The 576716-nt window shown below is 41.0% G+C and overlaps 11 protein-coding genes and 2 non-coding genes across 26 annotated transcripts; 1 reads left to right on the top strand and 12 right to left on the bottom strand.

The window, feature by feature from the left end:
• Positions 1-96883: 96883 nt before the first annotated feature.
• Positions 96884-150452, bottom strand: TRIM66 (tripartite motif containing 66). The gene is made up of 20 exons (XM_034062141.1): positions 149495-150452; positions 137678-137781; positions 131431-131578; positions 126430-126562; positions 125688-125804; positions 123951-124065; positions 122494-122640; positions 122238-122355; positions 120044-120924; positions 118801-118959; positions 108345-108617; positions 107904-108132; positions 104665-104725; positions 103788-103962; positions 102720-103027; positions 101073-101196; positions 99478-99552; positions 98070-98222; positions 97256-97475; positions 96884-96942 (listed from the first exon to the last, which is right to left on the bottom strand). Exons 1-20 carry the CDS (start codon positions 149658-149660, stop codon positions 96884-96886), a joined length of 3765 nt encoding a protein of 1254 aa, XP_033918032.1. The 5' UTR covers positions 149661-150452.
• Positions 150453-155234: 4782 nt separating this feature from the next.
• RPL27A (ribosomal protein L27a) lies at positions 155235-159129 on the bottom strand. The gene is made up of 5 exons (XM_005153257.3): positions 158454-159129; positions 158077-158140; positions 157458-157533; positions 156511-156685; positions 155235-155422 (listed from the first exon to the last, which is right to left on the bottom strand). Exons 1-5 carry the CDS (start codon positions 158961-158963, stop codon positions 155294-155296), a joined length of 954 nt encoding a protein of 317 aa, XP_005153314.3. The 5' UTR covers positions 158964-159129; the 3' UTR covers positions 155235-155293.
• On the bottom strand, positions 156052-156183 carry LOC115947208 (small nucleolar RNA SNORA3/SNORA45 family). The gene has a single exon (XR_004081158.1). It is a non-coding gene; the product is annotated as a small nucleolar RNA SNORA3/SNORA45 family (small nucleolar RNA).
• Positions 157012-157143, bottom strand: LOC115947207 (small nucleolar RNA SNORA3/SNORA45 family). Its single transcript, XR_004081157.1, has one exon. It is a non-coding gene; the product is annotated as a small nucleolar RNA SNORA3/SNORA45 family (small nucleolar RNA).
• On the bottom strand, positions 158861-337916 carry DENND2B (DENN domain containing 2B). 6 transcript variants are annotated; one of them, XM_031052650.2, is made up of 21 exons: positions 337719-337916; positions 295157-295244; positions 260383-260487; positions 231035-232252; positions 227025-227161; positions 213919-214067; positions 211016-211231; positions 207111-207207; positions 206122-206166; positions 203614-203798; positions 202820-202929; positions 201056-201125; positions 191480-191557; positions 187455-187595; positions 184471-184619; positions 165840-166017; positions 164715-164756; positions 163612-163723; positions 162395-162634; positions 161581-161667; positions 158861-161201 (listed from the first exon to the last, which is right to left on the bottom strand). In XM_031052650.2, the coding sequence occupies exons 3-21, from the start codon at positions 260460-260462 to the stop codon at positions 161167-161169; spliced, it is 3369 nt and encodes a 1122-aa protein (XP_030908510.1). In that variant the 5' UTR covers positions 260463-260487; positions 295157-295244; positions 337719-337916; the 3' UTR covers positions 158861-161166. The 6 variants fall into 6 exon arrangements, with proteins under 6 accessions (XP_030908510.1, XP_030908511.1, XP_030908509.1 ...); XM_031052651.2 differs by having other exon boundaries at positions 337806-337905; XM_031052649.2 differs by lacking the exon at positions 337719-337916 and adding an exon at positions 337000-337142.
• Positions 337917-339411: 1495 nt separating this feature from the next.
• On the top strand, positions 339412-347799 carry AKIP1 (A-kinase interacting protein 1). 4 transcript variants are annotated; one of them, XM_034061750.1, is made up of 5 exons: positions 339412-340878; positions 343542-343619; positions 346213-346323; positions 346641-346691; positions 347561-347799. In XM_034061750.1, exons 1-5 carry the CDS (start codon positions 340705-340707, stop codon positions 347702-347704), a joined length of 558 nt encoding a protein of 185 aa, XP_033917641.1. In that variant the 5' UTR covers positions 339412-340704; the 3' UTR covers positions 347705-347799. The 4 variants fall into 4 exon arrangements, with proteins under 4 accessions (XP_033917641.1, XP_033917640.1, XP_033917643.1 ...); XM_034061749.1 differs by having other exon boundaries at positions 339418-340878; positions 346210-346323; XM_034061751.1 differs by having other exon boundaries at positions 340505-340829; positions 346210-346323.
• A 1150-nt stretch (positions 347800-348949) lies between these two features.
• Positions 348950-355322, bottom strand: C4H11orf16 (chromosome 4 C11orf16 homolog). Its single transcript, XM_034061312.1, is given in 8 exon segments — positions 348950-349180; positions 350840-351151; positions 351242-351288; positions 351470-352129; positions 352868-353096; positions 353396-353398; positions 354210-354369; positions 355156-355322. Coding segments are annotated over 8 exon segments (1809 nt in total).
• A 2698-nt stretch (positions 355323-358020) lies between these two features.
• On the bottom strand, positions 358021-361260 carry ASCL3 (achaete-scute family bHLH transcription factor 3). The gene is given in 3 exon segments (XM_005155179.4): positions 358021-358403; positions 358405-358912; positions 360776-361260. Coding segments are annotated over 2 exon segments (552 nt in total). The 5' UTR covers positions 358908-358912; positions 360776-361260; the 3' UTR covers positions 358021-358354.
• Positions 361261-362698: 1438 nt separating this feature from the next.
• TMEM9B (TMEM9 domain family member B) lies at positions 362699-382181 on the bottom strand. Of its 2 annotated transcripts, none has more exons than XM_031052706.2 (5): positions 382085-382181; positions 371514-371605; positions 367776-367884; positions 366635-366769; positions 362699-363863 (listed from the first exon to the last, which is right to left on the bottom strand). In XM_031052706.2, exons 1-5 carry the CDS (start codon positions 382169-382171, stop codon positions 363708-363710), a joined length of 579 nt encoding a protein of 192 aa, XP_030908566.1. In that variant the 5' UTR covers positions 382172-382181; the 3' UTR covers positions 362699-363707. The 2 variants fall into 2 exon arrangements, with proteins under 2 accessions (XP_030908566.1, XP_005153312.1); XM_005153255.3 differs by lacking the exon at positions 382085-382181 and adding an exon at positions 373315-373467.
• A 7198-nt stretch (positions 382182-389379) lies between these two features.
• On the bottom strand, positions 389380-404558 carry NRIP3 (nuclear receptor interacting protein 3). 3 transcript variants are annotated; one of them, XM_031052766.2, is made up of 7 exons: positions 403855-404558; positions 397241-397420; positions 396381-396463; positions 393405-393544; positions 392921-392973; positions 392724-392821; positions 389380-391456 (listed from the first exon to the last, which is right to left on the bottom strand). In XM_031052766.2, exons 1-7 carry the CDS (start codon positions 404026-404028, stop codon positions 391441-391443), a joined length of 744 nt encoding a protein of 247 aa, XP_030908626.2. In that variant the 5' UTR covers positions 404029-404558; the 3' UTR covers positions 389380-391440. The 3 variants fall into 3 exon arrangements, with proteins under 3 accessions (XP_030908626.2, XP_030908627.2, XP_030908628.2); XM_031052767.2 differs by having other exon boundaries at positions 389380-391453; XM_031052768.2 differs by having other exon boundaries at positions 392921-392970.
• Positions 404559-416779: 12221 nt separating this feature from the next.
• Positions 416780-460199, bottom strand: SCUBE2 (signal peptide, CUB domain and EGF like domain containing 2). Its single transcript, XM_034062282.1, has 22 exons — positions 460103-460199; positions 457804-457926; positions 456831-456956; positions 453517-453651; positions 446860-446985; positions 446323-446439; positions 445333-445422; positions 443511-443627; positions 442434-442556; positions 440415-440531; positions 437854-437976; positions 437245-437361; positions 436536-436622; positions 435850-435954; positions 434519-434674; positions 433974-434177; positions 427433-427600; positions 424713-424874; positions 423368-423565; positions 422622-422774; positions 421500-421579; positions 416780-420746 (listed from the first exon to the last, which is right to left on the bottom strand). Exons 1-22 carry the CDS (start codon positions 460194-460196, stop codon positions 420594-420596), a joined length of 2874 nt encoding a protein of 957 aa, XP_033918173.1. The 5' UTR covers positions 460197-460199; the 3' UTR covers positions 416780-420593.
• A 6884-nt stretch (positions 460200-467083) lies between these two features.
• Positions 467084-538285, bottom strand: DENND5A (DENN domain containing 5A). 3 transcript variants are annotated; one of them, XM_034061848.1, is made up of 24 exons: positions 538096-538284; positions 518657-518728; positions 517952-518061; positions 516615-517275; positions 509062-509249; positions 500023-500340; positions 497653-497868; positions 496453-496687; positions 495820-495970; positions 495050-495143; positions 491408-491539; positions 489664-489816; positions 488732-488836; positions 485215-485299; positions 483727-483811; positions 482636-482764; positions 477123-477244; positions 475038-475183; positions 474355-474473; positions 472995-473176; positions 472049-472131; positions 470779-470902; positions 469628-469796; positions 467084-468883 (listed from the first exon to the last, which is right to left on the bottom strand). In XM_034061848.1, the coding sequence occupies exons 1-24, from the start codon at positions 538202-538204 to the stop codon at positions 468700-468702; spliced, it is 3972 nt and encodes a 1323-aa protein (XP_033917739.1). In that variant the 5' UTR covers positions 538205-538284; the 3' UTR covers positions 467084-468699. The 3 variants fall into 3 exon arrangements, with proteins under 3 accessions (XP_033917739.1, XP_033917737.1, XP_033917738.1); XM_034061846.1 differs by lacking the exon at positions 488732-488836 and having other exon boundaries at positions 538096-538283; XM_034061847.1 differs by lacking the exons at positions 467084-468883; positions 488732-488836 and adding an exon at positions 468890-469319 and having other exon boundaries at positions 538096-538285.
• A 5327-nt stretch (positions 538286-543612) lies between these two features.
• On the bottom strand, positions 543613-557027 carry TMEM41B (transmembrane protein 41B). Its single transcript, XM_005153254.4, has 7 exons — positions 556800-557027; positions 555080-555197; positions 553840-553968; positions 551906-551999; positions 550952-551056; positions 548907-549045; positions 543613-548017 (listed from the first exon to the last, which is right to left on the bottom strand). Exons 1-7 carry the CDS (start codon positions 556876-556878, stop codon positions 547848-547850), a joined length of 834 nt encoding a protein of 277 aa, XP_005153311.1. The 5' UTR covers positions 556879-557027; the 3' UTR covers positions 543613-547847.
• Positions 557028-576716: the final 19689 nt, after the last annotated feature.

The raw sequence follows: 576716 nt of genomic DNA, 5'->3' as shown, positions 1-576716 counted from the left end.
GGGGGAAAAAAATTGCTTTACTGATTACACAGGGTTTGCAAAATATACAAAATTATCTTAGACACTGATAGAAGTGCAATCTGCTGGAGAGATTCATCCTCTGAATGCTTTGCAACCTCTCCCCTAACAAGCTCCAAACCCTGGAAGAGCTTCATACGTGTTTAAACATCCCCAATTCACAGCTCCTATAAAGGAGCAAAACTGATGCACCTCCTGGTTTTTCAGGGAAAGGTACATGCTCATGTGCCTCTTAGGAGCCCAACTTCTTAGGTTTAAAACTGTTGTATTCCTCTACAAACTTCTGGAGGTGCCAGCACAACTTGTTACTGGTAAGTCTGAGAGAAGGATTAGTCACCCTCTCATTTTCCGGTCCTTCTAACCTTTCAGGACACCTCTGCTCCTGATTGTCCACCAGTGAAAAGTCAACTCTTAACAATTCTCCCATACCCTTCTGAAACAGTTTGTGCTACCCTATCACAGCCCTTTCTCATGTCAACACCTCTAGCATTATTGACACTCCTCAGGAGGAACAGCCTCTCAGCCATTATCAACATATATCAATATTATGATATATAATAAAACCCAAGTTCTGCAGAAGTGCTATCTGTGCACAATTCTCCTTCCAACTGCATTTGAAAACACCTCTTCTCCAGCTTGAAATCAGAAGCACAAATAGTTCCATCTCAAACTGCTCCTGCATGGATGTTTCTTGGATCAGTACTTGTCTTGCACAGCAGAACAAGCTTTTTGATCTCCCCTGGAATACTGCCATGGTATGACAGCAACTACAGCAGAATAATTATTTTTCCTGTAATTTTTAGCCAGACTAAAAAAGAAAAATGCTTTCATCCAATAGACAGTACTGAGTTTTTTAAACATAAAAACCAAAGGAAAACTGCTGGTTTGGGCAAATTAGTTTGTAAGAGATTATATTGAATTCAAAGACCTACATCTCCCCCTCAACCCTTAATCATTTGAGCTGCAATTTGTGCTACAATTGCATATCATATTTCTTAATGTGCCAGAGATCTTTTAGAACCCATCACCTGTATCATGTCACTCAGTTGCTTCATTCTGGTTACTTTTGCTTTGGAAAAAAATATATATCTGCAGCTACACTACACTGACCTTTGAAGTACAACAGAAATGTTAAATATTCCTATTAAGTATTAAAATCCTCACTTCTGCTGGCCCACAGGAACACACCAACATCTGTAGGACTCCCACCCAACGCTGCCTTGGTGATGGGTTTAGAGACAAGTCTTGTCAGTCCTTGAGAAGAGTTAAACCAAATACTTCTCAGCAATTACCTGTCAAAGGTAAGGCACATGCTTATGACAGTTGATGAAAGAGCTTGTAAAAGGATTAGTGACTTCATTCCATATCCAGTTCAGGTGTAGCTTCCTCAGACAACTATTCCCTTAAGTACTTGAAGTGATAGTTTGTCACTCAAAGCCCACTTGGATTTGATCCTCTTCATTTCTAGGACTTGGTGGCCTTTTTAGGACTACATCAAAACAAGCCTTTTGTGTTACCATCTAAGTAACTACTGCATCTGATTTCTATCATATCTTTTAACTATCCACTGTGTTAGAGAACAAATTAAAAACTATTAACACTTGGGGTTAACAACACTGAGAAATTCAGATAGTAGTGGAAGTAAGAGAAAAATGTTCTCAGCTTCCAGCTAGTCTTCTGAAACACAGTTCCAGCAGACCACAGGTTTTGGTCTCACAGCAAGGTTGTCCATTGATTTACTTTACAGTTGACCCATTACATCATATTTTACTTATTTTTATAACTTTTGAGCAAAGGATTGGGAAAGGATAACAGAAGGACACAGCAATAAACCAAAGTATAACAATTAGCAATGACAAAAACTCAGCCAGCTCTATTGGCCCTGAGGGAGAACAAAATATTAACCTGGCATGAAAAGGCATCAAATCTATGTAGGAAATGCTTTTAAGAAGTTGAGATAAAAGAAGCATTAAAACAAGACATTAAGGTGCAAAGAGCAGCAAATTAACAAAGAACGAAGATCCAAACTATTAGGTTGAAAAGAAAAAGTGTGGCATGCAATTTATAAGTAGCATTTAGAGAGATATGACAAAAGAATAATAAAAGAAAGGACCCAATGGGAAAAGTAAGAAAATCTGTTTCAGTCTGGGCAATTAGTTAGACAGACAAGTCAGAATTTGTCATTAAGATATAAAGATTAAAATGAAAGAATGTCTCAGGGCCCACACAACAGACTGGGATGTTCAGTTTCTAGATCTGCCAGATACCCGGGTGACCTTGGTCAAATCACACTTTAACGCTCATTACTGTCTTGCAAAATGGAGATGGTAGTGCTGCCTTTCTAATTTACTCTTAGAACATAATACAGCTGTCGACATGCATCCACCTACTATCACAGCAGCAGCTATTGGGCAGGCTTCATTTTAGGTGGGACATTTTTGGAGCTCAGTGACACCTAGACAGTGGGAAGAAATTTGACATATGTCTAGGTAGAGGGAACACTAGATATGTAGCCTAAAGATGGCTGGGGAAAAGAAAAAAAATGGGGGATATAAATGACACAATGGAAATAATATTATTTTGCAGAGAAGATAGAAAAAAGAAAAGAACAAAAGGCACTTCCCTCCCTAAAGCAAGCAATGGAGCCATGGACCAGCTGATGAAGAGAGTTGTTATGTGACGTTCACTCCAAGTGAACTTCTACCAAACTTTTCTTTCTTTGGAAGCTACTTTTAGATGATTCAGCGGTTGACTGCAGTGTTTTATTTATACTGAGACATAACCTTATCAGGAGCTGACAGGTAACAGAGCTGCATATGTTCATCCCTTTGCTCCTAAGCACTAGTCTCCAAAGTTTAAGGATCCTCCTTTCCCTTTCACAGGTATATTCCTCAATTCAACAAGCAGGTTTGCTGTTTTAGTGTCATTTGTGAACTTGCTAAAGTGCATTCTTTAGATTTGGACAAATCCACCTCCACGCAGTACACCATTAACATAGTCCTGCTTACTGTTAAGCCTTGCTAGCTATTAAAGAAGATACTAGGAAAAAGAAATCACTAATGTGGCTGAGGAAGAACAGGTATCAAGCTGCCTGTACTACTCCCAAACTGGCTGACAGTGTTGTTTGCCAGCACAAATTATCTCTGAGTAGTTCTGCACATCTGCAGTTTTTACTACCCACTTCTCCCCCCACATCCTTCATCCTTATTCCCATTAGGAATAGCCCAGATTCCTTAATTGACAAGAGACTGCCCACAGTTTGACATTTTTATGTTAAACTAACAGTCACATTACTTTTCAATTTTTAAAAGGTACTATTCTTGATCAGCGCCAACACATATATTATCAAGTGCCTTTCAAAGATGGCATTTAAATATTGCTAATGGAATTTCTTTGTAATCAGTCCCAGAGAGTTTAACTCTATTGCACAGCAAAGCCTTCTGAGCATCTGCCATCGACTCAAATAAGAGAAGATTCATAACTAACTCTCACTTCAGATTTTGTAAACATGATAAAACAAGAAAGTGACTTTTCAAAAGAAAGCTTGTGAGTGATGCACTGGTAAATCTCATCTGGAGAGGAGAAGTGTATGAGGAACCTCTGAAGCTTTTTCTGAGCATGGCAATTAAAATAACAATTATGCAAGGAACTCAAACCCATTTGGATTTCTTCTCTGTTGTCAGGCTCTTCCCTTTGTTGGCAGAGATAACTCTATTATTAACCGTGCAACAGATGCATACTGCAGCACTAACAAAAGTGGGTTTCAGGCTTATATTCTTTTCCTTTTCCTTTTCAAAAATAATCTTATTATTATCCACTCTTGAAGTGAACACATTATTAAAGTAAATTCGGACAAGGACGAGTTGGTGGGGTTTATTGTAGAGAGCAGTCAACCAGCTGCTTTTAATCTGCTTTAACTCAAGAAGAGATGAATACAATTTAAACAAATTTCAAGAACTAAATAGGAAACCACTGGCTTTATCTGAGGTAATACTACACTGGTCACAGGCCAGTTTTTGTTGGGGGTTTTGGATTTGTTTTTTGGTTTGGTTTTATTTCTTCACCTAAGGTGATGTCCCATCCAGTTTTTCTTCTCTAGCATCATGTACTCAATAGCTTGCTGTGGGGTCCACAGGCCAAAACATCCTTAAGAAAATTATTGCCTCTTAGCTTCATCAAAAATGAAAAGCAAAGAATTTTTCAAGTCAGAAGGAACCTTAGAAAATAATCTGGGCTGAATCCCCCCATTTCTCAAAACAAAGCCAAATTTGATGTTCACTTAATGATCACTATCAATGCAAATAAGCATTTCCTAATTTTTTTTCTCATGACTCTTTAAGGAAAGTAAGTAATGTGTTCAGTTTCATGTTCAGTATTTATCCTTTGTGCTTTTTTCATGCCTCAGTATTTTCACTTTCCGACTTACTTGATACTTAGAGTGGGAACTGATCCCTAGGAATAATCCCTTCCTAAACACACACAACAGCATGCAGCACCTGATGAGCCACAGTGCCTCTGTGATACTTTTACAGCTATCATTTTTCTCCTCATCACTACAGCCACATCTCACTGCTTTCAATATTGTCCTGTTTTGTTCTACAGGATCCTGCAGCTTATGCTTTACAAAGATAACATGAGCCAGTGGCAACACTGCCTCTAATCTCCTTGTACATGACAGTAGTGCTTATCAAGTCACAATCCGGATAGCCAAACAGGTCAGACTCCAGAGGCAGCCAGCAGATACATAACACTTGATTTCACAAAGGCAGTGTTACCTCTGTATCACATGCACTTTGAATTCACTGCATTCCCATTCTCATGTATCCATGACTCAGTCCACTAACCATGTCTTCTAAAGATTTCACAAGCACAAGTGAAGTCAGCCTTTTTTTTAGCCAGTGGTTTTTGGTGTTGTACATCCCAGATAGGAAAGCTTGCAGGAGTAGCTATAAAGTAAATGATGAATCATCATAAACCCATTCTCCAGATGAACATAGTCCTCTCCAAGATCATCTCATGTTGGAGGCATCCACACTTCTTAAGACTTAAAAGAGCCTCTTACAAACTTCATTAAAGTGTTCTGTCCTAATCCAAGCCTCTGTCATAATAATTTCATTTTCATTCTGTGTCTCCCTCAGCAGAAGTAAGTTTGCAGTAAACAGCTATGAATAACTACAAGTTGAAAGAACTTTCAAGTAACTGGGTAGTAACTAGGATTAGAGTTTTGATATACCAGTTTACCTATATATACAGCAGCAGAGATAACATGCGAACAATGCCTGAGAAAGAGGCAAAGGACTTCAGAGAATGCAGGGAGCTGATGCTTTTCTGACACACATCAAGTTACAGATGTATGAAAATTATATATGTGAAAAAAAAGCTAACCACAAACACACAAACAACAATAAAAACACAGTTACATATTTTTCTATCATATTTAATCATTTTCAAGTTCTTAATGTTTTCCTAAAAACACTATCCATATGGCTGAATAATCAGAAACTCTGATTCTTAGGAGTGTTTCTTCTCAATGGTTTATCTATCAGGTTATTCCTGAGGTACAAATAAATTTGTTTTAAGGAATTTCAAACACATCTGAATATCTTGGGTCAGCTGAAAACACAACCATTATTAGCTTTATGTGCCACCCAAGAGAAAACAAGGAATAAACCTACAACAAATGCCACTCTGGTGCATACAAATGCACACCATGCTGAAATACAGGAATAGCACTTCTTCTGCCATAGGGAATTACCTCAATTGCAGGAGGACAGAAAATTTTCCCAATAGCTAGAAGAGAGAGCCTGACTGAAAGCCCACAGAACCCCTAGTGACCACAGAAGTGTTAAGGACCTATAGCTAAACTGCTCCCCGGCTAGCACTGTCATATTAGTTCCAGAAATACTGCCAATATTGTGTCATTCCCACAGGAAAACTAATAGAAAGCTATTCAAAATGAGAATCCTTCCTGCAGGTGGGGAGGTATTTCTTCAATCTCAGGGTTAATTGAGTCTTGGCTGTGACCTGAAGCACCCTTGTTATTTAAGTCTACAGCCTCCCAGGAGCATTGAAATCATGCTAAGTTATGGTGCATTTATGCTGTGGAAAATGACTTCTAGATGCTAGCGTTGACACTATTGTGCTTATATTTGTGACATAAAGAGCACTTGAAAACAAGTTTCTCTTTTCCAAGCACAAAAAGCTCACTGACTCATTTCAGCCCTTTTCCTCCCCAAGTTGCAAGGCATTTCAACAACTTAGAACCAGAAGTCATGCTTTCCTGCTTTTAACAATAAGTTTCAAAGAATAGTTCTAGAGGCCACATCCTGCTCTGTTACATCCAGAAATCACTGAACGTGCATCAAGTCTCTTCAGCTGCATTTGCAAAACTGAGTGCAGAATCTATACTTGGAGGATCCAAGCAGCTCTGTGTAATGGGCTGCCCATGCTTTAATTATTATTAATAACTCTTTATTGATTCTTTTACTGATATTAGCTATTAGCAGGGACATCACAGTATGAATGGAAAAGGGGAAAAGTAATGGACATTAAATGGTAGTCTACAACCAGGAAAAGAGAGACCTGCACTGACATTATACTTCGGAGTCTGTGAAAGCTTGCGGCCAAAGACAAGAAATGTCTTTTGACTTGCACATTGCATAACTTAATGAAAAAGCAAGGTGATACTTTTTCCTTCTGTTTCTATTGTGCTAACCTTCCCGCACTTTTCATACTTACAGGTCTGACTAAACAATCTAAGCTCAGACATTTCCTCACATCTATTCAGAGAGCTCACCATACTCTTCAGCATTTTAATATTTGATTTCAAAAAATGTGTCTAGCCCATCTGATTGCAAAGCTTAAACCAATACTCAACCATCTCACTGAGTCTGCCAGCAGAGCCCAGGAAAACAATCCTATCTAGCAAGTTGCTCTGCTCTCCCAGTCAGCCTGATGCAAGGTAGGGTGTTAATGGCAAAACCTAATTGCCACCACTTACAGTAGCCACCACTGAAAAGCACCGTGTACCCTGCAGATATTGCCAAGCCAGCAGGATCATGCCGTGCCAGGCAACACCCTGACCTTCCCCATCGTGCTCACAGTACATAGGGCCTGTAGGAACCAGCCCCACACTCCACAGCAATATCTGCTTTATATGCTAATACTGTCAAAACAACAGACTGGGGGAGGAACTGTCATCTGGGTTCTAACTACAGGCACCCTCTAGAAAGGCAGTTTAAGTAAGAACAAAAAGACACAATACTGTAAACCTTGCTGGTTGCCAGCTCAGTGAACCAAAGCAAATCTATGTCACAGTAATTATATGTACACTGTAAATCTAGGCAATAGCTCTTCAGGTGGTATAAATTGGCATTAGCTCATTACAATCAAGGAAACCTTATTGATTTACGTGAGCTAAGGCTCTTATATGAATTTTCTATTGGTTACCAACCTAAAGCTACATCCAGACCCAAATCGACCCACAGGCAGTAGTACACTTCTAGAATGCCTATAATTTCTCTTCACAGTGTAATTTTTATTACTAAGAGCTGAAAGTTTGGCCAACAGAATTCAATTTGTGATGACTAAATATCTCTGCTGGGAACACGTGGCCGTAACTTCAGGTCTCCTCACAACACCAGTCTTAATTGCAACAGCAAATTGCATGATTTCAGGCAAGCCTGTATCAATGTTTTTGATTTAAATGTTGATTTTTCATGAATCTGAAACATGTCCATAAGTTTTCTTTGACAGTGGAGCTTTGTAAGCCCAAAGCTGGCATTTTGCTTACTTGTTTTGAGAAAACAATGGCTTTCACTTGCTCCTATCCAGTCAGTAACTCTTCAGAAACTTTCTCTTTGTTCCTCTATAGATTAAGAGCAGCTAAGACCTGGAAAAAAGTTACATGGACATTGAGTATTCCATATTCCAAGTCTGAACTATTAAGCTACTGGAACTGAAAGCATGCCAATGGTATCTGAACAATACATCTTCCAAGTCAAAATGTCACCAGGCTAAGCTCATGAGCCAGAGTTAGTTTTCCAGTACTTCAAGTAGCATGTTAGATATGAAACTTTTCTGGGTAGCTCACTTACTGCATACACAGAACTTTTGCATGTATCAACAGATTATTTTCTCTCCTAAAAATACATCCTGAAATATTCACTTTAAATATGTACACTACCAGACTGTGTACATGTACCCAGGGCAGAAGACATCCCTCTACTTTAGTGTACCCTGCTAATCGCATACCATCTGGTAATATATTATGTATTCAAAGATACACATAATATATCAAAACACATACTGTAGGCATATTATGGTGTGAAGAAAGAAGAAATATCTCAGATGTATTCACACAAGTGTAAATAACTTCTCATCCAAGAGAGCAGAACAGCTTTAAAATACAGTGACATTTTGAAAGATTTGCATTATATGTAGAAAGGAGATTTTCTTTTTTTTAATGAGTCTGAGCACTCAGTGATGCATTAATTAAACACTTCATCTGATACTCATAAAAGTAATTGGAAAGACCTGCTGACTTCACCCATCTCTGAATTGGGCCCAGTAGCATATTAACTGAGGGCACTTTTACATCCCAGCAAGCCAAAATTAGTTCTCAGGAGAGTAAATCAGGGTTTCATGTGTTAAATACTGACCTGCAGTCAATTGTACTTCTTGAAAGATCTCAGTTAAAAAGCATGCATTTCAAAGCTACTCAATACTTGATATTTTAACACAGAAACACAAAACCTTTCTTATATTGATAAATTTCAACTACATGCAGAAGCAGGAAGTGGTCTCTTGGCAGACAAATGTAGATGTTAAATTACTTCCATCCATAGCTAAAAAGTGAAAAGCCGTATCATTTGCTCTATTTCTCTTAAAAATAATCAAAAACCAACAAAACTACAACAAACCCTCTCAGCTGTGATTGTTTTAAAATCTGTGGCATTTAAACTGTTCTGCAGCAAATACTTATAACTCCCATCTCCTTCAAGCTTCTCTGTTTTACAGACGTGCTCCAACACTTTCTTCCACTACTGTACCTTCTGCTGATCCCATCAGATCTTCATTAATATGCAGAGGACAGTATTTATTCAGCTGTGTACAATTTTGTTTTCAATTGCATTTTCGTTGCCACTTGTATCATTTCTTATTCAAAGACAAGAATGTTTAATGCTTATATATAAATACATTACAACAGCTTACAGAAGTAACATAGGATTCCATTAGCACAAAAACCCAACACTTCAAATAGCTTCCTTTAAATGAAGTAGAGCAACTGATGCCAAGTTGAGCAACTCCATGAACACCTGTGGAGAAAAAGAAATGAGCAACTTCCCACTGAAATCTTGGACTTTAGATTTGCTTTTCCTCTGACACTGCAGATTGCTCAGGAGTTCATTAGCACAGATAACAAAAGAAGATCCCCAAAGAAACCACCTGTACTTCTGTAAAGGTGACAGAAAGAGTGTTGTGACAGAGACAAGCAACATTAAGTTCCAGCCACAGAAATTTGTATGCAAGAAAACATGTGCAGCACACTGGAAAACTTTATTTTCCAGGCATTCACTTTTAACTGTCCTATTGGGAGACAGAGTTTGTAGAAACAAACCAGCCCATGTTTGCAGATGAGATTAGTGATGCCCAATCTAGTTTTTAAGTGACAGTGTAGAAAGAGATGATTTTTGGTAGGGTCTGAGTGGTCCCCATATCTCAGTCCCTTTTCAGGTTTCTCACACTGGACTTCAAGCATCTTAAATCACTGTCTCTTCAAACAATATATGCCTATTCTTTTTACACTGCACCTTATTACTTACAGCAGAGTTAACCCATTTCATCTTCACACCAGCAATCCATGCAAATGCTGTCTGCAATTCTAAGATCAAGGGTTAGGGATCATTGATTAAACCTGCACAATACTGTTGTAAAGGAGATGAGGAAAAAAAAACCCAAACAAAACAACAAAACAGAGCCGATCAAAGAGGGCAGCCAGGCTGCTTTATTTGGGTGACATAATGGATTGATCCAACTGTATCCATTTCTACCCAGGCTATTCCTTTTCATACATTAAATTTTACATAAAATTTGGTTTAGAGCAAGTTTTATTAACTGATGAATCTTCAAAGGGACATAACTGGTGTGTATTACATCTTTAAGGAAGGCATTGCAATGTTCATTTCCTCGTCTCCCTGCCCCATCCCATCTGCCTTCTTACCTGTCCACCATCTGCAGATTCAATTGTTCAGAGATCAAATTTTGATTCCTATATATGCCACATTTCAGCATCCCTAACAAGACACTTCTACACTCTGCAGGTTGCTGGCTCCCTCAGTAATTACTGTTTTATCATTGTCCCTAAGGGAAGGAGTTAAAAAAAAGAAAGAAATCTGCTGTTGCCCCATTACAGCTGTCTTCTGATATTACTGTAACTCCTGTCTCCCTCGAGGTATTCTTGCTACTTTTGACCCTGTATTTTCTGATATAATTTGTGATCTTTTTCATATCAAAAAGATCACAGACACGTATTTGTACATACAGCTCACTCATCGCTAACCCAGGTCTCTAACTTGTGTTCAGGCTGCCAGAACCTGAAGTCTGCTTCTAATCTCCAGACTCCTCTATCTGCTGCATTTCTTCCATGAATCTTTGCTAAAATCATTTTTCTGCAACTTTAGCTTTGCTGTCACTGGTTAAAGTCTTGAATGCAATGAGCTCAGAGCATGTAACATCCTTCCTGGAGCACAAGGGAACTCAGATTCTCTTTTAATTCTGTTTCTTCCCTCAGTTCCCTTCCTAATTCTCAACTCTTGGAAATAAAACACTCACTACCTTTGAGCTAAGAAATCCAATCCATTACTTTTTGATTTAAAAGTGCAGTTTCCTTACTTCCAGTTTTCCATTATTCTCACAGCTTGTTCTTAAAGGACTGCCATGGTGCTAGGATGGTGGAGTCTGAAACCTGAAGATGGGACTGTCTTGGTAGCACTGCAAGACAGCAAGCATCAGTGTAGGAATGCCATGCAGGCTGTTTTACATAGGAGCTTGATAAAAGCCTGGGTTTTTTTTTGTCTATGCTCTACTCGAGGAAAAGATCAGGCACAGGTATGTTCAATAGCCTAAATTAAATCTACCCATAGCTAAGGTCAAACAGTGTTTCAATCTCATCTCTATACTGAGAATCAACATTGACATCAAGTCCAACTTACACCTTCTGTATCAGTAAACTTAAGTAGCACGCATGCCCTTGGCACAAGGGCAAGTTTTTGTCATTAACAAAATTAGAATATTGCATTAATTATTGCAAGAGGTCATTTTAATTTGGATTACCTTGGCATGTAAACTTGAATGATCCTAGCTTGTGCCAATTATCTCTAGTCATCTTCTCTAGACTTTTCTCACATGCGTCATCTGGATACTAGCCATCTATTTTCACAACCACACACAGTTTACCAAACTGTGCCTACTGAGACACAGAGGTGAAGAAAAAAGGAATGAAACGAGGTTGTCTTTCACTAAGCATGTTGCACCAGGCACTCTGTTTCACCTTGTCATCTCTTCATATTGCAGGTATACTGTAACATGTTGTGCCATACATTTCTATATACATATATGAGGAAGAGTCTCTTCTCAGTGTGATCCAGCAGGAAGTCTGTTGACTGGCCAAAAGGCACTGTTTATTTTACTATTACTTCCACTCATGGACACAAAAGGCAGAGTCTTAATTAACCTTGTATTTAGGCCAATAGATACTATAATGCGTTAAATGTGTTAGGAAATACATTATTTACCACTACAAGGGGTTGGGAGTATAGCTAAAGAAAGTAAGACAGGAATGCAGCGGTTTCTCTTCAAGCTAGTTTACCCTTACTTTTCTTGAAGTAATTTATTCTTTGTGATTGTTTAAATTTCCATCCTCTGAAAATGAAGTATTTCTCTCAATTACGTGCTGCTCACAGATATGTGATTTAGTCACCTATGCTGTACAGAATTGTTCTTGCGTCTTTTTTGACCAAATTGAACATTTCAGCAGACTATTAACAAAATTATTTAAGACTGGGTTTTCAAATGTCTTTGAAGGGAATAAAGAGCCATCAACTGACCTCCAGCAAAAAGCAGTATCATTGGTTTTGCCCTTTTTGGTAAAGGAATGAGCTAGGCTGTAGTTAGCATACTAGTATTCATGGAACCCTTTAATTTCTAAGCATTTTTTGAGCTCTGCTCCAGTATTCATAACTAACACAGGACTCCCAGATCTTACTGGGCAGTACAGCACTTTTATTCATTAGTATGTTCTAAAATACATTATTTTAAAATCACCCAGATCCTACAGAGATGACAAATTGCATGCAGTGTGCAATTCCTAAAGTAGGCCAGTATTCAAAAACAGAATAAGAGATTTACACTAGAGGATCATTTCAAGACTAAAGCTAAATACACTATAAGGATGAAGCTACATAAGTTTTACTAAATACTGAGAAAGACAAAGCTGCTGAAAGTCCTGGAAGTGGATGAGTCTGAAAATACCTCTGCATATGAGAAAAGGGATATAACTTGCCATTCACAGAGAAGGAACAGCGCCTATGTTTGCTGGCCAATACTGTGTGACATCAAGAAATTTCCTGCCTATATATTCCACCTTCCATAGTGAAACCCTCACCTTGACCAGAACCTCTAGATGCTAAGATAATAACTAATATCTCTGAAAGGATTAGCAGCAGGCTCATGATTTCTTTAGTATAAAGAAAATGCGTCATCCTGTTCTAAGCTATGCAGCCTTAATTCCTGTGAATGCTTTATATAATACTACTTCACAAGATAGAAGTTTTCCAACTACAAGCTCCACTTTCTAAGAGCTAATTAAAGTCCTTTAGGGCTGCAGAATGTCTAACAGGGAGGTGGCAATCACGGTGGTAAGAGGATAATGCCAAATGCTGATGTAGTAAGATTCATACAGAAGTCTACCCATTTTTTTCAGCTGCAATACACAATCACTGCACATAAATTCTTTACTCAGTGCAGGCAGTGTGAATTCAGTGCAGTTCTTTGAGAACTCAGACCCTTATCTGTATGCAAACTGCTTTTGTTCCAATTCTTTCTTCATGTTCTCCCTCTCTTCTTAATTAACAGAAAAGAGTTATGAATATTAAAGAAGAAATTAACAACAGTGTAAATAATTTCTGGATGTTTGTAGATTCCAAATTTAGTTTTTAATTAACCCCCACTGGTTTCAAAAAGCTGTTTAAGTTATACTTTCAAAGCTTCCCTTATGCTTAAAAAAAGAAAAAAGCAGTAAGGTAAGACTGTACAAGATGGCTGTTTGGTATTAGAGATACCAGCATCAAGAGAGGATGTTATTCTGATGTTATTTTCCTCCACTTAGCCTCCATTTAACAAGCAAAATTCAGGGGGTATGGCCAAACACAGTGTGTAATTATGCTAACACAAGTCCATCTTCTACAGAATTAAAAGCATCCAACTCTGATTCATAATAGATAAAATGAGAGCATAGGAAATGGTCAACTTCAGATGTCGACTAAATCCCACATTGTAATCATTTGACCGCAGCTACTACCGGATGATTTTGAGGAAGAAGTTAAAAGTCCTAATGTAGCCATTACCTTTTTATGGGTATGTCCCTTTTGTCACTCAAGCCCTAAGGCCTTGAGGATTTAGTTTTGGATAATTATTCTCACAGCAAATGTGTATGTCCCTGCTAGCCACTTAAGCATCCAGTCTTTACAGCTGATCTGACCAATCCGTCCTCCTTCAATTCCTGTCAGCAAGCAAGGTCACAGAGCAGGCTCTTTGAATTGAAGGAACACATTCCAGTGTTTTGGCATACACATAACCTGAAAGTACATGCCTTGAAGTGAACCACCACCACATAATACAGGCAAGCATCTGTATATCATACCAATAAGAGCAATTTTCCTGTCTTTTACACCTCTTGAAAAGATACAACAAAGGAGACATCCCCTACCATTGATCTGTGTGCAGCAAGCCCTGTTGAGTCAGTGGGAGTTCTGCATGTGAGACAACTCAAAGGCAGACACTGCAAGAAATCTAGTTTTAAGATGCCTCAGGAAACCTTTAAATTGCACTTCCCAGTGCATGTAATGGGGTAGATCATCCTCTCCCTTGTGCATAACACCCATTAGTGTTAATTTGAGTTATCCATGTACACCGGAAGGAGAATACAGACTGGTGCTGCTAAAAGAATTCCTCCGCTAACACCGCTTATCCCCTCTGCTTCCTCACATAGCTGTTACACACATGTACTGGAGGAATATTCCATGTTCTGCACTCTGCCTGAAAGCTGTACCACAGGTGGAAATTCTAATACAGCAACCAAAGAGGCACCTTCACACCAGCTGACAGATACTGATGGATCTTGTTGCCTGTGCAACAACTGGGTGACAATATACCCAGATAAAGAAGACACATAGAAAATGATATTACACTTGAAATACTATTTTTAGGTACAAATGTTAAGGTCTTATTTAGAAATTCTTTGAAAGAAAACAAAACAATACTTCTGAGTCATATAGACACTTCTTCCGTCAGTAGTCAAACAACTGTATTTTCTGACCCATAGGAAAGGTTTGTAAAAAGAAGGAAAATACATTTGTTTTACCCCATGTCTTGCTTTTAATATGTCTTTTTAAATTATTTTTAAGATTCCATTTTACCCTAGATTCATTATAGAGCATTATTAAAGCAGCATGCTCTTTAATAAGAAAGTGAATTAACTGCCCAACTACCAACATAGACACATAAATCAATATAAACTACTGCTAAAAATGAGGATGGAGCTGTCATTCACACAACTGGGACACCTATAGGTGCTCTGCCTCCACACCTGGAGAAGCAAACCACTTTATGCAAGAAAGCAGCCAGGAGCTGAAGAGGTAGTACCTACATAGCTACAGTACCTACACTGGAGTGTTTTTCCAGAGAAGGAACTGTGAGCCAAGTAAGAGGCCTAGGAGCTAATTTGGGAAATAAACGCAACCAAGACTAAACCCCTATAAGGAAAGCATCCAATGAGCAGTACAAAACACCATGGCAAATATTCCTAGAGAATTGCCACCCACACCGAGTCTACCTCACTGCTTGTGAGGCAAGGGTGTGAGTTCATTTCCTCACACTCAATCTGGAGAGAAGCACAGGGGAACATGTTCCCAAGGGAATCTACCTCCACTTTGGGTGCACCAGAGGGATCCCAGCTACTTGCCCACAAAAAGGAAGACCACCAGGCCTGGAAGAGGACATCCTGTTATCTGCATCCATCATGGCATTTACCATCCTGACAGATGCCCTTTATCGATGCAAGAACACACCTTCTCTCCTTTTGAAAAGCCTCAGCATAGGAAAATGGAACTCCTGAACAGAAGCACCACATCCCCAGTGGGTGCAAACCTTTGTAATTTCTATTACAAAGACAGACACAAGTCTGCTTCAGAAAAGCAGCACAAGTTCTTTTCTGCCAGCACCAGCAGCTCGAGAAGAGAAGAGAGATCAGGCAGGTAACCTTCAATACAAATCACACCACCAGCAGCCCAATTCTGCTGGCTTAGGAGTTAGACATGCAGCAAGGACGTAGTAGCAGGTGCTCAGCATAACAAAGCTAGCAATGACCGGGTAACAGACACAAGCAAGGTAAGTCACCTTCCCACAAAAGCTGGTTTTCATACTAGCTAGGCCATGAGCAATCTTCAGTCCCTACACATGAGAAGTTAATCCTGCCTCAGGCAGCATTAACTTAGACATTAGCTCTTTAATGTAACATCCGCAGTGCTGGAAAAAAGAGTTATCTGGTACAAATATTTTTCCACGACTCCACTCACTTCACCAATTGCTAAATTCCCTATTCTCTTTTGAAGAGCTCTTTTATGTGTATCTTTACCTTGGGAAGCTGCAATTATCATGGCAATATCCCACAGAGGTGTTTTTATCCTGTGAGTCGTAAACTTGGAGCTTGGTTTTATGACATTTCCAACACCACTCAATGGTGCAGAGGGAGAGAGCAGGATGTGGCATACAGCCAAGGCTGCTGCTGACCAAGCAGCAAAAGCTTTGCAAATTCCTATGAAAAGCCCTTCATTCAGTTTGCTATTAGCAGTGGGGTCACTGTAAAGGTGCTATGTATTTGCAAATACATGCACACATCAAAGCATCCTGAATTTCAGGACAAGTAATGATTTATTAAAAAACGCATACTAAATGCCTAATTTATAAACTATTTATAACCCAGCAAGGGAACAGAAGCTGGACTGTTTTACTTACAGACTCATCATGAGCAAACTGCAAAACAAGTATTCTAAGAACAAGCTGGGTTAATTTCCAGCTTCTGAATCAAGCTGACTTCACTGGCTGTAGTCTTATGTGCACAAATTCCTTTGTGTTTATGAATATAAATCCTTCCACCCCGATAAAAAAATAATAACAAAGACAAAACCCAACCTATTTCATAAAGATCCTATGTTAAAATAGTTAAACCAACAGTCCTTTAAATTGCAGGTTTAGACAACACAGAAATATCACAGAAAAAAAATCCCAACACATTTATACAGATTAGTGTAAGAAAGTCACTAGAATAAGAAAGCCAAAATTGTTGTAAACAAGCTTCTGAAACAGTTTCACAGAGAAGTCACTAATGAAATCCTTGGAGACACCAGGCAATCTTTAGTTCAACAACTCAACCTCAGGCTGGTTCTTTTTTTCTTCACATTTTCAGATGTTCCCCAAGGTGCCTGTGCTCTGAAAATATCTTTATGGTAAGACAAGTTCAAATAGACCTTAAAAGAAAATGGATTTGAAGCAATTTTGGTAGGGTGAAGTTGTCACCTTATTGTTCAGCAGCATCTTTGACAGATCAACCACTAAACAACCAAGTGGGTGCTAGTCTGAAACAAAGCTGTATCTAAGTCAGGGTGTTAAATCTTCTTTTAGTTAAAACAAAAGAAAACCCCACTATTTTGGTTCCCCTTTTTTTTTCTCCTCCAGTAAATATGTCCTGACCAGGTCTTCCAGTTGTTGGAGGCTTGCAAAATCTATTTTCCATGCAACCTAATCCCCACCTAAACAGGGTACCCCCTTCCAAGCTGTATTCCCGTAAACAACATGGCTCTCCTCCCCCAAGGCTGTTGATGTTCTGCCCCCCTCAATTCAGAGCAAACAAAGCCCAAATTGGAGATACCAGAGGAGAATATGGCCACTAGACCACAGCACTAGAACCAGATCCTTCCCACCATTACATGTCTGATTGATCAGTCAACAAGGGTCTAAGTTACTTCATCAGCAAGACTGCCACCCCCCCCCCCCCGTAGCAGATCATTGCACGCCCTTATCGACCTAAAGGACATGATTTCCCCTGTGTGCCTCTGTGATACTGTTTTTAAACTGTGTCATTATGAGAAGATAGGTTGATATTTCAACAGAGAATAACAGAATTAAACACCTAGCATAACTCGTAACTGTGATCTATGCACTGCTGAATGGTAACAGTATACCAGAGGAAGACAAGTACAGTCCATCCATCGTGCAAAGTGCTCAGAGACTCCATTATCTCCGGGATAATCTACTGTGCTTTTAGTTTAAGAGTAATGTCATGTGTTGATGCCTTGCAATTTGATGGGATTTCCGTTCATTAGTAGTAATAAAAGAACCACTTTTTATTCGTTAAATTATTCTAAGTGACAGAAAAAGACCCTTTCTTAAGACAAGCATATGCACAGCTGCACTTTTTCTCATGCAGTTGGGATCACCCCTCTCAGCACATTAATATTGTATTAGAGGATGTAGATCGCTTTTTCATTCTTAATTGGTACTTAAAAATCTCTCTCTAGTGAAAATACTGATTGATTTGGTGTTTAAATGAACTTGTTCATTGCAACTACAAATATCCTGAATACTAAGTAGTTTAAAATAACTTGTCATAATAAAAAAGGTAGATTGACCGCACCTAGAAAAAAAGTGCTATTAAAATTCTAACTTCATAGCTATTTTGTAGCATCACTGAATAAATAACGTTATGAAGGAAATCTGGAATAAGCCTGCCAGAATTTTATTCCATCCTTGTGCACTGCCAGCTCTGAGGGGTCAATAATTATGAAACTGCTAGAGAAATTGATCAGGATATTAATGCTACTAAACTCATACTCACTATATTTGCTTTTTAATTTCTGAGTCATCTCATATTTCACATTTGCAGTATTTTCTCAGCACCCACAAGACTCGTGTTTTGGTTTGGGGTTGTGTTACTTTTGGAGGTTTGTATGGGGTTTGGTGGGTTGTTTTTTGGGGGAGGGGGTGGGTAAGGATAAGAGAGGAAAGGGAGGATTTGATAAGAGTTGAGAGTAGGTACACTCTTTTTTTCCCCCTCAGCTGATAGTGCTTGCTTATTAGTCATTATAAGCGTACATGGTGGGTGCTCCCAGGTACTACAGCAGCAGGAGTTTCAGGCACATAAAAGGTTCTAGAGACTAGCAGGTGTGCACAGCAAGAATTTTCCTTCCCTCTATAACATGCCTTCAAAACAGAAAAGGAACAGCACACCTCCATCACTGACTGCTAACACTGCTACACCAAGTAACCTGCATAAAGCTCAGCAATGATGGCAACACAGGAAACCTACAGAGAAACTAGAAAGCCCCATGGTCAGCACCAGGTATGGGCAAAGTGCACTGAGAAGCAGCAAAACAGACACCCTCAAAGGTGATCATTAGAAGGAACATTCAAAAGTTACTTGCAGGTGAGCTCCCTACCTGGTCAGTGGGGTGCTGGTCGCTCTGAAGATACTGGGGCCTGCAGGCAGTCAATGGCTGAGTTATAGCCATGTGGGTGAGCAAAAGCACCTCCAGAGCTGAAGCCTGGGTTCCTGCCGCACTCAGACCCCTCTTCTGGGCTCTTCGGTGCAGCTGAGCTTAGCCCTACTGACCAAGCCCAGCTAAGAAGAAGGCCTGAAGATGTTGACCTGATTACCCAAAGGAGATAAGAGCCCCCTCACGCCTCTTTATAGGCTGGGCGAGGAGCCCAAGCCAACCAGGGTAGCTCCCAGCAACAGGCTGTGATGAAAACTGGCTTCAGCTGGCTCCTGCACTTAGGTGTGCTCCTTAGCTTTACAGCTTCAGGTGTGAAGCTGTGGTAATGCTTCCTTAGCCAAATACTGTATATTAGCTTGTGATTTAATGTAGGCTTTCTGAGCACAAGAGTGAAAAGGTAAAAAAATAGGTTCATTAATGTAATGCAAGGTTATGGTCCTTATTTTTGTTCAATGTAATCTAATCCAATTTGCCTTTTACAAACAGGTTTATTAAATGCTCATTTGCCCAATACAAGAATACATGGTCTTCACCAAAACTGAAGATTCTACATTTGAAAGCATAGGTTATATGTCACTACTTCATTTCTATCTCCATTTTGCAGAAATTAATTTATTATGAATGTGGCTCAATGTTATACTTTGTTTTCTTTCACTCCTGATTCTGCTCAGCAGCGTTGTTGATTGTTTCATCAGAAGTGGTCACAACTCAGGAGAAGAGGGTATAGGGAAGTCAATTAACACTGCTGTAGAGCAGAGCCCAGGAGAGGAATAGACATATGGCATGCAATGAGGTGCAATTTGTTTTTTTTTAATTTCTTAGTAAATGGAGTGAGCTACGTGACATTCTTGGTCACATTATGATGAAAGACCAACTATTGAGCTTTACTAATCTGTCCTCACTTAAAATTCATAGACGTAACCTCTTGGAAATATACAGGAATGATATTTTTAAAAAATTATTTTGCTATACCAAATATTTGCTTTTATTATACATTTGTTAGACTGTGAGAAGTGCTGAAGGGCAGAATTTGGTCTGTTTAATGTTTATTTAAAAAATCGTTTGTTAGACACAAAATAACGTCCAAATAGGTCATCAAATTCATATCATTGTGCCACTACAGCCTGACCCATGTTCATTTCCTCATATGCATCTAATCAATTTTTTATATCTGTTCCAGAGTAGACAATTAAATGTTCTATTAATAGTGATGTATCCACAGCTCTAGCAGGCAGGAAATATCTGCCAGGAGTTCCTTGTTGGATTTTCTTTTTCTCACACTGTGAAAGAGAAGTGCCTTTGAAGTGCACTCACAAACAGGCTTTATGGGGTACTGGCACGGGTCAGCATCCTGCTTTGTGAACCACTGCTCTGTCTTTCTGATCATACATGGTCATATACAACAGGTCTTGCATGGCTCCATCTTGCCATGAGGAGTCAAAATGATGCACACAAACACTTAACCAATTCCCTCTAAGTCCTAGGTAAACAGGATAAACTATTGGGGAAGTTAACCTTCATTTGAAGACCTTTTTGTTTAATTTCAGTTACTGAGAAAACCAGAGTCCAGGAAAGGAATGAGTCCAGAGAAAACAAAATGTGTGTAGGTTCAGCTTAGAGCAGCTGAGGACCTTCCACCTTCTAACAAGCTGCAGAAAAAAGGTTTCCACAGCTTTCTTAGCAGGTTCACCTATGGAAATACAGCAAAAAGCAAGCACGACTTATACACAATAGGTGTACTGCAAGTATCTGTAACTATAAAGTAATGCTGTTGGCAGTATTGAATATTTCTCTTCATAGATATAAGCTTCCCTAATTTGAATTGCATCAATTCCATGCAGTGCCTTTTTAAGTCCATGTAGGGAGTATTGCACTTTTTCTTCCAGTGGAGCTTTTTTAAACAGCCAGCCAAGCCTACTGTTTACATATGAACTCTCTTCCTCACAATTCTAACAAAGACACAAAACCAAAAAAAAACCCAGGGTTTGACATTTCCAGCATTCTTATGCTCCATTTCTCTTTATGAAATTTCCCCATAGTTAGCAACGAAGGCCACACATTGATCAACAAGCCACAACAGAAAGATGGGACATACAGTAGTTCTGGCAGCTGGAATGAAAAATGAATCTGTCTATCTCTAGCTAGCCAATTCAAAACCAGGTTAACAGTACCTGAAATTCATCACTATCTAATGTCTTTGTGAGATGAGACTGATGTCAGTTTAATTTAATAGGCTAGGCTGAAAAATGCAACAGTTCAATAATTGATTCATGAGTGGATTAGACATCACTGCCTCAGGGGTGGCAGCATCCACCAAAGGGTGGGCAGTAACAGCATAAGCTACCTCGTTTTAGTCCAGCCTCCAAGTCTGCCAGACACCTTATCCTGCACTCACACCACTGCAGAAGTATGCAGACAGGCCTGTGACTGGACACACCTTGGAAATAAAAAGCAAACCCTACATTACCTGTTAGGAGAGCATCAGGGGAAAATGATGCTGTGGATGTCTGTACTGTATACCCTGCTGGGAATAAACTAAGGACTACAAGGTACAGAGCTGTCAACCAGGTGCTTTCTGCAAGGAATGAAATTCACTGAATAAATAAAGGGAGAAAGGGGAGATGACATTCCTTTTATCTTGTTCAAAAATGGTTTTACCGACTTTCTTCATTTTGGATAAGTGAGGCTTTCCTTATCAGATACCTGTAACAGCAGTCTCCTTTGTGCTGCTGTTTTCTCTTCCTGCTCTTTCACCCCGCAGTCTTGCTTTCTTTGATAGTATGTAGTGATGCACCGTCTTTTCCAAAACATGTCCTAGTTAGTGCTAAGAAGCTTTCAACAGCTCCATAATGCAGTAGCAGACAGTCACACTTAGATTATGACTGCACTGTCCTTGTATCTCTCTAGATAATTAGCAAAATACTTACAAGAAGGGAATGATTGGGGATTTTTTAATCACCATCTTGTATTTGCTGAATCTGAATTGGAATATAGTAATGTTTGCACAATACTTTCTGGTTTTCATGCTAATTGTAAGCATAGGCATGATAAACTATGCTGCACTTCTTCACAGTATCAACATGAAAGATAAATTCACTTCTAGGAAATATTTTAATTAAGCCTCAATTTTACACTAAATTCAGATTTTGCCAGAAAATGGTACTTATTTGGATAAACAGTGCTCTTAATTGGGACAGAAAAGCAAAGTATCTTCAGCAGCTAAAACTCCTCACTGGACATAGGAGAGTAGTCTGAACTGAGTGTTGTAGAGCTCTTAGCAATCTAGGAGTTACCACAATAAACTTCCACCCTTGGAAAAGCAGGTATCTTAGATGGAAAAGGGGTAGAAGCTGCTTTGTAAAGTTCCTTCCAAGGCCTCAGTTAAACCTAATAGGAGACATATCTAGAAAGAGGATCCTACCTTTTACTTACTTCCAGCAAAGAAATACTCTTGCAAAATACAGCCCTTCCTTCCTCCAACACAGTCCTTCCTGCCACACTGGTTACTTCAACACTCTTAACGAACAGCAGCTGCTAGCACAAGTTTGGTCACAAGCAGGTGCCTGCACCTTGCAGCATCCTGTTGAGATATCAAGGACTCACCTTAACCTACCATTGTCATCAAAAGAAGTAAAATGGCATCTTTTAATTTAATCTTCAGAGGACATAAACATTTCTTACACTATGAATGTGAACCTAATATAAGTGGGTGAGAGACAGAGAGCAGAAGAGGAAGTTCATGAGCTTATTCTGCTTTTTATTAAAGTGAGAGAAGAAAAGTAATCAAACTTGGACACTCCTGAGGCATATAGGTCCAATGTATTCAAGATAACATGGGTATAAAAATGATCCATAACCACTATAAAAAAAACCTGTTCTCTTTAAATATGCCTGAGCATTATCTTGATTGTTTTCTCCCTGGAAACAAAGCTGGGGTTAGTCTCAAATATGGATTAAGCTTTAATAACTAGACAACATATAAGCAATAGTAATACATTAACCTCTGCAAAGGTAATGAACCAGAGTGTACCACATATGGATTACTAAACAGAAACTTATACAAACCCAGAACCCAAGCTGGAAGTAGCCCATTAGCCCCCAGTAGGTGCAGCTACAAAAAAACAAAACAAAACTAGTTTGCTTCACAAAGCAAGGGTTAATTTTTTAATTTCCATCATACTGACATACAGGCAACTAGGATGTACCTGCATGCCCATAAGTGCAGAGCTGCTATATCTACACTTACATTTACTGCCATAATTGAGACATCACATTTTAAAGCCATTGCTGACCGCCACAACTGTTACTATGATTTTACTGACCTCAGTGCTTACATTACATCAGCGCCTAAGGCTCAACCCAGATCAGGCTGCAACAGGTGCTCTGTAAAACCTTAACAAATCATAGAATCATAGGATAGTTAGGGTTGGAAAGGACCTTAAGATCATCTAGTTCCAACCCACCTGCCATCGAAAGGGTCATCTCACACTAAACTGTGGCACCCAAGGCTCTGACCAACCTGGCCTTGAACACTGCCAGGGATGGAGCATTCACAACTTCCTTGGGCAACCCATTCCAGTACCTCACCACCCTTACAGTAAAGAATTTCTTCCTTATATCCGACCTAAACTTCCTCTGTTTAAGTTTTAACCGATTACCCCTTGTTCTATCACTACAGTCCCTAATGAATAGTCCTTCTTCAGCATCCCTGTAGGCCCCCTTCAGATACTGGAAGGCTGCTATGAGGTCTCCAAGCAGCCTTCTCTTCTCCAGGCTGAACAGCCCCAACTTTCTCAGCTTGTCTTCATACAGGAGGTGCTCCAGTCCCCTGATCATCCTCGTGGCCTCCTCTGGACTTGTTCCAACAGCTCCATGTCCTTTTTATGTTGAGGACACCAGAACTGCACACAATACTCCAAGTGAGGTCTCACAAGAGCAGAGTAGGTCTCAGAGAGCAGAGAGAGCAGGATCATCTCCTTCCACCTCCTGGTCATGCTCCTTTTGATGCAGCCCAGGATACAGTTGCTTTCTGGGCTGCAAGTGCACACTGAAGCTGGCTCATGTTCGTCTTCTCATCGACCAACACCCCCAAGTCCTTCTCCACAGGGCTGCTCTGAATCTCTTCTCTGCCCAACCTGTAGCTGTGCCTGGGATTGCTCCGACCCAGGTGTAGGACCTTGCCCTTGGCATGGTTAAACTTCATGAGGTTGGCATCAGCCCACCTCACAAGTGCGTCAAGGTCCCTCTGGATTACATTCCTTCCCTCCAGTGTATCAACAGAACCACACAGCTTGGTGTCATTGGCAAACTTGCTGAGGGCACACTCAATCCCACTGTCCATGTCAGCGACAAAGATGTTGAATAAGACCGGTCCCAACACCAGTCCCTGGTGGACACCACTCATTACTGGTCTCCACCTGGACACTGAGCCATTGACCACATCTCTTTGCATGCAGCCATCCAGCCAGTTCTTTATCCACCAAGTGGTCCATCTATCAAATTGATATCTCTCCAATTTAGAAACAAGGATGTCATGTGGGACAGTGTAGAATGCTTTGCACAAGTCCAGGTAGATGACGTCAACTGCTCCACCTCTGTTCATCAGTTCCTCATCAAATTGGTCAGGCAGGCTTTCCCCCTAGTGAAGCCATGCTGGATGTCACCAAGCACCTTGTTGTTTTTCATGTGCCCCAGCATGCCTTCCAGGAGAATCTGCTCCCAGATTTTGCCAGGCACAGAGGTGAGACTGACTGGTCTGTAATTCCCTGGGTCATCCATTTTCCCCTTCTTGAAAACAGGGGTTATATTTCCCTTTTTCCAGTCATCAGGAACTTCACCTGACTGCCATGATTTTTCAAATATGATGGCCAGTGGCTTTGCAACTTCATTCACCAGCTCCTTCAGGACCCATGCATGGATTTCATCAGGTCACATGGAACTGTGCACGTTCAGGTTCTTCAGATGGTCTCAGACCAGATCCTCTCCTACAGTGGACCTTGGGTCCTCATTCTCACAGTCCCTGTGTCTGCCTTTCAAGACTTGGGTGGTGTGGTCAGAGCCTTTGACAGTGAAGACTGAGGCAAGGAAGTCATTAGGAACCTCAGCCTTCTCCAAATACAGGGTAGCCAGTTCTCCCAACAGGTTCCAGAGAGAGCCCATGTTGACACTAGTCTGTCTTTTATTCGCAATGTACCTATAAAATCCCTTCCTGTTATCTTACACGTCCCTAGCCAAGTTTAATTCTAACTGGGCCTTAGCTTTCCTAAGCTGGTCCCTAGCTTCCCAGATGTCCTGGGTTCAGCAGCAGCAGTCATTTTTTTCTCCTTCTTGGTAGCTGGTGCAGTGCTGTGTTTTGACTTTCGGGCTGGGAACGGTTGCTGATAGCAAGGATGTTTTGAGTTACTGCTCAAATGTTTGGTTTGTCCAAGGCCTTTTCTGAGCTCATGCTCTGCCAGGGAGGAGGGAGGCCAGGAGGAAGGAGAGACAGGACACCTGAGCCAGGCTAGCCAAAGAGGTATTCCATACCATAGCATGTCATACCCAGGATGTAACCGGGAGAGACCAGGAAGGGCTGGAGCTCTGGGGGGATGGAGGAGGTATCAGTCGGTGCTCGGTCAGGCAAGGTGGGGTGAGTTATGGGTCGGTGGCTGGTGAGGTGTTGTATTCTCTTCACTTGTTATTGGCTTTATCGTTATTATTCGTATTAGTAGTAGCAGGAGTGATTTGTGTTATAACTTAGCTATTAAACTGTTCTTATCTCAATCCGTGGGGTCTACATTCTTTGGATTCTCCTTCCTAACTCTCCAGGAGTTGGGGGAGCAAGGGGGGGAGTGAGTGAACGAGCTGTGCGGACTTGGTTTTAAACCACGACACCAGACAACATCCCTGTATTCTTCCCAGGCCACCTGTCCTTGCTTCCACCTTTTATAAGCCTCTTTTTTTCCCTTGAAGTTTCCTCAGCAGCTCCTTATCCATCCAAGGAGGTTTCCTGGCCCTCCTGCTGCACTTCTTTCTGGTCGGGATGCAACACTCCTAAGTTTGGAGCAGATGATCCTTGAATATCAACCGACAGTCTTGGGCCCCCCTGCCCTCTAGGGCTATATCCCATGGAACCTTACTAAGCAGGTTCCTGAAGAGCCCAAAGTCTGCTCTTTTGAAGTCCAGGGCAGTGAGCTTGCTGCACGCTCTTCTCACTGTCCTGAGGACCTCGAACTCAACCATCTCATGATCGCTGACACCAAGGCTGCCCTGGAGAGTCACATTTCCAACCAGCCCTTCCCTGTTGGTGAGCACGAGGTCAAGCAGGGCACCTCTCCTTGTCGGCTACTCTATTGCTTGCAGAAGGAAGTTGTCTTCCACACAATCAAGGAACCTCCTGGATTGCTTGTGCCGGGACATACCATCCCTCCAACAGGTATCAGGGTGGTTGAAGTCCCCCTTGAGAACAAGGACCAGTTCCTGCTCCCCATAGCTCATGCCGTTGAGCCTAGCTAGACAATACTATGAGTTTGTGTGGCTTTAAGGTTCCAGTGATATACTGTTCCTGTGAAACGTCTTCCTGCTTCCCTTTAAAGTTCTTCCAGCTGAACACAGTGCTCAATGGAAACCAGTCTGTTGTCTAAAAAGTGCAAAAGCAAACTCAAGAGAGAAATAAACCTTTAGATTAATCTCATGTGGAGATCCACCCTCTCTTTTAACTGTAAGGGACATGTCCTCACCCCATGTAACCTGTCAGTATTTCACTGGAGTCCCTCGAGTAACCTGACAGCTCATCAAGGTCAGGATTTGCCTCGAGTCATCTTGTCTTGAGGATTAAAATATAAACTGTACACAGCTCAAGTAAAGACATTTTTATACATGTATCTCCACTTTCTGTCATACAAATTCATACACTAAAATTTATTTCAATAAGACTTCTGCTGACACTGACAACAAAGGAAATACACTACAAGAAAACAAGACAAGAAAAGAACTACAAAAAATACAAGTGAAAAACACTGTAGAAAAATAAAAAATAAAATAAATTAAAAAAAAGGAATTATTTTGCAAAGCCAAAGGAGTAAAACATGGTCAGTATAATCACACAGCCATTCTGCAAGAGAAATACTTCCTCCCACCTTGGCCCTGTGTCAATGGCCCCCTCTTGTGTCCCAGTACTTTTTAAAGCAGGCTTTACACAGTAAATAAGGATGGAGGTGGGGAAGAGAAGGGAAAAATCCTCATCAGTCTTCTCTTAGGAAAATAAGACTTAATTAAAAAGTCTGCCATTGCTCTGCACTTAATTAGGGCTAACACAGCTGTTAATAAGTTTCTGATTGATAGTAAACCTGATGTCTGCACAGAAAACTACTTACTTGGTTCAAAGATGTTGATAGTTTCATACAGGAAAAAGATTCTGTTTTGTAATTGTGCATAATGTTAATATTTGAAATATCCTTAAGGGTGATTGTACTTATTAAAGTTTCATATGTGAAATGAGAAATATATGGTGTTGCATTTTTAAAGGATCAGATTACTGTTGATTAAAGGTTTGTCTACACTTGAAATTTCCCAGTAGAACAGCTCTACTGGTGGTTGTAATAATAGGAGGACAAGCAGAGATAGGCTGTCAGCATCTGCTATTTAAATTACAATGTCATCCAGACCTGATCTGTTATGGGTTATACAAGACTGTGGTTATAATGTGGCTGTAACAGTTAACACTGCCAACCTAGCTACTCTTACTGAGTGCATAACAAAAAAAAATGGAACAAAAAAAGCCAGTATGGATAGATGCAATCAGAAAGTCCGTGTTTGTCTATACAGCTGAGATAGATTGGAGTACTTATCTGTAACATGGTAATCCAAATGCTACCACGAATTCACACCTTGCCTGAGAAGTTAAATATCAAGCAACAATAAATGAAGGGGAAGATGAAGGGGAAGGACAGATCAAGAGAAGGAAAGATGAGTAAAATCATTTGGAAGTAGAGGAAGGAAACATTTGAGGATGGTAAACTTCATAGAAACAGGAGGGAAGAGAAACAGGCCTCTAGAGGAAAGGAGAAATAAGAAATTCCTATGCAATCTACTTTTAATTTTCCAGTAGCACTCCTTCCTTCAAGTAGCAAATACAGTGAAGAGACTAAAGTAAGCTCTGAGGGTTGAAAGGGAAACACAGAGAAAAGCCACATCAAAAGGAGGAACACAAAAGAGATTTGTGGAAGAAGAAAAGAAATCTTTTGACAAATGAAAAAAAAATTGACAGAGAAAATGTAGGTATTGAAAAGGAGTGAGAAAGGCATCAAGAATAAAAAAAGAGGGTAAGAAAGCAAAAGGAAGATTACATGCAGCTTTTTGTAAGAGGTCTGTTTTGTTTAACAAGAAGTTTAATGCTAGGAGTCACTGACTACTCCAGCCTTTGGGAAGATGATGTTCTACTCTTCAGCAATTCCAATACAATGTCAACTGCTTGGCACTTAAACAATCAGGCAACATCACCTTAGAAAACAACCCAGCCTGTATCCTAATTCCTCACCCTTTTCTTCCCTTGACACTACTCAGCTTTGGGCAGGAGGCAGTTTACAATCCATGGATCTGACAGGCTGCTGCCCTCTTTCATGTGAGCCGCACAGCCCTACACTGAACAGCATCAAAATGCACTGATATGTCAAACAACTGGACATATGTGAGACTTCTGCAGGGCAGCATAAGGCATACGTTTGCTCTGTGGCAAAAATCATGAGGAGCCGTGAAAACAAACATGCACCTAAGCGAAACAGAACAACATACAAAATAAATCCAGGAGCACAGAGGAAAGAAGAATGAAGTCAGAACAGGTGAGATCAAAGTCTAGTCTGTTGAGGAGCCAGCCACAAAAGGTGTGCTCTAACCAAAGTATCTTAAGATTGGCAGTTGGGAAATGATTTAATACCTCAGGATAGGAGAATGCACCCATGACAAGTAAATAGCTCACTCTCAAAAAGTGAATTATACTTACTTACCATGTTATGTTACTGCTGTAAAAATGACATAAACCTTTGATGTGAAGTAGAGCATTTTCAAGCTTCCTTGGTTCGAAAGAGCAGATGTGGTACAAAATGTCAGCACATCTGCTGGGCTTCCCAAAATTTTATCTGTGTTACAAAGAGCACATCTGGTAATAGAATACCAGCACCCCAACACTGTGCTCTGTCAGGGAAAGAAGTTTACTGCTATGCAGCTACAGTGATCAGGTGGGACTGCTGGGAGGCTGGCTAATGATGCAGTCACTGTTTTAATGGTAAGTCCAAGCATGCCCTTCAAGCGACTGCCTCACTGAATTGAAAGAATGAGCAGTGTCGGTTAGTAGGTGAGGAGATAGTTATTCAGGCCTAAATCTGACCTAATGTTTTGGTGTCATGAGAACCAGAAAGCAGTCTGGACTTAGTAAAAGATTTGAATCACATCAAATAAAGATTGTGACTATTAGTGCTCATATGTGAAGTAGACTTCTCCACTGTACAAGTGCACAACAAAAAGAGAAAGAAAGGGCAATTTCCTCCTTCAAGTGAAATTGTTACTGAATTCTGTCAGAAAAGTATAGAAATCCGTGACTTTCTTACATTCACTGCATTTTGTAGAACACACCTACTGTGCCTTAACAGACTTGACTTTGATTTAATCTGAAAAATGGAAGCTAGAAGATTAATACTTCTCAAAAGGTGCCTGATTATACAGACAGCTATGTTCTTCAGTGAGAATGATATATTACCCTTTTAATACTATACGATGTCAAAAATCTCCTACTTAAGTTTACTGTAAAGATCTCTCCAGGATTTCATATATGTACAGAGAAATATTTTGGACATGTAATGGAAATACTTCACACCTAAATAAAATCAAGGCTATAATGACTGTAAGAGGAATGTCAAAATTATTGTGGAAATCAGAATATATTTAAGTAGGTGGTGTCTCCTCAGACTGACATGCTCAGCAGAATTGCTTAAATAAGCCATAAAGCAAAATGCATGTATATTTAAGGAAATGTTTTCAAACAACCAGGAGTGTATGTATTTTGCTAACATTATATGCTACAATTCCAGTTACTGCAAGGCCTGTCCTTAGAGAATGGCTTTGTCTTTTGAACAGTAAATCACATTGCAATTTACACATATGTATAATAAACCTAAGCTTAATGGTAGCTCATCCTTTTTAAAATTAAGATTAATTAACTTGTAAAGGCCATTACTCTAACACCTGTTCTATTTAAAGGATTCCATCAACACACCAGAAATTCGGTAGCAAGAACCATAGCTATTCCATTGTACTTAAAAACACATTTCCTATTCATCAAGCTTAAAACAAGTTCAGCTTAAAAAATAAGCAATTGACGGCACCTAAAATAGCAGTAACAAATTCCATAGACTGAAGCACTTGTGCTATAATGCCTCAAGCAAATTTATAGCAATTTCCTAGAATATTCTCAGAGTGTAAATCATGCGGTTATTAGGAATCCCTATTACAGATTCTGGCCTCATTTTTTCCCCTTAGATATTTTTGCCAAAAGTAAAGAAAGTAAATGCAAGTAAAACACAGCAAAATGGATTTGTGAAAGCAAGCTGCCTACCTGGCATGGTGCCTATTGTATAGAATAAATAAATTAGATACATTTTTAGGCAATTCCATCATTTGTACTCTGACAAAAAGACTATCAGTGAATGTCCTCTTACAGGTTAGGAGTTCACACTGCTGTTAGATTTTCTTCAGTGCTAAAGGAAAGCTAAAGCTTTCTGATTAATGCAATCAGGAGAGTAGAGAGGCAAACACTTCAGGAAACACTTGCCTATCTCAATACAGTCTCAATACAGTTCTTGACTTTCAAAAATACCATTCTCTAAATGCTCCTGCTAAGACAAATAATATTCAGTACTAACAGATGTGGTCCAAAATTTTTAAACTGTAACAATGTCCTCAATGCACAGGGAGAATCCCAAGTGTCTAAAACCTCATCATCTGAAAAGAAATACTGGTTCCTCTGCGCTGTATTTCCTACCTGAACATAAAATAGTACTAAATGAGGGAATGCAAACCAGGCAGTCTTTAATTACACATTGCTTTAGCTCTCAATTTAAACAAACTTTCAATAAAATGTTAACAACAGCACTTGATAAAGTACTCACAGCACTAAGTCTTGAGGGTTGTATTATTCAAGTGTTGCATTTGGCAAAAGATGTATGATACTTTTTTTATTGCCAATCCATGAAACAAGACTGAAGGGATTGAAGCAATCAGTTGATACCCTTTGGAGGCTTAAAAACACCCTGGAGAACTAGCACCAGTGAAGTAATTCTGAACATGGATCTATCTGGGAGAAAAGAGAAGTCCGGATGAGTGACAACATCTGTATGGTTATCAGGAAACTGAGGAAACCAACCTTGGAGCTATCACTGAGGGCTGTCTAGCATCACTGATATGCAGAAGACCAGATGCATTTGACCTTGCTGAGGTTGTATTGAGAAGATAGCTACACATACCATTTTCCTAATATATAAAACCTTCTCACCTCTGAATCTTTAGCCCTGTACACAGTTCTGGTCATAACATGTCAGAAGGACATAGTGGAGTTAGAAAAGGTACAGAGAATGGCAGTTAAGATAATCAAAGTGGTTGAGCATTTGTATATGAGAAGAGATTAAAAAGTCTGGGACTCTTCAATTTGGTGAGAAGGTGACTGTGGAGGGGAATGACAGATTTTATTTAATGACTGTGAGGTGCTCGCCATATCCCTGCACTTACAGAAGTAAGTGTCTTCTGATGAGCTGAGTAGGAGATCAGTTCAATACAGAAATGAAATCATCTCTTAGTAAATACTGCATTTCTGAATCTTGCAGCCATGGGCAGCTGTAGAGGCAGATGGTATCAGCATATTCTAAAAGGAATCAGACATGTTCATTGACAACAGGTCCATAATGAATACTAAAAGGATTATGTTGGGATGTATCTTCTAACAACCCTAAGGACAATTCTGGATGCCAGGGAGGCATGGGAAGAAATATTTAGGCTTGTATATTCTCCCTAAATAGTATTTCCTGTTGTCATTGTCAGAATACTGAGCTAGATAAGTGATTTCTTACATTCTAGGACTTTGTCTATTTTGCTATGATATGCTATTCAGCTGATTTGGAAGAAAATGGATCTCTTGGGGCAGCAACCCATGTAAGCCTGCTAGGCATGGTGATCAACTGCCAACTTAGTAACAGGAGCTATCATCTCCATACAGCAGTGCTGCACTCTAAGTATGGGAAGGTTGGTTAGGGTTTTTCTCCCTAACACTATGTAAAATATTTGTGCCAAGTCCTATCTTTTCTCTTGTGTGGGAAAGAAGGAGGAAGAGAAGGGAATATAAGCAAATTCCAACACTGACATTGACGCAAGTAATACGTGAACGTACATGGTCCATATGATGGAATACAAATCACAGCATTTGTCCATTATCTGTGGAAGAAGCACTTTGAGTGATAGTGATGAATGACATGAAAGGAGATATGAAACTATAAGAAACTAAAGTCCTCCCTGAGAAAGGAATTGCCAATAGGCAGTGAACTCAGAAAGAAGAGGAAATGGAAGTCTCCTGCAGCTCCTACTCCAAGCCTATGCTAGCATAAAAAGGAGCAGCAGCACTACCATCACCACCTCTAATTCCTCAGGGCCCAATTCTGAGAAAGAGTAGTTCTCAATGTCTTTATAGACCCTATTCTGTGGCACTCCAAAAATAGTCCCTAATCCAGTCCTTCAAAAGGGCCAAACACCAAATATTTCTGGGCATGCTCAGAAAAGTCATTCATACTCATGGAGCCTGGAAGTAAGGATGGCAGTTTCCATATCTCCAGTTAGGGTGGCATGAGGCAGCATTTCTAGAACTTCGATTTTGGCATATAAAATGTATTTAAATCCTTTTTCACATATAGTCTTCACACTTCTAATTCATGCAAGAATATTCAACTGTAATAAACATGCATTATTATGCCATATCAAGTGCTCATCAAGTAGCCTCATTGAAAGCAGAAACCATCCAATGTAACAGTGATGCTTTCAAACTGCAGTACAGCAAGCTACCCTGCGACTGATAAATTTGAGAGCCCTAGAGGATACAGCTAATGCAGGATCCTTAGTATCTGCATTGTGGTTTTGCCTTGCATCAGCAGAAGGATGAAGAGAGGCATTATGAAAGCAAATTCAGTATCTTGAACAATCATCAGAAGAAATCAAGACTACCTTAAATGTTAAACTTTAGACTTCAGTATTAATTGGAGGCTTACAATTTTGCTTTTTCTGTACATTTCCTTTTTTTTCCCCTCTCCCTTGGAGATAGTGTCACAAGATGGCTACTTACATTATTGAGAGAGTGTATGCACAAAAAATTGGCTGTCTTGTGAAAAATTCCTCTTCAATGCTGCCCCTACATATTGCTGTCTTAAGATCCTGTGTTTTTCTGCCACATTACTCCTCCCCCCTACCATCCCATATATGCACATACTCTCTACACCTGAAGAGAATGAACAGATGTTACCTGTTATAGGCTTGATATATAAGTCAAAACGGTTTCTTATAGCACACAGTACTTACGCGACAACTGTGTGGTGGAGAGTTCACCTTATATCCAAATATTTGTTTCTATTCTTACACTGCATTAAAATTTCAACATATATCAGCTATTTTTCTCTGCATTAGGTCTCACTCCACATTTCATAATTCACTCTCAATTCAACTTATTATTTTCCTTGTTGTATTTTACAGCCTGTTTTGCTGATGCAGGGGATTTGTTGCCCCCATTCTCTGTTTAAATTTCTGCACCAAGTTCTGTGTTACCATTGTTACCAATAGAGCTTTCTTATGCTTCACTGGTTTCGTCCTGTTGACTTGTAGTTGCAGGGTTACTTGATTCTTCTTCTATACTGCATTCTTCACCAATGTCTAGATTATGATGCCATTCCTTCATTAATTCCAAAACTGGTCTTGGACAACATGTGCTTCACCCTAGGTGTAAGAGTAAATTTCATTAAAGTTTTACTTCAACAAATGTAGGAACTATTATCAAAAACAGAACACCAGAGAAGTTGCCCTGTTTGTTTTAAGCCTTGCACTTTAATCTACAGTCAGACCCTAAAAAAAGTAAAATAAACTTTTCCAAATGCTGGTCTTCCCTTTGGCAAGCACTACTACTGCAAGTAGCAGTGCCCCTGCTTCTCCCCATTTCTGTATCCATCAGCATTTCTTTACATTACCAAGCAAATAATTGTGCCTGGACAACAGTCCCATTTTACTTTGTCAAAACCAGAATGGGCAGTGCAACAATCTCTATGTCCAGAAGGAACAATTTTCCTAGAACTGCTTGTGCTTCTGTCCTCTCAGCTCACACTGTATGATCTGAAATCATTTTGGTTTGCCTCCTTTGGCCATTCAGTAAACTGGCACTTATGCATCTGAAAATTTGAAGAGAAAGGGAAGTTCATATTATATGCAAAGTTTATACACAGATTTCCTGTTGCTTATTTTTAAGGGATAATATTTTGCATTATTAGTATTAGTACTAATAATTAGTACTAGTATTAGTACTAGTATTGGCAATTAGTATTGCCAATCTTCTGATGCTCTTACAACACTTCACTAACAGCAGCGATTCTTTTCTAATAGTAATTAATGATATGTAGTTACTAGGTAGTTTATCATCTTCTCTGTACAGACTGGTAAACTGCAACATAGAAAATATAATGACTTTTTCTGAAGTCACACAGGGAATCCAGCAGAGGAAAGAGGTCACAGAAGAGATTGTTTTTTAGAGCTCTTTCTCCCACCTTATTAGACTCTCAGTCTTTATTTCAAACTCTTATTTGTTTTTTTCACGTGTGTGTGAGAACTGGCATTTAGAAAGTATTTCCTTTGTTTGAAATGTATAACTATGTATGCATACATACCAAATGATCACGGCATGAACACTCACAAAGCAACCTCATCTGTTAGAGATGCAGTTTTACATCTACAATTATGACAGATATGGACATAACTGATGAGACGCATTTTAACTACTTCTTTTGCATGAACAATTATGTAGTTAAATATGTAGTTTGCAGTGATGATTGCACCTACAAAATCAGAGACTGAGTTTAGGACTGAGTTTAGGCCTTTTTAAAAGATTTAAGCCTTACAAAGTGCCAGATAATTGTATACCACATAAAAGAGAGGAAGGAGTTTATTTCCTGACAGTTTTTAAGAAAATAAGGCCACTTAAGTTAATTATCTGTGTTGGCTCATTTGAACACCTGTTGGGTTTAATTCACTGGCACCTGGTGCCAACTGTGGGTAGTAGGAGTGGAGGTTTACTAATTGACAGACTACATTGTTTTTCTTCTGTTTCCGTTTCAGCTTTTTTTTCTGTTCAGTTTTTAGGAAGCAAACTTTAGCAGTATTCGAGACAAAAATGCAGAGATACCCAACTACTTATGGAAAACACAATACAGTATTTTCTCCATGAGCATATCTAACACAGTTTCAAGGCTGATGGGTACCTTTATTCTGTTAATCTCAATGACACGTACACCAATTAAAAAACACCCAGGAGAAGGACAGGTTGAAGTGATCATTTTCAAGAGCTGCTCAAAGCATTAGTCTGGAGTACTGTAGATTTCAGGGGACAAAAGTTCAGTTACCATACTGGAGAAAAAGAAGATTTTAGGTAGCACCAGTAAACTGAGATTGGGAAATAGAATGGTTAAATATTTGATTCATTATCTGACATTCGGAATCCAGTCAGCATTCCACTGAAACTATTAAAATGATGCAGAGGTAGACAGATGAACCTTCAAATTAGGTGTGATACACAGTAAATGGAAGAGCATGATGTCTGGAAATAGTAAAAACACTTCTGATATCATGGGGAAAGTTGACAGGGAAAAGCCTTGATGCATACAGGAAGGTCCAACGTAGCTACAGCCAAAGCAAAAAGGAGCAACTGTCTTGTCTTGATTTTTCTACACAGAAAAAAAACCCTAGAGACAATGCTTATGGTTTAGTTGAGAGAAATCATGAATATAACCATCAACTAAAAAAAGAGATTGATCAACAGAAATGGAAAATTTACACGTAACTATAATGGAATAAACTTAGATGGGCAATGATAAACCAAGAAGTAATTACACTAATATAAACAAAAGAGAAGTTGTGTATCAGAAAAATATCATCAAGTACAACTGCCATTTATTTTCTTGAGATCTGAAAGCAGAATGCATTACTTTGCTGGTAACAAAAATGTTGAGGTGGTTTCAAGGACCGTATTTGTGCAGGGTGAAGGCATATGTGTATTAAATCCGCTTGTGTAGTATATGCCCTAGCCCTTATCATTCTTGTCAAATGCCTGCTCTACAGAATCACAGAAAGTGATCCTCTCGCAAGCTATCCAGCCCAAATGTCATCACTTCAGTCAAGGGAAGAAACAATAATGCCATGGTGTCATCCAGTACAAGCTTTTGCATCTAGGCAAGTTTATACTGTATATCCAGTCTGGGTCCCGTGCATCTTCAGCAGGCAGAGTGACCACTAGGCTACCACACAAAGAGGTGGTATCTCTGCCAAGTTACTAAAAGAAAGACGTGATTTTTTTACTGCATTCTGCCAGAAAACTGTCTTCTTTGGCTGTAACCTGGCTCTGAACTGCCCAGGGCTGCCAAAGGAGGGAGGTCTTGATACACAAAAACATCCAATTCCAGAGAGATGAGAAAATTTATGATGGAAAGAGAAAGGTTGCTTTGTTAACGAGAACTGTAAGCGGATCTCATCTCAGAATCATTACACATCCTTAAGCATCTCAGTCCTTTCTTGGATCTAAATTTTCAACTCATTACACAACTTTTGAAACATGCTTAAATAATTTGCAGAACAAGAACACATATATACGCTTCTTACTGAACTGAGGTTGTAAGTCAGGCACAAAAGGATTTGGGCTTTAGGCATTTCGTTTGCTTGTAAAAGCCAATCTGCCCCCGAAAGAAACAAGAAATCTCACATGCTGTACACATAAATTTTACATTTAGGGTCCTGCTTTTACTTTCCAGTCAAGCATACTAATGTACCTGTAAATTTAATCAGAAATCACAGCAATGACACAGAATTATAAACTGGAGCTCACCTCAATGTGTGCAAAAGCTCTTCGAAGGAAAAATCAGTAGAGGAGAGAAAAGAAGAAATAACCACCTTCTGTTAAAACAGAGCTAAGAAAATATCAGATTCTCCTAGTGGGAAGTGAAGAAAATGAGGTAGAATATTCTTAGAGTTAAAATATACCACAATCCATACAATATATAATATTAGGTAGAAAAAGATAGAGCATACTTTTAAAATCTAGCTTAAAGTAATTGAAAATTACAGCATCAAACCAAAATATGTGTATCCATAAAAATATTTATTGCAAAAGATTTACCCTATATTTCATGATTATACTTAGTATATAAGTGATACACTCCTGCAGATTTTGCAGAAACCGCACATAATGGTAATAAAATCTCTGTGTTTCTTGGAAACTTAAGAATATTCAGCTATCCTGTCTTCTTTTCTGCTCTCACATTTTAGCAGATCTAAAAAGTTAAAATGGGTCTGGCAAAGTTTTAACTGGCATAAAGATCAGAATAATCAAAACTAGCATCAGAACTGCATTAATTAGTATTTCTGGTAAATGATTCATCATCAACTCTTTGCATAGCCCCTGGCCAAAACTATAAATGGTCTCAAACTGACAACACATGAACCTCCAGAGGTACCCACTAACTTGAGCTGAGCTTGAGGTAGTTTGTTTAGCTGCAAGTACATAGTAACCTTTAAATTAAAAGTTTTATTGTTAAAGTACTGGTCTGGAATCCAAAATCAACACACCTATGTTTGAAATGCCAGGTTTAATCATACAGAAAGACTTGTGGCTTCATATATTTTTGGTACAGATGGTAAGGATTTCCTGGTGGGAGACTGTGGTGCCAAATGCATTTACTCCTATGCAGAAGCTCATGTGTCACATGGTACCAAGGGGTTAATTTCTTTACATGCAGAATTCTCTACATGATAATGCACTTTCATGTTCCCCATCTGGCTATTGTAAAATCACAAAGGCTGTGAAGGCACAAGCATGAAATAGAAACCGGTGTCCTGATTTCCAATCTTACTGGGTATCTGCAGCTCCCACTGAAGTAAGATGGGAGCCACAGGTGCTCAGTGGTTCTGAAAACCAGGCCTTCTTGGGACATCTTAATGAGAGTTTGTTAAGAATTCTGTATGGTGTCAACATGTCCCTGGTTTTTTCTCTAAGGTTTTACTAGTGATGGAAAAATGTTTAACTGCCACTTCAAACACTGCCATATGTGATACAAAGGAAAACTGTACGCAGCATAGAAACCCTGAGCAACAAATGACTGCAGGCTGGTATAATAATCCAGTACTGAATGCTTTTCCTGTTCTTATCTCTAAACATCTAACAAAAATGATGTGTAATAAATAAATGGGGATTGTCATTACTGAGCAGAGATGGGGATGTGTTCAGTAGTAAAAAAGCTAAACATATCCATCAGCATTCAAGAAAACAGGCATATTATTTGAAACCATTTTTCAAGAAATTCAACAGAACTGCACCAGGACACTGGGCACCACATACATATACACATTACAGCCCATGGGACAAGTTCAACCAAGTACTGTCTGCGAGTAGAGCAGCTGCACACTGTGTTCATACACAACAGTTCCAAAGCATCTAATGCTGGAGCTACTGGACACAGGCAGATGGCTGCCAAAGTCTCCCTTAGACCTGGAGACACAGCAATCCAAGCCTTAAAACAGCACTGAAAGTGAGCTCATGCTAACACAGATAGATTTAAGAGACCAAAATGCCACTTTGCAGTTCTACTGTAATAGAAAATACCAACTGGTCACATATAGGAAAGGTTGAAGCACAAAGACAACATCACTGTCTAAGCACTGTCTTATCCAGAAAGCTTTTGCTTAAGGTAGCATCTAAAAACTGGTAGGAGTAGACCAGCTGGAGGAACAAATGGATTCAGTGTATTTCCAGATACACTGGAAATGTACTTTCTTTCTGATGGTATTTATTCCTGACTGAATAGTGTCTACAAAAGCTGTCCATAAAACAGATTTTGGAGCAAGCTCCCTGGCATGAGAGAATTTTGTCATCAGTTTGCCATGGCCAACTCTCAACATTTAGAAAGATTCAAACATGATGAAAAAATATAAAATACAGTTCTAAATTGAAAAGTCATAAAATCACATGGATGGTGATTCAGTTCCATGAAGCAAGGATAGTATGGTACTCATAGTATTGCAGGGCAGAACCAGCAGAAAATGGTCTCATTTTTCAGGCCATTGTAAAATTACACATTTGTGGCTTTTCTCCTACACACAAGTATACACTCAAACTTTGGAAAAAAAGCTTCTTGTTCAGCTCTACTCCATTAGCAGAAAGGAAGAAAGATGTACACTAGTACAGAAAGACTCTTCTGTAGATGAAATTGTGAAGAAAACCAGTGGTCCCTTTTGAATTGAGTAAACTATTTCTCCTCCCACATACCAAAACCTTTCCCAGTGATACACAGGTATTTCTCTTTCTATACAGTATTGAAGCCAGCTATGGAAGAAATTAGGGTTTGTTATCATCAGTGTTACCTTTAAGTAGCTGATATATCAGTTCCCTCTGCTGTAATTTCAACTACAAACTAGTGTAATTTTCATCAGACTGATGAAAGTTCAGTATTCTCACAGCAGTGTGGCCTGCAGCCTAGACAAGAAGCTGGGAACTCACATTTCCTTTCCAACACTTCAATTCGCTTGCCTTCAGAATGGCTTAGATTTCCCTGTAGCTCAATCTTCTGTTCCATAAAAAACATTAAAAAATTTAAAAAAAATCCCAAAACTTTTATTATAGTACCAGGAATGTTGTGAGAATTAATTAAACCTGATTTGAAACCCTATTTCCATATTATGTTGAAATATATGGGGAATCAGGTAAAGTTGGTTTGGGTAAAGAACACAGTGTAAAGCTTCTCCTAGTCAACAGGCTTATCAGAAGACCATGAGATACAAGTAAAACATGTTAATAGGGGTTGGGAGCTTTGGATAAGGCCCCCTACAAGTTGGTTAGGTTGTGCTCTTTAATATTTTCCACCCTACTGGGTGGCACTGAGGCACTACAGTATCCTTATGTACCAAGCAAGAGTTAGAACACAAGGTGAAGAAATGATACTCTCCCAAAACTCACCGTTATCCACTGGTTATCAAGTAATTAATTACCTGTGATTTGGTGAGCCGGATCACTTTTCAGAGGTAGCTTTAATACTTGTTTTGCTAGGAAGAAAACCACACAACTTGATACATCTCATTTCTGCTAACAGTAACTTTTCAACTGAGTGCTTTAATTCAGCAGAGAGTATTTTACTTACCTATGAAATATTTCATTATATCATTTACATCCATTTATTTAACACCAGTTTTGCTTTTCAGAAAATGTATACTGCTTAAAAGCAAAAAGAAGGAAAACCAAGCTCAAAACTACTACATCTGTGAAATTCATTGCAATACAGTAAGCATTTATTCTGTGAGAGCATTGTGTACTTACCAGCCTCACTAACTTTTCCAGACCAGATTTCTGAAGTACAGGTCTCTCTTTCTTACTAATTCAAAATGCTCTTCTAAGCTTTCTATAAAAGGTGCAAGAAAGTTAGGGTCAGTTAATGCATACCTACTGTTTTCCACCAATGAGGCAAAAACTCTGTATTATGGGACCACTGTGAAATTAAAAGGCTTGCAGGACTGGGAATGCTTCAGAAGAGCTCAACAAAAGTGAAACAAGTTGTGGAAAATGCATGTCTCAGGTTTAAAGGAAAAAGGTTATTATGTTACAAGGTGATGTAGTCTTGGTCATCAGATCTCCACATAAGGAAAAGATAATTGATATTCTATGGATTTTTAAAGTAACAGCCAAAGTTTTAACAAGATACAACAACTGAAGTAGAAGATAGAAAAAAATTAAACTGAAAGTGTAGTATTCTGCTATTCTGTAACTCAATCATCCAAATCACTTGGCTAAATGAAATCTAACCTGTTGACACCATGTGCAGTATTTCCACCACAGAAGCTTTATTTATTGCCAACACTTTATAACCATTTCTTTTCTTTTCATGTCAAAGTAATATTTTCCCTTAAAAAATTCAACAGCTGAGTAATAAAAACCATCATTAATTCTTGCCCTGCTGTTTTTAGACTAGTAAGCTAATCCAGTGATTATTAACAGTCACAAGACCTGAAACAACAGCAACAAGACAAAACAGATCCTCAATTTCAACCATGAAGTCCCAGTCAGCTGCCTTTCAAAAGTAAAGCAAAAATATAAAAATCTGGATCAAACACAGGTCATTAACTCAGTATAAAAAATGCAAAAAAAACATTTTATATTGTATTCTTATTTGATAGAAGAAGGCAGTTTTGTCATACACATTAGTTGCTTGTATCCCTAAAGTCAAGTGTATTGCTGTTCAAAATGTGATAAACTCTGTTCTGAATACTTACAGTCTATGAAATGTGTTCAGTTCTGAGTCTAAGGTGTTATTCTTCATTGAACAACAGTAAAGTAAAGTAAGTGTGATTCACAGAAAAATATAGAAGTGTCTGATATCCTTTTGCTGCTACAACAGATGTCTTTTTCAGAACAAAAACATAAAGCAGAAAATACTATGGCAAAACATCATTTTTAATTTTCACTTTGTGCTCTGGTATCAGGCTGCATCTCCTTTAGCTACTTATGTGAACCTTGCCTTGTTTGGCCTCATCTAAACTGTTGCATCAGTAGAAAAAAGGTAATAAAAAATAAAAGAAATCAGAAATGTCAGAAAAACACCCGTAAGACACACCCGTAAGTTCACGTGTTGAGAGTACATAGGTTCATGTAAATATACCTTGGTTACAATCTTAACCTGCATCTATTTCTCATAATTTTGAGTAAAATATATGAATAAAAGCAGTATCTGCATGACTGTAAATTTAATTTACTCTCTTTGTATCATCTGCTTCCTTTACACCAGTTGCATTCTTAATGATGTGGTAAGAATTAAAGAAAGTAATATACATGAAACTAAAACAAATGCACTCCTATAAATGGTTTTTCTATCAAACCCAGTGTTTAAATTTGCCTTGTATTTGGTTTCTGTGACTAACAGTGTTTACCAACAGAAGTATTAACCAGAAACATCAACTGTGAATGTTTATTAGAGTATATACTTTGAAAGTAAATATTGATCTGTGTTCTACTAATCACATAACAAGTGAAAAACCCTATCATGTGATCTGTGTTTTCAATCAAAACTAACCAAGTCAGATTACATTTCTAATAGACTTTACACCATACTATTCATGCACAACTGACATGCAAATATTACAAAGCAAGTATTTTTGAGAAATTAATACACCTATTTGTGACCATTAAAAAAAACAAACAAAAAAAGGAGCTAACTTCATCAAATAAATTATTTGCATCAAATTATGGTTTTAGTTCTACTCCCAAAACACAGAAGTAGCTACTGAAAATGTAATTGTCACATCCTAGTGAAGGATGTCCATCACTTTACATCAAAGTAAAATACCCTGGAGTTTCATTCACATGGCTTTAATATTTAATTTTAAGGTAAACCGTAAAATTAATATTTTAGTGCTTTTTCTCAAAAACTTTTAATCTCAAAATGTCTTCAACAAAAATTGCTGTTGTCTTTTATCCTCCAATTCTTCTTCCCAATATCCCTCAGGACTTAAATCCACATGGAACTCAATTTAAAGAACAGAAAATGGGAAAAACGCATTCATTTCAGGACATGATACATTAAGTGTTGGCTGGTGACAATGCCCATTATTCTGTTATGCACAGATAGGACTAAATTCTCTCCAGACTAAGGCAGTCACAGACAACAGATAACTTCAGCTGAAGAAATCAAGAGAAGTAGGTGAAACTTTTCATATGAAACCTTGAAAATCTGTGCAGGTATTTTCTGTGCCTTTAGAAAGAAGCAAAAATTACCACATTTTCTTAATAGGTTTCTTATTGCTGCAACACAGGAAGTGATTTATTAGACATCCTAGACTTCTTTAGTTGCACAAAGGCTTTTGAGAACTACTGCAGGGGCCAGAGTCTCTGAGCACACTTGGAAGAATGAATAAGAAATCCAATAGCATAGATTGAACAGGAGAAAGAAGCCCCTGACCCTTTACTATTAAAGAACAGCATATGGGCTGAACTCCTGGAGTGTAACAACCAGAAGGACACTTGCCACTCTTTCAATGTGCTGACATACTTTTGTATTTTACTGGATTTTCTTTTTGTTAGTTACTATTGTGTATGCTTCTATTAGTATATGTTAAAAAAGAAATGAAATGGAAAGTGTGAAGTACACCTCAGTTTAAATTACATATAAAAATCCATCATGCCGGCACTGCCCCATTATGCAGAGGCAACTCTGTGCATTAACATTCATGGAAACAGAGTTCATGAGTCACCTCAGGGCTTATGCTCCCCATATAGGTAGAGACTGAGCCTGTCGTGGCAATGATACCCAAGATCATGGATGTACCATGATGGTACCAAGATGGAGCATGCCACCTGCACTGCAAAAAGAGCTCTGGTGGCTAGAAAATGACCAGGGAGGCATCAGCTGTAGTTTAGAAGGGTCAAAGTTGTGATGCCAATAATGCTGTAACAGTATCTTTAAGCCCATTAGAGGAGCACCAGGAGCACAAGCTATTATTCAGGGTGGGAAGAAAAGTAATTTGTAAAACCAGAATTAAAATCAGAAGATGATCTTACAGGTTTTGTATTACTGTTTTCAAATTAAGCAATAAAAAGGAGTGTGAATTGTATTCTATTCATACACAGTATGTACAACACAACAAGGGGTGAATTAATGTTACTTAGTTCTGACACTGTTGTGATTACAAAATGCTAATTTTAAAAAATATTTATATTGCTAATTAAGGAAGAAGGTCAGAAGTTCTAAGCTCTTGGTTGCAATCAACACAGTTCACTGCTCTGAATTTCAGAGGTTCTGAGCTGTGAATTGTGCTGATTGCAGGCACCACTCTGGGTTCTTATTAACCAGTCAAACCATCCAATTTCTACCTGCCATTTTTAATATATTCTATTGTATTACATTGTGCAAATCCTACCACCATGATACAAACATTAATATCATGAAGTACAACAATAAAACTCACTCTGTACCAGCATAAAAAGTACATATGGATTTCAGAAATAATAAAAAAAGGCAATAAAGCTATGAACACTTCATCATGCATGAGAAGAAAAGTGAGCTAGTTTTATAGAAAAGATACTGAAGAACCAAAACAAAGTAGAAAGAAAGACCAAACAAAGAAAATCCAAAAGAAAAGAGGTTATGAAAATGTGTGCCTATGTCTGCATGCTTATCTACAAAGTCTTAAAAACTCAGCTGAGCTGTATGCAACAAAAGTAAACCAGTCACAGGACAGAAACTATAACAACAAATGCAACAGCAAGTGGTGGAGGCCTGAAACACTTCCATTCAAAGCATTGGGGGGGCAACTGAGAGAAGATGATGACTGAAAATATTTGTCATGGAAAAAACACATACAAATACAATATGAAAGAAGAATAGTCTGTGCATACATTGAGGTGTTTTAGTTGCATCATATGAACAGTAATTTATGCACTTTACTACAATTAATTTTTAATTACTGGGGGTATCTTTCTGTATTTTTTAGCTAGTATAGGTAGGACAAGATTTTTCAGAGAGGAATTATTATTTTGTAGCTAAGACAAATGTTATAAGTGATGAAAGACTTCAATAAAAATATGCAAATACTCTTACAAGTGTAGAATTTCTTCCTCTACCCACAGCTGACTAATAAACTTTTAAAGGATACAGATAACTTGTACAGGGAGACATGGCAGCCCTCAAACATCTCAGTTACAGAATCACCACAGGTAGAGGTGGAAAATAATAGCCCCTGTCCTGATTGCATGGTTAGTGCAACCCATTTGAGGATTTGACCAATAATCTGTAAACCAATTACTCAGTTCTTATCTATAGATCCAGCTAACAATTGAAAGAGGCCTAAACTTACAGTTCAGTTTCATGGTGTTTCAACTGTAAGATTCTGTCATATTCTTTCAGGATTATAAAGAAGTTCATAAATACCCAAATTTTAATACTGAACTATATCTTTTACTTTATTTTGCACAGAAATTTGTCATGTTTACATACAAGCAACTGTAAGAGTTCAGTCTTTTGTGAAGGTTTAACACACATTTTTTATTTCAGTGCAAAATTGTAAGCACTTGTATTATAAATGGGTCTGTACATTTTAGAGTACTTTTACAAGCTACTTACAGCATGTACATAATGACACCTATGCTCCAAATGTCACACGGTTGGCTGTAGTCATAGGCACTGATAACTTCAGGGACTGCCAACCAAGCAGAAAAGATAGTATTAATAATAGACAAAAAAAACTTTTAAATGCTTAAACACAAAGTATGAAGAATGTGCTGATGTGGTATAATTTATTCCCATATGTAAAGAGGAACCAACAGCAGATGTTTAAATGAATAATGTACAGACCTTAACAATTCATACTGAAGTGTCCTCACTTTTCTCATTTAGCTGTTAAGGGGGTGGTGACATTGTGACATTAGCTGTATGAGTAAACCTAGTATTCTTTTTCTCCACAATAAGTTATTAAAGCAGTATTCATAACACACTGACTTAAAATACTACAAGACACCATACAAACTTTCCTTTTTCTCCCAGATGTATGTGTAGTACATAACACAAGGGTTCTGCAAAACACAAGAGCCTCTCTTTGCACTATTAGCTTGAACACATCATATGAGGAATGAACAAAATCAATGCCAAAACGCTCAAAAAGTTTTCAAACCTATTTATTTATGTTCTAGATTAAAAAATCACAAATTATAATCTATTCAGTAATCACTTTATATTATTTCAGTCACATATCAGAAAGATGCTTCTGTGGGGCCATTTTAGCAATATTTTAAGTACTACATCAAGGGAGATGTGGTTGTGAGTTCACAGCAGGATCTATGGTTTTCATTTTCATAATTAATGGAGGTGACTTACTTAGGCCTTATAAGGCAGAGAAGATAAAAAACTTCATGCAATAGGAGATTGACACCGACTATTTTATTTGGGGTTGTTGCACTGAATCAAAAAACTTGTTTAACCGCCATCTCAGGTTTTTATGTTTTAGGTAGGTACCAATCTTCTGATATCTAATTATCATGTTAAGGAATGTAAAATGGTTAACCTAATGGTCTGATAATACTGCAGCAGGTAAAACAAGAGTTTAAAGGAGATTCTTACCATTGGTATTGGCAAACAGTGCAAAACCTACAGTATAATCTCATTTTTTAATTATTATTTTAAGAACATTTTAAACCAGCAGTAATTCAACCTATTAACATCCTGGAAAACTTACAGGCTCACATAACTTTATATCCCATATGCATTTCCTTCACAAAATAAAATGGCTGAATCAGGAAATTACTATTGCTTTTATAATTTTTTTTATTGCAATTGTGAATTTCTGCAAGTCTCACACACACAAAGGGAGCATATGAACGGTGGAGATAAGAAAAAACGGAAAGCATAAGCATTAAGGGGCAGAATCGGAAAGTAAAATGAGGAGCAACTAGCAAGGGATGTAACTAAAGATGAAATAATCTATACGTATGAGAGTAGTAGGAAGACAATGAATAAGGAGGCTGGTATTATATCCAACCAAGAACTCAATTGATAGATGATGCTCAGAAGCAAATGTACTTAATGTCGCCTTACATCAGTCTCATCCAAAATGTCAGCTGCAAGAGGTGGATAGCACAATCAATACCAATGACGAAGGGGCAAGACCTCAGATTTTTACAGAGAAGCAAAAGGTTAGCGAGTACTTAGGCTGGAAACTTTAAAATTGGCTGTAATGGATAAAATTCATTCTAGAGTACTTTAAAAACTGACAAGACTTTTCAGAGCTATTAGCAGTTCAAGAACTGTTAGTGAAAGGCAGGTAAAATACCTGAAAACTGAAAAAGATAATCACTGTATCTATCCATAAGAGGGTGAAAAAGCTGGCATCAAAGAATTACAAATGCATCCCATTAATTTTCATTTCCAGGAAAATACCGGAAATAATAAGCATCTAGAAGGGAGCAAAGTGGTAAATAACAGACATTATGCACCTGTCAAGAACAAATCTCCATGCAGCACAGGTTGACAGGCTTTGGGATTGGAGAAGGAACCCTAAATATCATGCATCTCTGTTTTAGTAAGACTTTTGATACTGTTTCATGTAACATTTTTTTATGATACTGTCTATGTTAAAAACACAGGAATAATGCACACATTTATAAAAAATTCTTCTTGGAAACTATCTGTAACTTGCTCATTATCGCAGTGGGAGACTGCACAATGGAGGCAGAACTAGTGTAAAACTGACAGTCTGGCACAAAATATCTTTGTGCACACCTGCCTTTCATGAGGAGGCCAAGGCCAACGTTCCTCCCCTTCTCAGGAGTCACCTGTATTGCATACACAAGCCTAAGGTCTGCAGTAAGTACAAAACAATCCTTCTATTCAGCCCAGCACTGGTGAGGCTTCAACTAGATAATGTGCTCAGTCTTGGACACTACTTTTGATATAAAAGGTACCAAATGGAGCATGGCAAATCAATCACAGAGATCAGAAATGCTGGACAGGACTGAAGAAAATCATCCTATTTAGTCTAAAGAACAAGATACCAAGGGGATAGTGTGATATCAGATTGCTGAAAATAGGAAGGTGGCTACCTGTTCTTTATGATGGATAGTGTGATGAGTAATAGTCTGAAAATATGAAGTGGACTTCCACCCTTTTCCTTAGCCCCATGCACAGACACACACCACCTTCCTTATATCAGCTCTAGCAATTATGTGGCTGCAGGTGAGTTCACTTTTCTCATTATATGTTTTTGGTTATTAGAACATGGCCTGTAGGTAAAAATTTAAGCTGATTGTCAAACTGAAGCTTCAGGGCAGACTGGAGGAAAAATTTCTAGGCGGATAATAAAGCATCAGAACAGTGTGCTTGGGAAGATTGTGGAATCTCCATTACTGGAGGTCTTTAAGCACAATTTATACCAATATTCATAAGAAATGACTTAAGTATAGCTGCCTCTTTCTTTGGACAGAGAAATAAATCAAATGGCTTGAGAGCCCTTCCAGTGATGGGACTATGTTTCTGTCATGATTAGTAAATTGGAAAGTAATTTTATCCCATGCAACCCCCTCACTTAAAGAAGCATTTATTACTATTAGTATTTCATCAATCAAAATGTCAGAAGGTCTAATATTTTTCCTCCAAGAAGGACTTTTTCTTCAGTTTATTATGAGCAAGCTGTGAAATGCATTGTTTGTATATACCATTGAGGAAAATAGCTTTATAGAACTAAAAAAATCTATGTTATATTGGATAATGAAGTGAAGTATATTATAACACACAGTGTAAGTCAGAAAGGGGTACAAATCTTTGTATTATGGAATGCAAAGCATGCATTCATTGCTGAAATAGGCAAATTAACTCTGAAAAGAATGTCCTTTGGACAGACTATGTCATAATTATCTGCTTTCACGGGTTTTTTCAATTTCTATTTCAACATCAAATAATAATCAGTGTCATACACTGGGACAGATACATTGTTTGGGTCTAAATATTCTAAGAAAAAGAAACGGTTTAGAATTTAATCCCATCATTTAGCTGGAGATTTCTGACAGTTTCTGCAGTAGGTCAGAAGTTACAGATCAGCTTTACTATCCAGAGGGAGGTACTTTTTGATTCAGGTGTCACGGTTTGCTTCAAAAACGCCCAGTGACAGAGAAAAATCTGACCTTGTAACAACAGAATATGTTCCTTGTGCTAAAGTTCATTTATGAGTAATATAAGGTAGACTGAGGCAGTTTGAAGAAAACATCATGTAGAATGGAAACTCAAAGCGAGTGTTGTCTGCACGGAGCACAAGATAAAGTTTACGAGAGAAATAGAAGAAATTAGTTCTGCATATTATCTAAGAGTTTGCAATGAGTACCTGATGGGCTAGGGGAGCAAAGAAACAGCACAGAAGAAGTACCTGACAGTAAACAGTACAGCATCATCAACGAATACTATCAGACAAGAACTGGGACTCCTCAACAACAACATCTAAGATCTAATCTACTTTGTTGTAATAGACATGGAGTTAACTTTATGAAGCCTGTAGGTATTTATCATAAAGTGACTCTTTGCATAACACAGTATGGCATTGCTTGCACTCTAAAGTACAGTCAGCTGGAATAACTGTCTTCGCTGCTTGCTTGTCTCCTTTAGGAACTTAATAGTGAGTGGAATGTGAGCAACCCCTCAGTTAGGTGACCCAAACAGAGATTTGCAGCAGTCCTCAGCTGGTGTTCAGTTGTACCTCTTTTCACAGGAGAAGTTGAAAAGTATGGAGTTCTTCCATCTTTTATTCAGAAAGGGATTTGAAAAGAATTACTTACCTTGCATTAAAATTACCTCTTTGAATCTCTGATGCCTTTGGCCACCAATGGAACACTTGCAAAACCTGCACATTCTTAATTTCAGATTCTTTGGTCAGTAATGTCTCCTGTCAACTTTGTCTAGGCTTTAAGTATCCATGAACATTCCAAGGTGGGCCTAAAGGATGGCACAACCTTAAATACTATTCAAACTCTTAAAAAATGAAGGATGCTCAGGGTTTCGAACTTCCAGAATAGCAAGAGAAAGAAGGCACATCTGTAGACAAACATACCCCAGAACTGATTTAAAATAAATCAGTTTGTTTTCTTCACAGCCCCATTTACCTGCAGTTCACTGAACCAGGAGCTACAGGCAATAAAGCCCATGAGTATTAAAAGCAACCTTACAAAAAAGCGCTACTTCTCACCTGTCTCCAAAAAGGGGATATAAAGAGCCTATGCAGCTGTTCCGCTTATCTACCAGAAATATATACCTCAAAAGACTTATGAAGTCTGACTGAATAACAGCACAATGAAATACCATTATTTCTAAGAGATCTTAGGTAATCCCTAATGTTGTTTGACAGAGGCAGCATCCAAATTCAAATGGTGATTCCATACACTTTCAACAAAAGCTACAAATAGCTGAAGAGTTGACATTTTTCTGTAGGACAAAATCTGAGCTTGCAAAGCATGTATCTTAGTTTCCTTTCCTTAGAGTAGAACTCAGAAAAGGAAAATGAACTGTAACTGGAATTCAGAATGCACAAATTTGAAATGAAACCTGCATATTGCTCTGTCTGTAGCCAACAGTGTAAAAGATAACTCTGACAAATGAGCCCAGACCCATTTAAAGGAACTGGGGGAAGGGAAGAGAATACCATGCAGCTATTGGTTAAGTCAAGGATGGTTCTATCTTTCCCTTCAGAAAAACCTTAGAAGCTCAGAAGACATGCACTTCCTGGCTGCAGGTAGAGCTTGGAGGTACAAGGCCTATGTGAAACCTGGCTAGCATCAGGAGAGGAAGAGTTGAGAGACGTGACTCTTGCAGATCTTGCAGGCAGCCTGTGTAATTTAAAAATAAGTGTTGGTTGACATATAGGATGAATAAAGGCAATAACGACTTGCTCCTTCTAGACCCCACTAGCCAAAGAAACCTGAATGGCTTGTGGAACACAGTACACTGGACAAGCATCTGGAGAAATCAGACAAATTCACTGAGGTTTTTTCGTATGTATAACAAGCAGTAAACATGTTCAAAACACCAAAATGTATGAGGATTTTGTTGACTGCCTTACCCTGATACCTGTCAATGCTTGTTGCACCCTGGCCCCTCAAGATCAATAGCAGAACGCCTCATCTTCAACAGAGCACAGAGAGAGAGGCAGTGTGAACGGTCTGCCAAGGATCCAACAGTTGGACCATACTGTGAACAAATGCAGTGGTAATCTGTGGAATTCACTGCTACATAGAAGCTATAACTTAGTAAAATAGACACATCAGAAACAGATGCTGTGAACTTCTACATTTATATAATGCAAAATGCATATGAAATATAAATTCTTACAATGAAGGACAATTTATTCCAGAGCAGCTGCATAAGATGAGATGAGCCCCACTAAAAGGTTGTTACCAGTCATAGTTGTGCCTTTCTCTGAAGTTGATGCTTTGGGTCTTGGAGATAATTGCATGGGGTTAGAAATATAAGCAGTTTAAGCTAGTATGACAATTCCTGTGAGAAAAGGAAAAAACCCAACAAGGGGCTTAAAGAATCTATGACTCTTTGTGATCTGCAAAGAATCTAGTGAGTTGTAGCTCTTAAAAAGGCCAAAGCCCTGAGCTTACCCATGTGTACAGGAATCCACAGATTGACTGAAACACGCTTTCACTACTGCCAGTTTTATGTACACCTAAACTGGTCAGCCACCTAGTAGAAAAAAATAGTGCTAAAACTAGCAATAAAGATGGACTTTATAGTGCTTTTGTTGAGTGCAGAACTTGCTGTTTGGGATCAAATGTTAAAGTCTGAGCAAAAATAGTGAAAATGAGACTTTCCTGTAATGATCTTCAGTTTCTTCCTCCCATATTCTTCCATAAAGATAACCAAGTTTGTGTCAAACACCACCATTTGTCTTGTAATTCCTTTGCTGTGCAATTTGTTCAATTGCTTGTTTTTTTAATATAATATATTTTACCTTGACATTCTAGCTCACATTAAACTAAGTATCCTCTAAGGACACAGGGCAAATCCCTGATAACCATTTACATTTTCTGTGAATAAAGCAGTTTGGAAAGCCCGAGTACAGCAGACAGGAGATGCTACTTTGCTATGGGCAAGAAGGAACAAAGACAGAAGCTAAAAGCTCAAGATAAATAAAACCAAGTTGATGATAAATCAGAATGCTGCTTGCTAAGAACCTGAAGGAAAAGCTAGACTGTCACATGAACATGGAAAACTCCTCAACTGATGGTTATAATGTGCTTTCAGTGGATCCATTTCTCCTCACAACTATTGGGATATGTAGCAGCAGGAAAGACAAATGTCTGGAAATGCACCTCTGTTATCTCCACCAGAAAGAGATGATGTCTCAAACCCAGCTAAGCAGTGGACCTTCCCCATTTGCCTTCAGGGCAACATTTCAGAGTCAGCCTAAGTGCATCAGCAGCTTTGGCACACTAAAATTTGCATCTCATCTTATATTGCACAAATGCATTTGTGCTTCTCCATTAGACTGATATTTATTGCATATCTCCTCAGCTATCTTTAAGAAGAAGAGGATGCAAAATGAAAATTTGACTTCCTTGAGGCATTTTTTCACTTGTTGTTTTGTTGGTCTGAACGGGGCATCAGAATTCACCACCAGCTACAACATTTAACGGAAGGTGATGGCTAGAAAACCTTAACTAAAACGAGAGGGTCAGTTTTGATTTGGTTTAAGATGAGCCAAATTAATTTTATTCAAATGGTAGTGAACAAATTAAGAACCAGACAGAGAATTTATGCACATTTAGAAATCTGCTCTTGACCAGTTATAATCCTGAAACCTGGAATTCACTGAAACAGATGTTGTTGTGTCCACCTTCTCACAGCCTTCAAAAAGAAACTTTATATTAGGCTTGTGGTTTGGTGTTTGGGTGTGTGTGTGATTTTGTTTTGTTGGGGAGGGTAAAACAAACAACCAACCAAACCAAACAACTTGGTTTCTCCTTTTTTTTAACCAGTATCTAGAGGTGAAAAACTACTTCCCCAGCTTTACATCTATTACAAAAGAATAAGAAGATTACATTTTGCTTCCTTGCCACTTCAAGCACCAAGTGTTTGAGTTAGCAGTGAAATGAAAGTTAAATAAATGTTGTCAAACTATGTTTGTCTCTAAAGGTTACCTGCAAGGAGAGAAAGCTAGCACTCCGTGTCTTTCAAATAATGGTCATGCCGTAAGGAACACAATATCAAAGTCCTGAAAATAAGAAGCAAAGAAGCATTGACTTAAAATTTTTGAGTCAGGGTGCACACCGTGATGAAATAGATTGGTCAAAAATTAAGCATTTCAGCATTCCAAGATACCACCATAGAGCCACTGTACTTTTTTTGTTAACATGGAAAAAATGGAAGGTGGGAATGTATTCTGTAGTACCCCCCTGAGGTATTTTGGAAGTTCTATAATAGGTTGTAATTACCTAAACTTACTTCCTTCTTCCCTTTCCTTTCCAATGCGACAAAACCACAAGGATGTCTGATATTCAAAAAGAGAAAACAAAAGATCACCCACAGCATCTTCTACTCAAGCATAATACTGCACACACCCACAAAAAGTAAACTGGAAACCTGGTTCTTTGCTTTCTGAGGGTCACCTTTCCTTATTAAAAGAACCTTAAACTCTGTCTTCTTTGCTGTAAAAACTGGTAGCAGTTAGGGCTCATCTGTTGAGGTTTTTTAGGGCCCCATGTGAAAATCATTTTAGAGGGTGTGAAGAAATGCTGGGTTTATTATTTTTAAATAGATGAGGTTTTATCCTGGTAGTAAAACCTTATTCAGGTGTAATATTTATGTGAAGAAGACAGTTTCTAAAGTATACTTCCATACTTTTTATCTCAAAGTCTGAGAGCCCATGCATATCTGAAGCTGTTCGCATCTCTGAGTTTGGGAAGGAATATCATAATGCCTACAGGTGGCCTGAAACTGAAGGCATATATACTTATAAACAAAATTATATCCAAACCCCATGCCAGTATGCACCTGTGCCACATACTAGTGTATCATATGGAAGAATCTCTGTTCTTTCACAGATTATTTTCCCTGAATGTCCTGCCTAAAACCAGAACATCCTAAAGATTCAGGAAGACTTTTTCACAGCCAAAACAGGAGTGTATGAATCTTAGCCTCATGTTTAACATCAGCTGTCTCAAGCCTGAAAGGTCTGAAGCAGATAAATGTTTTCCTTAGCTGTTTATCTATTTCATGCTGGGTGATGGACCTCCCATTTCCTTTTATTGCACCTCGCCATACCAGCTTTAGGGTTTGCTTTCTTGTTTTCTGCTTCTCCCATTAAAGATAATTAAGAGTTATTCTCCTCTAAAATAAAAATAATAAGAAAAATGGGGAAAGATCTATACTCATTCACAGGATGGAGGCCAGGAAAAATGCTCACACCTTGAAGGAGGGATGATGGAGTGTGATAGTTGCTATTCCAAATGGATACATAAAAAAGGGCCATGAAACAAGAATAGCTGGCCATGGTGGTTTATATTGGTGGAAGTGGTGAACTACAAGAACCTGTTGACAGACCAGATTTATATCAATGTCTTCCCTAGCTCTAGCATTTGCAGGAAGAACAGTATGGACTGAAGGATAGAGTGAAATACAAAATTATGCTTTAAAACAAGTGTAATATTATATAAAGATATGTAAGTTTTAAGAAGCGTATCAGACAGATCCACACCCTGTGTTTCTCCCACCCCAAATCACTGAGCTGTCCACACTCTTCAGTGTTTGAGACACTTCTCAAGATGGAGTTTTCTACTGAAGATAGTACATTCAAGATACAATAATCCAGTTTTGCAAGGCTGCTTTAGTAGATGCCTACAGTTTCACAATAGCTACTACTAAACCAGCAAATCAGCAATGGATAATTACCACATAATTTATTAAACATCAAAGACTTTTTTCAATTAAAAAAAGATGCAAGTACATGGCACATTGCATTTAGGTTGTAATTATTTATTAATATCAAAAGAATGCTATAATACATCTGGATTTCAATCAAGGCCCAGTCAAAATAGGTGGTTGTTTTCTTTCTTTCCTAAATTTCTAGCAGATTTACATTAAATTGACAATATTCCTAACTCAAAACTTAATTACACCTCACAGCACCTGCCAGCTTCCTGCAACTGATGGCCTGGGGCTATACTAATGTATAGGTCTACATTAGGTCTAGATGAACAAGGTGTGGTTACATTAAGGAAATTTTCTTTTTTTTTATTTAATTGACCTAGAATTATACTTATAAAAAAAAAAAGAAGTTTTTTCAGCAGTGGCACTCAGCTTCCAAAATAATTCCTTCTCTCTAATAACACCATTTAGTAGCTCATTTCAAGAGCTGCTAATAGGTATCAAAGTCAGGTCTCTCAGTAAAACCTGGGTATTAAAACCAGTTCTTGAAGTAAAACTGCTACAATTGTCATCTTACCTTCATGTTTAATTTCATTTCATTGGCTTTATCGATGTCACTGCTTTTAACTAAAATGTTTTCCAGTTTTAGATCTCTCTGCGCAGTATCTGCCAAGAGCAAGTAAGAAATAAAATGTTATCAGCTGCAGTGAAGATATTCTGACAGAAATGTTTTAAACTCTTTCACCTGAGTAATTTCTTTGAGCAGTTTCAGTGCATTTTACTCTGAACTACGGGAAGCCTGTAAAAGCATCTTTCCCATTTCATCCAGGGAGTCATATAAGTTTTTCAGATCTTCAATTCTCATTCCTCCCCACAATCCTGTAATACAGGAAAGAGTTCATAGTGATTTAGTCTTTAATGTCACTAGATCATCTGATACCATCTAACAAAAAGTAGGGTTTATCTTGTATAATTATCAAATGTGCACATATTTTCATACCTGCAGTATATTTTCATATCCAAAACTAGTAGAAGTTTTTGCCCTTTCAATGGTTACACAGAAGAAACAAGGTTCTAAACAAGGCACCATTCCATAAACACATATATCTCTGTGGAAAATAAAAAAGGTAGATGAAGGATTCCTAGATATAGTAAGCTGTAACAGAGAGATTAAACATTTCTATGTAAAAAACTACCAAATTATTCACAATTCTGCTCCATCTACCAATTCTAAAGTTTTGGCTGGACAGGCTAATTGTTGTGGGCTGTGCAGAACTGTAATGCTTCCATGTGATGGATGAAAATGCTGATGTTTACTGAATCTAAGCACTGTTAAGTATTAGAAACAATCAGTTTCTGCTTTTTAACCCATATAATAGACTATACACTTAACTAAATTAACATTATTATGCAAATCAGTTACAACTTTGGAAATAATATGTTTTCGTCATAGCTGGTACAGAAAGAGAAAGTAAAATGGTAGCAGTTCCTGCATCTGTAAGAAAAAATTCTAAAAAAGCATTCATGTAGTATATGTATTTTACTTTTTCTTAACTGGATTATTTTTATTCCATTAAATAAATAATTGGTAAGAAAAACAGTAACTGTTGTTAAATGTATCAACACTGAAAATCAATGAACATATGGGAGAGATATGCACTGTTGCTGAATCAGGCTTTGAACACTGATGTGCCTTGTCTCAATTTCTGAATAATGTCCTTTACTACCAAGAAGTTTTTTCTTGTTCTCCATCCTCACACAACTCCATTACAAGATACATCTGCTAATAGTAATAAAGAGATTGTAATGATTTTGTTATTTCTGATTTTACTTTCTTTTATCATAATAATATACATAACTAATAGCAGTGCTCCTGCTGCAGTGGCAACCTGGAACCCCAATGCCCTTAGTATTTTAAGAACAGTAGGCAAAAGACAATTGACCTGCCACAGATACTGCCAATATTTATTACATAAAGCTTAAAGCCTCCTCCTCCATTACCAGTGAAGGATATCAATGCATTACTAATGGCTTTACTGAAAGCCTAAGAAAGCACCAACAATAAAAAATATAAAATGCTACTTTTCAGCAGCTAGGAATGAAAACTATATGTTACTCAGAAGAAACTCCTGACGAGTTCAATACCCCAAGAAAAACCCTACACTTAGAGCTACAGCAAATGGTATTTTACATGTGTTAATGCAATATTTATAGTATGATGCTGTCATTATAAAGTTTTCCACTATTCTTCAGTTTTATTACAACTTCTGAAACAACAGACGAAACAAAAAATTGCAAGAGTGCTTATGGGTTGGTGTTTGCCCTTGTTAGGAATGCTATGGATACACAAGAGGATCACTTTCCTTATAAAGCACTACAGGAAGGAAGCAGAAGAAAGAAACAACCCTGTAATGTTCATGGTGACTGTATTTAATTACTGTTGCAGTAGTTCTGAATGGTGGAGGAGGGAAGGGAGGTATGTGGGACAGAGAGAGAAGGAAAAGGTGAGAATTGGAAGAAGAAAGAAATGAAAACCTGGTCAGTAGTGCTTGTCTCTACTTATCAGAGACTAGTAAACAAAGCAGGCTTGTTCAGGTATTTCCCTTGACATAAACAGGTTTTGTCCTCCATTGAACTGTTAGTTTCTGTTTCTGGCAACAGTAACTTAGCAGGAATTTAGAGAAAAATGAGATAAAATTTTGTTAGAGGAATTATTAGAGGGAAAAAAAATAAAATAAGAAATATTTATTTTTTAAAAAACAGCCATTTATTTTTAATAAAGCTCTAAGATGTATTAAAGAAATTAATGGGTCTTAGATTCAGAAATATGACTATGAAGTAAATTCTAGTGTATTTCAGGATTTCTTCTATTGATCTATTAAATCTGGCCTTTAACGTCTTAGATTTTTAAATGTACAATTCCATTAAATGTTCTGTAAGCTTTACAGTCTGAGTAGTGTGAAAATAGTTGTGACTGTATGCAACTATTTTCAAACCATCCAAATGTGCCGCGTAACTTTGAAACATTAAAAAGACTTCACTGAAATAGAATATGTGATATTTAGTAAGCAACTAAAATGAACACAAAATAAAGAGGTTGGGGCAATGAAATTAAACAGAACGTAATTATTCACATCGGAAGCTGACAAGGTCTGTGGAGATAACACCCATGAGCTCACAAATACATGAACAAGACCAAATGAGTAAAAAATTATTTACAGAACACTAAGCATCCCAGTACTCACTGATACTATGGTGGATTTTGACACAATATCAATGAGATCAAATAATTCACTCTACCCTACATGAAAGTATCACACACATAATCATACCACTCAGTATTGCCACAGCTGCCATGTGCTAACAGTGACAGAATTGGGGTATTACTCTAACCTGTTAAATAGACCAAAAGTTTAATTATCATTGACAACTTAGCAGTTAGAAAAAATTAGAATATCAAGAAGAACAAAACAATATATCTGTATCAGAGCAATCCCAGGCACAGCTACAGGTTGGGCAGAGAAGAGATTCAGAGCAGCCATGCAGAGAAGAACTTGGGGGTGTTGGTCGATAAGAAACTGAACATGAGCCAGCTTCAGTGTGCACTCACAGCCCAGAAAGCAACCGTATCCTGGGCTGCATCAAAAGGAGCGTGACCAGCAAGTCAAAGGGTGACTATCCAGTATCATTGAATACTGCTCTTGCAGTAGTGACAAACGTCTAATGCTGCACGTCTCTAACTTCCTGTTTGAGACTCTGTGTGTCCTCCTAACCACATTTTCCTCATAATTCACAAAAGCAAACAATCGGTTGCATATTCTGATAGGACTAATTTAGGATGGTAGTTACTTTTTCTTTATGTATATGAGCATGAAGAGTTGTATATGTAGAAATGCTACTTGAAAACGGACCCATTTATGTTAATAGCCAGAATGATGGATTTTATTCTGAAATTTCAGTTTCAGTGTTTTTTTCAATTTTCAGATGTACATAAAATACAAACTTCTCAAAAAAAAGCTTTTAAATTTTTCAACCAAACAATTACAAAGCCTATAATATTAAAGAATGCATTACAATACAAGATAAATATTTCTCCATCAGTGTGTAAACTACTGCAGGAATGATAGGAAAAGAGACATCGTACATTGATAAGAATGAACTACAGAGAAATTAAAGACAATCAACTTCAAACCCAATTTCTGTTCAATTTTTTTATGTACTATCATTTGTATAGTATTCCACTTACACATTAATATATAGGTTAAGAGTACCATATTTAGAAGACAGCAAGGGTACAACTGGGTGGTAGGAAAACCAGAAAATTGGCCTCTACTTGCAAACTCTGACTCCTAAAAAGGAGCTTGATTTTCAAAATATGATGAATGCGTAAGTTTCATTAACTTTGACTGAATCTGTCCATTCCCCTTATTTATCAAGTTAGTTGTACTTAGAATACTATTCAATACAGCTGTAGAAGTATGTGACCTTAGAGGTCAATTGCCTGGGGAGTGAGACAAGAAGTAATCCAAATTCAAAAAATATTGAGTATGTATTCACTGAGCACGGGACAGATTGACTAATTTGGTATCACCTGATTATTGCTGACATGGCTTTAATAGAGTTGTACTTACTACTTTAACTTTATTGTTTTCCCTTCACAGTTGCCCAGATGTAAGTCCTTATACTAATTTACAACTTTAAAGTCTATAAATATAACGTGTGTTAGGCTACTTGTAGTAATAATAAACCCTTTAGACCAATGGTAAGAAAATACATCTACTGGTTGTGCAGATAAACCCTCTATGAATTGACTCAATCTTAAGAATTAAGGCATGATATCACCACATGAATATCACTAAAAACCATTAGATCATTTCAAAACATTATGTAATTCATCCCATTTATTATATTACCTAAATGTCTTTAAAAAAAAAAGTTTTTAAAAGTTTACTATTTAAAGTTAATTTATTCAAGACATTTTCCAGTGAATGATTCTTCTAAGCAGTGAAAGGCTTCTGCTGTGGAATTCCTGTCATGCCTACTTGGTGTAACGACTGCTCTGGTTTTACATTAATTTCTTGGAAACCAGCACTTTCCATGACCATAGAAAGCAATGTCAAGTTGTCATTAGTGACACGAGTTCAAAAACATTCTCTGTAGAAGAGATTTTACTCTATTATATGATACTTTGAAGAATTCATTGGGAAATGTAATCCTTGCTTTACTTCAGAGAAATAAACACTAGTAACTGTAGAATATTCTTGAAAACACACCTCAAAAATAGATAGCAAAGAAAGATCCAATTCCAGTTTGTTTACCTCCTCTGCACATTCTGGATCCTTTAAAAAGTGAGGCTATTTGCTGTATTCTCTGTCACTAGCTGCTTGGCTGGATGCCTCTGCTAATGCACCTGCAAAACACATGTGACCATAGTTGCAATGGGGGCAAAAAATTACATTGCTTGGTTCAAATGAGTCTGAGTACTGGGTACATTTTATGATCTTCCTTTCACAGTTTGCAGCCATCTGTTCTGTCTTACATAGGCCCTGCCCAAATTAAATAGAAGCACAGAAACTGTCCACTGCTTGAAGAAATAGGCTAAAACCTGAGAGACGAGGGGGCTGGTGGAACACAAAAGCCTTGTGTTCTAACTTCAGCTGTCTGCCACATTTACAAGGAAGTAGATGGGCATAACACAGCATGCTGGTTTGGACAGAATCTGCAAAATGAAGAAAACGGGAAGTAGTCAAAAATGATACTTTAGCTTCTCTAGCTACAGAGTGCTAGATGCATTAGGAGATGGGAAAGAAACCCCAAATATTTTCCACCAGAAAGTACAAAACTACGATAGATTTTTTCTTCAAAGCAAATTTTATACAACACATTTTTAGAGGATTACAAATGCTTCATTAAAGCTGCATAGTTGTTGTTCTGGAGTGTCATATAAAAATGAACTTTTGCCCCTAACTAGCATCATGTGAGGACATACTTCAGCAGTACTGCCAAAACAGTGATAATGAAAGGGAGTATTTCCAGGTACTCTTGTAATTCCCTTGGAGAGCTACTGATTTGTACACAATTCCTCAACGTCTACGTTTCTCAAAAAGAAGCTGTGCAAAAGGGCTCAGAGGGAGCTAAAACACACTAAAGAAGGCATGCTTATCTAAACACTTTCAGGCAAGAAGGCTAGAGCTCAGTTCCTTCTCAGTGGAGAACTGAGAAGACATACATTAAAGTGCTAGGGGATTAACTAGGGAACTATTAACCACCTTTAACTCTGGGAAAACCACAGAGTTGAAGATGCCCAGCTTTATAAGATAGAGTTATTTCCAGATGGCTAACCTGAGTGAGGCACTGGAAGCTGCCTTTAACTGCTGATACTGGTTCACCTTCTGCAGGAAAGGGACCGGATTGCCTACATGTGGTGTGCCAAGGATGATAGCATTTTAGAGACTGAGAGAGACAAATGAGTAAAAGAAGGATCTAAATTGCAAGAAAACAGAAAACATTGGCTAAAGCTGAGAATGTACAAGCTGCACTCCTGCAGGAAACAAGGACCAAATTTTCAGTAGGCATTCTGCAAAATCTCTGCTCCAACACCTCTCATGCACAAAAGAGAGAAACTCAGATGCCATTTGAACACCTATAAGCCCTTTGGTTCTTCCCTACCCTTTCATTTCCCAGATCTTGGACTTTTCTTACTGAATGACAGATTTCTTATTAGAAAACAATAGTACAAAATCTTTACATGCAAGCAAAAGCTACTTAAAAGGATGCTCTTCTCTCATATAGTGCTTTTATAATGAGAAATAGCTTCTATTCTCACTTGATAGCCTACATTTTGCAATTTATATGAGATGTGATTAATACCCCAATTTCCATATTTAAGCCTCTGAAAATATTAGTACTCTTATTTCTACAATCTAAGAAGATTTTAACTGTAATATAAAATTATTAGGATCTTTACTTCTCTGAAACTTGTGAGGAAAAAAAATGTGATAGCACAAAGACGACATAAGCTTAATGATACATAGAATGACTTTTTTTCTTTCTGGAAGATATTCCAAAAATATAGAAGAAGGCTGAAACCATAAATTTATTTTACATTTTGCTTCTGGGCAAAATTTTTACATGAAACAAATCCTGAACTGCGTGAAGTCATCTGTTGACAAATCAATAAACTGAAGGGTATATTTTTTAAGTTATCATTAAGACTATGCAAGAAAAATAAGGGATTACTTTTCCAGGAACCTTTGTGAGCCCTTTGTCTAGCCACAAGAAAGTACTATTAGTTCAAACTAAACAACAAAACAAACAAGGGAGGGACCCATAGCTGCTTTAAATCAAACTACTCCAATAAAAAAGAGAAAAACCTTATTCTACATTAGCTTTTGCTTGAGACTTCCTATTCTTGATACTTTAATCTCCTTATGAGAGTCATGCGGCCTTTCTCAGACCATTATGGGTGATAGGATAACACCTCAGACAAAGCCTACCACAATGTCTCTCTGCATCTAGCAGATTATTTTAAAAGGTTTATTAATCACTTAAACTAGAAACTATAACAACAGATTTAATTAACCAATTAAGGAATGAAGAGATAGCATGGCAAACAGCTCTATGGATAAAATAGAGAGGAAGCGTGTACAGCAAGGAAAGAGTACTCTGGAATACACAGTACAGTTGTTAAATGTCTTTTGGTAATAAATATCCAGACTCTGAAATGCTCCAGCAGCGAATTGTCTGCCTTAACAACTCTCATTAACTATGACAAATGCACATTTTATACAATTAAAAGCTGCACAGGAGGAACAGACAAATATTTGCTTTGTTTTTAATAAACAGGGACAGTACAATATGCATGTGTTGCAAAGGGGGAAATAGCCGAGGAGGAAATGTTACATGACAGCTTTAGGCAGCAAGAAACACTTCCCTATCACATTTGCAGCTTGCTTTCTTTTCCATTGTGAATTGACAATGTGATCAAAAAGCAATTTGAAGTTATTTTTCCTTCCCAGCCCAAAAGTTTTTTTAGGTGCTTTTGATCAAAGTTAAAATGGTGAGGGATACAAAAGGAATGGAAGCTCACATCAATATATGTAGTTGCTACTGGTCAAGGCAGACACATTAATAGACATGGTATCTGTTGTGAATAAAAAGTGGTCACACACTATGAATTCACACTTTCAACTTTCTGGTGTTGAAAAGTAGGAGCCACATGGCCTATACACTGTAATCTAATTTATTTCAATTCTTCAATGATTCTTTGCTTCTGCCATACCTGAACTTGATTAAAGGACAAAACAAACCAGCATGCTGGGTTTTAAGCCTTAAAGATTTCTCATTTCTAGTTCTGGTGTATCTGCTTCTAAACTAAGTCAGAAATGAAATCTCTCAGACGTAGATCCTCCTCTGAGAGCTGAGAAGTTACATCACCCTTCTTCTGCAATTTTCCTTATCTCCTAAATTAAGATACTGTCACTTATCACAACTCATGTTGTAAAATATTAATACATGAAACATAATTTGTACAGGAAGACAGGTACTGCACGAGCTATGATTTAATACTGTTGCCTCCTCCTGCAATTTTACTTATGAAAGAGCAACACCTAGAACACACAAAAGGGGGCCAGGACATTATTGTAGCTGGCAATGTGCCACACAAAAACAACACAAAGGTCTCTTGCCTACACGTAGCTTGGTGACCATACCGGGAACATAAACCAGATCAGTTTCATGATGAATGCTTCTATTGTATTACAAGTCATTAACATAAAGAACAATGAGATAAGAAACTTAGCCCAAATCCCATGATTGATAAACAGGAACACAGCTAACATATATTGAAAGTAATTGGTAAAATCCTGAAACTGTGAGATCAAGAGAAACAACTGTGAGAGCCAATAAATCAGCATTGTGACAAATGACTATAAATCCACTCAGATCTGTAGTTATCTCAAACCCTCGGGCCCCATGTTGGGCGCCAAAAAAAAACTGTCGTGGTTTAAAACCCCACCTCAGTCTCCCACAGTACCACACACCCCTTTTTACCCCCCACCTCCCCACTCCCGGAGGGATGGGGAGGAGAACCGGAGGAATATAACTCACACAGATTGAGATAAAACCAATCCAATAACTAAGGTATAACACAAATCACTACTGCTACCACTAACAAATCAATGTTAGAGGAAATAAACAAGGAGAGAGAATACGATACCACCCGCTGAAACGAGCCCAACCCGGAAGAGAGCTAAACCCCCCCTTCCGGCCAACTTCCAGTTACCTCCCCGAGCATGACGTATGGAATGCCTCCCCGACTAGCCCAGGCCAGGCGCCCTATCTCTCCCTCCTCCCGGCCTCCCCTCCTCCCTGGCAGAGCATGAGCTTAGAAAAGGCCTTGGACAAACCAAACATTTAAGCAGTAACTCAAAACATACACGTCACCAGCAACCGTTCCCAGCCCAAAAGTCAAAACACAGCACTGCACCAGCTACCAAGAAGGAGAAAAATGACTGCTACTGCTGAACCCAGGACACTGTATTATCCCTAAATTACACTGAGGATGCACAAAAGATAAAGTGGACTGATTTAGTAACAGTGTCCTGGTTTTGGTATGGATAGAATTAATTTTCTTCCTAGTAGCTGGTACGGTGTTGTCTTTGGCTTTAGTATGAGAATAATGGGCTTAAAGCATGACACAGATGTAACAGAATCTGTTACAGAATCACAGAATCCCAAGGGTTGGAAGGGACCTCGAAAGATCATCCAGTCCAACCCCCCTGCAAGAGCAGGGTAACCTAAAGTACATCACACAGGAACTTGTCCAGGTGGGCCTTGAATATCTCCAATGCAGGAGACTCCACAACCTCCCTGGGCAACCTGTTCCAGTGCTCTGTCACTCTTACAGTAAAGAAGTTCTTCCTGATGTTCACCTGGAACCTCCTATGCTCCAGTTTACACCCATTTCCCCTTGTCCTGTCACTGGGTATCACTGAAAAAAGCCTAGCTCCATCATCCTGACACCCACCCTTGACATATTTGTACACACTGATGAGGTCACCCCTCAGTCTCCTCCAAGCTAAAGAGACCCAGCTCCCTCAGCCTCTCCTCATAAGGGAGGTGTTCCACTCCCTTCATCATCTTTGTGGCTCTGCGCTGGACTCTTTCAAGCAATTCCCTGTCCTTCTTGAACTGAGGGGCCCAGAACTGGATGCAATATTCCAGATACAGCCTCACCAAGGCAGAGTAGAGAGGGAGGAGAACCTCTCTTGCCCTACTAACCACACCCTTTCTAATGCATCCTAGGATGCCATTTGCCTTCTTGGCCACAAGGGCACATTGCTGGCTCATGGTCATCCTCCTGTCCACCAGGACCCCCAGGTCCCTTTCCCCTTCACTCCTTTCCAGCAGGTCAACCCCCAGCCTGTACTGGTACATGGGGTTGTTCTTCCCCAGATGCAAGACTCTACACTTGCCCTTGTTGAATTTCATCAAGTTTCTCCCTGCCCAACTCTCCAGCCTGTCCAGGTCTCGCTGAATGGCAACACAGCCTTCTGGTGTGTCAGCCACTGCTCCCAGTTCAGTGTCATCAGAGAACTTGCTGAGGGTACACTCAGTTCCCTCATCCAGGTCGTTGATGAAAATATTAAATAGCACTGGTCCCAGCACCGACCCCTGAGGGACTCCACTGGTCTCAGACCTCCAGCGAGATTCTGCCCCATTGACCACAACTCTCTGCCTTCTTCCTTTCAACCAGTTCTTGATCCACCTCACTACCTGATCATCAAGCCCACACTTCCTTAGCTTATCTATGAGAATGCTGTGGGAGACAGTACCAAATGCCTTACTGAAATCAAGAAAAACCACATCTACCACTCTATCATCATCTCTCCACCTAGTCACTTCCTCATAGAAGGCTGTAAGGTTGGCCAAACATGACTTCCCCCTCATAAAACCATGTTGGCTGTTCTTAATGACCCCCTCATCCTTGATATGCCTAGAGATGGAGTCAAGAATAAGTTGTTCCATCACCTTTCCAAGGACGGAGGTAAGGCTGACCGGTCTATAATTACCCAGGTCCTCCTGTTTACTGCTTACTTACTAGTTATGAGTAACAGTCAATAGCTATTAACAAAGACATTCTCTAACTTTCATCTATTAGCACCTTACATTCAAAAATTTAAAATTCTGAAATAAGAGATTTTGAGAAGAACAAGTAACAGGCACAGGATTCCCATTAATTTTCATTAGTCAGCAGAATAAAGGAGGAAAAAACCCACATTAGGCTCAACATCAAACTGGTTAACTGGTCTTACCACATTAAGAAAAATAAACCAAACCTAGTGAAGGGTCTGCTGTGAATGGTTTGGCTTACAAGTCTGAAAAGCAAGCTTCCAGTGTTAAGAGAAAGTCTTCACTAAACAGGAAACATTAATGTCTGTGCCACTGAAGACATCTGTGCTATAAAATCTGCTGTGAACAAGCTACATTTCTGTTCTGTACAATCCTAACAACTTAGTCCCTGCTACGAAGACACATCTCTCCTTGACAGTATCAGAGGTGGAAAAATGACTGTAGGATTAGATCGTACATTTCAATAGTTTTTTTTTATGGCCACTTATCAAAAAGTATTCTAGAACATGCTCAATTACTCCATCCATACACAAACACTCAAATATATTCATATTGATTTCAAACTGATAATAAAGTCAGTGCTAAAGCTCATGGAAAAAGACAAATTCTAGTGACAAGCCACAGGAATCTTCAAGCAACTCAAACTGGCTGCAAGACAGTCAGAAAGTCAACTAGTGTGTGCATTTGGCACAACATTGAGTCATTGGTACAACAAACACATGAACTTATACATGACAACTTTAACAAATGGTCAGTGATAAATGTCATTTGAACAAGAAGGCTGTAACAAAGAGATGGAAAAAGTTATCCATACCTTCCTTTTTCTGGTGACTTCTGAAGATCCTATGGTGGAACCAGAAATGCAATTAAATAAATGCGGATTTCATTTACACCAATATGTTTATGGTAATTCCAGTGAAGTTCATAAAGTTACTCTATATTTAGACTGAGGTCACTGGGATCAGAATCAAACCCTAAGAGATTAAAATCAACAGAGCACATCATCTGCTGATAGTACTTCCCAAAGTATTGCAACAAGCCTCAGGCACTCTACTATCAGATTACGCGATTTCACTGTCAGGTTGATGAGTTTGAAAAGAAACTACAAACTGTGGAGGATTTAATTTTCACAGGCAAAGGATCCTTCTTTCAATTAAAAGGGCAGAGCTGTGTTATTTCTTCAAAGTTAAAACTGAATTTTGTTCTTCATTTGTAAAATGCCAGACAGAAACATTCTTGCCCTGTATTTTAACAGAAGTATTTTTATCTGTGACTGGAATGTGGAGAATGAAAGTTTTATTTCACTTAAGAATGTCATAGAGTGCTTACCACACAACACCATCAGAGACCACAAGACTGTTGATACCACAACGTAACACTGTGAAGTGATTCCGCAAACAGCAGAAACAGTGACCGCAAATTTACTAAGTTATTTGTGATGCTGAGATGTAAAAACAGATTCGTCCTTCCAAACTCAGAAGCTTGTCTCAATAAAGACTAATAAAACATTCTGGCTCAGGAAGCCTCTAAGAGGCTTCCAACATCTAGTTGATGTGTTGTCATATGAACTCAGTACTTTTAGATGTCTGACAAAGATTTTTGCTTAACACCGCCAACACTGACATCTTTTTTTATGTTTTTAACCTTTTCATACTTGATTGCATTTACATTTCCACAGTCATCATAAACCCTTGCTCTGTGCGTTTCAGAGTGCTAGGGTGTTCGGTTAATTACTCTGAGTTAGTAAAGTTGACATGAAATTTCACAGCTTTCTAGCGAAAGTGAAAAAAAGAAACCCAACAAATATGCAATCTTTATTAACTTGGAAAAACCTTTTTTAGATTCGTTGCAGTTACTACTTACGTAAATTAACAAAGCAAAGGTCAAGTCAGTAGCTCTTGGCAAAAGAGCTTGATTTTCACAGCTCTGATTCAAGATTTCTGGCTACCTTTCTGCACTCACAGTTGTCCTACTCCAAGTTTGGCAGAAATACGGGGTGAACGTTCACACTCACCAAGTGCCAAGGCAACCTGTGATGCAGAAAAATCAGAACTGAAAGTCTTGTCAGCAAAAGGAATTTATTCTGGCTCCACCAAAACTGGACCAGCCATTAAGACCAAATTTAGTACCCACTGCTGACCGCTACTGTTGAAACTATCATAGTATTCCAAATATACAGCTAAGCCCAAGGGGCTGGGAAACAGCTAATGAAAGACATGAGAAAATCTGAATGTTTGGCAGCCAAGAACAAGAAAACAACAGCTCAGACAGGCAAAATGTAATTAATCGTTGCCTGCTGAGTTGTGCTTTAAATTCCTGTACTCAGTGACTAAAATGCCCAACCTGAAGCTGTGACTGAGAAATGTCTCAGTATTACTACCCACATGTCTGGCAATTCTGCTTGACATTGTAACATTCATATAATATTAGGCAGTTACCAGCACACAAACCTGCAGAACAGACGTTCCATTAAATAATGTCTTAGTTTTACCAGTAAAGAAATTAAAATCTTGAAATAAGGCAGCCTAGCTAAGTTGTTGTAGTACATAGTAACCACCAGTGTTGTAGGCAGCTGCAGAAAACCTAGCATTTGTCATTTTTGGTGTGTATGAATAAAACATGATTTTTAGACAAAAAAAAAACAACCCAATGCCTAAGGTAGCCACAAAGATTCATAGTTACAAAATGTACACACATATGTGTGAATGTATATAATTGCAATACAGTGTAAGTACTGTCACACTGCAGTTACATACTATTCCTACTGTTTTTTGAGATTTTTTCAAAGTGATGTGTTTTGCATCTGTCATAGAGCATAGCTGTATGACTGCTGCTGCAATTTATTAGGTCCAGTTTTAACATTTTATGGAGCTGTGCACAACACTAGCTGCTGATCATGTTGATTTCCCTGTATTTAACATTACTGAAAGACTGTGTAATAAGTCACCTTTATTAATAAGAAAACATGAATTTCTCCCAAATGTTTTTCTATAAGATACTTAAAAATAATTCCTCATTTTTATCTCCAACAAATCGGTATAGATCTCGTCTCCTGAGATGGGATCCTACAGCTGCTGTCCAGGTAGAATTCTATTTGAAGTGCACCATAAAGCAAGAGGCAAATCCTGAAGTTCAAAGCACTGGGAACGGCTTTGCTTAATACAATCAAATGCAAAGAAAGACCTGCATACAATAAATATGTCTGACTGCATGCACACATAATTTCTCTGATAAATGCACAGCCGAAAAAATAGTTTATAACCTACTTCAATGTGTTTGATTTGTATTTTTATTTTACTATACATTTAAAAAAATACAGAATCCTAAATTAGTTTTTCATCCTTCATTTTGTTCAAATGTTTCATAACTTAAGCCTATCATATTACAAGGCTCTTCAGGAGACTTAAATAGTATTAAAATACTATATTCAATTTAAAGGGCAAAATACCTGGAAAATTAAGGTCACATAATGTTGCAAAACCTAATGGAGTATGGATTTCTGCTTGAAATAATTCAACCAGAAAACTCAGTAATCTTAAATCTGTCTCTCCTAGACATAAGTTTGAGAAGTCTGAATGAATTTTAGAGCACATTTTTTATACTGTGTAGTTTCTGAGCAGGATGCAAAATATTAAGTTCAGAATACTCAGCTGCCATAGGAAAGACAAATCTGTCAAAACAAAGGCACTCCTACAATACATTAGGAATAGACAGCTGCAGGAATATATATTTGAACCAGTAAATACTATGTTAATGTCTTACATCATCAGTGTTTAAATATACATAAGTGCCATAGGGGTTATAAACAGAGCTTGGGATGCTTAAAAGATGTGCACAACCAGGTACAAAAGAGCTGCATCTGACAGTTATTATCAGAGTATTTACCTGGCTTCTTGAATTATTCTAATGTCACTGATCATTTCCTAAAGGTACCCAAATCAGTTAACTCTTCTGGTCAGTCTCAGCCAAGAAAAGCCACCCCACTACCTTTCAGCACTTTGGAGAGACTGGAGACAACACATTTGCCACCTACTGCAGCCTGCTCAATAGTTCATGATGATGCATGTGAGCAAGTAACAGATTTCAGAGATGTGACCTTTTGTCAGTGTCCTGGGTTCAGCAGTAGCAGTCATTTTTCTCCTTCTTAGTAGCTGGTGCAGTGTTGTGGTTTTGACTTTCAGCCTGGGAACAGCGCTGATAACACCGATGTTTGCTCAGTAATGTTTACAATGACCAAGGAGTTTCATGTTCTGTCAGGGAGGAGGGGAAGCCAGGAGGAAGTAGAAACAGGGCACCTGACCCAAACTAAGCAAAGAGGTATTCCATACCACAGCATGTCATGCCCACTACATAAACTGGGGGCAGTTACCAGGAAGGGTTAGATCACTGCTCAGTCGGTCTCGGTATCAGTCAGTGGGTGGTGAGTGGTTATATTCTCTTCCCTTCTTATTTCCCTTCTCATTATTATCATTGGTGGTAGCAGCAGTGGTTTGTGTTATACCTTAGTTACTGGACTGTTCTTATCTCAACCTGTGGGAGTTACATTCTTTTAGTTTTCCTCCCAATCCCATCGGGAGTGGGGGGAGAAAGGGGGAGAGTAAGCGAGCAGCTGTGTGGTTCTGGGTTGCCGACTGGGCTTAAACCACAACAGTCAGGAATTCCACTATGTTTCCAGCTACCAAGTGATGAAGGTCTATCTCCATCTCTTACTTAGACATAAAAGCAGTCCTTTATAAAGTAATCTGAAATGCCAGACACTGAGAAAGTAATTTCCAGCCATGACTTGTTGATTTGCACAGCAGAATTCCCATCCACATTACTAGACTTGTCTATACAAAAGGAAGTAGACAGAAATTGCTTTTGCCTAATCTGAACCAAACTTAGTCATGGAAAAGGAGAAACCTACCTAGGAATCTACATAGGTTACATTAACAGTCCCCCTGAAACCTACAGACAAATCAGCAAGAGCTGACTCCTAAAGCAAAGGAACACTATGTTGCTCAGAGACACTTCAAATAAGCAGAAAGAACAAGTACTACATTTGGTTTAGTTGGAGCCAGGCTAAAGAAAGCAGCTTTAAACAGCTGAGGCTGGAAAATTTTAGCCCTTCCTTTAGAGGCTCATCCAGTTTAGCAACTTGCTTTCAAATAGATACTGATGTACACTTGATACATTTTAAACACAGTACAGTCTTAGACATAAAATCTCCAAGGTAACATAAAACAACAACATACTACCCTTTGGAAGGATTATATCAGTAAGACTTCATTTGAAGACTGTGAGATGAAAATAACAGCAAAACATTGCAGCCTCTTTCCAGGAAATGTCTGGCTAGCATCTCCATGAAATATTAGAAGTGCTGTCACAAGACTGCTTTATCAGATCTAAAATCACTTGGTTGATCTTCCTGTAAAATCACTTGATTCTTTTCCTTTGTGCATTGAGATTGCAAACGCATGAAGCTAAGGACCTGTTACCTGTTTGGCACAAGTATATTAGCCTATGGACCACTGGAAATGTATTTATTTGACTAAGTTGAAAAGTATTTTGTCATGTGTTTCTGGATATCTCTCTCTGAAATTTGGACAACCACAAAAAACATCTGCTACAATAAAAATGCATTTACCAGTCAGATTACTGAGTCCACTGAGACTGTGACCAAGTACCAAGGCTCACACAGGATAGACAACTCCACTAGAGGCTGGCTTCTGACTTGCAGCTGGCTTCCAGGACAACCTTACACCAGTCTTGATAACCCCCACTATCTTCTTTCTAGCCACATCTAAGGTATGGGTAACTCTGATGCTCTTCCACACGCATGTTCCCTCAATCAGCAACAAAATGTAGATGTTGCATCTGGCTGGACTATGGCATGGATACCAAGCATCACTACTGCCTTCAGTTGAGAGCTCTTGTAACTGACTCAGGCATAGTCTGCTAGTCTATATTTTTAAAGTATTGATACCATTTCTCTCAATTTTGTTCCCTCCTATTTTCAGCAGTTATGAGAGTTCATTACCACTTAATGAGAAAAAAGACCATTGAAATAATGGCCTCAAAATACAGAACATATATAGATGTTCTGATAATTATAGATAAAATACATATAGACCTGCTCAAGAAAAGGTGATTCAAAACCATGGCACCAAGGTCTGTAGACAGCTTGTATTTCACCACCTGCTGTAAGAAATCTGACATGCAGCTAAGAGAGACAAATTAATATATGTAACATGCTAATCCAGGTATGCAGTGAGAAGGATTCCAGCACAGGAACCTGAATGCATCACCGTTCTCTTTTCATGCAGGAAATATCTACACAAAACCATTAATTTTGGTTACCTACTCAGGTTAAGATGACAATATTAAAATTGTGCTTCAGTACATTAAGAGCAGTACATGGACTTTGATGCCAAAATTGTGTGGTGATTAGGAGCATGAACAGAATTTACACTGCTATTTTTGGCAGTCATTTAACACACAAGTCTAGAATGATCCACCTGCAGCTACTTAGGTAGTTCTTACAAAATTACAGAATGCAAGCTCCAAAAGTAATTGTAGATGTTTGAGGAAATACAAGCTCAATTTCTAGCAATCAGACACACATGCACAGAAGCTGTTTGGTAAACAAGTATTTTGAATTATCTACTGCATCAAGTGTTTCATTCACAAGGTGGGATCTTTATTCTTATTTCTTTTTCTTTAACAGCCTAGCTAGGACCAACCTATCTTTTCTAAAAAATACTGTAACCTCAGATTAAAAATGGAGGCCCCTGTACAAATGTATGTTAAAATCTATATTAGAATCATAGAATAGTTAGGATTGGAAAGGACCTTAAGATCATCTAGTTCCAACCCCCCTGCCGTGGGCAGGGACACCTCACACTAAACCATATCACCCAAAATATATTCCAAAATCATTGATATTTCTTTCTTTAAGATCAAAAGTTTACTGATTTTACCACTGAGGTAGGAATCCATTTGCAAGTCATAACACCCAGTTAAACATTTTTTCAATTCAATTTACTTACTAAATATAAAAGCCAAATTGCTTTAGACATCACTACAGAAAATCCCTTTGTATTCTGTGTACTTATACTTGGTATTCCCAGTATTAAAGCTTTAAACATGAAAACTCTATAAACATGTATAAAGCTAGCTTAACCTGTAAACCTAGCCTTACACCTATCTGACAGTGATCAAAACCGTTCAGTCATTTGATACTTACACCCACAGATCTTTGTTATGTAAAGTTTATTATTTAAAAGTAAAATCAAACATCATCTAAATATGCAACTGTAATATAAAAAAGTATTCTGTGCTGCACGAAGTTACAAACTAGTACATATATTACATAGGCAAACAGCTATATCATTATGTATTTAAAATAAATTATGAAATTACAAGTAATTACAGATTTTACTGTGTCTGTGAAAATGCACTGAAGGTAGCACTAATTAAAAATTAATTGTAAATTACACAAAGATTTCTTACATGGCAGTGAGGCAGATTTTAATGCAAGTTCACAAATAAAGTAATTACATTAAGAGGAAAAAGCTAAGCAACCAAACGTTACTTTCTCCCTAGAAGTTATGTTAACCCTGCAGTCTTGTTTTCATCGCTGTTCTTTTGTGTTTGGTTTTCTGCCATAATCAAATGTATGTATTCCTTAATTCCATGTTTTGTTATCATGATCTAGGAAGGTAACCGTTTTTCTTTAACATTAAATAAAACAGGTCACAGGAACACACATGGTTGTGTGCACACAAGCACACATCTATGCAAAAGAAATTCAAAATATCAACTATAATTTTAAAGACTGGCTCGCAATGATTGGGACAGGGGAAAAAAAACATTCCTAGGATCTCCCCAAGTATATAACATTCATGCATTTTACTTAGGTCTTTCTTGAAAATGAAAACTCAGTGATACTAAATTAAATGTCATTCATTTTTATACTGCCATCAACATGCAATTTGAGCAGTCATAAAAACCAGAAATCTATCAGAATTTAAGAATATAAACAGGGAAATGTGACTTATATGCACTGTTGTAAGATCTTATTTACTGAATAGAAATCTCATGAGTAAAAGTTAATTCTTTACTTTGCCCATCCAATACAACTTCCTATATTCCTTCTTAAAGATTGCCTACCATTAAATTTAATGCACTTTTTTAAAACTTCTTCAGTCTGAAGGCACATAGAAGTGACAGTAACAACACAAACTATTTCAGAAGTTTCACACAAACTACAAGAATATTAAATAGTTTCCATAGTTAAAAAAATAGTATAAGTGAAATAAGAAAACAACACCCTCTTACATAAATAATTATCTTAGGGAATTGCCCTGTGGCAATGAAATAGCCTCCAATAAACTGTATGCACCTGTTGTGATGGTTTATTAAAGACTTGCTCCACTACAATTTCCCACCTTCCCTCTAAATTTCTAGCTTGGCCAACAGCAGATTAAATGATTAATGATGTCAAAGAAAATGTATAACCTTTCTACATCTACATGTAAAAACATGTGAGAAATTACACAAGTTCAAACCAAGACTCTGCAGACCTGGAGGAAGGTCAAAACACATCGTTTCAGTGAAGAGTAGCTAAAAAGCAAACAAAAAACCCCAAATGTAAATCCCATATGGTTGTGTTTCTTTGGCAGCAGGTCAAGGAACATGAAAGAGCAGCCACCCTGTGACCTCGTAAATAAGAACTTTAGTTTATAACCTATTTCTTGGTGAAAATTGCAAAAAAATGTAACACCTGTCAAATTTATGGGCTGGACATTGTGTGCAGTTGTCCTGTGTGTCCAACTATGGTCAATAGATTGTGTTATTTGAAAGAAGGACCTCTCTTGATTGTTTCTTGTTATGACACACAAGTTAAATTCCCAAACTATTTTAAGGTGGACTTGAAAACCTTCTACTACTGTAAAAGAAGGTGAGGCTTACAACGTGATGCATTTAGATGGCATAGATTAAGGAAAGATAAGGAATGAAGACCCTTTGAAGCTGAAAACAATCTTTTTGCCATAGAGATAAATAAAGAATTATAGTAAGGACACAATCTGGATAATATGGTTTGAAAAACTAACCTATGTCAGAAATGTTTCTGTAGTTTAATAGGAAAAACTTATAACAAAATATTCTGTATTTTACTGACATCAAACACGGTTAAAGGTAATAGTCCCCTCACCCCTTCATGGGAGTTTATACATGGGATTGAATCAATTCCATGCAGTTACAGGCAATCATACAAAGATTTCTTACTTTGGAAAAATACTCAAAATGATCGAATCCACACACTAAAAAATACCCCATAAGTCAGACCACATTTTTCAGATCCCATGATAGAGCATCTGTTGTAGAAATTAACTAAATTAACCAAAACTATCAGCTGTAATGGACCACAGGAGGCAATCAATATCCTGTGCTACTTGAACAACAAATTATTTATTAAATAAAATGCCCCTTCCTACCGTTCTCCATTATGACTTCTACACCTTTCACTTTTCATAGTGTGCTGGTTTTGGCTGGGGTAGTTAATTTCCTTAATAGTAGCTAGTATGGACTATGTTTTGGATTTGTGCTGGAAACAGTGTTGGTTCCACAGTTCTTGTTACTGCTGAGCAGTGCTCACACAAAGTCAAGGCATTTTTGCCTCTCATCCCCACCAGCGAGCAGGCTGAGGGTGTACAAGGAGCCAGGAGGGAACACAGCCAGAACAGTCCCAACCGACCAAAGAGATGCTCCATACCACAGAATGCCATGCTCTTCCTTCCTCTTCCTCCATGGGGGGAGAGGAAGGATGGGAGGGATGTTGTGAGTGACAGTGTTTGTCTTCCCAAGTAACTGCTACATGTGATGGAGCCCTGCTGAACACCTGCCTGGCCATGGCAAGTGGTGAAGGAGTTCTTTGTTTTGCTTTGCTTGTGTGTGCAGCTTTTGCTTTACCTATTAAGCTGTCTGCATCTCTACCTACGAGATTCCTCACTTTTACCCTTCTGATTCTCTCCCACATCAACTCCATAGAGGGGAGTGAGCAAGCAGCTGTGTGGGGCTTAGTTGCTGGCTGGGGTTAAACCACAACACATACTTAAATCTGTGCATAAATAAATCACTCTAATCAAAGCTATATTCTGCTCCAATGCCATTTATGCATTTGGTATTTTGCTAAGAGCTTTTGGGGACAGACGTCCCCAATCTCAGCAATGGATACAATTGCTTTTGGAGCTCTTGGATGCTCTTCTGAGTACTAATGCGTAACACCATCATTTGTTAGAAACTGCTAATTAGCACATGTCATGAAAAAATACTAATAACAAAATGTGCTTCTTCTTCAGAGAAAGTGGTTTAACATCTAAAGAAAATAAGAGGTGTAATAAACTTACCCGTTTTTCCTTCAAACTGTGTGAACTATTAGGCTATCAATCAGGAATGCTTTTCTCACACTAAAGAAAAAAGGACTAAATTCACCCTCTTCTTATGAAAATGAAAACACAGAAGACATTACATAGAAGTTTCCATTTCTTTTTTTGTTGGAGTATTCAAAAAAAACACCTTTTTTTGACAATTATTTCTCATATAAATAAAAGGAATGAAAAGCACAAAATTTCACACACCTCCTGGACCAAATCTAATGTAGAAAAAACAAGTCTGGAAGTCTTAAGGCTTATATGAAAATGCATCCTCACCATATTAAAGGTAACAATTTTCGTGTGCCATAAAAATTATAGAATGGTAAAACATGTTTCTATTTTCCCCTCCCCTCAATACTGCTAAACAACATATAAAACATACACCTTGCTTAGAACTATATTAAAGAATCATAAAAACTATAATGTGCAACTCACTTGAGTGTCTATCCATATCTAAAAGGATCACAAACATTCTCAGCAGCAATTTTAATAAATAACCATATTATTTTTATAAAGAAATATGACTTTCCTAATTACCATGGCCCAAGTAAATGGAAAATTATAAGTCTTTTCTAAAAACTAATAACAAGGTATGAAGATTTTTTCAAGTTCAGCATACTCTTTCTGCATGTAAACAATGGTAATTACTGATGTGATGAAAAGAAACATAACTAAAATATTTCTTGATATTAAGCCATTTTCATGAAACAGCATTATAAAAAAATCTGTTTTCTGAACAGTGACATTTTCCACATGTAATAGCTCAACTATTTTGGCTAACAACATGCAATAGTCAATAAATGTTAAATATTACAAACTGTGTATGACATTTGCCAATTAAATATGCTCAAATTGAGAGGAGAAAAGAACAATGATTTCAGTAAACTGCTAATTTCAGCAATACTTCCCTACAGAAACAGCAAACTCTCTTAGATTTGGGGATGAAACACATGATTGATTCATTTTTTTAGAAAAAGTGATTTCTTAGCTTTAAGGCTATTGGTTCCTTCCCTGTTGCATGACTGTAGTGCATTTTTTGACAGACAGAGAAGGATGGGGATTGACAGCCCAGTCCAGAGGTCCAGAGAGGCAGTTATTTTATTACCAGGGTTGATAGTGTAGTTGTGCTTTAACTTCACTTAGACTATCTTTTATTTTCAAGGTTTTCTCTAGACATACTCAGGAATTATTCCAATTATTAACCAAAATGGTTATTATCTGAAGGGGGCCTATAAGGGTGCTGGGGAGGGACTCTTCATTAGGGACTGTAGTGGCAGGACAGAGGGTAACAGGTGAAAACTTAGGGGAAGTTTAGACTGGATATAAGGAAGAAGTTCTTCACTGTAAAGGTGCTGAGGTACTGGAATGGGTTGCCCAGGGAGGTTGTGAAAGCTCCATCCCTGGCAGTGTTCAAGGCCAGGCTGGATAGAGCCTTGGGTGACATGGTTTAGTGTGAGGTGTCCCTGCCCATGGCAGTGGGGTTGGGACTGGATGATCTTAAGGTCCTTTCCAGCTATGACTACTCTATGATTTAGAAGATGTGCTTGCTCTGGAAGAGTAGCAAACCACACATTCTTTCAAAAACTGTTATACATGCATAGAGTTTAAATTTCATGTCACGTGATGTTCTAGTAAAGTGTATCTAAAAATACAGAAATGCTTTTCAATTGCTAAGTCAATTGGGAGCAAGGATCCACTGTTTGAACCCTTGGTTAAAATTTTAGTTGGCAGAAGAAACGTGATATACAGGTGTGCATTTTAAATGTCACACTATGTTACTACAGTTTTATAAGAGTATTAATATATTAGATATATCATTTAGATGTTTTCCTTTTCACTTGAGTATTAATTATCCCTTCACCTGACCAGTGCCAGGCACTGCTTCAACAACTTTTTATGACATAAGAAGTTAAAAGCATTTGGTATATGGCAGTCTAATGGACATAAAATTAAGAATTGTATCCAATATAAAAGCTGAGGCATTAATAATAATATTGTATATATGTAGAAAAGAATAAAGTTGAAAAAATATCATAAAGAATATTCAAGTGTCTTCAAGATGAAAAAGCTTAATCTAATGAAAGCTTGGGTTGTATTTCTTCAGATAATGACTTATCATTCGAACCCCAGAAGCAACTAACTGGCCATATGCAAATTCTCTGAAGGCTTAGAGGATAGATTACAATTTCAGACATGCAAACACAATTTTCTTATTCATGCTTGCAGCTTGTCAGAAAATATGAAACAATAAATATTGAAACCAATTTAGAATTCCCACTAGTTCTGGTCATAATTTTCCTGTTTCAAATTACTGAAGACAATGAACCTGTTCTTAATTAACCAAACTTAGGGGGTTTTATCATAATTATGTGACCTGAAATTGTTCTCCAATGCAAACAGGACTAACCTTACTACCATTACTGGCATCACAATCGCTCATGACAAGACCAGATTTCAGGCACTCTCCCACAGAAATCTAAGATGATCCTCTCCAAAACACAGTGATATGGATGAACAGATTTCATATCCAACGTGACAGAACTTACGGAGAACTTACAAATAATGACAATCTCTTGGGATTGAGAGATCATGTTTTCTCAGGCATTCTGAGGAAAGGTAATTTATACCTTTTGATGTTTCAGCAAAACAAGAAAACCTAGAGAAAAGTACAAGACCTGATCTTTCTTTTAGCTGAGATGAATGATATTTATTTACCTGAAGAGGCATTAAAATACAAAACTATAGAATACTAAAATCCTAACATTAGCAATATCCTGTGGGCTTGTGCTGCAGCTCAATCTACATTTAGCACAATAAACATCAGTTTAGATTGGCATTTCTACACTAACATTTTTTAATGTTAATAAAGACAAAACTGTCAAAGGAGATTTTGCACAACACAAAAGTATGCTTGTCTAGCACCCAGGGTTGCTCCAGAGTGTACCTGGCACAGCAAGCTGGAATTACACTAATAACAGATTCAACAGCAGGAATCTCAGGGGCCTGTAATCTCAAACTTCTCATTCATCTACTAATCAAAATAAAGTACGGAATTTACTTTAGAGGAAATAGTGTTCCTACCAGTATTCAGATAAACAATACTGCACTGTGCAGCCAGCAATATTAATAGAAATATGAACCAGGAAAAACCAATCTAACACATATTATTTGGAAGAGATCGGTATTTGCTGATTTTATACACAACTGGTTACTGTACTGCAAAGAGAACAAGCATGTACAGGAATCAGCGGAGGCCCGTCCTTTAAAAGACATTCACATAAGAAATGGTAGTGGGAAAAACTTTACACTCCATCTCGCTCCTGCCTTAACTATCTTATTCTACTAAGTATATCAGCAAAGCTGCCACAAGCAGATGCTAACACTGTAATTAATTCTCAAGACCCTTTTGTTTTACAATAGGGAAAGAACGTGAAATAGTTGGGCGAACTAAATTGAGCATCAAGTACATTCAGTTTGCTGATGGCAAATTGATTTTTTCACAGCAGGCTATCAGTACAATTTCAGACAAGCATTTCATTAAGATACAGCATACATAACTCGCTATAACTTTGAACAACCTTCAACACAACATTAGGATCAAGGAGCAATCAAGTCTTTAAGACTATTCTTGAGACAAAAACTGAGCATTTGGCAGCATGTTCTCCAGACAGAGTGAAATAAAGATCAAACTCAAAAAGCTTGCTTGTACTGCATTTAAGTTTACTAACAATATAAACATCATGAACTGTTGCATGGCAATTTCTGTACGGATTTCCCAGCATTTTCTTTAAAATGATTTAAACACCTGCTGTCAGCTCTTGATGAAAATCCACACAATCCCTGTGCCTTGCTTTCCAACTGGCTTGTCACAGCAGTGTTCCTCTGACTATTAGGCACAGAGGACAGCTGGCTTGGCAGCACAACAGAACATGGACAAATAGTCTCCTTAGTGTCTGATAGGCAGGTTGGTCATTCTTCTGCACCCTTCATGAAGTTTGTAATGAGAATGGGAGAAGTAATAGAGAAATACCAAAAAGGACAACCCTGAGAAATGCTACTCAGACAATCCAAACCCTACCAATTTTCTCCATCTCATCCCACCAGGATAGTCTTTTAGGTCCTTTTTAGATTGTCTTAGTCTTTTGTAGGTCTTTTGCACCACCCGATTCAAAGCAGGAGGCTGGAAGGAATCTGGGCAGGATAAAAGAAGTGGGATTGACCTGGGAACTGCAGAAAACAGTATTGCCCAAGACCAATATTGAATTTATTACCATTAAGTAGAGGGCCAAACATGTCTGTTATTTGGTTAGGTTCTAATTTGGATTCAGCAGTGACTAAAGTTGTTCCAAATGAACAAAACATCAAAGTAACAACCAGTCTGTGCTGAATTCCTGTTCAAGAAAACAAAACAAAAAATATACAAGTCAGTACTGCCTCTAGGTTCAGTTCAATAGGCTGTGCTTGTATGAAAACCAGTGGGAAAAAATGATGTCTTCTTTGCTGGTTTTCTTCTAACATTTCAGATAGGGTTGCTGGGCCTCTACTTAATATTTAGATGAAAGCTCAGCCTTAAATGCTTTCCAGCTTGCTGCCAGAAATGATGCTGAACTCTGTACAGCAACAGGAAATACCAATTTATCTGCCTCCTCTGATCATTCCTGTCAGACTTTACTAGCCCTTCTCTCCTTCTGTCCTATACATCCCATGTAGTCTTGTCTTACCTGTGCCAAAACTTGCTCTCTAGTTCCATCAAGTACTTCCTATTCCATCCTGCATTCTCACTCTGCCTTTCTTTCATCTCATCTAGTACCCAGCTGCTCCTTCACAGGCTCCAGACAGTCTTTCCAGTGATGTTTTTTTCCCCAAGCTCCTTCCTTAGCTATCTCTGAGCCAGTTTTTCCCAGTTCTTCACTTCTATTCATTCCCTGTCACCTTTCTTGATAACCTCCTCTTACCTCTAGCAGAAAAGGCCAGAATCTCTCTAAAAGCATCCAAATTTCAATCCCAGTGGGAGATATCAGAGGCATCGGTCATCTTTATTGTGCTAGTCTAAAACTGGACCTGCAGAGATTTAGTAGAGCCCACAGTCTCACACCAAACCTAGTGAAATAGTAGATCAGCTGGTGAAGAATATACTCACCACCACGCAAGGGCAGAGTTGAATTCAGCTGTGAAATATCTGAAAGTAAACCATAAGTTTTTATCTTCAATGGCCCAAATTAGGGCAGAGTGCCAGATCACAATTGAACTTCTGTAATTGCAAGGATTTGTAACTTTTTTTGATGTAAAAATATAATTGGAAACTAAGTTTTAGATGGCTTGTTTTGTTCATTCTAACTCATGCCAACTATTCTGTGTACTCGGGTGCTTTTTAAAAATGTAAATTTGATGCACAAAATACATCAATACAGGGAAATTTATTCTTTCTTCCATGTGAAGGAGTTTAGCAAAATATCTATTTTTATGCGAAAACTCAAAGAACAAGCGCAGATAATAAATCACAACCAGAGCTTCCCCAGTTCTGTTACACTTGCTTAAGATGATGAAACAAACCACTTCTTTTTAATTGGTTGTTCCTTGTTGCGTTCTATACAGTGCTGCTTTCCCTGTGAGATTTAAAATGATAAGTAACTGGAAATTAGGGAGAGAATTAGTCCATTATTCTGTAGCAATGACACAATGATTAATTATATTAGTTTACTGCCCCTTCTGCTTTCAAACCCTGCAGTCATAAAATGAGTTTTGTTCAATATTCCAGAAGGGATATGAGAATTAAATTTATATAAATTAACGAATTCCTGCAGGAAAGCCATACCGCTCTAAGATAGTAGATGGATGAATCCTCTAATTTACAATAATATGCAGATAGCATACCCCTTACTGAGCAATGCATAGATAAGGAAGCTTCCCAGATGAACCAGGAAAAAAGACCATAAAGAGACACAGGTGGAAATAGATCAAGCAAGTCTGAGCTTGTGTGTCCTTCTGGAAAGCACTCAAAACTTCTTCTTGTAGTTCTATTTATACCTAATAATTACTCTTCCTTCTACCTGTTTCTTTTTAAACCACTTTATCTTTAAATCACCTTGCCTTTTCTAAGCCATGCAGAACATGAAATAAATTAATGGCCATCAGGATCTATGGGAGGCAGATGGAGGTTTAAAATCCCTGCCATACCAACACAAATCCCCACACCTACCGTGTTGCTGGTAAATGATGTATTTTAGGGAAAGCATCTTACTTTTGAGGAACAAGGGTTTTTGCCAAATTGTCAATGAAAAACACTCAAATGCAATCCTGCCTTCTTGCTGTCTTTTGCATTACTTTATTACATAAACAAAATAAAAATACATACCTTCATCACAAAACAGCTATGGCAACAGAAGCAAGAGTCTGCAGGTACTCTTTGTACCTTAGCCCCAACAAGGGACACTGTCTACTGCTTTTAGAATACCAAAATAAACTGACTGCAAAACTTTACTTCCCTGTTTAAGTGAATAACACAAAACAAAACAAAGTTTCTATGTGAAGAATGCAAGGGCTTTATGGGATCGGGGTCTACACAATTATGAAGTAGAATTAATCACAGAATTTGAATATTTGTACTGCAATATAATTTGGACATTGCTACATTACTGGGAAAGAGGAAAAACTGGAAGTAAAGTTGAAGGATATATTTCTGTCTTTATTTAGTAAATTGACATTTCATACCACCAATATGCCATATTTCAGTACAGTAACTCTTAGATGACCTTTCCTGTAATCTCTTGATAAACTGGGTTATTATGGGCAAATAGAGAAAGTTAGCAATACATGTTACCTAAGAGTATTTTTAATATTAAAATGAAACCCAGTGCTTTATCACAAATTCAGTTCATAATGAAAACAGACATAGTTAAATATGAGAGAATACCAAAGTCTTCATCTACTAAAGCCAGAAAAATCAAGAGTTAAAATTTACTCATTTTAAGATAAGTTATCTTTGCATTTTTCAACTCACTTAAAATAAATTACGTGACACACATGTATTGTGTTTGACACTTAAATAAACTTGGAGCCATACAAGAAATGCACCACGTCCTGCACAAGACCTGACAGGAGCTGTAAGCTGCACATCCTCACTCAGCAAGCACAGGGTGCAAGGACCCTTCAGAACGGGCTGGCAGGAGCACAGGGGCTGGTCACACAGGGAGGGAAGAAATGAAGGTGAGGGCCCTGCACAGCATCTCCCTGCACACAGGCAGCAGGGCTGGAGGTCCAGGTGGTTTTTCCTCATGGAGAACATCCTTCTGCAGCTGACTACCTCCCTCAGACATGTGTGAATTGATCTAGATGCCCTATAGCAAGTATAGTTGAATTGGTACCTTTACATCGTATTAAGGTCATCTTTTGCTGATATGTCTGCAACCCTAATTATTACATATGTAACCCTTTAGACATAAGCTGCTGATGAAGTCTGAGACTAAGATGGGACCTAGCTGCACCTAAGCACCAACAGGAGCTTAGAAAGCAAGGAGGTCTTGTTTTCCCTGACCCTCACAATTCAACAGGAAAGTCTGTCTTACAGTTTTGCATCTTTGATCTTTGTGTAAGTCATCCTAGATCAACTCTAACTCAATATTCCCTTATATGTTTCATCCACGTAGTAAGTCATTGAGGACACCTTGCCACCTAACTTTGATTAGTCACACTTTTATGAATTTATATTAAAACTACTCTTGCTAATACTTCCAGTGGTGGCTCTTTGAATGACCCTAAACCACTCAATCGTAATAGGATGGCACCTTGGCAGTCACTGTCTGACATTTGGATGCAGAAGGGAGGTCTGGGCACTTTGACCAACAGGTGAACGGGCAGAGGCCACTACAAGCCAGGGCACTGAGTTTTCACACTTGTGCATTGCTGCCCCTGTGTCTCTGTACGTGCCTGCAGAAGGTGGGCATGTGAAACAGCAATGAGAAGAAGGTCTCACCTGGGCAAGGACTGAAACGTTCTCCTCCTACATTTATTTAAGGGATGGTGTAGTTAATTCAGGGAAGAAAAATTAAAAGAATGCTAACTCTCACAGTGCTTTTTTAACCACAGTCATTGCCCTGCATATGCATGAATTCTGGTCTAGTCATGAAATACTGTGGAAGAAGTCTAACAGTAAGAGTTTGTGCCTGGCCTGCCTCTAACAAAGAGCTTAATCCTTGCCATCAGACTAACTCAAACTGAGACAGGTTTATCTTAAGGAAAAAGAAATAACAAAACCCAACAAAACAATGTTGTTAAGCATTGGTATTTCTAATATATAAAAATACTGTTCTTAAATGATAACATTCATTAGGAGCATCACATATAAGCATACTTCAACTAATTACACTTGTTTCCCCAAAGTTACTCACCATTGAAGAGATAGTGAAGCCAGTGGGTGCACAAAGTCATAGCAACGTTTATGCCTGCAGTCATCTCCCAGCTCAAGAGACAGCACCTCTGGGGATCAGAACATTAAAAGCTATGTTCAAGCACTAACTATACATTTTCTTTTCTGAATTTTCCAATATTCTTTACATGCCAAAAATACTGTTATTTCACTTTCACAGATATTAAAGTCTGAAGTACCTGATTGAAATACATTTGATTTTCCAGTAAAAAACAAAGGAAAGAGGTTCTATTTTTAAAAAGTGCTCTTATTCCGCTCATTATACATTATGAAATATGAATCTGAAGTTGCTGGTGTTCCCTCAGGTACCACAGGGGACCCAGTTCAAACTCGTGCTGAGTGGAAGTGGCTCACCTCAGCAGCCTCTCCTGTTGTGGCAGGTGAGGAGGATCCGTGTCCTCCTGGGGAGGTGGCATGCACCAGTGCTCACATTCCAGAGGACAGTAAAGCAAGCATGGAGGAAAAGTACTAATCTATTAGTATTTATTCTAATACTAATAGTCCCTGCTGTGGGTACAGTTTCATGGCCACTTCCAGTAGGAAAGGTCATACAGAGCATGCCAGCTACAGAAGAAAAACTGCTTGTTTGGCCACTGTGGCTTGTGCATCAAGAGCAACTCAGATCCCTCTAAGATACCTGCATTGGAGATTCATGTTGCTATCCACAGCTGCCAAACAAGGGCACTATTTCTGCCACATTCCCCCTTCCACAAGACAGCAGGACAAGAGCCACCCAGCAGACACCCGAAATGAGAGCAAGAGGTCTACATACAGGGTGGGCGAGGATAAAAATATGTAGTCTAACCTAAGGCAGGGCTGTTTTTTGGGAGAGGTTTGCCCCATTGTCCCCAGCCAGCTGTCTGTCTGGCCAACTGCCATTTTGAGTCAATTAAAGCAGATTGCTCTTTTGAAGTAATTGTACACATACTACGTGCAGACTCTTTTTATAGCCTCTATTCAGATCTGAGAGGTTTTAATATAACCTTTTCCAGCTCTTCTGGGGGTTGCTCCCATCCTGCCTGTGCTATAATTTTCCTTCATTGTGTGTGGGTTGAACTGACCTGGCTTGTTCACAGTCTCTTATAGGCCCATCGTTTGTTTATTCTGTTGGTACTGTACAGGGCAGACACACTGAATTGTCTCTGTGTTCCTCCCACTGAAAGGTTGAAGTTGAAACTGTCTGTGTATCTTGCCATAAACTTGAGACCAACAGAAGTAAAGAGTCCTGTCAAATAAAGGGCATCAGTTAATAAGAGAACAAGCATTCAGCATTGCAACAATACAAAAACAATAGTGAGGCTAAGAGACAAAACACATCAAAGCCTTACACAGAAAATGATACTTTCTCATGCTACATTTCATTTTATAGTTCAAAATGTTAAGTACAAGTAAGAGCCACATATGAAGAAAGGAACCACTGTGAAGGCCGCTGTGCTCCTCTCAGTCAGTACAAGACAATCTTGACCTTCGGGCCATAATATTGAGCCAAAGTTCCTGAAAGCAGGCATTGTTTCAAAGACAGACTTTATTTCAAAGGTGAGAGATGCCTGCTAAAGACTAAGTTGAAAACCCCGAGGTCACGTTACTTTTGACATGTGCCATCTAAACTTCTTTGTTTGAAAGGGGACTTTAATAAAGCTCTCACTCCACTGCGCTACTTAGCTGTGCTTTGAACAGAATCTAGCATAAGTGTGTACTAATGGGAAGTCCATGGGAAAGCTTTAGATAGCCTTGCTATTTACCTAAGTATTTACCTTCTGTGTGAGTGTTCCCACTTCTATCCTTAGGGCCTGCAGAAAGTCATTTTTGTCTTGCATAGGTATGGCATTAAATACACAGGTGCAACCAGCCACCCCCCATCAATAGCAACTCCAGAGAAAGGTTACCAGAGATGCAAAATGAGGTAGTGTACAGATATAAAATACAGCAGTGTGATTCTAGTAGGAGCCCATATACAGATGCACAGAAATTCTTACCTCCTTCACAGTACAACCAGCTTATCAAGTGCCAATGCCTTTTACTAACTGTCATGAGAGTGACAACATGACGTTAACAGCAGCGTCACCAACAATGGGTGAAATTTGGGAAGCATTGTTCAGATTGAGATACACAGCAACAAATGTTTATTGAATTTTTATTTATTTCTTTTTTATATATAACATGACTTAAATCTTGTAAAGTTGTCACTTGCATTAATTTCTCCATGCAGATTCATGGGGGGGAAGAGGGGGAGAAGGGGGAAAGACAGAAGTGTCATAGCAAAGGGCAAATACTGGCAGCACACGAAAACGGCAAAAGCTTGCACTGCATTTTCGGCGTTTAAACCCCCCCATCCCTACTGTGTTTGGGGTCCTTTAGCTCCATCTGCCGGCACCAGGTACCTTGCGTCGTGCAGCCGAGAGCGACACTCGCCTGGAAACCGCGATCAACAGTGGCAATCGCAGCTGGAATTGCAAGTTTTATGTGGTCCTCTCTGGGAAACTGCTGCTGCAGGTTCAGAAGGTATTCTGCGAGGCGACAATTCCTCTTGGTCACCGCGTTCAACCCTCTAACAGCTACAGTGTCCTGTCTGCCAGCCTCATTGATCCATGCAACAAGACAGGCACACAGGTACAGGACATCCATGCAACAAGACAGGCACACAGGTACAGGACACGTGGAAAATTTGCCAATGAAACATTCGGGTAGGTATCTACAGGAGGCACAGAGTGTGTCATTTTGCTGTAGTACATCTCAAGTACTGTCAAATGAGCTCGAAAATCACTGAAACTCCACAGTAACTTCCAAGCACTGTGGGACATGAGGATGTTTCAAAAGGAACTTAGGTTTATGTAACTTGGTTGCACCCAGCTAAACAAATTCTTAACTGTGTGAAATATAAAATATCCTAACAATAATGTCCCTACAGCTGTTACCAATAAGAGGTAAAAACCCCATAAGCAGAGAACTTCTCTTAATCCATGTTTCTTTCTTTGATAGTGTCTCAAATCAGTTCTTTTTTTTCTGCCTATAGAAACACAAATTTCAGGGTTGGTGCAACAGTCCTGCCACAATGAAAACCGGCCTTTCACAACCCCCCACTGAAGTGTTCACCACTTCACCCCAGGTGAGAATCTAGTCAAATAATCACATTACAGACAAGCCACAACAGTAAGGCTTGTTTGTGTATCCTCTCAATGAGAGCTCAATTTACAGCTATTTACAAAGCTCTTTTTATGTACAACAGCGTTGATGCAATATATGAGTGCATTTTTAAGAAATCACATGTTTGTTTATTCTTGATATCTATTTATATGGCCTCAGCTTTATTAGAAATGTGCCTTTTCTGTCTTTTCCGTAGTTGGTGCACAAGGTTTAGAGAGGTTTTCAGAAAACTCTGCTGTATTGACACTATCCATGCACAAATAAGGCTCCTTTGACAATCACTCTCAGCTAGGTTTTTCTCATATATTTGAATTTAAACACTATCTTTTTCTAGAAAGAAAATAAAGGGGGAAAATAAATTCCCTCTTTCCCCATAATACCAGATTGAGAGAGAGCTATCAAGAGATATATAAGTGCTAACTGTTTTCTACTGGGTACTTAAGAGAAACAGATGGGTGTAATTATGGCTTTTTTTTATGGAGGTCTTACCTAAAAAGCTCATACTCAGCTGTCACATTACAGTTTGATTCTCAGTTATAAATACATATATTAATCTTTGTAAAGGTCTGTACAGATTTTAAGTTAAAGGGGAACATCCAGCTTTGAAGCTGTTTCACAGGGAAAGAAACCACATAGGCATAAGCATACTGCGACTTCCAGGACCTAAAGGAGGGTGCTCGTTGCTTAAAACTAAAATCACGCCACAAATCAGCAGAGGGAGCCAATTGACTTGTTTTAGAAGTACCAGCTCTGCTTGCTACCCTCCAGTCAGTGTACCAGGTCTTTACATTGCTTTACTTTACTACAGAGCGGTGAATTACCAGAGAGGATGAGGTTGCCTCGTTGTGTCATTTAGTCTAAAGGGAACATTAGGAAAACCTGAGCTTTGCTACACCATTAAAGTTTACCTACCCATCCAAGTTGTGCTGCCACCTCTGCAAGTGGCTGGTACCTAAATGCTTTTGAGGAACCTGAGAAAAATCCCATTTGATTACAAAAGTGAACCGAAGGAGAAATGAAAGTTATCTTCATCTCCTCCCACTCCTACTGTGTAAGCATTTCATCTTCTCACACATAGTGTAAAAGCAGTTTTTCCCAAATCAGTGCAGACATAAGTTTTCTGACAAAACTAGCAATAACAATACTGCAGTGACACCCTATAGTATTGCCCTTCTATGTTTACTCACCTTTAACTCCTTTAGCATTCTTTTGTTCCCATTTGAGACAGTGTAAAACAAAAGAAAAGCAGATAATTATCATGATGCATTTTAAAATCTGAACAACAGTTTAGACAGGTAAAGCAACACAAACACAGAAATCCAACTGATTTTGGATGTCCAGTTCCAGAACCATTTTTCCCCCACAGGAACTACAAGAAAACACACACAAGCCACAGCCTTCCTGCCCTCAGCTCAGAGAGCCTTTTCCTCATAAAATCTCTTACTTTTTGTTTCTCATCCTTTATAATGGTGAGTTTGAAGGCTAAACTGTCTCCAAGTGACCTCAGTTAAATCAATCAGTCTTAAATGCATCTACACCGCTACTCTTGAGGGAACAATTTGATTAGTTAATCATTTAATTATAAACTGCTGAATTAATAATGCAGGAGAACTTAAAATGAGAAAAGCATTACAGGACTGACAGATGGGAAGAAGTGATGCAAACAACGTAAATGCATTTTTAAAGTGAATGAACGTTATTTGGAAGCAGTTAAATCCAATAAATACAAAATCAGACTCCTTCTGCAGGTATCTTCCCTTCCTGATGAAAGTTCGAGTAGAAGGCTGAATTCTGTGGCTATAAATATACTCAGGTGTTTACAGTATTTCCAAATTAGAATCAGTGAAAGGAAGCAAATTATATATTCTCCTTCCATTAAATATCCTTCTGCTATAAAAGTACTCCAGATAGCAGTTGAGGGATGTGTTGGAGCAATTATTTTCCCAGTTCAGAGGCTGAATGTCCCCAGGGTGCTCCCACCTCTCCAGCACATGCCCACAAGCAGGCTGCCTCTCCCCTGACCCTGGGGATTACAAGCCCCACAGCTCAGGCTGGCATGATGCAACACAACTGCCGTGGTTTAAACCAAGCTGCACAGAGCTTGTGCACTCACTACCCCCCCTCGCTCCCCCAACTCTCGGAGAGTTAGGAGGGAGAATCCAAAGAATGTAGCTCCCACGGGTTGAGATAAGAACACTTTCATAACTAAGGCATAACACAAATCACTACTGCTACCATCAATAATAATAATAACGATAATGATAAAGGAAAAAACAAGTGAAGAGAATACAACACCTCACCAGCCACTGACCCATAACTCACCCCACCCTGCCCGACTGAGCACCAACCGATACCTCCTCCATCCCCCCAGAGCTCCAGCCCTTCCAGATCTCCCCTGGTTACCTCCTGGGTATGACGTACTATGGTATGGAATACCTCTTTGGCTAGCCTGGGTCAGGCGTCCTGTCTCTCCTTCCTCCTGGCCTCCCCTCCTCCCTGGCAGAGCACGAGGCTCAGAAAGTCCTTGGACAAACCAAACATTTGAGCAGTAACTCAAAACATCCTTGCTATCAGCAACCGTTCCCAGCCCAAAAGTCAAAACACAGCACTGCACCAGCTACTGAGAAGGAGAAAAATGACTGCTACTGCTGAACCCAGGACAACACAGCATAACACAGCAGTAACAATCTGAGAAGAGCTTTGAACATGATGCAAGAGCTATGACTAAGTAGTGAGACTGCCACCTCAAAAGACCATTGCTGTGATTTCCTTGTCCATCAGACTCACAAGTGCTGGCACTGCAGAGATTTTTGTGGTATTTAAAAGATCAAAAATAAGGATGAAGACTTTCATTTTCCTTGAATGGTATGGAATATTACTTCTGGAGAGCCTCTGCGAGGTTCATTCTCTGCAGAAAATACATCCTACTTGTAATATCCCTGAGATAATCTCACTCAGAGATTATCATTATAGAACCCACATGGACCAGGCCACTGTGACTGCTCCAGTGCTGTAAGGCAGCAGTAGGTTTGCAGCAGTGGAATCAGCATTGCCCCATTTCCCTTCACTGGACAAAACTACCCTGCAGGTAAGAAAAGGTTTGTGTGATTCTCAGCACCACTCCAGACTGGAGACACTGACCTCAAGTACCATTTGCAGCATGCTTTCTGAAGCAAATCCTCTCCTCTGTAATGAATGGTTTTAGCAGTACATCCCAAACCTGAAATGTTTCACAATACTTTCATTTAACACTGCTAGATGATAATCCTCAGACAGGACTGAGGGCTATATTCAATTTCCATCTCTGCTGCTCACTTGTATCATTAGCTTATCACACTCTTTTTCACACTAAAGAAGAGGAAATATGTATAAGAACATAACTGCCATGTTTACCAGTGTTCCTAAAGCTCTCAGAGACCATGGGAAAGAAACAGAGGAATGTCCAGCATTTGCTTAAAGGGATAATTTTTTTTAATGTTATTTCTCATAAACTGAAGCCCACATGTATGTGTTAATATACAGCACTGCAATGCCCAAGGTATTTACAATTACGTGTAAGATACAGCACAGAGTTTGGGTAGAACGTAAGGGTGAATTTTGAACTGATTTCACTTTATCTAAGCTCCACATAGTTTCTTTTATTTATACTGCAGAATAAAATATCCTATAAGGTTTTTGTTGAATATAGAACACTTTTGCCTAGTCTGCCACTTACTGTGCTGGCTGCCAGCTGGGGTTAAACCACAACAGTTATATAGCTATCATCCCATTCTATTAATATTTTCATTATTAGAGATTAAAGATGTTTTCCATTTGCTGTTTGGCTGCAGGAGAGAACTCTTTGTCATGGCCCAGTGATCTGTAAATTCAGAAGTGCTGCGTTATGCACCACAGACCACACAATATGGTATAGACATGTGCATAACCTGTTTCCCTGACTTGAATTTAGGTCTGTTTTAATACTGTTGCAAGAAACATTAAAAGTGTAGTAAAAAGGAAAAATGCAATTATTTATAGAATGAACATGCTGACTTACAAATTACTGTCAATCCAGAAATTACTAGATAAAATATCCTACCTATCTAATAGCCTAACTTCCCTACTACAACACATTTTATCTTGTTTATTTTCAATGTCTGAAGATAGCACTGTTCTGTTGCTTTTTAATGATCATTCTACATTACACATTTGCTGGGCCCAACATAAAACAACATTAAGTTCTATGAGTTTCTACAAGCATAACTCAATATTTGAAATGTTATTAGGTGCTGTGTTTATTCATTTACCTAGGGCAGAACTCCAACTCTGTACCAGCAGTTAGCACAAGACATGGCAACAAGTTAGGTCTGTAACATATATCCACAGGAGCAAATCCCACGGTTTCAGAGATGCAATCCAAACGTGAGCTCTGGTTTGCATACGTTACAATGTTTTCACCGTAAATTTCTCATAAGGAATCTCATTACTTCTTTGTTTGTCCCATACCTGCACTATATCACCAATGAAATACCAGCAACACATTTTCCTAGAGCAGGATATCATGGAATAATGAGCAAGTACTGAATTTATAAGAGTTGTAAGAACCATTCTTACTAACTTCATCAGAAGCAAGAGTAAGCTAATAAACAAGGAAGGAAAATTATTCAAGTATTCAATGTTTTATTTCCTGCCCAAATGTCAGTGTATAAAAATAGGTTTGTTTGTTTATGGTCTTTTTCCAACTACAGTGAAATCACAACTGTATTGAAAAACATTGTCAAAAAGTTATTCTAGTGTGGCAAGTAATCAGATACATCAGGTAAGGAAGGAATGCTGGAAAAAAGGACAGATGTGTCATCTCAGCACAGCCCAGCTAGGAACATAACACCTATATTATGCCTAAAATAATTGACAACTATCATCTGTACCGGAAACATGGGTTTCTTCCACTGGCTTTCACAAGAAATTTAAAATACATGGCTTCACTGTCAAACTGCCTCTGGAACACTTCTATACTGACAAAATTATCCTAGGCACTACAATCAAGATCAAAAATAGTCACTTACAAAATAACATCCACAGCACAACCGTAAATCAATGTTGTTGCTTCCATAAAACTGAAAAGAATCTCAAGCACTCTCCAAAAGCAGTAAAATACTCCCTGACCTTCAGACACTACCCTATTTGCTCTTGCAAAAACACTTGCATGTCTTATCTTCTTAACCTAAAAAGGACTTTTCTACAGTGAAGATATACTGTGAGAGAGAATTTATGGGGAGTCAGCTACAAATTACATCCTGTGCAGAAAAAAGTTATTTGAAAAGTGTCTTTCAAGAGCCTCTTTTCAGACACTTGGAAAGAAAATGGAGAAAGTGAAGCTGAATACTTGACAATGGACTTGAATATTGCAATCTCTCATCTTCACAGTAAGTATTCCCACCTTTTTTTTCCACAACAAAGCCACCCAAATACCATATTCCTACTGTTGTATATCCTAATCTAAACTTCTACGAAAAGTCTACTTAATAGAATAAATGCTACCAATGTACTAAATGCTCTCTTGAAAATACACATAACTACGCATTAATTAGCCCACTACTACTGGCTATCTTTATTTTCCCTCAGATTATCTTGTTGATATCTAATTAAAAGTCAGAGAAGCTCAGCTGGTATTTAACTTTGAAGTCTATTGCCTGTATATTGCACTTGAAGGATTTGCATGCCCAGGTGTTTTTCTACATTTTCCTGCTTATACAATAAAAAGTTATGTTCATCTACAAATTCTCTCTTAATTATGTCTGAAGAGCAGCTCAGTTATAACCCTGAAATAAGGATCTCTTACCTCTCAAGCTAGTAGGCTTCCAGGTCAGAAAGTTGCTGCTGATAGTTTATATTCACATAAACCAAACTGAGAGGAACCATCAAAGAGAAAAACATTTGTAATGTCTGCTTTACTCATTGCCAACAGAGTATTTTTGTTCTGTTCTTTTGTAAATTATTTTATAATTCTCCAATTTGTAACATTTTAAATTTTATAATATTTTTTAGTCTTTCTGATTAAATACACTACAATAGTTTTCTCGTCTCACTAGTAAGTGGTATGTTCATTAGCACCTTAATGTATACATACACTTAAGCTACAAACATTGTTACTTGTTTCATGCCATGTCTGACTCTCACTAACTTACTCTAATTGAAAGCTAAAAAGGCAGAATATCTATTTGGTATTGAAAATTCTAGCATAAATAGAAAGCTGATCTCATGTGTAACCACAGCTCTTTTTGTAATCATTCTGTTTTGCTATCAGTAGTTATCAACAACATAGCTAATACGTTATATTATATATTATCCATATATTAATTGAAAGCAGATGTACTAAAAAATTTCACATGGATGTACAAAAATATATTTCATGTATTTTATTCAACAAAACACATTACATATATAAACATGCAGTCATTTGATAATTTGAGAGGTTAAACACCTGTTTGTATTAGCTCTAATGCAATTATTCTGTAATGATACTGGAAGACCCATGTCTTTCTTTGAAATTGTAGTGGAATGAAAGTCACATGTGTAGCTCTCATTTCTTCTTCAACAGACCTATTACTGAAATGTAATGAAACTCCTTTCCAGCTGCTTAGGCTCAAAGAGGATTTTCCCACTCTACATGTAACCCATTACTAAAGATAAAAGGAAAAAATGTGCCCTTGGGTGCATTTGCAGGACCCTAGTGCATTTGCTGGGGTTTCCACAGTCTTCCTAGCATTTGTTTCTGCTATACTTACTTCCAGCGCAAAACTTCAGGGGTTCCTCCTTGCTTCCTTTCCTACACATTCTGGATTGCAAAACAGGCTGTGTGACAGAAGGAAAAATAACTATATAACCTGTTATTTCTCTTTTGGGCCACATGGTCTGATAGATTTTAGAAGAGACCCTTCCTTTCGGATCTGTCAGTGCTGTTATCAGTGTGTAATTGGACTTCAGCAGAGTAAATGACCCAAGAATTTACAGGCCCTTGTGGTATGGTGTTCAGCAGGAGGAACATCGCAAGCCAGCAATTTTAAGGCAACATCAAAGATGAACAATGCTGTTCTTCTCACATGCAACATATCATGAAGTTGCTAACCTACAGATTTGTGTATGAAAGTATGTATGAGTTAAGTTTTTGTTCTGCTTACCAACAACATGAAAAGTATTTTTAACTGTTACTACGTCTTGGAGAAGTAACCAAAAACAAAGTTAGCCTTAAGAGTACTTACTTAAGAGTCCTGCCAGCACACATTCCAAAGGGTATCTTATATGTGATGACAAACTTCTATTTTAAATAAAGGTATAATATACCCTGGATACATTTTATTAAAACAGGTGATCTCCAAAATTAATGGTACAGTTAAACTTACAGCCTTTAAGAAAGAGAATCAGGATCTTGTTAACTCTGCTCTTCCAGCAAAAAAAGGAAGTCATCAATAGCCTCTCCCATTTCTACCTCTGTCCCTGGATGAAAGCTATACAGTATATCATTTTTGTGCTATTAATGGTAAAAGATGGGCCGTTGGTGAGGAGTTAATTATCAACTGAGAAAAGGTGATAGCTGTAGCATGGATAAGGGTGATTAATTCAGTTACAAACCTGCACTCATTTCCCTGTGCCAAGACACTTACTGTTTGGAGAATATGAGTTTGACAGAAAGCAAACACATAGGAATTCACATATAGAAAAATGTAAAGGTTGTTTCTTCATCTCACAGTTTTCCAGTCAGCTTATTATATCCAGATTTTAATTTCTTCAAAGAAAAGAAAACATTAGCTCACTACCGAGTTAATGGCAAACAGTAAGCCACAGAGATATTAGAATATAATATTCACATCTTATTATTTCATATATAAGCCTTTACTTTAAAGTGTTATCTAAAATAACATACATGGTTACCAGACCAAATAGCCCATAAAAACTATGCTGAAGATATCATCTTTCCTTACAGGAACCCCATTAAAATGAACTTTAACTCTTTCGTTTGAGATCTGCAACAAACCTTCCTCTCAGGGCCACACTGCAGGCCAGCTTTACCCTCTTGGGCAGTGCTCTAAGGACAAAGATGCCCCTCAGACACACAAAGAAAGCACTGGCCACTACTTCTGGTAGAGGTGGGAAACAGCTTGCAAACCATCACCCTCTGATTAGATGTGATGTCTTGTTACCTATCCCAGCCTGCAGGCTTTACAATTACATGCCACCCTTTCTTCAAATGAGCTCTAAAATTGCTCTTCTGGCCCTTGGTGGTGTTCTGGGAATACCTTGTGGAATTTAGGGAAAAAAAGCCAAAAACAAACCAAAACCAAACAACTTAGACATATGAACATTATCATCATCTTCTAGCACTGTTGGTAATCACAATTACAAGAAATAAGCAAAGAGAAAATCAGGAATATATGACATTAGTTTATAGGCACTTCTATAACCATGTAATTTGCTTCAAAGTGAATTTACTGAATTCCAGTATCTGCTTTAAAGAAAACCAGCTGGCTTGGGTTATACAAAAATGCTACCTTTGAGACCCAAGAAATCCCACACTGTTTTACTGAGCATGAATTAGATACTGGAAGAATCATTCCTTGCAGACTGAGAATCTGGTATGTGCTCAGAAACAGTTCACACAAAGCCCTAGTATTAGACTTGTTATTTTGTGATTTAATGAAAATGTTCTGCTTCAAAAGAAATAGCTAATCAGACAATTACCTTAGACTGTATGCCATAGGCCTTGATCAGTCAAGCTCCCAGAAAAATCATTGAGTAAAACAACATACTGGTTTTATGACTATACATTGTATTTATCACAAAACATGGCTAACATTTACACTGAGGTTTCAAAACTATTACATGGTTACCCGTGCTCTATAAAATAGAGATGTCATGCTGAACAGATCACAAAACTGTTCTGCAGTATTAGATATTATTAGCATGTTACTTTCATTATTAATCATCATTACCTATCACCAAAATATTAGTACTTCAGTGTAAACACTGCAAAACATATACATGATTTAACAGATTAAATATTGACAGACTGAAACACTTTGGATCTGTTATCTATTCACAACATCTAGAAATAAGGCATATGGTCAGCAGATTAGGAGAGTTTAAATAAACAGCCCGAATGCTTTGCTTTCCTTCCACACACCTTAACTCTGTCAATTATGCTGCTGGATTCCTCATAGCAAACCTCATATCATGAGGAGGTCATACCTGAGGAAGGCTGTTAGTTGGCTGAAACATCATTCTTTTACTTTTTTTCACTTACCTGTGTACAAAGGAAACAAACAGTGAATAGCTAGAGGGCTTAGTCTTTTTTAAAAGCCTGACAGAGTTTTCTGCTAGGAATATAACTGTGTGGCCTGAGAGACTTCGTTTTTTCATGCTCACACATTTATACACAACTGACACTTTATTTCACTCAGAGGATCTTGACATAAAATTGTAGAACTGATCACATCTGTGATAGAAGCTTGACAGTTTTCCACACAGCCCTGTCAAAACTTCCCATCAGTAGCTGTAAACAGAATTAGCAGGGTGGCCACTTAGCAACCAAATGCTTCTGCTTTTGCACTCTTACAGCATGGCGCCGTTTCCTTTTAGGCTGAATGTACTCCTGCCCATATGATGGCCACTGAAAATCTTGGGGTGGCATTTTGCTATTCTGGCTCCCCACCTCTTCAGAATCAGAGTCTTCTTGTTGCAGTGAAGGAAAATGTCTATCTGGATAAACCTCTTTTAGTTTGCCCTCAAAGAATACATTTAGGCGTCGTCCAGCCTCAGCAACCTCTGAATCTGGCTGCAAGAGAATGAATAACTGTTCAGTGTTACCACATATAGAAATAGTGAAGGATCAAACCAAATAACTAACCTACCGTAATATCTTGCCTTTGTTGTGTTTACTACATCTCCTTAGCTTCCTGTGTGCTTTCTACAGCCCATTAGTCCCACTGCATTTACAATGTAAGTAAAAAACAGATGCTGCTATTAAGGAACACATTTCTGCTCCTCTAAGTAAAGAGATGTGCAGTGAACTAGAAAAATTAGCAGTCATCATTGCATAGAAATTCCTGTGCACCTGAATTTTCCCTAGCTATTTTCATGGCTGTGGCTGGCTTTTCACAGCAAATGCAGCATCATTCCAGATAGCTAAGATGTCCCTTTCTAATTTTAGATCCATATGTATCTCAAGTTCTCAGGGCCATATGTATCTCCACTTCTATCATTAAAAACAAAAAGTTAGATCATTTCCAAAGAATAAAACTGATGAATACTTCTGTTTATCCTAAGCCCATATCTGATGTCAATGGAACCAATAATTACAACACCATGACAGCTTGAAAGAGAAACCCTCTGGTTTATGTGCCCTCACCCATGCATATTAGAAACCTACATAATTGAACTTTGCACAGTTCCAAAACATGAGACGCACGTCAGTCACAAGTTCCTCAGGTGCAGAGTAGTGGGACTTGTCCTTTTTTTGCAGCTTGTTTCGTATGACTGACAAATCCATTGGCCTTTTTATGATCTGGTAATAATGTCGAGCCTGCAATAGGAATAAAACACAGCTACGTAACCTTTTTAATTAAAACATTCCCAGTCACTCCTATGCAAGTTTGGATGAAGTCACTTCAGAAGATTCTTTGCATCAAGGAAGAGAGCTCTAGTTTTTCAGTGCCTCTACTTGCACATCATCTTCCTGGGTGCTTTTTTGGTTTGATTAAAAACATATTTGCTTGCAAGATTGATCTTGAATATAGCACACTTCAGTGACTACTCTCTTTAACTGTACTATGATTCTATGAATATAGCACACTTCAGTGACTACTTTCTTTAACTGTACTATGATTCTATGAATATAGCACACTTCAGTGACTACGTTTTGCACTTTCTAAACTTTACCCCAGATATAAATGTATAAATTTAACCATAATCAATAATATATGCAACATTGACAATTAGCAAACAGTTCCCCCAAGCAGTTATAAAAATAATGTGCTGAGATACTAGCAGCTGATATGGTGGAAGTAGTCTGCCAAGAGTGATTAAACAAATGCTACTACGCACTCTTTTTAAAGTTCAGTTACAGTCTTCTTCAATGGGCATTAGCTACCAGGATATCCCACTCCTTAAATATTTCTGTGTTAAAACCTACTTTTTAGGTAGCATGTTCCATAATTTCATTGCAAGCTATATTAGGTGGAACGTTTTTTATGTTGTTATTTGGGGTATTCCTTCACATAAAACATTTTTCCCCCTCTCATTTTCCTCCTTCAACTTGTTTCACATTGTGCTCTATGATTACAATAGTATGAATCTACACGTTCCTTAAAATAGCCAGTTAATATTGTAAATGTTGAGTACATGGATGAAACAGCAGTCTTCCCCTGAACACAATCACATTACCAACTTTATGCAAAGTACCAGAAAAAAGAGAGTCCAGATTTCTTTCTAAAACAGACCTCTCTTATGACAGTGCAACATTCTCCATGTATGCAGCAAGTCAGCTTCCTTAATCAATGAGGAACCCCTCATATACCTTTAGAATATGTGATACCTACCAGCACCTTAAATTAGCACCCAAACATGGTCTGAGATCACTGGCCAGCATCTACTTGCCTCTGACCTGGCATCTTCAAAGCACTTACAAGAAGGAAACACCTACCCTTCCCTAGGAATCAATACTGCTTGTTTAGAAAAAAACATTAATTAATATCTTTCAAGAAGACAAAGGAGAAACTTGAGAGGTGTGCCAGAACACCTTTTGGATTCCTTCCAACCCATCTTTGTGCGGTACTTACCAGGGGGCTGACAGGTTCATGGAATGGGAGGCTCATACTACTGCAGAACAGAGAAAGCACCAGCTTTTCACACTTCTGTAAAAGACAAATTTGAAATGCTTTTTAATTCAAATCAAGCGAGTTTCATCCTTGCCCTTGGTTAAACAATCATTATAACAAGAAGGGGAGTTTTCATACCATCTGTACATTTCTGATGCAAAATGGCACACTTCATTCTAACCTGTGGGACATTTTGCCTCATTGCATTTTTATGGTTTTTAAAATGAGGACAGTCAAGAAATGGCAGAAATTAAATATGTAATTTTCTTTTTTTTTGCATGTAAATATCCTCAAAACTCTTGGGAATTCAGCTCTATAGCTATTTCCTTTCTGCAATCCAGAGCTGTCCCTTGGCTCTTGACTAGAAGAACAGCAGCAAGAGCGTGGGAACAGTTACACAGAAAATGTTTCACACTGCTCATATTCATTTATACAAATGGATATTAAGTTATGTAGTTGGTAGTAATGTACAAAAACAGGTCAATTTAACCATTGTTAGCTTGTAAAATACTTGTCTATTTTTTCCACTAATGGAAACAAAAAAATAAAGAGCACTGCCAATACATAAGCCATGCCTGCTCACAAGCAATGCAATTTCTAATCAACTCCATTTTCTAAATAGAACGTCACTAATCAAGATCCAAATCCCAACTATTCCTGGCCAGTTGTACTCAATCCAATAGAAACAGGGAACACAACAGTGTCAAGAATTTATGTCCGGCTCTTTTTGGACAGTGTAGCTTAGATCTGGAAACAGCATGGATTAATTTGATCAGTGTTCATAGGCCTTTCCAAGGAGCCCAAGTGCTCTAAGAACCACTGCTGCTGTATTTATGTATGGTGTTCAGACTAGACCAGTGCCTTGTTCTAAGTTTCATTTGTGCTCAACATCTGCACTCAGCTATGTGGACCTAGCCTCCCTCTCTAGCTGTCAACAGTATACACAGGACCTTTGGAACTTGCGGTTTCCAAGAACAAAGTTGACTTTAAGAAAGGCAGTTTTTCATGGGAGGTTCAGTAGAGGAAACTGGTAATAGTGATGTAAAGAAATGAGTTTTTACCTAGACTCAATTAGCAAGGCCTAAATGTCATCTTCAAGGGGATTAATGGTACATATGAAGACCATAAAGATTTCAATCCAACCGGAAGTCAAAAAGTGTCTACATCACAAAATGTCATTGCAACTGGCCTAAGTAGATGTCTGAAAAGATGCCAAGTCTTAAACGAAAAAGATTCAGTGGCAGAAAGCCAGGCAAAGGTGACTCAAGGAAGCTTGCTCTGCTGCTACATGTGACTTCCCTGTTCAAAGGAGAAAGGAATTCTAGATCTGCTTGCTTCATCTTTCTACAACATGTCATTCATTTTAAAATTGAACAGCAATGTCTAGGTAGGAGTGATATAGCTGAATACTAACAATGTGATTGTTGTATTTACTACTCTCTGAATCATTCAAGTAGCAACCAAGTCAAAACAGTCATCTTTGCAACGAAGAGGCAAAGCCTCCTGCTGAGATGCTATGTCCTTTTCTAAATAGTGCAATATATAGTTATTCCCACCTTCTGGTCATAGTCATCAAGGCCATATTGTGTATTATTGCTGTGGCAGTAACGAGTGTTTTCACAGTCATATTCTACCTCCGGCTTCATTGGATTACGGCAAAGTGTGCACACCCATTCTCCCCTGCAAAACAAGGAAACAAAAACTGTCAAATTTTGTCAGCAACCTTGTCAAAAACAAACCTCAGGAATCACAGTCTTTGAAAACAAGTCTCATCCTTAACTAGTATTACAATAGCAGGCAATCTGAAACCCATTGTACCAGATGCTCTTCAAGAGATTTGAATCTATTTAGAAGTGTAAAAATTTCAGATTCTACTCATTGAACTTTTTCTGACAAAAAGACAAAATGATGTTTGAAACCATGTACTAGCAGTGTGTGCAGCTGCATTGATTCAAGTTCTGTTTCTTTGGAAAAATATAAAGAAAAAATAGCCAACAGTTGGTTCATAAGACAAAAACATATAAATTACATATAAATTAGTTACATTATAAATTATACATTAGTTACATATAAAATTTATATATTTATCATCAATTGATATTATAATTAACATATTTATCTAAGAAATCAACATTATCAGGAAAGGTCATAATGAGTGATAGTACACAGGTTCCCAAACTAAACAAACATAAGTGTCCGTGGGCATGAGTGTCCTTCCTAGTAGATCCATTTTCAGAAACCTCTTGAAGAACTTTGTGAATGCAGCAATGCAATTTCTGCAGTATTAGGGCCTGAATAGCAGGAGGTGAAGGTATATTAATGAACTATGAAGACAGAACTTTAGTTAAGGGGGTTAATTTACTTCATTGGAATTTAACTTTGCCTAGGAAGGTTATTTTAAAAGAAAAACTTGGTTTTCATATTGTTTTGAAAATAGTGGTTTAGTAATGACTTAGCTGTTAGGGAAAAGAGATGGGCATTCCTGTTTTTTTAATAGAAATTAAAAACAGGCTCTCCAAACTGATCTCTTACAACGTATTTTTCTCAGCTTAGGCTTGGCACAAATTAAGTAGTCTCTGGTCCCACCTGGTAACAATTTCTAACAGAATTCAGAATTATACACCACCAGTAACACAAATTAGTCAGCCTCCTTTTTACAGTTTGGTCTGTGGACATGTACCTAATTCTAGCTCTATGTTGCATATAATTCATCTGTGATAAGTTGCCAGAGAATGTATGTCTTAGGGAAACCAATGCCCTAAACATTCCTCCACAAAATTCCAAATAACCCTAAATTTCCCATAAAACTGGTTAGAAAACCAAATATGAACTCACTGATTGCTCTTTCCTTGCACTAGTCACTGTTCTTGCAGAGAAGAGATGAAGTCTACACCACAGACTTTACACGTGCATTAGGATTTTATTTTTCTCCAATAAGTTGTGAGAATGTTTTAAAGCTCAGGTCTGCCATCTCTTGCTGTAGTGGCCAGCTAACTGCAGAAAGGGCATACATGGCTGGAAATGCTTCTGTTAGTAATTCGTCTAGCTCCTAGTAAGACAATTCTTTCCTTTGCAAGAAAGGCAAGAAAGAGATGCAGTCCTTGCTGTTGTGTAAAGGTGACACATACATCCCTGAGGATATATTCTGCCCCAAGGCAGTGAGCAGAAGCTGAGCATCTTAGCATAATATCATACATACTCACACTGGAAAGCTGAGCAGGGCTGGAATGTGGCAGGAGAGATGGAAGACCTTGGGGCAACGATCACAGCACAACAGCTCTCCTCCATTAAGACACACAGCACAGAAATCCTCATTTTCAATTATATTGACTTCTTGAGTAATTGGAGATTTTTTTGTGGTGGAGATGCCATTGCTGAGCTTCTGATCAACAGATGGAGTATCTACAGAAGGAGATTGTATCTGTCCTGCAGCCTGGGGTATGGGAAATTTTCTGTCCTGTGAGTTCTCCTCTTTGGATTTCATTCCTTCAGGTGGACTATGTTTATGTATCTGGAAGGAATTAAAATCTGGGATCACACAATCATAATTTTCATATATAAGCATTCAACAGCAGCAGTTATCTGCATACAAAATGGTTTCTCTGCAGTGAACTCTACTGGAGAGAGCACTGGGGTTCAGCAGGCCCACGTTCAGCTCAATGTCTGCCAGTGGCTCGTCAGGTCACCTTGGTCAAGTTACTCTCTCCACATACCACAATGTAATAGCACTGTGAGAGAGCTGTAGAAATTGCATACCACAGATGATAGTAACAGGATACTTTACATTCTTATTTGCAAATTTCACAGTAAACAGCTCCAAAAAAAATTAGTATAGCTTTTTGTTCTCGCCAGAAATTCCCATTTCCTTCTGTGGAAAAAAATTCACACTCAAGATTCCAGTGAAGCAATAGAATACAAAAAATTTAAGAATCTACTATACTGTGATTTCTGGAATCTCAAATAAGCATTCAGGTCAGTTTTAAGCTATTTATCCTGTATTTGTAACTAGGCAGTACAGACAGGTTGTTTGCTAGAATATAAAAACACTACAGCTATCCAATCCCAGGGACAGACTGCTCAGAAATTGAAGTATCAGGGAGCTACGCAGCAAACTAAAAGCTGCATTCCTCATTACTTCAACCCATCACAGAAGTGTCTGAGGGCAAAATGAATCAACATACTTAAGTGTATGATAACTTTCAGAACCTGTGGGTACAAGCCAGTGGGATAAAGGGGAGAAAACAGGTAAAACCTCAAGGAAATTCCACTACCTTTATAGCCATACTTGAAGATTTGGTCCCACATTCAATTATCAGAAGGAAATCACCCTCCTGCTCATTGTCCTTTGGCTGGAGCTTAAACACTGGGAGCTCCCCCACTTCTGATGTACATATTTTTAAACGTTCCAGTTGCACATAGGGGTTTTTCTGCTCCTTAGAGGAAGACCTACAATCAAAACGATGCATGGTTAAATTTATTCATATTCCACAAAATTCTGTTCCCTACTAATTTTCAACATTTTTAAGGCACTGCTGTGTTGCTTTTCCTTTGTAACTGTGATTCTGGCCAAATGCTGAAAATCTGGATGTTTTTTCACATGCCAATTCTTTAAGAAATGTGAGTGCAATTGCTTTAAATTAATCATATGTGTATATACATTACTAAGTTCAGTGTTAAAATTTTGCCCTGCTCCATGTATTTTTCTTTTCACTATTTCAGTTTTAGTCTTGCTTGATATTTTTCAGTCTGCAACACAGCACATCATCAACTTTCCTTTAAAATATATTATTACAGTAGTAGCTGGAAACAGAATTTTATAAAGTCGTTGAAAACATGTTAATCCTGTTCCCATTATACTTTTTAGTTTTAATTCGGGCTACACAGTTTCTAATTGTTCATGTGAGGTAAGTTGGAAAGATTGATTCATTCTCTAAAATTACACAGAATAAGAGAAATACATGAGCTCACCTCTTCTTTTAAATTGTCATTTTCGAGTTTAAGAAAATACTTTACAATTTTCAGAATTTTCAACTATAAGGAATTTTGCATTCTTTTAAGTTCTCTGTTACCATTAAGTATGACAAATTTTCTAAATACACACATAAAATTTCAAGGCCAGTGCTTTCGTATAAAAAAAGACTCTGTTACCTGACATTCTGATTGCTTTTCATACCCACTTCAAAATGTTCCTTTTCACAGTTATTGGAATCTGGAACAGAAGATAAGGAAACGAATAAAATATTTATAATACCGGAGTCAGATTAGGGTAGAAAGTACTTCAATATTCATGTACTTTTGTCTGGTGTTTAATATGATATCATAAGTGAATTATGGAATCATTTCATCTGTATGAATAGAAAATATGTATGCTATTTTCTATTCTGGGATACAGTCTTTGACTTTCTCTCTGCTTTTAACCACAGTTTCTATACTAAATACAAGGAGTCTTCCCAAAATATTTTGTCAAAATGGTTACATCCTCAAGGAATAATATATGTACACAGCCATGCCACATTCATCCATATAAATGGAACAAGATAAGTACTCCTCTTTTCTAAGCAGCATTCTGTTGAGAAAAACAGACCTACTGAGGTCTGAACTCCTGAGTTTCAACAAGTCTCCGCAGTCTTTTGTTCCATGCTGACAAGGTTCTGGATAATTCTAGTTATTTGAAAACAGGAAGGAAGTTGTGTCTTCCATCTCTCACTGAGGGACCAAAATTACTCTGTATAATTCCTTTCTATCCTCCACCATATATAACATATAAACATACAAATTGAAAACTATCTGTTATATAATCATGCGAGTATCTGTAGCTCTTGACTGATACTAGACACAAGAGTAACAAAACAGCTTTGGAAAGATGGGATGGATGAGAGAAGAAGGCCCCAGTGGATGCCCTCGTAAATACCAGTCCACTAACAAACTTCGTAGTAATTCTTTTGCTAGGAATTAGTTTGACTAGACTATACTAAAAAGAAAACAAACCAAATATCATGACTATCTGGAAACAAGTGAGTGAGAGGAAAATGTGCCTTTTAAAGAAAACCTAGCTTGGGTCAAAGGTACCTAACCCATGGCTTGAAAACAATGTGCTTCTAAGATACTCTGCTGTTCTCAGCCACAGGAAATGCAGTAGAATCAAGACTGACAAGGAAAGGTGCATTTAACATCACTTGTTAAGTGTTATTCACTTATGATTGGTGTGCAGGGGAAGGGTGGTAGCCATGGCTCTGACAGGAATTACTAAAGGGTGACTGCACGCTGAGCTGAAGGAGCTGCTCTCATTACATGCTGTCAAACCAGAGAATGTTCCAATAGTGCTGGGCTCCTAATATTAATCAATTCCACCAGCAACTCGGCTCATGAAAAACAGTACCTATAAAATTTGTGGAAAACATCAAACTAGAGGGGTTGCAAACACTGTGGAGAATGCTTATGATTAAAACAATTATCTTAAAGTATCAGAGAAGAAGAATCTTCTAAATCAGTAAGACTTAATCAAGATACCAAAGTGTTAAGCTTATGAAGGATCAGATTAATGTAATCACACAGGAAAGTAACTGATAAGGTAATAGGTCTGTAGAAGGAATTACGAGTCAGCATGGACTGTTCACTACATGTGAGTTGACCACATAATGCTGCTGCTGCACAAAAGTCAGATGCCAGCATATCGCCAGCAGTGAGGAATGTAAAACACAATGAGCTGGTATTCTGGCTCTGCATGGCACCCCAGAGGCCTCATCTGCAGCACTGCATTTGTTTGTGGGCAGCACTCCTTAATTGCAGAGAGCCCAAAATAGTGCAATGGGAATGAGGTGGTTTTAAAAAATTCACAGCTCTGACCCATGAGGAGAGACTGAAGCTATCAGATGTGTTTAGTCTAGGAAAGAGGAGGGGAGGAGAGGGTGTTTACACAAACCATGATTAGAAGAAAAGTGGCTGTAAGAGGGAAAATGATGAAATGTACAATTTTTCCCACATCTCTTGGGGCTGGGATAAGAAGTGTTTTGTTGTAAATTAAACTTAAATGTTTAGATTTTATATTAGAAAAGAATGAGTCATTGGAGGTATATACAAGAAGCATACCAGAAGGGATTTGGCAGCACAGCACTGCTGAAGCCAGTAAGCTCTAGAGATAGCCACCAGCAAAGATAACGTTGCATTTGTAACAGTTTCCTCTCTCCCTGGTGCACACCACATATGGTGAATCTATTTCCTTAGATCTTCCCTCAATGCACACCTTTAAACAGCAAGAGCAGGACAGGAATTGCTCACACCTGATCCTTCCTTGTGAAAAGGGAGCAGCATTGAATTCAACACTCAAGTGTTTTCATCCTCTTGCACAACAGCACCAGTGCTTTACACATTGCAGATTTGGAGCATCTGTTACAGATAGTAAGATTCTGTACGTTGCAGCTGCTTTCCTTGTGTAGTGTCACAAGACCCAAAACAGATACTACAAAGCTGCTCCTCTAAGAGACACTTAAGCCTGACTGAGGCACAGCTTTTTAGGGGTGCACCTGATTCTTACAACTCACACAAATGATTGTGGCATAATTGTCACAATCTGGCATAGTACATGTAAGGGAAGACAAATACATTTCTTTGGCTCACTGAGCTAGGCCTCCTTTGTACTAATTAGAATTCTCTAAGTAAAAATATGGCACAGAGGTAGAAATATTAATTCATCTTTTAGAGAGAAAGGCAGCCAAATATTGGCATAAGTCACAGGATAACAGCTTGATCCTGCAATCCCCTGCTTGCATGAATAGCCCCATTGACTTTTTGAGTTTGCAGGAGGGAGGCTTTCCAATGTAGCACAGGGATGCTGGCAATTTCCCCATGAAATGAGTTAAGTAAGGTCTAATTCTCCATTAAGGCTGGAGAAACAGGCCCTGACTGAAGGGAATGCTCCAGTGTAGACAGAGCCAAGCAAAAGCACATACTGTGCAATATATCAATCTAACAAAAATTTGCCATGCTGCTGATGTGAAGGACTTAGCAGAAAGCACATTACATTTCAGAAGTTTGGTTTGGAACTCTTCAAACCAGCTCTTCAGTAGTCATAACTGGAGGTCTCATCAACAGGAGTGCTTCTATGAGAACCAATACTCCAGGTACTTCACACAGACAGACTAGTTTCTGGTTCATAGATGAAGGACATTACAAATTCAAGGCATATAATTTCCATGTTTTTCCTCCAAAAATGAGATCAATGCTCTTCCACTGGATTAAGTACTCTGATAATATTTGAAGCTTGTTGGAAAAGCATATTTATGTGTAAGTACACTAATAAGCATGCTGCTTTGCAATGCTTGCAATGCACAGTGTTAAGAAAGAAAGAAAGACCAAAACCCTAAATGGAATAATGAAAAGCCTGGTACCTTCTTTGCTTCTAAGTTCTCTCTTTCTGGCATTCACGGGCAGGAAAGAAGGGTTACTGTGCAGTTCAGAAGGAGAAGTGCAATGCTGACATTTTTTGATCGAAAGATTAATAGGTTCTTCCAGCACTTTTTGTGTAGAAAGAGTTAATTCATTAACTACATCTTGCCCAGCAGCATCCAAGTTGTTTTCTAGCGGATGATCTACAATTCTGAAGTCTTCATTTTCCAGCTTCAGGAAAAAATAAAAATCACAATTTTATTGTTAGTTTTATTTCTTTCCATCTTAAAAAAAAGATAAATAAATAATTTTGTAACTAGTTTTCAAATACCACATAAGGAAAACTTTACCTACTGAAACAGCTGCCTTTGACTGACTACAAAAACATATGCTACCAATGAAAGTGGATTCCCTTTCAGTAGAGGAGTTCAAGTACTTCCTACCTTGCACTTAGTGCTGCCCTGGAGTGCATCACCTGGTGCATGGCCAGCGGCAGCCCCAGGGCTTAGGTCACTTGGAGCTCTGCCCAACACCAAGGTGTAACTGGACACTGACTCTGATGGAGTATCACAATCACAAAGGGCTCTTGGGTATGGGCAAAGAGTTTCAGCAGCTGCAGCTTGCATGTGTGGATCAGGTGAGCTAGATAACCTCATTGAAGGTAGTTCCATTTCTAAACCGCTGGAAAAGCCCAAAACACTTAAGGATGCCGAATGCTGGGGAAAGTAAAAAGAAAAAACAAACAATATGTTAATAAGCTTTTCAGAAGCAAAATGTTGCTGTTCTTTCTATAATGGATGACATAATCCATTTCAGCTATAGGTAATGAAGCAGTGGCATCATGTGTCTATTGTAACTTATACGATTTCCAAAAGCTTTAGAGTTTCCACTACTAAAACTGAAAATTGGAAAAGGAGACACCTGGGTTACTTTTCTGTGATATACAAAAACATCTTCCTCTGATCAGTACAAAGGATCCTGATTTTTAACTTCCTACAATGAACAGGAAGTCTAGGCATGTAGAACACTGTACTAAATGAATTCTTGATATAAACTCTACTAACTACTGTTAAGTTGTTCCAAAGCAAGTAAGATTCAGATCAGACTTTTTATCACTTTATTCAAAAATCATCAGATTATTTTATTCAGAAGAAAAAAGATTCAGCTCTGACACAGATGAAACACTTGTTTTCACTAATGGTGAAAAGTTCATGCTAGTTAGTGAGTCTGTCCCATTGAAACCTACACCACTTGCGCTTTAAATATCATAGCATAAATCCAGAAACATCCTACATGTGCTAATGAGGAAAGGATGTAACATCTAGTTTCCAAAGAAAAGGACTTTTTACCAAAGTCTCTGAAACAGTTTCAGTAACATGAATTTTCTACTGTCTCATGATTTGTCATTGTCAAACCCACAGAAATACTCCTATGCAAAACAAAACAAATCCACCCATATAGGTGACTTCCTTAAGCTGCCTTGCATCCAGGAATGTGCGCCTGTGCTCAAATCAGTTCTCTCTTAGTGTGCGTATGAAGCAAGTATAAGTAGTCTTAAGAAGTATGGAGATTTGTGTCATTTGAAAACACTTTTCCATTTATTTCGTCATAGTTCATTGGCGTATCACCCTTCATAACTGACTGAATAAATCTTTTCCATTTGGCTATAATACCGTAAGTAGTACTCATTGTAATATAAATCAAGATGAAAGAAATGTGTTGATTGTGTCTGAATTAGAGTTTAATTTCTTTGTTACACTTATTTTCCTGCTAGGGGCCTGTGACTTCGAAATTAATCTGAGACAGGACTCATTTCCTAGATTTAATTGGTATTTCTCAACTGTTACTCCATTTTTGATTTTGATACTTTTGTCCATCTTAATCCAACAATGGTAAAGACAGTAGCTTAGATTGAGCTGTCAGTTCTGCCTATGTAAATCTTACATAATGACAAAGAAGTCAGTGTTGAATTCCTCTGCTTCTTCAAAGCACTATGAGAACTCTCTGCCCACAGACATTAATTTTCACCTATGGATGTTATTTAATTTCCCTTTCCTCAGTTTGCAATACACATGACAGTAGGAGTTTTGCCAAAACAATGAGCACTTACATTCAATGAGACAAAATAACCTGCATTTGAGACAGAAAGAGGTCAGCTCTTCTACAGTGCCAGGGAATGTTTGTCCCATCTTCACACAGTGCTCTAGCAAGTGTGTTCTAAACAGTCCTTTCATGTAGAAGGCACACAGTGAATGCTGAGTCTCTGCGGCCAGGGCATTGGCCATTTTCCTCCTAGTGAGTCAAATCAATGTCCCTAAATCTAAGCTACCTGAGCTATAATAACTTATTGGAAGCAGCTGGAACTAGTCAACCATGTCCTTTCTACCTTACGTTTAAGCTGAAAACTAGAACACAGTAAATGAGGAAATGCATTGGTGGAGGCACAGCTTTCTGTATGCTCTGTCTGATAGAGTGTTCATGTTTCAAACCAATTTAAGTAGGTCAGAAAGGAATCCAGCTTTCATGGTCACACATCCTAAGAAGTCTGCAAAGATCAAAAATGTTCATTTGCTGTCATAATGTTCTCATGACAGGTTCCTGCACATGCAGTGACAAATGTTGTCTATCAAGAACACGTTTTCCTTCCCATACCATCGCTCTTTTTATCACAAGCCTTTTTCAGATGACAAAATAAACATGAGAATTGTTCTTATATACAGAAAACAAATAAGTAGAGTTAATGCCTGAACTGAACAGATGGACGTGATCAGCCTTGTCTTTCCCCCTTATTTCAAACCCCATTGTGCGTATTAATCAAGTCCCTGTGAGGTAGTTAAATATTTATTTAGCCAGATTCTCAAAACCACGAAGCATCCACAAATTCTTGTCTGAGTTAATAGGAACTACCTAGTGCTTCACTGGAAATGGGCATGCTGAGGCACACACATGGTAGGTACACCACCATAGCAAGTTAACTGAAGACCTTGTGGCTATTCACTTCTTCTAACCACACACATATTCCTTTACTTGTGTCACAAGAGTGTGCCATCATCTATTACATATGGAGACCTGACCCTATGAAGACCCGTCAGTGTGTAACTGTATACACTGCAGACAAAATGTTAGCCCAAATAAGACAGTGGTAGGCTTACTCCTGACTTCAGTGAGACAAGTTTACTTACTGGGAGTAGTCACTGGGACAACTCTTACTGCAGCAAAAAAATAGACACACACATACATAAAACTTTGTAGTAACAACAATTCTTTGAAAGATGAAATTCAACAGCATTACATAGGTCTATCTTTTTAGTCTTCTAGACAGCATCAGTTTCTTCAGAAATCTTTTTAGATTATATAAGCCAATATAAAACCTTATGCTTGTTAAAAGGAAAAAAGAATAATGAGGCCATCAAACTGCCATCTGTCTTTCCCTTGGGGCAAAAGTTAATTTTGTGGTTATTTTAATGATGAAGCAACATTATGATCTTGCAGTGCAAAATATTAAAACTCACAGTTAAGAACAGACACATTCCATTCTGATCCATAGAGCTGCTGTCAAGTGTGAAGTGAACAATGCACTGGGAACAAGGCTCATTAATAGCCTATTAATTCACTCCCTAAAATAATCATTTCTTTTGCCATTAGCAAAAATTTCTCTTTCCCTTGAGAGTTCAGCTAGTTTTTGCAAATGGGATGCCTTTAAAGAATTTATCTCTGTTTTATAAAAGCTCTATTGCTTTTACATTGACCATTTGAACAACAACAAGCATTAATTATGCTCTGGGGTACAGGGTGGCTTCAGCTGTAGGTTAATTTGGAAACTTTTGACATTTTAATATACAACCTGGCACATTGAACTACATCTGTGTCATTATAAATGGAATTCTCATTGTCTCATAATTAATTTTGGTCTGATGATTCTTATATTATAATGGCAGCAGCATCACCACCCCAAAATGCCTTCTACCACAAATTTCATAGCTATGGTAGGGAAAGGTAAGAAGAAAGAACATGCAAAGTGCCTTCAGAGAACAAAAACTAAACATATTGTTCAAATATTTCTTTGATCACTGTTGCATTTAAAATGTCCAGTGTAAACATGCAGCACTAATACAGAAGAATTCTGAGAAGCAAATACTTACCTTGAAACACTGGAATTAGGATTTGTTAGGGTTGTTTTGGCAAAGTCTCAAGGCTGTTGACATTAAGTGTCACAGATAAAGAAAGCCAAAACTAGGAACCGCCAATTCTCTTTGCTATAAGAGAAATAACATGCTGCAAATGGTTGCAGAGTAATGAAAGGCTGCTATTAAGTGGAGCAATCCCCCTGGCAGCTCATTATGCTGGGAGGTTAAACAAATGTACTACTCCAATCCAGTTGCTTAACTCACCGCACACAGCAGCACTGATAACACAGTCTACACATTTCCTAATCGTATTTCCCAATTTTGGAATAGAATCCAAAGGATTTCCTTTCCGGTTCTGTGAGAAAAAGAATCCAAATCTGCCTTACATTCTGTCTGAATAAATTGGAGATGACTTAAAGTGGAAGGAGGAAGAGATTGTATGGAGCAAGCAGCATCATGTTTTATTTATCCTTTTTTTCCAGGTCAAATGAAAAGGTTTTGTTAAATCTCCATTCTGAGAAATGTACCTAATTGCATTAAGCATGAATGCATTTCTGCTTGATCAGCTCAGTTTTTTAAAGTTAAAAAGTATTCTGATACGTTAGGAATTTGCAGGACACTAAATTCCAGGCTGTTATCATTATTTCTTTCACCTCTAATCCCCCTAAAATTCATAGTAGTTAGAAAAAAAACCTGCATTGCAACAAACCTGCCTCAGTCCCAAGCTTGGACTCAAATTCCTAGGAATGGATATTAAATTATTCTTATTTTCAGTCACTAAGTACTCACAACGCGCTCAGTGCAATAGTAACAAAAGTAAAACCTGAGCTGTTACACCAAACCCCTCTTCCACAGATTTCACATGCTTTTAAAGATAAATAAATAATCACTTGCCACTAAGATGGAAGAGTTGTCATTAATAAAGTTTCAGGCAAATGTGTTGGAGCAAAATACCCATGAATGCCACCTACAGCAGACTAAGTTCAACTGCTCTCTCTGATAACCCTGTAGCAACAGCAGCACTGGCACATCAGAGCCTAGAATCCACCAAGTCCAGAAGATGCTAAGAGGTTGCAGCATGCACCGTCACTGTGTTAGTCTTGCATGAAATGCCACCATTGCATATAAATGGAATAAACCAGAAGCCTCTCCCAGAGTGCTCTCAAGAGTGCTCCTTGGATGGCATAAAATGTTTTCTAGGATTTCCCTGTTTCAAGTACTTTAGGGTTCTTAAGACAAACAGAGCTTTTGAACTAAGAATCTGGGACTTACTGTGAATCAAAAAGAACAATATAAAAACCAGTGTTATAGCACTATACAAAGTTTACATGTGCTTAAACCTTGCTTACTATTTCTGGTCACCCTGTCACAAAAAGGATTTTTATATAGGTGAAACAGCCGAACATATAAAGGAGCAAAGTATAGAATGGACTCCAGTAAAACAAAAACAAACACCAAACCAACAACAAAAAAAACCCCACCACACCAAACACAACAAAAACCAAAACAAAACACAGTAGAGACAAGCAACTAGAGAGATGAGTAATCATTTGTCAGCTTCAAAAAGAAATGTTTGAGAGGAAATTCAGTATAAACCTACAAAATATGGATATTATGAAGGCAGTGAATACAGAATAAGCTATATATTAGTGAATAATCTATTCACTGGTTTTCCTAATAGAAGAACAAGAAGGCATCCTACTGAACTATCAGGCAATAGACTGAAACCTGTGAAACCAAACCTGTGTTTGACAGACACCGGACTTGTTGGAGAGAGGCCAGAGGAAGGCCACAAAGATCGTCATAGGGCTGGGACACCTCTGCTGTGAAGACAGGCCAAGAAAGCTGGGCTTATTCAGCCTGGAGAAGAGAAGGTTCTGGGGAGACCTTAGAGCAGCCTTCCAGTACCTAAATAGGACCTACAAGAAATCTGGAGAGGGGCTTTTTCCAAGGGAATGTAGTGATAGGACAAGCTGAAAGGAGGTAGATTTAGAGTAGATATTAGGAAGAAATTCTTCATTATGAGGGTGGTGAGACACTAGAACAGGTTGCCCCAAGAAATTGTGGTGACCCCATCCCTGGAAGTGTCTGAGGCCAGGCAGAATGGGGCTTTGAGCAATCTGGGCCAGTGGAAGGTGTCCCTGCCATGGCAGAGGGGTTGGAACTAGATGATGTTAAGGTCCCTTCCAACCCAAACTATTCAGTGATTCTACTGTTCCGTGAATCTACCAACAACTGACAAGTGTCGCAGAAGAGAGAACCATGTGTGCCTAAGCCAGTTAGGCTTTTAGGGTGAGTGGAGGTGGTACAGAGTGTTCCACTGCCCAGGACCTAACCCAGCAGCTGGACAAAACAAGGAACCCTCTCTCCCCAAAGTAAAGGTCCTGTTCCTATCTAGAGAAAGGGTTGCACTTACGCAGTCAGAGGAGAGGTGTCCATCTGGCCCTGCAACACCAATGTCTGTTCCAGCAGTAGCTGAGACTCAAGCTACAGATTTGTGCTATAGAGGTACAGTAATGATGACATTTCTTCAAATGCTAGGGACAGCCTTTAGACCTCTTGCTCATCACAGCCACAAATGACAATTAGGTACACGTAAACAAAACAGGAATTGTATGCCTTTTTTTTACTCCTGAAAACACAATTAGACCAAAAATATCCTATTATTGTCATCTTTGCTCCAGAAGCGATGACCTCTCCAGTCCTGTGCACGGATTAATAACTCAATATCATACTATGTAAAAGCAACAGGAGTACCACATCGCTGCAGAAGGTTAGTAACCCTTCCTATAAAATTGTTAATCTAATTGAGAAATCAGTCCTTCACACTGCAACTCAGCAATTCGATAGCTTGAATAAAATCTGTTTCCTGGAGCTTTCCAAGATTCCCCAGAGAAAAAGTTCAGGTATCACCAAAATTTTTCTCAGCTTTGTCCTCTGTCTTGCTGGCATTCTTACTGGAGAGGTTGGGTATTTGACAGGCATGGAAGCAGAACAACTTCACAATCCAAAACAGAAGTCCTGGCTACATGAGTGAAGTATACTGACAGGAGAGGGTGAAGAGAAAATTATGTCCACTTTGCACAGATAGAAATCTCCCATTTCTATTCCCCTATTCTTAAAAGTTGCTAATTAAGCCCAAAGTTATGCTAAGTGCAGTACTCATCTCAAACAATCAGTGGTCTAAGTACAGAAACATTTATTCTGCACAAAATATTTGATTCACAAAGAAAGAATATTTAAAGGAATACACAGGAAGACAGAAAGACTGATAAAATGTCGCCACTGATGTTCAAAAACAGTGAAACAAGCCAAGCCCACACATAACTGAAATTACATGTTTTTGAGACTATACTATATACATGCATAACAACCAGGTGGGCACAGAGAGCAATTACTCCAGCCTTTAAGATAGCGGTAGCCTTGATGTCAGTGTTTCTAACCAAACATTCCTTGAACTCAAAAGCACTCATATGGCATACAAGTGCCTCACACCATGGAGTAATGGCTGTGTTAGCACTTCTCTGGGATGATCTGAATAATGTACTTGTGGTTTCCCCATTTATGATTAATGTTGTGATCCCAAACTATTAATAGCATCTGCTCGACATTTTTTCACACATAAGTACGATCCTGTATGAAGATAATTCATCTAGTTATCAGTCAATGGTATCACATGCATACCATAAACATGTTTTAAAATTAATGCACAGACGTTTAATTACATAAGAAATCAAGCCTTGCTCCCTCCAAAATGAAGGAAACCACTGGGCTAATGGAAGCTTTTATTTTTTACAGATCTTGGTAAACATATCACTAAACAGTTAATTCTAAGTTTTGCTACATTCTGGTTCACACTGATTTCTCTTTAATGAAAGAATCTCAGCAGCCAGAGAATTACTCCATTAGGAATGCTGCACACAACAGAGGCTGTCAGAGTTCAGTAGAACTGCAATATAAGGCCAAGAAGTCCAGTACCAAATACTCTTCAAAGGCAGAATACAATTCTCCTCCAGGTAGTAAAGGCTTCTCTAGTTATTTTTTCAACGATATTTTCCATGTGTGTTCACATCCATGTCCTCCAAGAATGTGCGAGAGATGAAATGTTCTGAATTTGGGCCATTGGAAAGCTAAATGTACAAACACCTATACAGAACTTTTTGTCTGGAAATGAGCATGAAGACATTTAATCAGGTGAAACACAGATACGAATGCACAGACACATCTCCTTGTTCTTAAACAGGAACCAACCTAAATCTAGATTTAATCTGATTGTCAGCAAAAGTAGTCAGACGTTTTCTAAACAGCATTTACAAAGAATGTATTTCAAGGGCTTCCTTAGTGTACTCTTTCCCCACATATTTCTAATTAGCCATTGCCAGAGCTGTCAGTACATTGTGGCTTCACCCCAGACATATACAAGCAAAGATGGGGTACTGTAGCTGATGAATGTCCTGATTTCTTGCAGAGGTGCCAGGCACAAGAGCATATGCTTCTCAGCACCATTAGAAAAAAATCTGTTTTGGTTTGGTTTGGTTTTCTCTTTTCTAGGAGTATCCTCCTCTTGCTGTCTTCTCAACTTGTACAGCAACAAATCAGCCCTTCCTTTTTTCTTCTCCTAATTTTTCCACCAGACTACACTAGTCTCTCTCTTGCACATCTGCTTCCATTTTCTTTCATCTTTCTGACTATTCTTTTTTAAAATGTTAAGAATAACCTTCCTTTACAGGTCCAGAACACAATAGACAGCTGCTTCAATATGCATGTAGTAAAAGCCTCTAGACAGTTGGTTAGTATCCTGGTTTGAGCAGTAGCAGTCATTTTTCTCCTTCTTGGTAGCTGGTGCAGTGCTGTGTTTTGACTTTCGGGCTGAGAACGGTTGCTGATAGCAAGGATGTTTTGAGTTACTGCTCAAACGTTCGGTTTGTCCAAGGCCTTTTCTGAGCTCGTGCTCTGCCAGGGAAGGAGGGAGGCCGGGAGGAAGGGGAGACAGGACACCTGATCCAGGCTAGCCAATGAGGTATTCCATACCATAGCACGTCATACCCAGGAGGTAACCGGGAGAAACCAGGAAGGGCTGGAGCTCTGGGGGGATGGAGGAGGTATCGGTTGGTGCTCGGTCAGGCAGGGTGGGGTGAGTTATGGGTCGGTGGCTGGTGAGGTGTTGTATTCTCTTCATTTGTTATTGGTTTTATCATTATTATCTGTAGTAGTAGTAGCAGGAGTGATTTGTGTTATGCCTTAGTTATTAAACCATTCTTATCTCAATCCATAGGGGCTACATTCTTTGGATTCTCCTTCCTAACTCTCCGGGATTTGGGGGAGCAAGGAGGGGGGAGTGAGTGAACGAGCTGTGCGGACTTGGTTTTAAACCACGACAGTTAGTTAGCTAAGTTAGTCATTTTCACAAATAACGTTGAGGGTGTGCCTGCATTACAAAGCAGTATGTGCTCCAGTTCATGGTCTTGTTCAGGCTTTAAATACACATCTTCAATTTTTACAGCCATATCCTAAAGTAAAGGTACTTCTATCCTAGAAAATTTGCATAGCTTTCCTCAGTCCTGTGCTCTATCGGAGGTCAAGGGAGATTCAGTTCCACGTGTGAAAGTTCAGAGCCAAAGAGCATCATCTCAGAATGTTGTGATATCATCAGCCTGATCCAGAAATTCCATCACATCTACAGGGTTAAGTTAGCAATTGCAGATTTCTTTGTGGCTTCCAAACCTGATTCTCATTCTGCTTCTACACTCGCAGTAATCATTACCTTTCCAAGTCTCTAAAATTCCCAGAAGGATCTCAAACAACTCTCTGATTGCATATTGCATCATAAATATGTTGGGTCAACAGAGCTACATAGTAAAGAATAATAAAATAACTTCCTTTTGGGGGCTAGTTTGGAAAGATGAGTTCTTCCACAATATCACACATATTCATCATTCACATATTCATTAGACTTCTACACAGTACACAACATGAGTCATGCACAGAAATACCAAACAAATTTGAGCAAACAGAATATGAAGTGCTGTTTGGGGTGTTTTAAACAATCTGTAAAGGGCAGTTTCTCTGTCTCAAATACACAGGTGATACCCAGAGCCAGCAAGTATCTACTGATAAAGATCAGACCTCCTGGTTTTTCTTTATGCTGCTTCTTCAATAGTTAGGGCTTCCCAGTAGGTAGGAGTATCAAAGCATGGTTCTATTATGTGCTGAAGAATTGTAGAGGTATAGAAACCTATCATTGTTTTTTGCTTCTACATGAACAAGGAGAAGGAGCATATCAGAATTATATACCTTTCAGACACCACATCTTAAGTAATAATTATTGGTGTTATTTCCAGGGCAACTACTTTGAAGGATGTTCGTCAGGCCTGATTTCATTAGAATCTTTGACTTGTGCCCCCTCCCCAGTTCTCCCAGATTAACGGCTGCTAGTATGGTAGTTAGCAAGAGCTAGTTAGTTAATGCCCTAGAGATCAGGACTACAGAACATTTTCTCAGTGAAGAAATAGGTTTTCTACTTATCTACCAACTTCACGCTTAAAAATCATGCCAGCCAGACCTAAACACTACTATTTGCTGATCCTGGCTACAGCACAGTACAGCGCAGGTTAGGCTATGACTGTCTTCCAATATCCAAAAGCCATTTTGTTGATGTTTACTATATTTTATCTTTTTTCAACCTGATTGAATGTTCCAAAGCCATATCATATTCAGTATTATCAAACCAGGTTTTCCCTTTAAAATATATCTTTTAAAAAGGTCTTTATACCTTTCTCACTGGATGGAAAGACGATTGTTGCAATGTGCTCTCAGGGGAGTGACTGCTGACACTGGCTTCTTCCAGTGACTCTGACAGGGAGGGACTATCACTTTTGTCATGAGGAATTACAGGCTTCTGGGCATCAAGTTCAGGGGAACTCTCACAGACCTAGAAATCACAATTAAGAATTTGTGTTTTCAACATCTCAGAACAAAAAATGGTAATGAAATCACATCAACTCACAGCATACAAAATATTACAAGACTGGGAAGACTCTAAAACTACAAAGATGTTCAAAGTAACACTAAACAGAAAGATAAATGAACAGAGAAAGATTTCGAGATTTCTCTCCAAAAACAATGAATTTAAAAAAAAAGAAATAAAATAAAATCAATAAAGATGCTGAAATGTACAGCTATTTCAAAAGCCTGAAGTCTGCCCCCAGAGGTAAACTTCTTTAAGAGCTATTCAGGGTAGGAACTCTACAGAATTTACACAACAGGAAGTCCCAGCCACCTTTCCACTGCAATTCGCAGTGTTTTGACTGAGTTTCAAAGCCACTTTATCGTGGAACTATCGTGGTTTAAGCCCAGCCAGTAACTCAGAACCATGCAGCTGCTTGCTCACTACCCCCCTTCTTTTTCCACCTTGCAGTTTGGATTTTCACCATGTAGCACTGTCCCTTTTTCAAAAGCAGGATTCTTACCAACAGAGGAAAAAGGAAGAAATTAGCTCTGCTGAGGAAGTTTTAACTATAACAGCATGTGTGAATATTGATTAAAATCTGAAAGGTTATGATGCAGCAGCAAAAGCAGTTACCAGTGGAACAGGAAATAACTATCAAACAAAAAAAGGATGTTCTTCAATCTCTTTCCACCAGTATTCAGAATTAAAAGGGAATCTATTTCAAGGACTCAGAGATTAAAATTTCCAGAAAAAGGAGTATAAATGCAGAAACTACTGCAATCCTCCAGTTACCTATTCAGAAAGGAGGAGAGATGATGCTTTTATCCTCCCCACCTGCTGCTCATGTTGTCTATTTGGAGATTAAGATCTTTGGGATTCTGGCTGTTTATGCACTTTAAAGCAAATTTTGGTTCAATCTGCAGGAGGCATGGAGCCTCTGCTGAATACAAACATAGACAAGACAATAACACAAAGTTCAACCAAATACATGAAATCTCAAAGACATCTCCCATTTCTGATCTTACATTGGCTAAATGCAGTAGGAAAGAACTTTTTCAGAACTTACTTGTGCTTCCTCTTGGATTTGCTGCTGAACTGGGGCTGGCTGCCTCACTATGTAGTTTATTTGACCAACTATGGTCTGTTGAACATGCTGAGGTGGCTTAGCTTGGTTCAGCTGCAAGCTGGGCTGTCCTTGGGCCTGCAGAAGAAGCTCCAAATCCTTTTTCATCTCCTCCAGTTCAAACTGGTGATGCATTATGTCCAGGCTCTGCTGGATTACCTGTTTGTGGGTGTTCTCATTCTGACCTGATGGTGGCGATGCTGGCGGCAGCTGCTGCTGCTGTGGTGGCTGCTGCAAGTGGTTAGATTTTATCTTCTGGAGATGACCGAGTTGCACTTGTGCACTTGATGTCTGCAAAGAAGCCTGAGTGCAACATGGCTGTGAATGGCTTGTGTGTACTTGCTGAGCTTCATGTGATACAACAGCATAACCCATGGCTGCAGTCTGCTGCAGCTGCTGGGATGATAAGTGCTTTCTCATCCTTCCAGACATGTTCTCCTGCTCTGACTGTTCCAGCCCAGAGTGTGTTAGCTTCATAGGCTCAGGGGCACCCCTTGGCTCTTTGTCATGTTGCTGTATGCTGTACTGCAGAGGAAAGTGCTGCTGATGCAGTTCGGGAGGCTGCCGAAAATTCTGATGGCGGTTTATGTCTTGGTAAGAAGGCAGAGCTTTGTTTGGGTGAGGTATGCTCAGGCAGTGCGGGCAACGCACAGATGTAGGACACTGAATGGCAGGTGGAAACTCATGTGGCTGGCTACTCACAGACTCCAGCTGTGATCCTGGTGCACGGTGCCCATGATACAAGGAGGTCTGTAACCCTTGCACATTTCCACAGAGTAGCACATCTGAGTGAGAAATGTCTCCACCTTCCATAGTGAAGCCCCCTGGAAAAAAACAGCACATTTACTCCCTTCCATGATCTTGACAAATTTACACAATAAAAACTGCAAATGGTGGCTATCTCTTTGCCTTCATTTCAAATATAAAAGGTATTTAAATACCCTACGCAAACAGTCCTTCAACATATTTTCAAGACAAGTTTTCAGGACTTTTCAGTGATTTAAAATCATACAAAACTCTCACTGATACTAGTGGAACTCATGGTTGATACAGCAGAAAATGCTTTGAAAATCTGATTTCAACTTATTGTAACTGATGGATACAGCTTATACTTTCATTTTTTTCCTAAAGTATGGGTACAAAAGGCAACTTCCAAGGTGAAAGTGACAAAAATAAGATATTGATATTATGTAGGTGAGAATCATAAAAGCTAGAAACAGAAGTGACCTATGAATGGATCTTGTCCATGCTTTCAGTCAAGAAAATATTATTCCTTGTAATATTTTTGATAGGGTTTTACTCCATCTAATTTTAAATATCTTCAAATGGGAAGAGAACCAATCTTTTAGATCATTGATTGGACCACCACACTGAATTTACTGTAAAAACCCACTGTTGTTGAGAAATACATAGCTAGTGGGAAACAAAGTCACTATATGCACATTCATTATATAAATAGCATTGTAATTATTATTCAGCAGATGTCTTAAAGCCATCTTTGTGCCCATTAATTGTAAGTGTCTCAAGAACTGCTCAGGTCACTTGGCCACTAAGATACTAAAGGATCCAAGGAACATGGGTGTGACTAAGCCCAGCTGCTCCTGGGTAAGGAGAAATAGCACAAGATCCACTGCAGACACTACATTGCACCCAGGGTACTCCTGAAAGGACTGCCAGAGTGACAGGGTTGTGCAGAGTTATTGCTTGCTGGGACAGAACTTAATTTCAAATATGCTGGGCAAAGTCAAGGCTGTTTTATAGCCGGTGATGCTACATTTTAAGTAATTTCAGTTAAAAGTTATTTGGTAGTACTGCACGGGGTTTCCACTAAACAAGTAGCTGTGTTCTTACATTGTGATTCTGTAAGACCACCAAAGATGATATTTATACGGTGTATTTCTAGGTAATGTTTATAGGGCAGTATTTATATATGTCTTTTAATAGGTGGATTGATATAACTGGAGGGAAAACCCAGAAAGTTAAGCCACACTAACTTTTCTTCAGAATGTGACAAGAGGCACAGAACTGGAAGACAAGACTAAAAAGGAGTGCACTTCAGAGAAAGTACTGAATTGTCCATATCTGTCTTGTCTAGCTTTAGGCACATGCCTAATAAACAACAATATCTTTTTCTTACCAAACTTGGACAGTTGTTTAGTCCAGTAGGAAGAATCCCAAGTAAATCTGATCTTCAGAGGAGGGTCTGTGTCTGTGTTACAATTTGTCTCTAACAAGCGCTGGATTTGAAATACAATCTGGTGACAAGTCAAAGGACAATTATTTTATTCCAAATTATAATATAATAAAAAACCATTTGATTTGAGAAACATTAAGTCCTTACATTTTTCACATTATTGCACAATTTCAAATAAGAAAATAAGTATCGCTCTTACCAGTTCTTTACTGAAGAGAAATGGGATGCTGTTTTTACTGCACACTGCCCAGCTGATGAAGTTCTGCACATGTTCTACCTGTCTGCTTAAAAGCACAACACCTTGCAGTTGTTGTTCCAATTTCTGCTTCCTTTCACTGGTGATTTTCTGTTTGTAATGTGAATCAGTGGAAGATGGTTGTCATTCTTCAGACACACATAATATACACAATCACTGGTGTTACATTATGTATTAGAGATACAAACCACCTTAAGCCATCAATCAAAAAAAGAAAACAAATCCTATTTAACACATATGTCTGAATTCAGGAAGATCAGCGACTTTTCCAGGAGCAAGCAACCTACATCATTCTGGCTCTGGTTTAACAGAATGATGTAACCCAAGAAAGCTATCTTGTCTCTTACGATACACAACAGAAGAGACCCAAGAAAATACATAAAAAGAGGGGAAGCATGTAGCTTTTCCTCTGAACAGTCTTCCAGTCTCCAGCAATTCATGACTTAGGGACCACAAAGACAGAGGCTATGTTACCATCCTCAGTGCATTTTTCTATGAATTTGCCTCATTAATTTTGAACCCATGCACTATATCTTGCAGCAAAGAGTGTCACACTTATTTGCCACTTACGTGAAGAACTGTCTGCCCTTATTTGATTGATATGAAACCAGGACTTCCTGATTTCATTTAATACCCCTACATGCATTTCAATACAGCCCTATACATGTACCTTAATTGTGTGTACAATTGTGTTGCAATTATAGATAACTCAGACACTGAAATGTTGTCAAACCATATGAACCCTGAATTTACTTAATGTTCAATAATACAGAAATGAAAACACACATTTCTCTTTTTTGTAAAGCTACTTAGCTGAATACCAATATTTGAATCAAATATGTAAATTCAAAGGTCATCAGCAAGTGTTGAGCGCTTTGTCTTTGCAATACCTGCAATATTACCCAAGAATAAGTGAGAACTGGAAATTCTGATCAGATCCAATAGCAATCTTTGTGATCAGCACATTTCAGATTAAAATCATATAGACTTCAACTGGACATCCCAAAACTGAAGACTCAAAACTTCAAGTTCTGTTACAGAAAGCAGACCAGAGGATCATTTTTGAAAGAGAATGCTAAATGTGCTGTTATCGATTCTATAAATCAATCATTAAAACCAGAAGCAGGCTTGTTTTGTAAGTGCTCAAAAGCTGCACACATATTGTCTGTAACTACATTAGAAAACGTGGTTAATTCACGATAATTAAACATTTTTCATCCTGTATCTACGGCAACCATTGATTCCACATAAAATTCTGCAGGGAAAAAAAAAAAAAAGAAAAAAAGAAAACCTAAGCAAAAGGACAATAACTCTCACAGTCCATATTCTTTCCACCAGCACTGGGTTAAATTCAATTTAGTTTAATTTCCCAAGGTATCAAAGGAGCCAGCCTTACTTACTTCAAGTTGTTCAAGAAGGTTGTTTGTTCGTTTATTGATTTCATTCATCAAAACCATCTTGGCCGTTTTTATCTGATTTTCTACCTTTTTGTATAAGTGTTTTACTTCAAGCAACCTATGGGTAAGAGATACACATCTCTGGATGAGCCAACTGGTATGTCATTTATTCAGAGCTTAGTAGTTGTTTGTTAGAAGAACTGATCTAACTATTGAGAGAGAACTCCAGTGAAAGTTATAACATTTCCTTTAAGTCTTCCCACACTTCAAACATAGAATAGTTTGGGTTGCAAGGGACCTTAAAAGGCCATCTAGGCCAGCCCCCCTGCAATGAGCAGGGACATCTTCAGCTAGAGCAGATGGGTCAGAGCCTCTTTCAACTTGACCTTAAATGTTTTCAGGGATGAGGCATCTACCACCTCCCTGGGTAACCATTTCCACTTTTTCACCACCCTCACTGTACAAATTTTCTTCCTTATAAGTAGTTTAAATCTACCTTCTTTCACTTTAAAATCATTATTCCCTGTCATATTGCAACACACCCTACTAAAAGTTTGTTCCCATTTTTCTTAGAAGCCACCTCTAAGTATTGAAAGGCCACAATAAGGCTGCCCCAGAGCCTTCTTTTCTCCAGGCTAAACAAACTCAAATTTGCCACACTGTCCTCACAGGAGAACTGCTTCATCTTTCTGCTCATTTTTTGTGTGCCTCCTCTTGACCCCCTCCAACAGATCCATGTCTTTTCCTGTGCTGAGGACTCCAGAGCTGAATGCAGAGGTGGGGTCTCACAGGAGCAGAGTAGAGGGCCAGAATCGCCTCCCTTGACCTGCTGGCCACACTGCTTTTGATGCAACATAGGATATGGTTGGCTTTCTGGAATGGGCATGCACATTGCCAGTGAATGTCCAGTTTTTCATCCACCAGTATCCCCAAGTCCTTCTCAACAAGGCTGTCCTCAATCCCTTCATCCCCCATTCTGCACTGATACTAGAGATTGCCTCTACCCAAATGCAGGACCTTGCACTTGGCCTTGCTGAAATGAACCTCGTGAGGTTCACAAGAGCCCACTTCTCAAGCTTGTCCAGGTTCCTTTGGATGGCATCCCATCCCACAGGCTATCACCCATACCACTCAGCAGAGTTCTCTGCAAACTTGCTGCAAATGCACTCTATCCTACTCTCTACATTGTTGATGAAAATATTAAACAGTATTGGTCCCAAAACAGCCCCCTGAGGTACATCACTTGCAATTTGTACTCTTTCAAGGTGTTTCAAATGGCTTTATTAATGCAGAAGAGAGATTCATCAGCCAACATATAATCAGTAGCTGAAATCCAGTTAATATAATGAAATACTTTAATTTTTATACTACTCTTGACTGGAATTGCAGCTTCTTTTGAGGTTTCTTGAAGAAATTAAGTATTTTTAAATTAGCCTTTATTTATAATCTTTTCAAATTCTAGTTCAGGAACAGATTATACAAAGAAATGTTAACTCTGAAGATTTCAGCTCTCACGCGCCTTGTAAGGACTATGTAATCATGTATTACAATGCCATGACTTTTCAGTACCACTTAAATATGAATTTGACATTTCTAATTTTCCTATTACTTCCTAGCCTCCAAGTAAAAAAAAATGAAAAATAAAAAAAAAAATCTGCATTTTCTTCCGTTTACCTGCATTTAGTGAAAATGTTTTAACTGGTCACTCACTTTCATGAAAAAAAAATGCATAACAATCACCTGTCTTCAATCTGCTTAGCTGAAACCTGAATCCCATTTTTTTTCTCTTCCACTTTAGTGATGACATTTTCCAGGATAATTCTCTGATTTTGCAAAGCTTCATCAAGATGTCTGAACCTGAGAAAGAAGTGGAAATTCTCACACTGTGTTTTTTTTCTGTTGATAAGTAATGAACTGATCAGTTGATGAGCTTAAGGGACCAGCTGCCTTAATACCTCTCTGGTCATGGTCCCCTGCTTCTTTCCTACTACAAATATTTTCTGTGACAGCTGAACTTTATTGTCACTCACACAGGCAGGCTCATCTCAGAAAAAGTGTTCCTATATACAGACAATTCCTTACATGGCCTACACACTTCCACAGACAAGCAGCATGCTCAAATTTCAGTAACTGGTGTTGTACAGTCGTGATGTCTTTGATAAAGACAAACAGAAGTACTCAAACAGCATGAAGTACTGACTTAATTTTGTGCCTTTAAGCACAATCACAATGAACTATATGCATGCATAGATAGTATCTGGGCAGACGATACAATTGGAAAGGTACACACTGTACAGAGTAGTGAATGATTCTGTGAGGGCAGTAAGCCACACGTTACACTGCTTAGGCATAAGAGAACTGAACTGAGTTCAGTTAAGTTTGAACTAGCCTGCAAGTGCAGCTGGCAGGAAATAGACAGTCTTAAATCTAAATTAGCTACAGTTTTAGATAGGATAATGATTAAACAATCAATGTGTTGTACCTGTGTTCCTTATGCTCTGTCAGAAGACAGCTACGGCATGTAAGGGTATCGCAGGTCTCACAAAACAGCTTGAGTGGCTCTTGAGTGTGCACTGGACAAAACAAGGAAAGCTCACTTCTTTCATCGTCAGTTGCTGAGGAATATAAAGCAGTGTTGTCACTGACAAAAATTATTATAGACAAAAAAAAAGACTTGCCAGACTCTCACAATTTTATTGACAGTCTTGATATTACTCTTAAAAGACCCATATCCTGGAACTATCTGATTATATTAGCAGGGTTTGCTTATAATTTTTTTCCTGGCTTTATATATTCTACAAAGAGCATACCAAAGGTGTTCAGGAAGAAGTCATCAAACCAAATTCCTATTTTTCTCTAAAGTCTCATGAGTTTTAAATATCTCTCATGACTTGGGGCACTTGTCTCACAGCTCTGAATTACCTGGTCTGGCAAATCAGTTAACAAAGCTGTATTTTAAAATGTAGAAAACCAAATACATTGAAAAAAAACTGAAGTCACATCAGAAGCAAGAATATACTTTGCTCTTAAACAGTCACATAAGTAATTGTTTTTCAAATGTGTGTTTGTTGTAAATGCACTACATAAACTTCAGCAACTAGGGGATATTGATACTGGGCACTCAAACCTGTTCCACTCCAAAGAGTAATGTGAGGAAGAATAAGAGCAAACAGTGGATAAGTGAAGTGGAAGCATTGCCATGCTCTAAAGAAAATATGCCAAATTTCCTACTTTCTAGATTGCTATCTCCTCTAAATATTTCTGAGGTAATAGAGTTACTCCGTCCAGTTCAATTGGCTTTCTCCTCTGCCTTCTTAACACAAGGTGCAAGAAGATAATTTGTGATAGATTAGGTCAAGATCTTTATGTAACATCATGATATACTTCACATTGTCATAAATTATTTATTACAGTATTTATGCTTTATTGCAGTATTGCATGCTTTATTCTCCACGGAAGTTTATTGGTTTATATTATTATTGAATCAAATGCAAATAGGATTATTAAAAGAGGAAACTGAGCAGACAGGTTTTTCTTTCCCACTCCAATATATTTTTCTATCAAGGTACGAATGAAACTCACCTCAATAGCCATTTTTTTATGATAGTACTGCAAATATGTACTTTTGCATTCAAACCTGCTGCTGACAATGCAAATAATATGTAACCAAGCAGGTTGTATAACCAATGTATAACCAAGGTGGATGTCAAAGGACATTTTTTCCTCCCCTATGGGGTCAGATGTTGCATCTTAAAAGAAAAAAAAAAAGGCCCATAATAACTTCCTCCATTTCCACAAGTTGGAAAATCCCTTCTGAGTGTTTAGCACCTCCAGAGCACACAAGCTGTTTTTCTGAAAACTCAGGATCAAATTATCCATATTAAACTCCAATTTATAACGAGATGATGTCTTTAAGGTCCAAGTATAATTAAGCCTAGTCACAATCCTATATAATGATTTCACCATTTTTCTCTCTCTGAAGGGTTCTTTAGCCTTTGGGTGATTGTAATCATCCCAGAGGAATCAGTTGGTTTTTTTAGTACTGTGTCAGATTTAAGAGACAAGCAGATTTCAAACTCAAATTGAGGATAAAAATCAATAATATCTATTTACAACATAGATCCACAGCCTTTGCCATGTGTAATTTCCTGATTCAATTGACATATCAGTGAGAACTGCAACTAAGTCATGGTATTCTCAACCTAATTTATACTCAGAGCTACACTCTGCAGCTTTAAAATAAGCTGAATTCTTACAAATCAGATGCTAAACAAAGGCACAAGACTGTTTTTAATAGGAGATATCTTGACCACAACTATCCCTGTTAATGTCTTTAAAAGAATCTCACTGAAGAACAGGGAAAATTCAGTAGTCCTAAATTCTGAATTAATATCATTTGAGTCACCATCTTCAACAATATGTTCTTTATCTCAGGTGGATCTCTTGAATATCTAACAGAAAGTTTGAAATCCCTGTTCCTATGATCAGTTGATGTAAACTTTGGAAAAGCAATCACATCTTGGCTAATAGAGGCCTCCCTCACCTTGCATAATTTGCAGTGACCCAAACATTGATTTGATGAGTTCATACTCAGCCTTGAGAGACTGAAGAAGATAGTATAGAAAAGAAAAAAATATTTATCTTGTGCACTAGCCTATAAATAGCTGGTGTGTCAGCATCAGATCATTTCCTTATGACAAAGTTTTGGCAAAAGGATTGCTTCTACTCAACTGCAAAGCACAAATTTCCACTCAGCAAGGGAAGAGTCTGTACTAATACTGAATGGCCTTTCAAAAAGGTTTGGACTAAAGGAGGAAGAAGTTCTGGTTTTATGACTTCAAGCAGTTTCAGTGCTCTGCAGAACTGTGAAATTAACAAAGTTCACTAATTCCTACTGCTAATGAAGAGCTTATTCCTCCAAGGCTGCTGCTTAATCTGTCATAAAACTCTGGCACATGTTCTCAGCACCTAGTTCTCCAGCGCTCTCCAAAAGCAGATTTCAGTATTTTTGCATCTTGTGGTCACAGATCCAGAAAGTTTTCAGGAAATTTTTTTGGGGGTTGCCTTTAGAAAACAGACTAAAACAAACAAAAAAACAAAAAAGCCCAAACCAAACACAAAATGTCAGGAAAAATAAGTGTCTGAAAACTGCAAATGTGCAGTTTAACTCATGTGTGAACCACATTTCAGCATCTCTTCATAGTCATAACCAGCAGTAACAGTCTGGCACACGAGCACTGGAATTTTTTGGTAGTACCTCCAGAACCGGTTCAGCTAGGAAGAACACACTAGAGCAACTATACAAGATCTAAATATTAGTGGGAATTTGGGGAAGGTGGGAAGAGATCAATGTGATGTCCAGTTTGTTCTATTTGTCTGCTTTTATGCTTACAAAATAAGATCTGGTTTTAGATGTAGGAGTTCAGTAGCAGTTTTTAACTGAACTGTGACACAGACCATGCCCATAACTCCTCATTCTGGTTCTCAATAAGCATGTCCAAAATGATGAAATCTTCTAACCAGCACAACCTCCCCCAAGGTAACAGATGTTACACAACACAATGGAGGTGAATAAAATACAGCTGTTTCCAAACAAGTATGGAGCCATTTCCAGTAGCAACAACACCTCACAGTGAATCGCCTATCAGTAGTATTCATTTTGTGGGCCTTTACTACAGACTCACAAAGGATGAATCAGTAGGAAAAAGAAATCAGGATACTTAAAAACTGTTCTCTTTTTTTTACAATATGGCATTTTTCTGTGCTAGCCTAGTCCTGCTCCTCCCCACACTCTCAATTTCTAAATATAAATCTGAATGAAGACTAAAGGTCTCAAAAATCACAAGAACTTGGCACTCTGCACCATGACCTCAGGAGTCACCAGGCTAAAGGTGCTACCTGACAGTCAGCTCAGCCATTCAGCTGTTTGAGCTGGGTCTCACCCATCAGGCAGCAGATGGCCACAAGCAAGAGGATGTGCAGCACAAAGGGATGGGGAACTGTGACAGAGCTGCAGTTTCTGTGTGGCAAGGGGGTGATCAGATGTGTTACATGAAGCATAGGTACCACAAAGAAAAAAGAAAGAAAGGGTTCTCAGAGAAGCCAGGCTCTTTCAGTTCTGCCACTCAGGGAAGGAACTGTTTATCAAAAGTAAAAGGAATAGGCAGGATTCAATGCATTTGGGGGGAGGGGGAAAGGGGCTAAATGAGAAAGCAGTTTGTGTGTGTGCAACTTTTTCTTTATACAGCACACACAAATCCACAGCTAAGCCACAGGTATATTTTCTTACCATTATTTGTTAACAATATGAGCTGGTAACCATACTCTAAGTGAAATTATAAACAGTTAGAGCCTCTAAACCAGACCTTATCATGCAATCAACTCAAAAAGAGAACATATTTGCCCACCCAATCAGTGCATTTGATGGAGGACTTGGGGGGACTTGAGTCAATATTATTCTCTAGAAAACACCCATAAAAATATTTTAATGTCATCTGTGCTTTGTTGTTATTGCTATTCTTACAGACCTTTTTTTGTTCACACTTTGGTAACAGCACATCTTGTCTCAAGTGCCTCAACCTGTTTGATAGGAACACCAAGGACTTAAAAGAGCTCCATCTATGGCAACATATAGGCTTCTACAAGCAAAATCCTAAAGAAAAACAATAATATAAAAACTATAATCAGTGGCCTACAACTATGTTTATTCATTGTTCTGTCCTCCATCTTCCTTATGAGGAATGACAGTGTAGCACAAACCCTATAGCATAAATAATGTCATATGTGAGCAAAGTGTAAACTTAACTAATTGTATGAAATTGAAAAACTCTCATTTTAGATTAAAAATGCTTATATAAGTTTAGGTTGGCATACTCCTCAGCAGATTTGGGGCATATAACTAAAGAAAATAATAAGCAGTAACAGAAAATCATAATCCTTTGTGTGGCTTATAATTTTATAGGGATGAGACATATTTGACAATGGGCTTCATTTGTGCCTGCTGATGTCAATATAGTGGTCATGCTCAGGAAACATGTTTTTCACTCCAGGCATGGAAAAAGAACATCCTGTAGTAATCATAGACTTTCACTGTCTGTTACTCTCCTTCTTATACCTTGCCCATATGCACAGGCATTGCCTTACTGTAGTTTCCTGAAGGAACTTACACAAAAAAGGACAAGAAGTACTGAAAAGGCAATGCCTGTTGCTTTTGTGGCCTACCAAACCATAGCCCATCACTTTGCAGACATAAAAGGCATGTGGAAATACATACATGCAAAACTATTTAAATACTGTGGAATGCTGATTGTGGCAATGGCCCTGAAGTTGCAGAAAAATCACATAATCTCCATCAACATATACATATCCTTCTGAGTCACATGCAAAAAGAGCAGTATCTACAACACAGAGCCTGAAACTGCCCCTTTTTCAACTGAATAACTGATATGAGAAGAAACAAAATTTCAAAGTGCACCTTCAGTACCTGTGCAGCCCTTGAGGGATACAGACAGGAAGCGGTCTCCAGTTTCCTTGCTATGCCTGTGTTCCTCTGTACATGAGCTGCACAACCACTTATTGCAGCTTGTACAGAGACTGTGAGCAGGTCTCTTCTCTTTACATGTGAAGCAGCTCTAAGGACAAAAAGTGCAATTACATACAAGGATTACAGATTAGGCATACAAACTTAATAGAATCCTAGAATCACAGAATAATTAGGGATGGAAAAGACCTTAAGATCATTAAGTTTCAACCCCCTGCCATGGGCAGGGACACCTCACTCTAAACCATGTCACCCAAAGCTTCGTCCAACCTGGCCTTGAACACTGCCAGGTATAAAGCACCCACAACTTCCTTGAGCTGCCTGTTCTAGTGTCTCACCACCCTCACAGTAAAGAACTTCTTCCTTATATCTAGCCTGAACTTCCCCTGTTTAAGTTTGAACTCACTAACCCTTGTCTTATCTCTACAGTCACCGAGAAAAAGTCCCTCACCAGCATCCCTATAGGCCCCCTTCAGATACTGGAAGGCTGCTATGAGGTCTCCACGCAGCCTTCTCTTCTCCAGGCTGAACAGCCCCAACTTTCTCAGCCTGTCTTCATACAGGAGGTGCTCCAGTCCCCTAATCATCCTCATGACCCTCCTCAGGACTTGTTCTAACAGTTCCATGTCCTTCTTATGTTGAGAACACCAGAACTGCACACAATACTCCAAGTCTCACGAGAGCAGAGTAGAGGGGCAGGATCACCTCCTTCGATCTGCTGGTCATGCTCCTTTTGATGCAGCCCAGGATACAGTTGCTTTCTGGGCTGTGAGCACACACTGAAGCAAACTCATGTTCAGTTTCTCATCGACCAATACCTCCAAGTCCTTTTCCACAGGGCTGCTCTGAATCTCTTCTCTGCCCAACCTGTAACTGTGCCTGGCACTGCCTGGACGTAGATGCAGGACCTTGCACTTGGCTTGGTTGAACTTCATGAGGTTGGCACTGGCCCACCTCTCAAGTGTGTCAAGGTCCCTCTGGATGGCATCTCTTCCTTCAGTGTATCAACCAAACCACATAATTTAGTGTCGTTGGCAAACTTGCTGAGGGTCTTCCTCAAATTAATGCAAGTCAAAGAAGATTTTAAGAGTCTGGTTATTGTAAAAGGGAAAAGGATAAAATTAAGGCTTGAAGTTCTTAAATTGGTTGTCCTTCTGTGCTCTAGCAAAACCCAGCATAATTATGCTTGAATTATTCAGCAAAATTCTAGGGTGCATGTTACATGTGATGTCAAAAGAAATAATCATAATGACTTGTTTCTTCTCAACTGAAAAGCCATGAAAAGGAAATAAAATTTGTCTGATTTCAGTTATGGAGGATGAATTTAAAAGTTACCTTTGAAAATTAGTAGCATGCTTTGTAATCACTTTCTGTTAGTGTACTACTTATTGATAGCTTTAACACATCAAATGAGTGTACACTTTACTTTTATATATATGTATATATATTTAGATAATTTCTACCTTAGAATAGATAGTCTAGGTTACCAAGTAAATATGTGAAATGTTAGTCAAACACAAAAAATGGTTTTGATCTAACTACCATTTCCTTTTTAATCACATTATCCAGAAGCGTTTTACTATATCATTTTTTTGTCATTAATTTGTCTCTTGCCAATTACTATATTTCTGTTACTAATTATTTTATTATTTATTAGCTTATATTATTTACTATTATTATTTATATATTATTTAATTTAAAAAATCTATAGAAGCCACTTCTGCTTTCATTTAGATGAATGCCTATCAGAGCTATTTCAGCAGAGCTACTGTAAAGCTACATTTTTTTTATTTAAAATTAGAGCTTAATCTAAAGCTATTTGCTTTAGCATTGTATGAACCACTCTCATACAGTGTAACTGTCAGAAAAAATACATAAAACATGCCAGTGGTAAGGCAATTTGGAAAATAATACAGGGACACCCACATACTATTAATGAAAAACTTAGTTCATATTTCCTAAGGAGCTGACCAGAAATGAGCTCAATTTATACCTTGATATCACATGTGGTGAACTGGAAAACATAAGACATGGGAACATGAGAAGAACTGTAACATTTAATTAACTATCTTCTCTATTGATTCAACAATTTAGGAAATGCCCTTTGTTATACAGATCATGCTGTCTGCAAGTGTCACTGAAGGAGAAATTAATAAAGCTGCACCTAAATGAAGTGGGTAATTTGATCTTTGGTATCCAGACTGATCTTAACTTATTTCAAGATAGCTGTAATGATACTTTTTTTAAAAAGGATTTGTACTAGACTTAAAGCCCCTTGTTTGAAAACTCCCAACTTTGATGTTTTTGACTTACCACAGCCACAAATAGGTACGAATGGGCAAACTGAATATAGTGATACAATTTTACCATCATCAAAGCATAAAAGCTTTGCCACCACTTTATCAAACTCAAACATTTCCTATAGAGTTACAGTATATCTACTGTACTTATACATAGTCCTTGAATATTGCTACTACTCAGAGTAACTCAAGCAACTATTCCTAGGTGTGGTTTCTGCTGGGTATCAGCTTATCTGCCTTTCAGTTCATTTACGATTGCATACCAGATGGGAAACATGAAGAGAAGGGCATAGCAGCATGCACTCAGTACATAGACCCTGAAGCAAGCCCTGGTGAATTTAATCTTCACAGTTTCTCAGAGAATAGAAACCCTGAGGAAAGAACAACCATGGTTCCTTGCTGGTTGTCTCAGTTTTCAATGATGGCTTTAACATTAAGTAGAACATCTATATCCACCTAAATTCCAAGAGGCGAGTGGAATTCTAATTCACTTCAACACAAAAAGAAAAATTTCTGTTCTGCTGAAATTAAATTTTCCCATTCCCTTCAGTGGGGCTGGAATTTCATAGCATTTTTCATGAGTTTCAAAGTATTCCTAATCTTTCTAAAGAGATGGGGCAATTCTTGATAATAAGACAACAAAGCAAAGTTTTAAATGTATTTGATTGTCAGGGCAGGGAAGTACTTGTGAAGCTATTCTGCTGGAGTAGCTATTTGCTTATCAACAATGTTTTCCAAAGGTATGCATAATAATTTAAAGCAAAAAGCCTAATATAATTTATATAACCAGAATGCAAGGTTATTCATTTTGGGAAACAAAGCTTGTATATGAAAAGACCTATGTGATTTAAAACATACCCCAGGGAACAGGTCAAAAGTTGAGGGATGCTCTGCCTTCTCTGCAATAATCAAGACTGTTTAATCACAAGTTTACCTATAACTGCTCCAGTGTCAATCTGACTAGAACTTATACTGGTGCTGTACTGTGTTAACATTACTTTTAAGTTCCAGAGCACAGTGTTCCCAGAGTTACATTATTCATGATGTGGAAATGGGCTTTTGGGCAAGAGATTCTGAACTGCATATTTTTGAAACTTCTGCTGCTGGTATATAGCACATTCTATCATTCACGCTTCACTATCTCACACTCTAAGAATCATCTCGCTTCCAAACACTTTGTTACAAACCTTGACAGATTCCCATTTGAACAGATTAGGTAAATGAAGAAAATTATGGCTGTTCATATGGTCTCAATTGGATGAGCTAGTGCTTCTCCTTTTGATACCACTGATGTTAACTAGGGCTTTGCTTCTGGATGGGGATGGTGGTTAAAAGACAGTAAGTCAGCTTCACTGTTCCACAACTCGACTGTTAATGAAAACAAAGTAAGCCAAAAACTATGAGGAAGGTTCATGAGTCCCTCTAGGGTACTCCTAAACTTCAGTGAGAAATCTGTTTTACTGAGCTGCTCTTAGGAATTCCAAGGGACTACACAAAAGAAAAACATTTTAAAGAAGGCTTGAAAAATAATCTAATGTTTTTGAAGACATTAGATATTCTCATCTGATTTCCTTTCTACACAAATCCTCACTGAAAGGTAAATGATTCCTGGTAATTAAGAAATCCCAGTATAAGTGCATTCTAAACATTTGCAATATCTTATGAATATTCTTATTATCTTTGAAGAGTGAATGGAAATAAACCTTTTCATGTTTTAGATTATGTTGCACTCTTCAAACACCTTACACCTGAAGATGTCAACATGCTTTTCTTGCATTAATTTTTTTAACTTTCCCAGAGCACTCCATGGATTAGGTTACACATTATTTTCCTTTTAGCAATGGAAGAAAACAAAATAAAGGAATGTCTGACAGGGAAGAAGTATATCCCTTCCATATGTTTTTGCAATGATACCACTGGGAAGCCACTTGCGCAATTTAAAGCAGTCTCAACCCTTCTGCATCGGGGCAGAACTGACCCAGAAATTGTTGCTGCCCCTACAGGAGTTAAAAGGAAAGACATATCCTCTGACCTACATTATGGAAAAAGTGTTTCCCTCCACCAAAAGGCCCTGAAATTGAATATCCAATGTGGCTGGTTATCCAGTTTACTCAGGAATCAAAAGTGCAAAAGAGACAGCCTGAGGTCCAGAAGCTGATTCAGAAGGTGAAGTCCAGTATCCCTGCTCCTTTGTTATTCTTCCTCTGCTTTGAATCACACTTTGGATAATTAGCAGATTACAGAATAGTTTTGACAAGTTTTTAACCCATTTTAATTACCAGCTACACAGGGAATTGCTTAGAAGAGTCCAGCAGAGCCATAAAGATGATTAAGGGACTGGAACACCTGCCTTATAAGGAAAGGCTGAGGGAGCTGGGTCTCTTTAGCTTAGAGGAGACTGAGGGGGTGACCTCATCAGTGTTTACAAATATGGAAAGGTGTCGTAGTTTAAACCAAGTCCCCCAGCTCCTGGAGAGTTAGGAAGGAGAATCCAAAGAATGTAGCCCCCACGGATTGAGATAAGAACGGTTTAATTGCTAAGGCATAACACAAAACCCCTACTGCCATTTACTACTACAAATAATAATGATACAGCAAACAGCAAGTGAAAAGAATACAACACCCCACCAGCCACCAACCCATAACTCACTCCACCCTGCCTGGCCGAGCACCATGTGCTCCCTCCTCCATTTTCCTCCAGAGCTCTACCCCTCCAGCTTTCTCCTTCCCAGTATGCCTCCTGGGCATCACGTGCTATGGTATGGAATACCTCATTGACTAGCCTGAGTCAGGTGCCCTGTCTCTCCTTCCTCCCGGACTCCCCTCCTCCACCTGGCTGGAAAAAACCTTGAACAAAAAACACCCTCAAAACATGCTCAAACCATGACAAAAGGGTGGGTGTCAGGATGATGGAGCTAGGCTTTTTTCAGTGATATCCAGTGGTAGGACAAGGGGCAATGGGAGTAAACTGGAGCATAGGAGGTTCCACGTTAACATCAGGAAGAACTTCTTTACTGTAAGAGTGACAGAGCACTGGAACAGGTTGCCCTGGGGGGCTGTGGAATCTCCTGCATTGGAGATATTCAAGGCCCACCTGGACAAGTTCCTGTGTGATGTACTCTAGGTTACCCTGCTCTTGCAGGGGGGTTGGACTGGATGATCTTTTGAGGTCTCTTCCAACCCTTGGGATTCTGTGATTCTCAATCTCAAATCAGTTTTACTATGCAAATAATACTGGTTTGTAACAAAAGAGGCAGAAATACACACCATTCTCCATCACTTCTCACAATCCAAAATAGTAACAGCTAAAAAACTGTGAGAATAGTCCTACCTGTTAACTGGATATTTAACAGAAGGGAAGTCAATCTATATACAGTGTTAATATAAGGCCAAAGTACTAAACATATGACTTTCAGTTACCCTTCGCATCCATTTCCCCATGGGAAACTGAAATAAGGTGTGACTTTTTTATCAGTAAAACAGGCAATCAGAAAGTTATAATTGTCCACAGAATCTAATGGGTAATCTTTGTGTAACCATTCAGCCAATAGCCTGCTTCTGTTGACTTTGTGTTGAGGGCAGGAAAGGAAACAACAAAGAACCCAAGAAATTCAGTACCTTCCTGATATATTGATTCTCACAGGTCCTATACCACTAGTATCAATATTTTTGATTGATTTAAAATAAAGTATATAGTCAAACTCATTCTTCAAATATAGGTTAAAAAAGTACTAAAGTCCATCTCTAGGAGTGAAGTCATTACAGTGCTGCATAAGTGAACCATAAGAAAGTCTGCTGCTCAATGCAAAGTTTGCTCTGTTTTCAAACAGTGTTCATCTTGCAGTGTTTTCACAATGCACAAGGCATCCACCTTAGTGATTTTCACTTACCTTTGCCATAGTTGAATGACCAGTGGGAAAGTCCTTGAGAAAGAACTTTTCAACTACATCCCTTGCAAAGCAGGTCTGTTTGCACACAGGGCAAGAAAGGATACCTAAATTTTTAGGAAAAAAAAAACAAAACCAACACAAATAAACCAATGCACACCAGCCATGTGAACCCAGAAATTATATAAACCACCCTTCAGTATTGCTGGTTTTTCTACATCACACTGACACACAGTTCCAGGAAAATAAGTAATTCTTCAAGCCAGAAATTACATGTGGCTCTATATAGTTCAATACATAGAAAGAAAAACAAAGCAACAAAATCCTTAGAAATACACTATAGTTCAGTTGACTTATTTCATCATTTATCAATATCTGCATGTCCAAATTCACATGAATTCATCAGGGCTTACAGCTCTGATAAAATCTGAGCCACACTTTAAACTGTATTCCCTTGTTATGGCTCTACTTGTGCTTTCTAATATTTGCTACAGTTCTAGACCAGAGGTATATCAAAGCATAAAACACACATTGAATAGTTTTATATACACACACACTACTTTTACACTGCAGCATGCTATCCAAGTGAAGTGAAAGAGGAGTAACGCGCTTCTGGAAAAAGCGACAAATTAGAGTAAAGGTAAAGAATTAAAAAGTTTCATAAATAAAAGTCAGAATTGCAAACCATCTATTACAACAAATCCACAAGTGACAAAATACGATCACCCCTAAAGCAAAGTGAAGCAAAGCAAAGCAAATGAAGCAGTATGGCAGCAAAACCTGGCTTCACCTTCAGTAGCCACTGAGCACAGGTGGAATGGATCTTAGTGTTTGCCTGGGCTAAGAACTTAAGAACTAACAGTTGAGGAAGGTGTCCATAACTGCATACCTGTATTTTTGCATGGCTATTTCATTCTTGGGCTAGGACTTAACATTTTTCCATTAAAAAAAGGAATATGCATTTTTCCATTACAAAAAAGGAATATGCATGTTTCTGACCACGTTTCTGAAGCTACTATAGATGTGAATCCAGTCCTTTAGAGAAGGTAGTGGTGTATCAGTCCATTTGTATCTTATTTTATCAAGTCTTTTCTTAACCTAAGATTTTTCCATTCTGTTGAGACCAGAACTTCAGTGCTATGTTCACCTTGCCAGGAGATCTCTTTATGATAACTAACAGCAGTATTTTCCACAAAACAATACAAACTCATTTAAAGCAAAATTTTTAAAGCAAACTGAATCACAGCTTTCTACTGGACTGTTCAATATGCTGTTTTCCTTAATTAAAATTATTTTTAAATAAGGAAAGTGGCCTGTAGATTAACTAAATCTTAAGATGTCTATTACTCCACATTAGGCAGTTAATAGAGATGCTCTTGTTTTATAGGTGCTTAGTATTACCTCTGCCTTGGGACATGGCTCCTGCAGTCCCTGGACAGGTTCAGAGTTCTAACCCTCAATGTTTGCCATTTTCAGACCTGGGCTACTGTTATTTTAACAGCAGCACTTTACATTGGCAGAGACACACAAGGCCCAGACTGTTCCCACATTACCTCTTCTGACAAATGCGTTATGCAGTCAGGTATCTGAATGCATTCACTTTCATCATGAATATTTTGAAGAAGCTTTGAGTTCTGCTACATCTCCTTTGAAAGGATATCTTACTAAAAAACGCTTCCATGACATTTAGGTCTTTTTTAGCTCAAAACTTGTTATAAAAGCAAAAGTATATTGTTTACTATTTTCTGAGACTGCATTTACAACAGATCTGTGATTTGAGGGCCCAAGTGGCAGACTATGGTTTACTCACACTTGTTTAACAGTGCATTTCATACAACTCTGAGTGTTCATGTAGATGTGAGAAGGAACAGGCAGTATCCACAGGTGCCTGTGCTACTCAGCTACAAGACACCTCAAGGGAAAGGGCAATGCTCATCTTCTGGGCATGTAACGTGAGTCTTGTTTAAGTGTGTTCTGGTGACGACTTACAAAGAGGCTAAAAATTCATCTGATAAAGATGCCATGATGGCAGAAAGCTGTCAAAGTCTTTTAAACTCTTCCTCTACTTTGCATCCTTATTGTAAGGAGCACAGCTGAAAAGTTGTCTTATTTACCTACAGTATTGGTAGCTAATCACCTTCATATGTTACACCCTAGGATAACAGAATGCTTTTATATTAGTCACATGGAAACCTATCCATGATTTCCCAAATTATGGTTCTGTATGTCTTTTAGAAATCCATTAACAGCACTGTTCTCTAGAGAAATGTAAAAACAGTAGCTAAAACAAGTCATGTTATACAGACAGTGCCCTCCTACTTCTTGTAAATGGAGCACACTACAAGCACCAGTGAATTATAGTGTTAATTCCTAGAAGGTGAAGCAGTTTTCAAGTTTCCCTGTGAGCACCTTACAAAGCCATACAGCTATAAAAGCAGCACAAATAAAAAGACAGATAATTCTGACTGATAATGTAGCAAGCAAAATACCTACTTTGCAAGCAGTTTCTCAAATAAGTCTCATGGGACATGCTCTAGTTCCTAGTGCAGTCAATAGGAAACCATCCATTGACTTTACAGGGAATCGCCTCTAGCCCTTTGAGATTTTGAACCAGTTTCTTACTCTCATAACGGCATTGCCCAAGCAGTGCCATTCTTGGTTTGAGAGAGAAATCCTCCATACTGAGACTTACATAATAACACTGCAAATTGACCAAAAGGGAAATTATTGAAAGGTTACATTCTGAAGTAAGAAACGCATGACTCAGTTGTTCCTTCACCTACTTGCACACAGTCTTAAACAAAATATTTCTGGGAACAGGTGCTTACAGGAGACAAAAGCAGCGCTCAGGACTTTGCCACGGCAATGACAACTTCTGTCTACACACCACATAAGGTAAAAAAGTTAGTATTGAAGTTACTATTACATTCTAACACTACTCAGTGCAGAATGTTAAACCAAATTATACCAACTGAATGATATTTAATGGAAATGCTCATGGCCTCAGGCAGGTTCATGTGAACTTTAAATTCTGCTAATTTGTTACAAATAATGGAGTATAAAATTCATTGTATAAGGAATGCATTAATTTGACAACAGGAGGGATCATTGAATCATAGAATCATAGAATGGTTTGGGTTGGAAAGGACCTTAGAATCATCTAGTTCCAACCCCCCTGCCATGGGCAGGGACACCTCACACTAAACCATGTCACCCAAGGCTCTGTTCAACCTGGCCTTGAACACCACCAGAGATGGAGCATTCACAACATCCTTGGGCAACCCATTCCAGTGTCTTACCACCCTTACAGTAAAGAACTTCCTCCTTATATCCAATCTAAACTTCCCCTGTTTAAGTTTAAACCCGTTCTCCCTGGTCCTATCACTACAGTCCCTAATGAAGAGTTCCTCTCCAGCATCCTTGTTGGCCACCTTCAGATAATGGAAGGCTGCTAAGTAACTGTGAATTATAATAGCTTTCAAACTGAAATGAACATAGACTTTCAGCTTAAAAAAAAAAATCCAAACAAAGAGCATAACAATTAATAGGAAAAATAATGGAGACACCACGGTAATATTGCATTGAAAGTAGTCCTCTACTTGCAGGACTGATCAGTACGCACCCTCTCACCTGTAATAATACTGAATTTTATATTTAAGACTTTATTAAAAGCACAGGAGTTGGATTTGAATGTTGCTAGAAGAGAGATTCCCTGAATGTGGTAGCTTTGGAGATCACACTTGTTCAGCTAATTGGGCTTCTTATTTGATTCCTTTTCCATTTAATAAAAACCTCTGCTCCCTGGAAATTCCCAACCTTTTTCAATATAAATTCCCAAAAGAATCTAATGATACTTTGGCATAATAAATACACTACAGAATGGATTGTGAAGCAATTATCCTGAAATTAAGCAAAGCATACATGCATCATTACAAATAGCCACAAGCAGTAACTAGGTCAACAATACAAAGCAAGCAAACCATGCCGTGCTCATGCTCAGAGTGCAAAGCATCAATAAAGTACAATTTCCTCAAAACCCCTTACCTGTTCTCTGGATAAACAGTCAGAGAGCTACACACAAAGTCACTTGTGTCAGGGAGTGGGTGGTTATTAAGCAGAGCAGCACACACGGCACACTCCCTGGATTCAGGCTTTGCTGTACTGCTGATTGAAGTCTCTACACCTTTCCTGGACTATGTGGGGCTGCTCCCCCCTTTTTAAGCCAGAAATGCTGACAAATCAGCAGCGCAGAAAGATGTACTGGGCCACTATAAGGTGCACATTTTCTTTTCCTCTTTTCTTCGTTCTTGCCCTTGCCTCTCAGGTTCACTCAGGCTTCTACTAACTTGCCTTGGTTGTATTTTTCCTGAAGTGGTGGAATAAAAATTCCATAGTGGGAATGAATTGCAGTATCTTCCTTCTTGCCTTGGTCTTCTCTCAGTCTTCAGAATTACCTGCAGCAAGCGTGCAGAAGGAAAGAGAAGAGCTTTTCCAGCTCCAGATTGCAGCAGGTCTTACATTGCCATTAATGCCATCTTACATGCCATTCTGTCCCACAGTACATTTTGCAGATGATTCCCTAAATATTTTTCTTGCCTCCCTACCTTACCACTGCCTCTATACAACATTGTTAATTTGTTTTAAGATTGTGGATTTTGCAGACAGCTCATTTAAATATATCATTATTATAGCACAGTGGGTGAAAGGAAGAGTAGTCAGAAGCCCTGGAGACTCTCTGTTTATACATATGAGAATGATGCAATTTCTGGATCTAAATAGCAATTCAACATGGAATTACAGGATTCAAACAACAGCTTACATGTTAAGAGATCATGAGCCAAATTCAGCTATGCTGCAATCATGATGCCCAAATGAAATCCATTCCTGCTATCAAAACCTCTACAAGTAGCAAAAAGCTAGCAGCTATTGACATGCTCTATTTTTGTATGGAAATTATATTGGTAGGAAAGGGGTAGGGACATTTGCATAAATTATTTTTTAGAAGTTCATTACCCCCTGCTGTTTATCATTTGAAATCATTATTTATGACATCACATTTCACTGCTAAAGAGATTACCATTAATTTAGAAAGGCTAGCAAGGGTCACAATATTGGATTTAAGCTCCATTTCATTGTAATAAACAGAATAAAATCCTATTTCAGAATTATATGCTGCATAAACCACATGTAAGCTATTCTCAGTGTATTTGAGTTATCAGCTAGTACTGAATAATCAGTGAAGACCACATTGTATTGAACAGACTCCCAGGAAGTTTCATCACATGAGGGATGTGGAGGAATAGTCCTACACCTACATCCTTCCAGGGCTCCACTACTCTTTTAACTACGATCCATAATAGGCTAATAATGAACATGAGCACCACCACCAAAGCTACCAGCACCAGAAACTCACATGCATCAGAAGTAGCTCTGCTTGTGTTATGTTTATATACACACATCTCTGAACCCTGAAAAGCTCCAGCAGCAGATGTTTATTTTGCTGAATTGGTTTGCAGCTGTTTTTCATAAGACATATGTTTGCATGTTTATTTCCACTCTCATACTCCCATCAGCAATAATAACTAGGCAGTGGGTTGGGGAAAATGGAAATTCAGAGGCAGTGGATCCAGAAGTTAGACATAGGTACCTAGTCTGAACACTGCAACTCCACAGCTGGTATATCCAAAATCAACATTCGGGAAAACAAGGTTCTGCCATATACTGTTTAAGCCCTAGTTCCCCACAGATGAGATCTCTCACATTCCACAGCACTTTCCCTTCTGTTAATGAAAGTTATGCCACACTGCACTGGACCCAGGGAACAGTAAGCAGATATTAAGGTAGTGGCCCTCATACACAGCATTACTTTGTAGAAGCACAAATCAAGAAAAACAAAATTTCTGAGTGCATTCAAGTTTTATTCCACCTGCATTGTAGCAATCTAATTTGTAAGTGACAGAGCTGTGGATATTTTGCAGCAATCACCTCTGAAAGCACAAACTGCAACCTCACCACCAAGTATGGAATGAGTACAAAAACCTTCTGAACATCAAAAGCCACAGCTTGTAGGTTTTTCTCAAGGTCTTCCAATCTAGTCAGGTTTAAACAGAAAGAACCCTCAAACTGGTTGTTTCAGAAATAAATCAATGCAGATAATTAATCTATTCTTATAATGAGAATTGATTAGCATAAAGAAACAAACAGTGGAACTATTATACACACCACATTTATACTTGCTGTCCACATGTTGCACCTATTCCTCTGCTCTTTTTCCTCCAACAACCATCAGAATAATTATTCTCAGAGAGCATTAGCTGCAGCTCAAGCTGCAGGCATAATTTACACTTCCTTGGAGACCCAATTATAGGTTATAAGAAACAGTTCTGAAGACAACCTCCCACTCTACAGCTTCATATTTATATAACTAAAACCCCATTGTTTCACTTGCCTTTTGGATCTGGCAGCAGAACAGAGTGAGAAGGACTGACCAACTTTAAAACCATTTTAAGATTACTAAATACATACATCATGAGCAGTTTCTCCCTTTAGAATTACCTTTCTACTTCCCTTTTTAGAAATAAACCACAAATTTGGTGTTATGTGAATCTAATCAAAGCTAGTTAACATTCTTCCTCAGAATGAATTGATGCAATGCATTGCATCACTTGCCTCATATGATAGCATCAAAACAAGGTTATTTGGGTCCTTGAGATATAACCGTTCTAACTGTTAAGGTGGCCAAATTGTACTCCACTAGGAGCCTGAGTATGGTTGAAAAAGCTCTGTATATGTGTATTTGGGTTTTGTTGGTTTGGGGTTTTTTTCTTACATATAGACTTAGTACAAGTTAAAGCACCATGTCTTGATAATTGGAGTCTCCTTAAGCCAGGAGGTCATCCTACTTATGCCAAAAAAAAACCCATGCTGAAAATGAGCATAAAGCCAAAGGAGCACAATCTTTTTCTTGAAATAAATCCCCTTGCAGATACGTGAACCCACCAAATGCAAGTGTGACCAATGCTTGGCTGAGTTTTAGATGTGCCTCACTAACAAGCATTCACAACTAGGCATCCATGGTTATATGTAGCATCTACCTTACAAGCTAAAAAAACCTGTATATCTTCAGCTGGAAATAAGATGCAGCAAATGCACATCTGCCAACAGCTGAAGTCACATTTGTTCTCTTTAAATCTGTTTTTCTCTTAGTTTTATCAATTGCATTTCTCTGATATATAATCCTACGCCATTTCTTAGCATTTAAGTGGGGATCTCACACCCCCCCTTGAATGCAGGAAGCTAACATAACGCAAGCATGGCCAGTTCTTGATTAATGCACAGCACACTGAGAGCAATTTTGCAGTCACTGTCCATGATTTTTGTTACCTAACTTAAAGAAGTAAAAAAGGGCAATGGTCAGTTTAAAGATAGAATTTCAGAAAAAAAAATATATATATATTATATTTATATATATATATATAGCTCAATACACAATTTCAATACACCACCATGATACAATTAAATCTATCTTTCCCTAAAGCAATTTACAAAGCTGAGCATCTACTAATCATGTTTTACAAACACAAAGTGTAACTCAGCAGTGACAAAAAATCACCCAGTTCAGTCACAAAATCTATATAATACCAGGGCTTGTTATCAGTTAGCAGAAATGTGCAAGGTGTTACAACACAGCTTTCCTGATCTGCCTTGTTCTCAGGGGTCTAAACTGTGACTGAGGAATGATTACCTGTGATTTATATTTATTTTTTAAGCCTCGAGCTGAGACAGTCTTCCAAAACCATGAACCTCCCACAACAATGCACCTTCACTGCTCCTCATTCATCCACTTTTGAAATTAGTATGTCGGTGATATTTAAAGCACTAAAACAATTTACATGATTGAACAGCTTATGGAGAGGAAGATTTGCAGATAAAAAGTAATTCTTTTTGGCAAACACCTCCAGCTCAGAAAGGAGGGATAAGCACAGGAACTGGAATGACTCTGGGTTTGAATGTATTCAGAACTCAGTGAGAAAGAGCCAGAGGACAGAAGCCAAGCCAGCTGGTAAGCTGCAACATTGTACTCAGTAGCAATTCACACCTGTAGATGACTGGGAAAGTCCTCATCTGAGGAATCTCCATCTCAGGAGATGGGTGAATCTCCTCACCCTTTTTCTTTACCCAGACCCACTCTTTAAAGTTATTTCTTCCCATGTACTAAACAGGCTGGAAGCAAACAACATGCACATCTGAGGAGAAGAATGTGGATTCTCTGTTAACATGAAGAGAGGAAATAAAAAAGGAAGTGATACTGGCCTACAAGAAAAGAAAAGAAAGACTGAGAATCTTAAAGCCCCCTTCACAAAAGCACATGTGGGAGCCAAACTCACAAAGATTATCTTTTTTTGGTCATATAACTTCCAAACTCTCAGTTCTCACAGCTTTGAATAAATTCTGAAGTGTATGCAACTTTTCCATAAGACCTCAGCTTTCTCAGATCTTTCATTCATGAGCCATCTTATACACATGCAGGTATAAGTTTCTAATATCAACCCCATGAAATATCAGGACCGTTTACCTCCATTTTCTCAGCAATCTTAATACAAGAACAGTAAACCAGAAAGGAGCTTTAAGTTGGTACAGTACTATTTATAGCAAATCATACCAAACCCCCCAAATTCAAGTATGCTTTTGCAGCAAATGTCAGACAGACTTCACTTGAAAATATATTCATGTTTTTCATTCTTATATTTTGCTTAAAGAATTCATAGTGAGTAGAGAACACATTTTTCTTACAGGCAATATTTCATGTTTACTCAGCTAAAATGGTGCAGCACTTTATAGTTTATCATTGGTACTTACATGTGATCATACTTAAAGATAATACTGAAAATTAAGTTAGCACTGTACTGCCCATAACTCAGCAATCAATGCAGGTAAGTCCAGAAGCATAGCTGCCTAACATCACAACACTTCACAGATTTATCCTGGCTGACCTACAGTGGTTCCAGTTTCCCTCATTGACTTTAAGAGACACAGATGTTTTGGGTTTCCTGTTCTTCTTGATCATATACTAACTGAGTCTATGCACCTGGTATCTCACTTCATTTACTGAGTCACCACTGTTCATTACTTCTTTTTTTTTAACCTTGCTCTTTCCCATAGAAGTCCCTTATCTACAAGAGAATCAGGAAGTAAACATAAACTTCAAGAATACAGAAATAGCCTAGTATTTGTTCTAATTTGCTATAGACAAATAATTCCTGATCCATTAAGAAGCTTGAAGAAATATCCAATGTTGAAATATCCAAATTTAACAACTCATGAGAACCTCTAGCTGCACTTCATCCAAGATCACCAAATGGTATAAATTCACTTTTCCACTTGGCAAACAGAAAGAAGGAGGAGAGAGGAATGGTTTAGGTGTCAAATGAGGATATATAAAAAGTAATGGAGTGATTGTTCTCAAAAGTATCTTATTATAAAGTAGGTCCTCCAGACTTTAAACCCACTCTTAAAATTTTTAAGGGGACATTCACTTGAAATAACTTAGCTCTCTTTGTCTCCTACTTCTATACCTTTTTCTTTCTGTACCCTAAGCATGAATAGCCTTTCTCCTTTGTTATTAAGTTATTCCTCTTTCCTTTATCTTTTGTGTTTTGCCAGCCTTTCAACAGTGATCTCTTAACACTGTTTCCATTTGTTCTCAGACCTGAACTTGTCTAGCTTATGTTACCTCATCAATTCAGATTACCATCACCTCAGGGAAGGTATCTTCTCTTCCTACATGTTTCCAAAATCTGCTGTGGAGGAGATAATAAATGATGCCTCTTATTCATCTGAAGTTCAAAGCCTGTGAAAATACAAGTAATCTACATGCCTTTGCTCTTCTTATGAATTAGTAACGAGCCTGGAATGTTTCCCCATGGCAATTAAGACTCATTCAGTTAACATTACTGTACGCTGTCATCTAAGTCCTGTTTTATTCCAAAAGAAAGTTACATATTTTCTCTTAACATCACTACCAAAAACTGTACAAATAACTTCAGGATTTAAAAACCACAGCAACAAAACGCTTTTTGTTCTCACTAGTTTACTCAGTTTGTTAGGGTGAGTTACAGTATACCCTACAGTCAGAAGGGTTCAGATAGAGAGAAACCACACTGACAATGAGATAAAAGGAAGCATTCCTATGCACCACTGTGCACATATTCTAATAACAATTATTAAGACCTCTGTTAGGAAGAAAGAAATTGATGTTTTTGTGCTGGTGTTGGCGGAGTGCTGAACTGGGAGAAAAAGAATAAAACCATCACCAAAACTGGTACCATAGAAAGGTCCAACATGTGTCATGGTTTGAGCTGTGTGGTCTCCTGCCTCCTGCTGGGACTCGGCGGGTGACTTCCGGGGAATTTTCTCGGCCGCTGCGGGGTTCGGAACGGCAGCAGGACTCGGTTCCTCCTCTGCCTTGCTGGGAAGTGCTGCGTAGTCTTCTGCATCCTGCTGGAGCTCGGCGGGCGACTTCCGGGGGACACTCTCGGCCGTCGGAGGGTCGGGAACGGCCGCGGGACTCACCTTCCCCGCTGCCTGATCCTGCTGCTCAGCTACCGCCCTGCTCCGCTCCTCCCCCGCCTGCTCCCGCTGCTCCTTCCTGGCTTCACGCAGCTCCACGCAGACGACAACGAAGGTAAGGACAAGGACGGCCAAGAGCAGCGGGACGGCCTGGTACAAGTCCAAGTCCACGGCCACGTCCATCCCCCCCTGCTGCCGGAGCCCCACCGTATTACAAGCCTCCGACACAAAGTACAGTGAAACAAAAGCTTTAGCCCAAGCCTCAAACACATCCAATCCATACACAAAGTACCCGGCAAAATCCCAAAACAGCGAGATCCAGAGAAAAACCTCTAAGAGCCAATAAATCAGCATTGTGACAAGAGACCATAAATCCGCTCAGATCTGTTCTTATCTCAAACCCTCGGGCCCTACGTTGGGCGCCAAAAAATGTCGTAGTTTAAACCAAGTCCCCCAGCTCCTGGAGAGTTAGGAAGGAGAATCCAAAGAATGTAGCCCCCACGGATTGAGATAAGAACGGTTTAATTGCTAAGGCATAACACAAAACCCCTACTGCCATTTACTACTACAAATAATAATGATACAGCAAACAGCAAGTGAAAAGAATACAACACCCCACCAGCCACCAACCCATAACTCACTCCACCCTGCCTGGCCGAGCACCATGTGCTCCCTCCTCCATTTTCCTCCAGAGCTCTACCCCTCCAGCTTTCTCCTTCCCAGTATGCCTCCTGGGCATCACGTGCTATGGTATGGAATACCTCATTGCCTAGCCTGGGTCAGGTGTCCTGTCTCTCCTTCCTCCCGGACTCCCCTCCTCCACCTGGCTGGAAAAAAACCTTGAACAAAAAACACCCTCAAAACATGCTCAAACCATGACATTATGTCAAAAAAATTGGATAAAGATGTAGCCTAGAAATTACCTTGTAGAATTTATTCATTTATTAAGCTAAAGCAGTACAAATGTTCATAATGTCATGCTTAGTAACTGAAACTTAGTCTAGACTTTCTGGAAAATGTTGAATGTTGCTTGTGTCATTTCTCTTCAGAACATTGCTGCTGTTGGATGAAAAACATAATGAAGGAAGCTTGTTCTAAATCCACCGTCTGCTTGTACAAATCTTGAGTTTCCTAGTTTATTCTTTCAAAGTAGTGCTGCAAATGAATGAGCTACAAAAAGCACTTCTCAATTCATCTGGTTTTATAATACCGCAATACAATAAGCACAAGCCAGAGATTCTTAAATATTACCTTCATACCAGACTTCATAGTCAGCGGGAATACAGCTGTAGCCTTGAATCAAAACTGGAAGACAGACCTTACAGAAGGAATGAAGGCAAGGTAGCATCCTGCAGTCTCTACTCCTTAGGTCCCATTTGCACACCAAACAATTCCTCAACAGATCCAGGGTCACCATTTCTGTTGGCTGAGGTTTGACATTGAAAACAAAGAGTTACAAAACGGCTCTTGACACCCCCTTCACTTAACAAAACACTTGATACTCAAGCACAAACTAGAAAGCAACAGCAGAATGCATGTTCTCAAAAACTACATTTATTTAGTCCTCATGAAGAGAGAGGAAGTTCTTTGCAGATGAAAACCACCTACCTGCTTTACAAAGGAAGAGTATTTTTGCAGATTGTTGTGCAGGAAAGTGTGGTTTAAGGTTTACAAACCATAATCCCACTATCTATCTATAGTACTCGCAACTTTGGTAAAAACTGAAGTAATCTGTTCTATTGATCTGCTTACAAGGCTGTTACCAGCCTGAACTGTCACATGCTGTACATTTCCTGCTAGAAGTACTGAAACCATGCATTAAAAATTATGTTCTCTGACTGCTTTTAGAATTTTAACTCAGTAGGTTATAGTTTTCAGGTAAAGCAAATAATAAGCCTAACTGATACGTCTATCATTTCAGCAATGCATGCTAGAAAGCTGCTTTCATAACTGAGCACCTTCTGCCAATCTTCTTTATAGAAATTGAAGAGAATGCACTTTGCAGTAATAACATTTTGACTGCCAGGATGACCACAGATCAAATTATAAACCAAACCTGAGGTTCCCACAAGCTGGACAGTGTTCCTCCTGCCAACCTAAGCTCCCCAAGGTAAACAGAGTTTTGCAGTTCATGTTTCATCCTCGATTCTGAGACTTTGAGAGATGTTGATCAGATTACAGCCTGCAAAGGGGAACTTTTGCAAGTTGCATCAGAAGAGAAAAAGTAAATACAGCATCATCTCCCTTGGAATCACACTTCCTGAAACTCCTGGGGCCGGATGCCCATGTAGTTGGGGATTGCTTTGACATGGTTGCGTTGCTAACAGCAGTACATAACTTGTAGCTACGATCTTCAGATTTCCAGCACAGCACAGAAGAGCAGCAGCTGTCATCTGAAGGCTGTGTATTCTCTTGCAGGATTCTGTCTCAGGGCAGATTCCAGTGGAAATGACTAGTAAGCAGTCTCTTTTTATTATTATTAATTTTTTATTATTAAATTTTTTTTATTATAATGCAAACAAAATTATGAACATCTCAGAAATTTACAAGGGTTTTTTTGGTAAGTGTTGCATCCTGAAGTCACTGCTATTTGAAATATTTTAGAGAAAATAGACCATATCCTAAAGTCTGCATTGTATTTCATACCCCAGACCCAATCTCAGAACAAATAAAAATAGGTGGATATCCATCAACTTTACTGAATTCACCCAGACAAATACAAACCTACTGCTAAAACTTAACAATAGTAACTTCAAAACTAGAGGTCCCCTCAGGAATTTGCTGTGGTAATTGTACCTGCACTTTAACTAATAAACATCATACCGGCAACTATTATACCAGCTCACTTTCAACAGTACATCTTCATCAACCTTCTTTCAGGGGCAAATGACACTTGAGCAGCACAGCTTCTCAGCTGGCTCCATCTCTATTGTTTCTTGCAGCTCCTGTTGCTAAGACAAACCAGCACCTGCAAAAACATGTAATTTCTGCAGTAGGAAGTTGAGGTCTTCGACAACCACACTGTTTACACAGAGAAACTACAGCCCAGGACCAAAGCACCCATGCACAGAGAATCAGCGCAAACAAAACCCAATACTGGGAAATGCTTTATCAACATACGGGGCCAAACCTGTGACTGAATGAGCAGAAGCAGATTGCCATACATTTTAATTTAGGCTTTTTACATAACATGTGAAACTACATTCAAGGTTTTAGGTAGGAAGGGGAAGGATGAGGGGGATAAAAAGTGTTTGCATTTCCCCACAGAGACAGGTATACAAATCAGCAGCCAGGCAGTCACATTACCAGTGACCTGGCTACACTGATGGGAAACGGGTAGTGCAACAGCAGTGATTACAATTGCATTTTGGACAAGTGTGGTGAGGGTAATGAGGAAGGATGCAGGACAAAAGTGGATGAAGAACGGGAGAGCTGGGGAGGCAGTGGGAAGGCAACAGCCACCCTGACACCAATCAAAGGGAAGCATCCAGGATCACAGGACTGGGAATTCCAGTGAAGTGGCAATACATTTCATAGAAACACAGAATGGTTTGGGTTGGAAGAGACCTTAAAGCTCATCCAGTTCCAACCCCCTGCCACAGGCAGGGGTACCTTCCACTAGACCAGATTGCTCAGGTTGTTTCATACATACTCCCTCACTACTTCATAATGTTTGTATCTTAGGGATAAACTCCCTATGCAATTCCCTCTTTCAATTCCCTCTGTTACCTTTCACTTGAAATTGTCTCTCAATTCCCTGTTTCTTTTTCTCAGATTTTTAAATCTTCTGCCATTAAATGTGGATGTTGCTACACGAGGCTCGTTACAGCATTTTAAAATGTTGTAACATGAACTTTACCAGTTTTCTCTGTAACTGCTTCATTAGCAGCCAAGAATTAGGAAAACATTGAGGAAAAATATCCTCATCTACCACAGAATGTTAAAAAAGGGGGGGTGGGGGGGTGGGAAGGAGAGGGAATAAGTAACAAGGAAGAGATTTTACATTTAAGAAATCAGTTGGTCTTCACGTAGCTTCCTCATTTCTCTTTTTTCCTTTTCCTTTTTCTATGTCGAAAAGTCATTTATTCGGACACTGTGGACAACCACCCCAATCAACCTGTCAGCTCTCACAGGGGCCGCGCCGCTCCCTTGCTCTCCCTCAGCCCTCTTACACCTCAGCGGCGCTCCCCGGCAGTGTTTAACCCCAAGGGCCGCCGGGACCCTGAGGGGGCTCGAGAGCAGCCGCTACGGCAGCTCTCGCCTCGGCCCGGCCATGAGGGACAGCTCAGGACCCACCGGCCGGGATACGCCAGCGGAAGCAACCTCCTCGGCTATGACGAGGGGCGGTCGGGCCGGCACCTGCCTCACCTGCACGGGGTTGCCCGGGCCTGCCTGCAGGGAGCCTCAGGATCTAGTGCAGGAGCGGCGGCAGCACTGCCGCCAGCGGTCAGCTGGGGAAATGGCGGCGTGAAACGGAACTGCTCCATCCCAAACCCAGCGTTCGATTTATGCCTTCGGACGGGTATTTCCGGGGCCCTGTCCCTCCCTCAGTGCGGGTATGTTGTAAATGAGGCTCTGCTATGCTAGAACCCCAGACCTCACACAGTACCCACGCTGACCTTCGGCAGACTGTAGCCAGTGGCACCTGCATGCCTCTCACACTACTGTTTGTACTCAGACTACAAAATATGGAAGAATTACTTAAGACATTAAATACTAAAGAACTGAGAGTGGTGTCTATGTCACTTGTCTGCTGCCATGTGGGCACAAAGTACTTCAGCATGAAAAGAGCCTTTCAGTCTTCATGCCCTGGTCAGCATTAGGTTATTGACATCAGGGAGTAACAGCATTCCTTATTTTGCAGGAACATGGGATTTACCCATGAGGATAAAAAGAGTTTAGCTCTGGCAATAGATAAATGGCACATATTGGGAAACAGTGGGCCCAGCAGCCAATGAGATAAAGTTCACATACTCTTACCTCCGTATTTTGCAAACTGTCCATTTAAGTTACAGCTCTTCACAACTGGCAGTACCACTGGCTGAGATGAACTGCTTTCTCAAAGTAATGCATGTCAGCTTTACTGTAAGATTTGACTAGTGCCCAACACTGTTATTTCATTAACTAGGATCAAATCACACATAATAGAGAACAATTTGCAATCAGCAACAATTCAAGACTTACCGAAGTCAGCATAAAAAGAAAAATAAAAACTGCATATATGTTTTTGGTCTAGCACTTAAGAGCTAGCTCACTAGCTTTAAGTGATCACTTCATCTTTAGCACTAAGATTCTGGCCTTGACTTGCAGGGTCAAGCCTTGCATTTGCAACTGAATTCCTGTATTGACATAACTAAACAAGCAATACTTTATGTAGTCTTTTTTCAGACAAATACATCAGAAATTCACATAGTGCAGCTCCAGAGCTGTGCTGTTGCTTTCTATTAGCCGTAAGGAAGGCTGAAGCTAGCTGGCACTGTTTCTGTCCCACACATGGTAACTACAGGAGTTGTGTATCCTACTTGAAGAGGGTATTGACTGCAAGTTAATGAACACTTTTTGTATTAGTCATTAAGCAACAGTTCCAGTACATTACTGCTGTTATGAATCCTTAAAAGCACATCAGCTGTCAGGCCAGAAACACTGACAAGAAGCTTTAAAAGCTTTTAGCCTAAAGCAATCCATCCAGCTAGTGTGCCTCAGTGACCAAATGGATACCACCCTTCTGCTACAATTGCTATGAATTAGTGACATTCAGAATTCATACATTCAAGCGCTATTTCACCCTATTGTGGAAAGTCAGCCTAATCTCAAAGAAATCCAACCTGTTCATAAGCTGTGGTCTAGCTAAGAGTGTAACACTGCTCCTGCAATCCACCAACCAAGAGGCAACTTACACCACGAGTGACTACAAGCCTCATGTTTTGATGAGCACATGGTGCAAATACCTCAGCTGGTACTCAACAACAGCCAGTAATTTCTAAAAAACACATGAATTAAAATAGTCTGCATTTTGTATGTTGACTAAAACAAGAAGCTAGACAGCCATCATCCGTTTAGCAGCAGCTGAAGCACTGGGGTGACAAATACAAGTTATAATTTAGAAAGACATTTCACTATCACCACCATGAAAAAGCGAAATAAAATTTAACCACATTGTTGAACCAAATCCAAAATACTACAATGCATAACGCTGATAAAAAAACCAACAAAATGTTGATCACTCTGTTGGAAGCCCAGCACTGCTCTGCTCCAAGGCTGGTATTACTCAAGAGAAGTCGATGTACCACGGAGAGCTTCAGTGCCTGCAGAAACCTGCTTCAAGTGCTTCTCATGACATAAGCCTGTCAATAACACAGTAAAAAAAACCCTTCAATTGTTTCTTCAACCTATCTCAAACCCTTCCCACACTGTTCGCAGGGATTTCCCCTTCCTAACCTCTTATACCCTACCTCAGTGGAAATGGGAATAGGACTGTTTCACTAGCCCAAAAAGCAGTCTATGTACCACAAAGCTTATCAATAGCAACTTAAGTTCTTTTTTAAGTTCTTAAGAACTTTTTGTTTCACTACTACCTACTTTGTGCTGTTTCACTGCATTTCTTCCTCTGCACTCTTGCCTTTACATTCCCAAAGACCATGTCAGTATCCCCACAGATTTCATCTGGATGTCATTACAGTGTACAAAAATGCCCATCAATAGAATATGACATTTCAGAGTCATGAACTTTCATGACAAGTTCAGAGACAGCTGTAAAGAGGATCACCAACTGGAAGAGCTGCATGAATACAGGAAGACCCTATCTATTTTGCTACTCTGGAAGGACAAAACAATAAGGTATTCCTACCAAATGTTGGACACTGTAGCCAAGCAATCTCAAGACACTGAGAAGCAGTCAAACCACTAATCAAAAACTTCCAGAAATAAGCACACAAGACTTACATCTGAACAGTGACAGAGCAATTCAAGAAAAAAAAATCAGAAACTTGTGTACATCAGTGCATTTTACACATTGTCTTTATTCAAAAAATCTGAATAAAACAAAGGCTTTTATGCAACAAGCACACAGGCACCACCAACTTCTTTGATCTTCTCCTCTGCTCTTCTACTGAAGAACTTTGCTTTTACAATCACAGGCTGCTTGGGCAGCTTCCCTTTGCCCAGGACTTTGTAGTAGCCCTAGAAAGATTAAAAACCCCATTAATTGCTTGCAATCAGATTGCAGGCTCTCACATTCAGACCTAAAACCATGATCAACATGACCTCATTCACAGTATGTCTCATATAAAATTTGTATGAATGAAAAATACCCTGTAAGACTCTGCGGAGTTGCACTTCTTCAGAGACATAGTGGAAACTGTGAACTGAACCTTGCTTGTAACTTAGAAGCTGGATTTTAATTCCCCATACTCCACATACACAAAAACACTGTATAGAAATCACCAACTTTGCACTGCTTTTCCAAAGGAGAGAGCAGTTGGCTGCACTTCCAAGACTATCCACTACCCAATGACTTCCAGTTGGTGATCTTTACCTGTAGGACATCCTGGTACCGTACAAAGAGCGGAGGACTCTTCTGCACATCTTAAACGCACAGCTGAAGCTTTGGCATGTTTTCACAGCAACAGCTGTCCTCTACCACTGTAATCCTCTCATTTTATTCCTGTCCTTTACATTAAAAGGACAATTGTGGTACAAGGTCCACTTATATTACAGCCCTTGAAGTCATCGCTTGCTAGAAGTGGCATAATTGTTCAAGAGAAGTATCTTAATTTGGGATGCACAAAACACCCACTTGGCAGCCTAGTTTGTGTTGCTGATTCGGTGGCTGGCTGAGACACAAGACATCACAGCCAGTGAATAGAGATCAGGCATTCATGTCCGAGAGCTATAGCACACCAAGACAATCAAACATGTTCAGATGTGACTCTAGCCTCGATATTAGAGAAGTGACTTCACGGAAATGAGCCTAGCTCTGCAATGTTTTTATACATGTTTTCAGTAACATTTTTAACAAGGAATTTTTCACCACCTTCCAAAAAAGGGCAGTCCCTGTCCACAGTCACACCCAACTATGAGAAAAAGTTCTTACAGTAAATAAACCTAACAGCATTAACTACCTGTGGACTTCTTATATGCCAATATAACCATGCTGAGAAGATCACAAATATTCAAGCACAATAGTTTATTTACAGTTCAACACTCTCCTATTTGGATACACACAGATTGACCAGGAATTGCAGGTCTGGATATGAGCAGAAACTTACCGAGCGCACAACATCAATGACTGGGGCCAGTCCAGCCTCATTTTTGGCATAATTGAGCCTTGTCTGTTCACTAACCAGTGTCCATAGTTTATCCAAATTGACAGTAGGACAGAACTTTTGGTTTCTCTTCAAGTGATAGTGCCTCATGCCTACTTTTCCAAAGTAACCAGGGTGACTGTGAAAGAAACAGAGTGCTCAATAGATCACATTTTTAATTCCTCCTGAACAGGTAGCACTACAAACTAACACTGAAGCAAGCATCTTACTTATCAAAGTAATTAAGATGTCACATTATACTTCCATTTGTATTAATAACATGCAGTATTTAAGGATAATAATCACTAGTATCAAAACCAGGGAAAAAATATCCTCTCTAGAAATGTTGGTTCCCTTGAACTCACAACTCAAACCCCCTCACTCTTGAGTCTGGTCCAGCCCTGTATCTCCTGGGTAGCCAGAGACTGCCCAGGGAGGGCTGCTCTGCCTGAAGGATTCCTGCACCCTTGTCACTAACCTGGTGACTGACTGAGTCAAGAACAGAAACAGTCAGTGAATATAGATTAGTGGTTACTATCCGAGTACTCTAGCACACCAGAACAACAGGCAGTGTCCAGATGTGACTCTAGTCTCGGCAATAAAACAACATCCCTTACCTTTACAGCATGCAGCTAACTAGGATGCAGTTTGGGTTTAACACAACATTTTGAATTTACACAACATTTTATGTGTGCATTGTTATCCACAATGCAACAAGCAAGTCTGGTTGAACTCCTAAAGCTTGGTTTAGGTGAAAAATACTTTGATAGGAAGGTAATTACAGTGTAATCTCACATTTCATGTTAGAGCTAAAAAAACCTGCAGATAATTTAATTTATTCACATACAAAAGTTAGTCTATACTTCAGGAACATACATTTTACTACTGTATTATTTAAAATGTTAGCTTACTATTTGTCAAAGTTAATCCTGTGGTGGTGCATACCACCAGCATTACCACGTCCTCCAGGATGTTTCCTATGTTTGCCTAAAAAGAAAAATTTAAGTTTGTTATGCTAAGAATATTACCCATAATACCTGAACTTAAATGTATGTTTTTCATTTCAATGCAAGCTAACTATTCTATTCCCTCTTCTGAATTAATTTCAGTTCAGGAAGATAAGCCAATTAAAAGCTAACACTATAGAACAAAAAAACCAGAACACACCGCATTCCTCTGGTTAGCTTACAGGAGTACAAGGCAACACCAGTGCTAGCACAAGTGGGATGTCAAGAAAAGCCAGAAATGGCCTTAGAACGGACACAGCCCTGCTCCATAGGCTTCCGATGTCACAGAATCAGCATCTACCACTTGAGCACTACTTAAATTAAGTTATAAATCCAGTGAAGCCTAAAAGAACGTGATTTCTGCTCACGCCATCAGGGTGGCATCTGCCCCACGGTGCGAGCACCATTCATATACACTGCACCCACCGGTGCTGCCCACCGGTACCCGGAGCGTGTGCGGCCCCCGCAGCACAGCAGCATGCCCGCCCGCCGGGGCTGGGCGAACGGCAGCCTGCGCACTTACCAACGCGGCCGTGGCCGTGGCTAACATGTCCCCTCAGCTTCCGGGTCTTCCTTAGCCTGGAAGGCTGCGGGAAAGCGGGAGAACAGCTGTGAGCAAACAAGCATCAAGAGGTAGCACCACCACCACCCACCGCCCTCCGGGCCAGCGCTGCTCCGAGGCCGCAGCCCCTCAGCAGCCAGGCGCCATGGCGGCTCGGACCCACACGCGGCCTCACCGCCCCACTCACCCCGGCCGCACTGTGGGCAGGCCGCGGGCTCTGAGAGGCACCTTCCTTCACCCCCGCTGCTCCCTAACCGCGTCCCGCCGCGGAGAGCGAGGAGCGGCGGCACCGGAGACCCCGGCCAGCCCAGGCCCAGCCCTGCCCCGGCAGCACCCACCATCTTCCTGCCGTGCGAGACAGCAAAGAGAAGGGGCGGTGCTCGCGAGAACGGAGAAAAGCGCCGCAAGAACGGAAGTGGAACCGAGCTCTCGCGAGACTTCGCTGAGGTGCCTGGGGTGGGGTGGGAGATCCGTGGGACCCATAACGTTTGGGGCGGCTGATCTCGGAGGGTCTGGGTCTGGAGGTGGTCTCTGAAGGTAGAGCAGCCTAGAAGCTTGGTGATGGGCTGTGCCCCGGGGCTGCCGCCGCTCTGCCCACGGAACGGGCGCAGCTCTGAAGAGCGGCCCTGCGAGTGGCCACAGGTAGCGGGCAGGCTGCGCCGGGTACAGCTGCTTGTTACAGCCACAGCGTGTGCTCCCTGTGGTCTGTAGCGAAAGTAGGGACTTAAGCAGAGTTTGGGAACACTTGCAAGATTGGTAACTTTATTAAACATCGGTAACAACGGGAAAATAAATACTATGTACTTAACTACCTGCCACACTAGAGTAACAATTCTTGGAAGCATCATTAATTCTAAAGCTTGTTTTTTATGTATTTCATACTGTGAGACTTTACCTATTTAGAGGGCATTGGATCTGGTTTTCATCACGATTTCCTGCTCAGTTTAGTGGTGTGCTAGTAATGCTCCATCCTTGGGAACACCGCTGGTTTTAACAAATTTCAGAAGGCAAAGTAACACTTCATGGTTTTGGTTCATCTAACCCTTTCAAACAGACCTCTGGATCACAGTAGGCCTGGCTTATATTCTTGTACATCAGCATTCTGTGCCTTTTCCTTGCCTTTGTGGCAACTCTTCACTGCTGCACTTCTTCAGCCAATGATGATGCTTTATCCATTGCTTTCTTCAGAGGAGTATGTATATACTAGCAGATGTTGTTTGTAAAATGGCCAGAATCCACCCGTACAACTGAAGTTACTCATTCCACTCTGAAGAACTACATCTGGAATTCATTCTGGAACTTACAGCATATCTTACAGTGAAAGGAATGGAAATTAACATTGGATTACAGTTCTATTGAATCAAAAGCATTGATATTTTACAGGCTCTTCACAGACACTTCAGAAGCTTTTGTACATACACAAATGTGAGGGAAGTAAGAGAAAAAGGAAACGACTTCACCTTTTCAGTGAACAATCCCTTGATTTTGTTCTATGAGGCTGATAGCGAACCAGAACCACTGTCAGGTTAGGAACTGCGCAAGCCTCAAAGCCAGTGTAACTAAAGAAACTGCACTGCAAATGAAGAAATATAGTGCTTGGGGTTTTAAAAGGGAACTTTAACTAGTTTTCATTAGCTGTTTGACTTGCAAATACATTCAAGTATTTTATATTTTCTTCAGACTAAGGGAAACATTGCACAATCTCCACAGGAATTGTGTAACCAGATCAAAGATGAATCTGGTACTTGGACAGCATTCACAGTTGTGAAGATGGCCATGGCAAGCTCAGCATTCCCATCGGGCTGAAGGGCTTCTGCTGAAACAGAACCACTGCCTGAGCAGGCTGCAGTAAGTGCAAAGGAAAAGCAGGCTCCTGTGAAATGCTGGTGATCAGCTCATTGGAAATTAAGGGAGAGCCTGTCTGCCTCCAGCTGCTCATATTCTACTTTGATCACCTAACCAAGGTAGCACAAGACCAACCTGAAAATACCACAGTTGAGGAGCAGTGTATGTGATACAGTGACAAAGTAACTTGCTGCTAAACCACACAAATAAAGTTTTAAAAGATGCTTCTGTTAGGGCACAGTTACCAGAACAGGGGTGTAAAATGCCTTGTCTCAGCCCAATGGAAAACATCAAAGAAAAATCAGACTACACGCCATGAAATAGCAAACCTACTAAAAGACAGGTCCATAACCATTTCATATTTTAATTACAAATTCATTAAAAATCACAGGGAAGTTACTGGTTTTGTAACCTACTCAACATCGGAACTACAGAGGTTTGCAATGAATATAAACAAACAGGTATATTTACAGAGTTTATTAGAAACCATACATACATACATTAGGAAAGGACGTACTGTACCTAATCATTGCAGCTTGCACGTCAAAGAGCTGAGATCTCCTCAGGTTTAGCAGTCTTAGTGCAGAATGGATTACAAGTAGTTTACTGACCAGACTTCAAACCAAGTGAAAGTTTTGTATTGTGAACCAAGTACCTTATTATCAAGTTACTCTGTTATTTTTCTTTTAAAATTAATTAAAATGAAAAAAAGGAGGGGGACACCCAAACAGACAACTCTGCCACATGAAAGCAGCCCCTGTGCGTACAGCCTCTCCCACGTACCCAAGTTCATTCACCTCGCAGTATTCAAGCATCAGTGTAGCTCTCACAAACATCCCTTGAAGTCAGTGGTTCTGCTGAGACAGTCAGCTGCACATAATCAGCTATTCATTTTTTGCACCAAGCATAACTCAGTTCATACTAAAGAAACAAAAAGCACCTGTTATTCTCAGGAATATACAAATATTTACCACAGTTTTCCTTGCTCATTACAAAATCAGTTACAAAAGCTTACAGCACATTATGTACAAATTCTACCCAAATAGATACAGGAGCCATCATCTGGCACACTAACAGCATTTGTCTTCACGTAAGGCTGCAGTCACCTCACCCTGCTCTCCTCCAGCACCAAGCTCTGCAACGCTGCAGGTGCCTCATGCAGTGCCATAAATACAGTCTTTGGATTGGCATTTCAGCAGAAAGGAGTTAGTTCTTCTTGTGAAGGAACTTCATTTTGTTTCCTAAAGAAAGCACACCATCAGTCTCCACACATACTGAGAAGCCAAGAGCAATCAAAACTTACTTAGCAAATGAGTATAAATTTGTCACGGAATTGCTGTAGAATAACTCTCCTACTTAACACCGGCAAGGACAGACAGCTAACAGAACCTGAGTAGTCAATTGCCTTTTCTCCACCTCCTTGGTCATGGTTTGGTTTCACTACCCCCAAGTGAAAATGAAACTGTTAACAAGGATCACAATTAAACCTGGTTTTGTCAGCTTTAAGTATGCTTTCTCTGTTTTCACGTTTCCTATCACCTCAGGTAAGGCTTTATTGAATTATATATAAAAAAAGACATGAAAATCCATTTCAGAAATACTTCCAAAGCTTTTCCTCACCAAGGCCTCGTAGAAACTTGTTTACTCCGCTTTGTTCCGTGTCTGGAAGCTCTTCCAAATACTGTTCTACCCTCTGCTCGAAGAGGCCTGTGGAGGAGGGAGAAAACGGCGGTGAACTGCGCCGAGCTGGACCCGCTTACCCCAGCCCCTTGCGCACCTCCAGCTTTCTATTCACAGAGCCCTTCACCTCCGCAACACCGCCACGCGTTACCGCCCGTGAGGGGCGATCCGGGATCGCGTGGCATTACGGCTATGGCGAGCCCCAGACGTTACGTGGACAGTAACAGATTCAAGCAGGAGGGTGAAGGCGGTTCTCGCCCCGGCCAGCCTCTCGCTCCGCCCTGCCTTACATCCGCCCTGCCGCCGCTGCGGCGAGCGGGGCTGCGATCCGGGCCCGGGCTGGATTCCCGGCAGTGCCCCCGCTGCTCCGGCAGGCGGCGCTGCAGTGCCCCGGGCACGGAGGGGCGGCGCTGCGTGCGGGAGGCAGCTCCGGCCTCTGCCTTCGGTTGAGTGCCCGGTGAGCGGGGCTTCCCCCGCGGGCACTGGCAAGCGGCCTCCGGGGCTGTGCCCGTCCCTGGGTGGTTCCCAGTCTCACCTCAGAGTGATTTAGGGCATTCAGATGTGACTGTTCTATAGGTTAAAGCCTTTATATTACCACCACCATAGCTATAATCTAAGCCACAAGAAGCAGACAGTGCGCTTCAGATTTGTCAGCTCCCCAGAATTTGCTCAGCCCTGGCAGTAGAGAGGGATGCCAATCACAGTACCTGTGCACAAAAGTAACCGATGCTGCAGGAAAGGCAACCACCCTTACCTTTTGCCCTGCATTTTCTCAGCTCTCTGTCCTGGATGAAGCCAGCAAACATTTGGGATTCCATGAAAACTTCCAAGAAGCGGCGGATACTCTTGGAGGCCACAGATTTACGGAAAGCCTCCCTTTGGAAGGCACGTTCTCCTTTTTCATTCTGGGTTAGGAACAGGGAATAATGGCCAACTGTCTCCACAAAGAACCGGATAAAAACCTCTGACACTAATCCATTCAGGGTGTTACATTCTGCAAAATAAGGCGGCAATAAGACACCAAATCAGCTGCTACCAGAGCTGTCAGCATAGTCACCCATGCAGGGCCAGGGACTGTCATCTCGCGGTTTACTGTTGCCATGCCAGTAACTGGGAGGAGCTGTACAGGCTCCTTGCAGACCTGGATGTACACCAAACAGGGTAACAGCTTTATAATCAGGAGTGCAGTCTACATAACTGGTGTTTCATAACCACGAGTCAATGAGAGCTACAAATCCTGAGGAAACAGCCCAGAAAATTAAAATTTTGGTGAGTGTTTCATCAAAACTGCACCTCGTATTTTAACGCTTGAGTCCATTTTCTTGAGAAGCTTCTGAATGACTCAATTAAAATGTTCGCTCTGGGGATAATAAGCCTTTACCAAGAACTGATGAAAAAGGGTAATGTTGTAGAATTTGGGGTTTCGTCATTTCTGAGATGTTAAAGCAGTTTTACATGTGTAACACAGATGAGGAGAAATAAATTTCAAAACTTGCACAGGGGCCTGTTTCATACCTTTTAACCACAGGCATTTAAATTCACCCAGGGTGGGTTTTATAATTGCTGGAGAGAAATATGAACCTTCGGAGGCAACTCAGCCCCTCCTACACTGAAACTGTTCTGGAGATACCTGCTTCTCTCCCCTGCAAACACCAAGCGCCAAGAGCAACTCCAAACTCAGACGCACCCCAAGCATGTACAGTTATCTGGATTGAATTAGGGCCAAGTTAACTGCAAAGCTCTGTTTGAGTCGAGGTTTAGAGGTATGTCATTTACAAAGAAATTAAAATAGGGAGCTGACTGTATTACTGTGGGTTGATGCTATCAGTCTCATTCCCTGTGTGTTCAGAGATCATCTTTGATGTTGCAAAAGGTATCTGAATACTAAAGCCTCGTCTTTCTTGTGGATAGAAGGTCTCAATACTATCTACATGCTTGTCTATACAAATCCCTATTTACAAATTAACTTACCATCATCTGAATCACTATCTGAATCCTGATTTATCAGTTCATTCTTTCTCTCTAGAGCTTGCTCCAGAGCAGCTTGCAGTTTTCTAGGTAATAGCGTGTCTTCATCATCCATCTGACAGAGGAAAAAATAATCTTTAGATCACATTGATCTGTGCAGCAACAAAAGCAAATACTTTTGCAAGGTTTAAAATTCAGAAGAAGAGTGTTTTATATCTGCTACTGTCATGGTACATCAACAAAATAATGAAAATCTTTGTGCAACCATCATATACTTCTAAACAAAATTCCTTGTCACTCTTACTGAGATTAAAGCCAGGAACAATAATCCAAAGAGCAAGGTAAACATACAGAAATTTGGAACCAGCTCTTTACATGACAGAGTCCAAATCAGTGTTTTTAGCTAAATACACATAGTCAATACCTAGGTATGTGTACACACAGCTGCTCTAGTTGGGGTTAGGCAGCTTCTTTCATTCTTGACAGTTGTTTTTACTTACATTCTAGTATATCTTGTTTTCTGAGGTTCCCCCTGTTGCTCTTTTCATCTTTTTTAATGCTTGTTCAGCAAAAGTGAGGAGACACAAGAATCTTAGCTCTGCAACCACTGTTCACCAGCCGTACATCCAGGGACTCATACAAGAAAGTTTACTCATCTAACCTGCATATAGTTATTTCTGAAACTATTTAGCACCACACTGCTATCAAGAGATCCTTCATCTCCCTGCTTACAGGGCTCCTGCTTTTCCTATCACATTAATCTTTACCTTTTCTTGCTCAGAACCATTTCTTTGCAATTTTTGTCCTTTTAACCTCCAACAGTGTGAGTTTTCTTGCTAACATGAAATTATAATCTTTGGATATTTTCTTTGCAATGTGAATACAGTTCTTGATTTCTTCTGACAGTCATAGCCTCAATCCCTTTTCCATACCTGAGAAGTACTTATTTGCAGGTGAAACAGAAAGAGAACACCTTTTTCTTTTTCCTTTAATCTCTTTCCCACTGCACAATTCCAGCCAAATATCTCTAATCAAAGAAACCTAGTCATACTATAGGAGTAAACAGGTTACTAGACTGCATGGCAACATTTTGATCTGTACTTTACCTGTCTGATGAATCGATCAGATCCCAGGTTAACCATCAAAGCCTACAGAAAAGAAAACACTGTAGTGAAATATATCTGGAGAGACAGAAAACATTTATTTGTGTTTGCCTTTTAACAGAGAAAGATCATCTGAACAGTCCCAAGCCTCAACATGAATTGAAATTCCTACTGTGAAACAACAGGTTTTGTGCTTTATAAAACAAGAAGATGAAGTTTTTCTTTAGAGCTTAAAGTCTAATTTAACATAGTCAGATGCAAAATATCTCAAAGCAGGTTAATATGTAAAAATCTAAAAGGGTTGGGCAGTTTTCTTTAGACCTAAGCAAGTTACCACTAATCACTTTTAATGTGCAGGTAAAAAGTGTTTTAGAGGGGTTTAAAGAAAACCATGTCACTTGAGGCAGCAGGGCTTCTGAAAAGCAAGAGTGTGAAATATTAATGATCATGAAGCAGCAAAGCTGAGAGATGGAGCTGGGATGATGTGGGAGAGCATTGTTGGGAAAGCGGGAGGAAAACAGAGAAGATATTTACATGGGCCAGAGGCACAGAGAACCTTGAATGCAAGCACAAGAAAAGAACATTTAATTTAAAAAATGACAGCAACTAATCGGAGTAAGAGAGAAGAGTGGGACCTTGAGTGGTTTTGTGGTGTTTTACTGGAAGAGCTGATGAACTAGAACTCTCATTTCCAATACAGTATTAACAAAGGAAAAAAAAAAGCCTTAAAGGTTTGATTTTCCGTGCTGGCTATGGCTTCATGCTCCAGTTCTGTTAGCATTAATAGGTGTCATAGCAGGTGGCACTTCACATCTTCCTCTTCTTGTTCCAGATACAACAAAATCAGAACAAATCAGCATATTTATACTGTACCTATTTGCTGACCAGGTTAACATTCACTTTCCCTCTGTTAGGGTGCACATCTTCTGTATGTGAAGAGGGGCAGAGTAAAGAGAAGACTAACGCTACCCCTGCAGTTCTACCAAGACGCAGTTGCCCATAAGAATTAAGCAGAGAAGAAGCAGGCAGATTGAAAATGAAACATGTGAGAGTTATGTGTGAATGGCAGACCCTCTCCAAGGTGAGACAGCTTTACTCCAGGAACACAATTCTGGTGCCAGCTCCTACCTCCTCTACAGGCAGCTCCTTCAGTTTGGGCAGAGAGCTGGAGACTAGGCCCACCAGGAAGGGGGTAGGGCAGCACACAATGTCAATCATGGATGAGGGCAGGACAGGAATGAAGGTGTGCTGCCAGGAGAAGGGGTACAGCAGGGCCACCACGGCATGCGAGCAGCTCGAGAGGGTGCTGGAAAGGAAGGAACAACCAGGTTAGCAGATGTCTAGAACAGCTACCACCTGCTGGGAAACATAGCATGTTAAAATGCAGGTGCCCAAGAGGCCACCCTTCTATCACTTCTCATGGCCCAGGTCCCCTTCCAGACCCTACCACTTCTGTGCTGTGCAGTGTGATAGTTCCTCCTGTGCTTGCTCTAGGTGATTTGAAACTAAAAATAAACTCAGTTTGTTTCATTATAGCAGTCAGGAGACACTTTGATCTAGAAGATAAGGCTTAATGCTCCCAAAAGCATTCAACAGCAGTCACTTTGAATGATGCTTAAAATCCAAAAGCAACTTCCGTTCATGGCCGTTATGACCATGTCAGTAATAAAAATGCATGATTCTGTAGTTCTTATGTCAAGCACTAATGCACAAACAAGGGAAAATGAAAATTAAAAATAGAATACATTTGGAAATACAATATAAAAAGAACCATCTACTAAATCAGATGTAGCCCACCCCCCAGCAATCAATACCTATGCAAAGGAAGTGTACTAAAAGCAACACATTTTTCCAAGTTGGTATATTTTTGCGACAACTGCGTATTTTTATTATAATACATCTTATTTATCTTATTGACCAATTCTAGTGATAAAGGTATTAACCTTGCTCAGTACTTTAAAATACTCACTGGTATCCTCTAAACATTAAGACTTGATACCATTTGTGAAAAATGCCTTGTATGCATTGTTCTTCCATCTAGTGAATCTGATTCCCTTCTACAGTCACATGTTTTCCAAATGTTAAAAATAAAGGAACACCATTACCAAACTAGTTTTAGTATCAGGGGAATAAGACGGGCTCTCAGTTTCAGAGCTTTGATTTTGGACTGAGTTCCAGCATCTGCTTCTTGCAGCTGAGGATGACAGAAATTTGGACTTTTACCCAGCCTAGCATGACTGAGCTAATTTTCTCACAGTGCAAACTTCTGCTGTGCTTAGGGTAGCCACAAAGAACTATAAATAACTGATAACTTCAGAGCTGTTACTGCTCGAGAATGCTGGGGAGAAAGGCTGATTTCTTCTACTGCAAAACCTGTTGGAGACGTTAGGTGGCGTCAGACCTCCACCGGAATATCCCTCAGGAGCAATTTTTAGCTGAATATTCCGAGGGCAAGAGAAAGGTTTCATCTGTTTGTTCCAGTCAGTGATTAAACTTTGAAGTCTGCTGAATGGGAAAAGTGAGAATTAGACGATAAAGAAGGAAAAGGCTGGGGAAGAGCAGATTTTTTTGCTAGTCTTTTACTGTAGATAATCTGTTGGGCTGCTTTTACTTGACTTTTCCTTTAATATCTGTCAATCACAGCAGGTTTTTATAACATATGTCTCCTGACACAGGTTTCTTGTAAAAGGATACATATCTCTTATTTTTTTTCCTTAGCAGGCAGCCTTATGTTTTGATCTCAAGTGTCTACCATAGCAAACAGACTGGTGTGTTTCAGAAATGCTGTGCCACATGGTAAAGACTCCCAGCACTTTCTCAAGCTCACTGTAATGTCTCTATGGCATTCTCAACTACTACACATTCAGACAACTAGGCAACTAAAAAGGAAGCCACGTTAAGCTAAAAGCAGGAACACAAACATTCTTCTAATAGTCAGTTAGCATTTTTTTCCTTTCTATAGAATGCCCTTTTATAACTTGTTGTTTTACACGCAGTGCTGTGACGTAAATCAGCCCCTGCATCCTCTTGTGCATGCTGTTCCCACGCTAGGGGAGGCTTCAGGCTCCCATCCAGGACACTGGTTTCTCTTCCAGAGCTTTCCCGGGAGCTGACAGGGCCAAAGCAGCAGCTGAACACAGCAAGTGGCCGTTGGGGGGGTGTCCTGCAGCAGCACCCTTCTCTGCTCTGCCAGCATCCCCCAGGTCACACCATCACCTCTGTCAGCATCTCGACCTCTGCATTTTGAGGCTCTACATACAGCTTTTCAAACGTCTGCCTCAGAAAGTCCTTCCCTGTGGGATATCTCACGCTGACTCCCATGAAATACTCGCTTCGAACTTTCCATCCACAGGCTGCCGGCTGCCCTGCCTCCTGGACACTGCTCAAGCAGAGGGCAGCAGGAGTACCACACACAGTTACCAAGCACCTGCTTGTACAAAGTGGGGGTGTCTCTTCTGTAGCTGGAAACACTCTTTTGGTTACGAGCATAACTAAAAAGAAAAAACAAATGGACCCTGGCAGTGTTCAAGGCCAGGTAGGACAGGGCTTTAAGGAACCTGGTCTAGGGGAAGGTGTCTCTGCCTGTGGCAGGCGGTTTGGAAGTGGATGGTCTTTAAGACCCCTTCCAACCCAAACCATTCCATAATTCTATGAGTGTATATTTAGAAAGAACACACATCTTTGACTTCAGTGTAAGGTTTTTGCATTCATAAGGTAAAATTCAGAGATGATGGGTGTAAGGGAACCCACAGTTTAAATCTCTAAAATATGGTTCAGATCCTTCTAAAAGGGTGTCATTCATGAGAAGCATGTTTGGCAAATTGAAAAAGAAAGCCCTACCCTGGGAAAACAAATCCACTCTAGTTTTTCCTTTCAAGACATGCAACCCACACATTGTCCTTGTTCTTGTTTATGAGAAATAAAGTCAGATGGTTTGTATCCTTTAAGGTGTGTGGAGCACACAAAGTAAAGCAACAGGATAGTCAAAGAAATCAGATTCTCAAAATAGTTTTACTTTTAGTACTCTAAGGTAGTTTTGGTGATCCATGGGGCTGGTTTTGAGAGTGGGCTTTTTCATTTGGTCTGTGCAGCTTCACAGCAACACTGCTTAATAGTCTAGCTGTCATTCTACTGGAAAACACTTCGTATATTATCCATATGCAGGTAAGTTTGTACACAGGCAGAGGAAACCAAACCATTGCATGAGTCAACACTAACAAGCAGCATAAGCCACCACATCCTTCAGAGGGGAACTGCTGCTGCAGTCATGCACAAGTAGGAGACATGCTATGATGTTCCCAAGGCTGGAGCACTCCAGAAATGCGGACTACTGTGCTGGCCTGTGTCTCTGCAGAGCTGCTGAAGGGAAGAATCGGCCTTCTGCTTAAACCCAGCACATCCCTCTGCTCTGTCAGCTACAGGCTGTCCTGCACACGCATGTAACTGTACACACGGAACAAGTCTACTAACAGTAATTGTGAAAAAGTGACTGTGCTTGCACATTTTGTGGGATAAGGGGATTTTCTCACGTGCAGATAATGTAAGGTTATTATCTAGCCTTATGACACAGCCCATGCCACTGAACTCATTCCATTAAGCCTGTATTCATCCCAATAATTTGCACTCCACTAAAGCAAAATTAGTGAACAGTTTGTAGGAAAACGCAGTTTCAATCCATTTCAAAACACAGGCAATCCTCCACTCCTCCTTCCACTTTCTGTTTTCCATGGGTACCATCTTGTTAAAAATTATTAGGAATTTGCCCAGGTTTTGGTTATTCCTATGCCTTTTATTCACTAGATTTAAAAAACCTTCAGTGTTTTATCTTCTCCTCATGAAAGTATTTATATGAGATTATACAGTCTTATTGAGACATTCTTAATCACAAATTTGCCTTGAAGAAGAAATCCTATATCATGTTACAGATGAAAGATGACAGTGCTTCTTTCCCACTCAAAGTTGCTCTATCTTCCTCTGGGCTATTTTGTTTCCCAAATCATTTTCTCATGACAGCACACAGAAACCTTTCCTTGTTGTGTACTTGGCTGCAGAGATGCAAGGCTCACAGCAAGAGCCGAGGCACAGGAATTTCAGACATCACTGTGACTCAGCTGAATTGTGGAGACTGCTTGTGAACATGGTTTAGGCCCACAGCAAAAGCAAATTAATGACTTAAAAAGAACATTTACTGTCTTTTAGATAGGGAGATGCCTGCTATCAATTTCGGGGTCAGTCAACCAATAAATAACCCCAAGTCCAGGCTATTTTAATATCTAATCACAGCACAATGACCATGTTCTGAGAAACACATGTTCTCTGTTGGACAGTGAATGGACACTGCCCTGGCTGAGGGGAGCACTGCTGGAGCTTGTTGCATACTGGAAGTCACCAACTCTCACAAAATATTAGTCATATTCAGCTATTCATACAACTCACATTGGAAACATTCCACAGATACAGCTTGATAACTCTTTTTTTCCTATAACAATAGCCAAAAGTTATGTTCCTTCTCACTTTCCTCCTCTACCACCTACAATTTCTCACAGACACAGGGGAGCATCACAAACTGAGCATCTCCTAAGTGCAGGAAGAAGCCTCTAGCATAGACAGTCACTTGCTGTCAGGGCTCCCTGATCCTGTCTTGTTACCCTCATGCACCTTCACAGTCATTTTAAATTTGCATTGAGGGAAGGGAAGGTGAGAATATCCCTCTCCTTAGGAGAGGTAAGAATATCATATCCTCCTAAGGCACAGGCACGTTTATCCAGCCTGGAGAGAGGGAGGACCTCCCCTCGGGTGCGAGGCCAAGCCACACAGCAGCTCCATCACCCCAGGGCCAGTGCCAGCTCTGTGTTATGCCAATATTCTGGACCATGCACAGGACGGAGACCAGTTGTCAGAATCTGGTCTCTCTGCTTCCTCAAATGGAGAAATACAACTAAAAATGTAGATTCACAATGAAGTGTTTCCACTGCCTGTGTTTTCTTTTCCACAACCTTGTCATGTTTCTCATTTCTCCCTGCTGATTTAATTATGTTACTCTGTCCACATTTGCTGAACTCTTTCATCCACTATGTTAATGCACACATGCTCCAGCCCACAACTGCTCCATGACCGAGTTACATCCCTGACCCACATCCTCTCCTCTGCTCAGGAGAGCTTCCTCCTACTTGAGGTTAGAGTCTAGAGGCTCAATCCTTCCCAGGTGCAGTACCTCAACTCAGGTGGGTATTACACACCCATGTGCCTTGTGTGCTCTTGTGATAGCTCCTACTGTTGTGCTATTGCTGAAATGTGTAGCAAAACCAGACACTTCTCTCCTATACCCTTCACTGCCTCCCCAGATCCTGGATTAATTCTACTCCCTGACAGACAGGGAGAAGTCTGTGACAACTCTGCAAGACAGAATGGTCTGGGAGGTTTGCAAAGGACTCTAAATCCTCTGGGAAAAGGCTACAGGACCATGGGTTCTGCCCATCCTCCCTCCAACACACACAAACTGCAGAGGTGAAGGACAAAGCAGAAAGCTTGAAAAGCATAAAGAGAAGATGGAAGTAAAACCAGTAGCAGATGGCTACGTTTTGGATGGAAGATGGAGCGCACGCAGCATTGCTGTAGCTGTGCAGGCAGTAATTTGGAGAAATGTACTGTGCCAAATATATTACATATCTAAGCACCGGGGAAAATCAAAGCTTTCTCTGGGTGCATAAGAACAAATAATAGCAGCACTATTATTCAAATGGCCAAGACTTAAATAATAGCATCAGGGACAAAATACAAATGAAAACATATCACTGTCCTAAGTGATAATCTCCATACTCCAGTCTCACTCTAATCATCTCCTGCAGCGTTCCTGCAGGTCAGCTTTCCAAGCAAGCCCTTCTCGTAAGAGCTGACAACAGAGAGCTGTTACCATCTGTACCACAGTGTGAGTGCTCAGCTCCAGCACCACTCTTGACCCTCAAGTGTTCTTCTGAGGCTGTTTGCCCAGAGGGCCCCCTAGATCCATGGCTTGTGCTTTACTCCTGGGGCTGCTGTGCTGTGAGGACACATGTGTCATTAACCCCGATACCTCCAGCCGCTCACCAAGTAGGGCAGGCAGGAATAAAAGAAGAATTCCAGAAAGTCTTTGATGCAATGGTGTAGGACATCTCCAGTTTTCTAGCCAGGATAAACGTGTCAGACATGACTGCATTTCTTCCTATGCAAAATCATTGCTGATGGTTTCTCTGTTATCACATTAGAATGTTTAAAAGGGAAAAAAATCTTCAGTTCCTCCCTTCTGCCTACCCCATCAGCATTACAATAAAAAATCATGTGAGTCGTTGTTGCTAGAGGAAAAGGGCATGGCAATGGAGCCATCTGACTGCCCCAGGCTCGGGAATGTGCAAGCGCTCAGGAACAACAGGCACGTTCAGAGACACAGCATCATATGCAGAGAGGGCTGGGGAGGGGGCCGTAGCAGAAGACAATGGCAGGGAGCGCCTGGGACAACCTTCTCACCAGGAGCAACATGAATCAATAAATACCTTTGTGCTTGTAATACTGAAGTGAAGCTGGAATGGGGAATTTTTGAGAAGCGAAGCTGTCATGGGTAACATCGCTGCTGATTAGGGATTGAAGGATACCTCTGTGAGCTCATGTGTAGGGCCTGCCATTACAGACGGGTCTGGGATACCTGCCTATTTGTAGGATTGCTTGGGTTTGTAAGGCACTGGTTTTGCATGATCAGAATTTCACTTGTTTTCACTGAGGCTGTTAAGCTGGTGGGATAACTCTTTTGTTTTCCAATTTCAGGCAAAATTATATAGAATGATAAAGTAATTCAGGTGGGAAGAAACCTCAGGAGGTCAGCTGATAAAGCCCTCCCCTGGTTTGGCATCAGAGCAGTTTGCTTCCAAAGCCAGATAAAGAAAATGTCATTTTGCTAAATAAAACATCTTTCCTGCCCTTTTCTGTGAAAGGTTGGCATATTTTCGTGGCAAGGACTTGAATGCTGGCAGGGGGGAGTGCCCTGTGTGCCGAGGACTTCTACCAGTGATGTCTAAGCTCACTCTGATTTGGTGATGTTCAAAACCGTTTTAAAATAGTGGTTTTTTGTGCTTACTAAAAAGAGACTTACTGAGCTGCTAATTTCTTCAGATGAAATTGTTCACACTTATGCAGAACCTCCCTTTCGACTGTAGCACTGGCTACACAGAGAAAAGGGAGGCTCATGTGGGAAAGGAAGATCATCTTCATCCTGCAGGGAACCTAGGGAAGGGAAGAGAAGGAAACAAAGGAAGGGAAAGGAGGAGGCTGAATGAAATGAAAAGGGGTAAAAACAAGACCTGTGAGGCAGAACTGGGAGGGGAGGAAGACAAAATGAATGTGGTGAGCAGGTGAAAATGAAACATGAACTGAAGGCAAAGAGGCTGGGATGCAAAACTAAGGGACTGGATAGTGAATGGCTGAGCTGAATGACACAAGCATTGAAGGAAACAATTTAATATGAATATGGATAAAATTCTGTCACACACATGCAGCCAAGTTATTAACTTGAGAAACTTGTTCCTCCCTGTTGCTGTGGATAGATGGAAGGGCTGTGAGGCTGTCTGATGCCAATTACCCATCCTCTTCTGATGCCAGAGACACTGAGAGGGGCTGCAGATGCAGGAGGAAAGGTTGGACACTGGCATAGCTGAAGGTATGTGACAGAGGCTCAAAGCCCACTCATAGTATAGATGCCAATCAAATATAACCAGTGCTCATACTCTTCAGCCACTTCTGCACTGCTTCCTCCTTACCCCAGTTATGCAAGCCCATTGACAAGCAGGGAGAAACAAAAGCACAGCTTCTATCAGGAATAATTTTCAAACTGAAAAGACAAGTTTCCTCCACAATGGTTATATTTCTATATCAAAACAAACACCAGAATCATGCTCAGCTTATTGCTGTTTGGCCCAATTAATTCTAATACACTGATAGAAAAATTATTTCTAATGATTATAGAGCAGCAGGAATTATAGTCAGTTCAAGCCTGGCTTCACCAATTAAAACAAAGCATGAGGGGACAAGGAAACTACTGGGTTAGGCTTTGATTCAGCAAAGTATTTTAGCATAAATTTCAGCCTTAATTTGCTTTCACTGTGGTGAAATACTTTGCTGAAATGAAGCCTCAGAGACCCTTCTTTTTCCACTTCTACTTTAATCTGATCAGCCCACAAGTACAACACAAGACATGATAGCTCCTTTTGAGCCTGAGTACCCTGTCTGCTGTGGAAGAGTGTTGTTGGGATGGCTGTAATGGCATGTTTCAGCTTCTGAAATCTGAATAAGTTTTCACCATTCTAGAAGCCCTTCAGGGGTAAAGCAAACCACAGAGACTCCTTCCAACCTTTATAAGGTGGTTGGGAATTAGAGACTGTAGGTTTTGAAGCTATTAAATAATTTTAATTCAAATTTAATGCATTATTAATATATTTATTAACTTTTAATAATGCAATTTAAATTTTAATTAAAAAATATATTTCAGCCTCCTGGCTCAAGAGTCTCTTGTGGTCAATCCAGCATCTGTGTAGTGGTGCACAGGGAGGAGGACTCCTGTCCCCTGGTGCTGCCAAGGCACCTCTCCTCTCCTGACCTGAGTAGCTGCAGGAAGCTGAAGATGGAGTGGTTGCATACATGACTTGAAAGATGCTTCTGAATTCCTTGTTAGTAAATCTGACCTTTCTCTGGATGTTTAAAATCAAAGTAGTGGGTACATATTACACGGAAAATGGAGTGAGCTTAGGCTGTAAAAGCCAGAGCAGAGTAATAATTTGCATTGTGATCTGTTTTTTAAATCAAACACTTAAGTAAGAGGTAAATTAAGAGTCATGACATAAATTAAGAGTCTTTAGGAGTTAGCCAGAAGTATGGAGGTAATACTGTATCTGGGATCAATACCTGGCATCCCACTTTTCGGGAAATATGAACAGATCTCTAATGTACATATTTTAGGTCACTTTTTCTCTTGATGTCAGGGGAAACCTGCCAATAGAAAGCTCTGCCCCTAGTGTCTAAATAAAACTGCAAATTCTCTAGTGTAAATGTGGTCATGATGGAGGGAAAACATATAATTCCCGTGAAGATCACGGTGAGCCAAGTCCATCCAGGCCAACTCAAATGCAGCAGCCAGTTCTGAACAATCCATAACTCAATCATTACATACACTACAACAAAATGCTGCTACACTCAGTCTCAGTGACTGGGCAAAGAGCTTTCTAAAGCACAAATGAGAGGTCTTCCCTGGCTGTTGTGGCTTATAACATGTATTACCCAGTCTTACCAGCAAGCTAATGACTCAGTCCAGAAGCAGGTGAAAATCCATCACTCTGCACAGAAGCTTGACAAAGGAGAATATATTATTCCAGAGGTGAACCTTTCCCAGGGTGACTGATTTAGCAAACCAGAAGCTCTGCTACTGCGCTTCGACTATCAGCCTCCAGGGTCCAGCCACTCTTTCCTCACCTCCCCAAGCAAGGTTGCTTAGTGTGGTAAGTAGCAGTCTGGTGCAAAAGTGAGAACCCACCTGTGCTCCTGCCAAGGGCTAAAGGCAGAATCAGGCCACAGTGGTTCCCCTAATTCAAATGATGACACATTTGCTACAAGTGACCTCTGTGATATCCCATGGAGCACAAACAGGTCTCAGCGATAACACTGGCAGGGAGAGGGGGGGGCAGGCTGAGGAGGAAATGCATATTTTCTGCATCACATCAGACCCATTATCAGTTGTCATCCTTTGCAGAATTTTTTATGCTTACAACTTGAAGAGTGTAGCTACTTAACCCTCACACCCTTCAAATGGTGGTTTTTCCCTCCTGACAAGCCAAACCTAAACGTTGTTTTGTGAGAAATGAGTTACACTTTTAAGTTTTATCTGGTGCTGTCTGAGAAAAGCCAAGCTTATAACATTCTTATAAAGGAATCACCATATGGACTCCCCTGTCTGGCACAAGCAGTGCCACAAGCAGTTCAGTGGGGCACCAGTGATCCAGTTGATTTTGGGACACACTCCAGTGTGTCCAGCTCTACCCAGACTACTGAAGGTGAATTACAGAAAGCCCAGGCACCAATCCCTCCATGCTACTGATAACTCCAGGTAGAAGATTTTTAATGACAAACACAGTGGTTACAACCTAGTTTCTGGAATTGTTTTCTCTGACTTTAATTCATGGAGCCATGGGCTTCCATGCTGCCATGCCAATAAGTACAGTTCATGAAGCAGACTTGCCCAATGGTTTGTGTCATTATCTGTGTCCCTTTTCTGGTTTCTCTTTATCATATTTTATTGAAAATTGAGTGGGAAATATCTTCATCCATAAACCCTTTTCTGACCACTTCCCCTTTAGCTTAAGCTTGCAACATCTCATCCTAACTTGTGCTACCTTATCTTACCGGTACAATTGCATCAGCAGCCTCACCATAATTACCTGAACATATCCCCACAGTGTTCATTTTGACTATACAGGAGGCTTTTTTTTTGTTTTTCACTGACATATGGGAAGACAGATATACAACATTTTTAAATTAGTCAGAATTTAGTAAATTAGTCAGAAATTAGTAAATTATTTCATTAAGAGCTGCATTTTCAGAATTGAACTCCCACCTTCCTGGAACATCGTAGGGACAGACAGTCTGAGGTCCCACACGTAACCTGCAAAGCACAGCCCTGGCTCATGGCACAGATCAAGATTGCATTGTATGGAGCTGAGGGCTGCAGACCAGCAAATGCACTGTCAGGAGATCTCTCTTTCAGAGAATAGCTTTGAAGTACTTAATTTAAAAGTTAGAAGAGAAAAGCTGATTAAAGGGAAATGTGGTTTCAACAAAGATATTATATTTTGCTGCCTTAATATTTGCACATAAGAGAGGCACGTGAAAGGCCCTGGAGAAAGAGACATGCAAAGTGCCCTTGAGAATGAGAATTTGGCTTTTCAAGCAACCAGCAGTCAATCATACTTTTCATAAAGCTTAAGCAAAAGGGATTTTTGGCAAAAAGTCATTGCTTTAACACATCATCCACCTGCCCAGACTTTGTCAGGTGGTTACAGGAAAAATCCCCAACATTTCAAAGTGGAAAGTTATTATTCTTAGTGCCCACAGAGTAATCCAGTCCCTTCCTGCAGGACAGCTTCTTAGCATAAAGCCATTACACCTGGTTCTGGCCCAGGTGCTCTGGAGGAGTGTTAACTACTTGTTCTTTCCACACTGGGACCTTTGCTTCCACCAGTCCTTGCTAATGTTCACAGGCAATCTTTGCGCTATTAACAACGTGATAGCTGTAAAATAGGAGGAAGAATTTTTCTAGGTAGTAAGAAAAGAGAACCCCAACTCCCCAGTCCTTCTCATTCAAAAGCTGGAAAGAAGGAATCTATCTAAATTCCCCCACTGGGAGCCAGAGGCCAAGTTGGGAAGATGTTGCAACATACTGCTATATCTTTATTGTGCCAATAAGCAATCCAGAAGAGAACTGGCAAACAACATGGTCATCTTCTTATCACATTCCCTTTCATGGGGAAGTGGAAGGGAGAGAAGATTTTGCTGCACAAATCAGAAGTGGAAAAATGATTATTTTTCCCACTGTAGAGCATTATCCAAAGCCTGAAGAGACATGAATAAATACCACTGGAAAGGAGGGCAGGAGGAAAAGGGAAATCATGCAAGCTCTACCCTTCTTGGGATATGGCATATTGAAAATTATATTGAAGTTCACTGCATATTAGAAAAGTTATTATTAGATTGCTTTTCTTTGGGACTGTGGAACCTTAAACAAACCACAGACTTAGAAGGTTAATTTTGTTTCTCAGGCTGACTCTTCTGCCTGACACGCATTTTCCTACTGTCTACGTACAGCTCCTCTGGCAGCATCAGTCATCGCATAATCTGAATGCCAGAGAAATGTAATCCGAGTGGTACAAAACTTAAGTATCTCTTGAGAGGGGGGACTAAAGTGCAAAATTTCTCTGAGAAACATCTTGAAAGACAGCTCTTTTAGTTACCTTAAACCACCGACTCCACATCAGATGGAACACTTTCAATTCTAGCATTTAGACTGGAAGACAAAGCATCTTGCAGGACCAGACTGCATACAAACATCCTACTGAAAGAAGATTACTAGCTATATTTGGTAGGATAGCAAGAAGCAGAATAGCAAGAAATTGCAGTTACATGAGGTCAAATAATCACACATGTTACAGAGTGTTAAAGGTTTTTTAAGTAGAAGTGTTTCTGCTTGGTGATGTTTCATAATGCAAGCAGACTCAGAAAAAACACAGTCTCATGAAAGAAAAGTGATTTCAGGGGAGGTAACAGACATTCAGACAGACTTTAGAGGATGCTTTTTATGTAAAAGATGGAGGGAGCTGCAAGGTATTGTCCCTTAGGTAAAGCAGGGATGGTCTGTGGGTTCTAAATCACTCCTCAGAGAGGGCTGATCTGTCTCTCTGGAGGAGATAGAAACTCTCAGGTTACTTACGTAGTAATGAATGGATTTGATTTATTTAGAATAAATTTTGTCTACTAGCCGTGATTAGATATTGGATACTGATGTGAGGGCTCATTCCCTCCACGGGAGATACCAGTGGAAGAGATTCTCTAGCTCATGTTCAGCATGGCAGACCAGACAAGTGCAATAATCCTGACAGAATTAAGAAAGCTCTTCAAGATCTCTGGATAAAAGAAGTTACCAGAAGAGATGTCATCCATCCACACTTCTGGGTTTAGACATCAGATCTGGCAGCTATTACACATTCCACAGATACAATAGCTTGCATCTCTAAACATCTTCTTCAATGCACATCTGATAACCAGTTTTCCCTGAGAGAAAGAACTGGACTTCTAGCACCATACAGGGCTGTACCTGATAGCACCATATAGGGCTGTACCTGATGTGACCAAGAGAAGACACAGTTGTGTCTTCCATAGACTGTGCTTAGAGCGTACAGACCGGTTAGAGACTGGCAGCAGTAAACTCTCCCTGACAAGCTGTTTTTTTGGTGGAAAGGAGCTGTTTATCACTGCCCAAAGCTCACAGTTTGTTCACTGAGCACACTTTCTTTTCCTAACACACACATTTACTTTTTAAACCTGGCAGATCTTACAAGTGTGACGCTATGGCAGGCTAATGGAAAGGAGCATTCCAGGCTGCAGGTGAGACTGGTCAGGCCTATCATTGCCATGATTCGTTTGGAAGAGTCATATCCTACTTTTGTTAATAAAAAATAAACAGTAAGGAAATAGGGAATGGGATTTCACTTTAGTAACCTGCCCAAAAGTTTAGCTGCTCTCACTTTTCCACTTGAGCTTACAGAACTGATGAATTACTCTTAGTACTAAGATTACCATTTATTTCCTATTTAAATTTTCATGTTTTAACTTGAGCTACAAGATTTTGTCTGCTAGATTAAAAGATGCCTAATACTGCTTTCCTAGGTAGGCACTGAGAGACAGGGACTAGGCTGCCTCTCAACTGCTGCTTTCTACCTTTGCTGCTTTCTACCATGGCCTGACAACTTCCAAAGCAACAGATTCAAGTATGAGGACAAACATCAGAGCTTTCTGAACATCCCAGCTAACACAGACAGCCCTAAGCTGTCTGTGTCCATGAGATTAGGGAAATGCCATTGTTTGTTCTGAAAGCCTTTGCCCTGGAATACAAGTACACTCTGCTTCCTTTTTGCTCCACGAAGTTTGCATCCCACATGCCTGTGGGATGACTTCCCCCAATATTTACATATTTATACTTCTGTCCTGTATTAGTCAGTGTTTCTGTCTGGAGCCCATAACCTTTGGTCAGACCTGGGATCTGCCTGGACGTTCTACAGTTGTGCTAGAAGACATATTCCTCCTGGCAGTCCAAAATACTTCAGAGAGGGGCAGGGAGATTTTTGTCCTTAACAGGATGAAGTCTTCCCACCTCATAGGTACCTAGCTTCTACTCTCCTGCTTGCAACAGCACCCCTCCCTCTTGACATCCTGGGGCGAGTGCTGCAGAGGAGGGTTTCAGGGGTGTGCAGCACACCAGGTGACAGTCTGTTGGTCCATGCTGGGCCAGGGGATGTGTGCTGGTGGAGGAGCAGGGGAAAAACTCTGTGGGAAGACAAAGTCATGTGTGGCCATCCCTAAGGGATGAAGCTCCCAGCACAGGAGCTCCTGGTGTGACCTGGCCAAGGGGCCCATCTGATTTGGAGGAACTACAGAATTCCTGCTGCAGCTGGACTGGCACAGACTCCTGGGGGAGGGAAAGCATGGCACAGGGCAGGAACAAACAAAGGGAAGAGGAGGGGGCACTTCCTGAGCTGGCGCTGCCACTTGGAGAAATGCCTGGCACACCTTCACCTTGGGCTATGTTTCCAAGTTCACCTGTACGGTTTAGGAGCATAAAACCCATTGCTATCAACAGAGGTTTTTCCCTCGAAGTCCATGTTCCTGCTTCACTGAGAAGTAGCTCAGGTATCTCATACAAAACCAAGTCACAACAATGAAAAGTTATTTTGTCTTTTACAAAGACAAGGACTCCAAGGAAGCTTTTCACAGCCACTAAAGCTTCACAAAGGCAGCTGAAGGGAATATTCTAGGATTTAGATCCACAGCAAAAGATGAGCCTCATTCAAACATTCCCACTGACTCTGGATGGTGATGGACTGGACCTATATGTGCAATGTAAGCAAATTATGTTCAGAGTCTTTCACAATATGGTAGATTATAGAAGAGGTGTCTTTTATTTATAAAAAATGGGGTTATAACAAAGGGTCATTGACATGCCCAAGGTCTTCCTTCCCCCTCTCCAAACAGGGGAAAAGGCAGAAAGGCTATTCTCACGCACATGGGTGTATCACCTCCTCAGCAAGCCTGTCCCCAGCATAAAACTAAAACAAGCAAAGAAATATTTTTCTTCCAGTGTTTACTTTCTATTTACTTTCTGTTGCTCCCTCTGTGCCTGCAGCAACACCAATGTTCCTTGAGCCCCAGAACCCACTCAGTTTGCATCTACCGCCAGCCTTTCGAAGCTCTCACGACTGCACTGCACCAGCTCTCCCTTTGCAACTGGCAGTCATGGGGTTGCTTTGGAGTTGGGGTGGACAGAACAGTGGGAACACAAAGAGGGGCTCCCAGCTGGGATGGAGATTGGAACTGGCAGGGGGCATGCCAACTCAGCTGTGCTTTCAGCAGATGTTTAAGGAATTGGAGCTTTAAGTTACCTTTCTCTGAGTTATTCCAAGTTTATCTATTGTTATTTTTATTTCACTGTTTTCTTCTTGACTGTTCATGGAAAGCAAAATACTAAAAGATCACTGACAGGTTCAAATTCGTTCTTAAAGGTGAGTAAACAGCTGCAGGGATTTGTTTGCTGATTTCAAGCAGAAAAAATAAATATAAGCAACATATTGGGAAAAAACCCAAACCTAACTGCACATATCCAACCAAGGCAGCCTCACAGTCCTGTCGTTCAAACCTTTACTATTGTTTGCTCATTTCTTTCTGTGATCACTTCCTTTTTCTTCTGCACAAAGATCAAGGACTATAAATTTGCACATATTGGGCACTATAAGAACTGTAAGTAACAGTTTATTGAATGAGTCTCACTTCACCAGGCATGACTTTTCCAAACCTGTATAATGTGTGAAATCATTTATTGCTTGGAGACCTGTTAAACAGGAGCCACAAAACCCCACTGCATCTCATTGTTTGAAGCCTAAACCTCAACGTCATTTATTTCTAAGCTATTTCTTGGGTACATGCAGAAATCAAACCCTTGTAAAAGCTTTTTAATTTCCTGCTTTCATTCTTTGGGCCCACAGACTGGACCTGTAAGATATTTCACTACCTTTTTTTTCCACATTACTGGTAAACTCCTTCAGTTTCAGCCATGATGCCCATAAACAAAATTCACGTCAGACAAGGCAAAGGTTCCAAGACAGACAGTTATTAGCTCAAAGCCAGAGTGTTTCATTATAATCTTCATCCCCATTTAAACCATGAAAACCTAAGTTAGGTATTGAATTTAAATCCACTGTCACTTTCTGCAGGCCTTTGTCAAAGGACTTGTTATTAGTTTCTATTTTACAGTACCTCCAAGATCTCCATGCTGAGAGGGGATGCACTGTATCAAGTAGAGCTGTGTGCACACACACAGATCAAGAAGTATTCTCTGTTCTGGAGCATTTAAGATCCAACACAGACCAGACAGAAGATAAGAAAGAGGTGCTACGTTTCCAGCATGAGTCACAGAGCAGGTCAAAGAGGTTCAGAAGGACAGCTCAGGGTTTACAAGTCTTAATCCAGGGCCTTATCTACCACAGCAGATTTTGTCATACTCTTTTTAAACTAAATAAACTATATGTACATAATAAAGAGTACATGTGTGTATAATAAAGTATATGAACATAAACCTTTTTAAAAGAAAGGTTGTGTCCCTTCTTACAGGAGCAACCACAAAACCTCATAAGCTTCTTGGATCTGTCTGAATCCTCTCCTTTCTCAAAATACTTTATAATGGTCCCTAACTTGCTGCCTGGTCCCTAACTTGATGCCTCATCCTCATGATAGAAGCAACAGTTCACTGAAGAAGAGCTTTGCAAGAGAGAGCAATGTTCAGCTATGTGTTTATGGAAAGGGATCTTTATCATTTCTAGTTCCTGTTGGTCCTGGTTCCCTATTTGTGTGCCAAAAAGGGAGAGCAGCAGTGCTTTGCTTTTAAGCAGGACTTTGTTATCATCTGCTCTGAGGCATGTAGCTATAAAGCTTGCATGGGCAAGCCTGAGCTGTTAGCTTCCAGTCAGGCTTGCAGTGTGTACAAAACCCTGGTTGCCTGATGAAGTCCTGAGTTACCATGAGCCCTCAACATCGGCAGCATGACTGTTTTCCAAGCCAGGCTAACTTCATCCTGTCACAGTAGGTTTAAGTGTTGCTTCTTCTCTCTGAGCAGTGCCTGGAAGTGCTACATGACATCAGCTAAGCCAGCTATCCCAGAGAACACATTCTGTCCCAGCTCTCAGCTGAGGATGTTTCCTGCAGCAAGCCATCCCCACAGTACTGTGCCTGCAGTTCACAGATCTGCCTGGGGTATTTTGCCAAACCAGGACAGCATCACAAAAGAGTAACAGGGAACTCCAAAACAGAGCAACAGTTGGCGGCAGCACAGCACAGTCCTCATTTTCTATGTACCATTGTTGTAATTTTCCACTCAAATCACTGTGCCATTTGAAGGAACGCAGACCTGTGTCATTCTGAGTTACAGTCAGACTTGCGGGTGCCACTAATTCTGCTAAATGAACAGTAAAATAGAAACAGACAGAACGATGTAATGAAGCATGCGATAGAAAAAGAGTCAGAAGGAACATGCCAACAGTTTTCAAAAGCCACCTGCCCCAGTACTCATGGTATGACTCACATATCCAGTAAAGTATTGCAGAAACCCTGGACCAGCTATACAATTCTCACCAGGAGTTTATGTGAAATTAAGTCATCCCAAATGGTCATTCAAACTACGAGTTACTGACAAGGGAAGAGATGAAATAAAAAGTTCCTGTTGTTCTAGACAACAAAAAAGACTGCTAAGGAAGTAACTTTATAACCTGAGAAAGGTCTGCAGCTTTAAGACATTTTCCCCTAAAGGTTGTAAAGCTTTTACTATGAAAAGTATTTTTGCTATTATATACACTGGCGGCCACTAAGTGCAGCTATTATTTCTGGCGGTCATTCAGAGAAGTTCAGGGCTGATAAAGTGTTTAACAGAGTTTGTTTGGGTAGATCCATATGAGTTTTTAACCACCCACACAGTCTTTTGTGTCTTTTTAAAAGATGCTTGATGTTCCTGAGTCTAATAAATTACGGTCTTTATTTTTATTTGCCCTCTTTTATTATGTATCATGCCACAACAAATAACATCTTCTTTACAGTGTCCATACTTTTCTATACGTATTACGCAAGCATCTAAACCAGGATGATCCTTTGCTGCAGAGCAGGAGTGCAGCCTACACAGAACTTACATTTCCTTGGTAAAGGACATGTGGATTTGTGACCTGCCTCTTGTACTGCACCTTCAGGTGAGTTCGTATCTCAGGGAACCCAGGATGGGGATATAGCAATCAAAGGGTAGGGAAATAAATGGTACACTGGAACGATGTAGCAAGCTGACCAAGATGGAGCTTCAGAAAGCAAATGTTTTCAGGTCATTTGAACATGAGGAAAAATATCCAAACTAGTTGGGATGGACCATAATAGTATTATTAACACTCTCAATGGATAGGTTTGGTAGTGCAGGATTTGAAGCCCATCCCCATTATAAACTCTGTACTGCGTTTAGCAAACCAGGTGAACTTTCAGCACTCCACCTCCCTGCCTGGCTGCACTGCATGGCCACAAGATGAACCACCTCAGTGACAATCTCTGCTGCTCTTTATGAGTACTCTGCTCCAAAACCTGAAACAAAATATTGCTAGGACTATATTGCCTCAAAACACTGTGCAAACCTTTGCTGATATGAAGCAGCTGAGTATTGTTATTACCATTTTATGGATGGGGAAGTAAGACAGAACAAGTGGCTTGTAACTGGTGACTGCTAGTGAATATATGCCGCACCTGATGCAAATAACATCCATTGATGTAAAAATCATACAAATTCTCTAGCAAGAGGATCCTCACATCTGATAACCATCAGGATCTCGCATAAAGCTTTTTGAATCCAGTGACAGCACTGTCCTGAATGTGTGGTTCAGGTCCCTTTGCCACTTACCTGAGCTTATCTGCTACAAAGATGACACGCCGCTCCAACAGGAGAGAAGCAAAGATCCTGATGATCTGACGAACGCTGAGGCACTTGAAAAGGCATTCAAAGTCCACATGCTCCAGGCGTGAGTCCATGGGCCGCCTAAGCTCAATGACCTGAACACATCCAACAAACATCAGTCAGTATTACTGGCCAGGGCTGTCAGCACCAGGGCGCTCAGCACCCTAGCCCAGGCCCTCCAGCACTGCTTCATGCTTTTCTGTTGGGGAGATGTAGAGAACAACCCCCATCCTCTTTCGCAAACTGCAGCTGAAGACACAGCACTCCAGAGAAATGGCATATTACACAATTCACAGTCAGTCTTCATCCCAGGATACAGTTGAGCACATTAAAACTACTGCCATTTCTGAGGAAAGCCCCCTGTCAGAGGTGTAAAGCTTGGCTGAGTCAACAGTAAGTAACAAACTGAGAACACTGGAATTGGAAGCTTGCATGGTCAAAACTGCCATAAAGACAAGGTAGATTTGGTTATAAACTTAGCTAGCAATTCAAATTTACATCCAGATAGCAGCCAGGGACTGAATTTAAAGACCAGGCAAAATTTAAACCCAAATTACTTCATTTACACTCTTCTGTGATGCATAATTCACTATGTAACGGTTAGAACTTTTTTTTTGTCATAAAGATATGTACATATATATACTTAACTGGGGAGTCAGGACAAGGCCTAGATGGTGACTTGTGACATCCCTTTAAAGTCTAATTTTCATACTTCAGCCATGACCTCAGGCCCTCTCCTTCCTTTTCTCAAATGCATTTTGCTTGGTTCGTTTATTATGTCTTCCTTTTAGTGTGCAACTGACATGCTCAGATGTGGAACTTGAAGGCAGAGGACAGAAAAAAGAAGAGGGGAAAAAAAAACATGAAGAAGAGAGTAACAGAGGGAGAAAAATATGAAGTGCAAGACAGCAAATGATGAACTACTGAGGAATCTGAGGAAACAGAAGGGAAAAGGTAAAAGTTGGCCAACTTGAAGCTGTGTTGAAATCTCTGAAGACATATTAACAGGAACATATACACATCTCCTTCTGTCCGTATGTCCCAAAAGCACCGTCACTTTAATGCTTTAGACTGCTTTTAAGTTTTCAGGCACATGACAACACATTCCATGCGCATGCTGTATTGAGCTTAAACTGAAGTAATTCTTACAAAATTCCCCACGAACACTGTTTTAAAGATATGATCAAGACCACAGCATACTGGAAACAAAACCAGTTCATACCAGTATAGTTGCACTGTTGTTTGTGATCAGTAACAAAGGACTGTAAAAAGAAAGTCACTGTTAGAACAGTATTTGTGTACAGATTTGACTTCTCTGATCTTGAAATACAGAAATATTATGGTGCCAGAGTATTAGATACCCATTACTCAGCTGTTGTCCCAAACAGCAGTAAGAATCAAACTGTGGAGTGATGGTGTTCCATGATTACCTGCTCAAGGAATGCTGCCTGCCTACCTATTTCTCATATTCAGTAAAGATGCCCACTTCCATTCCCTAGGATTTGGATTGCAAGATCGAATCACATTTATGTGCCAAATCACGAGGAGCTGGTTTTACTGCAAAGATTCCAGCGCTAAAATCTCGCTGCGGGGTAGGATGCAATGCAAGTTACGGCAGCTTTTCCAAATGCCATGGATGTTTTCTGTTGCCTGGTAAAGCCTTCTGCTTCAGTCTGTTCTTCACAAAGAAATATACTGTCTACTTCCCAATTAATCATCGTCTTTGTTTAGGTCAGAGGAACCACAATGGAAGGACAAGATTCTGTTCCTAATTAAACCAGTGCATTCCATTTAAATAACAAGTTTGTACTAGCATAACAGAGAGCAAAGCTCAGCCAGAAGAGAGTTGTTTGTTTGTTTGGAATTATCTCAATGTTTTTCTCTGGGAGAGTTCAGAAGCTCGAGCAGAAGACAGAGATGTTGCAGATCCATGGTTCCCACATATATACACATCCAGACAGCATTATCAGATCTTATCACTGTTATGCCAATCAGCCTTTCAATTTTCCTTTGCTTCTCCAGAAGAAACCACTTGCAACTTAAACATGCTTTGCAAGTCACTTACACAAGGAGCCCTTTACATTTCATTCTGACTGACATTACAGGCCCACTCCGTGGAAGTCAGTGGCATTACAACTGAAGAAAATATGATTCAATGTAAAAACAGTAATAGTGCTGTAAAACTAACCCTAAGGAGTGTAAAATAAGCCTAGAGGGGAATTTTTCCTGCTTGCATTAACTGGGCCAAATTCTGTTCCTATCTGCAGTAATTAATTTCCTCTATATGCTTGCCCATGTGAGTGGAACTATTATATACTTACATAAAGACATGCAGAGAGCAGAATTTGACATGGCAAATGGCTAGCAAGCCTCAAGTTACAAAAAACCTTTTGAAGCAAGGCATCAACATTGCAGCTTTTCAGTAAGGCATATGTTGTAGGCTTCTAGCTACATGAATAAGTAATAGAAGGAAATGAAATCTATTATATGTGCGCACACACACAGAGAAACTTTTATATGATACGCTTTTCCAAATATAGACTATTTTGAGGGCCACTTAAAGGATATTTACTGCCAAAAAGAGCCATTTAAACACTGCTGGTCACTCCTCCTACTAAGGCCAGGACTAACAATAATGAGGTTTGCAAAGGCAACCAGCTGCTAGACTGTTCAACTACAATCAGTATGGGAAACAACTTCATCACTGTGATAAAGCCCAGCAACACTGTAGTTTGTTATTCACACCAGGCCAGGCATACTAAGACATTTGTGTTGTGGTTTCTTCTTAAACACAACTTACTAATAAATGCAAGAGTGGTGCAGCTCCTGAACTGCTCATTTGGAGTTTGTGCCACCTCACATGTCTTGCAGCATCCGCATGTCTCCTCCTGTTTTGATTTTGCTGTTTGATATTTACAGTTGGTTTTTACCTCATTTCCAGCTCCAGGCAGAAAGGTTTTGACTTTGATTGTCTTTCCAGGTGCAGGAAAAGGAGATTCCATCAGACTCCTCATAAATGGATAAACCAGGGCAGCAGATATTCCCCTTCTCCTTTCAACCTCATCCAGGATCTGATCCATTAGTAAGACATAAGAGAGAAAGAGACAGAACAATTCAGCACCACATACACTTCTGAAGCATCTTTTGACCTACATATGCCTGAACACATGGCATATCTAATTCTCCTCAGCCATGCATTTCTTCACTACCATTAAAACCACAGGATTTGATTGTACTCTAAAAATGGTTTTCTAGTTACAAAACCAAGCCTGTTTGTGAATGCAGTTAACACAGAGACAAGGAAGGAATAACAAATCTGGAAAGGAGAACGAAGACTCAGCATGGCAAAAGGGATCTATATTGTTGGATTTTGCCTGAACAATAGGGTGAGCTAAAGAGGGAAAAGGTCAAGAAAAATCCCATGATCACAGGATAGGTCAGCATCATGTCTAAGTGGTACATCTTAGAATTTGTATTAAGGAGATACACTTTATTCTGTCTTAGGCACCTCTTCTATTTCAACCTAAAGGGCAGGAAGAGGCCAGACCAGCAAGAAAAGCAATCCTGCCACACTATGATTCCAGCAGAAGTCCACCAAGAAAGAGCTACTGGAAAAATCCTGGACGTGTCAGCAGCAGTTACGTCTCAGTCTGTGCTGAGCTGGAGCCAGCCACAAGCAGCATCATGAAACATGCCCAGCTGTTTATGCTGAGTGCCTGCATTAAGGTCATTTTACTCGTTGACATGATGTAGAGCAGGCAATGTAGTTTTGAAAGAAGCAGATGGAACTTCTTAGAGATAGAGAGGACTATTATTTTCTTCTCTCTGGTCACATAAATTAGATCACAGCTAAGTTTTCCCACATTAGACAGACCATATAGATGATAAAACTAAAGAATATGAGAAAACAAGCTTCAAAGCAGTTAGTCTTTTGACCTGAAATTGTGATCTTTTAACCACCACTCAAGAGCAAAAGGCCATACAAGAGTTAGTGGGTCTGAGGTATTTTCCGTTGTTTCTCTTGGAAATGCTTTTCACTGAAACAGAACATTAAAAGATACTTAAGCACAAGCTGGTGACCTACAATGGTAGCTAGTGACACCAAATGCCAACAGAGGCATTCGCTGGTGCATAGTTTTCCCTTCCTCCTTGCAACACAGTAAAGACCTAACTAAAGCAAAGCTGACCCTATATACATAACTCGCATTCCAGAGTCCACGGAAGTGGCAGATAGCCATAAATGAAGATACCAGTTTCATTCTTGATGTAATTTGCAGCTCAATGACTATCCTCACCAAAACCAAACCAGCTGCCCAAACAGGAAGTAGTAATGAACCAAGGCTATGCCCTGGATCCCTCAGTGCTCCGACACACTGCCAGCATGCAGTTATAATATGCCTAACACATTATCTCCTTTTCTGCAGTCACTATTTGATGTTTTGTGTTGCTGGAGTTGGGGGCCCTCTGTGTGTCATATCCCTGTCCCAACAACCTTCACAACACAAATAAAAAGGAGTATTTAAACTGTATAAGAGTTGAACAGAGATCTCAGGAGATAAAATGGTCAAAAACATCTGTTGAAACCATGACCAAATGAACTGGCTGGAAGTAAAGATATCTGTGGCTCTCAAGCCTGTCTTAGCAGTAGGTGTAATAACAGTGACCATAAAAGGCTTTGAGGAAGATGAAAATAATGCAGGCTATCAGAAAAATGATGCTAAATGTTCTAAAACAGAGGACTCCTTCTGCTTTTCTGATCAATAATTTCCAAGGTTTAATATCTCCTTGTCTTTCAACACACGCATTTTTCTGTAAAGATGATTGTTTCTTGTTTTGACTAATTTGACACAGTGCACTGTGATGATTGTTTTCCTCTCTTTCACTGGATTTATCTATTAGGACAGCCCAGGTTCCTCTTACTAGGCTGGAAGAAGAGACTATTTCAGTTTTCAAGAACTTCTGTCATCATCCAGACCACATCAATCTCCAAACTCAACAGGGATGCTAAGGCTCAAATTCTGCCTCTTCCATTTAACAACTGTTTTACCCCTCCAACCCGTTTCCAAATGCAGTGCTTGGAGTGTGTGCCAAAGAGCCTTGCTAAATCCAGCCCAGGGCTGGAGTCAGCTCTGCATGCTGCCAAACACCCTTCTCCCACCCTGGTGTCAGTACCATCAGGTGGGAGGCTACAGTACCACTGTTGACAGACTCCAGGGCAGATAAGGTCCTTTTGTGGCCCATGAGCCAATGAGTTGAAAAAGAGTGCAGGTTTGTCACAGTCCCATTTGATAAGAAACCAAGTGGGAGCCTTCCTTCCTGCACTGAGCAAGAATTTGTGTGACCAGGGCCTGCTTAACACAATTCCTGGGAATAGCCCCTGCTGAAGCCAGTGAAATCACATTCACCTGCCAACCTTAGGTTCACTTTGGTTGAGAAAAACAAAAAGAAGACACTTTTTTCAAGGCAGAATGAACTGGGGAAGCAGATGATTTGCAGTTTTGGAGCGGTGACCTTCCTTGTCTGGCTTCATACCTCAGCTGCAGTGGTACTTGGTTGTAAGGAGGACAGTTGGGTTTTTCCCATATTTCCTCTCTCCCAAGTTTTCTTTTGAAAATTAGTGCGCTATCAAAATTAGATAAAAGCATAAAAGCAAACTAAGAGCCTCAGGACATGTCTCCATACCACAAGTTTGGTGAACTGTGTTATCCTCCCAGAACAATGCATTCCATTTCACAGATATCTGTGTTTGGATACATTATTTTCCCTAAGTGACACTGTTATGAAACCTTGATTTCAGAGCTTAATGAAAGACGTCAAAGGTAAAATTGTTACTATTGCAACTATTGCAAGCCATTGTTTTTCTTCACACAAGATTTGTGTTAAACAAAGTTTTATCTAGAAAAGCTTGAAACCTGCATTGAAGATAACATTCTGTATGATTATTAATTCATATGAATAATACACTACGATTTTATTAACTTCAATGATTTGCATGTTCTTTTCAGCTTTATTCCTATACAAATAAACACAACAACAAAAAAATCTATGTAAGTTCTGTGAGATTTACCATCTCTGAAGTGAAAATCTCTGGCAAATTAAAATGACATCTCTATGAACACTATTGAAATTGGGAAAGGGGGAGGCAGCCATTTGATTTTACATGTATCATAGTTCCCCACAGATGACCAGCAAATCCTGTATGATACTCTGAGGTACCCACTGGGTTTCACAGGACATACTCTCAGAGGACTATGAAGTCCTGGCAGCCAGAGAGATATTTCAAATGGTAATCAAAAATGTTTTTAACAGTTAATTTTAATCAATTCTTGCCTTACAAAAGAAGAATCCTTGTGGCTCTGGAGCTGACTGACAGTTAACTGTTCCTGCGGCTGTTCAATCCCCCCATATAGCTGCAATGTCTTGCTTACTGTCTCAAACTTTTTGTGTCAAGAAACATATTGTTTAGGTAAACCCTCTCAGCATACAGTGCAGCTCTGGATTCATTAATGTGGAGGACAATTAATAGATTATCCATGCTTTCCTAGCCTCTTAGGATGAAAAATCCTGTCAACAGAGTTAAGCATATAGAATTCACTTATCAAATAATCTTTTTGCTTAACTTCATCATTCCACAGGGTGTTGGAATAAAAGTGGTACTGGCCCATCATTCAAGCTGTAGATGCCAAGAATTACAACTCAGCACAGAAAGGCTTTAGAAAACAATGGAAAAACCTTCAGTCAGCCAGATCATACAGACACCCAGATGTTTTTTGAATCAAGTTCTGCCTCAGTCACAGAAGGAATAAGACATTCTTTGATGAACCCAACAATCGGGATGGAATATCCAAACAGCAACTGTAAAATACTTATCTCCCATCAAAGGAAGAAATTCTTCTCGTCTGGTTCATCACTACAGATGTGTCTCAGTAAACAATCAAATTAAAAATCTCCTTACCTTGGAAAATAAGTCAAAGCACCCCAGCCGGCTGATGACACAGTAAACTTCAGGTAGACGAGGGCCTTTTCCACTTGGCTGATAACAGTAAAAAGGAGATTGAAATTAGATATTAGTTTGGAGTCATAAGGAAACATACTTCTCTCTCTGATCACACAGTTGGCCATCATGTGACATCTTTCACTATCCATTTCTCCATCAAAATAGCTACTATTGGAAAAGCATTGTGTTTCTTCCATAAGACAGGAAACTAAAAAGCATAAATAGTGCTTATCCGCTTTGGAAATCGCAGCACATTGGAGCTGTATTCCAATATGCTCCACTTTGCAGCCATAAAAGCACATTTAACTGTGACTGTAACTCATTCCTGTGCTATGATCGTCCTCTGCTGCTGCTGCAGCATGAGGAGTGGGGCCACCCTGGGGCCATGTGCTGGAAGATGAGAACTACAGTACTAGTTACAATGGCTTTAGCTCATCACTCACTCCACAATGTTCAGAGAGAGCTCAACTTACAGAAAGCAACCACACAGACCTAAAAAAAGGCAAGCCACATGAGCTAAATCATTAACTTCCACAGGTTAATGCATGATAAACATCAAACTCTTTAACAGTAGCAAGTGTGAATCCATGATACGCATCCCTTTGAACACCACCCCCCCCAAAAAACAACTCCTGTAAAGACCATCCTCTATAACCATGCTATTGAAGCTATTTCCTAGAGAAGCATACAGTTTAAATAGGCATGACTGATGTGTATTCCCTCAGCATACTGGACTCTGCAACCCTGCCTATACCTAGACAGTAAAGGCCCATTGGCACTACCTATGAAGGAAGGGTACAGCCACTGGCTGGATTCAGCTTGTTTACTGGAAAAGAAGCTGAATTAGGTCAATGCTGAGCACTTGAGTAAAACCATCCTCACTGACAAGGTCCTCAGAGCAGACAGCTGGTCTGCCTGTGCCCTGCATGCACAGGCAGCAGTGACATCCACGCATAGCAGCTTCCCACTGTATTTTTGCAATGCAGCATTCCTGTTTTGTGTGGTTGTAACTAATTACACCAGATCAGCAGACACACACTTCCTAGGGGCTGTTATATTAAAAAGACAGCTTGTTGACTTCAGATGTAGTCACATGTAGTCCCAAGATACAATACAGGCAAGTCCTGATCATGCCTCAGCCAGGAGCTGTCTATGTCCATCAGCACAGAACTGTTGCAGGTACACTGCAAACCCCAGTACCCAGCAGCAAAAAGCTGAAAGTGGGGTATGAGACAACAGGCAAGGCTGATTACTTCCTAGGATCTCACGAAGCCAGATATGCTTGGGCAGCATGGAGTGAAGAGTGGCTCTGAAAGAATCACTTGGCATCACAGCCTCTTTGTGCCGCTGTACATTACTGGTATACAGCAGTGACAGAATCCTCTCCATTAATAATGACTGATAAAGGAGCTCAGTCACTGTTTCCATCAACTTCTGCCCACTTGTACATTTAGCCAAAGTGGCTGATCATCTCCTCTGTATCCACATAGGCAGCCAGCATATTTTTGTCTTTGTCTCATCATTAGACTCAGCTGATATAGTGATTAACTTCCCCGTGGTGTGTTTGACATTTACATGCCACACAGATGTCAAATCAAGAGAAACTGAGGGGTAGCTGTGTTATTAAAAAGTGAATATTGCAATCTAGACTTGGGCAGTCAGCAGGTGTCTGCCTGTTACAATAAAGACCACAAAAAATACTAAAGCTAAGTGAATACAGATGAGTCTATTTCTGGATCCAAACCTGCTCACTACACGTCACATCTCTGAAAAAGCAGAGCCCTTTTTTGTCCATATTAGGTATAAAACCCCTTCTAAAGGCACTGAGTGATTATATCAAGCATGTGGGATTTTGGTTAAAATCATTGTGTCAAATCTGCAGGAATGCCGAAACCATGCCAGGAGCCTTGGATAGCTCCCAACCAAAAGCTGTCTCACTGAGTGCCAGTAGAAACATCACATTCCTGGGTCATCTATAAGACCAGAAACAATAACTGCTTAGCTCTTACTCAAAGATTCACTTTTATGAAATACCATTGCTCCCAAACATTTTAAAGGCTCATCTCTGAGAGCTGGGATTGTTCCCTCTTCATGCTCATTGTATAGGGCATCCTTTCCTGTTATTTCAGGGTCCTGTTCCTGCAAGCAGCACAGCCTCCCAGATCCACACAAATCAAAGAAGCAGAAAGCAAAAGCCTCAGGCAAAGCCACTCTGAGGGGCAAGACTTCTCAAATTTCTAACACTGGCAACTCTTCACATAACTTCCCCTCTCAGCCATTAGTTTACACCTCAAAGATGGATCCAAAACACCTGCTTATTGTGCTTTAGTTTGCTTCTTTCCTAGTAAAACATCATATAGGAGATGACTCTTCTCACTTCTCTGCCTGGACTCATCTCTCTTCACCTGGGGAGACTTGGGCACAGGGTCTGGCCAACAGTACTGGTTTAACCTCCTCTTTTCCCAGAAGAGAGTGCTTCCAAGTTGCAGGCTGTGTCTCTACAAGGCAGCTACAAAGCCTTGGAGTCTTGTCCTCCAGAGCTCACTCTTCCACAGGATGAATAGGTCCAATTCAGGGAGCTGTATAGTAAAGTAGCATAGATGAGAGGCATCTGAGTGACTCTGCCTTGTTGCACTGCATTCCTTCTGGAAGAGGGATGGAGGAGACGATGTTGTGTTGTGGTTTGTTTTCAGTTTGTTTTTATGGAGACAAGGATATTTTCAGCCTTAGTCCAGGATCAGGAATGAAAATTTTAATGATTTTTGTTGATAACAAGACAGTTTCCCAAGAAGATGAACATGAGATGACAAGAACCTGGCTACAGGATGGAGGAGACAAGATCTGAATCAGGGCTGGTCTGCAAGTGGCTAAGGACAGTCTTTTTTACAGTGAGTGTAACCTGAAGTTCACTGACTAAAGCCCACTCCAAAACCTGCTTTGGCAGGAGAAACAAAAGGCGTTTGCTCCAAAATATAAGCCTACCATTTTCTTCTTTCAAATCACACCTCCCTGCCCATTTGCCTGAAATCTAGGGAAGCCTTCAGAGATCTCCACCTAATCTGGCATAGCACTGAGAGTCTCTGAGATACTGCACATGTCTGCTTTTAATGCAAGGCAGGCTGTCCCTGCGGTGCCCATATCAGCCATTCAGACACACAACACAGGGGTATGATATTGGGGAGACTGTGGGATACGGGGAAAGTTTCTGGATTCACAGCTCCAGATATAACCCAGCATGTTGACATCAAGAGGAAGCAAAGCAGTGGGGACCAAACACAATATTTTTCCTCCTGGATTTCTCCTACTAGCTTCTCCTACCTACCTGAGGATACACTGTGTGGAGAGGAAAGGCAGCGAAATCAGACCTACCAAACAGCAAGAAAAAGGAATATGCACCATACTCCCACCTGCCACCTCAAAGAAGCAGGAGTGCAGCAAGAAACAGACTAGCTTCAACATGAAGACTCCAGAAAAGCTGTGCCCCTTCCTGCCCAAAATGGGATAGGACATCTCACCTGAGATCTTAATTCTTCAGAGAACAATATTAGGAAAACCAGAAAGAGCAGCAAGGGCTGCCCCAAGGCCAGGTGAAAAAAGACCATTAAAAATGCACAACAGCAGCTGAATTTCACAGAGGAACTAGCCTTTGAAAGGCACATGCATTAGCTCTGCGTAAGCCTCTAAAACTTGGGGCTCCCTTTGCAACCGGAACTGTAGATGCTTCAATTGCAATTAGCCCTAAAAAGAGCAATGATCATGTAACAGAGACAGTATGTAAAAATATTTAACTCTAAATGAAAATGCAAATGCCATTTTCACACACACATTGTGTGATGTTTGTTCTCTTCTGCACAGGAGTGAAAAGGACACTGTTCTTATCCTACCTGGCTTTAGGATCATTTTGGTCTTGGAACAATGAAAGATGTAGATTCAATCCAAAGCTTAAACAGGGAAACACGGTATTCCTGAATAACCTCCCAGCTCAGAGGTTATTCAGTCATATTAAGTCACACACAAGCTGATGGGGTGCATAGCTTCAATGGATGATATTAAAGAAGATAGAGGAAATGCCTCCCATGAGCATTTTCTGCATATACTAGATAAGGCTTGGCAGTTTAGAAAGAGAAATAGACATACTGAAAACCCACCAAGGCCCCTTCTTGGGTAGTCTGCTCTTTTGTTACTGGCTTAATTTAAACAGCGACAGATCTCAGCAGAGACTGAGAAACAGTTTTGCAGGCTATTTTGTCAGGTCAGATCACCACTCCTTTAAACTCTCTTAAGCCTAACTAGTCACATCCTCATAGCCACACAAGCCCTAGCCTCACCAGCAGCCAACATACCCAGAACAGAGATGCTCCTTAATGCTGTCAGGAATCGGAACAATTCAAACGTTAGGAGCCTAAAATGAATACGTCGGTCACAAGCCAGCTGCTGTGGCAACTCTTGATTCCTTGTTAGGGAAAATCCAAATTCAAACCATGAGAAAACTGTGGGTGTTTTAAACCAAAACTCTTGTCTAAAAGTCATCTTGTTGTATGTGAACCATTAGCTTTTAATGCCTGAGCACCCAATGCTCACAGGGCTGTCAAAGGTGCTTGGGGGAAGCAGGATGGAGGGAAGGAAGCAAGGGGGAGAGAAGGTTTTCCAATGAGATTTTTCAGTTCCATAAACATTAGTCTTCATCCCACAAAAGCTGCTTTCACAGTGTAACAAATTCTCTTCTGCCCCAGCAAGTGCAGGATGAACTAGTCCCACCTAACAACTGGTTTTCATTTTAACATACACACTTCATGTTCAGGCACCTGCTCCTCCACTGACTCCTGGGGCTGACTCATCTTAGCCTAGAAAAGTGGTGGAGGAGCACTTCTTATGCGAAGAGGAAGAAAGAGATAAGACAGAGTGAAACAGACCCTGAGAGTTTTAGTCTTATTTATGCAAGTACAAAGTTACCAGCCAAGAAATCCTGGCATTGTCAGACTTTCTGCTCTGAGAACTGGGTCTTCTCAGATATCTCTCTTATATGGTTTCTATGTGTGTCTCCTACTGTTCCCATTAATCAGCTGCAGCAGTGAACTGCATGACACTGTTTTGAGGATGCAGTTATCTTATACTCCATTATTGCCCCACTAGCTGTAACTGGCACCCCTCAGCATCTGCAGCAACTCCCATAGCAGTAAAGCCCAAGATGCTCATGAAGATCCCATAAAAAGCAGCTTACAAAGTATGACTCCCTGGGGACAGGGACTGGCACAGCTGTGGATCCCTGCCATAAGGTCCCTGACAGCCCAGGCTGCTGAGCAGCTGCACTGGACTGAAGCATCTCCTAAAGAATACAGGCCTGGTGTCTCTCTGGCTGTTTACACCCATAGAAATGGGCTGCAGAGAGACCATTCATGGCCTCCCAGTAATCCCGGTGGGTCCCAAAGCTGAGGCTCTGTCAGCAGAAATGGCCTGCTTTCACCACTGTGATCCTTATGTATCTACTGAGCTCTTACTCACACAAGCCTATGGGGTTGCACAGATAAAGAGTTAAGACTTCAGTCACACCCTTTAGAAGGCAGTTTTTAATGTATTAAATCAAGGTGATCAGTAAAATAAAATTATTACACTAAATCAAGTTAAAAATCGGTATTTTACAAGGAACACTCAGCTTCACCTCTTTTTGTTCCCTACTGTGTGATCCTGCTGTTCCTGTGCTCTTGCTTTCCCTTCTGCCTCTGTCCAGGTTGCTGCCCCTATATAGCACTGGGGGCACTGTAATGTCCACTGGAGAGGGCTTTGACTGGTGGGGTGAGGCTAAGCCCTCAGCAGGAACTGCTCAAGTTATCTTTGCTGCTGCTATGTGCATATTGCAGAGACACAGCCCAAGAACTGCTACAGAAAAGAGCTGAGCAAGTTGATGGGTTAATTAGCATGGGAAAGAAAGTTAAATTAATCTGAGTTATTAAAGAAAAATGTCTTATTTGCAGCAAAATGTCTTAGTAGTGAGAGTTAATATCTCTACTGTATATAGGCCCATTTCCTTTTACATCAAGTCACTAGGAAAGCTCTTACAGGATTGCCTTGGAGGTATGAAGATGTAACTGGAAACTTGCTATCTATGGAAGTGCAGACTGTTTGCTGTGGTACAATAGGTTACATTCCATTCTAACCCCCTTGCAAAATGAAACAAAACACTGTGAATACATATAAAGGGGATACTGCACAGGATTTGCAGTACAAACAGAACATAATTGTCACTGTATCCCTTGAGGTAGTTTTTCAGGGTTTTAGCACACACCCTCCAAAAAGGGGGTCTGGAAGAACATGAAACTTGAAGGCAAGAAAGAAAAAGTAGAGCAGTTTGTTCATATCACAACACGCCAAAGGAGAGCAAGGCTGACAAACAGTAATAGTTTCATAAACAAAGGACTCGGAGCACCAGCCTCCACAAAGACACAGGTATCCATCCCCCCAGGATCAGGCTGGTTGGCCCATCCAGCCATGGAGCTGAGGACTGCCAAGTGCTCTGCAAGGTGTTACACCTCCAGCTGGGTATTACAAGAGCACTGCTCGCCAGGACAGCTGGGGAGTATTTTCTGAGGAATTAGCCTCACAGCAGTTGGCTTGTCTTGAAGCAGAGCAGTTTGTAATGATTTTATGGCTCTATATTATACACTGTGGCCCCACCTTTCTCTAATGTTTGCCAGAAGCTGCACATAGCTCCCAAATTAAGGTTGCTTAGATTGGATTTGACACAACCTGTGGATCAGGAATGGCACCAGCCGGAGGAGATGCCATGTGCTCCTGGACATCAGAGCCACCCTGACTGAATCTCTCAAAAACTGCTCAGGAAACTGAACAGCCACATACAGAAATGTGTTTTAGAGCCCAAGCTTCTGCATACAAACAGTGCCTGCAGAATTACCTGCTCCTCGTTGCTGTACAAACTCATATTTGCGTATACAAAATCAAAAAGCATGGATGTGACTGTGAGCAGAAATGCCACACTGAGGTGCGTGTCAGTGAGGGTATTCCACCCACCACCATCAGCATTTACAGAGTTCAACAAACTGTTACGCTTTGTGAGCACAACTGAACCCTATGGAGAAGGCTCTCCAGGTAATAACCCCAGTTCCACCATTTCTCCCAGCAGTACAGGAAGAGGTTGCAGGATCCAAACAACAGTAAATCTCTGCTACTTTTGCATGTTGAGATGTTCCTCTGCAGCTTCCAAGATTTCTAAACCCCAGACTGTACCAGTTTTGCTCTCAGAAGGCCCCAGACAGGGACAAACTGGTAAAGTACAGGAGTACTCTCCATCCCCTGAGGGGTAGGTTGTACCAGTGAGATGAGCCATGTCAGCTTCTACACGTCAGGTTTTGATAGCAGATGAAACATCCTGATTTAAGTGATCTCCTGGGACAGCAGCAGATCAGCTTTATAACTATAATAATTAGCTAGACTTTAAAAGTACTTATTTTTCCCATTTTTAAAACCATATTTTGCTATCTGGTTGATTGAGTTTTACCATAGCCAAAAACAATCTCCAAACTCCAAAAAGAAAACACCATTTATATAAAAGTATGTAGTATTGATTTAATTCTGTTCCCAGTATTTCCTACTATGCTAACAGATCTTTTGCATCAGCTGAAACTCAGTGTTCTATTTTTATGTTGCCTTTAATGAAGGGTGGATTTCACTGAGCCTTAAGTGAGTTAAAAAAAAGCCTATGGTAGTCCTTCAATGACAAGCTAATTCAACATTCCTGTGCATACTTCTTTTTTATTGTTGCTGATTACTTCAGTCTCAGTGTGGTCCAGGATCAACTGGTTTGCATTTCACAAATGGAAGCTCTGTGCATGATTCTAAACTTGCCAATGTTCCCAGAAATATAAAAGTCTGAAACCACCTTTACCTGGTGGTGCAAACATTCCATGATTTCATTCTAGCCAACACTTTCTGAGGTTTTTGGTTGTTTTTTTTCCCAAATATACCTTATTACCCTTTTAAATGACCTCACATTAAAAAGTAATTGAATTGTACTGCTGCTCTACATCTTGTTATGCTTGTTTACACCAGCAAGGACACCTTCTAGGTGCTCCTCTCTCTTATCTCTGAATCACCCCAACCAACCCCAGATTTACTGCAACACTGACATCTTGTTTTCATCTACAAACCATGTTGTGGCCTACACTTACACACTGGGATATACAGAGTGAGTCTCTGTGCTGCTACCTGTGGCAAATACCACCCACAGAACTGATAAACAAGTTTTCTGTTCTGTTGGTTTAAAAGAAGCTTTTTACAAATAGAGGAACCACACACAGCAAAACCTCCCAGACAGAGCATCTGCTGTCTGCACGACAAGGAGCTTTACCATAGACAAAGAGCAGGGTCAGGCACAGGCAGCGCACAGGATGGAGGATGCTGTTCTAATGACAGCAAGTTGCTCTGTCTACTGAAAGCCACTGAAAGCTACTGAAGGCAGGTGTGCCTGCTTGGGAAGATGAGAAACCATGCCAGAGAGGGAAGGAAGGGGAAAGTGCCAGTGTCACTCTCTCTTAGATAGAGGGTACTATTTACAATCTGCAATGCTGCTGCAGACATGTACTTTGCTGAGAGCACACAAAAGGCTCCTGCAGAATCCCATACCTGTATAAGCGCTCCAGCCAAGTGTAGACAACTGTCATGTGAACAGCACAGGAGCTGTGGCTCTCCACCTAGTCACTCACAACCAGCTCCAAACCTATCCGAGAGGTGATGAGCACAGGCCAGTGCAGGAACAACCAACTGCTTTACGCTTTGCTGCAATCCAGTAGGTCTGCAGGACAGACAGCATAATCCGTTTGCACTGTGCTTCACCTGCCTTAATACACTTTGTACCTTGGTGCAGTCCTTCCGTCAACACACACAGTGCCATGCTCTCAGTTTGTCGGGTGACCAGTGATTTTCCAGGTGATGAGATAAAACTGATAGTCTAAGTCTTGTCCTCAACTATCCCTGGTCATGAGAACTGGAAAGAAGCCAGAGGACCTAGACTTCCCAGCACTGACACCAGCTTCTTCCATGGTCCTGAACAAATAGTTACGGTGGCATGTTCCCAATCATTGCTGTCCTCCAACCTGGCAGGGTGGCTTACTTACTTACCTCATGGACCTGCTGCAGACTGATTAGGCAGTGCTGGCAGAGTACTTTGGAGATGTAAGCAGCTGTCCAGGAGGTAAACATTATTTACAAATGTTTAGAATACCACATTTGCCTTTGTTTGCAGTGTTGTATTTCTGATTCTGCTTGAAAGCACGTAATATAAAGAATTTTAAAAGTAAGTGCTCACACAGGAAACTTTTCACATTCTTATGAATTTTCTACAAGATGGGATGCTTCTGACTGAGACAGCCATTACAAATTATTTACTCGAGCTTCCAAATTTCAGAGTGAGTAACTCCATTTTCTTTTAAAACCATGAGAGACACCCTCACAGTTCAGAATATAGTTTTGAAACACTGTTTAACAGAATTCTGTGTTTCGAGACAAAGCTGATGTACTTACCAACAGCCTCCTGCAATAACCAAACCGCCGGCTCCCATCTTCCCCAGTCAGCATGAAAGAGAAGGTCTCACTAGAAGAAAATAAGATGCCCAGGTCTTAGTATCAGAACAGCATAGCTATGAGACAAACCATCTAGAAAGGGATACTGCTGTATCCAGTGAGAGGCTCTACCCACTGGAGGGTCTTCCCTCCCTCTGCCCATTATCTGGAAATACTCTGTGGACAAATTCTATCAGCTGTAGGCAAAAATATCTGCATAGCTGGGGACAACCTAGCTGTCTTCTTGTAAGAAGAGATGGGGGCTGGATTTCAGTGACATGGCAGTCTCTTTTACTGCAGAAGGAGTGCAAGAAGCAGATTTGGAGGGTACTATTCAAACGCTGTATCTCCCTTAACTTTTAGTGCTTTATTCTTAAAGGGAGAACCTTAGATTCTCCAAGATTAGAGAAAATTTCTAATCCAGAAACAACACTGATTTCCAAAATCCAGCTAGTTTTGTAACCCCGCCTAGGATAAGTAACATTTGTGACAGAGAAGTAAAACAGAGCTTGAGACTATAATTACAGCACAGGTAAAGGGATGGGTCTGTGAATTTGCACCCAGACTGATAAACATTCCTGACTGCATTAAATGACATTACATAAACCACTTTTTCTTTGTGCTGGAATGTCAGGTTTTATATAATTATATATGGGAGGAATATCTTGCTTCACAAACATGGGCTCATGAAAGGGAGCAGCAGCAGAAGAGGTGAAATGCTGTGTAGGCAGGCCTGTGTGCTTCTCATACCAGTGTTGCCAAACAGTTGTCAGCTTCTCCTTCATTGTTTTCAATAACTCACTATTCAAGTGCTTCCACGTACTGAATAATACAGCCATGCAACAGAGAACAGAACATGGTAATGTGTGTGCCGTACGTGAGCCAGTTAAAAGTTCCATACATATTCTTGGCTGCAGTAATTCCTGCAGGTGAAAGCTAGTTCCTTGTCATCGTTGAAAGTCCCTCTAGACACACTCTGAACAGGTCTTACTTCATTTACCTGTCTCAGACCTAAAAAGCCACCTTGCATCCTAGGGCAAGGAGACTCCACCTGGAATACTGTGTTCAGCTCTGGAGTGCTCAGCACAGGAAAGACATGGTCCTCTTGGAGAGGGTCCAGGGGAGGGCCACAAAAATGAGCACAGAGATGAAGCATCTCTCCTATGACGACAGTGTGACAGAGCTGTGGCTGTTCAGCTTGGACAAGAGAAGGGTCTGGGGAGATCTTATGGGGCCTTTCAATACTTAGAGGGGGCTTTAAGAAAGATGGAGACAAACTTTTTTAGGAGGGCCTGTTGCAATAGGACTGGGGGTAATGATTTTAAACTGGAAGAGAATAGATTCAGGCTAGATATTAGGAAGAAATGTTTTACAGTGAGTGTGGTGAAACGTTAGCACAGGTTGCCCAGACAGGTGGTAGATGCCCCATCCCTGACACTGTTCAAGGCCAGGTAGAACGGGTGTATTTTAAATAATCCCATTTCTGCTTTTGGGTTTAACACTGGAAGTAACCTTCGGATCTCCTCCCCTCAGCTGCACAGGCCTGTGAGGTGGGGAGAAAAGGAAGAAAACTAATACAGAACTTAAAAAAGATTAACTACAGCTGCTTGAGGCTGCAGTGTCCAGAACTCAAACTGCTGCTTCCTTAATTGGGCATCAGTGAGTCTGTGCCTGCTCCAGATGCTCTCCATCAGCACTGCAGCAGAGGAGCACCAGAGGGTTTACCTGTTGTATTCAGAGACAGGGAGCCAGTCCTTGGCATCAGGAAAGCAGAACTGAGGAATAGCCTTAAGGCGCTCCTCTGCTTCACGCATCTGCTTGGTTGGTCTTTCAAGCTGCAGGGGAGAAAATTGAGGTTCAGTCAGTTACTGTTAGTGCCAGCTTCACAGCACCTCTCAGGAGCAGGGCTATTAATGAGCTCTGAACAGCAAGGGCCCATGAGCTAGTTCTTACTTGTGCATGTCAGAGTGAGGCACGACCCCAGGACAGGCTTGTAGATGCTAGTACAACACAGATAATCACTGCTGGGTTGTTTTTGGTGTGGTTTTTGTTTGATTGATTGTTTCTGTGTTTGGTTTTTCTTTTAAAATTGCCTAAACTCCCCTGTTGCACAATGGCCACTTAAAACACAGTCCTAACTCAAATTCCTTCCTGCTGGAAGAGCACAAGAGGAATGCCACAGATAGGCAAAAGTTTTTCCATTGACTTCAGTGATTTTAGAACAAAACCTAATACAGCCAAAATGAGTTAAAAGTTCAGTATTTAGAAACTGAATTTAAACGACTTTTTAAAGCAGCTACTGTCAGGCCAAACTCTCCAGCACAGGAAAAGCTAAACTTATAAACAGGGAAAGCTTTCAGTCATCTTCTCTATACCCTTCACTTGGTAACAGGTTACTTTCTAACAATTATGAAAGCTGAATGATTATCTCCTTTTAAAAAAAGAGTTTTATATTAAATTCCCCACTTATTCACCTTACTGATCTTAGAATGAACTGTACATTAGAGTTCTTCTTTTACCTTGGGAAACTGATAGGTCACTTCTGGGAGGTAAGTGTTTTTAGTGGGCTTCTTTTTCAGCGACACTACCACAAAATACTCAAATAACTCCCGTTCCTGCCACTCAATCAGCTCCAGTTCCAGGGTTCGATAACTTGGAGCCCTCTTCAGCATTGACTGGATGTGTACTAAACGCTGGGTATGAGCTAGCATTGGGGAAAAAACAAAGGAGAAAAGAAGACAGATCATTACCTGTGACTGTAATGTGTATGTGTACACATACACAGCCACAGCCATTCACAAAATTCACTTTCAATTTGCCAGTGTATTATTCCAAGCATGTTCTCCTTTCAAACGCAAACCTCCATACTGTAGTCTCGCTCACTAACTGCATCTATAAATCAGAACTCTCTCCAAGTACTGAAGTGATGCAACACTAAACCACTGAAATAATTTGCAGTTCATAACTTATCCTGCCGAAGGTCTACTTTTTCTTTTCACATAAAACTAGATTGTAAGCCCTTATGTGGGTTCTGCAAATGGCCTGGGGTCTCCAGGGTGACACATCTTAGGCCTGACTTAGACCTGGTTTACATTGGTGAAACGCAGTTCTCTGACCTGTCACTTCTTAGCACATCTTCATGCTAAGAACCACGAAGTATTTTCTCCCTTTCTACAGCACAGGCTTAGTCCGTGCAGGGAAAATGTGTAAATTGCCTCCTGCGGGAGCTCTTTGCTTGTTCCAGTTCAACTGAGGGGCAGTCTTAGGTTCATGGTCACATCCAGTCCTGATTCAAAGATATGCCTTGATCCAGTGACTTGTCACTAGACACCTGTGGCAGACTAGTCAGTAGTATCATTATCAGTTCTGGTAGACCAGAAAGTGAAAACAGCTAAGTAAAACCTGCTTCCTACACGTTCTTTCCCACCTCTTCACACCAGCATCTCAATGCAACAGCAAATGAATCATCAGCAGCACATGTCAATCCCTTAAGGCTATGTTCACTGACACTGCCCAGTTTGCAAAAGGCAGGCTGTCCCTTTTGGCAGGGAAATAAGATGTGAGGAGCACTTGATCCCAGCAGTAATTAATTGAGAGACAGAAAGGGAAACCCCTTGATGACCAGCTGTCATCAATATGTTCAACACCAAACATAACAATTATTTTGATAAAGCACTTGGGTCTTGATGCAACTGCGCAGCTAGGGAAGCTAAATCCCAAGAAATAACCTGCCTTGTCCTGCCTTGACGTAGCTGCACACTGCTGGCCACTGCTTCATATCTGCACAAGATGAAATGAAGAGCTCACCCCACCCCAACACCTGGGGACCCAATGAATTCTGTCTTGCCACAAGTGACAACTGGATCTTTGACTCAGGATGCTCTGAAAGTATCAATGCAAAAGTAAGGTCACACAGGAGCAGTCAGGCAGTCATCAGAATGAAGACCCTCCATTCCACAACAGGGTAAATGCTTCCAAGTTTCCAGTGAAATCAGAATATTCTCTCAGTAACAATAGAGAGTCCAGGCCCTGTCTGTCTTCTTTCATGGGCTGTGGGTGAAAAGAGCCCCTATATTTTTTGACACAAAGAGAAACAGAACTGAACAGTGCTTTTGGGCTAGCACCTGTCTACAAGAGAGCAGTGAGTCTTTTTCCACACATCACACTACAATGCTGTATACAGCTGGGTTTGGGTGGTCTTGCCACCACCGATCTGGAACAAACCTTTTTCCCTAAGACAACTTTTTTCCAGCAAGTTTTCCTGCATGAACAGTAAGCAGGTGACATCTGCAGTCGATAGACACAAATGATTGATAGACACAAATGATTGCCCTTATCTTTTAACCACAGCTCTGCACTCTTGGGTTTTCCCCTTCATTTACGAACAACATGATGGGGTTCTAGTAATAAAATCTGTTATTGTTGTCTTCAATTTTTTTATAGTTCTCTCTGTGTATCAAGACTTTTGAATATGAGTGACTAACTCAGTGGCCTGGCTCAAGCAGAGTTTGTGCAGGTGCTGTGCACTGAGAAAAGAATTTCTACAATTTCAAGACTGCAGACCTATAAAAGACTATAAGAACCATTATGCTGGATCAGACCCAGAATCTGACCTCCAACAGCAGTTAGCAGTAACCACTTAGAGCATTGTATGAGTAAGAAGAGAGCATATTTATCCAATCTCATCCCTCTAAGTTTGCACCCAGTAGTCAGTCTGGAAAACATCAGCATCTGTGGAGTGGCTGACAAAACGAAACTATCAAAGGTCCTGTTCTTCATTATATGACACAGTTGCCAAATCCTTCTTAGATCCTCACAGCTCATTTTGTCCTTGCTTTCCACATTCATGCTCCTGTGTTGGAAACTTTGTGAGCTCTGCAGGAATGGAGTTAGCATAGTTCAGGAAGGAAAATACAGGACAAATACAGGGCATCATAGAAAGGAATAACATGCAGTAGCAGGAGAAGGTACACTGCTGAAGTCTGTGACAGTGGCTGACTAGAAGTTATTGAAGACTGATCCCTTACCTTTAAACCTGTCATCTGAGTCACTCTCACTCTCACTGTTCTCATCTGCAGAGGAGATAGAGGGATCAGTTAATGCAAAACCAAAGCAAACATAAACTTAGTTGACTGCGGTGAAACTGGGAAAAATCATATCTCCCACTGAGCCTTGTGATCCACACATGATCTCTCCTCAGTTTTAAGTAACTTGAAACAAAACAGTTTTAATGGCTCCTTAGATTGTGTTTTCCTCAGATTAAGTTTCAATTTTACTTGAGAATAAGAGCTTTATTTTAATGAAAGTGCAAAATTCATTCTCCTTTACAGCAACTGGTTCCACTGAACCCACATCTATGCTAAGCCACAAAGATGAATGTGCTATTTAAAAAATGGATTTTAACCCTTTCACTCCTTTTTCAGACTTTAATTATTTTGAGTAAAAGCTATTCAGTGTTTCAGAAGCCAAAGTAAGCCTTATGAGCTTTGTCTGCTAGGTAACATTTTCAGTCACCAGAACTCACCAAACTGAAAAAGAGTAATGTGTAAAAGTATGCTTATAGTAAGATCTATTTCTGGGGTGAACTCCCATTGACGCTCTATTGTGCTCCTACTACAAACATGGCCTGAATTTCTTTTTGGCTCTTGCTTTTTCAGAAGCAGCCTGAAGCACAGTGTGAGTTACTTTCACATGCCAGGAAAAAGCATGAATGAATTACAGGGTCAAAACTGTAAATTTTGAACAAAATTTAAGGATGCAAATTACTCAAAAAGTGAACTAAAAAGCAGCTGAATATTCTAGCTGATTATGGGATAAACAGGATAGACAATGCTGAGAATCTCACTTATATTTAGCTCATCTCTATTCCCCCCCCTGCAGACCAAAAGTTATCACTGTTTGCAGAGGAAAGTTCTAAATGAAGCAGACCCCAGGGCAGATGTGTATGAAAAAAGGGAATCCTGTTAATCCTGTAACATTCAAATGGATTCACTGAACCACAATGCTTGTGTCATACCTCGTAGGGACGCTGTCTCAATATTGGACATAGAAAGTTTTTTCAGTCTTTTTTTCCCTCTTTTTGCACTGTAGATGGAATTGATCCTTTGGACAAGCTGCAAAATAAAAAGATGAGGAATCAGTAAGACCAAACACTTTTAAGGAAACTTTTAATTTATCTATCCAAACAAAGAATTTGATCATAAATAACAGGTCAGCTGAACCCCCAAAGCCTTTACTATTTCAAAATCATTGAGTCATAGATTCATAGAATAGTTAGGGTTGGAAAGGACCTTAAGATCATCCAGTTCCAACCCCCCTGCCATGGGCAGGGACACCTCACCATGTCACCCAAAGCTCTGTCCAACCTGGCCTTGAGCACTGCCAGGGATGGAGCATTCACAACTACCTTGGGCAACCCATTCCAGTGCCTCAGCACCTTTACAGTAAAGAATTTCCTCCTTATATCCAATCTAAACTTCCCCTGTTTAAGTTTTAACCAATTACCCCTTGTCCTATCACTACAGTCCCTAATGAAGAGTCCCTTCCCAGCATCCCTGTAGGCCCCCTTCAGATACTGGAAGGCTGCTATGAGGTCTCCACGCAGCCTTCTCTTCTCCAGGCTGAACAGCCCAAACCTTCTCAGCCTGTCTTCATATAGGAGATGCTCCAGTCCCCTGATCATTCTCGTGGCCTCCTCTGGACTTGTTCCAACAGTTCCATGTCCTTTTTATGTTGAGGACACCAGAACTGCACAAAATACTCCAGGTGAGGTCTCACAAGAGCAGAGTAGAGGGACAGGATCACCTCCTTCGATCTGCTGGTCATGCTCCTTTTGATGCAGCCCAGGATATGGTTAGCTTTCTGATCTCTAAGTGCACACTGAAGCCAAATCAAAATGCATTTATCTCTCTTATTTTGAATCCCATTTATTTGAATCACTTATTTTGAAGCTTGCTTCTTTACCTATGCCTATATTTTAAAAATTATTAAGTAACTCAGAAACGTAAATTCCATTTTTGAAAATCTTGTTGACATCTTCAATAAAAGCACAGCGAATCTGGGGACTTAAAAGTAGCTGTTATCCTCTACCACCTCTTTCTCTATGCCACTGTTTCTGTCTTCACTTCCATTGTCTAAGTAACAGTATCATATCCAACTTTACTAAAGTCTTATGAACATTAAGGTCATATTTCATTTTGAATGCGTCAGAGTAACGTGTGTTAACATCTCTCTGAACTGAGATTTTGGTGTATTCAAATGAGCACAGAAGGAGAAAGCTGTAACTTTTCAAAGCCTTTTCAGGCAGAGTGAACAAGCATCTTTGAGTCTATATATCAGCTGAGGATCCGGCACTTATGGACTTGCCCTCTCTCCCCTTTCCAGCTCGTGCTGTACTTGCCTTACATCAGAGGTGCTTTATCTACCGTCTCCAACCTTATCCTTATCCATGAAAATATTTGAAGTTAGCTGCTAGTGCTGCTTTTAGCTGGCTTGAATCAGCACTAGACAGAATTTTAACTCCTGGTAAGCATCTTTATGACTTCCTTCAGGAGGGCTATTGCAGATAATGACTGTCTATCCAAAAAAAGTCTGAGATGATGGAAAATATTAATGAGATAACTCCTGTTTAGTGCCTTCAACAAGAGGTTGGGATTACTAAGAATTTGTAATTGAACATAGTATTATAACTTCCGGAGAGTCATACATTTGTAGCAATTAATCCTCCTAAAGTTTTATGAGTCATGAGTAATATATTTCATTGCATAGCAGCTTTACTCATAGAACTGTAATATATTTTACAAAAGCTGTTTTACTTCAGCTTTCAGAGAGAAATAAACTCAGTGAAACTTGATTTGTTGAAGACACAGTAGAAAGTCAGTAACAGAGCCGAGACTGGAACAAAAACTCATGCAATTCCTCCAACAGAGGAAGAGGGTCTGGCCCAGAACAGGCAGTGTGAAGTGTTGAAGTCCTTTCTGGTTCTCCTGCTTGAAGTAGGATTAGGGAATTTACCTCTACATGCTGAGTGAGCCATGTGTATCCTACCAGCAAGGGTAAGCTGGAACTTCTCTGCTTGCAGCCATGTGCCTGGCCCACTGGGAACCTGCACAGCACCATGGCAGAGACAGCAGAATGAAACCTTGCCAGCTCCAGCACATGCCCCAGGCCAGAAACTGCTGAACATAAGCACTAAACAAGGCATTGGGAACCAGGAGTGAGGGACCTTGCTGGGATTGTCTGCTGGAGCTACTTCAATGAGGGTAAAATACAGAAAGCCCAGATGTTTAAAGCATTTGGCTATTGCTTCAGAAAGCATCACTGGTGGGGTACAGAACAGGAGTTTCTCAGGTTCAAGCTTTTCTCTCCAATAACTATCATAGAATCATAGAAGAGTTAGGGTTGGAAAGGACCTTAAGATCATCCAGTTCCAACCCCCCTGCCATGGGCAAGGACACCTCACACTAAACCATATCACCCAAGGCTTCATTCAACCTGGCCTTGAACACCACCAGAGATGGAGCATTCACAACCTCCCTGGGCAACCCATTCCAGTGCCTCAGCACCCTCACAGTAAAGAATTTCTTCCTTAGACCCAATCTAAACCTCTGCTATTTAAGTTTCAACCCGTTACCCCTTGTCCTGTCACTACAGTCCCTAATGAATAGTCCCTCCCCAGCATCCCTGTAGGCCTCTTATAGTTGTTTGGCTGAGAAAGAAAAAGAGCTATTCTCCAGTAATGTGTGATTCTAGGAGGTACAGTGGTCAAAACCAGAGATTGCTATTTATTACAATTATGATAATTATAACAATTAATTATGAGATAATGAATGATAATTAATTATGAGATTTATGATAGAACTATTAACATCCATATGCAGAAAGCATAATTTCATATAAGGAGAACATCTGTCACTTAAATTTAAACAAATAAATAAATAAATAAATAAATATTGACTACAAAACTAACATCAAATCTGTCCAAGTTCTACTCAAAACCAAGCTACTCTGCAAGTTATTCTGTAGAATCCTTCACAGATGTATGCTCATTTGTGCAGTAGTATATTCCAAGAAAGTAAAAATATAGTAAATACTAAGGAAGTAGGATTAATTTCCTCCTTAAGCAGAGTTTTAGACTAACAGACAAGAGCATAAAAATCTCCCTCTACTCACAGTACTCACAGTCATGTACTTTAAAATATACTCTCTAATGAGAATAGGAAAGAGCTGAATATACAATAAAAATTAACTTTGTTCATAAGCCAAAAATAAATATATTGGCAGTTCTCTCTGTTGCTATTGTACCAGAAGAGGTTTGTTGGTTTCTTTTGCTGTTGTCTGGTGGCTTGGGATGTTTTCACATCCCATTTTGAATTGGAAAACTCCTTGAAAAATGGAAAATTAGTTTTTGCTTCAAATCTATCAAGACAACAGTGTTATTGGGATAGGGTGGCTTATGAGTAAATGAAGGAAAACATATTAGGCCAATAGTTGTTATTTTCCTGAGACCAGTAAAGAAATGATGGGGAGAAAAAAATAACTTCAGATGCTGCTGCATGTTATAAATGCTTGGCCATCACCGATTCAAAATCATAGAGTTATGCTCTTGTCCACAGAGCTTAAAGTGAAGTCTGGAAAACAGAATTGGCTTAAAATCAACTCTGCACAGGATGGCAATGAGATATTTGCTACTTTTGAATCAGGGCAGTTGCCCACTTCTAAAGAAGGGATTTTCACAGTATGACTACATGTGAAAAAGGAGTATGTCTTGGCTCCTGAGAGTGACGGTTTCTGTCTTGATCTCAACTTTCCTTTAGGATACAAAACCCAAAAACCTTTCAGTGTTGTCTAAAGGCTAGATAGTGCAAGCTTCTGCAGACAGGTGACCTATCCTCAGGGTAACTCTGATAGCCCTGCGAGTACCTTTGGGATCCTCCTGGCCCGCCGTGTGGACAGCAGCTCACTTGCGGTACTCAGGCTATCCTCGTTGATGCTGGAAGGGGAGGAGGGAATGCCAAGTTGAGCCAGCAGAAGCATGTCATCATGGCTGTGCCGCTTGGGCAGCCGTGGCAAGCGGTGGCTCTTCCTTTCTGACCAGTTGCTGATGCGTAGAGACTGGCTGCTGGGCTTCGAAGGTAGCTACAGGAACAAGAACAGATTGAGCTCTTCCCCTCCACAGTAACAGTGCAGAAGTAGGTCTTTGTGAGTGGTGGTGGCTACACAATGACATCATGCCAGGTGAGATACTCCTCTGCGGGTTATGTGCAAAGTGAGGTTTTAAGGTCAAAATGAAGGGGCAGGGGTCAATAACTAACACTTCAAATTTCAAAGAAAACAATAGTACTGTTGGCTTTGGTGCACTTCCCACATCACATCAACTTTATGAGCATTCAAGCCTATTTTAAAGGCTTAGCTGACATCAGAACACTGACTTGATCCATCTCTTTCACTTGCAGCAATGAAAATCAAGAGCAACTACATAGAAGCTGCTATTTTCTTAGAGAAAAGGTAGAAAATCAAGCTTGTTCTATATCTGTGATGTTAAGCAGTTTTAAGATCTGCCAATGTACAGAAGTATGGTTACCCAGTCCCACATTTCCAAAGAATTCCATTTAAAATACAAAACTTACAGCAGGTGGAAAGGGAACAATCTCACTGACAGGATTAAGCACCAAATAACAGCTATCTTTTAAAAACTGGGGTTCTTTAGAAGCAGCCATTTGAGCACCTTTGCCCAGCTCTTAGGAAGGCTGATCAGCTGGCTGGCAAGGCCAGGTCACTGCCTTCTCCTCCTGAGAACAAACACTGTAAGAAGCTTAACCAGCATGTCTAGGAAAAAAGTACCAGTGTATCAAACAGCTGTCAACTGGCATTTACTAATATTCTATTTGTATTATAAGTTAAAAACCTGCAGTAATAAATGACCCATTTGTTTTACTTGGAGATCTTAACTATAACAGCACCGTACTATCTGGGATTAAGCATAGGTGTCTCTGTAGGTGTGGAGTTTGCATCACAACTATGTCATCAATAAAACGTTATTTTTATATCTGATGACTTCAAAACCTGATGAATGGGAGAGAAGAAGACATAGTGGGATTCCAAATGACCACAAGCCAGTGTTTCAGAGGCCTCTGCTTAACCCAGGTTAGCGTGCCAGGAAAATCTGCAGCAGTCTATACTTTAATGAAAGGAATCCTTTTTGGAGATGATAGTTGAAACACTGCTGACCTTCTGATCTCTTCCATCTTGTTTACCATCATCCATGACTGAAAAGTAAGGTTGCTAATCCAGCTATGTTGCTATGATGGAAAACTGGGCGATAAATCGTTGCCAAAGCCTCCATTCTTCAGGAAATTGAGACTTTTCTATTTCTGGTCATTAGAGAATTACCCAGGCCCATAGCTGACCTGCTCTTAGTATCTCTTGGCTTTAAATATCAGCACAGTGACAGCACAACTATGGCAGGACAGACTCCTGGCAGGAAACTCCTGGCAGCATTTCAAATAGAAGCTACCAAAATAAAGATAGCCCTGTTGCAAATATACCAGAGATGGCTTATTTACTGAGCAACTTTACAGTATTCATTTTAATCTCTGTATTCTTTGGTCACCCTGTGTAAAACAGAAAACAAGGGACAGTATCTTACTGCAGACCTATATGGTTCCTACCCTAATCATAAACCCTGTTGGATCCTCTAGATGCTACACAGTTCTTGTTGAATTCCTGCTGAAAAGAACTGTTATGCATAGAATGTTTCTTACTACCAGTTGTCTTCATGGCTGCAGTTTCTGTTTCTCCTTACTCTGCCCAGTTATTACTTTTCACTTGTCCCCTTTTCAGCAGCTTTGCTCAAACCACTCCTGTTTTATAAATGATGTGTTAGGTGCATACTAAGAACCCTGGTGATGCTTCTTTTGTCTCTTGGACTGTGATGCACACATTCACATAAAAAAAAGTGAAAAAAGATATAATCAGTTTTGTTCTAGGTCTCTTTACAAGACAAAACTGTAAGTTATTGCGACCTTTTCGCTCAACTGCAAAGTTTCTATTGATTCAGTGCAAAATGAAGTTCTTTTAAAAGGCGTTTTGAACCTCAAAATTAAGTATGAGATGAAATTTATATTCTTCCTTATGAACACAATGATCCCATAAACAACAAAGCAACCTGGCATTGCACAGCTTTCACAAAAAACAGACTGCTTTGGAAAATTCACCACAAAATGGAAAGTCTGCAGAGTTCCAGGTCTTTGCTTTATGCTGTAAACACAACTTATACAGCCTTGTTAAATGCAGGCACTCATGTTTTTCTGATTATTTTATTATTCATTTATGGGGGGGGGCATACTTGGCCTTCACCATGTTACAATAAAACATGCCACGCTATGCACTTCACATAAGCAAAGTCACCATAGGCCACACACAACAATACATGGACAAGATAAAGCAGCTGACTTTTCCTTTCCTAAAGCCAAGCAGCTTTTTACAACTAAAAGCCCAGCAGCAAGTGCAGAGGCAATTCCCAAACTGATGCAGCCATACAGATAACTTAGGGCCAGATTCAGCTCACAACAACTGGTGGAAGGATTCTGCTGAAACTCATCAGGCTGCAGCCCAGCACAAAGAGCCATCAGCTTCAGCAGCACAGTGCTGAGAAGCTGAGCCACAGCTGCCAAGAGCATTCCCAGCAACGATTTATGCATCTGATTGTACTCCTTTTCCAGATACCCTTTCTCGTGCGGTACAACTGCTCTTGCTCTTATGCCACAACTGATTTTCTTACTAAAGCTTTAAACAAGCCTCAAGCCCAGAAAGACCGGCGTTACCTGGGGAGGTGATGTGTATTTCCTGTCCTGCGGCGTCCACATCCTGTGCAAAGAATCTAGGGAATTCTCGGAGAGCTGATGAGGTTTTCGGCCCGCGTGACGGCCTTTCAGCTCCACGTCTTCGTATGGGTTTTCCTTGGGTGACTCGCCTGCACGTTTTGGGTTGTTTGAAGAAAAGAAAAACAGACAGGAATGTAGAGTTAAAAAAAATCATGTGAACCAAGTGAAAGGCTGTTAGAAAAGCTCCTCAGCTTTCAGCATGACTCATCCCTCTAGCTGCAGCTGGAAGCGTTTGGAGGAGAGCTTGGCTATGAGGTTGACAAGTTTCTTTGGGTTTTTTATTTTACTGTTTTTTGGTTTCTTTAATAAAATGCAAAGATTTCACAAGATGTGCTTCTGAGCATCTGCAGCTGTGGGAAATTTATTGATACATAAAAGTTAAGGCACATAACTACTTTAAAGTCTATCAGTAGATTTTATAAATCTATAGCAGCCACTCACAGGGTGAAATGAATACCAATAAATAACTGTTCTCAACATACCACCCTTACACACAATAAGACAACGTTTATTTGATGCTACCTTCATCTTTCTCTTCCCCTGAGAGAAGGCAGAGAAAGAACAAACACTTCAGCTCAGCAGTGCCAAGAGAGAATATTGGAAACGTAAAAGATGAGGGAAGATTTCTGCCCCAACCATACTGCATCCTCAAAGTGTCCTTTAAAACAGATCATGCCTTCTAATTAAGCAGCTCTTCATTTCAGTTTATATTGAATTAATATCTCCCAGAAGGAAACTCATCCTGCCAGTAATACAGAGAGGCTTGAAGAGTTTATCACTAAATATGACATAAATGAAAAATAAATCAACAAGCAGACTGCAAAATTTAGATTTATAACATCTGAAAAACAGGCCCAAAATTTATTGTCCAGATTTAAATGTGATCCAATACACTTCATCAGCTAAGAACTAGTGGAATAAGCCACCATCTTCTTGAAACTCCTGATCTCTCTAAACCTTTCACTGAACAGAGAAGCATGAAGATGAATAAGTGCCATCAGTGAAATAAACAATTTGTATCCATTTCTTCAGCCAGTTCATAAGCAGCAACTGGTTTAGAGCTTCAGGTCATTTGAACACAGGGTCCTTCCAGTTTTTCAATCATCTTACACAGAAAATCATCACCCCAAAAGTGATCTAGTCAAATATAAAATCTGAATTTGCAGAAAATTGAAACATGCAGGAAGGTCAAAGCTTTTGAACCAATTTGATTTTGGTTTTATATCTAAAGATGACTCTAAAACTCATGCATTTAGTACAGAATATATTGCAATAAAAGCTATTAAATATAAGAAATTCAGATTTTACTACATACTGAATCAGTTAAGAACTGAGGACAGAAAGCTATAGCATAGATCATTATTCACACTGTTAGGGAAAATACCTCTTTTACAGAGATGACAGTTGAGGCATAGGTGTTTTCAATGAGAGCAATACCTAGTTCACTACCAGTTTTCTTTTGTTCTAGACAGAAAATGACATTTTCTTGTGTACAAAAGAAAACAAAAGCAGCTTGTGTTTTCTACTGTATTGTAAAGCCTGGAAGCATGAGGCTGCTTGATTCATCAGTTGTAGCCATAGGAGGTTTTGCTTAGCAAGTTCACATATTAACAACTAAAAATACAGTTTCTCTTTGGTAGTACATCATACTAAGATTTCTAGCCATATATATGCACAACAGTGAATGTTTCAGCTTTGTTTTAATTAGAAGCCTGAATAGCTGTTGCTGCTCTTGAAGAATGTTTGAATTGGCAATCACAGCTTATTATTTCATCCAGAGGGAATCTGATTCTAGAGGCTGCTCTATCATCATAGTCAGTCCACATGCCACATAGGAAGAATACATTCAGTGTACTTTGAAGACAGACCTTTTGATGAACGCAACAAACAGGGTAAACCTTAAGCCACAAGTGTTCTTAAAAAAATTAAGGCTACAAGTGTAGATTGATTCCTTCTGTAGGAAGAAAAATAAATAGATAATGCACATTAATTCTGTTACTTGTAAATTCTAGAGCTCTAGATATGACAAAAACAGCAAGAGTAAACAGTCAGCTTTGCAAAATGCTTACTCACAACTAGTTGGGCTGTACTAGTACAATAAAATTTCTTTAAGCCAAAGTCAACTATGGGTCAAGCAAGCACTTTAGAATGGCTTAACAGATTTCACAGTACCCAGCTACATAAGACAGTGCTCAAACATATGCTTCCTTGTGAAAACATATGTTATTACATTAGTCTGCAGAATGTCCAAACTCCTGAGAAGAAACAGCCCATCCACTGAAAAAAAAAAACAACTTTTCCTTTAAATTTAAAAGGTTTAAAAGTTTTAGAGTGATTCTCTTTCCAAGTCACAGTGTAGAGCAGGATTGCTTGAACCCAATTTAATTCAACATTACTAATGTTGACCTAAAATATTAAGTATAGAAACAGGCCCAGAGAGGTCTTGGATAAGAGAAGAGGGAGGAGCAATGAACCATGAGCAGAGGCGGCTTTTCTGACTCAGATTCTTTACCAAAAGAAAGTTGGGGCCAGTTTCCTCTTTAGTGTAATGGGAAGGTCAGTGGAGACACCACAGGGGATTTTAACCCTTTCCCTAGAGCTGCGAGAGCTTATTCAGGTGACTGGTTTGATGCTCAAGAACGCTAGCTTGTTTTCTCTTTCCTTTCCTTTATTTTCTTTTATTTTCCTTTCTTTCCTTTTCTTTCTTTTTCATTTTCTTCTCCTCTTCTCTTTCCTTTTCCTTTTCTCATTTGCTTAAGAAACAAATTATTTTGGGGTGGGTTTTGGAGGGTTATTTGGTTTTGGTTTTGTTTTTTTTAATTTTGAAATGGTGCCTTGGACCAAATACATTTCTTTGTTTTTTCCTTAAAAATGATAACCTCCTTCCACACCAAATCTCTGAAAATGAAATAGTCTGATCAATCCAGAGCAACCTGGTTTTGCTGATTTGGCATTTGAACAAAGTATTTGGTTCAGGCACTGAACTACAAGAGATTATTCCTCTGTCTAGGTCTTCAACAATTTCCATACCTGAGACAGCCACCATATTTAGTATGCATGTTCTCCCTGGTAGATGAGACACAAAAAAAACAGCTATGCAAAGTGAGCATGAGGCAGCTCAGACTGGTTTCTGTACAAGTGGCAAGAAACCCCAATGTCTGGTAAGCTAGAAAGATGTGAAGGTACCCTGAACTGCCTTAGAGCAGCTTTTAACCCCATCTGACTGTACGATGGCTTTCTTCCATGGGAGAAAGGCCTGGGAACTGGTGGCCACCAGCAGGTGTGAGTCCCACACTGGAGAGAGGCTCTGGGAAAGAGCTGCAGTGATGGGCTGCTATTGCTCTGTTGCTGCAGCACAAAAATGAAGGAAGTTTCCATACAGAGGGGTTGGCTCACAGCTTTGCAGCTTTGATCTCTTGCCTTTCTCCTCAACACCATTCCTTCTCTAAGTCCCAAGATCCAAGCAAAGAATGTTCACAATCTGCAAGCTGCAGTGCTTTTTCATTCGTTTGGATTTGTTGCAAAAAGAAAACACATTTACAATGAAAGAGAAAGGAAGCATCCATGTTCCTTCCATACGGAGATCTCTATTGGAAGCCAAAAGGAGAAATATTATGTAGTATAGAGGCCAGGCTTGTCTTAATAAGGCCCATCCAACTGCCATACAAGACAACAGCATAGTATCACTGACTTCAAAGTAAGCTGAATCAGCCCCCCGGAATGCATACGGTCACATGAAATAGCAAGTCTTTGGCAAACACTGTCTCTAATCACTATCCCTGCTTCCGGATCAGTTCCCTTCATAAGCATTTCTTTTCCAAGCTTCCCATTCTCTTGCATTCTACGTACCGAACTGCTGGGTAAGCAGGACATTTATCTACACGACATTTATCTTCAGTATATCTCACAGGCAATTTAATGATTGATCCACAGGGGAAAATAAATAAATATATAGATTAAATAACCAGTGATCTTTAGAAAAGTCCTGAGGAATGCAGTGCCTTCAGCTTAAGCATTGATGAGTTTCATCCAGCAGTTGCAATTCCTCGCTCCGTGATGCTCTGCAGGTCAGTCCCACTGAGTCCTGAGGCAGCACACAATGTTCCTCTGCTCAGCCTCTCACACGTGGCAAATGGGAAGCAGAGGCAGAGTCAGCAAGCCTGTCTCATGCTGAGAAAGGAGTGAAAAGTAAGGCTGGGGGAAAAAAAAGCACAGGCAGCCACTTCTCTATAAATGGCAGAAAGCAGGGAAGCACATCGTTTCCATCCAGATGGGAGGAATAATTATCAGAGGAATGAAGTGCTGATTATAACTCCTGCCTTTTGCATCACCAGGAAACAAGAAGAATCAAAGAGCAGGCATACAGTAAGGGAAAGGGTTCTTCAACATGGGTGCCTAAATTAGGAGCCAGTGCTCACAGAGGAGACACTGCGTCCACAGGGCAGTACTGTGTCCAAGGTAAGAGCCTATGGCCTTCCATGCTCACAACCTAGAAAGCCCAGGCCCCTGAGCTGTATGGCTGAAGTTAACACCTCACAAACGTGTGTATTTCCTGCATACTAGAGCATGTGCACAAAATACAAGGCAACTGATGTATTCTGAATTATACTGAACTGGGAGATGAAATCTTCAGCTGCCACTCAAGGACAGTCTTGGCAAAAAGAAGCACACAGCTCCAGAGGCATGGAGCTGGAAATAGTGGTGAAAGATGTGCATGAAAAGAGGCCCAGATAGGCAGAAACAGGACTGAACAACAGCCAAGGAGAAACACCCAAGTGAGCAGTTTGTAAGAACTTCTGATGCTTGTAGTACCTATCCTCCCCTCCAACCTTTTGCAGTGTTCTTGTAATGGCAGAAAAAAGGCACGTCAACTCTTTTCCACACATAATCCCTCTAACAACACCTGAACTACCTTTTTCACCTTCTGCCCGTGACCTGTGTTCAGTGGTACATACAGCCCAGTTCATCCAGCTCATGCATGTTTGGTGCACACAAGCCTTTGCAGAAGATTAAGATGCAAGACCACTGAGCAATCAGAGAAGTGTGTCTGGGGAATGCTGCTTTGCTGACATTGAAGAGAAAGCAATGGGAATGAACCCCAGAGTGCAAGCACTAAAGGAAGAAGCAGCAAGGGATTCATGTGCTGTGCAGACCTAGAGCTCCCCAGCATCTCTGGGCAATGAAGTCCAGCAAACTGCTCAATGGTGAGAATCCAGGTGCATTCACTGCAATGTGTAGACATTACTCATTCATAAAATTACACAAGTGCAGATTCACACCACCAGTGCTGGAGGAAAACTCAACCACGGGGATGTTTACGAGCATGTTCAAACCAAATGGGTGAAACCCACAAAATCTCCACACTCTCATAAAGTATGCGAGCTTAGATCTTTAGTATGTAGATGAGCTTTTTCAACATTGGAGAATCTGCAACTGTGCATCTCAGCTGAGGGATTTACCCCAGGAATCTGTAGAAAGAGGAACCATTTCAATAACAAATTACAGCTGAGACACATTACAGGTGCTTTGAAAAGCTATTGCTGAAGAGTTCTAAGTTACAGACCATTACTTGCTTATAATCCTACCACCCAGTGTTTCAGCTCAGTAGCGTGTTCTCAGAAAAGTCATAGAGCATCTGCAACACACAGAGCGACAAGTCTAAAATGTGATCTGCCTTTGGAGCATTGGTCCATGGTGCTTGTAGGCAACAGCCTGTACTTTCTGAACTTTTCCAGTTTTGTTTTGTCTTGCAGTAGGCATAAGAAACACTGGAGATACCCTCAGCTCCCTGCTGTCTCTTCAGGGACTATAAGAGCTCAGATATGTAATCACAGTGAAGCATTAGAGGGAGAAAAATTAGCATTGCTGATAAATCAATAAGAAATTTCATCCCAGAAATCATCCACTTAACAGTCCAAAATCACATGCATGAAAACACTTGATGAGCAACAGTACAGCATCAGCGTGCCTAAATCGCTTGCACTTCAGTGGTCTAACCCTGCTGACTTCAACAGTCTCTGCATTTAAACTAGGATTTGGCATAGCAGCCTCAGAGTCATTTTACTCACTGCAGTGAGACTGACTCCACAGACAGAAATGGAGATCTAAATAAAGCATGAGATGATTATTAAAAATAACTGAAATCCATGTATCCCAACGTAGTAACAAAGCAGCAGGCTGATCATCAATAGGATAAGACAGCTAGAGTATTTGGCCTTTCTTTGACAGGCTTACATGGATACTGTTTGATTTAATGCACTCTGGCTGCCATTACCCTACAGCATCTATTATTAAATTTGCCACTATTCAAAAATTCACATGCTTTTTAGACTGTGCGAGGCAGACTGGTGGTGTGGGAGGAGACAGGAGCATATGTTCCTCTCGTCACTGCCTGCACCATCATTTTGTATCAATCCTAGCTCCATCTTTGACTAACAGCTGTCCAAACACCTCCTAGTAAGGGTCTGACCAAAAACCCAAAGTGTTTCCTGAGAAGCAGCTAGCACAGCACAAGGCAGAGGTGTAACCTCTCCGAGTGTGCTTCAGCCTCACAACAGCCCAGCAACCCCCCAGTAACCCCCCTATCTTCCAGATTTGTACAACCCTTTTGATGCGAGATGATAATGTGAGAGGCCATAATTCAATACAAAAGCATGACAGGCAATAATGTGGCATGTGACAATGGGATTTTACTGGAAAGATCAGATTGCTGTCTTTCTAACCTTTTTCCACATTTACTGGGAGAACTTTGCAAATGTTCTAAGTTGAAAGCAATGTCAAGCTGGAACACTTTCCAGCTGGACCTCAGTCATCATTTCTGCAGCTCTTGTCACACACAGTGGAGGATTCAGTAAAGCAGATAAATCACCCCATTTGTTACATGACATGCACTATGTCCGATTTACATCAGAAGTTAAAAAAACTAGTCAGTTTAGGAGAGATGAAGTGCCTAACCAGGAGTAATAAAGGGAGTGACATGCTGTTCTGGACTCCACAGAGAAGGTTAAACCACCCACAGAGAAGGTTAAACCACCAACATTCCCTCCACACTTGGGATCTTGCTTATAGGTCCATACCTGCCTATTTTAACTGCTCAAGCACCCACCTGGGTTAGGCTGTCTTAACACTTGATACTGATTTGAGACATATTGCTCCATCTCCTCTCTTATGAATTCTGATACATTGAGAAATAGACCAGAGACATAGATTAATCTGTTCTCATCTCCCTGGAAGAGACTGTACTCACCCAAGTACAGCCACCCTGGCCCTCACTAATTCCAAGGACAGTTGGGATTATTTTTCACTCAACTCTGACTTGTGAAGAAGGCCCCTGCAAACCAAGAACTAATTGTCCTGTTATCATGCAGAAGTAAACAAAAAGCTGATTCTCCCCAAACTGAAGTGAGATACTCAAACTGACAGAGGAAAACAGTTACACGATTGTGCATCACTACCCTGTTTCACTTTCCGGTCACCTTGGGTGTAAACTGTAACAAGAGTCCATTATATACTCCTCCAGAAGTGCATTTTTGTGTCACTATCATCAGTCTAAGTCCTCTTACAGTGCAAAAATGTTTGTCAAGAGAAATATCCAGCCACAGAAAGGGAACAAAAATCTCCTAAATGTGAGAGAGAGGCCCAGAGAGCAGAAGGATGCGTAAGAAACCATCCCCAGGAGGCCCAGCTGCCCCTGGGACCATGGACTGCAGGACAGTCCCAACAGGGGCCCACCATCAAGATTCCATTCAGAAATCCATTTCATCCTGGTTTTAGAGATCCCACAGCAATGTTTCTGGGGCATTTCTTTACTTTCTAGACTTTTTCAGCTACAGTTGTCCAAACAGAAACTGTCAGCAGCTGCTTCTCCTTCAACTGTTTTGTAATACTGTAAACTGTTTTCTAATATCAAAAACCAAAGATCCAAAGATGTGTGGTCTTTTAGAAACAGGACTCAACTGTTGACTCCCAGCTTTAAAATTCACACATTTCAACTTTTAACTTTGCATAACTGTGGCATTGCCTGGAGGAAAGCCTTTTTTCACAGGAATTTGTGCCAGTTGCCTGACACACACTTTTGACTATACTTCTCTTGCCCTGGTTATCTGTCCCTCTTTAACAGCTAATCCATTTGCCCACATTCACATTCTGGCTGCTGGAGTCTCCTTGAGAAAACCATGTCCTCAGTCAGCAGGTACTTGATGTACTCCATCTTCCACAGTATACCCTATAATGTTAGTTGAAAAGATACCTGTGTTTAATGAACAATGGAGCTCCACACTGCTGATTATATCAACTGCAAGGTTAATGGAGAGGCACATGGCCTAGTGATATGCACAGCACTGGGATGTGCCACCAAGCAGCTCTAACAAGTTTTGGTATCGATACCTATCATGCCTTTAGCATGTCACCTAACTTCTGACATAGATAGAAGAGGCCTGGCTGTATGCAACTGGCATGCACTGGCATCCCAAGACCTTGTGTTCCTAGGGATACTGCTGCCAGTGAAACACCAAAGCTTCCCCAGGGCAGTAGCAGGCACTTATGTTCTCCTCACAAGAATTTTATGAAGAGAAATGAACTAAAGATCTATTTCAGCCCTGGAATGATTCCAGCAGATCTATGCACTGGGGAAATGCCTACCAGGAAGCCTGTCAACCAATGCAGAGGAAGGGCTAATGTCACCGCAGACTGTTGGGCACACACCAATGCATATGACCAAGCCAGACAGAACATGGGTTTGTCCACTGCAGCCCAACACAGTGAGCATTCAAAAGAGCTCCAGCCACAAAGTCAAGCCAGACTTGTCCTAAAGAAAAGTACAGCCTAATCCCAACTGGGGACTCTAAAAGAGGTTAATTCATGAGTGTTGTCTTTCAGGTTAGATAACAGAGTTCTAAGAATGCTTTGGACCATTGCAGTTTAGTGAGCAGGCACCAGTCTTGCACGTGAGCTAGTCAGACAGAACAGGAAGCTCACTGGGGCAAGACCTCTCTGTGGTAACATATGTGGCTGAAATAAACCCATTCTTACACAAATTTTTACTATTGCTTCAGTAAGAGACTACAGCCATTAGAAGACAAATAACCTGATACTCATAAGCCTGGGCTACGTGCTGAATAATTACAAAGAGAATAAGAAGGCTTGTCTTGTCAAAGATTTCTTCCATGACATTTCAGTTCTGAATTGTGAGTGCAATTTCTCTTACAAACACTAATTTACTTGTCTTCACTAGATTTTCTCAAGTTAAACTTCATATTCTGCCCTTAACCTTGCCTTCACTTTACTCATTCAACATTTTTTTTGGTGATAATAAGTGCTTTCTTCTAGATAACAGGTGAAACATGCCTCAGAGACACCAGATCTTAAGTAACAGTATTCAAATATCTCAACTGCATTGAGGGAGACAGATTGGAAAACTGAAACTGTATGGTGCATATGACAGGAAATACTGCTGTCCACAAAAATAGCAGAAGCAACCATCTCAGACATCTCTTAATACTATGATAGTTTCTTGTATTCACACAAAGCCAAGCATGGTTCCCCCAGCTGGATTCATAAAGCCACATCAATTTTGGTCTGATTAAAGACTCACTCAAAACCACAAGAAGCAAAACAACGTTAAGTTTACTATGACTGCCACATTCTTGGAAGTGCTAGTACAGAAGATGAATGAAATCCACATGGCTCCCCGCACGTGGAACACAGATCTGATTAGTATTAGGAAAGTACACCCCTTTATACAACTGCTTCCTGATTAATGAAGAGTGGATCATTACGGTCCAATCTAATACCTGTCTTGAACTTAACATGCAGATATTTCTCCTATTAAAGTGCACAAAACTAAACAAAGTGTCTGGTTCGTGATGTCACAATCATCTTCTGGGTTAATGTACCTTAATTATTCTTTTTTCATTTAAAGTCAGCTCTCAAAATAACATCAACTACTCATAACAGTTCATCACTGTCTTTGTTATTCAAGAAGGAAACAGTATAAGGGCAAAGGTTTAGCGCTCATATGCACTACATAAGGAGATCACATAGCAACCAACAAATCCAATGACTCTAGTCCTAGCACCCACATGCTTAGAAGCTGTATTTTGATCCTTGCACTATTCTGAATAGTATTAGTATCTGAATAGCACACAGTATCTAATAGGTATCTAACATTAAATATGCTTTTTAGAGGATACCCTCTGATAGATAACTGACAACTTTTCCACAGCTCTCCCCTGCTTTCCAATGAGGGAGAGATGTCCTGCTCAGGGGTACCAGGCTGGGAGATGCAGTGACAGGCAGGAGTACCAAGCTTCTGTCCCAGGGACCTCAGCCAACTGAAAGAAAAGCTTGACAGAAAATTCAGGAAGATTAGGAAAGACAAATACAGTCCCATCCATGGGTCAGAATAACCCTGTAGCAGTACATGCTGGGCAAGGAAGGCAAATCAGACCTTGGCCTACATTAGCAAGAGTGTGGCCAGCAAGTCACAAGATGTGGTAATTCCCCTCTATTTGGCCCTTGCAAGGAATATTCAAAGTACCAGAGAGACATCAACAGACTGGAAGTAGTCTAGAGCAAGGCTGCCAAGATGGCTCTGGACCATACAACATGAACAAGAAAATGCTGAGGGAACTGGAACTGCTTAGCCTAGTAAGTCTGAGGGGAAGCCCAGCTGCTGTCTTCCACTACCTAGAAGGTGTTATGGAAAAGGCAGAGCCAGGTGTTTCTTAGAGGATGAAAGAGCTGGGTCACAAACAGCAACAAGGAGAACTCGGAATGGATAGAATGAAACAACTCTTCCCAGTGGAGGTTAAGCAGTAGAGCACGCTGCACAGAGAGACAATGGAACCATCCTCCTAAGGTGTTTTGAAAACTCAACCAGATGTAGCACCGAGCACCCTGATCTAGCTCTGCAATTAGCCTTGCTCTGAGCAGAGGTTGGACCAGATGACTCCAGAGTCCCTTCCAACCAGAATATTGTTTATGATTCTGTCTCACAGTACAGTGCTTAAAGCATTGCTCATGATTTGCAGCCTTTTTTACCCTTGTGTTTTAGCACCTACTTGCATTAAAGGTTTTAATTCTACAGGAAAGGGTGGGGGGGAAAAATGATAAACTTAATAAAGTTTATTACTACAGTGACAGTATTTTAACTACCTACAAGCTTTTAGGGAGGCAGGAGTTTCAACCAGATATAGATACACCACATCTAGAGCAACGGGCTGCAAAGAAAACCAAAAGCAACAATGATAGAGTCCTTTTCAGCTTTGAAGCAGATGGAAATCTATAAAATAAACTCGCTCTTAACAGACACCTGGTTTGCATGAGTACAAAAGAGCTACTTAGAGGCTGGGGTCTAGCACTACTGGTATAAATTATGCAGATGTGATACACAAAACTACGATAGTTTCTTTAAAGCTGGAGATCAAACTATTTTGGCTTGTCTTTAATCATGCTTGACAGTTTATAAGAATTACACTGATTTGGTATTCCCCCTGCACTGCCTGTATTGAATGAAGTGCTTTGGAAAGAGTTTGTTAAAAAGCAGTACAAAACAATGGAGTTCTCTGTTTGTCCACAGATCTGAAATTTTGCATTCTCTTCCCACTGCCCTGCCAAAGTGCCCAAATCATAATCTGCAGGGAGCTGATTTACAGTTCCCATGCATTGGAAAAGCTTGGTATGATTTTGTTTTACTGAACACAAGTTTTATTCTCATTTGAAGAAAGCTTCTTACCAATCCTGCACATTTGATTTTGACATTTAACAAACCAAAGCAAGGAAAAGAAGCATTACCACCTAGCATCTGGCAGCACGCTGACAAGTCCTGGGCAAAGATGAGAACTGTAATTATTGCACTATACATTTTCAAGTATGAATTGCAAGGACAGAAAAAGAATTTTTAGTGTCAAAAAAAAGCTCTCAATATTTATTAACAGATACTGAACAGCAGCATTTTTGTGTATTCTGAAAGGGAGAGTACAGGTGAAAACAGGAAGAGTAAATTCCTGTTTTCACTGAAGCTGACAAGCTAGAGACAGAATTCGGGTATAATGACAAAGAGCCCCACGCTGCAATTTGTGGCCACTGTTCCTTGCTGTATCTGATAGGGCCAACAAGAGTTTTGTTCTATCATCTTTGTTTGCCCTTCAAACATTTGTAAGCAGTATTAGGTCGCCTCTGGTCCTTCTTACCAGACTAAACAAGCCCAGCTTGTCAGTGTCTCTTCAGAGGACAAGTGCTATAGGGCCCCTGACTATCTTGGTAGCCCTCCAGTTCAGTAGATAAAGATTCATTGTATAAAGTAAAATGAAGTACCCTTTGTATCTGTTGTAATAATACAACACTGAAAGAGTTAAAAACAATGCAGATAGCCATCACTTGTGTGGAAAATCTGTGCTTTGAATGGCTGCCCAATGTTCAGTAATTATAACAACTTTTTTGATGTTAAAAGAATGTATGCATAGGCCATACATTTCCTTCTAAGACCAAAAGAAACATGTTTTTCTTGTGAAGCTTAATCAAAACAGTCTTTTTGTTGCACATTCCTGATGGCTGTACAGCTAAAGGAAATTAATTTTTCTTTAACTAGCAACTGGGACTTAAGGGAGACCTAGAACTGTGCTACAAACAACTGCTTTGAGGCAGCCCATACAGGAGTCCTGAAAAGCTCAGGCTTGCTCACAAGGCCTGTGAGGTTAATCTTGCTGTTGGATAGTTCTGTAAACACCATCTAAAGTTCAGTTCTTTACATTTTTACACCACTCAAGGTTTCAAGCCAAAGCCTTGATAAAAAGAATAATTTAGTTCTTGAAAAGCATGGCAAAAAGCTGACCAGTCTTTTTCCAATACCACCCAATGAAGTCTGAAGGCATTAAGATCTGTAAGCCGACTGAGGGTTATGTTTGCACTGATGCCTCAAAGCCATTTACTCTCCATTTAATCCTCCTTTACTGACCACATTGAATGTTCTTGCACAGGGCATATGTTCACTGCCCACAATGAATCAACCTCCTGCTGTGAGCCCATGTTCTGCAGCAGGTTCTTACCTACAATGTCTTCATAGGCATTTTCTTCTAAAGTGCTCTTGGATCCAAACTTATGCTGGCTCTCAGTCCCATTTTCAGTTGGGGAGGGAGGGTACAGGGATTGCAGGCTTGACGCATCCTCAAACTCAAAGGATTTTCTGAAGTTTAAAACAGTAAGTAATTAGTAACTAGAATGCAAAATGACTCCAACATTCAGATGAGCATTTGCTTGCTAAGAAATATTTGTAAAACAACCAACAAAAAACAATCACACATCATGCTCTAAGGACTAAGTTTTAGAGGACCTCAAGTCCTGTGCTCACAGCAGTCGTTAGAGTAGCAGTATGTGACACTTTCATGAGGCTGGAAGTAGTTATCCCCGCTGTGTGGACAAAGAGGAAACACCGAGAAAATATGTGATGTTTTTCAAGGGCTACAGAGTAAGTTATCAACACAGATTAGAAATCGCCTTGCTCTTGCCAGGGCCGCCATCTCCTCAAGGAAGATGTTCTTCTGGAAGACATTCCTCCACTGGTTGCTCGGGAGATGTAGCCCTCAGTCTGAAAACACCCACATCTTGAACCTTCAGAGATGCTCCCACATAAAGGTCAGTCTGCAAATGCCAAAGGCAGGCCCATGTGAAAGTCACCCGTTTTCTTCCACAACCTGTGTCATGCTCTGGCAGCAAATGACAAAGGATAGGGGAAATTAAGTCTCTTTGGGATGGACAAGGAACATGGGCTTGATGGCTGGGGGCCTGAAAGTTTGGGCTTTCTGGCAGGAAGGTGAGGGGCAGCTGGGTCAGATGAACTCAAACAACTCCTCTCCTACCTGGGCACTTAAAGGGGGGGGATTCACCACCTCTCATCCACACCTGCCCCAGTGCTGGTGAGCAGCTCTAGGGGAGCAGAAGGCCAATCCCTATATGTTCTCTAACTCACTTGTTCTGAGGCAAAGTCTACATTTACAGCTGGGAGGTGCATGGTTTGCATGTCAGCTATACAGGGGCTAGCATTCATTTTATTGACTTAATGCTGAGGATGAAGTGGTAGGAAAAATGGGCTTAGGTCAGGGTGTAAACCTCAGGATACTGCAAGGCTTGCAGAGGCTGTGCTGATGCTCATACTTCATTCATTGATACTCAAACTAGATTAACAGCAAATCGTCCTGCAGTAAAACCCCCTTTCCTCTTCTCCCCAGCTACAGTGAAACATGTTGACACAACATACACATGGCAGTGAGAGAGTCTCATGAGACCAACTTCAGCCTGTGAATTGGTTCAAGAGTATCTCTATAGGCAATACAGTGACTATTATACAGACACTGCATTTGACAAGAGCATTTTCTGTTTGTCAGCTGGAGCAGATTTATGGGTCTGGGGCAGGCTTAGGAGCTCCCTCTCTCTCCTTTCCCTAATTTAGGAATATCCAGGTCCATCTTACGTAAATTACAATCATGGCAGAAACAAACCATGCATTTCAGATCCAGATAACCACTCCTCCAGACATACAGTTATAAAGGATGCTCAGGCACTGAATACATACCTGTGTATGAAATGAGACCTTCTACTAAAGTAGTTAAATATCTAACTCTTACAGATTTCAAGGTAATGCCATGATGTAGTGACACTGGATAGGAGCACTGGAATAGTTCTGTGGACCAGCATTCAGCTGTGGCCCATGTGACCTATCCCATGACACTCCTCTCCTGCATTCTGTCTGCATCAGAGGACATCCAACTCCTAGGGAATGTCCAGCTCACATCAATCTGAGGTGTGAAAGCTACTGTGGTCACCAGATCCTCTGAATACAGACTGGTTCTATGCTAGTGGGCAAATATGAGAGACTTTCTCCATTGTACTATACTGCTGAATTAGCCAACAAAACAAAAACCAGTGTTTTCAACCAAAATGTTAGAGGAATAAATATCCACAGCTGATTCTCATGACATTCTAGTGAGTGCAAGCCACGTTTGTTCAAGTGAAAAACACAGCTACAGGCTGTAGACAATGTTTCAGAGAACAGTTCTCAAAAGAAAAACAAACCAAACAACAAAAAACATCTGTTTTAAAAAAGAGAACAGAGACTGAGATTTCAATAACGAATACTAAATATTGTCATTCTTAGTTAACTTGGATGGTCTCATGCTCATTGTAAATGATGGAATTCTCCTTACTGTAATGAAAGAAAGGGCAGTAGCAAACACAACAAAGGTAATATTTTATAAAGGACTGAAGTCAGCCAGCAAACCTGTGATTTTCGGAGACTGATTTAAGCTTATTTAGATCAACAACCAAACATAAGTCCAGAGAAATCGCTGAACTACAGTAGGGTAAAGCTGTTACAAACAAACGGAAACCTATCCTGTACAGTGTCAAGAATCGTTAGGTGCATATGATAACACTGCAAATCCTTCAATTTACCCTCAACTAATCACAACTTAAATTGATAAATACTGCTTTTCTCTCAGGTTTGTACTTACTAGCCCCACCAAGGCTCCTTTGCTGAACAGTGCTGCTGTCTAACTGTGCTAGGACAGGAGATCGAACCTGCAGAGCAGCAGGGATAAGCATGAATTATGCCTCTTCTTGAAAGAAGATTCAAAACTTCAGGTCACAAACTCATTGTAACAAAATACTGTGGTTCTGAGATGATTTGTGTGGTCTCAAACTTAGTGTGAGCATGTACTCGGAGACTGACTTGGATCACTTGGCCACAGGTGATTCTCTGCAAGAATTATCTTCTGTTATTCATTCTTCTCTGCCACCCACTATACAGACCATTTTACTTCTTGACCCTTAATTTTCTAATAAAGGCTATCGTTTATAGCAGAACATTTAAAAACCAACATCCTCAATGCATTGGTAATGCTGTGCTGAAGAAAATTAGGTCAGCTTTGTTACAAAGATTCTTGTTAAAAACTAGATTTACCTCCTCTAACTGAGATTGTTGCCAGAACTCAAAAGATAAGAATTGCTAATCGCAGCCTGGCTTTCCACACTCCCTCCCCTTCCCAGAGAAACAACACACATCAGCAGAGCTGTCTGACCCATTTCAGAAGCAGGTATCTCTTGAAAGTAGAGCAGACTCTGAAGGTTTCTCTTCCCTGTTTTCAGATTCAGCATATTTGAGGTCAGGTTGTGCTGACGCAAACTTTTAATTGATTGAACCAACATCAAACATCGGCTGCTGAACTGATAATGTGGGCCTGAGACGCTGCTTAACAGTTACTTGCAAAGCCCATCACTAAATACCAAGAGTCTGGGCATCTCACACATGCACAGAGAGGTGAACTTGTTAAAAATGCCATACTTTGAATGCTCATCGACAAAGAAGCCTACAGTTTTCTAAGCGGTGAGCAGAATGAGCTTTACCATTACCAACACTCAAGAGAAATCATCTAATTAAAAGAAGCCAAGCTCCAAGACTCCTGGGAAATGTAGCCATATCCTCTGCTCATCATTAACTCAGGAAAGACACAAAGCCCTTTCTGTGCTAAAACATGGTTTTCTCAGCATTAATCCTCTACGGCTATTGATAGTAACTTAGGATAACATTTCTAAGCACTGAATTAAGTAAAATCACCACCACTGCATAAAACTGACACAACTGCTGCAGTAACAAGCTTTGGAAACACAAATCCTCTGAAGGTATGTTTTGCAGTGAGCCAGAACACAGGGCTACAGCAGATCATGGTCCCACTACAAGAGGATGGTGGAATTATGCTCCATTAAAAACCACAAGTAAAAGCATTTTTTTAATTTGAATCAGATAAGCTTTAGCACAAATATCCTAGTGCCTTTTTCAGGGATTGAGGAATGAAAGTTGGAGAACTCCGGAACTGTGGCCATGCAAAGGTATTGTACTAGTGCATCCCATGGGTGCAGTCTGGTAGAAAGAATAATTGTCTTGCACACAGCTCCTAGCATGTCTCAAAAACACTGCATTAAAAGGAGAATGTAAAATACTATTACCAAAAAACCACAGCACATTTATTTATTTGAAGATTCAGCACATTTCCTTGAATTTTACCTATTCTGGGATTTTCTATGGAAGCGTGATTCTTTCTTCTGCCTTCTGGTCACGGGGGGTGCCGGGGTGGACGGGAGGGGAGGAGGAGCAGCAGGCGTAGGAGATGGAGGTAGGCCATTGCTTGGTTTACTTTTATGGTTTTTGTCTGCTTCATATTCAAAGGTGCGTTTGGGCTTGGGGACAGGGTTCACTGCACTGTTAGCTGGGTTTTCAAGGAGCAGTTTAGGGCCAGCTGAGTTTGCAGTACTCCCCTGTTTTATCTTACTGCTTTTCTCAGTCTCAGTAGGTGTCTCTGGTTCACTCCCCAGAATAACACTCCCTGCTTTGCTATCACTTGCGGCTTCACTCAGTCCCTCCACAGTACTCAGAGTCACAGATTTTTTCCTCCCTTTATCAACACTATAACAGCTACTTGGTAACTGGGGGAGGCCTCTGCCGGGCTGCTCTTTCAGTGCCTGTTCGATCTTCTGTATTCTGTTGAGCACAGCAGAGGACTCTTTCCTCACATGGCCCTTGAGGAAAGCAGCAGCAGGAGTCTCGCTCCTGCCGGATCTCTTTTCAAACCGATGGCAGGAATCCCTGTCCAGCAGTTCCTCCTCCTCTGTTTCTGGGTAAGAACACTCAGAAAATGTTCTGCTCATTCTTCTGAGCCCTTTGAAATCAAACGTCTTCTCACTGCAGGGAGAGGTCAGCACGCTAGGGCAGCTGTCACTGCCTGACCTCTCCCCAGCATCCCTCTTGTCCACACATGCGCTCATCCTGGGGGACAGCTCCTGGCGGCACTCCCATTCTGTGATCTTCTGCCTGATGTCCAGTGCCTGGGAGCGTACACTTGCCCGGCTGAGGGAGAGATTCCTCAAGTTGGTGGCAGTGCCCAAGGACAGGGTGCTCCGGGTGAGTGAATGGCTCCCTATGGCTTCCCCATCTTGAGCCTCCTTTGGACTCTCCTTTTGGTCCTCAGCCTTGAACACAGACAACCTTTTATCCAAAGCACCCACACTGATGGCTTTAAGAGGGTGGCTGGGGGAGTCGGTGTCTGATGCGCTTGTGGAGGTGCTTCGTAGTGCAGACGTACGGCTGCTCCAGTCCTTGAGGCGCAGTCTGGAGTTGGAGACCTTGGTGAGCCGAGTAGAGCGGCAGGAGTCCTCACTGTCGCTGAGGGGGTAGGCTGGGCTTCTTCGTGGGGACAAAAGAGGTGGTGGAGAAACGGAGTGACACCTGGAAGTAGAAAGAAATACAAAATCAAGTCCTTCAGAAACCAGTTATTTGCCATGTTTCTTCCACCTGCAGGTAAAGCAGAGGGTGTTGCATGCTGCAAATCTACCCCACAGTATCACTAAGACACCAAATATCATTCAGCCACAGAGCCAGGGGCAGGGGGGTGGCAGCAACTAACTGATGTCAGTGATGAGCTGATGAGGAGGGCATTCAGCACATCCAAAGACAGTTTTCTCACCTCTGTTCAACCCCCAGCTTTTCCAAGTTTCCCAAGTCTGAAGGCAGCTGAGATTCCCATAAGAAACTATTGCCTCGAATGCATGTACCACCTCCAGCAGAACAGTTCCTGGCCTCCCATATTAAGGAGTCTCTCTGCAGGAAAAAGGGACTCTTAAGGAGAAGATTCCCACTGCAACACAAATCGGGAAGGCTGACCAACAAGGAGAACAGTTTACTCACTGCTTGCAGTGAGCAAACCAATTTTAGAAGATGTCAGTTTTTCATTCAGAAATCTAAAGCAAAGTACCACCTTGGTCAGCCACTGCAGTATTTGAGCCAGAGCATTCCAAATCCCTGATGTATACAGTAACCTAAATAAAACAGCAAAAGGAAGACCCATTTCGTCCTTAGATTGATGTTGTGGCCAACAGATTAAATTCTATTTATAAAACAGAAACATTTTCTTATTGAAAGAATATTACAGACTGAATAAATGTATTAATCTGCCCACAGTATGTGTCAAAGAATATAAACTATACAGAATGTTCTTGGTGTTATCTTTGGAAAAAACCTTAGAACAAATTTTTGTCATGATTTGGAAAATCAGCTATTGTTACTGGGGTTTTATACATTGCTGCAAAAACTCTTAAGAACAAAAAGACAAAGGAAATTAAACAGCACATTAATCGGATGGCTTAACACCAGTGAGCCAGCAATAAGAAAAATAAGCCAAAACTGTGTCTAAAAGGGGTTTTACTGCAATGCCACCACACATACATACAAATTGTAGCAAAAATAAACATGACTCCTTTAACACTTTGCCCTAGTAAACTTTCTCTTCTAAAGCGTATAGAAAGAAGAGGAAAGACACAAAGGAATGCCTTGCATATGCAGCTAAGTTTCTGTTCACTGAAGATTGTGGTCAAGTTGGTTTCTTTCTAAACTGTCCTGTACACAAAAATCCAGTTCTGTGAATTAACCAAAAAATCTGGAGCAGTGGGGCAGTTTCTGAAAAACTTATGTTGACACAGAAGTCATTTTCTTCTCCTTGAAATGCATTCCCAAACCCAATTATCCAATTTCATCCTGGTTTCCTACAGTGGATAATTTGCAAGCAAAAGTCAGAAGTATCACAAAAAAAGCAAAGTCCTGGTCAGAAAAGGACAACGATCAAATTATTACAAAAGGGAACTTATCTCTTTTTCAGAGCCCTCTGATAGTCAAGCCTTGAAGTGAAATCTCCTTCTTTCTATACAGCTTCAGACAAGTGTCTTAAAGAGATCTCAGAAGATCAAAAGCAGGTAACAGATGATGAGCAGTTTTGGCTGGATGTTGCAGCATAGAGTTTGTAGTGAATTACCTAGAACTACCTTGGCCTACATGCTTTCATAGTGCCTGACGGTGCAACCTCAATCAGCCTCCTCAGACTTGGTGAGGTGCCCTGATTCTTCATTATTTCTGTCTCATCTCAATCTCTTCAGTTTAATACCACAGTGTCAAAATTGTACATTATTCTTAGCACTTAATCTGTACTAACAACTAAAAGGATAAAGTACAAAATGATTGTGATAAAGTCAGTCATGGAAAAGGAGAGGTTAAGCATGTGCTGACCATCGTCTCTCTGCCTTTAACTCACTGTGTAGAAAATACCATAGGCATGGACCTTTATCTTTTTACACTGTGAGAAACACCTTTTCAGTTGTTTGACTGCCAGGACAAGGTTTGTTGGCTCATCAGGAGAGGAGGAAAGGCTGGATTTGCATAATCTGCAGAAGCTGCAAAATGTTTCTACTTAGAGATATTAGCCATTCTTTTGAATGCCAGGTCACCAGTAAAGTTACAGCAGCTAAGACTTCATCCTGAACCTCCAAATTCAGTCACAAAACTCCCACTCACTTCCACCGTGCAAGGTTGAGGCTTCGGAGCAACAGGCCCTCTGGAGGTGTATGCTGTTAAGTACCTGGGGTACCAGAGCTGAGAAAAAGATGGTTTATATCACTTTATACTGTAAACTTAAGTGATGCAAGTAGAAGCTATAGGACTAGTTGAAGATGAAAGATAATAAAGCCTTGGCTGTATGGTTTCAGATGTGCATTCTCTAAAGGACAGTGGCAAGTAACAGAACTTAAAAAGTCCAAAAGCTGATCACTGGATAATAAAATTGTCCTTTCCTGAAAAACCTGCTTCCATTGAAGAATATTCTCTCCAAGGCACAATAGTTCCACAGACTTTAAAACTGGTATTACTGGACAGAGACAAATAATTAAATAGCTTGCAATCTTCCATGCAGACTGTAAACCCAGGCGTTTTAAATGTTTTTATTGAGGTTTTCTATACACACAATGATACATACAGCACCTTACAAAGCAGATCATTGCATACACTTCCAAAATCTTATGCATAAACAGCATAAATGAAGATTATGGAATCATGTTTGGGTTTCTTAAAAAGTTCACTCGAACGGCACCTTCTTTCTGGGCAATAACATTTTGGGGAGAATATCAGCACTTCACAAAACACATTGGAATAAGTAGCTCTGATTCCCTATCTATAAAGTGTATTCTTCCAACACGCAGCTTAGCTTCAGGTGCACAGTTCTCAAACCCCTGCCAAGTCAGCAGCGAGTTGCCATCGCAAAGTAAATCACCTGTCAAACAGCCCTCAACGTCCTTGAAATATGTCATAGACCCTGAAACTGCCTTCCTGGTGGGAATCATTGATGCACAGAGCAGAGATAATCCAAGAGGTGGCCTCCAGCCCTCCAGACCATGCTTAGCTTTGCTAAAGTGACTGGTTCCCTGAGAAACCAGCAGAATTACCCAAAGTAGGAGAAAACTGATAACATCAGTCATGCTCTGCAGGATTTTGGAATCTAGATACAATTGATCTTTAAATTTCAATTCAATCTCTTTCTCTTTTTCTCATCCAAACATGGAAAACTTCTAATTTATAAAAACCATAGTTCTCCAGACCCACTCTCATTCATATAAATATTCAAATAAAGATATTAATTCCATGGACCAATGTATGGATTCATGCTGTTTTCTCTGCTAAAGGTTAGTGTCAACAGGCATCTCCTTTCACCAGTTCCTATGAACACCTGCGGATAACAGTGCAGTTGGATATCACCTGCCCCCAGGAACAGAATCTCCTGCTGAGATAATTTGTACCGTACTCATTCACAAAGCAAAAATGAAAAAGAATAGGAAGAATTTCTGCTCTGAGGTCTCTTCAAGGCTGACTTGTACGAGACTTTGTGGGGATGGGCAAAGGTTGGCTCTTGGTGCAGTAAATGCCCAAGTCTTCACCCTGTATCTGTCTCAGAAGTTGGAAAGCTCTGATTTCAGACAACACACCAACCTCTGACCTACAAAGTGCGGGTGCCAACACTCGGCTGTGTGTAGGAGAGGGAGAATTTAATTCCTGGAGATCACTCTGAAAGTGGGCAATACAAAATTAAGTACCGAAGGCAGTGAGCCTGGCCTTTTGATCCAGCTGGACAGAAGCACAGCTCCTACCTACTTCCATTGCCAAATATCAACTCCAGAAAAGAGGGAAAACAAGTGCAGACAGCACACACAACTCCATGAAACAGCTTTCAATGACAGAAGGCAGAAAAAATGGTGGCCAGAGACGGCTTTACTTGGAGTATTGTGTGCAGTTCTGGTGTTCTCAACATAAGAAGGACATGGAACTGTTAGAACAAGTCCTGAGGAGGGTCATGAGGATGATTAGGGGACTGGAGCACCTCCTGTATGAAGACAGGCTGAGAAAGTTGGGGCTGTTCAGCCTGGAGAAGAGAAGGCTGCGTGGAGACCTCATAGCAGCCTTCCAGTATCTGAAAGTGGGCCTATAGGAATGTTGGAGAGGGACTCTTCATTAGGGACTGTAGTGATAGGACAAGGGGTAACGGGTTAAAACTTAAACAGGGGCAGTTCAGATTGGATATAAGGAAGATGGTGAGGCACTGGAATGGGTTGCTCAGGGAGGTTGTGAATGCTCCATCCCTGGCAGTGTTCAAGGCTAGGTTGGACAGAGCCTTGGGTGATATGGTTTAGTGTGAGGTGTCCCTGCCCATGGCAGGGGATTGGAACTGGATGATCTTAAGGTCCTTTCCAACCCTAACTATTCTATGATTTTATGATCTTACGGAAATCAGAGGTCAGTGGATGATAAAAATGTGCATGAATTTGCACCCATGATCCACACACATTTTATAAATACTAATAACAATATTAAACTGCATTTCAGACCAGGGATTAAAGATGAATGGAGGGTAGTTATTCACCTGGAAAGAGTTACAGGACTCCTAACTCTCAGTGCCCTTCTCCGATCTCTGAGCTAAGCAGCCGACTCCACAGCACTGCTTCAGCTCTCCTGAAGCACCAGGAGTGACTACAGATCACTCAGTGCTGAAAGACAAGCTGGCAGAAGCTTTTGGTTTTGCAAATCCCATCTGCCCTTCTTAAACCAACACTTACAGAATAATAAAGCAGCTTTTGTTTCGGTAACCCAGGGAATTTCCCATTTCAACATGCTCGAGCTCAGGAGCCCATTTACCGAAAAAAGAGCAAGAAACCTGTTGACAAAAAGCTACTGGGTCTTTCCCAGGTTCCTGCTGATGAGATCCTGTCATTTCACAGTAACACTTATGTTTGTTTGGTGAGCTCATGCAAAGTCACAGCCTGTTTGTACTCCTCAAGATTTTCACTAAGAAAACATTGCTTTCTTAGTATTTTATGCAGGTTTTCTGCTTATCCCAGTTTTTTCTCAGGGCTTCATGCCATTTCATCAGGACAACTGGCCTGTTTCACGGTAATGATAACAACATCGGAATCAGCTGTGACCATAAGCGCATTATTTTGTCTATTGGGAAGATTTGGCCTGCCATGCAAGACTAGAGACTTCTTGTTGCTCTAGCCAATACTTAAGGAAATCTGAAATAAAAGCAACAGAAATTTCTCCTTGCAAGAGCAGCAAAGTTCTTAATATGAACACTAAAGCTGCCTTGATTTCAGGTAACCAAGGATCTAACTTCAAATTCTCCAGAAATTTGTAAGAGAGGAAACACTCAGGTGCCAGCTTTCAAATAATTTCATATGCCATTACAAATTAATAATATTTTCTTATTAATTATGATTTTCATTTCTTCAAATAAAAAGCCTATCTCAAGACTGCACAAAGATGATCATTTTGAAGCACTAATTCAGATATCCATAGCTAACACTATACTGGAAAAAAGCCCATACCTTTCTGGCATCTTGTCAGTCCTTATGGCTACTGAGGAAACAAAACGAATGTGTTCAGACTTCAAGGTGAGAAACTGAAATTATCATTATAACTGAATGTTGAAAATCCCCTAAATCCCAGGGATTTTAATGTGTACCCAGATGAGCTTACCTATGTCCACATCTTCAACAGTTCCAAAGTCTCCAAATCATTGAAAGGCAAATTAAATAAGAAACTCAGAGAACAATATATAACTTATTAGACTCTTCTATTTTCAAAAGGGTGTTTTCTCCCATGCAAGTGGGAGATTTCTCGCCACATTAAATGGCTGTACTTGCATTTTTACATCCAGACTAAAAATGGATTGCATTAACGGGTTCAGACCTGACTTCTACCATAATTCAGGATGCAGAAACAAAAAGGAGGATGCAAATTTTCTGAACTGGGTAAGAAGCAAGACAATGCCCACCTGAAAGCAGAGCCTTGTACAGTCACAGTGTCATACAGTGGTTCAGCAGTGCAGAAAGGTCCCGTGAGTAAGGAGCAGCTCCTACTTTGTGCTAGCCACCATGAGTGTGAATACTGGAATACATCCTTCCCAAGGCAAAGCAAAGTGAGAGGGAAGCACACCCTGCTCACCTGTCAGCTGGAATCACATGCACCATGCTCTTATTACTGAGAACAGTTGTGATGGCTTGCTATGGTATTAATTTCCATTGAACTTGCCCTTGATTTAACATAGTAGAGGAAATGTGCAGAGACCAACAGATGCTCAAATTAGAACCAGTGCTTCCGTGTCATAACCTCCATGACTTGCACAAAATAAGCACTTTTTAAAAGATTCAGTTCTGACAGCTCCTGGTAACTAATACAGTTTCACACCACCTTAAGGGCACAGGAAAACATTCTTTTGTCTGTCAGACAAACGCTTGTGAAATCTCCTGGTACAAATCAATGATTTTGCACAAACAAAATCCGAACACACTACTGCAGTACTGCAATCTTCCAGTCACGCCTCTTTAGGTGCAGAAAAGCAGAGTAATTCAAAGAAGGACAAAAAGCCCTTAATGACTTTGATCAAAGCAATGTTCAGGGACACTCCTGTTTTAAAAAACTGCCTCTCTCTATACAAGAGCTAGGAATAATTTCCTCCACATTTTACTACAAAAAGCTATGAGAAGTCCACTTTTAGCTATCAAACCCTACCAGTTAGTGGTTTGGCTGCATTTTGAGGTGAGTTATGAAATAAGCCGTTGGACAGAGATGCAATGATTCAGCATCATTTGTTTTTGATGCATGTTTCCTTATCCTCACCCCTAGCTACATCCTCACCAGTGGGGAATGAAAGGCAGTAGCAGTGATAGCTGCAAAGCATTATGAGAAGCATTACTGTAAAGCAAAGAAAGCTCAGGGAACAAATGCATGCAGTCACACTGGTCTAACTGTGGTTAGCATGAAGGTCAAACATGATCAAACTATCACCAAAATACGTGGCCTGAAATGGCTCTGTTGCTTAACTGAGATGGCCCAAGAGGATCCCATATACAGATGATACTTCGAATTTTACATTTTCTTTACAAATATAAATGAGCATCTAGGCTTGGAAAACTGCCTTGTGCACAACATCAAAGAAGACTAATTGTACCAGGTGTAGAAAAGGACTTTAAAATTGTTATTGTTACTCCTCATAACTAGGAATTATGGTAACTTTAAGGCCAGACAAAAGGGACTTCCTGCACTACTGAAATTAACTCCAATTTTGTTTGGCAGTAAACCTCTCTATTACAATATATTCTTCACTCTGGCATAGCATACAGTATTGTCATTTTCTGCATTACACAGTAAATAACTACAGATGATATTTAATTATCTTAAATCTAAATAAGAGGTTACAGTGAGTAAAAGAGGTGAACTTTTCACACTCAAGGGCACACAGTAGTAAGGTGGTTTTTTGAGCTGATTAAACCCGGTAATGAATCAAGCAGTACAACCTGTCATATCTTGCCTTTTGCTTGGAAAGAAAAGTGCCGTAAGTGGGACAGAACAAACACTCTTCAGCCAGACCGTTCATGACTTTTGGGCTCTCACCAGGAATATGGCTCAAAATACCCTATAATCTGTATTCCAGATAAGCACCTCCCTTTATTGTTGACTTTGGGATTGTGACAAAAACAAGATGGAAAATACTTTCTAAACTGAAAAGTGGATTTGCATTTTAAGACTGTTTGAAATAGGCTTATGCACATGTGCTAGTGATGGAAAACCCCCGGAATTTAGAGAGAATGAGGCAATAAAATCAATGTGGATGAATATCACAAAATATTTAAAGATAGAACAAAAACAGAAATACCAGTTATTTTTCTGTTTATACTTCTGATTTTTTTCCCCAAGGAATTTTGGTACTTTCTATTTAAATAAAAATGTAAATGATATCAAAACTAGTTACAAAATGATAGGCCACTAGGACAGTGAAACAAACCAAAGATCAAGCTCAGTGTGCCATTTTTAAAAGCTCTAACTTCTGGGATCCCAAGAAGTACTGAGTTACAGAAAAAGGACATGGAACTGTTAGAACAAGTCCAGAGGAGGCCACGAGGATGATCAGGGGACTGGAGCACCTCCTGTATGAAGACAGGCTGAGAAAGTTGGGGCTGTTCAGCCTGGAGAAGAGAAGGCTGCGTGGAGACCTCATAGCAGCCTTCCAGTATCTGAAGGGGGCCTACAGGGATGCTGGAGAGGGACTATTCATTAGGGACTGCAGTGACAGGACAAGGGGTAACAGATTGAAACATAAACAACAGAGGTTTAGATTGGATATAAGGAAGAAATTCTTTACTGTTAGGGTGGTGAGGCACTGGAATGGGTTGCCCAGGGAGGTTGTAAATGCTCCATCCCTGGCAGTGTTCAAGGCCAGGTTGAATGAAGCCTTGGGTGATATGGTTTAGTGTGAGGTGTCCCTACCCACGGCAGGGGGGTTGGAACTAGATGATCTTAAGGTCCTTTCCAACCTTAACTATTCTATGATTGGATGATTCTATGAGTTAATGATAGCAACTGTGGGATGCATTCAGAGTGCTGGGGTGAATTCCTGCGTATAAAACCCTGCCAGAGCTCTGGGTCTCTGCAGTCAGTTCATGGAGAAAAGCACATAGAAACACAGCTGACTGCAGATGAACTGTGTTTTTATGGCTCAGAAGCAAAACATCTGATTTACACCAGTGAAATTCAGGAGTCATTCTGCCAAAGTAAATTACTGGAAGTGGCAACTATGCTCTACAACTGTACAAAAAAAGGGCAAATAAATCAAAGCTGATGAGTCAGATCCTAAATACTTGAATTAGACTGGATCTGCAAAGCAAATATAGCAGGAAAACCTGACAATGACGAATAACTGTACAATAAAATGTGAACAATCAGCTTGCACTAGGTACATGCTTTTGCCAAGAAATCTCTAAGGGTGAAGAAGACAACAGGAAATTGTGAAATTATCTAGACTGAGAGGGCTAGATTCCCTGCTGCTCCAGATTTATGGCAGACTTACACTCTGTTATTAGGCAAGTATGGGATGGTTTTTAAACAAAGCCATGTTTAAGCTTTTTTCACCCCTTTTCTTCAGCTAGAAATGGCTACCTAAAGCACAGATCAACTCGCCTGCGCTGCACCTTCCATCACCATGATCAGAAGTTGGCTGCACATGATAAAAACATCAGAAGCAAGACCTGAAATATCAGAGAGTGCCATTTGCTCTTTTCCACTGAAGTACAGGCACTGGTTTCACAAGACCATCTCTTATGTTCTCCTCCAAAAATAATATGATTCAAAGTTGAAAACTGGAAGACTCCCTTGCAGTAACTCTTTTCCCAAAACATGTTCTGAATAATAATTTTTGCAATAGATATTTCCACTGTTGTATCTCCACTGTTACTTATTTTTATTGTGTTCTGGAAATGGTATAGCATGTTTCAGTCTCACCTGCTTTCTTAAGATCTCAACAGTTTTCTTGTAGAGAGAGTGGCAGCACAACAAAAGATAGCATTTTCTTAATCAGACAGAATATATAAGCTCTTAAATTGTCTATATAAGAACTGTCAGCCCTTGAAACTTGTTCTTTAGCAGCATGTGTAAACATGCTAACTTCAAAATCCCAGGGCACATGGAAGCTCTCAGCTTTGTTTTTTCAAAGCACAGGGGATTTTTCAACATGCGTGTTTATCTGCCCTGGAATCTCAAAGCAATAAACTCTGTGGAACTGATTCTGCCAGAGCTTTGCAAGGTTCTACATTTACATACACACAAAGGGTTAAAAATCATTCATTATAAATTGTGATAGTTTTTAACACATCCAAGACCATTCTAGGTTGGGCAACCTCCAAGTCTAGAATTCTGGTTTGGAAAAGCCTTGTCTAAATGCAGCCTATCTGACCCATCCTTGTCCAGCTGCCATGCACTTGAAGTTCATGTATTGTGAAGGAAGCTCACAAGTAATAGGTACTTAGGCAGGGCAAAAGTAATTCTGATTGTAGACTCTGCCTAAAGAGTGCTCAGGGGGGTCTCATGTCTGACCAGTAGCTCAGTACAAAGCTGATCCAACAGCATACAGTCAGCACACCTCAGGTTACATGACACTGAGAAAGCTTGTTTGTCCTCTGAAGGGCACTTTTTGTACATGTTTCTGTATGGACAGCTTTTTGTTTGTTACTGTGTTACTCGTGCCATAAGATTAATTCGTGTTCTTCATTTTTACCTTCATTTTAGAAGTTTTACCCTCTCTCCTTTGTCCCTTAGAAGTGTGAATTTCCACCTGTCTAGATCTCGAAAGATCTCTGCGCCTAAAACTTGGACTATTTGTCAGACATAATAAAGGTTATCACCTTCCCAATCACTTCGTTAGGCAATTGCATCCTGACAGTTGTCTCTCACCCCTGTGCTGACACTCCTGGCAACCTCTGAAGACAGGCAACACGATTTTCCTAACAAGTTACACCTTTTTTGGGGAGTAACAAGTTCAACACTCGTAACAGACTTTGTAGGGGGGAGCTCTACTACTGTCTCTCACAACACAGGGCTTTCATGCAACAACTGCAAGAAAAATATTAGATGCAGAATACTTTTTTCAGCACCTGAAAAAGCAGAAAAGAGAAGAACCAGTCGATAAATGACTCATGGAGGTGCTGAAGCAAGGGAGAAGGAAGGAAACACATGGACATTTGATGCTTTCTCAAATATCAGAAATGCATGCTCAAATGATACATAATACTTTTTATGTTCAGAAGAAACAGGTAGTACAGATTTGCAGGACAGCGTTGGTATCAGGACAGGTTGAGGGTATAAACAGCATTTCAGAAGGTGCCACTGTCTGCAATGACTTATACTGACCTGTAAGTTGTGGGCTGACATTCATCATATATAGCCCATCCAAACCTACACAAGAGACCACAGCCGCACAGCCTGGTGTTCACAGAAATACTCCATGTTTTACAGATGTTACAGTGAGAGGATCAAAGGAGAATAACTATGGGTAAAACAACATGAAATACACATTAAGAGTCTGTCCTGCACATGTTAATTTTGCATAGAACGTGTCTCATCTTTGGAGGCTGCATCCTGACTCTGAAGGAGGAAAGATTTGAAGGTTTACAACCCTGGCCTCTCTTATCATCATAATTTTCTTTAGTGGCTCTGACCTTATGGAATGCAAAAGAAACTCCAGCTATGACGACAGACATGACCCTTGGTCCACATTACAGTGTGCATAGATGTGATGGGTTGACCCTGCCTCTATGCCGCATGCCCACCAAAGCCACCCTATCACACCCCTTGAAGGAAGTACAGTGAAAGGCTCCTGGGTCAAGGTAAGAACAGGGAGATCACTCACCAATGATCACAGACAAAACAGACTTCACTTGGGGAAAAAAATAAACTTCATTTATTACCAATAAAAAATAAGAGCAGGATAATGAGAAATAAAAACTTAGAAAATAAAAATCTCAGAAACACCTTCTCCCCTCAATCCCTCCCTTCCTTCTGGACTTTACTCCTGATTTTCTCTACCTCCTCCCAGCAGGCAGCACAGCGGGAAGGGAATGGGGATTGCAGTCATATCTCTGCTGCTCCCTCCACCTCACACTCTTCCACTGCTCCAGCACAGTATCCCTCCCACAGGAGGCAATTCTCGGTGAACTTCTCCAATGTGAGCCCTTCCCATGGTCTACAGATCTTCATTAACTGCTCCAGCATGGGTCACTGCCATGGTGTGCAGTCCTTCCGGAACAGACTGCTTCAGCATAGGTCCCCCACGGGGTCACTGGTCCTGCCAGCAAACATGCTCCAGTATAGGCTCCTGTCTCTAAAGGGCTACAGGTCCTGCCAAGAACCTGCTCCAGCCCCTGGGCTTTCCCCAGGATCACAGCTTCATTTGGTCATCCCCCTGCTCTGGCATAGGGTTCTCCCTGGGCTGCAGGTGGGTATCTGCTCCATCATGGACTTCCATGTGCTGCAGGTGGGTATCTGCTCCATCATGGACTTCCATGTGCTGCAGGTGGGTATCTGCTCCACCATGGACCTCCATGTGCTGCAGGGCACAGCTGCCTCACCATGGTCTGCAGCACCTGGAGCACCTCCTCCCCTCCCTCTGCACTGACCTTGGTGTCTGCAGGGCTGTTGCTCTCACACGTTCTCACTCCTCTCTCCAGCTGCAATTGCTCCTGTGCAGGCACCTTTCCCCCTTATGAACTGCATTATCCCATAGGTGCTGCCACTGCCACTGCTGATGGGGTCAGCCTTGGCCTGCAGTGGGTCCCTCTTGGAGCTGGCTGGTATTAACTTTATCAGACATAGGGGAAGCTTTTAACAGCTTCTTACAGAAGCCACCCCCATGGCCCACCACTACCAAAACCTTGCCATGTAAAACTAATATGATGGGTTTGTACAGATGAAGAAGAAATTGAATACTTCACTCAAGAGGGATTTTTCTTTCAGTTTTACTGTTGGCCTTTTCGCCTTTAGTTTCTTTAAATATCTATGAATTAGGATTTGATTTTCTTCTGGCTTATGTCAGCATGAATCAAGAGTTACTGAAGAGAAGCTGCTGAAGATGCAAACTAATGCAAAATTGTTGTTATAGGAAGATCTAAGGCATTGACCTGGCACAAATGCACACTTATGTAAAACAAAGTTTCAGCCTAATAACACTTAAAATTAAATTAGGTTACTCTGACTGGTTACTGTATGCTTCATGCTACTTTGTTTAGCTAAACAAGCCAGGAAACTAAGGAAATGTGTTGGGCATACCCACAGCTGAGTGTCATATGAAAGCCTTCGTCAGCCAAGAGTTGTTTGGGTTTTTTTAGTTGAACACAGCTTTGAAATAATCTTTGATCTATTTATTTCCCAGTCTGTTGCCAGACATACATAAACTGACAAAGGAAAAAAGGAAAAGAAAAAAAACTTAAAAAGCACCAAGTTATGACTTGCAGTGATTGCTGCTAGTGCACTTATTTACCTTAGAGTCCAGATAAAGCCAGATTCAACTTGACCAAATCCTTAAGTCTGCTTCACTGAGCATTAACAAAAGAGCCAGTGCTCGAGCACCACACACACCAACACCCAAAAACATGGCCCAAAGGAAACTTTCCAAAAGATCTAGACACTGGCTTCTCTTTTTACTGACTGTAACTGTCAACAGGAGCAGAGTTAGGTCAGGGAAAGACACTCCCCATCACTTTGCTCACCACGATCAAGGGTAACATAAACGTGTACATTACTCACCCAGCTGAAATGAGCCTCCCAGACCACATTTCACCACCACACCTATAAAAGCTCTGGGATCTCAAGCCTAAATTTGGGACTGGGATAATATCTGGGGGGGTTTATATATCCTTTATAAATATTTCATTCTCACAAGACCTTGGCTTCTCATAAACCCATGGATTTAATTTTACACTCTTCTGTTGGCCTATTAGGTTTTATAAGAAGCTGGCCAATACATTTTTACTTTTTATACTATAAGCTCATCAGCTGTGAAAATATTTGCTCTCTGAAGACTACAAAACCTAACAACAAACTCCTTGCTGGAGCTCACGGTCTCTAAGCTAGCGAACATTTGAAGCAACAGAAGTCCAGATTCTGACCCTAAGTTACATCCCTCAGAGCCTCACAGAGTTTGGCAACACTGATTTGTTTTTTTCTTGAAAAGCACAAACCTTAAGACTTCTGTTATTTATCTGATGGAAAAACAAACCTCAAGCTGTCTCATACCCCATAAATTAAGTTTCTTAGAAAACATAATACAAACAAACAACTGAAACCAGGCATAAAACCCAACACAGCACACTGAAGTTATGCTGACAGCACTGTGTTTAACACTGAGTTTCCATCACAGCAGTTATCCAGCATTTAGAAAAGCACAGTTATTGTAAGTCATATTCAGCCCAGGTATAAATAAGAGCAGCCTCTCTCTAATGGACTAACACTTTCTAAATAATAAAACCAAACTTAGCTTGTCTAAAGTAGGCAACCCAACTATACCAGGGGGAAAAAAAAGCAATAAGTGTGTTATTCCTCATACACACTGTCATCCAGTGGGTATATCTGGTGGGGGAAAGAAAGCACAGCTATGGACACTGCAGCATACCTTAAAAATCACCTCTAAGCATTAAAGAGATAAAAATGGAATCTCATCAGACTAGACCAGAAATATGTATTTAGCCATACAGAGAAATTAGGTTTTGTTTGAGAGCAAAAGAGGTAACGGAAGGAAGGGAAAAGAGGGGCTGTAAAAATCAGTTTTAGTCCCATAAAGTTCCTTGTCCTGTAGCAGAGCTGCAAACTTTGGCAACTACAGCTACTTCTGTTGCTGTGCTTGGTAAGCTGTAGGCTGGTGTTGAGCTCCTGCCTATGAGAAGAAAGTCTATCTATTGCAAAACTGGCTTTGGGAAAGGATATTAGAGTTCAGTGCTGGGGCACTTCATGCTCTTCACTTCTGCTTTTGTTGGTTTCCTCCTCTCATGCCTGTGACAAGCACACAACTACTCATCACTACCATCACTTCAGCCTACCAATCCCAGACTTACTCAGAAGCTCTTCCCTCCTGGAAAGATGCAGAACGGAGAAGGAGGAATTCTGCTCTCAGTCCCTCATGTCCTGCCGTAGCCACTGTGCTTCCTGAATACTGATTGCTTCACTTGTTAGGCAGTAAATGACACACAGACCAAGTACGTATGTCAAACCTCTGTCCCTTTGTATGCTTAAAGGGAGGAAACTGGTATTAATGTTTAACTAGCAAGCCCTTCTCTGCTTTCTCACTTTCACAGGTGCATGAAAAGTCTGGCAAGCTGGAAGTTTCCTCCTGGTTACCCACGGCTTAGAAAAACTCTTGTTTCATTTGGGTTTGTATTTTAAAGTCACAGGGAGCAGCAGTTTACAATTCATTCATGAACATCTAAACCAGGGCAATCCAACTGCCTGTTGGTAAAGAAATCATAGAAGCTGAATCAAGTACTCAGACACACACAGACACAGTGAACAAGCCCACCAGACTCAACACGTATCTGGAAGCCCACATGGCTGACGTTACTGTTTGACAGGAAAGGGAGAGGTTAAAAATCCACATTACAATGCTTTCAGGTCCCTGCCAACAGTTTCAAATGGACACATGCTATCTGCCATCTCCCCTGTTTGCCTCTATTGACAGAAAGTGGTTTTCCAAATCAGCACCAAATCAAGAGGGTAGAGGTTTCATGTGAGAGCAGTCCGATTACTGGGCATTTGTTCAATTGTTTGTACTGACAAGTCCCCTTATGGGCTCAGCTGCTTCCCTGGATAAACATCAGCTGCACAGAAAACAAGGCACTTCGAAAAGACCACATCTAATGCAAAAGAGAAAGATGGATGACTGAAAATCCTATGCACAGGTAGCTAAGGCCTACAGGCACACTTTCTTTGCAAGTCCTTGTCTCTGCTGACAAGGACACTAGAGTAATCAAGACCTGTTGCTTGCCTACAGAGGGCTCTCACTGACACATCTCTTGCTCAAAGCCTCCTAGGCACTATGGGCATTTTTGCATGTATATAATTTAATAATATGGATGACAACTGTATATTTCCATTAGCTCCTATTTACCTGCTTGCAAGAAAATGCTTACAGTTTCATTTGCTTTTAAAGGCCATTTGCTGTTAATGGTCCTCAAGTACAAATACAAGGTTGATGCTCAGTATGGAGACTTAACTAATTCCCAGTTTCTGTACACAGTATTACCTGGTGAATAGTTATTATGCTATTTGGAGGATAAAGCCTATGAAAAGACTGTGAGGATATTATGACAATGGTACTTCTTGTTTGGCCTTCTGGACAAAATGGTTTTCTTCCAACCAGGAAAGAAAAGCAGGATAATTCTTTCACTTATATTTCATTATGGTTAGATCTTCCTTTCAATCTTTGTCCTGGGTTCAGCAGTAGAAGTCATTTTTCTCCTTAGTAGCTGGTGCAGTGCTGTGGTTTTGACTTTCAGCCTGGGAACAGTGCTGATAACACTAATGTTTTTAGTTGTTGCTCAGTAATGTTTACTCTGACCAAGGACTTCCTGAGTCTCATGCTCTGCCAGGGAGGAGGGGAAGCCAGGAGGAAGCAGAGACACGACACCTGACCCAAACTAACCAAAGGGGTATTCCATACCACAGCACATCATGCCCAGTATGTAAACTAGAGGCAGTTACCCAGAAGGGCTGAATCACTGCTCGATCAGGCTGGGTATCTGTTGGTGGGTGGTGAGCGGCTGTATTCTCTTCCCTTGTTATTTCTCTTATTACTATTATTGGTGGTAGCAGCAGCGGTTTGTGTTATACCTTAGTTACTGGACTGTTCTTATCTCAACCCATGGGAGTTACATTCTTTTGATTCTCCTCCCCATCCCTCCAGGAGCTGGGGGGAGGAAGGAGGAGAGTGAGAGAGAGACTGCACGGCTGAGTTTAAACCATGACAATCTTACTCTTTACAAATTCTGCTATGTGTTCTTTCAATTTTCTCTTTCACTCAAGTGGAAAATATCTTTTCAGGATAACTAAACAGTTCAGGAAACTGGTAAGAGAACACAGACTCTTTCATTGCTAAATCCCTGATTCAAATCGAGACTGATTAGGGCACAGAACAGAAATTGTTCTCCCATACCAATGGTTTTTCAACAGCTGAAGTGTAAAGAGGTGAGGGTCTCACACCACCTCCTAATAGACAGACACTCACAGAACATAAAACATCATTAGCAAAGCTCATAACTTGTATCTTTGTTGGCATTTTCAGTGAGTTTGCCAGCATCTTCCTGGCCCAGGTTTTCTTTCTAAGAATGACTTCCTCCAGAAAAATTGAAACATTGGCATATGATGTGAAACTGTTTTGCACGACTATTATGCTATATCCCCTGTGGACTTCTGTCTCACTTCATATCAACACCCAATAAACAATTTCACATGAATCCTGCTCCAATTTTCTGGTACTGCATTGATGGGGACTCTCGTGTTCTAACAAGGATCTTGCTCATTGCTCATATTCACCCATTTTGGTGCAGTAAAAACACTAGAAAGACATCAGAAACACTTCCAAAACAATACTGTTGTAATAAATTTGTGCAAAAATCTGTAATAGTTTAGTTGAGGTCTTAGTACTATTGGTTACACTACTGTAAGTATAGGGATTAAACAATTGAAGATTGTGGTGCTAGTCTAAATAGTCTTTGCACTGGAACAGAACACTGTTGCATTAAAAATGCCACTTTTAGACTAACCTGTCAACTACAACACTCTGCTTTTTGACAGACTTTCTATTTTTCACTTTCTAGATACTTTCCAATGTTTTTAGCAAATATAAGCCTCCATAAAAAAAGTCATTTTAATGATGATGAATTATTTGCTGCATACAAAAGCATAGAATATTCAAAGTGCTATGTGAAGTAAATTACTATAGGAAGTAATTTTCCCAGGTACATTCCTCGAACCTCCAAATAACAATAAAGCAAACTTGATCTGAAACTGCATGAAGCAAAATGCAATGAAAAGATTGTTGGTTTGGGTGTTTTTTCTTCAAAAACCTGTGCAAATGCGAGGGATATATTAAAACAACTTCCATCTAAGAAAGTTATTTGCTTGACTAACAAGAGCATAAAAATTAAGTAGTGATACTTCTTCCTGAACAGACATCTGTTAAAAAATAGTCAAACAAATTAGCCAACAATAGAAATGGAACAGCAAAATTTCCTGCTCTTCCCCAACATTTGAGGAACCCCAAAGGATGTACCCAAAAGTCCATTTCTTCAGTTCTATCTCTTGATCTAACTAGAAGCTGTTACATTGTTTTACAACCCATTCTTATTTTCTGTGGCTAGACCACTGTGCTTATAAGAATATTTCTGCAATCCTGTTAAAGAGATCTCAGGAGATTTCAGCCTGCTTTCTGATCCACTGCCCCAAGGTCACTGCTGAGCAGGGCAAGGGAGGAGAACATTCAGACTCATTGGAAATCAGCACCCCACCAATGCCACTTACCCAGATAAAAGACAGCAATGAAGTCAATGAATACAAAGCCTGTATTCAAGCTCTACCCATTTCAGGGTCATTTGAGTCAGTGCTTTAACTTGTTCCCACTGCTGACATTATCTTCCTTATGACACTACCTCACTCCCACCTCCCATGGCCCAGCTCAGATTTGAGCTGCTGGAGCTCTGTGTCCCAAACACACCTCCAGTCTCACAGGGTATATAATGGCTGCTAATCCTTTCTGAACCAAAGATATCTTTGCACTGCTGGGAACTGACCAGCTGAAAATTCATCAGCTGCACAGTTCAAGCTGTGTCTGATGTGTAATCTATTACTGATTATTGCACTTCTTTAAAAGCAGTTATTCAGTTTGGCTGAAGCTTATTTGTATTGTTTTCTAAACCTCAATGGTTTTAAAAACAACAACAAAAAGCCAAAGACTGTGTCTCATTATGGCTCCAGTAACTTTGCGTATTGCTTACTTTCAGCAGCATTTTACTGAACACTATTCTTCCTGGTTCCAAGCTTGCTGTCAAAATATGAAAACTTGATTCTTTTTTGAAGTAACAATCATTTTTTACAGGCTTTGTTTCACAACTGCATAAGGAGACTTAAAGTTCCTCACTACTATTTCTGAGCAGTAGGCAAATACTTCTGGCAGAAGAACACATCTCAGCAGTTCAGTGCAGAGTGCCTCTTTGCCTTAAGCCACGGTGTCAGCAGAGGTGAGCGCTCAGGGCCCTGCCTCCTGTGCTGCCTGGCACAGGCAGAGGCAGGGACACATCAAGAATATATGAGCTGAACTCATACCACGGCCTCTTGGTGAAACTATGCACAGATCTCCCTAAAGTTGTGCAACACCATTAAGCACTTCCAGACCCACCACCTTCTCTGTCACTGTTTTCTGCATCTACACCTCTGTGTGTCCTCCAGAGAAAAGTTTTCAGTGAGACATACTACTCTTGGTGCTGTTTTGGGAAGCATTTCAGCATACAGTTGAGGCAGCAGCAAACATGCCAGCACTTTTTCGCCATGGCATATTATTATTATAGCACAAATTGAACTAGCATCCAAACATCCCACCAAACTCTCTGTTAAGCATGGATGGAAGCATCATCCACACAGAACAGTTTATCAAATTGTGAAGAATAGTATAGCCATTACAGCTCTCTATAACTAATGTTTTATGGAGATTCCTTTAAACCATGCTACTAACTGTAGAGCCCAGGCAGAGAACAGTTTTTGCCTGTAACTGGAATGCAGCCATCTGCAAAAGGGAAAGCAGATTTTCTATCAGTCACCTACAGCAACACTGTCCACATACTTAGCAAAGAAAATGTAAGAGACTAATACTTTACCTTAATTGTGCTGAGACAATGACAACACATAATAATTAGTGGGGAAATTGCTTTAGAGTTTCAAATTAGACCAAAACCTCATAGTTTTAGAGCAGCATAGGGAGCTAAAGTTGCATCCTTTGATTTCCAAGTGATTTCATGATGTTCTCCATTCAGAAAACTCAGGATACATAATAAATATCACAGGCTTTATATTTATATGGAAAAAAAAAGTAAATACAAAAAGTTACTTTTAATCTATCTTATTGTTAACATTCCCGAGGCATTCAGCAGCACATGAACACAGCTATTTTGCAGTAGTCACAAGAGAATTCATTTGTCAGTTCAGGCAAAGTGGACCACATCTAGATGGATGTCTTGACAGTAAATGTGAACAGTGTCTACAGCTTAACACAGAGCTGAAGGACACTGCTTTGGTTTGGGTTCTTTCTTTTGTTAGGGGTGGGGAGTTACAATAGCAGAATGACTGAAATGATACAAAATAAGTTAAAATAATATCATTACATATCAGGTAACAGCAAGCGAAAGCACTACAATTGCATCCATGAGCTGATCCCTTTAAATGAGAGAAAAAGCAGTACCTCTCTAAAGACACTTCCCCCAGTGCAGACTAGGACTGGTTTTGGAAGTGACTGTATATTTCAGTATTTTAAGGCCAAAACACAGACATGAAATCTTCCTTTAACTAAGATTTTTCTGAAAGCTTGTATTGTTTCTGCCTTCATCACATTAACACAGAAATAAAACTCCAGACCTTAATGTGCATGTGAAGTAGTTGAGCATGGACATCAGCACATGGTGGGGACAGGTACCCATCTCAAAACAACACTTCTAGTAAGCAACCCAAGCAATACTTCTACACAGCCTAGCTTTACTGAGTTCTGTCATGTGCAAATAAAAGACTGCTGCTGTTAAAACAGACAAGAGAGGTTGTGTTTGCTTACACCAATGCAGTGATTATTTACTAAGTTCCCAAACAAAAGAATCAGGGTGGATAGAATACTGCTCCAGAACTCTGCTGGCTCTGCAAACATCTCAAATCAGACCTCTAAGAGCCTTGCACCTCATGCAGGCATTCGTAACCCCAAAAAGCAAGAGCAGACCATGTGCAAAGACCTGTTGTTCCAAAAGTAGAGCATCTGGCCTCCCCTCCACATGACTGATGATGGCTACGCAGAAGCTGAGGTCCTGTGGAAGCAAGTCCAGATCTGTCCCCTGGTTTAGCTAACTGCAAGGGAATGCATCAGCCTGAGGAGCCTTCTCTCTGTATTTCCAACAATGATTTTATCTATGAATAACAACAGCAAATAATCCCAGACTCATGATAAAGCTGGACACAGCACTGCCCCAGCGGGTCACTTGGTTAGGAAATACAAGTCATTATTTTATTTGATATTTAAAGAATGACAAACAATTCAGCTAAAACACTCCTTAGGTACTTCTAGAGTTATATTAGCCCAGATAATCATTTGGTTTATGTGGTGCATCTCCACTGCCTTCACTGGAGGTAAGCCAAATCCTGCCAATTAAAATTTTGCCCCATTAACTTAAATTCTAGGGAAGGTCCAAGCCACAAAACCAGTGCAAACATATCTCAGTGCATGTTAAACTTATGGGGCTGACAAACTGTTGGTGGCAGCAAGAATGGCCTCACACACTGTTGGAAGATAAAAGCCAAAGCCTATATTAAGATATTTGTGAGTACCAGCTCAGTTCTTCCCAGGCAAGGACAAAGATGCAACTCAGTGATCAGATTTCAGTTTTGAGCAAGCAAGAGTATATTTGATTTATTATATTGTTAGACTTGGAAACTAACAACTTGCAAGTTTATGCTCACAACAATTTGCAGGTGTAATCTTTTGCTAGCACAGATTTCTGATGCCTTGCTATACAGCCCACTGAAATCAGCACCCTCAGTTGATTGTGTCATTAAATCACAATTGCTCAGCTGGAGAATATTCTCCACCTCAGTGAGGACAACACCTTTGCTATACAGATTACCTGTAAAGAGAACAGCCCACATGAAAAAGTTCAATCCACACCCAAACTCACAGGATTACAGTGATGTAGCTCTCCTCAGACATACAGTCCTTTTGCAGAACTGGAAGCAGGATTGGTTTCTGTTTCAGCTATCTTCCCACATCAAGCCCTGAGACATTACACTAAAAAGATGTTTGTTCTTACCAGTCCCTCCATACATACTAGCAAAACACCAGAGCAAATTTGTTTTTTGTTCACTGTAAACAGTATATATGTGCTTACAATCAAGATTTCAAAAGGTCACTCCTAAGACTTCATTTGTGAAACTTCAGTGCAATCATTTTAAATATGCTTTACATGGGATAGACTTTGTTCTGTTCCATAAGAAGTCAGAGGACAGTCACCTTTACTTGCTTCTCAAGAAACTGAGAGTAAGTGTAATGATATTATTCTTGTGAATGATGTTTCTTGTTAAGTGCACTTACTACTTAATTCATAAAAATATCTTTTTCATTTTATCAACATTTTCAAAAATAGATACTGATGTGTATCATTTTTTCCCAGTTTAACAGAAATTTAGCCAAAAGTTATTAACTAAGAAAGTACATCAAACCACTGTCTGAATAATTCTACTCACAGGGATATATTCTGTATTTACAGCAGATTACTGCTCGTATTTTTAAATATTTTTAATCAGTAATTCTTTAAAAACCCTATCTTGCAGTAAAAACGTGTCTCACAATGTTTGTTTTATTTCTCATTCCAGCACTGCATGTAGGAGGGCAACACTGCCTGGCAGGAGCACAGTTCTACATCCCGCTCACAAGGTGGGACTCGTATGGCATGAACAGACTGCACCACAAAAATATTAGAGGTAAAGGGAAATTCTATCACTTACAAATAGACTGGAAGAAGACTGCATCTCCAAATTCTGAAATTACTTACCCTCAGACAAAAATAACCTCAGGCAAAAACTGTAGATCAATGGGCTCCTCTAAAAACAATCATGCGAGACCCTCTTGCAATACCCTCAGACAAAAACTGTAGATGAATGATCTGCTCTAAAAACAAACACTTCCTGTACTCGAGTCGTATACCGCAGCAGGTGATAAGGCTCAAGCCAAGTGTATAAAATTACTTGAAATCCCAAGTTCAGAGATAGCATATTAGCCAGAGGTAAAGACATCAGGAATGATTTACACAAGTTATGTAGACACAGTTACTCTGAACACTTTTCAGCTCTGGACCTGTGCTTTTTTGAATTTAGCATCTCTAACTAAATTGTAATTTTAAGATACAATGACACATTAATACCCAATTATTTTGTTCATAATTTTTTCTCCTTTTCTTTGATAGACTAAACAGACTACAAGTAGAGCATGACCTCGTAGACATAGCTATAGGCCTGTTTTAATACAGTATAGTGTTGAGGTGCCTTTTAAGTCAGAGCTGCTAGTGCCATTTCTACATTTATCTTTGCACTGGAACAAACACAACATTAGGACAAATACTTTATAAATTAATCATTAATTCAAATAAAGTTTCAGCATAAAACAGATTCCAGATAAATACTGAATCATTTGCCAAAGGAAAGCAAGCCGCGTTCTGAGGAGCGGGCTACAATTGCTGCTATGCCTATTATTCAGAGTCTTATTATAGCAGAGACTTCTGTTGTCTTAAGGTTTCCTCAGAACTGCACTGATCCTCTTAAGTATGATGCAGTCAAACAAACTAGTCGTTTGGTGCAAAAAGGTCACACACTAGCTGTGAATGTGCCATGGGCTCCTTGTCTCCTGTTGAAAAGTTAGTAAGATTTCACAGAGCTGCCTCTTGCCAGAATTACAAAGAAGTCTCTTTTAGATACATATAAGGTGCTTTCCTAGCTTCCTGCTCCTTGGTGCTCATCTCAGTGACTCACAAGTTAGGATTAAAGTTGTGTCCTTGAAGCAAGGCAGAATGTCTTACTTAGTAAGTGTAACAATCCTTGTGCAAACTCTCTAATATTTGCTTCCTATAATTTACTCTTGTTCCAGACATCCCCACTGGATTGGGCCAAAAAGCATGCCTACTCCAAGCTCTGTCACTGACCATGACGGTTAGTTAGCAGGTGCCTAGAGAAGAGCATAAGAACAAGATGAGCATACAGTGCTACTTAACCAGTTTAACAGTCTGTTGACTCACAGGTTTTGTTTCAGTGGCTAAAGGCCTTTGGTAGATTTTTCCATGAATTTGCCTGATTACAACATCCTGCAGTAGTAAGTTCCATAGTCAAAAACATGCTGCAGAGAAGTACCTTCTTCTCAAATTATTTTCAGCCTGTCATCTTGCAGTTTCATTTGGTTCATATAGGTTCTTAAATAGAAAGAGATCTTTTTTTTCCCCTATTTATTGTCTACATTCCATATATCATTTCAGAGACTTCTATTACCCCTTCTTTCCCTTTAATACTTTCATTTTCAGGATGAAGATTCACAGTCACTCTGTTCTTGCCTTGTAGTGAAAATGTTTCATACCTTCTACCACCTTCATCATCTTTCTACAATTTTCCTATTCAGAGCACAGTCAAGTTTGTCTCACAGTCCAGCTTGGCTCAACACACAAAAAATCTCCATTTGTAACGAGTGGTGGATGAACTTCAACTAACTTCAGAAAGAATGCATTAGTGTGGATGGATGTTTATTTAATTCATCTCACTTGCTTCAGTTACAAAGGTTTTCCCTTCCTGTGCTCACAGCAGAAGCCTGTGAATCTCACGACCAGTTTCTCAGGTAAGGCTCACAGTTATCCTCCCTCACTCTGCTCTCTGTCTCTGCCTCATTTCCTAAACTGCCATTAGCACAACTCTGTGGTGTATCATATCAATATATCCCCACTCTGGTAAAGACCAACAAATCTTAGTTACTGCAAGAATCTTGATGCAGTTTTATAGATGTTTACTTGTAGGCACCTCCTTCTCACTGAAGATATTTATGACTAAAATTTAAATCCATAATCTAGGAGGGTCTAATTAACAGCCAAAGGAATTTGAAAGACTTCTATAGACTTTACTGACTCTTGCTTCTGACCCATAATGAACCACAAAAGGTTGAACCAGATGGTGACACTCTGTCACTGAAACACACCTTGTGTATTAGAATTGTAGAAGCATTTAAGCTGGAAATGACCTTCAAGACTGAGTCCAACTGAACACTCTTGCAACAAGAAACCCCACCAAAATAACAGTCCTAGCTGTCCTAAAGCTGTCCTAGCCACCAGGAGACTAATACATCAGTGTTTCGCCAGTATCAGCACTTACTGAAACTCTACTCCCACAAATTATATATAGAGAAAGCACATTTGCAGATTTCCAAATCTCCAGTCAAATCCCGTAATAAATGGAGACAATGACTGCTCAGATTCAGCGAATCTTTGAACATGCTGGCAATAAATCCTGAAAGCCTTAAACTTTCATTATGCCAGCACTTAGCTGATTTACAGGCTGACTAAAATGAAGAATCCTCATGGTTGACTCAAATAACATCCTCTTACCGGGTTTCACAAAGACAGGTGAAGAAGATGACATAAGGCAAAATAATGGATGGAGAACTGGTGCATGACAACCTATTCATCTCATTTGTCACACAAGTGCAACTCAAAGATTTTTCATAGCTTCAGGTCCGTACTTGTACTTAACAAAACCTTTTCCTGACAAATTCTAATCAAAACAGATGGTGATGATAAGTTTATTTGACTGATGTTATCCAGTAACTATCTCACAGTACTTTCTAAGCTATTCAGAATGGAAAAGATTTTAAACTCAAAAACTAAGTCCAAAGTTTGCTTAAGTCTAGACCCAAGTTCCGAGCATCAATCTGCCTGCACTGGTGGAAGGATGATAAAGGAATGCCAGCTATCATTAGGGATCTGGTCTTAATGTCTACGTATGCATCGCTCTGTAAAAATCCCTCTAGCCACCCTCTCTCCCCTTTTATTTGATATTTTTTACTGTTTTGTACTATGAGATGCCAAGCACACAAACTAGTAAACTGAGAAACATATGAGGATATTGAGTCCATTTCTGCTGAGCTTTAGTACAGCATAACATGCCTAATAAAAGAAATAGAACAGATGCTGGTCATCTGTATCTTTAGTCAACTGCACAATTTAAAAAGAAGAACAGCACCAGAAGGAAGAAAGGCAAATCAACCTAATGAAAGGTTTAGACATAGGAAGGGTGTGACAGTGCAGCAAAGGATGTCACTAGGAGAGACAGGATTAGGGTCAGGGTTCTGGCTAAGTCTCTTGAGTATTAATTCTTAATCACTACTTTGTAGGGCAACCTATCCCTTGGTAATCAGCATGAGGCCTTTTTATCCAGTTCAGGAATATTGCCTGGGAGTTAATAATATATGTAGATAAGTGGGAAGGTGTAGCAGAGAGCTGGAAGTAAGAGATAAGGTTTTAGAAGTAGAAGGCAATACAGATGCAGCCATATGTGCACAAAATATGGAAACACAACCAAAACCAAGAACAAGCTCAAAGCATTTAAATGCAAAACAGTTGTGTCATTAAAAAGAGTTTTTCCTATAAATAAAAACAGAAAAGAAGAAAGGGGGGGTGGCGGGGAAGAAAGTGGGAAAGAGGGGAAAGAGGGGAGAAAGGGAGGAAAAATCTCTTCTATTGCTTCCATCCTGAAAATCCCAGAATTTAATTGCTATTTTCCCTTTTCCATTGTTGACATTTGGAAAAGTTCAGAATACAATGGCAGGTATCTCAAACCAAGCCAATATTCAACATCACTTTCAAGTTGACCTACAGTTCTCTGTTAGGATTAAAGCCAGCTCTTCTCAATTGCTGTCTGAATTTCTCCATCTACACCAGCTGTTCTATACCTGACAGCTGCCAATACAGGGAATTTTTGCCTCTGGTATCTTATTTTCAAGTGGATAAAATCAAACAGTAATTCCATGATCTACTCACTTGAATCACAGTCTTTACTAAAGTATTTGTAACAGTAACATTCTTGACATATAACCCTCCTATGCACACACTGTGCTGCTGTCAGCTAGGAGTAACCCTGGTACAGCTTGTCAGTGTGGTACCCTCAGTCAGTGATGGCAAGAACAGATGAAGCCTGCCCAAACTGATAGCAGTATTTCATTGACATTGGTACAACCTATGCTCTTATTCCAAAATGTCCTACAAATAAATAGGACCTCCACTACTTTTTCCTTTATAACATTCATTTCTTGGCACAGACCCATTTTACTGCAACCTACTGAATGCCTTACAGAGTTACATGTTAAACTTTGTAAGACAAAGAGCATCTTCTTTATTTCTATGTCCATTAACTAACATAAAGATATTAGTGCAGTACAGAGACAGACTCTATAAGGCCAGAGCTGGTTATTTGCACATTTCTCCTCTATGCTCTTTATAATAGGGTTAAAGTCTTGCTTTGAGACAAAACACAAGAAAAATTGAGACACTGTCATGTTATTGTGCAAGGTAGTGTAGAAGAGCCCCTCAAAACAGAGCAGGACAAGACAGCCATGCAAGAATCCCCTAGAGAGCTGGACAAAATGCTACAGAGATATCTCAACAGACATATTTCATGCATTTGAAGAAAGAGCCTGCACAGTTTATGTGACTTTCTACTCACCTCACTAAGGTGACATCCAAAGCCTAGTGCTTTGCTCCTATGTTCAAATAATTGATCCATAAAGGTTCTGTAGTCTGATGGTAGTCTAAGCTTTCCCAGTCAAAGCATACCGAGGCTGCCTTTAGATCTAAGGGAGGGCTTTGCAACTATCAGCCCCAAAATGAGAGTAGCTGGTGGGCTTGTCCTATGTGAAGACCACAGGTTGAATCTGTCAGCATTACTTTGTAAAGGCTGTGGCTTAGAACAAGACTCCTGCTGACCTGGATATGAGAACTTGCTGGCTGCAGGTGAGCTCTTTATTTGCATACCAAAGCAATATTCCGAAGTGGAGTTCCCCAAAGAAAGAGTCTTGTTTTCAGAACACTGCCTGTGATCAGTATAAACTGAAAGGTAAGGGATCAATAACTGACTCTACCCATCTTGCCATTACACTGTACTAATTCATGAGTGCAAGGTACCTGATATTTACAGGCATCTCAATCACTGTGTGCAGCTGCATCACAGCCTTCTGGTGGACTGGAACTTTCTTAGGATAGTGTTCCTTAGCCACAAGTAAGCATGCACAAATTTGGAAGCACAATCTGAAGACTGATTCCCTCAGAATTGTCAGGCTTGGGAGCTTAAGGTGTCCTTGGCTCAGATTTCACTCAGCTGTTGGTGATAAAGTCGATCTACTTCATAAATTACTTTGATGCTATAGAAAGGAGGACATGTAAGCAAAGTGACAGAGATGAGCTCTGTACATTCAATCCTTTCATGCTCACTCCTTGGCCTGCAATAGGAGACTGCCCACTGTCTGTCAAGGCAGAAACAGAAAACATGGCAGAAACCAAAACAAAATACAAACTGGAGACTGGCAATAGAGAAAAGCTTACACACAGTCATATGGCCAAGATATTTAGCCCAAACCTCCTAATGCCTGCACTGTTCCTTCCACAGAGTTCCTTCCTTGCAACCATTTTAATCATAACCAGTCAGCAAACAGCAATAGCTTGACAGAAACACACCAGAAGCAGACCTTTACTCACACCTTGGTTCCCCCAATCCCTACAAAACACTTCTCTTATCCCAGCAAAGCACTCTCTGTGTCAGAACAGAGGTCATTTTCCTTTGGACAGGGATTTTGTTCCAAACAGACACACTTTTCATAGAATCTACAAAGCCTGCAATTCACCACTTACCTATCCAGAGCGTCCTGAGGCACTTTACTCCCTCCAGCTTTGCTGTTGACATGGGCATTCTTGTTGGCAGTCATGGTCATTTCTGCTCTCTAGAAATGTGGATATCTGTGATGGAAAAAAAAAATCAATTAATTTTTCAATCAATTAAGCTTCAAGACTGTTAGAAGTACTGTGCTGTGCAAAAGCAGAACTCCAGGCTGGTTTTCATTCTATGCAATCAGTCTCGTTATGGTCCTGAAAAACTAAACCCAATCTCTCTACTGCTGCCCTTTCACATTCACAGACAAGTTTATTATGGCCTACTGCTGTAAAGGATATGGGAATTCATGTATGCTTCAGGTTCTGGCAGGTCTGACTAATGGAGCGTGATACAGAGTTCACAACATATCACAGGTTTGGTGTGGTTCATTCATCCATTAGTACACGTGGAGAGCCCAGTAACCGCACTGTGTGATCCTTGCAAATACCACAGCTATGACTGGCATTTTGGCCACAAAAGCTATTCCAAGGAATGCAGAAACTTTTCTCAAAATTTAAAATGCAGTTCTATTATGGAAACATTTTCTAATAGAGAAATATATTCAATACAAAATATGTTGAATACAATTTTCAAGTCTCCTTGTGGCATGAAAATACCTACAAATGATATTCTCTATTGGCCCCAAGATTCTTTATGTAAAACTATCTTAGGATATTTTGAAGACCTTGGGTAATATAAAGAAACATTAATAATTCTTACTTATTTCTTAGTGATTTAGTAACAACCGAAAAGCTGTATATTTAATTTCAAGCATTGTAAAAACCCAATATACCCAGTTGAGTGACCAAAAGATGAGCCTTACTTCTGCAACATTGCTCCATAAATGGCAAAGGAACAGCCCAGTGTAATGGTTTATTTTGCCCTCATCCCACTATCATAATAGGAATGGATGCTGTGACTGAAGGGAGAATATGACAATATGGGCATAGGCCAGGATGTAATCCCAGAGATGCAAAGGTGGTAATCTCTAACAACATGCCCCTCTGTTGAATACATCCTATGTTTCTGTGGTGTAGAACACAGCTCTCTGTGGCAATTTCCTCTGTCACTGAGATTGTTTGAGAAATATTTTGCAATATGAGGGAAAAAATGTGTTTCTGTATCATGATAAGATCTCTAAAATGTCATCAGAGTCCCTTGGGGAAGAAATGAAACAGGACTTACTGCACCTGCTGCTGCAGGAGTTATTTTCAAGGGTCGTTTGTCTCTGCTGGCATATGCTCTGGGTGGCTTCTGAAACTCTCCTTAGTTTATAAGCTAAAATATCTATCATGGTTTGCAGCGCTGGCCTCCAGGCTCTGACCAGAACTACTAATTTTTATGACCATTAATGGCATGGCTAATGCAAACCCAAGGAGTATTACAAAACTTTTTGTTTACTCAAACCCACAGTAACTCCAGGCTGCTTGAGAAGCCAACTGTAATGTGATCCTGAAAAGCAAGCTGGGTACTGACAACACACAAAATCCTTGTACTAGTAGACCCACGGTGGGAAACAGGACATTCTCTAAACCACTTTATCCCAAACAGCTCTGCCACAAATAAGGTCAGCAAACCTCTTCCAGATTGCAGCTCCAGAAGCGGAGTCAACCATGCCTACCACAGACTCCAGGTCTACTTGTCCCCCTGGGATTGTCTTCTGCCTATTGATTTTCCCAGTTTAAGTGGAGATCTTTTTCCAGCTGGTAACATTTCCTCTACTCTGAAGCTCCCCAGATTCCTCCAGTGTCTCGTTGTTGCTGTTGGTGTTACAGTATCAACATAACAGGGCTCTTAAGAACTGCCGGTTCTGGCTGGAAAAGGGCTTGCTCAGGATGGGAAAGGAAACCTGCTGACGCTGGCCAAGCTTTCTAGGACTGCACATTCCGCAGAGAGCCAGCAGCTTTTCTGTTTGCCACGCACCAATTCAATCTTTTTACTGCGTTTAATCTGTCTAAATCACTTATTAGCAATTAGGTGAGAAAACTAAGAGATATAAATGTGGCATAAGGTGAATAACAACTGTTAGCACAGTTCAGGATCGTTTTCCAGGATTTACTTTTTCTGGTCGAGATAAGAATAAGCTGAAGGGAGACTTGAAAAGATGGGACACTGACCTGGCACATTAGAAGTCCAAACAAACAACAAAGTGTTCTTTTGGGATGTGGTTTTCCAAGAGTCCACTTTTCCCATACCCAAAATCCAATGGAAAAAAAAAATAAAATAAATTAAAAAAAGAAAGTACATTAAAGCTTGATAAAAATTATTGTGGTCAATATTTTAAAAAGTGATTATTTAAACCTCACATTTCAAAGCTACCTTAAACGTCAAATAGGCCAAACTGCTTTGCTTTCAGCGAAAGATGAACTGAGCTTTAAGACAATTTCACAAGATATATCAAATTTACTGACATACGTGGTTTTCTTCCCATGCATTTGAGGCTCTAGTATATGTGGTGATGTCAACTGACTTTTCTATGCAATATTTCTTTAATGCTTCTTTTGCAAGAATATTTTGTTGCAGGTGATGCCAGTAACAGCACATGCAGAGAAAATCCAAGTTATTTTCACATAGCAGAAAAACAGTCAGTGCAGTGCCTGGAAGCAAAAGCTTCACACCAAACAAAAGAGAAAATGAAAAAAAAAAAATCAAAAATTAAAAATTAAAAAAAAAATCTCATAACCATTTCCCAAATCATATCCCAGCTCTCAGAATAAAAGGGAAAAAGAGAGAAAAACACAACTGAATTTTATGGTCATGTAGCAAGAGCCTTCACATGAGTTTGACAGCCGTGTAAGGTTATTATGTTGTATAGTAACAATCACATCCCTTGGGCTTGTGTGAGAGCATTCTCTATCACAGTGTTTGCAAATTATTCTTCACAAAGCAGTGAAAACCAAAGTCTCTCAAGTATTGTGACATACTGCTCAAAACAAATCCAAAGACAGTCATATCACGCAGATTCATGTTGCCTGGTTAACCATCTAACTACACTTTGCCTCAAAATGCAGAATTTGATTTCATTTGTAAAGGTGAAGAATCTGAAACCCTTATTTAGCCATAATTTGCACTTTACTCCAGGTGTGGTCTCACTAATTTCACTAGGACAACTCTCCAATTAGCATAGATGCTAGGATCTGGATGTTCTCCATTATTACACCCATTTTGCCTGGAACATCCACAAATCATTTGTCAGGATCAGAGTAAAGACAACAGACACACAAAAATGGATGTGATGGCAACATGGGATCTACTGCTAGTACCAGGCAAGGCTCATCATCCTGACTGAAAATGCCTGCTGCACTGCAGGTGTTCCCTAGCAGATTTTTATCATTTCAGGAAGCATCAGTGATGGAATATGCCTTAAGGACTGTCTCCCTCTTCCCTCCCCAAAGGTTTACTTGCACTCCCAAAGTGAAAGTGTGGCCTGGAGCTTTTTTATACACAGAAGGGGCACTGACAACAATCCCAGTTTTCCTAGTGAACTTTATGATTTTATGACACCTTTGAACCTTTAATTCCAGTAACAGGTGTTAGCAACAGAGTTGTAAATCGCATGCTGCTCCCTACTACAGTTCAAAATTATTCTTCATTTCCTAAAGCATTCCAGTGCTTTGGAAGCACCCACTCCCATTACATTACACTATTGCAGTGCAAGTTGCTCCTCAGCTCACTCCCGTTCACAAGTGGTTCAGGTTAGAGCTAGGCTTGGACAAAGCACCTGGAAAGTCTTGGTAATCAGCAGAGCTTTATTTGTACTATCTGAGAGTCTGTAAGGCCTCAAGAAAACCTTATTTACACACAAGGTATCCGCTGTTACTACACTGCAAGAACCTCTCCTCTCCTTCTGTGGAAGGTGAATGGCATTGAGCCTAGTTATTCATGTCTAGACTCAGACGTGTTATAGGTGTCTCAGATCAACATCATGTTATAAGTGTCTTAGATGTTTTAGAGAAAGCATTTTCGTAATTGGAATGACATCTTTCATTCTGTTAATATAGTGGGAGCAGAATAGGCCTTTTCAATTGAGATTTCTTCGGTTCAACAGACGTGCATGTGTTCTTGTTTGATGGCACTTTTTTTGTTGTTTTTAAAACTGCAATCAATACTTCTTCCTATCCATATGGTCCTTTTTCCTTCTTAGTCTTAAAACAGACTCATTTCACTCCCTTTTCTGCACCGATTTCTTAAGCATATTTTTCCATTAAATACCCAATTCCAACAAAAAGTCCTTAGAGTGTGTTGCAATGCTTCCAAGCCAGTTTTCTGAACATCAGGAACACCAGCACTGTTTGTCTGGCAGCTCAGTGAAGAAGAATCCAGATTCTGCTGCTAAAGGGACTCATACAAGCAGAAGACAATGTGTATTGAAAGTCACAGCTTAGCTTTGTGGCAATTTGCTTTTTCCCTTCCAGTAAAACAGATGATTGAGTCCTCCCAGAACAATATCAGTTCTGATGTACTGGAAAGTCCAGTAAATTCTTTAAAGATTTCTGCATTGAGAGGGCTTCTGTAGAGACTCCAAAGGACATTTTAATGAGAACTACATGTTTTTATCATCTAGTAATAAATGATATTTATTATCATTTATTAATTATAATAATCACTATCATTAAAGGTAATGACTCACCTTTAATGATAAAGGTAAATCTGTTCTCTAAGCTAGGCCACTGCAAGTTCAGCCATGCAACACCATACAAGCTAACATAAAGAGCTAAATGACCTGCTGAGCAAGGACTTGGTATGGAGATATTCAGGAAGTATTAATTCAACTATTTCACCCAAGTTTAATTGTTACAGCACACAGCTAACTACAATCACATCAACAGGTTCCTTGTAAAACACATAAATTAATTGCCTTCAATTCTACATGCTGAAGAAACAGACCTTGTGCTATCAGCAACACATACACGCCTGGGCCATGTTACACTCTAGCATAAACTCTGAGTGAGAAAACAATACCAAGCCATTCACATAGCTACATATATCAAAGTCCCTGATTGAGAACAAGAGACAATGTTTGTGGATAACAGAGACAAAGAGGGTTGCCAAACTTTTTGTCTTTATGACCCTGCAGAAGGCACAGATTTTACCTGGTATTAACTCTACAATCTCATCCAAAGTTTTCCTCCCTATAATGCAGAGACAGCCTGGTTCCAATCAAGCCAATGATGACAGGTTTACTTCCAGCACAAACACTATAACCATCAGTGGTGGTAGACTTGGTTGTCATTGAAACCCTGCAATGCCAACCCACCCTTTCAGCCCTGAAGTCCCCACTGAACTGAAATGGATACTATTAGGAAACTGATGTTGCAGCACTTACTGGAGGGGAAAGTTATTGCCTCCCCTCAGTGTAGGCTGTCAGACCTGGGTGACTGCAGAACCAGGCAGGTGAAAAGTAGGGATGCTGCCTAGAGAGGACAGATCCCTACTCATCCTCCTTCCTTATTTTTCTACTACCTAGAATCCTTTCCCTTCTTCTTATATTTGTGCACTTGCCTATTTTGTGCTTCCTCCTCTGTCTCCATCACCCTTCTTTACCTTATTACTTCATTAACGTACCCTCAAGCTGTTTTTTTCCCCTTGAATTGAAACTGGAGGGAACAGACCTCACTTAAAAGACACTGCAGTCCAAAACTTGTGTCCAAATGTAAGAATTTAGCCCTAAGTTCTTCTATTACTTTCAGTGCTGCTAAAGCCATCACAGCTTTGAAATTTTGGCATTTGCAACACAAACACTTCCATGAGGACCAGACATCACTATGAAAAGAGCCTATTTATGAATTGTGTCTAATATACATCATAGTTCCTAGGTATTATTCTTCCTTTGTCTGTTCCCTTCATCCTCAAGATATTTGCATGAAAACACCCATTCAAGTCTCAGGAGCTCACCTGCTCCTGTTGCTTATTCCTCATAGTCCTGTAATGGCACCATCATTTGCATAGCAATGAATTGTTTCTTGTGACACAAAACCCAAATTGTTATTTTGCTAAGGAATGAATGTAGATTAGCTTTAAAGAAGAGGTTTTTTCATTAATATTTTTTGTATCACAAAAAACACGGGAAATGAGAAAATAGACTGTCCTTCAGTATTTCTTGCAGGGAAATCAGTCTCTATAGACATCACAATAAAAGTCAAAGCATGGTTCACTGCTTAGGATAAACTGCCTGGGAGCACAGGCTGCAGGGGAGATGCAAAATGAGCAAACCAAGCTGAAAGAGTTAGTGAGTCTTAAAAGGAGATTCTCTGTTGAGCTGACAGCAACGACTGAACCTTCCTCACCCCAAGGCTGACTGACAATGCCATCAGCTGAGAAGCATCTTGAACTTTCAGCTACAGTAGGTTTTGATCCATTAGAGCATCATGTGAGGCAAAGCACGGGTCAGAGCTAGGATACGGAGCAAGCTGCTGTCCACAGTGTTGTTAGCTCACCTCCCTTCCTTCCTGCCAGACACACACGGCTCCCACTCAGAGCACCACTACAGTACAAACTGCAAAATTAATAGCCGTTGTGTGCCTCATATAAGGTTTTAATAATACATGATGGGAGGAAGGGGAATCTTAATGCAGCTGCATAAAGACTTGAGAGAGAAGGATTCAATCTTCATTTTGCCATACATTTCTTATGAGTCACTGGGTAAATGGCTTGAGTTATGCTAGTTGAGCTATTTCCCAACTAATTCTATGTCATCTTCTCTAGAAGTAAGCTGTGCTATCCAGGAATGTCTGAAGCACATTCAGCCATACAGAGGCTTTATGAGATCTCTGTTATATTGTACTTTAAACCTGAATTAACTATCCAGTGTAGACAAATTACATCGATTTTCATTTCTCAATTCATACTGTATGAATAAGAGCAGGAACAAGTCAGAACTTGCTTGTGCAAGGAGGAGAATTTACAGCATGTTAAATACTCCACATGAACTCTCCATGCAGGTGTTCTTAGTACCTGTTTAGGGTGGGCAACACACTTTCCAAATTACCTTACATAATGTCATGCTTAGGAGTGAGACTGTAACCAGTGAATTATCTCAGAGCAGGCAGCAAGTTATACATTAATAATATGGCTTCCCACAGCCTGTGCAAACAGACCCTCGAGCTTCTCCCATACCCTGAGATGCAGCAGGGAAGCTGACACTCACAAAGCTTGAAAACCCTTGAAAGAGCCTTCCATTTTGCAACTCTTTGTGACAATGTGGGGAACAGTACCACTGATAGAAGTATGGAAATCAAAGTGTTTAAATGGCCACTGCAGCTGGTGGCACTGGTTTAATCTATTTTTAGAAGGCCACGAGATTTCTTTTAGCATGTTTGCCTCAGACTCCTTCTGAAGAGCCCCTTCTGGGAGCAGAGAGCAGGAAAGGCACCAACCAAAAGCCAGGATGGCTAATGAGTCATTTTGCTGGAGGATCTGAAAGAGATGCTTCGTGAGTATCAGGAGGACTGAAAATCAGAGGTCTTGAGCAGAAGTAACTAACGGCAACGTTTACACTGTCCTGTGCAATGTCCTTCAACTGCTCTCTAAACCCATGCAGTAAAAGGAAACTAAATTTAATTGGTGTAAGCAGAAGGCAAACTCCCATTGTCACAGAATGTTGCTTTAAGTTTCAAGCAGCAGTGGGAGATCTTACATATAGGTGCCTCAATAAGGTCAACTGCTATGTGTTGTTACTATGAATCTCATTCTGTTTAGATCACTTTGTCCTAGTAATTGTGTTACTGTTGTGAGTCAGTATCTTCAAGATGCAGGTCCTGTCCATGGCACCAAAGCTGCCAATGCTAACACTCCTAGTGAAGCAACTACTAATTTGTATGGACTGTCTCTATATGATGATATAAAAGCATCCTGGGAGGATGAGGAACTGGCTGGAGACCTCATGGATGCAAGTAGAAAATATTAGCCAAAAGTGTCTTGGCTTGTACAAAGAGATGAGAACAACCTTGGGTCTGTCTCTTTTAGTCTTGGCAGTTACCCAGAGAATCTGTACAAAGGCACCAAGATGATCTCAATGGTCCTGTATCCAAAGTACATTCAGAAATGACACTGGATGCAGGCATTAGCAGCAACAAATGGGATGGCAAGCAAGTCTGTTGTTTGTATTGGGGATTTATGCAAGAATTGCTCAGGAGAGCTATCTTTGCATTTAGAAATTATGCTCTTGCACTTAAAGCAGTGTCTGCAGGATGCAGGAGCTCTGAGCTGTGTTTGAGCTCTGGCATGGATTTCTTTTGTAGCCTTAGGAAAACTGCTTAAAGTTGAGATCCTCAAATTCAGTGCCAGAGAACACCCCATCACCATTCTGACACCTGACTGGACCATTTTCCCAGAGCTGCTCCTATTTTTCCTACTCCAGAAATCTGTGGTTTGATCTCTCCAAATATCACTGCCCTACCAATGAACCAGGAGTAGCTTTATGACTTAGCTCACACACAGTGTTTAAGTTCTCCAGAAACATGATGGGGCCCAAACATGTTGTTGTCACCAGTGGTAAATACATCACTAACAGAGACAAACTGTACCTCACCAGCTTTTGTGGTCACCAAAACCACCCTCTCCTGTCTGCCATGGCTGCCTACCTGTAAACCAGCATCTCTCAGGGCAATGAACACAGCGGTTTTCTGATTCCCTTCATGTTTATGAACCTCTTTGCTACTGCCTCCCTCTCTTTCAAACTCTACACATTCTAAGCCAAAACAAATAAACCCAAGCCTCTGTGCTCCCTGGATGATAAACCACATGGAGGTGTGAGCAGCCTGACTGTGAGAGGGTGCAGTCCATGCCTGCCTGCCTGCTTCCATCTCCCATCTCAGATGACTGAACAGACAGAGAAGCATGGTGCCAGCAAAATGAGTGCACCTCAAACTTTGTCCTAGCTGTGCAGCTGAAACAGAGGAAGCCCATTGAAGAAGAAACAGGGAGGAGGGGTGAGTACCACACAAAAATCAGAGAAGTTGAACACCAGTAGAACAAAGGTGAAATAAAGAACAGCTAGCATACTGTGTCAGAGAGACACAGGTGGGAAACGAGGAAGAGACACTTAGAAGGGAAAAAAGGCAAGAAACAGCAAATGGGAAAAAAGGTTCACTCCCCTTCTTCACCTCTATACTGGGACTGCACTCGGTGTCCCCCAGAGAACGTAACCCACCTTTCCTTATGCTCATGCCATGGCTAAAATTTCCATCATGGAATCAAACTTGAATCTTCCCAAAGATACTTCAACAGATCTGCAATCCTGCAGTAACCTGACATGAGACTTCACTCAAAGAGACAAGAACTCCTGCTGCCCTGAAAAGCAGGTGTGACTCCACAAGTGTGAGAATTGTCCAAACTCTGAGTAGCTGCTCATTCAATACACAAACCTAAACTCAAATCCCAGCTCAAGTTCTTGCGTCCCTCATTCACAAGTAGATGCTCATTCCCCCATGTACATACAGCCCTGTAGCGACTGCAGGAGTCTAGCAGTTCCCAGATTCCTGCAGTTTCTTTAGGGAATTGACGTGGGAGGGGGGAGGGAAGAGAGGAGGGAAGAGAGGATGGAGAGAATATTGGCAGCTATACCAGAATCGCAATAACATAAACTAAGCACAGCAAACTACTTATTGCCTTTGTTAACAAAAATTATAGTAGCTATAGCAACAGAAAAGTAGGGGCAAAAAAGCCCTAGACTTTTTTAAACCCCCAAAGAACACAGATTTCTAATATGGAAAAATCAAGATTTATTGCACCAGTGGCTCCCACGAGGCAGGGCTATAGTAGTGCACAATGGTTTCAATTAAAAGCATGAATCATTAACCAGTGCAGCTGGGCTTAGTCCCTGGCAGACATCATCATCTCTTCCAGTGAGCTATGACTTCTTCAGGAACTCAACTGGTTTCTCTTGCTGTGTGATGTGCCCTTCAGATCCATTTCTGGTGGCTTTACCTCATTCTATGTCAAGCTCTGTGACACAGTGACTAATGCCACCACTCAACAGGGAAGATCAGGGGAAACATTCCTGTACTAGAGCCCCTGTGCATATACCCCTTGCCAGGCATCAAACACTGCTATCCCTACAGCACGGCATGGCACTGCACACTCAGCCAGCATCTCCAAAAGAAAACCCTGCTGCCTCTGTGTATTTTCCTTCCCAAATACACACCCTCGCAAGCTCAAAGAGGGGAGGAATGTCTGGCACTTCTGCAGTGACCATCTGGCAGAAGTGCTGCTCCATTTTCTGGCAACTCAAACAGGGTCTTAGAACAATTATCTCAGTTCCTGATTCAAGCACTGGAGACAGAAGATCAAGTTACGTTTCTCTCCAGCCATCAACACTAATTCAGTTTTCACTAAGTCAGCCTTGCTGGAATTTCACTCTTCCACATTAAAACAAAGGAGGAAAGTGTGAATCAACACTGAAAAGCCATTAGAAGAAACACAAGGAATTTCAGGAGTTGCCCTTCACAAATGTAAAAAACACCAATATGATCCTGCTGAGAAGGAGCTGTTTATTCTTAGAAGGGATGTTTTTATAAGCTAAAACGGTGACAAAATTAGCCTATTGCAAAGGAAGTGGTACCATGGTCCTCAGTTTTATCCACTGGCTTTATAACTGCTGAGTATTTACACAGCTTTCTTCCCCTGCTACTACATGCTGGTTTATGAATTTGCAGAGAGCATCTTCCCAGCTACCGCTCAGCCACAGGTGTCCACAGCCGTCAGAAGGGGCTGTGCTTTCAGCTCCCACAGCACTGACCTTTACCATCGGCATGAGAGGAACACTTTGACAAGCTACCACAAGTTTAAGTGTTATAAATCCCCTTTCATCAGGCCTCCAACCACTAGACAGCGAAACAACTGGAAACATTTAAACCTGTTTTAACACTGGAGGCAGCAGAACACTTACCCACCCACCCACCCACCCGGGCTGCCTGCAGCCACCCAACCACTATGGACTGCAGCTCCTGCCAACAGAGGGGTTTCTGTTGAAGTTTCCTGGAGCAGCAGCCTTTCCCAGCAGTGCAAGGAAGCAGGGCAGCAGCCACAGACATGCTAGCTCCAGGGGCAGAAGGAGAAAGGGGGTTTTAGACGAAACAAAAACAAACCCACAAATAAACTTTGAATGATAGCAAATCTCTTTTAAACCTTTCCAGGTTGTGAGATGGGATTTGATGATTTGAAAGACCTTCTCCTCTTTCCTTTCATGAGAATGATTTACGTACTGCTGGGTACATGACATGTTAGAGACCTCTCAAGAGACCAGCTGCTGTTCCAAAGAACTTTCACTTCTATGACAGGAATTTCATAAATGAAGGTACTAACTATCTTCCCAGATGCAGGCTTGAATAGACCCACTGTACTGGTGAGTTCTGCTGAGGGAACAATCCTTCTTCACAGTCCCCAGCACGGGAGTAAACCCGATGCAGAGCAACATTACAGCATTAACTGCTTCACTTTTTCCCTGGAGAGGACCAAGTCCCCCAGGAGCAGTCAGACAAGCAGTGTCATTTGTAAGCCTTGCAGCCGAGATCCCACCATGTGGCTTCGTGCAGGCTGCTCCCACACTGCATCTTGCATGGGTGATTCAGACTTCCCAAATCCCACTTCTCTGCTTGCATTGCAAGTCTTAACTGGTGCCATGCCAGAAAGGGCATGAGATATGCAGCTTCAAAATCATGTCAAGAAGAAACGGTGATCCCACATCCTTCCATTCAGCTGGATATGTCCAGGAAGAACAAGTAGCCAGTGCATTCAGGAATAGGGTCCTCTTTCTTGTTTTCAGATTGGCTACAGTGCCATAATGTGCTATCAGTCATGTTTAACAGCCTTAAAACATGTAACATGAACTTGAAATATTTGCTTGAAATGATTAATTTTAACCAGACAGCATTTGGAGTGTCATTCCAGCACCAGCATTTCTACCCTAAGTTTTAGCACTCGTGTTCCTACTTTAACTCAGCTCAAAACTGTGAGTAAAATATAATTTAATAGCAATTTCATTTGCAATGATCTCATTGAAAAAGCATATCCAGCGTTGCCATTGCAACACAGAAACGGCCACAGGAAAAGCCTGAGTGACATAGATTAACACTCTGATCAGATATCATTTCATCCCCTTCTCCCTTGCAGGGAATGTTTTGGCCTCTTGCTGAGCAGAGAACATTCCACACACAGCAGGGTAAATTTGGTATAGCACCTATATGGAAATACCTTCTTCAAGACACGGCCAGGGTGTAAAATCTATTATCTGAACACAGGAGCTTTCTCACCCCCAAAGCAAAGTTTTGACACAAACTTTCCCCACCTCATGGGAGACCATATTTGAGCAAACTTTCGAGTGGTAGCATCGTACAGCCTGGCACTGAAGCTGGCATTCATCTTCCTTCTATTCTTTGCTATGGATTTAAGCCAAGGTCAAATTTGGATCTGCTCCCGGTACAGGAATATTTTTCTTGTCTCTTTTCAAGTGTGATTGGTAAAGTCACTCTGCACCAACCTGACCTTCACAATTACACCTGTCTACTCCCAAAACAACTCATCAGCAAAACCAAAAATCACTACAGAGTTTGTTACGATCAATCAAAACATATAATTCACCCAGTGGCAGGGCAAACCTGAATTCTACTCTGCTTTCTTAGACTTTATGCTTATGCAGTTGTCAGCTGGGTTCTAGCTTCAAACACTCCTTTGCTAGAGTTTGTACAGGATGGCATCAGAAATTAAACTGTATCCCAGACTTCTCTCTCGTCCCCTATTCCTTCACTGTTCCTCTTTCAGTTCAGTTGTATGGACACTGATCTTTCCAATACAAGTAAGCAGAGAACTGAAAATGTGCATTTACACATAAACAAAGGATTACAGATACATAGATACAGTTAAGCACATATATGCACAATACTGCACACATAATTTGTTCATTCATTTCACAAACCGAACTCGTCTATTTGTAAGTAAATTATCTAGAATAAAGTATACACACAGAGTATAAATAATGCTTTCCTACTAAAAATTCCATCATTATAAGACAAATGCAGCCTTTGAGGCTTATAAAATCTATTACGCAAAAACTCTTCAGCTTCATGTGAATATATTTTTCCCGGGGTTTGATTAATGAACAAATCTAAACATTCAAGGCAGAAATTAATCAGCTTTGACTGGCATTAAGTCTATATGACCAAATCCACATGGTTTCCAGTTGATACCACAGAGTTGGCCACAGTTCATTCAAAGCTCAGTCCCAGTCATCCAAAAGGTAGGCAAACACCTGTGAACCCTTTTATAATGCTGGGACAGCGATTTGTGTTAGAGGCAGATAGAATTGTACCTGTGCACAGTGCACAACAGTCAAAAGCTGACTAACAGCAGATTTAATCCCACTAGAGCAAAATAAATGCCTTTTGTGACTCCAAAAGGTAGTGATTTATGAAATTATGAATACACTTCACATCACTTTTGTGACTATCTACTCATCTGATGATTTGAAGCTAAGGTATTTTAGCTGGTAATTTGTCTTGAAATCTGTAGGCATTATAAATGTACCAGGATTGGCAGGTTCCTACAGAGCACCAATTCCTGCAGTTTCCTGATGGAATAACTGCATCGCTTTTCTGATGTGTGCTAATATCTGTGATAATCTGAACTTTTACCTCATTTTCCCCAGATAAATCTTTTCCTGTTTAACCTGAAGGAAGAATGCACAGTGGGACATCCAAATACAACAGGTTTTCTTTATCCTATGTTTTAGATACGAGACATGTTAAGAATCCTTTTTCTGATCCTGGGAAGTAAAAGGGTATGAAAGATATGCAATTCACTTTAGCTGAATCCTCACAGCAGCAATAGTCCAGATGGGGCTCTAAAGAAAATATATACGTGAAGGTGGTTTGAAGTTTCAGGGCTTTATTTCAAATTGCAGTTTAATTTTATGGCACAGCTTCAAGGTATTATCTCTGCTGTTCCAGACATCAGCATTTCCTTAACCATTTGACCAGTCTTCCTATTAAAACACCAACACAGTTGGAGTTCCTCTGAATGACAAATACACCTCAAACTACAGCTGTAGCTCCAAAACATTGAGCAACTGCCCCTTTCAATTCTCACAGAAGCAAGTTTGGGCCCTTCCAGTTTTAATGAGAAAGCTGGAGCCATAATACAACAAATATGAACCCTATGGTAATGCAACCACACCAAATTCATACTCAGCTCTGTGCCCAATACCTCCACCCAGCCACAGATGCACAACAGAGAAATAGCAGCTGTGGAAGCTTTGCAGATGGCAACTCCAATGTTGTGCCATGTTGGACTTCCTCCTCAAAGGATCACTCCACATGGCTTCTTTTGTAGGTTTGGGATTTGAGAGGCATGGAAAATAACTTTGGGCATGAACAATGGGGAAATAGCATTTATAAACTGAAATAAAGTCTTTCAGTTTGTGGAAACAGCTGGAGGGAGGAATGAAGTTTATGAACAACGTAGCTGAAACTGAACAGACTGTTGACAGGGAGTTCTTTCAGAAGTTAACTATGGCTACACTCTTACATGACGGTGCAACACTTACATCTACAACTAAAGAAGACTTAACGCACAAAAATCTATCCAGCAGTTTCTGATTCAGTGAGATTAACCAGTCTATCCCTTCCCTACATACAATTCTGAGGAGAGTAGATTCTTTTGCATTTTATGTACTTAGTAGTGCTATACCAGTCCCGATTGAACCTTTTTTTCCAGTGTTATGTGAGAGTACAGCATACTTGTGCCAATGTAGAGATGCTCCCCAAAAGGAAACAAATGGTCCCTGAAGGGAAACACACACTATTTGAAAGTCTTTGACTTGCTGACAAAAACAGTACAGTCTCCATGTGGGACTATTCAAAGGCAGTTTTACAGAGTATGAAATGGATCTTCTCTGCAGGAACTACAACATGGGCTGATCGAGCCAGTGGTAAGTACAGCAGCTTGTCATCAAGGGAACACATACAGGCTTCTACTTCTTCTAGTATCTTGCTCCTCCTGTTTTTATCTCCTCCCTGCTCATTTGATTTGGTGCATAGCATGCTCTTCTCCTACTGACTTCCACCAGACACCACTGCTTCAGGCAACTACCAAAACTACATTCATACAGTTCTCAGACACTTAACAGTAGTCTTATTCTCATGCCCAGCAATGGTTTGTGTACTCAGCAGCCAAAGTATCATTGAAAGTCAATAGCATGCAACTGTGTGAATCATTTAGGTGCTTATAAAAGGTGAACCCCCCTCAACACAGCTGATATAAACTGGACGTTATCTGCTTTCAGTAGGCAATTCATTCCACGCAGGAGGCAGTCAGCCTAGGCTATAGTACATAGGCCTCTTCAAGAGAGCACCTGCTAAACTTCATGTTTCTCAAAAGATACTTTTCACTTCTGCTCACAGAATGAGGCTTTCAGGTATCAAGAAGGAAACATACTTCTTAAAGAAAACAAGAAAGAGACCTCAAGTATGTGTCATTCAATACAGAACCTTCTCAATGGAGCATCTTTTCAGAGGAACCCCACAAGTGAATGCCCCATGAAAACACAGAGCCAAGATTCCATACAAGGAAACATGTTAGTAACCTCTTTAAGTGTATTACAACAATCTTTCAAAACACAGTCAATAAGGTACTTTACCCTTGCTAAGGAGAGGCACATCTATTTCAATAAAAACTTTTATATTTCTTCTGGAAGAAATAAAAGTTATTTTCAGCTAAATCTTTTCTTTCAATGCTACACTGCTTCAGCCAAGTCCTATTATTCATTGTGCTGCTAGACAACAAGATTCCTCTAATGTCAAAAGATCATACAGAAGATTAAACACCGCAATCTGTCTGAAAAATTCAGTGGTGAGGTCAAGAGTAAACCAAAAGTGTTTACCTAGTCCTGATTTAGCCAAGAGCTTTGTTTGTTTCACATAAACCCAAGAAGTTTATCAACTTTTGATTATTTTATCTAGTACTATGTACTGCAAAGCCTGGTTCTTCTGTTATTACTGCTGCCTGACTTGTCCAGTCACCTTGAAACTCAACCATCCAAGGAGAAACAAGGACTAAATTAGAAATACTCCTGTTTATAACTGGGCTGTACAGAAGGCACCTTGCTTCTGTAATCAGTTATTGAGTTTAAGATTACAGATTCATATTTCAGAACTAACAGCTACAGAGACATGGAAATGAGGAAAGGATATGGCAGGATTATAGAAAAACACAATGCTCAAAGAGTTGGGAGCTGCTTGATTTTTAGCTTACAGGATTGTCCCTACTGATAAGGGTGTCAGTCCAAATGCTCAGTGAAATCAGCTCGCTCAAAAATCAAGCGGTTTAGACTGCTTTCTCAGCAAACTCAAAATTAGAAGCAGGACTTCTTTTTCTTCTGCCCACAGCAGTAGTTCGTAAGTAGGACAGGCGCACCAATTCAAAACCTATTTGATGGTAAAGTTCTCACAAAATGTAGTCTTTGTGCCAGCACATTGAATCCTGAAGTGCTTTAACTCCTGAATGAGTTTTGCCTGAATGATAAAGGGTCCCTGTTAATTCTAGAGGAAGTTCAGGCATCTGGACTTCAGGCCAAGGGCCACTGTGTTTTAGTTTGAATCTTATTCCTAAGGCTCACTTTAAATAGCACCAAAAGCTATTTATTTTTGAGATACAAGCTTAAAAAAACCCACCCCAGGAACTGAGGAAGGGAAAAGAAATGTTGACTTTGAACAAATGGAATCCAGTGACCCTGTTTGGACTGGCCAGTTAAGTGGTGGTTCATTATATGCTCTCATTCAGGGCTCTGGGGAGATGAAAGTTTCCACACAAATATGAGGAGGCAGAAGAGGTAAGGCAGGGTCTTCCTTAGAAGAAAGAATGAAGACAGACATGGCTGCTCGGTATGGACACAGCAATCAGACAGACAGGCAATTCATCAGGTTTATAGCCCAAAGCAGATGACAATTTTACTCAGACTGAATCCAAAACAAGCTCCTGTACAGATCTTTTCAATAGCTCATCAGCATCTTTAGTCTCAGTTGCTTCCTACTGTTCTTCTCACCAAAATCCATGGTAATCCCTTTAGAATGTGGGCAAAACACAGAGTTTGGGGTTTGTTAGGATTTGGGGGGAGGTGGAGTGAACACAAAAGTTCTCTTTCAGCGCTAGAAACAAGATAAAAGCCCTGCACCACCTCTCCCAGGCAGTGAATGGACACTTCAAAAACTAGTTTCAGAGACACTGATTACAAATTCTGTTGGAAAATAGTCAAGTTATGGTTTATAGACAAATAACTATTTAAACTAACACTCTGACAATAAAATAGTCTTAAAACACCACTTCGCCAATAGATTTGAGCCAGATTCCTACCCTGTGTTTTAAGAGAACATTCTTAAGGACAATTCAGAAACATGTTGGTTCTCCTAATTTATCTCAATTGTGTAACAATATTCAAAGCTTCAGTAAAAGACTCGCAATGTCCTTCCCCACTTTGCTGCCTGTACCTCCTCACCAGTGAAGTCTATGATGAGAAGCTGAACTAAAGCTGAAAACAAGAAAATACAAAATAATTTTAAATGGAAGGGTGTAAGTAACACTTCTACATAGAAAGTAAGGGCCCCAGAGGGTCTGCCAGTGCAGTAATCTTAGCTCCTTGCCACTTAACACACTCCCTACGTCTTGTGACAACTATGTTCTCAGTTTAAATTGCTGTTTGCTTGTCTTCTGATTCTTAGAATCATAGAATCACAGAACAGTTAGGGTTGGAAAGGACCTTAATACCATCTAGTTCCAACCCCCCTGCCATGGGCAGGGACACCTCACACTAAACCATGTCAGCCAAGCCTCTGTCCAACCTGGCCTTGAAGTCCAACCTGGCCTCTTGTCCCTCTTCAGTTCATTATAGAGGGATATCAAAGCTCCTGTTAGCCTTCATTTTGCTTTGGTTTTGCAAAGCTCAACCATTTGTTTGGCCCCCCACAGTGTTAAATATCCTGGCAGCTATTCTTTGTATTCGCTGCAGATCAAATATCACCCACTTGAATGTGGATCACCAGAATACCCACAGCATGCCAGAGGAAGACTCCCTGTGCCTTCCTTATCCCCACCAAAAAGATGCATATTGAATTAGGTTTGCCATTTTCACCATATTTTGTCACTAATCAGAACCCAGGTTCTTGTCCTCATCTTCAGGTGATGACACTGCCAAGTCATTTCAGTTATTTCAGTCTGAAAAATCACCAGTGTAGGCAGAGCAAATTTAACTACATGTTCCTTTTCATGAGAATTTTGAAGTAAATAATGGACAAAACCAGTGTTAAGATGCTGTCCATTAATAACCTCCCTACAACATGATATTGTTCTCTTAACACTTGCCTGATCTTTTCATCCTTACCAAATCACTTCTAAATTGCTCTACTGATTCCAAATTTCTCTCACTTAAGAGATTTCCACTGTGGTCCTATTATCAAGCAGAAGTTCAAAGAGAACACATTTGCCCCTTCTCTGCCTTCTTGCCTTTTCTGCAATAGAACTATCAGAGAGAGCTATCAAATTAGTCAGCATAATCTACTTTTTACTTTAAAGCTCCTTTCCTTGCTGGTTTATCATGATCAGAAGCATTGACCTGCATCTTTCCTCTTCTGCAACACATATACTGTATTTGTAATTTCCAGCCACATTATAGAAGTTCTGTCCTTACAGGTTTGTTGCTGTTGCTATTTTCATATGCCTTTTATTCTACTATTACTTCTTTGCCTCCAGGGCCAATCTTGTTCACCAGATCAACAATATTTACCACCCCCTTTTACACTCTCTTGGGAATGAAGACAGAGCATAATTTGGTTTCCACATATTCAGTACTGTCATTAGTAACTAAAATATAAGCCTTTCCTCTTTCTTCTCTGTGGCTTTTCCCTGGGACACCAATCCTTGGTGGCTCTAGAGTCCATAACTCCAGGAAATTCCAAGCCTACTTCATGTTTAGGCACCTATCCAAATCAGCCCAGCTTGTTCTACTAACTAGATGCTATAACTCTATCACAATCTGCTTTTTAAAATAAGAAAACTTGTTACACCACCATTTTTAATTCTTCCCATTTATTTTAAAGAGTAACTGATCTTCTGAAAGGTTGCTTGAGAATTCTATTTGGCCAAAGCTCCTTCATCTCCTTATTAATTAGTAAAACCATAGCAAAACCAAAACTCTCTTGTTAGTTAAGTGCAGAAGAAATTCCTAGACATCAATAAACATGTGGGTCTTGTATTATTAGCACTATTTTTCTCCTATTTCGCTGCAAAGATGATGCACAAACCACAACAGATCAATATTTTCTGAATAATCTTTCTCAACAGTATCAGAATTGTAGTATTAACTGAAAATCAAAGAGAAAAATTCTGTTTCCAGATGCCTAGACTAAATGCAGACTAACTCAGCTGATTTCAGTATAGGTAGATTGAATTCTGTTGGTGAGACAGGATGAAACAATTCACTCCTTGACTTTGGCTGGGATGGGCAGCAACATCCCTTTCAGCACAACAGGGGAACAGGCAATTCTCTGCAGAGCTGGGCCAGCACAATTCATCAGAGTCCAGTAGACAAGCGGTCATTTACCTTTCCTTGCTCAATATGCACAAGGACACTGTCAGCAAACTGGTCAAAATGAGCTGCTTGTATTGCCCCCAACTTTCTACTTCCTTCTGGTGCAACTCAGCTGCTTTTAAAGATCTTGTCATGTCTCAGCTTTTACGCCAAGCTCCACACTCTGTTACTTTGAAGATAACTTCCATTAGCTCAAAGAAAAAACCTGACGATTCTATGCTTTATGACCTAGCAAAGCCAGCAAGAATGTAGAGAGGCATAAATATATCCTTAAAAAAGAATTTACATTTTCTCAGCTAAAATTATAGGAGGTCAGCATCTTTAAATATCACAGACACAATAAATAAATATATTTTTTTAAATTAAGTTTTCAGTTATTAGATGTAAAAATCACACCTCAATTTTTTGTCTTTTCTTTTTGCATCTCATTTTTATTTATGTCAACATGATAATGTAATCCATCTAAGATCTAAAACTAAATGGGTTTTAAACAGGAGGTGAAATTACAATGTGTTAGCTGACAGGAGGTTTTGGCTCCTTCATCTTTTGGCTCCTTCATCTTTAAGCATCTATTTCTCAGCTGCTGTTTCTCTGCAGCAGGGGCTAGAAAGATTACAGACTTCAGACCAAGGCTCCTAATTTCCTAATACATGCATCCTAAGCGTCTTTTGTTTGTTTCATTGATAAATACATTATTGTCGTCACCTCTGGATAATTACATGAATACCGGAAAATTGAGGTAAAGCAGAAATACAGTTGTGATACCTCTGAGCATTTGACAGCTCTCCTTTAGCCAAATATAAAGCTACTTTCAACATGCAAACTGGAGACAACAGTTACTAACCTGTTTCTTTTTAAAAAGACATTTTTCTTATGGCATATACTCCACAGCTATCTCCAGCACAAGAGGTTTTATATTTGAACAATCTGAACAGTGGAAGAATGAAAGCTTATAAAATACATATCCTTGTATATGTTGCAAATAGCACAACTCCAAGACAGAGACTAACACTGAAATATAATCCAGGGGCTGTGCTTCCATTCATAAACTGTTCTATTTGAACAGAGTCTGGAATGAATTTTATCCTCATGTTCAATCAGAGAGCCACAATTAATTATAGTGCTGCACTCTTCAGTTTCAAAACCATGTCCCTAACATTTTTCCCTGTCAAGTCCAATGGAGTTTTGAAGACTTCTCAAAAAGGATTATCCCATACAGACAAAATGCAGCAGATTCAAACTGCCCAGAGACAAAAAGAAGCAAGTCTAGTTATGTACCACGTGACTCCAGGAAAAGGAAACCCACTGCATACACACAACTTCAACTGTTTGAACTGGAAAGACATCAGAAAGGTCCTTTTGTTAGTAACAGCATAAGTGGGATCTCAAATGTACTTACTTCAGCTTCACCTCTAACTAGACTGTCTATACAGCTGGCTAACTCTATTACTTCTGTGTAATCTCGTGGTAATGCTCCCTGACAACTTCAAACCCCAAAATAAATAACCAGTGCTTCCCATTCACTGCATATTATGCAGCTAAGACATGCCACAAAGGTACAGGAATATTTACACCAGTTTAATTTTCAGAGCTGTCTCAGAGAGCTTCCCAAGCCTCTTTAGGAGTCACTACCCTCTGATGTTCAAATTAAAGTGAAATAGGGATCCAACAGCGCTAGTCAGTATGACCAATTTCAGTCTATAGGCTCGCTGCTTTTTGTAGCATTTGTCTCCAGTTTTCCACATTGTCTTAAAATATACCTCTGTAAAAACACCACACAAGAAGTTGCAACAGAGCTGACAAAGTTTCCATCAATAGATATCTGCATACAGCAAGATGGGAAAAGCATCTGATAGCAGGATACCACAAACCAAAATCAATTGAAATAACTAAACCAACACCCCCATCAACTCCTGGGCTAGTGTAATTTTCACCTCTGGGAGGGGGAAAAGAAGAAAATAAAATAAAAGGCACAAACCCTTTAAAACTGGTAACATGGTCCTTCAGCCCAAGGATGAAATACAGCAATTCAATCTGTGATTTAACAGATTCCTAAATATTCATTTTAGTCACAAAGCTATTGCATTAGAAATTTCTAACTTGGTCGGGATATAGAATCATAGAAGGATTTAGGTTGGAAAAGACCATAACATCATCTAATTCCAACCCCCTGCCATGGGCAGAGACACCTCTCACTAGACCATGTCACCCAAGACACTGTCACCACAAATGAGCTTTTCACAGTTAGTAGAAACTAGACTAAAGTTAACGTAAACCTTTAAATGAAGTCAACTGAAGTCATCCCAGCCATGGTGTACAGAATCGTTCTACAGTAAATTTTATTAATATTAATATTAATTAATATTGGCCAAACTTTCACATGCCAGTAAAAAGCTTTCCTTCTGTTAACACGCATTTTGCCCAGTGTACAACCACCACTCTGTCTCTTTTGCATGGCATTCTTACATTTTATATACTTAGTCACCTAATGACATGTACAGTGAGTGGATCAGTCTAGGTCCCTTCAAGTCTTCAAACTCTCTTTGACTGTCACTGGGAAATTGTTTTACAGGGTGGATGATATCTTAAAATGAGCTCTGCTTTGACTTAAGTTGCTGTACAATGCTTTCTTTAAACTCAGCTCTGAGTGGCTGTGTGACCAAGGTAAGAAACGGTTTTTAGCAGAGCAGCTATAGCTCCATCAGAGAAGTTTCACCATCTATTTTGGAAGGCACTATGCCAGAAGAACTGTGGTGCATTTTCATTCACCTCTTGGCTACTGTTTCTTCCAAAATCTCTGTCCAAAGACAGCCAAGACCAAGTTCTATGAATCATAGCTTAAATGAGACCTAATTATTAATTTTTTTAAAGCTTTTCCTTGTTTCTTCACAGCCTTACACACCACTTATCCTTCAGGGCATTTGCCCTCATGTCTTTCCCACAACTGGAAGTGCAGGCAATTTCTTTCTCACCCATGAACAGCTTCCAGACTGAGAACTGCATATAATAACCCTCATAGCCCCTTTGGATATATACTTTTTTATCTAGGGAGAAAGGAAGAAGAAAAATCTGTATAGTCACCTACACATAGACACAGTTTTCTGAGACCTGATCTGCTGCTTTACGTACATCACAAATCTCTCTGTTGCCTGTACAAGAGCACTTACCTATCTCCCCTAATCTAGGGGCAAGTTAGCTCCCTCACAAAGATATGTGTCACATTTACCTGAATATCCAGGATTGTTAATATAGCCTCAGATATGAAACTGCAAATACATGATCCACTCAGCTATGTTTATGTAGGGGAGACTTAAAACTGAACTGTAAAACACAAACTGCTTCAGAAAGTGTGTTAATTGGAAGGTTTTGATGATGGGGAAAGATAAAATCTCTCAACTACCATTCTACTGAACATCTCTCTGATTTTGTATGGGGCAGATGCTCCCCCCTTACCCTTTTACTCTCTTCACCTTCTTTTTCTTTTTTCTTTTTCCCCTCCATCTCTTATTGTTTTCTTCTTACTGCTCTTCAGTTTCACAACTGAAGGAATGCTGCTCAAAGCCCCACAACTCCATATGGATCCATTTTGCCTTCACTGAGCCAGCTTCTGCACAGCTCAGAAGGACAACTTGGTTTCAATTTCTCTTTCCATCTAAAACGCAAACAGTTTACATTTCTCACTGTACAGAAATGGTTACATAGTTACAGACCTGAAAATACATTTTTCTATCCAAAAAAAAGCGTATTAAATTCCATGTGACAGATTACTTTAGAAAGTATTTGAAGATACAGTATTTAGCCCACAGGGGAACACAGAGTACGCACACAGAAACACCTTGCAAAGATGCTTACAGGATTTGTGTTCTGTTATCAGTGAAAGCTCAGGGCTTTTGAGAACATTGCTCTCCATCCCCAAAAGCACAGTTGAGGAGATTTCCAGGTATCTATTTAGTGGAAATGCCACATACATCAACAAACAAAACAAATTGATTTTTATTTCAATGGAATTTCAAATTGCATCATACAACTTCAAAATTCCCTTGTGTGATCAAGTGCTCAAATACATCAGAAAACTGACCCTGTGTGTCTTTAGAGGGCACTTGTGAATTTGAAGAATGGTTTTCCCTCTAAATTGTGTCAGCACATTTAGGCTATTCTCTGGCTACTACAGAATATGTTACTACAGGGACTAAGAGGCCTAGTACTACAGCGTTGAGAACATGAATTCTCCATCTTGCTTCTTGTAAGTCCCACCATGTTTGCTTTGGCTGCTACTACATCAGTACAAAGAAAACCTCTCTCATGATAATGTTGTCTGTTTTCTCCCTGTATCTCCAAATGATTCAATATTGAATAGTATAACAATTGAATAGTATATCAATTTACAACACCTAACTATCCAGGCAACAGTGATCCCTCAATTCCCAAGGCATATGACTCAGTCACTTATATGGTACTGCCTGGGCTTCAAGCTCATTTTTCAGGGGGCAGATTTCAAAGGCACAATAAAAATTCCAAACTAGAATGCAGATAACCAAGAGACGAAGCACTTTTTCACAGTTCTAAGCAGCTAGTTTTCCACTTCCCCGCCTGCACTGCCTTCAGGAATGTGCTGGCTCCAGAAACACAACAGAAATGCGAACTTCCCATTGAAACAGATTAATAGATACAGGATAGAGAGATTTTCCAAGTACTACATTTTTAGCCACGGGTTTCTGATAGGATTGGGGGAAATGAGCAAATGGATGTGCACTGATTTCTTCTCCCTTCCTTTTAATCAAAAGGAGAAGTAATGGTTCTTCAAAATCTAAATGTATCTTTTGAATAGCTACAGCTAGAAAAAAGCAGTATTCCATTGAATTCAATAGTGATGCTTATCAAGCCTCATTTTTATTAACCCACATATTATTACACCCCCACCTCAGAAGCTTAGCCCCAGATTAAGATTTAGCATACTTAACACTACACAAACAGAAAACCAAATTGTCAGTCTCCTGTAGTTTCTTTTCACACATTGTGGCAACCTGAGTTTGCTATGATGTTTGCAGTTTCCCACACCACCACTGCATCTCATAAAGTTTCAGTGGAAGAGGTAACATGTTGAGGCTGTTACTGGGAGAGAAAGAAAACTTTACCTCCAGTAAACTTCATGACCCAGTGGATGCTTCCTTTGCTGTAGGTTTGTAAAGAATATACAACACGATTGCCAATGCTGCATACCACTGCCACCAACTGCCCTTTAGCTCACAGAGGTTCCCCTTGCAAGACTCTCCATGGCTGGGTCTGTCTTTGCTCTGGTGACTGGCTCCCCTCTGACGTCTGACTGAAGTCCTGGAAGCCTAGTGTCAGTCAGGCTACCCACAAAGTTCAGCCAGTACAAAAACTGGTTTGGAATCATTTTGACTGACTGTTCTCAAATGACGGTGTTTCTACTTTCAATGCCATAGACATAGCAGAATCTTAAATCTTGCAGAGAAATGTTTAAGCATCCCCTTAATCCCTTAAATTCATTAGGCATCTCCTTCCTTTTCTTAATCAGTCTTTCTCAAAACAGAAAATGGTTTTGCTTAAAAATGTAAACCAAAAGATATTTCCTCACAGAATACCCAGTGAAGCTGAGGTATATGGCACTCTGAGAACAAGCACATTTCCATGCTTTGTCTTTTATTATCTTACTGGCTATACTTGATCAGCCATAAAGATGATCTGATTCCTCTCTCTGCCATAGCTCCCATTGGAGATCAGAACAGTAGACATTTGCCACTAGCACATGGAAAAAAGAATTGTCTTTATGAGGTATATCCTGATTTCTTTTTCTTCAGTTTCCCCTTCTGCACCTAGCAGACATAAGCTATAAAATGGGATTCACATGTTTAATTTGGCAGTTTTGTCTAGAATTTCCAACAATGCTTAAAAAAAGCATTGACTTGATTTATAGCAGTAACCACTAAATAATACTTACATTTATTACTCACTGATTTAAAATAAATATATTCACCTATGTTTGTTTCAGTCAAAGTCACCACCTTCAAGTCTGGAATGACACCACTGCGACACCACAAACAACAGTGCACTAGCAAGCAGCTGAAGCATCACCGTTTCCTATCTGGGAGAAAATACTGGAAATTACAAGCAATTACCCAGTACTGCCCATGCACAGGCTTGCTTCAATCCAATGAGATGGTCAGTCCCAGGACATAGACTTGAACCAACGCCTCTACTCTCCTGGAAACCTCTTTTGGGTAGTTAGGATTTCCTAAACAAATGCTTCTACCTGGTTTGGAGATAAAATGTTCCTGGTGAGTTTTACTACTTTGGATCAGCTAATACAGATAGCTGAGGAGAGCAGTAATTGATACATACATGTGTTGTATGTCCACACAGAGCAATTAGCTGAACTGCTTGGAACTGGTGTGTAGCACCAGGATTCAGCCTCATGAAGCTCTGATACAGGGCCCTGGGGTCTGTCACTTCAGTAACAAATAAACTAACTCCACTACCTGCCAGCAGGAGCAAAGCTGTGTCCTGTCTGCAATTCCCTGCAGAGATGGACTGAATGCCTGCAAGCGGATCCGATTCTATTTAGGAAAGGGCAAACATGTTATACTTCACAAAGCTCAGGAGCCCTTCTCATTTTATTATTTATGGCCTATTATCTAATTTATTCAACTAGCATTTCCCTTCTTTTATGTCCCCTGCATAAGAGCAGCAATTGTATTAAAGACCCTGCTAGATTTCAAGATTGATACATTCCTGACAGAAAGAGATATTTGCATGTCTATAATTTTATCCTTTTTTCCTAATTTCACATATAAACATGATTTGACATATAACTTATTACAGATAAACCGCACATAACAAACAGTTGCAGATTGAAGTTACTTATTCAATGCTAGAAGATGAAGCAAAGGGAGACATTAGCTGATCATAAATTAAATGTTCCTGCTTTTCCTTTTTTGTTGTTTTAGGGTTTGTTTGTTGGGGTCTTTTTGTTTGGGGTGTGTGTGTTTTGTGGGTTTGGGGGTTTTTTTATTAACTGCAATAGAACAAGGGTGACTGCTTAACCCCACAGGTTCAGCCCCTGCCAAATACCTATCTGAATATCTGTAGCCCTTCCACAGAAAAAAAACATTTGATTCAAGATGGCCCCAGCCCATCCTGTAACAGTCAGAACATTGGTGCTTCTGCTCCGTTCCCCAAACCTTCAATCTGACCTTTAGTATTTCCTTGGCCACTGAAACAATAACTAGAACTTCATAACAAATGGGAAAAGGTATTAATTCATCACTGGTTCAGCCCCATACAGGAGGTACTGCAAATTACAGAGGAATGCAACCAGTTCTAGCTGGCTGGTTCACATACAAAGAGCAGAATCAGTCAGTAACAGAGCTGGAAGAGTAATTTTCTGTTCTTATCTGTATGCTTTCCTGACTACAGCCAGCAGGGGATTTGCTGAGGGATTTGTTAATAAAACACAGCTTTGTCACATTTGTCAGCCCTGAGGCTGCCATGGAAACATAACTGATGTGACAACCATTAATAAGCCACTGTCACAAGGGCAACCTGTTCAAGCCAACAGATTTGCTGCTGCTGTTCAGTAGTGGGCAGCAGTGGAAAAGTCTAGCAGGCTCTCAGATCACTCCGTTGCCATTAGTGTTGTGGAGTGGGTTTTTGGGGGGAGCATCATGGGTCCATGTTACTGAAAACATATTTTAATGGCTCTTCTTCCAGATGGTCATAACTTCCCAGGAAATATTCTGTGCTATTGTAATACACAGCACCAAGTCATGTTTACACTTGTTTTCTACTGTCCATGCATGTCAGCCAATAGTAAATAGAATGCAGCAGGGGTCTCAGCTCTTGATGTGCCTCAGCAGAAAACTGGATAATGTCTCCATAGGAGGGGAAAGAGAATTTTAATGCAAATGCCAGATTTGACAGTATATTATGCTATCCACTGAGTCTGACATAGAAGATATTAAGATGCTCTGATGGGGTCTCCTGTACAGCCAGCTTGTATAGCAGCCTTCTTATCACACACAAAGAGCTCCAAACACATAGACATGAAGTGAGCTTTCTAAATGCATTAAGATTCAACTTCTGCTTTCACTCAGTCTTTACACAAAACAAATCTCATTTATGGGAAGACTTCTGTTGAAATAGGAACTTGGGCTCAACTGCTGGATAGAAAAACTCTCACTCTCCACACTCATTGTTACAGAGGAGGATGAAGGCAGCATGTGGCAACAGGCAGGATCCAAGAGCACCTCAGCTCTGCATGAACCTTGGGACCACCTTCTCCCTGCCTTAACAACAGCTCCAGCTTGGCTCAAGGGGACAGTGTTCCCGACAGCTGATCACCCTTGAGGACACGAGCTCTCTGAGCTGAAAAACAGTCTCCCTCAATGACTAGGGGGGGGAGTTTAGCTTTTTTGCTTTGTGCCCCCCTCTTTTCTCTCTCTTTGTTTTTGTGACCCTGCCACCCAGAGCATCCCAAGCAGGGGCAGACGCAACAGTGCTATGAAAGCAGGTGGCAATTTTACAGTGTCATGGCAGAGGAGACAGAAGACCTAAATGGATCATCTTATGCAGCTCTAGGGACAGGAATGGCTCTCTGCCTGCACTAAAGCCTCAGATCAGGGAAAGAGAGCTGTGCTTCAGCTGCCCAGGCTGGGAGCAGGGTCATGCTTACCAGCGGCATACAAGGGCAGTGCTTTCCATAGCAAACAAAAGGGGTGGTCAGACAGCATGTCCCAAGATGATACTGCTCCACTTGCGACCTACTGTCATGTGCCACTGAAAATAAAAAGAGCATTGAAAACTCAGTTTTCCCTTAGGTATTCATACATTCCCTAAAGTCAGTGTGGTGCACCAAGCACGAATGTAGCAGGGTCAGTACAACGGTGAAACTGTAGTGGACTGTAGTGACAGAACAAGGGGCAACGGGTTAAAACTTAAACAAGGGAAGTTTAGATTGGATATAAGGAAGAAATTCTTTACTGTGAGGGTGGTGAGGCACTGGAATGGGTTGCCTAGGGAAGTTGTGAATGCTCCATCCCTGGCAGTGTTCAAGGCCAGGCTGGACAGAGCCTTGGGTGATATGGTTTAGTGTGAGGTGTCCCTGCCCATGGCAGGGGGGTTGGAACTAGATGATCTTAAGGTCCTTTCCAATCCTAACTATTCTATGATTCCACGAAGCCCAGTCTGATGTACATTGGAGCAGCTCTAATCCAGAGCATCAGCTTCCTCTGAAACCAACTTGACTCTTCTCCAAAATACACACGAGAATAAATCACTTGAAATTATTTTTCAGGTGGGTTTCTGAAGACTGATTTGCAATATGTCCCCTGCCCTGAAACGTGCTAGGAAACTCCCAAAAGCTCTCCCAGGAACTGCCACAGGCCAAGCTTCTCAGCTTCTCACCTCCCAAAACACAGATTTGAACATGTCGACAGCAGAGTGATATGAAGATGGTTTTGTCCCATACAAATCTTTTGAATAAACAGGATTGTGCTCTACATCAGAGACTTTTCTTTGTAAATTCAGTCAGTACTTCTTGGCTTGCCCCTCTTGACAACTCAGTCATAAAACAGCTCTCTGGAATACGCTGTTCGAATTAATCAGCTGCCAGCTATTCTCCTTTTAAAACTAATAATAGAAGGTCTGCATGGGCCTGTGAGAGGCTGAAACATGGGAATGCAAACTGTGCAGCTGCAAATATTTCCATACTGCTGCAGCTCTCAAATTGCTTTTTGCTCTCTAAGAAGAAGGCATAAAACAACATTGCAGGATGCAGATTCTGTACTGTCAAAATTGTCCAACTGTCCTCAGCATGTCCATAATGTGATAAATGCTTAATGATGCCTTTTAACTTTCAAGCATGCTTTAAAGGGGGGAGAGGTGTTCCGGTCATAAACCAACAAGCTCAGCTGGACCAAGAGCACGGATAATTTGACGGCTTATATCCTTTGGATGCCAGCTGTGTAAGGGATGCCAAACTGCGCTCTTGCCATTGACAGAAGTTTTAGCCTCTGATTTATCTTCTTGTCATCAAGCTGCAACAGGATGGGGAAAAAAGTTCCAAGGAGGGAGCATGGCCTCTTGCAGGACGGAGAAATGGACTTTTTTCAATAGCCCCTTACACTACAGCAGTTTGGCTCCAAGTGGGCAGAGAGGATTAAGGCTACATGAGGCTTGAACTAAGACTAAGAGCTGGCACTGGAGGAAGGACAACTATGGAAGACTCCTCTAACTGCTTAGGGGACTCTTGTTGTCATGTGAGACTGTGGAACAACCTGGGGGCTCTGTTCATAAAGTGCTCAGGGTGGAAGCAAGTTTACAAAGCCCAGTGAAGGAACAAGAGCTGCACCTGCCTCTTCCAGGCCTGCTTGCAGCTAGTACCATCAGGGGACTTTGCCTTTACCAGCAATACATTCATTTCCAGCCTGAAAAACATTTCTAAAAGCCTTTCAGGCTTTTAAGAGAAAGAAGAAGTTTAAATCCCAGACCGGAAGTCTTAATTATAATGGACTTGTGTGAAAGTTGCCAGATCTCTCCCTGCTCTGTGATCAGGGCTGTGCCAAGAGTCTGTTTTGTGTCACACTAGCAACTGTGTTAAGTTCAGCAAAGTAACTGGGTCAAAGATGCAAAGGCAGAACAGAGATCACCGATTAGCACCAATGGTATCCTGCACTGCAGACCACAATGACAGTGCAATTGTTTCAAGGGTCTTGCTGTAATTAAAGGTAGCTGCATATATTCAGTGTGAACTGCTGAGAACAAATCTTTTGCATGTCACATTTTACACTTTGAAAAGTCATTCAGAGTCACCATGAGCAGAAAACAACATAAAACAACTATGACAACTAATTGTTGATACAGTTGGAATTGAAATCAACTTACAGAAAATAAGGAAAGATTTGAGCATCCTCATGAACACCTCATCTAAATATGCAATACTTTTGCTTTCAGTCAATGAATTCCATCTATTGTGAGCATCAGATTACAAAGGGAGAATACTGATCTCACGTGCAAGAATTTAATGGTACATGAGTCCACAGCTGTAATACCAACTGCCCTGAAGAAAACCCAAGCTTCAAAGAAAACAGCAGAAACAGAGACAACTACAGTGTTTTTCCAGTCTCTCTCAGACTTTCCCTGAGAAGAAAAACTGAAGAGGCTGGAGTTATTTAAAGAAGGAAGTAAGAGCAGAAATAAGTGTTGAATTATGATGTAGTCAGTCCTAGGCTTGTAGGTAGCCCCAGCTCACTTGCAAACAAAGCAGTGTATTTCCAAGTAATAAAGACAAACATGTCAACAAAGCAATTGACCCAGAACCCACTGCAACAGGCAACAACGAAACATACACTGTCAACCTATGGATAGAGGGAGTACAAGCAGTTACACAAAATATTATCTTATGCAAGATAAAACAAGCAGTTAAAACACTGTAACTCAGAACATAAAAATTACTCATTAGATAGAATCATAGAATCATAGAACAGTTTGGGTTGGAAAGGACCTCAAGATCATCTATTTCCAAGCCCCCTGCCATGGGCAGGGACATCACGCACTAAACCATGCCACCCAAGACTCCATCCAGCCTGGCCTTGAGCACTGCCAGGGATGGAGCAGCCACAACTTCCTTCAGCAACCTGTGCCAGTGGCTCACCACCCCCACAGTAAAGAACTTCAAGTCAAGGAGAGAGAACAAAAGGAGATTTCTACCATGCCTTTTCACTTTCATTCTAAGTGCAATGAGACAAGGCCAAACTAATCCTATCAAAAAAACATATTAATCTCTTTAAAAAACTCGGAGCCACTGACTCTCCCCAGACACTGACAGAAACATGCAGGGGACCAACAAGGAGATTTATGTCAGGACAACAACATAAAGCAACTCTGAGATACAGAAATGAATGCACTTACAAAGTGACAGCTACAGAAGGCTGAAAACACTGAGCGTAGGGCCTGTCCGCAGGAGCTGTGTGGAGCACAGAGCCACTACAGCTGCACACACTGCTGCGAGAGCTCCATGTGCATTACCAGGTTTAGCATCAGCTTTCTGGAATTGCTTACTTCCTTAATGGATTAAGAAACAATGTGCCAGTGCCTGTGTGCTGCTGCTTAAATTTATGCCCAACCATAGTAAGTCAGCTATAAGGTATCTTGTTATGAATGCATTTATAAATATATCATGATTTATTGCTTTCATCTATTTCCTATTGGTGAGGCATATATAGTATATAACACATGAAACATTAATTTGAAATTAATTCCAAATTCATCCATTCATAATGCCAGGACATATGGAAATTATACTAAAGAACTATGCAAATGATGCCTTGTAGCACTTTTCAAAGTAATGGGTAAATACTACAACGCAGACCATTAAAGACAATGCCACTCAGCCAGGAACACTGAGACAGAAGTCACCAAGCTTCCCACTGCAGGACAACACTCAACAGATAAATGGCTAAAGGCAACTGTTGCCATTGAGATGCCCAATTTGCAACACCTTGCAGAGGCTTTTCAGGCCTCTCAAGCTGACCATCTGTAAAATGCAAGCACTAAAAAGTTCTGATTTTTAAAATCATGATCTTTGTCTCAGAAATTTTAAGGACAAATAACATTTTCCCACAAATAAGCTTTAAACTTGGGTAATCATCACAGTGTTCCTCCTTACAGAGGGGGATAGTTCGAATTAAAATGCCAGCTTCACAGATTTTCGTTTCTAGCCAAAAATGGCACAAAGATATCTTATTAAACTGCTCCAAACTGTTAAATGGATTAAACATTATTTTTCTTATCACTTAACCAGGTTATTAATTGATAGTGAAGAACAGTGCCTTATTCGTAGAATCAAGTTGGTCAAACCGGGTAGGCAAGAGGGAGACACAAAGTTAGACTGTGCTGACCAGTCCTCAGTCCTCAGATGACAGCTGTCAGTTCTGTACACGTGTTGTACAAGGACTGCCTGCTCCAGGACAGCCTGCTTCTCCCTTGTGAGTGCTCTACTGGCAGATCACAGCGATAACAGTGTTTTCCACCCAAAGTCTTCCTGGAACTCCTCCATGAAGCGCAGCCAATACTGCCCTTTAATCAAGGAACAATTTGCACACACAGACACACGCTCATAAACAACGGCCATTTGCGACGAATGGAGGTGGAATAGAAGGATCTGACTCCCATTCACTGCACTCTCTCCCTCTTCTAGGACGATTTTAGGAGAAAGCAAAACTAAGCATCACCACTATCTGCAGCGTGTGTCAGCAGCCATGCTGAAGGCAGTCAGCAGTGCCTGGCATTGTTTGGAGGAACACAAAAGACCTTCTGTTTGCAAAGTTCAGGAAAGAAAGCAGAGAGCCTGTGGCCTGGTCCTGCAGTCAACAGACTGAAACAGAGTTTCTCAGGCAGAGGCTGATCTGAAGCCCTTTGAAGTTGATGGGAGAGCTCCCATGGACTCCAGCAAGCTTTGGATCATGTCTGAAACACACAGAAGTGAACAAAGCAGCCTAAATGTAGAAATGAGCATCTGCTATAGAGGAGTTTAAACAGCATAGGGGTTAACTAATCTTTTCATCATGGTTATCGGTACAGCGGATTTTTGTAATGTTCAAGGAGGCAGGATTGTATGTATTTTCTACATCTTTTCATTATGACATAGCAGTTGTACATTAATACCTTGTAATTTTTCAGCTTAAAATACTATGCATGCTATCCTAATAGTGAGCATTGAATACAGCAGTTAGCAAATGTCTCTGAGGAAAGAGGGAGGGGGAAAAAGACAGTCCCAAACTGCTGAAATTATTACTTTTCTGCTTTCTTCCCATTACCGTCTCCCAAAAAGGCTAGTTTAAAGCTACAAAAAACACAGTCCAGGACTGAAAACCTTATTAAGAACAATGCTGCCAGCATCATCTATTCATAAGCAGCTGTTTGAGACAGAGCCCAACCCAGAAGAAACTCTAGCAGCATATTCTCCAAACAATTGCTAAAGGATTCCTAAGTGCATGGAGGTTCCAAACCCTCCACTTAATTATTGTGCAGTTAATTTCCTCATTAAAGATGCATATAGGAATAACCGAGAAGAAAGAAGAGTCTTCTGAACTCTGCAAAACTTCCCTAATTATTTTCTTGTAGATAGGAGTAATTGTCGCAGTGCTTTTAAAGTTTGGTGCTAAGTCCTAAATGTCATTTTCTGGGAATTAATGTTAGAAACTCTCTTTAAGAAACCCAAAACCAACAAAACCAAACAACATTTCTTGCAGCCTTTGCACGAGATTCAACAAAGAGCCAAAGGGGTTTTTTATTTATTTTTTTTCCTTCAAAAATGCAGGATGTTTCCTCTTTCCCTGGTTAATAGAATCCAACTGTTGCTGCATGACATCATTCCCAAGAGCTAGGGAGTCTAAGCTCAGCTCGCTCAGGCACTCGGCTGGGAGTAAACACCACAGAAAGAAGAAAAAAACCCAACAAACTTTAAAATGGGAGGAAAGAACATGAAAAGGCAATTTTAGTTACCTGAAATTTGGAGCACTTCCCCTTCCACTCCATTCTCAGATTTGTACTTCCCAGACAAAACTCTGCCTTACTATGTGAGGCAATCAGAAAACCAGTCCTTTTAGCGTCTAATACCTGCTGTGCTTCCCACAACTCCTTTATATGACCTTTCACAGCATTGACTCCAACTCATATGATTGCAGGGAACACGGACTGGCCAGGCCAGTTGTCATGGAGATATCTCTCTCTCTCTCTCTTTTCATACGCACGCGCGCATACACACACAGATTTAAACAATCCTGGGAGGCATCCACAAAACAGCATGCCTTTTCATCAGCTCAGTTTTTGAAGCATTCCTCCCCTCCCCCAGGCCCTCCCCAGAGCAGCCCAGGAAGCTGAGATTTGGTCAGGAATCGATGGTTGAAATTAGAGATATTGCCTGTTTTAAACAAGAAAACCACCACGGAACTTGTACTTTCCTCCCCCAATCCCCAGGAAGGAAAACAGAGACTTTCACTTGCCAAAGCTTTGAACTTAAAGTAAATCTATTGCATTCAAACCTGCGGGCTATTTGTCTTCACCCGACTTGTTGTGAATTTGATATCTGAAAGTACTAAGGCTTTGTTGAAATACAGCCATGCAGATTACAAAAATGCTGCTGGCACAGCCTGACTGCTTACCTCGCTGTTCTCCCAGTACCAGCCAGTGACTTAATTAGCACAGGTATTCATTGTGGTCATGCAGGACTTCCTGTACTCTTTCATGTTTCTGTAATTAAGAAGAAAAGTCCACAGGTCAGGAACACGTAACTCAAAGAGAAACACACACACCCCGAATTTAACAAGAAACATAGATACATTTGGAAGTTTTCTCATACTGACTATAAGTTTACGTGCCTCTAACCCAAAACCTCCTGTCTCCCAGTTAAAGGGGAAACCCGTTTCAATGACGTCTGTGAATACAAGAACTGATTAATTTACCATATTCACTTGCACCATGGTTGCAAAACAAAACTTACTCCAAACATAAATAAAGGCAGACAACATTTTTTCCTTAACAAAAAAGAAAATCTAAATTAATCCCCAGTAACATCACATAGGGAAGCCTGGACTGATAAATCCAGAGAGCAGAAAATACTTCCAAAAACCGAAAGAAAGTAAGGAAATTCAGTAAAAAGCATCTGGAGTCAGAAGAACAGCACTGTGCCCAAAGATTTTACACTTTGAGAAAGAGCTGGGAGACTTAGTCCTTAGTGGATTTAACCAGAGTCAGTCATTCAAAGTTTTAAAACTTCATAAAAGATACTAAAGGGACGGCATGATTCTGGTTTCTGCAAGGAGTAGCGTAAGCAACAGTCCCTCTAGTGGGCATGAAATTGCAAAGCTGACTATGCCATACCTAGTAGGAAATAAAGTTCTTTTTCCTCTATCAATTCTTTCATCATGCTGTTATGATATTTCACCCCTGCATTAAAAACCTAATATAAAATTAGCATATGCAGCCCTTGATAGGTTATTTAAGGAGCTGAGCATGGAAAATGTGTAAGTACATTACATAATCAACACAGCTAGGTTTATACATGAGGTAATGCAAAAGAGCTCCAACATATTACTCTTCTGGTTGTGATTGTAACGTGATAGAAAAAGTGAGATTAAAAAAATAGAAACTAGACAGTGAGATAGGAGAGATGTCTTACAGGAACACCTGTGTCTCCATATAGCTATTATAAGGTATAAACTACACTGGAGCATATTACTGACTGAAAACTCTGCATACACATGAGGCGTGCTTTACAGCTACCAAAAAGTGCATGCAGACAGCACACAGGTAGATGAATCTAAAAAGACAGCTACCCCAGCTGGCAAGAATCCAGAAGATGCTGAAAAGTCATCACATTAAAGTTTTTCTAGACATGAAAGCACCACATGCTAAGCTTGCAAGTTCATGCCAAGTTCCCTTAAGAATGCACCAGTGAAATCCAGCAGAACGAAAGAAGCCAAATATATAAAATTATGATATGTTTTTGTCTTGAAAAGTTTCCTATGGTGTACAACTTAGTTAAATGCATCCCATGTTACAAGTGAGCACAGTTTCAGCAGTGTAACTGGGGAAAAGGGAGATGGGTAGCTCCTCCCAAGAGAGGAAATGTTTTATGCTATATCACCTCAAACGGAGTGCTCAAAGATATGGAGATAATAAAGAAAAACCAACCTAGGAAATGATCAACAGACAGGTGAAATAGCTGATCAGCCTCAGATTTTCCATAGACCCCATTGCTGGTAGCATGTACTAAATGTCTGCGTCGCACTCCAGTTTATCACAAAGCTCTGTAGTACTTCATTATATGACAACATCCACATATATGGCAAGGATCTCATGGGAGCATGCAAGCTAGCATTTATAAACAATTGAAAATACTCATTGCATTACATATATACTCAGTTACAGTTTAAAGTTCCAAACAAAACAAATGAAATCATTAAAATATATTACACATGCACAAATATGTAGATACAAAGCACAGTAGTAAAGCTATGGCCCAAGCTTTGGTCCTGGGCAGGTTACCATCACAGAAGATCCCGGACAAGCACATTTCCATTCTAAGTATCATGAATACACTCCTAATCAATTCCTTGCCAAAGGTGAAACACTGCTCAGGTTGGCCCAGTGAAACAAGAACAATTCCCACTTTTTTCTCACTGGGCTTTTCCATAAGCACATCAACACCTCAGAACAAAACTTAGGATCAGGACAGAGTTTGGAATCTTAAACAGAGGACACGATGAGCCCCTGGTATTATGTTAATTGCAGTGTCATGGCCTTACTACCATCAAAAAAACATCGGAATACATATCCTCATGCCCTCCAGGAGACAGACCATCCATTACTCACACATGGCTGATGTTTAGTTTCCTATTTCCAGTACACTTCTCGTTTCTGACTGGTTGAACACACTCCTTCCTATGCTCTACAGTCACAAGCACAGGATGCAGAAGCCATGTGACGCATGCAGGAGCAGGCACGCACTGCAAAGGGTAAGGGTGCAGTGAGAGTCCTCACTCAGGCACACCTGGTGTCTGCCCTTGAGACTGCAAAGGGAAACATGAGCCACTCTCAACACAAGCTGCTTGCTCTGAGATTCTTCACTGGATGCTTTCCAAATCATGCAGCCACCATCAGCAACAGGAGAGGAAACAAAAAAAACAGATTTGCTCCTAGCTGGCTCATGAAATTTTATCACTTTCAGTAGGTGAGAACATAACATCAACTTTGGGATTTAAAAAGACAAAACCAGACATGAGGTACACACTAAGCTACTCACAACAAAAGCAGAAATCTCCGATAGGTGTAAACAGAGATGTAAACCGCTGCACCAACTTCAGTAACATATTCCTTTGCATTTTTTAAGATAAAATCAAGTTACACACACAAATACTCTTACAAAATTCATCACTATGAGGATGGTGAGGTACTGGTGCAGGTTGCCCAGAGAAGTTGTGGCTGCCCCATCCCTGGCAGTGTTTAAGGCCAGGTTGGATGGGGCTTTGAGCAACCTACTCTAGTGGAAGATGTCCCTGCCCATGTCAGGGGGACAGGAAACAGATGGTCTTTACAGGTCCCTTCCAACCCAAACCATGATTCTATAAAAATTACTTGCAATTTTTCCCCTCCTCGAGTAACTTTCTGCCCTGCACAAGGGCTTCACACCTTTCTCATAGATAACCACCTTATTTCTCTTCCTCTTGCGTCACCTCTACATCACAGTTACTGACCATCTTTCCAGTGACCTCAGCAGATACCTGTCTGTTTGAACTTAGATAATTCTAGACTGAACAGCAAAAGGTTGAGTACCATGTCCCAGTACGATTTTAACCCAATACTACAGCAAAGCAAGTGCCTGCAGTTCTTACTGATCTCACTGGGAGAGGCAGAGAGCTATGCAGCAGCACTTCATCGTCACCAGTCTGTGACCTGCAGATGTATGGAAATCAGGGAAAAGGCTCCAACCAGCTCATAATACAAAACCTGCCTGCACTACAAAACCTGTGCTCCTTGCACTTGATTTGGAGGCCCAGCACTCCATACATATGTGCATTCTGTGGGTGGGACAAGACAATGACATCCAGGACAGCAGCCACCATACTCTTTGAAGCAGTCCCAAGAGACTACAGAGTTCTTTGAATTGACAGTGCACAGCACTGGCCTTTATTGTTAACACTCCTACACACCGCCTAAAAGCACAGCAATAAATCAAGTGGCACAAGAGAACACCTCAGATCCCAAAAGATTGATTCTATTGAAGGGAATAAAACTTCCACCAGCTTCAGTGGGACATTAACTTCAATTTTGCATCATGTTTTACTAGGACTGTACTTACTAGGACATAGTAATTAGTATTAAAGTATATCACAGCCCTGCAAACCACAGCAAAGGAGTTGACCCAATATATGAGCCCCTCTAGTTGCAATGAGACTGCCCAAGTGTAGGTCTAGTCACCTATGAACTTGTTTTCTTCCCCCATTTCAGCATCAGATCTATTACCCATAGTATTTATCATAGAATAGTTAGGGTTGGAAAGGACCTTAAGATCGTCTAATTCCAACCCCCTCTCTCTTCTAGCAGGAGAATTAAAAATTTCCATGACCTGTTTAACAGCCCAATGAGGATCATGTTTGAAGCACTGCACTGATTTTACTAACCAGGAAAAAAAAAGTATGTGTGTATATATATGTATATATATACATATATATACACACACTCTATGTATATAGGAAATGACTAACCATAGCTGTGCACTCTTTGTGTTGCTGCCAATCCCTTTATGGCCCAATATCCTATTTCAGTTTGATCTCATTCTGCAAATGAAAGCCTGCCATACTTGGGTCTGACCCTGACGTCTCAACTGGGTGCAAGGCAGCAATTTGCAACAGTTGCCAGGTGAGTCAACCAAACTAAGAGTATATCTGTACCTGGGGGGTCTTGACAAGAAACTGACACACATTCAACTCCTGTGCAAACACTCATTCAGAAATAAAGTGGCTTAAATTTGTGGCTATTATTGGTTTAGGCTCTGATTCAGCAAAGCACTTAAACATTGACTTCAAAAGAACTTAAAAATATGTCAAATGTGCTACAATATTTTACCAAAGTGGTGCTTTAGTAATGTTGTATGTTTCAGAGGAGAGAGACGGACAGAGATTTTATTTGGCAATTAAATCTTTAAGACATTGTTTGGTGATACAACTGGGAAACAGTCCCCATGCTAAACCTACTAATGAGGCTGAAAATCTGCTGAGCAATAAGATAAATAAGTCCTTAATAAAACAACTTCAAACCTGAACAGTGTGGAATTAACTCATGTAAATGTCTGGTTTGAGAATTATCCATACCTATGGTCTGATTCATGACAGGAGACACATATTACAGCTCACCCTGCTAGGAAAGTGGTGCAAAGCCAAACCAGCCATACAAACTGGCTCTGGGCCTAGGCAGCCAATTCAGCCAGCCCTCAGCATCCCAGAGCTGCAAACTGTGTCAGATGGCACCAGGCCAAGGCACAAGCCAAGCCATAGGGGTAACCAAAAGGTGGGAACCTCATGTAAATTAGTCCTTCTGCTTCTTAACTCTTCAGAGTCAGCCCTGTCTGCAGTTCATCTGTGCTCTAGTCAACACCCTTCCTGAATATGGCTGTGCTGTATCCCAGGCATGCCTGAATAGGAAAGACAGGAAGCTGTAGGTCCAAAACTGGTGGAGGGGGGAAGCCTCAGGAGGGGACTCTTTGTCCTGCCTGGACAAAACAAGAAAGTTTTGCCCTTTATAGATATTAGTCTCTTTCTATACCTTTTTTTTTTATCACACGTATCCCCATCAAGTGTGGATTTATATCCTAAGAAATGGGGCAAACGAGACAAGCAGGCTTCCTCTGGGAACTAGCCATATCAAGAGAGATGTCAGTGAGTTCTTGAAGTTCCACAGGAATTGACCTTGTGTAAATGTGAGATACCTCAATCTGTCTTAGTTCACTACTGTTTAAGTAAAAGCCAAGGAACAAGTTTCTGTTGCCCTCATTCGCAGTACACATCCTGTGATACAAGATGCTACACATGGGACTAGACGGCAACTTAAAAACCAGATGCCCTCACACCTGGAATTGCAATGCAAGCAGGACTCACAAGAATAGCTCTGGGAGGACTAAACCTTGTGTGAATCTGACCAACTGCTGCAAAGCTTTGACAATAGGGACAGAGGGGCAGAATCCTTCTCAGAGCACAGGAATAATGGGAATACAGGTCTTTCAAGCAAATCCCCACCTGAAGAGGCACTTTTCAAATTGCTGGCAAGGTAACCCTTCCTGTACTTGCTTTCAGGTCATGGGACAAAGATGCTTCTGCTGTTGGGAACTATCTCTATTGTTACACTGGCTCTACAGAGCTAATAAAGGTAGGAGGATCTCTTAGCAAAGCAACAGACACAAGGACAGGTCTATTCAATAATGCAGTGCTGGTTTCTCAAGCAGAACATAGGGGTCGGTTTTACCCTAGTGCAAAATAGCTCTTCACTTAAACTCAAAATGGGAAAGAAGAGGGCCTAAGGCTGAGCATCCAGTATAGTATCACCTTGTTTACATAAGCAAAATCACAACCAACAGCACTGAGCACTCTCTGAACTTCTAAATAAATAAATAGATAATGACAACATGTTTTGTAATTCCTTTTGGTCGTCAGCTATGGAAGTTCACAGGAAGTTTACGTTATCCCCTTCTGACTGGATAGATTTTATCTTCCAAGGACTACTAGCCAAGAGACTAAGAAGAAAGCATCAGCCTGATGTTACTTTGGACAAAAAGCAGTGACTTATCTGTGTGCTAACTTCTGCAGTTGGCTCCCTTTATTTTAGTCATGACTTGAACCTCTAAGCTGGCCTGGAGACCCCATGAACTGGTGCTAACATGCTGGGGGATTGCTGTAAGCCCTGCTTAGCATCTCTGGGGAGGAAGGGTACTGCAAGCACTAGCCCAGGACTACTCCCATCACCTACACCCCATCAAAATCAAAGCCAGCGACAGCATATGTTTTCTTACACATATAACAAGTTTGTCTTTCATGTTGTCATAACCATCACAGCAGGCAGATTTTCCAAGCCACAGACAATAATGTTATTTTCTTCTCTATTTTGGATAGAACAGATAAACAAAATATTGCTTTAAATATGCACAGCTCTTTCCAATCTTTCATTCATAGCCCTCAGTGTGCTCTGCAAAGCTGAGTAAATGCCATTCCTGTGTGGCTGCTTGGAAAAAGCAGTTACCTGGCCATGGGCATGAAGCTGCACAGTGGCCCTCAGAAACAGTGTGATCAACTGGGCTTGGAGCACCAGGCTCTGCTGCCTCCCCTGGGATCACAGTTAGGACCTGGAAGGTGGCTGGGGTAGACTGAACTACAAGGGAAACAGCTGAAATTAAGCTTTTCTTCTAGCTAATTTCCAGTGCCATGGAGGAAATGAAAGTTATTGACAGCAGAGTAGCACAAGCTTGTGCAAAACAAAAGAAATCCAAAACCAGACCATGCAGACAGTTCAAAACCATTTTCTGAGCTCTGTGTTAGTTTCTCAGTACCTCGGGCTTCCTGGGTTTAGCAATGGAGGGTGGTACAGAGAAGCCCAAATGAGCCGCACCCGTGATAACTGCAGAACTGGAAGCAGCATGGCCCCAGCAGCATCCAGCGTTCAAGCAGTGCTTGAACTAGTGCAGCTGTATTTCTGGGGGAAGGTCGTCATGCCTCCACACAGTGCCCCACTCCACTGCAGGGATGTGCAGACCTCCTGGAGTCAGCTCCAGGGCTCTCTGTGCAGAGCTCCATTGTGCGGCACATGCTGCAGACCACAGAGGAAGCCAGTCCCAGTGCTGGGAATTCAGCTCCCAGTGCTGGAGCTCCAGATGAATGCCTTAAAAGCAAGGTCATTCCTCCTCCTTTGGTTCTGTGCAATCTTCTGTACAAAGCTGGAAGAAGCCTCTGAAAACAGCCCCACTTTCAAGGAAGGACTCTTCCAACACCCTCTTTTAGGCTGCTGGGGAATCACACACCTACCTGTCTCCCCTTCACCACTATGAGTAGAGGCTATTATTTAAGAAGAAAAAAAAAACCCAGAAAAGAAAGAAAATAAAAAAAGTACAGTCTGCTTTACTCTCATCAAAAGAGATGTCTCAGAGATAAGATTTTGCCTCTTGCCATGAAAAAGCATCATTTATTTTAATTAAAGTATTCCCCATCTTAGAGACAAAAGAAAAGCAAGAATCAACAACTTTTTACACCAAACTGAAAAGGGCGGAACTTGGGAAAGTACCAGTGGTTTTCTTCCAAGTCTGGGAAAACTATACAACTTATATAGGCCAGGACACTGTTACAGATATTTTTCCTTTAAAACACTGGATATGGTCCATGTAGTCACATGATGTTCCCCATTGCTATGTACATTGCTTTAAGGGGATGGACAACTCACACGCTGGAACTGCTGCTGCTTGCTGCTCATACCTGGGAAATGGTGAAATCCCACAACACAGGCCAAGTGTTAGCCATTTAGTGTGCAAAGACCACACACACAAAGTCTGCAAAACACCTTGCAGCCAGTGAAGGAGTGCTAGCTAAAGCTCTGCTAAAAGTCTTGATTTCTAGCTAACCCTTAACCCGGCCTGCAACAGCATGAGCACTGAATGCTGCACTAACCTCTCTGTCTAAACACCACAGTGGGAAAACACTTCTACAAGCACTGGCCATTCACAATTTATCACAGAATCATAGAATGGTTACGGTTGGAAGGGACCTTAAAGATCATCTGGTTCTAACCCCACTTCGTGGGCACAGACACCTTCCACTACAGCAGGTTGCTCAAAGCCCCATCCAGCCTGGTCTTGAACACTGCCAGGGATGGGGCCGAGATTTAAATACGTACTTTATGGCTGTTACCCTTGAAATTGGGGGTGTGTATGTTCACTGCAAACACAAGTTAGTGCCTACAATGCTGGAAGCAGACTGTGGAAAGTCTGAACCATAAGATTCAAATCATTAGAAGTATGCATCACAACTTGCTTTGGGGAAAATTCCCCATTCAAGAACAGGCATGCTGATTATGGCTCCAGTTTTCTGATTTCCTGACGTGTGAAAGTCCCATCAGTAAACATGAGAGCTCTGCGCTTACTAAAAGCATAAAGCAACACTCTCAGTTTGCCAGAAAAAGCTGAAAGGGCTTTTTCTCTGCATATGCATATTGTGGAAACCCTTTACTCTGCTTCCTGCACAGTGTGGAGGGACCTAAAAAGGAGTCAGAAGAATCAAATGTTGCTCTTAATTTTGACACCACTCAGTTCTATGACCCTAGATAGCTTTCTTCACCTAGTAACAAAATCATAGAATCATAGAATAGTTAGGGTTGGAAAGGACCTCAAGATCATCCAGTTCCAACCCCCCTGCCATGGGCAGGGACACCTCACACTAAACCATGTCACTCAAGGCTCTGTCCAATCTGGCCTTGAACACTGACAGGGATGGAGCATTCACGACCTCCCTGGGCAACCCATTCCAGTGCCTCACCACCCTAACAGTAAAGAGTTTCTTCCTTATATCCAATCTAAACCTCTGCTGTTTAAGTTTGAACCCATTACCCCTTGTCCTATCACTACAGTCCCTAATGAAGAGTCCCTCCCCAACATCCCTGTAGGCCCCCTTCAGATACTGGAAGGCTGCTATGAGGTCTCCCTGTTTGGCTTTTTGAAGCACTTGAAAATCAGAAGCAAACAGAACTAAAATAATGCAGTAAGTTGCAATCTCACCATAAACTTCAAGCGATGTGTATCTTTGACCATGTTATATAATTTTGTACATTGATCAACCTCCAATGCTGTTTCCAGTTTCTTAACCTGCTACACATCTCTGTATTTTTGATACTCACTCCAGCCTAAAAAAGACCAAATATGAACAGGGTTACTTCATCATTCCTACCACCAAAATAAGGAACTTTCCTCACAGTTCACACAGTCCCAGAGCACAACAAGTGCAAATGCAACCCTGAGCCAGTGAAATATTTAGAGACTGATTTTTCCTGCCTGTGTATGATGAAGTCAGAACTTTGGACAATTTCTCTTAGGCAGATTTTGTATCTTGCCACATTTTAAATATTAGATATTTGCACTGCAAGATTAAAAAATAATTATAATAATTAAAAAAATCTATGTTGGGGCATTTTTAAAATCCTCCTCATCCATCTGTGTTCAAAATAAGCTGCACTGCACCTGTCTTGCAAGAATCTCCACAATGGGTAAAAATCCCATACAAAATGTTGTGGTTTATCACTAGTTTCATCTCTGGTTTACCAGGATGTGACCTGGGGCAAATTTTAGCAATTCTAATACCTCACCTCCTCTGGAGTAGCTCCCAAGTGTAATTCACACGGCCTGTGAACCAACTGTGAAATAAAACAGGAGTTTGCAACCCCAGTTCCTAGACATCTAAGAGAGACTTAGGGAAAGCGAACAGATCAGCACAATAGAAAGCATTTGTAAAGCATGCTTTCTGTTGCATTTTACATCCCTTTGGAACAGCACTTCCACACTTTAGGAAATACAACCTTCCCCTGCAATTCAGCAAGAGCCACAGGTGAAGCAGCTTTCTGCCTTCTGTTTTCTAAAGAGCTGGTAACAACCGGATCTATTAGAAATACTATTAGAATAAACTTATTAAACTTCATGAGTTGGCCACAGACTGCTGGAAGGAAAGCATTACTGTATTAAGAAAGAGGCTGACTATACCTCTTCTAATTTAACCACATTCCCACTGCTAAGCCCGTTTAGGAGGCTGTATTAATATAATCCTCAGAGACACTTTCACTATGCAATTTTAAAATCACAAGCTGGGCTACGGAATACAAAAGAAATGTCATGCACTGTCATGCACACATGGAGAGAATGAGAGTCACCCGCTTGAACACTGTCTCCTGGATGAAGGAGCAAGCTCATTAACAGGGGAAGGTGATAAAAACCCCATAAGCAACACAGTGCACCTCTAAAAGGCAAACCAACAACAGGCATGTGAGATGGACAGTGGAGCAGACCACTATGACTCACAGGCTGTAAGTCTAGTCAGTGAAAAATCTGGCAGAAGTGTGCTGTTTGAGTGTGTCTGTACATTCCCGAGAGATTTATAGCTGCTTATTAAATCATCTGTTCCTGTTAAAACCAAAGAAGCTGTATATGTTTCACTGGATTTTACATCTGCTAGAAAGACCCTTTAACCATTAATACCAACCAGAGCAGTTTTGCTATCGGGGGAGCCATTTAAAAGATTTTAAGATGTTACTTGTGACAGGAAGTAAAATCTACACAAGGGACAATGGGAGATCTGAAACCTGCTGCACCAGGATGGGTGTCCCTTACTGGCATCTCTGGTCTGCCTGGCTAATCTTCAAGACCAGATTGGTCTTTAGTGACAACTAGCTTCTGCACAGGAAAGAAAAGGAACGGTGCTTTCTACAGAGGAAAGTTCTGTTGAGGAAATAGTTATGTCTTCAAGAAAATGACTGCTGTGGCTTAAGACAGGGCTTGTTGGGCAGGTTCACGCAATGCGCTGGCACAGGCACACGCTGGTGCGAGAGGACCTGTCAAACTGTGAGGAGCGGGCAGTAGTACTGGCCAATTAACTTCTTTCAACACGTAAGTTGCTAAGCTCAGGAGCTGGAGGTAGCACTGCAGCTTCATCTCAAAACCCAAGGGAAGAGGCAAAGCAGCTGTACATAGCTCTACTCAGAAAATGAAGACTGCTGCTTTAGCCCTGCTTAGTTCACAAAAGAGGGAGAGAGAAGGATGCCTGTAATTTCAATCCACCCCATTGAGCTAAGCAAGATATTCTGTTATCTCAAAATACTCTTTAGAGCACCTCCATCCCCTACCTTTTGCATGTATTACCCACTGAAAAAAACCCTGCACAAACAAAGAATGTTGCTTTTCCGTTCTCCCCTCCCCTCAGTCTTACTTTTTTGTTCTGTTTTCACCCTTGGGCATATCCACAGCTCAGCTCTCAGAGATAGTCATCTCTCAGTGGCAATGTACAAAGGTGTTATTAAATAAGAAGCCATATGCTGCAGCATATACAGGCTAAATACTCTGAACTCCCAGAAGGTACGAAAGTTTTACACATTTTGAATTAACTCCTTAAAAATAAACAAAGACCCAGACATATTTGCCTAACATCTGAGAATGCAGGAATACTGTATCCCTGGCTACTTCAGTGCTGACACTGGAACAGAGACATACATTAAAAACACAGAAAACACCCTTTTTGGTGAGAGCAGCAGAGCATCTAGCTCAGTGCTCTGCCTTCAGAGGCAGTGAAAGGCAGTGCTAGTCAGGGCAAGCCCAGAAACCTAGCTGCTTTCTCACCATTTTTCCTTGTCCAAGACTGCAGGCTATGGGCAAGCAGAGCTGAAAAAGCAGCAAGATTTGAACCATTCTGCTAACAGCGCATTTGCTGCTCTTGTTGTATCAGTGCAATCCTGATGAGCCTGTAACGTGAAACATGACAGAGAGCCATGTCTGAACTGCCATACTTAGCTGAAAAGTCAGCAGCTTGGGCATTTGAGAGCACAATAACAGAACCAAGACCCACACCAGCTCACACACAGAGGATGCCCAAGGCATGTAAGAGAGGAAGCGGAGCACCACCATGCCCATGGGTGCAGCTGTGGCAGATTTACCAGCACACAATGGATGGGAGGGAACAAGAAGGGATGGATTGTGTAGCACATTTCTCTTTCATGTTTTTGAATTGCTGCCTTGTAAAAGTCAACTTGCTAAAAAACATGACAAGATAATGGTAGATCCTACTGAATCTGCACGGCTATACTGTGCCAAACTGATTTCTGCAGTAACTCATGTGCACTCCCAAAACACAAAGGCAGGGCTGTACAGCTCTGTGAACTTGTTAAGAGTGTACATTTATTTTTGCCAAAAATGACAAAATGCCTGTCAGCCTTCGGATTTTTTTCCCTGTTTATTATCTGTGCATTGAACCACCTTCATTTTAGCGTGCTGAATCAATACAGAAGGAACAAACACAGTGAACCTGATCTCCCAGCAATCTGTATGAGTTACCATAGCTATGCTCGATAGTTTAGAGTCAGTCTCCTACCCTGCAGCTGCACAGACCCCAACCATCACCAGCTTCCCACCCTTCACAGTAACTAATTTTCTGGGATGTCAGTTGGTCGTTGATTTTGTGTCATTCCTCTTAAAAAACACTATAAAACAACATAGGGGGTATAATCATGGCAATATCACACTCATCACAGTAATACCACACCTCAGCCCATTCAGAGTGAGACATGGTGTGACAAAGGCATGTCATCCCTGCAGCAGACTGCTTAACAGCCCTTTGACTAATCACATGTTAAAAAGTCTCAGATGGTGGCATGGGAAATCAAGAGCGTTATTCAAACCTGAATTATCTTTTGATTTAGCTCTACTTCTGTAACTGGAGGCAGCTATGCTGGTTAACATAACTTGCTTGCTTTGTGTCAACTTTGTCTCCTGTGCCATACACACAGCAATACTGGAACTCACAATCAGTAAACTTGGGGCAAAGATGAATCTGGGCTGACTCACTCCAGATAAACCCCATCACATCAGCAGATGCCTGTCACCCACCCACCCCTCCCCAGTGATCCAGCCACATATGTGTGAGAGTTTAGCACTGATAGGGAGGAGGAGTGATCACTATATGGCACAAGGAGCGCACAAACATTGCTGCCCACTCTCATCAAATGAAACACCATATGAGAACAGCTGTAAGAACTACAGCAGCCTTCCAGGCCAGCACAGAACCTGAGTCAGCCCTTAGACAAGCTGCTAAAGTCAGTGCTTAGCTTTCAAGCACATGCTCAAGTATTTGGCTGAACTGGGACCATTTTCAAGTGTGGGATGCAGAATCCCACTCAATGGTTGCTCCAATGACAGACTACAAAAGTATTCTGGATATATAAAAATGCAGTAATTTATGGGGTGCATTCTGCCTTAACCAGAACCTCAGACTCATCTGTTCTTCACAAGTGATTGTTTCTTAAAGACAGTTGCTGTGCCCTTCATCTGCAAACACTGAGAGAACATCTGCCAGCCTCAATAGCAAATGGTTTATGCTGACTGAAAGTATTTCTGAAACCCCATCAATTCTGCTCCACAAGAAAAAAAATAAAACATGAGTAACAACAAGAAAACCCAAGATAATTTGATAGTCTTTATTCTGCATCTTTGCTGAGAAGTAAGAATCTTTGTTTTCTCTTTCAGACCATCCTGTTATTCACACAGAGAATTACAGACCTAACCAATTCTATAAATAGTTGTTCCCTGCACTCATGGTTTAAGTTTAGGTCAAAGGATGATCACTGCCATACAAAGCATGACTCTTCCCTGTTGTTCTGTGGAAAAAGAAAAGAGAAAGTAAAGCCAAGCCATTCTGATTCCTGATAATATTACAGTCTATTTTAACTGTCCTGATCTGCTGCCCCTTTTCCTCAAAATCATCAAGTGCCAGATGTCAGAAGAAAAAGATGCTGCAATCCTTGGTTAGAAAGAAAGGTCTCCTGAAGGGAAGCATGGTGCCAGGAGCTAGGTCTTGCCATCCGCAGGCTCAGTACACTGTACTGCAGGTACAGTAACACCTTCCAAACCCTAAGTTTCAATTTTAACATGGTTCTACCAACCTACCCAAAGTTACATCAAAATCTCCATGCCTCAGTGAAGGGTTATAGCACTTGTTTAGACTAATTCATGGGTTATCATAAAGACATAGTTATTAATAAACCAAATCATTACTGTTTGCAGATGACTAATGTTATTCTGCTGCCCATAAAGCTGTGACTACTACCTGAAGACTGAGACCATTGATAAAAGAGCTAATGCCCTGTAAAAGTGCTTTAAAACAAACACATATTAGGCAATGCAAGGTTAACCTTGTAACCTTAAGGTAATGCAAAGTAAACTTTGTTAACTTGCTACAAAACTACAGCACCTACCAAAGAGAGGTAGCTTCATGAAGTGGGTAGCATCTTGCTTTGAAGTCACAGGTCATGCCTACAATTAGCCAAGTTTCTATGAAGCTTCAAGTTTTGGAAGTGTTTACTGGGACAGGGTGGGCTGGCAACAGGTTGGATGGATTGTTATGGTTTCAATTTGTTTGCATTATGCTAAATAAAACTGAGTGGGCATTGAAAGGTGCCAAGGACCAATCAAACCTTCAGGAGTCTGAAAATTAAACCTCAAAATACTTTGTTCCCAATTAAAAGCACTGGAAGCAAATTAGACAAGCCCCATTTGGGTGGCTGGCAGGAAAAGAGACTCAATGCACAATCACATCTGATTTCCTGCAAAACTCTGCTTTGAAAAGGTGTTGAAAGGAGGAGGGTGCCCAGGTAGCAAACAGCCCTAGTCAAACACCCCTGCTACCCTCACTGCAGACTTCAGTGCAGTTATTACTGGAACAGGAGCAAGGTGGAAAGGATGTTCATAAAGCTGTATCATCTTGATGCAGGAAAAAGCCTCCAGCTTAAGAGTCAGCACCTCATTTCACATGGAAGACAAAAACAGTTTGTCTGCTAACTGAAAAGTTATTTATTTTTTTTGCTCTCCTTTCAGAGAGGGTATTTTTGAGACAAAGGGCACACAGAACGTGCAACCCTCCTTCTTGGACAATTCTGCCTGTTATTAAAATAAAATACAAAAAACCCAAACAAATCCATTTTAGATGGGTTTGCTTGCCATGCCAAGGCCCCCAGCTTCCACTCTCAGGGACTGACTGAAATACTTGTTTATTTACACAGAGCTGGAATCCTGGACTACTAGGTTCTTTCCTGGCAAGATCTCTGGCCATGCTAAAAGGTGGTAGCAGTATTAAATATATTTCCAGTGACATCAGTAGGAAAGTAACTGTGCTGTAAGTAATAACAGTTATGCAAAGGTATGGGTTTGATCATCCCTTGTAGATACTCATCTATGTTAAGGATAATGAAAGATATCACTTCTACCCCACCCCAAGACAAGGCATCCATTCCATTCCATTCAGCAGACACAATTGCTCACCACTCCAGGTAGACTGGTAGACTGATTTTCTCCTGTGGTGCCCATCTACTCACTGGGAGGAGGCTGAATCACAGACTTATCTCCTGCTCTCCCCTCCAGCACCACACCAGCAAGTGGACAATGAGAACAGAAAGAAATTCATATTACTGGGTCTAAGGACTTCAATACCTTGAAACAAGACCCTGAGACCCTGTGAGATAACCTAAACAAATCACAAAATGTTAGGTATAAATAAAGGTTAAACTCCTTCTATTAGCTTTATAGAATACAAACCTCTGGACACTCACGCTTCCAGGCTTTTCCATGTAGTTATAAAAGCCAGAGAGGGTCAATATTTCTAATAATCACTGAACTCTAGTGGGCCTTAAAAGAAGGAAGAAAAAACCCAAACCAACATTAAAAAAAAACTCACATTAAAATTGATAGTTGACAAGTAAGAAAGAACAATATTTTTCTTTCCTTTTGCATTTATCACCCACCTTCTCCCACATAATCATTCTGTGTAAGAGTACTGTGACCAAACACTCCTAGCTCTCACTTCAAATGCCTTTAGCCACTGTAACTGCATACAGAGTAAACAAGAACTGATTTCACTTGTCAGCAAAACACAGCAGCATGTGGACCACAACATGGCAGGATGCATAAAGATGAAGAGTGAGAAGAACTCAACCACACTGAAATTTGAATACTGAAAAGCCAGACCCTGGCGCAAACTTAGATAGGATCCACCAACCTAAAGCACAAGGTTTCACATCATAAAAACTTTCTGGTATCTTCTTGGAGCAAATAGATATTTGTTCATCTGAACATCAGGCTTTTCTCAACAGGTTATGGTGTTTGAGTACATCATCTTCCTGTTCAGTAGCTCTAGTTGTAACCCTCTCCATACCTATTCCTGCAGTTAGTTTCCTTATGAATCATTACGTGCTGCCTATACTTCATCTTTACTCCCCAGAAATGCATGTGTCCACTGCAAAACCACATGCTACCAACGACCTTTCTTTCAGATCAAACTGCAAGCAAGAAAGCTGCTGTGTATTCCTGACCTAAACAACCTGATTAGGACTGCTACAAAATAAACACACAGGAACACCACATGCAGAATGTTATCCCAGTCGCCAGGGAACATGTGTGTACAACTTGTAATCCTGAGGAGACAGGGTGCATCTGATGTTCCCTTCTCTGGAGAGGCCCCACACTACAGATGGTAGCTCCCTGTAAGTATACTATTGAGGCACAGATCAGCCTATGAATATTTCTCTGTGGATATATAGCTCCCTTTGAACTCTCCATAATTACACTAGCCTTGTGCACACATGTTCAGTGCCTGAGCTGTGGGTAGGAGATACATCTGGCACCAACTCTATGCAAACTTTGTAAGGCTTAATTCTCAAGAACACTGAAGTCAGCATGGGCCTTCCCATGGCTTTTCCAAGCCTGGGCCCAGACCTACCTTCCTTCGTTTAGAGGACATCAGAAATGCACTGCATATTCTCAGGTAAATGTGGAATCTCTACACTACCGATGCATGATGAGGAGAGTAACCTGCTCAGACAGCTTTTCTCACAAGCTCTCGAGGCAGACCTCATTCTCTGCACTCTACGTTCATTTCTTTCTTATTGACTCAAGGACAAATTAGACAGAAACTAGCCACAAATAATCCTAGGCTGGAAATCAGAAAAGTGCTGCTAGCCAGTGGACTAGCAAAGTACTGGAACAGCTTTCTAACAAGCAGATTCACAGCATCAAAACAGTTCCCACTGCATCATTTAAAATGGAATCATCTCCCAATAGCAAGGCATTGGCTCTGACTGCCCAAGAGAAACTTGCTAGGGCTGTTGATGCCTGAGGCACCACTGCACACTGCAGGGCAGGCAGGTAACTTCCCAGCAGCAGGAACCTGCTTTCAGCACACCCTGAGCCCTGCCTGCCGGTACAGCTCATGAGCACTGCATATCCAACACCCAGTGAGAGAAAACTGGAAGAGAGACATTTTCTGAGCTCATGTTGCTGGAAGTTCCAGTTCCTGGGGATTTACCACATGCCAATGAAACCAGTGGTGGAGCTGGTATCAGAGATTTAAAAGGCCACATAAGCAGTGATGCTTGGGTCAGTAGATTACACTTCCCCATCCCCAGCTTTCTCATCCACATGGATTCTGCACCTTGGCTTTTCAGCAGCTCTATTTAATATTCAAAACAAATGCATGTACTAAACCAGATTCTTTTTAATGTTCCTTTAGTGTGTATGCAGAATGATAACTGGTCCCAAAGAAACAGATTCAGGGAAACCACTTTTTATCCCTTATTTCAAAACTTATGTTCACCCAGACTCCTCATGAACACAACATTGTCCCTTTCGTTGGCATGCATAAGTGTAATTAGCACACAAAGGGCAAGACAGCAGGATGCTATGAAAATGCAAATACAATACTGTGCTTTTCACTCTGTTGGATGTGGATCAACAAATAATGGTCACCAGTGCCACTACCCAAGGGACAGTCTTGTGGACCTTTTGGGAATTCTCCCACCCATGATGACAGGACAATGCACGACTTTCTAGTGCCTTAATGGAAAGTTTTCTTCTATTTTGCCAGGAAGCAGCAATGCCTGGAAAGCTTTAAATGAAAGATGCTGCAGGGCAGAATGTGCTTATCCTGCACTAGTAAGCATCTCCAAAGATGGGGGTCCCCATTACTCAGCAGGCAGCTGTATGTCAGCAGAGGAGTTTATAGTACAGCCTTAGGCACACGTGAATTACTACCACAAGGACTAGCTGGAACAGCTGCCTGGGTGAAGATGTACATGGTCTTCCCTGCCCCCTTTACAAGAAAGGCTTCTGCTAACTTGCCATATCTTTTCCCACTCAAGTGTGCAGAGACAGTGGAGAGCACTGGCAGTAATGGATAAAACAGTGTGAGGAAGAAGAGAGTGGATCATCCACCCCAACTACAAAAAAGCTTTACCCTGGGACCACTGGGGACACAAACAGGGAGGAGACAGCAGCTTCCGCCTATCACAACTCAACTGATGTCTTGTCCTGCCCCCCGGGGAGTGAAATGTTGGACTCTGCCTTGCTTTGGCTTGCTGTACACTCATAACTCGCAATTTGGCTTCCTGAAAGGAAGCCCTGCTGTTCCTTACACACACTCAGTAGCACTTCCTTCACCAAGCTGTCTTACAGAGCCCAGAAGGATTTCTTGCACAGTAAAAAACGTGCCATCAGCACATGAGTGTCTGGCCCACGTCAGAGCATCTGTCCAGGCACCAAATGCACCAACAGCCCTTAAAGACCATGATCAGCCTGACCTGAGACCTGCACCCACACAGCCACTGCCCAAGGCACCAGAAGCCCAGTTTAAGCACAGGCACCGCCATGCTGCAGGTTTGCCCACTGCCAGCCCTGTCCTTGCTGGGCCAAACTTACTGCTGGGTTGAACCTGGTCCTGGCTCTTCCTCCCTTGTGATCACTGGGCTGCCAGCAAAACCTGTCACTGCCACCAACCTGGTGCCACTCAGGTGCTGTGGGACTGAACCATGGTCAGGAAGAACAATGTCCTGCCTGTGCTGTGGTCACCCCTAGCTCCTGGCTCATCCTTACTCATGGGACAGCCCTTGCTCTCTGCTTCCTGACAGTATCATGCACACCATGCTGCATTCCTCTGCTGGTTGCCCTCCCTGGCTTGATGGACCTTGAAGCAGGATTAGGACAAGCATCACAGGATAGCCAGGGAGAGCTGGCATTGAAGGTGAAATTTGGAGGAATGAGAAGCATCAGAACATCTTTTCCAGAGGCACTCAGCACCTTGCTTTTGACCCATGGAGGAGCTTAAGAAGCAGCAGCTATACTGGTATCAGAGCAGCTTTGGGGAACGGAGTCGCTGGTTTTCCTGGTGATTAATTCCAGGGTAAGATACTGATCTAGTTCAGGCAGAGTTCAAAACATCCCTGCTTTCACAGTCAGAGGTAGTGAACATGAAAGGCGTCTTTCCTTCAAGCAGAAACTGATTGATGGCTTGGCTTCATGAGTGAAGATTTGGGAAGGGCTTTACCCGCGCTTACTACAAGCACGATGACCAAGGGCGAGTGGGATAGGCAAATCTGGCTGGAAAAAAAGGTGCTCAGGCAATCAGGAAGTGTCCAACCAGGACTGTCATCTCTTGGAGCAATCTCAAGCGACCCATGCGATGGTCTGCCCACAAGCAAGGTTGGATCTGCAGCTTCCCATGCACCTTGTCACCCACCGATAAGACCCTAGCCTGTCCGTACTGACAAATGAGAGCAAGCCCTTCCAGCCTGCACAGGGGATTTTTGAGGTGAGGCGCAGAACTGGCCCCATGCTTTACACCTGAGGTTTAACTGCCATGGTCTAGCAAGCTGGGATGGTGACAGCAAAGTCCACAGGTCATAGGTTTTGTGAGAGTGTCCTTCTCTTAGATGGAAGGCCATACAAGGCTGGATGAGCTCCATCAGCCTGGGTTTGAAGGTAGGAGTTTTCCTTCTCCTATGAGGAAGGCCTGTCTTCGCAACTGTCATCTCCTGGGCTGATCTCCAGTGACCGATGACACAACAGCACAACATCAAGCATCTAGGCAGGATTCTGACTTAGAGGCGTTCAGTCATAAGCCCACAGATGGTAGCCTCTCACCAATGGCTCCTCAGCCAAGCGCACATGCCAGGGGTCTGAGCCTGTGGTTCCTCTCGTACACATCATCAGTAGGGTAAAACTAACCTATCTCACAACGGTCTAATCCCAGCTCATGTTCCCTATTACTGGGTGAACAACCCAACGCTTGGTGAATTCTGCTTCACAATGATAGGAAGAGCCGACATAGAAGAATCAAAAAGCAATGTCACTATGAATGCCTGGCAGCCACAAGCCAGTTAACCCTGTGGTAACTTTTCTGACACCTCCTGCTTAAAACCCCAAAAGCCAGAAGGATTGTGAGGCCCTGCTTTCACAGTCTGTATTCATATTGAACATCAAGATCAAGTGAGATTTTGCCCTTCTGCTCCATGGGAGGTTTCCGTCCTCCCTGGGCTCGCCTTCGGACACCTGCATTACCCCAGTCAAGCTTCCCACCTGCCTGGCATGCACCGGGTGCTTGGTGCCAGAAGCGAGAGCCCCCCTCGGGGCTCACCCCCCTGCCTCACCGGGTAAGAGACAGAACGATCAGAGCAGTGGTATTTCACTGATGGCCAAGCACGTGAACGGCCTCCCACTTATTCTACACCTCTCATGTCTCTTCACAGCGCTAGACTCGAGTCAAGCTCAACAGGGTCTTCTTTCCCTGCTGATTCCACCAAGCCCATTCCCTTGGCTGTGGTTTTGCTGGATAGTAGGTAGGGATCCTGCATCACAGGAATGTACAATTTCCTGGTCATAGAAAGGGCTGATGGGTAAATTCAACTACTCACACTTAGCAAGGTTCTCAGCTATGCAGATTTTCCCAACTAATCTGAGAGTAACAACAAACACTTAAAATCAGTTTGCTATTCACGAGTAAACAACTTATCAAAAGCTTCTGCCATTTCCACTAAATGCAATGTCAGGGAGCTTCTTTGCAACCCCACAGGACAACTACAGCTACAACAGAGAGGATACACAGCAATCCTAGTTGTCGTGGTTTAAACCAAGTCCCATGATCGACAAACACAAACACATCCAATCCATACACAAAGTACTCGGCAAAATCCCGAAACAGAGAGATCCAGAGAAAAACCTCTAAGAGCCAATAAATCAGCATTGTGACAAGAGACCATAAATCCGCTCAGATCTGTTCTTATCTCAAACCCTCGTGCCCCACGTTGGGCGCCAAAAATGTCGTGGTTTAAACCAAGTCCCCCAACTCCCGGAGAGTTAGGAAGGAGAATCCAAAGAATGTAGCCCCCACGGATTGAGATAAGAACGGTTTAATTGCTAAGGCATAACACAAAACCCCTACTGCCATTTACTACTACAAATAATAATGATACAGCAAACAACAAGTGAAGAGAATACAACACCTCACCAGCCACCAACCCATAACTCACTCCACCCTGCCCGGCTAGCTCAGTCGGTAGAACTGCTGAAGGGGACGGTGAATGATTTTGAGCCTGGTGGGCCCAGATACTTCAGGCTATCAGTCCAGAGATGCAACATAGAGATGCCTCATGATCGAGGGGTGGACTTAAGAGTGATGGTGTATTGAAAATGTGGGATCTGGGCATGACGTGAATGGTATGGAATAAGGGGTGGATAATGTCATGGTATGAGCATGTTTTGAGGGTGTTTTGGTTCAAGGTTTTTTCCAGCCAGGTGGAGGAGGGGAGGCCGGAAGGAAGGAGAGACAGGACACCTGACCCAGGCTAGGCAATGAGGTATTCCATACCATAGCACGTGATGCCCAGGATGCATACGGGGAAAGAGAGAGCTGGAGGGGTAGAGCTCTGGAGGAAAATGGAGGAAGGAGCACGCGGTGCTCAGCCGGGCAGGGTGGAGTGAGTTATGGGTTGGTGGCTGGTGGGGTGTTGTATTCTCTTCACTTGTTGTTTGCTGTATCATTATTATTTGTAGTAGTAAATGGCAGTAGGGGTTTTGTGTTATGCCTTAGCAATTAAACCGTTCTTATCTCAATCCGTGGGGGCTACATTCTTTGGATTCTCCTTCCTAACTCTCCGGGAGTTGGGGGACTTGGTTTAAACCACGACACTAGTGAGCACTCTGGCCTCACTAACTCTGCCCTGTTGGGAGCACAGGCTGGAAGAATCTGGTTTTGGAACTGTTTTATTTTTTATTTTGGACATTCACACGTCTTTCTTTACACACTATCGTTTCCAGCAGAACAAATGTATTTTTCTTTCCTGATCATAGGTAAAGGTGGAGAAATCCAGAGAGCTGATTTCCACTAAAGAAAGGCACCAATAATCAGGTGCACAGTATGAACTTTCAGAAGTTACTGCAGGTCCTGCAGAGTGACACAGTGATGTGTCAAACTAATACAAGGCAAACACAGGGCATATGGTCAGCAGAGATATTACACGAGTTTCAAATCTGTTTTTTCAATAGTATAAGCTGCATAGGAACCTTCACAGTGGCTTCCTGTAGTATACACAATCAGAAAACCAAGATACAGTTTCTGGATACAGATAATTCTGTTTTGGGAGAGGTGCTATTTTATATACAGCCCTCTACTTTCCAAATAGCCTACCCACATTGTTGGTTTGTTTTCATTTTCAGGGAGCAGATATTGTTTTTAAAATCCCTATGCCAACGGGACCTGGAGGAGACTGGGACTAACTGGTCTGAGTGTTTCCAGGACTGTTACAATGGGCAAGAATATTCGAGCAAGTTGAATTGCTTTAAATGCATTGTTCATCAAAAAAGTCAAATTTGGCTGTACAAAATCTATGCTGAAACATTTTGCCTGTAAATAATTAAGGACATGGGGTTTTTTTCTGATTTTTTTAAAATAAGGTATATTGAGATTTCATTTAAAAAAAAACATGTATTTTGAAGTCCAGCTGGAGTTTAACTTAGAAATCTTAATAAAAATACATGGCATTTGATTCAGGCTGTATTTCAAGGAGAAAAAAAGAAAGAGTTATTCCATAGTGAATCTTCCTTCCTCTTTTCCCATTCAGACAGAGACACCCCCAAAAGTCACTGAAGCCCATGCCTCATAGCAAAGTACACAGATGCTGACCTCACTACTTTACCTGTGCCTGGCAATAGTGTGCACTCACATAATCCAAACCCTGCCTTTTAACTAGAATATCACTCATTTATCTCATTAAATATGTTATGCCTGTGGTAATCCCGGCCATCACCTGGCTAGCAGCAAAGTTTTACTTGCTTAGTCAAGTAGAGAGGCAACACCTTTAAAGATCCATGAAACAGTCCATCTGCAGTGATTCAAAAAGCCATGAAGAAAGCTTTGTTCATTTAAGGAAAACAAACTATACTACAAGTTTCAGGCAATACTGCTGTTTCCCAGAGCTTTACCCAAAGTCTACTTACTTAGACTATTAGAATGCCAGTCCCTTATTTCAGCAGACTTCAGTTCAAACAGTGTGTTCAGGTATTACATGTCATTAAACACAATGGTTTCATAAGACAACAGGGAGTTTCATGGTTGCTTTGTAAATCTGGACAATTAATATTTTCTTGCTAAAATGTACACAGTGAAAGATACCTTTTTATTATTATTATTATTATTTTCCTTTTTTCCCTCCAGAAAATACAAATTTTCTCTGTAAATGGCCATTCAAAAGCTTTTGCAGTGTCACTGCCTACATGTGCTGTTTTGGGGGGTGGTTTGGGGGTAATCTGGGGAAAGAGGAGAGATTATGTGTGGCTGGGGTGTTTTCCTCCCCAGAAGATACAGGGGACTTTGCTGGTATCTTGAGCCTTTGGTGGTCATTTGGTCCACGCACCTACAAAAGACACTCATGTTCACTGTGAAGACAAGATGAGAGGTATTAATAGTGCACAAGTGGACGGCTGTGTTTGCCCTAGGAGTCCTGCAGGTAGTCCAAGTTTCCAGGAGGGAAACCTGGAGGAAGAAGACAAATCCTGTATGCTCTCTCCATAAGGACACCTTTAGCGGTCCAACATCTGTCTGCATTGCTCTGCTTCAACACTACACACTTGCTCAAAGAACCAAACCCAGTTTTCCCAAAGAACACTCAATTCTGCAGATACTTGTACATAACAGTGATGATTTTTAAAAGGACTTTAACATAATAAAGTACATTTAAAAATTCTCAGCAATGAACACAAGCTTTATGGGAACATAGCCTATTTGAAACTGAATCCAGAAGTTTAAATCATTAGGTTTTGGCTGCGGTGAACTTAGCCCAGCCCTATCACACAAGCAAACCTTCCCACAAGGTTCACAACATGGGAAAGATTAGAACAAACAACGCCAACAATAACTGCAAGAAAATAAACTTTATCTGAAACTAATCAGGTATTAACCATTTGAGGAAGTTTTCAGCTCCCCATATTTGGGTTTTTAATCAGAAAGGGTGAAGACCGATGCTCCCAAGTAACAAATGTGATTGTACATTGGTTTAGATTTAAGTTACATGTTCTTCAATTACCCTTGAGAGGTTCCTCAGAAGGACAGTGGAAAAGGAGTTCTATTGTCAGGAGTGATTTCTACTGAAGGCTCAGTCTATACACAGTCCATGTATTCCACCTTCCATACAGAAACAGGATCAAGTGCTTTACTGTGAGCTTTTCTAATGAAGCAGTAAGATTCAAGTACTTTCCTGATAAATCTGTTTTTTTAGCAAATAAATCCAACAACTAAACAGTACAAATAACATAAGTAAAACTAGGGCAGGTGTTCCAAATGGAGTGATTTGGAAGAGGTCTGCATACAAAGCGGAGTGCCACAAACAAGAAGAGAAACAGAAGAATTTTTAAGAACCCAAAAGGTGTTCCCCTAGAGACCTCTTGCCATCATATCCAGCAGAAGCTTTGAGTCCCAAAGGCTAAAAACATGACCTGGGCACAGACACCGCTGAGTTATAAATAGAGACAATACCAAAAGATCAGTGAGAACTGTGAAGGATCAGAAGCACCTGCTACCAGGAGGACTGAGAGGCAAGGCATATGCCACCACTGTTTTCTTATCAACCTCTCTGCAAACAACTTATGCAGAGGAATGGCTGAGGGAACTGAGGTTGTTGCCTGGAAAAAAGGAGGCTGAGGGGAGATGTTATCGCTTTTTACAACTACCTGAAAGGAGGATGGAGTGAGGTGGGTGTCAGTGTCTTCTTCTAAGTAATAAGAGATAGAACTAGAGGCAATGGCCTCAAGTTGTGGCAGGGGAGGTTTAGATTGGATATTAGGAAAAATGTCTTCACTGAAAGGGTTGTCAAGCACTGAAACAGGCTGCCCATGGAAGCGGTTGAGCCACCATCCCTGGAGGTATCTAAAAGACCTCATGAAGGTGTGACACTTAGGGGCATGGTTTAGTGGTGGATTTGGCAGTGTTAGGTTTACAGCTGGACTCAAGCTTAATGTTTTTTTCCAACCTAAACAAATCTGTGATTCGATGATTCTATTTAGGGTATTTGATTATATTCACAAATCTAGAAACAGTCTGCTGCAATGCAGGTAGAGTACAGAATATCTACAAAGTTTTTCTATTGCTTCCTGCAGAATTCCAGTTTGCTGGCCAGAACTCAAGATCCTCTGATTTGGTTCTTGATGCTCCTGCTTGATAAACTATTAGCTTTTCAGGTGCTCCCCTGATGCCAGCCTGACAACATATTCAGTGTCTGTCATAAACAGTCTCAGATGACACCTGGCCAAGGTTCATTTGTGCTGCAAGGCCACAGGGCAGCTTCAGTTCAGAGAAAATCTGCTGGCAACTTCAGCTGTGTAGCAGAAAGCTGTGCTAATTGCTCCCTACTAAAAAAATGAAAGTGCTCCATGTCCACATGCATGGATTTGTTGGAGGTAGCTTGCCCAGAAAATTGAAGGGAAAATCCTCAAGGTACAATCAGTTTGGTGTCAGTGATGTCCAACTCCTTCAAGGAGCTGAATTCCTTCAGCTGGAGAGATCAACAGACCATCCATCCTCAGGATTTTGATGGGAAGTGTCCTGAAGCTTTACAACACAGACACAGGAAGAATGCCTCTCTGTATCTTCTGCGAGCATTATCCTTGCATGAAATGAAACAAAGATTTTCACTAGACACATGCTTAAGGATGAGAACAAGAGTTCCAGTAGGTTTTTCTCTATGCGCTTAGGCACCCTTAGGCCTCATAAACAGCTGAAACACACTAGCTATAATCTCCTTAAAACTATCGCCATTGATGCAGTTTCTCTGACCAGGAAAGTCAGGGATATTTTTTGGCCAAGAACCTTAATGACCCAACAGCACTAAAGACAAACCTTTTTCAGCTATTAATCTGCATTCTTCAGGCATGAGGATATGAAGAGGGGGAAGCACTGAACCATGTAAAACTATGAAGGAAAGAGAGACATTCCATTACAAAGCTATTGAAGTTAGCATCTCGTTTATATTCTGGGATATAAACATAACTTCTCTCCCATATGTGATGAAGATTCCCATGCATAATTTTTCAAGACCAATGCTGCATAAACTTGCTTACAGCCCAGTTACTCCACAGCCTGAGAATTTTTAGGGGGTGACATATTTGATTATCTTTTAGTATACTAGCAATAAATGAATGAAGGTTAACAGGTATTTCTCCTCCTCCTGTCCACTTTCTGTATCTGCCTTTTTCCAACCAAAAAGGGACCTCTGTTACTGCTTACACACAGAGTTTATACAAGTAAAAAGACCAAGAAATCTGGCTTCAATCACTAATTGGTGCTTGTAGACAACACTGGAATAAGAATAAAGGTAATAAAAGTTAGCCAATGGAAAAGACATATAAGACCATCACAGACTTGTTAGCAAACAGCATGGCATGAAAGTAGGTATAGACACTGAACACAACAAAAAGTAGAAGGTGGGGTAGGAGGGTACTGTGCTACCCAGATTCCTGCCAATGCCAACAGGAATGAGACAGATGGGTTTAGACAGACAGCTAGGCTTGTCTCCAAGCTAAAATCCCCAGCATTCCCAAGAGAAACTAGGAGTGCATTTCTCTCTCTTATTCATGCATACTTTATAAACCTCCAGAGACCACTCTGCAAACTGGAACAATAAAACAAAATGTCAAGACAATAAATGGGGCATCCGATCTCTGCAGTTTGTTAGAGGAAGGCCTTTTCTGACTTGATGGCAGTACCTTGTTTTCCTTTTATAAACAGCAAAGTGATGCAGAATAAGCATTGCCAATTAGAATCACCTAAAAGAATATATACAATAGCAGCACAGCATTACTTGGCTGGATCAGTTACTTTCAAAAACTTCAATATGATATCCATCCTGCCACAGGTATATCCTAGTATTTTCCTGTCATCTGTTCTGTAGTGTCATACCAGGTAGATTGCTAGAGATATAAGAAAAATAGCAGGAATCCATTCAATTTTTTATAATCTGAGGAAATTAATTCAAGTTCCACCTCTGCTCCCAAACTTCTATTATGATTTGAGAAAGTCAGAACTGTTGCAATAAATCAGCAATGAAAAATTAATGTTTCATTCTTGTTTACAGTGGAAGCATTTAAAACTAAACGTAGATGTATCTTCCCTTTTCTTCAAACAGGAGAATTCACTGTTATTACTTACCTGCACATTTTGATTTGCTTGGTACCATAAATTTCATTTCTGGAAGATAATAATATTGCTTATGCAAAAGTGGTAAAGCAAGTACCTTGCTAAATTATGGTGAAGCATCACAGAGGTAGCCCTGTAACTGGAGAGCCCAAAACCCCACCTCCACCTTTGGCATATTAAGCAACTACAGTTATGCAAGTAATTTTATTTCCATCTGCTTTGATTTGTTAATCTACAAAATAGAAATACTGGTTAAGTCATTCAAGAACAGTTCCATTCTGTGCTTTTATCTGATATTTGGACAAAACCAAGAAACCTTGTGTTGCACAAGAAGCCAGTTGTGCCATATTGGCACATCTGTTCTCCAATAAAAAGAAGTTGTTGGGTATGCTTCTGCTTCAGTTAGGCCTTGAGCCCACTCCTTAGGAAGCTCTCCTGGAAGCAACTTAATTCCACAAAGTGTTTAACACCATCAAAATAGCATATTTTAATTGTGCTTCATTTCATCAAAAGCTGTCAATTAGCCCTAGTAATAGCTCTGATTAACTCTGCAAAGCACTTTGGAAAACTACAATGGAGAGCACTGTATTGGAGCTAGGCATCATCACCCCCACAAATATGACCTGAAGACTTCAAAATACACATAAGAAACTTCTTTATGCCTTTGTTGACTCAAACACTGCTCCAAGTCACACGACATTCCTCAAGGAAGAACCTCAGAGCATTTAACAATTAATAACATTGCAACACCTTTGAAAAATAAACAGTGAAAAGTGAGGAGTCACATAAATTTCTTCATCCCCTGCTGAAATACATCTGTCTCTAGGGTGAAGCACAGTACTCACTTAACAGCACAAACACACAGGAGAGTGGGCACAAAGGAAAAAATACTACTGTATTTTAGACCTAGAGGGGAAGTTTTGGGGGGCAAAAGTGCAGTTAACCAAACCAGAATTTAAACAGCACCTTTTGCTTGGTTCCAAATTGGTCAGAAATATCCCATATTTCTAAATTTAGTAGTCTTCTACGGAGGAGTCAACAGCAACAAGTCTCTTACCAATCCCTACAGGGGTTGGTAGGGCTAGATGGGAAGTTTTGTCCTTATTTGATTTACTGGTTAACTTAATCTGTACTGTTTATGGCTGTTTAATAGTGTTGGTGGGCTGATCTCATGCTACCTTTAGATGATACTTTAATGTTGCAGCACAATCATTATTACATTCTTGTGAGCTTAGAGTGCCTAGAACAATTGCTTAAATCTAAGAGATGTACTAACTCCTCAGGCAGACAGGCATAAGTGTTAAGCCACTAAGTCCAGCACCTGACCCATATCCCATTTGAAAACCATGGTCTCCAACAGGACTGTGCCCTCAGCTCCCTACTGGACCACTGAGAGATATCTTCTCTGTTCAGGGGACAGCTTTTGTACACTAAACCACAGAACCAAACATGCTCTTGGGAGGCCTCCTACCCACATTGTGAGCCTCTCCCAGTACAGTTTAGCTCATGAGAAGCTGTTCAGTCAGAAAGTCTTAGGAGGACCTTGCAACAACCAGTTTCGTATTGTCTGCCTTTGGGCTTTGCCAAACCCACTAGTCTTAATTCAGATGCAGATTCCACAATACTTCCAATCCTGCTGAAAAATTCACATTCTTCTTTAAGCAAAGGTAACACTTTTACACTGGGAGTTCTTTCACCCTTTTATATTAAGTGGGGCAAGAAATATACTCTGAGAAGAATAGAACTGGGATGCAGACTACTTTTCTTTCAAACATTGTGGAAAAGACTTAGGTTCAGCCTTACAGTAAGGAAGGGCAATGTAGGTGGTCATTGCAAATTCCAACCAGGAGCATGCTCCTCACAGTGCAGCAATCCCCCAGGAGCTACTTTCTAGACGAATGGAGAAGAAAACCAATATAGTGAAGGTGCTGGTTTTCTCACAGCTGCACTCCCAGGTGGACAACAACTGGGGATCACTCAGTCTTAGAGAAGGATTCCCTGATCTTGTTAAGTATCAGTCCTGGAAAAACATATGTTTGTCCCTGCTTTTCAATTCACTTGCTGTTGCTACTATGCACAGTGCAGAAAACAATCAATGGATCAGGTTTCTAAATGGGAAACAAAACCATTGGGAAGATCTAACTTCTATTTCACCTTGTTGGGAGCTTTCTTCCACTACTTCACTAGCCTCTTCTAAGATACATAGTATCATGCTGTTTGCATGCACTTTAATGTATTTGCATTTTGCTGAGATAACTCAAGTATTACACAGTTCAAGGTTTAAACGCCTATTTCCCCTATTTTGAACAACATCCTTTACAAAATATAAAAGACAGACACATTTTCAGTATATTTTCGTCTGGTTAAAAAAAAACCAAACAAACAAAAAGAACCAAAAAAACCCAAACCAGGTGGGGTTTCATTCCAAAATATGCAATTGGCATTTGGCCCAGTGTACAGACATGCCCAAACTGCTTGAGGATGGAACAGCTGTGGGGCCAGGGGCCAGGTCACAAACTGCCTAAACCAAGGAGACTGCAGGAGCAATTCCCTCAGGCCAGAGAACAGTTCTGTGGAAAACAAGTGGGGAGTATACTAAAATCACCTCCATTCAGTCTCAGCATACACAAGTCGAAACCATTTTCTGTCCCTTTAGTGTTCCTTCTTCACCCATCTGAGCCAGAAAGTGCCACCCAACCTCATCTCTTATTTAAACCACCTACCACCATCAGTTTACAAGGACAGGAGAGAATTTCCAGAGTAGCAAGAAATCTAGTATGACACTGAAAGGAATTTTTGGTAAATATAATAAAGTGCTGTCATGAAAGATCAGCCAACTCAGCTCCTGATCCAAGCACTGGGGAAATGTCTACATGAATGTAGAAAAGGACCAGAAATATTACTGGGGGAAGAAACAAGAGGAAAAGAAGAATATTACAGAGGAAGAAAAAGGGAGCCGTTCACTTAGCCAGCCTGCATCCCCTCCACCACAGAGGGGACAGGAGGAAAAAAGCCCTTACAGCTGCGGTACCAAACATGAGTAAAGTCATTGTAGCAACCAAAGCACAGTCAATGTAAATAAGGATGTTGAGTTGCAAAGGATGTAAAGTTGATGTTGAGGATGTAAATAAGGCTCCTGTTACCTGCTTATTCTCCCACTTCTGTACTTTATTCACATAACTTTAAAATAAAAACAAAAATTCATGCAATCCATTTATGCTGTAGAAAAATGTATTTTGGAAAAGCTGCAGCAAGGTTTGTTTCATGGGACTCAAGCTGCTCTAGCAATTTAAACAGGCAGCACACATAAAATGCTAACAGAGTTCCTACACAATCCAAAGGACTGAGAAAAATAGGGTTATTTGAAAGGTTTTTTCAGTGAAAGTGAAAGATAAAACCCAACTTAACCTGAACCTGAAAGCTTTAGAGCCCAGTAAATGTGCAAGAGAGCTATACACTGTTTCCTATTAGGTGGCTGCCAAACAGATTTCCTACACATTTAATAAAGCAGTAAAATACTGTATTTATGTAGAATGTTTAAATCTAAACATATTTGTTCCATTTTTTTTAAATGAAAGTGTAACCTAATAGGTGCTACAATTACTGAACATTGGGAAATATGATGAGAAAAAGGAGTCAGAACTCCTGCTGCATCACAAAAATTAACATAATAGCACCCTTGCACAGATCTGCTTTAAGAGACCTATAAAACCTATTGCTTCGAGCCTCTAACATGAGTGCCCAGCTGGCAGTTGATGGATTTTCAGATGCCTTGGAGGGTCCAGCTACTTTGAGGGGGTATTCTTGAATACTCTTTGCTGGGTCACACATCATTGCTATTCCTTCCCTTCAGGGCTTCACCTCATATTTGGCAAAGCAGCATAACTGAGCTCTTTCCAATGTCAACACCTTTTCTTTGCTTGGCTATAGGTGTCAGTGCAGAACAAACACAAGGAGCTGCCTTCCTAAGTTCAGAGCTCCCCAAGTCACATGCACTTTTCAGGCTCAATCTTCTGCTCATTGAAACTTTACAGTAAAACTGCCATTACCCTTCAGAGTGCAATTTCAGCCCAACACACCTTCTCCTGCTAAGGAAAGAAATGCAACAAACTGCAAAGGTACGCGTCATGACAAATAGCTCAATATAAATATCTAGTAAATTTTGCTTGCTTTAATGTGCAGTTTTCAGGAGATATCAGTTATCCCTTTACAGATGCACAGAGAAACTAAGGTTGCAGGTTATGGAATGACTTTGAAGACCTCTGAGCAAGTGAACAACAAAGCAGGAAACAAAGCTAGTAACTCTTTACCTGGGTTTGTATCTTTCTGTAGACATCGTCCTTAATAGTAGTTGCTTCTGAAAAAATGAATTGTTCTCTTTTGATGAAAGACAAACGCTCTTCTTTATGGGTGCTTATTCCCAGAGTGGAGAAAATCAAAGGGGTAATTACAAACACACTAATGTTACAGATCAAAGCTGTTTTCTTCTGAGTTTGAGAACAAAAGTAAAGCAGATATTTTGGGGTAACGTTATTTTAAGAAAGAGGTACTTTTCTGTTTCAGTAGAGAACTATAAAGACATGTATAAGTATCTTTAATACAAGAAAACACTGAAACAATAAGTTGCTGACTTTTGTTTCCAATACTTAATCACATTCCTAACATGAGGATTCTGAGTTCCCTCTAAAAAGAACATGGGGATGCTTTATTGTTAAACAATTAGGCCAAAACCACACTGAGGATTTTTGTATCTGGTTCAAACTGACTTTAATGGAAAATTAGCATCAAACTCTCATAAGTGACTCAGAAAATCTCAGCAGGGTTGTACAAAAAAGCCAGAGCATTTTTTTCTCTATTTGAAGCTAGCCTGCTTAAGGCCTTGTAGAGCTGAGAACCCATAAAGAAAGATAGAAAACTGTGAAGGCAGAAAGGGTCCTTGTCTCCTCTGTTCCCTGGTCAAAATGAAGTTTCAGTTATCCTGAAATGTCTGCTAATTTGTGTATCCAAGCTAATCTCTGTTTTCATCAACAAAGTGTTTTACAACTAATTTAATCAGCATACAGAAAATGCTGCTTGGAGTATTTGTGAAATGATGTGGATAAATTACTATCTTTTGAATAATTAGGATAAATATATTCTACATTACTATCTTTTGAATAATTAGGATAAATATATTCTACATAAGATGTAAAGCTGGGCTATGCATTGATGTTGGAGATTGTACCTTTGCCTCTTGGCACAGCGCAGGGTGAAGGGGGCTGAAATAGTAGACACAAAATAACTGTCATCTAGTAACCAGAAATAAGGGATATGGCTAAGTCTCAAAAGTCAGACATACTAGATACAGAAGAACTCATGATTCTCAAGAATTAAAAAAAAATGAAAATTTACTACCATCCTATCTATATCTCTATATATACATTAGTCCATTAATAAATAACTTGAGGTTAAGTAGTTAAGAATCATAGCATTAAAAGCCTAAACTATCCTGCTAATCTCACCACCTAATCATACACATTTGGAAATCAAGTAAGCTCATCTGAAATCACCTTCTATGTGAAAAAAATGTAAAAAGGCCTTTTGAAGCACTGAAGGGCAGCAACAGTATTGTTGTCTTGGAAACGGTGCTCTGGGTGTTTATTTAGTTTGAGATGAAAGAAAATATTTTGCCTCACAATGTATTTCCGATTTTCCTAAGCCTTTAGGTGAAAATGGATAGAAAAGGTTTTATCTGTTTCCAGGATTACCTTCCTGAACGTTCTCATCTGTATTGATGCTTCCCTTCCCTATCAAAGTTATACATTTTGTTAAGTACTTTCAGGTTTACAAATGAAAGATGCTACACAGCTGCAATATAGCATCATCTTTCTGCCATTGTCTGAATTCAGCTTCTGGTTTTTATTGTAATTTGCCCTACTCCAGAAGCCACTAATCCTAATTTGATTCAGAAGTCCTCATCATTCAGATATTTAGAATCCACATGATAAAGCCTAGAGATGAAAATTATTTATCTCCATTAGCCCAAGGTTTAGGATTCCTGCATCCAGTTTTAGGAGTTATGGAGGTAAGTACCCTTGTTGTGTACTGGGGAAGGGGAGGTGGAGAGAAGGATTAAAATATATATACACACACACACATCTCATTTATGTCAGTGTGCCTTCAATCAAAAAATCTCTCACTGACTATCGAACATTTGAGGTCATGCTAAGCCTCCACAAAAAAAACCTTTATTTTCAAACCAGTTGATACGTACTTGCCTTTTACTCTTTGCCTAACTAGGGAGGAGGTGGATTCAGAAACAGCTTGAAAAGTCACAGCCAGAAATAAAGTACAAGATGAGGAAGAGTTGAGTGCCTATATGCTGGGATAATTCACCTGGTCCAAATCACACTGCTCTGTGTGGTCTCCACCCCAGCTAGCTGCCTGATTACATGTTTGTCTGGGCTGGACAAGTAGAGGTGGTTGCCAACCTGTTCTACTGCAAAGCATATGGGAAAGGGAAAATGAAGTTTTGGTCCAAGACAAAGCACTAAGTTATCCAAGGCTGGATTCCTGCTGTTTCATCCATTACTTTGTGAATATGCATGTCCCTCAAAATTCATTACGTATTTGAATTTCTCACATGAATATGCCACTGAACTGAATTATTCTGCTTCCAGAGCATACCTCCAGCCCAGTAGCTCAGATACGCTTCTACAGGGCAAAAAAAAATCTATTATGTCTCCAAACTTAAGAACAGGCCAGATGTTTTCCTCTATCACATCAGCTGATCCACAGTAGTTCTGGGTCAACACTAGTATGCCAAATATTCCAGTAAGGTTCATCTCATACTTTCTGTGCATAGTTATGCTCCCCACTAAAAATAACAATAATGGATTGAACCATTATTCTTCAAAAGATAAGCTGGTTTCACCTAGGAAAGCAGAAAGCAAATTCTCTTATCTTTCTTATAGGCTGCAATTTTATGCTAGGTCTTAATCTTTTCAGCTTTGCAGTTGCTATAAATAACACAATATACAATGCTCCACTGAAAAGATAAGACTATCATCTCCCTTCAGCTTTATATGGTGGAGTGTTCCCCCAGCACAATCTCATGGAGGTGGATGTAAACCAACAGTGTATTTTTTACTCTCCACTGTTGTCCTCAATCTGGAGCAAGCACGTGCCGCTGAAAACTTGATGGCTCTCTTACTGTTTCATTTGGGCAACATCATCTTAGCTGCAGATTCCTCAACTCCTCTGTTTCTTCAACTCAGAGATAACCGTCTTGCAGGGAGATAACTCAATGGTAAACAAAGCCAGAATTAAAGATGAATCTCAGTCAAACCTTATGTGATGCTGGTTTCACAATGTAAAGCAGAAACTGACATCTTTCTTGGTGTTCTGCTAAACACAAATCTGAACATCAGAAAACACGTCCAAGTATAGGAACATGTCACCAGCTAACTTCTTGCAACTCAAATAGCTACTGTTAGGGGCTGTCTATGACAGACTACAAGCCTGGATGCTCACAGCAGATGAAGAATCTCTCTGTCACCATTTATTCCCTTTCTAGGGCCTGATAAACCTCAAGCCACAGTTAAAGTGGTACCTAAAATCTAGGTCTTACATCCATACAGAGCCTGGACACAGCAGCAGCACAATTGAGAGCACGACACATACAGTTCATTCAAGCACAGCTGCTGGGTTTGGAGTGCTTTGGAAGGGAGGCTCAAGGGCCAAAAGAAGAAAGATGAAAAGAAGCACACTAAGAAAAGCCAAAGAGACAAGAACAACAAATGTTTTCCTTGGAGCTAACAGATGAGTTTCCCCAAAGCACAGGGGTTTAGCTGAAGATTTTCTTGCATGTAAAACAGCAGGGGTCCTTGCCTCTCTTGAATGTATTTTTTCTAGGGAGCTACCTGTGTTGTCTGAGTTATGTAGCCAGAGGAAAAACAGGGCAGGCTAGTAAGATTATCCATGGCTCACTTTGGCACTAGATGAAAAGGTAGCTCTGCCATCCAGCAATATCCCCTTTTGCTCCCCAAGCCTGAGTATGTCTCTGGAGAGAAAGACCAGTTCCTCTGCTGGCTGGTCTAGAATTACAGCAATAAATGCTTCAGAGGGTCCTGCTCAAGGTGTTGGTTCAGAGGATAATAAAGCACTGAGCTAATCAGCAGGAAACCCCTCAGCACCAGTTGCTGGCACTGGGGAGAGCAAAGCTGAAGCACAACACCTGTGAAAGCAAGGAGGGAGGCCTAGAAGATGTCCTGTTAATACTAAAAACCAACAATCAAGGTTATGCCATTAAAGCTCAAGAGTACCCATGAGTGTCACACAGGCTTTTCAGACAGGTACCAAGAAGGAGAGCATGAGCTCCTAGTACTTGTCCTTGGTTTTCTCTGCATTGTATAACTATATAATTGAGGATATCTACTCATTTCCACAGAAGATATGGTGATGGAAACATCCATAAAACACTAACAGTGAATTATGCATACAACCTTTCAGGTACATGAATTGTACTGAATGCTGGTTTAACAATTTTGGAGATTAAGTAATATTTGCAAAAGGCCTATAGGGTGGTGCAGATTTTAGGCCTCTTCTGTCTGATCCCTTTCTGTCCTTTCCTACTCTGATCTCAACTCTCAAGTCAGCCATTTCTTACACAGTTTGAGTGTCACAGGGGATGGTCTGACCAAAAACTAAAGTTCACAATATAGCAGGGATATAGCAGGTAGTAAAACACAAACTATGGTATGGAAGTGCTGCTCAATTTGCAACTTAACAGTGCAAATAATCAAAACCTGCCATCACACAGGAGATCTGGTAAGCTTTGCTGATCTGCTATATCTTCAAAACAATATTCCCTGTTAATAAAGCTCATTTGAACAACACCAGCTTGCAGGATCTTGTGAGCCTAGAGTCAGCATTAAGAGATGAGGCAAACTGGAAATGCCAGTCGTTACAATCCTGTAGCACAAATGAGAAGCTCTTTCACACAAAGCCAGTTAATATGCACATTGTGTCATGCAGAAAGAAACATGACTTCAGGACCTCTCCAGTGACTTTGAGCGATAAGTTTCCACCAGGACAAAGGATCAAAATCATTAGATCTCCTCTTTAATTCCACCCTGTCCTGCAAAAACTATGCACTCCCTCAAAGATATAACAATGTTGAAAGCAATAATGTCAAGAGACAGACCCATCTCCTGACTTGAAGTACTTCTCAGAACAGGGAACTCATTCCATGCCTAGAACATCTGCTCCTCACTGAAGAGGGGTTGTGAGGTCTTCCAGGGCAGCTCTCACACAGTACTTTGGTCTCTGCCGCAACACTTGAAATAGCAGGCCAAGCAGGGCACTTTGCACAACCCTAGCTAGTCAGCATATCCCCTGTAATTGTGACTGGATGCCCCATGAAGACAACTAATCTTTTTCTTAAAGGAAAAAATGCAAACCAATAATTCAGTGCGATGACCCCATCAAAATGATGAAATGAATAATAGTATTAAAACTTCACACAAGCACTGTTTCTAATAAATTGAGAGTTAGGGAATAAAGTTAAATGTTTCAACTCAAAGACCTGGTTTCCTGTGTTGGCACCAGTGCTAAGACTAAATGTTCATACATCAAGCATATTTACATCTTCATTTTAAAGAGAAATTAGGAGGGAGATAAACTGAAATAACATTCCATTTGTGAGCACACTCATCTATTTCTGACAGAAACTCCCTATGATTTCACTGTGTCCTTAAGGACGTCTTCATTTGCACAAATTCACTGAAGTCAGCTACACTGAACGAGCTGATGGGTTTTCAGCATACAGACGCAGCTCAAAGAAACATCTCTTCAAAGAGTGGTGAAAGGTGGCACTAAAAATGAACACCTACTCTTGTCCTGTGTTTCTTAGCCTAATAAATGCATCTCCAAGGTCAGAAGCTTACAGCAGAATATATCAAAATCACTGTCTGTATGAATTATAGCATGCATTTACCTTAACGGTTCTAACTACCTAGGTATACGCTCCAGATAGAGAACAAGTTAGGTTACTCTATATATGTTCGCTGTGGATTAAGGTAATGCAGTCTTCTTCCAAACTAGGTTGGTTAAGAATATGAAGTTACAGACCTCAGCTGATGAGTAGGAACTCCTACTGTGAGTCATGGCAATTCTATTACCTCTATCTACAATCTCCAGCTCTCTGCACATACACAATTATCATATCTAATTTCCCACTGTAGTTAACAGCAACAGACCCAAACAGAAAGGCATACCCAAACAAGAGAGTGGTTTGGCCATGAAGTGTTAATGTGCTAGCTGATCCCTATCCCTATAGTTTGTAGTAAGGTGGACTTCAGACAGTTCAGTTGCTAACACAGAATAAATCTCTCAGGCTCAGCCCCTGGTGAATGAAAAGTTTTAACAGCTGTTCAAAGCCTATACGAATGAAAGAGGACTCAAATCTGAAACTCCATGAGCAAGCATCCCCATTGTTCAACTCAGTCCTCACTTTATTTCTGCACACCCAAACAGCAAGGACCAGGAAACAGTAGCTACAGAGGAAGAAGGATCTTCACCCTTGCTCCCTCTACCAGAGCAGAACTCCAGAGCAGCACAGGAGACCAGGATTTCCACATTCTGTGTGGCAGCTCCTAGGTGGCCAGGACATCTTCCATGGCATTTAACTTGACACATCTCACCAGCATAAGGCATTTCTACATGAAACAGAAGGAAGATATAGGAAAAAATTTTGCATTCTGATTAGGGGTGACAAGTACTAACACTCAGGTGATGTATGCACACCTGAAAAACATATCCAAAATTCTTCCCAAAAGGGGGAATTTCAGGTCTTTTGTGGTTTGACTCTCCAAGGCTTGGCAACACTACTTATAACCTCACCAAAGTTCAATATGCCTATGAGTGTTTACAAGCAAAAGGAATAGGCCAAATTGCGAATGTAAATATTTGGATTCAATTTCCCAAACTTGCCTCCATCTGTGCTGCCAACTAAATCCCAACTGCAACTACAAAATCTGAAAAGCAACAGTTGCACACACTTTACAGCACAGAGACAAAACTAACACACACGGCCTTCAGCATTGGGAGGGGAAAAAATGTAATCTAAACAGAACTTGTTTTAAACAAGACATCAATGAAGTTTGGACAGAAAATTAACTTGACTCAGCTATCATTTGGTACATTTTGAAAGTCTGATCAGTCCAGATGTTGGTCTTCTGCCCTGCAAGAGACTGGGCTACATTAACCATATCTAGATTACTCAAGACCCCATAGATGATACAAAGGATCAAGTACACAGTGGTAACTTCGATCTAAATCACATTCTGTTAAGCCATCAAAAGTGAGTACTTCTGTTTTCCTGGGGAGATGATTTGAGGAAAGTCCTCTCTGAACCTGCAGTAATTTATTTAGTAACCTCAGTCATATATTCAGAACACATTTAGGATCCCAAATCACCTTGAGTTCTTTCACACAGGCGGTTTTATGTATTTATTTATTTATTTTCCTTTTTAGTTTTACCACAGTTCTTTTAGCTATCGATAAAGATGGCAGTCAGGGATCCATCCAACAGAGTTTTGACCTCCAACAACCACAAATCCCAGGAGATACACTGCATTCTCAGCAGCCAGTTCCCAGCCATTCTTTCCAGCCCTTCTCAGAAAGTGTTAAATGCCTTTCAGTCCTGTGTGTCCACTGCAGACACTGGTTGGAGGCAATCAGGAAGACAACCATCTTGCCAAGTCAAGGACTTTGATTTTTTTTTGTATCATAAGAATTCGGGCCTCCTCACTCCCACTACTGTAAACTAACAAAAAGTCCATCCTCTCCCTCTTCAGTTAAGTGGGAAAAGCACAAATCTCATTCTTTAGCTTTACTCAGCTGTGGGAAACTTGGTTTTGCTCTCCAGTTAAAAGCAGGCTCTTCAGCACACTGCACAATGACCTCTTAACAAGGAGCTAGTATCATTTCTTTAAATGCCCCTACACTAAAAATAGTCCTGCTTCCTAAACATGAGTGCTTAGCAGTTCCAGGCATTCTGAGATCCTGCATACCACTACATTCTTTTTAAACTGGCAACATTTACTTAACCAGCAATTAAAAAATGAGGCCCAGCCGCCCCAGTGATTCTTCCCAGAGGGTCTTAGATGTTTATGAAACACAATGAAAACAATAAAGTGGATAAAATCATGCTATTCCATCAAGTCCTTGGCAAGATTTCCCAACCAAGAATAAATTGGCATGGTATGTTACAGTCAACAGATTACACAATGGTTTACAGGGTCACCAATAACAAGGGGTCACAGGCTCCTTAAAGAGCTACAGTATATGTTAAAAGTCACTTGCTTGAAGGGAAGTGTCAATGTTCAGTCCTGAACTCCTATGAGCAAATCCTGGCAGCCTCAGCACAAACACACTGTAGGGGTAGGAGAGGACAGAAGACACCTCTCCTTCCCAGTGCCAGGAAGGGCAAGCTGGCTGGGGGAGTCTGGCACCCTGAAGGAAGCAGAAGAAGGCCAGGCAGGACTCTCTCATTTCTGCACAAGAGAGAACACATGCTACATACTTTAAGGAGCAGGACAATTTCCATGCCCCAGTGAGGCCCAGTACTACCCACCCTATCACCCCTTCCCAAGGAGCCCTGCTCTTCACTCCCCCCATACTCTAAAAGAAAACTCGTTCCATCCCAGAAGCAAGATGACAGTTCCCTGTCAGTGTAGTCACTCATAACAGTGTATATGCTGTAGGTTGCTTTAATGGTGTTTGACAATATTCTTAGTTAAGTTGATGAAGTAATAATAATTGCTTAAATGTGTTGCCGTTTTCCTTTAAATAACTAATCTTCAAGCAAGAGGGAAAAGAATGGTCAAAGCCATGTATCTTACTCTTGCCCATCAACCTGGTAACAGATTTCCACCATCACCTGCATAACTCAATCATCAAAATGGAAGTTAAATTCCCAAAACATATGTGATTTTCTCAAACCTCACATTAAAAGCAAGATATTCCTACTTCTGCTCTGTTAACTCACCCTTCCACTATATGGAATATCTTCATCTAGTGACTATATATTCATCAGGTATAAACAAACATTATTAAGTCTAAAAGACAAATGGACCTCATTACAATTCAGGCTACTCTGCATCATCAGAAATATGTAACTAACAGTTTCATCCTTTATCTTCCACAAGTTTGGATCACTGTAGGTAGTTTTTACAGGATTATTCGGTATCTGGTTGAAGTTAAAAGACTGACTACTCAGTTGGAATAAAACTGAAAGAAAACCTATTCCCCAAAGCCAGTGCTACAGTAAAACAAGGGTCTACAAAACACTACTTTTGATATACTCCGTGCAATAATACTATGCATCCAGTTTAATTTACCCTTGCTACTAAAATTCAAAGTACATTTGAGTGATAGAACTGAAGTAAATATGGGAAGGCTCTCTCATATGTAGTCGCTACTCTTTAATTGTGGTGACCTGCTGCTGCTTAGTAAAGCAAATGCTTGGTATCAAGCCAAGAGCAGTACATCTGATTTTCCCACCAAGTGAACTGCTGAAGCAGCTCCCTTAGCTCTTCAGCTAAATCTGTCTTGGGATCCTAAAGGCTTCCGCCGGAGTCCAGGTGGCTCCTCTACGCTTTTCAACACGCATGCGAACATTACAGCCTACTGGACAGACGATGCGAGTGAGGAATGGAGGGGAAAAGCAGTGCTACAGCTCCGCGTCCCTCTCCAGATCAGAGCCCCGCACTCGATCGGCTGGCTGCCCAGCCCGGGTATACTCAACCCGCTCCTTCCGAGGTGGTCTCCTGGCCTCCATCCCTCCGGGGTGCTTCTGCCCTCGCCCCACACACGAGAAAAAACTCACCGCGGTGCTCGGCACGGGTAGCACCACCGCAGGAGCACAGACTCCCCGCTTCGCTCACGCCTTCTGCGCTGCACCCCCCCCCCCCCCGGCAGAGCAGAGTAAGACAGAACAGGGCAGAGACACCCGCAGGCATCACGGGTCCTGTCCTGTTGCCGTGGGGGCTCCGCGCTCCGGGGCCCCTCCGCCGCTGCTCATCCCCGGCCCGCCCCGCTGCCGGGAGGCGGGCTGCTCTCGGAGCGCACGGACGGCTAGCCGGAGCACGATCAATCGTTTCTGCCCCTAGCCCGCTCCCCTGCCCAGCTCCCCAGAGGCGACAACCGACCCGGCAGCTCGGCTCCCCGGCCCTTACCGAGGCGCACGGGGATGCACTCCCTTCCGCCGGCCGCCTGAAGCCCCCGTCCCGCAGCCCGGGCGGCTGTAGGTTTTTGGAGAAGCTGGGAAGAGGGAAAGAAAGAAAGGGGGGAGGGAAAGGGGAGGGAAGGGACTAAGATCGAGGGAGAGAGAAGTATGCAAAGGCAGGAAGTGGAGACGGCCACGGCCAGTGCGGGAGATTAATGGGAACCAGTCACCCGGCAGCCAACAAAGAAACCTGCTCCCGCAGCGCCACCAGACCAGGGCTGCAGCCCCACCGCTGCTGGGCAGACCAAAGCGGCAGAGCCACCTCTCCCCTCGGCAGTGCTTGGTTCCAGCACCGCAGAAGGGTGGGTGCCGCCTCCCTCCGGCCCCAAACCCGGGTCCTGGCCAGGCAGGAGGAAGGGGATCAGCCAGAAGTGCCGGGTAGCACCGGCCGGTCTGCGGGGAGATACGATGGGCAGAGGAGGGGAGAACTGAGCCCCCCGTCTGACAGTCTTCCTTCTACTCCAGAGGAGCTTCTATTTATTTAAAACCGACGACTGCTGGGCTGCTTTCCGCACGGAGCCGCTTGCAGGGAAAGAAGAAAGGAAGGAAGGAAGGCGGAGAGCGAGCAGCGCGCTTCCTGCGGCCGAAAGCAGAGCAGATGGTTTCAATCAGGGCGCCGGGGATGGGCGAGCCCTCGGGGCGGCGGAACGCGGGGAACGGGAGCAGTACCTGTGGAGAAAGAGGTGGGGGGAGAGGGAGGCAGCGGATTCTCTCTCGTCTCCATTCCCAGTGCCTTGCTCAAATCCTTTGCCTTACCAGGACTAGCTCCTGACAGCGGCTCTGTAGGGCGCTGCTGCCCGGGGAGCGCAGTCTGAGGTGCACAAGGCGCAGCGCCCGTACCAGAGAGGGGAGGAGGTCTCTGCGTGGCACAGGCGATAAGCGCACCGACCCACATACCTACCTGCCTACCTACCTCCCTCCCTACCTCCCTCACACAGGCCCCAGCCCGCCTGTCCCGTGCTTCTGCCAGCCTAATGGGTGATAAAATAACACAAGATGTCTGATATCAAAACCACACAGAGGCAGGATACCAGCTATTAACAGAACATCAGTACTTCAAAATACAAACCCTACACCTATGTCTTGAAGTATTATGTAAGCATTTATCAGACAAGTCACTTCACCATATAGTAACCAAATGATAATAGGAACAGAAGAAACGTACATAGATGAACAACACAGGCATTCTGCAACTGGAAACCCAAATTTCAGCATTAACATTTCTGGAACTTTACACACATGCTAACTTTCTTCCCACTAACTGGAATGGAAATTGAATGGTGCTCAGCATTAAGCAAAGGCTTATGAGCTTCCCTACAGAAGGATGCCTCTCTGAACCCAGAGCCAAGTACTCAGGATAAACTACTCTGCTTTTGCCACCTCATGAACAAAATAAAAGATACTGTCTTGAGATACTCTGATCCATTGTCCCACATGACAAGGAAATCACATCAAAGAAGTCAAAAGACTGAACACAGGAAACAAGGGTAACTCTTATTTGGATTCTGATGTGAATGCATGTTTCAAAGCAAAAACTATTTCAGCTGTCAGCCTTCTCGGGACAGATGTATTTACTCAGCTGCAAACAGAGAACTGTGTCACTGAACATCAAAAAATGGTGGGAGTTTACATTACAACACATGAGGAATGATTTACCTCCTGAACAACAAGCTACTGCTGCTGCAAGTACCAAGAGGAACATAAAATGAATACAATTTTTTTTCCCGTTAAGGAAACAACATAGGAGGGCCTTCCCAAGTGCATTTCATAAGTGTAAGAAGACAGCAAACGAACTGTCTTCCCAGGAGAGTGATCAGGAATGATGTTCCAGGAAAGATGCTCTACTCCAAATTAAGCTGGAAGCAGTCTATTTTGGCTGCTCTTCCAGCACATCAAGCAAGCATTTCAAACATGCTAACATGTTAACATAGCTTTTACCAATTTTTTTTCCTCCCATTTTTGCTGCATTCAGGCCCCCAGACCTCAGGCACCCCAGCAACTGCCTACATATTCCTCAGAGTGTGATGTATGGGGTTTGTTCATCAAAAGGTTTAAAGGGAAATATTGCTTGCTACACTCTAAGACACTCTCTGTAACTGTCACTGTATGGAACCATATTTCTTTTTTTGTAATGATTGTACTTTGTGAGTTATAAAGGGGAGGTCAGTTGTATTGTTGCACGGGACTATGGGGGGAGAGGAAGCCCCGAGCCGGGTGCTGAGGTTGGAGCCAGCGAGATCGAGCTGGTGGTCAGAGCGCATCCCTGCTGGTGGAGGGAAGGGGAGTTCGGTAGTTTGAAGATACATCTTGTTACATGCACCATGTAAGGAATAGAGGTTCCGGTGATGGTGAGGCTGGTAACGGATGCTTCTCGAAGCTTCTGGGACCTTCTCGAAACCTCTCGACGATGAGACCCCAGCAACAGAGGGAAGCAATGGAAAAGCACCACATCAACATCCGGGCGAAAGGAGGCAGCGGGAGTGGCTGAAGCCTTGAACCGTGAAGGATAAAGAACAGCCACCCAAAGACCCCGTGTGTGCATCTTGGGTGGAGCAGAGATTTCGTGGTGCACCCAGCACTGTTTCTATCTCTTATCGCTTGTTCAATCTTATGGATTTATATATTTGCGGTTTGAAAAGAGATTGGCTCACTCATTGATAACGAGTACAAGAGAATCAACATAAAGCTAAGTTGCATTTGAACACTGAATTAGGGCCTTCAACGGTTTTCATAAACAGGCTAAGAAGGGCTTGTTTATTACAGGAACTGGCTACTGCTCTGGCTAAGCAACTGGAAGATAACAGACTGTAAACTAGGAGAGGATTATTTCTCTTGTTTGCAAGCAGGTTACATCAGGAAAAGCCCCACCAACAATGGATTTAAAGAATCAGGGCCTCCTTCTTAACCTGGGCCATGCTGCATGTAAAGAAAGTTTCTGTGCCTATTTTGCCCTTCTTACCGTCACCAGTGCACAATTGAGATGAGCAACAGAGCAGCACCCATTTACACACACCCACTGTTGATTTCGGAGCCTGTTTGGTGGCAGCATGACTGTAGGGCTGATTTTGCACACGTGTTGCTGCACGGGAAAACACCCCTGGGCCAGAGGCAGCTTCCAGGGAGCACGCAGGCTTGTGTGGCAAACCTGGCCTCCAGTAGGGCAAAGCACATTGTGCTGTTTACCAGCCAAGGGAAATGGCTTTCTGTTAGAGAGCAGAGGCAGCCATAACTTGCAGACACTGCCCTCTACCAGCACCTCTTTCACTCAGCCAACCATCCCCGCATGCTGTAGTTTTTACCTCAGAAGTTTAAAGAAAAACGATAAAACCCAGGGTGTACCGCTTTGTACCACAGACATCACAGGGTGAAGCTCCCCGGCCACACCAGCAGCAGCCCACTCAACCACGGCTCGGCACCCTGCAGCTTCTTCCTGCTCTTCCCGTCGTGGCCGGGCAGGACCAGCGGCAGAGCAGTGCCGCTGAGGGAAGGAAGGAAGCTCAAGTGAAGCCCACCCGGAGCAGCCGCTCTGCCTCAGGCATGGCGGCGTCAGGGGAACCCTGTGGGAGTCCGACCCCAGCGCCACCGCTGGCGCAGCGGCAGGGCTGTGGCGCCCCCTAGCGGCGGCTCGAGAGTGAACGGACGGGACGGGTGGCGCATGCGCGTTGTGACGGCACCGGGATGGAGCGGGCGCGCACGGCGGGGCTGGCTCGGGACGTGCTGGAGCGGGCGCGGAGGAGGCGGCGGCCGGCGGAACGGGAGCCACAGCCGGCCTCGGACCCGGTCAGTGCCGCGGGCGGCGGAACGGGAGCCACAGCCGGCCTCGGACCCGGTCAGTGCCGCGGGCGGCCTCGGACCCGGTCAGTGCCGCGGGGTCCTCGGACCCGGTCAGTGCCGCGGCCGGCCTCGGACCCGGTCAGTGCCGCGGCCGGCCTCGGACCCGGTCAGTGCCGCGGGCGGCCTCGGACCCGGTCAGTGCCGCGGCCGGCCTCGGACCCGGTCAGTGCCGCGGGGTCCTCGGACCCGGTCAGTGCCGCGGCCGGCCTCGGACCCGGTCAGTGCCGCGGCCGGCCTCGGACCCGGTCAGTGCCGCTGGCGGTGGGGAGGAGGAAGTGCGGCAACACGAACAAGCGCAGAGCGGCTGCGGCCTGCGGCGGTGGCAGGATGGGGCATATGTGTACATATATATGTGTACATACACGCATATATAGGTGTGCGTGGGACTGAGCCGCGCGTGTGCCTTAAGGAGCTGGAGGCGTTCGGAAATCCGTAGAACGGCTTCATGCTGTGCTTTATTTAGTCAGAGCCCCCGGGCACTCACCGGGCTTTGAGGTACACTGCTCCATCCGGTCACCTCTTGGGTGCAGCAAGAGCCTCGGCGCTGCCTGGTGCGCACTGCGGTAGAGCCAAGCACCACAGCGGTGGCCACACGGGGCTCTTTCTGCCCCCAGGGCAGCCTGCAGAACTAGTGAGTGTTTTGTTGTTTAGTCATAGAATCATAGAACAGTTAGGGTTGGAAAGGACCTTAAGGTCATCTAGTTCCAACCCCCCTGCCATGGGCAGGGACACCTCACACTAAACCATATCACCCAAGGCTTTGTCCAGCTTGGCCTTGAACACTGCCAGGGATGGAGCATTCACAGCTTCCCTGGGCAACCCATTCCAGTACCTCACCACCCTCACAGTAAAGAAGTTCTTCTTTATAGCCAGTCTAAACTTCCCCTTTTTTTTAACCCATTACCCCTTGTCCTATCACCACAGTCCCTAATGAAGAGTTCCTCCCCAGCGTCCCTATAGGCCACCTTCAGATACTGGAAGGCCGCCATAGATACTGAGGTCTCCATGCAGCCTTCTCTTCTCCAGGCTGAACAGCCCCAACTTTCTCAGCCTGTCTTCATACAGGAGGTGCTCCAGTCCCCTGATCATCCTCGTGGCCTCCTCTGGACTTGTTCCAACAGTTTCATGTCCTTTTGATGTTGAGGACACCAGAACTGCACACAATGCTCCAGGTGAGGTCTCACGAGAGCAGAGTAGAGGGGCAGGATCACCTCCTTTGACCTGCTGGTCACGCTCCTTTTGATGCAGCCCAGGATACGGTTGCTTTCTGGGCTGCAAACACACACTGAAGCCGGCTCATGTTAAGTTTCTCATTGACCAACACCCCCAAGTCCTTCTCCCCAGGGCTGCTCTGAATCTCTTCTCTGCCCAACCTGTAGCTGTGCCTGGAATTGCTCCAATCAGGTGTAGGACCTTGCACTTGTCATGGTTAAACTTCATGATGTTGGCATCAGCCCACCTCACAAGTGTGTCAAGGTCCCTCTGGATGGCATTCCTTCCCTCCAGCGTATCAACCGAACCACACAGCTTGGAGTCATCGGCAAACTTGCTGAGGGCACACTCAATCCCACTGTCCATGTCAGCGACAAAGATGTTGAATAAGACTGGTCCCAACACTGATCAGGAACTTCACCTGGCTGCCATGATTTTTCAAATATGATGGACAGTGGCTTAGCAACTTCATTTGTCAGCTCCTTCAGGACCCATGGATGGATTTCATCAGGGCCCATGGAGTTGTGCACGTTCAGGTTCTTAGGATGGTCTCAAACCAGATCCTCTCCTACAGTGGGCGTAGGGTCATCATTCTCACAGTCCCTGCATCTGCCTTCCAAGACTTGGGTGGCGTGGTCAGAGCATTTGCCAGTGAAGAATGGGGCAAGGAAGTCATTAGAAACCTCAGCCTTCTCTAAATCCAAGGTAGTCAGTTTTCCCGATGGCTTCCAGAGAGAGCCCACACTGTCCCTAGTCTGTCTTTTATTCGCAATGTACCTACAGAATCCCTTCCTGTTATCTTTCACATCCCTAGCCAAGTTTAATTCTAACTGGGCCTTAGCTTTCCTAACCTGGTCCCTCGCTTCCCAGACAACATCCCTGTATTCATCCCAGGCTGCTTGTCCTTGCTTCCACCTTTTAGAAGCCTCTTCTTTTCCCTTGAAGTTTTCTCAGCAGCTCCTTATCCATCCAAGGAGGTCTCCTGGCTCTCCTGCTGCACTTCCTTCTAGTTGGGATGCAACACTCCTGAGCTTAGAGCAGGTGATCCTTGAATATTAACCCACAGTCTTGGGCCCCCCTGCCCTCTAGGGCTATATCCCATGGAACCTTGCTAAGCAGGTTCCTGAAGAGCCCAAAGTCTGCTCTCTTGAAGTCCAGGGCAGTGAGCTTGCTGCACATTGTTCTCACTGTCCTGAGGATCTCGAACTCAACCATCTCATGATCACTGACACCCAGGCTGCCCTGGAGCGTCACATTTCCAACCAGCCCTTCCCTGTTGGTGAGCATGAGGTCAAGCAGGGCACCTCTCCTTGTCGGCTCCTCTATTACTTGCAGAAGGAAGTTGTCTTCCACACAGTCGAGGAACCTCCTGGACACACCTGACACTTTCTACCTCTAAGCAGTGAACATCATGTTATGAGTTAGTAAAGATTACTTTAATTGCAGGAGGAAGATTCAGAACGTCTCAATGCAGCTTTCGTTTCAATTGTGAACTTGATGAATCAAGCCTCAAAGGAATGTGAGGTGAGGTTTTAACCTGAGACCCATGCAAAGGGGAATGCTTATGCTGTGCCAGGCAGAGACCTGTTTGTATTACTCCTGCTAAAACTGCAAACATTAGATTTCAGTTTTGTTCACTGCGTGGCAAGAGCTTAGCCAGTGAGCCTGTGACAGTGATGAAATGTGGGGCATTTGCCATCATGGGGTAGGTAACATGGTAGGTTTCAGCAGGGTTATGCTGACTGACTGGTACCACCTTAGTTAATAAAACACCACGGTTGCCATTTTCCATAGTACCAGTAGGCTGGTTGGTTGTAGCAAAGCGTTTCTGCACTTGGGGTAGAAAGGCAATATGGTTAAAGAGACATCACAGGTTACATTGTGTCAGCCATTGCAAGGCTGTGTCACAGTGTACAGAGCTGTTTCCCTGCTGCCAGGGACCTCTGCACCAATGCTGTGGACTGGCATAACCACAGGGTAACCCTTTGCTTTCATCACACCAGTGCAAACTGTTCATTCTGGCTAATAGAATCAGTGCATTCTGGGTGGCAGAAGTAAGCAAGAGTTTGAATCCTGAGCAAAGGCATTGCTTCAAGTCACACATTTGCTCTAAACTTAACTTCAACCTCCCCCATGTTATTTAAGCAAACTCAGGCTGGGATGTTGCTATTGGATAATGAGTGCAGGCTCCGTTCTGAACAGCCCTGTATCTTTGTAGTAAGTAGAAACTTAGTAGAAACAAGAGAGGTATGGCATGCAGATGCACAGCTCCACTGCTTTCATGTTGGCTCTGCCTGCTGGATGTTATAACTCTTCCGGGCAGATGGACTGGGAGCCTGTCTCTGCCAGCTTGACGTTGTGAATGCAGCCCTGCAGCCCAGCTACTGCATTAAAGCCTCTGAAGACTCTATCATCATTGTCTGTGCCCTTCGGGATCTGTTATCATAATGCAGCAGAGATCTTATTGTCTGCAGAGTTAATAAGAGAGGCTAAGCCTTCAATTAAATTAAACACAGAGATCATTAGCTCTTAAGCAACTCCTTTATAATTTTGAAGCACTGTATACACAGTAACAAGTTAATCCAAAAACAACCGGGGCAGAATAATTTCACACAAAATGAAATAAAAATATAAGTGTATAGAGACTTATCCTATGCCCTTTTAGAAGTATGAAAGCTGAAAAAGCAGTGGGCGACTTTTATATCTATGCATCAGCCAAGACAATATTGCTTCAGTCATCTTCTGTAAAGAAAAGCTGTAAAGGGGGGAGGAGAAGGGAATTCTCAGATCCACAAGTTCATGGGTAAAGTTTACAAAGTGCAAATAAAAATCCACCGCTGAATATAACCATTTAAGCACTTAAATGTAAACGATTAAATTTGTGATTTAAGATGAGATGCTTAAGAGTTACTAAGGGACCAAAGTTTACCCATGCTTCTTACCAAAAGTTTGAATTAATTTCTTTGCTCTGTGACATCAGGTAAAAGAATCCAGCTCACTTCCTGTGATATAGAAATGCTCTGTGAAGCACTTTGCAATAGGTCAGAGTATTGATATGTTTTGGGACACAGCTCCCCAGTAAACCACAATACAAGCAACCACATCTGTTGATGTATGCATAACATCAAAGAGTGGATTTGGAAATAACAATTGCTATTTGCCTTATTTTTGTTAAATTTAGTATTGACAGTCAGAGAAAATGAAAATATAAGTGAAATAAAATAGATATTTTGGAACTCTTTGGTCCCTGTGATCAAAAAAGTAACCCTGTGAGGACATTTCTAGTGACAACAGATGGCAGCAGAGCTGCACTTAGGTATTTCTTGTTTCTCATTGCAGTGAGGCACTAGAATGGGTTGCCCAGGGAGGTTGTGAATGCTCCATCCCTGGCGGTGTTCAAGGCCAGGTTGGATGAAGCCTTGGGTGATACGGTTTAGTGTGAGGTGTCCCTGCCCATGGCAGGGGGGTTGGAACTAGATGATCTTAAGGTCCTTTCCAACCCTAACTATTCTATGATTTAATTTGCAGTGGGTAAGATTCAAGTACCTTTGCTGTGGAGCCAGAAAAGGGCTGCTGTGGACTTGAATACAGCTCACAAAACCACTATGCTACCGGTATGGTAGTGCCTTGAAGACACTTGAGCTTTTTTTACCAATGAATTGTTTCAGTATCAACTTGGTTTTCTTCTAGAGTACTGCTCCTGCATGTGCCCTGCAGAACCAGTCTTCAGTGACTAGGCACCTGTGCAAGGCACCTAGTTTGCATATACGTAAGATCCATAAACTGCCTTCTTCCACCAGAACTTTTCTTGAAGAGCCTGATCAGGTAGATGTTTCTGAACATTCCTTCTGATATTCAGTTCTGAGGTTTCAGAGAGACCCCATATATTGTGTTGGGAGACAGGCATCCAAAATCAGAGCTGACAGTTTTGTATCAGAAGGCAGATGTCCTGCAGACATCCTGGCATTATTTTCGTCCTCGCACAAGGACAAACCATCCGATTAATACATGAAGTCAGTAGCTGTGCAGTTCCATTTTCATTTGTAAATCTGCAGTAGTCGTGAGCTTGGCTTTGATGCTTCTCCACTTGTTTTCTGTTTCTGTTGTTGTCCAGAAGTATTATAGCTCTATGGCAACCTGTACATGCAAAGAGCATGAAATCAAACACATCTGTAGATACCATGCCAGGCAAGCAGAGAAAAGAGAGCTGGAGTCCTGTGAAGAAAAGGTAAGTAGGTGTTTTGGGTTTTGATTAAAGGTTATTCCTTCCCTTGCCTTGGGACAATTGTTATCCATCCAACACAATTGACATTTGTTTACACTTCTGTATGCAGTTTGACATTAGTGGCATATGAAAACTTGGACTGATCTGATACTTCTGGTGGGGATGTGGGGAGGTAGAATAACTTTTGGTGGCATCAGTCATTGTCAGGTCAGTCCTTTTGTGGAGAGGAAAATTTCATGGACATGAAGCATCCCATGTCTCAGGGGTTGAATTTGCCTTTTATGTTTTAGCATTAGAAAACAGTACCTTTTTCTTTGCAGGGGGCTGAAGCATCTGTACCACCCAGTCAAGCTCAAACTTGCCAGCAATGTGTAAGTTCATACAATACTTTGTTTTTAAATTGAGTTATAGTTTTATTGTTTTGCATCAAGCTGGTTAAAATTTGTGATCAGGTGAGGGAACTTTGCAATGGCACAGAATATTAATCAGTGGTGGACTCACAATCCTGTAGATGGGCAGTAAAATGGGCATACAGAGACTCACAGTTAATTATAAACCAGATTGTGGCATTCTGGCACGTAACCAGTTAAGACTCCACACCTTGGACTGGTACAGAATGTCAAACACCATGATTAATCTTTAGGCTTTTGTGAATTGCATCAGCAGAAATAATCCAACAGTTCTCCAGTCTCACCTCATTTGTGCTCCTGACACATTCCCTGTGCTGAGGAAAGACAGGCAGCAGGGCACACAGCAATTGCTTAGCCAGTTACGATTGGCCCTCTTACAGTCCCTCTGAAGACTCGTTCCTCAAGCCTAACACCCCACCAAATCAATTTCGGGAACTTCTAAGCCACAAAAGATGAGAAATACGGAGTCCGTACCACTGTACACGGTACACCTTAGTGGGAGCACCCTTGTAGGGATTATGTTCCAGATAAATGTACAAAACCATTTAGGCTGGCAACTGTCAGTTTTGTGGGCAGAGATTACAGCATGTTGCTTATTTCTACTGACTGAAACATTAGATTAAATACTTCGTACACGGTACTTGCCAATTTCTGTATTGACAAAAAATTTTACAGTTCTGTCTGTACTGCCTGTATGTTCTGAAAAATCTTAGTATATTTACATAGCAGCTGAAATGTAATTTTTTTACCCAAAATTAAAATGTGCATTTTTGCAAGAAACCTTAGATGAATAAACAGTAATGAAACTTATTTCCTCCCTGCCTTCAAAGGCTAGAGAAGGTTCTGAAGACATCTACATTGAAGTTTCTCCTGGCTTCTATTCTGTCACAGCAACCTCAGAAGACATGGTGCAACAAACCCACATGGTGGATGTCCATGCAGGACAAAGTATTGATTTAACTTTTGTTCTATGACATTTGTTGTTTCTTGGCTATCACAGGAATAAAATATGATGCTGTTTTAATGCATGAAATTAACTATGAATATATTTTTCTTGTTAGCACTTTAACAGTATCCTCATCTTTGCGACTCCTTTTTTATGACCTGTATATTTGTTTTCTACTTAATGCAATCATATGCAGCCCACTTTGAACACTGATTTTAGAGATACTTGTACATTGTGTGCCTTAAATCTAATTATGCAACTTGTAATTCTAGGTTCTTATATTTGAAACAATTAAAGATACAATCAGTGGAATAAAATACATTATTTAGTCTTTATGGTGACAGCTTCTTTAATATTATCCTCAGGCAGAATGTCTATGTCATATTTCTGACCACAGAAAGGATAATCCATGTGGTAGGAATATGGATGGTGCTGATTTTAGAGCAGCTGGCTCACAATGCGTCTCTCCTATCTTTAATTTTATTATTGTGATAAAGAAATGCAAATAAGATTCATTATCTAGGACACCCCCAATTCAGGAAGGTGCTTGAGTATGTGTCAGGTGTTCAGGATAGGTAATGCTGAGCCACTACATGCTGGCCAAGTTCATACGCCTTAAACACGAGGAGTCTCACACTAACAAGACTCCCTGGATGCTTTACTGTTCTGAAGAATCAGATTTCACAATCAGAATTAGTGACACGATGTATATATGTCTGTAATCTTTTTGTAGCTAATGATAGTCAGGTTTCAGTTAATTTTCATGGGAATATAAAATTCACCGACTTGAATTCTAGATCTCTAAGCATTTTGTTGTTTGTATCTACAGTAGCAGGTCCTTTACCCTCTGGCTACTTTCTTTTGTGCTTTAATATGGAAAAAGATACTTTTGGCTGTCAGCTTGTTTTGTTTCTTCATTTCTCCTGGCTTTCTACAAGAAGAAATCACTATGCTGACTCGAGAACTGTAGACAAACTGGAGGTTCATTAGACCTTTGCTGTGCATCTGTTCAGGGTCTCAGTGGTCATACTAGTTTTGTCAATTGTAACTAGAATTGTAAAGTCAAGTCCAAATAATTAGGAATTTCATTCAGTAGCTTGGAGTAAAGAATGAGGATGCTGAAATTACAGTATTACACACATACAGTGTGTGTAGAAATAGTTTCTCAGATATTAAAATTTTATCCATAGTCTACAGACACAGTACCCAAATCAGACCTTGATTTGGTTAATAAATGCTACACTGATCTAGTATAAGCAGTTTACCTGAAATTTCAGCTCCCGAGCTTCATCAGTTGTACTTTTATTGAATTGTGGCTGATCATGTCTCTCTGTTCTGTTGCAAGTGAGCTCTTTACTGATTTTTCTGTCTGTTCTCTTCTGACATGGTCTGTATCGTCAAGTTTGTCATCCTGTATGTAAGTTGCTTTATGTTTATCATCTAACTCTGTTTTCTTTCTTGCTGTTTTATATCTTTGTTTTTCTGATGCCACAAAACCTTCTTCCTGGAAGACAGAAAACAAAGCCCTTGGAAGTCTAATCCAAAAAAAATAAAAGCATCAGTGCCTTTGTAACTGCTGCTGTAAAATAGGTACCTCTGCCTCATGCAGCTTTAATAATGCTATCATTTCTGTGCTAGTACAGACTACTGCTGAAACACAGAATAGACCAAAGGATTTCCAGAAGGTGCTAGGCTTTGATCAAAAACTTTGCTCCTTTAGAAGTTAGGAGGATTTTTGGTGACTAGAGCAGGAGGACAGTAACCCCACAGAGAACACCTCTGGAAAGCCTGCTGTCTAGCTTCACTTCTTCCTGTGAGTTACTTCTGATGCAGTCTGTATTATACGTTAAAACTGCTTCAGCTGTCTCAAAGAGTAGCAATGTGTCTTCTGGGTTGAAAAACACCAAGGGCTATTTTACAGGAATAAAAGTGTGTCATACTCTGTATTACCACATTGAGCCCACCACTGTGATTCATGCAGCCTATCTGGGACTAGAATAAAACCACTCCAGTTTCTTTTAGTTTTACCAAGAAGCAAAGCATGTCACTTTCGTGCACTGGAGCTCCATACTGGCCTAAGAATTCTTAGGAAATCAATTACAAAGGTGTGGAACTATGATTATTGAAATAGTAAAGTAGAACCATGCAGTTAATAAGTTCATAGGCCACTGTTTAAAATTAATGCATGTAATTGTGAGAACACAAGATGTATTCCAGTACATTCTGTGCTCACTAACACGTCATTAACACATTAATCTTCTACAGAAAATCATGCAAGTTTAGCATGTTTTACTCTACAGTAAGCTCACAGTAGCGAGCATGAAGCTACAGAGAAGCTAATATTTGATTTTTTTAATATACAATTTATTAATGTACTCCTGTTGCTCTTGTGCAGAGAGGTGTTCCTGTACATCTTACACTTCTCTTTTGTCTTCCCCTTCTTCCTGCAAGCTTTTTTCTTCCCCTTTTCTGTGCTTGCTTTCTTTGGCATTCATATTCTGGTTTAGGTTGTTTTTCCCCAATTTTCTAAAGCAGGAGGGGACCATGGTCAACAGCAACCAGGCTTAAAAATCTGGTGGTTGTCTTTGTTCCTGGCTGTTACATAGTTTGCTTTCTCTGCATCCCCTAGCTTCATGGTAGGGATCTGCTGTTTAAACTGCTTGCTTCTTGTGAGGCAGTAAGAGAAGGCTGCTTACTAAAAAAACCCATTCTATCTTTCAAAGATAGAGATCGTGACTATCAGAGTCTGACTGGCAGAGCCCTGTACCTTTCCACATCGAATCTTTTCTTATGCTTTATTGCTGCTGACACTCATATATGTCCATTCCCAGGCCATTCATGTAGGTTCCTACTTCCACGGGACTCCATTGGAATGACATCAATGGGCATTTGGCAGGTTTCTGAATGGAAATCTGCATTACTGAATGCTCACACAGTTACCAGCATAATCTTTTGCAGTTTACCAAGTAGGCTTCAGCCTTTCCTTAGGGTTTTGGGACCTTCATTTTGTTTCCATTAGTGGAGAAGTGTCATGCTTATCATAAAACTGGTAGATGGCCTTACACAGTTAAAAACCAACTTTCAGACCATTAACAAGAATATTTCTTCCATTCTAACAAACCATGTGTTTACATAACTACAGTGTTAATACTGATTACCTTACCCTCATTGACAGGTTGAAGTCTTGGTCTCTTAAGATTTCTTTCATTGTGACCTGCCTTCTGGGATGCTGCTCGATGGCTTCAAGCATTGCACTATGATTAGTAGAGGCAACACTGAACGTGTCCCCAGTAGAGATGTCTTTGGGTTCCAGCTTGCTCTTTGCACATGTGCTGCCGCAACTCACAAGTCCTGGGAAGGAATAAAATGGTATCTGAGAATGAAACCAGAACTGAAATGGAGAAACATTGATTTCCAAAGAGAGGGAAATGCACTTTAAGCTTAAAAGGAATTATTTCAGGTTATTCTGCATGGACTAGCAAATTTTAATGAAGGTATTAGCATCAAAGTGCAGGGAAATGATGGGGAACAAACTCAGACAGGGATATCTATACTTCTAACTGAATTTCATGTTCTGGTAGTTTTCCATTGGATTATATGCTAAAAGGAGAGTTAGCATGCAAGATAAGGCAGCAGAAATATTGAATAGGGGGAATTATTGTGTTAGAGGCTGCTAAATTTACAGCATTTATACCAATAAGCTAAAGGCTAAGTAACTACTCAGAAGACCAGAACACGTTTTGGGTTTTTTTTTCCCCTCTGCTGCTTGCCTGTGGGGATGTCAAAAAGGTACCTGAATTACTGGGATGGGACTTGTGGTGGCTTCTTTTCCAGTATTCCCACTCAGATCTTGCAGAATCCTTTAGCCTGGGCTTCTCAAGACAGCTGGAGCCTGTGTTAACAGCACTGTCCACTGCAGTATTCTGAGTGGTGAATGGCTCCAGCTCCCACTCTGAATCATAAGAGGGAGAAGATGGTGCCACAGCTGCTGCTGCTTCTGGTCTGGGGCTTTTTGTTTCTAGAAGGCACAGAGGGGGCTGACCACTGGACTCTACCTCTTCCATTTCACTTTGAAATACCAGACACCTGCATGGAAGAGGCCACCAGGCACTCACATGGGGATGACAGCAACAGATGCTTACATATGCTGACAAGCAGCTTATACAGCCACAGTGATAGTGGAAACACAGCCAGCAGGGTGAGCAAAGCAAGCAGTGCTTGGCAAGGCTAGGTACAGCACAAATGGGAATCAGGGCTGGTTTAGGACTGTAGGAACAAATGCAACAGTTAGTGTCTGGAATCTCTCCAGGCTTCGCCCTGCTGGTGAAGGGCATATGGATCATCTCTACAATCCTTTCCCACAGGCTAGGAGGGATCCAGACAGCCACACCTCGCGGAAGCTTGACTTTCTTGTCATTCCAGAAGTGGACCATAATTCCTTCATCTTCTGAGGCTGTTGAGAGAAAAGGTAAGGAGCCATAAGTGGGCAGGCTGCTTGGGTAGTGCCCATACCAATCAGGCTTCACAGCTTTATGCACTTTTTACTCCTGTCAAGCGGTAGGATCAACTACCTCTCTGTAAGACTTCACCATAAAGTCATGGTAGCAGGAAGCTGCGGTACTGTTGGTGCAACAGCAAGCCTGGCTGCAATTTGCCATCAGATGAACAAGAAAATGTTGACTGAGTAACTTTTGTTGTTATTGCCAAAGTTAGCAGTCATCCTCCAAGAATAGTATTTTGGTAAGTCAGGGGAGCTTGATTGTCAGACATGGGAAAAATCAATGAGCTGTTAAAATCTCCTACATTTGGGTGGTAAAATCACCCCAGAAGTACCATTCAGTACAAGTGTGAGCTTTCAAGCAGATAGGTGCTTCCTGAGAGCTGTCTCACTTGTAACTTTCAAGGAAAGGCCACTGATGCCCGCATGGCAGACACAGCTTTGTCCAAGCAGACAGAAAATAGCACAGACAAGGAAGACGACATTTTTATGGGTCACAACTTCCTTAGGGTCAGACTGGTGAGGTCACACAGATATCCAGCAGCAGGTCCCATTAGCTCCTGCAAACTCGAAGTAAAACTAAACAGTGGTCTGATTTTTCTCTGGCAGTAGGACAGTGACAACAGTTTATCCTGACAGCCTCATTTATGTTCCAGAGCGAGACAAGGAAGAAGAGGGCAGCACCTTTCTTACCTTGTAAGGGGTCCCTTATCTCAATGCCTGTAAGGACAGTTCCAGGGCCATACCTGGCCATATTTGGCTCCCAGGGTGCCAGCACTTTGTCTCCAGGGAGTAACGAGTGCTTCATCCTGTTCACGTATTCTAGGATGTCATCCTTTGCTGTTTTTTGTACACACACTGGATGCCTTCCATGTGACACAAGTGGTTTGGCAAACTCTACCAGGAACATGCTTCCTTCATTCTGTTAGCAGGAACAAAATAATAGCTTCTCTGAAGAACAGTCCATAATGTGTCAGGTCATGTAACCTTCACCAGGAGGACATTTGGTGGCTACATGGCTAGGTCAAAACAAGCCCAAACAGTAACCAAATAGTGTGAGGTTAGTCCAGCACTGAGACAGTCAGAAAACCCCTGTGAGGCTCACCAGAAAGCAGGCTGTGTTTTCTTCCCCAAGAGAAAAAGCCATAGGCAGAGTGCAACTGGATTTCACAAACCATGCCATCTGCTCCAGGTAACAAGGGACAGTGAAGCCATTCAGACCTGCTCTTTGGTCACGCCTTTCCTCATTACATACAACACTAACTCTGCTTCTTGGGGGGTGGTTGGGAATTTTAATTTTCTTTTAAATTAAGGCCTGTCATGAGGCTTTCCATCAACAACGAAACAATGTACTTCCCTGTTCTTGAGGAAGAATAGGCTCTTTTTTCTGTTCAAGTTTGAAGTGCTAACAAACTAATGAATTAAAGCTTTCACTAACATTTCTGAAAAGACACCAAGCCATTGGTCTGTAGCTGACTCAAGCTGCAAGTGTGTACATAAAACACTAATGCTTTTCCTGTGCTATTGATGGTTATGTGTCTACACACAACAGTGGGCGGTACGCTGCTCACAACAGCACTCACTCTGTCTGAGCTTGGCAGGGGTCCTTCTCTTGCAAGGTGCACACCACTGCTCTCGCCAGGAACTTGGAGTTTAGGGGGCACTCATCTTCTGTACAAGATAAGGATCCCCGAAATACACCTGCGTAGTCCTAGAAATGGTCTCCGTAAAGGAGGCTGAGAAAAGCATGGTCCTGATCACTATTAGTTTATTGGTGCCTGAGGCTGTGTTGCATGCAAGAGGCTCACCCAGCATGACAGGCAGCAGGAGGTGAAAACATTTGAGAATAAGGCACATTGGAAGCTTTATGAATCAGCACAACTATGAGCATCAGCTCTTCTAGTGATCTGTCCCCTAATTCACATACCGGCTGAAATCAATACTGATACACAAAACTCAAGTGGTACATGAGGATTGCTGGACTTGACACCCTATTACACATACCCATGACTACCGCACAGCAATCGTCACTCACCTCTACCTCCTCTTTTACTGTACCACGGTAGTAAAATCCATCTTGTTCCCCTCTCACCAACACAGGGATGTTGCCATCTAAGCCCACTGATCTCCCTGATGCACTCAGCCTCTTCCATGCTGGGTCAGGGGAGGAGGGGCAGTGGGTAATCCATTGGCACCTTGAAGAAAAGAAAATGGGTCAGCACTGGGAAAAGCAGCTTTTTTAGGGGAAAAAGGAAAATCTTGTAAGATTTAAGAACTGGATCACTCCACCTCCTTCTGTAGCACTCCCACAGGCCAAGGCATGTGGGAAGAAACACAAAACTTGTTTGTTCAGGGACAATTCCTTCTCTTGGGAAAAAAACATCAGTGCTTGTTTTCACACAAATTTCTTTGGTTTAGGGTTTAGATGAAGTAAGCTGAAATCCTGGGCCAGCACTACCTACACTAGCCTATTTGCTCTTTACATGGCAGCCGATGCCACCCCTAAGATTAGGGGAAAGGAGCCATCTCCAGCACAGATCACAGAGTAGATGCGTTCGAGATCACAGTAACTGATGGTTTGCACTGGGGCATTTGGGGAACAACAGAAAAGTAGAAAAGTAAACAACGAAGCTTCTGGTTGATGACAGGTTTAAGTCCAAAACAGGGAAACTAATCCCCTGTCACAAAGCATTAGAAACATTTCACAAAAGACGGCTGCTAATACAAGATGCTTCTATTTATCCAAATAATATTAAAGAAATGTTTCTTTGACAGGTTTTCTCAGGCTTTGCTTTTCATAATCTCCAGGGCAGCAAATCACTGTAGTTAATAACATCTAAACCACTGCCAGTGCAGGGGAGGGGAAAGCTCAAATGACATTCAAGTTGCTAATTTATTCATCTGACACACCAGCCTGCTTTATACTATTAGATATCATGAAAAAGAACAAATCACAGATTCCAACAAGAAGTTTACTTTACCTCTGGGGGGTGAGGGGCTCAGCCATCCAGGCAGGATGCACTACAGAAGAGCTCCTGCAGCCAGGGCTGACAGTAGGCACAACTCTGGAGCATGAGAACTTGTCCAGAGCTGGCATTGCACTGCAGTACCTGCAACCCGTAGGCAGGAAGGCTTCCAAAGCAGCCATTCTTGTGAGAGCAGCTGGCTGCAGGACTCAGTCCTGATCTGTTGGTAATAAAGGGACAACCATAATATTATAGAATAGTTAGCGTTTCACTGTCATTTTACAACACAAGCAGATGCTTTCTGGTGTACCTCAAGAACCCAGTAGCTTTTAGTAATGAATTCTTTTCAAATCAAAAGAAGTAATTCAAAATATCCAGACTGGCTTTTGGTCAGCTGATCCCATATTACTGACTTCAGGGATCCCCAAGCACCCAAATCCTAACCTGGTAGAGGGACAGAAACACCCAAGAAAACTAGAAATGCTGTGAAATCCTCTGGAAAGCAATAGCCTTTAGCTCCCTCATATTTTTGCTTCCATCTTTAGCATCCAGGTCTCCTATACCTACACTCTCCCTTAAAGCTTTCTTGTACACAGTCCCAGTCAAACCTTCCCTATTTTATAAGCTGAGACAGAAACTACAGCTGGAGCTGACAAGCTGAGTGAACACAACAGGTTTTGAACATGATGTTAGATTACAATTGCCTCTTACTTGTTTTCTTTATAGTGATGTATTAACAGGAAATATTTTGATCTTTCAGCTGTCCTGTCACATTTTATAACAGTAGGATTATGGCCTGCCATGAGAAAGAATGGGATGCTCAGATTTGACAAGTGATAACTATTCAGGGGCTGTCACAGTAAGACTGATGGTGTGATGGTATCTCCAGTAATCTGACAAGATGTAGTAGGTAGACAAGCTTCCATTTTATTTTTTTAATATACCTTAGAAGTGTTTTGCATGCTTAGGGTAAAACTTGCATGGAAATTACACAACATAAATTTTAAGTGCCTAATTTACTTTACAAAATACAGTTTAAGCACTCTTACGTTTAAATATTATCCTGCCTCTTAGACAAGAGACGATCTGCAAGTCCTTTGTATGAGGACTTCCAGATATACGTAATTTCATAAAACTAGCACACCCAATGCAGCAAGAAGAATGGATTAACTGCTACAAAATACATTTTTAAGTCAGCAAATCAACACAATATATTCACTCATTTCACAAGTACACAAACTCCCCCCATTATAAACTAAAATGGAATCAGTAATACTGTGTGAAGAAATGCAAGTATCAATTCTACTTAAAGCACATTTTAAACACTTTCAGCACTGTTACTGCTGAGAGCAGGTCCCCTATTTCTGCATAAAATAGAGCACTGACAACGGCAATTTTGCCACACTTCAGGAGAGGTTTTTTTCCTGGATAATTACAAGTACTCTAACACAGCAGTGTTTCAAACTTACCAACTATTGATAACACTAAGTCTGGTTGATTTGGATTTAGTCCCAATGCAAAAATCTTACCTTTTGCCAGTTGGATGCAGGAAGCAGTTTGCTGCCAGTGTTTCCTAGTTGCTGTGAAGGTTGCCACAGCTGTAACTACGGGGATCAAACACCTCGACCTTACCATTACAAACCAGTGAAACACAATTGCAGTTGTCTGCACCATTTTCAACTTCCCATTGATCTAGATATTGCACCAAAAGGCTGCTGGGGCAGAGAAGGTATTGTAAGAGGGAGCGTAAGGTCCTCCAGGCTTTCTGCTAACTATTGCAGGGCAAATAACAGCACCATATGAAGCTATAGCTCAGATTTAGGAAAAAAGCAGCCTACCACCACAGGGTGCGACAAATAAACCAGTTTGAAATGCAGACAGAAAGGTTAAAGCTGAGACAAGCCAATGTCAGACTGCTTGACAAACTTTTCTTTTTCACAATAAAGGGGAAGGATTCATGAATTCTATACTTCCTACAAAGTGCGTATCAAAACTGTACCAGAATACAATGCAGAAATCTGCCTTAATTTCTGCTGTGATCCCTAATCTTCATTTTCCCTTAATAAATGTTAAGTTTTTGTTTAGTTTGGTTTTTTTATTTTTTTTTTTGGGGGGGGAAGGAATACTTGATTTAATTTTTGCTATAAAAACAAGGTAACAGAGGGGATGACTGCAATGAGGGACAAGGATACAGCACTTAGGAAGCCTGTAACCATTTTCTCTACATTCTGCTGTACCCGCAGACTACTTGCTCTCATGCTGTCAGCAGAGGATCAATAGCAAAGTACCCTTACATACCGCAGATGTTAAGAGCTGAACTCTCTTCACAAAAATCTATTCCACACACTTAGCTGAAACCATCAGTAGTACAGGGAAACAGACTGGCTGGCCAGGGAAGATCACCCCAGACCTCAACCATTATCAGTAGAAGTCCCCAACATTTTCTGTTGCAGGATGATTCCCCCACACCCACCCTGTCCAAGCCAATTCTCCTTTGCCAATTTTCCTTATACTCTGGTATTGTATGAGTAGTCCTAGTAATATTTAAGGGCACCAAGAGTTGAAGAAATAACCAATTTTCAATAGGAACTAGTCTAAATCAACAGTTCTTAATGGAATTAAAGCATTCATTAGTAAGAAAAGAACAACACTTGCACATTAATTATGCTCTATGTTCAGCAACATGCTTCAGAAAGCTGCTACCCTCTTATTTTCCCCCTTTTAAACTAAGTTATCCCTTCTGTGGGCACCTAACAACATCCCTAGGAAGCTTTAAAAAGACCTTTTAAGAGAAAAACCGGCAATTAGGCCAAAATTCTTTTTAAGAAAGTACCTGTGAGAGTAACCCAGTCACATTACAGACAACAAGAGGAATCTCAGTCCCATCAGCAGAAACATTTTATTTTCAAGCACAGGTTGTGATGACACATACAGTCACTTCACATGTACAGGTTATTACATGTTTGGTTTGGTGACAACTTTATAAATGCTTTGTGATTTCCATAAATTAATTAATTTAGGCCATTCAGATCAGATTTCTTCAGCTGTCTTTTTCATATCTAAGTGTAGTTACTTTCTGCATAATCAAAATCTTTTGTGAAGGCCTATACTGACTCGCACCATGATCTGCTTCTAAGATATGCCAGGAACATGCACATCATTAATAATACAGTAGGTTCCCAGAGAGGATACCATTTGCTTGGTTTGGAATGGTTCAGATAGTCTTTGAAATCTGATTTTGTTTGTTAATTGCTACAGGTGCTTGGCTCCATGGCACCTTTTTCTGCCACCACTACAGAATCACTGTACAGAATGGACTGCAGGTAGCTAATGTATTTTATAGCAGCACGGAGTGTTTCTACTTTGCTGAGCCGTTTCTCCAAGTATTCCTTAGGTAGGTGATGCCTCAGTTTAGCATAGCCTTCATTGACACATTTAACCCTCTGCCTTTCCCTCTCATTCCTCTTTCTGATGAATGCTGTCCCATAGGAGTACTCACTTCTGTGGTAATTGGAATGGGGCATTTGGTAGGGAAAGGCACAGGGCTCACTGTAGAAATTCTCCATGATGAGATGCTCAGACACGAAAGGAAGGAATGACAAATCTCCAGAGCAAGTGACCTGGCTTGGTGTTTCTGGGTACATGTGAAATGTGAGCACTGGGTCAGCACAGAAAGACCTAGCCAGCTGTACGCGCTGAGTCTCAGAACAGATAGACAGCTTGTCCATGAGGTTACAGTAGCTTTTGCCATCCATCAGGTTCTGCATTTAACCTGGAAATGCATAATTACATAACAGTTTAAACAACCCATACTGAGCAGTAGGAAAAACCTCACCTGGACTTATCAACATTTGGCACTACTGGCATTTCCAGTAGAGACTTAATGCATTTGTGACACTTCAGAGTGGTGTTGGAAGACATACATCAAGCAGACAACATCCCATTTGAAAACACAAGAAAGTGCAAGTAATTATTTTAATCACTGATAAAAATAATTCACAATAGATGTAAAGAAAATAAAGCCACTAACGCTTCCTAAAGGAAACAGCAAACACTCCCATCTCAGCTATAGAAATATAGAGAATCTACTTTTATGTACTCTAGATGGGTTTAGGGTCTCAAAATCTGCCAAATCTTTCATCTCTACAGACAACAAACAAAGCAGGCCAATATCTGAGGCACTCTCTCAAACCCCTTCTCCTCCTTGAAGAAAATTACAATTCCAGTGACAGACTCCCTATCCATACCAAAAAGCCTTCAAAAAGAATTACTTTTTCTCTCTATTCATTTGATGTTTCATTCAGTGTATTATCTTGATAGATGGAACACCTATGCACCTATCCTCTTAGGTCCTCATGCTCCTTCTGCGCTCACCTGCAGATTAAACAAATAGGAAATGCCAAATACAGCCCCACTGATAAAGGATTATGAAATAATTTATTAAAAGAAAAAATGCATGTCCTAATATTTCCAGTTATAAAGTTATTTGGGCACCGCTAGAAACCTGTAACTCAGACTGGCCTACTAAAACCATGCACCCTCTCTTTAGAGCAGCATTACAGCAAGTGTAACTACTCAAATCACCCTTATATATTTATTAGAAATATAAACTTGCACTATTACAGGAAGCTACATTATAGTGCCCTTCCAATATCATTATTCCAACAGCTAACTATCAGTATAACTAATGAATGCTACTTGATAGCTATCTAAAAATACATTTTTAATACCCAGCTGATTTTTAACAAATTTCTGTGATCCATCCTCACATACTGCAAGCAATACTTACCTACACAGCATCTATCAAAAAAATGCTCTTACTCACCACCCACTTCCACATCTACACATTGCTGTCTAAAACACTTGGTTATGTTACACCCCCTACAATGGAAACATACGCGAACATTTAACTAGGTTACTAGAAACTACACTCCATTCTCACCAAAACCTTGCAAAGCTTCAAACGTTCCAGCCATAGTTCCACAACATAAATGGGATCCCCTTTAGACTTCCCAGGATATGGGGGTATTTTAATATTTTCTAATGACTTCATACCAACCATGTCTAAAACAAAGAGAATTTTTAGTCAGTATGGACCTACCCTCACAACACATTCTATCAAAATGCCTCTGCATTCAGCTTTGTCTCTTTTTCTAATACACACAGATCTCACAACAGAAATTCTATGTGTTAAGAACTCATTTATAGTATGCAATTAGGCAAAAGAGAAAGTCACATGCATCTTAAAGAGATTGTCTGTAGGTAGGCACAACCAACCACACATTTTACATTAATACACATGCAGAAAATCAGAGGTGAATATATACTCATTATAAAAGGAAAATACTAGACAGTCATCTTTCTATTTTCTAATTACACAGGTTGGGTTATTGTCTAAAAACTTTCTGCTGCTAACAACTTAAAAACAGTCTGAAGAAAAGTGCCTGTTACATAGCAACAAAACCCCCAACTTTAGAGCAAAATATCATATAGAACAAGAAACCAAAGCCAACATAACCCCTCAAAAAGAGATACTTGCAGTATTTGTTGCTTAGTACTGACACTTCTGCTGCATAACAACATTAAACAGTTATTTGCTGCCTTATTACCTGCAAGAAGTCTTAGGATCATTTACCTGCTAGACTAGAGACTCACCAATCTTCAGATAAAAGTAAAATCCAAGGAAACAAGACGTGCTGTTTTAAGACTGATGAATAATACCTGTAAATATCCGAATGACATTCAAAAGAGAAGTTAATATTCCATTTTCTTACACCTTATTTAATAAGAGATCACATTGAACATGATTCATAGAAAAACTAAAGCAGCACTGTTACCAAGTAGCTAGTAGAAGTGATTTACAAAAACACTGATATTCAATGAAGATCTGTTGCTAGATACAGCAATACACAAGTCTCTTACCTGGATTATGTAGCTAGAGCCAGTAACTGCTGCAATTTATAGCCAATTGACAACATGCAAAGTAGCTTACAGTTAGATCTGCTCATTTCTGGTTTGGCTTTTCCAACCACACCACAGCTATGATGGCAACAAAACTTGGCAACATGGTCTAAAAATTTTAAAACTATTGAACACAACCAGATTACAGGAATGTACTTTGTTTACTTCCTGTATGTATTCTGTTACAGTGAACTAAAGCAGTGGTTTAATTTATTGGCATTTCATACTTTGATGTGTGAGTAGAAACAATCGGTTTGAATTTAAGTATTTACATCAAGGCATAAGTAAACTAATTTTCATAGCTTCATTTCAAACACAGCATTATTTAGAAGAAACATGCAATGGATTCGTTTCCAGGTTGGAAGTGAGAACACATATTAGTTAGCTTAATAGCTTCAAATTTATTCTCCATTATACCTATAATTTTGGGAAATCCTCTTAGTGTTATGAAGTATAACACCATATAAAAACTCCCTAATAAAGAATTTATGGAGGTTCTCAAGACAAGATTTGACAACAGTGAAAAACCGGCACCAAGACAAATGTTTTAAAGTTTTGCTTAAATTTAGCAACACAGTATGGAGCAATCTATCCATACAATCAAGGACAGGTATAGGTATACAGATGCAACATGTATCAGTATATAGCTGTCCAACTGTACAGGTGCAAGGAAATAGGACACCCCACTTCAGAACTCCCACATTTTACAGGATTACCTGACACTTTAGACTACTTCATTATTTGACACTTCTGTCACTCATACTAAAACCACACACACAAAAAACCAAACCAAACCAGTTCAGCTCAAACATAATCTACTACCAAGAGAGCTACATATACCCAGTCTTGTCTTCTTGGGACTGTCAGCCATCAAAGGAAGTATTCTGATTCAGCTGCCCTTGTGCAGGCCCACAGCAATGCTGCATTCTGCATGCTCCTTTCCATGCCAGCTTCAGACCTCATCAGAAAGGCAGCCACGAGGTAGAACATTTACTAGAATTGGTAGATGCATGTATTCAATACACAAGTTACATTATTTTTCTTTAGGGGACCCTAGGTACATCACCATCAGAATAGATTGTTAATTTACCAGTGTGGGATGTTGAACCCAAGCCTGGATTTAATCCCCAAGATTAACATTTTTTGGATGACTACGGGACTGACAAGAGAATAAAGCTCTGTATCTGCAAAGAGTTTCAGTCAATGCAAATGTTACTATGGGGCAACTGCGTTTCCACTCCAGCTGTGGCAGACCATGTGTCCAGGTACAGCTGGTACAATTTATTTCCCATGCCACTCTGTCCCACAGGCTATGGACTAAGCAAGCCAAAACCGCACCTAACATACAGTACTTTCCTTTCCACACCAGAGCTGACAACTGAGCAAGACAATAATGTAACTACATATGCATAGCAAAATTTGAGTCAGGGATTAAAAACTTTTTTCAATTAGCAATTTGGTGAGCCCATCCTTCCTTTGCCTAAGCACTGACCAAGTGGTATTTCTACCCTGATGCATCTTCAGAGAAATGCTTTTATAGATGGATTTTACATGCAAGGTAATTAGGGAGAAAAAAAGATGACATACAAATAGTGTACATCCAGTTTTCAAAAATCAGTTTTATCTTTAATTGTTACATTCCAAAGGGGATATATGAAAGTCATCTAGCAACTGTATACCTCTTGAGAGATAAGTACAGAATCACAGATACAAAAAATACACCTAACTCCCAAGATAACTGGTGCTAGAGAAAGTATGTGCCTTACACCATCAATCCAGACAAATGCAGGAAGATTTTTATAATAAATATTTCATCATATACTAACTCCTGAGACTTTACCCATGAAAAGAAAGGGAAAAGATATTTTTTCTTTTTAAGAGATATCACACACATACAATATATTAAGCTATTAAAGCAAAATAGAACAAAATGCCAACACTGTCTTTATATGCACTGCATTTGAGTTTATCTACATCACAGTACGTTAAGTATGCAGCTCGAAGACTCAGTGTCCATTTATCTTTCACCGTAAATCTGCAAACATCACTTGACATACAAGCATCTTGAAAGTACGAGTGCAAGGAACCAAATGATGAATACAGCCAATTAGGATTTCATCCTCTGATATGAAAGATTCTACACTGCAAGATTCAGATTTCCCGTACCTAGCATAAGTCAGCAGAAAATCCAAGTATATTTACAAAAGGTCTTTACATAAAGTGATTAGTGATTTGCAAGTAATTACTGTGTTCCCAGGTACTTTTTAACCACATAAATAGTAGAGAGAAATATACAGTTAAAAACACCATAAATCACAACTGTAAATAAGGTACCACAGTGGCAACCCAAGATATCTCAAGGTTTATTTTCTTTTCAGTTTTGTTAGTAAAAGCATCTGAAAATGTAAAGATCTTAGCTTTTGGTTAATCTTTTGAAATTGTTTCTACTCCAGTACATTCCTTCAAAGTTCAAATACTTTATTTTTTTTAAATCAATAATGAACCATTCAAGAAAACCCTTCTGAATTGGCAGGATCAGGAAGACATAAGTCAGCTCTTTCAATTAGTTCACTTTACTTCCCTGGAGTTATTTTACTGAGACACAATTAACTCAGCACAACATGACGGTCAAAGACGGATTTGCGTTGCTCTTGGACCTGTAGCTTCCAACGCTGCTGAGCATACTCCACTTTGTTCAACACATTGGCACGGCTTCGAGAACGAGCCAGCACATCATGTGCATTTGCAAAAGGCTGGTGATCCTAGAATAGCAAAAATCATTAGTTTAGATCTCAACAATTGCACTGAGCAATTACATTAGTCGTCTTTGTAGTTACATTCCAAGGGAGGTGGGGTTATTTTGGTTTTGGTTTGGTTTTTTAAGTAAACAAGCTGTTTCAACAAGCTGCCAGTAATAATGACCCAGCAAGTTTTCAAGTAGCTGGAACTGTACTTCAATTTCTCATCCAAAGTAACTTCCACAGGTTTCCCAAATAAACCAAACTTCATAGTACTGTCAAACAATCATCTGCTGCCCACAGACCTCACAGTGAGCTGCAAGATCAGAACCACAGTCTTGCATCCATTAGCAGCTGGTGGGACAGAAGCCTAGAACAGACCCAGGAACCAGGAGTCTCCTGTTATTGTCCTGAATGCACCCCACTTGAAAGCTGAATTAGAGTCAGTTCTCTGCCAGCTCTTGGCCATTTACCATCAGGCAGTTCAAGATGTTTATACACAGCTTCTATATAAAACCAACACACTCTGATGTTTACCAAACTAAACCTATTGTACTAAGCTATCTAAAAGCACAGTGTCAATACAGCTGTTTAAGTGACAGAGCTCAACAATAAGTGAGTGCTTGTTTAATATTTACTCTGTTTTCTAACAGTACCTGCAAAGCTTTATTTTCTTATAGTAAATATAACCAGGTTACAAACAGTAAGAGTCAGAACTGAACTTATTTGGCTATCAAACTGTTTTGGACAAATGTCACGTTGCTAAATCTATGTCAGAAAGTATCATATGTACAATGCATAATGAAAAAATAACATAATTATGTCCCATATTAAATAACTGACTTCTTTGCATGTCTACACTTATTTTCCCCAGAACACTTTTGAATACATTTACATTAATGGATACGTTATTTGTAAATAAATTTGTACTGTGTACAGTACCTCAATGGAATTTCTTAGTAGTACAGAGATTATCATTAATGATACCCACCCAGTGAAGTGATGCCTACAAGTCCCAGAGCCACACGAGCCTCACTGGGCTATGAAACGTGCTCAGATAACAAGAGAGAATCCCTGACCCACAGAGCTATAGTCTCATAATAAAAATACATGCAGTTGGATATACCTAGAATAGGTAGGCAACAGGTGGCAAATCACTTAATCCAAGGAGAAAAAAGATCATTATAGCAACACATTTCTGCCATAAAAGAGATAGTGGGAGTGAAAGCACAGGACAAGCTACATGGTGCTGGCTTCCCTGCTAAACAATAATCTCAGCTCAAAAGTCTAGGTCCTGTCGATTTCTATGTAGACAAGGGGAAAAAAGAATTTAAGAGAAAAGAGGTCTGTGGAAGCAGCTTACATTCATCAGTTGCCACTGCCATTAATGGGCAATGAAAAAGAGCTTGAAATCCAGCAACAAAATTGATGCACAGAAAATGTGACAAAGATCAATACTCCAGAGACTTGCAAGAGGGAAGGCAAAGATGGGGATAAGTCATGAGGGTCCTTAAATTACTTCACGTTCACTGTCACAGAAGGGGAATAAACAGGAAAGGACCAACAAACTAGAGCAAGGACTTGTGAAGTACTTTTTGTTCTGAGCACTACTGTAGATAAAAGCAATAGTGACTCCACTAGCCACAGTAACAAAGGTCACAGTAACAGTTACAGTAAAACATAAAATTGGTTAAAATGGATCCAGATTTTAAGGTAAATTCATTCTGCAGTTAACCTGAGTTCTGCCACAGGATTTATTTCACTTTTCTACCTACTATCAGAAGAATCTAACCCAGATTTGGAGTTATTAATATAATTTACTTAAGGTATAAAATAAAGGTACAGCATACAGTACAAGTTCATGTTATTCAAGTAGTCATCTGCTCAATCTGCCATAAGAATGCAGACAGAAAAAGAGTCATTCAAATCCCTCCTTTAAAAAAAAACAAACAAAAACTACACCCCAACAAAACCAAAACCCCAATATCCTCTTAGAAGTGACTGGGAAATATTAAGATGTCAATACAAAGACATCTGGAACATGTCTCCATGTAATATAAGGAAGTTACTCTAGTGTTTCCCTCTTTCCAACATAATTTCATATGGTCTCATAACCCTTTCTTGTAATGACTGAAGACAATTTTGTTCCATTTCTATTAGAAGTCAAAAATACTGTGTTGGAAATTGGGAAGGCCAGTAATGACAGGAAACTAAGTCATTAATGGACTGCTTCTCTTTTCCTGCCCCAGAAAGGTTGTTCTGATCTATTGGAATATATTGTCACATTCTGGTTACTAGCGGTAACATTGAGACATTATTTCAGCATCAGTCACTATTTTACTTCATTATAGTAATTTCTTCTTAAATTTCAGCAAGAAAAAATTCAAACTGGATCAAGAGCAGGTGCAATCCTTCTACCTTCTTTTATAGAGAAATCTAAGCCATAAGCAACCTGCATAAATGAAATCACTAGCATGACTGCATGGATCAATAATACTTAAGAAGTTGTACTTCCTACATACCTTACCTCCATTCCTACTCTGCTTTTTCTCTGAGAATATAATCTGTGTCTAGAGTTGGGATAACTGATGGAGTCCCAATCTTACCACTTTCTAGTCCAGTGAAAAATGAAAGAGTGACTTCACAGAAGTCATCACACAGCCTTCTTTTCCTCGCCTTTCAGGAAAAGCATTTACACTGCTTGCACAAAAAAAGCTGCTTATCCCAAGTATTTAACAACTAACCACCCCAATCTTTATGTTAACTTAAGTACACAAGCACTCTGGTGAACTCACCCCAATATCTTCATCACTTTGTATGAGCTGTGAATGTCCAAAGAGACGTCTCTTCAGTATAGGTTCCACCAGTGTAAGGTACACCATGTACAGAAGAAGTAGGCCCAAAATAGACAGGTATATGATAATTGTAACCTACACAATGCAAGCACAGTTTATGTCAGAATTGTGACATTCCCCTCACAATCTCAGCAGGAAGCAAGGACCAAAAGTACATGCAAAGCCTGTGATGAGCCTATTGGCTTTGGTAGTGTCACCAGATGACTCAAAACCCACAAATGGAGAAAAACACTAAACTATGATCTGATACTAAAAGAGTCTGGGGCAGACAAATTATGACTTGAAACAGTTTCTCTTACTGAGGCGTTGCTACAAATCTCATTATATTATGCCATCCCCTCTTAAAACAACCTGGTATTATAAATCTCACCTCAATAACACAACTGTTCAGTTTAGCCATTAAACTGGTATGACAAGTTTGGGGGTTCCTGCATGTTCTCCATTGGCTAGCATAGATGTGCATTCAAACAGTCACTAAGAAAAATGGGAAGGCAAAAAGAAATAACAAATTTCTGCAAGACCAAAAATACAAAAGAAAAGATGGACTGCACAATTTATTCACACTAGCTTAGGGCTCAATGGCTCCAAGAGGACAAAAATACATATTAGCTATAGAAAAATATAAAATAAGATATATAAGATATATAAAATATAAGAATACAGAAACCAGTTAGGGCAAACACTAACAACTTTGCTCTTTTTAGTTTGCCAATGTACATAGAAAATTTATAGTAAGCAAGTAAGACAGCTGAATAATGAGAGGCCTTCCAAAACTAATAACGAAAACAAAGTCCAAGGCTTGAAAACTACGGCTGAGAACCCTCTGAATTTCAGCAAGGTATAAAACCTAATCTCAAAAATTGGAATCTTCAATAAAGGATCTCATGACTGCTCTTTCAGCCATAGCTTGATGCTGTTGTTACTACTCAAGATAATCTGTGAGCAACCATAATGAAAAAAGCTACATCTTTGGGTGCTTTAGAAACATTTTCCCTTTAAGAAGAGTATTTATCTAAAAGACAGACATATTTACTAATTGGTTGAAGTATTTAATTTATGCCAACAAAATTACATCGTTTACCTTAATTGTGACAGAGCTTCTCTCTTCGTATTTGCATTCACAACGTAAACAGTATGCTTCTACATCAGGTCCAGGAACAGGCATAGGCTCAACCACATGAAGACAGTCACTGAAGACAGACAAGAAGTGCCAGGTCAGTTTTGAGTTGGTTTTAGCTAACCTGTTCTACTACGCATGCAGACCCCAGCTGAATGAGCAGAGAAGACACCTCTGCTTAAGGTCAGCTGTTCTAAATTACAGGCACTCAAGATCTGAAATAAACAAATAAATTACTTCTCCACAATTATTCTACTTAAAAAATTCAGCTATCAACAGTCTGCTCGACAAGTTTTAAGACCTTTCTAAGTACAATGCTTTCATTTTTCAGTGAAAGCATTAAAGACAGAAGAAGACATAAGAAGTCCAATGATTTGAATCCCAGCCTGAATGCATTATTTGACACTGTCATCATAGATGAAAGTAAATTCCAACTATACAATTCTTTATTCATCATACTCAAAAGAGCCCTATTCTATCATTCCAGTATACAAAGAGAGATTAACCTCTCTTCAGTGTTCATGAGCAGTTCTCTTTTCTTGCCATTACAAGTTACAGGCATTGAAGAAAACAAATAAATAAATAAATAAAAATCAGATGGGGTGTTTCTCTAAGCAACAACATAGTGAAGAAATACCATTCAGTTTTCAGCAATGGACGCAGATGTGAAAGCACAATGTAACTTAAAAGATTATAAATGTAAGTCAGTCCTGTGTCAAAAAGCATGGTTGACAATCATGTGGGCAGTCTATATCATAGCACTGAAGTCCAGCTGCCATGAGACAACTGCTCTCACCAATAGCTTATGCAATTTTGGTCTTTTTGCTGACTCAGGTTGGTTGTTCAGATTTCATACCCCAGAGCTCCTGCAGAGCACCAAGAGAACAAAAATCATGTTTCGCCTTTATCCTGGTTAATTCAATATTATCACAGTCAGAAGCAGGTAATGAAATGAAATCCCTGAAATGGCAGCAGCAGTTTAGGATTCAACACTCTTCTAGGCTAGATTACAATACCTGACCAGCCACCAACTCATCTGTTCGATTTTCTTTGTATTTCTTCTTCATAACTAGAACTATTGAGTGTAAAGTCAGACTCCAGAGTAGAGAGGCTTGTTTTCCCCAGTTATTTGAAAGTAAAATGACATTCTCTGTGGAGGACTGCAGCACTCAAACTTCAAAATCAAAAATACATGAAAATTATAATCTACAGAGTTTCTGTTCATACGACTGAAAGATTGCATCAATATGCTGCACAGGTATGGTAAAAAGCTTGTGTGCAGCTTAAGTACAGCAGTAAGTCTGTTACTTAAGTAGATAAAATATTAATACCAGCATTTTTTTTTCCTCCAGTTCAATGTTTCAAGTCGCTAAGAAGCATAGGATCTATCACAACCTTAGAATTTTGATGATGTGTTTCTTTGGACTGCAGTTCTAGGGCACCTTTAACGGAAAACATAGAAAAAGCTGATCCCTTTCTAATGGATTTTCCCACTTAACTGCCTCTACATTACCATCTTCTCTCTTGCACCCACAGTAACAGCACCAAGGAAGCTGTTCTTCCAAGGCAAGCTAGGCTAGTCAGAAGGGCAGCTTCTGCACAGACAGATTTCCAGTTCATTCAGCTTGTAGACAGGGTGTCCTCCCTCCTGCACGTCCATGACTACTACTGAAGTTGGCCTCTGTATACAGCAATACATTCAAAGTACAACAGACAGCAGCACTTTTGAAGTGGGTTCTTCATCCTTTAGGTGCTTATGCATCACTATGACTGTCCATCACGATAAGACTGTCTGAAATAGTTGCAAACTCCAGAAGGATGAACAGCTTTTATTGGTGTCAAATCACCCCAGCCCATACTCTTGTTAGCATAAGGCACTGTTTGTCAGTCTGAAGACAAAGAACTCGCCACTCCAAGTGAAAGAACTAGAGCATCTAAATAAGATTATCTTGATATATATTATAGGTTCAACATTAAAAATTAAATTTTCATTTTACGTCTGGACCAGCCAGCAGTAAGTGGTCATTACACTGTATATAATTCATAAAGACACTAAACATTGATCTGGCTCATCTCACAGGTAACTGGTCTATAACTGATCTAATACCTAAAGGATGGTGCACACCAGCTAGTTCTATTCAAAAGGTTACTTGCAGTGATGCAGAAGCCAAAATATGGCACTAAATTTGTCAATTTTATTGCACATAAACTAGCAATCAAGCCTTTTAGAAGTGGCAAGAAGACATGTCAAACAGAAGATCAAAGCCATAAAATGTTCCCCACATAAGAAATTATCTCAACGAAACAAGATGCAAGATTGGAAAATCAATTTTTTGGGACACTATATCCATCAGTACCTCTCACAATAACTTTAGTCAAGCCTTGAAAGATAATTTCTCCTTCAATCCATACCAAAATTGATTTAAAGGAAAACAGGGTCTTTTCTGCTAGTAAAGCACATACTACACAGTACCCCCTAGTAAAAAATAAAAATCCATTTTCATTTGCAGAGTGGTAATGAACAATAAAACCAGTGATACTAATACTCTGAAATGTCTGCTGCAGCTGGAGTTCTCCCAGAAAGCCTCACTGCTGCAACTGAATTTGTCACAGTAGAAGTAATATGGTTAAGTTAATCATGTGGAACAAAAATAGTAATTTTGATTGGACAGTACATTTTATGTTTATTGGTTTAGATTGAAATTTATAGTGTTACTCCCCACAGTTCTCCTGTAACTAATTTAATAAATCAAGCACCACACATATCCGTATTACTAATGTTATTCCTATAATTATTTCTGTGGGCCTCCTCTGAGGCATGAAATTTTCATAATCAAGATGCCAATCTGTTGCTACTTGTCAGACTGAAAAGTCTTTTATGAATTCTGAATGTAACTGGAGAAGAGTCAATATATCAAGAAGTATGCCACATTATTATAGGCTGACCCAAGAATCTCTGGGCACTGCCAACATCAATGCAAGTCTACAACATGATGTTGTTATTTGTATGATTTACAGACAATGATACTCAAGGTAAAATTATGCAAGGGAGCTATCCCAATGTAACAAATCACTCTCATCGCCTTTTCTTCTTCAACCCCTCATCCCTGGCCATGCACATCAGTCCTCAGCTTGGAGTCCAATAAATGCTGTAGCTGGCCTAAACAATATAATAGAGCACACTGCTGGGGCACAGAGATGTTAGACCTCTCTCTGATGAGAGGACATCTGTGTTGTTAGATGGCTCAGGCCATGTCATACAACTGCACTCTGTGGCTGCAACTCCAAGGAACAGAAACCTCCAGAAACAAGTCTCTAAATTCTAGTATGCATTTCAAGAGTGGAGAAAGAGGAGACAGTACTCCTGAGTCCTAGTTCCATGGCTGTGCTCTCTTGCCTCTGTGCTATTTCGAATCACTGAATTCAAATTAAAGCACCCACTTCCCTTTTTCTAATTTCAAGTCTAAATAAATAACTAAATATGGAAGCAAGCAAACAAACACAGAAGACAGGGCAAAAACTTTGGATTTCAAGCCTGGTCCCTTCCTAGAGCTGGATCCTGAAGTACTTAAGAGTTCCAGTAAGTTATGAAAGAGATATAATTTCTCCTGGTACTACTATAGGAGACTCACATATAATCACTATGGTACCAGTCTTTTACCAATAAGACTCATTATAATTTTTTATGCCACACACACTCACCAGTCTTTCTGCGAAACATTTTTGTTGTAAATATGGCCCGAATGGTCTTTGTAAGGAGGGCAGATGCATTTACATCGGACATCCTCAGAATTCTGTAGAGCAAACAACATGCTTAGAACAAATTATCATCAGTAACAGTAACAGGATATAGAAAGCACTCCTTACATAATATCTGAAATATTTAACACAACCTACTTGCAAGTAGCTTTGCATAGTCTTACCCAGGAGCTCCTTCAAGTTTAAGAACAACCCTTCAAAATTACTAAGCATGCAAAGCAACTTGCCAAGTAACACTATTGGTTTAGACAGCAAATGCATTCTTCACAAAAACAAACCCTGTAGTTTAAGCTCACCCTTCTTTTAAAGAAAAACAGTCAGAAGCAACTGATGCTGATATACTTAACTATTCAACTTATGAAGACAGCTGTATAAGAGACACAGTGACAAGCTTAAAGTTAATGAAAGAATATTAACACCAAACGGAGGTTGGCAAAGAAACCTCTGCAGGTAACTGTCCTACCTGGCCTCAAGAGAAATAACCTTGCAAGGAAAAACTACTACAACCTACAGTCCTTGTCTCAAACAACAGCAGGATATTGTGAGGTAGAGAAAGCAAGTACAAACCTGGAATTCCAAACAAGAGCATAGTAAGCAGGCAAAATTACAGAAACTTGGATAAGCAAGTTTTAGAGAAACAAATTAACACCTGCAGAAGCAAAAAGCACTGCAGAAAGAAATTAGGAGAATTAACTGTCATGGACAGTAAGAAGTAGAAACCAAAATTAATATTTAGATCAGTATTGGGAAAATTGAACTTTAGGAAAAGATCACTTTGTGTAGTATATTAAAAGAATTCTTTTCTTCCCCAAATTTCACAGGAACAGAAGACCCTATGGAAAGAACAGAGGTGTCCAGCAATGGACTATGAATCCTCAGCATCCTCAAATACATGCCAAGTCAGAATAATGTATTTCAGTAAATAATAACAGAGGATAAACATGCCCTATCTAAAATACAAGCTACTTTCTTACAGCCTTACAAAATAACATCAAGAAGTATCGGTCAGCTGGAAAACCTTTCTCCACACTGAACAATCAAGTCAGTGTGACACTAAGTGGGCACAGGTCCGTTGGAAAACCTTGACTGCACTGTATATCAAGTCACTTCTGGTCTCTTCACAGAAAACCCCAAGAGCTGATTGTCATTAAATAGGAGAAAGTTCAGACATGTAGGTACTTTGACAACAGGAAAGACTTGTACTATTAGGAGACATGAAGTCCTCCGTCAGTCACAGTCACTAACACTACAGTCACAAATATTAACCCAGAAGGACCAACAGCAGAGCGTCTGCGGGCACTGAACCGGGGCAAGGCACCAGGAGCCGACAGGGCCACCGCAAGCCCGGTGAGAAGAGCTGGCTCAGGCCACGGAGCTCCGCGCTGAAGAGCCGAGACATGGGGCTGACCCCGACCCCAGCCTGGGCAGCCACTAATGCTGCAGCTTCACCTCCAGCGAGGCCCTTCCAGTGAACACGCAGCCGTCGGCTGTAGTTTTGGTGCCGGCTGCTCCGGGGCCCGTAAGTTGCTACAGACTTAGACGGCTGGTGCAGGCACAGGGGAGACCGGGCAGCTTGGTGCCGCTCCTCCGCCTGCCCCACGGAAAGCGCCGAGCTCGCAAGGACGGGGGGAAGGAACGACCGGGCGACACCGAGAGCCCGGCGGGGCGGAAGAGGGAAGGCCCCGGTACCGGGAGGAGGGGGCGGGGAATATCACCGTGACCCGTTCCCGGCCGCGCCGCTCACCTTAGCCTCAGCGCCCAGCGCAGCCAGCACCAGCAGCCAGCAGAAGCCAGCCCAGCCCCTGCCGCAGGCCGCCATGTCGAGCCCCGACCCTTTATCGCTGCCGCACCGCCAGCCCCACACCGCCCGCCGCCATCACTTCCGCCTTCCGCCGGTCTCCCGTGAGGCGGCGTCCTGCCGCGTTACCGGTCCCCGCGGGAACGCTGGCGCTGCAGTATGGTTCCGGGGTGGGAGCTCACCTCGCCGGGCTTGGGCTGTGGGCAGGATGGGGAAGGGTCCCCCCACCGCGGGCCCTAGCCGGGGATCCCCTCCACAACGGGTTGCTTGTAAGAGTCAGCGGAGGAGCGTTTTACACAGTGCTTCCGCACTCGCTGTGGGGTGGGTTTTCAGCAGAAAACATTGAAATGGGATAAAATTGAAAAGTGGCAATAATTAGCACTCTAAATGAAACGTTCGTGTTGAGATGATCCAGTTTTTCCATAACTGAACATGCAAGAGCAATTTGTATAAATCTTAATGCATGTTATAGACAGCTGTTTGAGAAGACATCACTAAAATCCATCAGTGTTCCTGTTTGTAGTGCGGTTGTTAATTGTTGCCACCCAAGAGCAGTGTTCACCTGTCAGAGGGCAGCCAGCAGTGATGAGGAGCAGCATTTCCAGCTGGAGACCTGCAGATCAAGCTGTTTATAAACAAGAGTTAGGAAGGAATCCAAGGAAGTTTTGTCCTATTGTCCTTAGAAGGAAATTCCTCCCTGTGAGGGTGGTGAGGCACTGCACAGGGTGCCAGAGAAGCTGTGGCTGCCCCATCCCTGGCAGTGTTCAAGGCCAGGTTGGACACTGGGGCTTGGAGCAAGCTGGTCTAGAGGAAGGTGTCCCTGCCTTTTATATGTTGTGTCTTCCTTATGTCAATTTTCTGTCCTAAACTGCTATGTAACAGTGTCATCAAATGCTGCTCTGTTCCCTCTCTGCTTCCCCAGCCACCAGTTAGTGTCTGTAATTTCACAGGAATCAAATAAATCCTTTAGCTATAGTATACTTTTCAATTGTGCTATTATACTTCGTTTTAATAGTTGTGTAATACTAACACTGCATCAGGCATCTCAATAAAGGAGTCTGAGTTACTATGGAAACACAGAACACCTTTATTTAAAATTCAGGGAAAATTGCCAGCAGAGTATAATGAGCACACATCAGGTTTCAGCCTTAGCCAAACAATTTGCCTGTTTAATGACTGTATCTGCAACGGAAGTGTTCTGAAGCGTGAAGGTGGCTGTGTGTCTCCCTCACCACCCACACTCATAGTCTGTGATGGGTGAGGTGACTGCTGACTTGAAAAACATGCTGAATCCTTAGGAAAACACGGATAGAGTTTTGAGCTGAAGTAAACAATGCGTGGTCTCAGAGGCACCACTGCGTTTGGAAGGGCTCGTGGTAGAAAAGGGGGTTTAATAGTCTGATAGACTAATCTTCTAACACTCCCAAAGAGCTCCAGTACACAGGTAATAACTGCACTGGTTTTAGAGGGTTGGAATGGCCTTTGGGACCTTCAAGGCCAGTCTTGGACCTTCCTCAAATGCAAGGACACCACAAACAGAAATGCGAGCTTGTGAGCCACCAGCTCATGGTATTGCAAGCTAGAGGCAAAGATTACTCTTTCTCAAAGATTAGTCCATTCTTCCTGTAGGAAACACTAAGCAACGATTTAGTAATCACTGCTGGATGAATTAATTAAAAAAAGATACTGGAAGCTTTTATCATTTGGGGTTTTGGTTTCTGTTGTATGGGGGGGTTAAATTTATTTGTCAGCACAACAGTATCAGAAGCATTCCTGTTAAAGTACAGTTTAAAAATCAGAAGTTAAAACATGTGAAGAGAGAATGACTCTAAGAAAAAGGGTGATGAAATAATTGCTCTGAGCATAATTGCTCTTCAGCTAGCTAATCTGCCAAAAAGGCTGAAGATTGGTTTAATCCTCAAGAGAGCTCTCAAAGGTTTATCTGTGGAGTCTGAGCTTTAGTAGTGTGCAAGCTGCCCCCTGCACTGTGAACTCAGTCCTTACTGCATCAAGGTTTAGTGTGAGGCACCCCTGCCCATGGCAGGGGGGTTGGAACTAGATGATCTTGAGGTCCTTTCCAATCCTAACTATTCCCCCCCCGACAGCTGCTGGCAGTGCCCCTGATCATTCAAAGGCCCTGCCTGTGAGGTCAGTGGAGGGGACAATCCTGCTCCCACCCTGGCCACAGAGGGGACAAGCCATGGGGAGCAGCAAATCCCCCCGGGTCTTTGGGGCACAGCCGGAGCAGGGAGCAAAAGACAAGGCTGCAGCAAAGAGCACAGGCTGATCATCTATAGGTGTTGGTGGGGGAGAGCTGCCCCAGGGGCTTATCTTTTCTGTTCAGTCATCTCATGAAAATAGCTTATTAAGACCTTTATATTTTGAGGCACTCTATGTGCAAAGCAGGCTTCTGGTTTTCCTTTCCTGCTGCAGGAGCCTTCCCATCATCGCATCATCTCTGTAACCAGCCATACACTAAGCTATATCTCTTTTCCTCCTTACTCTGCTGCACTGATTCCCATGTGTATAAGAGTATTTTAAAACCTTTTCCCTGTAAAGTAACTTTATGCACTAAGTGGTAATAACATTGGACTCTACTGCACTGTGTAAAAAAAATTGTATAGGGTTGCTATATAGGTTTGCACTCTGCAGCTGCACAGGCATTCGTTGTTGTAGGGTGGATGTTCCTTAGAGAAGGTAGGGTAGATGGTATTTGCCATAATCTTAATCATCTGCATTATGGTAATTTTTTGCTAATGCAAAGTACCATATTTTTATGTCAGTTCAGCCTATTCACATACAGAACTCGCCTGCTTCCCTTCCTTTTCTCAGATGAGAAAATCTTTTCATTATCAACAATGATATAGAAGAAAAATCTGAAGGGATTATGTAAATAAGTGATTGAATCAGCATTTCTGCAGTCATTGCCAGCATGAAAGCAATGTGACATTTGCACAGAAAGAAAAACAAAGTAAATACAGATTTTCTTTTGTCTATTCACTGTGATCAGTTAAAAAATTTAAATGATGGCAGCACTTGTTATTAGAGCAGTCTTTACTTAGCAGAGAAGTGTGGGAAGCAATTAATTACAATGTCAATTGCTCTAGGCTAATGAGAACTTCACCTTTCAGCAGATCAGTCATCAGCATCCGTTTGAATATGTTCTGTTGCTGGTACTGCATCCCTTAAAATAACCAGCACAATTTTGCCTCATGGGTTTATGTTTTGGGCCAAACACCCAGTGGCTCTCTTCAGGTCTAACTTATATTCTGGCCTCATGGTCTCTGGAGAATAGAAAGAGAAATCGATGCCAGAGGGGTGGATGGGGTACAAGGTTTACAATGAAAGCAAGCTTTCCAAATATAGTTCATCTCAGAGACCCATTACATTACTGTAATGCAATGTAATGGCTGGTGGCTTCCTTCCATAACCGAGGCATCATTTTGCAATCTGCTGTTAGAAGTTACGTAAAGCCTTTCACAACAGGAATGTATGCATATGGAAAGGACAAGCCAGACAAACTGTTTACCTCTGTATTTCTATATTTGTATTGATATTTATGATATGAAGCTAATGGAGGGAAGTGCTGAAAGAGCACAGCATTTATTTTATCTTTCTGTCTCAGTGAATCCACCCTTGACTTTTCTGCAGGCTGTAAGGGTTCAAGGTCCCTCTCTGCTAATGCAAGGTCAGCTGGTACTCTTGTACAGTGAAGCATTTCACTCCACTCCCATTTCACATACATAGGGAGTATGCTGTGTTCTGCATATGGTGTCAGCTAGTGACATATGCCAGGCTCTTATTAATGCAATTCCTGGTGCATGACCCTTCCTTCAGCAAAGGAAACATACTGCAGTCACAAGGAACAGCACCTAATATATGAGAAGGGAGCTTCATCGGGTTAAGCACTATCTGTAGGTCCACAACTCAGACTTCATTCCTTTCAGCATGAAGAACAGCTTCAGCATTTGTTTATTTAATCCAAAATTTATTAAGAGCCTTTGGCAGGCCTGACCTGGCATGAACTTGGGCACCCTGCATGCCTTGGCATGGGAGAGACAAGGTCAGTGCTGCTCCACACACTTTGTCTTGTACTCTCAATTCTTCTCCTGAGGAGAGCTTTTGCCAGAAGCACGTTTGCATAGAGGCAATCATGCCCAAAAATGAACCACAGTTTCTTCCCCATGCAGAGTAATCCACTGGGGTTACTCTAGTAGATCTGTGCTCCCTGTTTTATAGTCAAAGAGCTTAGCACTAAACATAAAGTCACTATGAATCCAGAACATACTCAATGCCAGAGATTTCATTCCAACCTTTGCTGCAACTTGTGTGGAAACACCATAGCCAGTGAGAGACATGAAAGACAAGGCAAGGCTATGATTGTGATACCACTACAGGCCTTTTGTAACAGTTTATCATTACTTTTCTCAAACTTGTTGCTAAGCAGAGGGTCTTTAATCAATAACCTCAACAAGTAAACTAGAAACCCCTCCATTTGTTGGCTCTGTTTTCTTCCCTTGCCTGCTATTTTGATCAAGCGAGCCCTGGATGGATGTGGGCCCCTCATTCACACTTTGGTGTCAATAGGAAATGAGGAACATAGACTCAGCATCTTGCTAGCCTGGATCAGCAGCAGTAGTGCGGTTGTGCTGCAGATGCCTGCCTTAATTAAGAGCTCTTTGTCAGCAGACCTTGGCAAAAAAAAATGAAAGCTTGGAGGCAATGAATTGAGTTTTGCATTTTAAACCTTTTGTCAGTTAGCATTTTCAACCTTTCTCAGATCTTGGGTTATCTATTGCATTTGGTCATACTGTCACTGCTCTCTGTGGTGTAATATTATTTGTTTGTTTTAGATACATCATTCCTTATAACTGCACAAGCAGGGTTTTTGATGTTCTTATTCATTCTCATTCTTACCCATTGCTTATCCCTAGCAGCCACAGTATCACACAAGGTTTTTCTTATAAACATAGAGAAAATTCAAATAATTCAGCATATATAGACCTGGACAGAGGAGGTAAGTTGCATTCAAAGACAGCATTGCAGAAAGGGAGTCAGACTGACATTATGTCAGTATTTTGTATTCTTAGCTTGTACACCATGGGCATGTACATATGGGCCCCTACCCTTTGCCTTCTGCCGTGGAATCATTATGGATGCCAAATTCATAGGCTGTTAAAATGTGCACAGACAGTGAAAATCAACTGAAATAATCTAAGTAAACAAGGCCCTCAGTAACTGCTTTCTAACATAGCCTTGTTTCAGAGGGCTCTTAAAAGAAACTGTGGTTTCACCAGGTATTTTTCATGTCAGCTCTTTCACTCTGACATCTGTGCTTAGACACTCAGCTGGTATAAAGTCTTGCCCCATTCAGATCAGAAGTGACACCGCATTCATGCATAGGGAGGTTCTGGCCATTGTGTTTCATTCAGATTGAACATCTAATAGAGACAACCTAGTAGCTGGCTCTCCTCATGCTGCAGAATGGCATTGATTTTGTGCAACTACATAGCCAGAGTTTATGTGGAAGACGCGGCATGGAGGATGCCCTACTTGCTCTGTTCCCATGACAACACTCTGCAAAGCAGCTCCCTGCAAGCTTCCCCCTGACTGCCTCATCACATCTGACAGCCATACCCCAGGCTGCAGAGTTCAACCCCAGACAATGCCTCTTCCTTCAGTTAACAAGAAGTGTTTTGCAAGGAAAGAAAGGTCTATTTGAAATAGCGATGTTTGGATTGTTAGAACAGAGAGTAGTAAACTCTCCACCACCCAAACACTGGGGAGATGGCAGAGTTTTGTTTCCCATTTTATACTGCACACTGCTGCTCAGTAATATCATTTGGAATGACTTTTGGTTTTGCTCTGGGGGCTGTATTTGTTTTCACTGGTGCTGGGTACAATGTGCCTGATTCTCCATGTATGCTGAAATGAGATAAAATATAACAGCACTTCAAGTAACTCATCATCTCAATGTAATAGAAGTCAAGGAGCTGTTCAGACTATTTATTGTGGAGAGGAAGATCTGCTTTTGTTGGGAGTGAGCCTTATCCTGCCCATCTTCCAAAAGCTGTATGTCTCCTGGGAGCACCTCAAGAGCAAGGCCTTCACAAGGGCCAAACACAGATCAGTCAAACCAGCTATCCAGGCACAAGTCTACAGAGCTGATGCTTTTGGCCGTATAGATAAGAAATGTGGAGCATAAAGATGAATTCAGGACACTGAAGCTGGGTGGCAGTGGTGGAAAGTGAGCTTAGTTTTCCTGCCTGCCAGACCAGTGCTATAGTGAGTTGGAGGATGGTAGTCTTTCTCTTCTTAAGTTAAAAGTATTTTAAAACATTTTTCCAGTACAGATTCTAGTTTGTTTTGCTTTTTATATGAAGACCAAGAGCTCAGTTTGTGGCTTTGGCTCTACCACTCCCAGTTACTCCATACATGCCTCAAAAAGTACATGTTGTCATCTGGATAGGAGGGAATCAAACTTAGACCCGATATAACCAAGAAAGTGCTGGCATATAAATGGGACTCACCAAAGGGCTAGAGCCCACAGAGGAGCTTCTCCAAGCCTGCCCAACTGACTGGAACTTGCAGCTGGAGTCTGACAGAATCCCCTTTCTGGCACTGAACACTCCTGGGGGCTGGCAAGTGCTCTGTCCTGGCATAGTCATGGCCATACTGAGGTGTGAGCAATGGTTGACTTATCACCTCTGGTGTTCCGGACCTGCAAGTGCCCATGAGAGGGCATCATGGCTGCATCAGTGAGCCAGACTCTGTGCACACTTCCTCCAACAGCATCCTCTGAGTCATCCTCAGTCCTCTGAGCATCCCTCACCTCATACCTCTGTGTGCTACTCGAAAGGCTTGCATGGTCCTGATTCAGGAGCAAGGTTCACTGTCACAGGGGTCAGCATAAGGTGCTTCCTGCACCACATGCAAGGATGCTGGTGGTCCATAAGTGACAGCTCATGACCTATCCCAGGCACTTTCTCCCCCCAGCAGCGACTGAGTATTGTGTCCTGAGTTCTATAGCACTGTAAAGACTCAGTATAAAATCCACTGCAAAAGCTCGTTGCCCTGACAGACAAAGCAGTTTGCATGTTATGAGGTCAGGCTATCTGCTGAAAAGCTGTTTGCCCTGCCTCTTGGTGATTGCATCATGCATATTTTGATTTGATCCATTATTTAACTTTGTCCAGCCCAAGCATTTCTGTGACCCCAGCATCAGCCTGCACATTGCCTTCAACTTCATTCAATTACTGGCTAATCTGCTCTTCCATTTTATTTGATCTGCACCTTAAAGACCAAATCACATGTACTGCAAATCATACAATGACCATCCTTAACTTGGATAGCTTCAAGCAGGTGCTGAGGAACAATTAGATCACTGTCTATAGAAGCTGCCATTTAACTAAGAAAGAAATGACAACTCTAAATAAGGCAGATGCAGAAAGCCCAAAGATTGCTTACACTGATAACAAAAATTAATCAAAGATTATTAGCAGTCTCCAGAGAACCTAGTACATCATGTGCTTCTGAGATGTGCTTCTGGTTATTCTGCCCATTGCAGAATATCTCAAGCAGAGGTATTCTGCTTGACAAGAGCACCCGATTCTGTCAGCTCCGGGGCAGAAAGGAGCTTTGCTGCATCAAGAAAAGGATCCAAATTTGGAGCCATTTTCAAACCGAGTGGGGGTGGCTGGTTTTGAAAGCCGTTTGAGCCAGCCTGCAGTTTAGTGGTGCCAAGGAGCCATGATCTCTGGGAAGGTCAGTAAATACATGCAGGTGATTCTACAAAACACATAGCCTTACTTTACTTGCTTAGAGACAGCCCATTCTGAGAAATACTCCCTGGGAGGCTTCTTCTGCACCCACCTAAATGCAGCTGTGATGGGCTTTTAGGTAGGCAGCATATTCCATGCAGGAGAGCTGTGGGAAGCATTGGTTATTAACACTAGTCTCTCATGGCATCGCAACAGTGGCACCCGCCTACCTGTCACTTCTCGCTTTTGCCCCAGAAGTCCATTTGCGTCCAAAAGATGCAGTGCCCGCCTTTGCCTGCCGGGCAGCAGAGCCAACACGTAGTCCAATCCTCCACTGAAACTAACACTGCAAATTCCAGTTCTCCTTTGAAACAAATACACCAAAGTCCAGCTCTGCATTTAAACTCACATCCAAGACTTGAGTCCTCCTGAGTAGTTTCCTGAGTAGTTTTTATAGTGCATAAAGGGGGAACATCTGCATATTGAGACAGGGCTCATAGAGGCAGCCTGCCCTATGCTATACCCAGCTCCTGCTTCAGGACCTTAGCTGCTCAATGGCCACACCTGCCGCATTTCTGTCAGCTGCATCTTGGCCTGAACCTCACTGGGAAAACACAATCCAATAGTACCTTCAGCTACTTCAAGCCTTATCGCATCCAGCTGCTGCTTCAGCCACCTGCCATTAATTAACAAGAGGGGCTCACAGAGTCAGCTCTGGGAAAATGGACACAGACAACAGAGCTGCAAAGGCAATGTGCAGCCATGCCCCAAAAGACAATTGACCTAAAGGCTGAGCCCAAGCCTCATCTACACTTTAGCTTAGTAAAGTCACAAAAGCTCCAACTCAACATCAACCTGCTCCCTTCCCCTGCCCAAAGAGGCCACTTCTGGAAGAACCTCTCTCCCACACCCACCTTACAGATCTGTCTGACCCCTCCCCAAGCCCAGACTTTTACCTTAGCTTTCAGAGGGGCAGAGGTCCAAAGCCATCCTCCAGCAAAACCTCTTCTCACCTCACTGCGATATTCCTTCAGTACCCACATTCCTCTTCTTCATCTGCAAAAGAACACAGCAATGGTACATAGCTTATCAGTACCTTGACCAAAGGTGACCTTTGCCACAACTCCTCCTCCTGAGAACAGCCACAGAGTTCCACTGAAGCTCATCACCACCACCAAAGATAACAGATAAAAAAACTAAGAATAAAAAACAACAGAAACTTCACACGAAGATACTTATTAATGTATGCACTAGTAAGCCTTGACATGCCCTGAAGGTCTTCATTCAGACAATACCACTCCAAAGAACTAAACCAAAACCAAGAGAAAGCAACAGAAAGAAACTATAAAGCTCTAAGGCCACAAACCCCAAACAACAGGACAACACTTAACCCAATGAAAGCCAGGCATTAAATGAGCTCTGCAGTGAATGGCTGGGCTTCATATATATACCCCGGGCCCGACCCACAACCCCTCCCTCAATGCCCTGGGGCAGGGGAAGAGCAAGCAACCAGCTGGTGCAGAAGGAGCCTGATAAGTCATAGCCTGCTCTTTTTATCCCCATTTACCCCCAAATAGCACCCAGACCCCATATACACACCTATAGTACCCATAGCACCCAGAACTCCATTTAACCCTCTATATGACCCATAGCACCCACACCTTCATTTACACCCCTATAGGACCCAGAACCCCATTTACCCCCCTATAGCACGCATAGCAACCAGACCCCATTTAACCCCTAGAGCACTCATAGCACCCAGGATCACATGCACGCCCCTATAACAACCATAGAACCCAGACCCTGATTTCTGCCATTATAGGAAGCAGACCCCCATTTACACCCCTATGGGACCTATAGAGTAAAAGGGATTCTGGGTGCTATGCGTGCTATAGAGAAGTAAATGGGATTCTGGGTCCTATAGGGGGGAAAATGGAGTTCTGGGTACTCTGGGTCCTACAGGGGGGTAAATGGAGATCTGGGTGCTATGGGTCCTATAGGCGTGAGAAAACGAGGAGTGATTGGTATACAGCTGGCACCATTGCGATGCCAGTTGTCTGCAGAAGAGGCACAACACCAGTATCCCCTCCTGGCTCTCGGGCTGTGGGAGCAGGGGCCAAGTGTTTGTGCCTACTCTGCTGCCGGGCATATGAATGAGAGCACTGCAGTTTTTGGACACAAATGGACTTTTGGTGGGAAAAGCAAGAGTGACAGGAATGCAGGTGGCACCGTTACGATGCCAACTGTCTTCAGAAGAGATACAGCACCAGTATTCCCTCCTGGCTCTTCAGATGTGGGAGCAGGGGCCAAGCGTTCCTGCCCTACTGTGCTGCTGGGGCAGAGAAATCTCTGTTCGTAGAGCACGAACGCTTGGCCCCTGCGCCCAGAGCCGAAGAGCCAGGAGGGGATACTGGTGCTGCGCCTCATGGATTATTTTAGCACACAGTTATTTCTACTAATCGCATGTCACTCCTTTTTCCATCCTGCCTGTCTTCTTCACTAGCCACGTTACCCTAATTTTAACTTACCAGCCTCAAAATCTGGACCCTGAATCCATTTTGTATCATCTTTAATACACTGGAGCCCTGATGAATGCTTCTGGGCTTCACAACAATTGACTGTTTTGTTTGGGGTTTGTGTATGTATCTTTTGGGTTCATTTGTTCATTTATCCATCACCTGCACTTATGTTTATGGCTTGGTATTGTGGGAATAGTGAAGAAGGTGAATAACTGATCTTGCCGTATATTTCTCCTAAAGCAGTAAGAAGTGCCTCTGGATTACCTTAACTCAATTTGGGACAGCAGAGAGGGGAAATATGGGGAGAGCAACTGACATGAACTCATTGACATCTAATATGATTTTGGAATGAGAGCATCCTATTAACTACCCCTTCATACAGACCATGGTGATTCATTACATTGGTGCTTTCTCTACGTAGTGTTTTTTTTTGGCTGCCACTGTGTCCGGTTGCTCTCTGGATAGGTACAGGTGAACCCATTTTCCCTTCTTTATGATAATCACTGAGATAATGCACGAATTCCCAGTTGGATTCTACTGTTGGATGCTCTCTTGAGGGCAGGTGATGCTCGCTGGGGCACAAAATGATCCTGGCAGCAGAGGGAGGACTTTGCTGAGAGTTAAATGACATCCAAATAATGTTAACATAAAGTCATCACACCTTGTTGAAACAAGCTTAAGCTTGCTTTCTTCAGCTGTGCCTCCTTGCTGAGTAGGGCAAGCACTGCCCTGTTCTGCCACACAGCCATGAAGCACATGCATAGCACAAGCAAACAGGGTATTTGAAGTTCCTGTGATGGGACAGTTTGCTGATGGCCATGTCCTGCACACCACAGCGGGGGCCTGGAGAATCTGCAGCAGCAAGGCCATGAGTTCTTTCACCTGCCCCATTCTGCCCATGTATCTGGGCTGTCTGACCCCCAGCCTGCCAACCATAACCACAGCGTGCTCAGAGAGCAATTTATTTGACAAGGCCTTAGCGTCAGAGGAAGAGATAAAATCCTCACTGAAATGGTCTCTGTCCCCTCATTAGTATGACCTTTTCAGAGGTTCTCTCTACAGTGAGAAGCAACAACAGCATCTCCATCTCTGTAGCAAGCTGCTCTAGGACCCTGTCCCACGAGGCTCTTCCTAGTTGTTCAGGCATTGACCAGGACTATAAGGAGCCCCACTGAGAGATGCCTCAGCCCTCACAGCTAAACCATACCTGGGATCTTTGTTTTATTCATTATTTAACTGGAAGGCACTGAAATGGATATTGGAAGATACCTCGTGACCTTAATATCACAGCATATGAAGCAGCAGGAGGAAAGAAATGCCAGGCAGAAGCTTCCCTGCAACAAAATGTGGTCTCAGTTGGAGTAAATGTATCTAGGAGAATGCTAAGCTGTAAATGCCAAGTTAGTTAGCCCTCAGACATAATTTGTTTTTAAAAATACACTGTCATCTCCTTCTGGAGGAACAACAGCCCATTTCCCCCTTCTGTTAGCCTAAAAAGTCTATCCGAAAAATGTCACTGAAGCCTAAATCAAGAAGCATCATGATACTTTCAGTAGAGGAGTTCTCTGTGAGTAGAAAGAGCCTAAACCCCACAGATATCCTTTCTAAACTTGCTGAGCAAGAAGGCCAAACAGCCCTTCCCACGGCACCACTCTCAGCAGACCCACGGACATCTGCACTACTGAGACCCAGCTTCTCTGTTACACCAGGTCCAAGTCATATTTTGCCCAGTTAAGGGTTTTCTCCTTCTCTTCCAGCAGCCAAAAAGGCTAGTGGCAAAATCCTGATCATTCTTTGTCTACCCTGATCTCTGCTGGCCTGGATAAATCCAGGGTGCTTCGTTTTCTGGATAAATCGTGGATAAATCCATGCTTTGTTTTCTGACCAGGGATTTTGAAGTTGTTTTTGGATTTGTGACCCAGAGAAGTCCAATGATTAACCCCCAATTAAGTTTTTCTTTTCAGATTAATAGCCAGTGCTGGCTGATGTTGCACAGTTTCTCATATGAAGCATGTTTGTCTTTGTTCTCCATGACTCGGTGTGTTTTGCAGCCATCAAGTGCCTGATCACTTGCCATGCTCTGTCTGATCTGTTTGTGGAGGAACAGAGGACTGGGGTTTATAGCAACAGCTTAAAATATACTGGTTTTCTCATTGAGAAGGTAGGTCTCATTACTGCTCTTTCCCTGAAGCAGTATTTTTCACTACTGTCTCTGCCAGCAGTGCCACTGAGATGGTTCCCAGCTGGAAAAACACAGTGACCGGCACAATGGGGTTGTAGGTAACTGCCTACCATTTCCTAACAGCAGAGAGAGTTTTTAGCTGGCTGGGTCCATGTCTTTCATCTTAGTCTTCCTGTCAGCCCCTTCTTAATGCTTCATCCCTTGGAAGGATGAATGTCCCAATATCACCCATGGGGCTGCTGCCCAGCAAGAGCATGAGGATGCTGCAGCTGCAGCCTGCTGCACCCCAGCACAGGCCAGCACAGCCAACCCAGGTACAAACAGTGCAGCACCTCAGAAACCATGGTGTGGAGCACAGGGCTGGTGAAGACTGTGCCAACCCCACAGGCAGTGAACCTCCTGAAGGCACCTCGGGGCGGTAGTGGTTTCCTCACCTGCAGTCGCAGTGTCAGCATGTCCATTGCAGGGAGGAGGTGGGTTTTCCTGGTTTTTGAGAAGGATATGTGAAAGGGAGTGAGCAGTAAGTCAGTGCTGATGCTGCCACTGCCCAGGGGAGACATGTGGACAGCAGGGGCGAGACACACAGGGCTGAGCTCCCTATCTTTTGCAGGTACACCAGCTATTTCTAGGATACTGGAATGTTTTACATTCAATGAGCATATAGCTCTGCATCTCTTCCCCTTGTGAGAGCCAAGAAGCTCTACTGGATCCAACCATGTCTCACAGTGGGGGCAGCCACTAGCCCCAGGCATCGATCCTGCCTCATTCAGAAGAAGGGAGAGAAAGTCCCTGCAGTGTCCCTCCAACTACTTCTCATTGCTGTGGCTTCCTGTTATTCCCAAACTCCTGGTATTTTTAGGTTGACTGTCTTCACACCCACTTTGAGAGTGATGGTCTCATCCTGGGGAAGTCATGGCAGCACCACCCCAGTAACAAAATCATTAAATCAATTGCCTTTCCAGCTAGTGAAATGTCACTGATACCTACAGTGTAATCTCCAGAGCCTGTAGCCTTTCATCAGCAATGTGGTTGTTAAGAGAAGAGGAGGAGGAAGAGACGACTAGCACATGGCTGAGCTAGCCCCAGCAGCACACAGCCCATGAAAAGGGGAAAAAAGAAAACTCAGCTTATGAAAAGGAGCAGACTTCAAACTGATGGAAAACCAGTGCCTCACCTCCGTCTGTTAAGTGAACTGATGATAAAGCAATACAGACCACAGCTGAGGTTTGCCCCATAAAATAAACCAAGCAATGTACAGCCCTAAAATATGTTTATCTTGAAATAAGTCATCTAGTTATTTGCTTCTGAGACATACAAATCAGGCTTGTTTTCACAACATGTTGAGCATCACATTATCATCAGCAAAACAGCAATAGAAAAGCCCATAAAAAGGACCTCCCTGGAGAACTATTAGATAACAGATTACCCTGCAGATATCTGTGGAGAGACACCCCAGCGGGTCTCATCTAATCAGCTGCTCTACTGGCAGAGGCAAAGAAAGAATGTTGGTGGATCTCAGCAGGAAACAAAATGCATGTGAATAATGTTGCTGTAGGGCTAATTCTGGCAGCAGCCTCTGACTTCCCACTTGGATCAGCAGCAAACGCTGCTGCAGAGGGGTCAGCCCAGAAAGAGTTAAACTGGACAGTTGGTTCCATAGCACTTGGACTGATGTGGAGAGGAAGGTGGTGGGGTTAGGGGGAGAGGCCCACTCCACAGTCCCAAGGTGTTCCTCCTCTGCTGCTGCCTGCCCATGTGGCCTCGGGTTCCTCACTTACTGTCAAATATAGGCATGAACTGGGAGCCTGACAGTCCAGATCTCCGAAGTTTTCAGCAAGCACTAATGTCTTAATCACAGGGGCCATCTTAATTGCAGGAGTCCAAGCAACAACACCCTGCAAGTTCTACCATACTTTGAAGCACTGCGATGGACCAGCTAAGGCTCCTGTTAATGCCTTCCTCTTCGTGTGCTTCAACTCTGTTTTAGGCATGAACAAAACAAAGACAAGACATTAACAGAGGGCTAAGGTGTGCTGTCCCACTGTGCTTTGCTGACTACATTAGTGAAGCAATAGTGCTGGAGAGCCCTTTGGCCAAGGAGCAGCTGATTCGCTCTCTTTTAGGCTGTTTGGGGTGGGGGGTTGCACTTATCCTCACCTGCAAAATGTTTGTTTGCTGCATGACAGCATTCACCAGCTAGGGCATAAATCATTCAACAAAACCCTCCACCACCCTAGGGCTTCTCCTAACATGCTCTTACAGCTATCTTTTTATCTCCTTCTCATCCCAGATTGCTTCAGACATTGTCCTCTCCTCTGCCCGCAGCCACCTCCCAGGAGGCAGCAGGTCTCTTGGTTGCAGGGACATGCCTGGGCTCCCTGCAAACCCTTGTCAGGGACAGGTTGCCAAAGGTGCATAAGTACATGCCTGTGCTGGAGATAAGCAGGAGCAAGCACCCAGGGCTTCCTGAGCTGGTCTGCAACACTCAGCCACTTTACTATTTACCTCTGCAGCCATGCAAGTGCTTGCGTTGATACAGAGATCTGATGTTATTTCCCATGGTCTATAATCCATCTGGGCTGAGGGGAGTGCATGTCTCTTAGGGCAGCTGTCCTGTCTTAGAGAGCATCTTGCTCACAGGAGCCACCTCTGAAAGGCCACCAGCACCAGAGCTAGACCTGCTCTATGCAGAAGGGACAAAGTTTTGCCCATTGATTTTTCATTCGCGTGTTGTAGGACTCTGCTCTCTTGCACCAGGAATGTCCTGAGTAAGCCTAGAAACACCCAGCAGTTCTGGGAAGCACAAGGAATTGTTTTTGCCTGTACATTTATCCTCATTGTTTCTCCACATTATTGCTGGAGTCTGGTTTCTTTCTGCTGGGAGGAAGGCAGCCAAGTGCTGAGGAAAGCCACTTTCACAGGGCTTTGAGTATTGCTGCTCCATCAAAGGTTTTTGCTGTGGCCCTTGATTAAAAAAGGCAATTTGTCATTGGTAAGAGATCAACTACTGCTAAAGCAGTCTAAGGCACATCTGGGCAGAGACAGCAAGCCCCTAAATCCACATTCAGAGCTCTGGGGAAGACTGAAGCCTTAGGCTCCTGTACCTCTATTTTGTGGTCACATAGCTACTGCACACATCCCTTACCTGCTTTTTGCTCTGACCACTTTCTTTTCCTACCTTCATAAAATATACAAAGACACCTTCATATTCCCATATGCTGGCTGGCACTGCCCCTGGTTGCTAGCCAAACACAGCAGGAACAAACTCAGCTTTCCAAAGGGTAAGACTCAAAGCAGCACAAGCAGTATCTCACACCTCCTATGGAAGGGAGATGAATGGCAGCAAAAGGCTGGGATTTCAAATGCTCACATTTTACCACAAGTTGGCCTGCTCAGTTAGCACGTCTCCATTGCCACTCTCTCTATAGCAATTCCCAACAGAAACACAAAAGCATTGTGGAGTCCCACCAGGGTAGAGTGAAATGAGCTCCTGCTCTCAACAAAGAAATGCGCTGAAAACAAAAACCTCAGCATATTCAGGATCCAAGCAAATAAGCAGCAATAACAATGTAACTTTATTTAGATTTGACATATAGCACAGTAAGAAGCACAGAAAGAAAGAAGTACCAAAATACCGAACTCGTAGCATAGAAAATAATCCAATATATTTCCTATTTAGAGAAATATTTCTACAGCACATCAGTGGGACTGCCCTGGGCAGCCCAACTCTTTAAATATATATTTATATAACTGTGTTATATAAAATACTGTATGTAGAGAAAGCACTGAAACTTATCACCGAAATAGAAAATAGCTCAAAGTACAGATAGTTCAGATTTGCTACTCACGCCCAATATTGGAAAGAAGTTCAAACCCACTGCAGGAGGTAAAGCTGCAGCTTAAATGCCATGGCAGGCATGAGATGACATTCCTGGGCACAGACTGACTAATGCTGGCAGTAAACTGGCTCTTGGGACATGCTCCAAACCTGAGCTGATGGCCACGAGGTGACAAGAGTTTACTGGTCCTCACCCAGGACTCTCAAGACATCTCCGAAGTGGAAATGCCAGTGACAATGTTAGTGGCTGCAGCTGATGCTACTCACCATGGGACACCTGGGCAAGCAGTGCATTAATGTATGGGGGGGGGGCTTTAAGCACGTGAGTGGCAGCTTGGATTTCATGGGAGACCCCACAGCCCAGCTGAGCCAAGCTGCAGCCTGTGCCTGTGTGGGACAAAGGGCTTTTGATAAGGAAGAGCTGCTGGAGCAGCTGGCCCTTGCTGATCTGGACACAGCAGGAATGGCCATGGGGAGATACACATCATCGCAAGGATATTGTCCTGAGCTTTAAAGATGCCTCTTCAGCAGATGACAGTAATTAATTCACATTAGCCTTTAAAAATATAGAAAGCTGCTTTTGTTCCAGGCAAGGATCCCCCAGGCAATATGTTTGTTCTGGTCTGCAAGTGAACAGCACATGAAGTAGCAACCCTACTGCTACACAACAGTAACATCAAGTTAGATGTTTGTCCTGGTAAAAGCTCCCACCTGCCCTGAGGGTGGCCAACGTTAGTGTTGTACTTAAGATCCCAGGAAATTTGTAAATAGGTATAAAAAATATGGCATTTCTGACAGGAACACTCAAATCCAACTGGAGTCAACCTGCACCAGCACATAACCAAGGTGCTGCTGGTGCTTCAGGTTGGGTGGTGGGCGAGCAGACAGGCACCAGTCTGGCAGCAGGGGAGAACCGAGGGCACACTGGGGCCATTTGGTTCTATACCTGCTGCTCTCTGGACAACATACTTCTGTGCTTGTTTGTTGCTTTTTGGCTCAATACAATGATTAACTGTCCCAACTGCTCCCATAGGAAGACCTGCCTGGAGGACTCCTCCTCAGGGGGTTTGAACCCCAGCGAGGCAATGCCCCTTTGCTGCACCAACCCTGCAGCAGGCTGAGGACTATGGGAGATCACCCCAGGAGCCATCCCAAACCCTGTTTCTGTGCTTAGGCCACGCCACTGCAGGGAAGCCTATAATCCATTAATAATTCTGTAATTGCTATTTCTCATCAAGCCAGCAGTTGCATCCTTAATTACATGGCAACAATACTGTGCTAACAGGATGAGCTATAATTTCTAGGTGGTATTAGCATTCTTGTTTTACTGTGAGTAACTTCCTGGTAATGGCCATTTGAATGTGGCAATATCAATTAAGTGAATATAAATGCTTAGCCCCTGGAAAAATCATTAATAAAAATTTCATTCAGATAGCCTCTAATCACAGCTAAATACAATTACCCATATGAGGCCACTATAAAAAGTATTTTTCTCATCAGAAGTTCATAAGGTTTTCTCAACTGTGTGTAATAAAGAGGACACTATATAGAAAAGTCTGGAAAATAAGCACACATTTGTCTCTCAAAACCCATAGATAAACATGACAATATCTCTAAATAACTGGCTACTGAACAGGATTTCATTTAGCTCTACTCAAGCTGTAGCCTGGTATAAATGGTTTCAAAGCAGCACACTGCTGTTTCATCTGGAACAGCTGCACGAGATTTCTTTGATGTCAAGCTCTTGCATGGAGATGGTGTTTCAATTTCCCTTTAAGCCTCCAAACTGCTGAAACAGGAAAAACAAACAAACAAAAAGACATTCAATAAAATAGACATTTTTCATGGGAAAAAAAAAAAAAAAGAAGGAAAGAAAACCAGCAAAATTTGGCCTTGAATGCACTACCAAGAAATAACTCATCACTGCAGTGGTGATAGAACTACACTATGCCTCTCACATCCCTTTTTCAAAGGGGAGAGGGACAGCACCCTGTTATTTTGCCCTGCAGCACAGTCTCCCTGTGGTGCTGTACCAAGCACTCCCTGTCTCACACACTGGCAGTACCCATGGCTGGTGCCTGTCCTGGGCATGCAGCTGGTGCACATGTGCTGCTGTCCTGACTCCCTGCACTAGCATGCACACCCCTCCTGTAGTCTCCAAGGAGCATAAATACAATTACCTGAGGAAGGTCTGCTCCTTCCCTGCTCCTACCCAGGCTCCTGATGCACAGGGCTGCAGGATGTCAAAACTGAATGTGTCTGGTTATGCTGGGCAGCTAAAGAAGGTGCTGCCCTGCATCATTCGCTAAAGATGTTTTGTTGTGCAGTGAGCAAACATGTCTTAAATGGCTGTGTCCATCAGTGAGCAACCCCAAGTGCTGCCTGCAAAGCCAGAGAAGCACATAAGTGCAAATCCTCATCTCAGTAAGTGAGAGGCAGGGGCCAACCATACATCTCTTTTCACAGTGAGCAAGAGCCCTGTGCAGCCCTGGAAGGAGGACTGCTGCCTGCCTGACCTCAGAGCCAGTCATCACAAGCTACACACATTTAGGAGGTGCCAGAGAGGCACGGATGGGCACAGATTTCTCTTTCTGTAGGGAGATAAGGCTGAAACAGTCCCGTACATCAGGAGCAGGTGGCAGGAGTGCAGCTCCAGCAATGCGGAGGGAAGTGGCAACACCATTACCTCCAGGCAGGATCTCTCTGTCTGCACTGTGCAGAACATTCATACGGCTTGATCTGCCATGCTCCATAAGAGCATAAGAGCTTTCCACAAGAAGTTTTGTTTAGGAACACTCTCAAAGCAGCACTCATGGAGTCTTCCTTGTGACCTCCAAAAAGGACATTTCCTAAGGCATTTCCCTGTGCCTTTTCAGACACCGCCTTTGCTGTGCAGTGTTCACTGGAACAAAAGGTGCAAAAGGCTGCTGAAAAAGCCTCCGTTTCAAAACTCAATGAGCTGATGAGCTCTTGTCTGCAGTGAGGGCCTGGGGGCTCCTGTGCAGCCGTGGTGGGGGTCCCTGCCATCCACATAGCTCACTCCCGAGACAACTTACTGCTCTCCCACCGCAGTGCTGCCACTGCCAACAAACGGGATTTCTTCCCTGTCGGTCTTCCCCAGAACGAGATGATGCTTCTCCATGTTTATGACACACTGTAGAGAACAGATGCGTTTAGGTAAGAGGGAAAACTGCAATTTACAGTGGTCCCAGCTCTCCCCGCGTGGGTAAAAGCCTTGCTGTAAAAGCCCTACCTTCAGAGATCTCAGTGTTTGCAGCCCAAAGGAGAAGGGTTTCTCAGAGTCTTCTGAAAAAATAGGAACATTTAAGTTTATACATTCAAAATGCTCCCCCATGCTTTTTGTCAGTGACTCCCTCCTTCCTTCCTTCATGGTGGCTCTGCTAATCAGAACCCTGTTTATAAAGGGACTGAGTTACTCCAGAGGGGTACATGATCAAACAAGGGCAGGAGGATACACCTGTAGGAGACATGGTGGTCCTTCCTTGCAAAGTGCGAGCCTGGTGCTGCCAGCACAGCCCTGTGAAAACATCCATCCTCCCTCTCTCCATTTCTCCCTGTTTCTCTCCCACCCTCCTTCCATCCGAGGGGCCCTGAGGCACTTGTGCTGCAGAAAATCAGTACTTCTATTTTAACTTCAACGTGTTCCTGAAGCTTCATTTCCCCCCGGGTAGGAGGGAGTAGAGCCCCAGCCGCGTGAGGAGCACACTCACACTCACCCACGACAATGGCACTGCACTCCACAGGGACGGCTCCCACCATCATGGCGAGGCTCTCGAGCTGGCCAATCGCCCTCAACTTGTGTGGCAATGGAAGCATCTCATCTTCGTCAGGGAGTTCTTTGAGATGCTCCTTTAACCTGCACATGGAAAACACTTCTGACATGACATGGACATGGTTCAGCTGCCCTGCAAGGGGCAAACAGGGTTTGGAAGTGCTCTTAGCTTGCTCATATTACCACATCATTAGCAGAAAGCTGCTTCCTTGGCAGGTTTCTGTGATGCTCTGCATACAGCCAGCAGCCTACACACATGTCAGACCACAGCACAACCCCCGACACAGCCCTGGGGCTGCGTCAGCCCTTGTCCAAGCAGAGCTCCTTGCTGGATTTTGCTTTTTACCTGGGGAATCTTTTTTCCTACATTTCTTCAAGACCTGGGGAAGCTGCTGATCCAAAACTGCTTCTAATGCCATGTGGGTGTAAGGAAAGGATACTCCAGCTCCCACCGACACCATGTCCCCCCTCACTCCAGGGCAGCATGTCTGAACCATGCTTGTTAGCAGGTGCTGCTGCTGGGTTTGCTCAGAAGAAATAGAGACAGATCAATCGCATTCAGCTCAAGACAAGGAAAAAGGATGTCAGGGATATCTCGGGTACAGTTGTTTCTTCTGTCTATGCCCCGTGAGATAGTCTGACAACACTGATTAATTATTTAGCTGAAGTTTCTCTTTTGAACTGAGCAAGAACCTAATGGAAAGGCATTTCAAGGCAGTGATCTCTCCTTTGGATAAAAGCTGTATTGCTTTTCTGGCTATTTGAAGAACCATTGTGCTGAGCTGCATTGCAGCAGTGAGTGTGTGTCTGCCCATCCATCCTGGGGGGGCCAGCTTCCTGTAATCTTTGTTTCCCCCTATTTGTCCCCACCTCAGGGCACAGGCTGTGACACTGGAGCCAGGACCCAAACAGTGCTCACATAGCAGCTACACCCACTCCTCCACAGGGGATTTCTTAACACTGCAAGCAACCTCCAAGGTCCCCCCTCTGCTTTCCTCCAACGCGAGGGGAAGAGCTTGAACAGCACTGCGAGAAGATGCAGAAGGGAGGAGCTGATCCTGTGCCTTGGGCACATGATGCTGCTTTTAGGTGCTGGGCCCCCAGAGACCCCATCATCAGAGACCATCCCACAGCTGTTGAGCCTTGGCTGCAGGCAGCAACACCTGGCAAAGCCACTGCTGGGCCAGTCCTGCCCGGGCAGGACCTAGAGCACAATGGCCAAGCACACCTCCTGCCTGCTGCTTTCCAGGCTGGGTTTAAACAATGCTCGTGTTCTATCGCTGCCACACGCAAGAGACTGCTTTGAAGTAAAGCATCCTGGAGCAGTGCCTGTTGTCCCACAGGACCTACCGCAGCCATGGCAGAGTGAGCCAGGCATCAAAGCCCTGGTTTTGACCCACTTTGTTAATCTGGCTTTATAGTGTCTGTCCCTGCAAACACAAGCAGTAAAGGAGCTGCAGGAAGCTTCCTGCGAGGCAGCCATGCTCGCTGCACACCTCAGCTGGCAGTACATGTGGTGTTGCTCTGGCCATGGCATCTACCTGCACACCTAATGTGGCTCCTGCACACCCCGGTGTCAGTGGGGGCCCACCTAGTTAGTCATTGTCAATGGCTAGCAGTGGGGAGGGACATGAGCCTTTAATCTGTGGCTGTCCAGTTTATGGCTACCAAGGTGGTCTCGCTCAAATCAGGAGGGAATCCCCATAGGATGAGAACAGAAACTGTCTCTAATCTATTTCTTAAGCACTCTTTAAATCATAGAATCAACCAGGTTAGAAAAGACCTTTAAGATCATGAAGTCCAACCTTAACCCCAGGACCCTACCACTGAAGCATATCACTGAGGGCCTCATCTACACGTTTTCTGAGCACTTCCAGGGATCATGTTTCCACCACTGCCCTGGGCAGCCTGTTCCAATGTCTGATCACCCTCTCTGTGAAGAAATTGTTCCTAATATCCAGTCCAAACCTCCCCTGGCACAGTCCAGGCAGCACTGCTGAAGCAGACTGATGCAGCAGAAACTACATAGGGTGGGCATGAGTAGCACAGAGAGCAGATGAACTGTCAAGAGCATCACTGTGCAACTCAGACATGTGGAGCAGCCAATACAGCATCTTGCAAGATGAGACCACTCCAAACACACTGTTGTTATCCAGGAGCTAGGCTGAGCAGCTCCACAGGTCGTGATGAGTTTGCAGTAAGCACAGCCACTGAACACTGTTGTGCAAAGAAGTTATTACTGTCTGGGCAGAAAACAGGCACCATTAATCCAGGGCCATGCAGTAGTGCTCAGGGAGCAACTGTGATTGGGTTTTGTGTAATCACTGCAAGTCAGTGATAAAAAGCAATGCTTCCATGTGAATAATGTGCCAAAATCTCCTTGATACTCTGTGAGCTTATGCCTGACCCTGCTCCTCAGAGATCACTGGGAGTTTTGCTGCAAATGGCAGTCAGCTCTCCAGCACTATGTACATACATTGCCCTTCAACTGGGAGAAGTTTATTACTGGAGGTAGCATCAGACACCAGATTTCAAGCACATGCATGCACACAACTGCACAGCTGCCCTGGGGACACAGAAGATAGGGGTGTAAGGGCTGTGCAGCTGTTTCTTGAGGCACTGAATGACAAACAGGCAGGCACTGAAAAGATGTAAATGCATCCAACCTTCTGAAGGGATTTACTCGAAGGTGGATATGTTGGTACAAGTGGCTTTCTTTTTTTGCTCCCTGCAAAGACATTTACGAGTAAGCCAGGATTTGGATGCAACAGGAAGCTCAGGGTCTTGCCCAGGCACAGCCCAAAGCACTGCTTCCAGAATGGCCACTGCTGGTGAGAGCAAAGCCCCATCCATGGGAGCACTGCCTGTGCTGCCAGATGCCACAAGTGCCCACAGAAGAGAAATCCAGCTGGATATTTACCCTAGCCTGTCCAGGCAAGAAGACGACATGAGGTTGTGCTGTGAGCCAGTGTCCACCACGGCCTTCAGCTCCTTCCCTGCACACTGCAAGAGCAAGCAGAGATGGGAGATAATGCATGGGATGCAGGATGAGCACAGGATATCTGGGATCTCTGCTCCATACACACCAGTGTCTGCTGAAATGCCAACATCTCCTTGTGCCAGCCCATCTCTGCTCCACCACACATTCGGTGCCCACAGGGTATCACCTCATCCATTCCAGGCACCCAAGAGTTGTCTCTTAAGCTGCTTTTTGAATAAGGTGGTGCTACTAAACAACATGGTGTTGGGTCCTGATCCCTTCCCAGCAGCAGAAGGGGCAGCCCCAGGCAGGGAGAGATATTGTGGAGGGCAGGAAATACAAAGGAGAGTGGGGGTAAGGAGGAGAAATGTGAAATTACTCCTGGGGAAAGCAAAGAGGAATGGTGCTGGAAGGAAACAAATTGGCTGTGAGCATAGGGATTCACCATCAATAATTACTCGTCAGCATTTCAGCATGTTGCCCCTGCCTGGCTACTCCCTCTGCCCTGATGTCCAAGGGAAGATGTCCATCAGACCAGCTTTCCCTGTACTACCCAGGTGGGTGTCTGTGCCACAGCAGCCCTGAACCGCAGAGGGAGAGCACCCACACAGCTGTGACAGAGCTGGTGGAGGGCAACCCTGACTGGGAAACAGCACCATAGAATCACAGAACCCTTTGGCTTGGCAGGGACCTTAAAGACCATCCAGTTCCAGCCCCTGCCGCGGGAGGGAAAAGTGGAGAATGAGAGCACAGCAATAAACTGGGAGGTGGGGAAAGGGAGTCTGGGGAGGGACCATTACCTGGCAGCTCACCACTATGAGCTCCTCGTCCTCTGTTTTCCCTGAGCTGCCCAGTTTGGTTTGGTTCAGCTTGTTGGTCTGCGCTGGGATATCACTCTTTGGAGCCCAGCTGCCGCGGCTGCTTCGTAACTTGGATAGATTTGTCTCCATCAGGCGCTTCTGCAGGATATTATGTGGTTGCTTTAAGAAACAAACACACACAGAAGAGCAGGGTGAAGTCAGAGGAAAGCCACAAAGTGACCTGCATTGCCAGACTGCTTGTGGTGCCTCTGGGCCAGTGCTGTGCCTGTGGGAGGGGTACCCTAAAGTCTCCCTGCTGCCCAGACTACATGTACTCTTCCTGGCCTACACCTATGTGCTCTCCTGCCAGCAGTGGCTTACCTGGCTTTGACTAAAGAGAGCTGCTTCATATTATCAAGGGAATAATCCATTCAGAATATTAACTAGAATTTGGAGGGATGCCTTTCTTTTTCCAAACTCAAGGTTTGATTTCGTGTAGAAATCAAAACAAATCAGGCTTTTCCAAGTGGTGTTTCAGCCTAAACAGCTGTAATTGCTTAACATCTGTTAATAAAGATATGGAGAATCCTGCAGTGATGTGAAAAGTTAAGAGATAACAAACTGCCATTCCACCCGAGTATGAAAAGGTGTATGGACTTACTGAATGAACACAGATGCTTACACTGAGCGCTGGCATTGCTGGCATAGGAATTACCTGTGTCCAGCCTCCACTTCTGGCAATGCTTTTGGTGTGAATCCACCAAAAATTTAAGAAGCCATACATTGTTTGCCTGTGCATTGGCTCTTTACAGGTGCACGTGAACAAGGCACAGTTGCAAGAAGAGAGCTACAGATGGTGTCTTCTGTCAGATCTGATCAGAATTCGGTCCTGAATTGCCCTGCATCCCTCTTCCCCCCACATTTGTATTTAACTGCTAAGGGTAAGTGGGCCCAATCCTGAGTGCCATGCCAGGAGAGGGAAAGGAGAGGAGAGGGAGGGGTAAGATCAGCCAAGTAGGTAGGTATTCTCCCAGGAACCTCTAGCAGTTCATGGGGCTGTTCTCACTTTGTCATCTCCACTTGCTCTGTCAGAAGCATGTTGCCTCTCAAGACCTCCTCCAACTGCTGTCCCAGAAGCCTTTTTATGTTTAATGTTTGTCACGGATGGATGCACGTACTGCGCTGGAGGTGAAATGACTGCTTGATTATCTGCTCATTTCTCTGCCTGGCTAACCTCACACACACCCCCCATTATTGTCCTTCCCTTCCGGTACTCATCTGTCCGCACTGAGACCTTCTTACCAGCTCATTCCTGAATTTTTGCATCCATATTAAACATGCCCATGTCCTGTGTATCTGCAGGGACATCTGAACCAGCAAACCTCTTCATCCCGAGGGAATTTCAGTGGGATCAAGGTAACTTTGAAAACCTCAGGCCATGGTTCCTGTGTGTGCATTGCTGTGCCTCATCTTTAAAAGAATCTGTGTGGCCCATTAAAAAGTAGCACTCACAGCAGGCTAATGCAACTTGGCATCATCCTAAAGTAACTGCAACCACGTTAGTGCTTCAGATCCTGCTGTAGGTATAACACAGGCAGTTAAGCTGGACCTGACTGATCAGATTGGGTAGATGCACCCAACATCAGTGGTCACCAGGACACATAATCTTTTTTCCCCACTTTTCACGGTTCTTCTGCATAAACCCTGCGGCTTGAAAGAAAATTTGATGACCATTTTTCAGTCACAGGTGCTATGTGTGACCAGCATGCCAGAGAGCATGTCTTGTGTAAAGATGACAACGTAGCCATGCTCCCAGCACCAAGAAGAGATCAGATACAACAGTGTCTTGCCTCCTTCACATACAAAGAGCAACGAAGCTCCAGCACTTCTCTGGTGACCACTGCCTTCCCAATGAGACTGAACAGCAGATACCAGTATCTCTTAAGTAGATCAAAGGCTCCACAGTGGACCCTGTGCTGAGGGACAAGTAAGTCACTTTAGAGGAGAGGACTCCCCCACATGAGGCAGAGGCCGTAGGTGCACAGCCAACACTGTAATTCACCTCCAAGGCTCCTCAAACTGCTCAGGACTGCTGCCCGTGTGTGACACATCCTTCTTACCCTTCGTGTTTGCCTCAAACTGAGGCACACATCTGGAGGAATAATGCTTCATCAGAAACACCCAGAGTACGGGATAGGGACTGGGGAAGCATATGGGTGAAGTTCCCAGCTGGCCAGAAGGCAGCCAGTCACGTAGTGGTCACCTCCTCATGCTCAGCCCTGCTGAGCTAGGACCCATTTCTGAATGGCATCATCCAGGGCAGTCTGGGTGCTCGTCTGCTCTGATGGGCCTCAATCACATTGCCTGTGAAAGCATAAGCTGGAGAAAAGCAAGTCACCAGCACACACATCATTGCTATTTTATCTGTCACCTGCCCTTGATTTAAACCTAAATGGTTTTTACTACATGTTCTCCTGTGGGCTGTTAACCAGCTACATATGTGGGTTTCCTCAGGCCTCGGTTTTATGAATCCTATATGGGACACATCACCAGCCCTGAGTTACCACCACAACGGGACTGTCTTTTGTTGACGCTTGCTCTTCTGAAAGCCACAGCAAACCCTGCCTGTGGGGGGACAAATGTTGCTTACGTGGTGCTCCAGTACAAAAATAACCCAGCGAGAGGGGGCTGGAAAGGTTCCCTGAAGCACCATCCTGTCTCAGGCTATTAATTAATTTGCTTTAACTTGTACTTCCCTCGACTCTCATGTGCAACAGAGTGAGGGATGTTAGTCACAGAGATGACTCAAGTGATGGATATGTACTCGGTGAACAGATAATGTGCCAGGGGACATTTGCAAGCACACATTTTGCTGGAAAGCTACAAGCAGACCATGGCTGGGAGGGAGGGAAAGGAGGAAAACTGCCCTGTGACTGCAGATGTGATCTCCATCCAGTATGGGCTGGCCACACAGCCAGGACCAGTGCTTGAAATAACCCAGATTACCTGGCATTGTCTTGCTGTGCACTGCACAAAACTGTCCAAAGCCTTCTAAAAAGAATAGAATGTTACATTCCATTGTGTGAGTGAAAACAAGCACAAACCAGGACTTTCATCATAAGGGGTCTCCCTTTGCATTCCTGAGACTGCAAAAACCTGTAATCCCCTGAAAGAGTCACTGTAAGAAGCTGAAAGGAACGGAAACACCAGCTACTGCTGAACCCAATTGCCACTGTCTGTCAAACCCACAAGTAACTCTGTGCTGCTTTGTTCCTCTCTCATTTATAAGGAGCTCACCACTGCAGCCTGCAGCATCCTTCTCGCTGGAAGGTTTCCATCTGTTTGGCTTCTAGATCTGGGGATAACAAGACCCATCAACAACAGTTTCAGACAGGTGCAGGCAAAAGCCAGGGAAGGTGCCAGCTCCTCCCCTCCCCGAACCCATGTTGGGAGGTTTGTGCTCTCTTCTGTACCTCACCAGTAGGAAAAAGGAGTTTTAACAAACCAATGGAGCCCATCCCGAGAAATGATTCATTCCTCTCTCTTCTTCCCATTCTTCATCCAAATTCACCTCTCCCACAAGCAGCCCATGTTCACATGCCGTCAGCCCCTTGCACAGGGGCACAAGGTGGGACAGGGGATGCCCCTTGCTCTCCTGCACCCCCTTGGGTGCTCAGGCAGTTGCCAGGTTCTCAAACACTTTTTGTTGTTGTTTGTTTCTATTTATAACTTCCCAGCTTGTAAAGCAATGGGGAATTGTTCCAGGGAAAGCCCCCCTAAACCAATGGGGGATTGTTCCCCCCCCCCAAACCAGTCTGGCAGCTCTTGGGTTGAGAGTGCAGTGTCAGACCATGAGGAGGAGCTGCCAACAGCCAGCACACCCTGCCCAAGGGTCTGGGGTCACAGTTACAGTGCCAGGAAGACCAAATCCCACCTAACCACCATCCTGTGCCAGTTCTCTGGGCTTCAGGGAGGAGGTTGGCAGTGAGGCACCGAAGTAGAACCATTCCTGCTCTGTACCTCCAGCCCTACATCTGCCAGATCCAGTGTATGCTAGGCTATAGCTTGGTCTTATCCTAGGTAAAGTGAAATACATAAATGCAGCAAGGAACTAGAAGAGTTCTGTCAAACCCAGAACAATGCACTGAAAATACTTGCCTATATGGAGCATCACCAGGACAGATGCTTCAGGAGAGGAATAAAGGCACAGAAGGAGGGGACACCAGCACAGCTCCACAGGGACCTGCTGCCTCCTCCCTGTGCACAGCACTCCCTGCACTGCTGCCACAAAGAAAGGAATTTCTCCCCAAATCAGAGCAGTCGCTGCCAGCTGTCACCCTGACAGATGGGACCTGTCCTCGCCTGTCTCTGGAAGCTGTTAGCTCCTCTATTCCCTTGGAGAGGTCACTGGAAAACCCCTGCAGGAAACCCTGCATCAGTAACACCAGTCACATCAAAAGCCCTTCACCCACGTCACCACAGCTGTCACACAGCTCTAGACATGAAAACATGCTGCTCTGATAGGAGGTGTGCAGGTACTCACGGGAAAGACATGCAGACACTCTGGGCAAAGACCCCTGATGCCCAGGGCCTCCCAGCCACGCAGCTCAATGCCTCTGGTTTGGGACCATGCCAAGGTGGAGTCCCACATTTGGGGGCTCTTGTGCTTCTCCAGTCTCAGAGATGCACAACCTCCCAGTCATCCAACTCTTGACTTCCAGGCAGCCATGGCACCAGGACCCACACCATGGGTCATCCTGAGGCAATGCTCATCCTTGTCCTGGCCACGTGGAGCATGAGCATAGAAGTGCTGGCAGTGTGGCTTGGCTTCAACATGACCCACTGCATCAACTCTGGAATTCATGGTATCACCTCTGGGGCTGGGGGAAGGGGCTAGTGTTGTCACTTTGGGGGCTCCCTATACATCCCATGATGGGGAACATCATGCCCCCTCCCAGGGGCAGAAGGCTGTAGCCAGGCTGAGCCCTTGATGTGCCCACTGTCCCATCACCCCTTACTGTGGCATGGGGACAAGAAGGGTTCTGCAGTGGGATGGCCCATACCACCTCCATTCTCACCCCATCCCTGGCCAGAGACACACCACAGCTGGGTAGCCAGGCAGGCAGTGCCCCTCTGCCATGCTGCCCCCCTTGCTGTCCCTGGATCAGGAGCTGAGGACTCCCCAGGACCCTCTGTGCCCCACAGACCCTCCTGGCAGGGGCTGTGGTTGCAGCGGGCACGATGCTGCAGCTCAGATGGTGCAGGCACAGGAACAGGGAGGAAACCTCAATGACCCTCCCATGACCAGGGCCGTGGCGAGGAGCTCTGCCTCTGCCACCGGCACCAAACCTGATCCTCACTGCTGCAGGGACAAGGGCTTCAGTGCTCAGTGCCCCTGGCTCCTGCTACCTGTTGCCTCTCTTGTCTGAGCAGAGCAGAATCCCCAGTCCTCAAGGCCCCAACCCCACACACTGGGGGTCACTGAGCCATTCTGCAGAGAACAGTAATAACGCCACCATCACCCTCTGAACAGCACTTTGTAGCTCACAAGTAGAGTGTTGGCATTCATGGTGACCAGGAACGCTCCCTCCGACCCTTTCTCTGTGCAGGAGCTTCACTCCCCACAACTGCGATGTGAAAACCAGTCACCTCCAAGTGCACTGCAGAGAACAGCCAACTCATTGCCCTTAGCCAGGCAGAGCCAAGCCTAGCCCAGCTGAGCAGGAAGGCTGGGACAGAACACAAATACACCAGTAAAACTAAGAAGATTCACTTTTTTCAATGAACCTCTATTAAGTATTTTGCAAATCATATATTGTGTATTACAAGGTGCAAGAATTTGGCAACAATTGGCCAAAAAAACCACAAAGGAGCTTTCCTGGGCAGGATGTTTTCCAAATTTTGCTCCTTACATCAAAACTTTTGGTATTACATTGAAATATCATTTGCCATTAGAGAAAGCTCAAACATTTGTACACATGAGCATTTAGAAATGCTCTCCAGCCCCTGGACATGATGAAGAATATCATGTAGAACGTCATATGTCAGCTACAGGATCACATGGACTATTGCATAGGTAAGTATTTAAAACCTAGAATTATGTATCTTCATTTGAAACCCCCAAACATGCATCAGCCTTTATCAAAGTGTAATCTTGTCAGGTTTATATTTTGAAGTACTAGTGACTGCACTTTACTGGATCTTTTCTGATTATATGTTGTATGTAGATATGCATCACAGGCAAACATATGTGTATAGATGTATGTATTATATGAAGCCATTTTGATTTACTCTGATTCAGAGAGGATTTCGTACTGAAAACAGTACCCCATTTTCATGTAAATGGGATAAAAGAACTAAAAGCTCTCAGACCCAAGTGTCAGCCATCTGAAAGCACCTCCTGGGAAAAGCACCCCGGTGATAACTAATGTATTTCTACCGGTGATAACTAATGTATTTCTACTCCCTTCCTTTTACATAGAAAAACCTCATTTTTCTTTAATCAATTTCCACAAACAATCAACTTCTCCGCCTGACAGAAAAACAGCACAAAGATAACAAAACACACACACTGCCCTACCCACTTCCTAAGCACACACAATAGAAAGCCTTACAGTATCTTTGGAAGTGCCCAGCTTCTTCAGCCCGTCCAGAGGGAGGAGATCCGCAGAATCCTTGTGAATAAACTGAACCGCCTGTTTCATCCTCCTCTGCTGCCGGAGAGACGCCGCTTCCCTCATCTCCACCTCTTTCCTGCTCGGCTCCGTCAGGATACCCGAGTAAAACATCTCACCACCGATGAGACGATGCGCCTCTCACAGAGACGGAGCCGGGGGGATGCTCTGCAGCCTGCGCTTTATAACCGGAGCCTGGTGACGCCTGGAGACCGGCAGGTGCTTCCAGCCAGAGCAGACGGGTAAAGGAGGGGTTGGGCTCGTTGCTATAGGTCGCACAAACGACGGCGGTAAGCTCAGGCTCGGTCTGACGCATACATCAGCGCCGTTTCTCTCCACTGCCTCTCCTGAAGCGAGATCAGCCGCCGGCATCCGACAGCTCTCAAACCCCCCAGGAGCCTCACAGACGGGAGCGCTGGAGCACACAGCCCGAGGGCCAGCACACCTCCAGCTGCACAGTTTCGTGGGGTCCGGACAGGGAGTCCGGGGTGTTACTGCCCGGCGGTCCTGGATGCTGCTGTCCCACAGGCCTGGGTGATGCAGCCCCACGCACACTGCATCTGGCCACACTGAGGTTTGCTACCTTAAGCCTGGGTACAGGCCGGTTAGGGAGGGCTCTGGATGCCACTGGCCTCACCAAAGCATTGCAGGCACCCATCTGCATGTCACTGTCTATGCAAGTCCACAGGAAGGGTAAGGACTGCCACAAAAATGCTCCCAGCCAAACTGGTGCACCCCAACTGTGGTTTTACACAGGGTTTCTACACCCACCAAACATTCAGGTACAGCACGCTTTGACTGACCACTGGCATCCACACTAGTGCTTACTAACCAGAGTAAAACTTCGCAAAGCAACTGCAGTTTTGTGGCATTTCTTGCTGTTTCTCTATTGATCCAAATGACGCTGGAGTCAGTCTTGCTATAGTTACTTATCTCTGATGCCAGGCAATGCTGGGAGGGTTTCAAAGACATGTTAGAGGGTGAGGATGCTGCCATTATATTGATTGTCTGGGGTATCTTTTATCCTTCATAGACAGCTCTATGCTTCCAAGAAGCAGTGTCCTTATTTCTGGGGCTAGGTTGTCCTTTATCTTGTTTATTTAAGCATGAACAATACCAAAGTCTCCAGCAAAATTCCAGTACCTCATTACATTTAGTGTATAACATGAACAAACTTCATACACTTTCATATTGTAAAGACTGATATAATAGGGAAAAGGACTATCTTAACAGGGCTCACAGCACACGTGGCTTAATTTCACTACAGCATTGAGTTATTGAGGAATGTATCATCTCTCACCAGAAAGAAATAGTTTGTCAGTATTTTCAGGGGGGTTGCTCTTTGTTTTGTTGGTTATTTCCCCCCCAGCAGGGCCCACACCTTGCAGCAGCACAGCTGGGGTGGTGGGCACTCACCTGGACCTTCTGCTTCCAAGTCATCTGTTGCAAGGAATACGTGCAAGAGAAAATGCAGCTCTGCCTCAGAGAGACAGTGTGGATCTGGGAACACCCCTCATGGGTTTGGTTCTTGTTGAACTAACAGAGACCTCTGATGCACAAAGCAAAGCATAAGAAAAGCAGAGCTTCGCCCAGGATTTATGCCAAGCCTGACTTCCAGGACACTCCTAACCTTCAGGAGGGTCACTGGCAGCAGTGCCTGCACCACTTGCACCCCACATGCAGCCCTGGCTCCTCACATAGTGCAGTGCTGACACTGAGCAGGGCTGATGCCAGCTGCTGCGGTGGTGTCAGCAGCAACTGTGGGTAAACTTGTACACCTGAGCTCTGCAGCCACAACCCAATTGCGTGTGTTCAGCAACCCCTCATGTGTGCTGGGAGAGAGGTGGAGCAATCAAAGGTCAGAGTGCAGAATACAATAAACCCCAACCCCATTATTTCACAGCTTCACGTAAAGGCCACTACGCATGAGCCAGCCTGAGATCAGTGAGCATGTCAGTGTGCAGAAGGATAATAGGGCTGACAGTCTGAAAGGGGATATAATTTTTTCTCCCCGTGCTGACTCGGCTCATTACACGGCAGGACCATTGTTCCAGTACAAGCAAACATGCTCAGGAGGATAAAAGAACCTTATTTTTTACCTTGGGAGCTACTTGGCACTTCCCCAGCTGACTAATAGAGACATATGGCCACACCATCATGCTCCCAAAGGCAAGGGGGCCCAGAAGAAAGCACCAGGATTGCCACAGAAACCAGGAGACCATTTTTAATACAAATGCTGTGCAGAGGAGCAGCGCTCTGCCCGGAACACCAGTAAATGCCCAGTCATGACAGCAAGGAGGGGAAAGCTGCAAGAGCAGGTGAAGCATGAAAATTCCCCCTCTCACTTGAGCTCCAAGCCTTTTAATTCAGCAAATGAGCATTTTGTCTGAGCCCTACAACTTCACTTCTGCTGCATGGTATAAATGCATCACCAGAACAGAAGACAACCTGCCCAGTGCACAAGGGTAATGAACGAGATAAAGGCCCTAATTCCCATCCTCATTCTTAACCCTGCGAAAGAGGAGCACTAAATCATCTGCTCACATTACTCAGGATCCACGCTGGACCAGGGGCTCGGTTTGGCTACTGCAAACCCCATGATTAATGTCTGGGACAGTGCTCATGTGCAGCAGACCTGCCAGGGCTTCACTCCCTCCTGCGCTGTGTGTCTCGGGACGGACACTTTTCAGACCAATTCCCATCCGCTCCCTGGGCCAGGCCTGAGCATGAGCACTGCCCCTCACTCCAGAAAACCCAGAGGCACAGAACCACCTTTCTTGCTCCTTCCTGACTCCAGAGCAGCACACGCAGTTCTCTGCACAGTAGAGCATCACGCTGATGTCAGGAAGAGCTGTGGTGCCTCATTCACAGCCCATGTCACCTCTGCTCTTGATGAAAGAAAAGCAGCAGTTAAGCAGGAAGTGGGGCTGTGCTGTTTATTTTTTCTTCTCTCTGATTTCCCATCTTTCCTTAAACAGAAGTGATTTGTTATCGGCTGCCGTTCCATGAGGAGAAGCAGAGATGTGCCAGGAGACGCAGAAGAAAGGACAGAGAGGTATAATTTAATAGAAACAGCAGCAGGCAAGAGTCCAAGAAAGAACAGTTCACCCCAGCACGAAGAGAACAGTTTCCAGAGGGAAGACTGTGAAGAGCTCAAGGAAACAAGACCATAATAATTGTAGAAGAGTAAGTTATTGTGTCCATCAGTGTGGGATACGCAAGGATCAGCTCTAGCATACTCAGGCAACGGGAGTGCTTTGGAGACTAGAAAAGAGTCTTTTCTAAAAAGGTTGGATACAAAAATACAGAAGGATTTAGTGAGCTTCCTTGTCATCATTTGTAGCAAAACAAAGACTATAGATACAGCTGGAGAAATCCTATAACATACAAAGGCAGAATCAGGTTGAGATTCCTGAGAGAAGCGGCCCGTTTTGTACAGTAACTCCACATCCACTGTCCACACTGAGCAGAGGAAGGACCTCTGGGGCTGGGATACAGCCCCATCACACGTGCCTCAGGAGAACACCATTCCTGGGGCAGCTCTCCCTAATTACCCTCTTGTTGCTCCAGCCTCCTTTCCCCCTGCACGTCCTCTGCAGTGCAGGAGCTGGTGGCAGCAGGTACAGCATGGGGGCACTGGTGGTGCTAGGTGAGGAATCGACATTGTGCAGCTTGGAATAGGAGACTGAACTGCATTTCTCTGTTGAGTTCTCTTCATATACAGAGACAACAGAAGGACAGTAGTTTGAGGAACACAAAAAGTGCATGTGAGTCCTGTGTTCAGCAGTAGCAGTCATTTTTCTCCTTCTTAGTAGCTGGTGCAGTGCTGTGGTTTTGACTTTCAGCCTGGGAACAACGCTGATAACACTGATGTTTTTAGTTGTTGCTCAGTAATGTTTACTCTGACCAAGGACTTTCTGAGTCTCATGCTCTGTCAGGGAGGAAGGGAAACTGAGAGGAAGCAGAGACAGGACACCTGACCCAAACTAGCCAAAGAGGTATTCCATACCATAGCACGTCATGCCTGGGGAGGTAACTGGGAGTTACCCAGAAGGGCTCGCTCTTCTGGGTCAGGCTCCTTTCGGCAGGTGGTATCATATTCTCTTCCCTTGTTATTTCCCTTATCATTATTATTACTGGTGGTAGCAGCAGTGGTTTGTGTTATACCTTAGTTACTGGACTGTTCTTATCTCAACCTGTGGGAGTTACATTCTTTCCATTCTCCTCCCCATCCCTCCGGGAGCGGGGGGGGGGGGGGGGAAGGGAAGAAATAGGCAGGGGGTGTGAGGGAGAGACTGCGTGGTTGGGTTTAAACCAGGCCAATGTGTCAAACCAAGAGATTAAAATGACAAGTCTTACAAGAGATCCCTCACCTTTATTTTTCCTGGTTTGAAGTGTCTGAAACACACTTCTGAAAACAAAAGAAAAGCACAGGATGAGTTGGTCAAGGAAACATGTGCTTCACTTCCTACTATCTTCTACAGCATATTTCAGTGGCAGCCAACTCCTGGCTAGAAGCTAGCTGTGGCTGGTGGAGTGTGTAAGAACGGGTCCTGCCTCTGGACCTGGCAAGCCATGATGGTAAGTGTGTTCCATTGGGAAAATGGGCTGAGCTCCTTGCAGGTCGCATGTGAGCCAGGGAAGAAGTTGCTGGTTCCATGTCCTGGCAAGGGATTTGGGAGAGGTTGCCAAGGGGCAAGGGAGAAGCTGGCAGGTGATTTGCCAAGAACTGGGGAAACGATAAGAGAATACACACGGGGGCTGGCATGGAGGACAGAAAGCCTGGTCTCCCCTGACCTCCACATCATAGACCCGTCAGGAACAGCCCTTAATGCATTTAACAGTGGCTGCTGTGCATTGAGCTGTCCTGCTCACAGGTGGGGGAAACCAGGCTGACTGCCCCCAGCATTGCTCACCAGCTGCTTTCCTCCAAGATGAGACCCGTGCACAGCTCAGAAGTGGCTGCTGCACACACGAGCATAGACATGGCCACTGGGTCTTTCAGAGCTACCCATGGAGCTGAGCACACCAGGGAACTTTCCTCTCAAACAAAAGGACAGATTCACACCTCTGTCTCTCCCAGAAATACTCCTTGCATGGCTTTCTTCAGGAACTACCCAGGCAGGTGGGCAGAAAATGGTGTACGTAGGAGGGCAGGTGACATTTCTCCCAAGTATGTATCCACACCAACCTCTGTTTGTTTTGTGCAATAGGGAGATTATTCCAGCATCAGAGTTCATAAGGATTAATTCTAAGAAAGGTTAATACATGAATACATTAATGCTAGTTCTCACCCTCCTGCAGTTGCTAGAGTTGAACTGCTAATATTTATTTTGACGTAAGCTGCACATACATTCAAAGCACCAACCATAACTACATCATTCAGACGTCCCAAACCTCAGGGGATTTCACTTCCCCTCCTGTCCTGCAAAGGGCAGTTTGTGTGCTGAGGGCTTCCTCTTGCTGCTGGGGCATTCCATGCCGTAAAGTTTACACTGAGATCATTAAAGATACAGAAGGGACCTTGTTAAGGCTGAAGCAGCACGAGTCATTCCACACCACACAAACACGGATTCTCTCACTCCGCCTGGCACCCACAGACCAAGGAGCAGCAGAGCCGGGCATGCACGAATGCCGCTGCTCAAGGCAACCCGAGCTCCCAAAGGCAGGAGGAAGAGGGCGCTGCTCTTCTTCACATCAGTCCTATGGCAGTCCAGCAGGAACTGCTAACAAGGAACAGAGAGCCTGTCGCTGCTCCCCGGCAAGCACGGGGCTGGTGGCATGAGGCTGGCTCTGAGAGGTAGGCGAGGGCAGGGAGACCTTGGAGACGAAACCTCGCAGCTGGGTTCCGCACTGAAAACGATCACATTTACACCCATGCAATGCGGTTGGGATGCCCGGCTCATCCTAGTCGATGAAAGATGCTGTGCAATAGGTAGATTCAGCCTCTTCGCAGACCCAGCTCAGAGCACTTGGACAAAATAGAACTTGTCAACTGTAAAACCAGAGCTTCAGCAGCAACGGCAGGGCACGCTGGGCTGAAGAGTGTGTTACTTTGATCCTCGTGAGGGATACCCAGATGGAAGCAGCAAAGAGAAATGGAGAGCTGCTACTGCACAAGCTTTAGCTGGAGAAGTCAGCCCACCGGGCTGCTGCACAGCTTTGCTTTCCTGTTGGCTGCTTGAGATAGTTCACAGCCGTCCCTGACAAAGCGGTTATGGACTCATCACACTAAGGGAGCCAGGAGATGCTTTGACTGTTGCTAGCCACTGGACTAATGCCACCTAAAAAGGAGAGTAACCAAGACATCGATAAAGTACCATTGCAAGAGCAGGAACAGCACTGAATTTGCTCCAGCAGAGATTTGCCATTGTTTTCACACCCCACACATTTGCTTCGCCTGGTCAGCAATTTTCTCACTTTCTTCAGCATAAGGGACAAAGGCTCTGCACAGTACCCATCACAGAGACCCAGTTGTGCTAGCAGACAGCAAGTTTTCAGCGTTGTTTGGACACAAAGGAGTCCATTCTTAGTCTAAATACTGCAATATAACAATCCATTTCTGTCCACCAATGCAGTGAAGTACCTGCTTAAATACTTTGCTGAAGAAGGACTGCAAGCAAATGGCTCTCTGGGCAAAACTCTTCCTTTCCAGCATGGCAACAAGTCACTTCTTACTACACAAAACAGCAGTATGCACACAAAATTGCATGGAATATTTGTTAGGGCAACAGTAATGAAGCAAAGCCTTTTCAATGCTTAATGTATACATCACCCTGGGAAACTCAGGAGATCTGTGGTTGCTTTTAGATCTGTGTGGCTAACTAATTATAAGGCAGCTGGCCAAATTCTTCCTTGAGTCAACACCTTGAACATTAGTGGAGATGCAGCTGAGATACCTGATACCCAGAATGACATCCAAGCCTGGCTACACTCATGGAAGTAGTTTACTAACCTGATTCTAACTTGGCAGCAAGGTGTTTTAAATATTTACCCATCAATTGCATGGAGCAACAGGTTGTCATTTTCCCCCTCATACTTCCCTTTCAAACAAATACATTATCCTCAGAAACATCTGGTGCCACGGGCAGGTGCCCACAATGGGCCGGGAAAAGGTCACATCACATTAATTTTCCACTGGGATATAAAAAGTGCCTCACTCTCTGTTAGCCAAGGTGGTTATGTCCAGGTTGTGTTCCCACACCCCCGTGTCTTCATCATTGTGAAAGGCACATTGGCTCCAGGATAAATACTGAAGTGTCCAGGGTCAGTGAAGCACAGGTATTTGAAAGCTCCTGCCACAGGGGAGGGGGGAACTCTTGGTCCTGAAAGGAGTTCCACAAACCTGTTAACAGCTCTAAGCCTTCCCTTGCTCTCTGGCTAGAGAACTTTCCTCTGCCCAAGTCTAAACCTGCTGCAAAGGCATTCCAGATGCTTGGGAGTGGTACAATTCCTAAATAGCAGGAATTTGGGAGAGGGAGGGGGATCTCCTTAGGCAAGCTGTGTGAAATTTACCTTCCAGAGAATATAAACCTCAAAACGTAATTTGAAACTGAGGAAAAATAAATAAGAAAAAGGGTTGAAGGATTGCTTTGTTTCTGGAACAGGACTAGTACAGGTCATGCTGAAGCAGTACTGCCTTTTGAAAGGTTCCAGTTTACATACGTGGCATACCCAGTATACCAGGTGATGATGACAAAGATGGAAGTGATGAAGTAAGCGAGTTAAACAGAACTGGAATTCCCCAGCTCTTCTGCACAAGCCCTGAGAACAGGTGCTTGCTTCAACCCATGCCAATGTGGGATTCACCACAGAACAACATTCTTACCATACTTTTCAAAAGACTGACTGTGAACCTCTTCTGCTTCTGTCAGCTGAAGGAGTACTCACAGAGGGGTTTCATTTACAACTATTTCCACCTTCTTACAGAGCTCAGATCTAAGCTTTGCACCCCTCTCTCAGAGGAGAGACAGAGGGGGTAGGCTGCTTTGTACGGGTTCTTTATCAAGCCTGGAATTGCTCTGGTTTCCCAACAAACCAGTGTTCAAGGAACTTATAATTCAAATGCTTTAAGTTAATATATATAAAATTCTGGAACTTAAAGCATCCAAATCCTGAATTCATCAAATAGATCTAAATATCTTTATTTTGGGACTTTAAATCTGAGCCTCAGATATTTTACAGCTTCCATTTAAGATAAAAACCTAATTTACACCAACATTAGAGAGGAGTCACGACAGTGTTAGTCAAACATGGGAACTCCCACCTCTGTGGAGCTCTTATGTTTATTTCATGAAGCCAAGACTCCAATACTCTCAAGTGCTTCAAGTATAAGTGAGCTACCGTTGTACCCCCGTCCACACGGCACATACACAACTGCAGCAACTCGTAATGGGTGAGATTGAGTGAGCCATGTTACTGGATACTCAGTGCCAATATTTGCTAACACACAGGATCATCAACAGTACTTCAATGTAACTCTCCTAACACAGGGGTTGTGTTTGCCGTGTTGTGGTTTGGTTAAACATCTCCACCTTCAAGTCTAGTCAACTTTATCTCATGCTATGTCTGAAAAGGAAGCCAGCTGCCCCAGGAGAGTGGGAGCATGTGCACTGCGGCTGTGAACTACGAGACACATGGTGCTATTGATAACTGGTGCTTTGAGGTGTTTCTGCCCTACCTTGGGTGTAATTTACAGCAAGACCATCTGTCCAACCACTGACAGGAGTCAAGCTGTGATCGAGTGGAACAACCTCCCCTGAAATGAGGGAGGAAATCAGGAGCTGATTATACACACAATTTTATTTCCAAAGACAAATATTCAGAGTCCGCTATTGACATCTCTTAGAATTGAGTCATGAGACGGATGGGGTCAGGCAGAGTGCCAGAATCAATCACTCTTCTTAGAAGTAAACAACAGCAACTGAATTTAGACATTCACAGCCCATTTCCTCCAGCTTCCTTTGAGGTTTAGTCTGCCTGGAAATCAACAACTGGCAGCCAGCACGTTCCCTTGCTTGTAATTTGGAAAAGGTTGATCAGAGGCAGTGGTTACAACCAAGAGCTGCTAAACGAAAGAAAAACCTGGATTGTGTATTTGGGCTAATGGTACTAATGCCCTTAGGAAAGCTGCCTGGAGCTCCTGTTACAGCTACCCAGAAGAATATTTCCCTCCTTGGCACATGTGTCCTTGTAGAGAGTTGCCAGGGGACTCGAAATACTCCTTCAGATACCACCAAAGCTGCTGAAGCCAGCCCAAGATGAGCTTCCTGGGTACATTCACATGTCTGGGCAGGAAGACAGAAGCACACCATGAACCACGGAGTTAACGAGGCTCCCAGGTTTCAGCCGACTGTTTTAGGCCTGCTGCTACTTAAGACCTAACCCAAACCCTGTTTGTCAGTACCGGTTTTAATACGGCTTCTTTATTTCTTAGGGCCACATGCTGCCCTCTTGTGGGGAGCCCTGTGGATGGTGCCCCGCTGCCTTGCGCAGCCCCGAGCCCTGTGGCACAGCCAGTATGAACAGGGCAGGTAGCACAGGTTGATGCACTCTACCAACATCCCCAGGATCACATAAGCAACCACAACCTCATTATCACAGATCCGCAGATCCTCAAAAATCTCCTTATTTGAGCCTCTCTGCAATATGCCAGACAAGAAGGGATCCTGAGAGGTGTCTGAGGGAGGGACAAGGCTCTGGCATTTTACGTGAAGGTGTGCCAGAGCATGTGTCCACAGCATCCCTGAGCCACAGCATCTTCTGCATCTAATTCTACTTCTCCATTACTGCATGCAGAAATACACTTCTGGGGCAGAGTGCTGTGGCCTTTGTTACCCACTCCAAGAGCAAATGGTCAAATTGGACATATGTCCTATACACAGCTGGGACAGGTATTTGCAATGTGCTTATTTCAGCACTGCTGCATCAACCTCACACCACAGGCAGTGGCTTCAGAGACTTTCTGGACTAGCCGAGGAAGACAGCAATGCCTGCAGTGTTGAGTGTTCAGTTCCTAGAGCAAAGCTTCCTTCTTCCACTGAATGAAGTTGCTGTTCTCAGCATGGATGAGCCTTTTCAGGGCTTTACTTTCGTAAGTTTGCTGAGAGAATTAGCGCCTACGGGAGCCAGGGCGTGACAGTTATGCTATGTAAGCCAGACAGGCCCCCTGAGCACTTTCCTGCCAGTCCTGTTTTTAATAGCCGCTGTTTCTCAGCTCTCCCATACAGCCCCTCACACCAGCACTGCATCAGTAACAGCAAACTGGGGGCCACCCAAATTCATGAGCAGGGCTGTGTCACACACAGGACTGTCTGCTGGACACAGAGATGCTGAATTCTCAGTTTTCTGGAGTGCTTTCTTAATTTCCACATTAAAACCCAGAAACATCATGATCTCCTCTCCTGCCCTAAGCTGCTATCCATGGCTGGGGTTTACCCCAGGCAGCACCTCCAGAAGCCAGCAGAGCTGTCATTTTGCAACACAGCTTTTAACCAGTGACGGGACATGTGTAGCTACAGGGCCTGGTCACAGAGAGGATGCAAGACAGAGGCTATCACAGTGACTCGCAACTCCTGACCTCTGGCTCCAAATCCAGAGCATACGCACACACACACACACACACACATACATACATGTGTATTTAACATACCTCTACACCTCTCCATCTCCTGAACTTATTTCCAGAGAAGAGATTCTCTGTCCAACTCACATCAAGGCTCCTTGCTTTTGGAATTTTGTTCCATTTCTTCTAGCACAGCAAGTAGGAAAGAATGCACAAGCAACATATTCATGCTACCACTGCTATATTAGATTTGGGCAAAAATGACAAAGCTTTCTCTAAAGCTAGTCAACCATAAACTTGCTTGGTATGTAAGTGTTTCATGGATGTTTGTAGTGCTGTTGGTATAACATGAACGGTTGAACTACTAAACAACAAATTGCATCTCAAGTGACCACCTGAGAATATTTCAGCTTCCCATGCATCTTTTTCTGTCCTTAAAACTATGAACCCTTTATTTCCTCATCCCATAATCATCACAGATAGGAAACTTCATGGCACATGATTAGTATCCAGGTTTGAAAGCCTATATTGCCTACTGAATAAACTTCCCAGTGAAAAAAAGGCTTTGGTTGCATTGGATCGATCAGTGTGAGGGTGTTTCCTTAATGAATTTCAAATTTATAGACATGTTCAATATGGAAAAAAAAAGATTTCAAGGTCACCTTTTCTGACCTATTTCTTTTACTGTGTGCTGAACAGGCTATACTTCACAGCCTTCAGAAAACATTATTACTCTCCCAAATTTGTTTAATCAGAACAAAGGTGTACTAACATTTAAACAAAGATTTTTTCCTTTTTTTCTACACTTAAAGTGGTTTTAAAAAATAGTTTAAAAAAAGCAACATGCAGAAAGTCACACGTAATTCATACTGACTTGGTGAGAAACCAGATGGATTGACATTTTGAGAGTTGAATCTGTCCCTTGAATAGTCTGACTCCTTCTGGTCTTCCCACAGGTGCGATATCTGCATCACTGCTCACAGTGATGTTCTACAATGACAGCAGAATATATGTTGTGGAAAGCAGAGCTCCAGAACAGAGAGTTCTGGAACAGAGCCTGTGAGCAAAAGAATTGTTCAAAGGAAATGGGCAGTAACAAGCTGTGTTGTAGGACAGGTTGGTTTCAGGGATGCATAGAAACACACCTACTTGTACCAGCTCTAAATGTGGTGTAAGTTCTTTAAGAAGCGCTTGCTTCTCCAGCAGAAGCCTTCCACACAGTTTAAATGGAGCAGAATTAAAAGGAAGATAAAAAGTATATTTCAGTTGTGTCAGGTTTCACCTTCAGCATCTAATACATTTACAGGATGTCATCTATATGCACGATAGAAAAAGCACTAGCATGTAAGTTTATTTAACTGAGAAATATTTGCAGGCCACTATCCTTGCATTCTGTTACCAAGGATTATTGTAACACCATTCCTTCCTGCTTACCCACATCAGACCTTTTCCAGTTCCTTGGATTTAAATAAGCTTCAAGTCTTGCTCTTTATATTCTGTTATTACTTATTTCTGTTATGTAAACACCCAGGGGTCCCAATCAGCATTTCAGCTCCCACTGCTCTGGGAGTTCACCAGACATTTCACATTGACATTCCCTATCCTGGAGGGTATATTAGCGTTCATGTGTCCATCACTGCAATCTAGCAGGTGGCAGTAGTTACAATGACAGAAAGAATATCTGAATAACACAGTTTACTCCTGTGATTAGCCTGTAATCATAATAGTTTTCTATGACCCCTATATTTCTGTATGTCATTTACTTTGCTGTCTTTTACATATACACTAATGTCAGCTTTCTACAGCTAACAGCTGAATTATACACTTGTATCTTACAAAAGTGCCCCCAAATGAACCTGGATGGCTACATTCAGTTTAATGCAAATCAGTCCTTGCCACTGTGATCAATGCAAGCTAAAGGGCAAACAAACATCTGAATAAAATTAAGGAGAAAATATCGTGATTACTTTTATGAAAGTACAATTCATAATCTCAATGTAAAGCACAGAAACAAATGCAGAAAAACTATTAAAACTATTGTAGATTAATTAATTTATCATTTCCTGTGACTTTTTTAATTCTAAGAAATTAAATCAGTGGATTTAATGAAAAGCTCTGATGAAACTGTGGTGTAATCTTCAAAATATTCTGGGAGTTTGTGTCTTAACACAGCTTTTCACCCTGTTTTGGTTTGGTTTCATTATTATTTGTTAAGTTTAATCAAGGGGGGGGGTTGGGAGGGTGGTTTTTTTTCAATTTTTGTAGAAAAAGAACAGATGAATACACCAACTAATAAAATACTTTGGAGTTACTTTGTGCAGTTTATTCTGCCTTCATAGAGCTGGTTACAACAGGCCACTTGAGTCCAGTTCATCATACAGGAGACATTTTTAGCATAATTGTTAGAAATGGTACCAGGATAATTCTAGTATTACACTAACCAGAAATATGTGCACCACTAAACGTAGAAAGAACTGTATCTTTATGGGTATAGATGCAGGCTAATAATATACTACATGAAACAGTAAGCAGATGTTCCTAAGATAGATAGTCTATCTGATGCGCAATAACTTGCTGCACAACCGTGCATTTTGACACAAACTATCATTTAGGACAGCAAAGACAATTAAAGTATTACTCAAGGTTTTCATGCAACTAAAAATTCACTGGTTTATTTCTGTTATTAAAAGTAACAGTCTGAAACGTTTTACATTAATTTACATTATGAAAAAAGATCCTTATGCTTATCTCACATGGGTGACATTAAGTTACCCAGTTAACACTAACTCTTATTTCAAAAGTTAAATCCGGTTTTATAAGGTTAAACATTTTTTGAATCATTTGTTGCCAAAAAAAATAACATCAGTCTACAACCACACAGAAAGTAGAAATTCACATTTCTACCGAGCCACTACCATCGCTAGGAAGATACAATGCCAAGTGTTACAGCATTCTGCAACAGGTATCACTTCTCCCAACATTTAAGATGGCAAAAATTCCCTCTTCACTTCTTACTGCACACACAGGATCGACAGTAAAAGGGGAAATTTTGATTCATAATGTTAGATCAAGGGAAAGAGAAGCGCTTCTGAATCATTTACTTTCTATATAGAAAACGAACAGGGCTGTGGAGCAAGGATTCTTCAAGAAAGAGCAGGTTTTTCTCCTCAGCCTTATACTGTACACCACACTGAGACACAGACAATGAAAATGTCCTGCGCACAAAGGGGGTATGGAGATGCAATACTGAGACCACTGTACAGACTGAAGGCATGACACTGGTCCCAGAGCAGCTGTGCAGAGCTGGAACAGTGCTACTACAAGATGAGGTGCAGTGCAACAAACACGGAGTTCAAGTCAGTAACTCATGCACAAAGCAAGAAAGCCCAATTTCACAAAATCAAAATAAATGTATGTTTCACAGCTTTTGTTTTCTTGAACCCTTGTTGAAACCAATCACCCCAATTTGTGTGTCATTCAGCGACATAAAACAGAAGTGTTCAGATCTGTAGCCTGCTTGGGAGGGAACACAGCAAAAACTGGCTTGCTTCCCTGGGCAGAGAGCACACAGACCACAGCAAAGCCACTCTGCTGCACTTGGCCCAGGAGCTGGCACACCACGGTCCTCTCCTCCCAGTGCCCCACCAGCAGAACCTATGCACTCAGAGCAGAAATGCAGCATCTCACCATTTCAAAATGCTCCATTGCCACATAGAGAAGGTTGGTGGGTCACTGCAATTCACTGACACACTGCAGCTGGCACGAGAAGCCACAAAGAGCAGAGAGGTAGGGGCTGCTAAGACAGAGGGAAACTATCTTGAAATACCTTCCTGAGATCTCACCACCACAATACACTTCTCCACAGACACAGCAACTTTTCTCAACACCCTTCCTCTTGTTTCAGCATTCCTTAGCCATTCCTCTCACCAGTCACACTGCCCCATACCTTCTTTTAGATAACCCCTGTCCTCCCTCCCCATGATGGCAGCAGGGACCTTGTCCAGGATGAAACACACCAGGCAGGAACACACAAGGACTTGTGTTCCTTCCCTTGCATTCTACTAGTTCACCCCTTGCCTCCCTTCTTTTGCCCAAGCCATTTGGCCCCCTCTACTACAGGCTTGGCAGCCCTAGCCCTGGAATGGGTGCTCACCACCCTGTCACACAAACCCACAAGCAGCTCTTGAGCTGGAGCAGGAGCCCCAAAGCAGCCAGCTAGGACACAGCTCACCCTCTTGGCAGCAACACAAGACATTTCCCTTCTCCACCCACAGCATGGCAATTCTTTCAGGGCAGTAGCAAAAGAAATACAGCATCACACGAACCCCATCCTGAGGAGCTATGCTCCCCAGCTGTAGCCTGTGGCCACTGCCCCTTCTCATCACAGCATGATTAAGACATGTCCTTACCACATGACAGGTTGCACTTCCACACATGCCACAGAATAGGGCTACCATGCCACAATAGTTCAGCAAGGCTGCATTTGGTAGTATTAGTTTGCTCCAAACATTATCAGAGAAGAGATTCAGACCCTGGCTCTTGATGAGGGTTTCATCTGTCACAATGTGGGCAAAGTATTATTCACGTAGAACAGTTAAATACCACATACTAATGCAATGAAACCCAGGGAGATCTGAAAGGGAGCATTTGTCCTGGCTACACCATGAAATTTCAGTACCTTTCCTAAGGGGGCACAGAGAGGAAGTTTGGTACCCACTGGCACTGCCAGTGACTAAAAGGCAGAAGTCATTAGTCCATTTCCAAATAAGGAGGATTGAAGCCATCTGCCTTCAAATAGAAGGCCCAGAAGGTACATTACACCAAGGAAATGGTTTGCATGGCCAGAAACCAGTGATGTAATTGAAGTGTGGACAGAAAAGCACTGAGACAATATTTTGATCAACATAGTTCTCTCTATGGGCCCTTTCAGTATAGCCTTCTGTCACATAAAACACAACCTGAGGAAAACAACACAGAGCTTGGGAATCTTGAATAGCATTTTGCCATAGATCACTTTGTGGCCACAGTCTGGCTGAGGAATACCTTTGTACAGCTATTTCTCTCCAGCAAGACAAGGAAAGCAGTCTTTCTCTGCTCCGCAAGGTCATTGCAAGGTGCTCAGACAAGATAAGGAACATAAGGATTGAGACTTATACAAGAACCTTATACAAGTTTAAACAGTGATGTACAAAAGCATAACCTATTCAAAGCCTGCATCTAAAATGGGGCTTGTGTGTTCACCTGCAAATGCTCAGAGGACAGATTTTTATACTACTTGAAAAAGCCAATGCCTCGTGTTGTCCCAGGCCTGTGCACAAGGAGAGCATTGGGATTTAGCAAAGAATCTGTTCTGCTGTAACATCTGCAGCCAGCCCAAAATGGAAGTGTCCAGCAGGTCAGGGTCTATTTTCCATTACTTTGGTGCCCTGGTTTTATTCTGGTATCACTCTGTTTACACCAACAGACCACCAGAATGAACACAGTTTTATCCAGACCCAGAGCATTCAAGCTAATATTCAACCCTTTGCTTATTCCTCCATTTGCCTCATACAATATATAGTTCAGAGAAAAATTATACCTTGCGCACTTCTTGGACTCACTGGTTTGGACTAAAACTATTCCAATCTTAGCTCTGAATTTCCTTTGTAGCAAAAAATTAAGAGAGACATTGATCTTGTTCTCACTTTCAGCAAGACCAAACATGAACACAGCTTTGTTGAGGTAACATGCATTAATGGCAGCTCAGGAGTTCATTCCAAACCACACTACTTAGGCTGTTTGTCCACATTAGCTGTTAGAGTTACTGATAAAGCAATAGGGCAGAAATCGATGAACTTCTGCTTGACACCATTTAGTTACAGAAATGATGGACAGTCTCTAATTCAGAGACCCATGAAGCATCCTTGGTACCCAAAAGGTATTACCTGGAAAGGAATCAAAACCGTGTTCAACAAAATATTTGTATTAGCTGAGAAAGCCAAACTCTGCCAAGAACGGAGCTGGCAAGCTTCCCTGGAGGTCCTCTGCCAGTGTGTAAAACACAGAAAGCAGCCCCACCTACCACAACCCCTCTGTGCATGCCCAGGGCTGGTTAGTTTTCTAAGTACGGTGCCAACTATTTGTAAGGCCTCAAAAATCTGGAAACTTTGGAGCGCAGCAGCCTAATGAAGGATCTTGGGAACATCTCTCTTGACTCTTGGGCTGTGTACTTGAAGTAGTTCTGTGGATGTGCCAACACATCAAACAGTGCTTTTATCAGTTTCTTGTCCTAGAAAAGGGAAAGCAGATTTTACAGTGATTCCACAGTGGAGCTAGGGTCGGTATTACCAAATCTTCATGTATGATTAAGTAATGAAATATTATGGGCATTTTAATTTTCGAGTACTAATGTTTCTGAGGCTCAGAAACTACTGGAGCAAGGCTGACATTCAAACCACAGGGAAGTCACTGGAGTTTCACATTTATTATTACCAGCACCAGGGTTATTTCCATCCTCACACTTAAAACAACAACAAGCAAACAACAAAATAGACAAAGAAAAAACAAACAAAACCCCAACCAACCAAACAATCACAAACACTGGATCTGACATCCAGCACAAGAAAGGTTTACTTGGGAACTTGCCCAAACAACTGTCACCTCAGCAAGTGTCAAAGAAAGGAAATCCATAAAGAGATGGTTTTTTGTCCAGGGAGAAAAAGCCCTTACTAATTTACAGGCTACAGGGAACAGTGTTTCTCCAAGAGATTAAGTCCCATGCCCCTCAGTTTGCTCCACCCATTCTTTCAGCACAGCATATGTGATGCTTGAGGGGATATCTTCCCCTTGGATTTCCCTTGTAGGTCTGATCCACCTTTATTTTCCCAAGCAAAGGGTCACCCCATTGATTCACCCCACTTCCTTGAAGTGGCATGTGTCTAGTGCACCAAGGAACAGATCTGATGCAAAGCAGGAAGGAAATTCACTGGCATAAAAGTGTCACTTTCAATCAAAACCAGCATGTTTAGTAGAAGCAATATACCTTAAGTATTTCTTGATGATTTTCAGATGCATAAAGTCTGCCATCCCGAACAATGTCTTCTATTAGTTCTTGGTAATCCTCTATGGGGAATGTACACAAGAGAGTAATTTGCAGATTCACTCTGGTTACACATGTAAGCCCTACCTCCAAAAGAATCAGTGCTACTTGACCCTCACATTAGTAGTTAGAACATATTCCAAATGTTCTTCTGTAAATAACCTACAAATACTGTTTACTATGAAAAGAGTGTACTCTGCTCAGCTGCTCAGCATCGATCTGTCAAAAGCAAAAGAACCCATAATGCGCTCAGGACTGTAGTGCACATTGTAACCAAGTAGCCTGCTTCAAACCAACTGCATTGCAGAAACTTATCTGTAAGTACACACAACCTGGTATCGGCTTCTTTTTTCTTTTTACAGTAAGAAGGGAAAATAAAAACCCAAATGGTAAGAGGAAACTTTCTTAAAAGGCAACACCCCTGATCAGTCAAAGCTTGAAATGCTTCAAAATGAGAGGTTTCCCCTAAAAAATTAATTATCCATTGCTGACGAAATCCTGGAGACCACGAGTCTGCAAGGATGAGTCCTTCACAATCAACCCAGTGTGAACATGAATGTGCATTATCGTTTTCGTATCGCTTATGCTGAAGTGCAAAGCCTCAGCTCCAGTTTCACTCCTGGTGACTCTGACAAGGATACAGTGAAATGCTTGCCCCTCAGGTTTCTTTTCAATGTAGACATTTTAGTATCTGGTACTAGACTACAGATGGTAGCAACAACATGATAAATCTGAGGCACTTGGACTTTGCCCAGTTCCTAACTGGGGGTGCACTGCAATCCAGAACTGGGAAGGCACAGAAATGCAGGTCAGAGCCCAGAATCCCAGCTCTTTGTTTAGGTCTGTGGAAGACTACAAAAACAGTGGCACTTAAGACTGCAGTGCAAAGCAGAATTCCTTAAACCAACCTTAAATAAGAACAGCTACTGGAAGTAGTCTCATAGCAACATTGCTGAGAGCACTCGGTAACCCTGAGGCTTAGCAGGGTCAAGGAACTCATCAAGGAGTTCTGCACCGCTGCAGCTGCACTAGTCCACCTTGGCTTAGCTGCTCACATCTGCTTACCGTCATATGTTACATAAGGAACTTGGAATCCTTTGGCACTGTTTCCTTCATTCGACTTGAACTGGATCCACAACTTCTTAGACCTAGAAGTGAAAGCTATAGGGCGCTCATAGGTTTGACAGGTTTCATACGTGGTTACAGAGTTGGAAGAAGCTTTCAAAGAAAACACACAATAGGCAGTTATCTGACAATGCTTCATACTAATGCACAATTAGAAAATAGGTTAAGCTATCATAACAAATGCTTTCTGGTGTTAAGAAAACTTGAAATGTGGCAGGCCATTAGCGGATGGTCAAGGTTAAGGAATATTCTCCCTTTTCCTAAAAAAAACCCCAAACAACAAAAAAGCCCACAATCGACTGTTTAAGGGATATGCCTATACCAGAAACTGAAGCTGTTTATTCACCAGCCACCTGTAGGGACTAGCAAGCACCTCCTCTTTCCTAACCCAGGCTAGAATTGCTTAGCATAATTCATATCTAGATAGCTTGAACCATCCACCCCTTCCTAACAGTATTCCTCTCAGAGTTCACTGACACATCATAACCTTGAACCCTAGTTTTACCTGAACCTATGGAGCAATGTCACCAAATAGGATTTCTCAATTTGTCATTTAAAGAAATTTCTACTCATAAGTAGAGGCCAGCCAGGCTACATTTCATTTATATAAATAGCAATGCATGTGAGAAACCTGTGGTGCACACCAAGATAGGTACCATATGCCTCAGCAGGTATTTCGGACTTACAGCTTTTCCGCATCACCAGGTAGTCTCCACACTCATCTTCTATTGGTAGAAATATTTCTGGAACCACAATCAGAATACGGCGCTTTGGTGGTGGGTTAATGTTCCAGGTACACTCAGTGTTTGCAGGGTAGTCCCCAGGATAGTTTGGTGATTCAATATATCCAGTGTAATCTCCCAGTTCACCTCCACACTGCCTATCTGAAAAAGCAATACAGTATGCAAGACTAGGCAAAGCAAGGTCATACTGCAGTTCTCTCTACAATCACTGTCAGAAAACAGGACATGGGTGACAGACACAAAAACTTTTCTGTCTGCACCTGATGCAGGTACAGTTCCCTTTGCCAGCTTCATTTCACACTGCTGCCTGCATCTACCTTTGTGTTTTAATCATCACTGAGACATAAAACATAGACCAGTCACTGTTAACACAGCAGGTGCTATCAACCAACTCACAGCCATGTGGCAAGGCACTTGTAAGAGGACAAAGAAATGGTACAGCAAGGATATTCCACTTGCTAGCATCAGACAGAACATCTTTATGGAAGTATCAGCTGAAGTCTAACTGAGGCACTCCGCTCAGGCACCATGCTTGCAGCAGCATGAAACAGAGAGTACAGATGGCCCTTTCTCTGCACAGATTAGCACTGCTGGCAGTAAGAGAGGGTGAACCCCAGTGCAGGGTGTTTTGCCTGTGCTTCCTAGCAGTCCATGGCCACAAGCACATTACAGCACCATAACAGTGATGTGCGGGTATGACATGCCCAGGGAACAGATGCTTTAAGTGTGATATGTATCTGTGTGTATATAAGTGGCTCCAGAGGTTCTTCTGAGGAATCATTTATCTGACCTCTGCTTTCCTTTTTTAATTTACCCTCAGCTACCTGCACTACAGTTACCATAATCTGTAACAGTGGTTTTGTAATTGCCTCTTTCAAAGGTTGTTATTCAGAAGAAAACTAGAGCTATTACATTTTTTGAGGCATCTCCCATTCTTTTTAATAGAAGGGAAAGAAATCAGAGTGCCAAGGAGACAAACTATCTGCTATATCATGGGATAAAAGATTTAATAGTAAGGTATAGAGTGGCCCAGCACCAACTTGCAAGACACAATCATCACTTACCTTAACAAGAATGATGGAACCAGTCTGCAGAAATGGTCTCTCATGGACCTCAGTAAGCCATGTGGGATGAGATGTAGGCAGGCAGCAAAAGAGGAGCAACACCACTGCCTTCTCTCCAAGCTCCCTGAAGCAAAGCTAAATTTTGACCTTAGGGCCATTCTGAATATTAATGGCCCAATATTTTTATTTGTAAGAGATCATCAAAACCATCTTGCTATACTTACTTTTACACTGTGTTATGTTTGTCGACCCATCAAAATCAGTAGTGGTGTTTCCAGGGCATGAAATGCAGTAATTTTGTCCAAACTCAGGCTGGTATGTTCCAACTGAGCAGCGAATACACCGATGAGTTGTGGTATTATAAAAATGGCCTGGTGAACACTGAACTGGATAGTAATTAAATATGCAGAATGGTTAAAAAATTGGCAGCAGCACATGAGATTTTGTGCATTTTTAAAGGACCTAGTATCATTTCAGTAACTGAAATGCCATATTCATAAACTATGAGGGTTATAAAGCAGAGCAACTGAACAGATTTTAGTTTGTCAGGTCACTTTGTGAAAGTTCAAAAGTCCCAAATGCAACACTGTAGAGTAGGTCTGTGTGAAAGCAGTAAGAAAATCATGCGCCACCATGATGTTGTAAGCAGGACACCAAGTAGCACAGTGTGTTACCAAGTGATCTTGTCACTGACATTTAACTTGAAATTATGTGGAAATGCATGTGGAAATACTAACTAAACTCTTCTTTCTCACCTGCTTATGCCAAGCAGCATGTGCGTTGCTGCTTCATCCTAGCATACCCTGGTGATGAGCTCACCACAAGCAGAGGTGAGAGACTCTGGCTTTCTGCAAGTGGCATATTGCATCAATATTAGTGACTAAACTGATATATTGCCTTCTTCTCTCGTGATCCCACACTGTCCTGCAACAACAGGCTGTGAGTCAGGGTACAGCCACCTCCACCAGATCCACTGCTACTTTATTTCATCATGTCATGCAAATCATCATGTTAGCTAGACATATAAGCTATAGCCCTCACAGGACTTGCTGAGAGTACCTCCTGCATCACCAGAGACCCCATTCTGACATACAAACTCTTTCATAAACATTACAGATTTTATGGAAGTTTTAGACATGATATGGACAGATATAGAAGAAAAAACTTTTCTAGCTGACCTGCAATCTTTTTTTCTACTTCTCTGCATACAGTCAGGATTTCTTTCTCTCAATACAATCTGAGACCCCAAACACTTTTACTTACATTTTTAATATGCTTAGCTATTATACATCTGAATCTCTGCCCATTGTCATCTGTACTGGAACCTTACAGAAAGCAGTCAAGAGTATCAGGTATATCTTTGCTCTTAACTCCATCACCACCTTGCTGCTTTTTCCTTGCCCTTTTCTTTGTAGGACTAAAATAAATTTAAATATTTTCCTATTCCTGTACCTCATTCGGCAAGTTTACCTCTGTCAGGTTAAACATCAGAATAATTTACTAACTTGTCTTTCAAATCCCATTGCACAGTCCATTTTTTCTATTCCTTTTAAGCTCTGCTTACTCCCACATAACCCTAGTCTTACTGAGCTTTGGAAGCTAGTTTAGCCTGGAGTCCTTCCCTACATGCTCCACCCCTAATCCAAATGCTTCAGATACAAATTCCAAATGATTCTTGCATCTGCGATTCCATGTCTCATGTGGCCTCTTATGCATGCAAATCCCTGAGCTCTTCATTCCAGTTAATACAAATAAATTCCTTTAATCTCCACTCTGTTTTGAAAACTCAACATTTATAGACCTGGTTTTATTTATGTTCTATAAAACCGAAATCAGTTCCTCTTATTTCGATCCAAGGTTTTTAACATGTTTTTTTTTAGTGCTTCAACTTTACAAAATTAAGCATGAAACAACAGCATTTTGTGGGTTCAGTTATTCTTCACTGAAGAAATCTATTAGCTATCACATTGTTAACAGTAATATTAATTCTTCAACCATACTTCAAAATTCTTCTATGTTGCAATTCTCAATAGTAAACATACCTTGACTGACACTAGAGAGATTTCTTAATCCAAACCACTACCAAATGTTTGCATCAGGAATGGATTTCTATCCCTTATTTCTAAATTACAGCAGTAGATTTTCTATTAACATTTCTTATTCAGGTGACTTTTATGCAAGTCATGGGGTTTTACCCATGATTTAAGACACTGAGTAAACAGTTATACTGACCAACATTTCAACTCTCTCCATAGACACGTATTTTTAACAACATTTTCAAGGACAACTTCATAGCTGTCTTTCAGCTTTCTACATTTTAGGTAACTAAGATGGTAACAAAATTCTTTAATATTTAAAGATAGGGTCCCTACCTGATTTTCACTCCTGTGAGGAAAACCTTGGGAGCTGACCGCCTGTTAGCTCCGCTGTGATCAAATTTAGAGGGCTGTCTGAGGTACTGCATGGTTAACCTGAATGCTAGCTTTTTAGGTATATCCCAAAGCATCCAAGCCAGTTTCTCATTACGAACATGAAGAAACTATTTTCTTACTTATCCTCTAGAACTGCAATTCCCTCCTTCACATTTTCACATTGCTGCTGTGCCCAAACCCCAGATGTCAATACAACATATTGGTCTTGATTTTCATGGAGACTTCTTTTCTCCCTGCTGCTCCTTTATACGACTTCACAGAACAACGACTTCCCTGATCAACTTCAATGTATTTCTCAACCCCTTTTCAAGTCCTGTATGAAAATCAGTTATAAAAGGAATTGAGGCTTTATTGATTTTCCCTGCAGCCAGGCCAGGCCAGCCAACTATGAGACCCCTGGAAGGAGAGATCCTTGAAAAGAGGATGACCCTTCTTTGAATGCCCCACTTGTAGCAGCAGAAGTTACTTTTCCCTTGGAGCAACACAATTCACCAAATAAATCTTGACCTCACCTTTGGTCTCACAGTCCTGAAACAGAGATGCACTGCTGTGTCTTGTTGTTAGACCTCCTCCACAAGTAAAACAGGATACTCTTCCAGCTTCAGGCTGGTATGTTCCAAGGGGGCATGGCAGACAGGGTTTGAAGCCATCGGGAGAATATTCACCTGGTGAGCACTGATCTAGATGAGGAAGAATACACTTACTTTAACCTGTACATTATAGATGAAAGTACAATAGTGAGCCTTCACGTGACTTGAAACTCAAAGGTGAAACTGCTGTCCTCTTTACCTGGGAGTAGGAACCAGGATTTCAGAATTGAATGCTAGCAACAGATAGAATTTAATACATACAATGTACCCTGTAAAACTGAAACAGATACTGATATGCTCTGGTGTAGTGAGCTCTTCTGTGAGCTAGAATGGATTTCATGCTTTGTTTCTAGGCTATGCTGGACACTAGACCTGTTCAGTACTCTTTGTACATCTATACAGAGCAGTTATAGAGTGATTATCTCTTTTCTAGCTAATAAAACTCTTTATGAAATAATTAGTACTGAACCTAAGGTGCCAAAAATGTACTTCCAGATTTCTGTAAGTATTCTACTCTTAATATTATTGAATATTCATACTTCAAAACTCTTGGTGTTACTGAATTATGTGAAAACCTCAAGCGCAACAAGTAATCACGCAAATTCACTAAACTAAACGGTATGAGTGCCTCAGACTTTTAAAGCACAAACATTCTTCCTATTCCTCTGATACTGGTTCTTCGATAAGGATTATCTGTTCACTGAATAGTGCCTAAGTAGCACTAAGCCAATCCAACTAATTTTACCTAAACACACACCTCAATATTATCTAACAACTCCAGCAATATTTATGGGTAACTGAAAAATGCTGCTTTTCAAACTTTTCACAAAAGAACTGGTTCAGTGCCAGTTTTTAATAATTATCCTGCTCTAGAAAGGCACAAAACACTGTTGCAGTTGTTCAGCTGTGCTGAAAAATTCTGTCCTTTTAAAGACCTGTTACGATAATAAACTGTTAGTTTTAGTTTACAGCTCCAATAAATCACTCAGTGAATAGCTGTTTTGTTAGGAAGTTAAATTGGCCTTGGCTTCATTTCAGGATATATGACTAACAACAAGCAGGGCATTAACTACCGGTCATGATCAATGATGAAAAGCTTTGTTTATGGCTGATACACTGAGTAGAATAGTGAGTGTTCCCTCCTTAGCTTAAAAATAAAATACACCAGGTTAAGCAATGCTCCATAGCTTATCAATGAAAGCTAATGAGGAAGTCTTAGCTCTAGGTTCTAACTTTTTCCACCACACGTGACTTCAGTTTTCATAAGGACACACATTCATTTGCTCCCACACTTTTCAAGCCTTTCTTCACTTATAAACATTCCTACAGAACACTCATCTCTCTACTCTTTGTGTAACTCAATAAACATGAGTGAATTAAGGCTTTCATTACAGCACTCCTAATAAGGTAAGGAAAGAGCACTATTTACCATTCCATAACAAGGAAAGACAATCAAGGTTAGTAAAGGTGGCTTTCAGAAGTGGCTACTGACTTCAGAAACCCAGAAGCAATGGAAAGACCAGTGCAAATCTTCTTTCAAAAACTTCTATGGCTCTATGAGAAATCAGAGCTCTGAGTGGCCTTACTGCAGACTATTTACTATCTGCTCTCTCATCTTAAGCTGTTTTTTTACCCTTCCTTTTAATCACATGTCAAGTTTGGAGTGGTTTGGGTTTGGCTTTTCTTTTTCAGTGTGTGTGTGTGTGTTTTGTTTTTGTTTTGAACAGAATGCTACTTTACTTCCTGAACTTGCTCAGACTCCAGCATAACAGTAGGTTGGCTAACAGAGCTCAAAGGAAATCTGTCCCAGGCAGGAACCAAACCACCACTTACATGGAAATGTTACATTTCAGAACTTATCCCATCAGATCTCTTTCATCAACTTTATCATCTGCACCTTACTTTCCTTGAAACTGTGTGTTGTGAAATGGTAGAGCTCTCTGTGGAACAAAACTGAGTTAATCTAAATCTTCCAAGATTATTTAGCAAAATGACTAATTTTTTTTAAATTGCATTGAGAAAGTAAACTTAGATCTCCACAGACATCAATGAGATCTTCAATACAGGGCATTCTTAGATGCATTGCCTGACTGAATTCTGAGAGCAAGAGAAAGATGAGGCACCAGAGTTTATTTCTGTGCCTTACATCTATCTATATTGAGACACACGATGAGCTCCAGCTGATTTCTATTTTCCAGGATTCTGAGGACTGTGGCAAGAGTGACAAGTCAGCTGTCCTTCCTCAACCTGTTAAGTTTTATTATGGCATAAAACACAACTTTCTTATTCCCCATCACAGTATGTTCCCACACTTCAGCCAACTAGCAATAGGAAAAAAAATCTCAGGTCTCAAACATTTTGTGTTTGTGGGTACAAAGTCAAATTAGGTGGTCAGCAGCTAGACTACTTGATAAAGCTCAAGGTGTTATCAAGACTATGCTTATAGAAGCATTTGGGCAGATCAACTGTCAGGACTTCTCCAATTTGACAGTTTCTGAGCACTGAAAGAAAGCTGACATTTTGTTTCAACTTTGCTCAGCAGTAATCTGAAGTCCATTAAGCTTCACTGGAGCTACACTGCAACTCCTTCAGGCCCCGTTTCTTTCCCTCCTGTCTTCCACTTGCACTGGTTGCCCCAGGTCATCTGTGATGCAGGTCGAATATGGCAGGTGAGCAGGATGGCAGGCTATGCTTGTGACAGCATCCACAGAAGGAATACAGGTCTGAGACAGTAAAAGGTAGGAAGTATGTAAACTCAGCCTGGGCCAAAACAAAACTTTTCCATTTGATCTGAACCAATTGATTCCCTGTAAACAGCTCCCAGCTCCTCCCCATCTTCCACCTAGAAATATTACAGAGGTCACCCATCTAACCCCACTGAAGCACAAAGCAGGCATAATGAGAAAAGCCTGTTTAGAAGCTCACAGCACTCACTAGAACCCAGTTTAGCATAACAAAACAGACTTAGTGTTAGGTTCAGTCATAGTAACATTAATTGTAGGGACATTATGTCAACACAGAAATCATCCCATGGAAATCCACAGGACTGTGCACGAAATTAGGATGATACAAATGATCCCTTTTTAAAGAAAAACAAACCACCAACAAAAACACACAAAAAAAATAAAGGGGGGGTGGGGAGGGGCACACCTCTAAGAGTTCAAACTTTTCCTATAATTTGTTTAAATGAAACCAAACATTTCACAAAACTAGAAACTGCATGGTCCCACCTCACACATGGGAAATACCCAGCTGAAATAAGATCTGCAGATTTGCAAATAATGACATTAAATTAGAATTCCATTGGCTGGCCTTGCTCTTTTTTCAGAAACCTGATTGTTTTTCTCCAACTGAACAAAAGAATCAATTGCCTCTAGTAGACTTCGTTTCTGCAGCTCATCTTTGCCTTCAATACCCACTAAAAAACAGATCTTGAGTCTCATGCAGCTGTTTTAAAGAAGGGGAAAAAAAAGTGAAAGCTTTTCTGATGCAAAAATGTGAAGAAAAGGGGAGGAGGGGGAAGAGAGGGGCCCACAAGGAACCAGGATTAACAGTTACAAAGACATTTAAAGGCTCTTCCCCTCTTTTAAACAGGTTAGCCTTTGAGCGTTTGCTCCTATAGACAAATGCTGTAGTATCTCAGTGGCTGAGAAGGTGAACCTCATAAAGGAGGTCATGATCCACCAATTCACTATTTTCTTCAGAATGATGCCTTGACTTTACAAGGAAAATCGCCAACAACTGAAGCAAACTGATTCTGAAGCAGCACCCTTTAAGTTATTGTGTTGTAGCAGTTCACATATTTAGGACACTTGAGATGGTTATATATTCTAAGGATTTATGTCTTAAATCTATGACTGTCAGAGCAAGCATGTTAACAGAAAAAAAAAAAGCAGCCCTCCTCCCATTTGATAATTCATTTCTTCTTGTCAGATTTTTACAAAATTATGTCACCAGAAGTGTGAAACCAAATGGAGTTTAATTTACTGCTGCAGCTGCAGGTCAGCTCTTCAAGACAAGAGCTGTCAGAGAAGATGGACTTTCCCTCTTGTGCTGCTGAGATATCACTAATGTTTAAGACAGTACTGCACCAGGAGAAGCCTACCCCAGGAAGAGGACCAGTACAAGAATGTCTGAACCAGTATCTAACCTAGACATACTGCAAGTATTTTGTTTAAAAAACCAAAAAAATAGAGTAGTTGAAAACAATTAACTAAAACCTGCACTTGACTCACTGTCTGCATCACAGACTTCCCCTACACTTACTTAGCTCCCTCACTGCTTCCTACTCCTCTGATTAGACTGAGCGAAATCCCTTTGCCAAAGTTCTCTGCCTGTCTAGAGACCACATCCACCACCTGCACTGAATCAATTTGCTGACCTGGTATCTCTTTCTGCCCAGAATCATTAGCATGTCCAGATACGCATGTCCCCAGTCCTGTCCAGAAGTTCTCAGCAGTTCTGCAAAGCAATCAGATCAAAACAAAACAAATCCCCCTGACGCTCCCACGCACATCCCTGAGCTAGCTTCTTTGTCTTCTTCCACACTGTTCCCACTCCATTCTCTTCTGCCCAGTCTATTTCTTAGCTCCTCCTCTGACTGGCAGTCAAAGCAGCAGCAGCACCCATCCTGTGCTGCCTTTACCATGCACACTGGGACAATCAGCTTTTTCTAAGGGAATGAGGCGTATGTAACACCACCTCTGTGTGTACTTTTATGTCCCCTCGACAACTAGTGAACTTTTTGTCCAACTGCCAGCAATCTGACAAAGGGTGCAGAGAGGTTTCAAATGTACCAAGCTTTTGTATGCTTAATGTAAAGAAGTGGGCAATGTGCAAGTGGAGGTGAGACACTTTCTTAGCATACATGCAAGTCAAAAGCTGTGGTACAAGTTCCACCTCCTATTTGATCACAGCAAATCTACACAAGAATATGGTCTGAATACAGCTGAAGAAATGAAGATTCATTTGGTGACTGCATCGTTTTAGGCAGGAGCAAATCAAACCAAAAGGCATGAGACCCACAGGGAATTGGGTCTTGTTAGTTCCACTGCTCACAGCAGTAGCTGTTAAGATGTACAGAGCAAACCGTTGTACCAATTCAGTGACAGAAGAGGCTTTTTAAAAGTTGTTCTTCAAAACACTTGTCTTCGTATGATCAGTAGAACCATAGAAAGGCTATCTGTGCTCACCTTACCAAAGAGTTTAACAGGCATTCTCCAAAAGTCCCTTTTCCCCCTGAACTAGCACAGAAATGCCACTTAAGGTCATTTCTACTGAAAAATTAAAACTGGTTCTACAGTTACCTGAAAAAACACAAACTTGTTTCCTTGTTGTTTCAGTTCCTAACAGTAACTCATGTTGCCTTCTCTACCTGCAGTATTTTTAGCTTACTCATTGCTATTTTTCCAGATGAAATCACAAATGGCTCAAAAGCCATCCTGTGCTCTGTACCATAGACTGAGACACAGTTTGTCCAAGCCATCATACAGCATCCAACACAACAGCTTGAAAACATCCACGTAAACTCATCTTGGTGAGCTTTCCCAAGTTTTTCAGACTCATGGCAAAAAAAAAGAAAACTTGCAGCTTTTTTTCTGACAGAATTCCTGAGTAATTCCCTAGTCTGCTTGCTTGCACAGATGTTTTAAACAACACCAATTCATTTTTCTATTCTGTGAATCCAAGTTTTTCAGATTGGAAAACCTATTCTTAGGCCAAATGGGTTGCTGCTGAAAGATGTACTAATTCAATCTGACACGCATTTTAAAGGCTTGCTGATTCACAAAACCACCTACATGCTGCCTACCTTATGCAGCCTGAATTAGCCGTCATGGTTGTTAGGACCCTGTTAAGATAACATCTGACCCCTCTCTGTAACTTTTGTGCTTTGGAAGCATTTATTATGGGCTGCGCTATTGTGGTGCCCTCCAGCGCCATGATAATTAAGATTTTTTTCAGTACTGACTTATAAAACCCCTATTTTCCATGAATTTATAACTGGGATGAAGATTCTCTGGGACTCGGAGCTTTATCAGCAAAGAGAATGTGACTGTTTCAAATTCTGCCCAGCCTTTTCTTTGGAACAAGGGAGAATTCTCAAGTTCAGAAACACATTGTTACACTGGATACTAAATGTAGTCATAAAAGTAACACTGATGATGTCAAGGCCATTGGTGCCTGATGTTATTCCCACATTTTCTACCTTTGAGCTTACTGTAGGCTGTGCATCAGTTATAACAAAGTGTAGTACACTGAGGCCTTACTGTACTCTGTAACAGAGCAATTGCCAGCAACAAATACACTGATGGGCACATCTCAGTAGCACGAACAGTAACCCCTACTTCTTCCTACACAGCCCTCCTCTGTCCCTGATAAGCAACCCATGATCCCACCAGGCTCATCAGACCACAGCAAAACTGAAATGCATGTGATGGTTTGCTCCTAGTTTACTTTCACTTACCACATCTGCTACCCACGTGCATCTGTCCTACACCACAAGACTGCTGTGGCTCCGACAGCTTGAGAGACTTCCTGGCCACTTCATGGTCCATGCCAGAGATGCGAATACGGAACTGGTCCCTGCTGACTGTCTTCCGTAGGGTCCGAATGGTTTTACGGAACCTCTTTTCAGTCTTTTTCCGAGCACAGCGCACATCACATGTGTCTGAAAAGTATCAAGGGTGAAAGCAGCTATAAGTGATCATGCACAAAAATCCCAATTCAAAAGACCAACTATGCAAATAACCGAGAAAGCCACTCTGGGGACAAATCTGAAATCTTTAAGGGCAATACCACCATGAGACCACAAGACTTTAATCAATGGACAGCTCTTTGATCTTTGAAATTATCCCTATCCCTCACTCTTTTGAAGCAGTAAAATTCATTTTCAAAACAGGAGATACTTTTCATTATCATTTTGCACACAGATAGAAGTGAAAAATACAGAAATTAAGGAGCAAATGCCAAGAAGCTTCAAACCGCACCTTGCGTTATTTTCCAACCAACCTGTCACCTCCTTTTGGCTTGTTTCAAGCTCAAAGTCCGCAGTGATAAAAATTTCTCTAGTTGCTGTCAGTCTACTGAGGGCTCCATTAACCTTCTTGCCAGAGCTGCATGTTAGGTTTACATAGTGGAAACTCTCCATTACTGAATTATGTCTCTCTGTATGAACAAAATCAAAGGAAGCAAAAGCTTGGCCAGCTATATTATTGAACATTCACTAGCGCTCTATATATTATTGTCATGAAGAGTTAAAGAGGAGCAAATGATTAACTTCACATGACAGTAAACAATTTAGCCAGTTTCCCAACTGGTACACCCTCACATGAAATCATTACTCCAGTGCACTTACAGATCTACTGTCGGGCTGAGACTCTAGCACTGCAGTGGGTCTGAGGCATCATTTGCTGCTAGGATGAGAGCCTGGCTGCAGTGCTCAGCCTGCTTCCCTTGGGTTTTGCTAATGAATTGCCTTTGCACTATCCAGAGCATCTTAAAACCATGACACTGCCTGCACCAGGCAGGCTACTCAAGGGAAAAAATCCTGCACTCATATGAAGCGTGTGAAAAACACGCTAGCTTATAATGGTGTTTAAATTAAGTAGTGCCTTTTGGAGATCACTTTCAAGGTTTCTATGAGAAAATAAATTTAGTTAAAGAAAACACTCAGAATAATCTTTGGCTCTGGAGTATATAATTCTTCACGACGCATCTACTGTAGTCTCCCACTATTACTCTTGTAAGGACAAACAAACTGACATGCTGATTCATCTTATTGTTCCATGACTTCTTCCCCCAGCTTTTGCTTTTTTTTTTTAATGTACTCCTCCCCATTTTCTGCTGACTTTGTGAATTCCCAAGCCATACTTTTCTGCCTTGGAACAGATGGAAGAGCTGACCTCACTGTGTCCATCTGGGCCTGCTGAAGTATAAAAGGAAGATGAGAAAAGAGGAATAACCTTTGACAATTGTCAGCATAAATGGCCAGGAGATTCTTCACTGAGGCATTAGGCAGGTGAAAAAAGAAAGAACAGAAAGAAGGGTGAGAGAGAAATGAAAGGAAAAATCAAAAGAATGAAAAGAATGGTTGATTTTATTGAGAACTTATTGGCAGTAATACAAATAAAAAAGGAGAAAGGCTTTCCTAGCAAGATTGTAGGTTGTCACAGGGAAGTCCCGCGATATAACTATTGCAAGAATCACGCCTAGGGAAGAGTGTAATTCATGAGGTCAGTGAAGAAAATCTGCAGTCCTCTATGCTTTGCTTCTGGTGTACTTCATATTTGGAAAGCACATATATGACTGTAACCTCCTTACCTGCATTTTTATATTCATACCTGGTACCATCTGTTCCAGACCTTCTTGAAACATCTCAGTCTTTTTCAAACTACATTTTCCTTCATTTAATTTAAAGGTTACGCTTATCTTGATGGCTGAAGTATCTTCAGAAAGAAACAATGACGTTATTTTCAAAAAGGAATAGAAAATTTAGGTAACCATAAAGTCACATCATAACGATGACATCAAAAAATATGCTGATATAAAGTGAGAAAGTGGTCATCACAGAAAACCTGAAGAGACACCATCTTTGTCCTGCTCTGAAGCTGTTTCACAGCTGGAATTGGAACAAAGTAGGATAGATTTTATTAAAAAAAAATCTTATCTGTTCAGCTTTGAATACTTTCTAAATTTCATTAACAGCTCAACCTACACATATTGTATGCTGCCAACATTGTCCAGTTTGGGTGTCTAAAAAGAGGCATGACACTCCTTAGCCTAGCTGTTTATTTCACTACTGATCGTTTTCTCTTTCCTTATTTATAAGTCTCAGTTTGAGTGTTGCTGATGAAGCAGTGCAAGTGCAATTTCCTGCTGAAATCATGAACTGCAATCATGAGGAAGAGGAAGAAAAACCAGAGAGAGCATAATGAAGAGGGAAAATACTCAACAGAAACACCTTTATTCCACTGTTATCTCTTAAAAGAAATCAGCCAAATTATGCAACAGTAAATCCAGTGATTACCCAGCCAGCTGGATGCATTTGTATTTTGCTGCTTTTTCTTAAGCTGAGATGACCTGCCACAGGTGAAGGTGTAGGCATCTTGCGTTCCTAACAGACAGACCATACAGACAGACAGTAAAGACACAAGCACTGTGCACAGACTGAAGACTCCTGTAGTATAAAAGACATTTTTAATTTGTTGTTTGGCATCATCATCTTCACCCTTTTTCAACAATGTTGTTCATAAAAGACTCCACATTAGAGCTTGTCTCTTCTTAAGTAAAAAAACTTTTTAGGTTCAGGAAGAAAAGCAACAACTCTCCCATAAGCACCAGGCAAGTCTGCATGCTGTGTCCTGTGGGGTGGAGGGACTGCATAGGCAAAATCTCAGACCCCACGCAGGGCTGGAATGCCTTTGCCCCATTCAGCAGCAGCTCCCAGGGCCAATTAAGGAATGGCCCAGGGAACACGGAGAATTCTGCCCAGTCCTCCCTAGCTTCACAAAGACAGTTGTCATGAGAAGGGAATCTGAGGGTAGAGTGGTTATAAAAGACAAGGAAAGGGGGGCTTTCTTGGGACACTGGCAGGGATACAGCCCTTTATTATCTGTAGTGAAAGGGGAAAGGTCCCTGTTGATCGTCTACTTCTTGCGGCTTCCATGACAGTTAAGAGGTTTGCTGCTCTTACACTCTGCAGAACCACATGCTTGTTTTTGTTGGTTTAGACTTACCAGAAAACACCTGGACATCTGAAGAGCAGCTTAAGAAGCATCTATCACTCCCACCACTCTTAATGCAGTGCAGCGATACCCTGGGTGACATATTATCAGGCAAGGCACCCTTTGTCTCTAAATAGGATAAAACAAATACTCACACAAGTAAAATATCTACATACACACCTTATTAATAAATTGGCATGCAGCTGGTTTTGAAGCTGGTACCCAAGAACACCCACACAGTTAAAAATGCTGTCTGGACAGAAAATCAAAGCAAAATAAAATCACTGGAAGATCACAACGCATAAGTAATTTCCTTTTAGTTAAAGCTATCATCAGCAAACCTTCTCATGCAGAGAAACAAAAGGAAATAGAAGCATGAGCTGGATAAAAGCACAGGAAAGAAAGCATAAAAATCCCTCAAAGTATCTCCTGTTTTTGGGTTGTGTTTTCACCTGGTTTTACCAGTTTCAACAACAGTACCATCATGCTACAAGTAAAGTGGGATACTGGGAACGATGACTCATACCACTCGACTGGACAGATCAAGATTTTCAGATTTGACTATAATCACATGGGCATCAGACACATCAGGAGTAGAAATGTATTTATTAGGCACCTTACCAACACAATCCTTTTTATTCCAGTGTAATTTGTAGTTAGAATGACACAGGCATTCATAGTCTCCCAGTGTGTTCACACACAGCTGTTGGCAACCACCATTGTTGACGCTACATTCATTAATATCTACAGAGGAAAGGTAAAAAGACTTTAAAATGTTATTCTTGTCCAAGATCTGTACTCTAACTCCATTAGGTAAAAATATACACAAATACTGCTTGGTAGGGCTTGGAAAAGATTTTAGTAATGCTATTTGGACACCTACATTGAAATAGCTTTTTCTTCATGGAAATCCTTTGATAAATGCCAAAATTGATCAAATGTCAGAGGGGAGATGTTAAGTATGGTCTGAAGACATTACTATATAACTAAAAATACATTCAGCCTCAGCAATATGGCCACAAATTAACTCAAAGAAAAGGAGGTCAATTCAAGTCTGCAGTGCCCTGTGCCTAGTTAATTAATATTTCTAATTTGGAATAAAGACAGACAAAATGGACAGGATTCCTACTGATCAATGCTCCAAAGTGCTCAGATACATACAACTGCCGTGGAACACTCTGTGATCCCATGGGGGCAAATAACACCATTGTATCACCATTGCCCCTTTTGGCCAATTATCCAATTTTGGGGCCTTTCCCCGCCCAATAAATGCCAACAGGAGGAGAAATTAATGGCAACACAACATAGTGCCTTTGGTGCAAACTTGCATGCTGATGCAGAATATACCATTCACCAGTGGTGCATCCCAGGGGTCAATACTGGGGCCAACACTATTTATTCTCTTCATTAAACCTGGATGATGGGACAAGAGTTCAGCCTCAGTAAGTTCGCAGATGATACAAAACTGGGAGGAGTGGCTGATACACCAGATGGTTGTGCCACTATTGAGAAGGACCTTGACTGGCTGGAGAAACTGCCTGAAAGGAATCTCATTAATTTCAACAAAGGGAAATGCAAAGTTCTATGTCTTTGCTTCTCAGATACACTCTGATGCCTTCTTCCCTTGTCTCCAGTAGCTTTATGGCAATTATACAATAAGCCTAGAAAGCTGCCAGCAAGAAATCCCTTGCAAGCCCCAGAAAGTTTGTGCAACTGAGGGTACCCATTTCTACATACACTTTTCTCAATGGCAAAACAAGTTCTTCTCACTGCTCTCCTCAACCATCTGTTCCCCCCCTCTAGATAAGCAGCAATTTGGTCGAAAACACTGTGAAACAGATCACAGAAATTATCTGATTTCAGGGGAAAAACATGCTACTAACAGAACTGAGACACAGGGGTAGGAATGAGTAGCAGAGGAATAATGGAGAAAGATAAGAAGAACTCAAATTGGTGCTACTGCTTAAGATACCACAGAATCAGCCAAAATCTTTGGGTTTCACTGACTTTTTGCTAGGATGCAGAATGCAATGGCAACCTTTTACCTCCAGTACTTATTGAACTTACTGCATATAGATCAGAAGGGGTACACTCAATATCCCTACCAGCTTTGACACAGCCTGGATTGCCAGTAAATTAAGGACTTCCTATGGCACAAGGATTACTAACTTTTGCAGAGGAGAATGGTATGAAGCGGACTATTAGTAGTCAACAGCAAAATTACAGTAACTTTCCCTTACTGGTGGCCAAAATAAATGGAATTAATGCAGAGGAATTAATGAAAATAGACTTCTCTTAGAAATCCTAACACATGAACAGTAATACTTCCCATCAGAAAGATTTGCCTATTCATCAGGATGAAACACAGTGATGTTGTACTTGTAATCTTCTTTGTAGACTTTCTAGAGGCAGAGGTTAGAACAGATCAAACACACAGAAATCATTGAAATGTTATCTCCAGTTTCACGTGTGCTCACTCTGCCTCAGACATAAGTCTTACCCAGAATTAAATAAGCATATAGAGTCAGTAAGGTCTTGCCTAGGCTGTTATAAAACAGGTTTAATTTCATTTAGTGTCCAGTTATTCATATTTCCTCATGTTAATTCTGGGAACTTGTCTCAGAAATATTCACACTCAACACAAACTGAGGTTCTGTAAACATCTTTCTCTCTTTCCTTGAACTTTTTTGTAGGAAAGACATAAAGATTCAACAGTATTAATCCTTGCAGTGTAAATCAGTGGTACTACATCAGCTAAATTTAAAACTACATCACATGAGAGTCTAACATATGCACAAGGGCAACCTGCAAAACCATAATTTTCTATGCCACCCAGAGCTTCCTGGTCTTTAAATACAAGTCCACTGACTTTTCATTGAAGTCAATAAGACTTCTGCATGTGAAAATTCTATCAAATTAAGGCTTTCATACCCAGGTGCAAAACGCATCAGTTTGTTCTAGTAGTCACAGATGCTTTCCGGATGCAGGGTGTGAAGTGAAAAACACTTGACCAAAGACAGAAATAAGCACAATTAGTTTCTGCTTTTGCTGGGCCTCTTTATCACAGCAGAGAGTAAAATTTATTCTGGCCACCTACGGCATATACATAGGCTTCTGTCTTGCACAGACACTAATTAGACCTGTGGCAACAGCATGGCATGTAGTGTTTTTTTATAACTCACCTCCACAATGTGTGAAGCCATAGAGAGCATATCCTTTGTTACAAGTACACTCAAAGGTGCCTGGATGATTGATGCACGTGTGGTCACACGTCCGTTCAAAAGAGCATTCATCAATGTCTGCAAGTGTTAAAGGAATACATCAGTATCTTTTAGCCTGACAAGCTAACGGAGTTCAACACAGAGATGTACAGATTTATGTAAACTAAGAAAAAAACTAAGCAAATTCTTTTAAAGCAAATAATGTAACATAATGAAATGACAACTTTCAAAAGAACAAATAGTTTGCCAAACAAGCTTTGTCTCGGCAAGCATAAAATCTGCTGCTACATTTTTAGGATTATGTTTAAAATAAATTATTCCTATTCTACAGGAGAAAAAAAATGCTGACAGAACTCTTATTTCATTAACAAAAATTCTACATTAGATCTGCAGAAACAGATTTACAAAAGAAAGTATTGCCTTTGTTTTTTCCCAATAACTCTATGTGAATATGCAATGCCTGATTTAAGCCTGCTGAGAATTGCCATCTTCTCCAAGATACACTTGAAGACAGATGACTGGAATAATTTGTTGAATTTTTCCACAGATCCATTATACTGTATATTTAGACTTCAATCATAGAATCATAGAATAGTTAGGTTTGAAAAGGACCTTAAGATCACCTATTTCCAACCCGCCTGCCATGGGCAGGGACACCACCTGTCTCTAAAGGCAGCCGAGATACCTTTTTTCTCCAGTGGCAGTTTTCCTTGGCATTATAATCACTTTGCACACATCTTTGTAAAGCATAGCTACTACAGTAGCCTAATCATGATCTTGGTGAATTGAATGGTAAAAGTGGTCAAATTCCCATCACTCTGAAGCCCTAAGTATCTATTATACCATCAAAAGCACTTGAAACTTCTGTGTTAGTACATTATGCATGACACGTAAGAATGTCGTAAGATACACAAAAGTTCCCATCAGCATGACTGACACATTACATCATTATTTTTTCCTGGCCTTTGGCGTGTTTCAAGACACCACTTTTGAAACAAACTAGGGAAGTGACAGGGACAAAAGGGAGATGTAAATCTTAAAAATACATTCATAAAGAGATTCCATTAAAAACAAACAAACAAACAACACCACCAACAAGCAAAAACTATCTTGAATATGTTGTGGTTTCATAGTAAATTTATTCCATAAAATTGTTGTTGTTCCTTGTCTGATTTTAAAAGGATAAGAATGCATCAAAAACCCAGGTGAAAACTATCTTCTGTTGGTCAGTTCAGCTCCTGAAATTCATCATTAACGTCAGTTGGTTGCTAGGAAATGAATTATTCACCTTCCAACTGGCTGTTGGCTTTACATTGTTTCATACTGTAGCTTTTCCAAAATCACAAACCACTCTGATCTTTACATTTTGATGTATTTAAGCAGCTTAAAAAGGATTGCTAAATCTATATTTACAAACCATTATATAGAAAAAAATATGCTTTGCAAGTCTCACAGGAAAAATACATGTCAACCTAAAAATCAAATGTTCTGTGTTTTAGGGAATAGCGATTCCAGTGTGTCTACAGGCCTATAATTTCATAGATCACATAATGTCTTTTTTTCTTTACATAATGAATTCATGGCATCTAAATGTCCCATTAAGGAAAAAAAAAATCACTGCAATAATAAACTATTCAGTAAGATGGACAGAGAGAGATATTGTCTATTTTTTCCCTGTAAATTACTTGAAAATCATTAATAGAAGAGGGGAAGCATTATCCTCACAAAAATCTTTTTAATATGATGCTATTTCTGTTGCTTCCAGATAATAGTTCGCTGTGCCATTAAACATACCTCTACAATAGTATCAAGCCAACTGTATGTATTAACTCAACAGCTGTTCTGAAAACAAAACAAAACAAGAAACCCCAAAACTGAGGCATGAAAATTATTCTGGAGTCAATTATCACTTCATCATTGTAGTAGATGTCCAAGCCACACCAATTTGTTCTACTTCTATTGCTTCTCCAGTGTACATACCTTGACAAGACTTCTCATCTGTTAACAATTTAAATCCTTTTCTGCAGCTGCAATCAAAACTGCCAACAGTGTTTTTACAGAAATGATCACAGCCTCCATTATTGGACTGGCATTCATCAATATCTGTAACAAAAAAAAGTGCTTCAGCAAATAAACACACTACATCCAACATACTTCCACTGCCAGATCCAGAACACAGACACATCCAATTGGTTAATGAAGCCCAGAAACAAAATCTAGTGAACTACTACAAATTTTAAGGATGATCAGTTCCAGCTCTTATGAATGATCTGGCCCATTCAGCCCCATGACTTGCTTTCATTTAACATGTTGTTGTCAGTTACACTTGGGTACACGTATTTGCAAAAGATAATTTCCCTAAGTTATGTTTGGAAACATTTTGACATAAATCTTCTCTAACAGGTTTTAGCTTTTTAAACATTCTCTCCATTTCCTCTCCTTAAGCCCTGCAGAAATCTCAGACACGAAACTTCCTGAGCTACCCCATCCCTTTCATGCCAACATTAGAATGAGTTCTTTAATATTAATTGACTCAGGCATGTGGATTCCATCATTTTTTTTGCCAGCAGAACAGCCTTAATATCTAATTACTGGAAAATGTATTCTAATATACAACCTAAATGTCCCTTTTCTTCTTTCCAGTACTCTCACCAGAGCTGCTTTGGCCAGTATGAGTAATTCTATTCACACATCCCTGTTTACACATTGATATTTACTTCTAAACTGCTCTGATGCCCAGCTGACTGTGGGTAAAATAGCAGTCTATTGAACTATTGAGCCTGTAAGAACAGACATGCCTACCTCCCCCAGTAAAGACCTCTACATTATCACAGACCTGTATTACCTCCTGCTGTGAAAAATGAGGCCAACTTGGCAGGAGGGGTGAAAGTGGTGAGATGGTGCGATGCACCTGACACAATGGAAACTGTGCATCTACCCCTGGCTGCGTCCTTTCTTAGGTCAGATTACAAATACTGACTTGGATTACCTGCATTCGAAGATGAATACCTTATGGTAAGGTGTTGGCACGCGTGTGTCCACCAGCATAAAACTCACCTTTACATGTCTTCCCATCAAACTGGAGCGTGAACCCAACGGGACAGCTGCAGTGAACTCCAGTAGATGTATCTTTACACGTACGATCACAGCCACCATTATTTACTGCACATGTTTCTAGCCAACAAGATAAAGCTGAAGTTTGCTCAGGGATATTATAATGGTAACAAGAAACATCATGTGACAGAAGGCATGGCTCCAAGCACACTGTTATTTAACTACATTTAGCCTAATACATGAGCAGCTACTAAATACTTGTGTTGGGAAAATCCCTGCTACATCCATGTTTTTTGCACTCTACAAAAACTGAAAACTGTCTCTGAATATTCTCATCCTCAAACACAAATCTCCACTCCTCAGTGATTCATCTGTTCCTGTCAGTCTGACTCCTTATGCACACACCAAATCCCAGCTGAAACTCTGACATTTCACACCAACACTCAGATACCCAATTACACTCAGCCCTACTATAAACCAGTTCTCTTAAATCATTTCCAACACACCTTCACATGCTACCTGCGTTCCCAGTCATGGTGGATTACACCTATAATGAGTGCTCCTTCCACCTTCTCAGCCAGGTGCCATCTCAACCTCATGCTCCTTTAACTACCCCTATGCAAACCACGTATAAATCTCACCAAAACTTTTGAACACCCTTTAGATACAGTTCCTTCACATCTAACTAAACAGAAATAACTCACTCTTTGGCATGCATCTTCTTGTAGTCAGTCTAACCACCACAGCCAGTCTAACAGCCTTTCCACTAGCTATCCAAATGCAATTTTATCCAGCACATACTGATCCAGAGAGATGCAAAGATCATTTTTTTCCATTTGCTTTTTGAAATCCTCTCTTTCTAGCTCTGTCTCCATGTTTTCTGCAGCATCAGCATATGCTATTTATTCTCAAGTTTTGAGATCTTTACTGGTTTATTTCCCCCACAGTCTCCCACCTCACATTCAATGCTGGGAGACTGTGTCTAACCTGCAAGTAAAGACAGAGTGACTGTTCTTCCTTCCCCTTTCCACAGAAACATTTTGCTATGGGTTGGTTGGTTGTTTTTATGTTTGTTTGTTTGGTTTTGTGAGGCTTTTTGGTTTTATTTTTTAAATGAGGCTATTAATTTATATGTCTAAACATGGATTCAGGAGCTCGGAGCCCTATACTTTTGGTAGTTTCTTCCTCAGCCTCCATGTTCCAGTGCACTTCTGTGGCAAATGACAGTAAGCATAGTAAATCACCCTGACTGCCTGGAGTGAGGGCTTATGAGAGGTGGACATCCACTGATCACTGCCCTGAGACCACAGTGATTGCTTCCCATGCCAGTGCCTTCCCAGTAATGACAGAGTCTCAGAGGCTGGCATTCTGGGACAGATGCAAACACCTCTGGGAAGAATAAGATGTCCTTGCATCCTAACATGTCTTTCTGGATCCACCACTGTGCCCAATTGTCTTCCATGCATGAGTGTATTTTCAGTTGAAAATAAGCAGGTAAAACACAGTTTCCTCCACAATCACACTAAACTTGTGGTGCAGAATGGATTGTACTGCATTGATGAATTAGATCAATTAGATAAATTAGAACCATGGAAATACATGCTACTTTAAGAGCAACTTCCTGACACCTCCTACTGAACGCCACAAACAATGCACTTAGTTTTTTATACATTATGGAATAATATCATTTCCTTAAAATGGACTGGAACATCTCAGGAAGAATTCAGCTGAGAGCTATGATGGTTACAGTAAAAAAAGCCCCAACAATTCTTCAATCTAAAAAGTTTCAGCAAATAGTAAAACCATTTTGGATAAGCACTTTTACCCATAAGCAACCGTCGCTTCACCCTCTTGTCCACATCAGCTCCTGCTGTAGTGTTTCCCTCAGAAATTTCAACAGCAGTCACTTCCCTCTCTGTAAGGAACATGAAAAAAGCCAATGAGTAAAGGTGCCCAGACCAGAGGCCCCACCTGATATCCAATACATACACACATGCAATCAGCTGCATCACATGCTGATTCATCATAGATAGTCGGAACAAACTAGGCAGAAATAATATTTTTTTTTAAGTAATGATGAAAATCATGTCAACCCTTCAGTCAAAACCACGAGAATACTTCTCTTCTGTGCTTTTGTTGCTTCCTTACAACTGATGTTTGCTTCAGTATTCTCAATAAAACAGATGAAGTGCTACGGAGTTACTGAACAGCAGCAAGATGAAAGAACTAATTGAACTGTCATGAGCTGCACAGTTAAGAGCATGCTGTCCTCATCTATGGTGGATTAATAGAAGGACTAAACAGTCATGCCTGAGCATTTCAGTGATTTCAGTCAACAGGCAACAAACTCTTCCAGAGACTGGAATATAAATCTTAAGTGGGTTTTATATAAATCATAAGAGGTTTTTTTTCTGGATAACTGCCTTGCAAAAACTGTACTTCAACTGACTCCCAAGTTCTGGTTTTAACAAATATACATCTTGGTTACACTCTCTAGCTCATGCTATACAAGAAACTGAACCTAAAATATCCTGAAGAGAATGGAATCTTCTTTGGTTAGTGACAAGCCTCGTGCTTCAGAAGGACCCATGATAATTACAGGCTGCAGTAATATTAGGTAGCTACTCATACAGGGAAGCAATAGTTGTCAGGACCCAACCAATTCACTCATGCATTAGCAGTTTTTTTAGTTTTAGATTCCTGATATTTTCTAGCCATACTATTATGAGGAGCATTAATCATGGACACACAGCAACACCACACCAGTTAGAGCTGGTCATCAACAGAAGACTACTTCCCCCCACCACATACTAACCCAAGCAGGTTTTCCCATCTACATGCATGATGTACTTGGGGTGACATCCGCAAATAGGCCCGTTATCAGCATCATCACATGTATGTTGACAGCCACCATTTCCATGATTACATGTTACTAGGAAGAAAATATATGTTACATCTCACAAGTACTTTCAGCATCTTTGAAAGACAGCGTGAAATTTTTGTCTCCATTTGACTATCCAATACACCTCTAACATGCCACCTTCCTGAAGATCTCTGTGAGACTTAAACACTGCAGAGCTCTCTTGTGAAGCCAAACTTCCTGTCATTATGAACGATGGTGCAATTCCCAAACTACAACCAAAAGATTGTAGCAACCAATAGACTGGTGTGATAGTGTCCAGGAAAGCCACTGATTTTAGCTTAATTCAAATGCACACATTTTAGGCATGTCATGCCAGTTTAGCTATACCATACCAAAACCCATATCACTGCAAACAGAACACTATTTTTTGGGTTTGGTTTTTTTTTATTTTTTTTTTTAAACCATAAGGATATGCAGAATGTTGCATACAAATGCAGCTCCTCTGGTTCTTGGACAATTCAAATCCTGGTCGGCATTCACAGGCAACTCCTCCTTTGGGCGTTTCTCTGCAGATGTGGGCACAGCCATGATCTTTATTCATGCAGCTCATACCTTCTGCAAAACAGGACAAGTGCAAGAGCATCAGCATCCTCATCATCGCTGTGTGCAGGCAACAGTCACATAAAGTTATAAAATCATAAAATAGTTAGGGTTGGAGAGGACCTTAAGATCCTCTAGTTCCAATCCCCTGCCATGGGCAGGGACACCTCACACTAAACCATATCACCCAAGGCTTCATCCAACCTGGTCTTGAACACTGCCAGGGATGGAGCATTCACAACCTCCCTGGGCAACCCATTCCAGTACCTCACCACCCTCACAGTAAATAATTTCTTCCTTCTATCCAATCTAAACTTCCCCTGTTTAAGTTTCAACCCATTACCTCTTGTCCTGTCACTACAGTCCCTAATGAATAGCCCCTCACCAGCATCCCTGTAGGCCCCCTTCAGATACTGGAAGGCTGCTATGAGGTCTCCACGCAGCCTTCTCTTCTCCAGGCTGAACAACCCCAACTTTCTCAGCCTGTCTTCATATGGGAGGTGCTCCAGTCCCCTGATCATCCTCGTGGCCTCCTCTGGGCTTGTTCCAACAGTTCCATGTCCTTTTTATGTTGAGGGCACCAGAACTGCACACAATGCTCCAAGTGAGGTCTCACGAGAACAGAGTAGAGGGGCAGGATCACCTCCTTTGACCTGCTGGTCACGCTCCTTTTGATGCAGCCCAGGATACGGTTGCTTTCTGGGCTGTGGGCGCACACTGAAGCTGGCTCATGTTCATTTTCTCATCGACCAACACCCCCAAGTCCTTCTCTGCAGAGCTGCTCTGAATTTCCATTTTGCCCAACCTGTAGCTGTGCCTGGAATTGCTCTGACCCAGGTGTAGGACCTTGCACTTGGCATGGTTAAACTTCATGAGGTTGGCATCAGCCCACCTTACAAGTGTGTCAAGGTCCCTCTGGATGGCATTCCTTCCCTCTAGCGTACCAAATGAACCACACAGCTTGATGTCATCGGCAAACTTGCTGAGGGCACATTCAATCCCACTTTCCATGTCAGCAACAAAGATGTTGAACAAGACCGATCTCAACACCGATCCCTGAGGGACACCACTCGTTTCTGATCTCCAGATGGACATTGAGCCGTTGACCACAACTCTTTGAGTGCGACCATCCAGCCAGTTCTTTATCCACTGCGTGGTCCACCTATCAAATTGATGTCTCTCCAATTTAGAGACAAGGATGCCGTGTGGGAGAGTGTCGAATGCTTTTCACAAGTCCAGGTAGATGATGTCAACTGCTCCACCCCTGTCCATCAGTGCCGTAGCCCCATCATAGAAGGCCACCAAATTGGTCAGGCAGGATTTCCCCTTAGTGAAGCCATGCTGGCTGTCAGCAAGCACCTTGTTGTTTTTCATGTGCCTTAGCATGCCTTCCAGGAGAATCTGCTCCAAGATTTTGGCAGGCACAGAGGTGAAGTCAGTTGAATACATACACCGGCAACAGCCTGGTACATGTGGGAAGACTCGACAGTGTTAGGACAAGAAGTGTAAGCTTACAAGACTGGAAAGGCAGGAAGTCCAGTCCTGCAAAGTCAATGGCTCCAAGATTTCTCCATCTGTGATCTTCTGTGCCCATATTCTTTGACTGCGAAGTGAAAAAGCAACATCCCTAGATCTGTACAGCATCTGCATTCTCCTCCAATGCTCTCACTCTGTACCAGTGCCTGTAAAACCTCCTCATGTCTTTTATAAAAACTGCAACGTGGCTGATACCTGCAAAATCAAAGCCTAAAGTGAAGCTCTTATTTCTCTGCTTAAAAGAGCAGGCACCAGACACAGGAATGCCTAGGCTAACCATCACAAAGTCATTCCTATTTCAATTACCAGAGTATGAAGCAGATTCCCAAAGTCATAACCTACCTCAGCAGTGACTAAGTAGAGACCAGACAGACATATAGATAGCACATATGCTGTATGTCAATTCTCTTTTCTGATTACCACCTAAAAACAATCTGTCGTTTTAGTTTCTGACATGTTCATGCACCAGCACCCAATGCCTGCCAAAGTGTCTGGTCTTTACAAAAAGTTGAAGTCAATTAAATAGGAAGGAATTGTTGCTGAAATCATTGCAAAAAAACTTCTTTCATTGGCAAGATGGTAACACAATTTGTACACACACAATTCAACACTAGACTGCAGCTGGGTGGATTATAATTGGGATCATTAAGCCAAATTGCAAGAACAGCTTTTCTTCTAACAATATACCAAAGGTTTTGCTGTAGTATTCCACAGTGCTACAAAATTGGAAGAGAAGGCAACAGAATGGTCTCCTCAGTTATACAGGAAACGCACCATTGTCATCAAATTTTCTGCCTTGGGCTCTTATAAGACATATTACACCAAAATCTCTTCCTCCTTGGTGAGAATGCTTCATGTGAGAAGACCAAGTAAAGCACACTTTGGCTGCAAGGGGTTCTCCCACATGACCACAGCAAACTTCTCCTGAGTTCAGCAGATGCACAATCAGAGAGAATGAGAAGGTGACTGTGCTGCTAAAAAGGGATTGTTTGAACAATTCCACACCCTAGATATTTTTTAAACTTACACAAGCCCTTTTCACAGTCTTATTACTCAGTGAAACAAAAACACTGTATTGGCAAGCAGAGGTCAGCTTGTCACCACTATTCCACTACATTTCAGTTAGGTCCTTGCTCTACACAGGGCTAGTCTCGCCATCTGAAGCACAGGCTACAGTACCCTTTCTCTATTAAGACAGCTTTAAGCAATAAAATAATGGATATTGCAGATCCTAGATAATTTTGCTGTAATGGCTTTTTGATGCCTTTCCCACAGTGAAGACTTTGTAGAAGACTAATAAGACAATGACCCTTCAAATCCTGCAGCAAACAGCCACAGCTCAAAGAGCCCACATGAAAGCTGTGATCCATTATTGTGCTGTCAGTCAAGGAACAAGACAACCTGTGAGGCCATAAATTAGCTTCATTAACTCTAGTGTTTTTGTGACATTTCTGTTCTTAAGCATGCAGTATGATTTGGTCTGTTAGCTCACAGGTCTTGCACAGCATTAACAGAATTAGCAGCCTGGTTTCTGTTAATAAAGTTATTCTTTTGTCTCTATTGTGCTATCAAAGGGGAAACTGCTCAAGCAGGTACTTTAGTAAAGTTCACTGACATCAGACAAATGGCTTAAATGCTCCATTCTAAGTGAGCAGAATTCAGTCAGTTCTCCCAGAGAAAGCTAAAACTGTACTTCCCAAACCTGGGCACATTTTAATAACAAAGTACCCATTGTGTAACAAGGTACATGACCAAACCCACCAAGATTTAGCTGACCCAAAAGACAGCATTTCATAGAAGACACATAGTAAATATAGTGTTTACTATGAAGCTGCTGCTTGTTTCTGAACGTGGTAGATTTCTCCTCAGCCCCATTCTATCAGGTTGTGTATAAGAAATGTCTGTAAAACCACAAATGCTGTGTGACTGTAAACTCCTTCATGGACACAAAGTCTCCCAGGTCACATTTTTCCAGAGCTGTTGCAATGGCAGGTTGTGGTCCAGAACCAAAGCCCAAGCAAATTTTGGTCAAATCCCACCACATGCTTCTCAGACACACAGTTTCTCTTGCAGGAGAGCCTGCCCTACTGGTGCACAAGTGTCTAGGATGAGTCTCTTGGTCACCATACACAGCAGCAAGAGAGCCAAACCCAGTGTCTGCCTAGCCTAGTGGACCCCAAGGCATTCCTGATGACTAGACTTTCATGAAATTACCCAGCAAGCTTCAGTGAGATCTGAGCACTCTCATCACTGGCAAGACAAAGGCAAAAAGCCAGCACAGTATTTCCCTATCAGGTCACATTAATCTCTGTGTTTAAATCTTTTTTACACAGAAGACTAGGAACATGACCATCAACCTGCTAAGAACATTAAGGTTCCATTTAGGGCACATTCAAACAGGTGCTCAATAGAACAGAGGGAGAGGATGCAATTGTACAAAGCAATACCGGAGATTCTCAGAGGCACCCTCTGATAGACAAATGGCAAGGAGCATTTGTCAGCAGAACAGGACGTCCCAAGAGCACTTTAGTCTTTTTTCATGCTTTGTACACCCTTGTGTTAAGGCAACTTTTTCTAAACCTTTGCTGGTTGTCTGACTGTTCTCCAGAGCCAGGAGGGCTCTAAGAACAGTAGCTATGATGGTCTCCTGTGTACAGTGTTTCTGTTTCAGTACTGTTTCAGTCCACACAGTGATTTCAAATGTGACTTTCAACATGCACATCCAGTTCACTACTATTGATTCAGCCCAACAGTAGATAACTATGACTGTGAAATACCACAAGGAAGAGTAGCAAGATTTGTTGACCTATAGCAAGAGCAACCACAAGATGTACTACATATTTACTTGTGAAAAACTGTTTTTCTTCAAATTCATGTGTTCTCTAATAAGGAGCAAGTTAAAACCAGAAACAAGTTACATGTGCATAGCTGCCCTGCCAGCTACTATAACAGCCTCCCAGAGTAAACCCATTCTTCCACACACAGGTGAAGAAAAGCTCATTCAGAGCAGTCAATCAAGAAAAAGATAGGATTGTGCACAATGTACCAAGATATTCTGAGTTCCTGTGGTTTAAGGAGGGGCAAGGCAGAACCATTCAGCCCTCTCAGAACTGCACTGTGCTTCAGACCAACACTGTCATATCAGATGAAAAATCAACTTAAATTGAGAAATTCTCCTCTAAATAGCTGCTTGACCTTGAGTCCCATGTCACAGCAGGTGACAGGGAACCCAGACAATAACTGCAGATAAACCTGGAAAGGCAGATGACTCTTAGTTACTCTGGTCATACACCAGGAGGAATACAACAGCTCCGAGCCTCTCCATTTTTCCTATTTCAAGTCCAGTTCACTCTTTTTTCTGAGTATGTAAAGTATTATAGACCATTAGAAAGGTCTCTCAAACACTAATGTATGCACTCTCATAACTGGGCTGGGAGACAGAGAAGGAAATACTACCTCACATTACAAATAAGAAGCAAAACTGAATAGATGGTCTAGACAGTAGGTGCCAAATGCTGTTTCAATCAATGCTGAGAGGTCTCAAAAGAGGACTAATAAAGTATACACACTGAGAGATGCATACACAAGGCAGAGAACAGAAGACCCAGCAACAAGCAGAAAAGCAGAGAACAAAGTGAGGGGAAAGATGAAGCAATAAGATTTGGCTTACAACAGACCTGCCCACCCAAGGAAAAAAAAAATGGGGAATTCCATGGATTCTTCACAGTAATGGCAGGGAGGCAGGAGAGAAACAGTCACAGCATAACCTGAAAACATTCCAAAGGTACAATTTAGGGAACAACTCTTTATGATAGTAAATGCTGCTGCTATTAGTTTTGGAGAGTAGAAGGTATGCAAGTAAGAATAAAGAGTTGGAAGATTTTCCTCTCTTGGTATTGGACAAGACAAGAAGTAGAAGCTACCGATTTTCATCCTTATATTCATAATCCATGCACACACACACACACACATCACTGATAGCAAGGCAACATGAAGGGAGATGTCCTGCCCCACCACTGCAGCCTTCCTGCTTGTCCCCACTCCTGGCTCAGCTCCTGCTGTGGCAAGCTGAGCAATGGCCTGAGAAATGACCATGCATCAGCAGACCCCTGCGATACCAAGCCCAATACAGAGAAGCTGAATTCTTAATTCAAATAAAAGATCAATTCAGCTATAAAGCTGATGACAGCAACCTCAGTGTACTCATCAGTGATGGCCATATACATCGGTAATGTTGATCTTTTCACTATGGGGTTTTTTTAAGTAAGGTTTGTTTATTCATGCTCAGATTCCTCTTACAGTCATGCCAACGATAAGCCATAGATTAAAGAAAGCTTTACAGTTTAAAATACTTCTTGGTAAGATTCACTGTATAGTTCAATGGACAACTCCGTGATCTGAGCAACCACTTTAAAGTATTCCCCAAGGGCATCCAAAATAATTTTGTTCAATCTGAAGTTTAATTAGATATCCAAGGCTCTCTGATCTCTCAAAGGTTACTTCATAAAGGTTTCATTCAAAACAAAGAATGTGATTTGAATACCTTTGGGTCTGACAAACAATAAATCCCTTAGCTGAAATCTAAACACTGTATGGGGATCCTAAAAGGTACCTGAAGGTAATGCAGGTATTGCCCTTTAACTAACTAAAGGCAGTGGAAGTGGTCAGAACTCACTGGCCTTCAATTTGTCACCATTCCCTGGATCAGGACACAGCCTAGTTGCACAACAGAGCATAAAGTACACTGGAAGTAGAGCAGTACAGCCTTTAACAAAACACAGCACTGCAGACATACAGGTAGGATCAAAGGGGCAGAAGGGATGTAAAGAGTCTTCAAAGTCACTTAGAAGATTCTGACACACTATTCCTTTTAAAAGGAGTTGAGACTTCAATACCCTTCACAGCTTTGAAAAACTCAACCTACAAATATTTTTAAAGATGCTTTAGAGATTTTGCAGTAAGCTTCTGCCCAAAACTCCTGCTTGGTGCCTGAAGGGAAGCAACCAGTACCTTCTGAGCGGTGGATGCACGTGTGCTGGTTATCACTTAGAAAGAACCCTTCCTTACAGCGACATTCGTAGCTCCCCACAGTGTTGACACAAACATGTTGGCAACCACCATTGTTGTACATGCATTCATCTGTATCTGAAAAAAAAAAGAGAGATATCAGCTTTGTACTAACACCACTACACTCACATTGGCAGCAGCCACTCAACGTACAATACAGACGGACATCTACTCAGCATGTAACCACCCAGGTAACTTACACACCCTAAGCTAGCTGTTGATGTTCTGCTGTCACCTTTGGGAAAGTGTATTTTTGCTGCTGCTCTTTCCCTGCTCACAGTTTTCCCCATCAGTCACAGGGCTTCCAAGAAATGCTGGCCAACTAACCAGAGCTACTAGTTATAACAAAGTGGAGTCTGACTCATGGAGTCAGAAGCAGGGTTCCATACCACCTATGTGAACATACTCTGTCTCTCAGTGCAGCTGGTTAGTACTACCACTCAGCAGCCTAGCATATTTACATCTAGATTGAGCATCCATATGTGGTTCTGTGTTTAGTGGGATGAATCCAAACACAATCAAGCTACAAAAGGTGTTTTTACAGAAAGCTCCCCATTCTGAAGCAAAGGCTGAACAAGAAAAATACAAACCTCAATAAGTTTAGCTTAAAACGTATCCTCACTCCTTATTTTCACTCTAGCTAGAATTCACACATCATATCTGTTCTAATGCTCAGACTGATAAGAAATCCTCCTCCCTCAGCTCTAGATCATCACCACTTACCATCCAGGCTGCTGCTGTGTTGCCTGACTGCAGTCAAGGGCAACAGCAGAAGTTTTAGTTTTAATGTTGATTTTGCAACACGCAGAGCTTCAGCAATACCAGAGAATATAGAAGGAGGGCTCTGCTTTCAAGACAACCAAGAGAAACAAAAAGTAACAAAACTTCAGCTAAGCCTCTGAACAACAGGGTGTTCATCTCAAATTCCGATTGTCTGGAATTTTACCCCTTCATAAGTGCTGAGTTTTGTAACCACTACAAGGAATGAATTTTCCTATTGTAATTATCAGAAATGCCAATTTGAACAGGAGGTAAAAATGCTCAGTCCCTTAAAAATCAGTACAAGACCTTGCTGAGCAAAGCACTGGTCTCATTTGCAACTTTATCTAGAACATCATGTTTGCTCCCTGTTCTGCTGTTGTTCCTGTGCTAATAGTACAATGTTTTTAATTTAACATTGTAGCATTTCTGGCATAAAACAGCTGTCTTAAAAAGGAGAAAGAGAAAGGCTTTTAGTAAGCAGTATAACATAGTATTACAACAGATTTAATTTTTACTAAAGGCAATGAGTAAGCCAATTGGATGCGAAAGAATGTGACCTGCTGTAGCAAAAAGAGCGGCTGACATATCTCCATCACAAAGAAGCTGAATATTTTGGAGTTCTACAGTGATGTGAATGTGCAAACAATCATGAATAAACAGCCACCATGGGTCTTTAGTACTACAGATTTGAACTCCAGCAGATGTTTCTGTCATGCAGACATTGGAAAGCTTTCAAAAAAAATCATCTCTTTCCAACAAGTAATTGTCTATTTGGCTTAAACCCAGGCACACAGCCGAGATCTTCAAAAATAAGGGTGAGAGGAGGGCAACCGTGGCTTGAACAAAGTAAATAAACAGATTAAGAGAAGATGTGATTCAATTTGCTGCATACCAAAACATTTATTTAACATTTACATCACATCTTGAAATTGGCAGGTCAGTGGTAAAAACTTCATTGCATGTCAATGACATTTTATCTTATTCTCACAAGTCTGACACGTAATATCGAGCAGATCCCCAGTAACAAAGCAGGTGGTAGATTTTGGTCAAAGGTCTTACTGATCACAAACAAGTCAGCTGAAGTATGCTCTAGAGAGGCTACTGGATACAAAGGGAACACACCCTTTGGTGGTGGTATAAGAGGCAAGGTTTTCATTCATTCAGCCCTTCATGGTAACCTCACCTGAACTCTGCCACATGTTTACACAAATGCACTAGAGAAAAACAAGGTGCCCTTCTTATTATTTTAATGTATCAGCAGATATTTTGCTTCCCTCTCTACTTTCTTTAGTGAAATACTTGGAACTTAGTAACTTCGTCCTCTCCTCCACTTACACTGTAACTAAGTTAATCAGTGGGCATGCACCAGGTTCCCAGCAGGTAAAACCCAACACAAGGCCAGCTGAATCCAGAGCTTTTCTGATGTGTTCCAGCATAAGATACAGCATAGGAATGGTCTCATCTCCCACCTGATACACCATACACTAATGGGAAATACCCCAGCCAGGTTGCGAGAGCAAGTTTCTCCCTGACTAACATGGGGATGGGAGCCTGTCCTTGCACATCCACACTCAGTGCAGGAGAAAAGAAAAACAGAGGTATCTCTGAAAAAGTAAACAGCACAGGTACCACAGCATGGGGCAGAGCCACCCAAGGATACCCAGTGTGTGTCCTGGAAGCAGTATAGCTTCATCACCATGAGGCTCTGTCCCAAGGATATATCACTAACTGCATAGCACATGGCCAACAGGCTGGCAACTCATGTATTTCTGCACACTGCTTCATTGTGTGATGAAGGATAAAAATCATAGTCTTGTTACCCATTTTTAAAGATTTTTCACCTGCTGGCACACAAAAAGAAGGAAATTATCAAAGTCTTTGTGAGAGAACATGTGTATGCTGGGTCAAGGGAGCACTGCCAGGATTTAACATGTTTCCAGAGGTGCGTACTTTGCTTCATATTAACCACCTAGAGAAACTCCAAGCATTTGGCTTCATCCCCTGTACTTCAATGGCCTCTATTATATACAGCTACTGCACACTCACAATTATCCTTTCCTTACAGCTTGCATGTGAGCATGTACTCAGACCCAGCAAGAATGAGAAATACACACATTATAGATGGAGGAGTGAGAAGATTTCTAAGCCCAGAAACACACCTGAGAACTGATCCTAAACTAACTTTAGAACAGAAAAGACAACAATCGCACATGCTGTTTTACATATACTCATTTAGCATAACAATAAATGGCACTTCACATATTTTAATCCAAAAGACTTCACAGAAACGTAGCACAATTATCCTCCTCATTTACAGAGAAGGAAAGAGCCACACTGAGATGGTATATGGTACCTGGAATTCCTTAGTCCCACTTGTAACATTCTTTTCTAGCTGAGCCGATTCAGCCCAACATATCACCATGCATTTCCCATTAATGCAGCTAAAGGGTTATATTAGCATCCTCACTCACAATGGTCATGAACACACTTCTTACCCAGGCAGTTGTGGCCATCATGAGCCAACATAAAGCCATCATAGCAAGTACAGCGGTAATTTCCTGGAATGTTGAAACACTCGTGGACACAGCCTCCATTAAAGTCATTATCACATTCATCGATGTCTGAGGAATAAAGCAAAAGTCAATAGGATGGGTCATTGCTTGAGCGTAAGAGAGATGCAACTGTGTAAATGTGAGCAGCAACTGCTGTCTGAAGTCATCATTGTCTTGTAAATCACAGAATCACAGAATCCCAAGGGTTGGAAGGGACCTCGAAAGATCATCTAGTCCAACCCCCCTGCAAGAGCAGGGTAACCTGGAGTACATCACATAGGAACTTGTCCAGGTGGGCCTTGAATATCTCCAACGTAGGAGACTCCACAACCCCCCTGGGCAACCTGTTCCAGTGCTCTGTCACTCTTACAGTAAAGAAGTTCTTCCTGATGTTAACGTGGAACCTCCTATGCTCCAGTTTACACCCATTGCCCCTTGTCCTATCACTGGATATCACTGAAAAAAGCCTAGCTCCATCATCCTGACACCCACCCTTTACATATTTGTAAACACTGATGAGGTCACCCCTCAGTCTCCTCTTCTCCAAGCTAAAGAGACCCAGCTCCCTCAGCCTCAATAGACTATATTTAACAAATGACTTGCCAAATGTTTCTAAAAAGTGACAAAACACCCTCAGATTCCCATCTAGCTTTACCTTATATTTTTTAAGGCTGCTGATTAAGGAACTAATTATTAGAACAAGGAACTAATTATCAGACCAAGTGATATTACTAGATGAAAAACCACGGAGTCTGTTAGCCTTTGATTTTGTAAACAAGTAGTAAATAGGGTGAAGAAACAACAACTATTTTGATTTCAAATCACCCTCCATATTCCAAGCCATTATTTTTAATGGCTCTATCTTATCAATATCTCATGCTGACACAGGCAGAGCATAGCTCTTGGCTCACTTTACCTTCACATTTCTTCCCCTCGCCAGTGTAACCCACTTTGCACATGCACTTGTACAGTTTCGGGGTGTTTTGACAAATAGCATCTGGATGGCAGTCATCAAGCCCCACAGCACACTCATCCACATCTGTGGGAAGACAACAGATTCAGAAGAGATGTCAGAAGGTGGAGCACAGAGCACGGCTCTAGCACACATTGCTGATGAGGTGACATAAAGCTGAGCAACCCATTCAAGGTGCAACCGTGTATATTATATGTGAGTCAGGACAGAAATATGCAGAGACCATATCTGAACTTTAATTTGTATAAAGTTCTTCTTGCATACAGATGTATTTGTACACAAGTGAGAGAAGCCTGTGTTATGTTTTTGTACCCACCTATAAATACACCCAAAAGAATGTATTATGGATTAGATTCTAAGTGAGATTTAGCTGACAGTTTTACAGAGATTCATTAGAGGCTGTTAATATTTCCAGTTAACAAAGAACAGCTATTGAAAGAGCTCTTGATCACATCCATGACATCACCCTCAGGAAGCCAAATCATTTTTAAACTAATAAAGGGAATTTACAGAAATGTACTTAGAAAGTCACAGCCAACCACCAATACATTAAAAGACTGACTTACCATTAAACAGACGTGTAACTTATAGATAATACCAACTTTTTAAACACAAGAATAGTAGCTGCTGAGCAGCATTGCCAAATCACCTGGCCAGCCATCACAAAGCACAGCATACTGAAGCAAAATATCCAGGTGGAAGCTTCAGGGGAGGGGAAATGAGGAGAAAGGGAAACACCAGCAGGAAGAAGTCCTGGAGACAGAGAAGTGTAGACAGAAGAAGAGGAAGGAAAGTTAAAGGCAGCAGAAGACATCCGCAGAAGTTTTTCATACAGCAGAAGAGAATTCAAACCCAGTAACAGGAAGATTTCCAGCAACTGGCTAAAAGGAAGAATTGCAGAGGCAGCACCCCATATCGGTACAAACCCCTAGAACAAGAGGACTAATTGCAGGAGAGGACTATACTTCAACAGTCAACTTTTTATAGTGGGGATCACCTTCTGAAGGGGAATTTCAACCAGCACCTCTCCCATTAACAATTATAGCATTCATCTCCTCCCCCCCAGTCACAACATATGCCTGTAGCTACTGCAGCAGCTGCCAACTGCAGAAAGTATTCACTTGGTTTTAACTTCTAATGACGTTTGGCAGCTAGAAACAAGGCAAAGAGCCCGTGCTTGAGCAGCAGTGCTCTCCTGGCTCTCAGGTGCGCATAGGACCGACAGCAGTGATGCGGTCCCCTGATACCAGCACCAGAAAGCGAGTGGAACACGGGAAACAGACAAAGACGGCAGCAGAATCTGTGGAAAAGTCAAGCCTTTAAAATTACGGCATGCAGTGAATTGAGGGAGCCAGATGCAAGGAGGGGTGCGGGGAACAGCTGAGGGGCCTCCCCTGTAGGGATTCAGGTAGGTGGGGCAGGAGGAAAGGATGGGTAGGGAAGGGAAAACAGCGGGCAGAAAAGCATTAACCACACGTGCTGGCTGCATGCCCCTGCCTCGAAAGCTCTCCCCTTCCCAGCCCCAGCAATAGAGCCCAGAAAGCACACACCAGGGAGGGGGTTCCCTTCGAAGGCAGGACACAGAGCCATCAACTGGATCTCACGCTAGCGGCAAAGTGGCCGTTTTGTTAGTTTATTTTTACACTAATCCTCTGCGGTCTGCAGTGTACGGGAAAGAACAGCAGCAAAAACCCCAGCATACAGAAGTATTGGAAAAAGGGCTGGAAAAATAATCGGCAGGCACAGGGAAGGAGATTTCCTCTTGCAATGACAGTATCCCGAGCTGGAGAAAGACCCTGGAGAAGGGAGGCTGTGAGCAAACATCGCAGCCTTAAACTTGGCAGCAAGGGCGGCCGCGGAGGAGGCTGCAGGAAGAATTACCGGCGTTATTCCTCTGCGGCCGAAGGCAGAGCGAGCGCTGGTACACGCAGTTTACCTCCCCGCTGCTCCGGCAAACCGCCTGCCGTGCCCCTCAGGGTCACCGTGCTCCGGGCACGGGCATCGGAAGTCACCGGCGGTGCCTGCAGGGCCCTGCCAAGAGCGACCTCCCTCCCGGTAACGGTCCGCGCCCGCCCCGTTACCTCACGCGGTAACAGCCACCGCTCGCCTGCGGCTCCCCCCCACACCGCTCGGCCCGGCTCCCTAAGGGGAGCGGGGGACCCCCGGCCGCCGGCAGCGCCAGGTGCCCCGCGGGGAGCCGCTGAGGGCAGGGCTGAGGGCGGTCCGGCGGCTCGGCACTCACCGGGCAGGGGCAGGGCAGCCGGTGCGGGCAGCAGCAGGAGCAGCAGCGGCAGCGCCCGAGCCCCAGCCGCGCTGCGGCGGCCGCCGGACCCCATGGATGGCGCTGCTGCTGCCGCCGGGCGGAGGGAGGTGTCTGACAGCGGGGAGCAGCGGCGAGGGCTGGGCCTCCCCTCCCCGGGCCGGGCCGGCTGGGCCTCCCTGCCCGCCCCATCCCACATGAAAACCCTCCACCGACCGCAGCAGCGCACCCACCCTCGGCACCGGCGCTCCTACACCTGCACAGCACCCCAAACACAGATGGGCCGGGGAGCCGGCGCTCCCCCAAGGTACATGAGATACCTCACAGGCAGCCTCTAAGCGCCATCGGCAAGTGTATTGGAACGGGGGCTCCCCTTCCTGTAGCGGCCCGGAAGACAGTCTCTTTCTAGTAGACAAGCCCATGCAAAGATACCCTGTGCCGGCATCCCGTCATAACCCATATATACATATATATACATATATATACACACATATATGCACACACTGCGCACTTCAGCCTTGCTTGCTTTTCTTCACACACACAGTACTACAGTCTTTACCAAGTGATCACCCCCCTCTGCAGCACATGCATTCCCCTTCTCACACTGTATCAGCGTGAATCCACATCACATCACCAGCCCCAAGCCTCATCCCACCTCCTTTCCCAGCTAGGGATTTCCCATAGACATCCTTCTTTTGGCAGGTAAAAGCAGCCTATCCGTTACTCACTGACATTATAAGTTCCTAAATGTTGTTTGAGCTTTCAGGGCACAAGCCAAAGCATGCAGTATTCTTTTCCTCTTCTCCCTCCCATCCCCATTTTGCTGTCTTTTGTCTTTTGTTTTGTTCTGTGAGAAATAGCAAGCTATTTCTAGTTGTAAGGGTGGTTTATACACATTAATAAATCTTCAGAATGAAACTTTCCCTCAGTCTTTGTCTTTGTTTCCTTAATGGTAGCTATAAATTACCACTTTCTCACTGGAGCATCAGGCTTCATTGCGTTTGAAATGATCAAAGTTATTCTCTTTTAAAACCCAGTGATAAACAGCCTATTGTATCTCCTGGATGGTTTCAGTCTTAGTCAAACTCATCTATAAATGCAGAAAGCTGCTCATTAAACACTCCAAGGATTCTCCAGCCCAGCACCATACCCCAGCCTCCCTTATCAACAGAAAGTAAGGAATGAATGAATGAATGCTTTCCCAACAGTTTCCATGATCTCCTGAATAAACAGTCATACCTACAATTAGAATTCACACATCCACACACCCCTCACACAGGAGTAGCAGTTGCGGTGTCTCTACAAACATCTTCAAGATGCACAGAGCAGCCATCTACCACTGAGGCACACAACTACAATCTACCTCACAGAAAAGCTGTTGGTATTTGAGGCACTTTCCAGTTGAGGTTCCTCAATGAACTAGATTAATTCGATTAAAATCAATCAAGATCTGACAAAAACCGTAAAATCTACATATGAAGAGTGTAGCAGAAAAAAACAGGAGACACTGCAGAGCCATATATCCAAGCACTGAAGATTTCTGAGACACCACAAAAGCAAAGCATCTTTCTTACTTCTGTAAACTAAAATATAAAGGGACATATAAATATTTGGGAATGCCTGAGTTAGATCAAAAGATCCCAACACAGCTTGGAAAACAAACAGAACAATATAAAACTTCTCTTAGTTAATGAAACTATCTTATACATAAATCTCAAAGGACTTTGGGAAGGATCTTAGCTATTATTTCACATGTAACACTCATTTGTTTATGATGAAGAATTGCCATTAAAATATCTCCGTAAAGTCACAAACAGACAGAAGCTCAGATCAAACCCAGATGTCTTTCTGTAGCCTTCTCAACTATTTCTATTCAACTACAGAGTCACAGTGACAGATGACTGCACTGGGTACTAAGATCTTTACTGGGAGAGGGAAACTAGAAGAATTGGTAAGACTCAACTTCAGCAATAAGTATGATGAAAGAAAAACAATCATCCCAGAGCAGTTCAACAGGAAGAGACCCACACACAGAACTGCTTGTTTGTTTTCTCCAGCAATTAACAATAAAATAAAATCACAATGTTTTAGGGATGAAAATACCTGCAAATATCTGCAAAATACGGCAAATATCTGCAAGAAGTGTATGCAAGCAGGATTTTCATACATTATGCATACCAATACTAAAACCAATAGCAAAGTTTTTGCCCATATAGATATTACACAACACTTCAGTCTTGAACTAAATTTTCTCAGTTGTTTGGACCAGAGTCCCATTCAGTTACATGTCACAGCTGCTGTGCAAGGGAGCAAGGTTTGTCTGCTTCACATATGGGAAAAGGTGTCACATCAGAAAACTTGCCTGCTTTTTCCAGCAGTACCAGTGTGTGTGCTGCCCTACAGTCTTGCGAAACATAGAACTTCTTTCCCTTAACACAGCTGGATCTATTTTGAGTGCCAGGAACTGCTGCTCCAAAGTAACACTTCCATACGGATATGCCGCCCCACTCTCCCCAGCCCTCCACTTTAACTATCACTTGAAGTTGGCTCACACAGAGAGATCAAGACTAAGCCACTACAGAGCAACTGGGTGTAAAACCTGCTCCAGAAATTCTACACCTGAGGACAGTTGAATACTTTTGTCTGAAAATCTGGGATAAAAGCTGCTTTATGCTTTATAACCCTTGTTAAATTTTATTATTTAATGATAAGCAAACATTATTTGAAGACATCTAGACTGCCATTTCATTTGTACTTTAACATAGTGAGAAGTAGTGCATCTGCTGTCCTGAGGAACAGTGCATTATATTGACACAAAACTTAACTGAGCAAGCACAATGAGTGCTTGTGACAGAAGCTGAAAACAACTGGAGGTGAGGAGGAGAGATGGCCAGAACAAAAAAGGGAAAAGGGCAAACAGACAAGTCAGGAAACACCTTAAAATATTTAATTATTCCAAAGTTTCTTCACACACAATGTCTCAGAGCTGTAGTTTCAAGTCTTACTCACCTCCGTAGGTATCATGGGCTTTGAACAATTGTCCTTGGAAATGAATCACTCAAACTTTTGCATTTATTTTTCATCTGTATCCAAGGGTTTTCCAAGCTACCAAACAGGTTATTGAGTTTTATGTAAAATAACACATTTCAGTATTCAGTGTTCAGTTCTGCAATGTAACAGTAGCTTTCCTTGGGAGCAGGACCTGCACACAGCTTAAATCTCAGAGGGGTAAACTGGGGTTCTCCTAGTCACAAGGAGTCTAAAAGACCCTCTCATGTAATTTACATTCCTTGTGTATTTTTATGCCACTGATAGAAAAGCTTCCCTCAAAACAAACATCAGTGATATTTTAAACATTGTAGAATCTGCATCTTAAAAATGCCACTGTCACTGAAATGAAGAACAGCTCCCATTTACTGCAGGACCAAATACAGTTTGTTCTATTACTGAATCTTCAGGTTAACAAGGAAAAAGAATTTTTGCCATGTGAAATAACTTTTAAACAAAGATCTGCTTGGTGCAGCTCTTTGACATTGGTATTTCTTTGTGAGAACATTCCAAGTCATCACTATAACAAATGATAACATTTCTAAACACATTTGGACCAGTTAGTCAACTATCATGGCTTAACACTCAAACTCTCCAGCAGACGTTAACAAACACCACTTTCTAGAAAACCACCTCAGACTGACATTTGGAAGTGCTATGAACTCTGCAATTCCATGACACACTTTGCTCACCAACACCCCTGTCCTTTTTGTTCCTTCCCCTTGCAGGAAGCCTGAAAGATTCAAGGCCACCTGTGATGAAGTGAATGTGTTTTTGAAGCTGCGCTTACCCAACAGCTGCATCCAGGGCCTTCCCCATGTCCATCTCTGTAGTGCCCTGCAGAGGAATTAGAAGCAGCAGATCTAATAAGCCTAGGGAATTGAGATGGTCTCAATTTTCAAGAGGCAGGTTTGGCATCTTGCACAATCGCAGCGTGCCTGACAGCAGGGACCAACTGCAGTCCCCCAAACCTGTCCAGGGCTCAGGCCATCAGCACCACCTCAGCATGGAGCAGGCTGCATTCACCCTCTCAGTGTCTCCCCCAGTAAGCCCACAGGAAGACACCATCAGTTAGTAGTGCAGAATCACCACCAGGCTCAGGAAGGCTGATGTGGTTCCTCCAAGAAAGATCTTAACACCTCTTATTTTTATTTTACTAGAAGTCTCTACCACAGACTACTGTGTGTGTGTGAGGAAACAAAGTGAGATACCTTCAAATAATGATGAAGCTCCTTCCCTTCTGTGTTTTCCCTAAGAGCATAAAACATCCAGTGATGATCTCGCAGTTTGACACAGAGTGAACAGCAGCACATATGCATGTGTGTACTCACAGACACTTTCCAAGACCTGTAATTGTTCCTCTGCCTTCCTGTTCTCTTCACTCCCTGATTACTGAGTAGGCATCTCTTCCACTGGTAGCAGTCTGACTGACAGCAATTGCTTGTGACACTGGTGCTGGGTGTGAGGCAAGCATTTAGTTGAACATACCAGACACAAAACCGTACAAAAAGCCTCTCCTGGAATCAGACACTAGAATATCATACGTAGCTTCAGTGAGGCAAAGAAGAAAAGATGATTAGCCAAATTATAACAAAAGGCTTTTGGAAATAGCACATTAATGCTATTTTTCATGATAGAAGACAAATTTTATTGCAATTCAGCAAATGAGCTACACCTGTAAAACTGCTTCATATATCCAATTCACATTTAATGTCCAATGGATTGAAATGTCACAGGAAAAATAATAAAGGAAAACTGTACCTGGTTTTGTCATCATAATGTAGACTTCAACACCCATCCTTAAAAAAAAAACCCAACTAGTCAGTCATTTCCTCACGTATAAAATATATAGTTTGTAAGGTATTGATGCTTCGTCTTGGCCTAACAGCCAGTCTCTAGGTATAAAATAAAGAGCTACAAAGATATGAAGTACACGTCCAATATCTTCAAGTATTTTCAAGTATCCTATAGTATCTTGCACTACAGAGAAAAACCATTTGACAATATACAGAAATGTTAACTCTGAATAGTTTCACTGCAGAAATCTATAAACATATTCATGAATTCAAAACACAAAAAATATGGATCATCCAGCTAGTAGGTCCCATTTGAATAATCTGAAAACCACACTTCATAATGGAAAAAGTTGTGGAATAGTCTTCAGTTCATGAATATGTCTTCAGCTACAAAATGTCAGATGTTTAAGTCTATGGCAAGTAAAGGCTTTTTCTTTTTGTATAAACTTACTGTAATAGTATTTTATTACATTTAAGCCAAGGCTTTATTAATTTGCACTTTCTTTTTGTAGAAAGTATTATCACATCAACTCTGGCAGCATTAACCAAAGAAGCATAAATAATCAATAGCCTATAGCTCATTTTCTTCTCCTCAAGCCAGGTATCGGCCTGTGGCTAGTTTAGCACTACATATTTACTACATTATGAACTACATTTTTTTTATAGTTCTATTTCTCTCTACAGAATGCATGTATGCTGTTAAAAATAATATATATATATATATATATATATATTTTCCAAAAGGAAACCCCAAACAACAAAATAGCATAACCCCATAAACCTGCATCTACCAGACCTGCCCCCTTCTTTAGAGAAAAGTAAATGGAGGAAAAAAGTTACAATTGCTTTATTCTATAGCTCATTACTGAACAAAAAAATGCAAGGCAAGTTTTAAAAAGGGAGATGGGTTTTTACAAAGTTCCAATTAAAGAGTAAAGATGTTTGTTCTTAACAGTCACCCGTCCATAGAAGGATGAAATGTTGGATCCTAACACTATTCTGTGGGACTGATGCTAGCTACATCAATGAAAGAAGTAGGTCAGTTTGTGGTAAACACTGAAGAGTGGTAGGGATTATGGCTACTACTACAGACTGAACTGTTCTTAGATATGCCAACATATCTCCTCCCAGAACCCTAGCATGGGCTACCATGCAGCTATATTTAATACCTCAGTCTTCCCTGGCAGTCCCTGCATCCAACAAAACCAACATTTTTCCTGCTACATTTCAAAACTTTCTACTGGTCCTTCAGTGGTGAAAATTCTCACAGACTTGGAAGCCCATAGCAAAAAGTGCTTTGAATCCTAACAGAATTAAGCATAGACCTCCTATGAGAGAAAGAGGAAGGGTCTATCATAAAGCAGTCTTTTCTGTCAAAACTGAGGAGCTAGGAAGATGACCTCTGCATCGTCCTTTGGCATCTAGCTAGCACAGAGGATGCCGTCACTGATGAACAGCTTCATCCTCATGTGCTAGCCAAAGAACCCACCACTTGAGAACCAGCAAACCACACACTGTGTCCATCCCAGATACCGCTAACCATCATAATGAAACCATTAAACCAATGGTATCACACCACACTAGGTGAACATATACAAAGAAAAGAAGAAAAACAAAACCAATGCCTTAATTCAGGAATTCAGGGCTAACTACTTTGTGCAAGAGAAAATTAATCCATACTTAATACTATGGTAGATTTGGTTTTCACAGGATCAACTTATCTGTTAAGGTCAAAATTAATCCAATGCTTCTTTTTTACTTAGACATATTCCCTCTGAAATACACAGGCCTAGTAAAGTTGTTTTAAATATAGCTGGAAGCACTATAATTTTTAATACATAAGCAAGCAATCTGGGGTAGGCATTTAAAGATTATCCCAACATATTAAGTCAAATACATGAAATTCTTAGAATAAAGGACATCTGCTTCATTTTTGCCCTTCCAAAGCTGGAAAATCCCCCCAAACCTGCACACACAAAATACATCTGTGAAATACTGCTGTAAGCTCCGGATTGTGGAAGAATTTATGCCCACCCAGCACAAGGAGTGACTCAGACATTGCCTTTGTATCTTCCCAGTGCTACTTTGACATCAAAAAAAGGAATCTTGCTCTGGTAAGTAGTGACAAAGGAACTTCTTAGTTTAATAATGAAATAAATAAGACAAAAGTAAAAATAGCCAAAAATTTAATACATGTTCTATACTCATAAATTATGGAAATAAAACTATCACAAGATGTGACTAAGATGCAGGTAAAGAAAAGGTGCTACAACATTGTATGAGCTAAAACACTTGAATTTTGCTTCTCAAAACAGAGACAATACTGAGATAAGTTTATACAGTGGAGACCTCTTAAATACATAGCCCTGAATTTCTGTACAGTAATTTGCGATGCTGACAAATCAGCCTGTTCTTAAGTCACATACTCATTTCAAAGAGATTTTTATCAGAGGATCCAAATGAACAGAGATGCCTTTAGGCATTTGCCAAGTTCCAGATCTCCAATAAATTAAGCTTTCAGAATGTTTGTGCTTTATTGTAGAAGTGGACTAAAGCTTTCTCTGCTAAAAACAAAAGCATCCCAAATGAAGACTATGACAACAGGACCCAAGACATACTCATTGAAAAGGAAAAGAAAAAACCTTACCACTCACCATCTTTTCAGAAAAAAGAAGATATCATTGTATCTGTTAGTAAGGTATACCATTATTATTTCACAGGGGAATAAACATTAAGTTAATCATCTGGCATTTGGGGAACTTATGTCCCTTTTTATTAGCAGTTAAGAGAATTACCAGCAGCAACTATATACCAAACTTCAAAAGGCTGGTTCAAGTGGAAACATTTGTGTATATGAACAATTATTCCAGGTTTTTCATTTAAATGGGCTGCACTGTAAATCCAGAATTGTAACAGAATACAGCTAGTTGTATCATAGAAGTTGCTTGGGTTTTTTAAAGAGAAACTTACAAAACACCATGATAGGTTAAATAAATAAAAAACAATTAAAAAACACACTTAATTTCATCTGTGCAATTACGTACCAATATGAAAAATATTACTTTGATCTCTGCACCTTTCACGGTTCAGTCTCCTGGATTTCACTAAAAATAATACTGACAACAAAAATAAATGAAAACAAAATTATCTGTTGACAAATCAGTGCTTTGGAGCTATTAAAAAAGCACACATCAGATTTGTAGTTCCCTTGCAGCAGAACATGACCCAGTATGTTAAAAATCAAACATTGGTAATAATGTTAATATATAAAATATTAATTTAAAAACTATAGAATGACCTTCTCAGCAGAAATGGAGTGTATACATTGGGATCTATGACATACAGCATATCTGAAGGCAAGTTCACAGAATGCTGAAAGGCTCACTGCACATTTTCTATGGCAAGGAAATACTGCAGCTTTAAAATAAGCTGCACAATACTCATCTCTATCTCTTTCACATGAAAGTGTGTAAAAAGCAAATCAGCAAATAAACTCTAAAATAGATTTATACCAAAATCCTCTTTTTTACATTGAGTTTACAGCTTCTATCCATGTGCCTGTACTATTTTTGGAGTTTCCTTCAAGAAAAGTCAAAGTTGCATTTTAGGGCCATGAACAAGTTCACGATACAATGTACTGGCAAGACAGAACTTTTGCATACTATCAAGATTCACTCCTTGTTGCTTTTTTATTGGTTTGTTTTTAAAGACAGTTTGTTCCTGTGGGACAAGAGGTCAGATATCGATTCCTTTGACAAGAGATGCCTCCAGCGTAATGTTAAACTCCTGCAAGGTCTGCAGCACTCGAATCAAAGAATTCACAAGAGTATGATCCTTTATCAGTGCTATGTCTTCATACATCTGTGCTGTAATCGGGCAGTCTGCAAGCAGGGCGATCCAGTGATGCAAAAGGTGGTCTCTGACAAAGTGGCAATTTGCAATTTGGAAACAAAAATAAAGCCAAGTTAATTTCATGTTTTCACTGAAGTGAGTCTTATTCTTTGCTTTCTAAACAGACCTACTACCTTCTCTGTATATTTTTATAAGACAGGGAAGGGGAAATACTGTCTGTGGAACCAGTTTAAACAGGAAGCATCTGCAACAGACATGTTTCTAGACTTTCCATCCCTCACATCAAAAGGTGCTTCCCAGGAGGCCTGGAAGTCCCAAGCAGGCCCAAAGTCACTAGCCTGCTCCACTGCCTTTGTGTGAAGAGGCTTCTAGATGGTCCCAGCTTCCCTCCTACTCACCTCCTACAATGAGTAGTAGGTGGAACGTGGGGAGTTCGCCCAGCCATTAACAGGAGAGGTCTCACTGAGGGATGGTTTTCTGTGTCTACGTTCTGACCTCGCTAGCTGGAAATGAAAGGGAGGCAAGACTACTCACACCAGCCTACTACCTTCCTCTCTTGATTCAGCTGCTCAGCTCTTTGGGATACTCAGTTTTATATGTCAGATTACCCACACTTCAAAAGCCCAACAGGTCAGGATATGGCTCACTTGATTCTTCTATAATTACACCAAAGAACTGTGTAAGTAATAGCCAACTGCACAACCCAGCAGCTGTGTGGCTTTATCTTACTAATATGCAACATCCTTTTAATTTTAGTAAAGTATCAATAATAAAAACAATAATAATAATAATAGCAAAGTTTTTGTTATACCTGGCTCCAAGACACACCAGCATCTGAAACTTGCCATCCTTCCCAATGTTTCTAGGGGTGTTGTTGATAGCAGTGATAAAGCGACAGAAATTCCTGGCCCTTGTCTGCCAGTTCTCTTCTGGAACCATCTCATTCTGCTCAAGGGTCTCATAGTATGTTTGTGCTTTTTCTTAAAAGAAGATACTGAAGTTTTATCAGTGTATATAGCAGACCTAAAATAACTGAAATATGATTCTTCTGTGCTTGGAATAAAATAATCAGGCACTATGACCTTGAAATTGAGATGATTAAATTTAATACCACCTCACTTTTCCCGTAAGCATGCTTACAAATGCATATGAACTATCTGATAGCTCATATTGGACTCAAATCAGCATGAGTGTCTGTATCATGGAGGGCACAGTTAGAGTTGAAAGGCCCAGATTCAAAGCCCATCCATGAATTTCCTGAATGATTATGTTCAGCCACTGTTTCTTTCCATATGATCCAGTTATGTGTTCTCCAAGTGTAAAACTGAGATTCTACTTCCTTTCCTCTGAACAGAGCTAAAGAGGTTCTCCTATCTACTGAGTTTTGAGATGCTACAGTAAAATGATATAAGAAGCGTGATGTCAAAGTACCTACTCAAAACACAGAAACACTATTAAAAAATTCCTTTCCTAAAAGGCATTTGTATACTGTTGATTTATTCCATTCTATGTCAAAGGATCTAGACCACTGTTTGAAAAATGTATGTTTATAACCCTTTATTACAACATTAGTTATGTACCAGGAGCACTAGATACACCTGTTGTGCTTTATAAGGCAACTCAACCTCTTAGAAGTTGATTTATTGCTTTCACTATACTCAACTAATAACAAGGTTATTGTATGTCCATTCACCACCTTATTTAAATCATTCCTCCTCACTAAGTTTGTTTTACACTATTACTACTAGAAGGATAAAGCCTAGTTCCTGTATTAAATACAGCATCAACTCTGGCAGACGGATGCTCTTTCTCTCAAAAGTAAAAGAAAGTAAGAGCTCTTATGGCAATTCAGCTGCAGAGATGTAGCTAAGTATGCTGTTTTCACCCACTGAGAATAAGGAACAAGGATGGATATATTTTCAAGACACAAACAAGCTCTGGTATGTCTTTTCTCCTACTTACCTAAAAAGTCCCAAATAAAGACATTTTTGAAGAGTCTTGGTGATTTAAATCCATGTTGAAACACTTGCTCAAGAGCTGAAACAAGTCCACTTTCTCCACACAGCAACAATGTCAGACTGCCTCTCTGTCAAGCACACACATGAAGCACACACGCTTATTATCTCAGTTTGGTAGTCTGCCACATAAAAGTGTCTCATACACCTGTTACTGAAGCTACATTTTAAACAAACAGATGCCCAAAGTTACAGTTTACTGTTAAAACAGTGGCCCCAGGGAGCATGGCCCAGTTCTCACAAGTCCTGAGCATTCAAAAATGTGGTGACCTCTCCAAGAAGGAGGCTGAAGAAAGCAGTCTCAGGGTCTCATCATCATCAAATGAAGCCATGAAAATGTCAAGATAAAGATCAGGTTTTACGCAGGTTTTACCTGTAATAATGACCACTGCACAGAAAATCAAGAAACTGTTTTCCTCTTCAGTAATAAAGACCACAAGTCTATTGCAGCAGGTGCCTCAGAGTGTTTGCTTATCAACAAAAACAACATTTCATGACATTTTTAAACCTCACGGAAAAAGAATCCTTAGAACATGAGGGTCAATTGTATTTTGCAAACCCAGTGCATGACCACTTCAGGTTATTGTGTAAATATGATTATCAACCACAATTACACTGCATGTGAATTTGCCATGCAACACTGAACTTCCGAAGATTGGTGCAGAAGGAATGGGAGGACCTATTTTTAATAATATTAATGACTTTCAAGAGATATCCATACAGGAGCCAGCACTGCTCTGACCTCTGGCTCAGAAGGGCTGGATTGTGATGGTTTAACAGAGGCATGCTGCTTAAGCTTGTTTCAGGAAATAACATGATGAATACATGTATAATGTAGAAGTGTATCTGAGTCTTTGAGAGCACTTCTGTTTAACTTGCTGGGCAGGGTCTGTGTGTGGGGTAGGTGTTTGGGTGTGCATCTTGTTTGTTCATTTTAAAATGCCCTATGGGTTTTCATGTTTTAAGTAGCACAGATAATGCAAAACAGGCATAAAAAACCCTACTCAATACTCGATGCAGATGTAAAATCTCAGTTAATCTAGAAAAAACCAAGCACGAGGCCACACTGTTGGCAGTGGTATGGGTAGAATCCTTGGCAGAATTAACTTATAACAGTATATCCAATACCAGAATGTTAATACTGAAATTAACAGAATGTTACAGGTACTAATAAGAGTTAAGACAGGAGTGCCACTACACAAACAACTCCTCCTTACCTCCTTCTCAGGCTTGTGGAAATGCTTAACAATACCGTTTACAGCTTCACCAATAGCTTCTTGTATCTGACCAGTATTTAACTCTGCAAAATACAGAAATATATCCATTCACTCTGTAACAACTTTAGAAATAGTATCTCTTCACAAGGAGTGAGGCATCCAATAGAAAAAAGGAGCATGAACCAGCATAACTTACGCTGTTAGTGAAAAGGTGCTGGACTATGGATAATAGAAATCTACTTCTACTTGTACTTAATGTGGAGGAGATAGAAATTGAGATGGTTTGGGTTTATACCAAAACTAACACTGTGGTGTTTCAACACAACAGCAGGTGGAAAGGGTTTTTACATATTCAGTGAAATTTCAGACCAGGGCCCAAAGCTAAGAAAAGGAGCTGTGCTTGATTAAGACCACAAAACTTAGATGTCCTAGAAATTATTCCTGTGATAGCTTCACTGTGAACCCAACCATGCTGGGAAAAAAAGTAACCACCTGTTCCTAATTTATCAGGAACAAGACAGCCCAGAACAACAACCTCAATAGAAAACTGCAGTCCATTAATAGAAACCACTAGCAAGTTTTTTGTCCATGAAGGACAAGTAAAGACAGGACAGCAAATTTTTACCTTCTTCCATAGCATTCACTCCACAGATGAAAGAAGAATACAAAAAACACCACTAGGGCTGCTAAGCACTGAACCAGAAGTCCAGAGACATCTTCCTTCCATCCTTGGGGACTTTAAGAACTTGATTAGGTGGAACAGCTTGCTCAGGATTGTAATTCAGAAATTAGCTGGACCTGGGGCAGGGGTTTGGGCTAAGTGAGTTTCCCAGGTTCTCTCCAAGCTACAGGTCTAAAATACAAGGAAACTGTAGTTCTGTTTGCAAGAATCTCTTCCCAGGTAATGATGCAGACAGTACAAGACAAGACAACCTCCACCACTCACTTGGCTTATTGTTTGGCGATATAGTGACAAATCTTCTGATCATGCTTGGTGACTGCTGCAAAGGAGGGGTTCGGCACTGCCGCTCATCAACCTCAGTGTGGGAAGTCAGCAACTCTCCCACCAGGATCCTCTCTAAGCTGCCATCATCCATTCCTTTTCCAAGCCATCTTCCACAGGGAAACCTAAAAACATAAAGGAGATACGTGGATCAAGTCCTTCATCCCTGATTCAATCCCATGCCAAAGACTTTCAACTGCAGCTGCATAAACCTCAAATTCTGCTGGGATAGTTACTAGAAATACACCATTCATCTAGCAACAAAGACCTGGATTTAGCTTTTGCCAGCAGATGCATAAAAAAACCCCAGTTTTTCAGTTTCAAGTCTGTACTAAATGTTGCACTGAATTATTTGCAAAGAAAAGAGTGGCAGATTTTGTCTTGTCCTGTATGTAGTATATGACTTGAGAGCTGCAGAGGAAAAAGAGGTAGAAGTGGAAGACCCACTACACACTATAGAAGGGTGGTGAAATACTCCTATGCTTTCATGGATTACATAGCAGGCCAGCCACAAAACAAAAAAAACTCAAACATATACTGAAAGGCCGAAACACCTATACGTCTATTGAAACTGGGATATTAAATTAGACACAGAAAGCACACATGCTCACTTGCTTATCATCACCTTCTACAAATCAATGTTGAAGTCAGTTTAATCAGATTAATCAGAAAACTGAATAGCATCCAAAACTAGAATCTTGCCTCTTCATTTAACTACAAACAAGCTGACATGGAAAACTGAGTGGACTTAACCCACCAGTTTGCCATCAACATGAGCCTGACAGTTTCTCTGACAAAGGACAGGGTATCAAACTATACTGTACCTAATTTAACTTTTACTGTAAATCTTGTTCCTTTACTTTCACTATGCAAACACAGGTTTCCAACACTTGTAAGCCCCTGTGTTCCAGAATGTGTCCAAAGGTTTCTCTGTAACACCTAGAGCACTCAGCCTTAATATAAAATACCACCCATGTTTGATGAGCTGCAAGCTCTAACTTGCTACTTCTTCCTTGGGTTCGAGGGAGATTATTTTTAAGATGTCCCACACTCAACTCAGCTTCTCTGCCAATGTTTTAAGGCTAGTCATGAGCATCTGCAAACTGAAAACTCTGCTTCATTTTATAAGAATCACAACTTGTTTAATGCCAGAAGCCAAATGACCTTTCTATGCTTTCAGGTAGCAGCAACTGTAGACACAAAGTCTCAGGAGATAAGACCTTTCTAATCAAACAAGTGCTGCTGTGCCAGCTCCCCGCAGAAATTCTACTTACCCAATATGAAATTTCAGGATGATACTTACTTGTAAGTATGCCCTGTTATTTCATTTCTGACCATAACATATTCCACTAGCCACTTGGCATACAGTCCTGAATTATCATGTCCTATTTGCACTGTGGTCAGTTTTCCCAGGTTCTGGCACTGCAAATTGAACAAAGAATTTGTCAGTGCATACTGAAAAAGAGCAGCACGTTGGAGACATAAACTATTAAAGAACATGCTCAGATAGGGAATCAGAAATGTGGTTCCCTTTTCCTAACCACATGATTGATTCTGGACTTTTTAGGTATAGGTGGTCTTATTTGGTTTTGTTTGCTTTTCTTTGTTAAATGCTATTTTCATCATCAGAAACAACAGTTAAACTAGATTTTTCAATTAAATTTTACCCAATGCATACACACGCACAAGAATCAGTGCAGAATAACTTCACTTCCAACAGAAGAGGATATGATACCTCCCACCATAACAGCACAAAATTGTAATATAAAGACAGTCTTTATATTTGCAATAAGGATTTGTCAGTCATTTTGTTCCACATGTTATTAAATATAGATTAAATTTGTTATGTGCAGGCACAGGAAATATTTGTGATTAACCACACAGACTAATGATACGAAATGTATAGCAAGATGGTATAGCAAAGGGGGAATTTAAAACTGAATAAACAGAACATCCAAAGCATTTTTTGTTTAAAGCAATACAAACCTCAAAAGTCATTTCTAATATATTCCTGGGAATCTGCAGGACTCCTGTTTCACCCAGTTCTCCGGAGATACAGATCCAAGGATTGGCTGTAAACATTGAGCCACCAAGTTTCTTGCTAGGAACAATCAATATATGGTATGGTATCACTGCAAACACAAGAAGAAATTACGCTTCAGAAATGAAAGATAGTTACTTAACCTCTTTAATGAAAAGGGGGGGGGAAGGTAAGTCAAAATAATACTACAGCACCATGAAATGTTAAAACATCAGAGTTACTATTTAATCATGCTAACACCTGCATACTAAGCAGTGATTGACAATCAGGAAATGTACATATAGCAGTCATTAAGAAGCAGAGCTGACAGCAAAACACTATCAACTGGAAAAAGAAGTATGGATGGCATAATTTTTCATTTATCAGCCCCAAAACATATCATGAAGATGGTTACTCGTCCCCAGCTTAGAGACAAGAAAGTGAAGACAGAATATTCATGTATCTAGGACTACATTGCAGCTCAGCATGCAACACAATACTCAACTCCTAACTGCCTGCTTTTGTTCGTGCATGTACACACACTACATAGCTAACACCAATCCCCATTCAATTACTAACCAAAGCCTATGTTTGCAGGGCTTTCTTGCACCAGCATTCACTAGTGTGGCTGAACAAACTCAGTGAAAATAGTTTATAATGCTGAAAGTTTCTCTGTACCATATTGCTCTTAATTATGCTGTCCATAATACATCTTGATTCTAAGAAGAATAAACAGCTTTTTCTCCTCTAACTGGCACCAGACTTGCTCAAACACTTCCTGGTCCCCTGGTTTACCAATGACTAATTCAACGTAGTATCACCCAAGTTACAACCCCTTCTCTGACTCAGGAGACATCTGCTCCTGAGGAAATGTGCATGCTCTTTAACTGCCTAGTATCTCATGCACAGCCCCCTATTACCCAAACTTTTATAACAATTATCTGAATGGTCATTGTGTTTCTTGGCAATCTGCCCTTCTTTGATAGTGCATAAATGGATTGCAGTTAGAGCTTTTCAGCTGAGGCATTTAATACATTTCTTTCTCAATATCTCCTCAGCTATCAGAGCCCTCAAGAAACTATTTGGTGGTTGGATTTTCTTAAAAGCTCGATGCTCATGGCATTTAAGAATTAATTAATACATTTCCCTTTTTATTTTCTATGCTAATAGTTTTAAAGTAAGAGACAATTTAACTTCGTCCAGCAGACTAGATTTTAGCATTGTCCAGAACTTGCCCACAAGACCACAAAAACATAATTCTGCTTCAAATCATTTTACATACATTTTAGATGTCTGCTTGTTTTGCCTTTCATACACATAAACATGGATCATAACATAACATACCATCAAGGGTAGCTCCTACCATGGGGCCACAGGGGTCCTTTCACACCCCCCCATCCCCAGTTTTATAAGACTTGCTGAAGTCTTTCCTTATTCCTCCCTACTAGTGAGGTCCTGCAGCAGCAGGTACACAAATGCATGAGGACTCTGTAATATGCTTATGCATCAGCAACAACAGGTTAGAAGTTTCTCTAGGGCATCTATTTTTAAAAAAAGAAAGAAAAGAAAGCCAAAGAAGCAGTTCAGTGCATTGCAGAGTTCTGATGCAGCCCACAATGGGTATTTCATTCTTATCTGAAACTCAGAGACAGGCATATGGCAAAGTAGGCTGAGCATGAAAGGAGAAAGATTTTTTTGTTTTCTTTTAATTCCGAGTAGGTGTTAATATTCTTATTTTGATAATGAGCAATCCATATGGTTCTTGTTCAGCATCATGCAACAAGCCCACAAAATTTGCTGTTGAGAACTCTCCCTCAACTAAAAGGACTAAAGCTGCTTATTTTATAAGGTTATAAACAAAAGCCTTTAGTGACACAAATACAGACACTACTGCCCACCAGAGAAGATCACAGAAACAGGATTACAGCACACTCAGATGCACACAGGAAAAGACAAATACATTCAGGCATGTTGCTCAGAGCAGTTTAGAATTTTGGATAAGGACTCAACCAAATCTGGAAATCAGAGTTCCAGGGAAAGCAAATACTTACAGATTGTTGTGAAAACATTGGTAAAACAAAAGTAATCAACAGCATTGAATGACAGGAGATGATATAAGAATTGTTCTTTCTCATCATCACAGCGGAGGAATGCATAACGCTTGTAGAGTTTTCTGACAAAGCAAAACAAATGATCTGTTATAGTAACAAGAGACTTTCAGTGAAATGTTTTCTGCTGTGCTTATTGATTAGGCAAACTATGAAGAATGGGCAAGCAATTACAAATGACAAGTGATTCTGGTAGAGCCAACAGTATTTAATGTACCAAGGTATGCTGACATTCGGCAAGTCTGAAGTCTCACAACTGCATCAGTCCAATTGTCCACACTATTTTCCACCCATTGAAATCAAAGTTTGGAGTGGTCTAAGGGTCTTCTCCCACCCAACACTCCAAGATGGAAAAAGTGATTTTGTATTCTCTGACAACATTTTGGCAATGTTAAAATGATAGAACTGAAGCAAGAGAGTCCTCAGAAGTTACTTCCCAGCAGATTGTGCCATGGGAGAGTCCACCAGCACATAAGACAGTTAGAAGACTTTTCAAAGGACACTAGTGATGGAGCAAACTCCTTGGCTGTTAACACTGCCGTTTACTTCTGCAGCTGCTTCACATTCCGTTTGCATCAGAATGCTTCTGCTTTAAGGAATCACTTTAACCTGTCTATTTCTCAAGAACTGATAACCCAGGGGAAGGGGTATATTTGTGTCCTCCTACCCAGAGGTCCACGGTGGCTGCCTGCAAAGTTTGTCAAGCCTTGCCATGAGCTGGACAAACGAGTGGAAGAACTCGATGCATCAGCTACAGGAGCTGACTATGAATACCCCAAGCAGAATGAGATAGAGGAAAATGAATTATTTCAAAACATCACTTGGGGGCAACTGAAAAGTAACAGCTTGAATATGCATGCTTGTAAAGTAGCTATTATTAGAGGTTGTGATTTTGTCTATAAAACTACCTGTATTTACTAGCCACCTTGATGCGAGGGATGGCCTCCGCTGTTATCAGAGAGCCATCCAGGAGAAAAAGGGCAGGCCCAGCTGTGTACAGCTATCAACAGGACCATACTGACTGCCAGAGAAACGTACAAAGCCGCAGAGCTCAACAACATAAAGAAACAGCAATGACAGAAATCTTTGTAATATCTGTTCTATTATGTGTGACCATGGGTAATGGACAAGTACACTGGGCACATCTGTTAAATCCCAAATATTCCAACCTGTTACATGGTGTGTAGGATTCACTGGTATGCCACATGTTATAAAGGTTCAAGTAACTTCAAATCAGACTAATCTTACTGAAATAATGCTGCCTAGAGTAGTGGGTTGTTATGTTACACAAGTCAAGCAGTGATAGAGCAGACACCCCAAATTGTAAAAAACTTTTACTAAAACTAAAAAGGGGGAGATGTGGAGACAGTGTTTTCACAGGAGAATGGATATTTGGTACATGAGCTCTGAATAACTGTGAGGGATACAGCAAGGCCGTGAGAGGCCCGAGGAAGCTTAAGCAAGCAAGATAAGAAGAAGCTGGAATTCACTGAGTTACAAGAACTGTGTACTGTTGGCAAGTGTTCGAGGTCAAGTTCTCACACCTGTGCTTAACCAATTATATGTTAGTCACCAAGGGTCTTCACGACAAGTATCCAATCATGATATGCCAAATTGCTGTAGGTGTGTGTAAGCAATAGTATATAAGGAGTTAATGCTTTGCAATAAATGGCTTTTTGTCTGATCATACTGATCTCTGACTGAGTCCATTCCGCAGCACACTAGGGCAAACACTGAGCCTATAGGTGATAACTAGGGCCTACAACAACCTGCATAAAATTCAGGGAATAGCTTCAGTGCTGACAGTACACAGCTCCTGATGAACAAAATCACAGACTTGCAAAGTCTTGCATGTCTAAAGTCCTCCTTAAAGGCTTAAAGTCCTACTGTTCCCTTCTACTGGGTTGAAAACACTTTCCTCTGACTGCAACAATGAACAGAAGTGCAACTTCTTTTAAGTGGAAATATCAAAAGATGTAGCTCAGTAGCCTACTCTACTAATAGAGACACTAACACCTATGCAGAAGGATGCACTGTTAGTGGAAACAATCTTTTAAACTTACTGAAATTACTCAAACACATTAGAGACTTTAACCCTGCATAATTTGCAAGGGAGAAACCTTGAAATTATTTTACAACCTCAAGGTTTTTAAGTGCAAAATTTTGACTCGAAAATACTCTTAAGTTACTCACTTGTACACAGCAATCACCATTATTTTTCTTAATTATGCAACAAATAAATGATACCAGTGTTGGTGAATAATCATAAAAGAGCATTCCAAGATGTATCAAAATCTGACTGATGCCAGAGGAATATTCAAAATGTCATGAATGCATGAAATACTGACACAGCCATGTCCAGGTTCTTCCTGCCAGGAGGGCATCCTGACAACTCCCCTCAATTTCAGACATCAATTACAGAAAAGTCAGCAAGTGACTCACAAGCCAGAAATTTGCAAAGCAGATCAATTAATATTAACACACACACACATATTCTCACTTGCATAACAAACATAACATGAGAGATTGACAGGAATGTTCAAAGGAAATAGATACTGAGCCTGAAATCAACATAACCTGCTTGTAGTCACAGGAGTTGCAATCTGCCATGGGTTGAGATAAGAACAGTCCAGTAACCAAGGTATAGCACAAACCACTGCTGCTACCACCAGTAATAGTAATGAGAAGGGAAATAACAAAGGGAGAGAATACAACCGCTCACCACCCGCCAACCAATACCCAACCTGACTGAGCAGTGATCTAGCCTTTCCAGGTAACCGCCCCCAGTTTATATACAGGGCATGACGTGCTGTGGTATGGAATACCTCTTTGACTAGTTTAGGTCAGGTGTCCTGCCTCTGATTCCTCCTGGCTTCCCATCCTCTCTGGCAGAGCATGAGACTCACAAAGTCCTTGGTCGGAGTAAACATTACTGAGCAACAACTAAAAACACTGGTGCTATAAGCACTGTTCCCAGGCTGAAAGTCAAAACCACAGCACTGCACCAGCTACTAAGAAGGAGAAAAATGACTGCTACTGCTGAACCCAGGACACCCACAAAGGTCTCGTGGGTGATCGCGTCCATGTTTCATTTGAACAATCTGAACCACATGTTTAGACAGCCTGTCTACAAGGGTATGTGCTGCCCTACCTTTTCAGAGTGTAAGATTTCCCAGTTTACTTGGGAACACAATGGAGTTTGAGGAGTGAAGCAATGTGACTTCCTTCTGTTCCCTAACTCTAGTCCCTCTGCAGACTAGAAAGAAACTGAACATTTCAGGTTTTCTATATTTTTAGCAAATGCCAAGTGAAGCAAACGAGTTAATTAAAATACCTAATAGTTGCTTCAAAATACAGTCATGTTAACTGTAAAATATCATCAGTTGCACAATTACTTTTAGTATCTCACTGAACTTGGCACTGCTTCCTCCAAAACCAAATGGAGCACATTTTAAATCCATGCTCCACAGAACACTTTTCAGTAGGGTATCTAAATAGGTAGCACAAGGCACACAGGATTGCAAAGAACTGATGTCATTTCTATACAAGTTGCTCCTTCACTTGTCACTTTCATTTTAAACATATTTTTGCAACTGTCTCAGTCTATTCTAGAGAATTAGAATGTGTCTGATAGAGCTGGGGGTTTAATTCTTGGAGGTGAAGGGGGGGAGGGACAGGAGGAGGAGAATATGCTCAAAGTCGTCGCACAGCACCTGTTCTACATGGGGAAAGCACAGCTAATTTAACCCAATCTGGACTGCCGACCTCACTGAGGAGGGCTAACCTTAATTTTGAGATACAAGTAGATTTATTAGCTGTCCTGACTTTGTCTTTCAGCTTTTCTTTACTCACTGTTGGAAGGCCACAGACTCATCAGAATGTTCAAAACAATTCAATACAAGGCAAATCTCAAATAACTAGCAGCTGGGGCTTGAGGGGATTTGGGGAGAAGACATTTCTTGGAAGGTGACGTGACTGCGAAGAGAGGAAATGAAGAGCAGACAGCGTAGATTAAACTGTCTCCAGAAAGAAGTCTTCAAATAAAGCTAGTGGCAATTCCTAGGGCCCATACACGGGAACCTTTCATTTCCATGCAGTAACCAGTATATTCAACCTTATTGGCACACTTTATTGTTTCCTGCACAGCTTACATTAAATAAATCTCAAATCCTTACTCTTAAAAAAATTAGTATTAAATATGGCTTGTACTCTGATTATTGCAACTATTTACAAAATAATTATGTTTACAATGTGCATGGGCTCTAGACATCACATACACGGGTCCTTGCGCTGAGCATTTCTCCTTTTGTTCTTTGAGTACTTATAAGAAGCACTAGCACAGAGTACTTCAGAGTTTAAGACACCAGTGTTTGGAACTCCATAGGTTCATGTCTTCAGTTCTCACATCTTCCTCCCCTTCATACTTCATGTACTTGTCCCCTTTTCTTCCCATAGTACAATTACTCTTTAAGCAGTGTCTTGGGTCTCAGTGGTTGGGTCTTTTCATATCTTTTTTTAATGACTTCGCGTATGAGGAATTGGAAGTGACATATTTTGAAATGTTTAGGAGAAGTAATAAAACCAAAAATAATTATAATAGCAAATATTTTACTACTATGAAACGAATTTACTTTATGTTCTTAAGCAGGCTATAAATGCAAAACCTTTACTGTGCAGGAGACGATGAACAAAGCTGAGACAATGTCAGTTTGAACTAGAGATGTGGACAATCATGCTCTGAAAAATTTAGATGGAAGATTTCAAAAGATTACCAAGTCTCATCTTAAGCCTATGGCCCCAGAATGAGACTCAAGAACTGATCGCCTCCAAGGTACTGCATGTACACTATTAATTTGTTTTCTTAAAATCAACTTTTGGTGTGGTTTATCTACAGTATTTTACATGGCTGTGAAAGCAGTTACAAGAATGTCTCAGATTTGGTAACAGAAGTGAGAAACTAAGGAACAGTCAGCTTGAGTCTCGCTAATGAGAACCACAAAAAAAACAATGTGGATGTGCCTTTATGCTTTCCATACCATGACCCAACTGCTACCAGGACCTAAGTTGCACTCTGTAATGCACTGCAAAACCACGCAAACAATCCAAGGAACACAAAATAATCCCACACAGAAGGTGAGCCAAAACAAAAAGCTTGACTCAGCAAAGTAGTGGTGTTTGGACTTAGGCTCCTTTTCATTTAATCCATAGCAACTTTTAAAGATTTCACCTCAAAGTTGCAGGCAGCCCGACAGAACTGATTCTGTATCTGAAGAATGCCATCACTGAATCACAATTCCAAACACACAGGTACAGAGACACACTTGAAAGGGTCGTTAGTTCTATTGCTTTTGCACCCTTCTAAGCAGGTGGAAGGATAGGGGCTTCTGAGTTTCTGAAGTTAGACAACCGAACAGGTTTTATTTTTTAACAGCTTTGTCCAAGATAAATTGTCTTACTTAGTGAGTTCATGGTCTGAAAGCAGCTGTTTTAGGTGCCTAGAGAGCAACTTCTTTTCCATAGAGAGACGAACCCAGGCTCTGGCCTTCCCAACATCTGTTTTGATCTCACTAATGTTCTGAATATGCCTGGGAAGAAAAAACAAACAAAAGACACTGTCCAGTATTTTCAAAGTGTGACAGACCTTTTGAATCAAGCTATCCATCAATCCAAAATTATAGGCAAACTACTAGAGAGAGAGACACGAGCACCTAAACATTCAGCCCTATCTAAATTCCTTGCAGATTTAGCTCACAAAGAATAAGAGCCCGAAAAGGAAATATCTGCAATGCAGTGCCCTATTTACAAAATTCTAAAGCAGGCCCATTGCCTCACATGATTTAAGAATCATTCTGGACCTTATCACTGCAGTATTTATGGCTGAGTGCTTTGTAAAATTAAATACTGTCTTTGTATGCTCAGCAGTAGCTTTCCTTACATACAAGGAACAAATGGTATATTTTGAAAGGACAAGCATGTCCCTTGAAAATTCACTCCTCCCTGCTGAAAAACTTAGATGTTGGTAAGGAAAAAAGAGGATAAAAAAAGCCTTTCAAAAATAATTTAGAAGTTATGCATACTGTTTTTTGATGTAGTGAAAAGAAGGCATTGAGCATAAGTTACAGTTTTATTCACACTACAGCACTCATTGTTAGATAAACCCATTCTTTATATCAAGTTCTTTAAACTGCTTTCTTCACTGAGAATTAAGAATGAGCTCAGAGCTATGCAACCAATTTGTCAATGACTGGGAAAACACATACACTACACCCACATGTCTGTGGAAATAAAACAATACAGCGTACTTAGAAGAAAACAAAAAGATTAAAACTGTGCCAGTGTATTTCTATAAGCAGTAGCTGTGACAATATAAAATCTCAACTGTATGAAATGTTTTTGTAAAGGTCAGTGAAAAGGTTGCACTATATACCTTAAAACACTTCAGCAGGTTTCTCACCCACATTCCCCCCACCGCCCCACTGTGTGAAACACAGAAACAAGTATGCAAACCTCGTAAGTTTCTGTGCTAGTTTTAATAGCTTAAACTCACCTCATATCCTGGACAAGAGAGATTCTAAGAGGTGACATGGCTGGACTGGTATCAGACTTTCTCCTTTCTGAATCAAGAAGTATTCCTAGACTCAGAAGAACAGAGTGTGTTAGTATAAATTCATATAAAGATTTTAAAATTATATATATATATACATAAAAGGTCAATTAACATCAACTCGCACTCTTGAGTTACTGGTGACTACTGCTTTGTGAAGATATCGTGGCATATTTCAACTTCAAGTGACAGAAAAATCTAATATGCTACACAGATGGTTATGCAGATCAGCACACACTGAGCATTAAACACATTAATAAACTGTGATTAAACTGAAATTGGTCTAATATCAAATGGCTTAAGATATATACTAATCAAGTATTATTTTCTAAAGACTACCCTATTTTCTTTCTATATAGTAAAAATGACTGGCACTATTGACACCAGAAAACTGTGTTCAACGTGTTTTGCTCAGTACACCACACTGAACTAATCTATCACTTTGCATGCTCCTGTAACACCACTATTTTTTAAAATAGAACACTTTGGGGTTTTTAAGCAACATTATTACTCTTACCTTTCAAATTACACTCTATAATCAAGCTGTATGTTAAATACAGTCCCTGCCCTAAATCCAAAGTTAGAAAGCATGAAAATGATTGCAACTTCAGTCTGATACGCAAAACCACTATGGACCAAGTGACATTCAAGAGACCTTAATACTTTCCAAATCTTTGGTTCTGATTACTTACCAGGACCCTGTGCAAGTTAGTAATGCTCAGCTTTTGCCTACAGCACCCACTGCTTCCCCCAAACCCACCTATACCCCTTTTTGGAATTATACACAAAGGGTATACCTTGTGTTATAATCCTATGCCCACATCTGACACAAGTAGTAGTGCTTTAAAATTACATTAATAACATTAGAAACACCTTGTAATATTATTGTTACTGCGTCACTGTATATAACAAAAATTAAAATGTTTCTACTGTGTTGTTTGTTGTTTCTTGGGTTTGTTGCAGTTTTTTCCATGTCTTTTTAACAATAAGCCTACTGTTCAATTGTTTTTCAAGACAGAAAGTAAAATTTCAGTACATAGAGCTCAATTGTATTTATTTATACTTGTTTTCCACTCCCATCCACAATTCAACATGCTCTGTCAGCCATGCAGTGACAATGTGTCATATGAAGGCTGGTATATCACAGCAATAAACTTTAAAGCCTATCTTCGAAACACCAGATATTTCTGATATCTGCAGTAGCCAGACACCAGACCCAAAAAAACGGGCTCAATTGAAACACGTTTATTTTTCACAAAACATACTGGAACAATACACCAGGTCCATATTAATTCTGCAGCAGATAAAATACTTGATTCAGTTATATTGAGTGAAGGGTATTTCCAAGAAAACAATCTCTGCATGGTGCAAATCTGCAGGCAGCTCTTACTCAACTTTTTATCATCTTCTTCAAGTGGAATCCAATCTTACCTGAGGAACTGAAGCTGCCTGATGTCATTTTTCTCTGTCTGTTTTCTAGGTAGTGTAACAGATGAGACCACAAAGCAGACTTTCCCTAAAATTAAAAAAAAGAAAAAACAAAACAAAAAACTCATTAAAGAAATCACTATCCGTTAAATAAAATTAAACCAAAAAGTTTAAATCACCACTGAAAGTACCAGCCATAACAATGACTTGATTTAAATACATTTCTCCCTACAAAGCCGTTAGTAAAAATCAAAAATGAGACACAAGTTGGAGGTGCTGAGGAACTGTAAAGAGGTTGAGAAATTAAAACCAGAGTCAAAGTACTGGGATCTAATGATTCTGGTAACAGGAAAAAAAGCCAACTGAACTTCCATCCTCATAGCTCATTAACATCATAAGAGAACATTTAAATGCTTGTAAAAGACTATGTGCAAGCAGAGTTCTGAGGACATAACATGTACTATGTGTCTTTCTCACCCTGCCGTTCCAGCAGTGAAGTGACAAGAGATATAGAACCAGTCTGTGTAAACCATCTTATAACCGGATCAAGCCTTGTGCATTTGTTGTCTTGAGGGTAATACAGGCCTACAGTTGCATGCTGTAAATTTTTAGAACCCCAAGATTCCCCTCTATTTCATGAGGCAAAGGACTTGGATAATCACACACATAATATGACAACTCAAAACACAAACAAGACAATGAAAGCACATCAGCAATAATACTCCAGTGCTACACATCATAAAACCAACTTAAAAGTTACAGCTTGAGATGTAGTATTTAGGCCAAGGTAAATCCATCAAATGATGTTAAAAGGTGCACATTGCTCATTGTTGCTTTCTTAAACTGCTGGTAGCTTAACACAGTTGAGGAAATCTTTCACTGGCAAACTAAATAGATTCTTGGATTCATCCTAAAATATTCTGCACAATAAACCAGAATCTTGCAAAGCTACAGAAAGGCAGCAGTAATTTAACAGGGGCTCTCAAAGACACTGATTGAAATTACTTAGAGAGGGAATTTATTAATATTACCCTAAATTATTATATGAACATGAAATCCCAGGAAAGATTTTGCAGTTTTGCCTTTCAGAAATGCAGTCATATGATAAAGCCGTATTTTTATTTACAACTTTGTGCAGAAACTGTGACTGTCAATTCTGCACTATTAATGTCATCTAGAGTCATGTAAGTGGCTTCCTGAAAGTGCAGTAATTATAGCTCATCTCTGAAATACCTTTTTTTAAAACACTATCTTTAAAAATCTCTGAATTTTAATAGTATAGCTCACTCACTGACATAAAGAAGTAACGACAATGAAGTATTATTCCAGAAGCAGCCTGCCCCCAGAAGATAATGCCTAGAGTGTCTCTAACATCTGTGTTGAGAAAAATCTATTAAAAATATGCATTCACTGCTGAACTTTTACCAAAATTCAGAGAAGCTCAATATCTCATGTGTATACCTGACAGATCCAAGATGGGAAGCCAAAATTGCAAGTCTTATAAAAACATTAAAAGGGAGCATGAAAAACACCAGGGAACTGCTACATTCAAAATGGCATTTCTCTCAGTGAACATACACATGCACGCATAGTCTAGTGTTCAGCAACTGGTCGCCATGGCAAGGAAAACTGCAACAGCTCACAAAAAGCAGCACAGGGTCCTGCAGCAAACAGATGTCAACAATATGATGCATGTAAGAACTCATACACTGTACATATATCTGCCCACTTTCTGTACTATCATGTTACTCTCCTTTAACTTCACCAAATAGCAGTGATGATGCAAGCTGTATAAAGGAAAGGAACACAGCCTAAGGGAAGCAGGAGGACAGAGAACAGGCAAAAGAATATGATGCCCCATTCTATGATGGGGCTATGGAACTGATGGACAGGGGTAGAGCAGTTGATGTCATCTACCTGGACTTGTGAAAAGCGTTCGACACTGTTCCACATGACATCCTTGTCTCTATATTGGAGAGACAGTAGTTTGATAGGTGGACCACGCAGTGGATAAAGAACTGGCTGGATGGCTGCATGCAAAGAGTTGTGGTCAATGGCTCAATGTCCAGCTGGAGACCAGTAACGAGTGGTGTCCCTCAGGGATCGGTGTTGGGATCGGTCTTGTTCAACATCTTTATTGCTGCCATGGACAGTGGGGTTGAGTGTGCCCTCAGCAAGTTTGCCGATGACACCAAGCTGTGTGGGTTGGTTGATACACTGGAGGGAAGGAATGCCATCCAGAGGGACCTTGACACACTTGTGAGGTGGGCTGATGCCAACCTCATGAAGTTTAACCATGACAAGTGCAAGGTCCTACACCTGGGTCGGAGCAATCCCAGGCACAGCTCCACGTTGGGCAGAGAAGAGATTCAGAGCAGCCCTGAGGAGAAGGACTTGGGGGTGTTGGTCGATGAGAAAATGAATATGATCCGGCTTCAGTGTGTGCTCACAGCCCAGAAAGCAACCGTATCCTGGGCTGCATCAAAAGAAGCGTGACCAGCAGGTCAAAGGAGGTGATCCTGCCCCTCTACTCTGCTCTCGTGAGACCTCACTTGGAGTATTGTGTGCAGTTCTGGTGTCCTCAACATCAAAAGGACATGGAGCTGTTGGTACAAGTCCAGAGGAGGCCACAAGAATGATCAGGGGTCTGGAGCACCTCCCATATGAAGACAGGCTGAGAAAGTTGGGGTTGTTCAGCCTGGAGAAGAGAAGGCTGCGTAGAGACCTCATAGTAGCCTTCCAGTATCTAAAGGAGGCCTATAGGGAGGCTGGGCAAAGACTCTTCATTAGGGACTGTAGTGATAGGACAACACCTAACAAGTTAAAACTTATACAGGGGAGGTTTAGACTGGATAGAAGGAAGAAGTTCTTTACTGTGAGGGTGGTGAGGCACTGGAATGGGTTGCCCAGGGAGGTTGTGAATGCTCCATCCCTGGCAGTGTTCAAGGCCAGGTTGGACAGAGCCTTGGGTGATATGGTTTAGTGTGAGGTGTCCCTGCCCATGGCAGGGGATTGGAACTAGATCATCATAAGGTCTTTTCCAACCCTAACTATTCTATGATTCTGTGATTCTAATAACCACAGCCTTCTGAAAGTTCAGACTACTTCAGTCATTAGATCTTATATCTGACAACTCTCCTGCGCTGCTGTGGGCAAAGGAAGGTGTGGATTCACTCTGCAGGTGAAAGAATTGGCAGAAAGCTAATGTAGGATTTTCAGGGTTCATCAGCAGGAAAGAGGTAAAAGCAGGCATTGGTGGAATGAAAGTCATCCTCATTACCATGCTCAATTGTGAAAGAAGTGTCTTACTTGGCTCCATATTGAAAAATAAAATAAAACCCATGTCTAGACCAGCAGGCTTTTACATATTTAATAAAGGCCAGAGCACACACAGAATTGGTGGTGGATCATAAGACAAGATGTGCTGCACTTCCTCCATCAGGACTCTATTATATTCCACTACTCTATTCCACCATTCAGCACTGTTTGCTAACATCTGCAATCAATCCAAAGCATTAACCTTATGTACGGTTGGCCGTCTGGTGGTCTGAAAGGCCCAAATCTGAGCTGAAGCAGAGTATACTGATGCTTTGTCTTCTAAGATGAAAGCAGTACAGCTTCTATCCTAAGTGATATACAAGAGGGAAGGGAGAGAATCACACAATAAATCTTCACATAGAGAACTGCTATGTAGTTTGAAGGAGAGCAGATTTAACACTGGTGCTTGGGTGCTGGGAACAGAGATACTGAATTACAGTTTGACTGGACTATGTATATTTATTCTGCACATTCTTTAAAAAAAGAATAAGTTATCATTCTCGCTGTCCTTGCTATTCCTTTGTACAAAGGAGAAGGAAAAGATAAAGGCCTTCCAAAATCCATGTAGTCCCAAAAGTGACTACAAACAGAAGAACATGACAATTATGAGTTTCATAAGAAAAGCAACACCCCTAACTAGCGATCTTGCAAATATCACTTAACTATCCCTCCATCATTCAGGAAGAACAAAAATAGGAAGGGTTTAACTCTTAATTAACATGCATGAAAACAAAATCCCTATACCATATCCCATTTAGAGCATCTTTAGCATATGCTGCATTCTAGCCTATGCAACTTCATTAGCAAAAGTATTACGAACACCAAAAAAATGTTATTTACCATCCTATTGAAGAAAAAAACAACACCAAAACCCACATACCAAACCAAACAAAAAAGCCTTCCAAGAAGTCATCTGTGGAACACATCTACATGTACACATGCACATACCCCAGAGCAGAAAATGGAGACAGACAAGGGGGAAGTAACTGACATAAAAAAGGCTGGAGGGAGGCAGAAGTATTTTAACACATCTATATGCACACAAAAGGTATCCTCTGGAAGCAGAAACTGGAAGGGCATAACATGACTTTAGGAAAGTGCACTTTGCAACATACAGGAGTATTTGCTCCTCACCTGTTTGACCTGCAGGCCGTGGCTCCATATCCTTTCTAAGAGGTCACACAGACTGGCTATCAGGGTATTCTCTTCCACACCTGTGATATTCACTTCACCATGACCCAGCTCCACAGCTTCTCGGCCCATTTTTTCAACCAACATCCTCTTGGTCTCAAATAGGACAAGGCAAAAAAGAGTTAATTCTTTCCATAGAAACTTCCAAGATCACTTACACTCTTTAAATAACCAACAAGGAAGTACATAATAGCAAAGATTTGGCAGAGTAACTGGGTATACACAGTACTTCTGAAGCTAGTGCATGACTTCATTGCTTTTACCCTGTCTTTCAAGCCACGGCTGCGGCAATGTTGATTACTTTACAGCCTCTTCCATCTTTCTAACGGGGTCTTGCAAATGGACACATAAGCTTCCACAGAATAACTCGAACAAAGGGAACAGCAGGATACACATTGACAAGTGAGAGGCCTAGCAGCAAGGCCCTGCAACACAGGTTCCTGAGTGGTTTTGAAGACTGATGAGTGCTGGACTAGGAGCAATATGCTATGTCTGCGTCTTCCGAGTGTAGGTGAACATGCACAAGTGCTTCCAAGTAGCAGGGGGATACGTTATTCTTGTGAGACTCCATTCTGTCAGAAGGGTGTTTGTGTTTAAACCAAACCCATTCTGGAGTGCACCTCCTGAGTTTCCTGATGAGCCACGTCCTCCTAAATCATGCAGTTTCATTCTGGTCAACAAAGCTCTCACCAGCATTTAGAAGTACAGTCTTCCAGTAACAAAATATTCATTGTATAGCAACCTGGAGGGAAAATTACTAGGGAATCACTTCTGATCATCTCTTACACATTTTTTCACCTTTGTTGCTATTCTAGAGTATCCCTCAAATGAGTAATACTCCCTTAGGCACCTACACACAGTCTTGGTTGAGATGAAGAATCACCAGTTAGCCTCTAGCTTCTTCTCCTCACCTTCCCTGGTAATTTTTCTAACAGCAGGCTTACTACATTCACTAGAGTTGCATTTCCACAGTCTATCTTCAAGGATTTTCATCATCATATGCCTCTATTATAAAGTGGATTATTTGGACAGTTTCATATACACAGAAAACTGAAGTAGATGCATGTATCAAACACAGTTTCACAAAGTTATGTACAATTGCTGTATTACCTCCACTGACTTAAGGCAAGAATGTGTCTACTTGTCAATTATTTTCTTTACTGTGGTAGTATAAACATTAACATTTAATTCAGATGAATATATTGTTGAGTACATACTGGTGAAGCATGTCTACAAACTAATGCCAAATTTCTTTGCTTAATGCTTGAAAACTTACATTTCAGAAGTTTGTTAACCCACTTCCTTTAGGTATGAGAAAAGCTCCTGTATTTTCACCAGAACCTTCTCTTTTGGAATATTCACTCTTGTTGAAATAGTATAGCCTCGGTATTAGTAACTGAAATATACTATAATAGACATGGCAGTGGGGTGATAAAGACCCATCACAATATTCAATCTTTCTATCATTTTACATTCTCTATCATAAATCTGTTTGATAAAGTTTCCACTCCTTGCAGAACTGCTAAACACATTATCTTTTCCTGAATTTCTCACTAGAATGCAAAACCCTTTATATGAATAAAGCAGAAACAGATGATGGAAGAGGAGAGTTCAAACATACTGGCCACAAAATGATCCATAAAGAATGAATATAAGGTGCAAGAGAACAGAACTATCTCTGTATTACCTTATTTCGGCATTCCTTCAACAAGCCTTCTACAAACTTCCAGTTTGTTTGTGCAATTACCGATGGAGAGAGGTTAGACAGTTTGGGCTGTCGAATAGTGCTGCCCAGATTCCTGGCTTCTTGGATATACTTCTATATTGGGGTAGAAAATTGACAAATACAGATAAAAGTGCAAGTGAGACCACTTTGCCAAGGGAAAAAGGTAAACTTAACTTTAGAACCCACCCCTGTGCAATGAGGAGGAAAGGATCACATCCTCGTTCAGTATTATATTGGTCACTCAGCGTGCCAGTTCACTGGGAGTTAAATCCCCATTCGTGTTACCTAACTAGTATTAGAATATACACTGCTGAACAACAAAAACACAATACAAACTGCCAAGGATATCTAGATGCATAGAGATTCAATTACTCCCTCCACCACTGAGGATTATCTTGTTATCTTTTCATATAAAACAGAAGTTTATAGTAATTACCCAGACCAAGTTTGTTCAAATGGCAGACCAGTCTACATGAGGACTGCAAGAAAACTTTGCCTGGAACTTGACAACATCTGACATCTGTACTATGCCCTGCATTCCTGAAGAAATTCTGTTTCTTACAGAAAGAGCTTCAAAGTGCTACTAGCAGCTCTCAGCTATAAAACGTCTGCAGTTTTGAGCAAAATACTTTCTTGAATTCAACACCCTCAGCTTTTCAGCTCCTCTTATTGCCAAGGAGTTGCCACTGTTTTCACCTCAGAGAAAAGAACACAATTACAAATGTTTTGAAAGCCAGGTGATCATTGATTGTTTGAGGCATGGCCAGCTATGAATAAGTCCTGTATAGGCACTGACAGAATGCTAAGGATTAGTACATATTTCAGATTAATAGGCAACTTCTCTAGCTTACACTGAAATAATGACCAACTGAAACGTCAGTGAATAGATCATAGGATCATAGAATAGTTAGGGTTGGAAAGGACCTGAAGATCATCTGGTTCCAACCCCCCTGCCATGGGCAGGGACACCTCACACTAAACCATGTCACCCAAGGCTTTGTCCAACCTGGCCTTGAACACTGCCAGGGATGGAGCACTCACAACCTCCCTGGGCAAGCCATTCCAGTGCCTCAGCACCCTCACAGTAAAGAACTTCTTCCTTATATCCAATCTAAACTTCCCCATTTAAGTTTTAACCCATTACCCCTTGTCCTATCACTACAGTCCCTAATGAAGAGTCTTTCCCCAGCATCTTTATAGGCCCCCTTCAGATACTGGAAGGCTGCTATGACGTCTCCAAGCAGGCTATCTACACAGACAGATTTGTCAAACACAGTACAATCTTTGTAGAGGGAAAACCACACCTTCTCTATCAGCCTTACACTAAAGAGCTATGATATATACATTTAATTATGCATCTTTATCCAGGACTATGATTACAGTCATATTGTGCATTGAACATACCAGATAATGCTCTGACACAGATTTTATAGAGGGCACGAAGGGCCAATCATGCTGGTCCCAGACTAAACATAACTGCAACGGAAGTTCTGACATGGAAAAGTCCAGGTGCTGGTAGGACAAGTTGGTAGCAAAAAGCCAAGCAGACCATGCAAAGTGAAAGTGGTAAGCACATATGAAGTAATAAAAGCAAGCATGCAAAACAGAAAAGGAAGACAGTGAAGACATAATACAATGCAGAACCCCCAAGCATTCAACATAAAAATAAATTTGTAAGTAATGAATCTCAAAGGAAAAAAGAAAAGATGGTGTTCAGTCATTGGATTGGTTTAAACTCTGCCCTCCACTGGGCACAAATATTTGCAAGTTAAAAACCACTAAGCTTCAATTCCACAGATTTTTGTTGGCTGCCCCAAAGCTTTGATATGTCTACAACTCACAACACTGCACTTTGAAACCACTGCCTCCGCCTCAGCCTGATCCCCAGTGTTCATCTCAGATTGGCCTCCTCCCCATTCTTTCATACTGAATAGGAAAGTCAGTGGTTCACCTGGGAGAGGGGTTCAATGTTCAGTCAGTATTATGAAATCAAAAAGGTACTGCATACAACCCTGAAACACCAGTACAGATTAACCTGGCAGTTAATCTGTATTTGTAATTCTTTTTCCTCACAAATTATTTGCCTTGTGTGACAGAATAACTCCTACAGGTTAATCAACTTGTAAAGGATCAGTTAAAAACACAAAACAAAAGCCCCCAGAGACCAGAGGTTGCATTTTGCCTTTGTGATTACCTAATTGATATCTCAGAAGTTCACGTACTAAACAGCATAAGTGTTAAAAGCAATAATGAGGTTACAAATCAACTATTCTTCACTTCTGTTACTTCTAAGTAAAAAAGTACTATAGAGTTATCTGAGCATAGAGAACATGTCAAAGCCAGAATCTACTCGTAGGTGGGTTTTTATTATGCAGGCATTTTTCTGTTACATGGTTACGAATGACATAGATAACACTATACTTCAACACAATTTTAAGAAACCAGTGAGAAAATTCTGGAAATTAGTACATTGGAAAAACAATTAAACTCATCACTACCATAAAAGAATGAACTGAACAGGCAAAGATATTTGATTTCGATAGCACTATCCTAACAGACACAAGACTACAAAATTCCAAACGAAGCTTTTCTGAAGATATTTAACAGGGCAAGAGAATATCGTCTTCAATGAAATACATTAAACAAAAGCAAAGCCTTGGATTACCAAACAAAAGAAAAAATAATTCTGATATTTGAAACCAGATTATTTTCAGAATTACTCATAAAATCAACACCTGGTATAACAGTTTGCAGTCTGTATCATACGCATCAGAAACTGTACTGTAATTAGTTCACATCACCCAGATCTTTCAAAATCTCTTCACCACAAACAATAACTGTCAGCTATAGTAACTGTCATTAGAGAAATTATCAGTTCAGAAGGTGGCTAAATCAGCACCAGCCTGGGCTGTATAAAAATAGGCAGACACAAACATGACGGTATGGATGGGGTTTACATTCCCACCTTAGTATGAGGTTGTATGTCAATCTGCCACCTTAAGAATTTCTTTATGATCTACACAGAAAAGCCAGGCAACTCCAAAAGGCAATGCTTCTGATTTTAGGAATAAATTAATCACTCTCTGGAGGTGATTATCTTTTCTCCATCAAATACACAAAAGCAGCACAGGGTGACTAATTTATTTAGAAAGAGATGACTAAAAACTTAAGTCTAATTTCCCCTTCCTCCCCTCCATCAAAAAAAAAACAAACAGAAAAACCCAAAACTCCCAAACAAAAGCAAACAAACAAAAACCAAACCACCAAACAAAAACCCAAAACCAAACCCACCCAAAACACACCAATAAATAAAAATAAACCACCCCACAACATTTTAAAGCATGTGAAAACATTCTCAGGGAACTCTCCTGTACATGGGATGAAATAATTTTGTTCTGAGAGGGGGTAAAAATGGCTCAACTTTAGAACAGGCAAACTAAGAAATTCTGATCTGCTAAGGACCTTCATTTGTATTAAATACACATAAGGGAGAGCGGAGATGGACTGCAAGTAACTGTCTAGACATTTCATAAGTGTTACAGAGCATTATTCAGGCAATTAAGGGGGGGAAAAGTCAGATCTCTATAGCTGAACGATTTTCACCTCTCTCTGATCATTGTCAAGACGCAGGTGCTCTGTGTGTTGCTTCTGTCTGTCCTTCCGCCTCCATTGTGCAGGAGCATTTCTCTTTGTCCACCTACAGAGAGAAGAATATTATTAAACAAATGTCAAGAGTGAGGTGAAGGGCAGAGGTGAAAATAAGCTTCTATCTTACTGTATATTGAACATTTTGACATTAACTACATCTGACAAAGTGCAACTACAAATACACACAAAAGAATCTCTGCAGAATAATCCAACGTGAGGCAACCAAAGTATTTAAAAAAACCAGAATGTGTTCACTTGCTTTGAATTTTTCTATTCCTTTGTGATATCTAGTTGCAATTTACACCACCTTCTTCTTCCTTCCAAGTTTTTATAAGATATCCTAAAATATTTGCTTGGTCTTAACTGAGATCAAATAAGGAGATATGCTTTTGCATCAACAGCAATTAAAAGTAATGCAAAATATATCCATTTTAACCTCAAACTTAATAGGGCTTTCTTACCTAAATTTGCTTCTGGAAGTTCAGAAAAGAGAGAGAAAAGAGCAGGGGTAAAAAGAGCAGGGAAAAAAAGGAAAAGGAGAGGAAAATAAGGAAAAAAGGGGAAAAAATAAAGAGAAATAACAAAAACCCCTGCACATACAACCCACCCACATGATCTGATTTGTGCTCACAAAAAGATACAAGATTTGTTTTCTAGTATCTCTACTTTAGTACCATTCCATAGATCTTGAAAAGATCCAGCACCTGTTGTCCTAGCTTACTCACTTGTTGCTTGCTGGTCCAATGGATAAAACATCAGACTGAAGCTTGGGAAAAAATCCAAGCTCATATTTCCCTTGTCCAATTTTCATGTCCAGTAAGTGTGGGTGGACTGCTGTGTGATCTATTTTTGCTAGCCTTAATTCAATAGATTTCTCTGAAACAATAAGAAAGTTAGAGCTTTTTTAAAGGTGTCTTCATCAGACAAGTATCTATAATCACACATCCTCAACTAAAAGCAGATGTCAAATTTAAAAAAGGGGGTGAAAGTTTCTTAGTGACCCAACAGGTACACTAGTACAAGAGTGTATTAAAAGAAAATAAAAATCAAGGAATTGCCACCAAAAGGAGAAAAACATTTATCCTCTTTAAGCTCAAACATTTTTCACACAAAGCATGCAGGAAAACAGATGAGCTCAATTAAACTTTACATTAATTTCATCTCACATCTCAGCTTCCAGTATAACATTTAGTCACCCCCTTAAACCTTATACCTCAGCTTTCTCGGTCCTTTCATTTGGGGTTGTTTTTTGGGGGTTTTGAGGTTTCAAAGCATGAATCATTACTTAATGTCTACCACAAACTGCACTGTCTAGTTGTATTTTCTTTAGTGTCGAGAAAGTGGCTTCTTACTCTTACCAGCCTCATCAATGGTTGTGCACTTTTGATACATAGATGTTCGCAGAGTTGGTGTCCTAACATTTAGCAGCCTAATTTTATCCACTCTGGAATCGAATACTCTCAAAACAGGGTCTTTATCATCTTCATCATGGCACATGATCTTATTATCTATAAAAGATGCAAACATCTGGGTCTCCAGGAATCTTGAGAGGAAAGGCAAGTAAGGTTCAGGTTGGTCCGACAGGAAAGATGCCTAACAGACAAGAAGAGATAAGAGAGTTTGGGAATCTTCAGAGAGATACATCCACCAAAAGCACAAATTATTCTAATCAATGACATTTTATAGAGCTCTGATGCCACTTAAAGCCTAGGTTTATTACACACATCAAGTCTATCTCAGAACAAGCATTCTATATGGAATCTCCAGCTTCACAACAATCACGTATTATATAGCATACCAATTAATTAACTGTGATTTTAGTATTTACTGAATTTTCAAAGAAAATTCAACAGAATCCCAGCTAAGCATAGCAACAGCACCACAGGTGTGGATATTATGTACTTCTGGCTGGACTCATATTGATGAGAATCTTTCCATATCTCATCAACATTGATGAGAATCTTTTCTTATGATTTGATGGGAATCAGATTAACATTTTAGCAGGCAATGCTACAACATAATCTTCACCCACATGAACTATCCTGCTGACAAATACTTTATCTCCAGTAAAAAAGACAGTAGTAAAATCTGAAGAACTGGGTCTTGTGTTTCCCTAGAATAGAGCTAGGAAAACATCTGGTACACATGTATGTAAGTGTCATGTGAAGTCTGTATGTAAGTGTCATGTGAAGTCATGGTTTTATTAACATATTCAGCAATTCCTCTAGTTAAAAAAAAAGTAAAAAAAAGTATTTTCATGAGTGATATTAATGTCTAACCTGTATATCAACGTTGAAGTGAGGCTTCCTAAGCTATTTTTCTACAGCAAACTGTATTTTACTAAACTATCCTTAAAAGGGTATCCTTATCTCTCTAAGCATGTGTATGCATGCATTTTTTCATGTACATTATGTGACATTTTTGGGGAACACTAAAATTTAAGGAAGAAATTACAATTTTGAGAGTACCGTTTTTCATTTGATGGCTCAAACAACAAAGTCTTAGGTTTGAGTACTGTTTTACTCCTTAAATTCACATAGCTTCTTATTACAACTTACTTTATCAAAGTTCTGCATCTGCTCCCTGTTTGTAAACCAAGATTCCTTGTCCTGACTGGGCTGAATAACAAATACTTCATAATCTGCAAACATCTGTGTAAAGCGGTTGGCAAAAACTTCACGGATTTGAATGTTCAGCTGGTAAATCTTGAATTCTTCTTCATCACACTGAATTTTAAGATCCTTTTTGCTGCTGGTCTCCTCTCGCACCTCCAACTGAGAAAGTAAGAGAACACACAAAACATTTCTATTGTTGCTTTGTGAGGTATTCCAGGTATATGAGCTCTTAATCTGCCATTCAGCTCTCAAGTCAACATTCCAATAAAAAAATTAATTAAAAAAAATTAGTTTTAAGCACTGTAGTAAAATAACATCAAATAAATCTAGAAAAAATCTTTGTCTATAAAAGTTCTACTTTCAATAATAAACTATAGCCTACTTTAGCACTAAAAAGGATAGATAACAACCATACACATGCCATGTATGTCATATACTGGATTTACTTTATTCTACCCTTGGATCACCTGCATAGGCTTTTTAGCGGTTTTTACTACCCCTGCATATACGTATTTCTGTCTGGTGTAATATAAGTCCAGGTTTAGTACTGTTACAGTTTAATACCTACCAGCTTTCAAACGAAGACAGAAGTGTACAGTAAAAAGAAGCCATGCATGTCTAGTAGCTAATGTCCTGTAACTTCAGTCTTTAGCAATGTAATGCACAATTCACCACTACACAGCCCAGAGTAATTTTAACTGAAAATGCATTATATTTCATTAAACACATGGGCTAAGATTTATGAAAACAGCATTAAGAGATTCAGATATTCAGTTCATATTAGTTTTGATAGGAATTGGGTATTTAGGGGGGGAAAAAAACCCAACAAACCAAGCCACAAGCATTCATGCACTAGTTTGAATACACATTTACAACCCCTGCCTTCATTAATTATTATAAAAGGCACCACCACATGTAACCGACATAATATCCAGAGCTTACAACATCTGCACAATGATGAAGTTGCTGCAGCTGTCCCATGCTTCTTAAAGCACCTTGGTTATAGCAATCTAAGGCTGGCTATAAATAGCACCCTATAGCCATGCTCACTGCTAAAGAGTGCTCTGCTATTCAGCCATTTCTTCTAGCTGCCTCTCATAAGTAGCACTTGGCATCTATTCATTCTTCATTAATTGGGTATTTGGCATTAAGCAGATTTTTTAATTACATATTTGAGAAAATTTTGACAGTTACAACCTATACACTCCTATCATCATGAAAAAGGCTAGTAAAATGGGATTTTAACTGCTATGGAAAACAGTAAAGGCTTGAATGTGTAAAAATTAAAAAGACCTGTACTTTTCCCATTACTTCCCAATCCATTCAGCAAAGGAGCCAATGTTTCTTAGCAATTTTCCCCTCAACAAGAATAAAACAATGCAAAAGAAAAACCTGAGAAGAGGAACACAGCTGATCTGAGCATCAAATCTGGTCTAGTAACCAAACACTGCTTCTTGGAAGCACCCTGCAGCTCCCTCCCCACAAAGAAACTCTCCAGCCTATCACAGGTCACACAATTTCTATCTGTTCAGCACCACCTGTAGCCTAAGTTACAGGGTAGGAATCAGACTTGGCAACGAAGACCTGGTAAGGATAATTTAAACATGCAATAAATAAAAACTTTAGTTTGCTGAGAAAAATCTTCACTGCATTCCACAAAGGCTCAAAAAACCCACACTGGACTTTCAGGCAATATTTTTTATGAAAAAGGGACACAACTTTTTGCCCCAATTTGGGCTGCCAAAAAAAGAAATCTAACCAGGGTCACCATGAGCTGTGCACATCTACTTGCTGGGAATCAGACACTAATGCAGTTTGAAGCATCAACCAGAAAAAAGCATCATAGTATCCCTCTGGCAAACATACAAAAGCAAAATTATACATACTCTACATACATATTCTACATACAGAATGGTGTAGAATATAGATATTCTACATCTTCCTACAGAAAGATACCTATGGAAACCAAAATTGGATCCTAACTTCAGGATTATGTGGATATCAGTTTTAGCCACATAAATAGTAGGAAAGTAGTGTAAATTTAGAATAAATCTTAAAACCAAGTATAAACAAAGCAAGGTGTTTTTCAAAACACATTATCTTGGCAAAAAAACACTTGGAGGATAGCCAAAGATCTCCCTAGATGATGTGGGATTAAACCCCAGCCTCTCTCCCCCCCAAGCCTGCCCTTGTCTCTCATGTTCAACATGTTAACATAAAGTTCTTTCTGGTGAAGACAAACGATGTATTTGGACCATGACTTCAGACAACCTACTACCGAAGGTCCAGAGTGCAGATACCTTCACAGCTTACCTTTTCTAGGCTCACACCTGTTCTTTTAACAAGTGCTTGAAGTCTTGCAATAGTCTCATTTTCCTTTAGCAGCTCATAGGTATTCAAAGGTGATCCTGCTATGTTCCCATTCCTTTTATCAGAAACCAGGTCACATGCTCTGAGGCTCTTCATCTTGGCGGCACTTTCACTGCAGTGAAGGTTTCCCTCAGGTGGAATTCCAAAAGCCATCAGTATCTCTGAAATTTCCTGAATGAACTCAAGTTTGTTTGGGAATTGGGGTAAGTCTTCCGGCAGCTCAATGAAATGGTTGTCTACATCCACAAAGCACAGGTTAGCCTGGGATTTAATTTGGGAAAGGATACCATTACAATATTACTATGCATAAGGGTCATGTTTTATTCACCTTTGGATTTGTGCTTATTAAAAGATTTAAATTGCATCTGAATAAAAAAAAAAGAAAAACAAAAGAAACAAATTGCATTTGCTTGGTTTGCTGTAAAACACACTTGCTCCAATCGTAACTGAACTGGTTGGCTGACTGAGAAAAGCAGTGTAAGGTCTACACTTCCGGGTCTTTCAAGAAGGTAACTAAGAAAGAAGCTTAATTTAAAAGTTGTTTACTAGGTACAAAGGAGATTGTAGCATATATAAGGTACACATGGGTGAATTTTTTCATACAGTTAGATTTTAACTAAAGGATATTTGCAATATTACTTCATACACATGCATATGACTGCCTGTTTCTGAGATTGTCAGTCCACACTTCTAAGAGCTTTGGCAAATTCCATTCTAAAAGGTGTACTGATAATGCAGAACATTGCAGAAGCTGCAATAAAGTTACCTTCTCTTTTCTGTAAGCAACTTTAGAACTAATGCAATTCCTCAAACGAGCTTACAAGTTTGTTACCAAGGGAAAAAATAATTGAACTAGTTTCAATTCTGTTTTCCTGTTCTCATTTTACATCAAAAAAAAACATGAAAAAAAGAAAACTGAAAAAAAGAAAACCAAAAAAAAGGAAAACCACCTATGTGGTTTCCACAGCAACATCAAAAGAAGCTATGTTCAAGGTTTACCTCACCTTACATTGCAAAATCTGTATCAAACGGTTTCATGACATTACATAATCACATACATTACAGCAACAACCCCATTCATGTGTGAAATCTGCTTTGAAAATTAAGTATATAAGAGAAACACTGCTTTTCTGTAGAAGCATTTCAGTTTTTCTTCACTGCAGAATTAGCATGGACTGCCACTTTTCTGTTTAGCCTTCTCTATACAAAATCCCTTCACCCAGATTATAGGCTACTTTCAACCTAGCATCATCGCATTATTCTAGGAGGCACATCTGAACTCAGGTCTCACTATGGCTTTGCAGCAAAAATACGTACCAAGTCTTAAGAGCTAACAGGTCTCCAGCTACTTCTTATGATTCACTATGTGCAGAAGGATGGAAGCACTTTCACAGTTTAACAGGGAAGAAACAATTGGAAGAGATTACCCTCACACTGAATCGATGATGCCAGAAATTTGAGCAATGTACACAAGCAGCAAATCATCAGCAAGGACCAAGTAGTTCCAGTAGGATTCTGCTGTGGGACTGATCATAAGCAGACTAGAATAAGCTGTGTAAAATCACAAACTGAATTAGGTGTTGCAAAAGCACCTGAAGTCAATAAATACAACTGAGAGTTTGATTCTGAAACAGCTTCTGGTGCACCCTATAAGAAGTTTCTTATTTTTAAAACAGGGCAGGTGTCATTGTTCAGCTTTCCCCAGTATCAAATTGCCCAAACACAGAGGTGGAGTGTGTACCTACCTAACAAGGCAGTTCCAGTGGTAGGCAAGGGATGCACACAGAGTGCATCTGTCTTCTCATTCAAAGGAACCTTTGGCACAAAGGGACAGCATGTACACAAGTACTCTCACATTTCAAGTAAGCACCTGAATTTAGGAGTAAGACTCCCATTATACACATGGTTCCATGATAATTAGAAGTCAAGTCAGCTAATGTTTACCAGGAACACTCTAAGCACTTCAAGACATGAGAGAAGTAAAGCCTTGAAACAAAGCACAATGCCTACCAGTCAGCGCTGAGGGAAAAACTAGAAGTGTTTTTCACAACCAGTCTGCAAAATGGCAAGGCGCACTCATTAAGAAACTCTACAAACAGTTTAACTGTATTACTTCCTTTAATTCAACTTTCCTTATTCTTTGGATCATCTTACCTTAGCACAGATTCTGCAGAAAACATCACTCTTGTTTAAGCTTGGTTGTATCTATAAAGCGCTTGGCCAAAAAGTAGCCAAACATTAACCTTACTGGTGTAGAGATTCTAGTCGTCACACCAAAAATAAACTCCTTGCCAACAAAGAAGAAGACAAATTTAATGCTTGCTGAAATTCCTTATAACTATCTGGGCTCAGCTGGGTAATTCTTCCAACAGTCAAATATCTCTTCTGCAGAGTTTCTCTTTAAGAGCAATACACATAGTTTAAACTTTCTAAGCCACTGATGATGATGGCTTATCAGACACTTACATTTCCCAAAATTTGCCCTATATAGAAGAAAAAAATAAGTATGTTAGTGCACACTCTAAAGGGTGTAAAGAAAATTTCTGCGGACACTATACTTATTGAGTGCCTGGTTTTCAACACATAAGGTAGAGGATTACCCAGAGCAACCTAAGCAAATGAGACTTAGTAGATGACTTTCACCTTTTTTAACTTGGGGAGACTGAGGTCATCCCCAAGAATTGCATAAGCACTTCCAAACAGGCCATGTTCCCCAAGGAACAGAAATGTCAAAGACACCTTACTTCACAAGCCCTTCAACAGGTACCAAAACAACATTTTTCTGTGAAACAGAAATCCCAAGTAAATAAATCACCAGTAACAGACACCAAAACACTAAATCTCACAACACTGCTATACTATAGAGCCAACAGAACGAATACCAGTAAGGGCTCCTCCCTTAAAAAGCAAGAGAAATGATATGACACTTTTTATTAAACGGTGGCCACCCAAAGCATTTTGCATTATAGGAGCTAGAGAAGTACATAAAGTAGAAAAATAAAGGAGTTCTTTGGTCACAAGGTTCTAGTTACTTTGTTTTCTAGAGGCAGCACCACTGAGTGAGCTGTGAATTGTTTACAATGCTGTTTGTGTCTGTGGACACATAGATCATGATTTTACACATACAAAATTAAATTACATAAAAGACAAGCTACTTAGCAACATGTGTTAAGTAGAGAAGAATATCCTTAAGTCAGTTGCTTGGTATTTCAGGTCTCTGGAACAGTCAAATATTCTTTTATTTCTTGCTGAAGTATCAGTTTTCTGACCAAAAGGAAACTTCACACAGTTATGCATCACTTTAACAGCAGATTGTTACAAGACAGAACACATAACATCATCACACAATAAAACATTCTTCTGAGACACTACACCAAGGAACAAGAGTGACACATCCTAATTTAAAATCTTTCTTCCCATAAACTGTTATCATCACAAATAATGAGGGGTCCAGGTGAAAGTCTGACAAACCTTAGAAATGTGAATGCAAGTTAGTCAGTGATCATGTATCTGATACCAAAGCCTGGTCCCCTGAGGTCAACAGCATAACCTTCCGCTGGCTCAGTGGGCTCTGGACTACACCCACCAATTCCAGAGGCAGAAGACAATTGCAATTCTTTAATTTGACCTCGAATACAATAAGAGCCAAACCCACACACAGATCTAGCGAGGCCTGCATCAAACCCATATCCTTCCTTTCAGCTCTGCTCAAAAATGTAGAAGGAAATACTTTAGGTTCTGCCCAAAGGATGTCTAAGGAGGAAGTAACATTCACTAATAATAAGATCCCACCCCACTGACATCCTAAAGAAAAAATATGCTTTATTTTAAACATTAATATATAATTACATGGTATGCAAATAGATACTTAGAGCAATTCAGAACAGTTAGTTCTGATAACACAATCACCACCACTTCAGTTCTCTGTGCAGCCCCAGTGCTTAAGGTATAGGTCATATATGGGTTTTCAAATGTCCTCTTAGATGGTCAGATTGAAACGTGGTTCTGAGTTAAGGCTTCTGCTTGAATACAGCACTGATAAACTAAAACCCTTTCATCAACAGCATGTGTCACCTTTGTGCATTAGGTCCCAACCTTGCAAATAACCACCCACCTCACTTAACACACAGAAAACATGGATATGTAAATTTATACACACACAACTGGCTTTTGGAAAGTGTGTTTACATTGGTCCTAAATTCTAAAGGATGCTCCTGTGCATTCCTGTAAGCAAATGGTGACCTTCTGCATTTAGTCTCAGCATTACTGTTCTTCATGCCAACCCAGGATTTGTGATGGAGAACAATTTGCAGCTGCAGCTTTCAGTAACATGAATTTCACTCCTCAAGTGGCTGTTTAACATTGAAATACAGGAAAACATAACACTGAAGTCTGTCAATAAATGTATAGTATTCTGAAGGATTTATCACACCAGCAGAAAGCCTGAGAATGCATATAAAGCAGCAATTATCTTTCAAAATAACTATTTTGGTCAGTCTGGCCTAAACGTATTGGCATCAATATATCTTCCTTCTCTTCTAAAGCAACCTACAAAAACAAAAACCCCTCAGAATTTTTAAGATTTAGCACCGAATAACACCGTTAATGGTTGAAATAAAAATACTGAGAATATATATTTCTTATACTAGCAAAGAGCTGGATTTCAGCTTTTAAAATCTTTCAACTTTTCTAAATGAAAAAGCTTTTACCCAAGCCCCTTGAGATGAGTTCATTAAAAATAAGCTTTTATGATGAAATGCCACTTTTGTTTGATTTAACCAGTGCTGGAAGATTCTGTCTTGCTTATTTTCACTCAAAATATTTACCAGTCTCCTGCATTACAGAGTGGCAAGATCCACATACAAATTCAACAGCATGAAATGGCCCAGATTAACTTACTGAAAATATATTAGCTTATTGAAAATATATTGCTACAACACTGCAAAAGTTTCTTTAAACGGAAATTCAAAAGACACATCAGAAAAACAATCTTATTTTAGTACTTGCTGAGTTTATGATCTGCAAGAAAGCTCCTTTTACCACTTTTTTGATCAATTTTACCGATAAACAAACCACACTTGACAGCCAACATCTGAAACGTGTTCTTCCCTTCCCCTTTGATTTCTGCAGCACCTTACTCTAAGCACTGTTTCTCACATGCTCCCCTCTTCTCTTTGAATTCCTTACGATCTGATGCAGCCACCAGCGAAGCCACAAGGATGCTCAGGCATACAAAAAGAGCCCTCAGCAAAATAAGAGCAAGATTAACTTTTAAGTGCACTGTATCATTGACATGTACAAGAAACTCAACCCTACAGTAAGCTTCCAGCCTTTGCTACTATTTTACTGGGCCAGAGAGTCAGGTTTTCAAATAACTGGTGAACTTCAATGAATTCCCCATCAGGCACTGTTTTCCAATGTACCCAACAGATAGTCTAAACTACTTATGCAGCAGACTTTCACTGAAGATTTTAATCATCATCTGACAAAGCACCAACTTCCACAATACAGCTGGGTTTCCATGCTCCCATGGTAAACCATTCCTTTAAAGCACTAGATGTGACCAAAATATGGGAGACTGCCACCACAAACAAACTAAAACAAGCCTTATGATATGTATGTGCAAGACTTAAACCACACCTGAGTTAGGACAGCTAGTAATTTCACATATATCAGCCTAAAACACTTTGATCAAGGCAAGTTAGTCTTTTAAAAGTATATCAAACCACAGTCAAGAAGTCTACAGTGACATTGAGGCATCCTTCCACAATGCCCTTCAACTGAGAAGCACTAACTAGATTTTCTGTCAGAGCTCATTTTGACCCTTGCCTAAATATATATTGCCTTCTTTAACAGCATCTGTCCCCTGCATCCATACAAACAGATTAGCAACACAGATGCAGTTCATACAGTTTCAAGACAGTGGAACTCAGAATAAATTAGAACATAGAACAGGTCTTTATATTTTTGTGGTGAGGAAAATTCTGATACTTACTGCAGCTACAAATCAGGAGCCTAAAGGCAGGACTTGGAAATTAATTTCCTCATATAACCCTGATGATTTCATAAAGGATCACATACATCCCAAACTTCAGAGATAAACAATATAAAATGTTAACATCCCTTTCGTTAGTTATGATAAATCTGTCTTTACACAAATAATAAGATTCCACATGCTCTCTTCTGCTGTTCTACAACACATTTTACGCATGTTCCTATAGGTCAGGAATTAAGTGTACAGCTTCTCTGGCTCTTTAAGGGGAGGGTACCCGAAAGCCTAATCATAAAGCAAAGTTGGTCTGAGATAAACCTGTACTCTGCAGTGCTAACTATATTAAAGCTGACTGATTAAATTAATAATATCAGAAATACTGACATTGACCAATTATTTCACTTAATGAGATCAGCATGCACTTTGAATTCTGCTTTACTTTTAAGATGGTAATTCTTGTTGCAACAGTAGTAAACCCCCTACAATGAAAATCTCAGCAATAGTGAGCTCCTGCTTTCCCCAGTCTACTTTGCTTCTCAGATAAGCAAATCTATTGGTATGGGATAATTCCTTAGTCATCTTTGAAGTCTCTAGCACATGTTCAAGTCTTTTTCTATGCCACAGCTACATTCCCAGCCTGTAGTGCTAAGGACTTTAACAGTTCGTAAGAAACTCTACTTGGCAATGATTGTCAAGAGGATTTCTCAGACTAAGTCATACTTACTGTGTTCAAAGTTTTAAGAGCCCACTCTTTGAATAAGAGAGAGAAAAGCTGAAGGTTTGGAAGGCATAAGTTTAGTCCTGCAGCAAACTCCATTACATGGGTACATTGCTGCTATCCCAGACCTGTGTGTCCTATCCTCCCTGCCCTCAGACAATTCCGATCTCTGTAGATCAAAAATCTACTACTCCACCCCCCCACAAAAGGCTTTCTGAAAAGCAAAATGTAAATTAAGGTGTCAGATTACGCTTTAAATACCACTTTGATTTAATTTTTAACATTTAAAAATAGACCAACTGCCTTTTTTTATACCTCCAAAGTGAGCTGATAAAGCTCTTCAAAAGAATTTACCCTTTAAATCCTTGAAATTCCTATTTGAAACTAAAACATGTTTGTTTAGTTGGGAGTATTACAGTGATTTTAAAATTAGGAAATTCTTTACAAAAGGAGGACAGTCTTTCAGAAGCTTGTTATAATAGTGAAAACATCCATGGTGCACATTAACATGCATATCCACACATGCATTTTACTTCACCAACTATTCTCTCTAAAAAGTACACTAACCATATTAATTAGGCCTGTCAGGACATGAAATTTTGTAAAATGTATTAAGCCAAAGCAATAAACTGCTTTCACAGCAGGAATATACACTAATCTCTTAGAAATTATGCCATTGGAGGGGAAAAAAATAAAAAGAGGGGAAAAGAAAGAAATCAAGAGATTAAATACTTTATTTTTCATAGGAAAAATAACACAGTTTGAAGAGAAGTTTTCCTTTGAACTTGCCAGGAAAAACAAATGAAAACTATTAGCATATGGATTTGCAAAAAAGAGCAATGTTGGCATGGTGACCAGACTGGAGGTTCACAAAAATATCATCTTGACTTTCGTGCAGCTTTTTTAGGGTTTTTTCTTTTTTTTTGGCATCAAGCTTTGTTGCAGCACTGCCCAATGATGAAAATCACAACCACCACCACAGAATCCTCTGCCTGCCATACTTCGCTTTTCCAGCAAGCTAAATGATAATAGAAGAAAACAGACAACCAGGGAAAATGGCAGACCAGAGAACACTTGTTCTACCATGGTGCTTCCACCCAAACTAGGGGTGTTTCCCATGGTTTACACAGTCCTCCCCTGCAGAGTTACACCTACAAGAAAGCAGACTCCAGCAGGGGCTAGAGCTGCCTTGCTCCTTGAGCGCTTGCTTCCCACAAGGCTACCCAATGGTGACACCTAGCTTCTTGACAACAGCTAACCAGACCAATACATAACACTCAACATTTTCTACGTACAAAAGCAAATAAACCATTCAATGGTGCTCAATGAGAGAAGTCATTCAGATGACTGATGGAACTGCCTCACAAGCCAGCCAGACACCAGTCACCTGACATATTTCCCAAGGGTGGTTACTGGCTCCTGCAGATGTTTCCCTTGCTACCTCAAGTAGTGCTCAACAATTCTTGGTCCCCTGATACTCACAATCAGCTCCTAAACTCTCTCTTGGCTCATCCCTGTAAAGAATAGTCGTGAACAGTGAGATAAAGTAAATAAAAACAACCTTTAAGCAGTCTGAACATAGTCCCAGCCCCATGTATGAGTTGCAGAACCTCTACAAGACCATTTGTTTCTCCTTCATACAGTGGCTGATATTAACAGAGCCTCACTACAAGGGAGGACTTCCTGAGCACTATCCCAATCAGCACCAGTTAGCTCAAGTATACGCTGACATTCTGCTGCACACTGAAGTGTGCACTCTAGAAGAAAATTCAAAACACACTTGGTGCAGACAACTGACAGGCCAGGTCCATGTAAGCCAACCCCAACTTAGAAATGCAATGCAGGGAAAGCAGTCACAAGCCAGCGCAGCACAGCACTAAAGCCAGTCAAGCTTTACTTGGCAGCACGCAGAAGCAGCTGTATGGCCTTTTGGCCACAGCTGGTGAATTCACACTGTACTTTCTTGCACCTCCTACCATTACAGGGCTAGGCCTTGCTGCAGAAAAATGCTCTTTCTGAAACCCTCAGAAAAATGTTTTTTCTGTAACCCTACTGTAAAACTAGTTTATCAGAGCATACAATTTCCAAAATGGGTTTATTTATCTACTTCACCAGATTTTCTCCAGCATCTCCAAAAAATAAACTAACAGCTATTCTGAGTCAGCAAGAACTGCACAATGTCTGTTAGAGTAAGAACTAGTATTTTGGCTCATTTCTCACTTCCCTCATAGTCATGTACAATACTTAATCAGTTGAGACAAGCTCCTCTCACCTCTTGAGGAAGTTCCAGCTTAGACCTGTCATCCAGCCCATTAGAATGCAAGCCCATGAGGTAAGGGACTGGAGCGTCTAGAAAATGAAGGAGGGATGCTGGAAGGATAGGAACATACACATGCTGCCACTGAAATGGAAACATTAGTGCTGTGATGGTCTCTGCCACAGTCATCAGTCTCTGATAATCTGAAAAAGATCAAGAAACAAAAAAATATTTTTTTTCTTTCACAAACATTTTTAAGTAAATTAAGTTAAAGAAATGAGAGCTTGCTTTAAAACAGAAACCACAAACCCCAGTGCTAACCGAGCAGCATCCTGATGAAAGCCCAGACTTGTACACCTGAGCACATTTTGCTGAAACAACTAAGAGAGCTCAACACAAAGTAGGTCAGCCTACAGGTCATATGGAAATGAGCAAATAGAGCCTTAGCATCCACCAAGTCACCTTCTGCTACCTATACCAGGGTTACCAGGAACACCAGTTTGAGTATGGAAGCGGTATTGTAATCAGCTAAGAAACACATCAGAAATTACTTCTTTTCTCTGTGCTTATGTCTTTCTATGGAATCCTTGGATGAAACCCAAGGCATCTGGTGTCTCTCAGATAAACATTTTTAAGGGCACGTTTAAATGTCTATAAAGCATGCTGTACAGTAGCCAACCCAGCAATGTGACTGAAATAACTGTGCACCAAATAAAAAGCATCAGCTTCATTTACCCTTTGCAATGTATGACTGGAGTCTCAGTTCAATGTAAAAACAACTCATCTCCCAGAACTGAACAGTGCTAAATGCACCTGTGCAACATGCATACAAAAAGCTCTTTTTATGCAGCAGCTGGTGGCTAGAGCAGTTAACACTGCAGTATGCTGGGCCAACACCTCACCCTCCTCTTTCATACTGCAGGATCATTCTTTGATATCTATGCACCACAAAAGAGAAGGCAACAACAGGTGACCTGAGTGTGTGGTCTAACACAGCTGCTGAAACATTCAGATTGCTTTCAAGCTGCCAGGCTAGAAAGAGTATAGAATGAACTCACAAAACTAAGACAACTACCTTCATTCAAGCTATAAATGTAATACAGCCTGGAAACACAGGATGCCTTTTTCATGATACTCAAGCAAGATTCCATTCCAGTCGGGGAAGAGTGAGGGAAACACAAAGAAGGAAAATGTACACACATATTCTCCACATGGGTGCTGGGGAGGGGTGTATGCATGTCTTTTCCTAACATGTTCATAAAACTACAGACACTATGAAATTGGAAAAGACACTTGAATGTATAGGTTCAGGTGTTGAGGTTTCTGAAGCTCTTGAACACTGCTGAAGAATGCAGATGAAAACTGCAAGGGTAACAACTGTTCAAAAGAAATGCTCTAGAGGAAAATTAAGCTCAGCTGTGCACTTCCTAAGGTTATGGCTTTAATTCTATCCTTTGGCCTCTCAGACTTTAGAGAGCAGAAGACAGGGACAAGATATTCGGCTCCTGGCATTTTTGTTTTAGGGCAAAGTTGCAGAGTTTGGAGGTCTGCAAAGAGTCCCACAACCCAAGAGGGACCCAGCACAGGTTTTGATACCATCAGTCATAATCCTGTAATCTAGGCTTTTGATTTTTCTTTTCAGATCTTGCTCTGCTGGTAGAAAAGATTAGGAGCCTTTAGTCAAAACAAGCAAGAATAGCTTAAGCAGTTTACAAAAGTTTCTGCCAAAAGCTTAGTTGGACTGAAACACCTCAGAGAACAATCAATGAACATCACCAGGAGTACTCCCCTATTCTGCTTGCACACCAGTTTCTGCCTACACAGCTACTTACTGGTTTGCAGCTTTAATCACAGCCTGACTGCAAAAAAAGTGATGAATTAATGACAAGCTTTGGGAAAAATCCATTCCATACTCTATTTTCTTCATCTTTAAAAGGAACTTTAAATGTAGCTATAGATATACACTCCAGCTGGTTTGTATTCAGCTTGCTCATTTGAAAGAACAAGCCTCAGAATAGAAACAGTGTTTTCCTACTACACAAAACCACCCTGTCTAATTCTGCTGGCTACTTCAAATAAACCCCATCCCTCTGTCATTAACCTAACTTTAGTATTACCCTTTCAAATGAATTACAAAGTAACATCAATAATTCAGAATTTCTATCCACTCAGCAGCTACCTTCTCCAACCAGGTTATCTGCAAATGCAGCTCTCTGATCCTGGATATCCACTTAGTTTAAGCCATTCTCAACAGTTTGGCCTGCATGGTTGCAGCCTGCAAGTAACAATACTTTCTGCAGGCTTTACGTATGTCAGGAGCGGTTGGCAAAAGGCATGGACAAAGTCAAGTAGCCTTCAAACATAAATCAAAATAACTTAAATATTTTCTTATACCTATCCTGAGAGGGTATGGAATATATTTTAGTTTTTCTAAAGAAGGAAGCAGCACACTTAGTACCATGGTACTGCATAAGATTTAAAAATAGTAACAACAAATAACTTAAGGAAGAAGTGCTTTAGTAGTGGTCTTGCTCTTAGTTTTAAAACCAGAATATACTTATACTGGTGCAAATGACAAAGTCTTTTGGCCCTGTAGTGTACTGGTAGTGTACAGTGTAGGGCACTGGTAGGGAAAAATGACATACCACTATTGCACTGTTAGTTTGGAAAGTACTTAGCTGATCACTGTGCAAGGAAAAGAAAACTCACTACACCTTAACATGGCCACTTAACACCAAGAAAGACTGTTTTGTTCTTCTAACCAATTACTGGAGGTACAATATCCCTTAAAGCATGTATGAGAAGTGAGTTACACCAGTATTTATCTATATTTAGTATATCTAGGCATTTTTGTTGATCTGTAAAAAGCAAGTAAATCCAGGAAAAAGAAGAATTAAGGAGTCTCAGGACTGGAAAGAGAGCAGCTGGATGGGAAGAAGGTGGCAGCTCAAAGAACCACAATTCCATCTTTATTCTCACATTCTATCAGCAAGAAGTCTATCAAGTGCCTACAGAAATTCTCTGACTTGGCCAAATTTAAAGCCATTACATGATTACATTCTGGAAAATGTTTTTCCTTCTCATCATCTTACTTCATGGATCACAATGAAATACGGTTGTATTTGGCAAGCAATTTCCATTCCACATGCAATTTCCATATTCTGCGTTAAGGCAGAGAGTTGTCCCTACAGTGGCAGACTGTTACCACAGATGAGTCTAGCTAGGTATCTTCAGGGAGTATATGGATACACCAGAAAGATGGGCTACTTGCCAGGATTAAGCTTTTCTTTAGCCTGAAGGGGAACAGAAGGGGGAAAAAAATGATAAACACAGTTCCTATGGACAATGCAGTTGAGTCACCACACACAGTGGTTGCAAACTCGTTCACCTCAAGAGTTCACTTCAGGCATGCCTGTTTGTATCAGAAAGCACAGTGTAAAAGAAACAGTTTTCAACAGATTTTTCTGAACACAGGTATTCGGCATGTCAGACTCCTTAGAGAAAAAATACATTTCTTTAACTGGGCCTTCCACTTCAAAAACCCTGTAACTGCAGTAAGAACAAAATGTGGTTAGCAGAAACAGCCGGTCAAAGTATTTGCTATTCGTGTTTGCTTCTGTGTCTGCCTGGCTGATTAAAGATGCCTACACCAAGCAGCACGTGTCCAACTCAGGCATAAGAAGAAAATGCCCTATGTAAGATATGAGAATCGGGCAACACAGGACTAATACTGCAAAGAATTAGAACTAATACTTTATATCTCCAGAGTGAACATAATTTTAAGCACATGATGGGGAAGAGAGAACCAAAAGCAAAGCAAAGCAGACAAGCACCCAAACAACTTCATTTGTGTTTAAAAATGGCAGCAGAGAGCAATGTAACACAGTAAGAAAACAAAACTGTTCAAGATCATAGTCTGTGCTGTATTACCTTTTTCCATCTATAGTTTTCAGCTTAGAAAACAACTTCCAAGCAGATTTCACAACTGTCTTAACTCAGTGCACAATTTTTCAGACGAGCTCTAGGTACTCTACAGAGATAAGGAATATTTCTATTAAACAGATACAAGAGCAAAATAAAATGCAGGAATGCAAATCATCTCCTGCAGAGTAATTTGGTGAGGGTACTACCTAAGGTCCCTAGCACCACTCTCTTTGCCAGAGTTCCTCAGCACTGGCTCAGCACTAGAAGCAGCTTCAGATTCTTCACTGTCTTATAGTCAACCCGCATTCCTCTAATGCTTTTCCAAATGGGAGACAAGTCTCTCAAGAGGAGAATCAAATCAAGGTATTCATTCTCTACATTTGGCTCACACTGATCCAAAACATGCAGGCTGTGCCAATATAGTGGGACAAAAACGGATTTCCAGAAGCATAAAGTCAGAAACATGTCAAAGGAATATTAAAGCAAAACACATTCACTGCCAAGTGAAGTTACTTCTATTCTAAGGACTAATGGGAACTTACAAGTGCTAAACAATTTGTTTCAAGAAGAATGGCATCTGTCAGCAAAGTCTTCCAAGAGTTTTGGGTTTTTTGCTTGTTTGGGGATCCTGTCATGTACTATTCTAAACCTAAATCTGCCCAATGTGTATTGCAATCTCATTTGACCTAGGAGAAAAAGAAATGATCTCACTAACCCAACTGTCACAGATTTGAGCACTAAGAGATTTAGCAAACCCAAAGGCCACTTGTGTAAGACTTATATTCTGAAGGGCAACCAAGACCTTACACTACTGCACATGCAAGAATGTGCACAAGCCCTTACAAAAGTTCAAGAAATTCCTGATTCCACTTTGAACTGTGTGAACCTTCACCTCTATCTCCATTCAACATTCCCTGTATTACAAATTGCAAAACACTGATGATAGCTGACAACAGAGAAGAGCAAAGTGTATTAAGAGCATATTACTGCTTTAAAAAAAACAACCAACCCAACAAAACCAACCGACAACAAAAACCTCCACATAAACTTAGAGAAACCAAAACAAAGAAGGAAACTGTTCAGTACAGATAAAGACAATCAGAACCCCAGTCAGAAGTTCGATTTTCCTACTGATACCATCTTTCTAAGCAATATAAGCAATCACTTCACTAAACAATTATCCAGTTTGATGCCACATAGAAGAGAACAGGGTATCACGGTTAGGAAAGACAAAAAAAGAAATTGCAGGAAGAAAAAGTTTACCTTCGAGAACTTCAAAATACTTCATGCTCCCATTTCAAGTCATGTGAAAATAAAGTACATGAGTATTAAAAACATCTCAGAAAATGGCTTCTTCGACTTGGCTGTTGGCAATGCCTGCAGTACACAGTAACTTCTATTTCTAAGTCACTAGAAGTTTTGAAAGTGTTCTATTTATTAGGGAACTGCACCAAAGTGGTTTTAAAGAAAAAGGCAGGTAAAAAAAAGCATCAGGGATCAGATCCCTTAACAAGTACTGAAGAGAAGCTACGTTTCAAAAAACTATGGCTGCTATTAAGCCACTGCCACACTTTGTTCACCAAAATTGAGGACCAGATGTCAGCGAACAAATAATATGTTTTTTCTCCTGAAAGAAGACTTTTCAGCCAGAAGCTGTAGTCAAGAACTTGACCGAGACACAAGACACTTCCATAATGTGCCACACAGCCCAACTCAGCCAAAGCTTGTGGTGAGGCAGAACACTGGACAGACACTGGACATAAAGATACAGACCCACAGGCCTTCAGCTGCATAGATCCCTCTGAATTCCATATGTCTGCATGTGCAAACAAGCAACTCAAGCGTTCCAAAGCTATTTCAAACTTCTTTAATTAGCCACTGATCAGACACTTGGAAAGCGCCCAAGAAAAAAGCTGACCATATTAATATGGCTTAGAAAGAGAACTCAGGGTACAGAAGACTAGTCCGGAAGCAAGCGGAGCTCCAGCCCAGAAGAAATCAGGATTTACAACACGATGGCCTGAAAAGAGACCAGGGAATCCTGTTCTGATATGGTGATGGATGCATTGTTTTTCTTGCAGTGCTTCCAACCAGTCAGGCACATGCACTTCCAGCACAGGAGGTCTAAAGCACAACTACAGGCCAACTGGACTGCTTTCTTCTGCAGATGGAAAAGCTGAAGTTTGAATCTTCTATTGATGGGACACAGATATCTACATTGACAAACTATCCCTAAATCTCAGACGTATAATGCATTTCTGTAGAAACCACAAAAGAAGTTTGCCTACTAGGCAAGTGTTTCTAGATTTTCTATGAATAATAAACAAAGCAATTTGAAGCAATTTGGTTTTTAAATCCACAAGAGTAACCACTATCAAGTACAGTAAGTTGACTGTGTTTTAATTACAGTATAGTTTTTTCTGTCGCAGTTAACTGTTTATACAATGCAACAACTGTGATATAACATCCTGCTGGCATCATACACTTTTAATCACCTTGACTATACAAACAAAACTTATCTTCAGCCTTAGTCTATGCACATCTCAACACACAAACATACATATTTCATGCTTGCAGAATGTTGCTAATGACTGCAGGTTATATCTTATAAATAGCTACCATTTGTATTCTACATTCTATTCTGTCACATCTCACTGGAAGAAACTATTACAAACAGATTTCAGTAACACTGTGGAATATCCCTAGATTTGTCTTGGAGTCTTCTAGGCTTCTTTACTATTACTATAAAAGTGTCATATGATTCAAAATGCAGTCTGTCTACTTTAAACCAAACCATTCCATTACGAATAGATGAATCTGGACTAATGTTAGCCAGCTGGGGGGGGGGTGTGGGGTGGGGTGGAAATGTGTAGGAAAATTATCTTCTGGCGTAACTGCATATACTCTGTATTAGAGTAACAGGAGCAGAACAAGGAGCTGAGGATTCATTAATTTCAACACAGAAAATAGATACCACAACCACATTACTTATCAATTGATAAACATACACTACTTCAGCTTAGTTGTTGCCTATCCTCTTCAAAGCAAGCTTTATCTATGTGACTTCAGCAATAACTGTTTCAAGGCCTTAACAGAGATCTGGGATTTAAATTCAGTCAAATAAAACTTTTTTATGCTAATTTTATTTCAAAGTAACAACTGAAATCTAACTTTGGGTACTCACAAAAAATACATTTGCACAATTAATTCTTTTTCAGAACCATACATAACTAACTAGGTAACTTCCCAACACGCATGGATACTTTGGCAGAGATTAGGAGGCACTTCAGCTAAGCAGCTGCAGAGGAACATGGAGAAGGCATACTACTCTATCCAATAGCACATTTCCAGGGACAACAATAGAAGGGACAGTCAGTCCATGAATACAGAAGTTTATGTGAGAGCCCAGAATTTTAAGTTTAGGTGTGTAAAACCAGGAACCAATACAACGCTCTCTTTGCAAAAGAACTCCAGCTTTTTTCTTCGCATTAAAACCTGCACACAGATAAGCTGGACTGCATTAGCATGCTTAGGCCACTTTAATGCAGCTATACTTCTGTTCGTGTGGCTTTTAAAATTCAGGAAATGAAAAGACCTTGTGCCAGTACAACTACAAAAGAAGAAGACAAAAAACAAGTACTCACGCTGTGAATAAAGCAGTATCTGAAATTCCAAGAGGGCACAGGTAAAAAGTTGAACCACATTTTCTACTCCAAGCAATTCAAAAACTTCTTTAACCGGAAAATCAAATAATGGTAGTTCGCTGGTGCTTGGCCTCTGGCAGACAATTGGTCCATAAACACCTGAAAATTTTAATGACCTTCCTGCTGGAGGAAGAGGAACCTCATAGAGAATATTGTAGATGTAGCTTTCTAAAGGTAAAGGTGGTGGCTGAGGTGAAGTCACTGCTTGGTGAAGTTGTTCTAATACTTTCTTACAAGCTTTCATAAAAGACATTGGAGTAATCAGACAAATGCACTTTGAGACATAAAGAGTGTCTCTGCTGATGTCATAGGAGTTAAAACGCTGCAGCTTTGAAACAGAAGTGCCATTGCAGTCTCCAGTGCTGCTGCAGCTATCTTTGTCATTTGTGGGTGGAGTATGAAGAATGTCATATTCAGCATTGTGCATATGATACAATGTCTGCATTGCACTGCAGATCTGTTTGCTAGTAACTTCCTCAAAAAAGGTGAGAGAAAATCCAAATGTCCGTGAGCCATCTTCACGAGTAATAATAAAAGAGTGGAACTGAGGTTCTCTGGAATCTGCTTGTGTCTTGAAAGCAAGCCCTTTAGGCATACAAAGCTATAAAAAAGAGGGAGGGGAGATACCAATTAAAACATTTTTCTCTCCCCTTGCCTGCAGAAACATTGATGAAAAGAGGATTTAGAACCCAGAGACTGCCATCACATTTCACTTTCAATTCTATTAAGTATTACATCTCTATACAACACAATAATACGCATACATCAGAAAAGCTAAAGGAACATATTACAAGGGCTATATCCAGTTTCTGTTGAAACTCATAATCATTTTGTTACTAACCTCAGTGGGAATAAAATAACAGAATTGAAACACAGATAAAGGAAAGTGTTTTGGTCACCAAGACCAGAAACCTGATAGAGAAAAGTTCTATATTTCATCTAAGGAAAGAAATTACACCACATTCTACTTAACAGAAAAATCATGCACAAAGAAGGCTCACTAAATGCAGAATTATTTATTTTTCTACCAATTCTCTAAAATACAACAAACTGTGGGAGAACAAAAGACTCTTCTAGGAATTTATCACTTACAAGTTGTAACTTAATTTCCTTTAAAACAATATCCCAATTAAATGAAAAGCCCCTTTTGAGTCTGCATAATTTTGGAGACAATAATGAATTTCTCTATCTGTAACAGATATCACACTTTCCCATCAAAGAAAATACAGATGAGTGCCTTCAATTGTTAAGGTAGGAAGCTATTACGTGATACGGACCATTCCCACTGCATCCTGGTCAAAAGGGTTCCATTCAACATTCTCAGGATAGCGAGCAAGAACTTTGGATTTAAATGTGCGTCTTAAAGGAGTCTGCTCAAAGTTTTCCCCTGCAAGTGAAAGAAAAATACATAAATAAATATTTCATTCTCTTCTTAAGCTCAAACAAGGCCAAAGAGCAGGACATCAGCAGTTAGACGTGAGGATAAGTGAATTAAGCAAACACTCCTTTTAAGAGAAACAGAAAATGCAAGACAGTTAGTCAGCATATAACCAGATTGCAGATATCAGCAAGGATTAGCATAGTAACATTTCTATGCTGTTAAGTATCTGTGCTTTTCCTTAAGCGCAATTATCTTGAAATTGTGGCTGTGACAGCAATTTTCTAAGTTACTCTTCAGATACTTCAGATTCTTGTTCAAGCATAGCTAAAGCTTCAGTTTCAGTGGAATTTTGGTAATGAAGAAAAGCACAAATAGACAAGATGCAAAGATGATGTAAGTTTAAGATTGACATACAAGTGGCATCACTTAATTTCTTCTTCATGACTTAGGAAAAAAGGGTATCCACCATCTATTACAAGAAGTTAGCTGTGAAGAGAGTCTAAAAGGTTAGAAGATCAAGAACCACATAAATGCCCATGAAGATAGGGTATCAGATGAACAAAGATTTGTGCTTTTTTTTACCCCACACTTTTCCCTTTACCTTCTGTTGCACTTGAAATGAAACGGCTGGCACCATCTCGGGTTTTAGAGGCCTGTATATACTGGCATAAAGCTATATAACAAATAAAAACAACACTTCATTATACATTTCATACTGTCAACTGTAATTACATAGCTAACACATACCAGTAAAAAAACACACAAGTATGTTATACAGGACTAGCATGCATAATAGATTATCTACTCTCGTAATATGCTTTTTATACATATACAACTTCATGCAAATACCTCAAGTACATGTTTCTTGAAAGAGATGATCAGTGTGTAACATACTCATAGCTCCTGTATACACAAACAGAATACTGATGCAGCAACAGGAATTAGCTGCTTATGAAAATAAAGTTTTACATGTTAAACTATAAAATACTCCCAAAGAGCAGATGATGAAACTAACCCCAAGGACAAGACCATTTCAAGGCCTTCAGAACTATACGAATTTAAGTAGCATGGTCCAAATCTTGACAGATGCCATGCATACACTAGACTAGCTAATGCAGTCTTGGTTCTGAGCTCTCAAATTTTCTCTGGAGCAATGATTGTTGACTGTGATAGCACAGAGCTTTCTGCAGTGAACCTTCCAAGTGTGTGTAGTTGCTTTAAAAATTAAGTGCACAACTGTATATCTTAAAATAAGCTTAGCTATCTTACTAGAATGCAATTAGCTAAATGAGCATGCAGCTGTTGACAGCTGCACTAACAATCAGGCACAATTGCATGAAATCATGTGCTTTAAATAAATTGAACTATTCCAGCAACACCTGCAAGAGAGAAAACACACTTCAACTTCTCACTTGTTTTCTTACATGCAGCAATTACATGGCAATAGAAACTGATTTCAGAATTGGCTGGGTTTGTTCGGTACTTTTACAGTAATATTTTAAATCCAATTTCTAAGCCAACTTAGAAGCTTTATTTAATATAACATTTACTTCCACAAAGTAGCCATACACAGAGACAGTTATAACCCTGCCTACAGACAATAAAGAACCTAATAAACATGCCAAATAAAACTTCCATGGAATATTTAAGAAGTCCTTTGAGAGATGAGAATTCATGTAACCCCAGATTTGGTTTAAAGCAAGTCTTAGATATCACCTCAGAGACCTCACCCTCCATCAGGACCTAGGACAGGTCTCAATACCCAAAATACTTGCATACATATTGCTAACCCTCTGGGGCTTAGTACTGGAATTTAAAGGAGGAATTGTCTTTCCTCTTTGGATGAAAAAACCAAACTATCTGATTTTCATACAAAACCACTCAGCTACATTATTTATTACCTTTTCTTCAGTAATATTGTTCAAAGAGAAAAAATGCATTTGGAAAAAACTGAAACATGTATATAAGAGAGGGATAGTTTGGAAAAGAAAGAACACAACTTGACTGAAATAAAACCATCTTTGGAAAGAGCAGAGCCAATGACAGAAAACACAGCAGCATTTCAGCAGGAGCCAAGAACAATCTTAAAATACAAAAACAAGCATTTAAAGAAACTTCCAATCTTCCAGAAAGAAAAGTGGACATAACACCACATCTCTATTTACTGACACAAACAATCAAATAAAGAAAGCTCTCTGTAAAAGAGGCTTTAAAAATAAGTCAGGAGATTTAACACACCTACTATTTTCTATATTTGCATCTGTGCAGATGATGTAATGTCAACTTTTAGATAGTTGAGGAAAAACCATTCACTAAGCTGGTTTGTTCCCTTTGAGTTTGTTTTTCCCTTTCACGTACATACATGGGAGAAAAATATCTGAAGGCCAAATTTTTCTCCTGAACTTGGAAACCTCACGCTATAATCATTAGTTTACCTATGTGCAAGGTCATGTGTATTTCAGAAATAAAATAAAAAGAAAATCCGTTACTTGAAGACGTTTTCATGAAGATGATAAATGGGATAAATATTGCAAAATACATGATGCTGCTCTTCCCTTCTGACAAAAAAAACCCAAATACAACAACAAAAACCACACACACAACCTGGGGGGGAGGGGGGAAAGGCAAGCAAAACCCCAAAACAAACACTGAAAGGATGTTTCTGTATTTTAAGAGGAATTGCCCCATCTCCTCCCAAGAAATAGCCTCTCTAACACACAGATTTTTTAAACCTGAAGCCTGTCTATAACAAAAGTATTGAACTTGATCTCTGGAAACCCACCAAGTCCTGATCCAGAGAGAAACATAAGGCAACACTTACATTACAATTCATCAAACAATTGAACTGTTGCACAGACTCTACTCTTGCCAGAGTGCATTCATATTACACTTCTTCCCTACAGCCATCCTACTCTGATACTGTATCTGTCATGTTAATTTCTACGTGAGCATGATGCTCATTTACTCTTTCACAGCAGCACAGCCTTTCATCTTTAGCTACCTCTTCTTGTAACAGCCTTCATGCTTGTAATACAGCAAACCACTGGACCCTCAGATTGGGCAATGCTGACTACCAAAGGCAGGGAATCTCAAGTGACAGCTCACCTACAGCTTTTGTAAAGTTCAATCCAGGAGCAGAAAGGTGATCTGTGAAACTCCAGAAAACTGGCCACCCTGTTTTCTTGCAATTACAACTAATGAGAACCCAAGCACAAACAAGTTCATTGCCTAGGGTCCCCCTTCACTAATGATTGTCACTAGACAGCCATCCACAGATGAGGGAAGAATCCTCAAACAGTATATGCTTACATCCAGAGTCAAAAAAGTAATTAACCCTAAATTTATAGTTAGTTAGAAGCCTCAAACACTATGCTCCAGCAAAGCACCAACCGCAGCATATCTCCAGCAGGCAAAAATAACTCATGATCTCAAGATCTGACTGTGTGTGATTCAAATGTCTGATTAATTCATAGAATAGAATCACAGAATTCTATTGCTTTTGGTATGAAATGGCTTATATTGAAATGGCTTTGATAAAAATACCGAAGACAAGAACAGGTTTAACAAATGCAGGAGACAAATCTACCAACAAAAGTGGTCAAAGTCTTATTCTAGAACTGAAAAAAGAAGATGTAAGAGAATATAAACTGATAAAAATATGATGTATCCCACAAGTTTCAGAGCGAGCACAACAGCCCACAATTCATGACTATCAGAGGACTGTGATTATCAGACCATGCTTTTCTTAAGGTTCCTCTTCTCTAGCAGAAGTGATGGCTAAAAAGTACTTTCCTTACTGACCCAACTTACTACAGAGGTCTTCAAACATGATATCTCTGTAAATAATTTCTTTATTTTGTTCAAGTTCCATGTAAAAGCAACTTCTTAATGGAACACAATATTGCCTGCTGAAGACTTGATAATCCTCACTTTTCCTGTAGGAAAAGCTCTACAAAAGATGAAAATGCAAACTGCTACACAGATTACAAACTTGTAATTATCTGGATTGAAGGCAAGAATGGTACTCAAATGGCTACAAGATTATTTGTACATGAACTGTCATACAACACAAAATCCATACATATAAAAATTCCAAGAAAAGGGAAAACAAAGCAGGAAGACTTCAGGAAGTTTCAGGCCAACATGCTTTTCAACATCAAATAAAAACAGTAAGTATCCCATTTTATTTTGCAATGTAAATAGTATCACAGCAGCCTAGAGGAACACCATTTCACTAAGCCTTGTACAGGCTCACAAACACCAGTTTAGAATGAGACCTAGTGCTGCACCTAGGAAAGGAATCACAGAAAAGCAGAGGATCTCAGAATGTCTTTGTCATTGGAAAAAAACACTATTTGTGGCACCGCACTTGAAGTAGGACCAGTGAAATTATTTGGATTAAAAATAGAGAATGAAGAATGGGTTAACAAAGATTAACATTTCACTAATCCAGTTTAGCCCATGTCCACACAAACAGCTTAATGAGCTCATAGTGATCCCCCAAAACAGGAGGGAAGCAAAGATTAAACCACTGACACAGAGGTTCTTGAAGTAGTGCACTGAAGAAAATATGGGACTACGGTAGTTTTAATAACCTACATGGGTAACTAAAGCACTCCCAAAGCTGCTCCTCCTCCTAAGGCCCAGCCTACCCACCTGCTGGGTCCTGCCATGATAGGTAATAGAGTTTTCAACACCAGCAACCAAAGGGATTTGGTAATGCCCTTTCCTTCCTCTCCCTTTCTTCCATAGTTCATCAACCCTCGAAGACTCCACCACAGGGTGGAAAAGGAGCAAAGATGCTACAGCAGTCAGTGACTTTATTTTATCCATCTAAACTGTGACAAAACCAAGCTATTCCCACTATGACACTATGTAGACAGCCAGACTGCTCACAGTCCTATATTTTCTCCTTTTTTGTTACCATGTAATTTAAAAAGACATGCATAAAGACTTATCTCAGAATAAGCCTGCTTATCTAAAGAGAAGTCACCGGCTAGGCATAACCTCTGAGTCAGTCTTCTTGGGTGAAGGACACCCAGGACATCAAGCACTGCTGCTACCAAGGCTTCAGCTTGGCCCAGCTCTTCCTGCAGCAGTCTCGGACTGGAGTGACATACACCCCCTACTGTCCAGACTAAATCTCACATAAGAGTCAGGTTTATTCCAATCCCTCCCTCTCACATCCCTTCAGTAAACTGACCCTGATGCACTGTTTGCATGCATAACAGAAACCACACACCTGCTCAAGTCTATCAAGGAGTTAAAATATATTTAGTTGGAATACGAAATTAAAACCAGCCCCTTGTTCACATCTGCACTGAAGATCACACCAGTCCTCTAACAGTCATCTAATACAATTCACAGCATATGGAACTATGAAGACAGACAGACTTCAGTTCTAACATTATTTTATACCACCCTGAATGATGCTTATGTGTCTGTTATTTGGACTTCCTAATTACAAGCACAAGAGAAGAGCTAATGCATGCACTCCAAGTATCCTACATCTGAACTAACAACTATACGTCATGTTATTGTATGATATCTTACTAAGTCACCAAACACTGAACATAAGCCGTATCACAATGCAGATTTGTAGTGAACACTAGCAACCTCTCTGTCATTTTACTGCTCCTCCCTGCTCTTACCTATTATTTTTCTTGCTGTTCAACCTGCAAGCAGGAAACAGCTGTGTCTGTGTCTTGGTCTGATAAGAATTAGGACTTACAGACTCAGAGATACTACATGGAGTTTCCGACCTGTGCAGTGCAGCATTACTTTGAAACTATCTACATGAAACTATGCATATCAATGGATATCACTTTTCTCCAAGTTCATACACAGAGCACAAGGAAAAAAAGTTATAGAAACTAGAATGAACTTAAGCATTCTTCAACTCAGTACCCTGAACACTATCTACCAAGCTTTCCTCAGCTTTGAGAGGGAATAAATAGGATTAATTTGGAAGGTCTAGTTGTAGCTCTTTCCTGATTCATCCAGAGAAAAATCTGATTCACTACCTTTTTTCCCTCTTTGGGAGTAGAAAGGAAGGAAAGGAAAGAAAAAAAAACTACTTAGAGTTCCAATTACTTATGACCTCCCACTATAATATAAACCATTACATTGGTTTTGACTGAAAAGTGGATTTACTGCAGGTTATAAAATATGAAATTATGAATTCTCAATGAAAAAGAAAGAACCTTTTTTAAAAGGCTGGAAATTCAGCCTTAAAACCCTGCCACTTCAGAGACACACCTCTCCCTTCCCTTTTTTGACCATGCCATTTACAGATCTGTTTACAACCTGAACTATTCTGTGACTCTACGAACCACGGGGAAGTGCAGCTTATGGTTGCCATCACCATTATTAGCTGCATGTAACCACGCTATGTAATAACACACTTCCCATCAAACTTTCATGTGTAGTCACAAAATAAGCTAAACTTGTATTGAAACCTCTTAACACATACACTGTAAATTCAGCCTGTGTCTGACAATCACATACATCCTCTCAGTTAGCTTACAGCAACAGAAGTAACATATACCCAGCTGGCTTGTTTGCCAATTTCTAATGCTAATTATCAAGAAGACTTCTCCCTGATTGTAATGATTTATTTCTCCCTGCCAAGTAGTTTGTTCCTTTGTAAGTATGCTTCTAACCCTAGATGTCTTTTTTCCTTCTTCAATACATCAATCAATCATTCTCTGTGACCCACACTGACACAAAAAGTTTCCATTCATGTAATAAAGCTCTCTCTAGTACAGAACAGAAAAGTGTGGCCTATGTTATCCTTAATTAGAAAGGTCAAACTTGATAAAAAAGAAAATAGATGCCAGGGATAATTTGCAAACAAAGCTTTTAAAAACCGAATCCCAGCCTTTTGTATAGGCTCTCGATTCACTATTTGGTTTTAGTTTTTAGAAAGTGACTGCAATGCCACAACTGTAAAAATTATGCAAGACTGAGAACTGTACAGGAAATTCTCTGTGCACACTAGCTAGGAAAGAGTCTTTTAAGCAGGTGTTTCAGAGGTACAGGTAGAGTCCAGCTCAATTTTCCCTCTATGACAATAAAGAGCAAGTCAGAAGAAGCTACCTCATTACCAGAACAAGTGCCCGATAAAAGAACTAAATGGTCATGCAGCACTGGTTTTACAGAACCTTTTAATACTGACACCATCACTGTTCACGGAGTCTCTTGATCTGCTCAAAACTACAAAACAAATGCACACAGAAACTTCTACTGATTCTGATTAACTGGTTTGCTGCTTTCATCGTGCCAAGCACCTTGCTTCTTTCAATTTTTGTGGTAGAGCCTGCTATCAATTAAATTTATTTGGTCTCAGTGTGCATTTATTGTATACATGACATCTGCCAATTAAAAAATATTAGCATGCAATCAAAACATTGACTTTGTATTTTCCACATAAGGACCTACTTACAGAAATCTTCCTGCATACGCAAGCTGTATATTCAATTCTTGCTGCTACTAAAATTAATGTTTAATGAAATAAATGTAAAATAGCTTCAATATGAAACAGTCATATTGCTGTGATTAAATAAATTAGTAAGAACAATGAGAGTCTGTACCAGCAACAGATACTATGAACCATACACTTAGGACAGCTTTCTTGTTCTGCACAGTACACTGGAGGAACTGAACTTTGGATTCAAAAATTCCCATAAAATGAATTTATAACCATATCCTTTACCTCCACACTTCCTACACTATGGTCCAAAGAACCTTACAGCGGTGGGACTCATTGCAACTTGTGCAAGGTGGCAATCTGAGACTGAGTTGACCATGCCAGCCAAAGAGCAGAGGTTTTCCCCAGTGTTGTTGGCAAGTCAGAAGTCAGTCAACAAGGGGATTTGAACAGTGCATGAATTACAAACACCATCCAGAGAATAGCCTAATTCTACCTCACTTTCAATTAAAAATAAAGCCATACTTAAGTGAAAATGGATATCATAGAAAATTGACATAAGTTTGAAACCAATCTTTCTCATTCTTGGATCTTGGATGCAGACATGATAACTGCAACAGCATACCTGTCAAAGAGCCTAATACATAAGGAAAAAAAGTCTAAATTGTTTCCAAAGATACAAGAATGGCCAGTGGTCCACAACACATTTAGAATTAAGTTAACCTAAAGCCAGCAGCTAACGTCATAAACAGCAGTAGGATTCCCAGTTCGGCCAGCAATCATTCTCAGTACACACAGTAAGGCTACAGGTATGATGCTAAATAATTATGTTTACCGAACACATAATTACTCCAGCTTTAAAATTCATGGTCTAAATAAAAATAGTTGGCTGGTAAAAGAGGTAAAATGTGCATACTTCTGCAATCCATACTGTAGAAATGATGAAAGTATGGAGCAAATGAGAGCACTTTGGAGGGAAGGGCCACTGGAGGGAGGGGGTATGTACCCTGAGAGATTTGAGCACTTCTTCATTAATCAAACTGACAAATGACCAATAATGTTAACGTGGCTACATTGCAAAAACAAATACAGGTGCATAAAATACAGGCATAGAAAGATAGTCAAGCCAAGAATCAGTATCTTAAAATCAAAAGCAAAAGAGTTCTGTTAAAAATAAGATTTGCATAGACACACTTGCCAATTGAAGCTTTCCAATACTCAGTTTCCAAGTCTTTAAGAGCAAAACTGGGATAATCAAACAATTAATCAAGTTGTACCTGTACCATACTAGATGCAAAATGCAGTGGCAATCTGTTGATTCATTCTAGCCCTTAAAATACAGACAAGGGGAAAGAAAAGCAAAACCCTAGTCTTCTGCAGAGCAACACTATTCTGATTTTTGAGAACCCAATATTCTAATATTGAAGAAAAGTCTTTTCAATAAATACCTAAAGGTCTATCAATATACTAATAATTAGACACAGTTTATTTTAAAAACAAAACCAGTACATTTCTCCAATTTCTTCTTTATGAGTGCAAAAACACCCCCTCTACAATGTAGGAGATTAACATCCAAAGTTTGGCAGACTGAGGTAAGAAATTAATTCAACATGAATTCTTGGAATAAAAACCATGATTCAAGAAAAGCTGCAGCTGCCAAACCTGTAAGCAAACAGACACTCCATCAATGGACAAATGCTTTCAGATTATGACTTGTTTCCTTCCTTCCAGTTCCTCCTCCTTCAGCAGAACTGCACGTATTTCTCATTAGAGAGGACTCAGCAAACTTCTTCCTCTGTACTAAAAAGAATTCTTCCCTTTTATCCTGAAACACATAAACCTTCTGTCCTCCAGTTCTATCTCCCCTTCCTCCTGCTGGCAAGACTACCTGCCACAGTGCAAGCTTAACTGATGGTCAGACCAGTTAATTTATTACTGGAACTGGGACTTAAACAGTTTTCAAAGCGGATCAGGTTATCTATATGAGAAAATCTTCATGACCACTTTCATTTTACTGCAGCACTGCTGTTTAAGAAACTGGAATCAGGGGTTTCATCCACTGCCTCTAAAAAATCAGGGTTTCAATCACTGTCTCTAGCAGCTGTCATTCCTTTGGATTTGTAACAGATCTACCACCTATGATTTTTGCCTCTGGGACTTCCTCTGAAAACTTCTTTATGCAAGTTACTGTTTCACTTCCCCTGACAAAAGAGCTCAAAGGCAAAGGAAGCCCACTGTCTTCCTTTCTAAAACCAAAGTGCAAATACACAGATACACATTGCAGACACACTGCCTTCGACTTAGGTATCTATCTTAAGTGTAACTGGAATGTATGTTGCATGGAGTGCCATCCTTCATCTGTAAAAGTTGGAGGACTTTCTTTAGAGGAAATAGGGAGAAGAGGAAGAAAATAATCGGAGAGAGGAAAGGCTCCAGGGCTCCAGGCTTTGGTTCTTTTGTTTGTTGGTTTGTTTGGGTTTTTTGCCTGTTTGTCATCTAGGGAACCTGCATTTGCTTGTAACAACCCCCATCCCAATCGCATGAGAACTCCTTCTTTCCAGTATACACCATACATTTGAATGTTCAATGGACAATACAGCTCTTCCTACTGCAGTCGCTAAAAAGGTGGGAAGGACAAAGAGATAAGTTAACTCTAATCTGTCGGCTGTGAAAGATCCTGTTGTTTCCCCGCTTTCTTTTGCTTTCTAAAATTCAAGAGTTGCAATGTTTCAAGAACTGTAACATGAAGAACCCCACTGTAAACTGAAATAAAAAAGCTCGTTCCACTAACTGGGTATCTGTAACCACTGAATGTAAGTAATCTCTCGATGATCTACTACTCTGATAGAATAAATTCTTCCTAGCCCTCTATGGCAAGTGAAATTTTAGGAGTTAATAGCTATCCATTCATCATTTACATTTCAGTATTTAGTTGATAATAAAACATATTGCTATACACACACTGGAATAGTTTCAAATCCCGCAACAATGAATTTAAAGCACTGCAGAAAAACAGCTGAGGACATCTGCATTCTGTGACTGCAACATCAGGAAACCAAAAGCCTTTGTTTTTTATTTTCCTGGTACTGTTTCAAGGAAGGCGGGGAGAGGTGAGACAATGAAGTGGCACAAGAAACCACCAAGAATCTAGGGCAGCTTTTAAAAAGCAAGCAAGAAAAAACACCCCAAAATCCCCAGCTTGCTTCTTTAAAAGCATCCTAAAGCTTTGGGGTGCTTTACTACTTTGCATGCGACACAAGAAGGCAGATGGACACAATGGGTTTTAATCAAGACCACCTGGCAGAAATTCCCAAAGAAATGGTCTTAAAACCAGAATTGTTTTACTAAACGACTTTTCTGCTCTAGCCATAGCAAAAAGACATACAGAAAGATATTTAGATCCGTTTCCAACTGAACAACAGAAGCAGCACTCAAAATTACAATGACAGGCATGTTCTCAGCCATGGAGGTTGGGGAGAGACATGCCGTTTTCATGACACAATAGATCTAGCAACAGAAGACACTAAGAAAGGAAAAGGGTGGCTTGCATGCACTAGAAATATAGAACAGAAGTGGAGACAAGCATATTTTAAGCATATTTAATATAGAAATCAGCTGTTCTCCTCATGCTCATCTAAGACTGGCAGACCCAGTGAGACTGCTTCAGGAAAGCCTAAGCAAACAGAAGCACAGATAATTTTGGGCAACCCCTCTGAATCACTGGACATCCTTCTACAGTGACACCTCCCATTCAGTTAAATGTCCTTACTTGTGTGCTACTGTCGCCCTCACAGCTCCAGCTCTGAGCACTGATGCATACATGCCTGTGTAAGAGCACAAGGAGCAAATGTTACTGAAGCATCTGTCCAGTCCTTTAACCCAGTATTTCTACTCTTCTGGGAGACCACTGAGGTTTTGTGTGAAAGATGAAAGCCTTATTTCAGACATGAAGCCTTCCAAGCAGGTTCCAATGACATACAGAGGTCAGCAAAATACAAGAAGTTCAGCTATACAACCATCCCAGTATGAGTCCTGTCCAGTCTGTTTCACTTTGTTACCTACTCTTTGAGATCAACATTTTGCAGTAAGGACTGTATTCCCCCCATCCCCCAAAAAATGTTCTGTAAGGAAGTCATCAAGTTGCTTGATGGGGTATTCTCCATTTCTTAAATAGAAGTGATTTCTAATACCAGAAAATTAATCAGATATACTGACAGTTTGGTCTTGAGCATTCTTCCTTTACAAGTGCCGTATCAAGCTTACCTTTCTTCTTCACAAGACATGATTCATGTTCGGTTAAAATAAAGGTTTTAATATGAAAATCTGACTAGAACAGGAAGAAGAAAGTCAAGTATGTTTATTCAATACAGGAAACAAAAGTCACAGGTCCAAGACAACCACCTTTAACTGCTTATCATCCCTTAGAACAAAGCCATGAACAAACATGATGGCTCATGCTTCCACAGAAACAAGTATGAGTTAAAACTCTTCCCTGGTCAGACTTGAGAAAAAAAGAACATGTTGAATATAGTTTTAACTTTGGTAGACTTTATAGGAAGGGAAGGTGGGGGGAAAGACATGGTAATAAAACTAACACAAATACACATATACACCATACAAGTTCTTGCCAGGGCACACTATCACCCATACATAACAGACTTGGGACTATTTGTGGAACTAATTACCAAAAGAACACTCCATTCACCTCATTCAGTGGATACATCCAGAATCCTTCATCTTTCCAAGCCAAGTTTAGGCCCTGTTTATAAGGCCTCACCTGGGAAATGGCAGCCATTCTCAAGGCTACTAACACATGCAAGGGCAAATCTCTGTACAGATAAGGTTAATTTATGGATCCTAAGCATACATCCAGGGGAGACTGCAATGACCTTGCAGCATTAAAGAAACTTCACACAACATAAGTAACCTCTGCTCTCTGGATCATAAACCCTTTAGACATCGGGTCAGTCTTCTGCAGATCATTCACGTGGATTTCAGTCTAGAGAACTCTTTGAATATGGCCTCCAATGGAGCTGTGCTTCAGGGCACCTATATCAATTTAATCAATGGCTGTGCATTATCAGTCTCTTTCCTCACACCAAGGCCTGGTGCTCCCTGGAACCTGATGCACTGAAGAAGGCGTGAGCACAAGACCCCAGTAAGGACAGGGAAAGGGGCATGACAACCTGGGCTGCCATAAAATCAATGCCAGATTCATCCTCAGAAACAGCAGAGATACTGATAAATAGAGATTTTACCAACCTTCAACAATACTTTTAAATGAGAGCAAAATCAGGAAACAACAGTCGGTAAGGGAGCTTGCTGAAAGTAGCAAGTTAAGGAGGAGCAAGTAACATATGCACATAGTAGAAGAGCTCATAAAAATTTATGCTTGTAGAGGATGGAAGCTATGCAGAGATCAGTACCCTGCAGCAACCTTGGGATCTCTGAACACATACTTCTGCAACAGCGTGCAATTGTAGACACAAGCAGCAGCAACTGTAATTGCAAAAAAACTTTTCCTAACTCAATGTTATCCTGAAAGAATATCTGTTTCTGTAAAACCAACCTTTTTTCCCTTCACTCAAACACTGAAATGTTACTATATCTGAAAATGAAAAGGTTGCTTATGAATGCCATGTTACCTATCTGCAGATCACTTATCTGTAAACCCAATAAGTTTCTCAGGATGCTTCAGTATCAGTATGTAAATGACTCAATATAGAGGTACACATTGTACCTGATGTAGCTGGTCATAGAGCCAGTAGAAACCAAATAAACTAAATAAAAAAGGCAATACTCTACACTTCTATGGAAAAGTTTGAAACTAAAGGCCTATTACCCACCAAACCATAACATTTTCCTAGAAAGACTAAGAAACGAGCACTCCAAGCAAATCATCATTCATTGGTTTGTGCTGAATTTGACCATGAATCTGAAAGGCTTGTCGAGAAATTCAAAGGAAATACATCAGTAAGTAATTGCTTCTGACATTGTCACTTCATATGCATCATATTTCTGCTACATGAGCCTTGCAGGTTAGAGGGAATTCAAAAGATAAGTATGAGAAGTCATTGCAAATAGTCAAGTAGGACACCACTAAGTCAAAAGGTAGATAAAAACAGTTGTAGCATTTTGTAACTGCAGGATCAATAATTTGAAGATTTGGTGAGGTGAGGTGGGGGCTGTTTTATTATTTGCAAATGTCAGTATTTCCCATACAACCAATTTAACATGTTCCATTTGTGTAGTTTCACTCTTGTGAAAGAAACCAGAAAGAAAACAAAACCCCACAGAAAACCACAAAGGAACAAAAAGCCAAATCAAGCATTCTTTGTATGCCTTGCTTTAATAAGGTAACATTCCTACGGCTTTCTTTAAGGGCTTCAAAAGTCAGTCTTGTAAGCTTTTAATTCTTCAGATACTCATGTAGATCTTTATGCTCAAATCAAGAACCTGTAACCCTTCCCCTCCCCCACACCTTACCTAAGAGCCTTCCAAATAAGCTGAAATTACAACTGAATACTGAAGGGTGGAAGAATAAAAAATTTTGGGGGTTTTGAGGGAGATGACTGTAAAGCACACAGCTGAAATTAACCTAATATACAAATATGACAATCACAACATTGGCATTATAGAAACCATGGCTTCAAATGCAGTTCAGTGAAGTACAGCTGCTTCCCCCTTACATCAGCTCTCCCATTCTTTATTCTACATATCAGCTACCGTAGCACGTCTGCCTCAGTTCCCAAAGAAACAAAAGATCTTTTTGGCAGTCAAACATGGCAAAGAGCTCCAGTTTCTTGGGAAAAGATAGAGGGGGTAGGGAGGAGTGGAATAAACTATTATCCAGATTAAAATGTTTCACATGTACCAGTATTATTCCAGCCAAAAGTTCTTGCTATCTACTGCCCATCCACAGTGACCTATGTGAAAACAGTGTGTGGTCTCAACCTTGGTGCTACTGGAGAGCTCCCCCCCCTCCTCCCCCAAGTTAACACCTTGGTTAGCAAGCTCAGGAAAGCAAAGAAACTGAAAAACCTCCTTTTCAGTCTCAGAGTGAATCCCCAGTGAAAGAGGCACACCATTTGGGAACTGTGGGAAGCTTGCACTGATACCATCATTGACACCAAATACTCATATTATGGACAAAAGGAAAAGGAGAGTTAAAAAACCACCTAAACCAAACCTCACAAAATCACAGAACACTTCAGTCTTTGCAAAAATCAAGCAATGGCTCCCACCAGCACACTTCACTTCTGCAGCAAACATCAGTACTTCTACCATAGCAAAGACAGAGACATTTAGTCACACACTATTTACCCAAGGAATAACCAGTACTGCAGAAAAAGTTCACTGCAAGAAACACAGCTGGCTCTAACCCAGATGCCATGTCTTAATTCCATGATAAAAATGCCCAAAAGAGGAAAATGCAAAACAGGTCAAATATGTCAGAAAATGGTATCTGCCAATTTAAACTTTGCCTACTTTTCTTCCTCCTCTTTCAACTATCCCTTACAAATACCTTTAAAGCAAAACATTTAAGTTTGCAACTATTTAAATCTGTTGAACTTGGAAACTAACACAGGTGCTGATAACAGCACTACTACATGGAATACCACATAGAAATACTACCCTAGTTCTAAAATACTAAACAATTTAGTGGTTTATCTATGTGACAAATTCTTTCAATCTTTTCACCACACCCCTGTTCAAATAAACCCTATCACCAGGAAACATATGAAGATAAGCTGTCATTTTAAATCCAAAGCCAACAAAATGGAAAAATAATGACACTTCAACTACAGACGAGGAATGAGTGAGACAACATTTCTATTTTACTGGTGAGGAGAAACATTTACTCTAATATCAGTCTGTCAGATTAATTTTGAGTGGAGCTAGGTGAATACTATACACCAGGTATCATCTTCCCATAGAATGTCACACAGCAGCACCAAATGGTTACTGTGCCAGGACAGACACCTTGATCATAACCACTCCTGCTATGCTACATTACTTACATACACACAGATCTTGCCTCGCCACCATTAAAAACAAAATATGAAAAACAAAAAGTATGAGAGATGAAGAGCAATTAAAATGGTATCACATGATCATATACTAGAGTGAAAGGAAATCTAATATGAATTCTCCAAAGGCAAACAAAGGGTGTCTTCAGGAAGAATGTTTCCTGAACGCATGGGCTTCAGCTAACACTCATTTTCATCTTCTCTTAAGGATGAAGTTCATGATCAGACAGACAACTCAAAGCACCATAATAACGACTTTGGCAAAAGGAACACGAGTCTATCTATTGTACAAGCTAATTTTTGGACTAAACCCTAAAAGAGCAGCTCAAACTTGGAAGAAAGTCAGAAAGGAATACAGGTGACAGACTAGTCACTGTCTTTACTCTTCCAGACTAAGACTTTTTTAAAAGCTATCCTACTATTAATTCAATCTTTTCTTCACAGATTGTAAGCATTTTCTTTCTTGCCCCCCCCTTTTTTACACTATTTTTTTTGCAATACTTACTTCTAAGATAACTATTATAATCTTTATGACATAACATTCAAGACTACAAAGGCACATGCAACAGCAAATCTTAAGATTAGAATACGGTGCCCAAATATTTGGGTCCGAGTTCCATACTCTGTAGTAGCAGCTCCAAGATTACAATCTCACATAAAGTATAATGCAATGGCAAGATGATCCTTTGTTCTGCCACTCTGCAATAAACAAACTCTATTATAGACAAGTGATTGTTAAAAATTAACACACCATCACGAAGGAAAAGAAACCAAATCTTGGCGCAAAACAACACAGAACAAAAACTCCAGCAGTTCCATGTAGTGCAAGCATTTCCACTATCACTCAGATCATATTTAACTAACTTAACAGGTAGGAGACTCCAGCTGAATGATAAACTGAGGCATGACCTCATTCTCCATACCTTTGCAGGGCACAGCCATAGAGCCTAAATTAAGAAATCCTATCATAATGCCGCAGCACTACAATAAATTATATTACACACTAAATTTTTGGTAGTCCATGTATTTCAGCATTTCCTGGTGGAGACCAAGCTGACCATGAGCCAACAATATGCCCTTGCTCCAAAGAAGGCAAATGTTATCTTGGGCAGCATTAGTTGAACCACTGTCAGCAGGTTGAGAGAGCTGATCCTTACCCTCTACTCAGCCCTGGTGAGGCTGCACCTGAAGCACTGTATCCAGTTCTGGGCTTTCCAGTACAGATAAGACCAGGAGCTACTGGAGACAGTCTAGCAGAGGGCTATGGAGATGACTAGGGGACTGGAGCACTGCTTGTATGAGGAAAGGCTGAGAGGGCTGGGACTGTTCAGCCTGCAGGAGAAGGCTTAACAATGCACATAAACACCTGAAGAGAGGCTGCAAAGAGGACAGAGACAGGCTCTTTTCAGCGGTGCCCCATGACAGGACCAGAGGTAATGGGCACAAACTGAAACAGAGGAGGTTCCATCTATACCGTCAGGACACACTTTATCACTGTGAGGGTGACTGAGCACAGGTTGCCCTGAGAGACTGGGTATCTTCATCCTTGGAGGTACTCAGAAATCAACTAGGTGCTGTCCTGGGCACCTGGTGGCTCTGCTCCAGCAGGATGGACCAGACGACCTCCAGAGGTTACTTCCAACATCTGCCATTCTGTGATTTCCTCTATGAAAGAAATGTATCTGTAACAAACCTTTGCGGCATACTTCAGAGATTTCTGTCATCACTTCTGGTACATCAACATCGTCTGGAAAAGTGAAACAGTGCCTCAGCTCCTCTCCAAGTTGTTGCTTTGAGTTGTGGGGGGGCTTTTGCTGTTTGTTTGGCTTTACCACTGCCAAGTAATTTTTTATTTTTTAATATCTGCTTTACCAGGTCACTCAGTGAGAACACAATTATCAAAATAAAAAAGATTACTTGAATTTGGGTATAAAAGTACCCTAGCAATAGAGAATAACCACAAAGTCCTGTATAGTATTTCTCACTATATTAAAACAAATATATATACATATACTGTGCATTTTCCATCAGTCAGCCAACTTTTCCAGGAAAAAGTGTTACAGCTGTGCTATTTAGTAAGCTTCCACCATACAAAGAAAACGCCATCAGAGGTGCCTCTGCAAGAAAAGGACCTAGACTGAGCATCAATTCAGGATCTTATACTTCATTTATAATCCTGCAGAAAACGCTGTATCATCAGTACTAAGGTTGAATACCTGAAATGCACAGTTTCATTAGCTCGGTGAGAACAAAGTGTGGCAGCAGCATCCCCAGAGGCCCCGGCAGCGGGGTAGCGATGACATCATGCCAGTCTGAGCTCCGGCAGCCCCAGTGCACAGAGCCCTGGAGAAACCCAGTGTGCCCAGCTCAACAGTGCTGGGGAGCACCCTGCTCCACACCCTGCACCCACCAGCTCAAGTGCCAGTGCCTCTCTGCCGACAATGGACACTTATGAAGCAAATTGTTTCAACAGTACAAGGATTCAGAATCTATTTTTCAGCACAGAAGTAAGACGGGCGGAAGGGGGGTGAAACAGTGCACAATAACTCTTTCATTCAAACAAGAAAGCCTTCCAGGAAGTACTAAGTATTTCAAAGCTTTATCCAAAACCCACTGAAATCAACAGAGGCCCTTTCCATTTATATCGGTGGACATCGGAGGTGTACCCTAAGACACAATCTGAAAGCATTATCAGTCACACTATCATGCATTATAACACAACAAACTCAAGAAAAGGCACTGAAATTCCAGCTGCTCATACACTGTGACATTATCATAAATTTCGCCTCCTCTTCCTTGTTTCTCTACCTTTTTTTTAAACCCTTTTCTCAATTCATGCAAAAATCAGTCTCACGCACAAGTAACAAAACCTATTCTCCCCCATACCCCACACCTTGTCAGAAGCAACACCATTACAGTATCACAGTGGAATAGCAGAATCCAAGATACACTGCACACTACAGTTTTATGTACTGTAGATGAAGTCCTTGAACAGGAAAGTAACTATAAGGAAGAACACAAATGCTCCAGCTTTCAGACCTGCGCACTCAGAGTATTTTAAAGAAAGCACTAATGTCTTCTAGTTTCCTATTAGATAGCTGGCTCAGAATAACACACTATTGCTTACATGTTTAATTATATGAGGAAAGTTTTGTATGTTTCTATCAAGACCAGAGAGTATTACTGAGTGTGCCTTGCACTATGTTATACAAATAGATACATAATAAATGAATAACAAAATCAACACCAGAAACTGTTTTCAATCTAGAAACTTTGCTCACTGGTGATTTCATCAAGAAAAATCTATGGAACCTTCTATACCTTTCAATTAAATTGTATTGCATTTTGTTCTTTTGGGTTTTTTAAATCAAATTGATGCTGTAAATGGAAGTGTCACTACAGAACTGACCAGTATGCTGCATTCAGTCTTCAAGTCTCAAACTGTAGTCTACAGTTATTTCAACATCAGACAAACATGAATGCTTTTAGGGTAAGATACTGCTCAGGATGAGAAATTCTGTTTGAAGTCATTAGAAGGAAAAAAAATAACCAAAAAAAAGGAAGCTTCCATGATAGTCGAAGTTTAAGTGAGTTCAATGTAAGTCAGTTCTAGTAACTCAAATTCAGTTCCACAAAAAACAAGGTTTTATTTAGTGAGGGAGGGTATTAAATACAATGATGCAAAAAAACTCTCATGACATCTTGCAAAAATGAAGCTAATTAAAAAGGCAGGGAAGAAAGAGCACATCACGGGTCCAGTTCTGAGCTCAAATACACAAAATAACATTTGATGTTAGGTCAGGTTTTCACCACTGTATTCCTATATCTTTCTGGACAGCTAAGGATACTAAACAACAATCTAATTTAACTGAAGCCAGTACACTGAAACTAAAGCTGAAGCAGGGTGCTGCTAAAACAAAGAACAGATTTTAGCCTTAAAAACACAGGTCTGACGCAGTGCTGTGGCACAGTCTGACACAATTTAGCAGCATATTTGGTGTGATCATTCTCATTTAATAGAATAAACAGTTCCTACTCTAATTTATTTTCCAATACTGCTGGAATAGAATTCTTACCCTATGCTACAACAAAACTTAATATTGAACAAGCAAAAAGTCTTTTGCTTTCTCTCCAGAACCTGATTCATTAAGATTCCCTGCGTGTTTCAAATGTCCACAAGCCTGACTAAAAGTTGATAAATACTGCCAAGCTCCAAGAGGAGAGCAGTATATCACTGCTACGATAGATGACCTAAAATGATAACCACGGCCCCCACGGCGCCTTCCCTTTGAAAAACCCGTTTAAGAGCGGTACTCCGTCGGGTTTGCCAGAAGTTGGGTCCGCTTCAAGGCACACACAGCTGTGCACAGCTGGCCGTTCCTGCAGGTCCACCACACAGATCCCGAGCCGCCGATGCCCGGGGGCGCTCCCCCGGCTTCCCCGCAGCGCCCCGGGCTCTGCGAAGCAGGGAGGGAGGCTGCGAGGCTGGACCCCGCCTCCAGACCTGCTGCCGCCGCCACCACAGCCGAGCCGCCCGCTGACGGCCGCAGGCCGCCGCCCCCCGGCCCCGCTGCCACTCACCGGAGAGCTCGTCCGGCTCCAGCCCGGTCTCCGTGTCCAGCCCGCAGATCACGAAGTAGTCGGCAAAGCGGCCGGGTGCGGATGAGCCGCCGCCGCCGCCGCCGCTCATGCTGGAGCCCGAGGGGTGCGCGGCGCTCAGGACGTGAGAGACCGGGCGGCGGCGGGCGGCAGGGCTGCGCCAGCTGCGCCAGCTGCGCCGGCCGCCTCCATGACGGAGCGGAGCGGGCAGCGCCGCACGGCATTGTGGGTACAGCCCCCAGCGGTTCCTGCGGAGGGGCGGCCCGGGCAGGGAACCGCAATGCTGCGCCTGCGCGCTGGGCTCCCGGATGACGTGATGCTGCTGGGGCAGCCGGGGGGCGGTGCGGTCGCTGTCTGAGGGGACGGTGGGTCGGGGGTGCGGCTGCCGTCCGAAGTGCTCCGTCCCTCCTAGGGACCGACCGTAGTTACCTGGTTAGGCTTCGGGGACTGAGGGGCTTCCCGCAGAGGCTCTCCTCAGCCAGGAGGGGCTCTGCCCCCTCTGCATTTGGAGAGGACAAGAAGGCTCTGCCAGGCGCTGCTCACTCAGGGCACGGTTTAGTTGTGGTGGTACTGCAAAAGCATATAGAACCATAGAATCAACTAGGTTGGAAAAGACCTTTAAGATCAAGTCCAATCGTTACCCCAGCACTGCCAGGTCCATCGCTAAACCATGCCACTGAGGGCCTCATCTACATGGTCTCTGAACACTTCCAGGGATGGTGATTCCACCACCTTCCTGGGCAGCCTGTCCTGATGCCTGATCACCCTCTCAGTGAAGAAATGTTTCCTAATATCCAATCTAAATCTCTCCTGGCGCAGCTTGAGGCTCTTACTTCTTGTCCTATCACTTGTTATGTGGGAAGAGATCATCCATCTCTTCATTCTTGGGTAGGTGTTGGGAGCAAGGTCTCCCTTCGGCCTTCTCCAGCTAAACCCCAGTTCCCTCAGTTGTTCCTCATCAGATTTGTTCTCCAGACCCTTCATCAGCTTCGTTGCCTTCTGGACCTGCTCCTGCATCTCAATGTCTCGTAGTGAGGGGCTCAGAACTGGACACAGTATTCAAGGCACAGCCTCACCAGTACCATCTTTCTCTGTCACCTACATCTTCTCATCCCTGCTCCTTGAAAGCTGCTGCCCCAGTGGTTGTGACTCAGCAGCTTGGTGGAGCAGCCATACCCTGAAACTAGCTCAGGTGATGGGGGAGAGAGGGCGGCTGCCAGGGAAGCACTTTTGGCATTATTTGGTGTTAGGGTATTTGGGTGCTTGGTTGTTGGGTTTGGTTTTCTCATTTGAATTAACATCACAGATAATTCTGTTAACAGTTAGGCTTGCACAGCTGAGTGAAATCCCTCCCATTGGGCCCAGCATCAAAGGAAACAGTTGTTCCCCTGGGGAAGAACAAGAATGACTCAAACCAACCTGCTGAGGGACTAGTAACCCATACCCATGCTCTGAGTTGAGAGTACTTCTTTCCACTGATCACAGAGGGGCCTCAGATAGCCTTGCTAGACTAAAATTAGGTCTGTAAGCAGTTCCCCTTCCCCTCCTCGCTCAGCTCCCTATTCATGGCTTTCACATCAGAATTCTTCCCTACCCTGTACTGCTTATAAAAGGAGAAATTAAAACTTTTCAGTCTCTTAGGATTATTATCTAGGACTGCCTGAGTAGTTGAAGTTGCATCCATAATGCTGAATTCATCAGACACCAATCTTAACTAAACATGCTATCAAGCATGAAAAACTTCTCATATATGAGTTTACAGACCAAGTTCTTTGTGGACACTAAGAGAGAGCAGCTTGTAAGACTTCACTGTCAATGGTCTACAGCCTTTTACAGTACCATAACTGAGCTCTGATGCCATTTTGCCTGGTGAATTTTTAGTTCAATCCTTCTGGGAAATAGGAAAAACTTTAAGAAGCACAGGCACTATTAGTAGTCATTTGATTAAGACCATATGTGCCACAGAATTGGTTATCAATGAATGAAGGTATTGCTTAGATTTGATTGACAGTTCTGGCAGTTCAATTTTAAGCCACTAGTGAATGTGAGGGAGAGATTTCAATAAAGATAGCAAGATAATTAGAGGCAATATCAGAGTGAAAGTCTCATGTTAACTTTACAGTAAGTGCATATATTTAGATTGTGTTGAGCTTGCCTGGTGGTTTGCGGAAGAGAGCCACAGAGAACAGAACTAGCTACAACTGATTGCTCTTATTTTGCTATGTTCTCTACCCATTTTGTGCACATTTTGCTTCTCCATCTGCTTTCAGTGTGGCAAAGGACAATATGCAGCATGTAGTAAACTTCTTTTGAGTAAGCCTGAACTGTAGTTCATAAGTCAACCCTTATGAACAAAAGTCACAGCCTGAAAGTCTTGGAAGGGCTTGCAAGAAGGTCTAGGGAAACAGCACAGATATTGGCAGGGGTTTTTGTCAAATAAAGACTAAAATGGGGAAATAAAAGAATTGTTCTTACTCGCATTTTGACATTTCCAGCAATAGCCACATATTTAGAAGACTTAGCAAATAAAATGGGCTAGTAAGCAAGCAGAGGATTACTAGCAATGCTGTTGAGCAGCAATATTTAAATGCACAGATGCCTTGCTATGCAACAGGGCAAGGGACAGGCTCATTCATACTTTGTCAGATAAATTCTCTGCTTTCCCAGCCAGCTTACAGCCTTGCATCTCTTAAGTCTAGTCATCAACATAAAAAGGACATAGAACTGTTCAAACAAGTCCAGAGGAGGCCATGAGGATGATCAGAGGACTGGAGCACCTCCTGTATGAAGACAGGCTGAGAAAGTTGGGGCTGTTCAGCCTGAAGAAGAGAAGGCTGCGTGGAGACCTCATAGCAGCCTTCCAGTATCTGAAGGGGGCATACAAGAATGCTGAGGAGGGACTATTCATTAGTGACTGTATTGATGGGACAAGAGGTAAGAGGTTAAAACTTAAACAGGGGAAGTTTAGATTGGATATAAGGAAGAAATTCTTTACTGTAAGGGTGGTGAGGCACTGGAATGGGTTGCCCAAGGAAGTTTTGAATGCTCCATCCCTGGCAGTGTTCAAGGATTGGTTGGACAGAGCCTTGGATGACATGGGTTAGTGTGAGGTGTCCCTGCCCATGGCAGGAGGGTTGGAACTTGATGACATTAAGGTCCTTTCGTACCCTAACTATTCTGTGATTATATGATTCTATGATCCAGTACATAAACCCAAACAGTTGGAGCCTCCTCCTCCCATTCCTGCTATTGTATCTTCTACCCCATGATTATTTAATTTCTGAAATACTCTTGCCTAGTGACCACAAGCAACATCTCTGATGCCTAATTCAAAGGATAGTAGCTTTAATCTGTCAGTCTTCTTGAGCAACAGTCCCTTCACAGGAAACATCCAAAATATGGCAATTTTGTCAGTAAACTTTGTGAATTGCTTAGATGTTCTTGAGTAAGGCCACAACACTAAACTACATTATGAATTCTTCTAAGTATTATTTATGATGTTGAGAAAGTCTGTGGAATTGTGATTTGCTCAAAGCACCTCTTCATGGCATAGAATTTTTCCAAGTACAGTAAACACTGCAAATTCCAGATTATTTGATACAACTGCTCAAGGGCAAGTGTTGTGAAAAAAAAAACAGAAGTTACTCCATTAACATTACATCTTAGTTACAATGCAAAGCTTTAAAAGGTGTGTCCCACTGTGGCACTCCCACTCCTCTCCAGAGCCTGCTGACCTCCTGAGGCTATGATGATGATACTGAAGTCCTAGAGATGTGCAGAAGCAGAATTTTCTCTGCTTTGAAGACCATCTACAGAAAGAAGCTTTTACAAGGCCTCTTGCATAGTTATACACCAGTAATTGATTTAGCTCTCATAATCCAGACCCAAATTCTTCCTTGTGTACTAGGAAACAATGAAACATGAATTATTACAGTAGGTCAGGAAGGGGAGTTATGGTATGTTAGTAAACATATTATGCTCTTATTCATATTAATTGCCATTATTTAAAGGCCATAACTTCTTCAGTTTGGGTGACCTGGAGCTAAAGAGCCACTAGCTGAGAGGTAAACAGAAATGTGTATCATTGCAAGACATCGATTGGTCATAGAAATAATCAGAATAACTGACTTCTCTCTGAGGGAAAATCCGAAAAGCTCACTCTGGATCCCACATTCCTGTAAAAACTTTTCTCTTCCCTCTTAACACTGCTCTACTGAAATACATGATTCACAAACCTCACACCATTTACAACAGAAGGAAAGTTTTCTGTAATTTGACCTGTATTTTTTTCAGCCTTCTGGAGGGGTAAAAAAACCCTAAAAAAACCCCAACCATGCAAAACTATTCTGTAATCTTGCAAAAGTGATTGTCCCACATTATGAAAAACAGAGTATTATATATTTGAGGGATAGTTAGACTTCCCTTTTCTGACAAAGCTCTGTAGTGGGTGATAAGGAATGGACAGGCACCCAGGCAGCACTTCTGGAACAGGGTTTGTTCTCTGTGCCCAACTTAATTTTGAACAGAAGAATTTTACTAGAAGGCATGATTCTTAGTGCTTCAGCTCCCACAATTCCCAGAGTTATTACTCCACTGCTATTACAAGAAAGAAAAAAAGTACATAACTAAACAAGAAATGCATTTCCTGGTTTGTTCTTTTAATAAATTTCTAGTGCAAAACACTGGAGGTATGAATTTCATTCCTGTAGCGACACTCTCACAAAGGCTCCTGTTTCAGCTAGTCTGTACATTGACAAAATTGTACCTGCAGTAACTGCTGGGTATTTCAGTCCTGGATCAGCTACCTGGCTGAGTCTGTTCTGCTGGTAAAGCAGCTTAATCCCAGTGAACTGCAAATTATGAAGCAGGAAACATACATCAGTTCTAATGCAAAGCAGAGAAATCCACACTGCATTTTAGTTACTGTCATAAAAATAGGTTATCACAGAAACTATACAGGATGAATAGGCTCAGCAACAACACACAAAAATCTTTCAGAGTTACCTAACAACAAAAGCCATGCTTGACTTTACATAATAGCATCATTCACTAACTTTTTAAGAAAGACTTCATACCTTTTATTTCTGTTTTCTTAACCTTTGGCAAGCTTTCAGCATCAATTTTCTATACAAGGCACAAAAAGAATTTCATAAACTGGAAAAAATGGAATATAAAGGGAAGATGAATTATAACTTCAGCACATGAGCCTTTCATCAAGAATTCATAAAAGAGCAAATTACGCCTTTCAGTGCAAAATACAAAAACTTTTCAAAATTACTGTTGTGAGAAATTAGAAAAGTCAAGTTTATCTACATATTCTGAAATAGAGGTAGAAATAAAATTAATCTCATCTACAGATGTAGACAGCTCAGTTTAATCTTTAATCAGTCATTAAAAACACCATTTAAGAAGAATTCATCCCTTTTAAACAGGTCAATAAAAAAGATAAGCTTAATGTGAAGTTTAGTATGCTTCATTGTACTAAAAGATACAATGTTCCATGTTTTATGTAATAGCTTTATTATCAAACAGCAAGAGACATTTAGTGATGATGTCATGCAGGCATCACAAAACATTCCAAAAGGTAGGTCACCTAACAGCTCAAAACTCCTTGCAAGTAAAATCAAAGCTACACCTGTGTGTCCTGGTTCATTTCATGGTAGTCACTCTCTTCCTATCAACATATTACAGCTATCTCTTGGATCACTTGCTGGAGTCCCTAAAAATGTAGGCTAGTAGAGTATTCCACAACACAGTGCTTTTTTGTCTTTTTTCACAAGGCCTTCCTTACTCCTTACCACCCCTAGTCCTCATGAGGGTAGGAAACTACTTGGGGCCATAGGCAGCTGAAGATCAACAACAGAAGGAACAGGTTTAAAAAAAAAACAAAACACTAGGGTCTTGCAAAAGGAAAGAACCTTATTTTTGACCTTTTTAAAGTCTTAAGGCTTTTAGCCACTGTGATGGGAACACAGTCCATGGCTGAAACACAACAGGTTTTTCAATGGCATAGCCTGATCCCATCTACACAGTGAAATACAACTCAAGTGAAAATGTCAAGCAATAGCATGATTCACGTTAAACTGAAAAAGTTCAGTTCCTTCTTTAGCATTTAGTGTTCCCTCTTTAGTCTTTAGAACCTTGGTTCCACCAAACACTGGCTTTATATAGCACAGAAAGGATTTCACAAAAGCATCTGCAGAGATTGAGACAAGTTCTAAGAAAAACACTGGGCAATAAGTAGTAAGTAGTTTATTCTGACAGTTCCTCTGCACGAAAAACTAACTATGCAGAAAAGTAGGCTGTAAATGTACAGCACCTTCACACGCCAACAGTCCAGGAGACACTTGCTTACAACAGCTAAATTCACACTAAAGTTTACTATGGAATAAATCCCCTGGGTAGGCAACCTCTGAGATCAAACCTGCAGCAACAGACGTAATCACTGCTCAGTTTTAGATGCCAATAATGTACACTTTTAGAGTAAATTCTAATAACAAACCAACTGCTGAGGCTAAATGCTCTTACAATAAACTTGCAAACAGTAGTGATATGGATTTCTTTACCCATCTATGTCAAAAATACCATTTACTGTACAGCCTGAATTTAAATAAAAGACAGTATATCAACAATATTTACTGAATATTTACATGTAATACTGTGAAGGAGTCAATTAACATTATGTTACAAAAAAAAAACAAAACTCTATATGGTAGCAGTACCTTCCACATTATCACATTTATGGAACTGCTCTCAATGATCTATCGTATGGTAACATGAAGACACAAATAAGTGATTGAATTGGAGCATAGGCTAATGTGCCAACTGCCATTTCAGCAAGATACTTTAGGGGTACCAACTTAAAGCATATAAGCAGCACTGGTTTCAGTAGGATAAAACTTTAATGCACACCCCAGTTCTTTGCTGATCAGGGCATCACTTTATGGAATTCCACTAACATTACAAGCTACAACAGTTAAAAGCATACAAGGAGAGGTATCATATACCTTACTGAGTGAATATATATACGTCTTCTTAAAAGTAAATCATAGCTGGTTGCCCCCTGCCAGTTACTGACTTACCAGACAATAGAACAATCCTGTCAATTTTATATACACTGACACAAAAACCTTCTGTTACATGATGCTTTGAGTATTATTCAGAATCAGCTTTTTAGTAAGAATTGCACCAGTTTGCCTACCTGACATGTCTTCTAGCTAATCAACCTGCAATGGGAAATTTTATACTTGAGAAATGGCAATTAAAATTACACTGCTGTGCTGGTTTCAGCTTAACAGCTAATTTTCTTCCTAGCAGATTCTTCCATACCACAGCACATCATGACTGTCCCCACAGCATATCCCCATCAGCCTCTGGGAAAATCAAATGGTACAATGGCCTGTTAAAAACTACACTGAGAGCAATGGGCAGTGGGGCTTTCAAACACTGGGATACACATTTACCAAAAGCCACATGGCTGGTCAACACTAGGGGATCTGTCAACAGGGCTAGCCCAGCCCAATCAGAACTTTTATGTACTGCAGAGGGGGATGAAGTTCCTGTGGTGCACATAAATTGCTGGGGAAGACAGTCTGGGTTATTCCTGCTTCAGGTAAAGGCAAACCCACTTATGAGATTGCTTTTGCTCAGGAACCTGGATATACTTGGTGGGTAATGTGAGAAGATGCAGAAGTCTGGTGTGTACCTCAAGGGGATTTAATTTGGGGAGAAAACAGCCAATAAACTCAATTACACGCTGTTGCCCGCTATATAAGGCTTCTATAGCCCATCAGCTATATGCCCATCTCTGCCACTCCGGGCTCTGAAAATATGTACTGTCATCATCATCGGCAGAGAAGTCATGGGAAAAACTGGCAGCAGCAGCAGGAGTCTCCCAGTACTGTCCTCAGGTCACCATCAACTGAACCTGACTTCCCTCAGATCATCACCCCAACAAAGAATGAACTTTGATGAGACCAGATGAGATCAGTGGTGACATCATCAGGCAACAGTCTAACACCACACACCATGTCTCCTGCCCTGAAGAACTGTTACAACAGATCATGGACTGAATGAATGCAGCAAACTTCATAGGGATGGCCCACGGCCTAAGGAATGATACCTCTCTCTGTGTGTGTGTGTGTATATATGTATATACACATACATATCTAAAAGAGACAAAAAGGATACTGGTATACTGGAAAATGTGGAACATGAGCTTGATATAAATGCTATAGAATAAGGGGCAGATACAGTCCTGGTTTCAGCTGTTAAATTTCTTCCTAGCAGCTGTTGCAGTGCTTTAGTTTTAGTTCAGTGTTTTGGCTTTAGTCTGAGAATAATGCTGGTAACACACCAATAGTTGAGTTACTGCTGAGCAGTGCTTACTCTGGTCAAGGACTTTTCAGTCTCTCATGCTCTGCCAGTGAGGAGGGGGGCAGGAGAAGGCAGGAGGCAGAAGAGACAGGACACCTGACCCAACCTAGCCAAAGGGGCTACCACATCCATACCACAGCATGTCATGACCAGCATATAAACTGGGTGGAGTCACCCAGAAAGGACCGATCGCTGCTCAGGTCTGGCTGGGTAGTGGTCAGCAGGCGATCAGCAACTGTGTTTTCTGAGCTTTCTTTGTTGTTATCCTTTCCTACTATAATTTTTGTTATTATTGTTGGTATCTATTATCACTATATTTTACTTTTTTTTAGTTACTGGACTGTTCTTACCTCAACCCGTGGGGTTTACATTCTTTTGAGTCTCCACCCCATCCTGCCCTGTGGAGGGGGGGCAAAACGGAGAATGAGCAAATGGCTGCGTGGTGCTAAGTTACTGGCTAGGGCTAAACTATGACAATTGCTTAAACATTTTTAAATTTTTGAGAACTGAAAGTTTTATATGATCATACAATCATTTTCTTAAATGGGCAGGATAAATCTAAGCAAGTGAAATATTGGCAAAATAATCAACATTAAAAAAATAAAAATTAGAAAGTCAGAATCATCAACCAGCAACGATCATAATTCTAACCTGCTCTCTCCCTTTTCATATCTTCCCCAGAATAAAACTTTACAGAGGACAAGAGGGAATGATGTGACACTTTGCCATTGTTAATCCAGTTAAATCTGTTAAAGCAGATGTCAGTTCAAGTATTTAAATCCACACAGCGCTAATAAGTAGAAGTAAACAATCAGAATGAGAATATCATTGCAATTAAAGTACTGCAAAACCCCCTTTGTTTCTGAGTGAGCACCGTTATTATATTGTTATTATCATGGAACTCCCAAGGGAAAAAAAACAGAAATATTGTTGATGAGGAAATGCACCCAGACCAGATCACATGCATGCCTACAGAGAATATTACAAAACTGGACTGAATAATTAAGGTTTCCTCCAAGTTTTAGAAAGCAGTATCTGTAGTTTATGTCTACATTACATTTTTTGCTCTGCATATAATCAGAGCAAAATGTTCAATCTGTGTTTACACTTCCCTCATCCTCAGTGCCGCACACACCCCCTCCCAAAGTAAAACACTGATGGTTTGGTTACAAAACTGTATGTAGTACATTTCTGAACACAGTTCCTTCAGTTCTGGGCCATGTGTTCATTTAAAGACATTCTTATCAATTACAAGCCTCCTCTTTAATTGTTTAAGATCCAATAGAAAAGCAAATATACAAATATCAGAAGTGCTGATCCTGAGATGAAGTATGGAAAATTCTGGTCCAGTCTGATCCTTATTCAAACTTCTGTTTCAGTTTCTTCTGGAAGACAGCTGGTAGGATGGAGAGGATGGCTAGAATCATGAGAACAAAAACAGAGTTCCAGGAAACAGCTTCCCCTGCTGTTGTAAGTTGGTACAGCGTTGTTCCTGCCTTAATGGCTACAAAAGATGGTGGTGCCACACCTGGAGTGGGGAATTAGAATGGTAGGAAGGCAAAGGAACAAAAAAACAGCTTGTCAGAAAAAATAAAGAAATAAATAAACCAACAAAGCATAAATTAGTCAAACTTTTAAGACCCAAAATTTCAGACTCTGTTGCCTTGCACGTTTGGGGGGGGTTTGGGGTTTTGGTGTTTTCGGGGGGTTTTTTTTGGGGTTTTTTTTTAAGAGAAGTATAAATATAAAAATCAAAGACAAAAAAAGCCCTTATCAAAAGAATTGACTTTATGCCATTTTAAATATTTTTAATACCAAACACAGGTAACTAATAAAAGAATCTTTGCTCTTTAGACTCTGCAGATTTCAGGCTCTCTCTACAAACCAATTTTAAGTTCATAAACAAAAAATATGGATAGTTTCCTAAGCAGATTAAAAATCGCTTGCAAAAGGATGCAAAAAGTGTTTAGCACTACATTAGTTAAATTATTAATTCACTCCTAGGAAGATATAGTATGATGAACCAAATGGAGTGGGGATTAAAAGTCCTTCAGATCAAAGTCCCATACATCCTCACACAGTTATACTGAATTCAAAAGAGGAACTTAAAGATGTTGAGGAAGGTGTTTAGTCACTGATTGAAACAAAAAGTTACCAAGAGTGTTCTTATAATGTATGTTTTGTTAATCAAGTAATGAAGGCTGAGCTTGTTACCTCTCACTCAATGTATCAGAATAGTCCTGACTACTAAAAATCTTGAGGGTACAAGCGTCACACATCGAGAAATACAAAAATATCCTTGTGTAATCGTTTGGCTGTCCACTAGGTGGTGATGTCTGCTGAATAACTCATACACAGGTGCAAAGAATACCCCTGCTGGCTACCCCAAACCACGAGTCACCAGCCAGAATACTTACCTAGAAAAGTGCCAATGAAAAATACTTTCAATGGCACATTAATTACAGGAGATGTTATATTGATAAACCAATTGGGAAGAAAAGGTGTTATTCTCAAAAATATTATGTAGTTAATGAGGTGTTCTCTGTGTCGTTCTACCTGTCAAAACAAAACCGACAACAAAATAATCAGTAAAAAAATGCCTGCCTTGAAAATACATGAAATAAACAATTATTTTACTACAAGAGTATTTTTACGGGTTTCTGAGTAACTTTCTTGTAGAAAGTTACAAGTTGCAAACATAAAAGTCAGCTAAACAATGAGTGACTCAAGGAAGAGTCATCAGTGAATCAACTGTTAAGCAGTACTGAAGTTAGTCTGGAAATACCAGTCTGTAGTGGAGCATGGCAATGAATCAGCCAACATAAACAGCAAAAACGTAATTAGGCACAGCAGCAAGCCTAACCCTAACCTGAACACAGCAACCTCTGACTAACTGTAGCCCAAATCAGCATGGCCAGCTTGTCATCCTATTTCTAAAGCTTTTGCAGGAACTAGCAGCAATATTTGCTCCTAAACCATTCCATGGTAACTCATGATAAAACTTCAAATACAGCTGTATTCCTGTCTTGAAAACTTACCTAGATCATGGTTCTGAAGTTCATCAGGTGGCTGCTGCCAAGGTAGTTGCAAAACCTATCTAACCCAGACGTCAGAACACCTAGTGTTACTTACTCAGGAGCAACCACAATAGCCCCAACTTCATGTACAGTCTTAGTTATATTCTCAAGTCTAGAGTCTAGCCCAGTTCATTACACTAGGACTATATCAAAGTCTCTTCTCCTTCCAGCCTATTTTAGTACATCAGCCCTTTCAAGCGAGTACTGTAACCTCAAACCAACTTTTAAGAATAGCAAAACATACACCATTTCTGGCCTATCCTGGCAGGCCTTCACCAAGCCCAAACATGGTCATCTGGCCCCAGACAACTGAAATCAAACATCGTATGATTGCAGTTCCATCCTAAATCTCATGTAGCAACTTTTTCCCCCCCCCCTCAGCTTTAGCTTTAACTACAACACTGAAGTCAGTAGTCCTGCTATTGTTCCGTAATACTACTGTGGGTTTTTTAATCTTAGTGAAGGACAAATATTTAAACCTTGACTAACCCTGCATCTTAGTTCTCAAAATGCAATTATGATATAGTTCAATTAACCTGCAAACAGTGAGTTATGAGCTGCACATGTAATCACATAATTTTAAATCACATATCCAGTTCTATTAGTGGAAGTAGTAATCATTTGTTGTCCAGAACAGCCTCAAGATTACACTGTGATACCAGGATTTACTTGGGTCGAGAGTCAAAATACTACTGTATTATTTAATAAGGTCAAATGTATCAGACTCAGTTCTACATCTCATATGGAAGAAGTTTGGACTATTTTTACATGAATAAAAAAAAATCTTGAACAGAATACATTTGCAAATTGTGCTTCATACTTGCTCCCCAGAAAAACCCAACTCATGTTTCACAGTATCAAAGCAAGAGCCATGAGGCCAAATACTATTCACACTATTATTCTGAATTACAAATTTTTAACTTCATCTGACAACTAGCATTTGCTGAAAGTAATGGTATCAGATACTGTAAAAGTTTCCAAATGCTCCAACCACATCATCTTCAAATTAAGGTTTTGCAATCAAACATACAGCTATGTGTTTTCTTCCCCTATAAATAACACAAACCCAGTTTTCATTAGTTCTGATGTTAGGAGAGCTATTATTTTAAATTGAAACTGGAGAGGTTTCCTACTGACATCCACTAAATCAGGGGGGTTATCAGTTGCAAACTCTTCCTAGGTAAAAATAACTTCCTCACAGGAAATACCATAAAAACAGGAATACTCCCCACTGTTCAAAAATGCTCAGAGAAAGTAATTACACAGTGTTAGAAAGGAGGCAGAATCCTTTGTTTGTAACTAGAGACATAAGCATGAAGCCCTGGTTTTCTATGCTATCATACTACACATTTTCTGACAAATTTCAGCATCTCTAAAAAATTTACCTGTTCTGACCATTTTACTGCTTTTTCTGTTAAATATCTGTATACAACAGGACGTCCCACTAGGTATGAAAGCATATAGCAAAATGAAGCTCCAAGTCCAGAACACTGAAAAACAAAAAAAGAAAGAACAAATGAGCAGAAAATCTAATCAATCTTAGCCTTACATCCCTATTACCTACACAGCTGCATAATACCTGCCACTATGCAGCCCTCCACTGGGGCTGAGGGGCTCTCCTTCAGCAGTATATGCACTCTCTAAGAATGATGTTCTTAGACAAGACAGTTCCTTTATTTCCAGGGCATGTAGATCAATCTTAACATTCAAAGTAGACAATGCTGATTACTTACCAGTTAATATTGAATGCTTCTACAGTTTTAAGATTTTGAACAGTGAAAGCTTTGCAAATAAGGGGCACAACATCATTAAAGAGATGTTAACTTGAAAAAAATCATTGACTTGGTCATCTATACCTACTCAATTATCTCATTCTTATGTACTACAGCTCATTATGACTGCATCTTTTTTATGTATTTTTTGAAGCTTGTCATTAACATACATTTTGAATCTTAAATGAGGCTTCTTAGGTAGGTAAGCCATTTAAAAATAAATGTGTTTTGCTGTGCGATAACTTCTGAAATTACAATTGGGTTCTGCTGGATGCTAAACAAATTTAAAGGATACTCTGGCTGATTCATACTCGGATGCCTCCATGTATTAAGAAAATTTTGAGAAATAGTTTAGTCCTTTGGATCATCATCCAATGCTACAGTGAATTTTGTGGGTAACACCATTCTCACTATAGAGCTGAATGAGAACTTACTTATTCCTCAGAAACTGAAGTACACCCCTATTTCACTTAGACTGATAATTTCAAACAGGAAGCTGATCAGATGATTGGTTATATTCCAAATAGACAGAAATACGTGCCCTGACAAACTAGTTTTCATACTTACCAGACAAACAAGAAATAAGGCCAATGGAAAGGGATAAAGAAACCCTGACAGGATACTGAGAAATATAGACCCAGGAATAGCAAACGTTTGCAAGCTGGGTGCATTTTACTTAAGGAAAAAAGAAAAACAAACCACAAAACAAACCAAACAAAATTAAAAGCTACCCATTTCTTAATTTTATAAGCAGTCAGGATATATATATTACAGTTGAAAAATATAAATAGGCATAGCTTCTAAAGATCTTTATTTCAGAACACATTTGCAGAGGAGAAAAAAAGCCCATGAGGAACAAGCAGTAGATTGATCATTACACATACAAAAATTAGTCACTAAGTAATAAAAGCTGTTCTACGTTCTTCTTTCTCTGTGCTCCAATTGACACTGGAAATTTATCATAACATTACAGGAAACACATACTTCTGATTTTACAATGTTGACTAGAGATATGCAGATTTCAGATATTCTCTCTGAAATGTTCACAGAACTGCCCAAGCCCATTAACTACTATGAGTTTCAGGGAAGACAGACATGCATGTAGGCAATTTCTACTTCCTTACAAATAGATATGGTGAAATCACTAGATAAAACTAGGACACATGATCACTAATTTCAGTCAGAATTTTTCAAAAAGACAAAAATTAAGTTTCTGCATCATAAGCAAACAGGCCCTTGAGCTTAAGACTTGCTAGGTATGCTTGAGACTAGGATGTATTGCCCACTTCAAATAGAAATATAAAGCAAAATTATATCTGCAAACTATTATATCTGAGTTGAATTGCCTGAAATACCACAAAGCCCAGTAATCTTCCTCAAGTCCATTAGAACCAGTACAACTTTTTCTGTGTCAAGGTTCTGAGATAACTGTAACATGCTTGCCAGCTGAACACGGGGTACTGCTAAGAGACTAAGTGTCATCAGCTGCTACAGTAATTCAATAAACAGCTAATTCTGTTCTACTTCTTGTTAATATATAAAATAAAAATTTAATTTTCTTCATAAACCTATTACTTGTGAACTACACCTAAAAAGACCAAGCTAGAGGACACTTACTAATGGCACATCCAATGCTGATTTTTCTCCGAGTTACAAAAGCCTCCTGAATTAAACTATAAAACAGACCTCTTACACAGATTTTAGGTTATTAACCTTTAGTTAAGTGTTCCTGTTAAGAGTGTGTTTAATGATTAATAGATACAGCACTCAGAAAAAAAAAGTTAACAAGGAACACAAGTAGTCTTTGTGTCTCCCCAGGCAGAAACTACTTCAGAAATTTCGCTCTCTAAAAGGAATTTTTTTTAATATGGGCACTGCAGAGATGAAAAAAGGCTCAAAACACTTTCCTTTAGAAATGCTGCAGAATATTCTGTAAATCACCCTGACATGGCAATTGTGAACATCTCAAGGAAGAACAGTGCAGTAATCTTCAGTACTCTTTAGGATCAACAGTAATTTCTGACTGGAAATTCAGTTTGCAATTAAAAGAGTTAGCAAAACAGTAAAATGAGACCAAGTCTGGTATCAAAGCTAAAAGTACTGTCCATAACAGAGAGTCAAGGTGAAGCTCCATTGAAATCCCCACCATTTACTACTATAGATGATGCATCAATTTCTTTCTACTCAATCCTTTCTTGCAGTCCAAAAAGCATACTGAAACACGAAAGAAATGTTTTTAAGTTTAAAGATTTTGGAATATTTGTGTCCATAACCACAATAGGTAGGTTAACCTTCACCCATAATCAAGAACATAAACGATTTCTTTTCGAGATAAATATGACATCACAGAATCACAGAATCCCAAGGGTTGGAAGGGACCTCGAAAGATCATCTAGTCCAACCCCCCTGCAAGAGCAGGGTAACCTAGAGTACATCACACAGGAACTTGTCCAGGCGGGCCTTGAATATCAAAACTGCCCTTTATATTTGAAAAAGGATACAAAACATATGTGGCAAAATAAGCCACTAACACTTGAACATAAAATGTATCCTTATACTTGGACAGAACTTTCCCCAAGGCCTTCGCATCATCCATATCTCTAGGAACCTTTATACATTCTCTTTCTTCTCTGCAGAAAAAGAAAAAAAAAAGCAGAAGTGGTGGTGAGTATAATCAAACAGTGTAATAAAATTAGTTACTGAATATATAGGTAATTCATCACTAAACTGCAGCCTCATCAAACAAACCACATGAATTATTGTGATAACATTCTCAGATGAACACAATATTTACCATATGTTTTGCATTAGAAAATCCTCAATTTTAGATATTTGCAAACTTTATTTATTACAATAATCTGCTTCATTCCTAGAATTATTTATTTTCTTACCAAGTACTGATCAAAACCAAATAATTACGCAAACCAAACCTTGGCAACTGAACAACGCTCAACATTTCAGCCAAAACCAACTGTAACTGCCTCAGCACTAGGGTCCTAACATCTGAAGTGCAGCAAGAGCAGCAGCAAAGTTTTACCTCACAAACAAACAAAGCTTTAAGAGCAAAATCTCATGTCACACCTTAATCTGGTGCAACCCTGGGCAGCACAGTTGAGTGTCCTCTCTTCCGCTGTACCAGACTTAGTGACTGGATTGTTGCAAACTGAACTTGTTGAGCAAGTTAATCAGACAGAAAAATAACTACTAAAAGAAAAAAAGAAAATTGTCAGACAAGCAGACTTCCATCCTGTCAAACTATCTGTCTTTCCAACACAAGCACTAGATGCAACAAAAAGGAGAAAAGAAGGACATGAAGCTTAGATATGAAAGAAGAAGGATGTCCCCTCCTGATGACAGCCTCCAGTTATGCCAGCACACAAGGAATTTTCAAACAAACCTAGGCCTACCCAAGCATGCTTTCCCTCTCAGCTGAAGAGCATTAAGAACATAGCAAGTTACCACTGCTAATGTGACAGCAAGCAACTTTTCAAAACATGGTGTCTCAACTGTGGCAGACAAATCCTAGGTCAAGTAAAACTCTGTTTTCACAGAACCTACCAGTTAGTAGTTCAATATTAATGCATTGTATCCTAGCACTCCAGGTTATAAATTCACATTTACATTAGGTTCTGTCTATAATTAACTCATGTCAGTTTAAAAATCACTTAACCCCATGTAGGTTCCTCTACAATTTGGTACTGAATGAAAAGCAAATAAATTAACCTTTTCTACCATACTTACTCACTAAGTTGTGGGAAATTTCTATATACCAGGAACATAAGGAAAGCAGCCAATGAGAAGATGGACACTAATATAAGCAGTGATGTCCGAGCTGATCCACCTTCTGCCTGAGCTTTTCCTGAAATTCAACAATAACAAAGTTAAAAAAGCCAAAACAAAATACCACTGCTCTTACAACAGGCTTCAAACTTGTAGTATAAGGAAACTTCAAAGTAAGTTCTCTGTGGACATGATCTTCCCATCAATGCCCTCAATAATATATACAACACACTGCTCACATTCCCTGAAAGCTTTCAAATACATCTGAAGTTCTTACACTGGCAAACATATTGTAGAAGTCAACTTCTACAATTCATAATAATTTAAGCATCAATAAATTCATAAAAACAAAAACAGCAAAACAAAGTAAGCCACATGTATTTTTAACTTTTTTTGCCAGACATTTGCCAGTCTGGCTACCTAAAGATTTAACTCAAACTTAAATCTTCAGTATGGTAATGCAATTCTGGACATGCTCACTATATTTTTTCCCCTCCTAAGAAAGGGCACCAGAGCCAGTAGCCAGTCAGGACAGACACACTCATCAGGAAAAAACATATGCAAACACACACCAACTTGGGATATAAGGATTACAGTTCCCAAGACTTCAGAATTACACATATTTTACACTCACAGACTTCTCTTGGATATTTCTAAACAAGCTTTTATTAGCTTCAGAATTCTTGTGTAAAGGAAGCCATAGGAGTTCAATATGTGACACAATTACATTTTAGGCCTCTTCTATACTTCAGATTTTTACCAATATGACCACATACATACAATACAACAATTGGCACAAACACAGCTACACCCACACAGAATTTAAAACAGCGAGGAATAGACAGTAAGAACTCGCTGCATCCACACTAGGGTGCATATGTATTAAAACACTGACACTGTCAGGGTAGCACACCTTCAGTGAGCATCAGTCTTGGCCACCTGAAGAACACAAAACAATAGCAAGGCTGTATTTTAAGTCCCAAATACTGGTGGCATGACTAAACACCACAGCGCAACATTCAAGCGGGTCAAACTGCCAGCTCACTGTTGCAAAACACAGTGAAAGGATAATGAAACCCACAGACAAAACAGCCGGCTGGACAAGCTGGCAATTCTACCCGCTCTGAGGTCAGCGTGATCCCACAGGTGTGCTCTGGCTAACAGCGAAGGAGACATCAGTGTAGCAGTTACAAGCATGAATCACAGAATCATCGGGGTTGGAAGTGACCTCTAAAAATCATCTAGTCCAACCCCCTGCCAAAGCAGGGCCAGAGAAAGCAGGCTCCCTGTTCCAATGCTCCTCAGTGCAAAGAAGTTGCTCCTCATGTCGAAGTGAAACTTCTTGTATTTTAGCTTATGGCCATTGCTTCTTATCCTGTCGCTGGACACCACGGCGAAAGAGCCTGGCACCCACTTTTGAGACATTTATATGCACTGATGAGATCCCCTCTCAGTCTCCTCTCGGCTGACGAGGCCCAACTCCCGCAGCCTCTCCTCACAGGAGAGAGGCCCGCCTCACCCCCCACACACCGGCTGCCCCTGAAGCGCTCGTGTTAACGGCCCGCGCAGACCGGGGCCGTTGCCCTCTGAGCCTACCGACACGGTCCGCGGCCCGTGCGGCTGCCTGTGCTGCAGCTAACTGCCGGCAGGACCCTCGCTCCCCTGCCCCAGCCCCCGGCACCTTCTAGAAGCTGCCGCTGGTGCTTGGCACTCGCCGCCGCTTGGCAAGGCCCGCGCTCCGCCGCCCTCCGCTGCGCCATAGCTCCACGGTACACCTTGGGCCCGCCCGCCCACCGGCGAGCCAAGGCCAGGGCAGGCCTTGCCGGCACCGAAAGACACGGGAAGGAGACGAACTGAGACCGGTCACTGAGACCGATTACTCCTCCCCTCTGCTCACCCCACCGGGTCCCGGTAGTGTCCCCGCCCCAGTGGCCGCATGGCGCATGCGCGGCTGCAGAGTGCCGCTGGTTTGGGCGGCTTAAAAGGTGTGTGAGGGTGCCCCCCTCAGTGTAGTGGGGTGTGCTTTGGTCTCTTCGGCATGGGGTGTAGGGGTAGGTTGGCCATGCTCACGGGAGGTTGGTTAAACTCGGCTCTGAGCTTGGTTTACCTCAGTCACGGCGGGGGGTGTGGGAGCGGCTTAACTTCCGTGTGTGCCTACATCCTCCCTCAGAGAGGGTAGCGGGAACCCCGAGGCGGACGGCTGTAGCGCAGTGGGACTGGAACAACAGCATTGGGGTCTGAGGGGAAGAAGCATTACTTGACTTTTATAGTTTTGATTTTCGATCTGATTTGTTCCTTTCTTTCGAGAAGAAAGCTTCAGTGTGCTGGTTCAACAGAGCTTGATTGCTCTTTCCCGGGAGGAAAGAAAACCCCATCAGCTGTATCAGGATTTTGGTCGTGTCTTTCTGTCAGTAAGAAGGTTTGAAATCCCTCATAAAAGCTGTAAGGTCATGTCCCGGTGTTCATACATCCCTTGGCATTCAAACTGAATCTGACCTCGAAGCACTCATTTCCTCATGCAGTTTTATGGCAGTAGTGCACCTCTTAACTTTTCAACTCTTCCCACCACCTAAGTGTTACAGTAAGTGCTCTCTCTTCAAAGTACACTTTGAAACCGTGCAAAGAACGCACATTGCATAAGCTACTTAGTAGACTTGTTGGCTGAGGGACATGGTGTGTCACCCTCTCCGGTTTTCCAGCTGTATCTACTTACAAATCTCTAGCCCTTCCTCAGGGCTTTGTAATGAGTGAGCTGGACACCATTCTGACATTTAACTTCAGGCTCATTTATCTGAATACTCTGGATGCAACTAGCCTTATACCATGGTTAAATATATCTTTTTAAATTGCTTGTACAGGATAGAACAACTAAGTAATTTTATAACAGTAGGATTTTACAGACTGTACTTCCTGACATAGATATTTATAAAGCAGCAAGGAAGATGCAGTTCAGCACACAGCAGACCTCTTCAAAGTGTTGCTTTATTGCTACACTGTACCAAAACTGCTTGTGTTACAGAGTGTCTACAGGAAGTTGATGATTCATTAAAGATTTAAATACTCTAATACGCAATTACACAAGTACAGCCCCTGCCAAATCCAGTGGGAGGAAATAATCCAAACTAAATTGCAATCAGACTCCAAGTAAAGCTTCACCTCCTGACAGGTTCCACACGAAGCTTTAATTTAGTCAGGATTTCCTACATTTAGAATCTAAGTATTTAAAAATACTTAAGTCATGTAATTCACTAATATTTTTAATCGATAGTACAGAAATCCTAATGCCCTTAGGAGCCAGTCAGGCCGATGAAATTGTTGCTATGGGCATTGGTGCTAGATGACAGAATGCTTTGTTTTTTCAAGCCCTTTCACCAGAAAATTGTACATATTAGCAAGATGGGACTGGCTGACATTGTAACAGATAGCATTTTTCCCCTACTGTAAGTGCACATCATGTTTGTCATCTCTCTCTGCTGATCCCATTGTTTCTGGTATGCCACGTAAAATGATTCAAACACTGGGACTTCTTTCTTGTCTGGATAATTTCTCATAAAACATCAAATAGGTACTAAACTGAAGAATGTTGGAAGTGAAATTGTAAATGAGATTATTGTCCAGGAAAATGTGTACCAAGTCATCCTGAAATAGAGGAGAAAAAGCACATAGTGAAAGTTATAAATAAAATATGTACCAGAATTTAAAAGCTGTGGAATAGATTCTAAATGCTGCAAGGGCTATCTCTCATGTTGGTGTGGTGGTTTGTGTGGTGGGGCATGAATCCAAGTAGTCTGACATTGTAGTACTGTTGCTCAGTAATCACTCAGAGCAAAAGAGTCAGGCAGAGCCTGCTTCAATGCATGTCTGCCTTCTAGTTCTTTACCCTAGTCTGCCCCTCTTTACCCAAATGCAGGTAATCTGATAGCACAGGCTGGGAAACATATTACTCTTGCTAAATTCTCTACAGTTCCTACTGTTCTCTACACTTCACCACTGTAAGACATACAACAAACAATTAGAGCAAGAAAATTTGCTCCATGTTTCTCTATCTATTTTGTACAAACTCATGGCCTGCAGATGGTTCCCAGAAAGCTGATTCTACAGTAAGCTCCTGGTGATAGTATGTCTCATTAAAAATAGAGATGTTAACTCCAATTAACTCAGTGTTACAGAGCTCCAGCTTTATGAATTGCTGCCACAGTGAAATTTAAGGGTTCATTAACTAGATCACTTTAAAATTGAAATATACTGCATAAGTGATACTTCTTAGACTAGATTATTGGAAGACTCTTAGATTATTTTATGCTGTTCTTGGTTCCCCATGGAGGGGAATGCTGTTGTGAATGTGTTGGCTATTTTACTGAACTTTGAAACTGTCAGCAGTGTTTAGTATCTGCTGACAATCTGAACAGTCATCTCCAAAGATGTCCACATCTAACAAAGATCAGCAGAACCTCTGCCTTCACTCAGGAAACAAAGGAACATATCTGGGGAATGTTCCTTAGGACTCACTCTGTTAATAAAATAACTCAGATCCTCTATTTAAAACATTAAAATAGATTCATTTACTAGGAAGAAAACAAAGAATGCAAAATGCCACAGTCAGCCACATCCCTTATGTGTTCAGAAGAGAAAGATCTTTGGTAACTGTAACTCAGTGAGTGATCAAGCAAATTTCTGACCTATGGTTAAAACCAGCACTGCCAGAAAGAGCTTCATTCTGCAGCGTCCTGAGAACAATAGCTGTTGACTGACAATAGATTTACTCTCTTCACATATAAAGTGACCCCTATACATAATGTATAACTTTGTAAGCAAAATAAAATCTCTGTCTTTGGAGCTTCTTTCTAAGCCCCTCCTGATATGGAACACATGCTGCACAATACTTTGCTCAGCAGGGAAAGAATGAGAAAAGCGCTGTGGTCTCCAGTTGGAGAGGCTATAGACTGAACAGGGCAAGTGCCCACAAGCTTTGTAGGAATTTATTTTTTTCTTAAATATACCTTAAACTCAGAATATGAATTCTTTCAAATTATATGTGAACCAAAAGGAAAAATGCTTTTTTGAGCTGCCTAAAAGGAACAAAATACATTGACAATTACTAGGACAGCAGCTAAGTGGTCACTTCCTTCTGTGGGTGGTTGGATGGAATGTTTTATTTCTATCAAATTGAAAAAGCTGTCTTTTCACAGCATAAAGCCTTGTATTTGCTTCTTTTTTACATCATGCCTGGATGGACTGATGTGTCACATGCTGAGTCATTGAAACTGATCCTTTGTGGATTGACTCTTGCTAATTGTCAGCAAGAGGATGAAGGGAGACTTGAGAGTGATCCTACGCCTGAGAGCTTCTAGCTGAAAATTGCCAAAATCACGAGCACATATCAATAAGTGAATTATATGAATAATTTCTTCAGATGTGCAGATTTAGAACCCTTTTCTCTTGCTTTCCCCTTTTATTGTCCTCTTTCTGACCACCTCAAAGAAAACTGCATTAATATGTTTATTATGTAAAACTATGTCTATCTGTCCATCATATTTGAAAAATCATGGCAGTCAGGTGAAGTTCCTGATGACTGGAAAAAGGGAAATATAACCCTGTTTTCAGGAAGGGGAAAATGGATGACCCGGGGAATTACAGACCAGTCAGTCTCACCTCTGTGCCTGGCAAAATCTGGGAGCAGATTCTCCTGGAAGGCATCCTAAGGCACATGAAAAACAACAAGGTGCTTGGTGACAGCCAGCATGGCTTCGCTAAGGGGAAATCCTGCCTGACCAATTTGGTGGCCTTCTATGATGGGGCTATGGAACTGATGGACAGGTGTGGAGCAGGTGACATCTAACTGGACTTGTGCAAAGCGTTCGACACTGTCCCACACGACATCCTAGTCTCTAAATTGGAGAGAAGGCTGTGTGGAGACCTCATAGCAGCCTTCCAGTATCTGAAGGGGGCCTAAAGAATGCTGAGAAGGACCTCTTCATTAGGGACTGTAGTGATAGGACAAGGGGTAACGGGTGAAAACTTAAACAGGGGAAGTTTAGATTGGATATAAGGAAGAAATTCTTTACTGTTAGGGTTGTGAGGCACTGGAATGGGTTTCCCAGGGAGGCTGTGAATGCTCCATCCCTTAATGGTGTTAAAGGCCAGGTTGGACGAAGCCTTTGGTGGCATGGTTTAGTGTGAGGTGTCCCTGCCCATGGCAGGGGGGTTGGAACTAGATGATCTTAAGGTCCTTTCCAACCCTAACTCTTCTATGATTCTATGATAAGGATCCATTTCGTTAACTATTTCTATCCCAGTGATGTAATTGGCAAACTAATCACAAGTACATATCACCTTAAGAGATTTTATTACATTTTTTTTAACTAACCTTAACTAATTTGATTAATGATGATATGGTATATGGAAGTCATTCTGAGAAGTTGGCATCATCTACATTAATTTAGCTATATGGTTCCAATGTTCCCATATAAACAAGCTTTAACTGAGCTCAAGGTTTCTGAAAGAGCCCATTTGTCCCCAGTTCTCCTAAGTATGGTTTTGCTGGATTACAATTAAAAATGTTCAACTACTGTGTAAGCTAAGCAATATCTGTCAGAAATCAAACATCTAACATTTAAATTTTACTGTCATTCTATCCAGATTCTGATTTAAAACAAATAAACCTATGTCCTTTTCAAGGAATGGGGTTTTCAAGTTTTGATGAGCTCATTCTTTCATTAGTTATGATAAAGAGTTTGAGGATTTAACTGGTGAGTAAGCATCTGCACAGAAGGCAAGTTAAGTTAGGATGGAATGCACTGATTTAAATGAACAGAAAAAAGTCACCAACAAGTGAGATAAGTAGAAATAAACACATATTTCTAGCTAGATAACTGTTTATGTGAGTGAAGAATTGAAAACATCCTGGAGCAGAAGGAGAGCTAATGAAAGCTTTTACTTATAAAAGCCAGTGCTCAAGGACAGAAGCTGGAAAATTAATTAAACAGCAAGTGAGATCAAAACTTGTAAGCATTAAAATTATTTGAATCTGAACTTGGGAATCATAAATGTTCAGATTCATTTCTCTCCTGGTATTTTTTTAATAGAAGGTTTATTTCTTAATTCCTATTGTCTGTTTTATGAACATACAATACACTGTACACAGATCTATGTACAAATGTACAAAATGCACATTTTTAATAGTATGTACCTGTTTTCATTACTGCCTAATTAATGAGAAACACAGTAAAATAGATAGCTATCATGTTTCTCTCCCCAGAGGTGATAATAAAAGCCAGATTCTCAGTTCTGATGCAGCTTTTGCTCCTGATTAATAGTTCATAGATCACCTTAAATACCCGGTTACATTTGTTTTTTTTCCTCTGTCTGTTGCATGTGCCAATCGTGTGCATGAAATGGGAAAAGAAACTTTTCTGGTTAGTCCACTCATATCCTACATTTGAGTGCAAGAAGAGTGGTATTAAAGGTTATTTTGTCTTGCTGCAAATTAACATACCCTGTAATAAGCTTATGCCATCCCAGCTAAGGGTCATGAAAGCTCTGTCAGGTTCCTTAAATCTAGTACCAACCTTCAGAGGCTTTACTTCTGATTCTTGGGTTTTTTCCCCTGACTCAGAAAGCACTAACAGTAAAAAGTTAAAGCTTTTATTAAAAGTGTCTGGAAAAGAAGGAGTTTTCATTACGGAATAGGGAATCTCAAGTGTTCTCCTGACAGAAATAAGTAACTTAGTGTTTGTGGCAGGAAGAAGGCTGAACAACTCCACCTCAGTCTGTGAGCTGCCGCATCCCAACAGCCTTCAGCATCTGAGTTCTGGGAATGGGCTCAGGCAGAAAATGCATTGAAGAGTTCAGCCAATGTCAGCTCCTTCAGAGGGGTAGCAAGGGAGGTAAAAATATTTTGAAAACAAGAAAATTTTCCTGGTGCCTTATTGTTCCTTATTATTTCCCTCAGATCCCCCTCTGCAGACTCCTGTGAAGCCCAGCACGACCCATACATCATTGAGCACAGCACTGTAGGGGTGGCCAACATGAGCAGCAGTCCACAGCACAGAGAAAGGGAGGCAGCCCCAGAGGAGAGCAGTATGTGGAGTGGCAAGGAGAGTCCTTGCTTGACTAAAAAACAGCTGCATAACACTTCAGCCATGCAGCACTTGGCTGCAGTTAAGGTATTTATAATCTGGTGTTTATTACTTGTGAGAACTATCACATTTGTATATTTCCATGTAGTGAATGTACATGCTCTTGTTCTAGGATACACCCACAAGGCATGGTTCACATTTAATACTAGGTTAGGATTAACTGTAACAATCAAAGTTATACCCTGTCTGCAGCTGAGTTTATACTGACATAGCTGAAAATTCCCATATTCCTTCTAAGGAGGAATATGTCCCTTCAAGGATTGAAGGAGGGAGAAGAAGGAGCAGTGAGATAGCTGGACATTCCTATCTGAAGGGCGAAAGTTTCCAAATCTAAATTATTCCATGCTGATAAAAACACTATCTTTAATCTGATCAGAGGTGTATCTTAATTTCTCTTTAGATGCTATTAAAATGTTTTCAGGCTGTTCTTACAGGTTCTACCTCTACAAGTGTGGAATGGGAGTTTCATCTCAGTTAAGCTGAGGCATGGGATATATGCTGGCGTGTTGGCAGAAGTTTCTGTCTTTTTATTCTTGTTCTTGGGCACACAGATTCAAGAGGGAGGGCGTGAATAGAGAGCCTCAGCAGGGACCTTTGATCTCACTGAATAATACTGCTTCTGTGTTTCTTTTTGCTGGTTTATTCTTTGTTGGACTAGTTCCTGAGCTGCTTTCCTGTATGGCCACAGAGTTGTCTAAAAGCAACACTGTGAATGGTATACTGGCAGAAAAAAAAAGAAATGGAGACTTGCAGTGCCCATTTGAACAGCCTGTGTCTGTGGCTTGTTCTATCCACTCTCAACCTCATCACAACCTCATCACATACTGTCACCTTTCTGTGGGCCATGCAACTCTTCCGGATCTAACCACATTGCAGTATCCAGCCATATGGGCCTGTAATATGCCTCACCTAGAAAGCCTGGGGTTTCTATGAAGGTAACTAACTAAGGTCTTTGGTCTGGACAGCCAGCCTCAGGTCACATCCCAGTATTGGACACATGCTTGGGTGTGTAGCTTTCACAGTGTCTAATCTGCTGCTGCAGTGACAGAAGTTAATGCTGCAGAGTGCAGTCAGGTGTTTTAAAGCTGCTTTTCTCCCTGTTGTCACAAAGTCCGAAGTGGAATACACGCTGGAATTTGCCAAGGCCTGAGTGATCTCGTTTTGCTGCCAGGTTCTTAAAAAGTAGACAAGGAGTCAGATAATTGTAACTACCTATTGACATTTCCTTCCTGCATTTTGGTTTCTTACTCAAGCAGGTTAAGTGGGTTACACTATCATAAAGCTTTTATTCTAATTTGCCCTGAATTAAGGTTCTAGCTCTGTCCCCTAACACTAAGAAAGAAGTTAGAGGAGAAGATATGCTTATAAAAATAACTGAGACTAATTAAGATGCAAAGCAGAGAGTAAATATGGTGAAAGATAAAAAAATGAGACCATGTTGAGATCTGAACAAAAAACAATCCAACTTCCTCATGTATTCTATAGCTCTTTTGGAATGTGGTCTTTACACAACACACTACTTGGTTACCTGAACTGGGTTACCAGCAGAAAGGGTATGTCAACAGCCAATTGCCTAATGGTATTGCAGAGTCAATTGGTTAAATTATCAGTGATCATCTTCCACATTGTGCTCTGAGCACAGTTTTAATCATCCTTTCATGTTAAATGGTAAATGCATTTGGCTTGGAAAAGGAGGAGCAAATCAGGAATACAGGCACATAGTTTTGGAAAACAGACTAGAAAATGATAAAATTAACACTTGCTTCATGTTAGGAAGGATTTGCATGTCTTCTCACTAATTACCTGAATAACAAAATGCCTTTAAGCAATGTGACCCAGATTGTGGTAATGATGACTGGCAAGGGAGACATTATAAAGACAGAGCTTTTCAAAAGTGCTGAGTATCTGACTTCTGACCTCAGCTTCTCTGAAATTCAGCGCAGAATGCCTCAGTATAGCACTATGTCATATGACACTGCATTCCTAGGATTTTATGTTCCCACAATACATTTCTCGCCTTCCTACATAACTTGGTAAACAATATTATGTCACATGGGGGGAACACAGTTCTGGTCTGATGACAGAAGCAGCCTCTCATATGACACAGGTCTTACACACCCCACTGGGTGGTGTTATGAGTGACAGAGGCACTATTTTACTCATCCTTCTTCCAACCATTATGAAATCATCAGCTTGAATTTCTGCCGCTTTTAGTGTTGCTTCTGAACCTGTTCTCATCATCAGTGTACTCCTGAATCACAGCAGGTTGGATGCTTAAAGCCATTCACTGCTCATGCTCTGAGAGATAGTTGTTTTCATTGCTGTATGGAAATAGTGCAGGAAAACATTACAGTCAAGTACCTGAAGACTTATTTCTGCAGTTTTTCCTAATTTGCACTGGAAACCTGAATGAAGACTAAAAAAAGCTAAATGAATGCTCAATGTTTTTCAGAATTAATAATTTTCAGATTTAAAAGCCTGACCAGCAGTCATTGACAAACTGCTGGTTAGCCTGCAGGCAGAAGAACTGCAGGCTGGTTGATCCTTTGCTTTATCTCCAGGTGTTGCTCAAGGATCTCAGAAGATATTAATAGAGAGGTCAGAGTTTCTACTTTGAAGTTTTCTTCTGTCTTAGAGAAGGAAGAGAGGAAGAATTTGGCATCTTCGGAAGGGGAGATCAAACAGAAAAAATTGGAAAAAAATTACATAGTGGTTACAGTCATGATTTGGGAAGAAAATCTGGAACAATTTTATTAGCAAAGGAAGATGGAGAAGTGTATTCAGGTAATATTTGAGTGCAGACAGATTGTACAAGAAAGAAGGATAAGAAAAAAGATTAAAAAAATGAAACCCCATCATTACTTAAAAAAAAACCCCAAAAAACCAAAAAAAGAGCAAAACTTCCAGTGACGAAGTTTAAAACTTTTTAACTGGGAGTCCCAGCAACCTTCAGATAAATTGCATTAACTACATTTTAGATTAGCAGGGCAAAAGTCATTAGGCTGAACCTTTTTTCCTGTTACAATGTATTTCACAATTCACAATCTAAGAATGCATGGTCTAATCAGAGTATGCGCAAATGTCATGCTATATTTTCTTCTGGTTTGCTTTTTCTGTAAGATACAAAATGTCTGCAGTGAGAGTGCCCAGTATTTCATCCTGATCTAGCCTCTAAGTTCTCCCAGAAAGTAACCATTCATAATGAATGGGCCAATAACCAATCCACAAGGAACAAATCCCTTCACCCTTGCTAGATACAACCACAGAGATGATAGTTTTTCAGAAATATATTCAGGTCATCATTAGAGCAGTATTATGCAGTGGCAAAGTGCAGAACAAGAAGGGCTTCTTTAAATACACCAATAATAGGAGGAAAATTAGGGAAAATGTGGGCCCAATACTGAATGGAGCAGGGACCCTGGTGACAGAGGACACAGAGAAGGCGGAGATACTGAATGCCTTCTGTCTTCAATACCAAGGACAGCCTTCAGGAATCTCTCACCAGGAGACCAGGGAGAAAGTCTGGAGAAAGGAAGTCTTTCCCTTGGGTGAGGAGGATTGGATTAAGTATCCATTAGACAAACTTGATATCCACAAGTCCATGGGCCCTGAAAGGATGCACCCACAAGAGCTGTGAGAGCTGGCAGATGTCATTGCTAGACCACCCTCTATGATCTTTGAAAGGTCATGGCAATCAGGAAATGCACCAGAGGACTGGAAGAAAGCAAATGTCACCCCAGTCTTTAAAAAGGGCAAGAAGGAGGACCCTGGGAGCTACAGGCCGGTCAGCCTCACCTCAGTCGCTGGATAGGTGATAGAACAGCTCATCTGGAGGCCCTCTCTAAGCACATGGAAGACAAGAAGGTGGGACTAGTCAGCATGAATTCACATTTTATTATAAAACACGTGAGCTTCACAGAGTCAGTTCATAATCAGGATTAGAGATTAAATGAGGACAGTCTGATCAGGATAGACTGTCTTCACCTAAGGCAGTTCTGTGAAGAAAACCTCTTTGTTTCAACCTTGAACATTATGCACCGAGTCCTAGACAAGTTTTCTGTCAAATTGATTTGCTGAATGCAAAAATCCAGACCTACAAATATCTGTGACAAGGAAATGCATGCATGTTTTGTGCTGTACACAATACTAGTTCCTTTTGTCTGTGAACAGACTACAGGATCATCTTTTTGGTCTGCTTTCTGCAACAAAATAGTTTAAAGCCAATGACTGCAGAAATATCAGATGCCTGTGCAAGACATTATTAATATGATGTAAAAATTTCTGAATAAGCAAGGCTAGTACAGATAAAATAAAAGGAATCCACAAGAAGACTGATAAGTGGTTAGATAAGAACTAAAAAAGCTGGTATACCATTATTCTGTGGTAATCCTTACTACAGCTGAACCTGCACATTTGCGTTTTTGTGTGGAATTACTTGCTGTACTAGTGACACAGTTTCATGCAAATACTTCAATAAGCTTTCAGCTTGATTTAGCTGTAGGAATTAATCATTTTATGTTGTCAACCCAGAAGAAACATGAGGACGGAATCCTGCTCAGTAAAGGCTAGGAGTAGAACAGCAGAATGCTGGCAAGCAGGAACCAAGGTGTATGAGGAGTGCCCAGGGAGGAAGCTGACACATCTCTTTGTTACCCTCAGAACAGTGTTGCTGCTGCACACTTCATTCATGTGCCTTCAAAAGGTGAAATGAGGGACAAGTGTTTTCCACTTTGTTACTTCACAAAACACACATAAAAGACACAGCCTTGTTCAGCCAAAGATATGGGCACTGGCAATAAGGTTCTCATATTTCCACGCACATTCCCTGCCTTGCAGTTGCAGCTACTGGGATTAGCACGCAGCAATAATGAGGTGTGTTTGTCCCACAGGTCAGGCTAACAGAGCTAATTTTAATCTAGCTGTTGGTTACCAAGAGCCTGGATGCCACAGGAGTATGAATTTCTGGGCCAGCTCTGTACTAACTCAGCCAGCTTCAATCAAAGATAATGCTAATATGCCTGGGCTGCTGCGCATGGAGAAGCTAAGATAACGCTGTATCCTATGTGTTTGTGTGATACCTAGCTGTAGTGCTCACACACCCCCAGCTCACCCACCTTGTATTCCATATAAACAGTGGTGCACCAGCGGTCATCAAGAAATACATACATGTGCCCACAGGTAGAGTATAAAGTTGAATAATAGCAATTTCAGTGCTTGTTTTAATATCTCTATTTCTTTAGGAATTTACATACAGGTCAGAAGGGGTCCTGTGTTTACCCTTTAGCATTATAACCACTTCTGTTAAATAAGAAAATACCAGTGTTTAAACAGTATAACCTAGTGGAAAACATATTTATCCCGTTTGGACAGCAATATTAAATTGTAAAGACTTGCAAATAATAAACACTGTGAGTCACCTAATAAAAGCACTAATCAGATAACATCTAAAATGCAAGTAAAAGAAGGAAATATTCTGGTTTTACAACAAAAAAAGTTGTGTTGTGTCACCTCACAGTAGCATTAGGAACTGATGGCCAAGGGTGTGGGCAGGCCTGAGCACACCAGCTGCTCCTCACCATGGCCTGCTGCACCGCTGACTGCCTTACAACCTCCCTGGCTGCTGGGCCTCCCAAATAGGCAATTAGGGCTGCTGCTGCAGAGCCATGCTGGCACACTTCCTGAACACAGGTGGGTTATGGAGACAGCTGCCTAGAACTGTACAGACTGGAATGAGTTAATCAACTGAACGCTATGTTACTGGATTACTAGAGTTCTTAATGCATGTATGTAGTTCCTTGCAAATGAAAAGCTTTTCCTAAGTGCTGAGAATTTATCTGGAGTGAATTTTTAATCTAATAAAATCCTAGTCCTGTTCTACTGTACATTGTTATTTAATCAATTTAAATGGAAACAGGATATGATTATAAAGACTAAAATTATTCCAAACAGGACTAACTTGAACTCTCTGTCTTATTAAACAGAAAGAAATATACTTTGATAGATGTACATATAGCTTGCACAAGCCTCACTTGAACTCATGTTTAATAATACAACTGAAGTTATAGCTTAAACGTACTTCTTCACTCTTAGCAAGTTTCAGAAATTTTTGCCTGTTCCTCAGCTTGAACACACAGCTATTTCTGAACAATTTCAGTTTATTACTGCATCTTGGCTGTCAAAACAGCATTGAAAAGCTTGTGTTATAAAAATCAGCATCTGCTGGAACACTACTGTATCATGGATGAGCATCCCTTATATTTAAGGTTTTCTATAAATTTGCTTCCTCAAAATTTGAAGTCCACATTACATTTGATCCACAGGTGTTCCTTTATAGGAAAAATCATGAAAAATAAGATGAGCTTGGTACTTACATGCTAAGACATGGAAAGGACATGCTTGCTTCCGTGAAAAAATGCAATAAAACCATGCCTGTAATGCATATAAAGACAAAACATTCTTGGAGAACGTAAGCACAGTCATTATTCTGAGGACATGTTGTATACACTTGCTGCAAATCCATGATCTTCAGTATGAGTTTTTACTTCACAGTAGCACAGCACATTCCAGTCAATGCATTTGTAACTTCTGTGATTGTGCAACTGAATAAAAACCATGAAGACCATAAACTTTTAGTGCCATCTTAGTGCTGCAAGTACCAGTTACAATCTCCTGCTTATCTCTCCAGGGTGTCACAGATCTGTCATTCTGCATCTCTGTAAGTCTGCCATTTTCCCTAAGGGCCATGAAATTCAATGTCTTTGTGCACAGAATTCACCATTTTCTAGTGTCCAGCATTCATTGTCTGTATCTGTGTGCCACTGAGGCTTACTTGAAACTGCCTCTTGCTATTCCATTTTCCTCAAGTGAAGTACGTTTTTACATAGTTTGGCAGAAGCAGAGTTACCAAGCTGGAGAGGACTCCATATTGCCGTAAGGGAAAGCTAAAAGCATAGATGTACATGCAAATACAAAAATACGGGCTGGAAAACAGCACATGAAGTAGGAGGAGGTAAAACTACTGTAGCTACAGCTACTGCTCCATTGCCTGTCACACAGAGCCTGAAGCAGGTACTGGGCTGGGTTAGCTGAACTTCCACATTGTGGAAACAGAGCCTTCAGGAGCAAACACATCTACCTTGAAAGTGAACAGCAACCCCCAAACCCTAGTGCAGTTTATGATCACATCATCTAGTCCAACATCCTGTATAGGACTAGCAATTCAAGCTTTACTGAATATACTTTTTATTAAAGCACTAATTTTACCAGTTTGACTGAAGCACAGCTTGTGTTTTCACTAAAACATATCTTCCAGAACACCATCTAGTCTCAATCAGAAGACATTGAGAGACAGAGTACTGATTACTGCTGCTGTTTGTTTCCATGCTTCTCTATTTCCATCACTCAGACATTTGATCCTGTTGTATCTTTCTTCACTCAACAGTTGTTCGGTACCCAGTATTTTCTTCTTGAGGAGATACTGTCACCCTTCTTTCCCAGCTTGCTGCCTGGACTTGACTGTTAAAAGAAGGAATCGATGAGGGAGTCCTGCACCTCTGAAGAAATAATTTGCTCTATTACAGTGACTGTTTCTTTGCTGTTTCATCTCAGCATTTTTACTGGTGCTGTTCCACTCACACATGCTTCCACCAGCTTCCAAGTGAATTTTGTTTTCAGCCTCTGTCCACTGGGAACCCTGTTTGAATGTGGGGTTTAGCATCTGCTCAAGCTTTGCCATCTGGCTGGAGGGGATGGGGTTGGCTTATGCTTTATTTTTTTGACAGGGTGGAGCAACTACTGAGCTCATGGCTGCATCAAGAAGCTCAGGGGTTTCTTTATATCCACCCTGAACAAAACTTCACCAAAGTTCCTTTCAGCCAACTCCCAGCAGACTGCAGGGGGTTAAAAGGAGCTGTGCAACCACAGGCCATGGACACTATAGCATCCTGCTCTCAGCTATAGCCAGCCTCAGAGCAGGGACTCCATGAGAAGTGTCCTTTACGCTGCCCACTGTATCACTTGCTTTATCTCATCATTACAGCAGTGACATTCAGTAATCGAGATTCCTCACAACTTTTGTCTTAAACCTAACTCAGACATTTCAAGTAGGTCTCATCCCAAATAATCTTTGTGGCTATTTTATACAATACAGTTTGTAAATACTTAAAAATATAAATTCTAGAGCTGTTCTCTGGTAATGTAGTATCTGTCTCTCCAGCACCAGCGGGAGTGACAAATCACCTTCCCAGACGTCTATTTTCCACTCAGACTGTACAAAGTCTTGCCAAAACATCCTGCTGGGTGCTCATGTCAACCTGCATGCCCACAGTGTCCCCAACAATCTTCCCACTCAGCAGAAACCTGTGTGCATTTTCTGTTCTTAAATATGTAACTTCACATTTGGCTGCATTAAAGTGCATTTCTCTTTGTTGTTCAGATTACCAGCTTAATCCCATCCATACAGGATTGTTTTGATAATCTTATGCCATCCTCAAAATTATCAGCAGTGATTTTTGTATTTCAAAATTGCTTAAAGTATCAAATAGCCTAGAGTCAGCTACTGGTATTGGTAGAACTCCAATAGAAACTGGTCCCTTAAATAGCTGCTCTTTACTTACTACCTTTTTACAGAGAACTATAATTTAACCAGTTATCAACCCCTCCAATGGTAACCTCAGGGTTACATTATAGCCTTCTGTGATATTTTAAAGTGAAGAAGTCTGTATATTCTGTACCATTTTCCCAGCCAAACTAGAGAATTCCTCAAACAACTGATCACCTGTTTGACAATTTTACATCAAAACACGTTGACTATCGATGTTGATGTCGATGCAGGAATATACTGTCTTTGTGTAGCTTGAGTCAATTTGGCTGCTTTCAAATGTGTTCCAGAACAGAAGAGCTGATAGCACCATTTATCAGTTACTTTTTGTTGTTGTTGTTGTAATACATAGATAGCATCAAAATTTATTAGAAAGATCTGGTGAAAGCAGCCAAACTTGATAGAGCTCGAGGAGGATCTCTGATAGCCGTGCTCCCTTTACACACAATTGTTCGCTCTTAGCTTTCCATTTACTGTAAAGAAAATGGTTCCCTAGAAAATTATACATGCTAAGCAGTGCTCTGCACTCAGCTCCAAGGGAGGATACTACTTCATTAAAGCTGACAAATACTGTCTTTGTTATTTCTCCAACTTTCCAGGGAAGTATACATAAGTGCTAAACCCAAGACAGTCTGTGAGAGCATGTTTATCCTCAGGAGTAATTGCAGCAGATCTGTATCCACCGTTTGAGGCCTGTGCAATACCACATCTGCCTTTTATGAGATAATTTGAGAAGCTTAGGTCTCCCACAGCAGCCTGAGGTTGTCTACAAGTATTTGTATAGAATATAGCAGAAAACATTATTGGGCAGCTGATGGCTGCAGCATGTATACATTTCACCCTAATATCTGTTGGAGGGACGGTATGGCCCAGCACAAGCAATCCAGGAGGCTCCTTGGTTGTGTGGAAGACAGCTTCCTTCTGCAAGTAAATACAGGAGCTGACAAGGAGAGGTGCCCTGCTTGACCTCATGCTCACCAACAGGGAAGGGCTGGTTGGAAATGTGACTATCCAGGGCAGCCTTGATTGCAGCGATCATGAGATGGTTGAGTTCGAGATCCTCAGGACAGTGAGAAGAGCATGCAGCAAGCTCACTGCCCTGGACTTCAAGAGAGCAGACTTTGGGCTCTTCAGGAACCTGCTTAGCAAGGTTCCATGGGATATAGCCCTAGAGGACAGGGGGGCCCAAGACTGTCGGTTGATATTCAAGGATCACCTGCTCTAAGCTCAGGAGTGTTGCATCCCAACTAGAAGGAAATGCAGCAGGAGGGCCAGGAGACTTCCTTGGATGGATAAGGAGCTGCTGTGGAAACTTAGAGGGAAAAAAGAGGCTTATAAAAGGTAGAAGCAAGGACAGGTGGCCTGGGATGAATACAGGGATGTTGTCTGGGAAGCTAGGGACCAGGTTAGGAAAGCTAAGGCCCAATTAGAATTAAACTTGGTTGGGGATGTTAAGGATAACAAGAAGGGATTCTATAAGTATGTAGTGAATAAAAGACAGACTAGTGCCAACGTGGGCTCTCTCCGGAACCTATCGGGAGAACTGGCTACCCTGGATTTGGAGAAGGCTGAGGTTCCTAATGACTTCTTTGCCTTGGTCTTCACTGGCAAAGGCTCTGACCACACCACCCAAGTCTTGGAAGGCAGACACAGGGACTGTGAGAATGAAGACCTTGGGCCCACTGTAGGAGAGGATCTGGTTCGAGACCATCCTAAGAACCTGAATGTACACAAGTCCATGGGACCTGATGAAATGCATTCATGGGTCCTGAAGGAGCTGGTGAATGAAGTTGCAAAGCCACTGGCCGTCATATTTGAAAAATCATGGCAGTCAGGTGAAGTTCCCTGAAAAAAGGGAAATATAACCCTGTTTTCAAGAAGGGGAAAATGGATGCTCCAGGGAATTACAGACCAGTCAGTCTCACCTCTGTGCCTGGCAAAATCTGGGAGCAGATTCTTCTGGAAGGCATCCTAAGGCACATGAAAAACAACAAGGTGCTTGCTGACAGCCAGCATGGCTTCACTAGGGGGAAATACTGCCTGACCAATTTGGTGGCCTTCTATGATGGGGCTACGGAACTGATGGACAGGGGTGGAGCAGTTGACATCATCTAACTGGACTTGTGCAAGGCGTTTGACACTGTCCCACACGACATGCTTGTGTCTAAGTTGGAGAGACATCAGTTTGATAGGTGGATAAAGAACTGGCTGGATGGCTGCATGCAAAGTGTTGTGGTCAACGGCTCAATGTCCAGCTGGAGACCAGTAATGAGTGGTTTCCACCAGGGATTGGTGTTGGAACTGGTCTTATTCAACATCTTTGTTGGTGCCATGGACAGTGGGGTTGAATGTGCCTTCAGCAAGTTTGCTGATGACACCAAGATGTGTGGTTCTGTTGATACGCTGGAGGGAAGGAATGCCATCCAGAGGGACCTTGACACACTTGTGAGGTGGGCTGATGCCAACCTCATGAAGTTTAACCATGACAAGTGCAAGGTCCTACACCTGGGTCAGAGCAATTCCAGGCACAGCTACAGGTTGGGCAGAGAAGAGATTCAGAGCAGCCCTGGGGAAAAGGACTTGGGGGTGTTGGTCGATGAGAAACTGAACATGAGCCAGCTTCAGTGTGGGCTCACAGCCCAGAAAGGAACTGTATCCTGGGCTGCATCAAAAGGAGGGTGACCAGCAGGTCGAAGGAGGTGATCCTGCCCCTCTACTCTGCTCTCGTGAGACCTCACTTGGAGTATTGTGTGCAGTTCTGGTGCCCTCAACATAAAAAGGACATGGAACTGTTGGAACAAGTCCAGAGGAGGCCACAAGGATGATCAGGGGACTGGAGCACCTCCCATATGAAGACAGGCTGAGAAAGTTGGGGCTGTTCAGCCTGGAGAAGAGAAGGCTGCGTGGAGACCTCATAGCAGCCTTCCAGTATCTGAAGGGGGTCTATAGGGATGCTGGGGAGGGAGTATTCATTAGGGACTGTAGTGATAGGACAAAGGGTAATGGGCTAAAACTTAAACAGGGGAGGTTTAGATTGGATATAAGGAAGAAATACTTTACTGTGAGGGTGGTGAGGCACTGGAATGTGTTGCCCAGGGAGGTTGTGAATGCTCCATCCCTGGCAATGTTCAAGGCCAGGTTGGACAGAGCCTTGGGTGACATGGTTTAATGTGAGGTGTTCCTGCCCATGGCAGGGGAGTTGGAACTAGATAATCTTAAGATCCTTTCCAACCCTAACTGTTCTATGATTCTATGATTTCTTCCTGTTCTGAGACCAAGAATTTGATGAGGCTTTTCTGGCTAAGGGACACATTTCTCTTCAGCATTAACTCTTGTGATTTCAAATTTGATTTTAAAAATAAATTTTTATATCAACTCACCTGCTGCATCTTGCAAGCTATTTATTTATGCTTTGGTAGGATATTTTTTGCCTCCTTTGTTAATCAATTTTGGGCAAAGTTCTCTCTAATTGCTATGCTGTGGTTGCTAGACTTTAAGTCTCTTTTGTTCTGCTAATACTGTTCAAAGAAAGTATCTAACAGAAGTGGGTTTATTTATTTAATCTGAACAAAATTTCAGTGCTCGAGAAGCTCATGGAAGCTCACCACTCCCTTGTCCTTTGATGTTGGTTGTCGTCTGTTAGATTGTTCCAAAGTGCTAGTGTGCCTGTTTTCTTTGATCTCCACTATTTCAACTCTCTTTTCAACACTGAACTACTTGTGGCAAATGTAAAGTATCAACAAATTGCTCAGATTGGTGATAATTTCTTTTTTAACTTCATGGATGTTTCTTCTTAAAGCTGATGTCCAGTCTGCATGAAATGTCCATCTTGACTGAATCTTGTATATATTATTTTCTGTGAATCATTTACAGAATAAATCCTGTTGTTAGGTTAGGTACTGTTATTACTTCTGGGAAAAGATGCAAATGCAAACATCCTTGCAAAGGATGCAAACGTTCCTTAATATATGATGCTTTATTTTCAGAGTACTCAGATTCTGGACAATTGTTTACACATTCTTCTGCATAACTTTTTGTCCTCCTCCCTTTTGTATACATGTGGTAAGGGCTCTGGCAATAGTCTTCTTGAGCCACAGCACCTGTGCTGACAATGTGCTTTTCTTAGCAGCATTTCCACCTGTGTATCTGGCAGAGTATTATGTGTAACCAGCACATCATAGCACATCATGAACCCTTTGTCCTTTGAAGTGCTTAGTTTTCTTTTTAGAGATATATCCTGTTTCATAAATTGTTGGATCAGCTTAGCATCTGTGTTCTCTCTGGCATTATTGCTTTGCTCCTTGGATACAGCGAGCATTGAGATTTGATCTTATTATCTGTGCTGTCACTCTAAAGCATGGAAAAGACTTTGTTGTAACATTTTTAATGGTACTGAATCTACAGTATTCCACCTTTTTCACATTTTGGACAACATCTAGAACTGGAGCATGACTGTACATCTGGGCAATTTATAGAAGAACATCCTATGACAACATGTCCTGACATTATGCCACGTTGTTGCTTGGGTTGTCTGGATATGTGTGTGTCCTGGGCTTATTTACAAAGCCAGCCTCACTGTTTAGACTTATGAGACACTCATTTTCATTCTTGTAGTAGTAATAATAATAGATGTGTACTGTAAATCACAGGTTTTAGCCTTATGAAAAAAAAAAGCCAAACCTCCAAAACCCCTCAACAAAGCAGTAGCAATAGAAACTGATAAATCTGGTTTTTAGTCCAGCAACAATTGTGGAAAGTTACTAATTTGGAAAATTTCTATGCAAAAGCAATCCAGTTAAGCTGTTTTATACATGAAAAGACATTCTAGAAACCTGACCAGTGCAGACGGAGCTAGCTGAGA

Source organism: Melopsittacus undulatus, chromosome 4 (assembly GCF_012275295.1).
Source record: "Melopsittacus undulatus isolate bMelUnd1 chromosome 4, bMelUnd1.mat.Z, whole genome shotgun sequence".
In the NCBI taxonomy this organism is placed as follows: Eukaryota; Metazoa; Chordata; class Aves; order Psittaciformes; family Psittaculidae; genus Melopsittacus; species Melopsittacus undulatus.
This window is presented reverse-complemented; position numbering and strand designations above follow the sequence as displayed.

Excerpts from the sequence above, each read along its gene's own strand:
- TRIM66 (XM_034062141.1), bottom strand. The coding sequence starts at position 149,660 with ATGGTGACCCTGGATCTGTTGAGGAATTGTTTGGTGTGCAAATGGGAC. Across the intron at positions 125,805-126,429 it reads ACAGAGCATAAGGAACACAG|GTTCAGACATCTTGATGAAG; the intron begins GTACAACACATT and ends CTTCTTTCTCAG. Across the intron at positions 98,223-99,477 it reads ATGAACCTGTCAGCCCCCTG|GCTCGACATTATTACCAGAT; the intron begins GTAAGTACCGCA and ends TTCCTATTGCAG.
- RPL27A (XM_005153257.3), bottom strand. The coding sequence starts at position 158,963 with ATGATGCTTCCAAGAATTGTTACTCTAGTGTGGCAGGTAGTTAAGTAC. Across the intron at positions 158,141-158,453 it reads TCTCGCACGGCAGGAAGATG|CCTTCCAGGCTAAGGAAGAC; the intron begins GTGGGTGCTGCC and ends GCTTTCCCGCAG. Across the intron at positions 155,423-156,510 it reads TCATTGATGTTGTGCGCTCG|GGCTACTACAAAGTCCTGGG; the intron begins GTAAGTTTCTGC and ends TAATCTTTCTAG.
- DENND2B (XM_031052650.2), bottom strand. The coding sequence starts at position 260,462 with ATGACCATGACTGCCAACAAGAATGCCCATGTCAACAGCAAAGCTGGA. Across the intron at positions 232,253-260,382 it reads CCTCAGGACGCTCTGGATAG|GTGTCACTCCGTTTCTCCAC; the intron begins GTAAGTGGTGAA and ends TTCTACTTCCAG. Across the intron at positions 203,799-206,121 it reads CTCAGATGACAGGTTTAAAG|CTCATACCCAGCGTTTAGTA; the intron begins GTAAGGGATCAG and ends CCCCAATGCTAG.
- AKIP1 (XM_034061749.1), top strand. The coding sequence starts at position 340,705 with ATGCGCGTTGTGACGGCACCGGGATGGAGCGGGCGCGCACGGCGGGGC. Across the intron at positions 346,324-346,640 it reads TGGAGTCCTGTGAAGAAAAG|GGGGCTGAAGCATCTGTACC; the intron begins GTAAGTAGGTGT and ends TTTTCTTTGCAG. Across the intron at positions 346,692-347,560 it reads CTCAAACTTGCCAGCAATGT|GCTAGAGAAGGTTCTGAAGA; the intron begins GTAAGTTCATAC and ends CTGCCTTCAAAG.
- TMEM9B (XM_031052706.2), bottom strand. The coding sequence starts at position 382,171 with ATGTGGGTACTGAAGGAATATCGCAGTGAGGTGAGAAGAGGTTTTGCT. Across the intron at positions 371,606-382,084 it reads CTGCCCCTCTGAAAGCTAAG|AATTCTGAGGATGTCCGATG; the intron begins GTAAAAGTCTGG and ends TTTGCTCTACAG. Across the intron at positions 366,770-367,775 it reads GAAGCTCTGTCACAATTAAG|GTTACAATTATCATATACCT; the intron begins GTAAACGATGTA and ends TGCATTGTGTAG.
- NRIP3 (XM_031052766.2), bottom strand. The coding sequence starts at position 404,028 with ATGTTTTACTCGGGTATCCTGACGGAGCCGAGCAGGAAAGAGGTGGAG. Across the intron at positions 397,421-403,854 it reads TGGGCACTTCCAAAGATACT|CAACCACATAATATCCTGCA; the intron begins GTAAGGCTTTCT and ends TGTTTCTTAAAG. Across the intron at positions 392,822-392,920 it reads AAACACTGAGATCTCTGAAG|TGTGTCATAAACATGGAGAA; the intron begins GTAGGGCTTTTA and ends TGTTCTCTACAG.
- SCUBE2 (XM_034062282.1), bottom strand. The coding sequence starts at position 460,196 with ATGGGGTCCGGCGGCCGCCGCAGCGCGGCTGGGGCTCGGGCGCTGCCG. Across the intron at positions 457,927-460,102 it reads GGCTGCCCTGCCCCTGCCCG|ATGTGGATGAGTGTGCTGTG; the intron begins GTGAGTGCCGAG and ends GTCTTCCCACAG. Across the intron at positions 446,440-446,859 it reads GAACCAGAGGAGCTGCATTT|TAACATGTAATCATGGAAAT; the intron begins GTATGCAACATT and ends TTTTCTTCCTAG.
- DENND5A (XM_034061848.1), bottom strand. The coding sequence starts at position 538,204 with ATGAGCGGCGGCGGCGGCGGCGGCTCATCCGCACCCGGCCGCTTTGCC. Across the intron at positions 509,250-516,614 it reads GATACTGCTTTATTCACAGC|ATTATCAGAGACTGATGACT; the intron begins GTGAGTACTTGT and ends GATCTTTTTCAG. Across the intron at positions 469,797-470,778 it reads CTTTATTTGGGACTTTTTAG|AAAAAGCACAAACATACTAT; the intron begins GTAAGTAGGAGA and ends TCTTCTTTTAAG.
- TMEM41B (XM_005153254.4), bottom strand. The coding sequence starts at position 556,878 with ATGGCGCAGCGGAGGGCGGCGGAGCGCGGGCCTTGCCAAGCGGCGGCG. Across the intron at positions 555,198-556,799 it reads CCAGCGGCAGCTTCTAGAAG|GAAAAGCTCAGGCAGAAGGT; the intron begins GTGCCGGGGGCT and ends GTTGAATTTCAG. Across the intron at positions 552,000-553,839 it reads TATTTTGCCACATATGTTTT|CTTGCAAACGTTTGCTATTC; the intron begins GTATCCTTTTTC and ends AAATGCACCCAG.